Source organism: Rhinopithecus roxellana, chromosome 12 (assembly GCF_007565055.1).
Source record: "Rhinopithecus roxellana isolate Shanxi Qingling chromosome 12, ASM756505v1, whole genome shotgun sequence".
Classification (NCBI taxonomy): Eukaryota; Metazoa; Chordata; class Mammalia; order Primates; family Cercopithecidae; genus Rhinopithecus; species Rhinopithecus roxellana.
The window spans coordinates 55,066,719-55,586,425 of NC_044560.1; the positions used below are offsets into that span (position 1 = coordinate 55,066,719).

Genomic DNA, 519,707 nt, shown 5'->3' on the forward strand with positions numbered 1-519,707 from the left:
CTCCGTATTAGTCTGTTTCCATGCTGCTGATAAAGACATACCCAAGACTGGGAAGAAAAAGAGGTTTAATTGGACTTACAGTTCCACATGGCTGTGGAGGCCTCAGGATCATGGCAGGAGGCTAAAGGCACTTCTTACATGGTGGTGGCAGGAGAAAATGAGGAGGATGCAAAAGCGGAAATCCTGATAAAACCATCAGATCTCGTGAGACTTATTCACTATCATGAGAAGAGTATGGGGGAAACCGCCCCCATTATTCAATTATCTCCCACCAGGGCCCTACCACAACATGTGGAAATTATGGGGTACAATTCAAGATGAGATTTGGGTGGGGACACAGAGCCAAACCATATCATGCTCTTCCAGACAGAGTTCCCTATGTATTTCTGAGATAGCTACAAAGACACTTGGACTTAAAAGGTTGACCATGCAGGTAAAGGAAGACACACAAATTAGGCTACAATGAGCTTAACATCACCTTGGCAAACCTCCCGTCAGATGCTGAATATATTCTGAGCACCTACTATGTGCTGGGTGGTAGTGTAGGTACTGAGGCTAGAACAGTGAACAGAACAGACGAGCTCCCTGTTCTGGATCTCACAGTCCAGTGATCACTGCTCAGGGGCTGCCGGCATCCGGCTTTCTCCAGGCAACGTTTCCTCCTTCAATGGCCTATTCTGTCAGAAGTGCCTCTGCAGCCATCACTGGGTGGTCTTAGCTCTGCCCTTGGGCCTAACAGAACAAGTCTGAGCCTTATTTCCTTCAGATATTTGAAGACAGCTGTTTTGTGTCCCCTCCTTGAGTCTTCTAGGTTTTTTTTTTTTTCTTTTCTTTTTTTGACTTGCTCTGTCTCTTGGGCTAGCGTGCAGTGGAGCCATCATAGTCCACTGGGCTCAAACCCCTGGGCTCAAGGGATCCTCCCACCTCAGCTTCCCAAGTTGCTAGGACTACAAGCTCCTAAGTACTTTTAAGTTGGTATCACTGATCAGTTTTTCCAAAAATATGTTTAGAGATTCTATAATAAAGTGGCCAGGATTTAATTTTTGAGTAAGGATTTTAGACACAGCATTGGCAGCACCATTATCTTTATAGAAGAAAGGGCATTATAATATCAAACAATCTGGAAGGGCAATATCACTAAAAGCTTGGTAAGTTTAGCTTTATGAAAAACTGTTAATTTTTTCTCACCTAGCCAAGACCAGTGAACGTTTCGTGAACCAACCAGCACCACCATTTGGGAGCCACTGCCCTTGGGACCTCCATGCAGCTCTTACAAATTACATTCAGCTATAAAAGAACCCTGAGAAGCAGTAGCTTAAATAAATTTACCATTTTGTCTTTCCTATGTAAATAGAAATTTAGAGATAGTCTGAGGTTAACATGGCTGCTCCATGATGCCATCTCTTTTTATTTTTCTTCTGCCCAGCAGTCCTTAGCATGAATGTGTCATCTACTCCCAAGATGCCTGTGTTACCTCCAGCAAAGAGTAGGTGGTATGGTGTGTGGCTCTAGGCCAAAAGTCTGTGCCTGATCTTTCAGGCCTGACAAGAGTCTTACCCAACAGGCCTCTTGGGAAAAGCCGCCTGCCCACACCAGACTGGGTGCCCAGTGAGTGCCACGTGTCTCTGAAGGGACTACAGTCAAGGATACTCTTATGCATATTTGCGTTTCATGCCCAGGGTCCTCCATTTGGATGCCTCCTAGCCATAGCCTTTTTTAGGTGCCTCTGCAGAGACTGATTTATCTGTGGGGGACTGGGGAACTTGAAGATATTTTTTTCACTTCCAAGGCTCAGTACTTTTCTATTCCTAGCCCTTCTCCCTCTTCCTCCTCTCAGCCCCCAGGCCTGTGAAATGGCAGGAGCCTTTTGTTTAGGGATCAGTTGGCAGTGAGACCATCCCCATGTTTGCACTGATCCATTTGACCCTTGCCTGGCACTGGTCCATGGTGGGAAATGGAACATTATGGGAGCCAGTGCTTTCTCCTGGTTAGCCTCTTGCTTGTACCATCACAGTAAGTGATGAAAGGCTTGCTGTTACTTCATTTTCACTTATCTTAACTCTACTCCAAGTCTTGGCAGCTCAGCTGTTTCCAGCTCAACTCAGATCTTGACAGGCAGCAGGAAGGGAAAGGGTAAAAGAGGGTTGGCCAGTGGATTTGGCCTGCCTTGTAATGAGCTTTCTCCAAAGAAAAAGGTCATGTCTTATTGGCTAGAACTGTATCCCATGGTTACCCCTAGCTACAAGGGAGGCTGGGAAATGCTCTTTAGCTGGGCACACTGTCACCCTGAATGAACCAGAATGCTATCGGTAAGGAAGGAAGAGAGAATGGGTTTTAGACAGATAACTAGTACATCTTGGAGCTCCTACTTTTACAAAAGTTGATGGTGGTTTGTCCATTATCAGGTTGATTTAATTGGTTGGTATCATACAAAGAATTGAGAGAAATGAATTTTGGGAAAATGACAGTGGCACTAGCATACTTTTTGAAGCTCTCTGAATTCTCTCATAAAAACAGGGCATCTGGGATAGCAAAATCAAAAACAAATTGGCATCTACAACAAAAGGTGAAAAGATATCCGCACAAACACAAAAATTCAAGCAGAGAGAATCTTCTGGCAGCGCCAAGACTTACACTGTATCAGCATTTTTATAGAAAGAAGCACAGGAAAGCAACAGAGTGTCTGCGAAATTGGAAAATAAGAGCACTCCAAAACAGCCTATAGGTACTCCCTGGAAAGTGCAATGGGCTAATAGGAGAACAGCAGCTGGAACTGGAGTTTCATAATACCCAGTGTGCAGCACATGCATGCAAGGGATCCACAGCAAGGTCTGAAGAAGCTGGAGTAGCCAGACACCAGAAAGCAAAACGCAAACAGAGCAGGCCAGGGATATTTGAGGCAAAGGAAAGAGAAGACCAGATGAGAGTCGGGGAGGGGAACAGAGCAATGTCAGAAAGATGAAGCTGTATTTTTGAACATGTCATGGAAACAGAAAAGGAAGCTGTAAAGCCTTGAATTTAGAGAAGCTATTCTGCCTCACCTCTTCCTCCTAAATGTTCAGGAAAACTAATTTCACATAAGAAAGAGTAACAGAAAGGATCACAGTCAAATCTTGTAATGAAGTTATTGTGTGAAAAATGAGAACAAGGAGCAGAATAACATCCCTAATGGTAATGAAAGCATTCCAGACAGTCATGCCCACAAAACCAGGTAAAAGCCATAACTTAATGTTTTAAAATGAGCTAAAAAAAGAAAATGGTACAGGATATGAAAGAAAATCACTAATCAGAATTATAAGGCAGAAATTAGGTAATAGTACTAAGGAAAGAATCGGAAAGAAAAGAGAAAACTCATTTCACAAGTGAAGGCTGAGTTATAATAGAAGGAATATTAGAGTGAATAAGCACAATAGATAATGCTTTAAGGGAATACAAAGTGAAAAAGGAGGAAAACAGATTAAATTCCAGAATGAATAAAGAGAAATCAAAGAACTTAAGAAAAAGCGACCAATATGGGCCAGGCGCAGTGACTCACACCTGTAATCCCAGCACTTTGGGTGACTGAGGCGGGTGGATCACCTGAGGTCAGGAGTTCAAGACTAGCCTAGCCAACATGGCGAAAACCCATCTCTACTGAAAATACAAAAATTAACTAGGTGTGGTGGCAGGCGCCTGTAATCCCAGCAACTTGGGGGGCTGAGGCAGGAGAATAACTTGAACCCGGGAGACAGAGGTTGCAGTGAGCTGAGATCGCACCACTGCACTCCAGCCTGGGCTACAGATCAGGACTCCATCTCAAAAAAAAGAAAAAAAGAAAGAAAGAAAAAGTGACCAATATGGAAGATAGGCAGAGAAGATCTAAAGATTTATTATAGATGTCCAAAGAAAAAACAAAAGCAATGAAGAAGAATACACTTTTAAAAAACTATAATTAAAATTTTCTGGAAAAAAAGACTACATATAAAATGGGCACACTCATACCTGGGGAAATTAACACAGAAGATCAACACTGAGACATAGTTGGTGATACTGTTTTCTGTCCAAAGACAGTGGTAACATAGATACCCAAAGAAAGAAAATATGAGCTAAGGATTTTATATCTAACCAAACTGGCCACAGACAAGACGTTATGAATGTGGAAGAACACAGGGAATATTCCCATGAGACCTTTCTGAGCTATCTTCTAGAGAACGTACTTCAGACAACCAAAATGACTGGTAAGACATTGAAATAGCAGGTGGTGAGCACTAAATATGTGTTCACCTGTAGAACTAAGAGTAAATAATGCTTATGAGGGAGAAAATAGAGTTTATAATGGTTATGTGCCCTTAAAAGAATCTACAGTATAACTAAAAAAAGAAGAAGGAGAATGGGGAGAGCATGTTTAAAGCAGAATAAGCCTGCTGGTTGCCTTATAGACATAGCAAAAGAACTTTGCTTCAAATCACCTGCTTGAGGAGAAGAAGGGGAGGAGGAAGAAGTTACTAAATAATGTCTATGTTGTTCATAAAAGGAAAACAGTAGACAATCATTACCTCTCTCCCAAACAGAGGGGATAAAAGATATTATAGATAGGAAATGAGGCCGGGTACAGTGGCTCACACCTGTAATCCCAGCACTTTGGGAGGCCGAGGAGGGCAGATCACTTGAGGTCAGGAGTTCAAGACTGGCTTGGCCAATATGGTGAAACCCCGTCCCTACTAAAAATACAAAAATTAGCCAGGTGTGGTGGTGCGTACCTGTAATCCCAGCTACTTGGGAGGCTGAGGCAGGAGAATCGCTTGAACCCAGGAGGCAGAGGTTGCAATTGAGCTGAGATGGAGCCACTGCACTCCAGCGTGGGTGACAGAGCAAGACTCCATCTCAGAAAAAAAAAAAAAAAAAGGAAATGATTAGAACAAAAATACAAACCTTCATAAATTTTTTTTTAAAAGCAAGCAAGAAAATAAGGTATAACAAACTGAAAAATTATTTATATAAAAGAGCTGAAATGTTAAAATAGATATGAGTGTGAGTCCATGTTTCATTTTACCTCTCTCAGCTTGGCTTACTCTCCAAAATATTTTATATATATCTAGATATCTAGATATATATCTAGATATATATAAATGAAATCTTCTTGAAGGGCAAGTGTGATAATTAAATTTATATGATGTGGCTTAAGAGTGTCCAGTATATAATAAGCATTCAACCAAAGCATGGTCTCCAGCCTTCTCATTTAGGAAGGGGCAAAGCTAGGACTTAAGCCTAGGACTGTCTGGCTCCAGAGTTTGCTCTTTCTCTATGATGCTACTGATGGCAGGATGTATTCAATAAGGGGTAAAATTCTAGGGTTTTTAGAGGAGGAGGAATTCAACAGGAAATACTTCATGGAAGACCTGGAATTTGAAGATGCAGAGAGTCCAGATGAAGCAGAGGTATGAAGGCAGAAAAAAATAAACATGATGTCATGGTGTGTTGGTGAGGGGATGAAGGGTCTGTCAGATTGGCTTTAGTATCTTAAACCTGTACTTCGAGCCTTCTTCCATTTTCCAAGGACAGCCTGTAAGCTAAAAACGGATAAAGCCATTTCTACCAGATGCATGCACTGGTTGGGAGTATGGTTGAAGAGAGTGTCTAAGGATGAGGCCTTGTGTACTTGACAGAAGGGTCCTGACAGCAGGGACTGCACTCCTGTGTCTACCCCCACAGAGTCTAGCAAAGTGCCTGGCCGATACTTATTGCTTGGTAAATGCTGGTGGGGTGAATTAATAAGGTGATGCATAAAACAAAGTTTTTCAAGGACTTTTAAAGTCCTCTTCAGGTAACTGCATTTATTGATTTACTACTGGCATCTTTGGGGATAGGTTAGCCTCTTCTAAAATAATCAAGAACTGGCTGGGCATGGTGGCTCACGCCTGTAATCCCAGCACTTTGAGGGGCTGAGGTGGGCAGATCACAAGGTCAGGAGATCAAGACCATCCTGGCTAACATGGTGAAACCCTGTCTCTACTAAAAATATTAAAAAATTAGCTGGGCATGGTGGTGAGTGCCTGTAATCCCAGCTACTCGGGAGGCTGAGGCAGGAGAATGGCGTGAACCTGGGAGGCAGAGCTTGCAGTGAGCCGAGATTGCGTCAGTGCACTCCAGCCTGGGCAACTGAGCCAGACTCCTTCTCAAAAATAAGTAAATAAATAAATAAATAAATAAATAAATAAAATGAAATAAAATAATCAAGAACTGTAATGATAGTTTAAAGCAGCTTAAATCAAAGTTTTATTTCCTGCTCATGTTGTAAGTTAATCACAGGCTGGCAGGAGACTCTTCACTGTGGTCACTCAGGCATCTGGGGGTGATGGAGTAAAAAACATCTGAAATATTGTTGATCAGTGTGCCAGAGGAAAGAGAGCTCTGGAGAGTCTCATAATGGCAATTAAATTCCACCAGTAAATGATACATGTTATTTCTCACAATTTATTGGCTAGAACTGTTACGTGGCCATACCTAACTTCAAAGGGGGCCACGAAGTGCAATCCTATCATGTGCCTGGAGTATTAATGACTGTCACATTATTTGAAGGGTGGGGGCTCAATTTAGATAGGTCCATAGAAATAAGGAACAGTGCACACCGCACCTGTAATCCCAGCTACTCGGGAGGCTGAAGCAGGAGAATTGCTTGAACCCAGGAGGCGGAGGTTGCAGTGAACCAAGATCGCATGCCATTATTGCCCTCCAGCCTGGGTGACAGAGTGAGACTCCGTCTCAAAAACAAAACAGGCCGGGCGCGGTGGCTCAAGCCTGTAATCCCAGCACTTTGGGAGGCCGAGACGGGCGGATCACGAGGTCAGGAGATCGAGACCATCCTGGCTAACATGGTGAAACCCCGTCTCTACTAAAAAAAAAATACAAAAAAAAACTAGCCGGGCGACTGTGGCGGGCGCCTGTAGTCCCAGCTACTCGGGAGGCTGAGGCAGGAGAATGGCCTAAACCCAGGAGGCGGAGCTTGCAGTGAGCTGAGATCCGGCCACTGCACTCCAGCCTGGGCGGCAGAGCAAGACTCTGTCTCAAAAAAAAAAAAAAAAAAAAAAAAAAAAACACAAAAACAGTGCAGAACAGTGCACACTATTATCCCCCTTTTCACAGTTGAGAAAACTGATGTACTAAGAGGTTGAGTTACTTGCTCAAGCTAACCACCCTGCCATGAAGCACGGAGCCAGAACTCACATCCCCATTTGACTCTAAAGCCTTTACCTATTGCCTTGTATGTATTTATGTGAAAAGCCTTTGATCCTGCCTCTTCCTCATATCCTTGGAAATGAAACACTATGGAGCCTTACCTTCAACCACAGATTTTATTTTACTGTCTCTGTGTCACAGGCAGAGGGGTAAGTCAGTCTTTTTAATAAACTAGGCAGAAAAAACCTTTTAAAAAACCTTTTAAAAATCTAGGAGAGAAAATGTTAAAAAGCCTAGATTACACACTTTGCAATATGATATGAGTTTCCCCTCCTGGATCTCCTTCTCTCTTCATCAGCCTTTACTTTGAGATTTCACCCCAAAGAAGCAGGCAGCAGAGGATAGCCCACCAAACTGCCAACCAGGAGTGCAGCCTGGCTCCAGAGAGGGGGTATCAAAGGAAGAAGGAGGAGCCTGACTTTTCTTTCCATGTTGCTATGCCTTTTGAATTGTTCCTAGAGTCTTGGAGTTTGGCAATAAAATAATAATAATAATAGATAGTTCAGAGTTATTCTGGGATATGTGTTCTCCATACCCCGCAGGCAAATATCATCTATATGTTTTAAGTTTATTTTTTGTTTGACTCACCACAAAAATACTGTTGTACAAGAGACTTTGTGTGTCCAAGGAGGTGTCTTTCAAAGTGAATGTCTTTTATTTTGTCTTTGCAAATGGCTAATCACATTTTTTTTTTTTTTTGAGATAAAGTTTCACTCTTGTTGCCTAGGCTGGAGTGCAATCTTGGCTCACTGAAACCTCTGCCTCCCAGGTTCAAGCAATTCTCCTGCTTCAGCCTTCCAAGTAGCTGGGATTACAGGCATGCGCTACCATGCCTGGCTAATTTTGTATTTTTAGTAGAGAAGGGGTTTCCCCATGTTGGTCAGGATGGTCTTGAACTCCCGACCTCAGGTGATCCGCCCACTTCAACCTTCCAAAGTGCTGGGATTACAGGCGTGAGCCACTGTGCCCTGCCAGCTAATCACATTTTATCACAAGTTAGCAGCCTTTCTGTTGGAAGGACTGAATTTGAAACAGGTTACAGATTGGGAGAAAGAAGGGCTATCTGCCACCACCACTCTTTATATTTTTTAGGCTATAAAATATTAAAGGCTATGCAACAAGTGAAGATTTTGAAGTAAAAACTCCAGGAAAATGTCAACTCATTTAAAAATATTAGAGTAATTTTTTTAAAAAAGGAATTCCCACATCCCTGTGTGTTGTTGGGCGAGACAGTGATGGTTTAAAATGAGATTCCAGAGTCTTCAGGGACTCCCGTTATTCATATGTTAGATCTTCTTTGCCTATTTTCTCTATTTGTCACTTAAAATTGTTTTTGTTTCTTTTTTTTTTTTTTTTTTTTTTTTTTTTTGAGACGGAGTCTTGCTCTGCCACCCAGGCTGGAGTGCAGTGGCCGGATCTCAGCTCACTGCAAGCTCCGCCTCCCGGGTTTACGCCATTCTCCTGCCTCAGCCTCCCAAGTAGCTGGGACTACAGGCGCCCGCCACCTCGCCCGGCTAGTTTTTTGTATTTTTTAGTAGAGACGGGGTTTCACCGTGTTAGCCAGGATGGTCTCGATCTCCTGACCTCGTGATCCGCCCGTCTCGGCCTCCCAAAGTGCTGGGATTACAGGCTTGAGCCACCACGCCCGGCCTGTTTTTGTTTCTTTGTTCCTTTTTTGATTAAAAAATGTTCGTCTTTTGTTATGACATCACTGTTGTGTTTCTTTGCTCTTCTAATTCAACTTCCATTTTATGATTGTTTAAATTTTGATTTCTTCCCTGAGTTCTATCACATAATTTCTGAGTTTTTCTAATACTAACTGGTATTGTTCTTCATGTCTTGTATCATTTTTTTTTTTTAATTTTTAAAAACCAGAACTTTTTTTTTTTTTTTTGAGACAGAGTCTTACTCTGTCACCCAGGCTGGAGTGCAGTGGCGCAATCTTGGCTCACTGCAACCTCTGCCTCCCGTATTCAAGTGATTCTGCTGCCTTAGCCTCCCGAGTAACTGGGATTACAGGTGCCCACCACCATGCCCAGCTAATTTTTGTATTTTTAGTAGAGATGGGGTTTCACCATGTTGGCCAGGTTGTTCTTGAACTCCTGACCTCAAGTGATCCACCTGCCTCAGCCTCCCAAAGTGCTAGGATTACAGGCATGAGCCACCACGCCCGGCCAACCAGAACATTTATTGGGTGACTAATCATCAAAATTCTTTTTTTCCTTTTTTTTTTTTTTTTTTTTTTTTTTTTTTGAGATGGATTTTCGCTCTGTCACCTAGGCTGGAGTGAAATTCTTTTTTTTTTTTTTTTTTTTTTGAGACGGAGTCTTGCTCTGTCGCCCAGGCTGGAGTGCAGTGGCCGGATCTCAGCTCACTGCAAGCTCCGCCTCCCGGGTTTACGCCATTCTCCTGCCTCAGCCTCCCGAGTAGCTGGGACTACAGGCGCCCGCCACCTCGCCCGGCTAGTTTTTTGTATTTTTTTAGTAGAGACGGGGTTTCACCCTGTTAGCCAGGATGGTCTCGATCTCCTGACCTCGTGATCCGCCCGTCTCGGCCTCCCAAAGTGCTGGGATTACAGGCTTGAGCCACCGCGCCCGGCCGTGAAATTCTTAAGATGAACTGGATGCTGCAGCAGCTGCCCTCTTGCGTTTAGGTGTTATTCCTTCACGGGATCCTGAATCTGTGATACACACTTTTTAGGTGCCTTAGTTGACTAGTCCTGGTGGTGTTTCATCTTTCAGCACTGGCACTCCAGTTTTACTTCCTCTTGTGCTTGGCGGGGTAGCCACATTTGCCACAGGTTGACTTCTGAAGGTGGTAGGCCTTAGAGGCACAGCAGCAGCACAACGTGTGTGTCTTATTACAATGCTTTCCAAACGATGATGTTCCCTTTGTCTCGTTTCTGTGACTGAGACAAAGAGGTCTTGTATCATTTAAAAAATTTATTTTATTCTATTTCAAATAATTAGTTTATAGCTTTCTTTTTCTTTTTTTTTTCTTTGAGATGGAGTCTCATTCTGTCTCCAGGCTAGAGTGCAGCGGCGCAATCTTGGCTCACTGTAACCTCTGCCTCCCTGGTTCAAGCTATTCTCCTGCCTCAGCCTCCTGCGTAGCTGGGACTACAGGCACGTGCCACCACGCTCAGCTAATTTTTGTAATGTTAGTAGAGATGGGTTTCACCATGTTGGCCAGGATGGTCTCAATCTCCTGACCTTGTGATCCACCCACCTGGGCCTCCCAAAGTAATCCAAATGGATTACAGGTGTGAGCCACCACGCTTGGCCAGGTTATAGCTTTCAAAGGCTCAGAGAGCAACTCTGGATAGTTGCAGGCACTTCTGGGTGGTGCTTTCAGCAGCTACAGGGTGCTCAAAACAATAGTTCTAACAGCAGCAGGGGCACCACCCTCAGTAGCTCAGCATTCAGTGTTGTCTCATGGCTCTAATGGTAGTAGTAGCTTCCTGGTATTTGGGCAATAACTTCTTTCTGCTGTTTGCTACTGCAGCCCCATTCTTTCTTTCCCATGCATTTTCAGCCTCTCCAACAACTTTGTTACCAATTCCCTGCATTAAATCCCCCTTTGATATAGGTATCAAAAGTTGTTGTCCTGAAGAAACACTGTCCAATATAGTTAATTTCTTCCACTCATTCATTATTCATTAAATAAAAATGTATTGATTACTTACTAATGTAATGGGTACTTTGGAAGCAATGATAAGACAAAGTCCCTGCTGTTGTGAAGTTTGTATACTAGTGAGAAGTCAGACAATAAGAAGTAAACAAATACACAAGATGATTTAAGATTGTGACAGGTGCTATAAAAATAGAAGCAGAGGCCAGGCGTGATGGCTGATGCCTGTAATCCCAGCACTTTGGGAGGCCAAGACAGGCAGATCACCTGAGGTCAGGAGTTTGAGACCAGCCTGGCCTGGCCGGGCGTGGTGGCTCAAGCCTGTAATCCCAGCACTTTGGGAGGCCGAGATGGGCAGATCATGAGGTCAGGAGATTGAGACCATCCTGGCTAACACGGTGAAACCCCGTCTCTACTAAAAAATACAAAAAACTAGCCGGGCGAGGTGGCGGGCACCTGTAGTCCCAGCTACTCGGGAGGCTGAGGCAGGAGAATGGCGTAAACCCGGGAGGTGGAGCTTGTAGTGAGCTGAGATCCGGCCACTGCACTCCAGCCTGGGCGACAGAGCGAGACTCCGTCTCAAAAAAAAAAAAAAAAAAGAGATCAGCCTGGCCAACATGGCGAAACCCTGTCTCTACTGGAAAATACAAAAATTAGCCGGCATGGTAGTATGCACCTGTAATCCCAGCTACTCAGGAGGCTGAGTCCGGAGAATCACTTGAACCCGAGAGGTGGAGGTTCAGTGAGCTGAGATCACGCCACTATACTCCAGCCTGGGCAAAGGAGTGAGACTCTGTCTCAAAAAAAAAAAAAAAAAAAAAAAAAGATGTGGCTTAAACAATAAATAATTGTCTCTCTTGTATAAATGAAATTAGGAGGTAAAGGCAGGTAGCCTAGGACTGATATGGTTGCTGTAAATAATCAAGTCTCCTTTAAGCTCAGTACTTCGTTTTCCCTACAGTGTGACCCCCTTTCTGTGGTCCAGTATGGTGCTAGAGCTCCAGCCAACACATCCCAAATCCAGGCAGCTGAATGATGGGATTAAGAAGAGGCAAAGACCACCATGCAGAAGCTCCCTTTTAAGGGGGTTTCTAGGAAGCTACCATGCAATACTTTGATTATATTTTATTGGTCTGAACTCAGTCAGCTGGCCATACCTAGCTGCAAGAGAGGCTGGGAAATGTAACTATATGCCCAGTTAAAAACTGGGAGTTCAATTATTATGAAAGAAGGGGAGAATAGATATTGAAGCAGACAATGAGTAGTCTCTACCACAAGAACCTTAGAACATGAGGTGTCTTTATGAACACTCATTTGGACTAATTTTTATTTTTATTTTTGGACAGGGTCTCACTCTATGGCCCAGGCTGGAGTGTGATGGTGCCATCACTGCTCACGTCAGCCTCAACCTCCCAGGTTCAAGCAATTCTCCTGCCTCAGTCTATGGAGTAGCTTGGACTACAGGTGTGCACCACTGCACCCGGCTAATTAAAAAAAAATTTTTTTTTTGGTGGAGATGAGGTCTCACTATGTTGCCCAGGCTGGTCTCAAACTCCTGGCTTGTGATCCTCCTGCCTCAGCCTCCTAAAGTGCTGGGATTACAGGTATGAACCACTGTGCCTGGCCTGGACTAATTCTTTACAAGTTTTCTCCACCACCGGGTAGGTCTCTTCATGGCAGAGACTTGATCTATCAGTTGTATTCCCAGTTTGTCCTGCAGTGCTTTAGACATGACTGATAGTAATATGGTGTTGGAAGTGAATAGGATATAATCTTAAAGCATTCAGGAAGCCGTTGTTGGCAAACATTGCAGAGCAGTAGGTGCGATCTCAATTCCTCTCACCGGCCTATGCATTTCTTTAGTCAGTAAATCACTGAATCTATTTCTGTCTTGAGTATTGAATGTTGACTGTGGCATGTGATGGAGCATGAAAAGGTGTTAGCGATATGCATCCAGGGATCTCACTGAGGTCTAAAGCACTGAGACTTCATTAGGTGAAACTTGGGTTGCTGAAAAACCTTTTTTCTTACTGGCAGTATATTAATGATAATATTTGTATAGCATATTATTTACATCCTCATAGTATCACCAGGATATTTTTATTTTCATCCTTATCTTACAGTTGAAGAAATGGAGGCTCAGAGAAGATAAAAATATTCAATTTAGCAAGTGGCAGATCTGGAAGTAGAAACCAGATTTTATGAAACCAAAGGCATCTCTAGAGAATTTTTTTTTTTTTAATTTCAGTAAAATTACTGCGTACCTATTGTGGAGAGAACCACCACATCCTTTGATTTCACTTTTAGGTGACTGATAAAGTAATAGGGAGAAATGAGGGCAAATCATTTTGCAGCTCTTTCTAACTGCAGAATTCCAATCAATCAATACTGTGGCTGTTATCGGCTTTATAAAAGACTACTATTCCCAGCATGCCTCAAGGCACCTCCAGGAAGACCTCGACTCCCTGCATTCTGTACTTTGGAACTCCGAGTCCCAGAATGCAACACTCCTTCTACTTTCTCCCCGGGGGCCGTCGAGACTACAGTTCCCAGCATGCAGCGCTGCCACCTGCTTCTGGCGCCCCGCTGGACCCTGCTTCGAAGAGACTTTTTGGACGCCACAGGGCGGTTCCTGTAGTTACAGCCCCGTTTGCGGGACGTGTCTGCGCGGCAGTCCTGGCCCGTTGAGCTTGTGCAGACGAAGCCTCGCAGGGATGGGTTGAGGCCTGGGCCGGGCTTCGCTCAGGCAGCGTTTGAGGCAGCCCCAGGAGGGTCCTCCTGGGGCTTTCCTCCCTTTGAACTGCGGTGGCGGGCGGGCTCACTGTCTCCCGTACTCACTAGACTAGGGGCCGCCATCTCCATGGCCACGGCCGTGAGTGGGCCCTGCGCCGGCAGGTCGCGGGACATACTGTGGCGCGTGAGTGCGGCGTGCACTATGGCACGCGCTGCCAGGATCGGCCGGGCGAGGAAGCTCTGACCGCGCGTGCGCGCTGGGCGGGGGCGGGCCAGTCCCAGGGTAGCGTGGAGAGAACGCGTGTGGAAGGCACCACCTGGGGGACTGATTGGGGGGTTGTGGGGCATCCTGAGTGGAAGCTGGTTACGGGGTAGGAGAGGGGTCCCGAGTGGAAGGAAGTTGGTCAGAATGGGACGGATGTACTGAATGGAGATTGGAATAGGGAGTAAGGCGGAGTTTTACGCAAGGGTACCTTGTCCAGTAGGTGCAAAATAAATAACTTTGTTTCGTTAAGTAGTGGGAAGGAAGGCACGGAATTGGAAAGAAATGTGGCATTAATAGAGGCTGGGGTTAGGGTCCAGTAAGGAGGGCAGGTGTTCTTTGTAAGGTAGAGTGGGACTGAGCTGAGGGTAATAGTACTTCCTCCTTAACAAGTTGTGCAATTAACAGTACTATATCCTTTCTCTGGAGTGCAAAGAGAAAGAGGAGAAAGATCCCTTTTGGAAAAGTGCTTCTATCCCAGTGCACTGCCATCTCCCCTGTATTCCAAACTAAAAACTTTTGGGTCCTTAAGTCTTACCTTTTTTTTTTTTTGAAACGGAGGCTCGCTCCCTATTGCCCAGACTGGAGTGCAACGGCGCGATGTTGACTCACTGCAGCTCCCGCCTCCCGGGTTCAAGCAGTTCTGCCTTAGCTTCCTGAGGAGCTGGAATTACAGGCATGCACCACCACGCCCAGCTAATTTTGTATTTTTAGTAGAGATGGGGTATCACCATGTTGGTCAGGCTGGTCTTGCACTCCTGACCTCAAGTGAGTCATCCACCTCGGCCTCCCAAAGTGCTGAGATTACAGGTTTGAGCCACCGTACCTGGCCCCTAAAATTTTTTTAAAAATTATTTTTATAATAGAGATAGGGTATCTTCTCCAGGCTGGCCTTGAAATCCTGGGCTCAACCAGTCCTCCTGCCTCAGCCTCCTAACTACATGGGACATCAGGTGCATGCCATTGTGCCCGGTGCATGTTTAGCATGCATGAGTACTTCGTTCCTTTTTGTGGCTGAATAATCCACTGTATGGACATACCGTATTTTGTTTATCCATTTATCAGTATGTGGGTATTTGGGTTATTTCCAGCCTTGGCTGTTGTGAGCCACCGCACCCGGCTGGCAGTGTCTTTTGAAGCAAAAAAGTTTTAAATATTGCTGATGTCCAATTTATCTATATTTTTCTTTTGTTGCTTATGCTTTTGGTGTCATATCTAAGAAACTATTGCCAAATCCAAGATCATGAAGGTTTACTCCTATGTGTTCTTCCAAGAGTTTTATAGTTTTAGCTCTTACATATAGGTCTTTAATCCATTTTGAGTTAATTTTATATAGAATGTGGAGGCTGGGCACAGTGGCTCAGGCCTGTAATCCTAGCACTTTGGGAGGCTGAGGCTGGAGGATCACTTGGGGTCAGGAGTTTGAGACCCCATCTCTACTGAAAAAAAAAAAGATTAGTTGGGTGTGGTGGAGGGCATCTGTAACCCCACCTACGCAGCTGGCTGAGGCAGGAGAATCACTTGAACCCAGGAGGCGGAGGTTGCAGTGAGCTGAGATGGCGCCATTGTGTCTAGCCTGGGGGACAGAGCGAGACTGTCTCAAAAACACAACAAGAAGAAGAATGTGGGACAGGAGTTGAACTTTATTCTTTTTTTAATTTTAGACAGAGTCTTGCTCTGTTGCCTGGGCTGGAGTGATGCTTGGCTAATTTGTTAAAAAATTTTTTGTAGAGACAGGGATTTACCGTGTTGACCAGGCTGGTCTCAAACTCCTGGCCTCAAGTGATCTGCCCGTCCTGGCCTCCCAAAGTGCTAGGATACGGGTGTGAGCCACCACGCCTGGCCTCAACTTTTTGGTGGACTGCCTCCTAACTGCTTTGTCTCCTGTTTAGTTCTTGTCCCTTCTGATCCTTCTTCCTTAAAGCCAGCTTTCAGTAAAAAGACATGTTTTACCTTGAGCAATGTGAATTTGATTGTCACTTCCATGTTTAAAACCCCTCTATATCTTCTTGTATTATTCAGCAGTAAATATTTTCCTCCTATATGATAGATACTCGCAATTCAAACATGAATAGAATACTACAGTGCAGTAGTTGCCCAGTAAAGGTTCATGTCTGCTGATTGTAAATACAGTATACAGGTGGTTCCCATAAAATGTGTACAGCCTTTATATATTAATATAGCTATCAATTAAGCCTAGAGAAACAAGTATTAGTTGCTCTAAAACAGCTGTAAATCAATGCCCACCACCCCTTATACAAAGTATGATATTTGATGTTGCACCTAACTTTGTACTAATGCAAGCATCAGCTCACTGATACTATAAATTCTTTAGTGGTATGTAATGTTATTACTAGTAGTGAATGTTTGAGTTAACGGATTATGATCTGAGTTAGTGATTAACATCCTGTATGAAAAGATAGGATTTGCATAACTGAAATAATTTAACTGACTTCATGATTGAGGGTTTTTCTTTTTGTTTTTAGGTTTTGGGCTGGAGGATAGTTGCAAGTATTGTTTGGTCAGTGCTGCTTCTACCCCTCTGCACCACAGTATTTATAATTTTCAGCAGGATTGATTTGTTTCATCCTGTACAGTGGCTGTCTGGTAAGTGATACTCAATTTGGAGAGAAAGTTAAAGGACCTACTTCTCAACATAAAAATTGCATTATGTTTCAAGCCGTTTATTTTTAATTACTGCCTGTGTTATATTGACACATCAAAACATTCACTTTGACATAATTTTAAGATGTCTCCTTCGTAACATAAATCATCTTTTTATTATGTAATAAGATTAATAAGCTTGTCAAAGACTATGTGTGATCATAGGAACAAAAACATCATTAGAAGACCCCATAAATGAAAACTTAGTTTCATTTGTTTTTCCTTTGGACAGCTTTATTGAGATTGTTTGTCTTTTTAAAATAGAGAACTGTTCCTGTCATCGATTTGAAATTATAGGTAGAAAATATGACATGTACCTCTTTTAAAAATACATCTAAATTAAGAGCACTTGATTTCTTTTTTTGAAACAGAGTCTCGCTCTGTCACTCAGGCTGAGTGCAGTGGCTCAGTCTTGGCTCACTGCAACCTCTGCTTCCCATCTTCAAGCAATTCTTGTGCCTCAGCCTCTTGAGTGGCTGGAATTACAAGCACGCGCCACCATGCCCGGCTGATTTTTGTATTTTTAGTAGATATGGGGTTTTGCCATGTTGCCCAGGCTGGTCTTGAGCTCCTGACTTTACGAAATCCACCTGCCTTGGCCTCCTGAAGTGCTGGGATTACAGGTGTGAGCCACCGCACCTGGCCTAAAATGTGCCTTAAATTCCCTAGAGACTAAATAAGATTACTAAATTTATTAAAAGTAACTTGTTTTCTGTTAACAACTACCCATTATTGCCTGTTGACTGTATGCCATCTCCTTACGTATATTACCTCTTACCCTTCCTGTAACTGTGTAGTTAAGAGTTATTATTTCTACTTTATAAATGGGATAACTGAGATTCAGGTTAAATAATCCATGCATAGATACACAGCTAGTGAGTAACTGATTTAGGATTGAAAATTGGTCTTTCTTTTGCCTTACAAAGTGGGAAGTGAGTTTTTAATTTCTTTTTTCACAAGAAAATGCCAGTTTTCAAGGAGTTGGACTCTCTACCTATGACCTTTGGAGATAATTGGTGTTAAGTTTCTTATTGACGTATGTCCATCACTTTTTTGATAGGTCCCGCTGGTCAGGTGAAATTAAGCCATAAGTCAGCACAGGCATAGCAAATATTTCTTTAGCCACCTTACCTGTGTCTGCTTTACTCACTGATCGTGACTCTCTGGTGGCAACCTCGGAGTACTCAATACTGTATTTGAGAGCCATTACCAATTGTTCACAATTGGCACTGGGGACAAAAACTTTCTGCCATTTCATGGCCAGAGGTTTTTTAATCCTCATAACACTTTCTCTCCAGGTTGGATTTGATTTATGCCATTTTCCTCATCAGAAGCTTGAGTTTAATTGTGGATGCTTAGTAAATATTCCTCATTAATTTAGGTCCATGGGCCGGGTGTGGTGGCTCACCCCTATAATCCCAGCACTTTGGGAGGCTAAGGCGGGCAGATTGCCTGAGCTCAGTAGTTCACGACCAGCCTGAGTGTGGCGGCGTGCACCTGTAGTCCCAGCTACTCGGGAGGCTGAGGCAGGAGAATTGCTTGAAGGGGGAAGGGGGGCGGAGGTTGCAGTTAGCTGAGATCACACCGCTTCACTCCAGCCTGGGTGACACAGTGAGACTCCATCTCAAAAAACAAACAAAAAAAATTTAGGTCAATGAATTGTACTTTTAAAAATAAGTGGTTTTATTAAGTCTTTGCCTATTTAGCAAATATGTTCTTATTTTTCTTTTGTTCATGTTTTTAGGCATAATATATATATTTTTTTAAACTTTGAGATGGAATATCGATTGTTGAACTACTCTAAAATGTGCATGTATTAGTATTTCATGGGGACATCCTGCTTTTTTTGTTTTTTAGTTCTGCTCGTTTAGATGATGTGTGGATTATTCTATTTCCAAAAATGTTACTTTAGCTATATGAGGTAATTGCATTTATGAAGAAGAGATCTGAAAAATACTCTTTGTATTTTAAGAAAAACTTTGTTGGTATATTACTAAATATGGTACTTCTCTTTCATGTGATTAAATATTTGCATATGCGTGGCTGGGTGGCTCATACCTGTAATCCCAGCATTTTGGGAGGCCGGGGGTGGGTGGATTACTTGAGGTCAGGAGTCCAAGACCAGCCTTGACAAAATAGTGAGACGCCATCTCTACTAAAAATACAAAAAATAGCTGTGGCGGGCATCTGTAATCCCAGCCACTGGAAGGCTGAGGCAGGAGAATTGCTTGAACCCAGGAGGCAGAGATTGCAGTGAGCCAAGATCGAGTCACTACACTCCAACCTGGGTGACAGAGCAAGACTCTGTCAAGAAAGAAAGAGAGAGAGAGAGAGAAAGAGAAGGAAGGAGAAGGAAGGAAAGAAGGAAATGTTTGCACATTCTAGTATTTTGTCTGATGTTAACTGGGTCATTTAAGAAATTCTAGTGTAATTTTAAAGTACCTGGGGCCAGGTATGAATAACTCACACTGTACCTCCTGTTTTTTTTCCCTTTGCTTTTGAAACAGGGTCTTCCTCTGTTGCCTAGGCTGGAGTGCAGTGGTGTGATCACTGCTAACTGCAACCTCAAACTCCCAGGCTCAAGTGATCTTCCCACCTCAGTCTCCCGAGTAGCTGGAGACTACAGGTGTGTACCACCACACCTGGCTATTTTTGTATTTTTGTAGAGATAGGGTTTCACCGTGTGCCCAGGATGGTCTTGAGCTCCCTGGCTCAGTGATCCCCCCATACCCAGCCGACACTTTAGTTCTTGAGTTGATATCTCATTGAACCTGTCAGCGGTGTACAATTAAATTCTTAAAAAAAGATGACCTTTAAAATTAATGATAATTGTGGTTCAAGCTCTTTTTATATTGCAGTGTACTAAACATGACTACATGACTGAATAACCTTTACTAATTCATCTCTCTTGTGTTTTAGATTCTTTCAGCGACCTGTATAGTTCCTATGTAATCTTTTACCTCCTGCTGCTGTCAGTGGTAATAATAATAATAAGTATTTTCAATGTGGAGTTCTATGCAGGTGAGTTTTCATATGTTAACCTTCTTAAAAATATCCGAATTTATTTAAGGGAAAACTTAGTACATTTTATGTGTGAATGTGTTTTGTGTCAAAATTTTAAAAATGTATACAGAATCATATGCTTTGAATGTTATACCTTAAAATTTATTGGGTGCTAGTTTCTGTTTTTAAATATATTTAGACTTTTTAGGACAGATATGATTCTACTTATATGAGGTATCTGGAGTACTCAAATTCATAGAGAAAGAAAGTAGAATGCTAGCCTGGGGGAGGGAAGTGGAGAATTGCTGTTTAATGGGTAGAGTTGTGGAAGATGGAAATGTTTGGGAGCTGGATGGTGGTAATGGTTGTACAACAATATGAATGTACTTATGCCACAGAACTTTGTACTTTAAAATGGTTTGAATTGTGAATTTTGTTATTTTACCACAATAAAAAAATTTAGACCTTTTAATAGTTCATAGCTAGTATTAAAGCTGTGATTTAGTAGATACATTATAAAAAGAATTCCTTTATAGGGAAGACCAGGTGATTTCTAAGTTTTTTTTTTCCCAAATATAATAATCTATAATACTGTGATTAAAAAAAACTTGTGTTTTTCCTCGGAGAATCACCTGCTGGATTCCAGAGCTTTTAATTTTTCTGTTTCTCTTCATAGTCTTTCTGCCTTTTCAGATTCCTTGAGTCTGCCCTTAAGATACAAGTTGTGGCAGATTTCACATAAGGAAAAAAAGCTACAATAAAAAGCTTTTCCTGACACTTATTTTTTACGATAGCATTTTCCTTTTTTTTTGTTTTTTTGGTTTTTTTTGAGACAGAGTCTTGCTCTGTCGCCAGGCTAGAGTGCCGTGGTGCGATCTCAGCTCACTGCAACCTCTGCCTCCTGGATTCAAGTGATTCCCCTATCTCAGCCTCCCGAGTAGCTGGAATTACAGGCATGTGCCACCACGCACGGCAAATTTTTGTATTTTTAGGAGAGACGGTGTTTCACCATGTTGGCCAGGATGGTCTTGATCTCTTGACCTTGTGATCCACCCTCCTCGGCCTCCCAAGTGCTGGGATTACAGGCATGAACCACCGCGCCTGGCCGATTTTCCTTTTTTTTTAATTTAAAAACATTTTTTAAAATGTGTATGTTCAATGTGTACTAACATGTCTAAACCTTAGTTTATCATAATGACATGTTTTAGATTTTACATTTCATTGATTATATGAATATTCTGTTTATTGATTTATTTATTATTACTTTTGAGATGGAGTCTTGCTCTGTCTCCCAGGCTGGAGTGCAGTGGTGTAGTCTTGGCTCACTGCCACCTCCGCCTCCCGAGTTCAAATGATTCTCCTGTCTCAGCCTCCTGAGTAGGTGAGGTTACAGGTGCCCACCACCACACCCGGCTATTTTTTTGTATTTTTAGTAGAGACGGGGTTTCACCATATTGGCCAGGCTGGTCTCAAACTCTTGACTTTGTGATCCACCTGCCTCGGCCTCCCACAGTGCTGGGATTAGAGGCATGAACCACTGCACCCAGCCTGCTTTCTTAATTCCTCTCTATTGGCTGGTAGGCTTTTTCCATGCAAGCCCTGTTTGAAACTCTTTGGCTTACAGCCACACTTAAACAGAGTGTTCTTTCATGCTCTCCCTTGTGCGTGGGTCATCTTCTGTATGTAATATGTCAGTTGAGGGGTCCCCAGCCAGTCCTTCTTAAAGCCTGACTATTCACTTTGGCTCATTCCTTTGGTAACCATCCCTTATGCATTTACTATGTGCCATGCATTGTGTGAGGAGAAGAGAGAAATGATACGGTTCCATCTTTCTCGAGAGGATCGTGGTTAATGGAGAGACAAACAGTAAACATGAAGCATATTTGATTACAGTACATTGGATGGTAAGAGCTTATATAGGAGTACCACTTGCCCCAGCATGGGGGAACTTGAGGAGATGATGCTTAAACCAAGCCCTGCAGGATGAGTTGAATTAAGTAAACAAAGAAGGAATATGATGTTCTAGAGAGAAGGTATAGCATGTAAAAAGGCTTAGTGACATGAGAGGGTTTGGTATATTTAGAGTGTTATAAGTTAGTTGCACAGTCAGTAGGACCTTGTGGGCATTTCTGGTAGGGGGGAGAGGTAATAGGAGCCTCTTCCTCAAAGTGTAAAGCACCTGAAACTTGTCCCTTCATACTTAATTTTCTACCTCCTGCCATCTCTTGACTTTGAGTATAGTAAGAGGAAAATACCTGCGTAGATAGATCAGGGAACCCTAGGCTAGCTGTTTCCAAAGGTAAACATCCCTCATGTCCTACCCATACTTGCCTCCCTAGCTCATTTGCAGAAAATGTTTTTGGATTGTCTGAAGGGTATTAAAAATCCCCATATAAGCATTTATCTTAGCATTTATGTTGTCAGTATTTACCTTCTTTATGGTTTTTTTTTTGTAAGTGGACTATATATTGACAGTTTGAAATGCTGATGGTAGGAGCTCTTTTTAAAAAGTAGGCCAGGCATAGTGGCTCATGCCTATAATCCCAACACTTTGGGAGGCCAAGGTGGGTGGATCACCTGAGGTCAGGAGTTTGAGACCGGCCTGGCCAACATGGTGAAACCCCATCTCTACTAAAAATACAAAAACTAGTCGGGCATAGTGGCAGGCCCCCATAATCCCAGCTACTTGGGAGGCTGAAGCAGGAGAATCACTTGAACCTGAGAGGCAAGGTTGCAGTGAGCCAAGATCGTGCCACTGCACTCCAGCCTGGGCAACAACAGCGAATCTCCGTCTCAAAAATAAATAAAACAAGATAAAATAAATAAATAAATAAATAAATAAATAAAAAGTCAGTATTCAGGAGCTGAGCCCAGTCACTCTCCCACACTGCAAGACCATTGCAGTAGTCCATATATGGGAAAAAAAAAAAAATCATTACTCTTTTATGGTGCTTAGGAGAATACTAGGATAGGCACTATTTGAACTAGTAGGAAATTTTAATGAAAAATGTTAATCATGCTGTCCTTAGGTTTCATCTCTAGATTCTTTGGATTTTTTTTTGTGTCTGTTTATTCATGCTTTCCTCAAAGTTTTTTAACTTAGAATTTTTAACTTAAAATTTTTCTGTTTTGTGTTTTACATTGACTGTGGGTTTCTTTCTGCCTTTGGAGCATTTGTGCCAGGATGAGACGGGACAGTTTAGATCCTTTAACTGCATATGCTGCAGATTATAAAGCCACAGTAATATGTTTCCTTTGCAGTTGTGCCTTCCATTCCTTGCTCCAGACTTGCTCTGATAGGGAAGATCATTCATCCTCAGCAACTCATGCACTCATTTATTCATGCTGCAATGGGAATGGTGATGGCCTGGTGTGCTGCAGTGATAACCCAGGGCCAATACAGTTTTCTCGTGGTCCCCTGCACTGGTACTAACAGGTAATATTAAATATATTTTTCCTTAGGAACTTTGTTTAATTACTAAGCCAAAGGTGACCTATATAGGTTAATCCTATGAGTAATCTTTGCTTTCCAGACTTCTGTAAAAGATACTTTTTTGCATGCATCAAGTGTTTTTAAATATTTTATGTGTATTGAATTCAGCAATTAAAAAAACATGTGCAAGGTGCTATGAGATTTATGAGAGTGATTCAGACATAGACTATAAGCTCCTTGAGAGTTGAGAACAATAGAGAAATTAAGACATGGATGCAGGGGAATGTAATAGGACGAAGAAAGTGAGATATGCAGACAAAACCTGTGGAAGTTCAGAAAACAAGAGGGATCCACACATGTTCTTGGAGGAGGTAGCATTTGGTTGGAGTTTGAAGGAAGGGTAGTATGGAAAGAATGAAGAAAAAATTTTAAAAAATTGTAACTGCCTTTTATAGAACGCTTTTATAATTTTGAAACTCATGTAGTTCTTGAATACATGGCATTGATACTAATTGCAAGTTGATATTCTGATTTTAAAAATTAGAAAAGATTACTGGGAGCCAGGAATGGTGGCATGTGCCTGTAGTCCCACTGCTTGGCAGGCTGAGGCAGGAGGATCCCTTGAGTTCAGGAATTGGAGGCTGCAGTGCCCTGTGGTTATGCCTGTGAATAGCTCCTGCACTCCAGCCTGGGCAGTGTAGTAAGACCTTGTGTTTTTTTTTTTTTTTTTTAAACAAAGATGATTGGAGTGATCTTAAATTCTCTGTTTTCCACTGACTTTAAAACAGTGTTAAATTATTACTGCTGAATACTTGATTTTCTTTTTGCCTCCAGCTACTATTATATAAGGCAGGTAGTTTTTGCCCCCTTAACATCATAAGCTTTCTTGGTGAAAACTGTCCTGTTGATAAACATCAAATGATAAAAGACTGTGAGTACAGGACTGCTATGAAAAGGAAATCCCAGCTGCTCACCATGGATGAGTCTTGAATTCTTTTTTGCACTTCTCTTCCTAATGGAGGTGGCAGTGAAGTTCCAGGGAGCAGAAGGCAGCAGTAAGCTACAAGTTGTTGAAGACATTATAGTGCCTATTACAAATACATTTCCTGATGATTTCACAGTCAGAATCTTTAACAAAACGAATCTTTCTTCATCATTTTGTAACTCGGAGTTCAGATAACAGTTAACCTTGAGTCTTACCTCTCCTGGAGTTAGATGGTGGGGCAGGCCTACAACCTGTGTGCCTCTATTAAAAATGGAGTTCTACTGAATTATGATGTTGGCTCTGTATACCCCCAGATATCTGATAGATCATAGAGATTCTCAAGAAACTCTCAAAGGAGTTCTTTTTTTTTAGAAAGAAGTTTGAGAGCTTGTTGTTTACCAAATAGATCTTATGCTTATAATGAAAGCTATTGTAAAATGATAGGGGAGTGGGCTTACAGCAGTGTCCAGCAGGGGGATCCTCTTAGATTTGGGAAGCATCAGGAGTTCCTCTTCAGCAGGAGTCCTTCAGGCAGTTCAAACAGATGATAAGTCCCATAGCCACGTGGGAGCTGCAGTCTTGTCTGTGGATACAACTCAGGTACAAGGAGGAAAAAAAAATCAGTATCAGACATGTATGGGACTCTGCTTTAAAGACCTTGTGCCCCACAAAATCCGGTAGTATCTCTTGTAGCAGTTTTATGGGCACAGCATCCAGGATCCCCATGAGGGAATACTCAGTTTTAAAGAGATAACACAAACCCAATGTTACGGCATCTCTATCAGGTATGTGTAACTCATTTATAGTTGCTCTCAGCCCGGACACAGTTTACCAACTTGTAAGCAACACTGTTTATTATTATAGTAGATATTCTTAATCATATCAGATTTCCAGGGGAACAGAGGTAGAATTAATTAAAGATCAGAGTTTCATGATTCAGGAAAAAAGGTTTTGTTAATTTTGTTCACACTTACTGAAAACGAGCCATCTTGTTAGAATTTGGGACATTTCTTAAGTCTTAAGTCATTAAAGTAATTAAGCTTTGCCTTCGGTAAAAACATTGAGCCTAAAACAGTGATATATGTCCCTGACTGTTGAATTAATAACTTAATTTTTTCCCTTCAGCTTTGGTAGCCCTGCTGCGCAAACCTGCTTAAATGAATATCATCTTTTTTTCCTACTGGCTGGAGCATTTATGGGCTATAGCTATAGCCTCTTGTATTTTGTTAACAACATGAACTATCTTCCATTTCCCATCATACAGGTAAGATCATTTGAGCATTACTTTATGTCAAAATTTGGCTGAGGTAAAATTGCCTTGGTGCTTATGTATGTAACTGGATTTATCTGATTCATTCAATATTTGGTAACCAAAACTTAGAACTGAAATCCTCAAAATGCCATTTAGAGAGAAGATATTTGTCTTCACGAGACTTCAGCATGTTTTTGAGAGTTGTAGCTACCTTTTGCCATTCTCAGAATACCTCTTTGCTACACTGTTTCCCTTCCTGCTAGGTAGTGGCACTTGCTGTGACCCACCAGGGTTTGATGATGTTCATACATAGTAATCTGTAGCTGCTGCTGCTTTTTTTTTTTTTTTGAGGCAGAGTCTCACCTTTGCCCAGCCTGGAGTGCCGTGGCGCAATCTCGACTCACTGCAACCTCCGCCTCCCGGGTTCAAGCAATTCTCCTGCCTCAGCCCCCACGTGCCACCATGCCCAGTTAATTTTTGTATTTTTAGTAGAGACAGGGTTTCACCATATTGGCCAGGCTGGTCTTGAACTCCTTACCTCAAGTAATCCACCCGCCTCGGCCTCCTAAAAGTGCTGGGATTATAGGCATGAGCCGCCGCGCCCAGCTGCTGCTTTTTTTTTTTTTTTTTCTTTTGAGACAGAATCTCACCCTGTCACCCAGGCTGGAGTGCAGTGGCATGATCACGGTTCACTGCAGCGTTGACCACTTGGCTCAAGCAGTCCTCCCACCTCAGCCCCGCCGAGTATCTGGGACTCCAGGTGTGCAGCACTGTGCCTGGCTAATTTTTGTATTTTTTTGTAGAGACGGGGTTTCTCCATGTTGCCCAGGCGGGTCTCAAGCTCCTGGGCTCAAGCTATCTGCCCGCATTGGCCTCCCAAAGTGCCGGGGTTACAGGTGTGAACCATCGTGGCTGGCCTGCTAGCTTCTTTTTGAACTTAAGAGCCTTGTGAGTTTGGGGATGTGCAAGTAATTTTAGAATATGTCACTTACTGTCTCCTATCATTTTCAGAACAAGGCAAAGTTTGTATAAAGAAAACAGTTTCAGCTGGTTTGAGTGGTAGAGTATAATCTACCTTTCAGTTAGGTCTTAAAAATGTAATCTGGTAGGAGTCATTCCTGGAACTGAGAAGCACTCCTCTGGCAGGAGAGGGAAAGATGGTTGAGATGCCTCACAGATGCATCAGCGCTCTTCCCAGCCTGTTTCTGCTGCTCCTCATTTGCACAATTCTATTACTTGCTTCATTCACGCCCTGGTAGGCTGAAGACTGGGCATTGGAGCAAAAATTATTGTTTCTACCATGTAATGTCAAAATTTGTAAAATTTTAGTACTATTTTTGTTTTTTTTTGTGATTTCTTTTGGTAAAATGTTAGATTTATTCTTAATCCCAAAAGTTTATTCTATGATGGTAATAGCTTTGGCTTCAGCTTTGGCAGAATATTGATTTTTAACAATTGGTAATTCAGTATTTGGTCAAAAAATGTATTTGGGGCATGTCTTGTAGCCATGAGTGTATAGTGGTATTGGTCTGCTGAGTTGGGTGCTGTTCCCCAGCCTGGGGATAGTTGGAGCAGGTGTTTTGCTGGGTGGTGCGATGGAAGGCAGTGGAATGAAGAAGCTGAAGATTTGGGAAGACTAGTGGAAATGATGGCTCTTGATGCCCAGGACCATAGTTTCCTGCCCATCAGGTTTGTAAGTGTCTTGCCCAGCAGGATAGGTTTGCCTCCTGAGAAGACTAAGAGGGAGGGATGACACCGTAGCTTATCCTTCTTTCATTAACTCTAGGAGTGTGGCATACAGTGTATGACCTTTCCATGTGCATTTTAAATTGCTAAGGAAGCAAGTTGGATTGTCAGGAAACTGTGAGAAGTCAGACCCATTCCCCTTCTGACCCTCTATAGAGCGCGATGTGGTGATTAATAGCCAAGTTGACCAGAGAATTTTAGAGCTTAAAGAATTTTATAAGCAATAACAACCATTAACATTATCATCATTATTTATTTATTTATTTATTTATTGCCAGACAGTCTGAGTATGTTTATATCACCATTATTTTTGATGCTACCTGTCAGGTAGCTTTCCAAGAATGATAATATTTTTATTATAAAATATTTAAATATCATATTGATAAGTTGAATGTTTCCTTGACCACCCCGTGGCCAGTCTCAATCTTTGTCCCCACTGGTAACCATTGTTACCAATGGGATTAAGGATAATACACTAAACTGGTAAAGTTTATATTCTTCCAGACCATTTAGTGTACATTTACATGTATGTACCTATAATGTTATATATATTGTGGTGTGGGGTTTATATAAGTGGTTTTATCTTATATACATTATTCAGTAACTACTTTTTTCATGTAACTATGAAAATTTAAGGCTTTTTTTTGAGACGGAGTTTTGCTCTTTTCGCCCAAGCTGGAATGCAGTGGCGCAATCTCGGCTCACTGCAACCTCCGCCTCCTGGGTTCAAGCGATTCTTCTGCCTCAGCCTCACGAGTAGCTGGGACTATAGGTGTGCACTACCACACCCAGCTAATTTTTGTAGAAAAATTAAGGCTTTTAAAAGATCTACTAATTTTAACCAATTTGCCATTAGTCCATTAGTTTTTTCTTTAAACTTGCCTACACTACTAAAACCAATTCTATTGCCTTTATCAAATTCATTGTTCTATGAGTTACCAGGATTGTAAAAAATACAAATAATAAAAAAGATGAAAACAAAACCAACCAACCAAAAAAGAACAGGAACAAAAAATAATTCTTAATGATGGACCAATAGGGAAAAGCAGACTGTTAGTATGAAGTAGGGCACAAAGAAATGTTCATCAAGACAGGGCTTAGCAAACTATGCCAACAAGACTGTTGAAAGTATTAAATGAGATTTATAGAGTGTTTAGCATAGTGCCTGGCACATAGTAAATATTTAGTGAAGGGTAGTTCATAGCCAAATCACAGAAGAAATCCAACAGGGAGTTGAAAAACACTTCAGCATGGGAGCAAGAGGTGGGGGAAATGGTATTTTCTGCTTGTCTGCTGAAATGTCTCCCTGCTTCCCTAGCCTCTCTGAACCTTTGTGAAGAATGGTTGAGGTGAAAGCTGTGATAGGAATAGTATAGGAACTATGCCATTTTTATTGGGGCAGGTGTGTGGTGGTGGTAGCACCCAGTGGCTACATAGAATAGTGCAGCTCCACATCTTGTACTTTGAAACTAGTTGAAGAGACCAATATAATTGAAGCAATATGATTAGTGGCCAAGTATTTATATGGACTACTTTTTGTTTGTTTTCTTTTTGAGACATACATAGTGTCACTCTGTCACGCGGGTTGGAGTGCAGTGGTGCGGTCTCAGCTCACTGCAACCTTTGCCTCTCAGGTTCAAGCAATCCTCCTGGCTCAGCCTTCTGAAGAGCTGGGATTGCAGGCAGCTGCCACCGTGCCTTATCTTATATATATTATTTTTGTATTTTTAGTAGAGACGGGGTTTTACCATGGTAAAGTCTCAAAAAGAAAACAAACAAAAAGTAGTCCATATAAATACTTGGCCACTAATCATATTGCTTCAATTATATTGGTCTCTTCAACTAGTTTCAAAGTACAAGATGTGGAGCTGCACTATTCTATGTAGCCACTGGGTGCTACCACCACCACACACCTGCCCCAATAAAAACAGCATAGTTCCTATACTATTCCTATCACAGCTTTCACCTCAACCATCTCATAAATATCATGAGTTTTTTTTTTTCTTTCTTTCTTTTTTTTTTTTTTTGTTTGAAACAGAGTCTCACTGTTGCCCAGGCTGGAATGCAGTGGCACAGTCTTGGCTCACTGCAACCTCTGCCTCCTGGGTTCAAGCGATTCTCCTGCCTCAGCCTCCCGAGTAGCTTGGATTACAGGAATGTGCCACTACGCCTGGCTAATTTTTGTATTTGTAATAGAGACGGGGTTTCACCATGTTGGTTACGAACCCCTGACCTCAAGTGACACACCTGCCTCAGCCTCCCAAAGTGCTAGGATTACGGGTGTGAGCCACTGCACCCGACCCTTTTTTTTCTTTTCTTTTTTTTTTTTAAGCTCATCAGCTATCGTTAGTGTATTTTATGTGTCGCCCAAGACAATTCGTCTTCTTTCAGTGAGGCCCAGGGAAGCCCAAAGATAAGGCACCCCTGTCTTAATCATTAGAATTTTCAGGTTCCCACTAAGGAGCTATTTAGCTGGTTCAGCTTTCTTATCTTTCACATAGAGAGGAGGCATGACTTACTGAGGGTTGTACAGAAAGAGGGAGCACTAGAACTCACAATTCTTTATTCCTAGGCTAGTATCTTCTTCACTGCCTCCCATTTTTCTGCAAACAGCATTTTAAAAAATTTAGTGCAAAGGCAGTATGCATTATTTTTAAGATTGGAGGCTCTGAGGCTAGCCTGCCTGGATTGATAGCTCAGATTTTCCTTTTGCTGGCTGATAACATTGATTGTTATTTAATCTCTCTGTGCTTTGTTTTCTTCATCTCTAAGATGAGGGTAGTAGTAAAAACTCCCTCATAGGGTTCTTAGGAGGTTTAAATGAATTCAAATATGTAAAGTGCTTAGGGCAGTACCTGGTACATGGTAAGCAACAAAAAAATGTTAACTGCTGTTGTTACTGTGTTTCTTGTACTTTCTTCATCTCCATAGTATTTAGTACCAAGTATGGATTGATACGGTTAATTTTCTTATTTCTCATTTTATATCAGTGAGATGTTGAATAATATAAATATTAAATTTTTTAACATCTAAAATGGTTGATGTTTTTGCTTCCGCAATACCCTTTGTCTTCTTGTACAATAATTATGTTTTTTATGTAGACTGACTGTTACAGTTAAGTGCTTGCTTTAAGATGATATTGAATGTATCATTTGATTTGCATGTGTCATTTGATTCTGGTTTTTTTCCCTCACAGCAATACAAGTTCTTGCGTTTTAGGAGATCTCTGCTTTTACTCGTTAAACACAGTTGTGTGGAATCACTGTTCCTGGTTAGAAATTTCTGCATTTTATATTATTTTCTTGGTAAGAATTTCTGTTTTTTGATACAGTGATATATTATCTCATAACCCAGAAAATGTCAGTTACAAAGTCATTCTTGTGTTTGTGTGTTTTCTACGTTTATAGATATGTGATTAGCCCAGCTGATTCGTTGTTTAAATTGTCAAAGAGAATGTATTTAGTCGTATGTATTTAGGAAAATATTGTTAAAAGAAAATGTGACATATACCTATAATGAAATATTGTTTAGCCTTTAAAAAGAAGGAAATCTTGTTATGTACTACAGCATGAATAAACCTTGAGGACATTATGCTAAGTGAAATAAGCCAGTCACAAAAAGACAAATACTGTATTATTCCACTTATATGAGGTATCTAAAATAGTCAAACTCTTAGAAAACAGAATGGTGGTTGTTGGGCTACAGAGTTGGGAAGGGGTGGAGTTGTTCAGTGGGTATAGAGTTTCAGTTTTGCAAAATGAAAAGTTCTAGAGATCTGTTGCACAAAAATGTGCATATAGTTTACTGTACTGAGCACTTAAAGATGGCTAAGATGGTAAATTTGTTTTTTTTTTGTTTTTTTTGTTTTGGCGCTCTGTCACCTAGGCTAGAGTGTAATGGCACTATCTTGGCTCACTGCAACCTCCACCTCTTGGGTTCAAGCAGTTCTCCTGCTTCAGCCTCCCAAGTAGCTGGGACCGCTACCAGGCGTGCACCACCACGCCTGGCTATTTTTTGTATTTTTAGTAGAGACGGTGTTTCACCCTGTTGTCAGGCTGGTCTCAAACTCTTGACCTCGGGTGATCCGCCCACCTCTGCCTCCCAGAGTGCTGGGATTACAGTCTTGAGCCACCACGCCTGGCCTAAGATGGTGAATTTTATGTTATAGGTTTTTTTTTTTTTTTTTTTTTTTACCACAATTAAAAACAAATGCATTCTTTTTTAAAGAAAAAAAAATACTGTGCATCATTTGGTTATTACTCTGTCTAGAAATGACATACTCCTTTTTATAACTCATAACTCAATACTAATACGATGTAAATATTTTGTTGGTAAAGGAAACTTGTGGCATTTATTAACATGACTATTAAGCACAAAAATGCAGTTTATTATTTAGTATCATGAATAGTGCAAGGTGAAAACATTAATCTTGTTAGCAACACGTAATAATTTAAACAAAATCCGACCTTCAGAGATACTATTTTCAGATTATAACTTTTTCTGATCCTATATTTTCTATGGATATATATTTTATAAAATTCTTCTCACTGTGTATAGGCCATCCTGTTTATTTTTTTCACTTGTGGTTTATATAGTCCATTTCTACATAGCTCTTATAATTGTCATTCTACTGTTAATACTTCACTGTATTGTTTTTCTTTTATATTTCTTCTTTCTTTCTCTTTCTATAAGTTGTTGGGGTACAGGTAGTATTTGGTTACATGAGTAAATTCTTTAGTGGTAATTTGTGAGGTTTGGGTGCCCCGATCACCCAAGCAGTATACACTGCACCTTATTTGTAGTCTTTTATCCTTCATCCCCCTCCCACTCTTCCTTGCAAGTCCCCAGAGTCCATTATATTATTCTTATGCCTTTGCATCCTCAGTTTAACTCCCACATATCAGTGAGAACATACAATGTTTGGTTTTCCATTCCTGAGTTAACTTCACTTGGGATAATAGTCTTCAGTCTCATCCAGGTCACTGCAGATGCTGCTAATTCATTCCTTTTTACGTGCATAGTATTCGATCTCATATATATATATTTATATATATATATATACACACACACACACACACCACAGTTTCTTTATCCACTCGTTGATTGATGGGCATTTGGGTTCGTTTCACGATTTTGCTATTGTGAATTGTGCTGCTGTAAATATGTGTGCAAGTATCCTTTTTGAATAATGACTTCTTTTCCTCTGAGTAGATACCCAGTAGTGGGATTGCTGAATCAAATGGTAGTTCTACTTTTAGTTCTTTAAGGAATCTCCACACTGTTTTCCATAGTGACTGTACTAGTTTACATTCCCACTAGCCGTGTAGAAGTGTTCCTTGTTCAGTGCATCCACGCCAACATCTACTGGTTTTGATTTTTTTTTTTTTTTTTTTTTTTTTTTTTTTTTTGAGACGGAGTCTTGCTCTGCCGCCCAGGCTGGAGTGCAGTGGCCGGCTCTCAGCTCACTGCAAGCTCCGCCTCCCGGGTTCACGCCATTCTCCTGTCTCAGCCTCCCGAGTAGCTGGGACTACAGGCGCCCGCCTCGTCGCCCGGCTAGTTTTTTGTATTTTTTAGTAGAGACGGGGTTTCACCGTATTAGCCAGGATGGTCTCGATCTCCTGACCTCGTGATCCGCCCGTCTCGGCCTCCCAAAGTGCTGGGATTACAGGCTTGAGCCACCGCGCCCGGCCGGTTTTGATTTTTTTGATTATGGCCATTCTTGGAGGAGTGAGGTGGTATCGCATTGTGGTTTTGATTTGCATTTCCCTGATCATTAGTGATATTGAGCATTTTTTCATATGTCATTTGCCATTTGTCATTTCATATGTCATTGACTATTTGGATATCTTCTTTTGAGAATTGTCTATTCATGTTCTTAGCCCACTTTTCGATGGGATTGTTTTTTTCTTACTGATTTGTTTGAGTTTGTTGTAGATTCTGGATGTTAGTCCCTTGTCACATATATAGATTGTGAACATTTTCACCCACTCTGTGGGTTGTCTGCTTACTTTACTGACTGTTTTTTTTTTTGGGGGGGGGGGGCATGCAAAAGCTCTTTAATTAGGTCCCAGCTATTTATCGTTGTTTTTATTGCATTTGCTTTTGGGCTCTTGGTCATGAAATCTTTGTCTAAGCCAATGTCTACAAGGGTTTTTTTCAACATTATCTTTCAACATTATCATAGAATTTTTATGGTTTCACGTCTTAGGTTTAAGTCCTTAATCCATGTTGAGTTGACTTTTGTATAAGGTGAGAGATGAGGATCGTGTTTCCTTCTCCCACATGTGGCTAGCCAATTATCCCAGCACCATTTGTTGAAAAGGAGTCCTTTCCCCACTTTATGTTTTTGTTTGCTTTGTCAAAGATCAGATGGCTGTAAGTATTTGGGTTTATTTCTGGGTTATCTATTCTGTTCCATTGGTCTATGTGCCTATTTTCATACCAGTACCACTCTGTTTTGGTGACTATGGCCTTATAGTTAGTTTGAAATCAGGTAGTGTGATGCCTCCAGATGTGTTCTTTTTGCCTAGTCTTGCTTTGGCAATGTGGGCTCTTTTTTGATTCCATATGAATTTAAGAATTGTTTTTTCTAATTCTGTGAAGAATGATGGTGGTATTCTGGTGGAGATTGTGTTGAATTTGTAGATTGCTTTTGGCAGTATGGTCATTTTCATAATATTGATTACCCATCCATGAGCATGGGATGTGTTTCCATTTGTTTGTGTTGTCTGTGATTTCTTTCAGCAGTGTTTTGTAGTTTTCCTTGTACAGCTGTTTCGACTCCTTGATTAGGTATACCCCTAAGTATTTTTTTTTTTTGCAGCTATTCTAAAAGGTTTTGAGTTCTTGATTTGATTCTCTGCTTGGTCACTTTTGGTGTATAGAAGAGCTACTGATTTGTGTGCATTAATCTTGTAGCTGGAAACTTTGCTGAATTATTATTATTTTTTTTTTGAGACAGAGTCTCGCGCCCGGGCTGGAGTGCAGTGGCCGGATCTCAGCTCACTGCAAGCTCCGCCTCCTGGGTTTACGCCATTCTCCTGCCTCAGGCTCCCGAGTAGCTGGGACTACAGGCGCCCGCCACCTCGCCCGTCTAGTTTTTTGTATTTTTTAGTAGAGACGGGGTTTCACGGGGTTAGCCAGGATGGTCTCGATCTCCTGACCTCGTGATCCACCCGTCTCGGCCTCCCAAAGTGCTGGGATTACAGGCTTGAGCCACCGAGCCCGGCCCAATTATTCTTAAGTTTGGTTGCTTAACATAATCCCAGACTTCTTAGAGACCTTGTCCATATTTTCCTATTCTTTTTTTCTTTGTCTTTGTTGGATTGGGTTAATTTGATGATCTTGTCTTCAAGCTCTGAATTTCTTTCTACTTGTTCAGTTCTATTGCTGAGACTTTCCAGAGCATTTCACATTTCTAAAAGTGTGTCCAAAGTTTCCTGAATTTTTGATTGTTTTTTCTTTAAGCTATCTATTTCTATGAATATTTCTCCCTTCACTTCTAGTATCATTTTTTGGCTTTCCTTGCAATGGGCTTCGCCTTTCTCTGGTCCCTCCCTGATTAGCCTAATAACTAACCTCCTAAATTCTTTTTCAGGTTAAGTCAGGAATTTCTTCTTGGTTTGGATCCATTACTGGTGAACTAGTGTGATTTTTTGGGGGTGTTGAAGAACCTTGTTTAGTCATATTACCAGGGTTGGTTTTCTGGTTCCTTCTCATTTGGGTAGGCTCTGTCAGAGGGAAGGTCTAGGGCTGAAGGCTGTTGTTCATATTCTTTTGTCCCACGAGGTGTTCCTTTGATGCAGTACTCTCCTCCTTTTCCTATGGATGTGGCTTCCTGTGAGCCGAACTGCAGTGATTGTTGTTTCTCTTCTGGGTCTAGCCACCCAGCGAGTCTACTAGTCCCTGGGCTGATACTGGGGGTTGTCTGCACAGCGTCCTGTGATGTGAACTGTTTCTGGGTCTCTCAGCCATGGATACCAGCACCTGTTCCAGTGAAGGTGGTGAGGGAGTGCAGTGGACTCCATGAGGGTTCTTAGCTTTGGTGGTTTAATGCTCTACTTATGTGCTGGTTGGGCCTCCTACAGGAGGTGGCGCTTTCCAGAAAACCTCAGCTATAGTAGTGTGTAGAGGGACTGGCAGTGGGTGGGGCCCTAGAACTCCTGAGATTATATGTCCTTTGTATTCCGGTAGGGAAGGATCATCAGGTGGGGGTGGGGCTAGGCGAGTCTGAGTTCAAACACTTCTTGGTCAGGTTTTGCTGCAGCTGCTGTGGGGAATGGGGGTTAGATTCCCAGGTCACTGGAGTTGTGTACCTAGGAGGATTATGGCTGCCTCTGCTAAGTCATGCAGACTGTCAGGGAAGTGGGGGAAAGCTGGCAGTCACAGGCCTCACCCAGGTCCCATGCAAACCAAAGGGCCAGTCTCACTCCCACTGCCCCACAACAGCCCTGAGTCTGTTTCCAGGTGGAGGGCGAGATGGGCTTGAAAACTTGCCCTGGACTACCCACCTCCCAGCTGGGAGAGAAAAGAGCTTGGTTCTTGCCCGCCTGTGGAGTCTGCACATTAGATTTGCCCCTTCCCCAGGTTCTGGCCAGGAGGCTTCTTGCCCCGTTCAAATTGTTACAGAGTTCAGCTGGAGATTTCCTTCCCCCTGTGGAGTTTTACCCCCTGCTCCTCTGGTCACCCTTCCGATGAATCCCTGTGGTGCCAGGCAGGAATGGCCTGCTAGGGAACGCAGCGAGCTCCCAGGGCCTTTCTGCTGCTTCCTCTACCCCTGTATTTCTCTTGACTCTCTAAATTGGTTCAACTCCAGGTAAGGTCAGAAACTTTTCCCGCAAACAGACCTTCAGATTCTCCAGTGGGGGTGTGTGTTCAGGAGAGGAGGGTCTTCCTTTTCCACTTCCACAGTTGGGGCACTCACAGTATTTGGGGTGTTTTCTGGTTCCTCAGGAGCAGTCCGCTTCCTTCAGAGGGTCTGTGGGTCCTCTTGGGATTGCTGGTTTGTTCTTGCAGTCGAACTGGAGCTAAAAATCACAACACGAGCTTCTGCAAGCTGCCCTGTGTGGAGCTGCAATCTAGTCCTGCTACCCATCCGCCATGATGATTGGTAGCGGCTCTTTTCTTTTAGAGATGGGGTCTTGCTGTGTTGCCCAGGCTAGTCTTGAACTCTTGGCCTCAAGTGATCCTCCCACCTTGGCCTCCCAGAGTACTGGGATTATAGGCATGAGCCATCATGCCCAGCCTCATTGTAATGTATTAACCTACTACATACAGTCAGCCTGGTTGTTCCTCTAGAGTTGTATATTTGGGCTAATTTAGTGACTGTGATCATTTCCATGATTTGCTCTTTCTCTTATAACTTCATTTATGTTCAATTCACGTTTCGTTTTCAGCATTATCACTTTTCATTTCTTTGTTGCACTTTGATTTTTTTTTTTTTTTGCCAGTTTCTTTTTTTTTATTAAAACCATTTTTTTTTAATGGAAGGCTTCATGAATTTGCATGTCATCCTTGTGCGGGGGTTATGCTAATCTCTCTATCATTCTGATTTTAGTATATGTGCTGCTGAAACAAGCACTACTTCCCTGTTTTAGCTATTCATTTTTTAAAAGTATCATTTGGATTTATTATGGGAAACAAGGAGGCAACACAACTGCATGTTTTGCTGTCCATGTCTGTACTGAATAACAGATCCAAGTGACCAATCAGCAACAGACCTTGAGAGAACTGATGGGATTGGGTCACAGATTATAGTGCGCATCTGTTATCTACATACTGATTTGCATACTGAAAAGTTAAAAGTGCTATTTGCAGTCACTTATAGTTAATATACCACAGTAACTAGAGTTTGAACTATATTTTTGGGTGACTGGTATTTTTTAACTAAACCGTGGTAACTGAAATGTGTGTATATCAGAACTGTGCAAAGCAAACTGCCTGTGTTAGTAAGTACTGTCTTTCCTGCTGTCAATTCTTAATCAGTCTAACATTTTGACTGAGGTCTTGGTGTTTATGTGGCCCTGTCATTGACCTTATATTCTAAAGCTTGACTAAAACTTGTTTTATAACTTTTTATGTTCATAGCTTGGTATTTTTTTCCCCTCAGGCTATGTTCCCAAAGCTTGGATTAGCACTGCTATGAACCTTCACATAGATGAGTAAGTGATACATAAAAAGTCTAATTTTAACTCTGTTTCCATTCTCTTAGATGTTAGCTATTTTCCAGATATTTTGTTTAGATTTTGCCTTTAACATTTTTTAAAAAATTGTATTCATTTTTGAATACATATAGTTTATATGGTTTAAAATTCCAAAGGTGTATAAAAGGGTAAAATTAGCAGGACATGGTGGTACATGCCTGTAGTCCCAGATACTTGGGAGGTTGAGACCGGAGGGTCGCTTGAGCCCAGGAGTTCAAAGATGCAGTGAGCTATAATTGTGCCACTGCACTCCAGCATAGGCAATAGAGCGAGACCCTGTCTCAAAAAGAAAATAATAGTAATAATAGGGTATAAAATGAAAAAGTCTCCTCCTCTGTCTCCACTCACCCAGTTGTCTGTGGAAGTAAGCAATGATAATTGTTCTTAGATGCAGCTTTTATACTATACAAAAGTGGATTTCTCGAGTTGCATGGTCCAGGCCTCTGTTTTGTTTTTCTCCCCAACAATCATTCGTTCTCTAGTGTCTCATGATATATACCAATGCTGTGGCATTGTTCTAATTTAGCCTATGAGGAAACCAAAATTGAGCAAGATCAGGTGATTAGTTGAAGGTCACAAGTGGCAGTCGAGTGACAGCAATGGTATATATTGTTCTAGTTATCCTCTATGCACTTTGCACATAAAGGTTTAATCTGTTGTATTTGCTGAATAAAAGTCAGTTTCTCTTGGTGTTTATTCTTATTGTGTATTCCATTGTAAGGGTTTTTGTTTCATATATGAAATTCACTAATAGCAGCTTTAGGGAGTGGGAATATTAACATGCATGGTATTTAAGAGATATTATGGTTTCTCACTTTTCAAAGTTTCTAGGCAAAATTCAGTTTTGTCTTCTGCTTAATTGCTAGGCATGAAACCAAATACATGAGTCATTTATTGTTTTAGCCCAGATTTTAAACTAGGTGAAATGGAAAGAGAAAAGTAATAATGGCATTTGATAGAAATTTAACAATATTTTTTTCTTCCTTGCACTCAAAAAACATTTTGTGGGTATGGCTGAGTGCCTGATATTCTGTCCTTCATTTATGTCAGGGCCTCAATAAATGTTTACTTAGAAGTTAAAAATAACTTCATCATTGGTTGACTCCCCCAGTGAATGTCAAGCACTGTACTGGGCACTCCTAATGTAAGCTGTTTTAAAAATTGTGATAGGATTAAGAGGAAGAATGAAGAGATTATGCCACTGTTACATGGATGAGGAAACCGAGGGTGGGATGGGTGGAGTGATTTACCTAATCACAACACTTAGAAATAGCAGAGTCAGGTTCCAATCCTGGTTTTCACAGTGCTGGTTGTAGGATTATAATAACTTTGCCAATTGATCTAGTCAAAGTTTTGGAAAGATGGCAGCATTAGCTTTACTTAGCATTCTAACAGAATATCTTAAATTGCTTTAACATTGTTTAGTAGCATGTGCTTTTAATGACTACGAATCTGTGGTTTATAGGGCATAAGGATAAAGCTGAAATCTGGTCCAGGAGAGGTACTCGTCATGTTTAATGGTTTTGAGGTTTTAGACTACAAAGCAACAATCATAAACTTTCATCCAGCTGCTCGTAGTAAGGCTTATAAGCTTAGCTCGTTCTTCCTTCGTAGTAAAAGTCATTGAAGATTTTTGACACAAGAAACTGTAGTCCCGATTTAGGTCTGTGCGTTCCTTAAAGCTCCCTCATGTACCTTATAAGAAAGTATTAGGGAAAGAGCTCTACAAGGATTCCAAAGGAGAGGAGTCTGTCAACATTGTTATTTAGAAATAAGATTTATGTCTCAGTGTGGAGACTTAAGTGTGTTAATATTTAGATTGCATTTTTCCTAGAGGATTAATAGTAATTTCTGCGTTCACAGGCAGGTTCATAGGCCACTTGACACAGTGAGTGGCCTCTTAAATCTCTCACTACTTTACCATGTCTGGCTGTGTGGTGTCTTTCTCCTGATGACTTGGTATATCTCATGGATACTCTTCAAAATCTATGCCACAGAGGTATGTTTTTTAAAATACTTTTTGTTAATACTTCTGTGTTTTGGAGTGCACAGTTGATTTTTAGCAGAGCACACTGATCAGCACGCCCAAAACCATTTCCCTAAGTTGATTTTTGGTCTCTCTTCTGAGACTATTGGGGCCATATCATTTGTAACCACCATTTATGTGGTATTTTTTTTTTCAGAGGAACAGTGTGGATATTCACTTAATTTTTGGAAATTAAACTGAATGAACTGCTACTATGCTTTATTCACATCCTAGTTGTCTTCTGGGGGCTTCCATTTCTCTACTGAGTACATACTAAATGGATTTGAATTTTAAATTAATTTTCCATGTCATTGGCACAGCTACTATTAAAATATTTAAATATGCGGCAGTAAGTTTTTTTTTTGTTTGTTTTGTTTTTTGCGATAGGGTCTCACTCTGTCACCCAGGCTGGAGGGCAGTGGCCTGATCTCAGCTCACTGCAATGTCTGCCTCCTGGGTTCAAGTGATTCTCCCACCTCAGCTTCCCGAGTAGCTGGGACTACAGGCGTGTGCCACCATGCCCGGCTAATTTTTTTTTAATTTTAGTAGAGACAGGGTTTTACCATGTTGGCCAGGCTGGTCCCTAACTCCTGACCTCAAAGTGATCTGCCCTCAGCCTCTTAAAGTGCTGGGATTAGAGACGTGAGCCACCACACCCAGCCAAGATACTTGTTTTCTGAAGGGAAGTTTTAAAATTTATATTAAAGAAATGATTTTGGAAATTGAGGTGAGCTTCTGGATAATTCCCACAGAAATCTTTTTAAGTGATTGAGAATTACATTGTTTTTATCATCCAAGTGTTTGTCTTAGAAAATTAGTGTTTCTGTTTTATTTTACCATCTGTGTAGGTTTGTATTCTTCAGTGGCTTCAGAGAATCCTTGTTTGTGAAATTGGTTTTTGTTATTCAGAACCAGAGTCTAGTAAAGTTGGGAAAGTAACATTAAAAAAAAATGGTGTATTTGGGTTTATGTCACTTTAACCTGTCTTTGCAAGGAGCACGAAATATGTCAGTTTGGTTGTGCTGTCTATTTTTATAAGAAGTTTTAATTTGTGCATGCTTATTGAATGTAAGATGATCATGAAAATAATCATTTTTGGTTTTTAATTATATTTGATAGGCTCATGTGTTTCCTGTTCAACCACCATTTGCAGAAGGGTCAGATGAGTGCCTTCCAAAAGTGTTAAATAGCAATCCTCCCCCCATCATAAAGGTACCAATACTGTGTTTCTTATCTTCACACAGTTATCTCTAACTTTATTCAATAAACTTAATATTTAGCATATTTAAGTAGCTGTATTTTTTGAGGGCCTATAATATTCTCGTACTGGTATGATAAAAATCACCTACTTGCTAATGCTGTCTGTTTTTTCAATTTTCATTCCAAGTGACTAAAATGCAGGTGCACAGTACAGTCTATGTGTGTAAGCTAGTTAATTCTATATTCGGAAACAGAATATTTCCAAGCATAAAATACAGTGATGTGCAGTCATCTACATTAACTTCTCACAAACAGTTCATGATAGCATAACAAAATATTATTTATTTTTTGATCACTGGATCAAAGCTTTCACTCTTGTAGTATTAGTTGGCTTTTGTGATCAAAGATAGTGCTTAGTAATGTATAGATATTCGGTGAGCTCTCCTTAAGTATGAATTGCTGGTAATGATCCTAAAACTAATAACAATCAAGAATTTAAAGAAATTGCAGTAATTTTACAAATCAATCTAAGTAAGCATAAATGGTTTAGATTGAATTTGCAAGTTGAAATTTTAAGCTAGATCTACAATATGTGTGATCCTGTTAAAAGGTCCTTTAGAAAGAGCTAAAAGAGGCCGAGTGTGGTGTTCAGCACTTGGGAGGCCGAGGTGAGAGGATCACTTGAGCCCAGGAGTTCAAGACCAGCTTGGAAAACGTAGGGAGACCTCATCTCAACAAAAATTAAAAAATTAGTTGAATGGCATGGTGGTACATGCCTGTGGTCCCAGCTACTTGAGAGGTGGAGGCAGGTGCATTCCTTGAGCTTAGGAGTTGGAGACTGCAGTGAGCTGTGATCCTGCTACTGCACTTTAGCCTGGGTGACAGAGTGAGACCTCATCTCTAAACAAACAAACAGAAATGCTAAAAGAAAGTAGTTAGAACCCAGTTTTGATCACACTCTAAAGAATTTATAAACAAATAAGGAAATGAATTGAATTACTTTTAAATACTAATTATAACTAATTTGTTAGATAAACTTAAAAGTATCAGTTACTCGTTTGGTTATTTACCAAATATTTATTTGACGGTACATCAGTCTCTGCTAGTTGTTTGTGGTAGAATGATGAATAAGACATAGCACAGCCTAGTGGAAAATACAGATACCCAAAATAATTAAAATGTACTGTGGCAAGTACATTGGGACCTCTTACTCTGCTTCGGACCAATAAAAGAAAACTTCAGAGAGGGATGGTGTCTTGAAGGGTGAGTAAAGAGGTTTGCCTGGGAAAAGATGAAAATTTTCAGTAAAGAAAAAAAAAGTGATAGGGCAGGCAGGCATGATGCCTCAAAGTGCTGTAATCCCAGCACTTTGGGAGGCCAAGACAGGTAGATCACTTGAGGTCAGGAGTTCGAGAGCTGCCTGGCCAACATGGTGAAACCCCATCTCTACTAAAAATACAAAAATCAATTGGGTGTGCTGGTGTGTGCCTGTTGTCCCAGCCACTTGGGAGGCTGAGGCAGGAGAATCTTTTGAACCCGGAAGGTGGAGCTTGCAGTGAGCCGAGATCACGCCACTGCACTCCAGCCTGGGCAACAGTGTGAGACTTTGTCTCAAAAAAAAAGAAAAAAAATTAATAGGTATCACATGCTAGGCACTGCCTTTGGATGTGGTAGCAAGATTTTCCATTTTTTTGTGGGCCGCACAGTTTGGTGGGTGGAATCAGATGAGACAATCAACATTCAATTACAATACATGATGTTAGTGCCATGGTCAAGAGCTGTGTAAGTGTATGTTTGTGTGAGGGAAACCAGGGAAAGTTCCAGGAGGAAGTGATGTTTCAATTTCCCACCACAGAGATAGGAAAGAGCGCAGAGAATTCTGTAGTTCCTTGTAGCTGGAACTTGTTGTAGGTAGGGAGGGTAGAGGCAGGAAAGTTCTGGAAGGTTAGAAAGGAAGGTTATGGTTCTGAGATTTTTTTTTTTTTCATGAAAAAGTTTAATTAATTTCCTCTTGGATGTATAATGATGAACCCAATTAGATTTTATGTAGAGGTTAAAAAAAATTAAATAATATATGTTTTCTCCCCCTTTTAGTATTTAGCCTTGCAGGACCTGATGTTGCTTTCTCAATATTCTCCTTCACGAAGACAAGAAGTTTTTAGCCTCAGCCAACCAGGTATTGCTAAAAGTAATAGACCTGATTAGGCATATGTGTGTAGAAAGTAATTCACTTCAAGTTTTTGGTGAGAATGATGTATTTAATAAAATATCAGACGTCGGTGAGTCCATTCAATGAAGTATTGAATTAAATCTTACACAACTTAAGCGTTTATTTCCTTCAGCTCCTTCATTTCCTTAACCTGAAGAAATTATGTAGTACATTAACAATTTTAGGGCAGAAAAATACAGTTTAAGAATTCTAAAAGTTTGGCTGGGCGTGGTGGCTCACCCCTGTAATCCGAGCACTTTGGGAGGGCAAGGTAGGTGGATTACTTGAGCTTAGGAAATTGAGAACAGCCTGGGCAACATGGTAAGACCCTTTCTCTACAAAAAATACAAAAAATTAGCCCAGCATGGTAGCATGTGCCTATAGTCCCAGCTCCTTGGGGAGCTGAGCTGGGAGGATTGCTTGAGCCCAGGAGGTTGAGGCTGCAGTAAGCCAAGATTGCGCCCCAGCACTCTAGCCTGGGTGACAAAGTGAGACCCTGTCCCCCTCCCCACCCCAAAAAAGAATTCTAAAACTTTTAATGCTATGAAGGATCTTAAAAATTAGGTGGTCGAATCTCTAGATGGGAGATTTAAGTCTCAGAGATTGGCTTAAATAAAGTTAATGTCAGAATTGGAATAAGAGTCCTGTCATTTGGCCCCATGTATAGGACTCCTCCTTCTGCTATGCTACTCTGCCTCCCTTTAAAAAAAATTAGGAAGAAACTAGATTTGATGGTGACTCAAGGATGCTCTCAGCAACTCTGAAACACTTATCCACTGTTCTTGCCATGCTGTTCAAGACTGTGACTTTGCCAGTTCTCTGTTGTTCCTAGAGGGAAAACAGTCCAGTCCCAGGCACCGGTGGAAAACAGAACCTGGGTAGCTTTTCTTTTGTTTTTTTTTTTTAAGAGACAGAGTCTCACTGTATCACCAGACTGGAGTACAGTGTCATGATCACAGCTCATTGTAACCTCAAACTCCTGGGCTCATATGATCTTCTGGCCTCAGCTTTTCAAGTAGCTGGTATTATAGGTGCACACCAGGTGTGCACCACAACACCTGGCTAATTTTTTTTAAAGTTTTGTTGAAACACAGTCTTGCCGTGTTTCCCAGGCTGACCTTGAACTCCTGGGGTCAAGCAGTTCTCCTGCCTTGGCCTCCCAAAGTGTTAGAATTACAGGTGCGAGCCAGTATACCCATCCAGCTTTTCATCTTCTTTTTAATGATTTCTTCAGCATTTTGCCAAGCTTGCGAATTACCAGATAAAACACCGGATAATAAACCTTCTACAGTTAAATGTTATATGGAAATAAAATCCAGTTATATAAAAATATAATTGACTGGAACCACTCTTCTTTTAGTAGCATGAGAAACCCAGAACTGATACTGTGGAAAATTAGCTATAACAATCCTTTTCTATCAGATTTGAGTTAACCTAGGAATTCTGTACTCTAAATGTTTTTTTACCAGAGATTCAGGTAAACCATAAAAGGGTGGCATTTGCTCTGCCAGAGAGTGTGCATTCTAGCACATAATAAAATTTAATTGGCTGGGTGCGGCTTATGTCTGTAATCCCAGCACTTTGGGAGGCTGAGGTGGGAGCATCATCTGAGGTCAGGAGTTTCAACATGGTGAAACGCTGTCTGTACTAAAAATACAAAAATTAGCTGGGCATGGTGTTGCACACCTATAATCCCAGCTACTCGGGAGGCTGAGGCAGGAGAATTGCTTGAACCCAGGAGGCAGAGGTTGCAGTGAGCTGAGATCCCACCACTGCCCTCCAGCCTGAGCAACAGAGCAAGACTCCATCACAAAAACAAACAAACAAAAATTTAATTGGATGGTTACACAGTTCCTAGTGTACTCAAATTACAGTAGTACAAAATATCCTGAGGCCTAGTGATAGAGTATTGTGCGTGTGTGTTTGTAGGTTAAGTGGTATTCCCTCTGAGTTATACAGTGAGGGGAGTGTTTAAGGAGAGATCCAAGTGAAGAGGGAATGATCATATGGCACATTGGATAGGGAAGCCAGTTTTCAGTGGACTTCTCTGCTATTTATGCATAATGAACCTTGCTTGATTTTTATAAAATAACTCTAGGAGACAAAGATCTCCTATGAGAAATAAGGGAATTTTTAAAGGAATAGGACACAGTAGTTTAAGTTAAATAATAAGATAATAGATCTGTAAGCTCTCTGAGTGTGAAGTGTGATCATTATTAATGAGTTACAGATGTAACAGCAAACAGGGGCTATTATATATGTGAAAATGTAAGGAAGCCCAGGGGTGAGGCACAACAGTTTAGAGGTCACTGGGGACCGTAGAGGTGCATCTCATTGGACATCCTAGTGTTTGTTGTCTTAGTTCATTGTTCACAGTCATAGCAGTCTGTTTAATACTGCTAGTGAGGTAACCCCGGCCTTTCTCACTCAACCTGTGATCTAGTGTTTGGCTTTATTTTAGCGACCAATTTGAGAGGTTTTTTTTTTTTTTCTTTTTCTTTTTTTGGTATGTGTGTGGTACAATAGTAAAATAACAAGTTTTTGCTTGTAGCCTTTTGGGAAACTTAATTCATTCAAATATTCATTGAACTCCTGCTGTGTATTAGGTGTCATGAGTATAAACAGTAGCTTCACTAAGAAAAGTGGGTCCTGATGCAAAGCGTAAAGTAGAATTTCTTACCTTTTCCCCCACTTCAAGAGGAGAATATAAGATAATTTACATTTTAAAAGCTGGTGTTTGGACCTCCTAGGTGGACATCCCCACAATTGGACAGCCATTTCAAGGGAGTGTTTGAATCTTTTAAATGGTATGACTCAAAAACTGGTTCTCTATCAAGAAGCTGCTGCTACGAATGGGAGAGTGTCTTCATCTTACCCAGTGGAACCTAAGAAATTAAATTCTCCAGGTAATCCCTAGGACTACTAAGAGGGGAAGACATTTACATTTTATTTCCTAAGAAAGATGTCCATAGTAGCTGGGCTCGGTGGCTCACGCCTGTAATCCCAGAACTTTGGGAGGCCGAGGCGGGCGGATCACGAGGTCAAGAGATTGAGACCATCCTGGCCAACATGGTGAAACCCCATCTCTACTAAAAATACAAAAATTAGCTGGGCGTGGTGGCATGTGCCTTTAGTCCCAGCTACTCAGGAGGCTGAGGCAGGAGAATCGGTTGAACTGGGGAGGTGGAGTTTGCAGTGAGCTGAGATTGCATCACTGCACTCCAGCCTGGCGACACAGCGAGACTCTGTCTCAAAAAAAAAAGGGAGAGATGACCGTAGTTAATCTAAGGATACTTATATGAGTGTGAGGTGTATATTTTTAGGGAAAATTGATCCAACATGGCATCTCATACTGAACCAAAAAAAAGACCTGGGTATCATTGTAGATTGAAAAAATTAAGCCCAAGATATCACATTGTACACTCTAAGTATGTGCAGTTTTTCATTGGTAAATTTGAAACAAATTAAGTTCAGTGTGGTGTTAGCATTAAAAACACTACCAAAATGATGGCTATTAAATAGGAGACTTCAGCTTACTTTAGTACAAAGCCAGGTGAATTTTCGCAGATAATATTCGATGCTGTTCTGGTTGCAGTAGCCCAGAGACAAAAAGTTGCTGTCCCAGAGAAGAGCAGCTGAGACGATTGGGTGATTTGGGAGTGGGGCATAATGTTAGTACCCCCTCCATTTAAAAGACAAAAGCTGAGAGGAAGTAGAGGTGGAGGAACCTGTCTTGTTCACCAAATCCCTTAAGTAGAAGACATCTGTGAATGTAAGACTGATAAAAGGACTTAATGTTTCACGTGTTTTGGAGCCAGGCATTTAGTGAAAATGGATGAAACTGGCTGGGTGAGGACAGTGGTGAACCTGCCAGGACAGGCTTCATCTGAAGGGGGGAAGCTGTTGGTTAGCCCTGCTTCATTGTTCCCGTATGGGACTTTGGATCCCATTTGTGAACTTCCCGTCTTTTTAAAAAAGAGAAGCCTGAAATCTCAAAATTTTGAGGTGAAGTCTTTCAGTTTTTAAACATTGGCAACTAATCTTGATACTAAAAAATCACTATATGGATCAAAGCAAACTCATCGAGTTTCAAAGTCATTACTCTGGTGGGGTCATAGCCCCAAAACAAATAGATTACATATGAAAAATGATTTAAATAAATTCACACATGTCAAATTTTCAAAGGTTTGAGAGTGTTTCAGATGTTAATCAACTTTCAGATCAGCATTCCTCTATTCAACAAATAGTTATTGAATTCCTACTGCATACCAAGCAGTGTGCTAGAAGCCAGGGAATCACGGATGAAAAACACTCTTGGATCTGACCTTTTAGTGGAAGGCACACAAATAATGATGCAATATAACTGCCAAAAGGAAATCTGTCGAAAAGGAGTCTGATTGGGTAAGATGATGTTTGATGATGAAAGGAAGCCTTGTTTGCAACAAAAAAAATTTTAGATTTTATTCTCTAGGGATATGGAGCCATTGGAGAACTTTGAATAGGCTAGTTCCATCAAATTAGCATGTTAGAAAGATCGTTGTAATTCTGAGTTGGGTAGATCATGAGTCTGATCAAATATGGAGCATTCATTATTGTAAGTTTTTGTCATATACCATCACTCAGCCATTTTTGAGGAATAATTGTAAAACTCTTAAAAACTCCAGTCTTAATTTTTTTTTTGAGACGGAGTCTTACTCTGTCGCCCAGGCTGGGGTGCAGTGACCAGATCTCAGCTCACTGCAAGCTCCGCCTCCCGGGTTTACGCCATTCTCCTGCCTCAGCCTCCCGAGTAGCTGGGACTACAGGCACCCGCCACCTCGCCCGGCTAGTTTTTTTGTGTTTTTTTAGTAGAGACGGGGTTTCACCGTGTTAGCCAGGATGGTCTCGATCTCCCTATCTCGTGATCCGCCCGTCTCGGCCTCCCAAAGTGCTGGGATTACAGGCTTGAGCCACCGCGCCTGGCCTGTCTTAATTTTTAAATTAATTTTTCAAAGATTTCTAATTTCCATTAACTTCTAAAAAGTCATATAATGGGCCAGTTGTGGTGGCTTACACCTGTAATTCCAGCCAGCACTTTGTGAGGCCGAAGCAGGTGGATCACTTGAGGTCAGGAGTTTGAGACCAGCCTGGCCAATATGGCGAAACACCGTCTCTACTAAAAATATAAAAATTAGCTGGCCGTGGTGTTGCACACTTATAGTCCCAGCAACTCAGGAGGCTGAGGCAGGAGAATCGCTTGAGCCCGGGAGGTGTAGGTTGCAGTGAGCCGAGATCATGCCACTGCACTCCAGCCTGGGCAACAGAATGAGACTCCCTCTTAAGAAAACAAAAAAAGAGAGAGAAAAGTCGTATAATGAAAATTTGGTACTTGGGATTTTTAATTTCTTATACTTCTTATGGTAGTTTTATTAAGAAGATGGAATCCAGCTGGGCGAGGTGGCTCACATATGTAATCTCAGCACTTTGGGAGTCTGAGGCGGGCAGATCATGAGGTCAGGAGGTCGAAACCATCCTGGCCAACATGGTGAAACCCCGTCTCTACTAAAACATAGGAAAATTAGCTGGACATGGTTGTGCGTGCCTGTATTCCCAGCTACTTGGGAGGCTGAGGCAGGAGATTCACTTGAACCAGGGAGTCGGAGGTTGCAGTGAGCCAAGATTGTGCCACCCACAGCACTCCAGCCTGGCCACAGAGTGAGACTCCATCTCAAAAAAAAAAAAAAAAGAAGATGGAATCCTAATGCAGTGTATTTGTTTTTGTGGTTTGTGCTGGAGTGGCAAGAAAAGTTCCTTTGTTTTTATATAACAGACTCTATTACTAAATTGGAGAATCATAAGATGACTTTTGAAAAAGTTGTTTACAGATCAGATTTATAGATATTCTGGGCAAATTAGCCTTTGGTGTGACTTTTGTTAACTTGAAAGAACTTTCAGGCCAGGTGTGGTGGCTCATGCCTGTAATTCTAGCATTTTGGGAGGCCAGTGAAGGAGGATTCCTTGAGCCCAGGAGTTCAAGACCAACCTGGGAAACATGGCGAACCTGTCTCTACAAAAAATTAAAAAATTAGCCAGGCATGGCAGCGTGTGCCTGTAGTCCTAGCTACTCAGGAAGCTGAGGTGGGAGGATCGCTGGAGCCCCGGAATTTGAGGCTGCAGTGAGCCGAGATTACACCACTGCACTGCAGTCTGGGCTACAGAGCAAGATCCTGACTCAAATAAAAGAAAAGGAAAAGAAAAAGGAAAGGAAAGGAAAAAACTTTGGAGAAAATGGGGTAAGGTTAATATTTTTTTCCTGTATATGTTCACAATATAGATTTGTTTGTTCAGTCAAGTAATACTTAAAATAGTAATGGAGTAAAACTGGATGGATTCTAATGCAGTAATTAATGTTGCCAATTAGAAATAAAATGTGAATTGATGAGTTCATTCAAAATTGCTTAAAGTTAGATAAACTGACCTTGAAGATGAAGATATTCATGGAGGGGGAAAAAAAACAAGAGAGACTATATCAGTCTGACAGAAGAAGATGTATAAAGCTCTTGGAGTGGAGCTTGAATTGCAGTAGTAAAATCTGAATCTTGAGACTGTAATCCTAAATGGAAACAATCTACTGAGCTTTGGGTAAATGCGTTAAACAAAAATTTGGTATGTGTAAAATTTGAAAGCATTGCTGCTAGCCTGCTTGGATCAGATTGCCTCTTCAGCACTGGATCTGTTCTTTTACAGAAGAAACTACTTTTCAGACACCAAAATCTAGCCAGATGCTTCGGCCTTCAGTGCCACCATTAGTTAAAACATCACTGTTTTCTTCAAAATTGTCTACACCTGATGTTGTGAGTCCCCTTGGGACCCCATTTGGCTCTAGTGTAATGAATCGGATGGCTGGAATTTTTGATGTAAACACTTGCTATGGGTCACCGCAAAGTCCTCAGCTAATAAGAAGGGGGCCAAGATTATGGACATCAGCTTCTGGTGAGAATTATATATTTTCTAAGATTTTAAATGTCATAGTTGCAGAGGATCAGACAGCCTAAGTTCTTATCTTGCCTTTTCTTTTTTAAAAATAGATCAGCAAATGCCTGAATTTTCTAATCCTTCTCCATCTACCTCTATTAGTGCTGAGGGTAAGACAATGAGACAGCCCAGTGTGATTTATTCATGGATTCAGAATAAACGTGAACAGGTAGGATGATATGGTTATAGGATGTATATTTGCTTAAGTTGACTCAAATGAAACAGCCAGTATTTGACTGGTTTGAGCTATACACATTGTAATTTCATATGGCTTAACCTGATAATTTGTGAATTATCTCATGTAAGAAATATTTGAGTTCTTTATATTATCCAAGGTATACTTTTAGGCACTGAGAAAAAAGCAAACAAAACAGAGTCCTTGCCCATGTAATATTCACATTCGAGTGAGGGGAAATCAGTGAGTAAGCAAATGTGTTATATTCTGTTTCTCTGAAATATAAAATATCATTAATTTTAAGACATGTACTATTAAGAAAAAAATGATACCTTAAACCATGACATGCTATTGACTGTAAGATGCATCTCAGTAGGTCATATTCAAGATATGGAAAATATGCATAAGAAGGAAGGCATTTGAAATGTCTTAAGTCTTATCTAGAAAAATAGAGCAAGGAAGATAGAGAATTCCTAGGGGAGTGGGTATCATTTTATGTGGAGTGATAAGGGGAAGTCTCACTGATAAGGCAATGAGTGATCAGAGACCTGAAGGGAGGGCAGGGAGCAGCCCAATGGATCTGAGATGGGAACGGACTTGGCTTGTGCGAAGAACAATGTGGACACCAGTGTGGCTGGAGCAGAGTAAGTGAGGGGAGAGTGGTAAGTGGGTGATAAGATCAGAAAGGTAACAGGCACCCAGGGCTCACTGGGTCCATTGGCTGTAGTAAAGACTGGCTTCATCTCTGAGTGGGATGGAAAGCCACTGTATGGTTTTGCCCACAAGAATGATATGATGTAACTTACATTTTGAAAGTGCTACTCTAGGGGCTGTGTTGGCACTAAACTCTTGCAAGGTAGGTGTGGAAGCTCAGTTAAGGCTGTTGCAGTAATCTAGTGGGAGATGGTGGTATCTGTGACCAGAGTGGTTGTGGTGGGGGCTGTAAGATGTGGTGAAGGTCTAGGTATGTATTTTAAGGTAGATGGAATAGGATTAGCTTATGGTTTGGTTGTGGTGTATACTAGAAATAGTGTTAACTGTTAAGGTTTTTGGCCTGAAGATCTGGAATAATATAGTTGCAATTTATTGAGTTGGAATTTACTGATGTTTCTGGAGAAGGAAATTTGATAGAGGTGAGGGGAGGGAAATCAGGAGTTTGATTTTGGACATGCCAATTTTGAGATACCTATGAGACAACCAGGTGAAAATACCGAGTAAGAAATTAGGCATATAGCAGTAGTGTAGGGGAAAGTTCTGGGCTAGAAATGTAACTTTGGAAGTTTTTAGAGTATAGATAGTATTCAAAGCCATGAGACTCGATGCAAACTCTTGAATGTAGATACAGAAGAAAAGAGATATCCAAGAAAAGGGCCCTCCAATGACTAAAGGTCTGGGAGATGAAGAATAGCACGGAGACTGAGGAGCAGCCTCTGAGGTGGGTAGGAAACCAAGGAAAGAAAGAGTTTCAAGGAGGAGGAGGTGGAAGTGTCAGATGCTGCTGATGGGTAGCCTGGGCGGAAGCTGAGAATTAACTGTTGAGCTAGAAATGCGGAGGTCACTGAGTCCTTGACAAGGGTTGTTGGCTGGAGTAGTGCGGACAAAAGCCAAAATGCATGAGTTCAGGAGAGATTGGTAGACGAATTGGAGACCACAAGAAAAGCCACATTTTTCAAGGAGTTTGTTGTAAGTGGAGCAGAAAAATGGGGCAATAGCTGCGAGGAATTGAGGGGTCAAGGAACTTTTTTACAAATTTGAGATGGGTTCTTGGTCTGTCTGTTGCTCAGGCTGGAGTGCAGTGGTAATGGTCATGGCTACACTGCAGCCTTGAACTCCCGGGCTCAAGTGATCCTCCCACCTCAGCCTCCTGGGTAGCTGGGACTACAGGTGCATGCCACCATGCCTGGCTAATTTTTTTAATTTTTGTTTTTTGTAGAGACACAGTCTTGCTATGTTGCCCAGGCTGATCTCAAACTCTTGGCCTCAAGCAGTCATCCTGCCTGAGCCTCATAAAGTGTTGGAATTACAGGGGCGAGCCATGCCCATTCAGGAGAAATTGTAACATGTTTGCTGATGGAATGACTTTATTAATAGGGAATTAATGGTTAAAGGCATTTTATAAACTTCAGGATCCCATATGGCTCTATATGCCATTAGTACTGCCGTGTCACTTTTACCCAACCAGACATGTGCTGCTTACTGCAGCCTTCTGAGTAGTCATGCAGCTTTGGGTGAGAGTATGGTAGGAGCAGATTCACTTTTAAGTTAGTTTGGTTAGCTTTTAGCTGATACTAAGAACATTTTTTCCCCCGGGATTGTCAACTAGTGGAAAACTACTTTATGTCTTAAGATACTTTTTTTCCTGTAATCTCAGCACTTTGCGATGCCGAAGTGGGAGCATTGCTTGAGCCCGGGAATTCGAGACCAGCATGGGCAACATGGCAAAACTCCATCTCAACTAAAACTACAAAAATTAGCTGGGCGTGGTGGTGCATTCCTGTAGTCCTAGCTACGTGGGAGCCTGAGGTAGGAGAATCACCTGAGCCCAGAAAGCAGAGGTTGCAGTGAGCTATGAATATGCCACTGCACTCCAGCCTGGGTAATAGAGTGAGACCGTGTCTCAAAAAACAAGATTTTTTTTTCCCTGTGAGAGAAACATACTCTTTTTTGGGGTATTAAGAGGTTAAAGGGCAGGACAGTTATAGAGAATTGAGAAATAATATGGCCTTGAAAAATATCTCCAGTCTGTAATCCTAACACTTTGGGAGGCTGAGATGAGAGGACTGCTTGAGCCCAGGAGTTTGAGACCAGCCTGGGCAAGATGGTGAGACCCTGTCTGTACAAAAACATTTAAAAATTAACCAGGCATGGTGGTATGCCTGTAGTCCCAGCTACCCAGGAGACTGAGATGGGACAATCTGTTGAGCCCAGGAATTTGAGGTGGCAGTAAACTGTGATCATATAACTGCACTCCAGCCTGGGTGACAAAGCGAGACCCTGTTTCTGAAATAAAAAAAAAAAAAGAAAAAAATTTCACCAAAATCACTTAGAATTTTTTTTTTTTTTAATGTCAGGCCTCTAATTTGGGGGTTAAATGTGTATACATGGGAATACAGTTTAGGTTAGTTGGCTTAGCTTGGTTATCCAATTTATAGTACAAAGGTATTTAGTTACATGGCGTATTGTTTAAGTATTATTATTCTTTGCCCACAAGATGTGAAGTGTTTCATTTTTTTATTTAAGTTAGTGTCTGGAAGAACTAGGAAATGTGTTATATTAGAATAGAATTTAAAAGGTAAATGTGTTAATTCTTCCCTTTTTCCAACTCAGGTTAAGAATTTCTTGTCAAAACGGGTGCTGATAATGTATTTTTTCAGTAAGGTAAGAATATGTGGTTATAGCGTTGGGAATGGGGAAGGAGGAAATGAAATATGAAATAAAGTAGCAGATAGGATCTGACTTATAAATATTTTATAGCTTAATCCTATCAAGCCAGGCAGCTTTGCATAGTGCTTCACTGAACCTCCGTTTTAACAATAGTTGCCCTAGACACACATCTCACTTCAGTGGCTTCCGAAGCTTGACTGTCTAGTTGCCTCTCGAGTCTCTCGGCTGCTGGCAGCTTTGTGTTGATAGGCAACATGGACCCCTTCCTGCTGTCCGGATCTTCACAAAGTGAACAAATTTGTGTGACTATCTGGTGCTTCTTGACTCATGTCCTACTAGCATCTTTGTGACCAGTTTGGTGTTCAAAAGAGAGATGATGATATCACAGGTGTTAAATTTATGATGAATAAAAAGTTATAATTCAGACCACACATGAAATGACTCCCCAACTTGTGTATCCGCTGTTCCAGCTGCCACAGGAGAGAAAATCTTAGTTGTAGAAGCTAAAGATTCATTCCTGTTTTTGCTGGCTGTGGCTATTGTGTCTTTAATCGTTTGATGTGCAAAACCTTTGCCCTTATGTAGGGGAAAGAATTTTTGTTTTTAGCTTTTAAAATCTAGCCTCTCTTTCTGCAGATATTGCAGTATTATCTAATGTCACACTCACTCCATTAATACCTTCAAGTGAAAGTTTATATTGGCATCTGTTATATTTATTATTTGGGAGTCATACTCTGGTGGAAAAAAGAGGTCTAAGCAACCCTGATAGAATATAGATAACACATAACACAGTCATTTCAGGGGCTTGAAACTGCTTTTCCACTATGGTGGAAAGGACGATCCACCCAACTAGCCATTAACCTTTACCAAAAAATAATCCACTCTGGGCTACCCATTAGAGGAAGGTGTCTTGTCTTCCACCAAAAGGAAGAGGGTTTGTCTGAAGTTTTACTTCAGTGCTTGATTTTAAAAGAAGGGGAAAATAACTCACCATGCGTGTCTTATGTGTGCCATACTCTGTTCTCGCTTCAGTTCCCTCATTTAATTCTAACAGCATCCCTGTGAGATATGTATTCATTTTACAGATAAAAAGTAGCCAGGTGTGATGGTGGGCTCAGAGGAGTCAGGTAGCTAGCCTAAGGGCACAGAGACAGTAAGTGGCAGACCACATGGTGACCAAGATCTCCTGTTTTCTTGAAAGTGAAAGGCTAATTTTGATCCTAGTTTTGCAAGTGGATCTATTATATGATAAGTTATAGACAGTGCTGCTATTTGATGTTAAAAAATGTAACTTAATGGGCTTGTTATATGGTACTTAATAGGCTTCATTGGGTACATAACCAAAGACAGCATTTGTTAAAATGGACAAATTGTTCCACCCTATTCCATGGTGGTATGTTAAAGAAGGTTAGGCAGCGTGAAATCATGTCATTTACAGCAACATGGATAGAATTGGACATCATATATATATATATATATATATTTTTTTTTTTTTTGAGATGGAGTCTTGCTGTGTCGCCCAGGCTGGAGTGCAACGGCGCGATCTTGGCTCACTGCAAGCTCCGCCTCCCGGGTTCACTCCATTCTCCTGCCTCAGCCTCCCAAGTAGCTGGGACTACAGGCATCCACCACCACCCCTGGCTAATTTTTTGTATTTTTAGTAGAGATGGGGTTTCACCATGTTAGCCAGGATGGTCTCGATCTTCTGACATCATGATCCTCCCACCTCGGCCTCCCAAAGTGCTGGGATTAAAGGTGTGAACCACTGCGCCTGGCTGGACATCATAATCTTAAGTGAAATAAGTCAGGCACAGAAAGATAAATATTGCATGTTCTTACATGTGGCAGCTAAAAAATTTGATGACATGGGAGTAGAATGGAAAGATAACAGAGACTGGGAAGGATGGGTAGAGGGTAGGAGCAGGGTGGAGAGAAGTAGGTTGAAAGGTATAAATACACAGATAGATAGAAGGAATAAATCCAGTGTTTGATACCAGAGTAGGATGATTACAGTTCACAAAAATGTATTATACTCAGGTGATGGATACCCAAAATGCCGTGACTTGATCGTCATGCATTATATACATGTAACGAAATTTCACATGTACTCCATAATTTGTACAAATAAGAACATTTTTTAAACGAAGGTTAGTTGGTTTTTCTTTGGGGTTGAAGGTAGACAATTTAAGAGCAATAACAAGTAGGCAGTTATGTTGTTGTTGACTTTTTTTTTTTTTTTTTGACATGAAGTCTTGTTCTGTCGCCCAGGCTGGAGTGCAATGGCGCGATCTTGACTCACTGCAACCTTTGCCTCCCGGGTTCAAGCGATTCTCCCACTGCAGCCTCCCAAGTACCCGAGACTATAGGCACGCGCCACCACGTGGGCTAATGTTCTGTATTTTTAGTAGAGATGGAGTTTTACCACGTTGGCCAGGCTGGTCTCAAACTCCTGACCTCAGGTTATTGGCCCTCCTTGGCCTCCCAAAGTGCTGGGATTACCGACGTGAGCCACCGTGCCTGACCAATTTTTTTATTTTTATTTTTTATTTATTTATTTATTTTTGGTTTTTTTTTTTTTTTTTTTTTTTTTTTGAGATGGAGTTTCGCTCTTGTCGCCTGGGCTGGAGTGCAATGGCGTGATCTTAGCTCACTACAACTGCCGCTTCCCAGGTTCAAGCGATTCTCCTGCCTCAGCCTCCCAAGTAGCTGGGACTACAGGCATGTGCCACCACGCCCAGCTAATTTTTGTATTTTTAGTAGAGACAGGGTTTCACTGTGTTGGCCAGGCTGGTCTTGAACTCCTGACTCAGGTGATCCACCCACCTCAGCTTCCCAAAATGCTGGGATTACAGGCATGAGCCACCATGTCCGGCCATCCTAGGCTGGAATGCACTGGTGTGATCTTGGCTCACTGCAATCTCAACCATCTGGATTCGAGCAATTCTCCTGCCTCAGCCTCCCAAATAGCTGGGACTACAGACGCATGCCACCACACCTAGCTAATTTTTGTATTTTTAGTAGAGATGGGGTTTCAGCATGTTGGCCAGGCTGGTCTCAAACTCCTGACCTCAAATGATCTACCCACCTTGGCCTCCCAAAGTGCTAGGATTATAGGCATGAGCCACTGTACCCAGCTAAGTTTTTTTTTCTTTTTCTTTTTTTTTTTTTTGAGATGGAATTTCACTCTTGTTGCCCAGGCTAGAGTGCAGTGGTGCAATCTCAGCTCACTGCAGCCTCCACCTCCCGGGTTCAAGCGATTCTCCTGCCTCAGCCTCCTGAGTAGCTGGGATTACTGGCGCCCGCCATCATGCCCAGCTAATTTTTTGTATTTTTAGTAGAGACGGGGTTTCACTATGTTGGCCAGGCTGGTCTCAAACTCCTGACCTCGTGATCCACCTGCCTTGGCCTCCCAAAGTTCTGGGATTACAGGCCTGAGCCACCGTGCCCGGCCCCAGCCAAGTTTTTAAAAAAGATTTTCTGTAACCATTCACTTAAGTGATCTTTGTACTAATCCTCCGAGGTGGTTTGAGTATATGTAACTTTAAATTAGAAACTGAGGCACAGAGATTTAGAGACTTGGCAAGAGCCACACAATGAGTTGATAGTAGAATGCTTTGTTGTATTAAATGAGTAATTACCAAGTTAAATATAAAATAATTTATTTTAAATTTTAATTCTTGAGAGGCAGCTGTGAATTTTTTGTTTTATAGTCTACATATTTAATTAAAGGAAATAATGGAGTTTTCAGGGGAACTCACTTAAATGTTTTTGTTTTTATTTGTAGCACCCAGAGGCCTCCATTCAGGCTGTTTTTTCAGATGCCCAAATGCATATTTGGGCATTAGAAGGTAAGCAACGGCTGTGAACTGTAACTGTGATTTTAACTGTCAGTTAAATATTGAAGTATCATCCATGAAAGATGAAAGGTCAGTTCTGGTCCTTGATCTCAGTCTTTGAATGTACAGATTCGTTTTTATATCTTCGTTTTATGTAGATCATTTTGAAAAAATATATTTAGGCGTACTTCGATTTGGGCACAATTTTTTCTTTTATGTAAGCAGAGAAACTGAGCCTGGGTTCTTTTTTTTTTTTTGAGACAGGGTTTTGCTCTGGTCCAGGCTCAAGTGCAGTGGTATGAACACGGCTCACTGTATCCTCGACCTCCTGGGCTCAAGCAATCCACCTCAGCCTCCTGAGTAGCTGGGGCCACGGTTGCACACCACCACGCCCTGTTAATTTTTGTTTTAAAAAAATTTTTTGGACCAGTTGCAGCGTCTCACGCCTGTAATCCCAGCACTTTGGAGAGGCCGAGACAGGTGGATCACCTGAGGTCAGGAGTTCGAGACCAGCGTGGCCAGCATGGTGAAACCCCTTCCCTACTAACAATACAAAAATTAGCCAGGCATGCTGGCATGCGCCTGTAATCCCAGCTACTCGGGAGGCTGAGACAGGAGAATCGCTTGAACCTGGGAGGTGGAGGCTGCAGTGAGTCAGTATCATGCCACTGCACTCCAGCCTGGGTAATAGAGCACAACTCCTTCTCAAAAAAAAAAAAAAAAAAATTTTTTTTATAGAGACGAGATTATCCAGTCTGGCCTCGAACTCCTGGGCTCAAGTCGTCTTCCTGCCTTGACCTCCCGAAGTGCTGAGATTACAGGTGTGAGCCACCACACTTAGTCTTTTTGGTTGTTTGTTTTAAGAGATGGAGTCTTGCTGTGTCTCCCAAGATGGAGTTCAATGGCATGATCATAGCTCACTGCAACCTTGAACTCCTGGGCTCATGCAATCCTCCTCCCTCAGCCTCCTGAGTAGTTTGGACTACAGGTGCATGCCACTACACCCAGCTAAGTTTTATATTTTTTGTATAGAGACAGGGTCTTGCTATGTTGCTCAGGCTGTCAAGTCTGGATTCTTTTATATCTTTCTCTACTTCAAAAAAGTGCAACAGATAGATTGTTTTTAACTTATGTTAACTTATGTTAAATATGAAAACTTAGTTGTTAAAGAGCTGTTTCTTTTCATCATATAGATACAGCCTTCTCAGTGCTTAAATGATGCTCAGAGGCCTTTGCTGACCATTCTCTGAAAAGTATCATCCTCATAGCTGTATGCCCTTACCACATGTTTTTTTTTTTTTTTTTTTTCCTGGCACATGTCATTACCCAACACTATATTATTTTTAAAATTGTCTTCCTAATAGAATGTAAAGCCAGAGACTGTTATTTTATTCGTAACTAATGCAGTTGAGTACTTTTTTCAGTGCCTATTCCGATTTTTTTGCCCATTTTTCTATTGAATTGCTCCTCTCTTTATTTATTTATTTATTTATTTATTTTTACTTTTTATTTTCGAGACAGTCCCACTCTCTTGCCCAGGCTGGAGTGCAGTGGTGTGATCTTTGCTAACTTCGACCTCTGCCTCCTGGGCTCAAGTAATCCTCCCACCTCAGCCTCCCGAGTAGCTGGGACTATAGGTTTGTTGTGCCACACCTGGCTAATTTTGTATTTTTTGTAGAGAAGGGGTTTCACCATGTTGCCCAGGCTCATCTCTAACTCCTGGGTTTAAGCGATCTGCCCACCTCAGCCTCCCAGAATGTTAGGATTACAGGTGTGAGGCACCATGCCCAGCCTTTATTTCTTTTTGTATTCAGAATATTAATCCTTCCTAAAATAGATGTATTTCAAATAGTTTTGCCTAATTTTGATTCACTTTTAACCTTTTTTTGTTTTTTCCCTTGAGGTCTGTCGCACTTAGTAGCAGCATCATTTACAGAGGATAGATTTGGAGTTGTCCAGACTACACTGCCAGCTATCCTTAATACTTTGTTGACACTGCAAGAGGTAAGCAATCTATGGGTTGGGAGGGGGTAGAGGTCATCTTCCCCTCCCACCCAGTGCTTTGCTTGTTTCCTATATATCACATTTATCAAGTGACAGAACATGTTGGAAGTTAAAATAATGTACTTTTTCGCCCTCAGGAAATTACAATCTAAAAGACAGAAAAGAGGCTGGTGTGGCTCATGCTTATAATCCTAGTGCTTTGGGAGGCTGAGGCTGGAGGGTCACTTGAGGTTGAGAGTTTGAGATCAGCCTAAGCAACATGGCAAGACTTGGTTTTTACAAAAAATAAAAAATTAGCTAGCCATAGTGGTGTATGCCTGTAGTCCCAGCTACTCAAGAGCCCGAGGTGGGAGAATCATTGGAGCCAGGAGTTTGAGGCTGCAGTGAGCTACGATTCCACCACTGCACTGCAGCCTGGGTAACAGAGCGAGACCCTGTCTCTATTTTAAAAAACAAAACTAAAAGTTTAGGAAGAGAAAACTTTTAATCTGCTTATAACATTTTACAGAAACAGTAAAAGAAAGTATACTAAACCTGTAGGGTATGCCTCTGGTATTAAACACACTGTTTAAAATACTAGACTTCTGTTCACTGACAAAAGTGAATCCTTACACAATTTGTAGCTACCGAAAGTGACCTGTAATTAAATGACCCATTCAGATAAAGTGCCCTTTTGGGTTGAGGCTCAAGAGCTGAGGCCAATAGATACCTATCACCAGGCTTGATGGCTAGTTTTAACTAATAGGTTTTCTTGGTCCTAGACTTAAAGAAGGGCAAAAAATAAAACACATGCTTTCTGCTTTGCAGCAGGCTTCTTTTTCTAACTTCATGTTGCTTGGTACTTTTTATGTCACCTTATGTCACATGACAGCTGTAAACACTAAGTGCTAGAGGCATGTAGAGATAGCATCTGGAGGCTTGTACCTATAATCCCAACACTTTGGGAGGCTAAGGTGGGCAGATCACCTGAGCTCAGGAGTTCAAGTCCAGTCTGGGCAACAAGTTGAAACCCCATCTCTACAAAAAAAAAAAAAAATAGAAAAATTAGCTAGACACAGTGGTGTGAGCCTGTAGTCCTAGCTACTCGAGAGGCTGAGGCAGGAGAATTGCTTGAACCCAGGAGGCAGAGGTTATAGTGAGTGGAGATCGTGCCACTGCACTCCAGCCTGGACCACAAAGCGAGACCTTGTCTCACAAAAAAAAAAAAAAAAAAAAAAAAAAAAAAATGCATCTGGTGGATATAGTAGGCCTTCTGGAGGAAGTGGAATTGAACTAGGCTTAAATGATAAAATGATAAAACTGGTGCATCTTTTGGTCTTGGGAAACCATTTAAAATATGAAGAGAAGCTTGGGCAACATGATCAAACTCTGTCTCTACAAAAAATTTTTAAAAAATTCACGGGGTGTGGTGGTGTGTACTTGTAGTCCCAGCTACTTATGAGGCTGACGGGGGAGAATCGCTTGAACCCAGGAGGTAGAGGTTGCAATGAGCCAAAATTACGCCATTGCACTCCAGCCTGGGTGACAGAGTGAGACGCTGTCTCAAAAAAATAAAAGATAACAAAGAGAAAATATGCTTCTCCATTTCTTTCTTTAAAACTCAATTCATTTTACCTATTAGAAAATCTTACCCATCAAAACCAGTGATTTTTTTGCTTTGAGTACTTTTTGTGAGTACTTTCTCATGTGTGTTACTTGAGATGTGTGTGCCTACATGGATAGTTTTATTATTTGTACTCTTTCCCAAATGCCTTTCTGTAAATAAATAGTTTCCTAGTAATTCCCTACAGCTTCGAGTATTTGGTTTTTCTGACTGCACAATAGGATGACAATGATTTGGGCATATCTTTGATGCTCATAACATTTTTTTTTTCACTCTCGCAGTGTAAAAATAACAATAATGGTACAGTGCTTATAGTCTAGAGAGTAATTTGATATCATTATTATTTGATCTTTATAACTATCTTGTGAAGTCAGCAAGGTGGAAGTGTTTTCACCCTTTTTTTTTTTATAGATGAGGGAGGCTTAGTAGTGCAGCAACTTACCTCAGGTCTCACACACAATCTCCTAGGTGGCAGAGCTGGGACTAGAGCCCAGTCTGATTGCAGGGCATTAGCGGTGCAGTAGACCTGGGAAGAAGCTACAGATCCACATCCCTTCCCCGCTTTTTTTTTTTTTTTTGAGACAGAGTCTCTGCTCTGTTGCCCAGGCTGGAGTGCAGTGGTGTGATCTCAGCTCACTGCCACTGCCGTATCCCGGGTTCAAGTGATTCTCCTGCCTCAGCCTCCTGAGTAGCTGGGAGTACAGGTGCATGCCACTATGCCCAACTGATTTATGTATTTTTTTCTTTTTTTCTTTTTTTTTTTTTTTGAGACAGAGTCTCGCTCTGTCACCCAGGCTGGAGTACAGTGGTGTGATCTTGGCTCACTGCAAGCTCCGCCTCCTGGGATCACACCATTCTCCTGCCTCAGCCTCCCCAGTAGCTGGGACTACAGGTGCCCACCACCATGCCCAGCTAATTTTTGTATTTTTAGCAGAAACAAGGTTTCACTGTGTTAGCCAGGATGGTCTCTATAATCTGCATTAACTCATTCTTGAGAGTGGAGTCCTCCTGACCTAAACACCTCCCATTAGGCCCCACCTCTCAACACTGGTGCATTGGGGATTAAGTTTCTAGCACATCCTTTTTGAGTGACAAATTTAAGTCATAGCAGGCCCTGTTTACTTAGAAACAGGGGAGTTGGAATGGAGAATACTTTGGAGGGGCAGAGTAGAACAAGGCAAAGAAGCATATTTTTGGATGTTGAGAAAAGATGGAACAAAGAGAACAGGACCAGTGACCTGATACTTAGCTTCTCAGTATAAAACTCCTCCTTATGTGGGCTTATAATGTCTATTTTCCCTTAAGCCACATCATGATCAACCTTTTGGTCATGCTCTGCCATCATCAGATTTTGCAAACTGCCTCACAGTTTTTTTTTTTTTTCCCCACTCTATATCCTGAGGTTGATTGTAATGAGTAATTCAGAGTCTGTGTGGGTAATCTGCCCGACACCCTGTCTGCACAATTCGTTGACTTCCTCCTCTTCACTACCCGTTTGTGTACCCTCTCAACCCACAACTATCACCTAGGCCCAATTATTCCCTGAATACTCCACAGCCAGAGCTTGAAACTCCAGGATTCTACCCTGTAAGCTAGAGTCCTTAAATGTTTTTGTTCCAAAGATTCCTTTGGCAGTCTGTTGAAGCCCATGAACTTCTTCTCAGAATCATGTTCTTAAATGCATGAAGTGCTCAGGATTAGAAAGAAAATCAGTTATATTGAAATATAATTATCAAGATGTTAAATTTATGATACAGTAATATGTGGTTTTTAATTATTGCATTACATAACAAGATCTGTCAGTGAGTCCAGTAACTTATTTTGAGGTAGGGATAAGATGAATGGTATTTCAGAATAACTGTAACAATTGTATTGGGATATGGAGATATTGGTGATTTCTGTTGGTGACAAAGTCATAGGAACTGCTAATGCTACTACGATTTGTTGCTTACATTCATAGTTGAAGGAAATGCTAGATTTTAATTAGATCTTAGTAAAGATAAATGTGTAATTCAAGTTTGTACCCCCGGAATTTTTCCCTTAGGTCTATGGACCCAGTGTAAGAGCCCTTGCTCCAGGTGCAGCCCTTCCATGTCCTTGCTGCTTCTGTACAGTTTCTTTGATCCTACCAGGATTTCCAGTTCCTTTTCCCCATGTTCGTTGTCTTTCAGCTCCCTCCTGACTACGTATATGCCTTTCTGTATCCAGTTTGGACCTTGTAGTCTATTATTTCAACCACTTTATTACCAATTCCTTCAACTCCTTTGTCCCCATGTCCTTGAGCTGCACCCATGTGGCAGTTCCACTATCCACCCATTCTCTTGCCGATCCCTCCTGCCTTGCTTCAGGATCTTGGCATTTTTGTCCTGAATTATTACATCCTCTTGCCCCATAGACCCTCAACTGAGTTACTTTGTGCTCTCATTCCAGCCACTCTGCTATTCCCATGAGTCCTCTGCTCTTATAACCACCATACACTATTCAGTCTCTGCCTCCCACCAAATATATCTTATTTTCTTAACTTGACTCTAACTCTGCACGTGCTGCCTTTTCTTTCCTTTTTTGTCTAGAACATATTTTTCTCCTTTGGTCTGACTCGACTCTATAACTCCGCCCTCAATACTTTATTGTCTTTATTGACTTTTATTGTCTCCTCTTCATATTAGCAAGTAGAGGTGGGGACTTTGTCTTACCTCTCTTCCCATCATCTGATATAGTAGCTGGCAAATGACAGGCACTTACTAAATGCTTGTTGGATGGCTGCTGGATTGCATCATTGCTGGTTCAGTAGACAAAGGCTTCTGTTTTGGGGCTTAAATTTAGTGACAGTTCTGATGCAATGGGTTGATTAAAATGCTCCCAAACCATCTTTTTGTTTTGAGAGGCAGGAATGTGATGTGACTCATATGATCCCTGTTATATGTTTTTGGCTTTCTGTTCTTTGGTCTAGAAGGGATCAAAGTGAAGACAGTAAGTTCTAAGTATCTCTGTAATTTAAGGCAAGTTGTACATTACTGGCTTCTGGGTGTTACTAAGGAACAATTGTGTGCAACTGTTCTATCCTTTTGTTTTACTTTTCAGTATCAATAACATCAGCCATTTCACTGAATCATTAAAGGCAAAATGTGAAAGGGAAGGGGAGCCTTTCACTCTTCAAACTATTCAGAGGGCAAGGAGTAGAGTGATGGAAATGCTAGCTAGCTCAGTGGTTTCTGCCAATGCCCAGACCATCCTGGAGATCACAGTTATTATAAGGGACATACATACTTTCATTTGAATGGTTACCATTTCTCCAACATGTTTGCAGCTGTTTTCTCAGATGTTTTTACATGCTGTTTTGGTTAATTAAAATACAAATTCATTTGAAAACATTGCTGAATTCATAGTAGTTATTTCCTTTATCAGTGGATGGACGGCAAGTATTAACCTCTGGAAGTCCATAGGATTTTATTGTTGTTTTTAAAAAGGGTGCTTACATACAAAATATTAGGAACCAAAATGACATATTTTATAATTAAAATTTTTTGGCTAAATGCGTTGGCTCATGCCTGTAATCCCAGCGTTTTGGGAGGCTATGAGGCAGGAGGATAGCTTGAGGTCAGGAATTCAAGACCAGCCAGGGTAACATAGTGAGACAGTGTCTATAAAAAAACTTTAAAAATTAGCCGAGTGTGATGATGCTAGCCTATAGTTCCAGCTACTTGGGAGGCTGGGGCTGAAGGATCATGTAAGCTCAGGAATTTGAGGCTGCAGTGAGTTATGTGACTGTCCTCCAGGCTGGGCAACAGAGTGAGACCCTGTCTCTAGGAAAAAAAAAAAATTAAACTTAGTAAAATGTACATAATATAAAAATGACAATTTTTAATCTATTTTTTAGTGTATGGTTCTATGACATTGAATATATTCACATTGTTATGCAGTCATCAGCACCATCCATCTCCAGAACCTTTTCGTTTTTAAAATATGTTTTACATTCTTTAGATAACCTTGGTTTCTGTGGAAAGGACATTGTCATCCTGATGAAGTTGATCAGCCCTATCTATTATATTTTTTTGCCTTGTCATTTGAAGGCCAAATTTTGATGTACTTGGAATATTGATGTTTACCTTTATGCTATTCACAGATCCATCCCTCCAGTAACTATTTAATTATCAAGCAGTTAGCATGTGATACGATACAGAATGGAAAAAGACAGGGTTCCTGCCCTCCAGGAGCTTCCAGGATGTAAAACAGATAATCATACAAAGAACTACAGTTGTAGTCAGTGCCACAGTGCTACTGTGCAGAGAAATGCAGGATGAGGCTGGGCACGGTGGCTGATGCCTGTAATCCCAGGACTTTGGGAGGCCGAGGCGGGTGGATCACCTGAGGTCAGGAGTTTGAGACCAGCCTGGCCAACATGGTGAAACCCTGTCTCTACTAAAAATACAAAAAATTAGCCGGGCGTGGTGGTGGATGCCTATAATCATAGCTACTTGGGAGGCTGAAGTGGGAGAATCGCTTGAACCTGGGAGGCAGAGGTTGCAGTGAGCTGCAATTGTGTCGTTGCTCTTCAGCCTGGGCAACAAGAACAAAACTCTGTCTCAAAAAAAGAAAAAAAGAAATGCAGGATGATCAGAGAACATATGACAGGTGAATCTGAGCTAGTCTTGCAAGTAGGGGATAGAGAGATGTGAGATAATTAATGGCTCCTGGAGAATGTAGGGGTTGGAAGGAGGAATGGGGGAAAGAAAGGAATATTCTTGAGGGCCGGAGCTATGGATTTGAAGTCCCAGATACCCTTGACCAACATTGTACCAGTCAGAGTCTCTTCTTGGTTTCTGTAAAGTCCTATGCTGCTTTACCTAATATTTGCATAGTATTCCAAAAGAAATTGTTAAAATTTTTTTTTTTGTAAAACCCTGTGAGGTTAAAAGAAGGCTTATTTTTTATTTTGCACGCTGGAGTCTTTCAGAAACTGTTTTCTGTATGAGTACAACTTATTCATGATTGTACCTAGTAAATGGTTGAGTCAAAATTGGAAACTAGGGTTTTGAACCCGAAGTCCTTCGCAGGCCACCCTTTTAGATTACCTTTGGGAGAGCTTGGCAGAGGTTTGCATTTCTTAACCTCCTTTTTCCCAATAGAATGACAGTATGGCAGATGTGTCAAAGTGTGAGATCTGGAGTCAGACTGACTTGTGTGTCTGAATTCCAGCTTCTACTGTTTCCTAGTTGGAAAATAACATTTATTATATTTCTTCGCATCTAAGATGCCATTAATTGGAACATACATCTTCATTTCAGAAAGCATAAAATGTAAAAACAAAAACAAAAAGTATAGAACCAATAAATGTGGCAATCTCTAAACATCAGTTTTTATATCTGGAAGATGGGAATGATGATAATAGTAGCTAGCTAACTCATAGGGTTGTGAAGAATAAATGAGATTATCTCTGTAAAGCCCTTGGCATGTATGACCCATAATAGGTACTTAGTAAAGGTTAGCTCTTTTTTTTTTTTTTTTTTTTTGAGGCAGAGTCTCGCTCTGTCGCCCAGACTGGAGTGCAGTGGCCAGATCTCAGCTCACTGCAAGCTCCTCCCGGGTTTACGCCATTCTCCTGCCTCAGCCTCCCAAGTAGCTGGGACTACAGGCGCCCACCACCTCGCCCGGCTAGTTTTTGTATTTTTAGTAGAGACAGGGTTTCACCGTGTTAGCCAGGATGGTCTTGATCTCCTGACCTCGTGATCCGCCCGTCTCGGCCTCCCCAAGTGCTGGGATTACAGGCTTGAGCCACCGCGCCCGGCCAAGGTTAGCTCTTATTACTTTGTTGTCATTATTCCTATGCTGCATGACTTTTTTTTTTTTTTTTTTTTTTTTTGCGTGACATTCTTGCTCTATCACCCAGACTGGTCACTGCAACTTCACACGCTGGGCTTAAGTGATCCTCCCACCTCAGCCTCCCAAGTAGCTGGGACCACAGGCATGCACCACTATGCCCAACTAGTTTTTTGTACTTTTAGTGGAGACAGGGTTTTGCCATGTTGCCCAGGCTGCTCTTGAACTCATGAGCTCAAGCGATCTGCCTGCCTCGGCCTCCTAAAGTGTTGAGATTATAGGCGTGAGCCACTGCATCCAGCCACACGATATTTCTTATACAGGAGAAAAGATCTTTCAGATTAAAAGAAAGGTTAAAAAAAAGTATTGCTGTCAATACTATTAGCAAGCAATCTAGCAGACAGTGTCAGATACCCAGTTTAAACTATTCATATATTATCTTCATAATTTTTGTCATAACTATATTATCACATACTGTTGTCATGTAGTCATATCTTATTTCCCTGAGCTTTTATTTACTTAGTGTTTTAAGTCATTCATTCATTTTTTTTTTTTTTTTCCATAAAGAGATAAGGTCTCCCTTTGTTGCCCAAGTTGGGCTCCAACTCCTAGGCTCAAGCGATCCTCCTGCCTGGCCTCCCAAAGTGTTGGGATTACAGGCGTGAGCCACCACGCCCAGCTAAGTCATTTATTTTAAACATAAATTTATTTAAAAGGAAATTTTATGACTATTGTAAAGGAAAACTAGTTTGACTTGCTACAAATAGAATATAGGTCTGTAGTCCTTTATCTCAAACCCTAACATATATTTCAGAATTCAGATGTTTTTTAATTTTAAAAATGTGACATAGTGTGTGTGTATATATATCATATACTGCATTACATTCCTTTTGGTATCTGAGGTAGAATCCCCTTAATCAGATACATTAATGCTTTTCTCCGGTTAACTCTCTGAATATTCAGATTAAGTGGGGTAAAGTGGGATGAAGACTGTAAATAGCCTTTGTCAACACAGGTCATGTTTTACTGCCAGATGAGTCCAGGTCAGGTCAGCTTTGCCACCAAAAGATTTACATCTTTTGTTACAACATCATATCACTTTAAAAAAAAAGATTGTCTGGGCATGGTGGCACACACATGTAATCCCAGCACTTTGGAAGGCCAAGGCTGATGGATTGCTTGAGCCCTTGGTCAATATGGTGAAATCCTGTCTCCAACAACAGCAACAACAAAATTTAGGTGGGGAGGTGCACAAGCGTATAGTCCCGACTACTTGGGGGCTGAGCGGGGAGGATCACTTGAGCCTGGGAGGTCAAAGCTCAGTGAGCTGTGATCATACCACTACACTCCGGCCTGGGCAACAGAATGAGACCCTGTCTCACAAAGAAAAAATAAGGTTACAGAAATTTTTTTGTGTTCAGTGCTTTTTGATATCAGAATTAAGGATAAGGCAATTAAAGTGAGAAAAGTCAATGATTTTAAATTCTAGCTTGATACTCTTATTTGCTGAGGTCTCTAAACCTGAGGCCTGCTTATCTTTTGTTACAAATGTGGCTAGTGTGAGATTAGTGAGAATAAGAGAGGGGTTAAGGGCACGTTTACTCTAAACTGAGATTTTCCTTCTTAATTTAATGCTTATACCATTAGGGTGTGTTGGACCTAATTGATTTTTTGCATTTCTTTTTTGAGCATTTCTAACTATTTATAAAGATTGCTATTTTAGGACCTTTATTCTTTCTTAGAGGTCTTGTACAGAACAAAGAGAGCAATTACTTATTTAAAAAATTCAACAAGGTTGGGTGTGATGGCTCACATCTGTAATCCCAGCACTTTGAGAGGCTGAGGTGGGAGGATTGCTTGAAGCCAGGAGTTCAAGACCAGCTCGGTCAACAAAGCGATATCCTGTCTCTATAAAAGGTTTTAAAAAAATTAGCTGGGTGCTGTGGTGTGTACCTGTAGCCTCTAATAGTGAGGAGGCTGAGACAGGAGGATTGCTTGAGTTTGAGACTACAGTGAGGTCTGATTGCACTACTGCACTCTAGCCTGGGCAACAGAGTGAGACCCTGTCTAAAAAAGCAAAAAAAAAAAAAAAAATCAACAAAATGTATTCTCTTGCAATTATCCATGTAGGTCTGTTGGGCCCTTTTAAAATCTAAGGTATATTATAGATCTAGTGATTGTACATTTTCACTATCTTATAACAATTTGCTGTCGATTATCCTAGGAATTATTTTATCATTACTCATTAGTTATTATGTTGTAAAAAAGACTGATATGAAAACAGAAGAATGATAAAATCATGTAGTATTGCATGATTTTTCATGAAAAGCTATATAAAAAGTCTAGACACATATCTTTGTAGTCTTTTTTAAAGTTTTCACTGAATACAATTGATAATTCATAATTTTTAAATTTTCTGTCCATAATGGTAAAGGGAAGAAAATTGCCAATAAAACAATTACTGAGACACATTGGAAGACAAATGCGGAGAGACAGATAGCAGCACTCTAGACCAGTTCTGTCCAATAGAAATAAAATGCAGTCACCTATGTACTCTTATATTTTCTGGTAGATAAATTAACAAAATGCAGGTGACATTAATAGTACAGTTTATTTAAACCAGTATTTAAGGTAGTATCATTTTATCATGTAATCAAGATAAAATTACCAATGAGATCTTTTATATCCATTTTTACATGCTAATTCTTAGAAATCTGGTGTTTATTTTTCACTTTGTAGCATATCTCAGTTCAGACCTGCCACATTTCAGGTGCTCAATAGCTACATATGGCTAGTGGTTGCCATATTGGACAGCATAGCTCTAGATTTTAACGGTGACGGTGAAATATAAGAGGAGTTTTGGGACTGGGCGCGGTAACTCATGCCTGTAATCCCAGCACTTTGGGAAACCGGGGAGGGCAGATAACTTGAGGTCAGGAGTTTGAGATCAGCCTGGCCAACATGGTGAGACCCCATCTCTACTAGAAATAGCAGTAAATTAGCTGGGCATGGTGGCGCATGCCTGCTAGTCCTAGCTATTAGGGAGGCTAAGGTGGGAGGATCGCTTGAACCAGGGAGGCAGAGGTTGCAGTGCGCTGAGATCGTTAGTTATTGCACTCCAGCCAGGATGACAGAGTAAGACTCCGTCTCATAAAAAAAAAAAAAAAGAGGAATTTCAGACTGTGAACCTTCAGTTGATGTATTCTAGATATATTTTCCTGAAACCCAAAGATTACAGAACAATATGTTTTTAAGGAGAGAAAGGAAATATATCTGGTATGGTATGCTTATTTAGTAAGTCATTCAACAGGAAAGACTTCATCCCACAGTATTTTATAATAAAAAGTTAAATATCTCATTTTGCTCAGAGTACACATGACCAGTGTTCCTTCATTTTCTGTTGTATTTGTGCGCCAAAATTTACTTTATACAATTTGTAAGGGGATAGGTGCTGGAGGTAGGTGTGTGTATACAAAGATAAGAAGGCAATAGGTGATGTCAAAGAAAAAAAGCCACTGGAATTGATCATTTGAATTTGTATTTATAAACCTAAGAATGAAAATGTTTTGCAGCTGGGTGTGGTGACTCATGCCTGTAATCCTAGCACTTTGGGAGGCTGAGGTGGGCGGATCACTTGAGGTCAGGAGTTCAAGACCAGCCTGGCCAATATGGTGAAACCCTGTCTCTACTAAAAATATGAAAAAATGGCCAGGCGCGGGACTCACACCTGTAATCCCAGCACTTTGGGATGCTGAGGCGGGCGGATCATGAGGTCAGGAGATTGAGACCATCCTGGCTAACACGGTGAAACCCCGTCTCTACTAAAAATACAAAAAATTAGCTGGGCATGGTGGCGGATGCCTGTAGTCCCAGCTACTCGGGAGGCTGAGGCAGGAGAATGGTGTGAACCCAGGAGGCGGAGCTTGCAGTGAGCCGAGATCGTGCCACTGCACTACAGTCTGGGCAACAGAGCAAGACTCCGTCTCAAAAAAAAAAAAAAAAAAAAAAAAAAGAAACGAAAAAATTAGGTGGGTGTGGTTGTGGGCGCCTGTAATCCCAGCTACTTGGGAGGTTGAGGCAGGAGAATCGCTTGAACCTTGGAGGCAGAGGTTGCAGTGAGCCGAGATCGCACTACTGTACTCCAACCTGGGCGTCAGAGCGATACTCTGTCTCAAAAATAAAAAGAAAGAAAAAGAAAATGTTTTGCAATTAAGGTGCAAAGAAAATGGCTGTACTTCTTTGTTCAGCAAAATTATGAGTTGTCTAAAGTTTTTTAAGGTACTGCATTTTGATGGTGCAAATACAAGAAAAAGAACCAGCAGTATGGATGAGCTAGAACCTATTAGAGATACAGCTTAAATTTGGAATTAGTATTTACAAGATGGATATATTCCAGATTTATGCATAATAGCTGGTGAACAGCTAGTTGCATTCAAAGGACATTGCTTTTTTCAGGTGTGTATACCTTCAAAACCTAGAAAATATGGAATAAAAATTTGGATTTGCCATGTTTATATTCTTATTTTCATTTTTATTTTGTTTTATTTATTTATTTTTTTTAGAGACAGAGTATTGCTGTTTTGCCCAGGCTAGAGTACAGTGACATGATCATGGTTCACTGTAACCTTGAACTCTTGGGCTCAAGTAATCCTCCCACCCACCTCAGTCTCCTGAGTAGTTGTGACTACAGGTGTTGGACCACATCCAGCTAATTTTAAAATTTTTTGTAGTGACAGAATCTTTCTATGTTGCCCAGGCTGGTCTAGAACTCCTGGCTTCAAGCAGTCCTCCCGCCTCAGCCTCCCAAAGTGCTGGGATTACAAGTGTGAGCCATTGTGCCTGGTCTTCTTATTTAAAGTTTTATGATGTTATTTTACATTACCTTGTCATCTGTAAATTGTTTGTAAAATGATTTTAGACTACAAAAGATATAAAGTATTCATAGGACCCAGGCAGTAATGATGATGACTATTTTTCCTGGTATACTGAGGGTTAATCAGGACATTTGCAAGAAAATTGAAAAGAATATAACTTTTCCATTATGATGGAACAAGATTTGATGCATTTGTTCAATGTGCCATGATAACTCTGAGTCCAATCATTTTATTTTTTCTACTATCACTTTTAAAAATGTTTCCTAAGACTGGAACATGCTTGAGATAATTTTAGGTAGTAGTTCAAATTCAGTGAAATACTTAAATAGCACTAAATTCAGTGAAATTCAGTGAAATATTAAATAACACTGAAGTTACCGTGGCAGACTGAACACATGCATCAAATTTTGTTCCTTCCCCAAAACTCTACTAAACTATAGAAAAGGTATTTTATAATACATAAATCCATAAACAGGAGAGGACATAATAGCAACAAAACTTTCAAAGCTGGAAAGCAGATGGTTGAGATAGCTAACTTAGCAGATTCCAGAGGCAGATTTCAAATTGGTGGTGGGAGAAGCACCAAGTAACTCAAGAACCAAGGGTGAAGGGACAGGCACCCAAAATAAAGAGGTTTGGGTGAGAGCTGTTTGAAAATTAGTTAGATCCCTAGATCCTATGCTGTGGGGTAATTGCTCCTCCTCCACTGTAGTCTGAGGTTTATCCTTTAAGAGAGAGTAGAACACCCAGTCTGGGGGAGTTATGGGTGCTGTACTAAAGAAGAGGGATGAGTTCAAAAGCCCTGGTGTCCTCTTGGCTTCAGAACACTGGGGCCAGGCCCTGTAGTCAGGATACTAGAAAACTTTCTTTGGGCACTCGGACCAGTCCAAGAACTGAGTTGAGGGTTCACCCTGCAAAATTCCCTGCAGATGACCCAGTGTGAAGCCCCTTGTCTGTAATCCCCAGTCATGCATTTATCATTGGTGCTCAGCTCTTTAGCAGGTCCCACTTGCATTTGTGAGCGAGGATCAGTAGATTTCTGAAGAAAGTCTCTCATGCAGAAGTTAGAGACTAAAAGGAGCAAAGGGGGAAAATCAGCTTGGAAGAAACTAAACAAAAAAGCTATCAGAATCCTCAGAAATAAAGGATATTGCATCTTTGAAACAAAAATAGGATGCTATTAAAAAAGAACAGATGATGTTAAAGAGCTCTTGAAATTAAGAACATGATGGCAAACATAGTTTTAATTATTTTTGTTTTCAGTGCTTTTGGTGGTTACATTCATAACTATAAATAGTACGCTTATACCATTATATCTTGTCAGTTTATTTTTCCGTGGGGACCTCATGATGTAACGGTATCATCTATCATGGGTCATAAATGCCTTATCGGAACTGAAAAGGAAGATAAACTATTTAGTGAATAACTATTTCTGTAAAGTATAAAGTTTGGTCCGTTTTTTTTTGCTGAGGTCTTTTAATAAAGCTCCTCCTGCCTGTCACACATCATAAGCAGAGTAGGACGTCGGTGTTTGGCTTCAGGCTTTGCATTTTCAAGGCTATTGAATGATAGCTTCATTTCTGAGGCCAAGTCTGGATTTTTGGGGGGCCTGGTAGCTGTCATAGTAGCTGAGCCTCCCTATTGCATTGTTTATGAAAACTCTTTTGACTGGGATCTACAATAAGAAATGTGTTATAGCATATCTATAGATATGTATATATCTCTCTATATATATCCATTTGTATCTATCTCAAATCTTAATTCTTTGGACTAAAGTGACTTTTTTTCTTTTTAATTTTTAATTTAATTTAATTTAATTTAATTTTTTTGAGATAGGATCTCTGTTGCCCGGACTGGAGTACGGTGGAACTCCTGGGCTCAAGCAGTCCTCCTGCCTCATCCTTCCAAAGCGTTGGGATTACACACGTGAGCCACAGCACGTGGCCTAGGTTGACTTTCTCTATAATCTAAACTAATGTGTTTTCTTTCTTGTTGTAGGCAGTCGACAAGTACTTTAAGCTTCCTCATGCTTCCAGTAAACCACCCCGGATTTCAGGAAGCCTTGTGGACACTTCATATAAAACATTAAGATTTGCATTCAGAGCATCACTGAAAACTGCCATCTATCGAATAACTACTACATTTGGTGAACATCTGAAGTAAGTTTACCTGTTTTGATCCATGATGAGACCCCTTCTGGGGAACTTTCCTTAGAAACAGGTGTGGGAATGATGAGGCTCATGTGTTGAAAGTGTTCTCTTGGGACCTCGATGATTCTCATTGGGAACTTACAGCTTGGATGTGGACTTAATATTTATATTTTAATATTTGGCCCATCCTAAAGCTTTGGGGATTTCTTTCAAATGGACGAAAGAGGACAGAAAGTTATAAATGCAGCAAATTTAATTATATATATATATTTTAATTACCAAAAGATCCTTAAGGGAGAAAAAAGGGCAGAACATCCGGGTACCTTTCCAGAAAAGGGTATTAAAACAATTCTGTTGTTATATCTTGGTCAGCAAACTGAAGACTTGGGGTGAGCAAAGGATTCCAGAAATGAATCCCTGGTGCTTTGTGATTCATGCTGGAAAAACACCGACAGATCACAACACCTTGAGAAACAGAACCAGAGAGAAAACCACAAATGCCAAGCCTGTTTATATTTAGTTTTATTGATGTTTACTGCTTTCCTCTTGTGAAATGATCTAGCTAGGCAGGATGAGGGATACTAGCTTAGTAACTAAACTATATTTATATTTATCATAATTATAAATGAACTTTAGAAGACACAAGAGGTTGCTCTGCTGTTTTTGTTTGCAATGAATAGTTTAAGACTTCCAATTTAAATTAAAGTTAAATAAAGTTAAAAATTCAATTTGTCAGTCACCCTAGCCACATTTGAAGTACTTAATAACTACATGTGTTTAGTAGCTAATGTATTGGATAACAGAAGTATAAAATCTTTCCCTAATTCTAGAAAGTTTTATCAGATAGTGCTATTCGACAATTCACTTAGAACTTTATGTTTTTTCATTTACTCTTTTCAAATACCCTGTGAAGTGTAGAAATTATCATAATTGTACAGATATGAAAACTGAGGCACAGAGATGTTAAAACTTGCCTGATAAGCACAATCTAGTGCATGTCAAACATGAACCTGAAATCAGGTCTTTCTTACTCTTAAAAATCTTTTATCTTTCTATCTACAATACTAGACTGCCTCCAAGATATAAATTAATATGTAGGACACATTCGGAAAATACTGGTGAATGTAAAGAATGAAATAAATATGACGTATATTGATGATAGAACAAAAGCAAGGAGAAGGGCATACCCGTAGACCTTGCCTGACTGTGCTCATGGCCAGGCAGGGGGGACATTGTATGCGAGATTAATTTGAAGGTCCTGCCAGCTTTAGCCAGCTTAATCAGTGGCTGGATAAATAGCAGGACTGTAACATTGCCCTGGGGGAAAAAAGGCAAGAAGAAAAGGTGAGCATAGGGATTTATTAGATAAGAAAGAGCTATAGGCCGGGCACAGTGGTCCACGCCTGTTATCCCAGCTCTTTGGGAGGCCGAGGTGGGTGGATCACCTGAGGTCAGGAGTTTGAGACTAGCCTGGCCAACATGGTGAAACCCCGTCTCTACTAAAAATACAAAAATTAGCTGGGTGTGGTGGTGCTCACCTGAAATCTCAGCTACTCAGGAGGCTGAGGCATGAGAATCGCTTGCACCCAGGAGGTGGACGTAGCAGTGAGCTGAGATCGTGCCACTGTACTCCAGCCTGGGCAACAGAGTGAGACTCTGTCTCAAAGAAAATAAAAAAGAGATATAGATGACTGATTAAAAATTATGAGAATGGGCTGGGCGCAGTGGCTCATGGCTGTAATCCCAGCACTTTGGGAGGCCGAGGCGGGCAGATTATCCGAGGTCAGGAGTTTGAGAACAGCCTGGCCAACATGATGAAACCCTTTCTCTACTAAAAATACAAAAATTAGCTGGGTGTGGCAGCAGGCAACTATAATCCCAGCTACTCCAGAGGCTGACACAGGAGAATCACTTGAACCTGGGAAGTGGAGGTTGCAGTGAGCCAATATTGCACCATTGCACTCCAGCCTGGGCGACAGAGCGAGACCCTGCCTCAAAAATAAATAAATAAATAAACAAATAAAATAAAAATTGTGAGGAAATTCCGCCTTAGTTTCTTTTCTCTGAAAAGAGCCATATTTTATATATGCGTCAAAGTTGATAAAATCAGTGGAGGCTATTTGTACAAATGTAGGATAATGTTGTATAGTGGAAAGAATGTTAGATCTGGAGTTAACATATCTGGATTTCTGTCTGCTTACATCATTGGCTATCTGTGATGGTGAGCAAGTTTCCTAGTGTTTTAAGTAACTCACCCAAGATTATGCAGGTAGTGAGTTGCAGAACCAGGATTCAGATGCAAATCTTCCTAACCCTAGGGTTCTGTCTATAGTGTCTATACTCCTAACCAATAGACTGGTGTTTCCCTTAACTTCTGAATCTTTCTGATACAGTTTATATCCCCATGAAAGGGAACGTTCTCACACCCACTTGGTTTCATTTGTTGTTAGTAAAGATAAAATGGATCATACATAGGTAAAGCCCACTGTGCAGTATACATTATCGTGATACTTATTACTGTATAATACCTGATTATTCACTATTCAAAACTCTACCTCTGAGAACTAGGTATAAATGAAGTTAGCTCTTGAGCTCTGAAAATAACTAACAAACACAGGCTACTCATTGGAGACACTCATTCAACACTATTTACTCATTTTTTAAAAGATAAATTGTATTGTGTATATTTGAGATTTATAACATGGGGTTTACATATAAAATGTTTACTGTTGTGAAGTAAATTAACATGTCTATCATCTCACATAGTTACTTTCTTGTGTGTATGTCAAGGGCAGCTAAAATCTGCTTATTTAACAAAAATAACCTAGTACAGTACAATTTTGTTAGCCATAGTCCTCATGTTATACATTAGGTCTCTAGACTTGTTCATCCTACATGTGTGCAACTTCGTATCCTTTGACCTACATCTCCCCATTCCCTGCCACCTCCCATTTACTCCTAATTTAGGCTAATGTAATTCTGGTTTTCCAGCCCATAACATATCAAAAAAAATTTTTTTTTGAGTCCAGGTCTTGCTCTGTTGCCCAGGCTATAGTGCAGTGACAAGATCATAGCATAGTTCACTGCAGCCTCAAACTCCTGAGCTCCAGCAGTTCTTCTGCCTGAGCCTCCCAACATGTTGGGATTACAGGTGTGAGCCACCATGCCTGGCCCATATCAAACTTTATTTGAGGAGCAGAGATTGCTACTAGAGTCAGGAGTACTAACAGTAAATTGTAAGGGACACTTTACTACCTGCTAGCAGAGAGAAATGTCATGGGAAAGTCACAGATTTGGTGTTTGAGAGAGTTTCAGAGCCATTAAATTAGAGAAGACAGCCTCACTAGCACGTAGAGGGCATCTTTGTGCAGTAAAATACTTGAAATGATTCCATTAGAGGGTACATGGTTCAAGAAAGTAAAGATGTCTCTAAGACATTTTAGGACGATTCATAACAAAATTATTAAAATAAGACTTTTGGCACTTTAAAAAGTGGTGACCTAATCAAGAACTAGAAAACTGTGATCTTTCATTATATTCAATTTTTGCCCAGAAGTTTAAGAGGAAGCGTTATACTAGTGTCAGTATATATTTGCCCTAATTTTGTCAAGGCAATATATTTTTGTGATGGTGAGGGTGGAGAGAGAACTCAGTGTTCCCATCTAAAACATAACTTATGTTCAAAGGGAGAAGTAAATCTAAACCACCAAGCTGTTACCTTTGAAAGTAATTAATGGAATCTATTGTGTTTTAACCAAACATTTAAGTTTAAAGGATTTTGTATTGAAGGCAGTTCAGATACTCTGCAACTCAAAGATAATGTTGGAATCTGGTTTAAATAAAATAATAAAATCCAGAAAATCTACTGCAAGGCCTGGAACTCTGCACAGCAGGTTCCATAGCAGAGCAGGTTAAAGTCAATGCCTTCACTTGTCAGTCTTAATTTGCTTTGGTTTTTTAGAAGATAGAAGCATGCCATTACTGAATGCAAGCCTTCCTCTTCATTAGATTAAAAAGAGTTTTCATCCAGCTTTTTCAGAAATACTAAATAAGTGAAGATTTCTATTCATTTTTAATTGTTTTGAAAAATATTGACTCTGTGCTCTGTGGTTCACTTAATATGCTTAATGTAAAATAAAGCTTATGCTTTGAATTTATGTTTCATTTAGTGCTGTGCAAGCATCTGCAGAACATCAGAAAAGACTTCAACAGTTCTTGGAGTTCAAAGAATAGTTAAGTAATATAAACTGTGTTCATTACACTGCTGATACAACTACAGATGGGACAGTAAATGTTCAGCATTCTTGGATCAGAAGAAAACGGACTAATTAGATGCTTCCTTTGTCGTGGTGGTTGCTTTGAAAACTATACTTTAATGGGAGAAATCATGGAAAGAAATTCTCAACAGAATAACTGAAAACTGCCTTTTCTGTACCAATTGCTTTTTGTGTGTGTGGTATAATAAAATCTTTATTCAATTTTACAGAAGCATTGAAGGCCGTCGAAATGTCTCTAGCTCATATAACTTAATAATAATAACTAAAAAACTTTTAGAATTTACTTTTGAAAAGAGGGAAGCCAGTTCTGAAATGAGTATAGGTTGACTTCATAGTCTTCTTAATTAAGAGTTTAGTTCTTTGTAAACTCAAAATACATAAACTTTTTAAGTGTAGTTTCATTTACTGAAGGATAAAAATGGTAACAGTGCAGCAAAATTCACGGAAAAAATACTGTCTAAAGGACATATTTTGTTAATCTGTTAGGTTGTGTTTTTGTTTCCAGGGACAAATTAAATTTGTATGATTACCCAAAAAAGGGTCTCAGTTTACAGATGCTAACTCTATATAAAGGAATGTGGAAAAACTCAGTTCTTAAGTTACAAGATTAAAAATTCACATTTGATCTTTAAGAAACAATTGACTGACATCTACGAATTTATTTTGTATCATGCTAGTAAACACAAAGTATTAATGTATGGGTATTTTCCCAGCTAGTTTTGCTTGCTTTTTCTGGAACAAAACATTAAGTGATTGCAGAGTTTTTCAAGCAAGAGAAAAAGGTTTGCAAAAAAACCCAGGAAATGTTCCCTTTTTCCCCCACCATTCATCTTCATTAAATCAAATTCTGTGAAACTTGTCTGGTCTCTCAAAGGGAGCAGCCTCTGTAGTGTTAAATGGCTAATTAAAATAGGAAGATCTTTATAGTCAGAAACAACTTAGTCATCAAATAGCAAGTGAAACCAAAACGTCAGAGGGATTACTGTACTTGGAAGTATGCTGTGTGTCCCAAATGTGAACAAAGTATTGTTAGAATTTATTAGATCAGCTTCTTTGGAGATCAAAGATTGGAAATCCTAGTCATAGATACTCACTGGACTAGCTTTGGACTGAAATGCTCCTTTGTAATTCTTTTCCTATTATCTTTTCCTTCTAGTGTCCCAAAATATTTTCTTTAAAGTCAGCACAGTATTGTATATGAATCTTTAATGTGGTATCATATATGTCTACTTTTGTCTGATTCATCGATTTATTATTATATCTTTATAATTGAATATTTTAGCTCTGGGTTCTGTTGCCCCTTCAACCCGTACATGCCAAATTATAAATGGGTGCTACTGGCCTTGAGCGTATCTCTGTGGGACAGTTCCCCGATTGTCAAGTGTTTAGATATGTAGGCTATTGCCATTGGTTTTTTGTTTTTGGTTTTGCTTTGTGTCTGAAGCTGAATTGATTTCTTTTGTTGAATGTGAAAGTTGAATTTCAAATGTAGTCATTTCTTATAGATGGCCAAGACAGAAAATTGTGGCTAGGTTGTCTGAGAACTGTTGTATTCCGTGTATTAACACAATTAAGCTTTTCATATTCCACTCTCTGTGCTGACCCTGGCCGAGACATTTTGGGAGACAAGGGCTCTGAATCTTTTGCTTCCATTAAAGAAGAACTGTGGTATTCAACCCATTGGATTTCTGAGAATAAAGATAGGATGATTCCTTTGAACTTTGACTTACTTGTATAAAATGTCCAGCTAGGTTTAGGTTTTTGCCATTTCCTCTATACTTTGGGTAAAACTACATTTGATGAGCAATGTGAATGTTTCTGAGAATGTTCATTCCTGTTTTCTCTCAAGAGAATGTGCTGTGTACTAAATACAGGCCGCATAATGTCTGCCTGCTGAAGATCTGGAAACTGCCTCCCCAGATCTGTATTCTCATTAGTAGGTAAGGGGGTTTTTCTTTTTCCCATTGTGTGTGGATAATCTACACACCATCTGTTGGAACTAGGGTGTTATTATGGGGAGCTCCTCCTGCGTACTAGGAGGAGGACCTTAGGGAGACCCAGAGGAGAGAAGCATTTCCTTTGATGAAGTCACATCCTGTCTATGAGCCCACTGATGCTGTAACATTGGTCTGAAAGCGTGTTCTTTAAAAACCTTTCTCGGCTGTTAGTATAAAAACACGATGGTATCAGCTCTTAGCATGTTTGCTTGACCCTTATGGAAGGTATAAATCCACAGAACTTCTTTCCCAGAGAACTGGGAAATTGTCCTAGAAATAAACCTTGTATAGTTGAGTGGACATGGATAAGCAGCAATTTGTTATTTTGCAGGATTTGTTCCTTGGTAATTGTTTGGTGTGTCATCCTGTAAATATTCATGATAGTCTGTTTATATCCTTTTGTATATCACTGATACTGGATTGGGTAGAAAAATAAATTGCTGATTTTAAAAATGGAACAATTAATTGAAATATGTGTGTCTGTAAGGTCAATTATTTAATTTCTGGGTGGGGGGTGGCGGCGGCGATGTTTCCTTAATCATTTCAGTTTAGTCTCAGAGTTGTTGCTTATAAAACCTAAAAGAGCTGAACTTTTTGAGAAGTCAGCTTTTGCCCTTAACTTAGACTGATTTGGTGGGTTTCGTGGTAACTCTAAGGAGCCTGAATTCAGAAAGTCTCATTCTTTGTTGTCTTGGCTGACAAAACTAAACAAAGGGTGAAGGTGCTGAAAGCCATCTCTTAACAGAAGTTTCTTTTCTTGCCAAAATAGTGTTTCCAAACGGATCGTATTCCCCTAGGCTAACAGTTACATCTGTCAACGTTACTTAAATTAATCTGAACTTCACCTCTAGGTAGTTGAGGTACCTCAAACTCCCTCTAGCTGCCCCAACCCATAGTTATCTTTCTTTACAACCAGATCGCTTAAAACAAAGATGGCTTTCATTCATCAGTTAATCCAGCTATGCTTAGCAAGCTGCTGACCATTTTTAAATAAGCAAAATCTTTATTAGGGGCAAGAAAGGGGATGGATAAACACATACCTCTACAGTTCTGCCATGCTCCTAAGCAGCCTTGGCACAAATTGCTGTCGTGATGGGCAAGTTGATGTGGAACTAGCTGTCATTCACAAACATTCACTGAGTGTCTCTTATGGCACAACAATTAAAAGTAAACTGAACAAGACAGTCCCTGCTCTCGAGGAGTTTATAATCTAATGGGTGGTATTTGAAACCTGCTGTGCATCAGAATCACCAGGAGTGCTCAGTAGCTGTGTAGAATCTGGGCTCCACGACAGTGCAGATTTTGCTTCAAGAGATCTAAGCTGGTTCCCAAGAGATCTAGTTTTTAATAAAAGTCTAAGCAGAATCACATTGTGAGAAGGGTTTATTCTAGATCAGACGTTAGCATGTATCAGAATCTCTTGAGGAGCTTATTAAAACATTTACTGGCCCCACCTCCAGAGTTTCTTTTCCTTCCTTCTGTCCTTCCACAGGGTCTTGTTCTCTGTCACCCAGGCTGGAGTGCAGAGACGTACATGATCCTGGCCCACTGCAGCCTTGACCTCTCAGGCTCAAACAATCCTCCCACATCAGCCTCCCAAGTAGCTAGGATCATACTGCACACCACCACACCTGGCCATATTCTCTATTTTTTGTAGACACAAGGTCCCACTATTGCCCAGGCTGGTATCAAACTCCTGAGCTTAAGCAATCCACCCACCTCAGCCTCCCAAGGTGCTGAATTACAGGTGTGAGCCACTGCACCCGGCCTAGAGTTTCTGATTCAGTGAGTCTAGGGTGGGGCCCAATAATTTGCATTTCTAGCACATCAGCAGGTGATGCTGACGCTGCTCGTCCTGAGACCATATTTGGAGAATCACTGTTCTAGTGGGTTGCTAATGTGTTCTCTCAGATGAGTGTCTGAAGCAATATGATCTATCATTTGCTGTAGAGTTCTTCCATCTGATTCAGTTATTGAAAAACTTGAAGAGTACAGTTAAATCTCTAGGTAATGCAGGAATGCTGAGCAATGCCCAGGTGTTCAGATACTTATCTTGAAGTTGCAGCAGGTGACATGACATGGGTTGCCTTTTCACACTATTGTGCGCTGGTGCGTGTTCCCTTTACCTAAATTTCTACTTTTTTGGCAAACTTCCCATTTAGAATGAGCTTAACCATCATTATCATTAACCATAGCATGTCCTTCGATGTCCTGGTGCTAGCCCACTTTGTCACCCACCTGATTTTGCAGAGCTATGCGGCTGGACCACCCTCAAGTGCTCATGCTCTCCCTGGTCACTTGTATTTTACCAGATTTTGAGTGTGCTTTATAAGTGATTCTGGTGGTAAAGTGGTTCTGGAAGTCCCGTGAATGCCTGGCGGAGAAACAATGGAAGGTGATCTCTAAATCAGACTTTTACCTTGATAGTCGTTTGAAGATGTGTTTACTGTTGGTTGGGTTATCCTCTTACCTCTCAAGCCATTAGTAACAGTGGTGTGTGGTCTTAAAAAAAAAGAAAATTAAACGCTAGTCTCTTCCTAACTATATTATGATGTGGTTGCAAGGACACAATCTCTACCTCAATTAGGTTAAGCATAGAAAGGAGAGTTGATTCTGAGGGCACAGGAAAGTCTTGGTGAGCACAAGTATAGATTCCAGACCCCAGGAAGAACCTGAAGAGCTCTCAGGGTCTCCTTCTCAGCTGTTTTCTGCACATATGTTTTATTCTCCCTCCTTGCTTTCTGACACTCCATCCAGCTCCCGAGTTTACAATGTAATAGAGACTGACCAGCTGGTTCTGAATACCAACCAAATTCCTGATTGAAAGAAATTAGCCCAAATGGATGAAGTATCCAAGGGCCTAATTAGGCGTGAGGGACAAGGCCGTGGTGTGCCAACATAGCTTCTACAAGCCTACCATTGTTGATCAGGACGAGGTGGAGAGTAGGGGCAGTTCCCAGAGCCTCCCAAGACAGAGGACAAAATTTGGGATTCAAGGCCTGCAAAGAGGAGCTGGCAAATCCCCTTGCCTTGGGTTGGGACCCCAAAGTGCTTCACCTTAGGAGGAAGGATGAAGAGGAAGTAGATGCCATAAACTAGTTGAGGGAGAATCCTCATTAAATTGGATTGAGATGATCTCTGTTTACTAGTATTTCCAGGCCCTGGCAGAAGCTATAATAAATTCTTTCTGAGGAACACAACGCCCTAGGCCTCAATTATATCTGTAAACAAGTTTTCAAATACAGTGTCTACACACCTTTAAAAATAGGCTCAGGAAGAGACAGCACGACATGAATGAGAACCAACAAAAGCAATAGACAATAGATTGATCCATAGGGACTCTGCATGAGAGAGTTATCAGATTTTAAAACAGTTATTACTGCTATATTCAATGAGACTAAAAATTCTAATTCATTAGAGAACTGGAAACTATACGTATACTATGTAATTTGTGGTCAGGTACTTATAAAACATTTATATAAAATTTGATAGAACCATGGAGAAAATCTAGAACAGAAACAGGATAACTAAAAATAAGAGGTCAATGGGTAGGTTTAATGGCAGATTAGACATAGCTGAAGATAGGTCAGAAGAAACTATCCAGAATAGAGCTTTGAAAGTCAAAAACATTAAAATACAGAAGACAGGTTAAAATAGATACAGTGAGAAAATGTGTAAGTGTAACTGGAATCCTGGAAGGAGAGGGAGATCTAATGGAACAGAAGCAGTTTTGAAGATATGAAACAGAGAACTTTCCAAACTTGAGACATCAAGCCACAGATTGAAAAAGCTTTATGAGCCCTAAACAGATAAATAAAAAGAACCCACACTGAACTACATCATAGTGAAGGCACTGAAAACCAAAGACAAAGACTTCAAAGTAGAGAGAAAAAAGACCACTTATCTTTTATTTTTGAGACAGGGTCTCGCTGTGTTATCCAGGCTGGAGTACAGTGACAGATATCGGTTCACTGCAGCCTTGACCGCCCAGGCTCAAGCAATCCTCTCTAGTAGCTGGGACTAGTAGGCATGTGCCCCCTAGTAGCTGGGACTATAGGCATGTGCCACCACGCCCGGCTAATTTTTAAATTTTTTTGTAGGAACAGACTGTCACCATGTTGCCCAGGCTGGTCTCGAACTCCTGGCCTCAAGTGATCCCACCTCTGCCTCCCAAAGTGCTGGGATTACAGGTGCATCATGCCTGGCAAAAGGCCACTTTCAAATAAGCAGCAATTCTCAACAAAAAACAACTGAAGACAACAAAATGGACATTTTGCAGTGCCGAAAGGACTCTACTAACCTAGAATTTTATACCCAGCATTAATGTTTTAAAATGGTGGGGAAATAAAGACTTTTTTTCAGACAATAACAGAGAGTTCAACAGGCTGAGAGATTTCAACAATAGCTGAGAGATTTCATTATAAGGATGGATATGTTGAAAGTAAAAGGATAGGAAAAGATAAACATGCAAACACTAAATGAAAACTGGTATAGCTATGTAAGTTTTTGACAAAGTACACTTTAAGACAGAAAGCCTTACTAGAGATAAATAGGGGCACCTCAAAGTAATAAAAGTTTTTTTTTTTTTTTTTTAAAGGTTCATTTAATATGATACAGTTCTTTTTCTTTTTGTTGTTGTTGTTGAGACGGAGTCTTGCTCTGTCACCCAGGCTGGAGTGCAGTGGCCAATCTCGGCTCACTGCAAGCTCCGCCTCCTGAGTTCACTCCATTCTCCTGCCTCAGCCTCCCGAGTAGCTGAGACTACTGGTGCCCGCCACCATGCCCAGCTAATTTTTTTTTGTATTTTTAATAGAGACGGGGTTTCACCATGTTAGCCAGGATGGTCTCCATTTCCTGACCTCGTGATCTTTCTGCCTCAGCCTCCCATAGTGTTGGGATTACAGGTGTGAGCCACTACACCCGGCCAGTATGATACAGTTCTATATATATATATATACATAGTGTTGGGATTACAGGTGTGAGCCACCACACCCGGCCAGTATGATACAGTTCTCTCTCTCTCTCTCTCTCTCTCTATATATATATATATATATATTTTTTTTTTTTTTGAGATGGAGTCTCGCTCTGTCCCCCTGGCTGGAGGCTGGAGGGCAGTGGCGCGATCTCGGCTGACTGCAAGCTCCGCCTCCCGGGTTCCCGCCATTCTCCTGCCTCAGCCTCCCGAGTAGCTGGGACTACAGGCGCCCGCAACCGCGCCCGGCTAATTTTTTGTATTTTTAGTAGAGACGGGGTTTCACCCGTGGTCTCAATCTCCTGATCTTGTGATCTGCCCACCTCGGCCTCCCAAAATGCTGGGATTACAGGTGTGAGCCACCGCACCCGGCCAATATGATACAGTTCTAAATGTTAATGCAACTTATATAGCCTCTAAGTACATAAAGCAGTATGGGCAAAAGATGAATAGGTGCTTCAAAAGAATTTATCTCAATGGCCTGTAAGAGAAATAAGCACCCTTAGTTATTAGAAAAATACAAACTTAAAATATAATGAGACACCACTACATACCCTGGTATGGTTGGCTCTGTGTCCCCACCCAAATCTCATCTTGTAGCTCCCATAATTCCCACGTGTTATGGGAGGGACCCAGTGGGAGATAACTGAATCATGGGGGCGGATCTTTCCTGTGCTATTCTCCTGATAGTGAATGAGTCACATGACAGCTGAGGGCTTTAAAAACGGGAGTTTATCTGCTCAAGCTCTCTCTTTGCCTGCTGCCATCCACCTAAGATGTGACTTGCTCCTCCTTGCCTTCCGCCATGATTGTGAGGCTCCCCCAGCGACGTGGAACTGTGAGTTCTCCATTAAGCCTCTTTCCTTTGTAAATTGCACAGTCTTGGGTTTGTCTTTATCAACAGCATGAAAACAGCCTAATACAGTAAATTGGTACCAGTAGAGCGAGGCACTGAAAAGATACCTGAAAATGTGGAAGTGACTTTGGAACTGGGTAACAGGCAGGGGTTAGAACAGTTTGGAGGGCTCAGAAGAAGACAGGAAAATGTGGGACAGTTTGGAACTTCCTTGAGACTTGTTGAATGGCTTTGCCCAAAATGTTGATAGCAATATGGATGATATAGTCCAGGCCGAGGTGGTCTCAGATGGAAATGAGGAACTTGTTGGGAACTGGAGCAAAAGTGACTCTTGTTTATGCTTTAGCAAAGAGACTGGCAGCATTTGCCCCTGCCCTAGAGATTTGTGAAACTTTGAACTTGAGAGAGATTATTTAGGGTATCTGGTGGAATTAATTTCTTCTTCTTTTTTTTTTTTGAGGGGGAGTCTTGCTCTGTCACCCAGGCTGGAGTGCAGTGGCATGATCTCGGCTCACTGCAGCCTTCACCTTCCGGGTTCAGGTGATTTTCCTGCCTCAGCCTCCCAAGTAGCTGGCACTTACAGGCACACGCCACCATGCCTGGCTAATTTTTGTAATTTTAGTAGAGACAGGTTTTCACTATATGGGTCAGGCTGGTCTGTAACTCCTGACCTCAGGTGATTCCACCCACCTTGGCCTCCCAAAGTGCTAGGATTATAGCCACCATGCCCAGCCAGTGGAAGAAATTTCTAAGCAGCAAAGCATTCAAGAGGTTACTTGGGTTCTGTTAAAGGCATTCAGTTTTAAAAGGAACACAGAGCGTAAAAGTTTGGAAAATTTGCAGCCTGACCATGTGATAAGAAAGAAAATCCCATTTTTTAAGGATAAATTCAAGCTGGCTGCAGAAATTTGCATAATGAGAAGCCAAATGTTAGTCACCAAGACAATGAAGAAAATGTTTCCAGGGCATGTCAGAGACCTTTGTGGCAGCCCCTCCCATCACAGGCCCAGAGGTTTAGAAGGAAAAAATGGTTTTGTGAGCTGGGCGTAGGCTCCCTTTGCTGTGTGCAGTCTAGGGACTTGGTGTCTGTGTCCCAGCTACTCCAGCCATGACTGAAAGGGGCCAAGGTACAGCTCGAGCTGTTGCTTCAGATGGTGGAAGCCCCAAACCTTGGCAGCTTCCACATGGTGTTAAGCTCGTGGGTGCACAGAAGTCAAGAATTAAGGTTTGGGAATCTCCGCCCAGATTTTAGAGGAGGTATGGAAACACCTGGATGCCAAGGCAGAAGTTTGCTGTAGGCGTTGGGCCCTCATGGAGAACCTCTGCTCAGGCAGTGCAGAAGGAAAATGTGGGGTTGGAGGCCTCACACAGAGTCCCTTCTGGGGCACTGCCTAGTGGAGCTGTGAGAAGAGGGCCACAATCCTCTAGACCCCAGGATGGTAGATCCACTGACAGCTTGCACCATGTGCCTGGAAAAGCTGCAGATACTCAATGCCAGCCTGTGCAAGCAGCCAGGAGGTGGGCTATACCCTGCAAAGCCACAGGGGTGGAGCTGCCTAAGGCTGTGGGAGCCCACGTTTTACATCAGCGTGACCTGGATTTGAGACATGGCATCAAAGGAGACCATTTTGGAGCTTTAAAATTTGACTGCCCCACTGCATTTTGGACTTGCATGACGCCTTTGGTTTGGCCAATTTCTCCCATTTGGCATGGCTGTATTTACCCAATACCTGTACCCCCGTTGTATCTTGGAAGTAACTACCTCACTTTTGATTTTACAGGCTCATAGGTGGAAGGGACTTGCCTTGTCTCAGATGAGACTTTGGACTGTGGACTTTTGTGTTAATACTGAAATGAGTTACGACTTTGGGGGTATGTTGGGAAAGCATGACTGGTTTTGAAATGTGAAGACATGCGATTTGGGAGGGGCCAGGGGCAGAATGATATGGTTTGGCTCTGTATCCCCACCCAAATCTCATCTTGTATCTCCCATAGTTCCCATGGGCTGTGGGAGGGACCCAGTGGGAGATGACTGAATCATGGGGGCGGGTCGTTCCTTTGCTGTTCTTGTGATAGTGAATAAGTCTCATGACATCTGATGTCTTTAAAAACAGGAGTTTGCCTGTACAAACTCTCTTTGCCTGCCACCATCCACGTAAAATGTGATTAGCTCCTCCTTGCCTTCTTCCATGATTGTGAGGCCTCCCCAACCACATGGAACTGTGAGTTCTCCATCAAATCTCATTCCTTTGTAAATTGCCCAGTCTCGGGTTTGTCTTTATGAGCAGAGTGAAAACAGACTAATACACACCCATTAGAAGGGCTAAAAATAAAAGGATTGATAATAACGGGTGTTGATGAGGATGTAGAACAACTAAAACTCTCATATAATTGCTGGAAGGAGTGAAAAAATGGGCAATATCTACTAAAGCTAAACATGTGCCTCCCCTGTGACCTATCAGTTCTGCTAATTGGTAAATGTCCAAGAGAAATGAGTGCATATACCCACCAAAATCATGTTTACTAGGGTGCCTCTAGCAGGGTTTTTCACAATAGTCCCCAATGAGAAACAATTGAAATGTCCATCAACAGTAGAATAAAGTGTGCTATACTTTTACGGTGCAATGTTACTTAGCAATCAAAAGAATGAACTACTGCTAAATGTAACCATGTGAATGGAGCTCACAGACACTAGCCAAAGAAGCCAGACACAAAGGAGTATCTACTGTATGATGACATTTATATGCATATCAAGAACAGGTGGAATTTAATGGTAATAGAAGTCAAATAGTGGTAATGGGGAAGGAGGCAGTATATTGACTTCATGGAAGGGCATGAGGAAAACTTCTGAGGTGCTGGAAATGTCCATATATTGATTTGAGTTATGGGGTGTATACATATAAAAATTAATTGAATTGCATGTGCAAGATTTGTATACCTTATATATGTTGCTTTAGTAAAAAAATACATAAAAACTGACAGAACAGGTTGGGCGCGGTGGCTCATGCTTGTAATCCCAGCACTTTGGGAAGCCAAGGGAGGCTGATCATTTGTCAGGAGTTCGACACCAGCCCGGCCATCATGGTGAAACCCCATCTTTACTAAAAATACAAAAATTAGCCAGGTATGGTGGTGTGCACCTGTAATCCCAGCTACTCAGGAGGCTGAGGCAGAATCACTTGAACCTGGGAGGCGGAAGTTGCAGTTAGCCAGGATCACGCCACTGCACTCCAGCCTGGGTGACAGAGCAAGACTCTGTCTGAATTAAAAAAAAAAAAAAAAGTTATTTTCCATACCTCTTGGTAACCGATAGAAGTACACTTTGGAAATCAGTAAGGATGTAGAATATTTGAATGACGTAATCTGCAGAGTTGACCTATGGGACACATGAGGAGCACTGCACCTGACTACTGAAGTCCAAGCATTCTTTTCAAGCTCATCTTGAACATTTACAAATCTGGTTATATGTTGGTCTATAAACCAAGTCTCAGTCTCAAAGGATTAACAGCATTTAAAATTTGTGTCTATAAGGCAATTTAAGTAGAGATCAATTTTAAATGATAGTTAGAGCATTCCATATGTTTTGAAAGTAAGGTACATTTTAAAATCACCTACAGGTCAAAGGAGACATCACATACGTTGAAGTTAGGAAAAAATATTTTTCAGTGAGTGATAATAAAAATACATACTGAGGCCAGATGCAGTGGTTTACGCCTATAATCCCAGCACTTTGGGAGACCAAGGCGGGTGGATCACCTGAGGTCAGGAGTTCAAGACCAGCCTGGCCAACATGGTGAAATCCCATCTCCACTAAAAATACAAAAATTAGCTGGGTGGTAGTGGCACACACCTACTCAGGAGGCTGAGGCAGGAGAATCATCTGAACCTGGGAGGCGGAGGTTGTGGTGAGCCAAGATCGCGCCACTGCACTCCAGCCTGGAAGCAGAGTGAGACCTTGTCTCAAAACAAACAAACTACAAAAAAAGAAAGACATTTGTGAGATACAGCAAAAGACATGCTTAGAGGGAAATTTATACCCTTAAGTGCATATGTTAGAAAAGAAGAAAGGCTGGACATCAGTGAGGTAAGTACCTCAAAAAGCTAGAGAATTGATTTAATCCCTTTAGTTTTTACAACTTTTATACCTTTCCAATGCACGTGTCATAATGTATGATTAGTGCCAGTTGACTTGTCCTCTTTTCCAAGGGTCTATGAGTTCCTTGGATTTAGGGATCATGTCTTCCTCTTTATATCCCTAGTGCCTATTAAAGTACCTTGTACTCAGCTGATATTTGTTTGAACTGAATGGAACTCCTCATCATCAGTGTCTTGGAGCTGTTACACACCCAAGGTCAAAGACTTAAGTGTTCACAAAAGCCAGACAATTGATGAGGTGAGTGAGGCCAGCTGGGCAAGGAACAGCACGCTGGAGAGCGTGTGGAAGGCTGCTATTGCTGCTTGGCACAGCTGCTGTTGTTGCTATGGGAGACTGCTGGCCCAGTGTGGCTAGAGCTCCCTATTTGTTTACAAGAACGAGGCCAGGCGTGGTGACTCATGCCTATAATCCCAGGACTTTCGGAGGCCGAGGCTGGAGGATTGCTTGAGCCCAGGAGTTGGAGACCAGCCTGGGCAACATGGTGAAACCTTGTCTCTACAAAAAGTACAAAAAGTAGCCGGGAATGGTGGCATGTGCCTGTAGTCCCAGGTCCTTAGGAGGCTGAGGCAGGAGGATCACTTGAGTCCAGGGTGGGGTGGGGTGGGGTTGGGGGAGGCAAGGCTGCAGTAAGCCATGTTCACACCACTGCATTCCAGCCTGGGCGACAGTGAGACTCAGCCAAAAAAGAAAAAATTGCATTTTGATACAAAATCTCCCTTTTTGAAGTGTTGGCAACTGATTAATTCAAAACAAAGCAACACAAGCCAAACTAAACTACATAGCCTATGACTGCCAGTTTACAACTTCTGCTTTATTTCCTACCTTAAGAGGTGGGAATGTGTTTTACATCTAAATATTCCAGTCGGTAGTCTCTTGAGTGGCCTCCTCCATCAGGCACACTTCTGCCTGAAGAAAAGACTCCTGACTAGGTCCTAATTGGATTTCTGGGCCCTATCGGTAAGAAGTTTGCAGGGATTTTAAAGCCTTCTTTGTAGTTGTCTGTTTACCCCAGCTGAATCAGACATGTGCTCCCAGAGAATTTTTTTTCCTCCTTTTGTTGTAACATTCTTAATGATGCATTCTGACTTTTTCACTCTGTTTTCTACACATTTGTCACCACTTCTGCTTTTGGATCTTCATGCTGGAAAATCTGAGGCTTACATGGAAGATTGATTTTTAATGCCCCTTGCGTTGTTTTTCTGCTGGAACATTTGCATGCAATTATGACATTTTAAAAATAAGAGACTATGGGGCTTGACAAAAGAATCTTCTGGGTGGATGAGCAAATGGAAAAGCCGGCCTTTAATTTTGTTAACATCCCAATTACATCGGGGTAACCCTTGTGACGATTTCTGTCCCTTGTAATGCAATACCTGGTTTTTGTTCTGTGGACAAGGACCAAGCCTGGCTCACTCAGCCCTTGCTCAATCATGGAAGAGTTGATTGGAAGGCTCGTGTTTTCCACTGGCCAGCAGAGGTCACTATTTCAAAGTGGTTAGAGAAAAGTTGTCTGCCATCCACATTTCTCTTTTGTTTGGGGGAGGTTTTATTCACGGTACCAGTGGGTTATTTTTTCAGTCATACTTCTCTATATTTTCCAAATGTTCTACACAATTAATTATTTGCATATAGTATGTTGAAAAGTGCTGATGACTTGAGTAGGCGTCTATGTGGCTAGTTGCTTATGGAGTGACAGTAGCTACCATTTATTGAGCACTTACTATGTGCTGGACCCTGTGCTCCTCATTCTACAGGCATTATCTTTAACAGCACTCTATCCTCCAGGGTCATTGTGAGGTTACTTCAGAGGAGCCTGAGGGGAGAAGTGAAATGATTTGCCTGAGGATACACAGCTAGAGGAGACAGATTCATATACAGGGAGATATGTCTTCAAAACCAAGCTCTTAAGTTTCTTGAGAGCTGTATTTTTTTTCCCCCAAAGAAGAACTATTTTAGCAGCTTGAAGCAGCAATCGCCAAAAATGTATGAGAGGAGTATGTATTTTTGAAGCAAAATCTTAGAACTTGACTTTTTTTCTTTTTTCAAAATTCAGCTCACTATCGGCTTGAAGAGGCTAGATGTTGCTTCTTGGTCTTCTTTGAAAATGGAACCTGGGGTGTTCTGTCAGGCTTTGCTCCTTCTCCAGATGAAAACAAATATTAGGATTGCATTGTCTCAAAAAATGTCCTGAGCTTAAGACCTCTTTAGTGAATAGAGTTTACTAAGAGATTTATTATTTCAGTTTACAAGGCCAACTGAAAACCTCCTAACTTGAAAGGATGTAGACTATTTGTGAATGAAAAGATAAATCTGTTTTAGTGGACTTTTATTTGTGTTTTAAAATTAACCATCAGGATTTTCCATAAAGCTGGAGAGTTAAGAGAAGACAGTTGTGTTCATCACTGGACAATGAGTGGTCAATTTGACCCTCCTCACCGAGGAGGTGATGTGAGAATAGTAAGAAAAGGCCTTGGCTGGGCACAGTGGCTCACGCCTGTAATCTCAGCACTTTGGGAGGCTGAGGTGGGCGGATCACAAGGTCAGGAGTTTGAGACCAGCCTGGCCAACATGGTGAAACCCTGTCTCTGTTAAAATACAAAAATTAGCTGGGTGTGGTGGTGGGCGCCTGTAATCCAGCTACTTGGGAGGCTGAGGCAGGAGAATTGCTTGAAACTGGGAGGAGGAGGTTGCAGTGAGCCGAGATTGCACCACTGCCCTCCAGCCTGGGTGACAGAGTGAAACTCCTCTCAAAAAAAGAAAAAAAAAAGAACAGGGTTTATTTTTGGGGGGCTGCCACAAAAGGACATTGGATTCTGGAGTCTTACAAACTTGTCTGGTGTACTGCTCTCCATCATTCCTATTTCAAAATGTTTAATGTTTTGTGGTTGTTATTAATTATACCATGACTATCAGAATAGAAAACCCTATTGGCTTTTAGATCTTCTTAGTTAACCGATAAGAAGAAGCTGGCTTGTCTTTGCTGTCAGCAAATATTTAGCAAGTTTTCACAGAGATAGCAAGTGGCTCCAATAGTAATATTCGTACATGGAGCAAATGCACCTGGATTTCAATTAGAGGCAAAGTGACATAGTTAAAAGGGCACAGACCTAGCATTCATTTACTCATTCATTCAATGATTCATATGTATGCTAAGCCTAGCGTGCTAGGCAGTATTGTGGGTGCTGGGAACACAGTAGCCAACAACACAAATGAGCTTACCCTTCTAGTGGGTGGAGAGAGAATGAATATAAACAAATGCCATGTGGTGGTGAGTGTGCTGAGGAACAAGTAGACAGTAGATAGTGGAGTGGCTTTCCTTTTTATTTGTATTTTTATTTTTTTGAGACAGGGTCTCACTCTGTTGCCCAGGCTGGAGTGCAGTCTTCTGGGCTCAGGCGGTCCTCCTGCTTCAGCCTCTTGAATAGCTGGGACTACAGTCACATGCCACTACACCTGGATAATTTTTTGTAGAGACGAAGTCTCACCATGTTGCCCAGGCTGTTCTCAAACTCCTGGGCTCAAGTGCTCCTCTCACCTTGGCCTCCCAAAGTGTTGGGATTACAGGCATGAGCCACCGCACCTGGCTGGTTTTCCATTTCAGATAGGGTGGTCAGGGAAGGTCCCCTGATAAAATGATGTTTGGGCAGAGACCTGAATGAGGTAAGGGAGAGAACATGTAGATACCTGAGGGGTGAGTTCCAAAAAGCAGAAGGGTCCCAAGGCAGGCGTATACCTGATAAGTTCAAGGAATAGCAAAGAGGGCAGGGTGGCCAGGCGCAGTGGATGAGGTGGAGTGTGGTAATGCAGTCGAGACTGGGGCCAGAACCAGCTCACTCAGGTCAGGTAGGCTACAAGAAGGACCTTGCTCCTGCTTCGAGTCAGGGACAGCCATTGGGAAGTTCTGAGCAAAGGAGTAAGATGGGTTGACTTACCTTTAAAAAAAAATTACCTTAAAAAAAAAAGAGACTGGAGAGAGTGGGTGGCAGGCAAGAATGAAAGCAGGGAGACTGGTTAGGAGGCCACTGCTGTAACCAGATGAGAGAGGATGGTGACTGGGCCCAGGGTGAGAAGCAGACAGATTTGGTCTGCTTTGAAGGAAGAGGTGACAAGCACTGCTGGTGGAATGGTTGTGGAGTGTGAAAGAGAAAGTCGCTAGTATTGACTCTAAGGTTTTTGGCCTGAGCAGCTGGTAGAATGGAATTGCCATTTAGTGAGATGGGGGAAGAAAGATGGGTTACTTAAGTCTGGCTGCATGTAAATCAAAACTCAGAATAATGGTGATTTAAGTAACACAGTTATTATTTTTTTTCTCACATAAAAGAAGAACCAGAAATAGGCTGTCCAGATCGGCTATGGTGACTCCCTGAAGTTATCAGGGATTCAGGCTCATTCTAGCTCTCTACGTAGCCAGCCCCAAGGTGTGGTCCTGACTCTTGTGGTCCCACATGGTTCCTGGAACCTCAGCCCTCATGCCTTCCTTCCAGGCAACAGGAAGAAGGAAGGGGAGGGAAAATAGCATCCTCCCTCCCTTTTAGGAACGCTTCCTGAAAGTGCACATACTTAACGCTTAGCATCTCATTGGCCAAAGTGGTCACATGGCCACATCTGGTTGCAAGGGAGTCTAGGAAATGTCTTTTAGAGGTTGATTGTAACCCATTAATAAAATTGGGGTTCTGTTACTGGAGAAAAATGAAAGGATGAATATAAAGGTAGGCTTCCAGCTGTCCCTGAGAGTTGGGTTTCGGAAATAATGAGTTCTAGTCTTATCTCTGGCACTATCCAGCTCTGTGAACTTCAGCTAAGATTTCGCATCACTTATCTATTTCGACTGAAAAATCAAAGAATTGGACTGAATGATTTTGAAGTTCCCTTCTAACTGTAACATTGCATGAGTGTTTGAATTTGGGATACAGTAAGTATGGTTTCATAAGAGATAAAATGTCTTTGAAGAGTGGATTATGCAAGATGTCTATTAAATATCTTAAAACTGATTTTTGTAATTGAAAAATTCATTTAAACTTATTCATGCATACAATTCCACTTCTCTATTTATTAAAATGCTTTCTGGATATAGGTCTAGATGACTTTAATATGTGCCTGGAAAACAGCATAGGAATTACATAATACTAGTGTGTACTGGATGAGTCTTCTATTTATTTTGTAAGAAAAATTTTAAATAAAAATCTACATAAACAACTATTCTGTTCCTTACTCCATATATGCATTTGGTTCAGTCTCATTTACCAACTTGTTGATCTGTCGAATCAATTTTGTACACGGATTCATATCCACAAACTACTGAACATCTTCCACACACATATAAAGTCCCTGCTTTCAAGGGGTCTGCAGTTTATTAGTGGGAATACAGTAAATACACAAACGGGTAAGTAACACAGCAGAGAATAAGTGCTCTGAGAAGGGCAATGACTCCAGAGTTCACAGGAAGGAGTTATGGAGAAGGCTTTGTGCTTTTGCTGTTTGTTTGGGAGGGGAAGCCTTATGTGGAGAAGGGGCCATTTGGAGATCTGGGTGGGCTGGGGTGGGAGTGGTCAGCCAGGAAGGCATTCTAGGGGAAAGGAAAAGAAAGGACAGGTGACAGAGAATAGTCCAGATCAGCTGGAGATGAGGTGTGGTGGTGTGGTAGTGTGGTGGAAAGATGGTGGTATTTAGAGTCAAGCCTGACTCTGCCACTTACTGGTTCTGAAGTCTTGAGCAAGTCACTTAGCCTCTTTGGGATCTCACTTCCACATCTGTAATAGGAAACAATACTACCCTGTTCATAGGACTGTCCTGTGTATGGCTGTATGTACAGAGCATTGTCTGCATTAATGTATGGAAAAGCACCTGCCACAGGGCCTGGGACTGTGTGCTTCCGTAAGTAACAGGCCCTTCCTCACATATCCATAGCTAATATTGTCCCTTATAATTGTTTAAGCTATTAGATCTTATTGTCCTCATTAGCAGCATTTGACATGCATATTATAGTAAGTCTGATTCTGTTTCTCTGTAAAGACAGTGATGAGCTGAGAGCCAATGGAAGTTTCTCTAGAAAAGCCATTGCAATGATGAGCATGAGGAAGAGATATAGCTTAATGACTTGGTAATAGTGACGTTGACTTTGCTTCTGGAAACCACCACGGAGGACTAAGAATGCCTTGGGCCTCCCAGGGGAAGTTCCAAACCCTAAAACTGCTATTTTTCTAGACACCCAGCCATTGCTTCCCTTCACTCCCATCACCCAGGTGTATTGAGTTTGCCTCCTAAATAAAGCTGTGTCCCAGTCACTTCTCCTGTAGTCCAGGCTCCTCATCTTTGGGATTTCTGACTGTGCATTCAGCACCCAGTCTTACCTCTTTCTCAGCTCATTTCCCACATGACACTGGGATGCTACTTTCTTTTTCTTTTCTTTTCTTTTTTTTTTTTTTTGGAGACAGGGTCTCGCTCTGCTGCCCAGGCTGAAGTGCAGTGGCACGATCATGGCTCACAGCAACTTTGACTTCCTGGGCTCCAGCAATCCTCCCACCTCAGCATCCCGAATGGCTGAGACCACAGGTGTGTGTCACCACACCTGGCTAGCTTTTTAAATTTTTTGTAGAGACAGGGTTTCACCATGTTGCTCAGGCTGGTCTCGAACTCCAGAGCTCAAGTAATCCTCCCGTCTGGGCCTCCCAAAGTGGTAGGATTACAGGTGTGAGCCACTGCACCTGGCCTATTTTCTTTTTCTTTCTTTCTTTCTTTCTTTTTTTTTTTTTTTAGAGATGAGGTCTTGTCCTGTCACCCAGGCTGGAGTGCAGTAGTAGGATCAGAGCTTATTTACTGTAGCCTTGAACTCCTGGGCTAAAGCAATATTCCTGCCTCAGCCTCCCGACTAGCTGGGACTACGGGTGCATGCCACCACACCTGGCTACATTTTTTCATCTTTTTTTGAGACAGAGTCTCACTATGTTGCCCAGGCTGGTCTTGAACCGCTGGTCTTAAGTGACCCTCCCACTTCGGCCTCCCGAGTAGTTAAGATTACAGGCATTGGCCACCATACCTGGCTTGGAATGCTATTTTCAGAACAGATCTGATCGTCAGTCTCCAGGTAAAATCTCTCATTCCTTTGGCATCCGGCCCTTGCCCTTCCTCAGTCTCATCTGATACCCTCCTGCCCTTCACTCTGTGGCTCCAGTCACACTGCCCTTCTTTTGCTGCCTGGAAGGGATCTTAGTTCCTTTAGTTTCAGGGCTTTTGGACATAGTCCTCTATCTAGCTGGAAAGCTTTCCCTCAATGCCACAACCAGGAACTTCTCATCCTCGTACAGTCTAGTTTACTTTTTACATTTTTATTTATTTATTTATTTTTGAGACAGAGTCTCGCTCTGTCACCCAGGCCAGAGTGCAGTGGCATGATCTCGGCTCACTGCAACCTCTGCTGCCCGGGTTCAAGCGATTCTCCTACTTCAGCCTCCCTAGTAGCTGGGACTACAGGCACCCATCACCATGCCCGGCTGAGTTTTTTGTATTTTTAGTAGAGATGGAGTTTTGCCATGTTGGCTTGCCTGGTCTGGAACTCCTGACCTCAGGTGATCTGCCCACCTTGGCCTCCCAAAGTGCTGGGATTACAGGTGTGAGCCACCGCACCCGGCCGTAGAGTCTAGTTTAATGATCACCTCCACAGGAAAGCCTTCCTGGACCCTGTAGATGGGGTCAGGCCTCCAGTTCTCTTCCTCATTTTCTGCCCTCTCATAGCATGGAGGATTCTCCCTTAGGGTCTTATCATTTGTGATGATGCATTCATTGGTATGATTAGTTGAATACTCTGTGTCCACAGAGAAGCTCCATGAATCTTTGGCACCTAGGACAGTGCCAGGTACATTGTAGGCATTCAACCAATATTGTTGGATAAGAATAGAGACTGCTGGGATACAGACCTTGGTGCCTCCTCCTTGCATTCTTAGCCATTGTGTTTTGACCTCTCTGAATGAGGTTTTGAAGGGCCTGCACCTCCTTCAATAAGTCCTTCATCTACTTTATTAACATGCATTTATTCAATCGTCATTCGCTGAGTGTGCATGGGCACCAGGCATGGGCTCGGTCCTGAGGCTAATTCCTGCCCCCAAGGAGCTCCCCAGCATTCAGAAGGCTTGGAGCTAGGAGAGCCACATGGTTGGATGGGTGATTTAGGAAGATCGCTCTGGCTGCAGGGAGAATGGACTGGAGGGGCCAGGCTGGAGGCAGGGAGACCAATGGGAAGCTGGCCTGGTGATTCAGGATGGACATGATGGGGCTTCATGAGGACCACTGCTGTGGTGGTGGAGAGCAGGTGCTGTTACTGCAGGTGCTCGGGAGGCAGGAATCACAGCCTTGGTGTCTGAAGGGGCGGGTAGGAGAAAGGAGCCTGGGATAACCCATTAGATCCTGGTTTGGAGGGGTCATCACTCATGTAAGAGAAAACACAGGATGAGGAGGGAAGAAAGGAGGAGAAACAGGAAATGAGTCGGGAAGAACCTGGCTTCCCAAGCCGTTTAATTTTCCATTTTGAGAGCAATTCTGATTGACCTAAAGTTTCATTCAGAAGAAAGTCTACTTTTAGGAATGATCAAATTGACTGTTTTAAATTGTATATATTATTTTGCCAATACCACGCTGTCTTGATTACTGTAGCTTTATAGTGAGGTGTTTTTTTTCTTTTTCTTTTTTCTTTTTTTTTAAGACAGGCTCTTACTCTCGCCCAGGATGGACTGCAGTGGCATGATCAGGACTCATCACTGCAGCCTCAACCTCCTCGGCTCAAGCAATCCTCTTGCCTTAGCCCCAAGAGTCTGGGACTATAGGCGTAAGCCACCACACTTGGCCTATAGTGAGTTTTAAAATCAGATAGTGAGTTCTCCAACTCTGTTCTTTTTCAAAGTTGTTTTGGCTATCCTAGTTCCTTTGCCTTTCCAAATAAATTTTCCAGTTGGCTTGTTGATTACTAACAACAAAAAAATCCTGCTGGGATTTCAATTGAAGTTGTATTGAGTCTCTAGATTAATTTGGGGCAAATTGACATCCTAACAATATTGAGCTTTCCAAACTAGGAAAACAGTATACCTTTTCTTTTCATTTAGGTCTTCTTTGATTTCTTTTCTCAGTGTTTTGTGGTTTTCAGCAAATTCTGTACATATTTTGTTAGATTTATATCTAATTTTTAGTGCTATTATAAATGGTACTTTGAAAATTTTTAATTTCTAATTGTTTATTGCTAGTATATATAAATACAATGGACTTTTAAATATTAAACTTGGATCCTGCAACCTCGATCAATTAATTGATTAGTTCTAGAAGGTTTTGTCTTTTTTATAGATCTCATGGAATTTTCTACATAGACAATTATGTCCCTTGCCAATAGGGAGTTTTGTTTCTTCCTTTTCAGCCTATATGCCTTTTATTCTTGTGTTTTTTTTTTTTTTTTTCTTGCCTTACTGCACTTTCTAGGACTTCAGTATGTTGTTGAATAGGAATCGTGAAAGCATGAATCTTTACCTTGTTCCCGATCTTACGGGATTTAGTCTTTACACTACGTGTGGTGGTAAATATGTGATGTTAGCTATAGGTTTTCGTGGTTGGGGGGGTTGTTTTTGTGTTGCGTTGTTGTTGTTAGATATTCTTTATCTAGTTAAGAAAGTTTTCTTGCATTCCTAGTTTAAATTGGTTCTTATTTTCTAATCATACGAGTTTTTATCTAAAACATCCTTAGGGGCCTTTTGTGACTGTGTTCTATTGTTCTGTACTGGGATTCTTCAGGGTTTTGTTTGGTTTTGTTTTGTTTTTAAAAGAGCATCTTCACGTTATAAGATGAACACCAGAAATTGTGGGAGAAGTAACTGGGATATTTCATTAATCATCATCATCGGGCGCGGTGGCCCAAGCCTGTAATCCCAGCACTTTGGGAGGCTGAGACGGGCAGATCACGAGGTCAGGAGATCGAGACCATCTTGGCTAACACGGTGAAACCCCGTCTCTACTAAAAAATACAAAAAAAAAAAAAAAAAAAAACTAGCCGGTTGAGGTGGCGGGCGCCTGTAGTCCCAGCTACTCTGGAGGCTGAGGCAGGAGAATGGCATGAACCTGGGAGGTGGAGCTTGCAGTGAGCTGAGATCCGACCACTGCACTCCAGCCTGGGTGACAGAGCGAGACTCCGTCTAAAAAAAAAAAAAAAAAAAAAAAAAAAAATCATCATCATCTTCTCTCATTTTGATTTTACTTTTTCTACCTTTGCATTGAGTCTCTATGGAAGCTCCAGTGGGTCAGGTATTGTCATCTTTATTTGGCAGGTTCAGTGTTCAGAATTCAAGTGTGGTGACTTGCCATCCCTCAGCTTGATAGCACCAGAGTTACAACCATTATAGATGCCATTCTATGGGCTGTTCCCAGTGAATGCCCCCAAAGTGCAATGAAGGAAGCCCAGCTTTGGACTCAGGCAGATACTCTTTTTTATTTTCATTAAACTAATTGTTTTGTAGTTGCAGTAAAGTTCATATAACATAAAATTAACCATTTGAAAGTGAACAATTTGGCCAGGCGTGGTGGCTCATGCATGTAATCCTGGCACTTTGGGAGGCTGAGGCAGGAGGATTTCTTGAACTCAGGAGTTCAAGACAAACCTGGGCAACATACTGAGACCCCATCTCTAAAAAAAAATAAAAATGAACAATTGAGAAGCATTTAATGTATTCACAATGTTGCACAACCATCACCTCTATCAAGTTCCCCCAAATTTGTCTTACTCCAAAAAGCAAACCATACCCCTTGAGCAGATACATCGACCCCTTCCCCTAGACCCTCGCAACCACCAACCTGTTTTCTGTCTCTATGGATTCTGGATATTTCATATAAATGGAATCATACAATATGTGACCTTTGTGTCTAGCTTATTTCACTTAGCATGTTTTTGAGGTTTGTCCACATTGCAGCATCTATCAGTACTTCATTCCTTTTTTTTTTTTTTTTTTTTTGAGACAGAGTCTTGCTCTGTTACCCAGGCTGGAGTGCAGTGGCACTATATCAGCTCACTGCAACCTTCGCCTCCTGGGTTCAAGTGATTCTCTTGCCTCCACTTCCTGAGTAGTTGGGATTACAGGTGCCTGCCACCACGCCCAGCTAATATTTGTATTTTTAGTAGAGACGGAGTTTTGCTATGTTGGCCAGGCTGCTCTTGAACTCCTGACCTCAGGTGATCCACCCACCTCACCCTCCCAAAGTGCTGGGATTACAGGTGTGAATCACTGTGCCCAGCCTACTTCATTCCTTTTTATGGCTGAATACTCTTCCACTGTATGTATATACCACAATTTATTTGCCTGTTCATCTGTTGATGAACATTTAGGTTTCCACCTTTTGGCTATTACAGATAAAGCTGCTATGTACATGCATGTACATGTATTTGTTTGACTACCTGTTTGCAGTTTTATACATCTAGAAGTGGAATTGCTGGGTCATATTATAATTTTATCTTTAACTTTTTGAGGAATTGCCAAACTGTTTTCCAAAGTGGCTGAACCAGCCAGGTGTGGTGGCTCACGCCTGTAATCCCAGCACTTTGGGAGTCCAAGGGGGTGGATCACCTGCGTTCAGGAGTTTGAGACCAGCAGGGCCAATATGGTGAAACCCCATCTCTACTAAAAAATACAAAGTGGCTGAACCATTTTACATTTCCACCAGCAATGTTTGAGGGTTCCAATTTCTTCGCATCCTCACCCACACTTATTTTTTTTTTTTTATGATTCCTCATCATTCAACTTGAGACATTCTTTTTTATTCGATTATATCATCCTATTGGATGTGAAGTGATATTTTATTGTGTTTTGTTTTTATTTATTTTAAAAATTAAAAAAAAAAATTGTGGAGATAGGGTCTCACTATGTTGCCCAGGCTAAAGTGAAGTGGCTATTCACAGACGTGATCATCAGCACTGCAGTCTTGAACTCCTGGCCTCACACAATCTTCCTACCTCAACTTCTCTAGTAGCTCATTCTGGTTCTGATTTGCATTTTCCTAATGACTAATAATGTTGAGTGTCTTTTCATGTGCTTGGCCACTTGTCTATCTTCTTTGAAGAAACATCTATTCAACTCCTTTGACTATTTTTTGGTTGGACTGTGTTTTTGTTTTTGAGTCATGTGAGTTCTTTGTATATTCTGGAGGCTAGACCCTTATCAGATATATGATTTGCCTATATTTTCTCCCATTCTGTAGGTTGTCTCTTCAGTATTTTGATAATGTTCTTTGATGTACAAAAGTTTTAAATTTTGATGAAGCCTCATTTATTTTTTATTTTATTGCTCATGTTTTTGGTATTATATCAAAGATCCAGGGTGGTGTGGTGGCTCATGACTGTAATCCCAGCACTTTGAGAGGCCAAGACGGGAAGATCACTTGAGCCCAGGAGTTCATGGCCAACCTGGGCAATATAGTGAGACTTTGTCTCTATAACAAATTTAAAAACTTTGCTGAGCATGGTTGCACATACCTGTTGTTCCACCTACTTGAGAGTGTGTGGTCCCACCTACTTGAGAGGCTGAGGTGGGAGGATCCCTTGAACTCAGGAGGTTGAGACTGCAGTGAGCCCTGATTGCACCGCTGTGTTGCAGCAGAGTGAGACTGTCAAAAAAAATAATAATAATAATAATAATAATCCACTGCCAAATCCAAGATCAAGAAAATTTACTCCTAAAAATTATTTTTTAAAAAGGTTTACCTCTGTGTTTTCTTCCAAGCATTTCATGGTTTTAGCTCTTACATTTAGGTCATTGGTCCATTGTGAGTTACTTTTTGAATATGATGTGAGATGGGATCCAACTTCATTCTTCTGCAGGTGGATATCCAGTTGTCCCAATACCATTTGTGGAAGAGACGATTCTTTCCTCAATGAGTGGCCTTGGCATTCTTATTGAAAATCAATTGGCCATAGATGTATGGGAGGTAGACACTCTTGACTGTGGGAACTTTGGGAGGTCACTTAATTTTGAACTTTTATCTTCTCACCTGTAAAATAGGGATGATAACCTCTTTATCCCAGAGCTGTCAGGATTAAGTGAGATCACATATGGAGAGTGTCAACCATGGTACACGGTAGGTTCCCCATTGAATGTTAATTCTTCCCTTGCTGCAAGAAACAGAGGCAGGGTAAACAGTGTAACATCTACCACCTCTCTTCCTTCTCCTTCCTCATGTCTCCTGGACACGAGACACCTTAGACACAGAAATGTCTATTTTTACCTCAACCATTTGCTGAGTGAATGCTTACACCCCTGAACAAAGACAGTGAGGCGAGAGGTCTTGATAGGGTGGGGAAGCTCTTAGCTAGAAATGTAGGCAAGCAAATGAATTAGTGGTGAGTCTTTAATAATTCAATCAGCATTCAGTAAACATTTACCTACTTTGTGCAAGAATCTCTTCTAGGTTCTGAAGATAGAAAGGCAAAAGGCTGCCCCTGACCTCACAGAGGTCTCATTCCAGAGGTGGTCGGCGGGGAGACAGGCTGTTACATAGGCAGTTACAAAACTATAATAAGTTATCAGATAGAATAAAGCAGAGGATTGTGAGAGTGTGCAGGGAGAAAATAGCTATAGCCCCCTTGAGGATTCAGGGAAGGCTTGTGGGAAAGGACACTTGGGCTGGGTATTAAATGATTCATAGGAAGAAGCAGGCAAGGTGAATAAGGGGAGAAAGTATTAGCAAAGGAGAAATCATATACAGAGCTATGAAGGCATGAATATATGTTCTGGATTCTAGGAGATGAAAACTATTCCAAGGTGCTTGGAACATAGGGCAGGGGTGGGAGCAGGGTAAGAAAATGGTTTGATTTTATTTAGCTGGCCATTGGGAGCTATGAGATTTAAACAGGGAAGTGCCATGGTCAGATCTGCATTTTTATTTATTTACTTATTTATTTAGAGACAAGGTCTCTCTCTGTCACTTAGCCTGGAGTACAGTGGTATGATCAGAGCTCACCGCAGTCTCAAACTCCTAGACTCAAGAGATCCTCCACCTCAGCTTCTTGATTAGCTGATATTAAGGTGCAGGCCACCATGCCTGACTATTTTTTATTTTATTTTTTTGTAGAGACAAGGTCTTGCTATGTTGCCCAGTCTGGTCTCCAACTCCTGGCCTCAAATGATCCTTCTGTCTTGGCCTCCCAAAGTACTGTGATTACAAGTGTGAGCCACTGTGCCCAGCCAGATCTATACTTTAGAGACCGATAAGGAGACCAGTGTGGAAAATCACTAATTGGGAGGAGGATGAGAATGGAGGCAAGAAGAACTTGGAAGAAATGTAGTAGTGAGGATGGAGAGGAGGAAGATTGTTAGTTGAATTTATGACAAGTCAGATATAGGAGTATGGGAGCGGAGGGGCTGAGGATGACTCAGATTTCTGAATTGGGGGAGTTGACCACGGGGCTGTTCACCCAGGTAGGGACACAGGAGTGAGGAGCAACGTCAGAGATGAAAAAATGATGTTCGGTTTTGCAGATGGATCCTGATAGAGATATCCGGTAGACAGACTGTCTGTGGGACTGGGAGGGCAGAAGAGAGTGTAGTGTAAAAAGTAGACATTACTGTCTAGCCTGCTAAAGTGAGAAGCAGTTTACTTTGTTTCACTTTATTTTGTTTTTGACAATTGAAATATTGAGTTTTATTTTAATACCAAAAGTATAAAGGAAAAAAATGCAACACATAATCCCACTGCTCAAATAACCCCTACTGAAAGAAAGGGAGGGGCTGGGCATGGTGGTTCACGCCTGTAATCCCAGCACTTTGGGAGGCCAAGGTGGGTGGATCACAAGGTCAGGAGTTCGAGACCAGCCTTGCCAATATGGTGAAACCCTGTCTCTACTAAAAATACAAAAATTAGCTGGGCATGGTGGTGCGTGCCTGTAGTCCCAGTTGCTCAGGAGGCTGAGGCAGAAGAATCACTTGAATCCGGGAGGCAGAGTTTGCAGTTAGCTGAGATTGAACCACTGCACTCTAGCCTGGGCAACAGAATGAGACTCTGTCTCAAAAAAGCAAAAAAAAAAAAAAAAAAAAAAAAAAAAGAGAGAGGGAGGATAATATATACTTAGAAAATACAAATCGGTTCAGACAAGTATAAAAATGAAAGGTGCAGGCCTTCCCTCAGTCCTCCATTCCCTTAACCACTGTTAACAGTTTCTTGTGTTTCCTTTGAGGAAAAAAAAAAAGCATGTATCTACCAGATTCTGAATATCCCCAAAGGGGTCCTGCCATCTACAGTGTTGAAGAGGTCTGTTTTATTGAGCAGATTAAACTTCTCATCACTTTGCCAGCCTTCGCAAACCCACCTATTTTGGTGAGGTGGACCTGTGAGCTCTCTGAGGGAAAGGGGAGGGGGCGAGTTCTGTGTTTCTGTGTCCCTAGCTCAGGTATAGGGGCTGGCCCAGGGTAAGTGCTCAAAAGAATAATGGAAAGAGCTGTTTCTTCATTCGGAAATTTGGAGGGCCTTTGCTTTCAGGTCCAGTTGGTTAAGTGACTCATTCAGCAAATGTTTTCAGAGTCCCAACTAAATGTGCAGGGCAGTGCTTGTTGTGTGTGTGTGTGGCGGGGGTGGGGGTGAGGGAGGGCAGAGGACTTGGATCCTGGCCTTACTGAAGAGAAGAGCAGAACTAGAAAGGCCAGAGGTCTTCCAACTTCATGCCTTTGGAGGGGGAAGCTGAGGTCCAGAGTGAGGTTACCATTCGTCTAGAATGGCTTGTTGGCAGCAGAACTAGCTGGGACTCCACAAGAGTGTGTGGAGGTGGGGGGAGGGTTGCAGGCCCTGAGTGAGGCACAACCCTTGGCCTGTACGTTATGGGCATGGTTGATTTACACCCTCTGCCTGTGAGCAGCAGAGTGGTTGGTACTGGAGGAAGAGCATTGCCTGGAGTCAGGAAGCCTGGATCCCCTGGCTCTGCCACCCCCCACCGCATTGACACAGGCCAGTCACATCCCTGCTCCTCTGAATGGAGAGTGGGTCTAACTAAAATCTCAAAGTCTTTCTTACTATTATTACTCCAATTGTTAGATACTATTTTAAACACATTATAAGAAATCCAATTTTATGATTTTGAAATTCTAAAATCCTGGTTTTCCAGGATTCTGAGGATGCTGCCTGGGATCAGTTATTCTGTGCAGAGTCCTGTGCTATGAAGTTGACATGTTGTGTAGTCCAGAGGGGCTCCATATACATTTTTCAGTTTGAGACCAAGGCCAAAGAGACCAGACTTCAAAGGAGTTTGAAACCAGTCAGGACCCTTGGAGCCAGCCCAGGCCACCAGCAAACAGTGCACAGGAGGCGTCTAGGTGAAATGGAGAAACCATTTCAGGGCTTGGCTGGATCCTTCGGTAGCCATGGCAGGTAGACCAGGCCTAGGCGAACACTCCCATTTTACACGGGAGGACTCAGGCTCAGAGTGGGGAACTGAGCCATTGCTTCCAGGTGCTGTGAAGCCTTACTGTTCTTTGTCCTGTGCTCTTCCTACACGTTGGGCAGGGCCCCCTGAGACACTGCTTGCAGTCTGTGGGGGGATCCCAGAAGGCAGGGCAACAGGATGGACCCCTAGAGTGGGTCTCAATCCTCAGATCTGTAAGGATCTCCTGGGAGCTCGAAAGCCCAAGCGCTGGGGGCCTATTCCCCCAGACTCAATTGGAATATTTCCTAGTTGGGATCAGGCATCATTTTTTATCTTTAACTTCAGAGTCTGACACCTTTTAACCCTGGACTCTTTCCAGCGGAAAAACACAAAAACAAACTTACGAAAGTGGGCCGAGAGGCCTGGGTTTGGGTCCCAGATTTGCTGCCCACTCGCTGTGAAATCTCTGCAAATTCTCCAGTGAGCGGGTTGGATTCTGCAAGAAAACTTTTCAAGCACTTTCGCATCTGTGCGCTTCGCGTTAGCAGATAGCGCCGTTCCCATCTGATGGAGGAGAAAACCGACTGGGAGAAGGGAGGATCCTGTCCGGGGCTAGTGAAGAGGCGGGCAGGGAGCCGGGTTGAGCCCGGCGCTCCTCACGCCCAGCGCACTCCGCCGACTCCCAGGCCCAGCTTCTTTCGTCGCGGCGCCGCCCCGCGGTCCTGCCCAGCTCGGCCGCCCAAGAGGCGCGGACACCGCGGGGACTACAGCCGGCCGCAGCCTGTCAAACCCTCCGCTCAGCCCCGCGCCGGGCCCCGCCCAGACCCCCAGGGGGGATGCCCCGCCCTCGCGCCACGATTGGCCTGGGTGGCGCAGCCGCGGCCAGCCAGTGGCTAGAGCAGCTGTCGGGCAGACGCGGGCCCGGCCCCGTCCTCCGGGGAACCGCCCCGTAGGACGCGGCGGCGGCGGCGGCTGCGGGGGCTGCGGCGCCAGTGGAGGCGAGCCGAGCCCGGCGCCCAGCGATCTGCAGCTGCAGCTGCGAGGTGAGAGGGGGCGCGGCCCGCGGCCTAGGGAGGGGCGGGTGCGGGGCCCGAGATCCGAGGCTGGCGTCCCGGCGACGCTCGAACCCCGGCAGCTTGGGGATGGCGCTGGGAGTGCGGAGGGGAACGGAGAGTTTGGGGCCCCTGACTGAAGGGCCGAGGCTCCGGCGCGGCCCCCATCTCACGCGCGTGTGGCGAGAGCGTGGGACTGTGTGGTAGTGCGCTGCCAAGCGTCTGACCAGTGGCAGTGTGGGTCGCGTGTCTGTCTCCGGGCGTGCCTCGGCGGGTGTGCGGGTGTGTGGCGGCGGCCGCGTGGGCATTGCCCACTGTGCGGGTTTGCGCGCGCGACAGGCTCGATTCCTCCGCTGCGCATGGGAATGTGGGTGTCCCGGCTGCGCGTGATGGGTTCGCGTCGCTGGATTCAGCGCACATCCTGGGACTGGCGTTTTCCCGGTTCGGGTGGTCGCGGGTGAGTCTCTGGGGGTTTCCCCGGGCTTTTGGGTTCGAGTCCGCAGCCTCCGCGCGCAGCTCGGTCCCGGAGCCTCGACTAAGCGCGCAGCCGGTGACCCAGTCGGAGCCGTCTCTGGGGCTTCGCTCGAGCTCTTCTCTGGGAATCCTCGTTGCCGCTGGCTCCCTGTTCCACGGGGACAGGGAACAGGCGCGCTACCCGCTCCAGGCCTCAGTTTCACCATTCGTGGAAAGGAGGCTGGTTTCGGTGGAGGCGGATTTGGGTGGGACCTCGCGGTAATGCGCCGGGGCGCGGGGCCCTGGGGTCTTCAGCACGCCAGGGAAGGGCGAACCACTCCTGAGTGAGGGGGCTTTTGCGTGGAATCAGGTGGGTTTGACCTCTGATTGGGCTAGGTGTGGTGGCGCTAACCTATGTTAGAGACGCGGAATCCACGGAATGGGCAGTGACCTGCTCAAACTCGGCCCCGGGACAAGACGGGGGCCGCTTTCCGCATTCTAACTCGCTGTGCTGTCTCCCCTCCCCAGGAGCCCGGCGCGACCCCCAGCCGTGCGCCCCGCCCCGGCGCCATGCATTGCGAGGTGGCTGAGGCACACTCGGACAAGAGGCCCAAGGAGGCCCCCGGTGCCCCCGGGCCCGGCCGCGGCCACGCCAGCCTCGGCCCGCACATGGCCTTCAGGGTCACCGTGAGTGGCGGCGGCTGCGCGGACAGGGGCCCGCGGGACCTGCTAGCCCGGCCTCCCGCGCCGCCACCGCGCGCCCACGACCTCCTCCGGCCCCGGAGCCCCCGAGACTACGGTCCATCCAAGGCCGCTGCCGCCGGGAAGGGTGAGTCCGGCCCTGACAACGTGCCTGGCGGCTCCTGTGGAGATTCGGACTGCCCGGCGTCGCCACCGCGTGCTCGGGAGAACTTGGTGGAACTTTCTTCCGAGTTCCTCAGTTTCTCTCCTATTGTTTGGGACTAGCTTGTCAGTCTGAAAGTATGCCTGCTTTGCGAAGCATCTAATTTAAACTCAGCCCCGTTTGGGCAAATGTGTTTGCAGAAAGCTCTCAGCTTACATAGTTTTGCTTCTGTATGTTTCTGATAAAGCTTGCATAGAAACTTGTCAAAATTTTATTATATATGAGGGCGAATAGCAACGCATATATTGGTATCTGTTTCTGAGCAGCTCAAGGCATAGTTTGAAGTATTTCAGTCTCCTTAACTAACAAAACGCAGAGGCCTTTAGCAAGATCACTCTCCTTTTGGGACCTCAGTTTCCCCATCTGTCCAGTGAGGATTTAATTTAACCAGATGATTTCTAGATTCCTGATGGAAAATTTTCTGCATCAGCAATCCAGCCTGGGTCACGTCCTAACTTAAACATGACTTTTCTGTACTTGGTGCTTCGGCAGCCTAGTCTTGGATCACAAGCTCCTTGGCAAGCCCCTTCGTTCCCCAGTGAAGCTGGCCACGGGAAGGTGGAGGTCCCAGTATGGCTTATGGGCTCAAAGTCAGAGATGGTGCTGGGATTTTCAGGAACATGCTCTTCTCATCACAGTTAATTATTATTGAGTCATTATTTATGAGTTTCGTGCTGACAGATAATTAACCAGGAATTGGAGAAATTGTTAAGATGCCGTGTCCTCGTCCTCCCCCTTTTTTTTCCGTTAGGGAAAACCAAGGCTTTGGGGTTTGACTATCGGCATTTGGGACCTCTTGGTTCTCTTTCCAAATGATTTTCAAGGAAGACAAAAACAGTTTGGGTTTTATGGTTATAGGCATCACTTCCTAGCATCAGCCCCACAACTCAGAAGAGGTAGGCAGTCTGCTTTTAGAGTTGAGAGCTCCTCGTGGATCAAAAACAGCCAACTCTCTGGTTCAGGGATTAGTAAAATGAAATAAACATAAGCAGTTTTTTTCTTTTTTAAAGAAAACACTCGACTTTGTAAGAGAGAACTATTTCCCATCTCTTTGTTTTAGATGCCAGCCTCTTTTTCAACGGATAGAGATAATATTTTAGAAGGACAGATACAGTGGGGAGGGGCGGGAAATGCCTGCAGAATGTTATTGCTGGAATACACACATATGAGGTCTCTTTTACCAGAGAGGAGCGCTGTGCAGCGAGACATGAGTAATGTTTGCTGCCGGGAGCTCCCTGGCTTGCCCCGCTCCATACACAATCCTCCCTTAAATAGATACCCTCCTGCAACGTTCTGTGTTTAAAAACATCGTGGCTGTCATCTGAAGATCGAGTTCTCTGCAGACCTAGCGAATGACTCTCCCGAACATAACCTTTGTTCCACGTTATGGTGAGATCTTTCGTCTGGGTGCTTTGTGTCTGATCTTCCTACTTCCATTCCCCCAACCCCAGTTATTTTTATGCACACCCCCAAACATGTCCAAAATTAAAGATCTTCAAGTCAGGATTACATTTGGAAAGGGCAGAGGAGAATAAAGGGATGGGAAGAAGAGCCTCTTTCTTTGTACCTTAAGCTGGTCTCTCTGGTGAAGCTTTTTTCCCAAGAGGTTTCACAGCTTTTCTTCATAGCCTCCCAGTAAGGCTGGTGTGGTGGGATATAACCTACTCATTTGAAGGGTGAGGAAACTGAGGCCAGAAGGTGGGAAAGTGTTTGGTATGTGTAGGGCAAGGGTTAGGGAAGCCACAGCTCTATCCTAACCTGGCCTAGGGAGAAAGAGAAGGCTCAGGGTCCTGGGCTTGGAGAGTTTTCCCTGCTGGCCTCTGTGTCGCTGTAGGCAAGCTTTCCCTCAGAGTCCAGCCACCAAGGGGCCCGAGACAAAACCAGCTTCCCCCCAGTTCTTCAACGTCCTTAAAAATGCTGCAAGGAAATGGCACCTTCGGCCGGGCGCGGTGGCTCAAGCCTGTAATCCCAGCACTCTGGGAGGCCGAGACGGGCGGATCACAAGGTCAGGAGATCGAGACCATCCTGGCTAACCCGGTGAAACCCCGTCTCTACTAAAAAAATATAAAAAACTAGCCGGGCGAGGTGGCGGGCGCTTGTAGTCCCAGCTACTCGGGAGGCTGAGGCAGGAGAATGGCCTAAACCCGGGAGGCGGAGCTTGCAGTGAGCTGAGATCCGGCCACTGCACTCCAGCCTGGGCGACAGAGCGAGACTCCGTCTCAAAAAAAAAAAAAAAAAAAAAAAAAAAAAAAAGGAAATGGCACCTTCTTGCTGCCCCTACTCCTACCGAAATAGTCCCCAGACCATGTAACCCTTTGATTGTTTGGTGTCTAGCTCCAAGTTCTCAGGCTTATTGGAAACAGACAGAAATGCCAATTGAAAAATACGTATTGACTGTGCTGGGAATTGGGAGACCCCACCATCTATGATCTGTGGGACTTGGGGGAAGCAATTTCACTCTTCTGAGCCTTTGGTTCCCTCATTTGTAAATTTACCCTGAGACTTAATTTGCAAGACTGATGAGATCATTAGTGATAAAGAGTGTGCAAGGGCCACCTCAGTGCCTGGTTATTTTTAGGATTACTACTGTAACGTGTTTCACATTCTCAACCTCTGGGTTTTCATTTGCACGAGAGGTAATGATGCCTACCTTGCAGGGTAAATAAAACAAGAGTTGTTTTATTAATTCGTGCAGGGCCCATGCTAGGGTCAGTGACACTTGAGATAAAGGGGACAGAGTGAGAAGGAAGAAAGGTTACATTTTTAAAATGCTGAATGTGGAGAGCGCTAACTGTGGTGTGCTAGTCAGGGGAGGTGGAGAGGTACCAAGCTTCGGGTCTTTTGTGGCCACTGCTGCCCAGTGACCAGAGAGAAGACAGTATGGCTCAGCCTGGGGTCAGGTTTCAGATGCTCTGCCGGTTCTTGAATCTAGTAGTTCTTGAATCTAGTAGTTTATCCATAAATGTTGGGGGCCTGTGTATTTGATCTGGAATCGGGAGGCATTGGGATGGTGTGACGTCATGGACTAACATTGTCATCATTTACAATAAGAATCATGATCTGTTTATGGCAGAGTCCCGTTTATCCAGATTCCAAACAGCTGGAAAAGCCAAATTGCCAGATGCTGCATTTTTCTTTCTTATTATTAAACACCCAACACTCTGCTTTTGTAAGTCCTGACAAGGAAAGAAGGTAAACATCTGGGCTTTATGCAGGCGGACAGCTTTGTGGTGATGGCCTGATGACGCTTGTTCTCTGTGCACGGTGCTTTACAGTGTTCAGAGCGTGTTCCCACACATCCTCTTGTCTGCCCTCACACCAGCTGGGCTCTGCCTGCCTTGGGGGCACTTGTGAGGGAGCAGATGTAGAAGTCTGTAAAGTGCTAGGCAGATACTGGCTGTTATTAATGTGATTCCCATTTTATAGATGCAGACATTAAGGTTCAGGGATTTGCTCAAAGCTGCAGACAGTAGGTGGTAGTTTCCAAGCTTCTAGCTGCAAATATTTTATTCTGGTTCCACAACTTGTACCTTCTACATGTGTGTGTTGGCGGCCGAGAGCTGGCATTCACACGAAGGCTTTCTGAACGTTCCCAGAGAATTAAAAAATGTCTTTTGCTTTTGGTATTTCTACTGTCTCACATCTTTGGGAATTGGTAACTAGTATCTATGCCATAGTTAGAAAATTTTATAGTTTACCACATGATTCCATTTGTCCAGAGTTGCTGTTCCCACACCAAACCAGATAATGAGGTCACTATTTAATTGACAGTGACTCACTGGGCCCTTTCACTGTGTACTGAGACTGGATGCATCCTTGCAATAAAAAGGAGGTTGATCACGACAAATGTGAACCCCGCCGTTATAAAAACAGCCATCATGGCTGTCAATGCCAAAAAGCAGTCAGTCTTGTAACTTGGAAAAAAAAAAAGGAATTGTAGATTGTGTGCATGGACTCAGGGGGTGGGGGTGGTGAACAGTAAGTCATGATGTTTTGGTGGTACCACCTGGTCGAATTTCTTCATCTGAATGAGAAGCTCCTGTGATGTTCCGGGGAGGCTTTGGAAAGGCTAGCACATCCCTAATAGAAAGGTATGAGTGATTTTTAAAGCATTCCCCCACTCCTGCTCTGGTGGGCAATTTGCTTGCATTTCATCCATTTTAAAGTGCTGGTCCTGTGATCCGGAAATAATCAGATCCAAATTTTTTCAGTGCTTGAAGTTTCAAATAAGGGAGAGAAAAACCTGCTGACCAAATGTCAGCTTCAGTGAGACAAAGAGACACAAGTATGTGTGTGGGTAAAAAATGAGATAGGAACATGTTGCGTCTACAGTCGTAAGAGTTATGTATCCGACAAATCTTTTATAGACGTGTAGCGGAAATATAATTCCCAAAGATTCCCTAAGAATCTCGGGCGGCTAGAATTCCTTTATCCTTCCTGCCTCTCAAGCTCTCTAGAAACTAGGACTTTGTGGGCAAAATGGCAAGGGGACCATCACATGAGATCGTCATTTAATTTAGGCTTCGTTGTTTCTCAGTAGTTTACCTGTAGCGTGCTTAGCTGGACTGAGGTCTACAGAGCTTCAGAGCTGTAGAATCACATCGATAGTCTATGTTGCTCCGACTGTGATTAAAAAATGTCAATTTCTTTATATGCTATGATTTTTCTTCATCCTTTTTCTGGAAAAAAAAAAAAAAACAAAACGAACCCCATCTCAGAGTTACTCATCTCCCTGGGTTTCATTTGCATGAGAAGCTTAGTGAGCCAGCACACTTATTTTACAGTGCGTTAAAATCCCATTACAGGCATAAGTGCACAATGAATCACTTAAAAAAATATATTATGTTCTTTGTTCTGAATGTTGCATAATTATCATCATTTTGTTTGGTTTTATTTTGTGGAGTTTGGCCAGCATCCTGGAAGAGGGGAGAAACTAAAGTTTGGGACAGGGTTTTCAATCTGTTTTGGATAGGATTAGGGGAAAAAACAACAAACAAATAAACTTTATTGGGAAGCTGACCAGTGACTATCGCTGAGGATAATTTCCCTTCCTTCTCTCAATTGTCTTGGAAAAGAATTCTCTGTTTTCAACACGATATGGTAGTATTTCAGCAACCTCACCTTACATATACGGTTACATTCAAAGTTAAATGATAATGGGTGGTTTGTTAATTTTTTTTTTCTAATATAGATTTCAGTTGCAATTACTTTGGACCTAGAGAATTGTGTGGTTTCTTTTCGTAGGGGGTAGTTTATTTTTGTATTTAAAGAAACAAAGACATTCAGTTCAAGGGGAAGAAGAAATGAAACAAAGTCTGCAGTGGGCTTTGAAAACTTGGACTGCATTATGCAGAAAGCACAGCTGTAATACCAGGGCCAGGAAAAAAGACCAAACTCCTGAAATATTTGTGCTGTTCGCCTTCACTGTGCTAATGATTCTAGCAGTTTAAAAATGGACTTCTTGTTTATCAAGAGCCGCTGCCCAAATTAATAGTTTACAATAAAAAAAAAAAAAAAAAAAAAAAAGCAAACGCTTTCAGCATTGGAAGCAAAGTCCAGGGACTGACAGCTGAGTTACTGAGTAAGGAAAGCAGAAAAGACAGGGGAAAAGTAGTTTTGTGGCTACTTTGTTGGTCTCCCACAGCCATATTTATAAGAAACTGAAGGAAAGCAGAAGGTTGGGCTGGGAGGAGAGAATACAACCCTAACCCAGTGGTCTCAGAGTTGAAAGTCACTTAAAGCATCTGTTTTCTTCTTTTTCCCTTCTTCCCCTTAAACTCCAAAGGGTTATTCCTTCAGTAGGTTTCTGGTGGATGGAGGTGGATTGTGTTAGCATTACGAGCTGTGTTTTTAAAGTCAGCATCTGAGTCAGATGCGCTGAGATGAGACCTTCAGTCCGTGAACTGAATAATACATTTCCTGGATGGCCTGAATTTATTTGGTGGTTATGGTTGGGCCTGCCTGGAGCTAACACATGAGCCATTGTGTAGCATCTTTGCTAGTGGGCCATGCCCTGTGCTTTGAGCCTTGGTTTTCCCATCTGTAAAATGGGGAGCAGTTCAGTTGGATGATCCATAGTCCCTGCCTGCTGATACTCGGGATTCCACACTAACTGGGCTGGGAAGGTTTGGAAGGATCTGGGGTGTAGGAAGAGTCCACTTTTGTCTCAGACCAGGTTACACACTTGAACTCTCGACTGCTAAAGATGAACACAGAAGGGATGGGGAAGAGGGAGGTCAACTAACCTTTAGTGAGCGGCTGCTCTGTGCCAGGTGAGATGCTTTAGAGACGTGATCACATTTAATTATGCCCAATAGCCCTAGGAGGAAAGGAGGCACTGTTCTAATTGTAAAGATGGGGGTACTGAGGCTTGGAAAGGCAAAGTGCTTTGTCCAAGGTTGTGCATGTAGTAAGCAGTAGAGCCTGGAATTTGAACCCAGGTCTGTCTGACAGCAGAGCCAGTACTTGCCTCTGAGAATACACCACTCTCCAGGACCAGCTTCTTAAACCCAGGTGACTGGGAAGGAGAGGATGTGGCTCTAGAGAGCTGAGTGTCCCCCAAGCCTGGAGGAAGGCAGCAGGAGGCTGCAGGGGGCCCAGACAGCCACATCCCAGAGCAGCCCTTTCTCAGTCTCAGCTAACAGGCTGAGGTGTGACTTACAGGGGACACTGCCTCCGTAGGGCACTGCTCCTCTCCCGCTTTGGAACTAGGGAAAGGAGAATGTTCCCAGTGACTCAGGATCCTCAGGAATCTGGGGTCTGGAAAAGGACTCTCTGAGGCCATGGAGGGGGCCCCTAGGAGGGGCTGCTTCTCAGAAGCAGTGGCAACTCCCATCCTGACTGGTTATTGCAGGTAATAGTCCCAGTTTGAGTCTTTCTTGCCATTTGGGAAGATTCCTTGCCAAGGCCCCGGTCGTAGTCTCCCCTCTACAGCTTTCAAAGACATCTGTTGGATGAGAATTCCTCAAGATCCCCACCATGCCTGGTTGTAGAATACGTGCTTCCCTGAGCATGTTGGGTCAGGGATCTATTAAACAATTATTTCTTGTTAAACACTTGGTGGGATGAAGTAGGGCTTGGGAGGGAGAATAGGCTGGGGATCAGAGTGAACTTGAGAGTTTGCTGGTGAGAAATGAGTCTTTTGTGTCAAATGATGAATGAGCTAGATGAACCCCTATGGAAGGTAAAGATCCCACGGCTGGTCGCATCTGTGGCCTTGCACGTGCGTTCATGAGAATGTGTACATTCGCACGTGCATTCATGAGAATGTGTACATTCGCAGGGAGTCATACTGATTCTAAAGATGGACTTGCAGAAGCCGTTGTGGTCCGAGGAGTTTTTGCCTTCCTTCGTGCCGCCGTGTCTGAAGGGGAGTGAATGAAGTACGAGGGATGGCCCTGCCTGCCATACAGCCCAGCCTGTTCCTATTTGTGTCTTTTTAGTAACCAGATTACTCTTTTAGATGTTACCTTTGTTTTTAAATAACGGGTTTGCTAGAAATCAGGCTTTAGCAAGAAACCAGGGAGTACTATAAACCTGACTTGAAAAATACAGAGCCCATTTGCTGTTTTAAGCTCTCCGGAGGGCTGGAGATTGGATTTATTTTGGAACGCTGCTGGACTATATGAATTACTTCTCAGAGGGTTGGGTATTTAATACCTAGTAGAAGTTTGTGTAAGAGTTGATGATGTATTTTGCCGACTTTCCAGCCCTGTAAATAAATTACACGTGCCGGCGGAGGCTGCCAGGATCCACTGTGTCAATTGAAGCTTAATTTTTATCCTAAACCACTGAATACTTTTGTCCTAGCGAGGAGAGAAAGTTACGGAGTTTTCCTCGTCAGCGAGCTCATTCCAAGGCGATGGTTTAAAGAGCCTGAGAATAGGCCTCCGCAGAGCCACTGATTTTGACACCGTTTTCGGTGGTTAAGTAGTTTCAGCAATCTCAAGTCCAACCCTCAAGGCAGAGAATGATAATAGAATTTTAAGCGTATCGTAAAAATGAAACTCAATCACGTCCACTCCCCAAACCTGTCTCACTCCCCATCTCTCTGGAGAAAACGGCTGTAATTGTGTGTTTCATCTCAAGACTGCCTTTGCATTTTATCTTATTGGAGTGCAAAGCCCAGGTAATAACATTGGCATTTCCAGCGTGAAACAAAATAGGGTTTCTAATTTGGAGACACTATTAAATATTTCATGCTTCAACCAAACGCAATTCTTTTTTCCTATAATAAGTTTAAATATTAATTCTCTGGAATGTCAGATGCCTAAAGCAAGGCATTTAGTGATCTGCAGTTTCAAGTATCTTGAAGAAGGTTTATGAAACAGGATATTTAACTGTGAGGGATGAGTAGTGTGCTTCAGAGATATCTGAATTCAAGGCATCGTCTTCTGATTTATTTTTTAAAGGGAAAAGGTCATAAAATAAGTTGCTTTATGTGCTGATGGATTAAGTGGCTTAGGCTGAAATAACAGCAGGAACTTTACTGTTTTTCCCTGTTATATTTTAACAATGCTTTTTGGGGGAGGGGGTGAGTCTTTTTCCCGCCTGCTTGTCTCCTCCCCCTGTCCCCCCCCCCACCAGCCAGATGGCTTTAATTCTAACCAAATCCCATGCTGAGGCCAAATGATTGATCAAACAGTCATTTGTACTTACGTAGCGCTCTTTGTGAGAATATCTTCGTGCTAGGGCTTCTTGCTGGGGCAGGCTCTTCTTTGGGCCTTCAAACAGATGATTTCAAACAGATCGGGCGGCTTGGTGAGGAGGGGTCCATGGGTGGATGCGGAGCAAAAATCCCAGACCTCAAGTCCTTAGAACTTCTCGCTTAAAACCTTTGCGTTACTTCCCATCCCTGACAGCAGGGATATCCAAAAGTTCTAAATATAAGGACAAAAATCTTTCCACTGTCCACGTGATAGCAGCTATACTTTTAGTATCTCTTGAAGCAGAAGATACCTAATGAGATTTAGGTAACTGCTAATTTAAAGAACTCTTTTAAATAGATATGTACTTTATCTACCACATCATCTACACACATTTGTAGAGACATCAATTTGTCCTACAGATAGTTCTTGGTACATGCTTTCAAGATCTTCTGTGAAATTACACTTGGCATGTAGATTGACAGCCAGCTGGCCAATGGGAAAAATCTGAGCCCTTTGATCTGGCATTCAAGGCCTTCTTGCAGGGCCAGTTCCATCTCTTGCTGATGTCTGCTCATGGCAGCAGAGTTTTCCTTATGCAGCCTCAGACCTGGAATTTACTCTTTACCTGTCCTTCTTTCCTTATAATCTGTGGGCTTCTTTTTATTCATCTTTGTGCCTCCTTAAATCATTTTTGGAACAAGTGGAAAAATAGATAATATTCAAAGATTCATCTTTGTATTCTTGTGTCCAGCACAAAGTCTGGCATGAAGTTTGTATCTGAGAAGTGTGTAGAGTGCTGATTGAGGGCGTGGTTGTGGAACCAGTCCACTAGGTTTGAATCCTGGCTCTGTGTACTAACTTGGGGACCTTGGCAAGTTAGGGAGCTTTTTGGGTCTCAATTTTCTTATCTGTGACATGAGGATAATAATAGTAATGACCTCCAAAGGCTGTTGTGAGGGTGGAATGTGTTAACACATGTATATGTGCTTAAAAACAGACTGGCATATGGTAAATGCTCAATTAATCTTGGGATTATAATAATTATTATTGTTATGACTACTATGTAAATGGTAAACAGAACCTCTAGGAAGGGCTTTCCCTCCCTTCCATTCCACCAGATTGACCCTACTGATTCTTTTTTTTTTTTTTTTTTTTTGAGAGGGAGTCTCGCTCTGTCGCCCAGGCTGGAGTGCAGTGGTGCGATCTCGGCTCACTGCAAGCTCCACCTCCCGGGTTCACGCCATTCTCCTGCCTCAGCCTCCCGAGTAGCTGGGACTATCGGTGCCCGCCACCTCGCCTGGCTAATTTTTTGTATTTTTAGTAGAGACGGGGTTTCACTGTGTTAGCCAGGATGGTCTCGACCTCTTGACCTCATGATCCGCCCGCCTTGTCCTCCCAAAGTGCTGGGATTACAAGCGTGAGCCACCGCGCCCGGCCGACTCTACTGATTCTTTAAGGCCCAGCTCAAATGCCACCTCCTCTTCGAAGTCTTCCCTTTCTTTTGCCATAGCTCTGCTCATACTCTATGGCAATTTCCTATTTACTTATGTGTCCTTGAAGACAGGGGCAGAGTGTCATTATCCTTGACCCTGTATGGCCAGCACAGGGCTGGCTCCAAGTGAGTGTCCGGGAAGTTTGGGAATGAAGTACAGCCCAGTCTTTGCCCTCAAGGAGACTGTAGCCTGTAAAGGAGGAGCTGTGTTTGATGTTCTCGTTTTCCTGCAAGGTTGAATGTATGGTAAGCTCTCAACACATGTGAGATGCCAGTAAATTTCTTTTTTTTCCTTGCCCTGTCTTATAGTGCTGAGATGCCAGTAAATGCTACATGAGTTCTCACATGCAGATACCATCATGTTCTCTTTCCAACACTGTCTTGAGGCTCTTCAAAATAAGGTCTGCCCCTTGATTGCTAGTGACCCTGGGAGAGTCTCCTCACCCAGCTGGGCCTCCCTTTCCCCTCCCTCTGGGAAGGATTGGCTTCAGGGCTTGCAGGCTCTTTGGTTGCAAGCTTTTGGAGCGGCCGGGTCAGGTGGAGGAGCTTGGGGCCTGATGACTGTCCTACAGTGACTGGCCGTTGGCCTCTTGGCCAGGATTGGCACTTTCTGTCACATGCTCATCCTCCCTTTTAGACAAAGCCCCAAGTACTGTGACATACATCTCATCTTGTGGCTTAAAGAGCAGCTATGACTGGTTGCTACTCGTCTTACCCAGATTTCTCTAAGATGAAGAGGAACCTTAGACCAAATGTTGGAATTGAGAGCTGGGAGCCAGAGGATGGTAGCTCTTGGTGACCCTGCTGGGGTGATGATTGCTGTCCACACCCAAGATCTCCACTCCAGGACAGGCTTAGAGGCCCTGGGGGATGTATTGGTCTCATGGCCCTTCTCTGGGTACCATTGTGGGCTTTGTAAACTGTAAAGCTTTCCAGAAATCATATTATTAGTTCAAGCCCCCTTTAGGTAGATGGGAAGACTAAGGTTCAGAGAGGCCATGTTACTTATGCGAAGGTGACCACATGGCTTTTAGAGTCAGAACTGAGTTTGGATCCTGACTACCTCACCTGCTAGGCCTTAGGCGAATTTGTGGAACTCTGAGCCTCAGTCTTCCTCATTTGAAAAGTGGAGATGGTTCCTGTCTCATGGGTTGCTAGGGGGATTAAGATGAGTGTCTATAGAACACATAGCTCAGGGGCTGGTGCACAGCAGGTGTGTCCCAGAGGTGAGCTGTGGTTGTTGGTCTTTGTGAGTGGAGAGCTGGGCTAGGTCCCAGGTGTGACTGTCTGATGTTGTTTCTCCTCTACACTGTAGTACTCTATTCCCAGACCCTGCTTTTTAATTATTTTTTGGTGTAATTCCAAGAATAAGGACTTTGGGGTCAAACTGAGGCTTGAGCTGCAGAGATGGAGGATGCAGGTCTGGCTGGTGGGCGTGCTGGTTTCCCTAGGGCTGGGGAAGGTTGGGGAAGCAGGAGGGTGTGGGCTGCCTCAGTGCATCTCTCTGACAGGTCCAGGCTCTGGGTCAGTCTAAGATGCTTAGTCAGCCTGTGGTGTCCAGTAGGATGGGGGTTGTCTGTGGGGTGGATCTGGAGGCACACCCCCACCTCTTCCCTGGTTTATTGGGCTGGGAGTTGCTGTCAGACTCCAATATCCAGAGGAATTGCCTTGATTCTTCCTCTTAAAACCTGTGATGCCAGGACTACCCTGTTCCGAACCCACGTCCCCATGCCTGCCTGGCCCTGCAGTAATGTAGCGGCTTCCCTAACAGGAATCTGTTGAGTCCTGCTGTGAGTAGATGTCCCACGAGGCCATTTAATTCTTTCTACATTCACTCCTTGCCCAGTGGGTGTTAGCATCCTTATTTTACAGTTGAGAAAGCTGAGGCCCAGAGAGGCTAAATGATGTGTCCGGAGTTCTAGGGCTGGTAGGTGTCAGCTGCCGGCCCACCCGCCCCTTCTCCACACCTTGCCACCTATTGGACCTTTCATTAAGGCCTTGGGTCCAATGTTACCCACTCAATTACCCACTCATCACAGTCAAAAACTTCCTCCTCCAGCCAGAATTAACCTGTCCCTCCTTCATTATCTGACTGCCATTTGTCATTTTTCTCTCATGAAAGAGTAAGGTGTTCCAGATGCTTGCATTCATTTTTCCCTTCCCCATGAATCTGTGGGCTTCTTGGAGACAGGGTATGTCGCGAACTCATCTCTGACTTGCTGATAGAGGATAGAGCAAAGAATAGAAAGAACACAGGACCCTGGCAGAATGAATCTGCCTCTCTCCAGTCAAGGCGGGGCTTCTTGGGAAGTTCTCGAAGCAGATTTTCAGTACAACAACCCAGAGTGGCTCTCAATTTTTGAGCCTCAGTTCCCCATTTTAAAATGGGAGAATGATCCCTGTCTGGCCAATTGTTAGGGGCAGATGGGATGAAGTATGTAGAATTAGCCTGAACACTGCAATGGCTTGTACCTGTGTTTGGCTGGTGGTTGGTTGGTTCATCCATATTTATTGGATACCCGCTCTACTTCCAGTGTTGGGTTCTGCCCTAGGATACCATGGAGAACCAACAGATGGAGTCCTTGCCTCCTCGGAGCTGGCAGCCTGGAGGGGGGTGTTTGCAGGTTCCCCCTTCAGGCTGGCCGGGTCTCCAGGCCTCTGTGCGGCATTACCACCTTATCATTTGCTGTCTGTCCTAGGCAGACTCCAGTTCTCCAGCCAGTCAGCCTCATGACCTCAGACAATCTCACCAAGCCTTGGTCTGCTGAGTTATGGAATGGAAATAGGTGCTCGCTCGCCTCGCCAGGCTAGCGTGAGAATCAGTGAGGTAGGGTGGGAAAGGGCTCTCTAGGTGGCTAACAGTTGGGAACTCTGAGGACAGGTTAGAACTTGAGTTTGCAGACCAGTCCTCTAGAGGACAGTGGTGGACACAGAGTGTTAAATCCTGGGCATGAGGACTGCCTTGGGCAGCCCTTTTCTTCCACCTGTTGCTGATTCTGGTGGCTTAAGCTTTCTTCTTGGAGTGAATACCTACTCATTGTTTCAGGCAATACAGGCCAATAGCTTTCCTCTTTCAGCAAGTCTGCAGGGTCTCTCCTGTCTCAGCCTCATACCTCTCCCTCCCTACTCTTCCCATTCCCACTCTCCATGGCTCTGGCTGCTATGCACTCAAAATACGGAAGAAATATTTGCTGGGGTGGGGTGGAGACAAGTAAATTCCCAGTGCTTAATGTTGGCTGAGCAGGTGGGGCTGTTGGGGATCCTCCTCCTCCTATTCCCCTTTCTACTCCTCATTTTTTTTTTTTCCATTATCCTACAGTGATCAATTGAGCACTGTTAGGCACTGGACCAATCATCTTTTTAAAAATGAATCATCTTAACAGCCATGCACCTGTAGTCCCAGCTACTGGTGAGGCTGAAGCAGGAGGATTGCTTGAAGCCAGGAGTTCAAGACCAGCCTGGGTAACATAGTGATACTCTGTCTCTACTTTTAAAATTTAAAAATTAGCTGGGTTGATGGTATGCACCTGTAGTCTCAGTTACTTGGGAGGCTGACGGGGAGGATCACTTGAGCCCAGAAGTTCAAGGATGCAATGAAGCAGTGAACTGTAATCAAGCCACTGTACTCCAGCCTGGGTGACAGAGCAAGACCTTATCTCTAAAAATAAAATAAAAGATCTTGTGTTTTTTTTTAAGGTAATAAGTTCTTTAATCCACTTAACAAAAATACAAGAGCACAAATCCACGTTTATTTATTGATTTTTCGTTAGTTTAAATCATTGAGGGGTACAGCATCACTCAGATTCTGTGTCCAATGGCCTTCGCAGGAAGATTGCTTGGGAATTTGGCACGAACCATGCCACTGTTTCCATGGGCCCGAGTTACCTTTCCCCAGATGACTCTGGTTTTATTTGGTTTGCCGCCTGGAGTCACTGTGTTGTTCTTTGCTTTGTATACGTGAGCGCATCTCTTGCCCAGATAGAATTCTCTTTCATCTCGGGCATAAACACCTTCAATTTTAAGAAGAGCTGTGTGCTCCCTTTGGTTCCGGAGACCCCGCTTATAGCCGGCAAAAACGGCCTTGGACCACAGCCTTCCAGACATAGTTCCTTTTAGAAGTGCCGTTCCCAGCAGGCCTCCACAGGAGTCAAGATGGCGGGAAGAGGAAAAAGATCTTGTTTAATCTTAAAACTACCTTGTGATGTTTGCTTTTCCACAAGAACACTATGGCTATTTAGATGAATTACAATTAAATAAAATTAAAAATTTAGTTTCCCATTCATACTAGCTACATTTTAGGTGCTCAGTAGACACATGGCTAGCTAGTAGCTACCATATTGGAAAGTGCAAATATAGAGCATTTCTTCCATCACAGAAAGTTCTGTTGGACAGTGTTAGTCTAAAATATCATTCTTTAATGTATTCATTTGTTCCTCACCTGTTTCCTGACACTCTTATCACATGCTAGAGTCTCTAACATCCTTGGCCTCTACCTTGGGGAGCATCCGCTTGAGAGGGTGGGCAGATGGCCATAGACGTGTTGAGATGGGGCTGGCATGCTGGCTACCAGGCCTGCCTCCTGTTGGAGATACACATGTGGGTCCTAGGATCTGTCCTATTCTCAGAGTGTTCATAAGACAGCACTGACAAGAGAGATCAGGGCAGTCTTCCATGAGAGGTGGCATTTGAGTGGCCAGACCAGGTTCCTTAGTGCTGGTTGCTTAGTGGGTAGCCCTGAGCCAGCTCATCCCTGGAACTGGAAACATGCTGACAGTGCCCTGAGCAGCAGCTTAAACGGGAATGGCGGAATATTGGTTTATTCTTGTAGGTTCCTGACTTTTAAGAAATTACTTAGTTTTTACTCCTAGTCCTTCTTTGTGAAGTGATTGACCATTTAAAGGTAATTTAATTTAATACTCTTTATTTGTTCCACTCATGTAAGTACTATATACCTACTGTAGAAACTTAGGAAACTATAGAAACATGGAAAGATGGAAATAATACTTGCTCAGAATCTCAGCCCCAGTAATGACTACTGTTTACATTTTGGTAGGTTTCTTTTCAGTCTTTTTTCTGTGCTTGTCTGTGTATTAATATAGTTTTATATCATTGAGATCATTCTGAATATAGTCTTAATACTTACATTTAAATTTAAGGCCAGGAGTGGTGGCTCACCCCTGTAATCCTAGCACTTTGGGAGGCCAAGGCGGGCGGATCACCTGAGGTCAGGAGTTCGAGACTAGCCTGGCCAACATGGTGAACACTGTCTCTACCAAAAATACAAAAATTAGATGGGCAGGGTGGCACACACCTATAATCCCAGCTACTTGAGAGACTGAGGCAGGAGAATTGCTTGAAGAACATGGGAGGTGGAGGTTGCAGTGAGCTGAGATCAAGCCACTGCACTCCAGCCTAGATGACAGAGTGAGACTGTCTCAAAAAAAAAAAAAAAAGTAAATAAATAAATAAATAATAAACTTAACATTGAACATAATAAACCTTTTCTATGTTATTAACATTCTTTGTAAAGATTCAGAAACATATTACTTTTTTTTTTTTTCTTTTTTTGAGACAGACTCTCACTCTGTCGCCCAGGCTGGAGTACAGCGTCACAATCTTGGCTCATTGTAGCCTCCACCTCCCAGGTTCAAGTGATTCTCCCACCTCAGCCTCCCTAGTAGTTGGGATTACAGGCATGTGCCACCATGCCCAGCTAATTTTTGTATTTTGAGTAGACATGGGGTTTCACCATGTTGGGCAGGCTGGTCTCAGACTCCTGACCTCAGGCGATCCACCCGCCTCAGCCTCCCAAAGTGCTGGGATTACAGGCCTGAGCCACTGCACCTGGCCTACATTTTTTTTTTTTTTTGAGATGGGGTCTCACTGTCGCCCAGGGTGGAGTGCAGTGGCCCAATCACAGCTCACTGTAGCCTCCACTTCCTCAGGCTCAGGCAATTTCCCTCCTCAGCCTTCCAGTAGCTGGGACTGCAGGCACACACCACCATGCCTGGCTAATTTTTTTGGTAGAGACAGGGTTTTACCATGTTGCCCAGGCTGGACTTGAATTCCTGGGTTCAAGCAATACTCCCACTTCGGCTTCCTAAAGTGTTGGGATTATAGGAGTGAGGCACCACACCTGGCCCGCATATTATGTTTTATTAAATTCATTGAAGTATTTTGAATAGATGATACATTAAAATGATCCAAAATTTGGAAGGCCCAAAAAGGGTTCTTAGGGAGAGCCTTCCTCTTCTGTCTTTTGTCTGGCCTCTCAGAGATAGTTTATGTGAATACAAACAAATATGTATATATATTACTTGCATGTGCATAATAGTTCAGAATTTTCAGCTTTCCCGCAGTAAAGCTAATGCTGCAGTGAATATCTTTATGTAGTAATCTTCATTTGCGTTTCTGATTATTTTTGTAGGATAGATTCCTAGAAGTGGAAATTACTAGGCTACAGGGTAGTAACATTTAACACATATTACCACATAGTTCTTTGGGAAGGGTACACTGATTTTCACAACTGCAGGCATTGCTGTCTCAGAGAACTGTATCTTTACCAGTGTTTCAGCATTTTCCTAATTTGAAGATGGTATTGAAATCTGGTTTCTTTATCATAAAGTTATTAGTATAGTCAAATAGATATTGTGTGTTGATTCAGAGTTCTTATCTCCTCTTTTGCAAGTTGGTGTTTATGTTGGGCATCTGAATATTTTACTTATAAAATTTAAGAATTGGCATTTTTAAAGTGCTGTCATTAAGGATGTTAATGCCTTTGTTCATCATATTTGCTACTAATATTTTTATGAGTCTGCTGTCTTAATACGTTTTTTATGATGATTTTGAAATAAAAAGTTGAATTTTATGTCATATTTCCAAGATTTTATTTTGTCTTTTCCCTCATTGCTTTCTTTTTGTCGTTCACCACGTCCCATCATTTGTTGTTATTACTATTTGTGGGAGCTTGTTTTATTAACATTCTAAAAATAAACTTTTATTTTTAGCGAAATAATGCCAAACATGTTTTTAAAATCACCTAATAAAATAAGGCTTTAAAGAGAGCCCCTCCTCCACCGTCACACTCCAGAGAGGCAGCTGCCTTCGGCCAGGGCTGCCGTGGTGCCCACCTCCAAGGGGCACCAGGTGTGTAGACCTGGGTAGCACAACAGCCCTGCCTTCGACTCAGTCATTTTTGTGTGTGGCATTTTCTTCCATACATCTCAGTTACAAAAATAAAAACAGTGGAAGCTAAACTTTATGTGGCATTTATGGTCCAGGCTTGCTTCAGGTGCCTTACAAATATCATTCCTTTCATTCTCCCAGCAGCCCTAGGAAGGAGTTACTCTTACTCTCCCCGATTTACAGATGAAGAAATAAATGTGGAAGAGGAAAGGAATTAGTCCAGGGTTACGCAGCTGGTGAGTGGTGGAGCTGGGATTAGGCCACCCTAAATAGGATTTCTGCTCCTGTTCCTGGATCAAGTATACTTACTGTCTACTGGCTTCCTATTACGGTAGATGAGGATTTAGTTCTCTTTTTCTTTTTCCTTTCAGTCATTCAGTAAATTATTTTTATTTATTTTATAAAAAAAGTATAAATAAAAATTTATTTTATAAAAAAGTGATTTTTGTTTTTTCCTTTTAGTCATTTAGTGTATTTTTACTGAGTACCTACTGTGTGCCAGAAACTTTTTCTTTTGAGATGAGGTCTTGTTTTGTTACCCAGGCTGGAGTGCGGTGGCATGATCTTGGCTCACTGCAGCCTGGACCTTCCGGGCTCAAGTGATCCTCCCACCTCAGCCTCTAGAGTAGCTGGGACTACAGACTCGCGCTACCATGCCCAGATGATGTTGTATGTTTTGTAGTAGTGGAGTTTCACTGTGTTGCCCAGGCTCAGAAACTAGTTTATTTCTTTTTAAAAATTGATACATAATAGTTGTACATATTTTTGGAGCACATGTGGTATTTTGATACATACATACAATGTGTAATGATTGAATTGGGGCAATTGGGACATCTATCACCCCAAACATTCACCCCCTTTTTATGTTGGGAACATTCCAGTTTCTCCCCTCCAGCTATTTTGAACTATTACTGTTGACTATAGTCACCTTACTGTATTACCAAATGCTAGATCTTATTCTTCTGCCTAGTTTTGTACCCATTAACCAACTTCTCTTCTTTTTTACCTCCCCTCACTCTTTCTAGCCTCTGGTAACCGCCATTCTACCCTCTACCTCCATGAGAACAACCTTTTTAGCTCCCACATATGAGTATGAGGAACATACGATAATTTTCTTTCTGTATCTGGCTGTTTCACTTAACATAACGACCTCCAGTTCCGTCCATATTGATGCAGATGACAGGATTTCATTCCTTGTTGGCTATAGGCAATGGTGCTGTAATAAACATGGTGATGGTATCCTTTTACTATTATTATTATTATTATTTTTTTTTGGTAAGAGTCTTGCTCTGTTGCCCAGGCTAGAGTGCAGTGGCATGATCTTGGCTCACTGCAACCTCTGGCTTCTGGGTTCAAGCAATTCTCCTGCCTCAGACTCCTGAGTAGCTGGAATTACAGGTGCGTGCCACCACCCCAGCTAAGTTTTGTATTTTTAGTAGAGACAGGGTTTCACCATGTTGTCCAGGCTAGTCTCGAACTCCTGACCTCAGGTGATCCACCTGCCCCAGCCTCCCAAAGTGCTAGGATTACAGGCGTGAGCCACTGTGCCTGGTCTTAGATATCCCTTTGATAAACTGATTTCCTTTCTTTTGGATGTATGCACAGCAGTGGGATTGCTGGATCATAGGGTAGCTCTAATTTTAATTTTTTGAGGAACCGCTGTACTGTTTTCCATAATGTCTGTCCTACATTCCCACTGTGTCTGAGCATCCCCCTTTCTCCACAGAGGATTTAGTTTTCTTCAACCTCCACTCCACCCCCATCTTACTCACTGGCACTACCCCTCCCTCCTTCCTCTTGCCCCAGTTGCATCACAATTCTTTGGGACTACTGGGACTGTGTGTAACGGGGTATTAATGTAGGCATTGTGGGTCTGGCTGAGTCCTAAGACAATGGATCTTAACAGTAGGTATTGGCCACTACATTCCAAAGTAGGACTTCGGGTGTGGAAACTCTGATTTTGAGATCCTTTCCTGGCTTACGCTTTGAGGACATGAAAGGGTTGAGGTGGAAGAGCCCACAGAGAGGATTTCTTCAGAGAGGATTGTTGAGACTCTGATGTTTTCTTCCCCCATGCCAGGTGGGCAGGGAGGGAACGCTTTTTCCTCACCTCCACTCAAGAGAGAAGGGCTTTAAAAGGATCACTCAGAGAACTGGGCACAGCCCTGGAAGCTGAGCAGTGACTGCATTTGATCCATGCCTGGAAATACGAAGCATAAAAGGCTGTGGTTGGAGCCCCTGCTTGGTGGCAGAATGAGGAGAGGCAGCTGCATTGTTTCTGCCAATGATGGGGCAGAGGCTGTGTGAAAGGGACCTGGTCAGTGGTCGTTTTCAAACTGATCCTGCCCAAGAGAGCTTCTTGCCAGGTAGAGGTGAGAGGCTGGAAGTGTCCCACGGGATGCATGAGGATGCCTGCCAACCAGGGGAGCTCCCTGGGACCCCACAGAAGTGGCCCAGGGTAACACAGTGGGCACTAAGCATCCAAATCCAAAAGCTCCAGTGGACAGAGTCAGGGTCTGTGACACTGACCCTGGCAGGCCCAAGGGGAGGGGAGAAGTCTGATCGTACATGAAAGTCAAACGAGATTATTAATCTGGACAGAACATCTTAATTACTAAGATGAGACTGTTCTTGGGACTAAAAAGAGTCCGGGCGATTGTTTATGGTCTAGGAATGATCCACAGAGTTAAGGGAACTTCCAGACTTCCACAGGCTTTATAGGAGTAGGGGGTGGGGATGGGGAACAAGTCTGCAGATAGAGTTTTAGAAAGGACAGTGGCAGTGGCGTGGGCTGGGGATGGTAAAGCTGTTTCTGTAGCACCCTCTGGAGTCTACTTTTTCAGCATGGTGGTTATGTTTGGAACAGGATGTCAAATCAAGTCATGCACCATCAGAACTTTTCCTTTCTACTACAATTTTTTGTTTTCCTGAGGTTACATATGATGTCTTTTTTCATTTGCTTAGTTTTATGTGCCCCTTGGATTCTGGTTTACTATATATCACAAACTGACTGATTTAGGCAGAGAAGAGATTTTGTTAAAACGATGCTGAGTGATTCTCAGAATTTTCTATAAGACTAGAGAACCAGGCTTGGAAAACCACCTAGCCAAGAATCTTATCCCAAATCCCACCACAGGGCTGTCCAGTGAAAATGCCGCTGGGCCCTGGTGCACAGCTTGCATTGCTGCTGTAGTGGGGGCTGTAGCTGACTTCTCTGTTGTCACCTGTTCCAGAGTGGACCTGAGCCATCTCTCTGGAATCATGGTCTGGGGTGGATGCTTCGTATTGGCAGAGCCTAGGTCATGTGCCTGTACCTTGGCTGCATGGGAGGCTTGGAAAGCAAGTTTTTTTTTTAACTTAAATTTTTGTTGAGCACCTGCTCTGAGTTAGGCGCTCTTCTAGATGCTGGGAAGATAAGCAAATAGGCAAACATGTCTGCACTCACAGAGCTTACATTCGAGACAAGGGAAGACACTGTAATCAAGTAAACAAAGTAAATATAAAGTTTACCAAATGATGGCACAGGCTATGCAGACTATGGAGAGAAAGCAGTGAAGGGAGATGGAGGCCTGCTGAGTTACAGTGCAGTCAGGATAGGGTGACATTTAAGCAGAGACAGAGGATCTGCAGGATCTGACATTTTCAGTGACTGGGTGTGTGTGTGTATTGGGTGAAATGGGGGTTTTGCCTTATAAGGTGAGTAATTTTCCCAGTAGAATAAGTGTTTTCAGATGCTAGGCACCCCCCAAAAAGGCAAATGTGCTTTGCATTGTGTTTTCCTTCTTCTTGGTTTAGCCCCATAATTTGCTGGAGTGTATCCTGCAGTGGCTTGGTGAGAAAGGTGAGTAGGTGTGTATGTCTGAAAGTGTTTCATTACTGATGGATAGTGTAGCTGGGTAATTTTAATAAGAGTGAATCTTTAAATGTTTACCATGTGCCAGGCACTGTCATCACTGCTTTACGTGGATTAATTCATCCTCACATCAAAGAGGTGATAGAGATTATTATTGTGCCAATTTTATTGATGAGGAAACTGAGACCCAGTGAGGTAAGTACCTTGGCCGTCATCACAGCTGGTAAGTAGCAGGTCTAGGATTTGAACTTGGGCCATCTGGTGTCAGGACGGATCCTGTTAAGAATTTTGAAGAGAAAATCCCATTGTCTTCCAGCTTCCCACATTGCTGTTGAAAGTCCAATGCCATGATGATTTATGATACTTGCTCTAGACTCTGCATTTCCTCCACTTTACCCCATCAGTTTTTCTAGATGGTTTATGAATTTTCTGTCTATCTCTGGTGTTCTGAAATTTTCTGTTGAGGTGGGGTTTTTTCATTCATTGGGCTGGATACTTGGTGGGCCCACTGTTTCTGGAGACTCATGACCTTCAGTTCTAGACAGAGTATTAGTTCTTTGACATTTTTTTCATGTAATTTCTCTACTGCCGATTTCTAGAAATCCCCCTAATTGCCTGTTTGGCTTTCTGTATTGATCCTCTACGTTTCTTCGGTTTTTATAATACCTAGCTCTTTGTCTTTTTGATCTGTTTTCGGAGAGTTTCTTTGACTCTTTTTCCCATTTGCTTTTTTATTTTAGTTATTTTTAGGTTGCAAAAGCACTTTCATGCATTGTGCTTCCATTTATGGATGCAATATCTTATCATACCTCTCTGAGGAGCTTTTTAGGATTTTAAACCATCTTTTTCCTTATTCCCTGTGTTCCTATTTTCCATTCATTTCATTTGAGTTCCACTTGTTGATTGTTGTTGTTCCTTTCAGGTTGCAGGTTTTCCTCACATGCCGATGATGACTCTCCGGCCATACGAGGATGTCAGATCTACTGACCCTCCCCTTTCCCCTAATGGTCACCTGCTTGTCCTCACTTCCTTCCTTGCCTAGCTTAGTGTTCATTATGGTTACACCTCCCCAAGCACCTTCAACCCTCTGCCTCCCTCTCCCCCTGTTGTTCTCACTGTTGAGCCCCGACGCTAGTTAAGATCGAATCGCCTGTAGCTGTCTGTCAAATGGCGCTAGAGGAGACACACAGCACCCTGAAAGAGCCCAGTCTGTATCTGGGAGTTCAGAGCTCTGGCAAATACTCTCCAAGCCTTGCCTCCCACTTCTCTGCAGGAGCTGGCAATGCCCCTCTTCTATCAACAGCCAAACCACCCCAGGGCTTTGCATCCACCCTGCCACTTCCTTGGAGACTGCGACTGCGCGCTTCTGCTGTGACCTTCCCTGCAGTGCGACTCTCGCACTCTCCAGGGGTCACTCCTATTGGCATACAGCTGTGCTCCAGGACCTGCCAGCTCAAAAAGCAAAGCCACCATGCCTTCCTGCAACTCATCCCCCCTCCTGCCACTGCCCCATTCTCCACTTCTGTTTGCAGCCTTCCTTCCCTCACTTCCCATTCTCTGTCCTCCTCAGTCCACCGACTGCTTTTGTCAGGTCCTCCACGGCCTCCATGGGGCCAGATCTGGTCACGCTGTCTGACTCTATCTCACTTGTCCTCTCAATAACATTAGGCACAGTGACCATTCCTGGTGGGCCCTGGCCGTCTCCCTGCACCGGCAGCTCCTTCCCGCCGCCCCCTGCTGGCGTCCCCACCTCAGTCCTGAACCTGTGCACACTGCCTGGTCTGAGTGGTTGCAGGAGTCTCTTCATTGGTCTCCCAGCTGCCACCCTTGCCTCTCTGTGTTCTGTACCCAGCAGCTGGCATAAATGCATTTTAAGTTGTCAGTCATTCAACAGCGTCACTGTTGAAAGCCCTCCATCTGCCCTCTGTTCTCCTGCCCTGGCCTCCAAGGCAGATGCAGTGTCCCTGCTTGTCCTCCACATGACTCTGCCTCTTTTGCCACACTTGGACCACACTGACCTTGCACTAGGGCCTTTGCATGGCCCATTCCCTCCGCCTGGTGTGCTTTTCCAGCTCACCTGCCCATGGTGGACTCTGGACTTTTCTGCTTACATATCACCACCCAGAAGGGCCTTCTCTGATCACCCTGTTTCTTTGTGTTATTTTACTCAAGAATGTAGACTTGGCCAGGCACGGTGGCTAACACCTGTAATCCCAGCACTGTGTGGGGCTGAGGTGGGCAGAATGCTTGAGCCCAGGAGTTCGAGACCAGCCTGGGCAACATAGTGAGACCTTGTTGCTACAAAAAATAAAAAAATTAACTGGGCCTGGTGGCAGGCACCTGTAGTCCCAACTACTTGGGAGGCTGAGGCAGGAGGATTGCTTGAGCCCAGGAGGTCAAGGCTACAGTGAGGCATGATTGTGCCATTGCACTCCAGAGTGAGACTCCGTTTCAAGTAAATAAATACATAAATAAATAAAAATAAATTTAAGAAAAGAGTAAAGACTTGAGTTTAAGAAGAAAGACTCCATGGGAAGCAGGCCCTGCCTAAAGCAGTGCTTGCTGCACAGTGGGTCCTGACTCCAAGTGGGTGGCACATCCTTTGCTGCCCCTGTCCATCTCAGTGACGGTCACACTGGGTATACATCTCCCCAGGGAGCAGGGCCACACTTAATTCATCTCATCTCAGCACGGGGCCTGGCACAGCCTCTAAAGAGGCTTGGCCACTATTTGTAGGAAAAAATGCACTTCTTGTTAATCTCTCATGAGCCCTAGTTTTGATGCTGCCCACAGCTGGTACAGTGGAAACGATGGGGCTGCCAGGAGTCAGACCATCATGAACCGGAATTTTCACACTGTCTTGAGGACCAGGCGGGTTATTTTGGTAAGATCTCTCAGTTTTCTCTTCTATGAAATGGGGTTGATAATGCATGTCCTAGCTCCTGGTAAGGCTCAGGTGAGATACTGGGTAAAGAAGTACTTACATTTTTTTAATACAAAACTCCAATAAAAGGGTATTTGCATAACTCATTCTGCAGTTGAAATGCAGTTACCATTTATGGAGCACCCCTGTGCTATAATCAGGTGCTGTTCTCGTGTTTATGTAGCTCATTTAATCTTTTCAACACTCTTGCGAGGCTTCTGGTAATTTTACAGCTGAAGGAGCTGAGACTCAGAAGATGAATGACTTGCTGGTGATTCTTGGAGCTTGTGGGTGCCTCTGTTTTCTTAGGCTCAGCCCAGTCTCCTGCTGACTTTGGACCTTGTTTGTCTTTCTAACAACAAAACCCCAAATTGCTGTTTCCGGTTTCTTTCTTATCTTTCTTCACTTAGTAACTTTGCAGAGAAGGGGGAGGTTGGAGACAGTGGAGGGAAATGGGGAAAAGGTGTTAGAAATTGCCCTGTCCAGCCACACACCCCAAAGCTGGAGCATAGATGAGGCCCTCAGGGGGCCGGGGTGTCCTTCTGTGGGAGTCTGTCTACACCCTCTGGATTAGCTAATGGCTTTCAGGGCGAGTTAGCTACCATCTTAGGAGCTATCCCCACCCTGTTTTAAAAGGTCTTTTCTCCTTTATCTTTCCTTTGCTTCTCTCTTGCTCTCTGGTGTGCCTCTCTCTCTCTCTCTTTTTGAAGTAGGATCTTGCTCTATCACCCAGGCTGGAGTTGCAGTGGTGCAATCACAGCTCACTGCAGCCTCAACCTCCCGGGCTCAAGTGATCCTTCCACCTTAGCCTCCTGAGTAGCTGGGAGTATGGGTGTGCGCCAGTAAGTCCAGGTAGTTATTTTTTAAAAAAATTTTTGGCAGAGATGGGGTCTCACCATGTTGCCCAGGCTGGTCTTGAAGAGATGAGGTCTTACCGTGTTGCCCAGGGTGGTCTTGAAAAGATGGGGTCTCACCATGTTGCCCAGGCTGGTCTTGAAGAGATGAGGTCTTACCGTGTTGCCCAGGGTGGTCTTGAAAAGATGGGGTCTCACCATGTTGCCCAGGCTGGTCTTGAAAAGATGAGGTCTCACCATGTTGCCCAGGCTGGTCTTGAAGTCCTGGCATGTCTCTGTCTCTGTTTATATTTTGTCACCTCTTCTTTTTACAGCGTCTCTGTTTCCTTCCTTTTTGGTGTTTCTCTTGATACGGTCTCTATTTCTGACTTTCTCTTTTTTCCCTCTGCATCTTACCTTGGTTTCTGTCTGCCTCACTTTTTTTTTTTTTTTTTTTTTTTCTTTTTTTTTTTTTGGAGACGGAGTCTCGCTCTGTCGCCCGGGCTGGAGTGCAGTGGCCGGATCTCAGCTCATCGCAAGCTTCCCCTCCCAGGTTTATATGCCATTCTCCTGCCTCAGCCTCCCGAGTAGCTGGGACTACAGGCGCCGCCACCTCGCCCGGCTAGTTTTTTGTATTTTTTAGTAGAGACGGGGTTTCACCGTGTTAGCCAGGATGGTCTCGATCTCCTGACCTCGTGATCCGCCCGTCTCGGCCTCCCAAAGTGCTGGGATTACAGGCTTGAGCCACCGCGCCCGGCTGCCTCACTTTTTATCTGTGTTTTTTCTTCCTCTTGGTTTCTGCCTTCCTGGGTCCATATTCACATTTGGGCTCCTTTTACCTGCTATTTCTGGCAGTGCCACGTTTGCAGTTGTGTTAAAGGGAGTCCCTGTTGTAGCCCACCGCCGATGATGGCTCTTACCTGCACCTGAACTGCCTAGAAATCAGAGCCTGGGTAGGACCAGACAAAGCCTCACATGATCAGGTCCTGGGGCACTCGGGAGGAGGGCAGGCTCTGTGAGCCACTTCTGCCAGCCTTATGGGTGGGTCTGAGAACCACCCCAGTGCCTGTGACCTTATTCAGTTAGAGGATGCTTGCTGACCTCTCCTCTGTGCCAAGTCCTGTGCTGGGCCCTGCCTTCAAAGGACTCCTGATAAGGATATGGACTCGGAGCCTGCTTGTTGTGACCAGAGCTGCACAGGTATTACCAGTTGTACACACAGGAGACCTGCAGGGCCTTTATGAATCACCTGCAGATTCAGACTTCTTGGCAGCATGTTGCTGGAGCCTGGCTTTGAATGATAAGGAAGCCCTTTACTAGATGGTGGGCAGGGAGGAAGGCATTCTGGGCCCTTGCTATTTAGTGTGTGGTTTGTGGACCAGCAGTATTGGCATAGCCTGGGCGCTTCTTAGAAATGCAGAATCTCAGCCTCAGCCCAGACCTACTGCATCAGAATCTGATTTTCACAAGGTCTCTGGGTGATTCGTGTGCGTATTGAAGCCTGAGAAGCACTGCTTTAGGCAGACTATCTGTGCAAAGGCCTGGTAGAAGGGAAAGAGCTGGTGTGTTGGGCAGTGGGGAGGAATTTGGTGTTGCCAGAGCAGAGAAGGGCCAGAATGAAAACTGGACTCAAACAGTGGCTGAAAGTGGCCAGAATGGGCCAGAAAAGAAGATTGGACTCAAATTGTGCTGAGACTTCAATGACTCTCTAAGGATGAGAACAGAGCTGGGGCATTGCCTGCTCCTTCCAAGAACCCAGACTCGCAGACCCACAGGCTGCCATACTAGTGAAGGCCTGTAGCGATCATCAGGCCCTGCCTTCCCATTAGATGAATGGGGAAACTAAAGCCCAGAGATCCCAGGTGACTTGCTTAAGGCCACACAGCAAATCAGAGGAGGGACTGGACTCCAAACCCATGGCTCTGTGACACCACAGCTAGTGCTCTTTTGGGAAAATGTTAACTGATAACAATGACTGCCACTTGTGAAGGTTATGCTGCATGCCACACACTGAACCAAGAGATTTCCATTGGTCTAATGAAACAGTTCATTTCCCTATTGTGATCTCCATTTAACTGACAGGAGACTAAGGCTCTGAGAGGTGAAGTCACTTGCTTAAGGACTAATTTAAGAGCTGTGCTCTGAACTTAGCTTGGTGGACCCTGGGGCCTGAGCTCCCTGCTGTGCTCTTCCCACCTGGAGGAGAAGCAGACACAGGTCAGCTTGAACCTGGAGGCAGCAGGAAGGCACAGAGGCTTTTATTTGTTTGTTTATTTATTTATTTACTTGCTTATTTATTTACCTTTTAAGTTTTACCTTCCTTTTTTCTTTTGTTTTTAAGTGACACATAATGATTGTACATATTGATGGGGTCCACTGTGATGTTCTGATACATGTGTACACTGTGTAATGATAGAGGCTTCCACACAGGGCAAGGACATGGTTAGGCCTGGGCTCTGGGAAGATCACAAAGGTGTGGTGGTCATTAAGTGCTTGGTGTGGCCTTGGATGAGCAGGTTCCTTCCTTAGTTTCCTCATCTGTGGGGTTTGCACGGCAGTTCCAGTAGAGGGTCCGAAGGTCTGTTCTGTGTCTGACTTCGGGTGCACCATGCTGTGACTGAAGAGGTGCTGGTGGGTGACTTGGCCTTGGACCCACCAGCGTTTTCCTTTTGACCTGTGATAGGGTGTGAGTGGTTTCAGTCTTGGGGTGTGGGGTACGGGTGTGTGTAGTCAGAGAAACTTAACTTCAGGAAGGCGGAGGGGTGGCAGTTCTGTTGGAGGAGGGGCTGGTCAGCCCCTCCAGCTTGGCCACCATCGCTGACTCCTTCCCACATGTGATTCTGATTAGGGGGCCTGTGTAAAAGTTACCTAAACACCACTCTAATTACTCTGTTTAGGAACATTCACATGCGTGGGAGGGTGCCTGGCACTGGCTTCCCACATGTGCTGGGGGTCTGCGGGAGGCACCATGTTTGCACGAGCGTGACAGGCCCTGTGTTGGAACTTCACAGCCACCTGGGGCCAGGGAGCCTGCAGGAGGAGCTCGGAGAGCGCGTCCCCAGGGTTCTCCCGCCCTGGCAAGCAAAGGGGTAAGACTGACCATTCTAGGACCTTCTTGTTGAAAATTTCTCATCCTCCCTGTGAAGTAGGTGTTATTGTCCCCATGAAGAATGATACAGAGCCTCGGAGGAATTTATGAGCAACAGGGTGCATGATTTGGAGTCAGCAATACTGGTCCTCTCACTTGGGCAAGTCCCTTCACCTCTCTGAGCTGCAGTTGTTCATCTGTCTGAGACCACCTGCCTCGCAGGCTTGTTATGAAGACAGAATGAGATAGAGCTTGCGAGAGGACGTGACACATCTAACCAGGGCCACCGTATCGCACAGCCCCCAGGGGCTCCACGCTATGGCCCTGTGGCCGTGCCCAGCCCTTAGGTGTGAAATGTGAAAGGCCGTGGACTGCTTATTTCATTTACAGTCTAGAGGGGGATGCCTCCAGGTAGAGAATGATTCAGAAAGCCCTCCAGAGATGGAGATGGGTGGCATTTGGGGGACTTGGGAGAGCCTAGGGCAGCACCCTGGATTCTTTGGGGGTTCAGAAAGAAGGAGCTCATCTTCCAAGCTGGTGGACTGTTAGTGTGTGTGCAGCATGAATCCTCAGGGAAATTGTGATGTGGGCAAAGGTCTCTGGTGACTTGTACTTTACCCCACCTGTTCTGTACAAGTGTCCCCCTCCCGTCCTTCTGTACATCTGTGGGGACTCCCATGTCCCTTTATACCTGTCCCCTAACCAGTCTCCCAACAATAAGGCTTTCACCCATCGAGCCGTCCACTCCATCTTCATGCCTGTCTGTGTGAACATCCATATTTTCATCCACCCACCCAGTCACTGAGCAGCAGACTTTCACCACGCCTGTCATGTACTCTGCTCTAGCTCTGGACTACGCTATGCAGAGATGAATGGGAACTGCCTCTGTGGGGTTCATGGAAGTGGGCTTGGCTTTCTGTCCCTGACATTAAGGAGGGCCCATCAACACCCTGACTTTCCTTTAAAAATGAATCAGATCAGAGAATAAATATGAATGAGTCTTTCCCTTCCATCTGTACACCTCCTTGTCCATTTGCCCATTTACCCATTCATGAATGAACCCAGCTGTCTAACCCACCCACCCATCTATGTAACCAGCCAGGAAGCCATTTAACTGCCAGGAATCACCAACTTACCCATCAACCCATTCACCTTCACACCATCAGCAAGTGTGTGTGTGTGTGTGTATATATATATATATATGTGTGTGTGTGTATATATATAATGTGTATATATATAAGTATATATTTAAGTATATATGTGTATACATATATGCATGCGTGCACACACACACACATATATATTTACATCATAGTGTTTAAGTTAACAGGCATATTTTTAAGATCCCAATATGTGCGAGGCACTGTATCAGATTCTGGGGCAAGCAAGTGACTTGGACTTGATTTTAAAGTCCCTTCCATCTCTGACTTATGTAAACACAGAAGCATAGGAAGGAATCCTACTCTCATTTATTCAACAAATCCATATACTCAATAAATAGTTATTGAGCCCCACTCTGTACCCAAAGTCAAATACTGTGGTGAACAAGACAGATGATCTTTGACTTCATGGAGTTTACATTCTAGTGGAGGAGATGGTAAACAAGTAAATGAATAAATCATGATTGTGGTAAGTGCCCCTGTGTGCTGGGTACGGGCAGGCTCCCTGAGGGAGCTTGCAGCCTTGTTGGTGGTGAGACAGGTATGCACAAAGATAACACTCCCTGGCTCTGCCAGTGTGTGGTGTGTTCTGGATGCAGTGCACTTTAACCATAAGGACTGCAGGTGGTCAGAGGGGCAGCCAGGGAGAACTTCCTGGAGAGGAGAAGCCAGAGGTCAGCCTGGGGATGGGCCAGGAAGTAAGCTGGGTCACAGCACTGGGGGACCTGCCAAAACCTGTGCCAACATGCCTTTTGTTCCTGAGTTACCTTCTTGATGCCCAGAAAATGGGAATTAGCCTTGCTGCTGACTTGCTAGGTGACACCAGTCGCATGCACACTCAGCCCCAGGACCAGAACCACCAAATGAAGGGGTTGGAATAGATGAGTTGCAAAATCTCCTGGACCATGACTCTGAGATCTATGAATTCAGTTAAAAGGGGAGACATATTAATGTTATATTTCATGGTGGCATTCTTGAATATTAATACTAGTATATTAATACTATTTTGAGTAATAATCCTTGTGACAATCCTGTCAGGGAAGAAGTACTACCTCCACTTGGCTGATGAAAAAACTGAGTCCACTCTGTCAAGCTGTCGTTAGCTTTGCTTTCCTTTCTTTTTTTTTTTTTTTTTTTTTTGAGACGAAGTCTCGTTCTGTTGCCGCCCAGGCTGGAGTGACACGATCTCGGCTCACTGCAAGCTCCACCTCCTGGGTTCAAACGATTCTCCTGCCTCAGCCTCCCAAGTAGCTGGGACTATAGGCACCCACCACCACATCCAGTAAGTTTTTTGTATTTTTAGTAGAGACGGGGTTTCAACATGTTAACCAGTCTCGATCTCCTGACCTCGTGATCCACGCGCCTCAGCCTCCCAAAGTGCTGGGATTACAGGCGTGAGCCACTGTGCCCGGCGCTTTGCTTTCCTTTCAAAGCTCCGGGGAGAGCTTCACCAGGTTGGATGGCTTTGCATGTCTGAAAGCACAAGCCTGGTGTGGGGCACACACTAGGGGTACATGAGCGCCTTCTTTGTCCAGTATCTCATTTAAGATGATAAATGTTGGCCAGACATGGTGGCTCACGCCTTTAATCCCAGCATGTTGTGAGGCTGAGGCAGCAGGATCCCTTAAGCCCAAGAGTTTTGAGACCAGCCTGGGCAGCATACTGAGACCCTATCTGTACAAAAGATAAGATGGTAAATGCTCACTTTCATTTCTTTTTGGGGAAAAAAATCAATAAATGGTTTTGATTTCTTTTTCTTTTTTTTTTTTTTTTTTTGAGATGGAGTCTTGCTTTGTCGCCCAGGCTGCAGTGCAGTGGTGCAATGTCAGCTCACTGCAACCTCTGCCTCCCAGGTTCAAGTGATTCTCCTGCCTCAGCCTCCCGAGTAGCTGGGACTACAGGCGCTCACCACCATGCCTGGCTAATTTTTGTATTTTTAGTAGAGACAGAGTTTCAGCATATTGTCCAGGCTGGTCTTGAACTCCTGACCTCGTGATCCACCCGCCTTGGCCTCCCAAAGTGCTGGGATTACAGGTGTGAACCACCACACCCGGCAGGTTTTGATTTCTTTAATAGCAAGAATCTTGCAACAGAACATGTTGTTAACTGCTTTCCTATTAGATGAGGATCAGGCAAGTTGCAGATAATAGCCTCATGGTCCTAAATGGCAGCTGGGACTTGAACTCTAGGTTGTGTGACTCCCCATACCTCGTCCTCATCTTCTTTCTCCCTGCTTCCCCAGCCTCAATTTCAGGTCTTCAAAACAGCCTGGGAAGGTGCCAGGGAAGGAAGGGGACTAGAAGGGAGGAAGGAGGGCTTTTATCATATTATCCTTTGCTGCATCCCCCATATAAGGAAAATGGGGGGTGGGGGGAATGTCCTTTCTTTTAAAAAAAGAAGCTTCTGGGGCTCTAGGAGTCTTTCTGCAGAGGAGAAATCTAGGTTTTGGTCCAGCCAGGAGCACTTTGTGATTTGACAGGTGTTGGTAAGGCAGATTCTTTTGTTGAAGGGCTTTTCGTGCACTATGCTAACGGACCAGCCCCAGCTTCCCTATTAATTATGAACATTTAGAAATGTTTCTGAGTATACCCCGAGTTCCTGCTCATGAAACTCTGCAGGTCAGAGGCCACATGTGTTTTGATTTTCTTATTTGAGGTATTATGTGTTCAAGGTAGATTTATGCTACAACCTTTGTTTATTGACTTGTACTTTTGCCTGTGAACCTAATGGAACATGACAGACGATATTTACAAGGCACGTGTTTCCGATTAAATCATGTGAGACATTAAAGGCCGATAAATGAAAGCCCCTTTGAAAGGCCAGGTTCAGAGAGAAGGAAGCAGTCCCTGGTGGGGCCTTGAAGGTGGAGTCACCCCCTCAGCTGGTTGCAGAAAATGCTGAAGGTGGGAGGCGGTCCCTTTCCAGTGGGATAGGACTGTTTGTCACCACTTCCCATCTAGGGACCTAGGCTGCATAGAGATCTGAAGGACAGAAAGAGTCCCTCTTCCTCTCAACCATCTAGGAAAGAGGGAAGGGAAAAGAACGTATCTTTTTTGAGCACCTACTGTGTGCCAGACTCTGTCATGTAAGTGCTTTCCTACAGAGACCAGCCCGTCAGCCTAACAGCTCTGAGGCTGTTACCATCTTGAAGGGGAATCAGAATGGCATGGGGCTAAGAATGTTGATTGCAGTTTGTAGGAAGCTTCCAGGTCCCCAATGTGTCATTCACTGTCTTTGACACTGGGCAAGTTACTTAACCTAAGCCTTGGTTCCTTGGTCACCTGTAAAATGAGCATAATAATATCAATCCCTTAGGTGTGCCCCAGAGTACATTAGCCAATATTGTCATTATTAAAGATAAACTGAGGCACTTTTCAAGGTCACTGCACATAGGGGATGGCAGCAGAATCCAGTCCTTCTGATTCCAAAGCCTTTTCCGAGGCTGCTCCGGTGGGAGGTGTGGAGACAGCAGATGGCCGGCAAGGGTTGGCCTGGCTGCCTGCTGCACCAGTTCCTGGGGTATTCCCTTGGCCTTCCTTGGAGTTCCCGGGAGCATTGATGGGAAAGCTCAGTGGCAGGATTAGCCTAATTGGGAGTCTTTCCGCGGAGGCTAATTAAAGGATTTGGGTAAATATAAAAAGTGGAAACAGCTTGGGATGGAAGGCTCCCCTCACCTCCCTTCTTCCCTTTCCTCCCTTCTTCTGCCTCCTGTTGTCTCTGAAGGAGTCTGGGGTTGGCAGCTGCTGTCTCAGGACTGAGCACAGCCAGAAAACTCACCTTTTTTTTCTTTTCTGCACACCTGGTGGCAGGTGACCTGAGAACTAATGAGAGCAAGATTGGATTTTCTTTTCATATTTAAATGTCTCAGTAGGACCTCTAACTAGCTTACCAGTTGTTTTATAGGAGCAGAAGCTGCAGAGAAGAGAGAAGGAATGATTCCTCCCCACTCCAACTCCCCAAGAGGAAAAGTTTGCTTTTCGCAACGTTGACTTTCTCTAAGATCTTGTATTGATCAGCACTTGCCATTTCCCTGGAGATTTGCTGCCTGATTTTTATTTAGATGCAGAGTGAGGGAGGAATCTGTGGGGATGGGGAAGCTGCCTTTGGAGTCAGCCAGCTTGGATTTACCCTCTGGCTGTATCACTGCCACTTGCCAGGAGGCACCTTGGGCAGGTGGCTCTCTCCTCCCAGGGCTCGGTGTCATTGTATGATACATAGTAGCTGTGGGAATCAAATGCGATAGTAGCTGTGGAAGTTCTGAACTGGGACCCCCACTGAGTTAGAATCTGCCAGATCTTCCCAGGAAGCAGCATGAGGCGTAGGAAAAGCCCTGAGAAGCAAAATGCCTCCTTCACTCATTGGCGCAACGCTGTTGGGTGCGCGTTGGGGGCAGGTGCGAGTTCATGCGCTCCCTCTTCATTTCTCCTCTCCTGGCCTCACTTTGCTCATCTGCAAAATGGGGAGGAGACTCTCTTTTCTGCCTCCCATGAGGTGGTGCCTGTGAAAGCAGCTGGCAAGCTGCAACCCCTGTAAATTCAGTAATGCTAACAACCGTCATGCCTCATGTGGAGAGTTACAGACAGCAGTGGCCTCCTTTAACTTCCGCTCTCGCTCACTACGAGCCAGTGCTTGGAGAGGAAGTGACTTGCTCCAGGTTTGGGGGCTGCTAGAGCCACAGAGCCAGGGGCTAAACTGAGGTCTGCCCCGCTGAAGGCCAGGCTGCCCTCCGGCTCCCCTTGGCGAGACCCTGGGCTCCCTGAGATGGAAAGCAATGGGCTCACATGCAGTACGCTCCTCAAGCTCCCTCTGTCCTAAATGAACTCCCCTCCCTGCCCCTTCTCTCCCTTCCTTTCCCCTCCCTCCCACTTTCTCACCACAGTTTATGTGCTCACCCAGGCCCAGGGTGGCAGGGCTGTGTGTGGTGCAAGGTGGGGAGTCCACTGAATTAAAAGACCCCCTGAGGGCAGGGACTGGCTCAACAAGAAAGCAAATGGCCCTGCCACTAATTCTGTGTGTCCTTGGGTAAGTTACTTCCCCTGTCTGTGCCCTGATTTCTTCATCTGTAAGACAGGATTGCTAATGCCTGCCTTATTCCTGCCATAAATTTGTTTAAGGGGTGGAAAGTAGTGCTGACAGCGAGCAGGTGGGAACCGGTGGAAAGTGCCATTCGGCAAGGTGCTGTTTCAGACATGGTGGTCCTGGGGGAGCACCCCAATTTCTGCAGTGTTGGCTGTGGGCAAACATTTCTTCCAAGTGGAGAGAGAAGACTTTCGAAAGGCCACATATCATCTTAAATGCACAAGTGCCACTGAGGGAGAAGGGTTGTTTGTTTAGTAGGCAACACTGATTCTCAGAACAAGCTAAACAAATCCCCCTTATTGAAGAATGTTGCTCTGGGCTAGGCTTGATTAAAATAGGAAAATCTAAGAGGCTTAAATGTGTGCGGTTTTGGTTGTGGAGGGATCAGGAGTGCTTCGCCCTGCCCTGCGTCTTGCTGGACGTGGTCATTGAGTTGTGAGGCTACTGAAGGTCTGTGTAGTGATGGGCCCATCTAGCACCGATTTTACCAATGAGGGGCTGGAAAGCCGTCCCGGCCCAGGCAGGCAGTATTCTGAGCACCTCCCTCTGGGCTCTGAATGCCTTGGGTTAGGAGGTTTGTGTCCGGGGCTGTTTGGAGACTAGTTTGCTCTGTGAACTCTTTGGGTCAAGGGCTGTCCTATTGCCTTGATCTATTTGGAAAAGTGAGGACTCATGCTTTTTTTTTTTTTTTTTTTTTTTTTTGTAGAGAGAGGGTCTCACTCTGTCATCAAGGCTGGAGTGCAGTGGTGTGATCATAGCTCACTGTAACCTTGAAATCCTGGGTTCAAACAATTCTCCTGAATACCTAGGACTATAGTTGTACATCACCACACCTGGCTAATTTTTTATTTTTTATTTTTTAGAGATGGGGTCTTGCTATGTTGCCCAGGCTGGTTTCAAACTCCTGGCCTCAAACAATCCTCCTGCCTTGGCCTCTTAAAATGTTGGGATTACAGGCATGAGCCCTTGCACCCGGCCTGACTCATGCTTTTGAGCAGCTCTGGGTGCCAGGGCCTGTACCAGGTTCCCCATGTATGAGTCTCCTTTACACCTCTCTGTCTCTGTTTCCTCATCTGTGAAATGGGAATAATAATAGTACCTACTTCGCAGAGTGGTGGTGAAAATAAAGTGGGGTTAATACATAGAAAATGCATAGAACAGTGCCAAACACAGAGCAAATATGCAGTAAACGTTGGCTTCCACCAGGGCCCTGCCAGGGAAGGATGAGGTAAGTCTTTACATCTAACGTAGCAGAGGCTCAAAGAGCTGAAGCCACTTGCCCATGCTGGCGAGTGGCAGAGCAGAGGTTGGGGAGCCTAAGGTCTGGCCGACTTTGAAGCCAGAGAAGATCTGTTGAGCAGATGAGAGCCTTGATGCTACAGCGCTCAGCAGAGGCCTTTGGGGTGTCAGGAGAACCCCCTCAAGAGGACAGGCCGTGATGGCCTTCAGTGCCATGCTCCCACAGCCCTGTGGGCAGGCCACGTTTCTGCAGACAGGATCCTGAGGCCTGTGGGTGGATGTTAGCAGACTGGTCAGGGTAGGCTCTTTGTTTTATGACCTTGCAGAGAATGTGGCCAGAGTCTTCTGTGGCTGAGGTCCCAAGGCAGACCTTGCTGACAGGGTTCCTCATTAATTGGGCTGGGTTGAGTTTCAGGGCAGACTGTCAAGTGGCAGTAACCCCTGCCCTGGAGAGTAGCCCCCTCCCCTCACATCCTGCTATCTGAGGTCATTGCTGTGAATGTGACCCACAGCAGTGATAGGGAAACTCTGGCCTGTGGCCAGGTGGCTCTGGGTCAGCCATCTCTTTCTCCTGTTCCTGCCCTGTCTAGAAACCCCTGCCACCCTCTCCCAGCAGGCCACAGCTCCCCTACTTGGAACCTGGGGGCAGATGGCAGGGGGAGGCTTCTTCATGCTCGTGTGTGCTAATGTGTACTGCATGCTTACCCTGTGCCTGGCACTGTTCTGAGCACTTTCTTTGTGCCAACTCACCTACTCAACTTCACCACTGCCCTGTGAGTAGGTTCTATTCTTATCCCCATTTTACAGGTGAGGAGAAAGCCTTGCCATCCTCCTGGAGAGGCAGTCTGGTGAGGGGAGGAACACTGACCTTGGAGTTCCAGCCATAGCCCCTTCTGACCCCACAGCACGCTGCTGCTGTGATGGCAGGGAGTAGAAAGGGATCTGCCATAAAAGTCACCTACGTGGGCAAATACAGGAGCGGGGAAACAGGAAGCCTGCCTGCCTTCCATGAACATTTGTTAAATGCCAACTCTCTGCCTGGGCTGACTGTAGAGGAAGCTGGACTTTTTTTTTTTTTTTTTTTTTTTTTTTTTTTTTTTTTTTTTGAGATAGAGCCTTGCTCTGTCACCCAGGCTGGAGTGCAGTAGCACAATCTCAGCTCAGTGCAACCTCTGCCTCCTGGGTTCAGGTGATTCTCATGCCTCAGCCTCCGGAGTAGCTGGGACCACAAGCATCCGGCAAAATTAGCCTGGCTAATTTTTGTATTTTTAATAGAGATAAGGTTTCTCCATGCTGGGCAGGCTGGCCTCAAACTCCGGATCTCAAGTGTTCCACCAGCCTCAGCCTCCTAAAGTGCTGAGATTACAGGCATGAGCCACCACGCCCAGCCCAGTTCTTTCATTTTCAAACAAAGTGCATTTGCAGCAGTGTGTCTTTTCATGTAGGAGGCAGAGGGTCCTAGTGGTTAAGAGCCAGGGCCCTGGAGCCAGACTCTAGCTTAGATTTGAATCCTGATTCTACCACTTACCAACTTGGGCAGTCATTTCTTTCTATGCCTCAATTTCTGCATCTGTAAAATGGGGCCACAATAGGACTTAGAACAGTACCTGGCATACCATGAGAACTCTCAGTAAGTGCTCCTTTTGACAGCGGAGGAGGGTGTTGGACAGCTGGGAGCTCTGGGAGGTTCTGAATCCCAAATTTCCTCTTCTTGGGGGAAGAAGACTCTTCCTGAGTCAGGAGTTCAGAACCCTGCCTAATCCACAATGAGATGGTACTTCACACCCACTAAAATGGCTGTCATCAAAAAGACAGTAACAAGAGTTGGCAAGAGTGTGGAACAGTTGGAATCCTTATACACTGCTGCTGGGACTGTAAATGGTGCTTTTGCTGCGGAAAATAGTCTGGTAGTTCCTCGAAAGGTTACCATTTGACATAGTTACCATTTGACCCCCCAGCTACACTCCTAGGTTTACACCTAAGAGAATTGAAAGCTTGTGTCTCCATGAAACTTGTACCAAAACGTTAATAGTAGTATTATTCATCATAGCCAAAAAGTGGAAACAACCCTAAATGTCTATCAGCTGATGAATGGATAAATAAAATGTGGTATATCTGTGAAATGGAATATTATTCAGCCATAAAAGTAATGAAATACTGACATCCTACAACACAGATGAGCCTTGGAAACGTTATGCTGTGTGGAAGAAGCCAGATACAAAAGGTCATATGTTATATGAATCCATTTACATGAAACATCCTGGACAAGCAAATCTATGGAGACAGAAAATAGATTAGTGTTGCCAGGGGCTGGGACGAGGGGAAATAGGGAGTGAATGCTAATGGGTACAGGTTTCTTTTTGGGGGATGAAAATGTTGTGGAATTAGATAGTGGTGATAGTTATAGAATACAGTAAGAACCACTAAATAGTGCACTTTAAAAGGATGAATCTTATGGTGCATGAATTGTATTTCAAATTTAAAAAGAAGAGCAAAAACTAACCTCCTGCCGGATCTGACCCCTCCACGCTCTTTGGGACCCACCCTCATGCGTGCTCCATGCATTTACATGAGCAGAGGTCGTGCGTTTGTTCATGTTACCATCCATCCTTCCTTCCTAACAGCTGTCTTGGGCCGAGATGTGCGCGCTTCACAGATGCTGTCACAGGAAGAAACCCAGAGCTTTGGAGCCACGGAGCTGCGTACCCTCCCATTCCCACCCCTTCTTCTAGGTCTCGGTTTACTTACCTGAAAACAGGGAGGAAAGGAGGAGGAGAGACTCTATGGCACAGGGCTGTGATGAGGGGGTGGTGAGGGCTGGCAGTGGCCCAGGGGCGCATCTGGAACAGGAGTATCTGACTACTCCTTCATCTGCTGGTTCCTCCAGGCCAAGGGTCTTGCGCACTATAGATGTTCCCATTTGAGGTAGCGTGGGACAGTTGGCTGAGACCCTGGCTGAGCATGTAGTGGGCTCTGCCATCCCGTGATAGAGGCATCCCAGCTCAGAGTCCTGGTTTTGGGTCAGGGAAGCCTGGGTTTGAATCCCAGCTCTTCTTCTGGCTGTGTGACCTTTTCCTGATCACTCAACCTCTCTGTGTTTTAGGGTTGTATATCTCCCCCAATTCATATGTTGAAGCCCTAACCCCCAGTATGATGGCATTTGGAGATGGGGCCTTTGGGAAGTAATTAGGATTAGGTGAGGCCATGAGGGTGGGGGCCTCAGCATGGGAGTAGTACCTTACAAGAAGAGACACCAGAGAGCTTACTTTCTTGTTCCCTACCATGTAAGGACACAGTGGGAAGATGGCTGTCCACAAGCTGGGAAGAGACACCTCACCAGAAACCTATCATGCTGGCATCTTGATCTCGGACTTGCAGCCTCCAGAACCAGGAGAAGTAAGTTTCTGTTGTTTAGGTACCCAGTCTATGGTACAGGTTGAGTATCCCTAATCTGAAAACCTGGAATCTGAAATGCTCCAAAATCCATAACTTTTTGAGTGCCAACATGATGTTCAGTTGGGGCATTTCAGACTTTGGATTTTGGATTCTCAGGCTAGGGATGCTCAACTGGTCAGTACAATGCAAATCTTCCAAAGTCCAAAGAAATCAAAAGCACTTCTGGTCCCAAGCGTTTTGGATAAGGGATATTGACCTTGTATCTTGTCATGGCAACTGAGCAGACTAAGACCAGGCATCAAGAACAGTCGGCTGGCCGGGCGCGGTGGCTCAAGCCTGTAATCCCAGCACTTTGGGAGGCCGAGACGGGCGGATCGCGAGGTCAGGAGATCGAGACCATCCTGGCTGATACGGTGAAACCCCGTCTCTACTAAAAAAATACAAAAAACTAGCCGGGCGAGGTGGCGGGTGCCTGTAGTCCCAGCTCCTCCGGAGGCTGAGGCAGGAGAATGGCGTGAACCCGGGAGGCGGAGCTTGCAGTGAGCTGAGATCTGGCCACTGCACTCCAGCCTGGGCGGCAGAGCGAGACTCTGTCTCAAAAAAAAAGAAAAAAAAAAGAACAATTGGCTGGGCATGGTGGCTCACGCCTGTAATCTCAGTACCTTGGGAGGCCAAGGTGCGTGGATCATCTGAGGTCAGGAGTTCAGTACCAGCCTGGCCAACATGGTGAAACCTATCCCTACTAAAAATATAAAAATTAGCCAGGTGTGTTGGTGTGCGCCTGTAGTCCCAGCTGCTCAGGAGGCCGGGACAGGAGAATTGCTTGAATCTGGGAAGTGGAGGTTACAGTGAGCTGAGATCATGCCACTGCATTCTAGCCTGGGTGGCAGATGAGACTCTGTCTCAAAAAAAAAAAAAAAAAACAATCATGGCTGTAAAACTCATAGCACAGTTCAGTGTGTGGCAGACACACCCACTGTTACTCTTGGGTGGCTCCTTTTATGACTCTGATGGTCATTATTAGTTGTGGGACCTTGGGCAAGTCACTTCAGTCTCCAACCCCATTTCCTCAGTGGGGTTTGGTGCTGCCCACACAGGTTCGTGGTGAGGGTCAAATGAGATAATCTGGGTTAAGGGGCTCGTAAACCATGAAATGGCATGCTTGTGGAAGGGGCTGAGTTTTTATGGCAGGGAAACGAGGGGAAAGCCTGGTGGAGAGGTGGCAGCAAATCTGGAGGGCATCCCTGGCTGGAAGCTCCGCCTGTGGGCCTCTCAGGAAGTGGCTCTGTTCTGGCAGCAGCCTCCATCTACCCAGACCCAGGTGGCAGGGCTGAACAGAGGTCCCTGGCTTGGCCAAAGTATTCTGAGTTCACAAATGTCTCACCCCTGATAGGGAAGCGGGGCCAGTGCCCACAAGCAGTGGCGCGCACTTGGGAGGCAGAGGAGGAGGATGACCTGCCACCTGGGCAGGGCAGCCAGTCTTTCTGTCAGCTTTTTGGACCCTAAGTGAGAGAGAACCTTGGGTTACAGGGAAGGCTGTGGGTCAAAAGCTGCCTTCTAGGGAGGGTGAGGGGATATAGATGCAGAGGCTCGAGTTGGCTCCTGTTCCCATTCCCTGACATCAGGGACTCAGAAGTCTTCCGGATGGAAAATCACTGCCTGGAACTCCTTCTGCGTCATCCTCTGGAGTGCATTCCGAGGGGATGTTGCCTGTTGCATTTGTCTTCAGAGCTGTGGCCTAAGGTCCTTCCCCAGCTCAGACATCTCGCACTGGAGCTGGGAGGGCGTGTTCCTGGGAGAGTTTATGAGATTTTCTGGTTGGTTCTTTAATCGTTTCCTGTTTGTTTGCTGTCTGGTCTGGGGCAATGGGGTGGGTGGGGTGGGGAGTCCTCGGAATGTTGGCCTGGGCAGCACAGAAGAGGGCAGATGTCAGGAAACGGATGTGGAGACAGGGAGGTTTTCAAACGTGAGGGATTTGGTCGCTAGAATAACTCTGCTCTGTCCCCATCCCAATACACGCCCTTGTATTTTACATAGAGTGTTCGTTGTAGCGATTAGAACCACTGGCTCTGAGCCCAGTTCCACCTCTTATGGGCTCTGTGACTTTAGCAAGTTGCCTGGCCTCTCTGTGCCTCTGTTCCCTCATCTGTAAAATAATCATAGTAGCACTTACCTCCTAGGTTGTTGCTAGGATGAAGTGAGGTGATACGTGCAAAAGTGTTTAGGACAGTGTCCGCACAGAATATGTGCTAAATAAGTGTTAGCTGGACTGTGGAAGGAGTGTGATGGATCGGTAGGTCCTTCCAGAAGAGCTGTTTCTCCTTCCTCCTCTGCTGTGTAGTTTAGCTCCATGGACGCTTCCCAAGTCCTGAGCAGGGGGTTGGATCTCTGCTGGGGGTGGATCACATCCTGAACCTGTCACAGGACAGCCTGGGTAAGGGGAGGCCCCAGAACAGACAGTGGCCCCCAGAGGAGGGTGGGATTGGGGGTGTGGCACTGAACCACGCTTTGAAGGATGGAGAGAGGTCCTTTAGGCAGAATGGTGGGGAGGAACTGCATGTGCAAAGCAATTGGAATAGGAAGTGAAAGTTGGCAGTAGAGTGAGAACCTCAGAGGGCCTTGAATGCAGAGCTAAGGAAATCCCAACTCTGCCAGTCGGCAGGGGGATCCTCTGAAGGATTTTGGGCAGGGTGACCCACTCAGGTTGGCATTACTGTCTTTCCTCCACTTTCCTTACAGAGCCTGCTATTGTGTCATTCTTGGGGTTTATTGCTGTGCCCGTCTTCCCACTGTCCAGGCAATGTCCAAAAGTTCTTGTCCTGTCTCCTCCCAGCTCCCTCCTGTGGTCTTGAGAGTAGTCCTCAGCATCAGTTTACTATGATTAGCTCCCGCTAGTGTGTGTGCAGGACTGCGTTGTGTGCCCTGTGTGGCCCAGTCTATAATAACTCCTTCTACCCCAAGTCTCAGGTTATTGAATTCATTTATAAATCCACCCAGTGAATATGGACACACCTCCTGTGAAAATACTGGTCATCATGCTAAGCACAGTGAAGCGACCTTTCGAGAGGGGCTGCATGGGGATGCCACGTGGAAGGTGTTCTATTCCCAGACTCATGTGGCCATCTCGAGAGGCTGTCAGCCAGGGTTGAAAGGGGAAACTCTTTAAGAGACAGAGTTCTGTAGGAGTTCCAAGAGTGAATGATGGCCTGTTCCAGCTGAGGGAGGGAGGCAGGCAAGGCTGTGGGTGGGAGCTGGGCCCTTGAGCGCTGGCGGGAAGGGAGTTCCAGGAGGCATGGGCGAAGCATAACAGTGGGAAAGCAGACGGCACGTATGAGGACCGCAGTGAGCTCTGCTTGGCTGCACGGAAGGGCACGTGGAGGGAACGAAGAGAAATAAAGTTGGAAGGCCTTATGAGCATGATTGGGTAGGGTGAGGGTGGGGGAGTTTGATTTATTTTCCTGTAGATAGAGGGGCCATGGAGAGTTTTTAGCCATGCTTTGGTAAGATTAATTTGCACACCCTGTGGTTCTTTGGAGAAAGGGCGAGTGGTGCATTTTTTGATCTTTCAGATGGGTCTGGGTCGTGGATCCCGTGTTTTGTAGAAAGGTAACTTGTTATATGAAACCTCTGTAAAAAATCCTCAGATTCTGCCTTAATGGAGGCAGTCTTTCTCCCTTAGATTCCTTAAAACTTGAGTTTCAAGTAGGGAATAGTGATGCATAATTTATTTCTTCTGTTGCTTGATCTGAGATCTCAAGGGAAAGAACAGGAAGGAATTAGTGAGATCTATATTACAATTTAATTGCTTGAAGGAAAAATATTATTTTTTATTGTTAGCCATTAGCTGCTTCTAGTTTTATTAAACTCAGGCCTGTGCTGAGCAAAGCATTAACCGCTTGGAGCTCGCCGGCTCCCCGAGGGGAGGGAAACTTTCAGAATTGTCCCATCTTGTAAAGCAGGGGTGACTGCTGGGAGTGGAGAAGCCCTGGGGATTTCATGCATTTGAGACATTTCTGGACTTGGAGTGCAGCCTCCTGACTGTGAGTCTGCCTGCATTCTCAAGAGATGCTCTGGCACCCACAGCTAGGGGCCAAAGAGGGCCAGGAAAGGCCCCTGGTGCCTGGGTCAGGCAGACCTGAGCCTCTCCTAAAATGAGTGATCTTGGCTGCATTGATTAATCCTTCTTAACAGATGAAGAGTTTTCATTTCTAGCGGTAGTTGCCAGAGCTAAATGAAATACTGTATGTAAACCGAATACGCTTGTATTCAGTAGGTACTCAGTAAAAGCCAGTTTTTGGGTCCCAGTGCGGCACACTTCTCCAGGTCATCTTCCCTCCTTTGTTCTGGCTCTGGGCTCCAAGCTCTTGTCTACTGCCTCGGGCCCCTCCTGCCTTCCTGAACTGGACCTGGGGCCTCCCAGGACACAGGGTGGAGGGAAGAGGCCCAGGGTCGGGCTGAGCCCTCTACTGTGCTGGACATTCACTGCTCAGTGCCTGCTACATACCTGGCAGTCATGGCACCAGTGAGATGGGTCCCTGCCTTCAGGGAGCTCCCAGCTGGCTGGCTGAGGACAGACAAGTCACTGTCGTAGTGCCCCATCCGCCACCTTCTTCTGGTTAGGTCTTCGGCTCACCCAGCCTGGAGGTGACTCTCCTTGACCTCTCCTTCTCTCTCTTGCCACTCCTTCACGCTTCACTGCCAGTTAGTGTTTCATACACATCCTCCCCTCAGACTTACACCATGACCTTGGAGGCCTCTCACTCCCCTTTTACACATGGGAGCTGCAAGCTCTCGAGGTGAGATGATGACCCATGGTCACATAACTGGGGATTTGGGCCACACAGTCCAGACCAGCTGGGAGCAGCAGAGCCTGGGGCTTTCCTCTTCCTCAACCCATTCCTACCCCAGCTGACTGTCGGCCTGCAGGGCTTCATTACACACAGGGCATTTTAAATGGATGTGGGCCTACTGTGGATTGTAATGTTTTCATTGACTTGCCTTCCCTGACTTATTAGGAGCAATTTGCTGCCTGGCCCTGGTCCCTAGTGTCTGGGGAGGTGTGAGCCAGTATATATATTTATATATATTTACAGTTGGGGGTCTTACTGTGTTGCCCAGGCTGGAGTGCAGTGGCTATTCGCAGGCACGATCGGAGCTGCCCATGTTTTCAGCCACCCTTCCATACTAGTAACCATTGTCCTGCACAACATTTCATGCTTACCAAGTGACCCTACAGCCTGGATTTTTTGAGGCAGCATCAATTTACTACGATAGTGAGAATTTAGCTCCTGCTAGTGTGTGTGCAGGACTGCACTGTGTGCCCCATGTAGCCCAGTCTATAGTAACTCCTTCTACCCCAAGTCTCAGGTCCGAGCCCTTGAGCAGCTTGCCCAAGGCCACACAGCCTGTAGGAGGTGGAGCTGGAATCCCAGCGGTGTCAGCCCAGCTTGGGCTTTCTTCCTGGGTGGTGCTGCCACCTCAGCAGGGCCCCCTCTGCATGAGCTTAATTCATGGGCTGGGCCCAGCTTGATGCCCAGGAGGTCAGGTCAGCAGGGCTTTCCTGGGCCAGCAGGGACACTGGATACAGCCCACTGAGAAGAGAAGGCAGAAAGGGTTCCTGGCAGGGCCAGCTGACTCGCAGAAAGGGAGTGAGGAGGTATAAGCTTGGACTTGAGTCCACAGGGTGAGGTATGGGAAGGGGAAGAGAACAACCACGTTCTGAGCACCTATGGTATGCTGTGTGCTTTGCTAATGTCTTCTCTCCTTGTCACCCCTCCCCCAGCAGCCCACATCTAAAGGGATAAATGCCTTTACCCCTGCCGTTTCTCACCTACAGGGCCCACCCCCTCCATTTGGCCAACTCCCGCTGGTCTTTCAAACTCATTCAGGGGGCCATCCTAGACCTGCCCTGACCCCAGATTGGGTGAGAGCCCCTTCTTTGGGTCCCTGCAGTCCCTAGAGTGTCCCTCCGTGCAGCACCAGGCACCTGTGTGGTGGTCGCCTGCTGCCTGTCTCCCCTACCAGGCAGTAGACTGCGGGGGTCGGGACTGTTTCCTCCTCTCCATGAGCCCAGTGCCCACCGTCAGGCCTGGCCTGGGGAAGGCGCTCAGGGAAACCTTGTTCAGAGTGACGGTGATGACAGAGCCTCCTCGTGTCTGCGTCATGTTTCCTATTTCCCAAAGCATCTTCTCATCAAGGTCACTTTGAGCGGCACAGCCATCTGGAGGGTTAGGTAAGGCAGCGATCGATGAAAAGGCATGCTTTCCAGGTGGGTCACTGAGGCTTAGGAGGCCGCCCAGTGTGGTGGTAACAGAGCCCGGCCTCGACATCCTGGGCTTCCTGCACCATTCCCTCCCCTCTTCAGTGCTGCCAGGGCGCCTGCTTTATGATGCCCACACCCTTGGCGACCCCAAGGCCAGGACTGCTTGTAATCAGATTGCCTTCCTCCCCACTGAGCTCATGCTGCTGAGGGAATGGAAATTTGGATCTGTGGGCGGGGGTGAGAGGCTGGGCTGTGGGGGCAGCTCTGGCTGGGGTGCTGTGGGACCAGGATGGGATGCGGTGGCTGGGGGAGCACGCCAGAGCCAGCCTTAGCAGTTCTGACCTCAGGCCACAGGGGCTGCTGAGAACCATCTCAAGTGGTTGGCCAGATGCCTGCCCCCCAGGTCTGGGTGTCCAGAAGGTTTGGGATGGTCAGCAGCAGGGAAGATGGATCTTCTGAGGTTAAGTTGGCCATGTTGGTGGCCTCCAGAGACTGACTACCCCCAGGGAGACCTGGGTTCAAGTCCTGCCACTGACTTGACACGGGACCATGGCAAGTCACAGCTCTTCTCTACCTCAGTTTCCTCATCTGTAAAGTGGGGATAATCGTCTCAGAAGGGGCTGTAGGGAGGATTAAATTATGAAACAATGCCTGGAACATATGGTGTCACGATGATTTCCTTGTCTGCAGAGTGGAATATACTTTGCCCTGCTTCTCTCTCTGGGTTGATACGAGGTCTCGACGAAGCACCCTTATACTGTGAAGTGCTGTGCACCTGTGAGGGACATACCTTCTCTCAGAAAGGATGGACATGGATGTAGAGGGATAGAGAAGGGCTCTAGAGGTGCTTCCTGGGATGAGATGGGTCCCTGGGAGTTCACTGACAGACAGGCCAGTCCAGCCAGTGAAGATTGAGTGGGTTCCTGGAAGATTTTGGGGTTTGCTTAGAGTGGTGGTGCCCCCCATCCAGAGAACTGGGCCTGCAGGGGCCTTGGGCAAGCGTGTGGTTCCAGCCCAGTGGGGAGAAAGCAGGCCCGAGCTGGCATGGCCTGGGTTTCCCCAACTTCCCTTCTTCACAGCCAACTTCTAGCCAACCCCTCCAAAAACTCACCCCCACCTGAGTCAGGGTCCCCCACTTCCACTCAGGCTAGGGCCCATACCCTCTGTATCTCTCCCCCAGCTACACCCACAGTGACTGAGAAGCAGAGCTGCTGGAAGCCCTGTTTCTCAGCACAACCCCAACTCTAAATCAGAGACAATAGTGGCACGCACCTGGCAAGGCTGTCGTGAAGGTTACTATAACCCTATAGGGTAACGTATTAATGTGTGTAAAGCACATAGTAAGTGCTCAATAATTGCTAGCTATGTTTATTGTTATTGTTACATCCTTCACGTTATTGCTACATTCTTTCCATGCACATCTCAAGTACATTGAATACCAGTTGCTATTTTATGGTTGTGTTGAGTCCTTTTACTCTTCAGGCAGTGGGGAGCCATGGAGGGCTTTTGAGCAAGGATATGACATAGTGTTGAGCTCCAGGATACTGAATCTGGCAGTGAGTTTAAGCCTCCTTACATGGTGTACTTAGTTCAAAAGGGGCTTTATTGTTCTATAGTAGTTTTAGAAATAGCTTTTCAAATCCTTCTCTCTTTAGTTGGGGAAAAAGAGAGGTTGGATGAGAAGGAAAAGAAAGCTTGGGTTAGGAAAAAGGGAGGCAGTTTGAGGGGTCAGGTGTTTAACAGAGACAGGGAGAACTGCAGAGTGGGCTGCAGGCTGGGCGTGAAATTGCCAGACACTGTCTCCAGGTCAGATTATAGGTGTGGAACTCCTCTGTCTTCCATGACCCCCGTCCATATGGGCCCTGCTGCTGCCATGCTGGGACTAGAGTAATGATAATATACATCTCTCTATGCTTTCAGAAACACAGTCTCTGGGGCAGAGTTGGTTTAACTGTGGAACCTGGTAATGCTGGGTGGGTGTGACTCTGGGTTGGAGTTGGGGTAGGAGGGAGGTCGGGATTGGCCATGAAAGGAATATAAAGGTCATTTAGAGAAACTGCAAATTCAGTAAGGTGGAGCTGTGCAGAAATGAAGGACCCTTTATTAGCAAATTCAAAGCTCGGCCAGTGTATGATTTGATGCTGGCTGAGTGGCTGCAGGGAGTGGCTGGTGGAAAAGGTGTGGAAGCTCCAGGCGAGGGAGTTGTTGGGAGAGGGAGAGGGGATGGAGGAGGAGCAGTGGTGGAGGAGTTCATGGACAGTGGAGAGCAAGGAGCAGCAGGGGGCTCAGCTCCTCCCCGTCCGTGTGGATCTGGGATCCTGGGCCCGGGGTCCTCCCAGGCCTCATCATCTCCAGTGATTCTGCTCACGGAGTCCAGGGTGGGCCCAAGATTCTGTGGGCAACAGGCAAAAGGCCAGACTTTGGGGCACTTGGATTTAGGTTCATGTGTGTCTCCTGTGGTGGTGGGAGGGGCGATGATGAGATGGGCAGGACTGGGTCAGACTGGGCTCTGTGGGCAGCAGGTGGTGAGAGAGGCTGGGCCTGGGCACTGAAGCCCCCACTGTGGGTACAGCTGGGGAGGGACAAAGTGGGGGTGCGCCCTAGCCTGAGTGGAGGTGGGTACCCTGGCCTAGGTGGGAGTTTTTGGAGGGCTTTGACTAGAATCTGGCCATGAGTGATGGTAAAATTGAGGCATGTGGGGACCCACCAGCTGGGAGGGGAATGGGGATGGGGTTAGTTCAGGAATCAAACGGAGCGATCAGAGGCAGGGGCCTGCAGCCCGGGAGACAAAGGCAGAGCCAGAGCAAGCCTGACCATGGTGTGGCGGCAAGGGCGTGGTGGGCCCTGCAGGGCAGGAGCTTGGAGGTGGGACTGAGGTCAGAGTTGGACTAGTAGCCACCCTGTGTGCCTCACTCGGAGCTCCATAGGACCCTCTCAAATCTTCCTGCTGGAAATGGAGCTGGGGGGTGGGAAGAGAGAGCTGTGGGGCTAAGTGGTCCCAGCCAATGGTATGAGGGCTGTAGACCAGGGAGCTAATATCATAGGTAGGGTGAGATGCTGAGACTCTCTGTTCACCCACCCACTTGTTTGCTCATCAGATATTAATTAAGGGCCAGGCATCACTGAATAGGAGGCTTTCATGGGCTCCCTTCGTTTAAGAGACAGTTCTCACTCTGTTGCCCAGGTTGCAGTGCAGTGATGTGATCGTAACCCACTGCAGCCTCAAACTCCTGTCCTCAAGTGATCCTCCCACCTCAGCCTCCTGAGTATCTGGGACTACAGGTGTGTAACCACCATTCCTGGCTAGCTTTTAAAAATTTTTTGTAGAGATGGAGGTCTTGCTGTGTTTCCCAGGCTGGTCTTGAACTCCTGGCCTTGAGTGATCCTCCTGACAGCCCCCCAAAGTGTTGGGATTACAGGCATGTTACAGGCATGAGCCACAGCGCCTGGCATCTCCTTCCTTTTTGAGAGGCAGTGCAGGGCAAGTGCTTGAGGAGGAATGTGTACCCTGGAGCCTGGGTTTGCTTCATCCCTGCTCCTTCACTGCTAGCTGGACAACCTCAGGAAGGTTACTTGTGCTTCAGTTGCCCCAGCTGTAAAAAGGGGGACATAATTATATCCACCTCAAGGGGTTCTGAGGATTACATGTCTAGATTTATGCAAAGCAGTTGGAGTGGCACCTGGTTTTTATTATTCCTGCTTCAGCCACACCCTTGGACAGTTTTCGCATCGACATCATCGCCTGTTTCCGGTGATACCAACCCCTCTGCTGAAAAGCCCTTTCTTCCTTCTCTGTCTGTTAAGGCCAGTTCAAATGTCCTGCCTCCTGAGTCTCATTTTCTCAGCCGAAAACAGGGGTTAATCATCACTGCCCTGCCTGCCTCTCTGGACGACTGAGGGAAAGACAGATGGCCCTGGCACTCTGAACAGCACTGGACAGCGCAGGCTGCGCCACAGTGTCCTGCTTGTTCTGTCACATCCATTGCCAGATGCAGACGTTGAAGCCAAGAGGCGCTATAGTGTTAAAGTGTCCTTTCTCCACCCTCCAAACTGACCATTTGGCGGCCAGTTCAGGCAGAGGCCATTTGAGATCTGGTTCCTGAAGGAGCCCCCCGCCGTGTCTCATATGAGACCAGTGGAAGCTGCCCCAGCTGTGTCCTGCAGCACAGGTCTTCACAGAGTGAGGGCCTTGGAGACCACCCTGTTCCCCATCATGTGCTGATGGGGGCAGTGGAGCCTGGGGCAGTGAGCCATCCCTGCCTGTGGCCCTGAAGATGCGGTGCTGTGGTGCCGAGCGTTGCTGGATGGTGAGGCTCCCTGGCCTGATGCCCTCACTGTGCATGTGTGGCTGATGTTTGATTCCTGTTCTTCACCTTTTCTAGCTTATGCTGGGGACCCAGAGATAAATCAGGCTTCAGGCCTGACTCAGGGAACTCAGAGCAGAGGGGGCAGGCCACTGGGTATCAGATAATGACCATATAGTATGACTCAGGGTTAGGGAGCACAGTGCAAAGTGTGAGAGAGCTTCATTTGGGAAGAGATAGGCTTGTGTTGGCCTGGCAGGAAGGGGAAAGGCATTCCACTTACTACATGTAGCCCAGAGGTACAAAGTGGTGGGGATAAACCAGCTCTGAAGGGCACATATGGGCAAGTGAAGGCTGGCAAGGGCCAGGGGCCGGAGGGCCAGGCTGAGCTCCTGGGACCTCATCTGCAGGGGCCAGTAATAGGCGCTGAGATGCCTCTCAGAGGGGCCTGTTGGGGGGTAACACATCACAGATGCCACACTCCTAGACAGAAGAGGTCTGGTCTCAGGCTGTTATGGTGGGTCCAGAGAGGGGCAGAGTTTGCCCAGCATCACACAGGGCATTGGTACTGCCTGTGGCCAAATGGAGAGGTAAGTGTTTGTTTGGGCTAAGTGTTGAGAATGAAGACCTCTTGAGTGCTTGCCTTCTACTGTTCTCAGGCAGAAAGGTCACAGCACAGATCTTGCTGCGACTCCCCATCTCTGTGGTCACGTGCCCTGGTCTCGCTGACTCTCAGTTCAAGATGTTTCTGGATGGGAAGATATATGGGACTCAGCAGGTGGGTCAACTTGGTAGATAGTGGAGAGCTGCAGCCAGGAGGGAGGACTGGAACTAGAGGCCAGCTGGGGTAAATGCCTCTCGCCTGGGGAAGGAGGGCAGCTGCTGTGAGTCCTGCCCTGCAGGTGGTGCCTCTGTGAAGCCTCTGAGGCCTCCTTCCCTCCACTGCCCCCTGCTTTACTCCATCACAGCACTTACTGCACTGAATTGAAACTCTCCACGTCTCTCTTTCTAATGTCTTTTGAATGAGTGTTGAGGTGCATGGACCAACTGTACCTTTGGGCTGGTCTCTTAACCTGCCCCACGTGTAAGGAGACCATCAAACGACCTGAGAGAAAGTATTCAGCCGTCCACAAAGTGCTACTGAAAGCAGGCGGCTTGAGGAAGAATGTGGATCCTGGAGTTCTAAGACTACCGTGACGGTTTTATTCCTCAGCCATGCCCGCCCCAGAGTCCGGCCTGGGGGTGTGGCTGGTACCTCTACACTACTCTTGGGCCTTCATGGATTCTGCCAGCAGGTGTCCTCAAGGTGCCCCCAAATGAATTTGCTGCCATTGGGCAAGATCAGGCACTCAGTAAAAATTTAAAAACAGGTGGTGTGGCCCTTTTAGAATTTTTCTGGCAGGTTTTCTGGTTTTTACCAGAAAACATCCCACACACACAGAAACCAATTTAAAAAATGTACCTATTTAGCAGATTTTTCCTTAGCATCTCTTCTTGTACATGACACCGTACAGGGCCTGTGGGCCTGCCCTGGAGGAGCTCAGGGTTTCCTGGGGAAAGTAAGGCAGTCACTGGTCAGCGTGAGACCAGGGAGGAGGAATGTGCTGTGGAGCTCGGGAAGGACATCCTAGTTCCCAGTCGGGAGACCAGGGAAGTCTTTGTGGAGGAGGGGGCATTTGGCCTGGGCACTAAGGAATGGGCAGGAGAACAGAGAGGGCGGTGGGAAAGGCGGCACCAGAAAGACTGGGTCTAATCCCTAGTCCCTGGCTTGGCAGGACTGCACAGCTGCACGAGGGGTGAGCCCCCTTTCACCCGCCACCTCTTCCCCTTTCCCTACCTTTCCCCTGCAAAGTGCTCAGAGCACATTTTGTAGGGACTAGTCAAAATACAGACTCAGACAGATTTATCCCCCATGAGCCCACACTTGCATTCCTGGGCACAGGAGGGAGCGATGGGCCCGTGGGGATGTTTGCAGAGAAAATAGAACTGAATGAGAGTCTGGTGAGGTGCTCGCCCTGAATCAGGGACTGAGCGGGTGTCAGCATGCCACACACAGGGCCAAAGCCTACTAAGCAGGAAACACGCTGGGGCAGGGCCAGTGTGGCCTCCAGGGAGGCAGCCCCGGTTCCTCAGCCTTGACAGCACAGTACGGTGATCCTGATGGCTCCAGGGAGGGCCAGAGGCTGGGTCCTCTGGGCTTGAGGTGGGGCTAGGAGCACAGCCAGGCCTGCTTGCGTCTAGGACTCTTCCTCATCTATGATGTGGTGGGCACCACTGGCTCCCTGAGTTGGGGTGAGAGGTGTGGGGAGGTCAAGCCCCTGTGCCTGGGAGCCTGCGCAAGTGGGAGCAGTTGTCACTGTTCCCTGATGACATGGGGGCCTGGGGCAAAGAACACCCTGTGATACCTGGTTAACTGAAACCCCCATTAGCCAGAACTCCTGCCCACCATCTGTCCCTTTGTGAAGGAGGTGGCCAGATGCTATGGGAAGACCCTGGCTGGGTGGTGGACGGCAGGGGCTTTGACCCGGTGCTGCCCCTTCCTAGCTGGGGGGACCCAGAGCATGTAAGCAGACCTTGTGGCTTGAAGAAGAGAATGCACAGAACCACCTGACAGCAGGGGGCCCTTCAGGAAGCTCCTCGGCTCTCACAGGGTGAGGAAAGCGGGGATGTACTTTGTCTACCCTGAGGAATTATTGTGGGGGCTCAACTGTGCAAAGCCTGACACACAAGGGCTTGGTGAAGCGGGGCTGGCTGGTTGGACCAGGTGATAGATGTTGTCTCAGGGTCTCCTTGGAATGGCTGGGAGTAAATAATTAGTGAAAGAGCTCCATGGGAAGCCTTCAGGAGACTTTCTTTCCTTCCACTGCTCACCCCTCCAAAATGTCTGAGAGACCCAGGTGGACGGGTGGTGCCTTACAGGGTATGAAGGGCCTTGGGAGCTGGGACTACTCTCCTCCTCCTCTGCCCAAGAGGCGAGCGGCCCCTTCCAAGTCCAGCTTTCCTGCTTAGTTCTAGTTCTGCTCCCACCGTGATTCTCTCGTTTGCTTCCATCCTGGGAAAACCTTTCCTTAACTTTAGGAGATTCTAGGTTCCAGTCCATGCTCTGCCTCTCGGAGGCTGTGTGACCTTGGCCAAGTCACTTGGCCTCTCTGAGCCTCGGTGGCCTCACTGGCAGTGGAGTAGCTCTTGGGAGCCTCCTATACACAGCTCTGGAATCCACTGTGTACCAGGGCAAAGAAAGGGCTCAACACCATCAGGAAGTTCAATTATGTGATGGACACAGTGATCCTACAGGGCACAGTCCCACCTCCCTAGCATGGTGGACAAGGCCCTTTTGATCTGGCCACAGCAAACTTATTGCCCCACTCCCACCTACATTCAGGCCACCCGGAACATTTCCCATCCTCTGAACCCACCACATGTTCTCATGCTTCTGTGCCTTTGCATGGTCACTCTTTTCTTGACTGGAGAGCTCCTATTTCTCTCTTAAACCCAGCTCAGATGCTCCCTCTTGGACTCCTTCCTGTCTCTTTCAAGCAGAGTCAGTTCCCTTGGCCAGAGATGAGCACTGTTTCCCTGTGTTCCAGTTTATCTGCTCCCCTTGCTGCCTCCACAGTCTGTGAGCTTCCCGAGGAGAGGGAGAGGATCTGATTCATCTGTGCCTCCAGGGGCCCAGCTCAGGGTCTGCCACCAACCAAGCAAGGACCATTTTCCTGTGCTCACAAGGAGCTCTGCTCTCTTTCTCACCCTTCTTTCCCACTTTGGAGGGAAAAAGCACTGCGGATGAGAACAAAGCAATGTCCTCCATCAGAGCGGCAGGGGGGCTGGTAGAAAGTGGAGGAGGCTGAACCGGAGGGGAGAATGTGCCGTTGTGGAGCTGAAAGATAAGAAGGTGCCATGGTCTGATTTGGCAGTGCACTGCCTCCAGAATGGGCTGCAAGGGAATCTTCCTTCCTTCCTCCCTCCCTCACTTGCTAAGTACCCAGCTTCGGGGCAGTCATTGCTCCGCTCCCTGGGGGAAACAGTGGAGCATGAGAGAGAACCTCCTAAAGGGGCTTTGCAGTCTGGTGGGAGAGATGGAAGGAACAATGGCCATAGGTGGGCAGCTGAGATCATGGCCGTGGGAGTGGAGAGGGGCCAGCGAGCAGCCTGGTGGATGATGGGGAGAGGGAACTAGATGAAGGGCCGGGGCAGAGGGGGAGGGCGGGTTTCTGACGGAACCCATGCATGAGAGGGAATGGGGAGAATCTGAGGTGAGGCTGGCTGGAGGGCTCAGCAGGGAGCAGTTCCTGAGGCCAGATGGCTCGGCACAGTGCAGCAGCTCCCAGCAGATCTGGCTGCGGGGTGGAGGACAGACTGAAGGGCCAGTCAGGGGCAGGAGCCTCAGACTGTGGTAGTGGTGGCCAGTGCTGAAGCCACTGGGGAGAGGAGGGGATGAGTTAGGACCCACTATTTAAGACCCGACAACTGACTGGATGTGAAAGCTGAGGGTGACGGAGACAGTCACAGGCAAGGAGGGAAGTGACAGTTGTCTCAGGAAATAACTTGTTGGAAGAGAGGGGAAAAAACACAAAGAACTCAGCAGGGATCTCTGCAACTCAGGGTAATTTTGGCTTCGGAGAGTCAGCCTGCTAATCAGATTGTAAAAATCAGGTACCAGGGTTTTTGCAGAAAATGCAGCAGATCAAAGCCAGGGTCGATTAGGCTCTGATTAAACATTGCCGAGGAGGTCAGACTCATTACGGAGGAATGTACACAGGCCGGCAGCGCTGACGGGGGATAATAACAGATCGCGCCCGGCAGCGCAGACACCACGGCGCTCTGGGGACACGGTCCTCCGCGGCGGGGTGGCCACAAGGAATGGTATGTCCGCGGGCTCCAATGGGAGTGAAGGTGCAGGGGTGTGTGGCAGCATGTAGGGTCAGCTGCGTGCTGTCTAGTCTCCTTCTCTGTGGCCCCTGGATGGGGGTGCTCCTGTGATCTGGGCATTGGCAGAGGTCAGCCAGGACACCCGCCTTGCTGTCTTTCACCTTTACCTGCTGGCTCATGGCCTTTTTGCTGGGGGAAATGCCTCCCCACCCTCTTCTTTCTTCTGTTTCCCTCTCAGAACTCTGCCAGCGTCTCCTCCAGGAAGCCTTCCCTAACTTCTAGCCCAGGTCAGATGTCTCCTCTGGGTCCCCACAACCCCAGTGCTCTGGCTAGTCTCCCCTCCCGTGAGTCTCTTGATGGCAGCATGACTCTCTGTGTCCTCTGTTTCCAGCTCAGGGCTGGGCAGGGTGGATTCTCTGATCTGGGCAAAGCCAATTCCCTGAAGCCACACATCAAGCCAGGCTCCACTTGGCTGCCCTGAAGCAGGCCCAGGACTTCTGCTGAGAGGTGGTCATGGGGTAGGGGTGCTGGGAGCCTGCTGGCCAGGAGGACAGGAGAGGCAGGTGGCCCACCAGGCTGGTGTGGGAGCTGTATGAAGGAAATTCATGGTGGGGAAGAAGGGAATGAGTACCAGGCTGAAGAGCCTGGAGGTGACCCTGTGGGTACTAGTAAGCCACTGAAAGTTCTTGATTTGAGGTAGTGACAGAAACCAAACTGTGCTTCAGGAGGTACAGGAGGGCCCTCAATTTCTTTTGTGAAAGCAGAACTCTCTGAACAGCCAGCCACCCTGGTGGCTTTGACCTCTACTTGTTGCTTCACCTTGCAGTGTGAAGTGAGGCTCACCTGCAGTGGTCCCCATCCATGATCTTAAGGGGCCCGGGCTGGTCCTGACCACAGAGATCCCAGGAGTCAGAGGGAGCAGGGAGACCCCTAGAGGCTTCTGGGCTTTCCCACACTTTCCCAGGGTTAGGAAAATCAGGCTGAGTTTGGTTCACACATTCCATAAATACACACACCTTCTGGGTGCCAGTCCTGTGTTGAGTTCTGGGGAGGCCCTGAGGTTCTAGCAGCCTGGCTCCCTCCGGAGAGGGCAGGAGGAGCTGGACTGCAGATATCTTGGGGGTGGGGAGGACGTGGACCCAGGAATGCCCTGCCCGTCTGAGGGAGACATGGACGCCCCCAGGCCTGGCTGGGAACTTTGGAGTTTAGAAGGAAGGCACACAAAAGCCCTTAACCTCCCAGCTGGAATGTGGACACTTCATCCGTCCTGCTCGCCGTCTTTACTTCAGCCCCATAAATGTCCAATTTGGGGAAAAGATTCCACTCTAAGCCCCGGCAGAATAAGGTGATTAAGAAACTGAGCTCCATAAAATTGTCCGTGCTCTGGCAGACGGGGTGGGTCAGGAGAGTCCCCAAGTCTCAGGCCTGGCAAGGACTGTACAAAGCCCTCGTCCTTCTAATCTACATCCTCCCAGTGCACAAATCCCTTCTGCAGCATCCCCAGCAAGTGACCACCCACTGTGTTCTTGAGGGTCTCTCTTGATGGGTGCTCAGTACCTCCCCAGGGTACCCAATTCAGGGCTGTGACACTCCATTCCTGACAAGCATTTACCGGGCACCTCGGTCATTCTTTCATTCCACATGCCTGCCTGTGCCAGGTCTTCTGCTAGGGCTAGAAACAGAAGAGCTAAGGCTAGTACCTGCTGACATCCTTGATGCATGCTGTGTGCCAGATACCGTACTGACTGATTTATGTGAATGATCTCATGTGATCCATGTGAGGACTCTCTGAAGCAGGTGGTGCCGTCATTCTCCCCATTTCACAGATGAGGCCCACAGAGATAGAGTAACTCACCCAGAGTCATGCAGATAATCAGAAGCAGGGCTGGGGCTTGGACCCAGGATTCTTTGACACCATAGTCTCTGCTCGTGGTCATTGTGCTCCACAAGTTAGGAGGCCTTTGGTTGGGGGGCTCAGGCTCTGGGGACTGCCTGCCTCTCCGGTTAAAATCGCATCCACCTGGTGTGAGGATGCCCATTAGGGAGTTACTGAGTGTGAGCGCTCGGATGAGCACCTGGCCATTGGTAGATGTTCAGGAGGTGTTCGCAGTGTATATCCACAGTGCAGGTGGGGAGCCAGGAACGTGTCTGCCAGAAGTGGGACCCCAGACTCCGTATGCCAGGACTGAACTCACCTTCTCTCCTTTCCTTCTAAAGCACTGTGCCACCTTCTGCCTCAGTGTGCCTTTGCACAGACCATTCCCTTGACCTGGAATCCTATCCCTTCCTTTGCTGCAGACTTTGCTCACTATTTCCTCATTCTTAATGTCTCAGTTTATGCTACTTCTACAGGGAAGCCTTCCTGATTCCTCTCCTATGTACACTCCCTTCATGCCTCTAACAGAGTTGATCATGTATTATTTGTGTTGTTCCTCGATTGCTCTCTGACCACTCACTACGTGCTGAGGTTAAGGCAGGGACATCTGTTTAGCTCATCATACAGTTAGGGGCCACAGTCCATCTATCTGTAAAATGGCAGGGTTGTCTGAGATAATCTTTGAGTTTCCTTCCTACTCTGGTCTGATTGAATGAGCTTCTGCTGCACACTTGCTACGAAAGGCAGCTCCTCCTAGATTAACCAATGGTGAAAGGACCTCTCCTAAGCCTCTCTCCCCTTGCCTGCCCCCTGGCTCTGCAGTTATTGCCCATGAAGTATCAGTTCAGACAGGAGCGTGGGTGTATTCTAATAAGCGAAGAGCTACCAACTTGCAATGCCAGCACTTAGGGTCTCTGCCAGCGCCCTTGCCATCTGCCTGTGCCTCAGCATCCCTTTTGGGGACACATATTGAGCGGTAGCCTGCAGAGGAAGGCCCTGTTCTGATTACGTTCAGCTTACTTCAGTCACATGTATAGAGTGAGAGGGCCATTCCCCCACCAGAATGTGAGCTCCTCACAGAGATGCGGGAATGAAGGGACTGTGCCTGATGCACCTTTCATCCCCCCATTCCTTCATGCCTAGCACACAGCCTGCCACCAGGTGTCAGCTGTGTCAGCGGCTGCTTGCTGGATGGCTGAAGGAGTGAAGAATGCATGGCTGCAAGTGGGTCCGAAGTTGGAGTCGGAGTCGGAGTCGGGTGGTGAGCGGGCTGTGTAGAGGCAGAGGGGCGCCTCACCTTTACAACAGGAAGCATCTGTGCAGGGCTAGTGTGGAATCTGCCTGAAATGGCCCCCACTGGCCAGATGCCAAGAGTTTATTGCATGCAGCACAGCAATTTCAAATTTCCTTTATTTTCTAAGGGCCGACGAAGTAGTTGAAAGATTAAGAACACTTGCAAAGTAGCCTACAAAGTGGTTTAAGTTAGTGTAGTATAAACTCAACACAGAGTGTAGCAGGAGGGGAGGGGAAATGGTCAGAGAAGGCCCCTGAGAGCAGGAACTTATTGCTGGCTGAGTGCAGATGGCTCTACAGAAAAAGAGAATGGGGGAGGAGAAGAGGGGGTTCAGTCCCAGTTTCTCCACCCACCCGCAGTGACCTCGAGTGCATCTCTTAGCTCTGAGCTGTCTGTTCCCTAAGGGTAGGTCCTCCTACGTCCCACGCACCTAGAGCAAAGTGGGGAATTCACAAGTCTTTGTGGGGTGGTTACCACTGGTGGGCTTTTTTCTGCCCTTTTCCTGCCTCTCCTTAGTAGTCCTTGAAAAGAAATAGCCATCCTTGAGCTGTGGAAGGTGCAGGAAGTCCAGTCCCCTGCTTTGTCAGCAGAGAGAATATAAATGCTCTCTTTCCTGGCTTGTCCAGCCTGGTGGCATCCACTTCTCCCATTTTACTCACAGTTTTACAGGAATTCTCCCTTGTCTCTGACTTGGGTCCAGGCCCCTCTCTGGCTCCAGCCAGTATATTCCTCTCTACTTGGCATTGTCCTGGGAACAGGGCGGCCAGTGAGGGGAGGTGGCAGTGATGCAGGCAGCAGACGACGAGGCCCCAAAACTCTGCCTTGTTGGACAACGGTGGCCGGCCCAGTCTCAGCCCACCTCAGGCTGCAACCCTGGTTCTAACAAGCAGCCCTGAGGAACAGCATGCCATCTACCCATAACCCAGCCCAGGTACTCACAGCTGGGCATGCATCTTCATGCAGCCACGAACTCAGAAAAGAAGGTGCCAGTGTGGATCGTGGAGCAGTGGAGGAGTGCTGGAGTTTTCCTCTTTAACTTAATTTTGGAGGCTTGTGTGGACCCAAGGCCAAGAAGAGGGACCTGCATCCTCTCTTTGACCCTGGCAGATAGCATCAGTGCAGTCAGCCTGAAGGCCCTGGAAACACTGACCCAGCTGTGTCCAGGGTTGAGATCATCTGGCCAGTGTCTGCACAGGGTAGATGTGTCGGGCAGTGGCCACGTGTGTGCCATCTTGTGGAGAAGTACACCTTGGGCACAGTGAAGGGTAAAGTTCTTGTCCACAGTCAATTCTCTGTCTTCAAATACGTCTCACCCTGCTCATTTAGACAGCTGTGGGATTAGATCTGATATTTTATTCCTGCTGTTTAGTTATTAGGGAGAATCAGTCTTAGAATAAACTCAGATGACCTGAATGGTTTTGGTTTTGGAGTGTCTTTCATTCATTCACTCATTCATTCAGCAGATCGTAAGAGCATCACACCTATTCCCCCAAATAGGATTTGTTTTCTGACCACGTGAGTTTTAAAACCTTCTCTGATATTAGCAGGATGATTATCACATCTTCTGATGATCACATTTCCATGTGGTCTACAGTTCACAGAACACTTTCCCTTCTGTTATTTAATGTTGTCAAAGTGAGGGACTTTATTATTCATCTTTTGCAAGAGGAGGAAGAGGCTCAGAGAGGTTAAGTATCTTGCCCATGGTGACACAGCTCTGTCAGGAGCAGAGGTCTGTGGCTGTCCCCTTTCACCCTAGTACTGGTACTGGTGCCACTGAGTGGCGGGCCCCACACTCAAGGTATAGATGATGGTCTCTACTTCCTGCCAAAAAGCAGGGGTTTGTGGACAGGGAAGTACATTTTCTTAATCATTTTGGGCCTCCATGTTCCTATCTATGAGACTGATGTGATGGAATTCTCCCTCCTTGCCTTTCCTTATGAAGACATTAAGAACAAATGCCGTATTTGATCTGAATTTTTTTTTTAAGCTGTTAGTGGCTGAGATAATCTAGGTCCTTTAGAATCTCCCTGTGAGTGGAGACCTGCCTCGCTCCCTGCCTTCTCCCTCCTTCATTCAGCAGACATTTGGGCTGGGGATTGGGGATCTGGAGAATTCGACCTGGCACCTCACCTTGAGGATTTCAAAGACATGTGGCTTAGATGGGTTCGGTAAGGAAACAGGGGTCTCAATTACTGCTTCCATATTTGGGGGCACCCTGGGAGCCACAGGAACATGGGGTGGCCTTTCCCCAGGTCAGGCTGCCTCAGGTGTAGGTAGGAGCCATTGGTTTTCAGCTCTAAGAATCCTCTTTACAAGAAAGGACCGACATGCTGGAGAGAGAAGTCAAAAAGTAGGGCCAGCATTGTCTGCCGTGTGTCAGCCTGCTACAGGGGCTTTCCAGCCCTCCCCGGGCCCTCCTCACAGCAGCGCAGGAGGGCAGGAGTGATTGCTGTCCCAAGGAAGCAGGCTCAGAGCAGCCAAGGGGCCCGTCCAGGAGGCATGGCTGACTTCGAGCTCTCATCTCTGTGGTTCTGCAGCTCAGACTTCTCTCTGGGACACTGTGCCTCTTAGTAGCCCTCCCTGGGCTCTGCGTAAATGGGGCAAGTGGCTTTCTGGGGCCCGAACAGGAGGGGCCAGGCAGCCTGTGGTTTGGGCAGGGGTCTGAGTCTCTGAGTCTTCATTGCCTCACTCTAGGCTCCTCCTGGAGCAGCAGATGCTTCAGGTCAGACGTTCAGCCTCACATCTGGTCTCCCTCCTACTTTCATCTGAAACCCAACTCGGATTGTCTCAGTAAACAAACAGTAAATTCAACAATACAATCTTCTTGAAATGCCTTGTAGTTATTTTAAGGCTGTTTTGGGGTTTATTTTAATTGCAGGCCCAGCTCCCACAGTCATGCAGCTGCTGCTGGGGGCATTTGTGGCTGCCACCTCCCTCTCTCCTGCCCGTTCCCCCTCATAGTGGGCCCCTTCCCCCTCCCATCAGAGGTCCAGGGTGGCCTGGAGGTAGTGGAAGGAGATAAAGTGGGATGTAAGGTTGCTCCCCCGTGTTTCCCGCTTCATCTAAGAATGCCGGCAGCTGCAGTGGCCACGAGCCCAACTTCAGACCTGGGCCTGGTGGGAAGAGGACATGAGAGGTAGGGGGTGACCTCCCAGACTGTGGAGGGGTCGTAGGGAAGGAGCAGCCAGGGGCTAGTTTTAGGTTTGCTGCCTGGGAACCCAGACCACAGGCATACCACACTTGACAGCAGAAGTGGGCTGGAAAGTTGGGTCCATAGAAGCCAGATTTTTGGGCTGGGAAGGGACCCTGGAGTTCAGCTTGTCCAGTGCTTTCCGTTTCCAGTTAAGGAGACTGAGGTCAGAGACCTTCCCCGCTTCCCGAGGCTGAGGCCTGACTCTTGCTCTGCTCCCGGCTGTTTTTGTCTGTGTTCTGGCTGATAGTACCAGTTGGCAACGCCCCGGTGATGCATCCATTTAACTCAGGGCTCGAACTCAGCAGCCTTTTAGTTCCAAGAGAACTGGGCAGTCCTGGTGGCTGTTGGTACTTGGACAGGCTGTAGGTGATGTTTCTGTGCCCTTAGTACATCTCTGCCATCATCTCCCCATCCATGGCTCTGGGGGAGGGGCAGGTACCAGCTTTTTCTCATTAATATGAATTAGAAAATATTGTTGGTGCTAGGAGTCCAGAGACCTGGCTTTTTTTTTTTTTTTTTTTTTTTTTGAATGATGCCAGGCAAGTGATCTAACCTCTCTGAGTCTCAGTTTCTTCATCTGTATGGAGGTTGAACAGCTGCAGCCCATTCTGAGGCAGCGACGCCGCTCCCCTCCTCCCCACCCTCCTGCACTCCCAGGCCACCTGAGAACTGATGGCTGAAATACGTAGAGAGGTTCTTGGTGCAAGGGGGCCCTCTGGGCATCTGCGGTGAGCTGCAGCTGAGTGTGGCTCTACAGCAAGGGTGGCAGGCACTTCAGGGGACATCTGGTGGGGACATCGTCAGGTCTGATGGGGGTGCCCACTGCCTCAGGAGCATGGGGAAGAAAGACCAGGATCAACAGACCTCGGGCCATCCACAGCCAGTATGTTTCCCAAGGAGCTGGCAGTGCCAGGGAACTGTGGAGGAATCCCACGTTTGGGGGCTGTTTTCTAAGTGCCAGCCACGGGTGGTGGGGACCTCAGGTGTATCTTATTCTCACCACAGCTCTGGCAGGAGACATCAGTGTTTCCATTTGACACTTGAGGAGACTGAGGCTCAGAGGGGAAAGTATGTTTTGGAGGCCTCGCAGCAGTGAGGTGGGAGGCAAACACCAGAGACTGTGCTCCTCCCTTAAGTGAGAAGAAGGCTTGGAGGAACGCCTACAGATGGGCAGTTCTTGAGGTGATGACAGAGAAGTAGGGAGAGGAGGTGAGGAGGTGCAGCAGATCCCAGAGATGGCGTGACAGCAAGCGCGAAGTGAGGGTGCTCCTTGCGGGTGCCCGGGGCTGGGTCCAGTCGGACTGGGGCCCAGGCCCTGGGAGACGTCTGGTCTGGGCCTGCAGAGGCCCCTCTATTTATTTGTACATTCCCAGATGTAAACTAATTTGTTTAGCAAGAAAAAACACATTTTTATTGCCTTCCAAACTGGGTTGTTTTTCCTCTGGCTGTCTGTCTGGCGTTCAATGGCCAGGCCATGGAGCAGAGCTTTTGGGAACATGCTTAGGTGTTGGTGAGGCGAGGCTGTCATTTGCGGGGTGTTTCTCCCCTTTGGGTCCCAGAACCTGGCAGACTTGAATTCCTGCCCCCGCACCGTCCCCACTACATGTACCGCCTTGGCCAGCCACTTGGTGGCTTTGTGCCTCTATCTTCTTACCTGGAAGGTGGGCATCACTGCTGGTCCTTCATGGAAGGAGCCAATCTGGTTCCGCCAACTTTGTTTGTTGGTGAAAAGTGGATGTAGCAACTATAACTCCCATTATGACTAATCTACACACTGCACTCTGTTGATGGAAACACTAGCCCCTCGGGAAGCTCATTATACCCCTAATGTGTGTCTGTCATCAGAGCTGTAGGCTGGCGTCATCCTCAAGGGTAGTGGGGACAGGGGAAGGAGAGCTTGGGCTTCTGGCGTACCCGCTGTTTGCATTGCTCAGCTAGGGGCTCCGTGCATGTCACATAACACAGTCATGGAGAACTGGCAAAACAAGTGTGACATTCTGGCTTTGTAGATCAGCCTTAGCAAGGCCAGAGGGCCCGCAGGACCGGTAAGTGGGATTTGAAGGCATGTGTGTCCAAAGCCTTCTCATTCTAGTATGAGGCAAGAATGAAAGAGAAATTGTAATAAATTCAAGGAGGTATTAGAGCTCCTAGCCCTGAAATGAGGCTGATGGGGAGGGATACAGCCTAGCTTGGCCCTGGAGAGCAGGAGAGGGTACTCTTGGAGGTCAGGGTGGAGGGTGCTTCTGGCCCCAGGATGCACACGTGGAAAGCTGGAAGGCTCAGCCCAAGGGCTGGGGAAGGACCTGTGCCTTGCCTGTTTCAGCCTGATTATCCTTAAGGAACATGTCTGTGGCAGGGCTGGGGATGAGGGTGCGTGGGTGGTGCAGGTGATTTCTAAATATCTACATCGGCCATGCCTGTAGACGGTGCTGGGTTCTGGGGACTGGCCCTCAGGGAGTGCCCCATGCAGTGGGGAGGTGGAAGGATCCTTGGGAAGACCCGGGCAGGGCCGATGGGGATGTGTTGGATCTCTTAGGCTTGGAGGTTCCTCCCTGGGTTGCTGTGCCAGGGTGTGAGGGAGGCAGGCAGCCCAGTCCTTAGCCCAGACTGAGGAGGAGACTGAGCTGGGCAAGGGTGGATGCTTCTCAGTACAGGCCTGGGCCGATTGCGCTCAGAGCTTTGAGGGAACCACGATTCCTGCCTGGTCCTCCCCGATGAGTCTTTCCTTGTCCCCACCCCTTAAGTGGAGCCACTGAGGCTGATACCCTTGGGGCCTGTGGGGTGGGGTATCCCCAATTGTTACATCCCACAGATTTGACCAAAACCTCAAACCCCAAACCAGAGCAAACAGTGTTAATTTGCTGAATCCCAAAGCAAATCCAAGGATTAATTTTTTTCCCCAAACTGTGAACCAAGTCTACGATTTCATCTTCAAAATAAAAGAGGGTTCTGTTCAAGAAATTTCAAATTTTAACTGTGCCTTTTTTTCCCCTCCTGCTTTTGCCTGGGGATTTTTGGACAAGGTCCTGATGGCTGCTGGCTCCAGGCTTGTCTCTCTGGGCCAGGTAGGGAGAGGAGGTGGGATGGGGTGGGGTAGGAGCTGCTGTTCTGTGGGGTGGGAGTTGGGGGAGGTTTTGGTGAAGAAGTGGCAGGACAATGAGAGCTCCAATTGGAAGGAACCCTGGGCCAGGAGCCCGAAGACCTGTGTTCAAGTCTGGACTTCGCTGTTCTGTGCCTCTGTGTGAGAACTGCATCTCTGTAAGCCTCTGCCAAAATGAGGAAAACAGTCCTCTTGCCTTCAGAGCCATGAGGAGAGGTCCCCTCGCAGTGTCTGTCTGTGCTTGAGGCCAGCTGTGAGAGGTGGTCAGTGACACCTGCATGTTTGCACAGCTCCTTGTTTCATTTTCTTGGATTTTCCCAGACAGGTCTGGGAGAGAGATGATATTTTCCTTGCCTTGGGAGATCTGGGCTCACTCAGAGTGGGGCTACGACTTGCCCAAAGTTGGGCCCTAATTTGGGTCTCAGCCAGGCACCGACCCAAGCTTCGGATTCTGGGAAGCAGCAAGGGCATGAGTGGAGCACAGGCTTCACCATCAGACCCTGCTTGAGCTGTGTGACCTCAGGCCATATGCCCTCTCTGAGCCACATCTCTAAAGGTGGAATAATAATCCCAAGTTAATGATTTTCTTGTCCTTGCTAGGATCAAAGCCACCCACTCAGAGCCTGCACAAAGGAGATGCTTGGAGAGTAAATGAATGAATATTAGTTTAACAAGGTTTGGGAAAGAGGCTATTTTGGGGAATTTCAGGATACTGGAGTTATCAGGACCCTCACCTGTAACCCCAGTCAAGCAAAGCTGGTGGCTGCAGAGAACCAGCTGTCTCCAGGTGAGATGCTGTGACTCCTTCAGCCCGTGTGAGGCCCCTGGCCAGAAGTGAGGAGAGCTGAATTCACCGAGTGTGTGCAGGCAGCCTGTCCCTGCCGCTCCTGGGCCATGGCGAGTGACAGCTCCTGCAGGGCACTTCTGTTTGAAATCTGCTTGTAATCTCTTAGAAGCCTGCATGCCAGGCTTGGCTCAGCCCCCACTGCCTGGATGACCTCAGGCCGGTCTTGCCTCTCTTGGCCTCAGTTTCCTGTTCTGTAAAAGAGAAGTTTCCTGCCAGCTTTGGTGGGGTGGTGAGCTTAGCATCCCTTATGTGGATGACTTCAGCTCAATCCCAGAGGCCTCTGGATCAGCCTTGAACCCCAGCCACATCATCAAGTACTTCATTACATGCTCCTCAGTTTAACATGCCTTTACCCTAAGCCTAAGCTCTGGACATCAGAACTGGGCAGTGTCTGCTGCTTCTCTGCCTCTCCTAGTGTCTCGCACAATGCAGGGGTGCAGGATTCCTGGCTAGGTGTTCAGCAACAACAGCAACAAGAGCTCACATGCCTGTAACTCCTCTGAGCACATTTACACGTATTCCTATTCCCATTTTACAGATGTGGAAACTGGGGTGCAGAGAACTTAAGTAATTTAGACCTGTGATTTAAAAAAACAGTGTTTCTTACTCTTTCCTGTGCATAAAAATCACTTGACAGGCTTGTTAATATCCAGATTCCTGAGCCCTGTCCCCAGAGATTCTGTTTCAATAGGTTGGGGTGAGAATTTGGATTTCTAGCAGGTTTCTTGGCGATGCTGATGCCATTGGACTGTGGCCCACGCATTGGGTAGCACTGATCAAAGTCACTCTCATACAGGTATTTGCAATGTTTTCACCCCCATCTCAGTGGATTTTTTTTTTTTTTTTTTTTTTTTTTTTTTTTTTTGGAGATGAGTCTCACTGTCACCGAGGCTGGAGTACAGTGGCATGATCTTGGCTCACTGCAACGTCCGCCTCCTGAGTTCAAGCAATTCTTCTGCCTCAGCCTCCCAAGTAGCTGGGATTACAGGGGTGCACCCCCATGCCCAGCTACTTTTTGTATTTTTCATAGAGACGGGGTTTTACCATGTTGGTCAGGCTGGTCTCAAACTCCTGACCTCAAGTCATCCACCCACCTCGGCCTCCCAAAGTGCTAGGATTACAGGCGTGAGCCACCGCGCCTGGCCTCAGTGGATTCTTAATTACAACCCTGATGAGGAGCCAGACCACACAGGTTTCCATACATTCTTGCCGTCATGTGGACTTCACCACCTACGGTGTACCAGGCATTGTGCTTAGCATTAGGGAATGTATAATGGAGAGCGGCTTAATTCTTGTTCTATAGAAAAATAGGCCCAGAGAATTGAACTTTGTTCTTTTGTTTTTCTATCCATCTGTTCATCCAACAAATGTTTACCAGTGCTGTTCTGTCTCAGGCCCTGAGCTGGGTGACTGAGAAAAACAGATGTAACCCTGGTTTGGAGGAAATCCAGTGTAGTGGGAGATGCATGAGAAGCTCGGGGAGTAGTAGGTGCCCATAGGTAGGGGCCACTGGGGACGTAGGTGTCAAGGGACTCTTTCCGAAGGAGGTGACTTGCCCAGGACCTCACAGGTGCTAAGCATAGCCAGGGCTTGAAGCCACGGCTTCCCTGCACTGTGCTACCTTTCTGTAAAGCCCTTTTGGTTCATTCCCTCAGCGCAGTGTAACTGAAGGCATGGGTTTATTTTGTTTCCCTCTGTATCTGGGGCTGAGTTTCCCTGGCCAAGTGGCCCCAGTGGTAATCCAGGCCCTTTCAGAGTCATTTTATCACTGCTATCTCTAAATCACTCCAGCGTTCCACTAGCAACAACAACAAAAATTCTGTGGGCATGGTGTGGACAAGAGGTTAGTTAAAGACATAACACTTATGAGCCTAAACTGAGTGTAGGCTTGGGAAATGAAGGGGGGCTTGTGGGGACCCAGATTGGAACAAGGCTTCCACCTCCACTGGCGCCATTTAGGCCTTTATAGGCATGAGATTGTGGGGAACATGGAGTGCTTGCCAGCTCAGGGAATAATGCACCCAACACTGGAGCGACCTGGCTGGGCAGAGGCTTGGGGACAGTCTGGCCAGGCTGGGCCTGGGGAAGGGCCCACCCTGCCTGAGCCCTGCAGCCAGTCCCAACAGAGAGTAGGGTAGGGCCACAGCAGCTCCAGGACACTCTTGCTGCTGTGGGCAGCTAGATTTGGGAGATCACAGTCTGCTTTTATACCCAGCCCTGAGCTGGGTACTGTGGGGCATAGAAAGAGAAAAAACTCGAGATTTGTGTGGGGAAGCGGGGAGAGAGGAGCAGGTGGAAAGTCTTGCAGGGCACATTGTTAAACAAAGCATCAGAGACTGCAGGCAGACTTCACAGAGACCTGCAAATGCAAGGCCTCAAAGGCCAATTGGGTTTGGGTTGGCAGAGAGGCCTTGTTGTCAATCCAACTTGCTGCTCTGTGCGTTGGAGACTGCTCCAAGATCGACAGCCAAATAAATAGTCAAATGACAGGGGATGTTCTGAGTACGAGAGAAGCACACAGTAAGTCACCATAGGCCCAGGGGTAGGAGGTGCTCAGGGATGGCTTCACAGAGTAGGTGATCTTGGGGCTGGGCCTTGAAGGATGTGTAGGAGTTAACAGATAGGAAGGTGAGAGAGTATTCCAGGAGGAACTCCATACAGCTCTGAGTTGGGTCAGGTGGGTAGAATGGTTCCATTTCGTACAAAGGAAGGCGGGGCTCATGGAGGTGGACTGACTTGCCCAAGGTGATGGAGGCCAGACCTCTGGATTCCTCATCTAGTGTTCTGCCCACTGCCCTGCACTGCTTCCTAAGTCTACTCTCAGGCCCCAGCAGGAGCCCTGGAAGGCTTAGGATATACCCTGGGCTTCTGGTCCATTTTGGCACCTGGATTGGAAGAATGGCTGGGTGGGATGGGTTCAGGGCTGCCTGGAGGCAGGGCTTGACTCAGTTGGCCTTGGCCCTCCTACACGGCAGCTGGCCACCACCAGCTTGGCCAGAGCCTGCTGTGTCTCCCAGGCTATAGCTCACAGAGGGAAAAGCTGAGAATTTCCTCATCCTATAGTAGGAGGAAGTGGGAATGAGGATTCAAACTCAATTCTTGTTAATAAATATAATATTTTCAAAATTGAGAGGAGGGAAGGAGCCTTGGAGTTGGGCAGATCTGGGTTTGAATCCGCGTTTGGCCTTAACCAGCCTTGTGAACTTAAGCAAACCATTTCACCTTCCTAAGCCTTGATTTCCTCATCTGTAAAAATCTATGAAGATTTAATGAAATAACATATAAAGTACATTCTAATTTATATAGCTACTTAATAAATATATGTTCCATTTTCCATACCATACATGAAATTCATGTGCCTCTCCCTAAAATATTCCTAATGGAGGGCTTCCAGTCTATCCCTGAATACCTCTAATGATGGGAAGCTTACTACTTCCAAAGACAGTTCTTATATTTAGTGAAATCTGTGCCCTTATAACTTCTCCCATCGATCCTGGTTCTACTCTGTGAGGCCTCAGGCACTGGGGGCCATGGGCCTCTCGTTTCCAGGAGCCAACACCCCAGCCATCTGCCTTGGGCACTTTTCTCCAAATGCAGGTACCCAAGCTCCTTTTAGAATGTGGTGCCAGGAGCTGAGTCTGGTGGACGCGGCCTTTCTGGGCCCAGGAGGAGAGTATTTTCACCTGAACATTTTTTTTTGGTAAATGGAGCTTGAGATCTCATCAATTTATTGACTCTGTATGTTAAACATCTCCATCCTTCAAATCCTCTATCCTTTAAAAATATCTCCTGCTACTAAGATAGGTTTTCACTTTCCTGTTCTTCTGTAAATTATTTAAAAAAATTCTTCACTGACAGCATTATAGCAATAACTGAAAATGAGTTGCATTGTTACACAAATTCACCCCCACAAAAACATCACCAGTTTCTTCTGCTCACTGCTCCTTTCTGACCTCTGTCCACATGCATGGTTTAAAAATAGTTTGAATCGTGGCATGGATGATACTTTCATATCCTGCTTTAAAATTTTTCTTCATGAGCCACATCCTCTCATAATAGTGGTCACACAGTATTTCTTTACCTGCACACACCCTGATAGAATTACACAATCTTTCCTCTATTACTGGACGTTTAGATTGTTGCCTGCTTTTCAAGAATTACACAATCTTTCCTCTATTACTGGACGTTTAGATTGTTGCCTGCTTTTCATTCGCTATGGTAAATAATAACATGATAAACGTCTTCATTTAACAAAGAACCAGTAAGCTCCTCCCATGGGCCAGGTGAGGTGCTGGGTGCTGCAGAGCAAAGATCAACAAGACACCTTAGGCAGCGCACAGTCAGGGAGGCTGACTTGGGAGCAAATGTTAGACTAGAGTCTGCTTTGTTCTCCACTGGGAGTTTACACAGACTCTGGAGCTTTGCTGCGGGAACCAGGGAGACCAGCGTGAAACAGTTTGAATCCCATCACAGGACTTGACATTTATCCCTTTGGAATTTCATGTGGCGGGTGTGTTAGGGGTTGGATGGAAGGTGTCTTCCTCTTAGAGAACTGCTAAGATGTGAAAACTGTAAATTTGTATTAAGCACCTCCTGTGTACTGGGGTCTGGAGCAGGAAGCAATGAGTGAGACCCATGCTTGTCTTTGAATCAATAATAGTCTTCTTGGTAAGACAATGTAGACATCTAAGATGACATGCTAAGAAGTTAGAGGACTTAGAAAAGCGGGGCATCAGATTGGGGTCTGTGGGGAGGAGTCTCACTTTTTGGAGATTTATAGTCCAAAAGGTTTTAAAAATCTCACCCAGCCAGAGTTGTTCTGTCTGTTTGGCCAGGTACTTTGTGACTCTGGGAAGCTGCTTCCTCTTGATGGAGATGTGGGTTCAGGCTGGGGGAGCATACAGATTCCTGTTGGCTGAGCCATTCTTGGCCAGAGCTGGTTTAATATTGAATCCAGAAAGTGGTCCAGTCCAGAAATAGGATCCTGGCTTGGGTTGTGGTTGCTGAGCCGCTCTTGTTTTATGCTTTGGATCATTTAGATAAAAGCAGATAAAAAGCCAGACCAATAATCTTCATGTGTTGTCACAGAGTCTGTCCCACTTTAAGTATCTACTGCTTGTCTGACCAAACAAGCTGGCTGGGCCTTGGCTGGCTTGCAAGCCGCTGCCCTGGTCAGAAAGTCCTCTCTAAAGCAGTGCCCCCACCCGCTGCTGCCCGAATCCTTAGATGCATGATTTCTTCAGTTCGGCCAACAGATGGGCCATTCAGGGCTAGGGGTGTGCTGGGTGTCGGGGACACAGCAAAGGGTTGGACCTGTCCTCTGCTTTCAGAGAGTCCCAGTCTATGTGGGACAGGCACATAGCAGGCAGTGAGCACATGGTGGGAGGGGCTGGGATTGAGGGCAGCGCTGAGGCTATGGAGCCCAGAAGTCCTGCAGCCTATAAGGTCCACAGGGGTTGGGATGTGTCTGGCTTGTTCTCCGAAGGACCCCCAGCCCATAGCCTGGCACAGAGTGGATATTCAGTGGATGTTTATGATGAATGACTAGGAAGTGCCTGATCCAGCTTTGGTACATGCCAGGGGATCTGGTCTTCGCTAAACTTACCTGGTAGAACAGATCTCCCCTTCTCTCTGTGCCCTCTTACCCTTCCTCTTCTCCCTTTCTTTCATTTCTCCCTCACTGACCACCTGCAGGGATCTAGGCCCTGTGTTGGTGGCGATATACATAGGGGGCTCATGGGCTCAAAGGGTGGGCAACATGGAGTTCTGTTCACACTCCACCTCCTTCCTGTGGGTGCCCCATTGTAGCACCTATGACACTTAAGTGCATATCTCCGTGTCCAGGCCTCTTGCCTGGGAGCTCCTCTAGGTGGGGGGAGAATGAGCCCAGGGCCAGGCACAGGTGACATATTCAGGTACGGTTGGGGACCACATGAGTTGGGGCCCAGACAGAAGTCTACAGGAGCACTGAGCTAGGAGGGCCCAGCTTAGCTGAAGATTGTCTAGGAGAATGCCCAGGCCTCATCTGTGCCTCAGTTTCCTCATCTGTAATGTGTGGTGACTCATGGGGGGATTAGAAGGGCCAAAGGGGACAATGGGTATGAAAGCGCCTTGTAAAATAAAATGTAGTGTTCCTCTTAAAAGTGAGGGGCACAGAAGGAACCCAGACCTGATCCTATCTTTCAGCCTCCAACCCTCACCATACAGAGTCATGCGTTGCCCAATGTTGTGGATACGTTCTGAGACGTGTCGTAGGTGATTTTGTTGTTGTCTGAACATCACAGAGTGTACTTACGCATGCCTAGATGGGATAGCCTGCTACACACCTAGGCTACATGGGATAGCCTACTGCTCCTTGGCTATAAACCTGTACAGCGTGGTACTGTACTCAATACTGTAGGCAGCTGTAACACAATGGTATTTGTGTATCTAAACATATCTAAACATAGGACTGGGCATGGTGGCTCACACCTGTAATCCCAGCACTTTGGGAGGCTGAGGCAGGCAGATTATCTGAGGTCAGGAGTTTGAGACCAGCCTGACCAATATAGTGAAACCCTGTCTCTACTAAAAATACAAAAATTAGCTGGGCATGGTGGCGTGCACCTCTAGTCTCAGCTACATGGGAGGCTGAGACAGGAGAATTGCTTGAACCCGGGAGGCAGAGGTTGCAGTGAGCCGAGATCACGCTACTGTACTCCAGCCTGGGTGACACAGTGAGACTCCATCTCAAAAAAAAAAAAAAAAAAAAAAAATTATCTAAACATAGGAAAGGTACAGTAAAAATATAGGATTGTAATCTCATGGGACCACTGATGTATATGTGGTCTGTCATCAATTGAAATGTTGTTACGTGGAGCATGAGTGTATGTGTGTATGTGTATGTAGTGAGTCTTGATGCTGCTAAACATCATATAATGCAGAGGATGAATCCCACAACAAAGAAGTGTCTACTGCTGTTAAAATATCAGTAGTTCTGAGGTTGAGAAACCCAGGTGTAATTGAAAAGAGTTTAATTGGAGGAGGGGATTATTGTTACTCTGTGCAATACCATGGAGCAGATGGTGTGGTGGGCAGGCAGGTTTGTTGAGGGCAGAGAGCAGAATGGAACAAGATGAGGCCATAGAGCCCAGAGGGACCAAATAAGGTGGGGCTGTGAGGGCCATGGTGATGAATTGGATTGCTACCCAAGGGTGGTAGAGAACTACTGAAGGCATGTGAAATGGTTTGAATTGGCGGGGGGGGGGGGGGGGGGGGGAGGGGGGGAGCCTCACCAAAATTCAGGTGTTGCCAATATAATAGTATTAAGAGGTGGGGCCTTTAAGAGGTGATTAGGTCATGAAGTCTACGCCCTCATTCATGGGATTAAGGTCCTTTTAGAAGAGGCTTAATGTGCTTTCAGCTAGCTTGCCCTTTCGCTTTCCACTGCAAGAAGGCCCTCACCAGATACTGGTGCTTTGGTCTTGGACTTCTCAGCCTTCGAAACGGTGTGAAAATAAATTCTGTTCCTTATAAACTACCCAGTATTAGGTGTTTTGCTGTAGCAGTACAAATGAACTGTGAGAGCCTGTGAGTCCGGAAGAGAGATGAGAAGGTGTTTTGAAGCTTGCTTAGTGTCAGGTGTTTTGAAGCTTGGGGCCAGACCAGGACCAAGGAAGGGCCAGGCCAGTGTTGATGGAACTTGAGCCATGGTGAAGCCCCACTCCTCCCTGGCTGAGTGACCCTGGGGATGTGCTGCCCTGGTCCAGGCCTCCATTTCTTCATCCACAGCATGCGAATAATGAGGTCTCCCTCAAGAGCTTTGAAAGCAGTGTGTGAACTGTAGTGTGCCACGCAAAAACGAGGGGCAATAGAAGTGGTTTGAGTGGGATGTGGGGCCCTCATGGAGTTCATATTGAGAGAGGGAGAGCTGTGGGTTGGTATACCTGGAGTGGACTAAGTGCTGTTGTGGGTGCGCAGGTGCCACTGGCCTTGCAGGGGAAGCTCAGGGGTAGCACACAAACGTGCACAGTGCTTTGCAGTTCCCAAAGTGCTTTTAGCCCTTCGAATCTCTTATTCTCATTACAGCCCTGGAAGTATACATTATCAACATTTTCCCCAAGAAAAACTGAACCTCAAATTAAGACATTAGGAGAAGGAGGTTCCCTTGTAACGAATGAATGAAAGAAGTAATGTAGGGATGAGCAGCACAGTGAATGGGCGTGAAAGGAGATGATGTTCTGAAGACAAAGATGAAACAGTTGTAGGGTCATCTTGGGAGAAGGCTGGTCCCTGATTCTAGGGCAGGTTGAACCTGCGAGGAGGGAGGGGTGAGATCACTGAGAAAGGAGGCGTTGAGAGCATAGCAGAGTTTGACTTCATCACCCCTGCCCTGCTGGCTCCCCAGCCTGGCCCACAGACCTGCCGATGGGAAGGGGTTTGGTGAGTAGAGGGTGTGAGGTGCATGGCATTTTTTCTACCGTTCAGAGGCTTGCCTGAGCTCACTACCTCTCTCTGCTGTGTTTCTGGTGGTTTAGGGGAAAAGAGCTCAGGCTTCAAATTTGCCAGGCCTGGGTTTGGATCCCTAGGAGTGGGCAGAATGGGGGTGAGAGGTGGGGTTGAAGATGAGATTAGAGAGGAGGCAGGCCAGACCTTGGAGGGACCTGAGAGCTGCTTGTGGTACGTGGGCTCTTTGTCAGCCAGTGGGATTTGGGGACCCTAAATTAGGGTGATTGGTCTGGTCCCTGACTGAGCAAGTGTCTAATCTAGTGGGACCTGGGATTCCATCCTGAAAGCTATCAATTACAGGCACAGGCATCAGAGTCAGCCAGACCTGGGTGCAAATGCTATCTGAGCCCAGTTTTCCTCATCTGCAGGTAAGGGAAATAACAACCAACCTGCGGCTGCTTGAGAAAAGATAGCTGCTGTCCGGGTCGTGTTTGTGAAGCACTAGCCCTGGCACATAGCAGGTATTCAGTAAACAGATGACTGTATGCTCAGCAGAGGGAGGGACAGCAGAGTATAGTGTTGAGACCAGAGGTCCTTGAGCCAGCTAGCCCAGGTTTAAAGCCTGGCTTCACCACTTCCTGGCTGTGTAACCTCGTGCATTCCGGTTAGCCCTCGGTGCTTCCCACCTCCCACTTTTTAAATTTGTGACTATGAGCAAAGTAGTACTGATATCATAGGATTGTCATGAGGATTAATAATACCCATTTTCTCTTTTCCTGTTCTCCTTTAAATCTACTCCACTCGTGCTCTCATCCCCATCATGCCATCAAAATTAAGGTCCCCAGGGCATTCGATGTTGCTGAATCCAAGGGTCAGTTCTTAGGCATCATTGTATTTGACCTTTCAGCAGTAGCTGAGACAGTCACTCCCTCCTTTAAATACTTCATTTGCTTGAAGGTCACCTCTTGGTTCTCCTGCCTCCTTGATAGCTGCTTCTCACTCACCTCTGCTGATTCCTCGTCTATGAGTGCCCATTCCCCAGGGTTTGCATCTGTCTATTCAAGCTCTTTATTTAAAGAGACAGGGTCTAGCTATGCTGCCCAGGCTGGAGTGCAGTGGCATGATCATAGCTCACTGCAACCTCGAACTCTGGGCTCAAGTGATCCACCTCCCTCAGCCTCCTGAGTAGCTGGGATTACAGGTGTGAGCCCCCACACCTAGCTGTTAGACTTGCTGTCTTGATCTCATCTACACTGATGTCTTTGCATATCATCTGGTAGATCCAAAGTTGATACTTCCAGTTTGGACCTCACCTCCATACTTTACACTGCCCCATTTTTCAGCTGGATGTCTAAAGGATCTCCACCTTAACACATCCAAAATGAACTCCTGGTACCCCCAACGTACACCTCCCCCAGTCTTCCCTGTGTTCCTACTAGTTGCCCAGGCCAGAAGCTTTGGAGTCCCCTTGTCTCTTCTCTCCCCTACACATCTAAAACAGCCCCAAATGTTGTTCTTTCCTGACAACACAGTCTGACTCTGACCCCTTTTTGTCATTTCCCTGCTGTCATCCTGGCCCAAGCCAGCACCATTCTTGCTTGGATTATGGCAGTGTTGCCTCCCGTCTGGCCTCCTTGCTACATAGGCTCTCTCGGAACCCTCCATCGGCTGCCATCTCACAAAATTGAAAGCCACAGTCCTTACTTAAAATGGCAGCAGTACTCCCCTTCCTTGCCCCATTGCTCGCTCTGGCCTCAACTTGTACTGCCCTCCCTCTCCCCCTGCCACAGAGGCCTCCTTGCTCACCCTCACACACCACCTGTGCTCTTGCCCCAGGGCCTTTGCACTTGCTGGTCCCTTTGCCTGGAATACTCTCCCCTGAGAAAACCTCCTGGCATGCTCCCTCCCTCCTTCAGGTCTTTGCTCAACCATCAGCCACTTGGAGTCTTCCCTGACCAACTTGCTTTAAATTGCACTCCACCCGCTCCACGGCACATATCACCAACTGATGAGTGCAACTATTTGTTAGTTTACTGTTTGTGTTACTAGTATGTCAGCTCTGTGAGGGCAGGGGTTTCTGTTTGCTCACTGCTGTCTATCCCCAGGGCCTAGAATGGTGCCTGGCACATAGTAGAAGCTCACTAATTGTGCTTTAAATGAAAACTAATAGGTGTAAACTACTTAGAACTTTGCCCATATTGAATGCTAAATACTTTTCCATTGTTATGGTTATCTGCATGTGATGACATTGGAGGCAAGTGCTCTTTGCAAACTCTACAGATTTAGAGAATTCATATGTCCATTTGGTAAATATTTAATGGGCATTGCCACGTGCCAGGTGCTGGACAATAATCAGCAGTACATCGTACTCTGACCCTGCCTGGTGTAGGAAGCATTCAGGAGGGCTCCCTGGAGGGGTGTGTGGGAGGCAGGATGCTCTAGGCTGGGGGCCAGCAGGAGCAGTGTGGGATTAATACCATGGTAGAGGGAGTGACTGGGTCTCTGCTGGTGTGGGTTTGGGGTGGGGGTACACCAGAATCTCTGGTGGAGCTGGGCTCTCCCCTGAAAGTGGGCGCTGCGTGGATCCTGTCAGAGCTATTTTAGATTCTGGCTGGCTAGGGCCAGACTCTGCAGAGTGGGTTCTGAGTTGCCCTCATTTTCTGAGTTGGATTCTCTGCCACCTTCCAGATCGTTTGGACAAGAGCAGGCAGGAGGGGAGTCAGTGAGAAGGGAGGGGCGGCTTGGGATAGAGCCCCCCGGCTAGTCTTTCCCGGTTCCCTCTAGGCGTCTGGAGCCACATCAGAGGAGCCTTTTCTGAGGATGTGAGCCATAAATCCCATAAATCCCGGCTCCTTGTAAAGACTATTGCCGGGGGCCGCCCCGCTGCTGGCCTGGAGGGAGCTGTGGCTCAGCCTTGGAACGTTTTGTCCTGACCTGGAGAGAGACCTCCATGGAGCTTAGGCAGCCAGCATTCCCACGGCTCCAGTGATGTGCCAGAGTTGGCCAGCGACTCACCAGCGTTCGCTTCTCCAACTGCCCCAACCACCCTTCCAGAAAGGGATGGCTCCCTCCACAGGACAGGTGAGGGAGCTGTGGCACAGAGCCGTGAAGGGCAATGAGGCAGGGTCACAGAGCCTAGGTTGGGGCTCTCCCCTCTGGAGTCTAGAGGAGGGCACCTCAGCTGGTGGGGCAAAGGGGCCTCCATCTGTTCAGTAGCACAGTTGTCCCTGGAATGGTCTTTGGATGAAATGTCATTCACTTGCTGTCTGTGACCCATCCTCAGCCTTGGCAGTCCCCAGTCTCCGAAGTGGGTTTGCTTCGCTTCCGTATAATCAGAGCTCACTGACGCCTCCTGCTGTGGGCCCAGCCCTGTACCAGAATTTAGAAACCTAGAAAAGAACAAGAAGGTCCAAGCCCTGAGTTACTCACCTGGCTGTGGAAGGCAGGCCAAGTGTGCAAATGGGGATGGGGTCACACAGGCTAAGATGGGAGGTGCTGGGGGCCCAGACTGGGGTGGTGGCAGCGGTCACGGAGCTAGTGGGAGAGCTGTGACAGACACTTGGGAGTGGTCTTGGAGCTCAGTGGGAGAAGTGCAACAGGCACTTGGGAGATGGAAGAGGCCATTCATGGCTCTGGATTGCCAGTGAATCTACGAGTTCAGATCCTGGCTCCAGTGCTTATCAGCTGTGTGACCTTGGGCAGTTACCTCTTCTGTGCATCAGCTTCCCCATCTATAAAATGGGGGTGTTACAGTGTTTGCTTTATAGCACCAGGGGAGATGGCCTCTGTAAAGGGCTTAGAACAGTCTCAGTCCACATTGGTGCTCAGTAAGCATTAGCTGTCACTATTATGGGTGACTGGTTGGGTGGGGGAGTAAGGCAGAGGACGATGCTCTGACTAGAGGTGGTGAAAGAGGCATAGGTTTGGGGGTGAGGGTGGGAGGGATAATTAGCTCGGCCTGGCTGGATCTGGGGCACCTGATTACAATGGCAATGTGGCGGCCCTTCTGGCGTTAGCCAGGCCTGTGAGAAACTGCCCCCTGTAGCTGTCTCCAAACCAGGAGGCTGACGACCCACACGTGATGGGTTTGCCCTCAGGATCCACACTTGATTATTTTTGGCCACTTGGGGTCCCCACAGCAGGAGATGGGAGAACAGCCCTCATCATCATCATCCTTACCGCCATCATCATCATGATAATGGCAATGATAACAACTACCATTTGTGCTGGGATTTACATTTTACAAAGTGCGTTCCCATCCATTACCTCATTGGGAACACATGGTTCCAATAGAAGGCAAGGGATGCATTTCTCTTGGGTCCTGCGGGGGCCCACTCTTCGGAAAGCCTGTTTCGAATGCTGATGATAACGCTGCACGTTTTTATAGTGCTTTGCCGAGTGCCCTCGCTGTGGCTCGTCACACGGCACATCAACCAGGAAAGAACATCCCCTGCGACAGATGAGCATCCGAGGCCCCAAGAATTCCACCAGCTTGCCTGGGGTCTTCCAGCTCGTGAGGCCTGGGCTTAAGAGGCCTTTGTTTTCAGTTAAGCCTTTTCACAGAGGGCAGGCCTCGCTTCTGTTACAGCAGTTCAGCCCCTTGATTACATACTTCTGGGGACAGGAAGCTCACTCCCTCCCTGTGTGAGCAGAGGTCTGTCGCCCCAGCCCTAATCCGTAGCCCTCCATCCCTCCCCGCACTGGTCTTAGCTCTTGTCTGGAGACACAGAGCCCAGCAGAGGCCTTAGGACAGGAAGTTTGTCACCCCTGTTGGCAGTCCTGGGATGAATGACTCTTCACTGAGTTCTCAATCAGGTGGTAGCCAACCTCCGTGTCCCCAGTCCTGATCTGTAGTGTTGTGTCTGTCCCACCATCCCTGCTACTTGTCCTGCGGTAGGCACATCCTGGGGCTGCCCCAGAGAGGGGCAGCATAGAGGTCCTACAGGGAGCCATGAGGAGGAGGAGTCTCAGGTGGCTGCTGGAGGCCTGCGGCCTGCTTGACCTTGAGGAGTCAGCGCCTTCCTAGGCCTCCTTGAATCAGGCCTTCAGGGTCCCTCAGCAGCCCAGAAACTCAATCACGTCCTCCCCACGCCTCCCCTTTAATAGATTTCCAACTGTGTGGGCCTCTGGAGTGGTCTTGGGAAGTCTAGAAGACCAGGCATTTGGGGAGTTTTCGACATTTGGGGATTGTTTCTAATAAAAACCTATTAGGCTCTTTTTGAAAATCTTGTTCCAAGACAAAGCCCAAATGCATCACTAGGCAAACAAGTTATCCATGATGGGCCCAGCCTGCCTCTTAACTCCTCCTCTGCCTCCTATCCTGGATGTGCTATTTACCTTAGTCTCCCTGTACCTCATCCCCCTGCCCAGCTCAAGTGCCCCCTCCTCCGAGAAGCCTTCCCTGACTGTCTTGACTGGGTGGGGGCCTTTTCTGTCACTAACCATTTGCTTACCTGTCCTCCCAACAGGCAGGGACCCCCACCTGTGTCCCTCATTCCCAAGAAGCATTAGCATTTCTCACTTTGTACCTTCTCCTGATTGTGTCCTATGAGCCAGTCAGTGCTGAGACATACATACATGGATGTTCATATGTATCCATGTCGCTCAGTCCTCCAACCTTGTTGACACTGCCCAAGGTCACTCAGTGGACAGGTGGTAGGTGATTCCAACATGGGTCTGCCAGTGCCCATCCTATCCTGCATGGCCACCTCCCCCTGCAGTGAATCCTACCTTGGCTGCCGACTGTGGTCCGCCCTGCCCAGCTGTGAGAGTCACCTCGGCTGGTGGGCTGCACTTTGATTTGCAGTGACTCCCTGCTATCTTTGTAGTCTCTCCTCCCTGTTGAGCCCTGAGGGTACATGCTCCCATAAACCTGAGCACCACGAGAGCCCCCACCCAGCCAGGCAGCAAGCTGAGAGGGAGAATGTCTAGGCTGAGCTGTGGCTCAAGGGTTCATGTCTGTATGCTGCCCCAGGAGCTGGCCTTTTCCCTCCTCCCTATCCCAGTCAGGCTGACCCTAACTCTCCCCTTTTCTCTACCCCAGGCCAGGGGTCTAGTTCAGGGGGACTACAGTCCATGTCCTGTCCTCCTCTACGCTTCTTCAGCTTAGGGTCCCTACAAAGCTATTCTAGGGGTAGAATTTGGGCTCAAGTCTCTCTTGTGCCACTTACTAGTATGAGCCAGGACCTGTCTTGGAGCTAGCTTCCTTGGGTGCAAATGGGGTATGCTGTCCTCATCTCTGAGTTGCTCTGACATTCAGGGCCTGATGCCCTGCCTGGCACATAATACGTGCTGGATGAATAAATGCCCCTTACTCCACCCAAAAAGCAGCCCTTTCCTTGCGGCGGAGGGAGGATGGCTGGGGCAAGGGAGGCGTGGGTGGAGGTGGGGGTGAAATGAGCTCATTTTGTCTGCAAGATGGAAATGAGGCAGTGGATGTCTGGCCTCCCCTAAGCAAGCCCTGATGCTTTTTGGATGTTCCCCCATTGACATGTCTGAAAAGGCGTGCTAACAAGGTGGCTCCCCAACCTGGAGAATGTCTGGGAAAGCCCAGAGTAGACTCGAACTGTTGAGTTGGTGGAGACCTTTGTGACCACTGAGCCAAACCGCTCACTTTAGATGAAGCAGAGGGGCTCGAGAGGGAAAGAGCCTTACCCAAGGCCACCCAGCCAGGAGGGAGCAGAGGGGGGGCCTTTTTGTTCCAGTGCCTCAAACAGTTAAAAAGTCAACATCTACCTTTATCGAGCCCTTGAAGCATAATGGGATGTTCTAACTACTCTTATCTCTTTCATCTCATTAATCCTCATGTAGACCCACTGAGGTGGGATCTGTTACTCTTTCTATTTTGCAGATGAGGAAACTGAGGTTCAAAGTAGATGAACAGCTTTCCCAGGGTGGCACCGCTGGTGGGTGTGGGTCCAGGTGCTCAGCCCCTTCTCAGTGCTGCAGAGCCTTGGGGATTAGGATTCAGCATCGGTGAGTGGTGTCCAGGTGTGGCCCCCTCACAAACATTATTGGCTCTGGGTCTGCTGAGGAGGGCCTATGTGGAGTGGTGTCCTGACTGGGAGCAGGGAGACCTGGGTGCCAGTCTTGCTCTGTCACCAACTCACCATGTAACCTTGAGGAAGTCCTTTGGCGTCTCTGGGCCTCAGTTTCCCTGTGGATACAATGAAGAAGACTGAAAGACCCTCCAGCCTTGACATTCTCTAATCTAAGAGGTTACCTAGTTGCTGAATGGACAACTAGTGATGGGCATCTCACTACCTCTCCTGGTAGCTCACCCCAGTGCTGGAAAGCTCTCCTCCTGCAGAGCCGAGCCACTTGAGTGCCCGTGAGCTCCTCTGGCCCCTGTTCCCGATTGCCCTCCTCTCATGCTCCCTCCTGGAATGTGACAGCAAGTCCAGGCCTGCCCTTGACTGGAGCTTTGGAAATGTTTCCTTCCCTTCCTGGCCTCCTCGCTTGCAGAGGCGTTCTTCAGGCTCAGAGCACTCAGAGGGCTTCAGGGTCTGGGCTATTCCCCAGCACCCTGTGAGGCCCAGATCAGTGTACCTGGATGTCAGTAAACACTGCTGTGCCAAGTACTTACGGCATTCCCCCTGCCACGATCCTCATTCATAGAAGGGGAGACTGTGGGGTCATGTGGCCAGGGTATTGCTACCCCCTTGGCCCCTTGGTGCATTCTTTGGGCCCCTCAGACCTTCCTCCTGCCTACTGTGCCCCCCACCTCCCCACTCATTCTTCCTGACAACCAGCCTCTTTGTGCCTCCTCTGGGTGGGGACCTGTATTGTGGGAGAGACAGGTAGGCTAGTTATGATGCCACCATAGAGGTCAGCTTGTCCCTGACACTCCTACCTCCTGCTGTGCACCATGGATGCAGCAGTGAGTGGCTGGCAGGGAGCCAGACATGTGAGCAGCACCAGTGCAGTCAGGCTAGTGGGAGTGCAAGGGGCAGCCTCGGCCCAGAGGACCCACCTGGGGTGCTCCTGGAAGAGGAGACTCTGACACTAGCATGGGCTTCCTCCACCAGGAAGTCCTCCCTGACTTTCCAGGCCTCAGTAGCCTTTCTCTTCCCTGATCTCGAGCCCATAATGACTGCTGTATTGCCTGACAAAATTCTTTGTTGGAATTCAACTTTTTATGCTTTCCTTTCCTGTAGACTACTTAGGGCCAGGATCTGCACTGAACTTCTGGTGTCATGCATTTGTTATTTCATTAACGTATTCAATAAAATCCTGTTGAACTTTGTGCCAGGTACTGTGTTAGCACAGGGCAGACAAACCAGGAGCCTCTGTCCCCTCTTTAAGCTGCTTCCCAGACTAGTGTATAATAAAGATCAGGTGTATAGTGGCAATATAGGATGGTGAAGGCTAAAAGAATCCGTAGGAGGGAGCCAATAAATGCCCTGGATTTTAGCTGGGCACTGAAGGATGCATAGGAGTTGGCTGAGCAGATGCCAGGGAGCAGTGAATTAGGCAGAGGGAACAGCATGTACAACAGCATGGGGGCCTCTGAAGAGTGTGCTCCATCTGGGGAATGGTGAGCATAGGGGTAGACAGGGGAGTGGTGGGTGCGGTGACTGGAGGGGTGGTCAAGACTGGAGGGGTGGTCAAGACCCCATAGGGCTTTGAGCACCAGCAAGGTTGCTGGAGGCCAGGCAGAATGTGGCTAGTAGGGGATCAGACAGGAAGTTGAGAGCCCAGGCTGAGAGGATGAGGCTGAAAGGGAGAGAACAGAGAGGGTGCAGAGAAGGGCAAGGGTGGATGATCTGCTTAACAGGCTACCCGAAAACTGAGTGGCTTCAATCACCTGACGTTTCACCAGATCTCACAATTTTTTGAGTCAGGAATTTGGTGTTAGGCTCTTCCAGGTGTCCCTTGTATTCCTCATGCCATCAACTGGGGTCCCTTTGGTGGCAGTCAGCTGATGGCTGTCTGGTTGGAGGGCCAGGACACACTGCTCTTAGAATGGTGCACGGGTGGGGGCAGCTGAAGGCTGAGCTGGACCCGGTCCTCTCCCCCTCCACGTAGCCTTGCAGATGCCTCCGGCAGGGGCGTCAGGCTTCTCACGTGGTAGCTCAGGGCTCCAGGAAACCAAGAGGGAAGCTGCCAGTCCTTATAAAGGCAGGCTTATAACAGGCACAGCACTGCTTCATATTCTGCTCCATCCGCCAAAGCAGTCCACAGGCCATACCAGATCCAAGGGGCAGGGGACAGACCCACCTCTTAATGGGAAGAGTGTCAAATCTGTGGCCATCTTAATCCCTCTTACCCATCTCCCTTGGAGATCTGAGCCCTCTGAAGACTTGGGTGGTGGAATATACAGGTGCTGGGTGCCGGCCACTTGGTAAAGAAAGCTCTGTAGCATGGATTTGAGTCTCTGACCTATTAGCATACCCCTCAACCACTGACACATTACATACACCTGAGCCTCTAGCTTATTAGCATATGTTGAGCTCATTAAGAGTTCAAGCACACCTGTTCAATGGCTGTGCACCGCCACCAGCACACACCACGAGGCCCCCAGTGCATTAGCCCAGGGGTGGCAAACAGGGACCCAGCTTTGGCCACTTGCTGTCTATGAGTGGTGTCTCCTTTGTCAGAGGTGTGGGGACTGGTGACATCACTGTCCCTCAGCTCATTGATTGTGTTCCTCTCTCCTGCACCCTCTGGACCTCTGCAGTTATTAGGATCCAGCCACAGCTCTGGTCTAGCTTAGACCCAGAGGACTAGCAGATTTGCACGTCGTACCTGTCTGCAGCAGCCTGGCAGCATGCCTCAGCCCCTAACTGACTGCCACACAGTGGGGCCTGCAGCCCAGTGGCACCTTGGGCTTTGGCTGGACTGGCCTCCTGGCCCTCCGGTACTGCCAGTACTAATGCCCGCCTTTATCAGCCTCACACCACATTCCTTAACTTCACCATCTCCCTCTGGCCCTCTCCGACCCCTTTCTCAACCACGGAAGGTTTAATTGTTGCAAATGGAATCCGTGTTCTACAGAAGTCCAATAAATCTGCAGTCTGTCTTCCTGGTAATCCATCACAGATTGCAAATCGCACGAGGAGAAGTCTATAAGATGTGTTCTTCATGTCTAGTATGTTGGGTTATTTTCATGTCTTGTGGTTTGAATTTGGCCACTGTCATTTTAGAGGAATTTCCTGCCATCTGTGTTCAATTGAATTTTCTCACAGATTTGTGCTTGCTTGTAAATACTAGAGGCTGGCAGAGAGGGGAGCTTTGTTCTTGGTGACATTTCAGAAAGCCGTTAATGCAGCCTCCCCGGCTGATCTGCAGCTTGGCCAGGAGGAGGTCTCAGGTGAGGAGAAGATGCAGACTCCTGATGCGAGGCAAGGGTTTCACCTTAGGATGGGGCACTCCCCTCTGGGGTGGAGTGGAATGGGGCGGTATGCCCATGAGCCGCAACTCCCCTTCTGCCTCTCTCCCTGTTGGGGCTCTGCTTCCCTAGGTGCATCTGCTGATTATGAGGTGTGTGAGCCTTTGCCCTGCACTTCCTCTTTTCCTCTTCCACTGGGGGCAGGAGGATGATGAGGCTGAGAGCCAGCCCCCCTTCCCCAGTTGGCCAGATCCCAGCAGTATATACATCTCCCCTGGTGATGGGGAGAGGCCACCGGCCATGGGACTAGGCATCTGGTGTTCTGGGTTTGGGCCCAAGCTCTAATTCTATCTGTGATCTTAGACAAATCACTTTACTCCCAGAGCCTCAGTGTCTCTCGCTGTAAAATGGAATATCGATCCCTATCTTGGTGCTTGTTGCAAAGATTCAGTGATGATGTGCGGCTCATGGTGCCTCAACCTGAGGTTGGGCCCAAGCAGTGTGGATAAATAAACACGTGTAACAAATAAGCCAGCACAAGGTTATTGCCTGCCTGGTGTGTGCCAGACCCCCATGTAGGCAAGGGAAATAAGATGAATAAGAAAGATGTGGTTCTTGTCCTTGAATTCACTGTGTGGAACAGCGATGGCTCAGCTGGCCGTGCCCAGAATGTCTGTGGGGTCGGGGAAGAAATATTAGAATGCGATTGTTTCCTGGTGCATCTCACTCTTGGTATAATAATGGTGATGAGCCTACATGTGAGGCATCGTTCTGAGCACTGCACATGTTTGTAACTCACTTGGTCTTCACAACGCTTGTATGAGATACGTGGTTTTTATAAACGAGGAAACTGAGACACAGAGCACTTCCTTGCACCCCAAGGCCATATAACTAGCATGTGGTAGAATGCATTTGGTTATATATATACATAGTTAAATTATCAATGAATACATTTTCTCCTGATGGGGATATGAGATCAAAAAAGTTGGAGACAACTGGTCTAGAGCAGTGATGATCAAACCTCAGTGTGCGTAAGAAACATTTAGGGAAGGGGTTAAAATGCAGATTCCTCACCCTCTGGGGGGTTATAGGAGGTTTTTAAGTAAGGTGTCAGGTGAGAAAGGAACACCTGGGCATTCCTACATCTGGAGGTACAGGTTAGCCATTTTCAGCCTCAGTGAGGACAGGTCCTCCTGCCTGGCCAACCTCTGGGGTGTGTGAGCGTCACACTGGCCCCGTGCACTAGGCCCCATCACCTGCTCCAAGACATAGCTCCTCATCGTCATTTCCTTTCTGCTGAGTCATCCCAGTCTCCCTGTAAGCAAGCTGATGCTTCTACCATTTTACAAACCAAAACAAACCTCTCGACCCACTTCCCTCTTCAGAGACTGCCTTCGTTCCTTTCCTTTCCTTTTGAGCAAAACTCTTGGAAAGAGTTAGCTGTACTTTTGGTCCGATTTCTCTCTCTCCGTTTCTCTCAGAGCCCAGGTTTGCTGGGCGTTCACATCTGTAGCTGCACGACACTGCTCCTGGGAGGATGGCTGGAGGGCTGGCCGGGCCGCAGTCGCCTCAGTCCTGGGACCCTCAGTGCGTTTGCCGGGCTCACTCCCTCCTCCCTGATGTGTCTCATCACTTTGTTCCCTGGATACTGCGCTCTCTGAGTTTCCCCCTCTGCTTCTTCCCAGTCCCCCTTCTGGTTCCCCACCATCTCACTGACCTTTCTTTCTCTCGATCTCATCCAGGCTGTGACTTTGAAGAACACCTATTTGTTGATGACTCCCAAATTTCTATGCCCATCTGGATCTTCTCCAGAGCTCAGATTTGCCTGTCTGCCTGCCATCCCTGTGTCTCCATGTGGACACCCAGGCGGCACCCCAGATTTAATGTGTTCGGAGCTGGGGCTGTTCCAGCCCCCTGACCTGCTCCTCTCGCCACCTATGGCTCCTCCATTTCCCCGGCGTCTGTGTTCTGACTTCGCAGGTTGCTTGCTCTCCACCACTCAGATAGTGGCTCCACACGGGCTTGTTCATCTTGTTTGCTGCTCTGTCCCAAGTACCTAGAACCATGCCTGGCACAGAAAGGTGCTCAATAACTATTCATTGAAGGGAAGGGTGGATGTGTCAGGATCTGGGAAACTGTGAAGTGCCAGGCTCACCTGTGCAGGTGATCAGCATGACTGGTGTGCTGAGGTCTTGTGTGTACTGGTTTCAGTCCCAAGCTGGGTGGAATTTGGCAATGTCCCTCTCAGAGCCTCCTGTATCTCCCCCATGGTGGGGGATGGCAGTGCTTTGGCTGGGAACCCTTTAGTGAAAACTAACCCGGCGGTCTCGTGGCACCCTGTTCCTTAGGGTCTGTTCCAGGTGGAGACTTCTCTCTCGGGAGCACTTCTTACTCCTTACCCACTGCTGGCAGCCTGTAGGGCAGGGACCAGAGGAGGGCCAGAGATCAGGAGATGCACCGGGAGGGCGGGGCATGGCTGAGGGCCCGTGTCAGGGGTCGCAGCTGACCTCAGGCCATGCCCCCTTTCAGCAGGGATGTCTGTCTCACCCTGATCCTCTCACTGCTTACCGGCAGTGTCTCCCTGGATAAAACATCTGCAGGCACACCTGTGCCGCAGGAAGCAAGGGATTCACATGGAGATTGGGAAGATGGGCAGTGGGGCGAGGAGGAGGAGGGAAAGAAAGAAAGAAGACATAGAGGCCAAGAGGAGAGCTAGGTAAAGATACCCACCTGCAGAGAAAAACAGAATGAGCTAGAGAAAGTTGGAGACTTGCAGAAAGAGACCACAAGACAGAACAGAGGAACCCAGACAGAGAGGAATAGACAGTGAGTGGAGAGGATGGAGACTTGGGCAGGGCTCCCTGGGCTGCAGTGCATGTTGTGGACAGGTACTTCCACTGGGGGCCCTGAGAGGACTGTGGGCCTGGGTCTCTTGGGGACAAGGCACACTAAACCATGGGAGGAGGAGGAACCAAAACCTTGAGATTTGTCTTCATTCATTCGTTTGTCCCCATCTGTATGTCCATCCATCTGCTTCTTTACCTGTCCAGCATTTGCCAAGCTCCCATCAGTGCCAAGCAATATCCCCAGCCACTTTTTCTTTCTCCTTTGCTTTGTTCAGGCTTGGTGGTGCTCAGGACCTCTGCACTTACCCAGTCCAACCTCCGGCCTGGGCTTGTCTCTTGGGGCCCACAGGGCCTGCCCACAGGAGATGCACCATCAGAATGTGTTAAGAGGGAGAGAGACGGACATCTGAAGGAAGCGCTGAGCCTCCTGTGTGTGCAGCAAGCCTCATTCTCCTCTGTTTTGTCAGCAGATCCTCCCGGCCACCCTGGGCAGGAGTTGCTTTCTCATTATCCCCACTTGCAGATGAGGAAATAGAAGCTCAGTGGCTTTCCCAGGACCACATGGCTAGGGTGAGGCTGAGGTTGTCATGCCCCCTGCCTCATTTTTAGGGGCCTTAGCTGGTCCTCATGTCATCCTAGGACTGGCCCCCGGGTCCAGGTGCTCTATGTCACCCTGGACCTTGGTTTTAGGAGGGTGACCAAGGAGGCTTGTGTTGCACAGGGACTGAGAAGTCTCGGGAAACACATGGAAGAGATTGTTGAGGACTCATTTGTTTATCAACTGACCTTCACTGAGTTGTGGCCTGCTCCCAGCCTGGCTGGGCACTGAGGACTCAGATGAGTCAGATACTATCCCTGCCCCCCAGGGGCTCATGGTCATAGGGCCCAGGGACATGGACATATAAACCGTTCATCCCAGAATGGTTTGGGGTGTCCAGAGATCCCCTGGCCACCATGTATGTCATCCCACCCGCTTTTCTGGTCAGCACTGTCTGGAGTGGCCAGCAGATGAGGGCATGCCTTCAGGAATGGCAGGTGGAGGACTCACCCCTGGGCCTGAGATCCAAGCCTCCTTCCCCCACTGAGCTCCCATAGAAGGCTGCACCTCCTGCTCTAGCAAGCTGGTTTTCCACCGAGAGCAGCGGCCAGCTGATCTCCGCATCCTCAGCACAGAGCTGGCACAGAAGGGAAGAAAGGGGCCCAACCTGCAATGATCATCTGCTGTGAGCTAAATATGTGAGAGGCTCGTTACATACAGGAACACATAGAATTCACAGAACAGCCCATTTTACAGATGAAGACACTGAGCTAGGAAGTGGCATAGCCGAGATTTAAACCCTGGTCTTTCGGACTCTGAATCCTATAGTCTTCCGCCTCTGCCAGCTGCCCCACAGTGGGTGTACTGTCAATACTTAGTACTTGCTGGCTGCATAACTCTGGAGAGGCCTTGAGGACGTGCATTTGTCTCATTCACCCTGAGTGCCTTCCACCCCTCAATACTCAGGTAGAGCCCAGGGCCTGGGGTGCCCCACTTGTCAATTGCTTTTTTTTTTTTCTTTTTTCTGAGACAAGATCTTTGTCTGTTGCCCAGTCTGGAGTACAGTGGCACGAACATGGCTCACTGCAGCCTCAAGCTCCTGGGCTCAAGCGATCCTTCTACCTCAGCCCCCTGAGTAGCTAGGACTACAGGTGTGTGCCACCATGTCCAGCTAATTTTTATTTTTTGTAGAGACAGGGTGTCACTATGTTGCCCAGGCTGGTCTCAAACCCTTGGCCTCAAGTAATCTTCCCGCCTTCACCTCCCAGAGTGCTGGGATTATAGACGTGAGGCCGCTGTGCCTGGCCTCAGCTGATGATTGAACAACAGGATGACAGTGGTCCACTCACCAGCCCCTTGGCACCCAAGAGCCAGCCGCCCCCCTCCCAGACCCACCTGAAGACACTGTCACAGGGATTTGGGTCTCAAGTTTTGTGGGATCTGCACTGGTTTGTGTTTCAGAAGAACACTGGGAAAATGTTCTTGGAAGTGTTGTGGTTACTCTTGTGTTTTTGTTTAAGCAGGGCTGGCAGTAGGAGTCCTTATTAGTATCAGTTTGGAAAAAATACCGAGGCATTCACGGCCAACTGCTTAATAGTTTTCATTGAATTAATTTTAAAATAAGAACCTTGTTTCCCTTACTTAATAGTAGAAAACGACTTCCACATTCTGCCCAGTAACACCTCCAGTTATGGGCTCTCCACAAACAATGTGCACATGAAAGGCATCGCTCTGCCCATATGTGGAATTAATAATTTTGTGCAAACTATTTATTATAAGCATACGATGCACTTAAACTTTTTTTAATTTTTATTTTTTACTGTCGTGGTGACAGATCTAGGCCAGAACTGGACTGTTAAATGGCTCAGACTCTGGCCTCTCGGGCTGTGAAAAAAATGGACTAGCATTTTAGAAACGCCACAGGGCTGGAAGGAAATTGTTAACTCATTTGGCCCAACATCCAGGGCTCCCTGGGCCAGTGTTCGATGCCTGAGAGAGGGTAGTGAGGAGGTTTTATTAGAGGCTGCACTAATTAGGCCAGTGCCAGCCAAAACTAGGTGTAAGCCTGAGGAGAGAATGGCAGTGGACGGATAGGGTGAGACCCCAGCAGTGGAGGAGCATCCTGATTCACCTATTCGGTCCTTCCCCCATCTCTTTAGCCTGTAATTACCAGAGACCTGCCATTGTTCTGGATGCTGAAATAAGAAAGGAATATCTATTTTATTCTAGTTTTGACAGAGCAGTGTGCACCGCCTACTTCCCTCATGACTCTACTGAGCTCTTCTTAAAGAAGTCTTAAAGTGTGGTCTTTTTTCTTTTTCTTTTTTTTTGAAATGGAGTCTCACTCTGTTGCACAGGCTGTAGTGCAATGGTGTGATCTTGGCTCACTGTAATCTCCTCCTCCTGGGTTCAAGCAATTCTCCTGCCTTAGCTTCCCATGTAGCTGGGACTACAGGTGTGCGCCACCATGCCTGGCTAATTTTTGTGTTTTTAGTAGAGACATGGTTTTGCCATGTTGGCCATGCTGGTCTTGAACTCCTGACTTCAGGTGATCCACTTGCCTCAGCCTCCCAAAGTGCTGGGATTACAGGTGTGAGCCACCTCGCCCAGCCGAGTGTGGTCTTTTTTATGGATTTATGTTTTTAACCTTGAATGCATGGAGTTGCATCAAATACAATTATTGATTTGTGTCACTGCCTTTGGTCCATAATGAGCCCATCTATCTATTTCTCTGTCTGGATTTATCACCCCCACCCCTGTTTCAATGTAATTAACCACCTAAACTGTGACTTGAACACTAACAAAATACATTTATGCATGTGCTGCCCCTATCTTGTCTCCCTGCTGCCCAAGTGGAGGTGATCACTTTACTCAATTTTGTTTCTGTGATTCTATGTTGGTTATACTTTTTGTTGAAGTAAATCTTACACAGTTGACCCTTGAACAGCACAGGGGTTGGGGCACTGAGAGCCCCCGTACAGTCAAAAATCTGCATATAACTTTTGACTCTTCAAAAACTTAACTACTGGCCGGGCGCGGTGGCTCAAGCCTGTAATCCCAGCACTTTGGGAGTCCCAGACGGGCGGATCACAAGGTCAGGAGATCGAGACCATCCTGGCTAACAAGGTGAAACCCCGTCTCTACTAAAAAATACAAAAAAAAACTAGCCGGGCGAGGTGACGGGCGTCTGTAGTCCCAGCTACTCGGGAGGCTGAGGCAGGAGAATGGTGTAAACCCGGGAGGCGGAACTTGCAGTGAGCCGAGATCCGGCCACTGCACTCCAGCCTGGGCGACAGAGCGAGACTCCGTCTCAAAAAAAAAAAAAAAAAAAAAAAAAAAACACTTAACTACTAATGACCTACTGTTGATCAGAAGCCTTACGGATAACATAAACAGTTGATTAACACATATTTTATGTGTTACATGGATTACATCCTGTGTTCTTACGATAAAGTAAGCTTGAGAAAAGAAATTGTTATTAAGAAAGTCATAAGGAAGAGAAATATGTTTATGGAACTGTATTGTATTTATCAATACTGTAAGTTTACATCATCTGTTTGCAAGATGAACCGTCTGAAATGATAACCGTAGCCATAGACCTTAGTCTATGGTACATATCAAGCAATTCAGCTTTTTCTTGTCATGTCATGACTTCTCTGCTTCTTGGGAGCGCTTCCAGCATCACTAGTAGCAGTTCATATGGGTCCCATGGTGTTATTCAAGGTTTACAGTATTGTACTAAACACTATAAAAAATATGTGAGAACCTTGAAAGATCACTTTTTACTGTGGTGCGCAATATACTGAAGAGGTGAACTGCTCACATGGAGATGATGAGCACCTCACAGATACTCACAACACTTGAGCTCACCACAATAGCAACAGGAGGTGGCTATGAAATCACTGCAGTCGTACAGAACATATAGTTAATTTTATGCAGTTACGATTTAATACTACATCTTTAAGTTTCTCTGAACTGCAAATGGTGCCATGTACAGTTTGTAACTGTGTGCATAGATTTGGGTACATTAAACTTTTTATAATTTGTATATTTTTTATGGTAGTAAATGATAAAATTGGCTAGTATATACATGCATTTTATGCACTTAAGACATGCCTTTTTCTTAATTTTGTGATATTTCTAGGCTATGCAGTTCATCTGTGAATTTTTTCAAATTGTTGCAAATCTCCAAAAATTTGTAATGTATTTATTGAAAAAAAAATCCATGAATACATAATAGTAATTACGTAAATACTGGGTCCACAGTTACATTCACCTTGTGATATTCGTCAAATTATATACTTATGATTTGTGTACTTTTCTATATACGGTTAACTCTTAAACAAGATGGTTTTGAACTGCACGGATCTACTTATTCATGGATTTTTTTACAAACTGTACATGGCACCTTTTGCAGTTGGCCTTCCCCCATCTCTCCTCTGCCTCCTTCTTCAAGGTAACCACAGGCCTGACTTCTAGTACCACAGATTTGTTTTGCTTGTTTTTGAACTCGATATGGCTGGGGTCTTACAGTCCATTCTCTCTTGTGTCTGATTTTCACTCAGCATTATGTTTCTGAAATCTGTTCATGCTGTGCAGCTATGGCTTCTTCATTTTCATTGATGTATGGTATTACAATTTACTCATCTTTTCCACTGCTATGGAGCATTTGTGGTGTTTCCAGTTTTTGACCATGTTTACATTATGATGAATATATGTATACATGTCTTATGATGTGCATATACTTGTACTTCTGTTGGGTATATATAGAATGAAACTGCTGAGCTATAGGGTGTGACTATGTTCATTTTTAGTATATGATGCTAAACAGTTTTCCAAAGTGGTTGCACCATTTTAGCACTCCCACCAGCAGAGTAGCAGAGTTCCCATTGCTCCCTATCTGTGCTAACATTCAATGTTGCTTGCCTTTTAAATTTTAGCCATTCTGGTGGGTGTGTGTTGGTGTCTTAGTGTGGTTTGAATTTACATTTTTCTGGTGATCAATGATGTTGAGCATCATTTCATTTATTTTTTGACCATTTCAATATTCTCTTTTGTAAAGTGCCTATTCAAGTAGTTTTTTTTATTTTTATTTTTTTTTTGAGGTGGGGTTTCACTTTGTTGCCCAGGCTGTAGTGCAGTGATGCAATCATGGCTCACTGCAGCCTCCACCTCCTAGGCTCAAGCGATCCTCCCATCTCAGCCTCTTGAGTAGCTAGGACCACAGGTGCACATACCACCATGCCTGGTTAATTTTTTGTTTTTTGTAGCAATGGGGTTTCGTCATGTTGACCAGATTGGTCTTGAACTCCTGGGCTCAAGTGATCCTCCTGCCTCAGCCTCCCAAAATGCTGGAATTACAGGCATGTGCCTGGGAAAGTTTTTTTTTATTGAGTTGTTTGCCTTCTTATGTGTAGAAGATCTTTATGTATTCTAGATCCAAGCCGTTTGTTAGTTAGATGTGACTTGCCCTTTTTTCTCTCTTAATGATGTCTTTTGATTAGTAGAAACTCTCCATTTCAAAATAGTCTAGTTTATTCATCTTTACTTTTATGGTTAGTGCTTCTGAGTCCTGTTTAAGAAATCTTTGTGAATTTATCTCAAATCGTGAAAATGGTCTCCTATACTATTTTCTCTTACAAGCTTATTTTTGAAGCTTGGCTGTTTTACATTTCGTATTTAGATGTATAGTCCATCTAAATACGAGGAGGCTCTCTGGATTTGGTTTTTGTGTATGGTGTGCAGAAGGGGTCAAGTTTCTTTTTTTTCAATATTGTATAGAAACCCGATTGAGCCAGCAGCTTCTATTGACTACGTTGTCCTTCCCCTACTTTTCTGAAGGGCCACCTTTGCCATAAATCAGTTAAATGAATGGCTCTATTTCTGGATTCTCTGTTCTGTTCCATTAGCCTATTTGTTTATCTTTGTGCCAGTCTCACATTAATTCGTGTAGCTTTACAATAAGTCTTGATATCTACCTCATTCTTCTTCAGGATCACCCTGGCTATTCTTGACTGTCTGAATTTTAATATAAATTTTAGAACCAGCTTGGTAATTTCCACGGACAAAAAGAACCTGCTGGGATTTTTATTTGGATTGCATTGACTCTGTAGATAAATTTGGGAAGAAAAATTTGCAACATCCAGATTCTAGATAAGTTTGGAATTTCTAAATTCACATTTGGAATCTTTTGACCCATGAATATGGCTTATCTCTCAATTCATTTAGGTCTTCCTTAATTTATCTCCATTTTTTCCCTCCCTCCCTCCCTCCTTTCTTTCCCTCCCTCCCTCCCTCCCTCCCTCCCTCCCTCCCTTCCTTCCTTCCTTCCTTCCTTCCTTCCTTCCTTCCTTCCTTCCTTCCTTCCTTCCTCTCTCTTTCTCTCTCTCTCTTTCTTTCCTTTCTTCTTTCTTTGTTGAGACAGAGTCTTGCTCTGTTGCCCAGGCTGAATGCAGTGGTGTGATCTCTACTCGCTGCAACCTCTGCCTACCAGGTTCAAATTGTCCTCATCCCTTAGCCTCCCAAGTAGCTGGGACCACAGATGTGTGCCACCACGCCTGGCTAAGTTTTGTATTTTTAGTCAAGATGGGGTTTTACCATGTTGGCCAGGCTGGTCTCAAACTCCTGACCTCAACTGATCCGCCCACCTCAGTCTCCCAAAGTGCTGGAATGACAGGTGTGAGCCACCACACCCAGCCTGTCTAGCAATTTTCTGTGTTGAGGTCTTGTATATCTTGTGTTAGATTTATCCCTATGTATTTGATGTTATTCTATGTTACCATAAATGATATTTAAAAAATTCCTTTTACTGTTTATTGTAGATAAGTATATAATTGAGTTTTGAGTGTTCATGTTGTATCTACTGACCTTGTCAAATTAACTTTTTAATGGTATCATTTGTTTTTACTTTTTGATTTATGATTGTCATTTGTGAATAATAAGTTTTATTTATTTCTTTCAATTCTTATATATTTTATTTCTTTCATCCCTGCTTACCCACTAGAGATAATCTTTTTTTTTTTTTTTGTTTTTGAGACGGAGTCTCGCTCTGTGGCCCAGGCTGGAGTGCAGTGGCCGGATCTCAGCTCACTGCAAGCTCCGCCTGCCGGGTTCACGCCATTCTCCCGTCTCAGCCTCCCGAGTAGCTGGGACTACAGGCGCCCGCCACCTTGCCTGGCTAGTTTTTTGTATTTTTAGTAGAGATGGGGTTTCACCATGTTAGCCAGGATGGTCTCGATCTCCTGACCTCGTGATCCGCCCGTCTCGGCCTCCCAAAGTGCTGGGATTACAGGCTTGAGCCACTGCGCCCGGCCTAGAGATAATCTTTTGAGAATGTCAAACATAGAGATAATCTTATGTTTGACATTCTCTTGCTTTAAAATCGTTTTTAATCAAATAAATAGTTTTTATCACGTGTCTATGTGTGCCTAAACAATATATTCCATTTTAGTGGATTTTGAACTTTATTCAGTATACTGAGGTTTGCTTTTTAAATTCAGCATTATGTTACTGGATGTTGCAGTAGGGTCTCTAGTTCACTTATTTTCACTTCTTTATAACATTCATCATATGAATGAATATGGCCCCTGCCCCCCTTGTTCACTGCTGCATTCCTCAGGACCTAGTACAGGGTCAGGCATGGCGTGGCAGGTCAATAAAGCTTTGATTGAATAAGAACTGCAAGGAGTGAGGTAGACTCCATGAAAGCCCGGCTCTACTGCCTGCAAGCACGGAGCCAGGTAGATTCTTGGAAACCCAGCTCTGCTGCCTCCTAAATTCTATGAACTTGGGAAAGCTACTTAGCTTCTCTGAGCACCAGTGTTTCCTCTTGAGTGCGATGGAGATGAAAACACTTATTTCTTGTGGTTACCAGGAGATGGTTTACCATGAAACAACTTAGCACACATGGCTTAGCCCTTCTTCCCATGTTGGCCTGTACCCCAAGGGTTGTGGTGCACAGGGGGTCTTGCTGTTGGGCAGGCCATCCCCTCGGCCATCCCCTGTCACCCTGGCTTGCCATCCTGTTTGCTGAGTTTGGATAAGAGAGTAAGCGGGAGGAGTCACTCCCCATTCAGTAAACATTTGGTAGGCCCCTGCTGTGTGTCACAACTGTTGTAGACTTCAGGGACTGATCAATGACTACAATAGACCAACACCTCCTTCTTCCAGAAGCCTGTTTTCTGGTGGGTGGAGACAGATAGAAACATAGGAAATATAGAGTGTGTCATTTGGTAACAAGTGAAACAGGAAAAAATGAGCAGGGAAGGGAGACAGGACGTGTTGGAGAGGGCTATTTCTTGTTTGGAATAGCACGACCAGGAAAGGCCTCAATGTTCATGCAATGTATGAATAAAGATCCAAAGTATGGAAGGACCCATGCAGATGTCGGAGGCGGGGGAGGAGCATTCTAGGCAGAGCACACACAGCAAGTGCAAAGTCCCCAAGGCCAGATTGCGCTTGGCATGAGTGCGGAATAGCCAGGAGGCTGGTGTGGCTGGTGTGTGTTTGTTTAGTTATTTCACAGACATTTCCTATGCACGTGCCAAGCCCTATTCTTAGGCACTGAGGAGATAATGGTGATCAATTCAGATTAAGTGCTGCCCTCATGGACCTTAGATTTTTGTGGAGGAGATAAACCGTAAACCAACAAATAAGCGAGACAGTCTGCTTTCAGCACAGCAGCCTGCGTGATCCTTTTATACGGCCAGTGGGATCTGTTGCTCCTCTGCCATTAATACTTGCTGTTGTGAAGTGAGCCCCTGTTGCACTCAGGATGTGATTCTGGATCCTCTCTGTGGCCTATGGGATGATGCCAGGCCCTGGGGTCCCCCCAGCCGCACCGTTTACTTCTTTCCTTCTAATTTCCTGCTCTCCAGCCCAGCACACTGCCTCCTCCGGGCCCTGGTCCCATCTGTTCCCTTTGCTGGACATACCCTTCCCACCCTTCCCCACTCTGTGGTGCCCACCTTCAGCACCCTGTCCCACCCCAGCACCCCCATCCCCTTACTCTGCTCAGTTGTTTGTTTGTAAAGAACTCTTCCCATTCTAATAGGCTGTATGTTTAACCTGTTGATGATGTTTGTTATTTATGAGTCATCTCTTCTGTACGGAAGCTCTAGGAGGGCAGGGATTTTTGTCTGGTTTGTTCACTGTCTTCTCCCAAACATCTATGACAGTCAGGATTTAATAGGTTTAATGAATTTGTTTGTGAATAACAATAGTATTTGTTTAATGAAGAAAAAGTCATCACTATTGTGTCAGGTGGTACGATAAATGGTGATTGATCATAGTGGGGTGAGAGGCTGGAGGTGGACAGGATGGGGTGCTGTTTTAGCTGGACAGTGGGAGGCTTTTTGGGGCAGAGCCAAGTGGAGGGAGGGTGACCCGGCAGCCTCGCTGCAGTGGGAGCTGGTGATTGGGATGGCGGTGGGACAGAGAGAAACAGGCAAATCAGCTGACCCTAAATGGTGTGTTGTAGAGACTTCTTCCAGAATCTGAGAGTTGACTCTAACATGGAGCCTTGCTCCCCTCCCCCACTTTGCCCCTTCCTTTCAAAACAGCTTGGCCTGGAACATTCTCTATCAGGGAAAGAACTCCATGCTTGGCATTAGGAGGCCAGGGCTGGGTTCCCAGCTCACTGGATTACAGGCAGAGTAAGCTCCTGGCTCCGAGCCTCGTCTTCCTGTTCTACAGTGTGGGGATTACACTCTGTACCCCCTAGCTTACTGGGGGACGTTTGGACAACAATTTGGAAGGGGCTTGTTTCAACACCCTATGGCTGAAGTGCTGGGAGACCCCAGGGGTGCTGCTGCACAGGCTTCTCAGTTAACCCCTGGTGCTCGTCGTAACTCTGGGGTAGGAGGCCTCACCCTCCCGCCGTTCGCTCATGTTCATGGTGTGGAAAGTGAGGCAGAGAGAGCTTCCATAACTTGCCCACGTCACGTAGCTAGTAAGCCACAGCTTGAAGCTATAGTTGCCGTGTTATGCTGTGTCCTTGGTTACTAGCATTGAGTCTGCCTCCTTGCTTCCTCCCCATGGTCATTGTACAGGTGGGGAGACTGAGGCCCAGATGGGCACATAGCTTGTGAAGGCCACACTGTCTGTGCGTGATGGAGTCTGAACTAGAACCAGGTCTCTAGGCTCTCAGCCCGTGGCCCACTCCAGGTCAAGTTCAGATGACTCCACCCACAGGGTTACCTGGAGGACAAGAGCATCTGGGAACCCCTCTGTCCCCAACCAAAGTCATAATGGGTCTCTTCCTGCTGCTCTGAAGGTTTGTTCCCAGGGCTTGCTGGGGCAAAGTTAAAACTTCACAGAGCTGCTGGAGAGAAGCGGCCCGAGTGTAAATCAGGTTTATGGCCTGGATAATAAAGTGTCTGCTCCAATGGATACTTGATTCCTTGTGCCTCTTGATTCCTTCCATATGAAGCCCTCCACATTTGGGTCACAACAGACCTTGGTGGTTTCGTTTGTTCAGGAACTAGGAGCTGGGTCTTATTAGTCTGAGAAGACGGGACTCAGAGGACTCGGACCACAGTCTGCAGGCCTCAGACTGTCCCAGCCCTGTGGTGGTTTGATGGTGATTGAACACATTTCCTCAGCTCACAATTCCTGAGTGCCTACTTGGTGCCAGACCTGCACTGGGGACAGAGAGCTTCCAGATAAGGGTGGGACACAGACGTGTGAACTAAGTTACAGTGCAGGAAGCTGGGGAGGCCGGCAGCCTGGTGGAGATCAGGGAGGCTTCCCGGAGGAGGTGACGTTGAATCTGATACAAGACAGGTAAGTGGAATTAAAACTGCAGCGGAAAGTGTGTTCCAGGCAGAAGGAATGGCAGACACAAAGACACAAGAAAGGAGAGAGCTTAACTCATGTGAGGCTGGAAGGCAAGTCCTACAGCACAGAGGAAGAAGTGCTTTACTGTAGGGGATATCCAGAAGGCTTCCTGGAGGATGTAGCATTTGACTTGGATGTTACAGGACAGACAGGAGTTCATTAGCACCAACAAAAGAACAAACCTTCTGTAAAGTCTTGAGAATACTGGCTGGCATGGCGGTGTGGATACTATGAGCCATTCCAGCAGGGTATTATGGCAGGGCCCCGAGGTGGAAGGCCTTGTTGCTGTGTGGGAACCTGAAACTCTTGACAGCCCTGCTGGTGAAGTAGGTGCAGGGAACCCAGCCTCTCCTGCCTGTAATGTCTGGAACAATCTCTCCAGTGCTCACCCTCCATCAAAGCAAAGCGGCTCCCCTGATCCCAGATTGCCAAGCTGCTGATGTTTATAATTACAGTGTCCCACCATCTGAATCTTTGTTCATCAGACTCCATTAGTTTGATTTATTTGGTGGGCACCGGTCCTCATAATGGGGAACAGAAACAGGGCAGTGTGTTGCCTCGGGATTCATCAGGGTAGGTGTGGCCTGGCCCCAGAAGCTCTGGGCCTGCTGGGCCACTGAGGTGTCCTGACCTGGCCAGGTGGCCTCAGGAGCAGCCTCCAGGCCCCACACTTGGCAGTGTCTGGGAGTAGAGTGGGGTCAGGGAGCAGACACTCTGTTACAGAGAGCTTTGGGGTCAGCCCAGGATGGGAGGCACAGAGCACTGGCCCTGGGATGGGACAACCCTCAGCTTGAGACCTGGGGCTGGAGATTAAATGATGTGCTAGCTGTGGAGGTTCCCAGCACAGGGCACCCAGTGATCTTGCACTCCCTTGCTTTTGCAGCACAGATGGACAGATGGACCGTTCCTTCCCAAGAAGCTTGAGGAGAGGTGTTGGGTGTCAGGAAGGCGTGTTAAGAAACCACCCTCCACCACCAAGATGCCCCCTTTTTGGTGCTCCATCGTCAGTACCACTCACCCACTGTCCTTGTTTATTCAAGGCTCCATCATCTACAAAGTGCCCTTAGGCCCCCAATCTCTGTGTGACAACCCCACACCCATGGGCCAAGAGTTTTTCACCCACATTTTTCAGGTGAAGAACCCAAGGGCCAGAGAGGGCAAGTGAGTTCTCCACGGTCACACAGTCGGCAAGTGATACAGCCAGAACTTGCACCCGAGGCTCTTCTCAGAGTGCTCAGGTTCCTCTGGCCCCAGCGGGTTTCCTCCTCCCCAGACTGCTGGAGCTCCTACGGCAGGCACTGGGATATCACTGTAGGAAAGCTGTTCCTTCCCAGGGGAGCTTGCTGTCTATCGGAGTCAATAGGAGTGCAGGGTTGTTCCTTCCTCTGCCAAGCAGGGTGAGAGATGACGGCACAGGAGCATGGAAGAGGGGCCAGGGAGGACATCCTGGAGGAGGTGAGCTTGGGAGTGAACCTCCTGTTGTGTGTTTTCCAAGGGGATAGGGTTTCTGGGCAGAGGGACCAGCATGTGCAGAGCTGGGAGGCCAGCTTTTGCTGAAGGCCAGCAGCACCTTTCAGCTGTGGGAAGACAATTGACATTTCCTAGGAAATTCTGGTTTTGCTGCTCGTAGATCCCTTTAGGGTAGCAGCTCTGGGAAGGCAAATAATGTTCTTTGTCCAGACGGGTGGGCTGGAGCAGGGAAAAGGGCACAGGGCTGACAGTCAGGTCTGTGTTGAGACCATTAACTCCAAGATAGATGGAGTGGCTTTGGGCAAGTCCTTCTGCCTCGCTGGGCCTCTCTGAGAAATGAAGTAGGAGGGCCTCAGTACAGGTGCAGCTGAACGATCTCAGCTGCTCTCAGGGGAGGCCCTGGGTTTTCCCAGGGCTGGGTTGCTGGGAGTCTTGGATCTTTGGGTTCAGATTTCTTCAATGCATTTCTTCAAATGCAAAGTGTCCACGGGGATATTTGTGTCTGAACTGCTCCAAAGAGAAGCTGTTGGCAAAATGCTCTGAGGCCCCGTGAGGTGGGAGGATTAACAAGGCTTGAGTCTGGAGTCATTTCTGACTTCCTCTGGAGAAGAGGAACAGAGGACTATGGCAGTTTCACCGGCAGAGGGAGAGGGAGCATTGCGCACCTGGCCACGGGACAGTTTTCACTCTCAGAGCCCCACGGAGGTCAGTTCGGTCAGTTTGCTTCTCCTCTCAGAAAACCTCCCCAGGAGTTTTGCGCTCGAATCTGTTGTGGCTCCCTACTGCCTTGGACAAGCCACAAGCACCTGCAGAGGCAGGGAGCAAAAGGGCAAAGCACAGGCACCAGGGTTAAACAGACCTGGGTTTGAATCCTGACATGGCTCCTTACCATGGAAAGCATTTAGCACAGGCCCTGGCTCCAAAGGGACATGTTGAGGGTCCCAGTGCCCTGCCTGTCCGTCCGTCTGATGGTTTGTCATCCAGTGCTCACCCAGCCAAGGCGACCCTCCGGAGCCGGGAGGCCTGGATGCTGCTGGTTGTCAAGTCCCAGCTGGGCCACTGATTGCTCAGAAGAGCTGAGAGCTCTTTCAAAGGGAACTGCAATCAATTAGTGGAGAGTGGAATCTGAAAGACCCAAATCCCTTTTTTCCCCCAAACTTCAAATCTGGTTTTCGTCAGTGACTTTGAAAACAAATACCAAAAGGACCCTTGTTTTTTTTTACATTATTATTTTCTTTCCTTCTCCCCTTTTCCCTTCCCTCTCTTGCTTGCTCTTGTTTCCTAGACTTTTATCTCTTCGTAGAGTCAGCTCTGGCTTCTTGGCCTGGCCACACTGAGGTAGCTGAGCAGGTGGCTGTCAGGATGACACAGGCCCTGCCCTTCCAGCATGTTCCTAAGCCTGGTGGTTGGTGGGGAACCCCACAAGACAGTTTTCCTGGAATTTACAGTGCATGCTGAGCCCCTCTGGTTCATTTCCATGTTCTTTGGGTTCAGCCCAGAGAAGGCGTCGGTGCAGGTGCCTGCAAGGAGAAGCGTAAGGGAGGCAGATGGGCAAAAAATGTGTCAGGGTGCAGAGGGATACAGAGCTAGGTCTTCAGGGAGGTGTCTGGTCACTCATCCCTGCATCACCAATCTGTTGACTGACTCATTCATGCCACCAAAGTCAACTAAACATCTATTCTGGGCCAGACCCTATGCTGGAGGCCTCAGGGTGAACAGACAGTGTGAGTCCTGGAGGAGCCCGGAGTCTACTGGAGAGAGTGTATTAACAGCTGTGTCAACCCAGGGAGAGCAGGGAGGAGGCACCAGTCTCTCCTGTAGTAGTCAGGAAAGGCTTTCTGGAGGCCATGGTTGTTGAATTGAGTCCTGATGGGTGAGTGGGAGTTTGCTAAGGAAAGCGGTGAGGAAGGACATTTTGGGCAGAGGGGAATGGGAGAGCAGAGGCCCAAACACAGCCAACAGCCAGATTGTTGTGTAGGAGGTTGGATGTGGCTGTACTGTGAGACAGGTCATGGCGAGAGCGGGGCAGAGGCCTGGCTGTGGAGGGCCTCGGGGGCCAAGCAGAGACCTGTGCTGTTTACATCTAGTAATTCATTGTGTCTTAGTTGTTCTGTTAACTCCTAAGGGCAGTGGGGCTGTGTCATCCACTGTCGTTCAATGTCTAGGACAACCTATGAGGCAGGCGTTATTATCCCTATTTTACAGATGAGGAAACAGCCTCAGAAAGAGTAAGGAGTTGCCCACGGTCCATCCCAGGTACTCAGCTGGACGATGAGCACCTTTTGTGTACAAACCCCAGACTGGGCACTCGGATGGTTCCAAGAAGAGTCGACACTGCAGACCCTGCCCCATGGTCCCCCAAGATATTCAGGGACTCTCTCCAAGGAGGTGTTCATTGCTACCAGGTGATAGCATGGGCCCTTTTCTACATTTCTGCCCCAGGGTCAGGTTTAAACCACCCGACATCAGCCGGGCCTGTCTCCCTGTGCTTTTGAAGTCCCTGTTCTGTTCCCTCCAGAGGCCTGAGAGTGTGCCTTCAGCTCTTCCTTTCCCCCAGGTCTTCTTCATCTTGCAGTCCTGCTGTGCATCTCAGCCAAGCCCAGACTCCGGGAGCTGCCTCAGTACAAGCATGAGTGTGTGTGTGTGTGCACAAATGCGTGAAAGGGGCATGGGGTAGGGGTGGGAGTGGCAGAATGGCTTAATGTAGTATCCCAGACTACTGCCTGGGTTTTAAATCCTGGCTTTACCTCTTTGATGACTTTGGGCACGTTACTTACTTTCCCCTTCTGTATGATGGGCACAGCGATAGCACTTGTCACAGGGCTCTGGGGAGGAGTGGAGGACAGTCCAAGTGAAGTGCTCAGAGAGGGGCCAGCACATAGCAGGTTCTCAGTGGATGGCTGCTGCTGTCAGACTCTAAACAGCCACCCTACAGGAAGGAGATCCAGGCTCCACAGGAGAGGGGGGTGCTGGGGGCCTGAGGATCCCTACTGTCCAGCTCCAAGCTTTCAGATAAAAAACTGAGACCCAGGGAGGGACAGGCCAGGATTTTCACCAACAACAGTGTAGAGTCACTTGCCTGCTTTTAAACCTGGCTCCCAGTTTTTTTATATTCCTCCCATTTGTTTACAACCAAAAGGAGTCAAACCACTAATTTGCTGTGGATGCAGCTCTGGGTATTTTTCTTTCTTACTGGGCATTCTTCACAAAGGGGCTTTGTGGAGCCTCCAGAAGGCGAGGTAGTGTTTGCCCTGCCTGACCCTGGCTGCCTGGGGAGCTGGCTCAGTGATGCTGGGCACGGTACCCCACCTCTGACTTTGGGTTGTCCCATCCTGGAGGCACAGGGCACCTGCACTCCTCTGACTGCTTTGTGACCTTGGGCTAGTATGTCCCTTCTCTGAGCAATCATAACAGTCATAATAGTGACAACTTAATGAATAAAATGTGCTTGGCCCTATGGAAGCACCTCATATATATTTAAATCTCACCATGCTCATGTTTGTTAAGTGTAGTATCCCTGTTTTTGTGGAAGTATAAACTGAGGCTCAGTGACGTATCAGACTTAGGATTTGAACCCAGGACTATTAGCAGCAAAGCCACAGCTTTTAAACCACATCCACATTTGCCTACTTTCCTCAGTGGCAAAGCAGAGCCTCAGGGCAGCTGTGAGGAGTGTAGTCCTGGGGGAGAAGGGTTTGCATACATTGAAGCCCACAGCAGTGCTCCTGGTCCTTGTGACTGCCTTCCCAAGCCTGGAGGTTTATAAATATTCACTGAGTAAACCTGAGTATGCTGTCAGCCCAGGATAGCGGGCTGGAAAAAAAAAGCCCCACCCTGTCTCCGAGGTAAGACAGGAAAGAAAATATTATCGTCACCCTCTGGTGGATCCAGCTCTAGGCCTCCGTCAAATTGTGAATCACCTGAGAGTCTGGTTTCGCTGCAACCACAGAAAAGGGCCAGGGTTCCAACCAAAACAGCCTGTGCGCATCTGCTTGGAATTTACTGATTGATTTATAGGGTGCCTCTTGACAGCCTTGAGATGGACAGGCATTCTCAGAGCAGCGGCTCAATCCAGCCTCCCAGACGGCTGCTGCCACCCTGCGGGCCAATGAGAGATGGGAAGGAGAGCAGCCTGCAGGGAGGGGACACCTCCCAATGAGGGTGGAAAGCCTGGTGGAACCCTGCTGGCACCTTCTGGACACGCCATCCCCCTGCCAGCCCACAGTTCCCTTAGTGTAATGCTGGAGAGTGTGGCCAGTGTCACATGGATACTCTGCATTGGCCGGTGTGGCTTCATCTCTAGAATGACTCTGTGGGTATAGGTATTCATTGGCTCACTTTACAGATGAGGAAACTGAGGCTCAGTCAGAGTAAGGACTGGCTCAAAGTCACGGTTAACCAGTGGCAGATCCTAGTTTCAATCCTTTGATTCAGGGGCCAGTGCTGTCAACCACTCTGAGAAACTGGAAGACCTTGGCATCATCAGGTCCAAATTGCTCTTTCTGCCCTCCACTCCCTGTCCCAATTTCTGCGTGAGGAAGTCCAGGTGACAAGAGGGGATGTGATTGTCTGAGACCTTCAGGTCACCCAGGGCCAACCCAGAGCCTGGCAGCCCCCCTTCTGCTGTGACTTGCCTCCTGGTCAGGGCCCACCTCGTCCTGTGCCCCCCTGGCCACTCCCTCCAGGGTTCACCCTCGTTATCATGTCCACTGGCTGCTCCTGCCCCACTCCTCCTTGTTCTCTGAGTGTGGGGAGTTCTAGGGTTGGAAGGGGCTTATTGACAGGGAGGTAGGGTGGTCAGGGCCTCACAGGGATGTGCAGTTGGGACATGGACACTGGACTCTCTGCCCCCGGATGCCAGGGTCCTTGCCATTGCTCCATGGGGCCTCAGAGGCCCTGCTGGGGTTGTGAGGCAGTGAGATTGCAGGGCAGTGGGGTTGGGGGGCAGTGGGGAACAAGGGAGGACAGACCAGGCTCAGGACTGGCTTGGTGACAGCTAGATTCTCACTCTCTGCAGTGGCCCCTCATTAACCCTCTGTGGGTCTCCGCCTTGTCTTTCAGCTGGGGCCTGAGCTGGCCTGGAGGAGACCTGCCCCTTGGGGCCAGTGTCTATTTTGCTCAGCTTGCTTTCCTGTAGGCAACACTCAGTGTAGTTGCTGTGATAGGAACAGGCCACAGGCAGGCAAATGAGCCTTACATGTACTTTTCTTCCCCTAAGTCCGCAACAGTTCGACTTTGCCATCCTCAAGATATAGTCCATATTCTTGAACCTCGGGTGTGGGAATGGGCTTTAAGGTATGTGCACCATCTTATCAGTGTATTCATGTGTTTTGGGGGAGCTGGGTCCACGATTCTCACAGCCAGAAGAGTGACCTCTCTGGTCTCATTGCTGCCTGCTGACTCACATCGTGCCACCCTCAGGGACCCACTTGTAGCTCCCCATCTCTGGGTATCCTCCCATCATCACCCTCCTTCAGATATGAACATCCACTTGTCATTTATTGCTCAGTTTAGAGGCTCCTTCCCCCTGGGAGCCTCTTCTGTCCTTGTGGCTGGGTGAGGTACCTGCTTGCCCCATAGACCCCTGTGGGGCTCTTGCTGTGTGGCCATTGCCAGCCCGCCAGGGGGGAGCTAGGTGTCAGTGCCTACCAGCCCAGGGCTGGCACAGAGGAGCTGCCCAGTGCACAGCAGTGGAAGTGGTCTCCTAGGGAAGAAGCCAGCACATGTTGGTGAATGGGAAGACCCCACTGAGGAGGCAGCATCCTACTGTAGCTCCCATGTCCAGTCACCCTCATGTCCTGCAGCAAGTGCTCACTGCGACCTGCTGTACATGAGGGGCTAGGGATCCGGAGGTGAGGCAGACCTCATCCTGCCCATGAATGGAAGGAGCTGATGTAGGGACACTGTAGCTCACAGAGTAATACAGGAGTGGTCCCTGCACCGAGTGTGGCCCCTTAGGAAGCAAAGTCAGAAACAGCACAGGTGGAGAGCTGCGTGAGGCAGAAAATGCAGGTGAGTGCATGGGCTCCCAGAAGGCCTAGTAGGCGTTGCCAAGTGACTGAGTGAGGGAGCAGGTGGACTGAGGACAGGTGATGCTCAGGGTGAGCTGAGAGGTGACAGTGATGAGTGGGCTGGGGTCAGAGAAGCCTGGGTGTGAGTGTCAACTCCTTCACAAGTCCTTCCTCTTCTGACTTCTCTTTCTTGCCTTTCCATGCTCCTAGAGCCTTCCATAGAATGTCCAATAGGAGCAGTGATGGCAGACGTCTTGTCTTGCTTCCAATACCTGTTCAGCATTTTACTACCAACTGTAATATTTGCTGTTGGCTCTTTGCAAATATTCTTTATCGAATTAAAGAAGTTTTTTTTTTTTTTTTCTTTTCCGGGTCGGTTAATGTTTTTATTTTAAAATCACGAGTGGATGTTGAATTTTTATCAAATGCTTTTTCTGCAATTATTGAGATGATCATAGTATTTTCTTTTAAAATTTACCAACATGGTGAATAGCGTTAAGTGATTTCCTAATGTTAAATCAACTTTGAGTTCCTTGGATATACCTGACTTGGTCATGATGTATTTTTCCTGTTTATATGCTATTGGGTTTCATTTGTTAATATTGTATTTAGAATTTTTGTATCTGCACTCATGAATGAAATTAACTTGTAATTTTCCTTTCTTATAGCTTCCTTTTTGAGGTTTAATGTCAAGGTTTTCCCAGCCTTGTACAGTGAACTGGGGAGTATTCCCCCTTTTCCTAGTCTCTAGAAGAATGAGTATAAGAGTAGAATTATTTCTTTCTCGAATGTTGGATAGGAATTACTGGAAAAGCCAGTTGAGTCTGGAGTTTTCTTTATGGGAAGATTTAAAACCATTAATTCAATTATGTTAATATCTATTGGACTATTTAGTTTTTCTGTGTCTTTATCAGTTTTGATAAATTATATTTTCCTAGGAATTTGTCCATTTTGAGTATATTTCACAAATTATTTGCTTAGAATATTCTTGATATGCTGTAAACATCTTTGTATTGCCTGCAGCATAAAATAGTGTCTCCGTTTTATTCCTGACACTAGTTATTTGTGCCTCCTCCTTCCTTCTTGTGGTCTTTGTCAGTAGTTCAAGGGCTGATTTTATTCATCTTTTCAAAGAACCAACTTTAGACTTGTTCATGATCCTTTCTGTTGTATTGTGTGCACATGTACATATATTTTCTATATTACTGACTTTTGCCTTTATAGTTTCTCTTGCTACTTCATTTTGGTCTCTTTTTTTTAACATCTTGTGGTGGATGTTTAACGTAATAAGTTTCAAAACTTGCAACAAACACATGTAAGACATTAAAAATCATAAATTTTTTCTTAGGGAGTATGATAGCCGTATTCCAAAAATGGTAATATGTAACATTTTTATTATCAATTTTTTCAAAATATTTTAAATTTCTATTATGTTTTTGATTCTGGTTGTAGGCCATGTTTCTTAATTTCCAAATATATGAGATTTCTGATTGTCTTTTTCACATGTGGCCAGAGAACACGTTTTGTTCATTTCAGTTCTTTGAACTATCAAGGCTTGCTCTATGGCCCAGTCCACGGTCAGTTTTGTAAGTATTACTGTGGACCCCCCTTTCACTTGCTCAAGACCACCACTGCTCCCGCTGTTCTCCCTTCTCTTTCCTGCATCAATTTTTGCCCCTCTCCTGGATCATCCCTATCAGCATACAAACCTGTTGTTATTTCTTAAGAAAAAAAAAAAAAAAAAAAAAACAGAGGCAACCTCTGTTGACTCTACATGCAACTATAGCCTCCTTTCCATTTGTCTAAGCCTGGACTACCCTGAAAGCAGAGATTGTCGTGCTCTGGGCTAGGTAGTGTTCGGGGGAAGTGATCCCAGGGAGCAGGAATGAGATGGGGGATGGAAGGCGGTGGGGAGCCAATGCATTACTGAGCTGCAGGAATGCGTCTCAGTGTTGTCAAGGGGAAGCATTTATTCGTGGGCTTCCATACCCATGGGTCAAGGTGGCTCCAGAGGCATTAACCCCCACCCACTCTGGGGTTGGGCCTATGAGGTGGCCTCGCAGGTGCTTGCTACTGTGGAAGCTGCCTTCAATTGGCCGCGGCTGCAGTGGCTGGAATAGAGGTGGGGCCGAGAGGATGTCACAGGTGCTAGAAGAGTCCAGAGCCCATTGTTGTCTATGCCCAGTGTCTCGTTTCTCTCCCCGCATTCCCTCACAAATGAACTCTAGTCAGACCCTCCTCACTCCACCCTCACGGTGCGCAATTCTTAGGCCTCATTTTGTCCGTCTTGTCAGCAGCCTTGGACACAGCTGAGGGTTCTCCACTCCTGGAAACGTTTCCTTCTCACAGCTTCAGGACTCCACTCATGCCTGGTTTCCTTCCCCTCTGGCTACTCTTCCTCAACTCCCTGACTTCTAAACATTGGCAAGCTCAGGATTTAGCCCTTGGCCCCTTTCTTTTCTTTTTATATTCATTCCTTTGTGGTCTCATTTGTATTACCACATTTCAAACGCTGTACTTGCTATGGATCCAAAGTTATCTTCAGACCTGAGCTGACCCCTAAACTGCAGATCTGCAGGTAGGTACTGTTCAGCATTTCCATTTGCGTGTCTAAACATGTCTCAAACTTCTGTGACCAGCACCCGGCTCCTGATGTCCTCCCCAAACCCGTTCCTTTTCCCATTGTCTCCATCCCAGGAAATGGCAACTCCATCTTTATATTAATAAGACTTCAGGATGAAGACTTTAGTGCCGTCCTTGGCCTTTCTCTTTTACTCCCTGATAACTGATTTGTTGGTAAATCCTGATGCCTCTGCACTCACAGTGGATCCGGAATCCAGCTACTTCACCCACTCTTGGCTGAAGCCGCCATGATTCTCTGTTCACTGGTGGATCTGTGATCTCTTAACTGGTCTCTCTGCCATTGCCCCCACTGGCACAGTGGCCAGAGTGATCCTGTTAAAGTGGTTCTCAGCTGGGGCAATTTCTCCGCCCACCACCACCCCCCACCCCCCCCACCCCGAGACAGTTTTGATTCTCACACCTGGGTGTGTGCACGCATGCATGTGGATGTTACTAACTATCCTGCAATGCATAAGACAGCCCCCAAGAACAAAGAATTATCCAGCCCCAAATGTCAGTAGGGCTAGGATTGACAAACGCTGTATTGAGACACAAGAAATGCTCTTCTGCCTAAAACTCACGAAGTGCTACTTTCTTCCAGACGTGGAGGTAAAGGAAGAGCCACACAAGGCCCGAGTCCCTCTGTGGTCCCCAGTCACACCCATTCATATGCCCTTCAGTCACACACATTCACATGCCCTTCAGTCACACTCACACACCCCTCAGCCACTCATTCACACCCCTCAGTCACACTCATTCACACGCCTCTCAGCCAGTCATTCATACCCCTCAGTCACACTCATTCACACGCCTGTCACAAATGCCCCTCAGCCGCTCATTCACACGCCCCTCAACCACACTCATTCACACGCCCCTCAGTCACACTCATTCACACATTCCTCAGCCACTCATTCACACGCCCCTCAGCCACACACACTCACACGCCCCTCAGTCACACATTCACATGCCCCTCAGTCACACTCACACGCCCCTCAGTCACACATTCACATGCCCCTCAGTCACACTCACACGCCCCTCAGTCACACATTCACATGCCCCTCAGTCACACTCACACGCCCCTCAGCCACTCATTCACACGCCCCTCAGCCACTTATTCACACGCCCCTCAGTCACACTCATTCACATGCCCCTCAGCCACTTATTCACACGCCCCTCAGTCACACTCATTCACATGCCCCTCAACCACTCATTCACACGCCCCTCAGTCACACTCATTCACGTGCCCCTCATTCACATGCCCCTCAGCCACTCATTCACACACCCCTCAGCCACTTATTCACACGCCCCTCAGCCACACTCATTCACACATTCCTCAGCCACTCATTCACACGCCCCTCAGCCACACTCATTCACATGCCCCTCAACCACTCATTCACACGCCCCTCAGTCACACTCATTCACGTGCCCCTCATTCACATGCCCCTCAGCCACTCATTCACACACCCCTCAGCCACTTATTCACACGCCCCTCAGTCACACTCATTCACATGCCCCTCATTCACATGCCCCTCAGTCACACTCATTCACGTGCCCCTCATTCACATGCCCCTCAGTCACACTCATTCACGTGCCCCTCATTCACATGCCCCTCAGTCACACTCATTCACGTACCCCTCATTCACATGCCCCTCAGTCACACTCATTCACGTGCCCCTCGTTCACACGCCCCTCAGTCACACTCATTCACGTGCCCCTCATTCACATGCCCCTCAGCCACTCATTCACATGCCCCTCAGCCACTTATTCACACACCCCTCAGTCACACTCATTCACATGCCCCTCAACCACTCATTCACACGCCCCTCAGTCACACTCATTCACGTGCCCCTCATTCGCATGCCCCTCAGCCACTCATTCACACACCCCTCAGCCACTTATTCACACGCCCCTCAGTCACACTCATTCACATGCCCCTCAGTCATTCACACGCCCCTCAGCCACACACATTCACATGCCCCTCATTCACACTCATTCACACACCCCTCATTCACACGCCCCTCAGCCACACTCATTCACACACCCCTCAGTCATTCACACGCCCCTCAGCCACACACATTCACACGCCCCTCAGTCACACTCATTCACATGCCCCTCAGTCACACTCATTCACACACCCCTCAGTCATTCACACGCCCCTCAGCCACACACATTCACATGCCCCTCATTCACACTCATTCACACACCCCTCAGTCATTCACACGCCCCTCAGCCACACTCATTCACACACCCCTCAGTCATTCACACGCCCCTCAGCCACACACATTCACACGCCCCTCAGTCACACTCATTCACACACCCCTCAGTCATTCACACGCCCCTCAGCCACACTCATTCACATGCCCCTCATTCACACGCCCCTCAGCCACACTGATTCACACCCCCTTCAGTCACACATGCCCCTATGTCACACTCATGTACACGCCCCTCGGTCACACATACACACCCCTCAGTAACTCATTCACATGCCCCTCAGTCACATTCATTCACACGCCTCTCAGTCACACTCATTCACACGTCCCTCAGTCACATTCACATGCCCCTCAGCCACTCATTCACACACCCCTCAGTTACACTCCTTCACACCCCTTGGTCCCACTCATTCACACGCCCCTCAGTCTCATTCACACCCCTCAGTCACACTCATATGCCCCTCACTCATTCAAACCCCTTGGTCACACTCATGAACTTGCCCCTCGGTCACACATATACTTGCTCCTCAGTCACACTCATTCACACACCCCTCAGTCACATTCACATGTCCCTCAGCCACATTCACATGCCTCTCAGTCACACACACCCTTCAGTCACATTCACACCCTTCAGTCACATTCACACCCCTCAGTCACATTAACTCACATGCCCCTCAGTTACACTCATTCACATGCCCCTCAGTCACACTCATTCTCACCCCTCAGTCTCATTCACACGCCCCAGTTACACTCATTTACATGCCCCTCAGTCACACGCATTCACACCCCTTAGTCTCATTCACATGCCCCTCACACTCATTCACATGCCCCTCAGTCACACTCATTCACACCCCTCAGTCACATTCATTCACACGCCCCTCACACTCATTCACATGCCCCTCAATCACTCATTACACCCCTCAGTCACATTCATTCACATGCCCCTCAGTTACACTCATTCACATGTCCCTCAGTCATACTCATTCACACCCCTCAATCTCATTCACATGTCCCTCAATCATACTCATTCACATGCCCCTCAGTCACACTTACTCACATGTCCCTCAGTCACACTAATTCACATGCCCCTCAGTCACACTCATTCACACACCCCTCAGTCACACATGCCCCTCAGTCACACATGCCCCTCAGTCACACTCATTCACACCCCTCAGTCAGACTCATTCACATGCCCCTCAGACTCATTCACATGCCCCTCAGTCACATTCATTTACACCCCTCAGTCTCATTCATTACACCCCTCATATTCATTCATGCCCCTCATACTCATTCACATACCCCTCAGGCACACTCATTACACCTCTCAGTTACACTTATTCACACGCCTCTCAGTCACACTCATTCACACGCCCCTCAGTCACACACACCCCTCAGTCACATTCATTGACACACCTATCTGTTACACCCCCGGTATCCTCAGTCACACTCATTCACACACCTCTCCCTTACTCCCCCTTTCTCCTCAGTCACTCATTCACATGCCCCAGTCACACTCGTAAACACCCCTCAGTCACAATCACATGCCCCCTCAGTCACTCATTCACACACCCTTCAGTCATATGCCCCTCACAGTCATACACCCCTCAGTCACACTTTCACACACCCCTCAGTCACATTCATTCACATGCCCCTAAGTCACACTCATTCACACATCCCTCACACTCATTCACACACCTCTCTCTTACTCCCCCAGTCTCCTCAGTCACACTCAGTCATATGCCCCTCACTCATTCAAACCCCTTGGTCACACTCATGAACTTGCCCCTCGGTCACACATATACTTACTCCTCAGTCACACATCTCTCTTTTATTCCCCTGGTCTCCTTTTCTTCGTGCTGTCACTCACACACACTGCACACCAGCCCACTGACTTCTTGCTGATCCTGGCCATTAGTAAGGTCTACTGCTCCCTCAGGGCCTTGGCACTGACTGTTCCCCCTGCCTGAAATGCCCTCCCCCGAGACCCAGACACTCATATGACTCAATCCCTCACCTGCTTCTGGTCATTACCCAGTTACATTACTCAGTGAGGCCTTTCCCGAACATCCCATATAAAAGTGCATCCTTCCTTCAGATATTTCCTATGCTCCTTCCTGTTTTATTTTTCTCTTTACCACTAACATTCTGTATAATTTACTTATTTCTTTCATTTATGTCCCCTGTTAGAAGGTGAATGCCATGAAAGCAGAGATTTTTATCTGTTTTATTCACTGCTGTATCCCAGAACCTAGAATAGCCTCTTGGCACATAGCAGGTACACAACAAAAATGTGATGACTGAATAATGTTTTGTAGAGTGTAAGTACATACATGTGATATTTATGATTATTATAACTCTCTAGTGTTGCTCAGAGATGGTGGAAACCCTGCCATAGGGATCTTAAAATAACACAGATGGGGGCAATTGGTTAACTATTTGGGAGAAAATAAAGTTAAATCCTCACCTACATTATCTTGCAAAATATATTCCAGATGGATTCAGGAATTAAGTGTGAAAAATGAAACCACACACAAAAAATTAGAAGGTATTGTAGGGAAATGTTTATCTGTTGTCTGGTTGGAAAAGGACTAGCTTTTCATAAATCACAAAAGTGATTTAAACTAAAAAAAACTGTTAGATTACACTACTTGAAAAGTTAAAACATTTTTATGGGAAAAAAGTTATAAACAGCAATAAAAGGCAATAAAAAATTGGGAAGAGTATTTGCTACAAAGAGCAAACCTGATATCCTTACTACATTAAAAAGCTCTCACAAAATGATGAGAGAAAATGCATAAAGGACAGGAACAGACACTTGGCAGAGGAAGAAATACAGATAGCCAAAAAGTATTTTCAAATATTTGCCCCCACTAGCTATAAAGCTCAAATTAAAAAAATGAACTATCATTTCAGTCTTGCACATTAGCAAAGACAAAGGAAATCCTATTGCTCTTTGTTACTGTGTGCATTGAAATTGGCTCCCTCTGGCTGGGTGCGGTGGTTCATGCCTGTAATCCCAGCGCTCTGGGAGGCCAAGGTAGGTGGATCGCCTGAGGTCAGGAGTTCGAGACCAGGCTGGCCAACATGGTGAAACCCTGTCTCTACTAAGAATACAAAAAATTAGACAGGCGTGGTGGCATATGCCTGTAATCCCAGCTACTTGGGAGGCTGAGGGAGGAGAATTGCTTGAACCCAGGAGGCAGAGGTTGCAGTGAGCCGAGATCGTGCCATTGCACTCCAGCCTGAGCAACAGAGCAAGACTCTGTCAAAGAAAAAAAAGAAAGAAGGAAGGAAGGAAGGAAGGAAGGAAGGAAGGAAGGAAGGAAGGAAGGAAGGAAGGAAAGAGAGAGAATGAAAGAGGTCTGCTCACAGTCACTGGTGGGAGTATAAATTGGGCTGATCTTTCTGGAGGGCAGTTTGACAGTGTGTTCCATGAGCCTGGAAAATATTCAGCCCTTTTGGCCCAGGAATTCCTCCACTTGGAGGAATTTTCTAAGGAAGCATTTGGAGAGGCAGACAGTGATTTATTTGCAAGAGCACCCATCACAGCATTATTTATAATGGCAAAAAAAATTGGAAATAACCTAAATGTCTAACAACGGGGAATTGCTAAATAAATCATGGTGTGATATCATGATGGAATATTATGCAGCTGTTCTAAAGATGGCTTTTGAAGAACCCCTAGTGACAAAGGAAAACACTCATGATTTGATATTTAGTGTAACAAATAATAAATGTCAATGTAGTCAGATGCTAAATATCTGCATGTATATGTATGCATACGCATGCAATCACATAGGAAGTTGTAGTGAAAAAATGAATATATGAAAATCTGAGCAGTCTGGGAGAGGCAATTATGGAATTCTTTTTTATTTTTTGAAGATTCACCCCCAATTCATGAATGAACGTGTACAGTCAATCATACATATCTCTCAGAAAGGAAAATCCAAGGCATTTTCGTATTGAATGGTCTAGGGCGGTCTTCTCAAGGCCTGCATGTGTGCAGGAATGAACAAGAAGACTCTCTGGGCTTATAGAGCTTGTGTTCAAGTGGGACAGACAGATAATGAGCAAATATAATAATATGTAGTAGGCAGTGTGTGTGCTGAGAAGAAAAAGAGAATGACAGGGTCTGGGGAAGGTCAGGCCTCTTGCAGGAAGGTGATCCTGATGACAAGAAGCTGCCACCGCAACTGTCCAAGCCCATGGGCAGAGGGGACATCTGTGCAGAGGCCCAGAAGGAGGAGCAAGCTCACTGTGTCTAAGATATGGGAAGAGGCTGATGTGGTGGTGGCATGCTGGAGAAGAGTGGAACAAGATGCTCAGCCATGCCCTTGGCCTTCCTTATCTTTGGATCAAGTCCTGTTCTCCAAGCCCATCTCATGCTTTTCATTTCTAGGACACCATTAGGAGCCAGGTGCTGCCAGGCAGTGAGGCTGGAAGAATTAACAGTCTGGGATAGGAACAGCTGGGGCCATATGTGCAGCATGATGCTACAGAGTGATAGCAACTGCTATGTGGGCTTGCTCCTGGGCTGTGAAGCGCAGAGGGGATTAGGGAGGGCTTCAGGGAGGAAGCATTTGAGCTGGGCCTTGAGGGATGGGTAGGAGTGGGTCCCCAGGTTAAAGTGGGTAGAAAGGCGTCTCAGGAGGGAGAACATCATAAAGCACAGAGTGGGGCCGGGGTTGCATCCTTGGCACATCAGGGTAAGGGTAGATAGCTGGAGAGCCTGGGCTGTGTGACTGTGTGGTGTGTGCATGTCCCTGTGTGTGGATACATCCCATGTGTGTACATGTCCCCATGTGTGTACATGTGCGTGCAGTCCGGGAGATCAGATCAGAGAGGTGAGATTCTGATTTGATATACCTGGGCAGGGCCCAGATTTATTTTTCAAGTTCCCCAGGCCGTTCTGATGTACCAGATAGTTTGGGACCCAGTGCTGTGGATGGAAGTCTTTGAGAAATGTAAACAGAGGAGCCAGGATTCTGCCCTGTGCCCAGGAGCCTTCCCCGTTGGCCACCCCTTCTGACCTCTCAGGGTACTGTTTTCCATCCCTATATTATAGCCTTTGGTTGTTAAATCCATCCCATCTCCACCCTGTGGCTTTGCATACATTTGAGTCTGATGATCAGCACCCAGGAGACTGAGCTCAGACCTGGTAGGTGGCGAGTGGGGTGGGCTTTGATGGTGGAGGGGATGCCTGTGGTGGGTGCACATCCCGCTTGCTTGACCAAGTGGCTTCGGCTTCTGAGAGTTAGGTTCCTTTCCCTTAGGTGGGAATAATTCTCTCTCCCGCCTAGGGCTGATGGTGTTAAATTCGTGGATAAAGTGACTGGTACTCAGGTGTAAGCCTGGCGAATGCACTCTGGTGCACAGTTCTGTCCCCAGTGCTATACACGGTGGGCATTCAAAAGTGTGTTGAGTGAGCCGGTACAGTCCCTCCCATGGCTCTCCTGCCCTTGGTAGATGTGATGCTGGTGTTCAGGGTGCTGGGACGTTGAGCATCTCCTGTGTGGCCATGGGAGAACACGGAGGTGAATAAGGCCAAATCTGTTGAGGCCAGCTCTCTGGGAAGAAATAAGACAAACACAGAAATGCTGTCATCTGGGGCACACTGTTGAGATCAGAGACCCAGGCCAGGTCCTAGCATAAACATGAGCTCAGGAAATGACCACTACAGGTACCCCAGGTAGAGGGCACAGCAAAGTTAAAGGCCCGGCTTTGGAGAAGTACATGGTCACTTAGGGGACTGGCCCCTCGGGGCTGGAGAGCTCATACCCTTGCTGTCTCTCCCTCTCCCCCAGATTCACTGTGCTCAGACGGGGTCCTCTCTTTTTACCTACATTCTGTTCGGCAGAAAGAGCAAGGGCTTTAGAGTCAGGAGACACAGGCCACACAGGCTGGAAGAAGCTATCTTGGAGCATCTTGGGGTCCTCATCCATAAAATGGGGACAGTAGTGTCTTCTTCACATGGTTGGCATTTGTGGTTTAAAACAAGCCATGCCAAGCCCAGTGCTTGGCACACAGCAGGTACACAATGCTATTGCTTATGTCCCTCCTCCCCTCCACCTCCTGTCTGGTTGGTACTCAGCTTTAGGAGGTCCCCAGTGGACTCCCCAGCCAGGCGCATTGGCCCTGCATTCTGCTATCTCTTTAAGATAATAAATACGAACAAAACCGAAATCCATTATTAGCTTCTTCTAGACTGTCTGCATGATTTATGGCTTCAAAGTGTCTCTAGTTAATCTGTCGAAAGGGATTTTAAATTTCATTCGTCTTCCCTTCTGGCAGCCCCCTCTACCTTGAGTTCAGCTGTTTGACATGTCTAGTACTGGGGTCCCATTTAAAAAACGTTTACAGTGGGCTGAGGGAAAAAAAAAATTGGAGCTGGAGTGGCAAGCGGGAGGCTCAATTTGGCACATCTGCTTTGAATTCCACGCATCTCCTCAAAGTGCAGATAACTTGAAAGTTCACTCAGGGAAGCAGTCTGGTGCTCACGAGGACTGCCTTAGGTGACTTTAAAGGAGAGGGGAATAATTACTGAAAATGAATTGTCACTGAAACAGAACCCTCCCGATCGGCCAGCTGACCATCTGTGGCTCACATGTGCAGACCGCCCACACCTCCTCCTCCCAGGACTACCTAGTGTTCAACTCTTTGGTTTTGTAAACCTCTGCCTCCCGGGCCACTCAGGCAATGCCTTGTTTGAGACTCATGCTAACTGGGGCTATATAGTTCCCAGTATGGCTGTGGTTGTGGGATCTGGAATGAGGACCTAGGCAGAAACTGCCCAGGATTCAGTTCAGCAGATGTGTGGTAAGGGCCTTGGCACGTCAGGCCCTGGAGAATGTGTGTGTGCACAGTGCTCTACAGTTTACAAAGCCCTTCCACATTTATCACAGGTGGGGAAGCTGAATTGCATGCATTTATTTATTCAGTGAAAATGAATGAATCCCCTGTGGTGGGCTGGTTGTTGGTTGGAAGCAGGATGCAGGGGCATGTCAGCCACAGCTCTGCCTGCAGGCACGGGAGCCAGATGATGCGGGAGTGGACCCTGGGGTCTGCACCTCAGAGGAGCAGAGAAGGATGTGTAGGAAAGTTGCACTGAGGGCATCACTGAAGCCGGGCCTCCCAGGATTCATGCGTGTAGCAGATTCTTGGTGAATTCCTGTTCTGAGCCAGGCGGTGTTCTCAGATCTTGGTTGTCATCAGAATAGACCAAGCCCCTGCCCTCAGCGAGCAGAAAACAAAGATGTCAACAGATAAGCAAGACGCTTTTAAATAATGATGAGTGCTATAAAGATGGTAGAGCAGGATGGTGTGATTGTAAGACTTCTCAGGTCAGGGAGGGCCTCCACGGCCAGCTCAGGGTCCCCTGGATGCAGGCTGGGGAGTATCAGCCCTGGGAACAGGAGCCACAGAAGAAGGTTTGGAGCAGAAGGGGGTTCTTGAGATGAGGTGGCAGTGTGCAAAGGCCGAGGCTGCTGGCTCTCGAGGACAGACTTGGCAAGAGCCAGAGGGAGGGGTGTGGTGGAGGGAGGCTGTCCCCTGGGGAAGTTATGAGTTGTGTCTGCTGTTTATTTATGTGGCTCTAGCTGGATTAACAACCTCACTAGCTGCAGTAATGGGAACTTCACTATTTGGCCAGGTTCTGGTCATGCCAAAGAGAGGTGCGGGCTTGCAGCAGAGGAAGCTAGAGCCTTGGAACCATGCCCTGTCCTCCTTTGCCATTCCTAAGAGTGGCCCCCACTCTGGGCCTGGTGGTTCTGCCAGGAAGCAAAGGGATAGTATACCCATTGTCGTGAGCCCTACTGAGCAAGTGGGTGCCCTCCCAACAGGGTTGGCCCCAGATGTCACTCAGCCCTGGCATCTGGGGCCAACCCAGTCCTCTATGAGGAAGGCAGGTCACCTCTGATAGGAGAGGCAGCTACTGTCAGGTTGGTGTGAGCTTCTCTCTGCAGCATTGTGGCCACCTGTGCCCCTGTCTGGCCACAGGGCCTGGTCCTCAGTCTACACTTGGGTACTGTTTCTGCACAGGTGAATGGATTGACCTGAAGAGGGGATTGAGAGTTAAGTCTGGGTTTGAAACAGTTTCTTCTCTGAGTCTCTCCTTTTCTCATCTGCACAGTGGAGAAAATGTGAGGATTAAGATTTTCCTTACAAAGCATCAGGCCCAGCTCCAGACACAATAGGAGCTCACTCCATGGTTGCTGTATATCCCAGAGAAAGAGCAGTCTGGGCCTGGGGGATGCCATCTAAGATGGGGAGACAAGAATGTCAACAGTAGATGTGCAATCAATGTTTGTTAAATGACTACTTGAATGAATTAATGAATGAAAATGGTTTGCTTATTGGGATTTAGTTGTGTCAAGGCCAAGCTATGGAATCTCTGACTTCATCACAGTAGAAGATGAAGTCCAAGGTTACTGATGTGTCACTCAGGCTCCACCTGTGCCAGCCTCTGACTTCTTACTTCCTGGGCCTCCTGGTCCCAGATCCGCAATACTCAAAGCCCCCAAATAGATCCAGCTGTTGCATGCCTCTGGCCAGATGCTGGCCTTGCACTTTTGATGTTCTTCTTGCCCCATCTTCCTGGCAAATACTCTTTCAGGGTTTAGCCCAAGAGTCATCTCCTCAGGGAATTTTTTCTGATTCCTTCCTGCTCAGAAGCAAGAAAAGGAGGTCAATACTAATGAAGCCGGGTTTGTCATCCAGGCCTGAAGTGGCCAGAAGCTGGACTTGTGTTTTGTTTTCTCTTTGGACTGCCTGTGAAGAATACAGTCCTTCATGATAGAGCAGTCATCAGCCCTTCAGTGAGTATCCAGTTACAAAAATTCAAACAGACTGGGGTTGCTGTTGCCCCCTGGTTTTATTTTAATTTCTCCAGTGACTAAAGACACAGAGCATCTTTGCACCTTCTCATGTGTGTGTCTTCTGTTGAGAAGTGTCTGTTCAAGTCTTCTGTCCATTTTTAAATTGGATTGTTTATCCTTTTTTATTAAGTTATGAGTTATTTATATGTTCTGGATACAAGCCTTGTTGGAGATACATATGTATATATATGGAATATTTTCCCCATTCTATGCCTTGCCTTTTCATTTTCTAAATGGTGCTTTTTAGAGAACAGAGATTTTAAATTTTAGTTGGGCATGGTGGTGTATGCCTGTAATTCTAGCTACTCAGGAGGCTGAGGCAGGAGGATCACTGGAGCCCAGGAGTTCAAGGCTGCAGTGAGCTAGGATTGCCCCACTGCACTCCAGCCTAGGCGATAGAGGGAGACTCCATCTCTTAAAAAAAAAAAAAAGAAAGATTTTAAAATTTAGTCTGATTTATCAACTTTTAACATGTTTCCTGCTTTTTGTGTTCTAAGAAACCTTTGCCTGTCCCAAGGTGTGCTCTTTTCTAGAAGTTTTATGGTTTTAGTTCTAAGGTTAGGTTGATGATGCATTATGAATTAATTTTCATGTGTGGTGTGAGATAGGAGTCAAGGTCATCTTTTCCATACAGTTATCCAGTTTTTCTAGCATCATTTGTTGAAAAGATTTCTTTCTCTCATTGGTTTGCCTTGGCACCCTTGTGAAAAATCAAGTGACCACGTAAATGTGGATTTAATTGTAGACTTTCTGTTTGGTCTGTTGATCTATGTCTATTCTTATGCCAGTGCCACCCTGTCTTGATTACTGTAGCTTTGTAGAAAGTCTTGAAATCAGATAGTGTGAGTTTTCCAACTTTGTTCTTAATTTTCAATATTGTTTTGGCTATTCTAGATCTCTCATTTTTCATATATATATTTTGGAATCAACTTGTCAAATTTTACCAAAAAGCCTACTGGAGTCTTAGTTGAGATGGCATTAAATTTATAGATCAAGCTGGATAGAATTGACATCTTAACAGTATTTAATCCTTCATCCATGAACATAGTATCTCTTCTCATTTATTAAGGTTTTCTTTGCTTCCTCTCAGTAGCAGTGAAAGGTCTATTTTTCAGTGAACGCTCTTATATATGAATAGCTTTTGTAACTTTATTTCTAAGCATTTTATGTTTTCTGATGCTATTATATGTGATATTGCTTTCAAATCCCATCTTCTGGTTATTTCCTCTAGTATGGAGAATTAAAATTCATTTTAGTATGTTTGCAATGTTTATTATGTTTCATTGTATATCTTGCAACATGTCTAAATTTATTCTTTTTTATTTATAGGATTTTTCCCCCCATAGGACTTTTTATGTAAACAATCGTGTCATCTGAGGTTAAAGAGTTATGCTTCTTTTTCCATCTTCATGCTTTTTTCTTTTCTTACTGGACTGCACTAGCTAAGACATCTAATAATAATGTGAAATAGAAGTAGTGAATTTGGACATCCTTGCTTTGCTCCCAGTCTTGGGGGAAAATGTTCCGTCTTTCACCAGTAAGCATGATGTTAGCTGTAGTTTATCATTGATATACTTTATTATTTTGAGGAAATTCTTTTCTGTTTCTAGTATGCTGAGGATTTTAATCATCAGTGGGTACTACTTTTTCTGTGTGTGTGGAGCTGATCATATGGCTTTTCTTTATTCTTTTGATTTAGTGAATTACATTTCTCGATTTAGAACCTTATACTCTCTACTCACTTGGTCATGATGTATTTATCTTTTCTATTAATATATATTGCTGAATTTGATTTATTTTTAAAAAGCAGATATCAGATTTGATACACATGAACCATTAATATGAAATTGTAAAGAAATAATTTTGAAAGTTGGTTGTAAATCATAAAAAGTCCTAAAAAATGGCTAAAGTAATAAATTAAGAAGCAGTATAAGTAACTGTATCACAGTCATGTGTTAATTACTAGAAACAAACTGAGGTTAATATGTTTCTTAAGAAATTAGCAAAAGAATGCTTTAAAAAAAGAGAAGAGCCAGGCGCGGTGGCTCAAGCCTGTAATCCCAGCACTTTGGGAGGCCGAGACGGGCGGATCACGAGGTCAGGAGATCGAGACCATCCTGGCTAACACGGTGAAACTCCCGTCTCTACTAAAAAATACAAAAAAATTAGCCGGGCGAGGTGGTGGGCGCCTGTAGTCCCAGCTACTTGGGAGGCTGAGGCAGGAGAATGGCGTGAACCCGGGAGGCGGAGCTTGCAGTGAGCTGAGATCCGGCCACTGCACTCCAGCCTGGGCGACAGAGCGGGACTCCGTCTCAAAAAAAAAAAAAAAAGAAGAAGAAGAATTGGTAAAACAGAAAATGACAAAAAATAATGATTTTTAAAAATCGTGTATTTCCTGAGGCTACTGCGACAAATTACTCACAAGTTTTAAACAACAGAAAATTTAAAACAACAGATATTTATCCTCTTACAGTTCTGGAGGCCGGAAGTCCAAAATCAAGGTGTCGGTAGGGCCTTGCTCCCTCTGGAGGCTCTGAGGGAGAATCTTTGCCTCTTCGGGCCTCTGGTGGCTGTTGGCATTTTCTGACTTGAGGCAGACCAGCATCTGTCTCCTGGCCACATTGCCTCTTCCCTGTCTGTCTGCATCTCTCTTCTGTGTGTGTCTCTCATAAGGATGCTTCTCTTTGGATTTAGGGCCCACTGGGATAGTCCAGGGTGATCTCATCTTAAAATCCTTAACTTCATTGCATCTGCCAAGACCCTTTTTCCAAATAAGGTCACATTCACCAATTCTGGAGATTTGACATGGAATATCATCTTCCTTTTATTTATTTATTTATTTATTTATTTATTTATTTATTTATTTATTTAGAGACATAGTCTGTTGCCCAGACTGGAGTTGCAGTGGTGCGATCTCGGCTCACTGCAACCTCCGCCTCCCAGGTTCAAGTGATTCTCCTGCCTCACTCTCCCAAGTAGCTGGGATTACAGGCGCACACCACCACACCCAGTGAGTATTTGTATTTTTAGTAGAGACATGGTTTCACCATGTTGGCCAGGCTGGTCTCAAACTTCTGACCTCTAGTGATCCACCCACCTCGGCCTCCCAAAGTGCTGGGATTACAGGCATGAGTCACTGTGCCCAGCCAACATGGAATATCTTTCAAGGGGCCACCATTCAACCTCCGATACAGTGTAACTTTAAGATTTCCTGTATGAGGCCAGGCGCAGTGGCACATGCCTGTAATCCCAGCACTTTGGGAGGCCGAGGTGGGCAGATCAAGAGGTTGAGACCATCCTGGCCAATGTGGTGAAACCCCATCTCTACTAAAAAATACAAAAATTAGCTGGGCATGGTGGTGTGTGCCTGTAGTCTCAGCTACTTGGGAAGCTGAGGCAGGAGAATTGCTTGAACCCAGGAGGCAGAGGTTGCAGTGAGCGGAGATCTCGCTACTGCACTCCAACCTGGTGACAGAGTAAGACTCTGTCTCAAAAAAAAAAAAAGGGTTTCTGTATGAAACATTGATGTTTGATGACCGAATCAAATGAAATAAACTGAGCAGCAAATACGAAATAAGAAGAAACTCACCCATAATCCTTGATTGTGACCAACTTAATATATTTTTTTAAATGCCGCTATGAACACAAAATGAAAACGTATTACTAAAACTAAAACCATCTCTTCTAATATAAATTGTTGTCATCTTTATAAATGGTTAAAATAAACAAGTTTTGGGTAACTGTTTATTTGGAAATTTTGGGAATGTAGCCATTTGGCGAAGTAATTTGTGGCTAATTGGCTTTTGATGAATTGGTCATTTGACACATTGATTTTCGGCCAACTGGCACTTGGAGAATAGATGTTCATCAAGTTGGCCTACCTCCCACACGGGCCTGGGGCTTGGTGTCTGGGGCCGGGCTGTGAAGTCCACATGGGCGTCAGGCAGGCTGAGTACTTGGTGTGGGATCCAAAGATCCTCTTAGACCAGGAGGGAGAGCCCCACAAGACCTGGCCATCCCTGGCCTTGGCTGGCCTGCTCCCAGCTGGGCTAGGGGAGACTTGGGGGGGATACAGAAATGAGAGTGATCCTTTATGGACTGTGTGCCAGGCCCTGAGCTAAGTGTCCCATGGGCATTATCTCACTTGATCCTCACAATAAACCCCTGCAACTAGTATGATGATCTGCATTTGACAGATAAGGGAATGGAGGCACAGAGAGGTTAGGTTACCTGGCCAAGACCACACTGGCAGGTGAGGGGCAAAGTTCAGATTCCAGAGCAGGCTGGCTGTCTCTAAAGCCTATGATCCTATCCCCAGCGCTAAAATGGATCAGATGGAGTCCTTGTCCTCAAGCAGCTACTGGCCCAGTCAGCTTATTGATAAATCATTGCTATGGGCCTTATTGCAGCCTGACAGTGGAGCCCATTTCTCTTTCTCAGATGAGGAAACTGAGATCTGGATACAGTGTGAGGCTTGCTGAAGGTTGCACAGTGGATCAGCATTAGAGCTAGAACAGGGACCATGCTGGGTCCCGTTCCTCCTCCATCGGCTGCCTCTACCTCTAGCCTGGCTCCGGGATTTCTGCTCCTTTGTGTTCTTCTCCCTGAAAGTGGGACAGGCCCTGCAGTCTCCCGCCTTCCATCCCCAGCCCTCCTTGTTTATGTCCATGTTAATGGGCCTTTGCAGGCCGGCCCAGCTGCCGATGAGAGCCAGCGAGCCACCTGGAGCTGCGTCTGCTACAGAATGTTTACGGTGCGCGGAGCCGAAACGAAACAACATCCATCTTGTTGACTAGTCCCAAACACTGTACTTATTCATGGCCAGGCCGCCGATGGGGTCCCTGCACTTGGCAGTGAGCTGCCCCAGCTCAGCCGGCATAAACTGGCAGTGAGAAGAGTGAGAAGAAAAGCAGGCAAGCTTTGGGGAAGTTGTGCCCTGAGCCCAGGTGGACCCCCCACCCCCCACCCATTTTCTGTTCACCCTGTTCCCTGACCAGATGGAGTGTCAAGGTAGTACACTGCGATGTCAGCGCTGGTCTGAAGACAAGATGCTGGGGCACCGAGCTGGCGTCAGAAGTACAGGTCAGCCCTAACCATGGGCCTTGGTGAGGACTAATGAGGTCATCTGTGTAAACGTGAAGTGCTGAACAGCAGCCCAGCAGCCTAGGAGAGCTTTGCCCCAGACAACTCTGCCTCGAATCCTGGTATGGCCGTCATCATTGCCCAGACTCAGTGTCCTTATCTCTCCAGCAGGATTAATGCTGATCTCAGCCTTGCAGGATTAACCAGAGAAGCTTTGAGACACGCTCTAAACCAAGTTATTCCTGTAAATGTCCCATCCCTCCCAGGATGCCAAGGAGAGAGCATCATTCTCTCTGGCCGCCTTTAGGAGGCAGCAGCGAGGCGCTCTGCAGTGAATGCCTGATGGGAACTCTGGAGGACTGGCCTCTGGTCCTGACTTGTCCACTGGCCCCAGTGTCACCTTGGACAGCCCTTCACGCTCCCTGGGCCTCAGCCTCTCTCTTATGTAAAACCAGATTATCTTTTAGATCCGTTTTAGTCCTGCCACCTTACAGCGGAATGGCTGAGGGATGCTGCTCAAGGTGCATGCAGTTCCCATAGGAATGACTTCTCCTGGCCTGTGGGCCACCTGGTGGGTTGAGTGTAGGGTGATCGCTGATGCCCTGGGCCAAGGACTATAGTCTGGAATCACCAGCCCTGGGGGTGAATCCCAGGTGTCTCTCCTTCTAGATGTGTTATTCAGGAGAAGTCATTTCAACATCCTGGCCTTGGTTTCCTCATCTGTAAAATAGGCTGATTGATGCATCTAGCAAGACTGTTGAAAGGCTTAGATGAAATGTTTAGCTCTGTACTCTGGCCCCTTAGGTGCAGACACAACACTCACATCCCCTGTAGCGGGGAATGGCCAACCCTGTGGCAGGGTCAGGGAAGCCTTCCTAGAAGCAGTGGCCCCACTAAAGAAGGAGAAGGGAAGGTAGGTATGCACCCTCATCCTTAGGGCATTGCAGTTCTGTTTAAGGGTCCAGGTTGTCACTAGTCCAAGGGCTCCTGAGGGCAGCAGCAGTATCTGCCTCATCTCTGTGTCCCAGTGCCCAGCTCAGGGTGGGTGGATGGGTGTTCTCTTTGGCCCATGCCAGAAAGGGTCTTGGGAGGTGGCAACCAGGCTAGACCAGGCAGGCCTGTCCGCCATGAAGAGTCCAAACGCTGGGGCCAGAGGAGGGAGAGGTAGAGGTCTGGTCCAAGACCAGCCCCACCTCTGGATCATGAAGCCTTTTGACAGGGGATCCACAGTGGCTCTCTGGTATTAGAAGAGGACAGAACATTTAGAGGCATCTCTAGTCTACTGTCTTTGTTTTACAGAAAAGGGAACTGAAGCCTCGGGGCTGGGAGCTGCCTAAGACGGGAAGTGAGTTAACAGCCAGGGTAGGACTAGAACTCTGGGCTCTACTTCCTGTCTAGGGGTCCTTTCCCTGGGTTCTTGACCTTAAGTGTGAAAAACAGGGTCAGGCCTGAACACGGGGCGCTACTTGCATGAGAACCTGCTGCTTCCCGATGGAAGTAAAGTATGGTCTCGAGGGCAGGCTTTCTCCTTGGCAATGTTGGCAGTCACAGCAGCAGTATCTTAGAGTGGGCTGCCCCTCATCAGCCCCTCGACTTTTCTAGAAACTCCCCTTTGCAGCCTTAGAAGTCAGGGCAATGTGGTACTGCATGGGCTGGTGCAGCCCTATGCAGAGCTGCAGGCAGGGCCAGAGGCAAGTCTGCAGCCTCCCTTCCCCTCACAGAGGCCTGCTCCTAATTGGATGAAAACACCACTAGGTGCTGCTTCATGGAAATGTTAATTAGTTTCCACCTCCTGTCTCTTGAGGGAAACCAGTGGGTTTCAACCAATAACGTTGTAAAGGCCAGAGCTGGGATTGTGGCCTAGTGACCCACCCCAGAGACTTGCATCTTAGAGAAAGGGCTTCTTATCTCTCGTCTTTCTAGCAGTCTTTCCTGGCAGCAGAGGCTTGAGTGGCATTCGAGGCCTAGCCCAGTTCTCACCCAGTGTATTCATTTCTGCATTTGTTCTGCAAGCTGGCAGCTAATCACTTATAGCAGGAGAGGGGGAAGGTTTGGGATGGGCAAGGGTTGGGGAGGTGAGTTCCGTCTCAGGGTCTCAAACCCTCTCTACTGATCGGCCAGTGGGGAGACTGCCCCTGCTGAGGTCCCTTCTCCAGGCCTGCCCTTCCTGTGCTTTCTGGAGTCAGCCCTGCACTCTCCCACCTTGTACCCCGGCACAGCGCCTGGACTGCCTGCACACCTTCCCTGGGGAGCCTTCAAAGGAACCACGTGCTTGCCTTCTAGTGGATCCCCCTGAGCTCAGGACTCTGTCACTGGATCCAGAAATAGTCCCTGGGATGCAAGAGATCAAGACACAGTCCTGCTCACTGCCACTCACTCTGTGACCTTGGGGGAGACCTTACTTTCCCCACCTGAAGAAGGAGCTGGCCGGGAGCTGAGGTTCTCAGCAGCGCTTCCTTTTCTTAACAGGGCCTTCTTTGAACTGCCTCATTTGCTGTCCTGAAATGAAATGCACTGGTAACGTAGCCGGCCTGCACCATCTTTTAAAAAATTTTCATGTAAGGTTTTATATTGAAGAAGAACTAAAAGGGAAATAATTTGTAAACAATGTATTTCCACATCAACACACTCAGGCGTGACTGTGCTGAAAGATGGGATGAAGTCATCGGCCAATTGCCCCTGTGTGCGACATTGCTAAGCTTGATGGCTGCAAACACACAGATGTCACAAGTAGCATGGCCGAGGGTGATGTGATTTTCTGAGATGGTGAACAATCCCTGGTCAGCTCCCAAACAAAACACAGCATAGTATTTCCTCAATTTACATGGCAGTTCCATTCCTGGAAAATTTAGTGTATGTTAAAACCATGAAAAGTACTTGTATTTAAGTGTAAAATGGAGCTGTGTTCTAGGCTTAGATGATCAGGTTGCTTATTTACAGATAGTCGAATATCTGGCAAGATATTAGAAAGTTAGAGTGGGACTGACCCACCCTTGGTGGTGATTTGGCCATCCCTGGCTGCTCCCCACTAAGTGACAGGTGCTCCCAGTCATGGCAGCCACCAGAAATCCACCCCCATAATTTCCAGTGTGTCCCCTAGAGTGGAACCCCACCTTGGAACCTCTGCCACAATGATGTGTGAGGGCCCCTCGTTCCTGGAGGGCTGAGGGTGCAGGCTGGAGTGCTGGCTCTAGGCCCTCTGGGGGAGGGCACAGAGGATTGCATAAAGCCCTGTAGGGGTGGGGCTGGTCAGGGAAAGCTTCCTGGAGGAGGGACCCTGGGATCTGGGTGGATTCAGGTCTGGGGTGGAGGTGGGGCTGGGGGTGGGATTTTTCAAAAGCCAAAGCTGTGACTTCCCCAGTAGTCCTTGCCCCCTTTCTGGCCACATGGTGGAACAAATCATCTTTTCCACAGAATCCGGAAATCCCGAGCCTTGGAGGGAATTGAAACTCTTGCTCCTGCCTGCTCCGGGCTGGATCTCTGGTTGGTGCCTGTTCCTGGAGAGCTGAGGTGTCCAGGTGTCTGCGTCATCCCCCAGGACAGTGGCGTTTTCTCAGTCAGAGCTACTGATCCTTCATATGGAGACCCAAGATGGAGGGAGGTGGAGGGAGGCGTTGTCAGGTGTTGGCATCCCTACCTCCCACACACCCCCCTGCTGTCCAGAGCTGGGCATCCCCCACCCCACCCTGTCGCTGTCATGGAGTCCTTCTTGCACTTTATATATTTTTGAGCCGTTTGAAGGCATTTTATCAGTGAGGGGGGGAAAAGCCAGTGTGGGCACAGGAGTTACCTAATTAGCTTGATTTAAAGGAGAAGGTTAAAAAATGCCAAGCATGAAGTGATAAATATATACTTTACATATGCATCTATGGCCTTGTATGTACTGAAAATGCAGATGGAATATGTTTATCTTTGATACATTTTCTTAGTGATTTCAACAGTCATTTCCTCTGGATTTCTTGTCATCCCATTACTGTCCTGGCTGTTTTGAGCTTTGGTCACCGTCGCTGTGGCTCCCTGAAAATTTAGGCTAGGCAGGGGCTCCTATAGGGCTCCAGGACATATCAGGAAATGGCAGGCTTGGGATCAGAGAATCATGGAATTTTACAACTTCAGAATCTCCTCATGACAGATTCATGGAATCATGGAATCTTAGGAGCAGTCACTGAAATGCTTAGCTTTATAACATTGTATTATCTTAGGGCTGGGCGCGGTGGCTCACGCCTGTAATCCCAACACTTTGGCAGGCCAAGGTGGGTGGATTGACTGAGCTCAGGAATTTGAGACCAGCCTGGGCAACATGGTGAAACCCTGTCTCTACTAAAATACAAAAATTAGCCAGGCATGGTGGCGCATGCCTGTAATCCCAGCTACTTGGAAGGCTGCGGCACGAGTTACTGCTTGAATCCGGGAGGTGGAGGTTGGTTGCAGTGAGCTGAGATCGTGCCATCGCACTCCAGCCTGGGTAACAGAGCAAGACTCTGTCTCCAGAAAAATAAAAATAAAATAAATAAATAAATGAATAAAATAAATAAATAAATAATAAAATCATATCATCTTAGAATGAGAGATTCATGGAATTATAGAATCCCTGTTGCATATAAATCCCAAATTTTGAATTTTGGAATCATACTAGCTCAGTATGATAAAAGGTAAAATCCGAGAAGTTTAAAGGATGTTGGGGTTTACTTACTAGGCCATCCCTCCCAACCCTTGGGAGATACATAAATATGTTAGATACTCTCAGTGCCTTCTTCTACCGGCTCCAGCTCCTTGGGATCTTGCTTTGCACCCCAGCCTAGAGTCTCCATTGGCCCTGGAGAGGCACTAGTGGTCATTCACACCTGGTAGTGGTGCAGCCTTTCACAGGGTAGGAGTTGGGAGACATGGGGAGCCCGTGAGATGGCACTAGGAGGGAAGAGAGGGCAGAGGCCCTCGCAGACCTGCCCTGAGGAAGAGGAAGCCCTACGCAGCCCTCCTGTCAACCACCCTATCTCATGTGGATGTGCCTGTCTCCCTCCATCAGCCACCAGGGGGAAGGGTACCTAGCAGTTCCCTGAGCCAGCATCTGGGAGTGTCCTCCTGACCCCTGCCCTCAAATTGCTAGAAGTGGGCCAGGAGGGACAGGGACCTGTTCACAGATCCTGGGGGATGGTCTGTGCTGAGTTAGAGGACCACCGTCTAGTCCCATTCTGTCTTAGGTTTATTCTCAAGGATTTTGTTTGCAGTCTTTTTATTATTAAAACAATGTGAAATATTTCAAATATATAATATAGACATTTAAAAAATATTTTAAAATGTATGTACAGTAAATTTATTTACAGTGAATGTGTATGTGAGAGTGTGTATGTGAGTGTGTGTGCATGAGTATGTGAGTGTAAGAGAGTGTGTGTGAGTGTGTGAGAGTGAGTGTCCGTGTGTGTGCATGTGTGTATGTGTGTGTGCATGTGAGTAGTGTGTGCGTGTGAGAGAGAACAGTTCTGTGAGATCTGACAAATGCATAGAGTCACGTTGCCACCACTCCAGTGAGGAAACAGAATAGTCCCCTTAACCCAAAAAAGGAATATAGAGCCTTTTTGTGGTTGTTGTTGTTGAGACAGGTTCTTACTCTGTCGCCCAGCCTGGAGTGCAGTGGCGCAATCTGGGCTCACTGCAAGCTCCGCCTCCCGGGTTCACACTATTCTCCTGCCTCAGCCTCCTGAGTAGCTGGGACTACAGGTGCCCGCCACCATGCCTGGCCAATTTTTTGTACTTTTAATAGAGACGGAGTTTCAACGTGTTAGCCAGGATGGTCTCGATCTCCTGACCTCATGATCCACCCACCTTGGCCTCCCAAAGTGCTGGCATTACAGGCATGAGCCACCACGCCTGGCCGGAATATAGAGCTTTTAACACTCCTAATCCCAAAGCTACCACCTCCCTGCATCTATGCTTTTCTTTCTAGTCTTCCTCAACATAAAACTCAGATAGCATTTCCTACCACCTATCGAGTCTGATCGTGCCCTGCTTTCCAGTGGTTTCCTGCCACACTGGAATAACACCCAGCATCTGCACCACAGCCCCCAGACCCTGCTCTGTGGCCTCACTGCCTGCCTCCATCACCTTGCTTGCGAGGCTCTAGCCACACCTGGCCTGTGTTCCCGCCCTGGAGTGCATTCCAGCCTCAGGTCCTTTGTACCCTCCTGTTCCCCCTTCCTGGCATGCCCTCCCTCTCCTCAGGCCTCTGTTCAAATGTCACCCCCTTGGAGAGATCTTCTGTGACTGTCCTGTCTCTCTTTACTTTCTAACTTCTTATTTTCATTTTAACTTATAACATTTATCACTTCCTCATAGTATATATTTATTTGTTTACTTTTGAAACTGTCCTGTTATTGGAATGTAAACCACGTAAGAGTAGAGACTTTCCTTTCTCATTCATCACTGGAACACTGCATTTCTGGTGCCTGGTCCTGGCACATAGTAGGCCTTCAATATCCATGTATTAAATGAATGAATTGTTAACATTTGATGTACTGATTTTCCATTGTTTTTACTCTTCAAGTTATTTTTAGTATATGGAATTTTGAATCCTGCTCTTATAATTAATTCTTATAAATATTTTCCTTTGTGACTAAAAAACTTGAGTAAATCTAGAAAAACCCATGACTTGCGATGAGACAAATTCATATAAAATATGGTTGGCCATTGGTAGTTGTTGCTGTCCTCTGTCCAGCCTCTTCACAAATGGGGCAGTGAGAATTCTTCTTTTCTGTGGAGCTGTGGGGGAATGGATGGGTTTAGGAAGTGACTGCCTCATAAATCATTTGAGACTTTCTCAGTTCCTTGTGTGGTGTGGACTTTGTAATAAGTGGGCTGTTTCTTACATATTTAATCACTGTAAACATTTTTTTCCACACATTAACTGAAAAACACCAAAAATATCATTTTTAAATTACATAATAACATGTGTAAGTTATTGAAGCTTTTGGACCATACTTATTGCATTATGGTAGGGTTTTACTGTATCATATTCAATGACTACATACAATTTCTGCTGAATAACTTCACAATAATTTACTTACTCATTCTTCTATTATTGGATATATAGGCTATCTCCTATTTTTTTCTGTTATAAATGCTTAAAATTTTGCATATTCTTTGACTCTGCAGTCCCACATCTAGGAATTTATCCTAAGGCTATAAATATGGATGGACATGAAGATAGGTCTATAAAGACATTCATTACATGGTTGTTTTGAGTTTTTCACTTTTCCAAATAATCTTAATTCCAACCATGAAGGATAAATTAAATATGTACAAACATAGAAGGAATCTATAGAGTTATTAAAATTATTTGTTAAAAGGGAATTTTTGCATCTGCTATAGCAAGTTAGCTTGTATCAGACTAATAGTTCCTCTGGATAAAATATAAAAAGCATTTATTTAAAGGCATCAGAGAACTGGCTGGGCTTACGCCTGTAATCCCAGCACTTTGGGAGGCCAAGTTGGGTGGATCACCTGAGGTCAGGAGTTTGAGACCTGTCTGGCCAACATGGTGAAACCCCATGTCTACTAAAAATGCAAAAATGAGCCATGTGTGGTGGCAGGGGCTTGTAGTCCCAGTTACTCCGGGGGCTGAGGCAGGAGTATGGTGTGAACCTGGGAGGCGGAGCTTGCCATGAGCCGAGGTCATGCCACTGCACTCCAGCCTGGGTGACAGAGCGAGACCCCATCTCAAAAAAAAAAAAAAAAAAAAAAAAGGCATCAGAGAACTAATGAGACAGCTAGGCCTTGAGGGACCAAGACACCAGAGAGAAGGGAAATGCACTAAGGTGGATATGACACTCTGTACCACTTCTTCCTTTCAGGCATTAGCCAATCTGTAGGTAATGTAGGGCCAAGAGTCAGAGAGCTCAACAGATCTTTCTGCAGCCTTACTGTGCTGTGGAGACAAAATTTGGAGTTGAGGGCTACTGAGACAGGCAGATCATGAGGGGTCAAGATCCCAGGGAGATAAGAAAGTGCCAAAAAGTAAGCCTAACAGGCCAGGTGCGGTGGCTCATGCCTGTAATCCCAGCATATTGGGAGGCCAAGGCGGGCGGATCACGAGGTCAGGAGATTGAGACCATCCTGGCTGACACACGGTGAAACCCTGTCTCTACCAAATATACAAAAAAATTAGCCGGGCATGGTGATGAGCACCTGTCATCCCAGCTACTTGGAAGGCTGAGGCAGGAGAATCGCTTGAACCCAGGAGGTGGAGCTTGCAGTGAGCCAAGGTCGCGCCACCGCACTCCAGCCTGGGTGATGGAGCGAAACTCCATCTAAAAAAAAAAAAAAAAAAAAAGTAAGCCTAACATTCAGCGTTGCTTCTCCTTCAAGATATTTGCTGATTTATGCATGGCACAGGTTAGGGGGTGAAGAAACCAACAGATGTGGCAGTTATAAGGTTGAGAAGTGGGCTGGGTGTGGTGGTTTACACCTGTAATCTCAGAACTTTATGAAGTTGAGGGGAGAAGGTCACTTGAGGCCTGTAGTTTGAGACCCTCTGGGCAATATAGCAAGACATGGTCTCTACAAAAATTAAAAAATTAGCTGGGCATGGTGGTATGTGCCTGTAGTCCCAGCTACTTGAGAGGCTCTGGTGGGAGGATCCCTTGAGCCTGGGAGTTTGGGGCTGCAGTGTGCTCTGATTGCACCATTGTACTCCAGCCTGGGCAACAGAGTGAGACCCTGTCTCTAAGAAGAGGAAGAAGAAGAAAAAGAAGTTGATAAATTAGGCAGAGCTTTCAACAGCTTCAAGTTCTAGGAAGACAAATATTGAAGTTCAGGATCAGCAAAGAAGAAGCTTGGCATCCCAAGCTTTCCACTGAGGCCCCTGACAGGCAGCATCTAGGAAAAAGGATGAACCAGAAACAGAGCAACTTGTATAAAGAGTGAAGCCCAGCTTTAAAACAGCCGAATCCAAGACTGAATTAAGATGATATTTTCCTCTTTTACCTGCCTTTAAGAAGCAAAATAAAATTTTCTCTGGAGGAAGATATCATCTGTCCAAATTTCATACACAATATTGAGTATTCTGTCAGAAATTACCAGAGATACCAGGAGACAGGACCAAGAGGGAGAAAAACACAATGAAAACACACAAGTAGTCCAGGTGTTGGTGTTATCAGGCACAGGATTTAAAATAACTGTGATTGGCCAGGTGCAATGGCTCATGCCTACAGTCCCAGCACTTTGGGAGGCCAAGGCAGGAGGATCACTTGAGCCCAGAAGTTCAAGACCAGTCTGGGCAACGTGTGGAAACCCTGTCTCTACAAAAAGTACAAAAATTAGCTGAGCATGATGGTGCATGCGTCGCCTATAATCTCAGCTATTTGGGAGGCTAAGGTGGCAGGATTGCTTGAGCCTGGAGGTTGAAGCTGCAGGGAGCCAAGGTCATGCCACAGTACTCCAGCCTGGGTGATAGGGCGGGACCCTGTCTCAAAAAATAAAATAAGTGTTCATAACATTAATAACATTAATATGTTCAAGAAAATTGATCACCAAATAGAGAATTTAATAGAGATCTGAAAACCATAAAAATTAATGAAATGAAAAATTTAAAATTAAAAAATATAGTAACTGAATTTAAGAACGCAAAAGTTAGATTTAAAAGATGCTAGATTTAAAAGAACACAAAAGCTAGATTTAAAAGAGAGGATCAGTGAACTGGAAAATAGGTCAGTAGACAAAATCCAGGCTGGTGCATGAAAGTTAAAAAAGGATGGAAAATTCAAAAATAACATAAGAGATATACAGGACATGGTGAAAGGGCCTAACATACGGTGTTGCCCCAGAAAGACAGGGGTAAGATGATGAGCAAAGTAATGTTTGTAGTGATGATAGCCAGTAGTTATCCAAAACTGACAGAAGACATCGTGACACATATTTAAGAATTCCTATGAACCTCAAGCAGAATAAATACAAAGAGAAGCACACCTAGGCACATCATAGTTATGTCAAACTGCTGAAAACAAAATACGGAGAGAAAATCTGAAAAGTAGTCAGGGTTGAGGGGGAAGATGCAATAACTTCAAAAGACTTAGAGATGACTTTCCAATAGAAAGTATGAAATTCTTAACATAGTGGCATAAATCCATAATATATGGAAAGAAGATAAGATTCTACTAACCTAGAATTCCATACCCAGCAAAAATATTCTTCAGAAGTAATGAAATAATAACATTTTCAAACAAACAAAAGTTGATATAATTCCTTGCCAGTAGGCTTACAATTTTAAAAAATGTTTAATGCAGAAGGAAAAAGGCCTCATATGGAAACAGGATGAAGGGAAAGTATTTTTTTAAATATTAACTATTACTATGGCACTGGTTTTGAGAAATACATAAACACCGTATTGACTACACAAAACAATAGTATCTGATAATGATTTAAAAATATATGTAAAATTGAAATATACAAAAACAGTAACCCAAATAATGTGTGTGTGTGTAGGCGCGTGAATGGAGTTAGAGTCCTGAGATTCTTGCCTTGTGTAGAAAGTAGTAAAAGTACATTTATGCACTGCACAACATTTCAATGACAGACTACATATACAATGGGGGTTCTATAAGATTATGATACTGTATTTTTACTGTACTTTTTCTGTGATTAGAGATACACAAATGCTAATCATTATGTTACAGTCACCTACAGTATTCAGTACAATACCATGCTGTACAGGTTTGTAGCACATGAGCAATAGGTTATAACAAATAGCCTAGGTGTGATCATGTATACCACATAGATGGTAGGCTATACCACCTAGGTTTGTGTAAGTACATTCTGTGACGTTCAGACAGCAATGAAATCACCTAATAATGCATTTCTCAGAACGTATCCCTGTTGTTGATGCATGACTGTACTGATCTATATTAGACTGCAATAGAAGAAAGTATATCTAACAAACTAATAAAATGGAATAATAAAAAATACTTGATTAATTTGAAAGAAGGTAAGAAAGGAGAGAAAACCTAGAATAGGTTCAAATAAAAAAGGATTTAGGCCGGGTGAGGTGAGTCACGCCAGTAATCCCAACACTTTGGGAGGCCAAGGCAGGTGGATCATGAGGTCAGGAGTTCAAGACCAGCCTGGCCAATATGGTGAAACCCTATCTCTACTAAAAATACAAAAATTAGCCAGGTGTGGTGGCACGTGCCTGTAGTCCCAGCTACTCAGGAGGCTGAGGCAGAATTGCTTGAACCCAGGAGGTGGAGGTTACAGTGAGCCAAGATTGTGCCACTGCACTTCAGCTTGGGTGACAGAGCAAGACTGTGTCTCAAAAAAAAAAAAAAAAATTAAACCAAAATATATGGTAATTACATTACATGTAAATGGTATAAATGGACTAAATATTCAAATTAAAAACAAAGATTGTCAAGTGGATAAAAATTATTTTGTAGAAGAATATTAATAAGGATGCTTTTGGTTTGAGTAATAAAAAACCCATCTGTGACAGACTTGAAACACTATAAGAGCTTTACTGTTCACTGGAGGTTCTTGGTGCTACCAGTGCTGTGACTTAGTTTCTCTGCTGTTCTTCTGGCTAAGAGGCCCCATTTTATTGACCTTGTCCTCCAGTCAACTTTTCTTAGGGAATCAGGATAACTTCTACTGGCCCGTAGGGCTGCATGCATCCTCATTCACATGCAAGGGGGCAGAGTCATCAAACACAACTGCCAGGAATCTGTCTAATTAAGCCAGCTTGCCTCGCATGTCTCTCTCTGAGCCATTCACTGTGGCACTGTACCTGGAGAGATGAGATCATGCTGATTGGCTCAGGCCTTCCACAGCCCACCCTGGGGTGGGATTAATAAGAACAACAATGATAGGAAACAGTTACGTAGTGCCTGCTGTATGCCAGATTCTGTTCTAGGTACTTAACATGTGGTACATTAACCCATTTTAACTTCATAAACTGTGACACAAAGAAGCTAAGTCACTTGGCTTAGACAAGGTCACATAGCTAGTAAATGGCAAAATCAGGATTCAAACCTAGTCTTCTGGATCCAAAATCTATACTCTTATCTGTGATGCTATACTCTCTCTCAAGCTCCATAGATAGATATAGGTAATATGGGACCCTACTAGGGAGGGAAAAGGAGGATGTGAATCCTAGGTGTTACAGACTGAATATTACTGTCCCCCTCTCAGATTCATGTGTTGAAACCCTAATGCCCAGTGTGGCTGTGTTTGGAGATGAGGCCTCTAAGGAAGTAATTAAAGTTAAATGAGGTCATAAGGGTGGAGCCCTGACTGGATAGGAGTAGTATGCTTATGAGAAGAGGCCAGGCAGTGGCTCACGCCTATATTCTCAACAGTTTGGGAGGCCAAGGCAGGAGGATTGCTTGAGCCCAGGAGTTCAGAACCAGCCAGGGAAACATAGTAGACCTCATTTCTAAAAAATAAAAAAATTAGCCGAGTATGGTGGTACATACCTGTAGTCCTTCCTAGCTACTTGGGAGGCTGAGGTGGGAGGATTGTTTGAGACCATGAACTTGAGGCTACAGTGTGCTATGATCGCATCACTGCACTCCAGCCTGGATGACAGCAAAGCAAGACCTTGTCTCAAAAAAAAAAAAAAAAAAAAAAAAAAAATCAGAGAGTTCACTCTACTCTGCATGCCCACACTGAGGAAAGGCCATGTGAGGACATAGTGAGAAGGCTGCTGTCTGCAAGCCAGGCAGAGAGCCCTCACCAGAAACCAAAATGACTGGCACCTTGACCTTGGACTTCTTGCCTCTGGAGTTGTGAGAAAATATATTTCAGTTGTTTAAGCCACCTAGTCTATGGTATTTAGTTATATAAGCAGCCGGAACTGACTAGTACACTGGGGAAGCCATCAACTGCAGCTGCTCTAAATCGCTTAATGATGTGGAGCAGTGCCTGGGTCAGCAGTGCCTTCCAAGTGTAATAGAGCTCGCCTTGTGTCCTGACTCCCATTTCACAGCTACATGACCTTGGGCAAGTCCCTTACTCTTCATCTGGAAATGAGTTTAGCAATACTGGCATGGAAAGAGCCTAGCACTGTGTCTAGTACATAATGGGCACTCCATCAACTTTGGTATCATGGTATGTTACTAAATGAAGAAAGCAGGGTATCAGAAAGTATGAGCCGGGTGTGATGGCACGCACCTGTTGTCCTGGCCACTTAGGAAGCTGAGGTGCAGGATCCCATGAGGCCAGGAGGTCAAGACGGCAGCGAACTATGATCATGCCACTGTACCCTAGCCTGGGCAACAGAGTGAGACCCTGTCTCTAAAAGAAAAAAAAAGAAAGAAAAGAAAATACATGTATTACCCTGTTCTTTGTCAAGAATGTATATAGATGCATAGAAAATACTGCAGAGGTTTATGTCCTCACGTCTGCGATGGCACTCTCTGGCTGGTGGCCTTATAGGTAATATCTATTTCCTAATTCTTGCCTAGGTACACCTTCTGATTTTTTCTACAATAAATATGTGTGAGTTTGGTAGCAGTAAGAGAGTCTGAGGGAAAGCTGGCCCGTGGCTGTGTTTACACACACCACACACCTGCCGCCACATGTGTGACCCGCCCTGAGCTGCTCACTCTGGCCCTGGACCCAGCTGGACCTGTGGGCTGGCTCAGGTGTCTCCATGGCGCCGTCCTGAGGTGAGCCTGCTCAGGTTTCACTGGCTCAAGTCCCCGTAAGTCTAGCGTAGCTTTAAAGGGGGAATTTATAGGATTCTTGCAGTCTGGGATAAGAGGTGGTGGGCGGCATAAGCCGGGTGTGAGGCCATGAGCATCAGGCCTGCCGTTCTGGAGGCCCCCCACTGAGGTTACGACCCCCCTGATGGCCGTGAATGCCCCAAGGTGGCTCCAGGCAAGCAGCAGGTCTCAGCTAACCTGGCTCGCCAGGCTGTCCACCTTCCTGCTGCTCCTCTTTCAGAAGCCCCTCTCCCTGCTGGTCTCTGGGCTTCTGGGTTTTGTAAGGAGGGAAAAGAGAGAGTGACGAGGCAGCCCAGAGAGCAGAAAGGGTTAGGAGATGAACATGGCTCAGGCTCTGCCTCTGCTGCGTGTCTTGTGGTGAGTTGCTTACCCGCCTTGGACCTGGGAAGTGGGAAGCACCGTGTCTCCTGCCTGTGATTCCTGAGGTGCCCCTCCTGCCAGGGCCTGGCTCATGGGAAGCCTGGCGGAGGACTCCTGGGGCACAGAGGGCAAAGCTAGGCTCAGAGAGGGGACTGCCGCACCCATACTCAGCCTCCTGGGGAAGGGCTGCTGGCATGACTCCGTTGGCCTGGGGCTGCTCTTCCGTGGTGGCTGATGCCCACTGCCCAGGAAAATAGGTCTACCCCAGCGGCTGTTGACCTTGTCTCCCTGCCTGTCCGGACAGCAGCAGAGGGGCCTTTATCAAAGTGCTGCCTGTGCCAGGCACCATGCCAGAGACTCCATGTACATTGCCTCACTTAATCCTAAGAGCCAGCCATTCCCTGGAGCTGGGATTCTTATCCCCATTTTATAGATGAAGAAACTGAGGCTCAGAAGGTTGCAGTGACTGTCTAGGGTCAAACAGCTAGAAAGTTAATGGTGGAGCAGGACTTCAACTTAGGTGTGTGTGTGTGTGACAAAGCTTCTTCCGCGCCCCTAAGTCACAGTGTCTGGCATATAGTAGGCACAAAAGTAAACTTGAGACAGGCCTCCCAGCCACCTACCCTCCCAGGATTTCTAAGCACCTACCGTGGGCCTTTGTGCTGGGAATGAGGGAATGAGGAGGCACATGCCTGGGGGGCCCAGGTGTCTAGAGAACATACTCACTGTGTGACTAGGACAAGTCCTTTCTTCAATCTGGGCCCCTGTTTTCCCTTCAATATGTGAAGCAAGTTGGACAAAATCATGCCGAGGGCCACACTGACATTCCGCAGCCCTGGGGCTCCGAGATCCTTGTCCTGAAGAATTTCTCAGGATTGTAGGGGAGGTAGGACTTTCATTGCACTGAAAGCATCTGTGTGGCAGTAGAGAGTACTGTAGTGATGTTGTGAAGATTTAGAGAAAAACCATGGGAAGGATTTGGCACGTGCTGGGTGTACAGAAGGTGCACCTAAGTGGCAGCTATTCGCAGGGACTGCCGAGGCCGGGGAGCTCAGGCAGTGGGGGAGACCAGGAGGGAAGGGAGGAGACCAAGGACTGTTCCAGGAAGAGGTGTACTTCTGCTGGGCTCTGAGGGCCCAGAGGGGTTTGGAAGGGTCAGGCCACCCTGACGGGATGCCGAGGATGTGTGCCTCAGAGCAGCGAAGCATCATGGATGTGTGAGGTCACACCAGGTGGACAGGGGAGCCTAGACTGTAGCGGCCCCAGAGCCAGGCTGAAGGCACTTCCATTCATTGAATGCCCACCAGGAGCCAGGCCTGTGTTCAGTATTTGACAGTGATTTCACACCCTCGGCTCCACCCTGTAAAATCCTCCCCATTTTACAGATGCAGGAAAAAGTATGCTCATTTCAGATGTTGAATCCTGTCTCTCTCACTGCTGCATGAGATCAGGGGTTGGCAGATTAACAGCCTAGGAGCCAGCCATCTGTTTTCTAAATAAAGTTTTATTGGAACACAGTCCCACTCATTTGTTTATACACACACACACACACATATGTATACACACATACATATATATACACACATACACATATATATATATTTTATGGTACAAGGGCAGAGTTTAGTTGTGGCAGGGACTATATACTCACAAAACCTAAATCATTTACTTTTTTGCTCTTTACAGAAAAAGTTTGCTGACTAAATGGCTGAGCCAGGCAAGTCTAAGCCCTATACTTGCTGTGTGAGCTTGGCAAATCACCTACCCTCTCTGAGCCTGCCCAGCCAACTCCTGAGGGTTGTAATGAAGCTCATAGGTGATGGCTGCAAAAATGTTTTGTAAACTATAAAGTGCAGTGCCCTATCACCTGCCCAGTGCCTGATAGGCACTAAAACTGCTTGTGGGTGAACAAGAAGGCAGTCATGATGTAGGCCTGCTTGGACCCAGCTGCTGGATGCTCCCGGGACTGCAAGGAGGCAGCCTCTGGGTCTTAGATGCTGAATGCATCATTGTCCACTTTCACGCAGACTTGGCAGGGTTCAGCATAAATTAAAATTCTTGTGGGGAGTCACCTTATATGTGGTGCCGCTTTATAGCCATGTCATTATGGTAATTTGCAAAACTCTCTGGTGTGTAACTAGAGCTGTTTGCTTCAGATTTGTTGGCTGTGACCTCGTTCAGGCAGCCCCATCCTGCATGTACTGAATCCCAAGTCTTGGGAGTTTGTCCTTCTGAGTCTGGCCTTAGGATCATCCAGACCTGCCCTTTCTGGGGACAGCGTGTTTCCCTTACAGGTCCCCGTCTCCCTGCCCCAGGCTCAAGGAGAAATAAAAGAAATAATTATCAAAAAAAAAAAAAAAAAAGAAATAATTATCATCACTTTACTTTTTAAGCACTAACTGTGAGCGAGACCTCATGCCAAATGCATCATGTTCATATTCTCATTTGTCACCTCAACCTTGTGAGTTAGGTGGTAGCACCATTTTACAGATAAGAAGATTGACGCTTGATGAGAAAACCAAACCACATTCTTACCTAGCTTAAAAAGTGCCAGTCCAGGCCCTGCTATGGATTTGCTGTGTGGCTGGGGCAGGCCCTTTCCTTCTCTGAGCCTTAGCTTCTTGTCTATTAATGAAGTAGATGGTCAGCCAGTCCCAACTCTGACATTCTAGGATTTCTCACTAACTTGTAAAAGTAAATACAGGACTCCATCACCCTGTAAGTCTCCAAAGGAACTTCATTTGCATGGGGAAAGCCAGACCCAAGGTTGGCTCTTGGCCCCCTGTGGCACAGAGTGAGACATCGTTGCGGTTGCCAACCCCTTTCTAGGGCACCCCTGCTCCCCCAGCTTTCCCAGGGAAGGATCCATCCATCAATGCTGTCTGGAGATGGAGAGTGAACAGGAGTGGACCTCCTCCATCTGGGTCTTGTGAAGCTCTTGGGGACAGGGAGGCAAGACAACAGACAGGAGGTAGTGCCTACATCCTTCCTGGCAGATGTAGGCCCGTGATGGGTAACGGTGAGAGTGCCCCCATCAGTGCGGTGAGAGTCCCAACAGCACTTCCGGGACACGTGTTGCAACATTGGATTTAACTTCCAGTCTCTGAGACAGCAGGTATCCCGGGGCAGAGTCTAGGCTTTGAGAAACCAACTTTGGGCCCCGGCTATGCCAGCAATTACTATATGACCTTGGGTGGCTACTTGCTCTGGTGCTCAGTGTCCCTCTGCAAAGTTGGGAGGTTGATGTTTCTACCCAGAGCGCTGTGAGGGTCCCAGCAGACAAGGGCTTGAATGAGCCTAGAGCACTAAGTGGCACCATTCTATGACCTGAGTGGCGCCTTCCTCCCTCTTTCCCAAAGCTGGCTTGTTTATATACTGCAGGAAAACCTTTTACTGTATCCAGAGGAAAAGAAGCTAACAGGCCTCAGTAGTTTGTTGGGTAAAGACTATTTCTTCCCGTAGAAGTGATGGGTTTGATCTCCATTCAGCCCCTTCTTCCCTGTGTGACCTTGGCAAACTGCTTTGACCCCTCTGAGCCTTTGTGTCCTCATCTGTCAGTGGAGTGGGCTCACCCTTCTGGCAGAATTATTGCAAAGATTAAAGCTTAGACATAATTATGATGGTTTTACTTTTTACTTTCCCAGAGGCTCTCCAACATGACCCTCATTGGAGTCAAAGGTGGGGACACTTATTTAGGGGTCTCTGGTTATTCAGCAATTGGCCAAGAGGCAGCAGGATATGGGCTTCGAAGTCTGGGAGATCTAGGTTTGAACTGTGGCCCTGTCTCTTACAGACCCCCAAGCCTGCTCAAAGGCACAGAATCTCTCTCCAAACCTTGCCTATCTCATCTGGGAAATGGCTGTCCTGCCCCTGCCCCACAGGGATGGACCCTTGAAGGGCTTGATGGGTGAGGGCTTGGTAGGTGCTGCCTCTCCACCCTTTCTAGGGCCTGTCTTCCTTCACTGCACACAGCCTCCTAAGTGTAGGAGGGGAGGAGTAACCCAAGGCCCTGGAGGGGCCTGGTGAGTCCTGGAAGGAAGCTCTGAACAGTACCCCCCGTTAGAGACTCTGGGAGAAAGACCGTGGTGAAACTGCCCCATGTGATGATTAAGCGCTCTCTGCTCCAAATGCTATTAATGGTCATAAAATTATCCACAGTTTTCTGAGGCCCAGTCCAGGGTTTGGCTCAATGGGACAATAAAATTGCATGCAGAAACGATTTGGAAAAAGCAAAGACGGCCAAGCAGAGACGGAGTTAAATGAGCGGCAGCCTGCTCTCATTAACTCAGGCCATTCACATTTGTTACCAGGGATTTCATTTTAATTAAAAACCCAGTTATTAAAACATAAGCTTGTGAGGGGCTGGCCAGGCAGCAGCCAGGGCCAGTGGGAACAAGCATTGCTTGCAGCAGGACTGGCCAGGACTGGGGCTGGGGCTGGGGCTGGGGCTGGGAAGGTGGCGTGGGAGCAGATGTTTGCCGAGTCCTCTCCACAGGCTCGCGTGTGACTAGGAACCTGGAGGCTCCTACATGAGCACCTCATCTACCCTGGGACCTTGTGAGCATTGCATGCTCATCCACAGACTGGAACGTGCTCGGCAAGCAAATGCCTGGTGCCTCTCCAGAGCTATGGCACGTGGCTAGTTAGCACTGAGTGCCCAGCCTCAGCATGGGGATAATTGTGTGCTGAAGGAACTGCCTTGTGGGCAGGCTAGAATTAGGGTTGAGGGACAGGGATCCTCAGGGGCGGACTCTCTAAAAGGCTTCTTCTTATTACATAGCGATTAAGATGTGGGGTTTGGGTCTGACAGATCTGATCCGGAAATCCAACTCAGAGGCTTCCTAGCTGTGTATTCTTGGGTGAGTAACTGAACCTCCCCATGCCTCTGTTTTGTCCTCTGTAAAATGGGGATAGTGAGACTCGGGCCTCCCTTGGACAGCAGTGGGGATGCTCAAGTGAGACAGTGGTGTGCGTCCCCAGCCCTGGTTCTACACAGGCTGCTCGGCAGATGCTGCTGTTGCTGATGTCCTTTTCCTCGTGGTAAGGAGTCAATCATGTTCTGGGACCAGGTTTTTTTCACGTCCTAATGGTTTATCTTCCTCAGTGTTGGCCATACTTGGGCCTATCAATCATGTTTTATTATATCTGCAAGGCACTTTGTAATTGTTGAAGTGCTGTTTAACAATAAGAACAAATTTCCTTCTTGGCATATCTGCTAGGTTTCAGCACTGTGCTAGGGACTTTGTGCCTCTGTTCTCAGAGGCTCACAGCATCACTGGGGAACGGGTGAAACTGGCCCCATTTTACACAGGGGAAACAGGGTCCACCCTGCGCAGGGATTTGTCCGAGTTATGGAATTGGTTTGGGGCAGAGTAGGGGCTCACATCAAGGTCTGTCAGCCCCCAAAGTTCATGTCCTTTCCTCCCTAGCTTTGTTCTGTGAGTTACAGGACAGAAAGCGTAAGAAGATAGAGTTTGGAGGTGTGTTTCCCTCTTCTGTAGATGAGAAAACTGAGGCCCAGAGAGGGGAAGGAGCTTAGAACAAGCACGCCTGACTCTTTTGTTACACTTTATGTGATTTTTCAGCACTTTCACATCAACTGCTTCAGTTAATCTTCCTAGAAACCCACTAGCAGGGCGAGGCAGGGCATGAAGCAGGCTGTGGAGGAATCAGGTGATAGCGAGGTATAACTGCACACTGTGTTTCTATGGTGTAACACAATTTGGAAGGCAACGTAGACTGAGCTTTTGTGTTAACAGTACCAGATGCTGTTTAGTGAGCACCTACTCCTTGACATCCACATGTCAGCCCTGCTCCCTCTGGCCTGTGGGCAGCAGCGCAGCTGAGCAGCCACCCGCCCCAGCTGGTGTTCTCAAACCTTGCCTCATGAGCACCATGTGGTTAACGTGAGGATAATACAGTGTGCACTCCAAAAGACTCGGAGTTTCTCTTGTTTACCAGTGTTTCCTGCACCTATAACAGTGTCTGTACATAGGAGTTGTCCAGTGTTCATGTAACAGTCATTTAACCACCAGAGACCCAGCATCCCTATCTGAGAATGGAGGATTTTATTATCGATCCTGCTGGTAGTTGTGGGAATTAGATGAGGTATCCTGGAACCTTGCATGCAGCAAGGATGCAGTGAGTGTTGGCTCTGGGCGCCCTGTCCCTTGCTGTACCCCAGGGACTGCCCTCTCCCCACACCCCTCTGCAGGCTGTTCATATTCACTGCATTCCTCTCTCCCTGTCTTTCTCTGCCTAGTGAATGGAAGCTACGGCCACTGCACCCCGGGCTCAGAGAAGAGCCTGCTGGACCTGGACCTTGCTGAGGGCCCTGGCCCCACCTGCTGCCAGGGCCTGTTTCTCCCTGCAGGAAGCCCGCCACCTCGGGCTCACCCCCAAGCTTGTGAGAGGCTGCTGCATTTTCCCCACCCTAACAGGTAGGTGTGGGCAGCTGCTTTCTGTGGACACTCCCAGGAGGCCCCACCTCCTCTGTTTAGCTGGGGGGACACATGGGAAATGGAGGCACGAGGGGCCCGTAGCTCAGAAGCGGCTGCCTGGCCTAGATCCTGCACCTCCTGCTTTGCCTTCTGAGAGACACAAGGATGGTTCTGTTGAGGTGTTTCCCTGCCGAACAAGCAGACGGAGGTTTTCACAGAGAATCAATCATTTCAGAAGAGGAAGATTCATGGGTAGGTTGGGGAAGGAAAACCCAGCTCAGAGTTTATAGAGTGTCAAACCCTGAACTGCTGATAGGGCAGAGAGGGATTCCTCCCACGTGCCATCTCTGCCCCAGGAGACCATGGCCCACAAAGCCCTGCTGGGTAGCTGTCTGCTCAGTGCCTGCACACTTCCAGTGCTGGCCACCCTGTCTCATTAGGGTGTGCATTGGGCTGACACCCGCCTCCTACTGCTTCTCTTGGGGTCTCAGTTGTGTCTTTGTCTTAGTCTGTTTTCTGTTAGATATTGACAGAATACCTGGCACTGGGTAATTTATAAAGAAAAGGAATTTACTTCTTACAGTTCTGGAGGCTAAGTCCAAGATTGGGGGGCTGCATCTGGTGAGGCCCTTCTTGCTGGCTGGGCCTCTGCAGAGTCCTGAGGTGGCGCAGGGCATTACCTGTGAGGGGGCTGAGCATGCTAGCTCGGGTCCCTCTCATTTTATAAAGCCACCAGTCCCACTCCCATGATCATCCATTAACCCATGAACGGATTGATCCATACATGAGGCAGAGCCTTCATGACCCAACCCAGTCACCTTTTAAAGGCCCCACCTCTCAACACTGCCACATTTGGGATTAAGTTTCAGCATGAGTTTGGGAGGGAACAGATATTCAAACCATAGCAGCCTTGGTGCCCTCTGGTTTGCTGACAGTCAGGTCAGTCACAGACAGGCCTCTGTGCACACGAGCTCAGCCCCAGGCCTCTCACCCACTGCCTGGGGCTGCTGGCCTGAGGTCTGCTTCACAGACCAGAGATTCTAAACATTTGCCCAGTGGCTGGTTTGCAGTTTATTCCTTCACCAGCCATTTGTCAAGTGCCTGTCATGTGCCAGGCACTGTGGTCGGTGCTGGGAGCATCTTGGTGAAGGAAGCAAAGATCTCCCCCGATGGAGTTTACGTTCTTGTGGGAGCTCCACAGTAGAGAAATTCCTAAACAGAAGGATGCTGTTCTTCCCAAGTGCAACCATTTTCCTTTGAGAATTTAGATTCCTTCTGGCTTCCTTTGATATTAGTAAAACTTCTGATTTTAGGCGTGTATTCATTTGTTTAGGCTGCCATAGTAAATGTCATGGACTAGGTGGTTTAAACAACAGAATTGTGCTTTCTCACCATTCTGGAGGCTAGAAGTGCAGGACGGAGGTGCCAGCAGGTTTGGTTTCTTCTGAAGCCTCTCTCCTTAGCTCACAGGTGGCCGCCTTGTCACCGAGTCCTCATGTGGCCATCCCTCGGCCTGTGCCCTAATTCCTTTTTTTTTTTTTTTTTTTTTTGAGACAGGGTCTTACTCTGTCACCCAGGCTGGGGTGCAGTGGCACAATGTCAGCTCACTGCAGCCTTCACCTCCCAGGCTCAAGTGATCCTGCTACCTCAACCACTCCAGCAGCTGGGACTACAGGTGTGTGCCACCACGCCTGGCTAATTTTTTGTAGAGACAGGGTTTCACCATGTTGGCCAGGCTGGTCTCGAACTCCTGGGCTCAAGCGATTCACCTGCCTCAGCCTCCCAAAGTGCTGGGATTACAGGTGTGAGCCACCGTGCCCGACCCTGATTTCTTATAAGAATACCTGTCTTATCAGAGTAGGATCTCACCCTTATGACCTCGTTTAGCCTTAATTATTTATTTAAAGGCTCTATCTCCAAACACAGTCACACTGGGTATTAGGGCTTCAACGTATAAATTTTGGGGACACACAAATCAGTCCATAGCAAGGATGAAGTGTCTTTTAGACTTTGAGCCGTGCATTGTTTGGTAACAGTCAAATGCATTTATCTACTGGATTCTTCTCTGGAGGCTCTCCAATGGTATCCAATTCCCCTGGTGAAATTCATTCTATTATCTCTCAGGGTAGAAGCTGTGCTAATCCAGGAAAAGCTAAGGAAGAGGATTTTTTTTTCTTTTGCTAGAGACAGTCAGAAATATCATTTGTCATTTTGAATATCATTTTGACAATTTACGGCACAGGAGAGTCTGTATGTAGAATTCTATGCCAGCATCAGTCTAAGTTGCTGTGCCCCCACACCCTCCCTATTAAAGTGGTTGAATTTGAGCTGACACTTTCAGACTCGCTCATTTTCCTAAAGGAAAACAGATCCCCACCCCTGTGCCACACCTGATCCGAATTCCGTGCCTTCCCCCAACCGCCCAATGGGCTTATGTTTGGGACCTCTTCTCTCCACTCTTGGTGCCTGCCCCTCCCAATCTCAGGATCCTGCAACTAGCGCCTGGGCTCCTGCACCAGCCACCTCCTTGCCTCCAGCCTAACTCTCTAATGCTAATAAAAATAGCCCCAGTTTCCTGAGTGACTCCTTCGGGTGTACATTCTCTTATTCAGTCCTCATGGTCCCAGGAGGCCCAGATCCTACGGCTAATAAAAAATGATGGTGGTGTGCTCACTGCGCACTACACCCCAGCCAAGCACTTTTTTTGTTGTTGTTTTTTGAGACGGAGTCTCATTGTGTCACCCAGGCTGGAGTGCAGTGGCACGATTTCAGCTCACTGCAAGCCCACCTCCCGGGTTCACACCATTCTCCTGCCTCAGCCTCCTGAGTAGCAGCTGGGACTACAGGCGCCCGCCACCACGCCCAGCTAATGTTTTGTAGTTTTTTTCTTTTTCTTTCTTTCTTTCTTTCTTTTTTTTTTTTTTTTTTACTAGAGATGGGGTTTCACTGGGCCGAGCACTTTTTATGCTCTCAACCCCCAACTGCCGTTGAGTGGGGAAACTGAGGCTAGAGAGGCTACATAACTAGTTCTGTTCACCAGAACTCTACCTACTCCTCAGCAGAATGTAAATGTTCTCTCAGGGGACTGGTCCACAGACTCCCCTATTGGAAGGGGAGCTGCCCAAGGTTAGGGACCTGGTCTTCCCCACTTCTTCAGCATCACCTAGCACAGAATGAAAAGCCTGTTGAGTGAAATCACTGACCCTTCATTCATACTACAGTTGCTGACCCCTCAGGGGCATGAAATCTGAGATCCCTACCTCTCCCCTGAGTCTCTGCCAGAGAAACACTGACTATCCCAATCTCAGCAGCTCCCTTCCAGGGTCCAGGATTATGGACAGAAGAACATGTGCATCTCTGATACTTAGAACATTGAACCTGTAAGGAATGTAATAGTCATCAGACAAAATCATTCTATAGACAAAGCTGGAGACCCAACCTTCTGATTCACACAGATCCAGATTCCAGTTCCTGCTCTATCACTGCCTTGCAGGCTCGGGCAGGTCACTTCAATTTTCCTAAGTGTAAAACAGATGGTGGAATCTCCCGTGAGGCGTGTAGTCATGTATTCAGCAGATACTACCACGTCTTCTGCTGTGCTAGGATTGCATTAGATGACCCTTGGGAAGGCACCCGGCACGTTCAGCTGCTCAGCAGTTGTTCACTCTGTCTAGAGACCCAGGCTTGCAGTTTCTAGAGATGTGATGGGAGTTGTCCTGGGGTGCACAGGGCTCAACAGCAGAGCCAGTCCGGAACCACTTCCTGGGCCTCACAGCACAGTGGAGGAAGGGAGGCAGTACTTCCTCAGTGCATATGGGGAGCCACAAGACACCAAGGCCTGAGTCACCCTCCCGACCTGATGCTGCACGAAGTTTTGCTGTCAGTCTTAGTCACTTGGGTAACTCAGTCATGGAAGCTACCGCTGTTTTCTTCTCTTGGTGTTGGTTGATTTACCTGAAGCCATTTTCAAGGGACTACTCCAAATAGATGTTTTCCTGGCCGAACTCCTGCCCATGCCTGCCTTTGCCAGGCCCAGGATCACAGTCCCCTGAGGAGCAGCTCTGCTTTTATTTATTTATTTTTGAGATGGAGTCTCGCTTTGTTGCCCAGGCTGGAGTGCCATGGCGCGATCTTGGCTCACTGCAACTTCTGCCTCCTGGGCAAGCAGTTCTCCTGCCTCAGCCTCCTGAGTAGCTGAAATTACAGGCGTGCGTCACCATGCCTGAATAATTTTGTATTTTTGTAGAGACAGGGTTTCTCCATGTTGGTCAGGCTGGTCTCAAACTCCTGACCTCAGGTGATCCACCCACCTCGGCCTCCCAAAATCCTGGGATTACAGGTATGAGCCACCGCCCCTGACCTGCTTTTATTTTTTTTAAGCCCTATCAAGTTACCACTTTTCTATCAGATCTTTAAGATACTCAGAGCTTTCTGCTGGCAATGGTGGGGGCAGTGTGCTCAGCCCTGGGGAGAGGAGATGCGTGTTTGCTGTCTACCTTGGACTCAAACCTCCTTCTGACTCCCCCAATGACCACTTAGATTATGGTTCTTGGGAGGGAAGAGGTCGCTAGGTGTAAACAAACAGAAAAGCCCTTCCCCTTCCCCTTCATTCAGCGGGAGCTTCAGGTCAGTTCAACATCGGAAAAAACACCTACACTCCAGAGAAGGGGAATGGGGGTTCTGGCCAGGCCTGGCCCCAGCTTGCTGCTGTACGCCTTCATGTAGGCCTTGCGCCCTCTCAGCCCCTTTCCCACCTGTGTGTGATGCGATTGGAGCACATGCTCTCTGAGGGCCTCCAGACTCTGGCTTTCCCTCTTCCCTGTCCATTCCCCTCCCCTCTACCTCATGACTGGAGCTGGGGATGCTGCAGCTGCAGGGAGCCAGAGATAGAGGAGCTGGAGCTGCAAGGCCATGTTGGGAAACCGAGGGACAGGTGATGACCCCACAGCTCTGGCTTCAGAGAGCCCCAAGACAGTGGCGGTAGAACAGCAGCGATAAGAGCTCCCTTCACCCTGCCATCCCCTGTCACGGGGCCATCTCACTCTATCTGGCAGCCAGCCTCGAAGGTAGACTTAGCCCCCATTTTACAGGCAAGGAAACTGAGGTTCAGATGGGATGAGGTGGCATGGGGTGTTCTAGCCAGACTTCAGGCATAGCATCAGGCTTCCTGTTCTGCCTAGCCAGCCAGAGGGGCTTCCTGACTCTCAGCCCCACCTCACCTTCCTGACCTTTCCCCTTTTCAGAGTGCTCTGGTGACAGGCAGGCCCTGCCATCCCTCTCTGCACCTTACCTGGTCCCACCACTCCGAATGGTGGAAGCATCAGTGCAGGAATCCCCTTGCGTCCTTTAAGCCTGGCCTCCTGCGCAGTGGCGGAGGGAATGCTCTACATCTGGGAGAGGCCCTCTGGACACCTGTATACCACCTGTGTGGTGAAGACAGTCACCTGGCAAACCACAGCTGTGCCCACATATCCACCCTTGCTCTCATGGGAAGGATCCACCTGATATCCCAGAGGAGGAGAAAGGCCCAGGATGGCAAAGGACGTTGCCCAAGTTTGCACGGCTGAATGTGGCTGAGCCTGATCTCAAACCCACGTACTCTCGTGGGCTGCCCTGCCTGGCCTGCACCATGGCTTTTCCCCAAAATTGCAGTTTCATGCAGTCACATTGTGAGGGCCTGAATCCCTGGGACCCCTCAGAAGTTTTGCCTCAGTTCCTCCTGAGACACCCCCACCAGGACTGCACTTCACACTCCCCCATGTACTGACATTAACAGTGGAAAGGCCAGGCTGCTTGGGGCAAAGTGTCATACAATTAGCGTTTGTAGAAGTTAAGCTAGATTACAAAAATTAAGAAAGACTTAAGGGACATGTAAGTGGAATTTAATATACCCTGGATCTGGGTGTTCCTCAAAATGCCAGCCTCAGCCTTCTTCCTGGAGAACTCACTAGAAGGCCACGGAGAGGGAGCAGGGAAGCCCCCTGGGAGGCAGGATGGCGTGGCATTCAGGGCTGGGTAGGGGTGCTGAGCTTTGGTAAAAGGATGCAAGGTCCTTCTTCCTGGTGGTCTCACCACATTCACCCTGGAGTGCATGTTATGACCTTGGCTCCCTGCAGCCTCAACCTCCTGGGCTCAAGCAATCCTGCTACCTCAGCCTGCCAAGTAGCTGGGACTACAGGTGCACAACCCCACACCTGTCTAATTTGTAAATTTTTTTGTAGAGATAGAGTCTCACTATGTAGCCCAGGCTGGTCTTGAACACTCCTGGACTCAAGCAGTCTTCTTGCCTTGGCTTCCCAAAGTGCTGGAATTATAGGCATGAGCCATTGTGCCTGGCCTCCTGCCTCTTCTTTCCTTCCCCAGCCCTCCTTTTCCTCTCTCTCCCCATTTTCCTTTACACTCTGCCTTGTTTTCCAGACAACCAATCTGTAGGTGCTGTTTCTCTGCCTTCAGCCTTCAGCCTCTGTCTCCTGCCCTGGGCTTGTCCATTCCTTGGTCCTCAGCTTCCCTGTCTGCCCCTGCCTGGGCCTTCCCTCTGTGGCATGCCCAGCCTCTCATGACCTCTCTGGCCCCTGTCTTCCAGGTCGCCCAGACCCCAGGCCACCTATGTGAACGGCAGCCTCCCAACCACACAACACATCAAACAGGAGTCCCTGCCCAACTACCAAGCCATGGCAGAGGCCCGCACATCTCTGTCTGCCCACTGTCGGGCCCCACCGGCCGCTTGCCTGCACGCAGACCTGGACCTCCCAGGCCGAAGCCTCACCACCCCTGCGCCTTCCTGCTACCTTCTGGGCAGCGAACCCAGCTCTGGCCCTGGCCCCCAGCCCGAGGCCCACCTCCCTGAGGGCAGCCTGAAGCGCTGCTGCCTCTTGGGCCTACCCCCCACCTCCCCAGCCTCCTCCTCACCCTGTGCCTCCTCCGATGTCACCTCCATCATCCGCTCCTCCCAGATGTCTCTGGTCACCTGTGTAAATGGACTCCGGAGCCCCCCTCTGGCGGGAGACCTGGGGGGCCCTTCCAAGCAGGCCCGGCCTGGCCCTGCATCGACGGACAGCCATGAGGGCAGCTTGCAACTTGAAGCCTGCCGGAAGGCGAGCTTCCTGAAGCAGGAACCCGCGGATGAGTTTTCAGAGCTCTTTGGGCCTCACCAGCAGGACCTGCCGCCCCCCTATCCCCTGTCTCAGTTGCCGCCTGGCCCGAGCCTTGGAGGCCTGGGGCTGGGCCTGGCGGGCAAGGTAGTGGCCGGGCAGCAGGCGTGCCGCTGGGTGGACTGCTGTGCAGCCTATGAGCAGCAGGAGGAGCTGGTGCGGCACATCGAGAAGAGCCACATCGACCAGCGCAAGGGCGAGGACTTCACCTGCTTCTGGGCTGGCTGTGTGCGCCGCTACAAGCCCTTCAACGCCCGCTACAAGCTGCTCATCCACATGCGGGTGCACTCGGGCGAGAAGCCCAACAAATGCATGGTGAGTTCCCACTGGCCACCAGGCCTCACCCCAGCCCCTCTGGCACAGCAGCACCCACCCAGTGCCCCAGGAGAGGCCACTTGGGACTCCTTCCTCGGGGCTGACTGAGATCCCTGTGGTTGAGGAGGGAAGGACCCATGCTGTGGATGTAGCCACTGGTGAAGATGGTCACTGCCCTTGTCACTGGAAACTGTGGCAGAGGGGCCCTCATACTCATCAGGTGCCCAGTCCCCCACCCTGAGGCATTAGATATATCTTAGCATGCCACAGGGCCCAGGGCTGTGTGCACGTGCGATTGGAAAAACAGGTGTGGCCACCCTCTTCTTCTATGTGTTTGTGCTCCATGTCTCACCTACTGGTGGCCAAATGAGATGTGGAGAACATGCTCTCTTCCAGCACTGGGCCCTCATCGCCACCCATCCCAGTGAGATTCCCTGGGCCTTCTGGTGCTGCCTACAGCCTTGGCTTCCACCAAGGAACAGTGAGGCCTCACAGGCACCTGGCTGGAGAGCTGCAGGTCCCCAGGGCAGGCTTTGGGCTGGGGCCCAGGATTACTAGCTAAGGCCCTGGGTCGTACCAGCAGCGTTCTTCCTGGAGTTGAGACAGGTTTCTGGCACTAACATTATGCGTGCATGCGCACGTGTGCACACACATGCACGCACGCACACACATATACACACACACACGCATATTAACTGTGGGTACCCAGGCCTCTGGCCCTTATGATGGGTCATTTCTGTGACAGGTCATTTCTGTCCCGTCTGTGGGGTAATAGCTGTATCAGAGGTTAGGAGCACTCCCTGATACACTCAGCCTAACTGCTGTGCTACCTCCGAGGCCCAGCCAGCCCACCAGGAGAGGTACCTGCCCAGAGCTGGACCTCAGGGTGTGCTTGGTGGTGAGAAGCATGGGCCACCAGGGCCACTGCCCAGCCCACCCAGGCATCAGGGCAGCAGCATGGCTGGTGTGCTGGGGCTGGTGCCATAGCCAAAGTCAAGCTGTTTCACACTTGCACATTGACACTGTCATTGGACACCCATTCATGGAGCACTTGGTCTGGGAAGGGGCATAGTGTCCCCACTCAGAGCCCAGGGTGACATTATAGGGTCCAGGAGGCAGGACACATTGGCAGTCAGCAGCATAAACTCTATCCTCCTGTGACAGGCCTCACCCACCTGTGGAGCTGGGAGCTGGGCGTCGGACAGGATCCGTTTCTGCGGCTTCAGGAGGCTGGGTCTTAAAGGAGGAGAAAGAGTTTGCTTTGTAAACAAGTGAGCAGCAGTGAATGGCCTATGCCAAGGGGAGGCAGGAGGAGGGAGCTTGTGGTTAGCATTCTGGTGTGTGTAGCAGTGGTAGGGAGAGTGCATTGGACAGGCTGAGATTTTGACTTTATCTTGTGCCTTTGGGCTGACAGGATGCTGGAGGAGGCCTGGTGGCTGGGCCAGCCCCTGGCAATGCCCTGGCTTGTTTGGGGTCCTGTGACACATGATCCTGCCTAGAAGGAGTTGACCAACAGACAGCACGCAGGCCAGGCCAGGGCTGCTGGGAACCAGCTGGGCCCCCATCTCTCCCCAAGACCCTGGAGCTGACAGCTGCTGAGCCACAGTTATCCTTCACAGATTCTCTCTTATGGGTGAGCCCATGGGTGCCTGTGGGGGCCTAGGTGGAGGCTCTGTGACCCGAAGGAACCTTGACAAGACTGCATAGGACACTGGCTTACACCCGGATTCTGTCTGTGGTTAGTGGTCTTCTCACAGTGGGGCCTCTGTGTGGAATCACGGCATCCAGAAGAGTATCTATGTTGGACATTCGGGAACTTGGAGAGGATCTAGGCCTTCTCCGTCCACTTTCTAGCTTGGGAAGCAGGGCCCAGCGAGGGGTCAGAGGGGCCCGGGTTACTCAGTGCAGACTCAGGGTCTCTCTCTCTGGGGCCAGGCTGCCAGGATCTCACTTGATTCCACAGACTTCACAGGACCCTGGCTTATACTGGCTGAGGCCTGACTCTGGGGACCCAGACTTGGACCTGCCATGGTCCTTGCCCTGGGGACACTCATGCTCAGAGATGGGTGGGAGATGAGTGGCAGGTCGTGGGTTGGAGTTTGCGTAGGCCCAGGGAAGGAAGGCCCAGAAGGACTTCATGGAAGAGGTGATATCAAGCTATGTCTACACTCATCTATCAGTATTAATCCTTACAAGTCCTGTAAAACCAAGGGTTTTTACAGATGAAGAAATAAAAGTTGGGTGGAGTCTGGCTGGCCTTCCACTTGCTCCCATGAGAACACTTGGTCTTGCCTCTTCCAGGGTTTAGGATTGTGGTGATGATAATACCGGAAAGCAGCTTCCAAGTGCAGACTGTGAACCGGTGCTATTCTAAGTGACAACTCCACCTGGTCCTCAACACAACGCTGTGGGGTAGATACTGTGAACCCCCATTTTACAGATGAGGAAACTGAGGCTCAGGAAGATTGCATAATTTGTCCCAGGTCACACAGCTAGTTGGAAACAATAACAGTTATAATAAGAATAGAGGCTAAGAATGATAATGGTAATAAAAATAACTTGCTCAGGGTTACACAGTTAGTAACCATTGGAATGGGACTCGAGCCTGCATCTTTCTAAACTGCAATGCTCTTGTTTGTGTAGATCTGCTAAACTGACTATTCTCTGGGCTCTTATGGCCGGCCCCGCTAGGTGTCACCATCTGGAGACAGCAGCCGTGATCTGGGCTTCGGAGGCTTGTCAGAGCCTCCCCTGGGCTCCTCTTGCCTGCGGTGGGGTGGGCGTGCTCCCCCTCCTCCATGATGCTAGTACAGTGGGTAACCCAAGAGAAGGGGTGAGCCTCAAACAGCACCCAGATAAGTAAAATCTCCCTTCCCTGTAAAATTATTAATTTTTCATGACAGGCCTCTGCTACCATGCACTGTAATAGACAAAGGAATTTTGGACCCAGAGCCTCTGGAGAACAGGAAATAGATGAGACATTTTGATTGAAGAGTAAATGGCCCACTAAAATAGCAGTTAATCCTTTTATTATCTTTCCAGCAGCCGTTTCCACAGTTCTTTCATGAGGTAAGCCTCCCCCACCCCTTCTGACTGGAACACTCCCATTCTCGCAGCTGGCTTACATTTAGCCAACAGAGCCTCTGCTCCTGCACCAGGCAGGCCTCAATGTGCTGAGAGGAGCCCTGCTCCCCTCTGCCTGAGCATCTTAGTCCTTAGGCCAGGCCTGGGCCTAGGGACTTGCTGGACCCCCAGGGTCAATGGCACCATCCATCCCCCACCCTGCCCTCTGCACGGCCCATCCACACTGTCCAGAGGAAGCTCCCTAATCTTTTTGCAATATCCTGTTATGTTTCTTACGTTGCCCGAGTTGTCTCAGCCTTATTAAATGTGAGGCTTCGTCTGTGTTATGATAACAAGGTTACGCGTCCAACCCAAATACTGACGCGACGCCTCCAAGACGTTAACTTTGAACAGATTAATTTCATGCTTTCTTAGGTTGGTTCTCCCAGACGGCCGGAATTCTGATTGTCTGCAACTGCAGAAATTAGCAGACTGTAGCTTGCTTTTCTCCACATCAAGAAGGAGAGAGGCAGAGTGAAAAAGGAAAAGTCATGACAATGCCCTTCTCTACCTTGGGTTTTATAAAACAACAATAGGCATGAGAAGAGTCCCTTACTTTGGTGAAGAGTTTTACCAAAGCTGTGAGCACAGTCCGGAAGGCATGTGCAGAGGTGAAAAGCCCAGGTCTAGAGTCACACAGACCTGGGACCCAGCCTGGTTTAGTCACTTGGCAGCTGTGTGGCCTCGTGCTGGTGACTTACCCTTTCTGTACTACAGCATATTCGATTGTAAAATGGAGCAATAATAGTACTTGCCTTTTAGGGTTGTTGTGATTAGGGATAAAAGAGATGATGTAAGGGAAGGTGCTTGCTTCCCCATCACACTCCAGCATTGATCTCAGGTGATGTGTACAGTCGCCCTGGGGCTTAGGGCAGGGTTATTTACAGCTGATTTATAGATGAAGAAACTGTGGCTCAAAAGAGCCAGTCAATGGATGGCAGAGCCTGGACTTGAGACTCAGTAGCAGTCTCTGCTGTCAGTAGGGTGGGCAGGGCAGTGTGTGGGCCGTTGCTCTGGGCAGGGCATGCACTCTGTGCTTGCCTTTCGATATCTGCCAGGGATCCCTGATTCTTTGCATCTTGTTCATTGGCAGTCGTTTGCAGATCACCTGCTCTGAGTCAGACAGTGTCTGCGCAAGGGGCCTGGAGCTAGGCTGGGGCAGCTGGACCTGTGGCACAGGAGGCCCATGCGTGTCCTCCCAGTCCTCATGAGCTGCTGGAGTCTCAGGCTGGGTTTTCATCCTGCCCAGCTTCCTCTGGCCACTGCAGCTGCACTGGCCACTGGTCTCCATTCCTTACACCCCTCTCTACTGTTTGCCAGTCTGTCCCAGGTGCCTTTGAATCTAGGGCCAGAGAAATCGATCTGGTTGAAAGCTGAGTATTATGGATTGGCCTTAACTAGCCAAGGAACTCAGAACACAAGCCACCTGACTGGACCTGCTGGGAGAGCCTTGCCCTTCTAGCCTGGGCCAAACTTGAGGTCATTCCCCAGAATGCTGGGGCTTCTGGCTTTCCCTTTTGCCTTGCCCCAAACCTTTACCCCTCCTCCCCCAACCCCCTGAGAAACAAAATCCTGGGTGCTGGGAGGGGCGAGGGAGCTAAAGGGAGTTGCTCCTTACTGAGATTCAGAGATTGTTTTATCCTGGCTCAATGCGAGCCATTCCCTGTCTGTTGTTTTGACCACCTAGCTGGGCATGGTGTTACATGCCTGTAGTCCCAGCTACGTGGGAGGCTGAGGCAGGAGGATCACTTGGGCCAGGGAGTTTGAGGCTATACTGAGCTATGATCACACCACTGCACTCCAGCCTGGGTGACAGAGTATGACCCTGTCTCAAAAAAACCTCTGAGGTCCAGAGAGGCCAAATCACTTTCCAAGATCACACAGTCTGCCACGTGGCAGGAGTTAGATACCAACCATATCTGCTGACTGCCTAGCCAGTGTTAACTGGAGAGAGGTTTGACTGGGATTCTGGACTCATATGCCATGGAATAGCCTGAGGGAGAAGAGAATTAATGTATTCTGAGACATACGATGTCCAACCATGAATTACTATGGCCAGTTTACAGAAGAAGAAACTGTATGTTTTTGAAGTTTGCAGGCAAAATGACTCGCTCTGCATGATCTGCCTCAGCTGTATGATCTGCCTCAGTTGTATGACCTCCCTGGCCCATTCTAATGGGTCACACTGCCTCCTACCCATCCACCTTTGCCCAGCCTCTTCCTTCAGAAGAACAGAGCTACCTCTGTGCTTTTCAAATCACAATGGGTGGAGTCCCTGTGCATCTGCTGCCCTCTGCCCCCTGCCCAACATCTTGAGACCAGCCCTATGGGCTTGAGCATTTTAAGGCCAGCAGACACCCCTGACTCATTGCAACATCTGAAGCTCATCCCAGGGGTTACCCAGGACCCTGAAATGGATGAGTGGCAGGTCGACCAGTTCATCTCATCGCATACAGACAGAGAACAGGGAAGACAGACCCAGAGAGGGTGGTCAGGGGCCCAGGACTGCACAGCAAGTGCGCATCAGTGGGCAGGGAAGGTTCGCTGAATGGGCTGATAACCAAAAGTCGGAGAAGGTTTAGGCTGTGGGAAAGTGACCCTCCAATTAGGAAAGAATCATCCCCCTGAAGCACTTGCCTTGCTTTGGTGTGCCGGGCCTCGTGCTAGGAGCTGGGGGTGCAGAGATGAAGATGTTGTGATGTGAGACTTCTGGCATTGTGGGAAGAATACTGCTTTTGAGTCTTGTGATATTATTGCTGGATGATGGAGGGAGGGAGGGGAGCCAGGAGCTGAGGTTTTGCAGCCTGGCTTTATAAGCTTGGCCAGGTTGATCAAGTGGGACAGGATCATTATTGAGACACTTGTCGGGTGATTTTCAGTTTATGTAGTGCTTCCACATGCATGATCTCAGCCCTCAAAATATTCATGGAGACTGGCATTATGATCCCCATTTTACAGATGGGGTAAGGACAGTCCAGTTCTGGCCCAAGTTCAGGTCCAAATGCATGGTGGGGTCAGATTTAAACCCAGGTCTCAGTCTGACTCCAGAGACTGTGTGCTAGCCACGACCCCAGGCCACCTCCCAGGCACAGAATCATCAGTCTGTTTACAAATATTGAGAGAATATCCAGATCTGAAACTCATTCAGCAAGCTGTCACTGAGTACCTGCTGTGTGCCCCCTGGCGGGGCCCTGGGGGTCACAGAAGGGAATCAAATCCTGTCTGATCTCAAGGAGCCCTCAGCCAAGTGGGGAAGTTAATGGATATTGCATGTAACTATTTTTCTCAAAAAGCCAGCACCCCAGTCACCTTGAGAGCCTATTGCCTGCTGACTTAATGGGTCCTCTGTTCTGTCTTGGAGTAGAGAATACCTCATGGGTTGAAAAGTAAAACATTTCACTCTCTTTAGAATAAATAAGTCACCTGGAAACAAGCTCCCTTCCTGGAGGCTGGGGTTTCTGGTCAAATCAAAAAGCTACAAAATGGAACATGTTTTAACATCCTTGCCCTGGAGAATCCTGCTGTAAATGAGCCCAGAGAGGCCAAGTGGTTCCACCCACTCAAGCCGCCAAGTTTATCCTCAACTCGCCTCAACTCAATCCAGGACTGCATGGGTCTGGGAAGGAGAACTGTTTTGGGCAAAGGCAGAAGTGTCCTCATTAATGATCCTTCCTGGGATCATGTCACTTCTCAAGTCTACACTCATTATTAAGTGGGGAAGCTGAAGCCCAGAGAGCAGCCAGCATGGTCTCGTGTCATCCAGTACATTAACAGCAGCCCAGGGATGCCTGCTTTATTTCTTCCTGCCCTGAAGCTTGCTCTCCTCCTGAATTCCTAAAGAGTCTTTGCATTCTCCAGGTTCTTTAAATCCTTTGGGTCTTGGCTTTTGCTGATTCCTCTGTCTAGAATGCCTTTTCTAGCCTGGCAAACTCCTATACATCCTTGACAACCCAGTTTAGTGTTCCCTCCTTAGCTCCCCCTTTCTCTCTGCCTCCTGTTCTCCCAGCATGTGTTGCGCTATGTGTAACACTGGATTCTAACATGGCCAAGTGTCTGGGGGGACCACATGCCCTTTGGTGCCTGGCCTGGCCTTTGTTGTGGAGGAGCTGAGTCCCATACCTAGGACAGAGGCTCTGCCCTGTGATTATCTGTTCTCTCTGTTGCAAGGCTGTGTGAGGTTGCCCGGACTCTGTCCTACTGAGTAGTTTCCTATGAAGTCACAACATTGGTGGAACCTTAAAGATTGTCATGTCTACCCCCTAATCTGGTGCTTGAAGTTTTTCTGCAAGAAAGCCTGAATTTGAAATCTAGCTTTGCCACCCCTCAGCCTGTGATTATATAGAAGTATAACTTGACTTCTATAAGCCTCGGTTTTCTTACCTATGAAATTGGGGTAATAGGACTGCTGTGAGGCGTTGATGAGAAACTAGACAATGGCACACAGCATACCAAAATGCTAATAGCTGTTCTAGACAATTTGCATTTGCAAAAGAGAAAAGGGAAAGTCTAAAATGGATAGTGGCTGTTCTGTCATGAATGTCCCCAATGAAACAGAAAAGGCTGTTGGAAGTCCCACCTCTGCCATGGGTGGCTCTGTGGATGTGTCGACCTTGGATGTGTCGCTAGGCTGTGCTGAGCCTCAGTTTCCTGTGCTGTGAAATGTGATAGTGCCTAGCAGTCAGAGGCTGCAGTAGACTGTGTTTAATAGGGGCCTAACAGATGCCAATGCCCTTTCTTCTATTGAGCCTAAGGTTTAGCTCCACAGATCTTGGCTTACATTGGGATGCTTTTCTTCCTCCCCTGTTTTGGAAAAGCAAACCCAGGGGGCTTGGGCTTAGCAAGGAGAGGCTTCCTGGAAGCCAGTGTCCTTCCAGTTCTCTGGTCTTGCAATTAGGTCAGAGCCTCGTCCCCCACCAGCCACTGTGCAGAGGGGAGACTGAGTCTCCAGATGGAAATAATTTGCCTGGGGAAGGACAAGAGGGACTGGAGATAGATGGAGTTGGAGACTCATCCCAGCTCTGCTGCTCACTAGCTGTGCAGCCTTGGACAAGACACTTCACTCCCAAGTCTGCTTTTGTATCTGTAAGATGGGAGCTGTGATGCTCACCCCCAAAGTTTCTGTAGGGGTGGAGGGGCTGTGCCCTGCGACTGCAGAGTACTCTGCAGACGGGCGTCGTTGCCCTGGTCAGGGCCGCTGGGCTCAGGCTGAGTCTCTGACTCCCAGTCCAGTACTCCTGCCTGCAGCCAGGCCTCTGAGTGCAGAGAGGTCACTTTCACCAGTGTGTTCCTCCCGGTTAGGTTCCCCATCGGGAATGGAGCTGGTTGGCTATGTGCTCCCCAAATGTAGTTCCTGGCCTTGAGGCCTCAGCCTGCAGCTTTGCTGGATGCCCTCCTTCCCTGTTCCACAGCCCGCCCCTACCTCACTTCCACCTCTGTCCCCACCCTGCCCTGGTTCACCCCCATTCCCCATCCTGCATTTCTACTTATCTCCATCCGTGACCCCCCACCCCTTTCCCTTCTTATGTAAATTCTGAGCCAGGGTGGACCAATGGCTAAACACACAGGACAAATCAAATCCTGCCTGGTCTCAAGGAGCCCTCAGCCAAGTGGGGAAGTTAATGGATATTGCATGTAACTATTTTTCTCAAAAAGCCAGCACCCCAGTCACCTTGAGAGCCTGTTGCCTGCTGACTTGATGGGAACTAAGGTTCAAATCCCTTACTCTGCCCTTAACCAGCTGTGAGACCTCAAAACAAGTCATGTGGCTTCTCTGAGCCTTGGTTTCCTGTCTGCGTGGAGGGGAGAGTGTTGTGAGAACTAGATGAGATCATGTATGTGTAGCACTTACCTCGTGCCTGGCGCATATTCGATGCTTGAAAACAGGAGTCCTTGTTCCTTCCCCCGTCTCCCCATTTTTTGAAGTCATTAGTCCCGAGCTCTCACAGGGAAGAGAATTCCCAGGAGCACCAAACTTGAGGGAACAGGAGTGCTGGCCAAGTTTTGTGAGCTCAACATTGCTTTATGGAATATGAAAAAAAAAATTAAGGATAAAAAAACACAACTGTTTGAATTGAATTTAAACTAATAAAGAAAAAAACTTTTGAACTTAATGTAAATGGAATTGAAACGATTGTCTTATTGGAGTGAGAACGTCACATAAAATCAACAGTGACTCTAAGAAGGTGTCTAGACCATGTTTTCTGAAAGGGCCATCCTGGAAATGGCAAACTTCGTAATTGAGCGTTTCTAGGCTCTGTCTCTGCTGGATGGGGTGACCAGAGCTGGCTTTGTGCACTCACTTGGATGGCTGCAGCTGCAGACCTCAGCATCCTGTTCTCATCTGTTAAATGAGTGATGGGCCAGGTAACCCCTAAGGTCTCGGTTACCTTGGACACACCAAGACCCAAATGCTCAGGAGAAGGGGCCCTTCTTTAGAGTCCTTCCTTAACTGTGCCCCTCCCTTGGGAGGCAGCCTTGGGCTAATCTGTATTGTCCACCCTCACCTGGCCACCAACCTTTCAACACAGCTTAACACCCCCCTGTGCCAAGTTCAGTGCTCGAAGCAAGGGGTACAGTGTCAAAGGAAGAATAGTCTGGTGGCAAAGGAATTAACCAAATGCCTCCGACACAGAGGAGGGAGAAGGCTTTCCCCAGGATGTCATGAGAGCTGGGCTCTGACAGGTGGGTGGGCACTTTCCAGGTGTAGACCATGAGAAGACACATTGCAGGGAAAGGAAACCGCACATGTGAAGGTTTTGAGATGTGATAGTCTTGACCTTGTGGGGAGCACAGGTGTCCTTTTGGTCTTGAAGTAAGTTACCTGCATGGGGGCTGAGGGCAGAAACATTGGAATTGGGTCTCAAATGGCCTCAAGGTCTAGTGTAAGGAAATTGGACTGTACCCTGAGGGAGTGGAGAGAGTCTCAGAAGGGTTGTACATAGGACTGTGATATGGGCAGAGGTAACATTTAGTGTTGCTCGTCTGGCAGGCACATGGCCATTGGCAGATGAGGACACTGGGGCCTGGGAAAGGCAGTCCATTCAAATCTGGAAGCCTTCTTCCACAGATCCACCAGTGTCGGACCGTGCACCCAGACTTGCCAACACCTGGGCACCCGTGGGCCTGTCCAGGTCAGCCCAGTGTGTCGTGCTGGGGCACAATGTCTGCACGTGGTTGGGTAATGGAGCTCGGTCCCCCTTTGGAAACTGCCTCCAGCACATTTGCCAGTGGGAAATGGGAAAGGCATATCCCATAATGTGGTTCCGTAAAGTTTGCACAACTGTTCTTTGTTTTTCGCCTGTCCCCACAATAAATCTTCCTCCGCTGCCAGGACTGGGGCCTCTGTGGTCTGTAAGTGATTAAGGCACCGACTTTCCTGGCCCCTCCTCCTCGCCATACTTTCTTGTGACGTGGGTAATGATAAAATGAGAATCTGTCACCGAGATTCAGTTGCCTTGCAAGTAGCAATTTCCAAATGGCTGGGAGGTGGCCTCCTGTTAGAAGGCAGCCTGCTCTTGCCCCCTCTCTATAGCCACCTCCCCTTAATAGGTCCTGCCATGTTGGGGCATAAGCTCAGACAGCAGACGGACAATGTGGTACTGGGCAGTACGTTTCCTGGGGATGGGGCAATGGGACTGGAGGTCTCTGCAGGACTCTGCATTCTGGGGGGCAAGACTGGGAGATATGCTGGGCACAGAGCACCCAGTGACTGTCTGTTCAACTGATGCACCATCTAGCAGCCCCTTTGTTTCATCAGATCCCCAAGCCATAGAGTTTCCAAGCCAAAAGTAACATTTATATCTTCCTGGGGAACAGTCAGGCCCTGGGCAGGGCCCTGGACTGCAGAGTTTTGATGAATAGCTCCCGTGCTCAGGGAAGGCGCGGGGCGGTGGCTGGATTGCTCTTTCACAGTGGGGTCACTGAAATCCACAGAGTGGAAGCTACTTGGCCAGTGTTACATCTGCGCCTCCAGCTCAGGTCCTGGCTCTGCCCCATGATCTTCCCTAGTTGCCTTCCACATTTAAATGTGAGTGTATGCTTCCCAGCATCTGAACCCGAAGTTTTAGGAGCCAGTTTCACTTATGGAGTCATTTCTGATGAGGCTGAGTTGCCAGTGAACATGACAGTGATTGGAGCTTAAGAGAGTTTGGCCACAGGCAGAAAAAATGAGTCAACAGTGCTTCAGATACTTCCTTAAGATCCCCAGCACCCCCTCTACCTGCTCCCCTCCTTCCTTCCCACAGGAGTCCAGGACAACAGAAGGTGCCTCAGATAGGCCACACGGCTGCCTGGATCTTCACATTTGCTGTTTGCAGATGTGGAAACTGAGGCCTGTAGAGAGGATGTGGCTCACTGGAAATTGCAGAGCAAAAGAGGCAAGCTCAGCATCCCCCTCTCCCAGCCAGTGTCCTGCCCCCTAGACACGACAGTCTGCTGAGTACCTCATGTATGCTAGGTCCTGCGGTGAGCACTTGCATGTGTTGCCTTCCAGATTCTGAAGAACACTGGCTCTTGTCGTGTGCACTAGGGATGAAATTTCCCAGGTTCAGCAGCTCCTCTGATGCCCCTCCCAACCCCTGCCACACCCTTTGACAGATGGGGCCTTGAGACCCCGGGCAGAAAGATCACCTGCTGGAGGTCACACAGCAGGAGATGGTTGGTGGTGTGTGTAGACCACACGTGTCAAAATCACCTTCCCTCCTGGCAGGGCCTGATTCACAAAGAGCTGCTGGGCAGGCTCCAGGGAGACTTTAACCAGTGGTGGGTTTCAAATGTCACACCTTCTTAGTGCATTGGGAAGGTGTGATGACTGATTGCCATGGGTGTTAGGGCCAGAGGAAGCCTGGCTTGTGCAAAGACCCACACAGGCATGCACCAGTGCCAGCTCTTTGCTTCTACTGCCTGGCTCTGCCAACCTCCTTTCTTCATTTGCATGGAGCCACCTGACCCTGGGGCCTTAGTTCCTCTGTGTGTGATTAGGACTTAGATTAGATGAAGTTGGAAGCCCTCCTAGGTCTCCTGACCCTGAGAAGTAGAGACAGTCTAAGTAGAGACAGTGCAGGCCAGGGGTTCAGAGCTAGGTTCCCTCTCCAGTTCTGCATTCAAATTGTCTGTGGTTCTGGGCAGATCATCCCACCCCTTTGAGGCCTCAGTTTTCTCATCTATAAAATGGAAGACTTGGACTCCATTGACCTCCATCCTTTGAGCTCAGACATTCAGATGTCCAGAGTTACCTCCCTGCATTCCTGGCACACCCTAGGGGAGGAGGAAGGGGGTGGAGCACATGGAAAGGGTAGGTGTGGGCCCCTGCTGAGCTCTCTGGCCCCAGTTCCTTCCACACTCCTCTCTCTTGCTCTGTTCCAGCTGTTCCTCAGACGTGCTAAGTTCATTCCCACCTCTGGCTCTTTACGTGGCTGCTTCCTCTGCCTGGAATGCTCTTGCCCCAGCCTGACCTCTGCTGCCATGTCACCTCCTCCAGGAGGCCTTCCCTGACTGCCTATCTAAAGTAGCACCTTTGGCCACTGTCTGCCCCTGTGTTCCACCGGAAATCTTGTTATGTGTTTGTCTATGATCTGTCCTCCAGTCAAACTTGAACTCCATAAAGTCTAGACGTTTTTGTTTTGTTCCTTCTGTATCTCCAATGTCTCAAACAGTTCCTAATACACAATATGTGATCAACAGATAAATGAATGTTAGTAATAGAAAGGGGGACAGTGGTCCAGTGGGGCAGAAGGAATGGAACATGCTGGAAAGGACTCAGACAGAGAGTCAGGACTCTCATCCTATGAAGTGGGGGGTTTTGCCGCAGCTTGCTGGGTCGTGTTGAGGGCTGCACAGTTGCTGTCTGAGAGGCATTTCTGGGTCAGCCTAGCTGGGGTTGTCCGCCCAGGGAGGCCAGCCCAGCACCCAGTACCCAGTGGTGTTCAGCACCCACTTACCCTGACCCCTATTTCCCTCCCTTCTTCATCTGCATTATCAGAGTAAAGGAGAGGCTATGCCCTCAGTTCACAGCTCCTGGAATGTCAGATTCAGACAGGAACTTATAAACCATCCGCTGTGACTGGAAACACAAATTTGGAAACTGAGGCCCAGAGAGGAGTTCTTATCCAGGTTCTCACGCTGTTTTCCTCTTGGAAAGGAATTTACGATCAAATCCTCCACATAGTAGATGCTCAGTAATTAGCTGCTGCTGCTGCTGCTGCAGCTGTTTATCATTAAGCCCATTTTGCAGATTCTGTTTTTATGACCATGGGCACAGAGGTGGGGAAGGAGTACAATTTTGCATTAATTGATAACAAAAGGATGGAAACAGCCAAGAATGCAGCAGGGGAAATGATTCCACCATCCAAAAGCAGCTATTTTCAAGTGTGAGGAAAGAAGGAAAGCAGCATTGGTTAGGCACATGTTCTTTTCCAGATGCCAGATTAAGTGTTTCGTCCATGTTTTCTTAGTGAATCTTGTGATACACTCATTTTATGGATGAGGAAACTGAGACCCAGGGAGATCAAGAGCTGGGATTCCAGCCCCTGGCCTCCCCCTGCTCTGGGCTACCCTCTGTGTCGGCATAAGCTGATGACTCCTCTTAAATTGAGCTCACTTTAGAGGACCCCTGACCAGGCTCTTAATTAAATTAGTTCCTGCAATTCCTCAGAAGCAATCAGATGTAATTTGGGCTCTTCATGGATTTGGACCATGTCTCTCCACTTAACCTGCACAAAACCTCTGGGGAGGTTTTGCTAAATCAAGAATCAGCATTAGGAGCTCAAGGCATCCTCTTGCCCCACTCCCTGACCTTTGTGTACAGGAAGATACCAACCTCACAGGTAGGGAGGCCTGCAGGGCTCGGGGAAGTGAAGGCTTGGGGCAGTGGCCTGGGGCTCCAGCCCTGAAAGAGGGTGCGGGAACCAGCTCAGGATGGAGGGACTCTGCAGCTCATGGCTGTACCCATGGAAGCAGAAGACAGAATGTGGAGAGGTCCCATGGCCAGTGAGAGGTGGTATGGGGTTCAGGTAAGCCTGCAGGCATAGCCACTCCTCAAGAGGCCTAGACTCTGCCCCAGGGGCTCCTGGAATCCAGATTCTGATCCCAGGCCTTGCCTGATCCCTTATTCATCAGGATGGTGGCTGCACATGCATTTTCCTTGTTCTGGTCTCAGTTTACTTATCTGTTCAGTGGAAATGATAACTCTGTCCAATTGCTTATCTGCCCTTTACTCCATATAGTCCTACGACATCCTCATGTCATTGGGACCATTGCCCTATCTTTCCAATGCAGACACTGGAACTGGAGAGGCAGGGAGCTGGCTGAGTGGCAGGGAGGTCTGTGACAAAGCCCAGGGCAGGCAATTGCCCTGTGCATCTCTCCCTCTGAGCCCGTTGCCACACCCTGGGGTGTGATGGTGTTTTCCTGGGCCAACTCTCCCCCCACGACTGCCCCCACAGCAAGCCCAGCTTGCGTGCTGGGTGAAGACGAGGTGTGGTCCTGAGGAGCAAGGGCTGCTTCCAGCTGCAGCTGATAGGAACAGAGGGTCTGCCGCCTGCAGTCAGCACCTCTGTCGGGAGGTTGGCAGCTCATGGCTTCAAAGCACCGGCTCTTTAATTGTCTCCACGTTGTGAACCCAGTTGGGTCTGTCCTGACAATTGGTTGGTGAAATCAGCCAGGGGATCCCCCTCCCACAGACTGAGCAGTGGTTTCAGCCTTTCAAGAGCTGTCTGAGGTGGTTATTTAGAGGGTAAATTAGATTCACCTGGCAAGGCCCCATGCCCTCTGGCACGGTCATGAGAATGCTGAATGTTGTTGCCCTTGGATCTGTGTCAGAGAGAGAAGCATGGAGTAGGCCTGGGCCCCAGGAAGCTGGGCAGGGGACAGGGAGTGTCCAGTCCCCATTGGTGAGATGGTAAAGCCAGTGGGGCTTTCTCATTGACATCCTCAAGTTCCAGCACCTCTGCCTTTGGGCCCTTTCCTCCATGAAAAACATTTAAAAGTATATTTTAGGACAGCATTGGTATAAAGACAAACGTATTAAAACATTATCTTTGACCTAAAAGTTTTTTTTTTTTTTTGATTTTAAATTAAAACATTTTCATGAGTTCCTAGAAGTATTGTGGACTGTAGGTTCTGTGCCTGCTGTGTCTCCTGGAAAATCAGCCCCAAGAGCAAGGCCTGCAGATCCTGGGGCTGCTTGCAGAATGGTACATGTTTTCTTCACCCCTTCCCTTCTCTGGGCTTCAATTTCATCCTCTGTGAAAAGGGGTAGGTAGAGGAAAATCCTGTTGCAATGTTCTACTCTGCTCCCTTCTGTTACAGTTGATTCTGTTCCTTATCATTGAGTTATTTTTCATTAAGAAATGATGGATGGTTACAATAAAAGATCTATGTTAAATTGACATAGATTAGAGAAAAGGACATAAATACTTGGAAAACCTAAGCTCACTTAATTATTGTGATCAAAGCCTGTATTTTCCTGGAGCTTCCTGGTAACCAAAGCAAAGAGGGCAACTTGTTGAATTACAGAATTCTTTTTGAGTGGGAAAGGAAGCAGACCAGCCAGCTTGTGTGCTGGGGGCAGTTTTGTCTGGATACTTAATGCCTACGAGGTCTTATGTGTGAGTCATATGAACTGATGGCTGGAGGAAGACTGTAAAAATGAGAGTTTGTTAACAGATGATGATACAGAGACCATGAATAAAACAGTAGACCTTATTTTCACAAATAACTATGCTACTATTATTTGAGAAAAGCCAAGGGCAAGTAAATGCTAACAGTGAAGGACTTGGGTCCTGGTCTGTGTGGTGCTGTTAGCCTAGCCATACATCAGCCCTCTAAGGTAGCTGTCATTATCCCCATTTTACAGTAGAGGACATTGAGATTCAGAGAAGTTGCTTAACTTTACCCTGATCACCCAGTGGGATTCAGACTGCTATAGCATGCAGCCTGTCTTTGCAGACTTCAAGTTTGAGTCTATTATTGGGACTGATGCAGTCCTTTTCTCAAGGAGTCTGTAGCCTAGTGGACTCCAAGTCCCCCGAGGGCGACACTGTTCGCCCTCTTCTTTTACCTGCTTTAAGGAGGTGCTCAGGGGATGATGGGGCCTAGGAGAAGGAGCAACAGTCAGCCTGGGCCTAGGGTAGGGGGTCAGGATGGCATCGTGGAGGAGATAAAAGGGCTCCCAGGAGGAAGAACTGGCATGGGGAAAGGCCAGGGAGTGAGTTAATGAAGCCTTGCTTGCAGTGGTGGCAGAGGAGGAGAGAACCTCTACCTGCCAGGTTTCTTAGTTACAAGCAGCAGAAACCAATCCTGGCCGTAGTGAGCCCTGCGTCCCCATTCAGAAATATATTGGCAGGCTCCAGGCACCGCGGGCTATCTGTCCAAGGGAAGAGGATCAGACTCAAGACAGGCAGGATCCGAGGTCCTCCAGGGGCCCACAAGCTTAGAGCCTACCCGGACAGCATGGTGGGATCCTCATTTCTGTGCTCCAGGGCCACAGCTGCAGCAGGGCAACCCACTGGCCAGGCCTGTCTGCCTCAGGTGGATAGGGGCTGGCCCCTGCTTTGTGGGAGGCATAGGTCTTCCCTATTTACACCTTCACTTCCCACACTCAAGGAGTAGTAGTTCTTACTATGGGGAAACTGGGCAGCCCAGTAAGAGTCTTGTGTTTGTCAGCTCCAGAAATGGCTGGATCTGAGAGAGAATCAGGAGGGACAGGTTGCCAGGAGGCAGTGCAGAGCCTGCTGGATGCAGGAGGCGGGGCGGGGAGCCCAGGTGAGGGCTCCAGTCTCTGGCCTGGGTTCATTGAGTGGGTGCAGGTGCAAGCCTGGCAGCTTGGGGAGGAAGCTGTGACCATCTGGGGCATGCTGAATAGGGAGATGTCAGCCAGAGGGCCCTAGGGGGACAGGGGATGTGCAAGTCTGGAGCTCCTAAGGCAAGAGAGGGGTGTGGTCAGCCTCAAGGTAGACTAAGAAGCACAGGGGACTGGAGGAGCTAGCCTGTGAGATGGGGGGCTAGAGAGCAGCACCCACAGGGGACATCAGCATTTATTGGGGGAGGGAGGAAGAACAGGAAAAATGAGGCACAGAGATTGGGTGTCCAAAGGGACAGTGTGGTGGGGTGAGTAGTGGAGCCACCGGGAAGAGCCCTGGGCTCAGGGAGGGTTTTGGTGGAAGCAGAGGGAGCCTGGGCCTTGTTAGAATGTGAATGGAAAGGGCTGGGGTAGAGAAGGGCAGTTTGAAAGCAGCCAAGGGGAACATTTGAGAGAAAACTGACTGTACAGCAGACCAGGGTGGCCTAGGTTGAAGAGAGTGGGATACGGAGTTGAGCCCTCGAGCCTATGTTGGTGTGGACTGTATGCAGGCATGTGTGTTTGTGTATGCGTGCACGAGTGTGCGTGCATAAGTGTGTGCGCGTTGTGGTCATTGCCCTCTTAGCAGCTGGAATCCATGAAGGCAGAGCTGATCCATGCGTTTTGCTCAGGGCTTATACCAGCCTAGCAGCTGAGAAGGCCAGAAGGACAGGGAGGAGTTGGGGTCCAGAGAGGCCCAGTGGATGGGGAGGCGGGAAGTCGGGGTGCACTGGCTAACTAGCTGGAAGGAGAGGCAGCTGTGCTCAGTGATCACCATGGCCATCTGCCAGGAATTGCTTGAGGGTTTTACACGGGTCATCTCACACTGCAAAATAGGTATTATTCTCTCTCTTTAATGGATGAGGAAATGGGACACAACAAAGTTAAGTCACTTATGCTTGGTCACACAGCTAGTGCTGGAGCTGAGATTGTCCCTGCATCTGATGCCCCAGTAGGATATGTGGATGTGGGAGGGGGCATTGAGGAGGATGGAGGAGAGAGGATTTGGGGAAGGAGACCAGGATAGGAAGTCACCCAGTGAGGTTGGGCCTGGGTCAGGGAGGAAGCCTGGCCTCAGAAACAGGGCCTTTGCTGAGTGTGGAGTGTGAGGCACAGAGGGCACACATCTCCAGGAGCTGGTGAGGGGGGTGGGTAGGAAAGGGGTGGTGGGCACTGGGGTGAGGAGGCAGAGACGGCGAGGCTCTCTCCCCTGAGGGTGCTTTGCGAAGCCCTGGGGTGCAGCAAGCACAGTGTGGAGTGATGACTTTGACTGTCCTTTCCCTGGGGACACACAAGAGCACAGTGGTTTTGGTTGTTTGTACCCCCTGCACCCCCTTGGGGCCCTCTTTGATCTCCTCCTGATTGTGTATGTGCCCTGTGTCTTAGAGAGGGGACCCACAGGCCGGCATGATCAGAGGGCATTACTGAATCCTCCTGTGTAGCCCCTCCTGCGCCCATCCCCAGCCCAGTGCTGCTCCTGCATGGGTGTGATTGTGTGTGTTCATTCATTCACTCACTCCTGCATTCATTCACCAAGCACTTGCTCCACGTCTTGCCTTGTGCTGGGTGTTGGCCACACAGCCAGGAATCTTGCCCTGGAAATACTCATAGTCCAGACAAGGAGAGCCACTTGTGACCCGAGTTACACAACCAACCACGGCATGGATACCCTGGGAGAAGACAAGCAGGAGCTCAGAGGAGGGGACTTGGACACTAGGACCTGGTGTGGGGAGGGAAGCTTGATAAAAACTACCAAGGTGCTAAAGGACAGGAAGGGTGTCCCAGGAGAGGAACCAGCATAGGCAAAGCCATGGAGATGAGAGCTGTGAGTGGCCCAGAGGATGGAGTGATGAGAGGGCCAAAGAGGCAGGCAGGGGCCCGGTGACAGGGGACCGTAGATGTCAGACTGAGGTGCTTGGGCTTTGTCCACAGGGCTGCAGAGACCACAGGAGGGTTGAAGCAGGGGGCCGTGAGGCATGTGTGAACAGAGGCCTGCGTGCAATTCCTGTTCTCCGTGAGGGCCAGCGCCCATAGGCAGCCGAGATGTTAACTGCAATCTGTGCTCCGTTCTTGATAACTCACAGATAATTTATTTCTAGAAGTTTTTCCAGGAACATAGTATCTTTGGTTGCCGTTTCCCAGGGTTTAATAACCCCTTTTCTCCAGATTTATATAGGCTGCTGGAAAGTACTGTGCTTGCAAGCAGTTTTCCAACTTGGCCCAAGAATCTTCTGTGCTGGGCCAAACTGTCCAGTGAGGGCCCAGATGAGATGTGTGTTTCAGACCGGGGCTGCCCGCCCTGCCCCTGAAGTGATCGCACCCTTTGTTAAGAGAGTTGTTGTGAAGGAGCCTGACTGTGGGCGAGGGAAGACATCTTCCCTCCAGGGGTACTGTGGCCAAACCCTAGCTAACCTCAGCCCTCCTGTCCCAGCTTTTTACCACATTCACAGCTAGACCCCATGGCCCCGTGAGGATCACAGTGCCCCTTGCTAGTGGTACAGCTGGAATGACAAATGTGGCTTGGACACAAGGCTCAAGTGGGGCTGCTTCCTTTGCTCATATCGGGGACCAGCAGACATCACAGCCCACCAGCCTCTCCAGGCAGAAAAAGGGTGAGAAACTTCTTCCCCAAAACTAGTCCCCAGGGCTGGCTGTGCTGTGTGACCGTGGAAAAGTCACTTTACCTTTCTGAAGCTTCTGTTTCCTAACCTGTAGAATGGTGTTTAGGTGGGTGTCCCAGAGCAGAGCCTGAAAGAGGGATTAGTATACAGGTAATCTCCCAGGGGAGACTGCGTGGGAGGCCCTGCTACATGTGGCAGTAATGATGCCTGTCTTCCAAGGTGAGAAGTGTTCATTCATTCATTCAATAATCTTATTGAGTACCCAGAATACGCAAGGCAATGTGCGTGTTCTGGGTACAGAGCAGTGCATATTCTGGGACAGAGTGGTGAATGGGACCTGAGGGGAAAGTGGGCTGGATGGGGCAGTGGCAGGGGAAGCTGACCAAAGGCCCAGTGGTATCTGTGGAAACTGAGGCTCAGAGTTGTACTGGACCAGGGAGAGCCTCACGGACAGTGCCCTGGAAGGAACTCGGAATCAGGACCACAGAGGTGTGGGTGGTCTCAGGGTGGTGAGGCCCCACCCAGGTCACAGAGTCCTGCCATCTGAGTGCCTGGAGCTGGCTGCAGGACAGAGCAGCAGTTGGTCTATCTTTGCGTGAGCTGGCTGGCCTGCAGCAGCTGCTGCTCTGGTCGTTGTTGCCTTACCATTTGTAGTGCATGGAATGGAGCAGAAAGGATGCCCTGAATGTCTGTTTATGCTGTTTCTAAAAGAGCCCCTTAGATGCCAGGTTTGCTGAGCAACCAAGGAGAAACCTGTGGTCTCCAGCATTAGCCTGAGCCACTCCAAAGGGATGTGTTCAGGGTATACCAAGTCCATTTCTAGGAAAGCACTGAGCCCGCCTCCCCCAAGAAGCTCCAACCCTGACACCCTGGCTTCTGACATTCCTGTGTCTGAGGGCCCATGTTTACATGCATCTGTGCACTCCTCACACCACGTCTCTAACTGCGCATGTGTGTGTGTGCGTATGTGTGTGTGTGCGCGTATGTGTGCGTGTGCTTGTGTGTTAGTATCTGTGGACACATTTGTACGGTTGAATGTGTCGCATGGGTCAAGATGTCATGTGTCCTGTTGTGTGTTAGTTTTTGACCATGTAACTATGTGTATGTGTGACTGTGTGTGTCTGCACATCTCTATGTGTGTCCATACAACATAGGTCTGGGAATGTGGGCTCTATAAGCCTGAGGAGGGCACCATTCCTCCAGGCCAGGGTGGTCAGAGGAAGTACACCAAGAAGGGTGGGCTGGGCCCTGGAAAGTGGACATAAATGGGAGGGGGTGAAGGGGCTCCCCTCCCCACTGTCCTTCCCCCATTCTCAAAGTTCAGAGGGAGAAAGCCATTGAAATAGGTTTCAGCTCTGTACCAGGATGGACTTTTCAACAGGCGGCACCTTCCCCAGCAGACAGAAGGGATGAGATTCCCATCCCCAAAGTATGGGAGCAGAGGCTGGCCTGCCACTTGGTAACTGAGCTCAGTAAACATTCTCTGAAGCTCTTTATTCCATACCAGCGCTCGCTTTGGACCCTGGGACACAGACATAATTCAGTTTGAGTTCCAGCCCTCAAGAAGATGGACCCATAAACTGCTGGCGATAACCTGTAAGACTGGTTCTCCAAAGAAAAATATAAAACACAGTGATTGAGCCTTTGGTGTGCTAGGCTCTGTTCTGAGCACACTAACACGTTTGAGCTAGGTGCTGTTTTACAAATGACAGACTCAAGCCCAAGCAGTGAAGCAGCTTGCTTGACTGTGCCTGCAGCAAGTGGAGGTGCAGCTAGACTGAGCCTTCACGCCTGAGTCAGGAGGCCTTGGGGCCACTTACCCTCCTCCCTTGCCCCAGCTCTAGGCAATGGGGCCAGCCAGAGCCAGAAAGAGGCATGTTTCTGTCCCCAGAGCTCATGTGTGTCCAAGAGGTTCCCGTGCCATTCTGCCAGCTCCTTGCCAGCCATTCTCTGAGAGCTCTCAGCACTGGGCTGGGTTATTAATCACCAAGGCCTGGAGGCTACTGCAGTGCCTGCTGAGAATTGTAATTCACCAGGAATGTAAACGTCCCCTGACTGCATGGAGGCTGTTGGCCATGGTGCCACCTGATGTAGTTACTCCTATGACAGGGCTAGAAAGAGTCTCCCCACTACTGCCCAAAGGGAGGTGGGGAAACAGATAGAGAGGACAACTGGTGTCGTGGAAGGAGCACTGGATCAGGTGGATGGGGTGTCTGAGTCCTTGCCCTGCCAGTGACTGAGCTAATGATCTTTATTAATAGTAATAATAAAAGTAGTAAATGTTTAGTGTTTCATACATGCCAGATACGCTGCTGTGTTAGGATGAGCTCCCAATACCCATAAGGGAGGTGTCACCATTCTCATTTTACAGATGGAGAAATAAATGGAAGCTTAGAGAAGGAAAAACACTTGTCAGGGCCATGCTCTGGGAAGTGGAGACACCAGGATTTGCATAAGTACTATTTGGCCCCAGAGCCCTGACTCATGTTTAATTTTTTAATTATATCATATTTGATATATTCAAGAGAATACATGCAAATATGTGTAAGCAATAAAGCATAACAAAATGAACATCTGTGAATTCCTGGAACTACTGCCTATTTTCTGTTTAGTGTTCGCTGCTTTCTTTAACATGGTTTCATCACACACATGTATCCTTAAACAATATATTGTTTAGTTTTGCTTGGTTTAAAGCTTTATAAAAATAGTCTCATACTGTATGTGGTCTCTGCAATTTTTTCACTTAATATTATATTTTTAAGCTTTTATCCATATTATTGTGTACAGCTATAATTCGTTCATTTTCACTACTGTATACTATTACGTTCTGCGAATAACTCAAACTTCAATCATTCTCTCGTTGATGGACATTTGGGTTGTTTCAGTTTTCTGCTAGTACAAACAACGCTGCTGTGAATATTCTTGTTCATGTCTCTTTTTGAACCCATGGAACAGTGTCACTAGAATGTGTGCCTAGAAATGAAATTGCTGGCTTAGGGAATGTATGAAAATGCCAGCTTGTTTTCAAAAGTGGTTGTTCCGCTTATACTCACACCTACAGCATATTGAAGGCCTGTGGTTCTACATCCTCAAAAATGTGGTCATGTAACTGTGCCAGGTTGGCAGGTGTGAAATGGCATCTTGTGGTCTTAATTTTCATTTTTAGCTGATTACTAATGAGGTTGAGCACTTTTCATAGTTTATAGGCCATTTGTGTTTCCTCTCCTGTAAAAGGCCTTTCACTTTCTCTGACCATTTTTCTATTGGTTGTTTGTCTTTTTCTTATTGATTTATAGGAATTCTTAGTATTTTCTGTCAGTTTGTGACTTAGCTTCACTTTCCTGATGGTATTTTTTTAGTAGAAGCTTTTCATTGTAATGAGTTGAATTTATCAATCTTTCCTTTTATTGTTTGTATTTTTGTGTCTGCAGTAAAATATCCTTCTGTACCTTGATGCTACAGAAAAATCGTCTGATAATGGGAGGGCTTATTTTAAAATTTTACTTTCACATTTATTTTTAATCCATTGGAATTGGAGTATATGGTGTAAGGTAGGAATCCAGTTTGATTTGTTTCCAGCTGGATATCCAGCTATTCTGGGGACCGTTTGTTGGATTGCCTATCTTTTTACTAGTGATCTGCAAATCCAGTGACCTACAATGCTACTCTGTCATATATCAGAGACTCTATATCCGTATGAGTCTAGTTCTGGGCACTTCTGTTCTATTACTGAATTTTTCTATCCCTGCACCAATACCACACCACATTAATTACCATAGTTTCATAAAAAGTTTTTGTTAGTATCTAGTAGAAAAGTCCATCCCCCTATTTCCCACCCCAGTCTTGTTTCAGTGTTCCTTGCCTTTTCTTGGACTTTGCTCTTCCATATGTGTATTTTGGAATCAACTTTAAAATTTCCATGAAGCCAGGTGCAGTGGCTTACACTAATACCAGCTGTTTGTGAGACTGGGGTGGGAAGATTGTTTGAGGCCAGGAGTTTGAGACCAGCCTGGGCAACATAGTAAGACCCCCATCTCTAACCAATTTTTTTTTTTTTTAATTAGCCAGGCATGGTGCTTGCCTGTAGTCCCAGTGACTTGGGAGGCTGAGGTAGGAAGATTGCTTGAGCCCAGGAGTTCGAGTCTTCAGTAAGCTATCTATTATCAACATCACCACACTCCAGCCTGGGTGACAGAGTAAGATCTCAACTCAAATAATAAAAAAAAAGAAAGAGAGAAAGGAAAAAAAGAGACGGCAGGGAGAGGGAGGGAAAGAAAGAAATTTCTATGAAAAACCTTGATTAGATTTTGATTGGAATTCCATTTACTCTATAGATCAATTTGGTTGGGGGGAATGGGAATAGGACCTCTTTATATGATTATTAATTCTTATTGTTCATGAACATGTTCTTTGTGACTTTCTACAGTGTTTTGTATTTTTCTCTATATATGTATTATATACCTTTCTTTTAAAGATGTATTCATAAGTCTTCTTATGGCTTTTGTTGTGATTGTGAATTTTATCTTTTTTAATTACTTTTTTTATTTGTTCCTGGTGAATAGAAATAAAATTGCTTTTTAAATATTTATATTATACCCAGCCAACTTGCCAAATTCTCTTATTATTTCTATTCATTTTTTGTGTAGATTCTTTTGATATTTCTATATAGACTTTCATAGATGTGAATAATGAACATTTTATTCCTTTTCAGTTTTTATGCTTTCTCTTTTATCTTTTTCAGAAATAATGATAGTAGACTTCCTTGTCTCACTCCTGATTTTAAATGCTTCCAATATTTTACCATTAAGTGTAATACCTCCTATAGGATTTTTATGTACTCTTTCTCTCAGATTAAAGGCTTTTTTTAAAAAAAATAGACTTTCTTTTTTAGAGCAGTTTTAGGTTCACAGCAAAACTGAGTGGAAGGTATATGGAGTTACCCTATAGCCCTGCCCTCACACATGCAGCCTCCCCTGCTATCAACATCTCACACCAGAGTGGTGCATTTGTTATGATCAATGAACCTTCATATTGACACATCATTATCACCCAAAGTCCGTAGTTTACATTAAGATTCATTCTTGGTATTGTACATTCTATGGATTTAGACAAATGTATAATGACATATGTCTACCATTATAGGACCACACCCAACAGTTTTTCTGCTCTAAAAGTCCTCTGTGTGCTGCCTGTTTATTCTTCCTTCCCTTGGCAACCACTGATGTTTTCACTGTCTCCTTAGTTTGTACTTTTTCAGAGTGTCATATGGTTAGAATCATACAATATGTAACCTTCTTAGATGGGCGTATTTCATTTAGTAATATGCATTTAAGTTTCTTCCAGGTCTTTTTATAGCTCAATAGCTCATTCCTTTTCACTACTGAATAATATTCCATTGTCTAGAAGCACCACAGTTTACTTACCCATTCACCTACTGTATTAGTCTGTTCCCACACTGCTATAAAGAACTACCTGAGACTGGGTAATTCATGAAGGAAAGAGGTTTAATTGACTCACAGAGCCACAGGCTTAACAGGAAGCATGACTGGGAGATCTCAGGAAATTTATGGTTATGGTGGAAGGTGAAGGGGAAGCAAGCATGTCTTATCATGGTGGAGCAGGAGACCAAGAGAGAAGGGGGAGGTGCCACACACTTGTAAATGATTAGATCTTGTGAGGACTCACTCACTATCCCAAGACTAGCACAGGGGAAATCTGCCCATGATCCAGTCACCTCCTACCAGGCCCCTCCCCCGATACCTGGGGATTACAATTTGAGATGAAATTTGGGTGGGGACACAGAGCCAAACCATATCATTCCACCCTTGGCATCTCCCAAATCTCATGTCCTTCTCACATATAAAACCCAATCATGCCTTCCCAGTAGTCCCCCAAAGTCTTAACTCAAAAGTCCGAGTCCAAAGTCTCATCTGAGACAAGGCAAGTCCCTTCCACCTATGAGCCTGTTAAATAAAAAACAAGTTAGTTACTTTCAATATACAATAGTGGCTACAGGCATTGGGTAAATTCTTCCATTGCAAAAGGGAGAAATTGGCCAAAACAAAGGGGCCACAGGCCCCAGGCAAGTCCGAAACCCAATAGGGTAGCCATTAAATCTTAAAGCTCTGAAATAACCTCTTTTGACTCCAGGTCTCACATCCAGGGCATGCTGATGCAAAGGGTGGGCTCCCAAGGCCTCAAGCAACTCCACCCCTGTGGCTCTGCAGGGTACAGCCCCTACGGCTGCTTTCATGAGTTGGTGTTGAGTGCCTGTGGCTTTTCCAGGCATATGGTGCAAGCTGTCATTGGATCTCCATTCTGGGGTCTCTGTTCTCTGGTCCTCTTCTCATAGCTCCACTAAGCAGTGCCCACAGGAGGACTCTGTGTGGGGGCTCCAACCCCACATTTCCCCTTTTCACTGCCTAAGTAGACGTTCTCCATGAGGGTTCTGCCCCTGTAGCAGACTTCTGCCTGGACATCCAGGCATTTACATACATCCTCTGAAATCTAGGAAGAGGTTTCCAAAGCTCAACTATTGTTTTCTGTGCACCTGCAGGCCCAACACCACATGGAAGACTCCAAGGCTTGGGGCTTGCATCCTCTGAAGCAATGACCCAAGTTGTACCTTCACCCCTTTTAGCCACACCTGGGGCCAGGGCAGCTGAGATGCAGAACACCATGTCCTGAGGCTGTACAAAGCAGCAGGGCCCTGGGCCCAGCCCACAAAACCATTCTTTCCTCCTAGGCTTCTGGGCCTATAATGGAAGGGTTACCGTGAAGGTCTCTGACGTGCCCTGGATATATTTTCCACATTGTCTTGGCTATTAACATTCAGCTCTTCTTATGCAAATTTCTGCAGCTGACTTGAATTTCTCCCCAGAAATTGGGCTTTTCCTTTCTACCACATGGTCAGGCTGCAAAATTTCCAAACATTCTATGCTCTGCTTCCCTTTTAAACATAAGTTCCAATTTTAGACCATCTCTTTGTAAATACATATGACTATATGCTGTTAGGAGTAGCCAGGCCACATCTTGAAAGCTTTGCTGCTTATAAATCTCTTTCACCAAATGCCCTAAATAATCTCTCTCAAGTTCAAAGTTCCACAGATCTCCAGAGCAGGGGCACGATGCCACCAGTCTCCTTGCTAAAGCATAACAAGAATGACCTTTGAGGCCGGGCGCGGTGGCTCAAGCCTGTAATCCCAGCACTTTGGGAGGCCGACGCGGGCGGATCACGCGGTCAGAAGATCGAGGCCATCCTGGCTAACACGGTGAAACCCCATCTTTACTAAAAAATACAAAAAAAACTAGCGGGTGCCTGTAGTCCCAGCTACTCGGGAGACTGAGGCAGGAGAATGGCATGAACCCAGGAGGCGGAGCTTGCAGTGAGCCGAGATCCAGCCACTGCACTCCAGCCTGGGCAACAGGGCGAGACTCCGTCTCAAAAAAAAAAAAAATGACCTTTGCTCCAGTTTCCAGAAACTTCCTCATCTCCATCTGAGACCATCTCAGCCTTGACTTCATTGTCCATATCACTGTCAGCATTTTGGTCACAACTATTCAACAAGTCTCTAGGAAGTTCCAAACTTTCCCATATCTTCCTGTCTTCTTCTGAGCCCTTCAAATTGTTCCAACTTCTGCCTGTTACCCAGTTCCAAAGTTGCTTCCACATTTTCAGGTATCTTTAAAGCAATGCGCCACTCCCAGTACCAATTTTCTGTATTAGTCTGTTTTCACACTGCTATGAAGAACTACCTGAGACTGGATCATTTATGAAGAAAAGAGGTCTAATTGACTTAGAGTTCTGCAGGCTTAACAGGAAGCATGATTGAGAGGCCTTAGGAAACTTGCAATCATGGCGGAAAGTGAAGGGGAAGCAAGCATGTCTTATCGTGGAGCAGGAAAAAGAGAGAGAAGGTGAAGGTGCCACACGCTTTTAAACAATCAGATCTTGTGAGAACTCACTCATTATCATGAGAAAAGCAAGGGGGAAATCTGCCCCGTGATCCAGTCACCTCCCACCAGGCCCTTCCCCCGAAATGTGGGGATTATTTACTTAGTTCTTTGATTTCTTTAATCAGAGGTTTGTCATTTTCCTCATATAGATCTGGTACATATTTTGTTAGATTTATACCTAAGTACATCATTTTTAGGAGTGCTAATGTAAATGATACTGTGTTTGTTTTAAATTTCAAATTCTACTTGTTCATTGCTGGTATGTAGGAAAGTAATTGACTTTTATATACTAACCTTGTATCTTGCAACCTTGCTATAATTGCTTATTAGTTCCAATAGGTTTTTTTTTTTTTTGTCACTTCTTTTGGATTTTCTGCATGTACTTTTATGTCATCTCTGAACAGTTTTATTTCTTTCTTCCTGATCTGTATATCTTTTGTTTCCTTTCCTTGACTTATTTCCTTAGCTAGGACTTCCAGTATGATATGGAAAAGGAATGGTAAGAGGGGACATCTTGCTTGCCTTGTTCAAGGCATTCCTTTTTATTCCTAACTTGCTAATAATTTTAGAATATATGTGCATTGAATTTTATCAAATGCTCTTTCTAAATCTATTGAGGTTATCATAATTAAGCTATATAGCTTTACTACCTCAATTTGTATATGTAGTGAGTCAAATTTACAGACTTTACTAATGTCAAATACTTTTTACATTCTTGGGATCCACCCAACTTGGATATAATTTGTTATCTTTTCTATACATCACTCAATTCAAAATTTTTGTGTCTGTATATATGAGTGATATTTGCCTATGGTCTAATACTTTTCTTATCTGATTTTGATATTGGGGTTTTACTGGTCTTATGGAGTGAGTTTGGAAGTATTCCTTTTTTTCTATTCCTTGAAGAGTTTGTATAAGATTAGAATGATATGTTATTTGAACATTTGGTAAACTTGCCTATAAAACTGACTATCTTTGTGGGAAGATTTTAAACTACTGATCCAATTACTTTAATTGGCATAGAACTGTTAAAGCTTTTTATTTCTGATGAAGCTAGCCTGTCCCCACCAAGGAATTTGTCCATTTCGTATATGCTTTCAAATTTATTGCCATAAAACCAGTCATAGTGTTCTCTTTCTTTTTAATCTTTGCTGGATCTCTAGTTATGTTTCTCTTTTTATTCCTAATATTCCTTCTTTTGTGCCTTCTCTTTAAAAAAAAATTATTTCATCAGAGGTTGGTCTACTAGTCTTTTCAAGAACTAATTCCTGTCTTTTTGGTTCTATTTTATCTTTGTTTCTATGACATTAATTTCTGCTTTTATCTTTATTATCTCCTTCCTTTTACGTTTTGTTTATTTTGCTGTCCCTTTTCTAATTTCTGAAATGGGTCTCCTAGCACATTAATTTCAACCTTTTTTCCTAGCATAAACATTTGCAAAATAAATTTCCCTTTTAATGCCACTTTTACTGCATCTCAGAATTTTTGATTTGTAGTGTTGGCATTATTGCTCAGTTGCAATAAGTTGTAAATAAGTATTGTAAATACCCATTATTATGTTTTGATTGATGCAGTGAGCCTTTAATTTTCTAAGCATAGGGACATTTTTTCCCTTTATGTGATTGACTTCTAATTTAATTTCACTGTAATTGGAGAACATTATTTATATGATATTGGTCTTGTATATGGCAGTTTTTTGTAAATGTTACATATGTATTTGAGAAAAATATGTATACTCTGTTTTTGTTCAATAGATCAAAAATCTTATTGTGTTATTCAAATTTTCTGGAACTTTATTATTTTTTTCTTTAACATGTTAGTAATTGAAAGAAAGGTATTGAAATTTACCACCAAGGTGGCAGGCTTTACATTGCTAATATTATTATTAGGTTTCACTGCAACATCATTAGGTTTCTGTAAAATGAAAACTTTTATTATTAGATAATCAGTCTATCCCTAATAATGTTTTTGGTTTAAATTCTACTTTATCTAATATTAATATGGCTATACCAGCCTTGTTTTGAATAATAATTGTATGGTATATCTTTTTCTATCCCATAAACTTTTTCCTTATGTTTTAGGTATGTTTTTCCTTTTGTTTAGATGTGTTTATTGTAATTAGCAAAAGGGGGGTTAATTTGTTTTATGTCTTTAATTCATGCTGACATGTTCTGTTTTAATTAGAGTTTAGTCCATTTTCAATTCTAGTGATGACTAATGCTTTTGGACATGTTTCTGATATCTTACATTTTGCTTTCTACTTTGCTTTTTCCTATACTTCCTTTTTTGCTTCCATGTTTTGGCTTAGTTTTGTTGTGGTTGCTGTTATTGTCTTTTATTTTGCTTTATAGATTGATTAAAAGGCAAAATAAAATTGATTAATTCCTTTCTCTTCATGATTACCTATGAATTCTTAACCTAAAAGAGTCTAACGTTAATACCTTAACTCCCTCCCCAACAATACAAGAACCTTAGGGCACTGCTTCTTAATCATTTCATCCAAACCTACATGCTTTTGTTGTACAGTATTCTAGTTCTGGCCTTTCTTCAACTCCATGCATTAGAGGGCATTACCATTTTGTAAAACGGTGTGCGTTTAGCTCTACCTGCATGTTTATGAATTTATTGGCACATCATTAGTTTTTATACATTTTATACCTTTCTTCTGGGATCATCTTCCTTCTTCCTGAAGTTTATTCTTTATTCTTCTTTGAGTGAGGTGCTCTTTCTTTCGTCCTCGTTTTGAAAGATAGATAGAAGATGCCCACTTCTAGGTTGACAGTTATTTTCTGTCAGTGCTTTGAAGGTATTATAATGTTGCCTCTGGCAATGGATTTTGTTTTGTTGTACAGAAACCTGTCAGTCTCTGTCATTCTTTTGTGGGTGTCTGTGTCTCCTGTCTATTGCTTTTAAGTACTTCTACTTCTTTGATAGTCTGAATTTTCACTATTCTGTGAGTGAATATGGATTTCTTTTATTTCTTTCCTCCTTGCATCTCTGGAAAACTCCAAGCCGTTATCTCTTCAGATACTGCTTCCTGTCTACGCTGTCTTCTTTCTGAGGCTTTGATTAAAGGTAGATTAGCCTTCTTATTCTGGCTGCTATAGTTCTTATTTTCTAGCTGCTTGTCTTTTTGATCTGGTTTCTGTGAAATTTCTTCAGTTCTTTCTTCTGGCTTACCTGTGTCTAATCTGCTGTTTGACTCATTTCAGGCAACATTTTTGAAAGATTAAAAATGTTTAAATGAAACAAAATTTTCAACAATTATATTTTTAATTTCCAGAAATTCTGTTGGTTCCTTTTCAAATCTGATTGGTGGTTTTGGACAGTCTCTTGTTACTTACTCGTGTTTTGTGATTCTGCCCTTTTGCTCCTTACCCATTTCACCCATTCGTGTATATTCCAGGTCTGATAGTTTTAGCATTTGGAATCGTTGGAAGGTCCAGCGTTGTGGTTCATTGCTTCTGCAGAGCCTCCCTCTTCTTGCCTCATGTGTTTGATCACCTTTGAGCATGAGACCACATGGCCAGGGTTTGTCTCTGGACACACTGAAGGCTTGAGTTGAGCACCTGCCCTTAGGGGAACCCCACCTTTCAGTTCTGGCCTGGGGTTTCTACTTCTGTTTCTCCCCTGTCCTCCGAGATTGTCCTTGCCTCCTATAACCCAAGCAATGCGACAGAAGCTATATTTTATGCATAATCTGGTTATTTTACAGCAGAATGACCCAGAAGCACAACCTCCGTTTCCTCATCTGTGAAATGGTCACCAATGATAGCTACTCTACACGTCATTGTAAAGATCATAGGAAATAATGAATGGCAGAGCACTGTAAAGTGCTATTTTAAGAATAACTACTAGATGATGATCTTTCACGGTGCTGAGTGCTTTACGTGCATCATTTCATTTATGCCTCCCACAGATCTGGCTCTGTCATCACCTCCATTTACAAATGAGGACATCGAGGTTTCTAGCGGTTAAGATTCTTCTTTATCATTATTGTTCTAATTGTGTTTTTACTGTTGGAGGAGGAAGATGAAATGAGAATATCTGCAGGTGTACAGCACCTAAGGGGATGGGATGCCTACCCCCGGGGCAGTGTGCTGTGATGTGGAGTGTGGGCTGGGACTCAGCAGAGAGGGTGGGGTTGCAGCTCTGACAGGCTCTTGCTGGGTGATGTTGAGCCAGTACAGCTGTGGTCTGAGGTGCTGGTCTCTTAGGAGCAGATGGGTGAGCTGTGGGTGTGGGAGTGCATTTCCACACGTCACGAGTCACCATGGAGGTGACCCTCATTGTTTTCCCTGGGAAGGCTGCACTTCTCTGACATCTCAGGTGCATTCTGTGTCTCATCTCTGCACGGTGAAAATCTTGGTATCCTGTTTCCTGTTTGCCACTCAGCTCCTGGAAAGCAGACACTGACTCTTACCTTTCTCCATGATCGCGCAGGAACCTCATCTGTAGCATCTTCGTAAGAAGAGATGGTCTGGCCTCCGCTCATTCATCTCTGAGAAGCTCACCCCTTCCCTCACTGTGGTGTTCTGGCATCATCCCAAATTCAAACGCCCTGTTGCATTGCCCTCTTAATGATGCATACACTTATTCCTGGCAGACAGATCACTGGTTTGGTGAAGATGGTCTCTGTAACCCCATCTGTCCCCAGGTCCTCTTTCCATGGCTAACATGGAAAGACTTTGAAACTGAGCTGCGCTGGGTTCACACTGTGGGTTCACCACTTGCTGGCTCTGTGGACAAATGAGCCTGTCTCACCACCTCTGAAATGGGTATAGTGAAGCCAGCCTCCCAAGGGTGTGGAGAGATTCATATGCTCTAGGTGTGTGGTGAGGGGGAATTCCTTGCAGTTTCTCTGCACGCCCTCTGGACCTGCCCTGTTTGCCGGCATGTTTTCCCCAACCAGAGCACCTTGGCTCCCGTGGGCCAAAGCTCCCTTGGCTTCACACCTAGGGATGACTCTCCATGAACTGCTGGGCCCACTGGCCCTTCGACCTCTGCCAAACCCAGCATGTTCTGAGCTTCCTGAGTGAGTGCAGCCGGCCCCCACCCCAGGCCAGTGCTCTGGATTTTGCATGGCCAGGAAGCAGCTGCCAGTTGAGCTGTTTACCTTGGGAACCTGGTCTCTTCTCTGGCAGTGTTTGCCAGCCACAGAGCGAGGGCAGATTTATGAACTGAGTTATACAGAAATTATTTAAGGCCCTGGTCCGCCAACAATAACGTAAAGACATACAGTGCCTGTTTGAGAAAAGATTGCCCACACTTTGGTCTGATTTACAGTGTAGGCTGAGGATCCAATTAGCAGTCACAGCAGTCTTTTAGCTGAAACCTAGTGCCTTCCAGGATTATGCAGACTTTCCAAGTCCTGGACTATGATGAAATTATAGCTGGAGGCTTGTAAAGTTGTGCACCGTTTATAAATGCAATATATTCTTAACTTCCCTGCTGGTCGGCTTCCCTGCATCCTGGTGCTCTCCCACTTCCCGTGTGACCTTACACAAGTGGTGTAGCCTCTCTGAGCCTCAATTTCTTCATCTCTGACTTGGCCAGTGGGATGGAATGGGACTAGGGAAGAGCAGTTGGGACACTGCCTGTGGGAATCAAACAGATGAGGCAATGTCTGTAGAGAAGCCATCCCGATGCCTGGCACACAGTAGGGGCTTGGTCCCTGAGTGCACATTGGAGATCCTGAAGGGAGCGGACATCCAGTGTGGGCCTGGCCTCCTCTCTGGAGCTCTGCCTGGCTGCCTGGCTGTGGGCAGGGCGGGGTGGGATACCAGTGGCAGGGCAGGATGGGGCAGGAAAAAGTGTGGTGTATTGCCCCTTCAGGTGGCAAGGCCTGGGGTACTGAGGTAGAGGCGGAGCCCAAGGACTCATTGCCACCGTCGTGGACCACTTCTGAGGATCCACTGAGCAGGCCATGGCGGAGGCCTTCTTAAAGCACCTACTGTGACCACGGCTGCCCCAGTGCCTACAACAGTGCTGGACACACTGCCCTCAACAAGTGTTTGCTAAAGGCAGTGTAAAGCCAGTGATGCCAATAGGCCCTGGGGTCCACCACCCAAACTGGGGCCTGTCTTCAGTCTCACCTGTAGTCCGCTCAGCCCTCCCTATCGCAGCCTCCACTCTCCCTGGAAGGTAGGAAGGGTTAACTGGTGAGCACCATGGGGAAACAGCTATTTGCTCCGTGTGCGGACCAGGTGTCTCCTGACCGGAACTGTCCGTCTGCCAGGGGAACCCCTACCCTTGCAAGCAGGGAGCGAGCTCCTGCCTGAGGCCCAGGTGGGTGTTACTGGGTTGGGCACTCAATCGCTGGGCAGAGGCGGGCCCAGCAACCCCTAGGGCTCCTTGTCTTCCCTCAGTGCTGGGACACAGAGGAGTCAACCCAGCTGCTGCCCCCGGGTCTGGGTAGAGCTGGCTCTTCTTTGTCTGTCTTTGCTGGTGAGCTATAGGCCTCTCCAGGTTCATATGGGATTCATTTCTGTATCTCCGTCAAGGTGTCAGTCACTGCCCACAGCAGAGTAATGGTTAGAAATGCCTTATGTTTTGTGTGTGCTTCATCCTGCTGGGCATGCAGCTGCGGGAGTCTAGGGGCCTCTAATCCTGCCTGGGAAGTCAGGGAGCACTTCCCAGAGGAGGAAGCACTTGAGTTGGACCTTGAAGGATGAGTTAGCCAAGGTGGAGAAAGACCATCTAGGAGAGGGAACAGTGTGGGCAGAGGTAGAGGGCCGTGTGTGTAAGAGCATGTGTGTACGTGTGAGAGACTGTGTAGATGACTCTGTGTGTGTGTATATGTGTGATAGAGTGTGTGTATATGACTGGGGGGGTGTAGATGAGTGTGTACCTGACAGTGTGTGGATGAGTGTGAGTGCCTGTGTGTGTCAGAGAGAAACAGCTCCCTCCTGTGCGTGGCGGGTGGCCAGCTGCAGGGCTGAGGCCAGCGGGTGCACGGTGTGTGGGGGAGGATGAGCTGCAACAGAGGCTCTCGGGCTCAGGACGAGGCCCTGTCCCGCACTGCAGCGGCTGGGCTTGACCCTGAGGAGGAGCGGAGCTGCGTGGTGAGTGAATAATGGGAGGGGCGAGCCAGTTCTGGACATCAGCAGGAGTTCGCCAATCATCATCCCAGCCTGTGGTGGCCTGGCAGGATCAGGGCATGAGCAGGCTTGGAAGGATGGGCACGAGGGCCGAGGGACTGACCACAGTGGAGGGAGGAAGGGGAGGTGAAGGCCGGGACCCAGGACCCTTCCAACTCAGAGTCCAAAACACTGTGACAGTGCTGGGATTGAACGAATGGCCCGGTGGGATTGTAGCCTGAGGTCCTCTCTCCAGTCCCAAGCCAGGAGGCCCTGGTGCCTTCCACTCTGTGCCAGGTCAGGGTCTGAAGAAGGGTAAGTGCAGCCAAGAAACACTTGGTCCCTGTCCCCAGAGAAGCCAAAGTCCCCAAAACAGGGCTTATACAAAATGATAGTGGCCACAAAGCCCCCTGCATTCTGAATTACTGTTTCTAAGAAGTCCCAGGGCTCCAGGGCCCACAAAGCATCCCAGGCCCTTCTCACACGGGTCTGAGTCTTACCTCTGTACCACAAACACTTGTCAATTTGAGATTTCCACCTTTCCTGGTTTTTGGTTTCTGGGACAGCACAGGCAAGTCTAGGACTGCTGTCTGCCTTCCAGATGTTTTAACCTTCAGCATCTAGAGCACCACGACCACAGGAGACAGGTGGCTGCTCGCTAAGCTCTGGTTTGTTTCTGGCCACATCTGAGCAGAGTCTACATGGCCCAGGATAGGTGAGCACAGATCAGGGGTGTTCAACACATGTGGGGCCTGAATGGAGCAGGGTGAATGGTGCGGGGTAGATGTCCCAGCCAGAGGGGAAGGTGGCATTCATTCATTCATTCATTCACTCACTCAGCCTTTGCTGAAAGCTCCTCTGGGCCAGGCCCTGGGCAGATGCTGGGCACCGTGGCATGAATGGCACACCCTGCTCAACCTTGCCCCAGTCTAGTGGGGAAGCCAGACACTAGAGAAGGGCAGTGGACACACGAGCTGGCCCTGAGAGAATGAGTTCATTAGGGGGAGGTGTGGAAAGTGTGAACAAAGGCTCATCATGTTTAAGAATGGCTGGAAGTCTGCTGCTGTGGAGTATAGGGCCCGGGGTGGAGAGCAGCAGAGCAGCAACTGGAAAGGTTGCCCAGGGCAGAGGTTTGAATGCACACAGAGGAACCGGGGCCTTATCTTAGAGATCCATGAAAAGTGCCAGTGGAGGCCTCCATAGGCCCTCATCAAAAGATGGCTTGGATAGTGACAGAGCAGGAGACTAAACCCCTGAGGCTGACTCTCAGCATGACCCTTGGCCTGCCTGGAGGGATCCTTAAGTTGCTCTTCCTGCCTCGGGCCCTTTGTGTCCCTCTGTGGCAGCCACTCCACCTGCGTGCTATTGCACCTCTGAGGGCAGGCTCTTGGTCACATCGTTTGCACGTTGTGTGTGTTTGACAGTGCACCCTTCCAGCCTGAAGAGCAGTATCCACTGCAGGGCTGGGCGCTGCCAGCCCCGCCAGACCCTATCTCTCATCAGCCAGAGCCTGGTTCCCGATCTAATTAGCAATTCCACCATCCTGCTTTGATTTGGGGCTCTCCTAATGATGTTTGATTGGCAGCAACTGGAGTCAATCCTAAGCTCATGCAAAAGGGACGATTATTTGTGTGTTTTCTGCTTTTCTGTTAACAATGACTTCAGAGGGGCATATGGGATGGATAAGGGATTATTTAGAAATCAGAAATTTTCAAGAGACTGGAAACAACTTGATAAAAACCATTTAGGTACTATAACGTGCTTCATTTAAAAGAAGATATATATTTACCCAGTCTGTCTGATTTTACAGGAAGTGAATTTGGAGAGGTACTCAGAAATGTAATTGGAGTGACAAGATATTTCTTGGTAGCTGCTCAATGGCACCATGTGACCTGCCCTGTGCATCTGTTTCAAGGCCCACCTGATGAGGTCAGGGGGCCGGGCTCTTCCCCAGCCGGCCTTAGCCACAGGGCGTGGCTGCTCTGCATCTGGGTATCTGCTGCTGCCCTTCTCGCCATTCCTCCAGACCTCCAAGAGGCTTTCTGGACACTTCGTCACCTCCTTACATGCATCTAGCCAGTCACCAAGGGCTGATGACCCAGCCTCCTAAACCTCCCTCTAGAACTGGACTGCTTGAGTCAAATTCCAATTGCTATGACTATCTGAGTGACCATGACTAAGTTGCACAATGCTCCATGCCTCAGTTTCTTTATCTGCAAAATAGGGATTATGATGATAATGCCTACCACTGGAGCTGTCCTGGGGGACTTGATAATACTATGGACCAAGTATCCAGGATATTCAGCAAATAAGGCCTGAGTGTGGGCGAATAGACACACTTCATTCCAGTCCCAGCCATGGCCATGGACTTACCCTGGTGTTTCAGAAGGTGAGAGGGTCTGTGGATGCTGGCCTGGTGCTGCTTATGTCCCATGCACACACCTTGAAATATACCTGCACACACGTATACTCACCTGCAGTGTACCTGAGCACACTCACACACATACCTGTAGTAAACCTGCACACACATACCTGTAGTACACATGAACACACATCTGCACACACACCTGCAGTAAACCTGCACACACACATCTGCATACACACATACTGCAGTACACCTGCACACACACACATCTGTGCACACACAGCTGCAGTACACCTGCACTCTTACACATATCTGCACACACACACACTGCAGTACACACACAAAATTTTTATTTCTTAATTTTTAATTTTTGTACGTACATAGTAGGTGTATTTATTTGTGGGTTACATAGGCATGTAATGTGTGGTAATCACATCAGGATAAATGGGGTGTCCATTACCTCAGGCATTTATCCTTTGTGTTACAAGCAATCCAAATATGTGTTTTGTTTTTGTTTTGTTTTTTTTGAGACAGAGTCTCATTCTGTTGCCCAGGCTGGAGTGTAGTGGCGCTACCTTGGCTAACTGCAACCTCTGCCTCCCAGGTTCAAGTGATTCTCCTGCCTCAGCCTCCTGAGTAGCTGGGACTACAGGCGCCTGCCACCACGCCCGGCTAATTTTTTGTATTTTTAGTAGAGACGGGGTTTCACTGTGTTAGCCAGGATGGTCTCGATCTCCTGACCTCATGATCTGTCCGCCTTGGCCTCCCAAAGTGCTGGGCAATTGTGCTCTTATAGTGGTCTCTTAAAAGCACGAGCTGATGGTGGCACATCTCTCGCAGCAGCCTTCAGAGCCACAAGCAAGATATAAGAGAATTTCCAGAACCAGAGTGGCCTGAGAGGTTGCTTTATAGGGAAGGGAGTGGTGCTGTCACCTGAGTGGGGAGATAGGTTGCCCGTCTTTAGATCTGAGAGTGCATGGGGTTCTTTCTGAAACATGCCAGCCCCGTGGGTCCCCCAGCCTAGGGAAGCCGCCCAGTTCTGCCTAGGGAGACAGTTTTGGGGTTTCCAGGGAGCTGCCAGTCCCCCTCAGATACCCAAGTGCCCTGTCCTACTTGTGAGGCCCTTTCCATTCTGTGCCCTAGAGAATGGCTCCACACCTCACAGGCCCTGATGGAGCTTAGGAGGACAGAGTGTCCTTCAGAAGTGCCCTCAGAAGGGACAGGGGGCGTGTCGAGTGCAGGGCGGCTGTTCTGAGCCCCACAGTGGCTCTCAGGGGAATGTGCCCCAGCCTGTCAGACCAGGCTGTGGGGGCCCCATGATGGGCACGTTCCAGGTCAGGCTTGGTGGGGCCTGTGTTGCTGTCCCTGCTGTGACCCCCTTCCACACCACACCCTTCTCCAGTGCCCTGTTGCCTGCAGGCTCCAACCTGAGTCCATATTGGTCGGCAATGATGAGCCTCTGGACTAGTCCTGTGGTGCCCTACTTGAGTCAAATCCTGGCTCCTCCTCAGATGTGCTGTGTGACTTCAGGCATGTCACTTCCCCTCTCTGAGCTTTGGTTCTAATTTTATAAGCTAACCTATGTGAATAGCCAGGCACTATGCCTGGCCCCAACCGCCTGCCATGACCTCAGTTACCACACATCACCCCCCCAGGGCTGTGGTGGGGTTGGTGGGGCCCTCTGGACACCCTGAAGGAAGGACTTGGGTTCAGGCCCTCTCTACTCATGACTCATTGTGTGACCTCACATGGTCATCCTGCCTCTCTGTGCCTCTGTCCCCTCCTCTGTCAAGAGGAGTTTGTCATGACTGCTGTGTCTCCCTTGTTTGGGGGACGCTTAGATGAGACAGCAGATGGGAAAGTCCCGTGAGGGCCAGGTGACAGACGGGGCTGTGGTCAGGAGTAATGGGTGCCATCTCGTGGCCTCATGGCTGTAGGATAACGTTCTCTGCACTGAGAGGTGGCCCTGGCGAGGGGCCTTGAGCCAGAGTTTAGGGAGGCCTAGTTGTCCTCTTTTCTGTTTAGGGACACCTGGGAGGCTGCTGAGGCTGACACGGCTCCATCTTAGGGAGCCCTGTCCCCCAGAACCACCAGCCAAATCCTCCCTCTGGCCAGCAAGGCACACTGTCTGAGCTCCAGCACCCCTGCCTCTCCAGAGGCCCTGGCCATCCTCCCGCTGCCTGTTCTGCTGCAGCCACACAGGTGTCCTTGCTCTCTCTCTTTCCCACCACAGGCCTTTACATGGACTATTCCTTTTATCTAGAATTCTCTGGCCCAAGAGCTTAGGGGTCTCTTATAGTGGTCTCTTAAAAGTCTCTTAAAAGCTCCTGAAAAGGATGAGAATCCTTGATTTCTCTGCTGGAATGCCAGCTCTTCAGAGAGGCCTTCCCTGACCACCTCCAAGTCGCAAAGGCCCCTCCCCACCAGTACTCTCTGCCGTACCACAAGGTCAGGCTTTTTTTTTCTATTGCGCTTAGACAGTCTGACCTTGTCTTACTCATTTGCTTACTTGGTTGCTGTCTGTGTCAACCCACCGGCACATGAGCTGTGCAAGCACCGAAACCACATGTGTCTTGCTCACCTCTGTGTCACCAGCAGCTAGAATGGTGCTCAGCTTCTTGGAGGTATTTGATAAATAGTTTATGGATGGCAGATGGGTGGGTGGATGGGTCCTAGTGGTATGGATAGGTGGATGGACGGATGAACAGAGAGTAGGGAAGGCTTTTTTTTTTTTTTTTTTCTCATGTGGGAGAACAGCTCTCAGCAGGCGTGCGAACCAAGGCTGGGTGCACCTGGGCAGGGCACCATGGAGTGGATTCCTGTGCTGGGGAAGGTTGGATGGAATAACCTCACAAACTTCTCCAGCCCTGAGGCTGCGCTTTCCTGGTTTATCCTGGAAAGGATAAACACTGTGAAGCACAGTGTGTGCTCACCAAGGCTGACGGGGATGGGGTTGATCTACATTTTCCTGATGAGCCATTCTCAGCCAGCCAGGTGGGGCAGTGGTATCTTTAGAAAGGCAAGGAAGGCTGGTGATCCCAGCCAGAGCTGAAACATCAGCTGTGCAGCTGACACAGTGAGTCCTGCCACCAGCTGATTCCTGGAGCACATTAGTAGTTCCTGTGCCTCTAACTCTGTCTCCTCAAAGGTCAGATGGAGATAGCTCCACTTGCTGCCTCCCAGGGTTGCTAAATGTTTAAATGAGCTGATTTCATGGGAGTCTCCTTTTCTGTCACTGAGGTAGTTAGTCTCTGCCTGTCCAACTCCCTCTTCTAGGGCTGATGACAAAAATAAAAACAGAAGAGCTCTCAGAGAGATTGTCTCATGTGGGGCTGCCAGCCCATGATCCAGCTGGATCCTCCTCTGGCCCCTCGGCCTCTAAGTGGGATGGAGGGGCCCTGGGGAGCCATCTGTGGGCACGAGCCGATTCAGCTGGGAGGATGGATGGTGGAGGGCAAGTGTTTCTATTAGGCCATGGGGATGTTTGCTTTTCTTCTCCAAGAACTGGTTGTGGTCATGTAAATTCCCCCAGAGGAAAACCAGAGGGTCCCCAAATGCATCTGTTGGTTTTTATTTTAAAAGACTAAGACAACAATCTTTGTGGTTGGCTGGAAGTATTTTCATCATCAATGAGCAGGGGAAGAATAAACCCCTAGGGCAGGTGGGAATGTGGGCAGGGGACCTGAGAAGGAAGGCCTGGTGGGGGCTGGCTGGCTGCCTGCCACCTGGGCTATGCTGTGTAGAGCTGGGGTGTGTGGTGAGGCCTGGGAACTGGTAGGGGAGAGGCTAGGGGACTTGCATCTTCGGGCTTTGGCAGGGCTTCTGTGACAGTCAGTGTGTGTGTGTGGTTGAATGTATCTGGGCATGTGTTAAGCTTTGGGGGTGATTAAGAGGGAGTGGGTATGTGTGTTTATGTGACTGGATCTGGGGGGTTGCTGTTTGCAGCATGTTGGGATGTGTATGGTTACAGAGTTTGGGGGTGTGATTGGGGTGTGTTTGGTTGGGGAGTTTTCTGAGTGGGTGCAAGAATTTGGGTGGGTGAATATGGAGTGCTTCTGTAGTTAGGTACATGTATGTCGAAGTGTGGAGGGGGAGTATATGGCAGAGACAGACATGTACCCATGCACACCCGTGCACACCTCCGTATCACCCAAAGCACACCCAGACACCCCCAGCACCACACCCAGACACACACATCCAGCACCTAGTATACACGGCCACACCCAGCACACGCTCCCATAGCACACCTTCAAACATACGCCAGCTTATGTGCATGCATGTGTGTGGTTGGGTCAGGTGAGTGGGTGTGTGTGTGTTGGTGTACACGTTTGAGCACGAGTTTAGAGCTGTAGTGTGCTCACAGGGCATGTGCTTATGTTGGAGAGGGCAGTTTTGAGAGTGTGGTTGGTGTTTGGGGTATGTCATATGTGCAGTGTGTCAGGTGTGCGATGTGTCAGTGTGCGTATATGGTCATGGTGTGTGGTGTGTCAGGTGTGTGGTGTGTCAGGTGTGCATATATGGTCATGGTGTGTGGTGTGTCAGGTGTGTGGTGTGTCAGGTGTGCGTATGTGGTCATGGTGTGTGGTGTGTCAGGTGTGTGGTGTGTCAGGTGTGCATATGTGGTCATGGTGTGTGGTGTGTCAGGTGTGCGGTGTGTCAGGTGTGTGTATGTGGTCATGGTGTGCGTATGTGGTCATGGTGTGCGGTGTCTCAGGTGTGCAGTGTGTCAGGTGTGCATATGTGGTCATGGTGTGTGGTGTGTCAGGTGTGCAGTGTGGCAGTTGTGCGTATGTGGTCATGGTGTGTGGTGTGTCAGGTGTGTGGTGCGTCAGGTATGCATATGTGGTCATGGTGTGTGGTGTGTCAGGTGTGCATATGTGGTCATGGTGTGTGGTGTGTCAGGTGTGTGGTGTGTCAAGTGTGTGTATGTGATCATGGTGTGCAGTGTGGCAGGTGTGCGTATGTTGTCATGGTGTGTGGTGTGTCAGGTGTACATATGTGGTCATGGTGTGTGGTGTGTCAAGTGTGTGGTGCGTCAGGTGTATGTATGTGGTCATGGTGTGTGGTGTGTCAGTGTTCATATGTGGTCATGGTGTGTGGTGTGCCAGGTGTGTGGTGTGTCAGATGTGCAGTGTGTGAGGTGTGCATATGTGGTCATGGTGTGTGGTGTGTCAGGTGTGCATATGTGGTCATGGTGTGTGGTGTGTCAAGTGTGTGGTGCGTCAGGTGTGCATATGTGGTCATGGTGTGTGGTGTGTCAGGTGTGCAGTGTGGCAGGCGTGCGTATATGGTCATGGTGTGTGGTGTGTCAGTGTTCATATGTGGTCATGGTGTGTGGTGTGTCAGGTGTGTGGTGTGTCAGATGTGCAGTGTGTCAGGTGTATGTGGTCATGGTGTGTGGTGTGTCAGGTGTGTGGTGTGTCAGGTGTGCATATGTGGTCATGGTGTGTGGTGTGTCAGGTGTGCGATGTGTCAGTTGTGCGTATGTGGTCATGATGTGCATGTGTTTGAAGGGCGTGTTTGAGAATCTATTTTGTGTATGCGCCTGTGTATTGGGTGTGGGAATGTGAGTTGGTGTTGGATTTATGTGTGTGTTTAGGTGTGTGCTGGGATGTTTGGATGTGCGTTGAGGGGTGTGTGTTGTGTGTAGGGGTGTTGGTGTCAGGATTGCCCTGGCTGGGAGAGATGAGCCTCTGGCTGGCCCAGGCTTTGATTTGAACCCAGGAGCCTGCAGTCCCACTCCCTCCACCTCAGTCAAGGACAACGCAGGTTGTTGCAGGGGGCATCTGGGAAGACCTCTGGGAGGAATGAGATTGAACAGGGCCTGGGGGTGAAGAGAGCACCGGTGTCAGAGGCCATCCCAGTAGGAGGGATGGGTTTGTGCAGAGGCCCAGAGGCAAGAACCACCAGGTACATCCAGGGAAGGCAGTGGGCACAGAGGGCAGAGGAGAGCAAGGTTTGTGCCCTGACACAGGGGCCTTGAATGGTGGGCAGAGGGAGGGCAGAGGTGGGAGCAGGCTGGACTACAGAGCTCACAAACAGGAGTGCCCTCACAGGGAGGGACTACCAGCATGCTCTGCGGAGCATTCTGAGGACCTGAGAAAGGCAGCCCCTTCGCGGGGCATCTTGTTGGTCCCCCAGGGCTCTGAGCCCCAGGGCTCTGAGCAACCGACCTGGTGTTTTCCCGGAAGCCCAGGGAGGCATCAGGGCAGAGGTGTTTACCCTGTTTGGTGAGAGGAAGGGAGTGGCCTAAGACCCACAGTTCTGCAGAGGCTGAGGGACCACCCTTGCCCTGTGATTCTCCCTCCTCTGCATAAGGCCTCCAACCCCGAGCACGGGTGCAGGGTGCAGATGGGCCACCACAGTTCCCAGGTCTCACAACAACCCTGAGAGGCAGGTGTTTTAAATTTCTTTGTGTAAATGCGGCATAATCATATGTTAGAAATGTGGCAAAGGAGAAAAAGGGAACAGAGGACTTCAACCCACCTTGGTGGGATGTTTTCCTTTGGCCCCTCTCCTAGCACAATGCTGGGCACATAGTGAGGGCTCAACACGGGGGATCTTTTAAAAAATCACTGGCCGGGTGCGGTGGCTGATGCCTGTAATCCCAGCACCTTGGGAGGCCGAGGTGGGCGGATCACCTGAGGTCGGGAGTTCAAGACCAGCCTGACTAACACGGTGAAACCCTGTCTCTACTAAAAATATAAAAATTAGCCAGGCGTGGTGGTGGGCGCCTATAATCCCAGCTACTCGGGAGGCTGAGGCAGGAGAATTGCTTGAACCCAGGAGGCAGAGGTTGCAGTGAGCCGAGATCATGCCATTGCACTCCAGCCTGGGCAACAGAGCAAGACTCTGTCCAAAAAAAAAAAAAAAGATGGCTGTGATTTTGGAGTGGGGAGTGTCTGAACCTGTCACCCCTCATCTTGGATGAAGCACTTCACCTCTCTGTGCCTCATGTTCCCTGTGGAGTTGTTGAGAGGATTATTAATAATTTGTGTTGGTGGCTTAGCATTATGACTAAGAAATCTGCCATTGTGCCATGGTACCTGATAGTCGTGGTTTCACAGCAGTATCGTCCAGCGTGTGGACTGTGGCACTGTTCACTCAGCTTTTCCCCGACTGTGGGACTCATCTTCTGCCACTCATAGTTCATAACGCCAATATTTTATTTATCATCTTCTTGCATAAAACTAGCCTGACCTCCAGCCTCAGCCTTGGGTAGGAGCCCAGAACGGAGATGTCAAAGGGCAGTTTGAACCTAACTCAGTGTGAATGTGTGTTCCCTCTACGCACGGTCATATCTAACCCTTGCAACCCTGGGGCAAGCCTCCCCTCGAGGCCTCTGTTCCCAGCAGCCCTACCTTCTTCCAGCCGAGGCTTACTGCAGAGCAAGGCCAGGGATGCTCACTTGCTAATGTGTTAATGGGGGCTGAGCTTCCTCTAGTGCTGACATCATCGTTCTGAAACATCATCATCTATGATTTGCAGTGGGTCGGTTCCTGAGCCAGTGTCTGGAATCCCTTGTGGAAGAAAATTCCTTTTCCACCCAATTTGAGCATGCATGCCTATAAGGAAACTGACTTCTTCGTGAATAAAATTGAATACAGGACTGGCAAAGGAGAGAGAAAATATCATGAGCTGGGCAGAACCTGGTGGCTCTGATGCCCATCAGGGAGTCATGTCCCCATTAGGGGGCCTCTTTCTGCTGCCACAGGGGCACCACCTCCCAGCTGGAGCATTAGCTCAAGGATGGGTATGACCTTCCCTAATGCCCCAGGCTTTCATTCTGTGGCCTCCTAGGTGGATGACCCGAGCAGGGTGCTGCTCTATGCCTCTGTTTGCCCATTTGTGATATGGGGATGATATTAATAACAACCATACCTACCTCATGGAGTTGTGGGAGTTAAAATACTTAATACACATACAAGCACTTGAAATAGGGCCTGGAACATTGGAAATACCCAAGAAATGTTAGCTTTTATTGTTTCGGCTCAAAATTGACTTTGCTTTTGCAATTACATATCTAATAAGGGAGCTTTACCTAGAATGTATTAAGAACTCTTTCAAGTTAATAATGAAAAAGACAACATAATTTAAAAATAGGGAAGGAACTTGACCTGACATTTCTCCAAGGAAGAGATACAGATGGCCCAAAGCACGTGAAAAGTTGCTCAGCATTAGCCAGCAGGAAAATGCAAATCAGAACCACAAGGAGCTACTACTTCACACCCACTAGGGGGGCTAGAATCAAAGAGATGCCAATAACGAGTGTTGGCAAGGAGGTGGAGAAAGTGGAACTCTTATTGATAGGAATGTAAAATTGTGCAGTAGCTTTGGAAAGCAGTCTGGCAGTTCCTCAAATGATCAACGCTTAACATATGATCCTTCAATGTCTCTCCTAGGTATAGAGCAAAGAGAAATAAGAACAAATGTCCACAGAAAAGCTTGTACATGAATGTTCACAACAGCATTCGTCATAATAGCCAAAGGTGGAAACAACCTAGATGTCCATCAGTGGAGGGATGGATAGATAAAATGTGGTATGTCCGTACAATGGAATATTATTTAGCCATCAAAAAGAGTGAAGTATCGACACATGTGACAACATGGATATGCCTTGAAAACATGATGCTAGTGAAAGAAACCAGTCACCAAAGACCACATATTGCATGATTCAACTTATGTGATGTGTCAAGAATACACAAATCTATAGAAATAGAAAGTAGATCAGTGGTTTCTAGGGATTTGGGAGGGGAGGAATAGGGAGTGCTGTCTGCTAGTAGATACAAGGTTTCTTTTGGGAGTGATGAAAATATTCTAAAATTGATTGTGGTAATGCTTGTACAATGCTATAAATGTACTCAAAATCACTGAATTGTATACTTTAAATGGGTGGATTTTATGATTATGTGAACTACCTCTCAACAGAGCTGTAAAAAAATAACCAACTTTACTGAAGGTTCATGGATGACCACAGGGAAACAGACGCAAGTGTAACATGAGCCAGAAAATCTGGCCCACACTTGACCTTCCTCTGGGTTTGCCTTCCCAGAGCAGAGGCCATCTATAACCCTTACCTTGTCCGAGCACCTCAGCAACTTCTTTTTTTTTTTTTTTTTTTTTTTTTGAGACGGAGTCTCGCTCTGTCACCCAGACTGGCGTGCAGCGGCCGGATCTCAGCTCATTGCAAGCTCCGCCTCCTGGGTTTACGCCATTCTCCTGCCTCAGCCTCCCGAGTAGCTGGGACTACAGGCGCCCGCCACCACGCCCGGCTAGTTTTTTTGTATTTTTTTTAGTAGAGACTAAAAAATTTAGTAGAGACTAACATGGTGTATTTTTCACCATGTTAGCCAGGATGGTCTCGATCTCCTGACCTCGTGATCCACCCGTCTCGGCCTCCCAAAGTGCTGGGATTACAGGCTTGAGCCACCGCGCCCGGCCTCAGCAACTTCTAAACTCCTCCAAGACCTGTCCTCAATAGCCAGGCCCAGGGTTCTTGTCACAGCAAAGGCAGCATGACAAAGTGGTAGAAATGTGAGCAGGGATAATCCTGGTGGCATGGCAGCATTGTCACAGGATGAGTCAAGGTTGTGGGTATTAGCATCCAGCTGGAGCAGGTGTCCACGCGTGATACGTGGCCCCTCTCTCAGTCCTGCCCTGAGAGCCCCCTGTCCATGGTGGACATGGGAATACCAGCGGTAACATGCTAAAGCCTCACTCAGTGTTGCATGCAGACCGGGTCTCCCATTAGAGATGTGCACGGCAAGGTCGAAGTCCTGTGTTGGTGTGAAGGGAGGCTCTCAGTACTCACCCACCTGAGCCCCACCTTCACGTGCCCTGGGGCATACCCTGGGTGTGGAGTGCCAGAGCCAGAAGGGCCCTGTGAGATCATCTTTGGCCCCTGAGTCCCATGGAGTGTGGCAGCTGGAGGGGAGACATTCAGCCTGCACTCAGCAGAAATGCCCCCGTGTGAAAACAGCAAAGGAAGCGGCCAGCAGGGAGGTGGGAGGGAGAAGCAAGAGGAGTCTGTCCTTGAGTTTTGAAAAATAAATATTTGTAAAAGTTTTATATGCTTATTTCAGAAAACATGGAAAGCATAATAAAGCATAGATGAGAAAATGCAAGTCCTCCCTGCTGCCCCTCACAGAGACCGCCTCCACTAGGCCGCGTTTGGCTGCTCCTGGCTACTACAGTAAAATAGAAATCGACTTTATGAACCATGTTTTTAATGAGAAATCACTGCCTTTCTGTTCTGGTGATCTCTGACAGCCAGGCTTGGCTCAGCACAAAGGGAGAGGCAGGGAAATATAATTCGCTAAACCCAGTCTGAGCCTGATTCACCAAGTTTGTATTCCAGAATGTACGGCCATACCAAAGATGATGAAAACCCACGGCGCTGGCATTCGCGAATATGTTCCCAGGCTTGAGTAGGCCTGTGGGGCCCACCTGAGGGCTTTGGCCATTGGTAACATTCTGGAGGGGTAGGAGTGCTAGGGGAGCCCTGCCTGGGTCGGGGCCTGGGAAGTGGGGCCTGACGGAGGTAAGTGACACCTTCCGTCCATCAGAGGCAGGAGCCAGCAGTGAGAAGTGCAGTAGAGCTCAGGCAGGTTCTGTGCTGACGAGGGGAGATGGGGGTGCCCAGACCAGGGTGCACTGTTGGTCTTGCCACCTTCAACCCCACCGAACCTGCAGCTCTTGGCCATTGCCCTTTCTCTGACTGTGAGAAGAGAGCCCTGAGGCCAAGGATCAGAGAGCACTGGGCTGGGAGTCTGGAGCCCTGGCTCTCTGTCTCTGTATCACACTGACATACTGGGCAGCCTTGAGCAGGTATCTTCTCTTTACCCAGCCCCAGTCTTCCCATCTGCAAAATGGGTAGACTTCCTCTAACATCCCTTTCAACTCAGACCTTCTGGGATTTTAAAAGGAAAGAGCCTCCCTCCTTCCCCAGTGGTGAGGTGAAACAAGGGTGGCTAACCCTGATGGAGCACACTGTTGCAGTCAGCAAGCATGCCCTGAGCACCTGCTGTATGTCTAGTCCCTTGATGGGCCCTGGAATGAGAGGCCAGTCAGGACCAGGTCCATCCTGTGTCTGCCTCCCACACCCAGTCAGGGGAAGAAAGAGGCGCAGAGCCCGGCAGTTACAATGCTGAGTCCAGGGGCTGTGATGGAAGGAAGGGTGTGGTGGGGGACCCCAGGGCAGCCTAGTCTTAACAACAGGGAATTCTATGAAGGCTCCCTGGAAGAGGTGGCTTATGAGCTGAAGCTTGAAGGATGAGCAGGACTTGGCCAGGTGAAGTGACAGGAGAAGAACATTCTGGAAAGAGAATGATGGGAGCAGAAGAAAATGATGGGAGCAGAGGCACCTTGGTGTCGGTTGCATGGAGTGTGCCGCCTGTCGCTGGTGTATTGGCACTGCTGGATGGACACTGTCCCAAGCCCAGATTGACAAGCCCTGCCATCTCTCATCTCATGTAGTCGTTGCAATACACCTGCAAACAGGGAGTGTTAACCCCGTTTTCCAGAAGACACCTCCAGAACCAGAGAGGCTGAGTAATGTGCCTGAGGACACAGGCGAGTAAGCAGCAGGGCTGGGACTTGAACCTGGTCTTCCTGATCCAAAGCTGCACCCCATCCAGGTGGCTCAGGAATGTGTCCCCAGACATTTGGCTGAGGCTGCAGAGATGGTGTTGAGGGAGCACTCGCTCCTCCCCAGTGCCCCATGGCTCCTGGCTGCTGCTGCGGAGTGAAATGTCATCCTCACCCTCCCTGCCAAGGTTTGTGGCTTGGGCTTGCCTCTGGCTCCTCTGCTCTTAGGTGTGAGCCTGTCTGTCACCAATATCTAATTACACCAGCCCCCTGCCTCCTCAGGCGTCCCTGGCCATCATGTGGGAAAACAGGAGCTCAGTGATGTCACCCTGCAAGGAGGCACCCCCAACCTTCAGTGCATTGGCGAGTGGGTCTCACTTCCCTGATGCAGGCACACCACTGTCACCATGAGCTGTGTCCCCTGCTCTTCAGCGAGTTGGCCCCCACCCATGTCTTCCTTAATCCTCAGATCCCCTCTGGAAGCCATCGTGTTGTCCCTGGATTTGTATGTGGAAAATGAGTTCAGAGGAAATCCCTTTGCCCATGTCACATAGGACAGGAGCCAGTGCACAGGCTGGATCTGGCTCCACATGCAGCAGGGGGTGTCCAGGGTCCCGCCCTCCGCAGCAGCTCACGCAAGGGCACGTGTAGAACTAGGCAAGAAGTCTAGAATTGTGACTAAATCTGTCCATGAAAGTATGATGCTGCCCACTGTAAATTTTTTAAATGTTACCAAAACAACATAGTGTAAAATATAAAGCAATTAAGTATAATATGTAAAGAAGTAGAAAGTAGAGAGTGAAATGTAAAGAAAAAAGGAAAAGTTATCCCTAACTACACCACTCAGAAATAACCACTGTTGAATATTTTGGAGTATTTTTCCAGGCTGCTCTCCGTGTATATAATTATACTCTTTACTAAAATGGAATCATACTATACTTACTGTTTGGGTACTTGATTTTTTCACTAACAGTGTATTTTGGGTGTCTGGCTATAAGCAGTTAGCTGAGTGAATGAGTGAGTGAAGAAATGAATGAATGACTGGTGAATGACTGAATGAAGGCATGACAGTCTGCCCCATGATGCTGCTGGACAGGTCAGGCTTTAGGGACTCTGCCCAGACTGCCTTCCCGAGGAGCCAGGAGCCTGTGTCTGCCCCATCGGGCCCCCTGTCCTTGGGGTCCATGGACTGCAGTGTCTCTGCGTGGGGTTGCAGGTGGTGTAGACCGTGTTACAGTCGTCCTGATGCTGACTCCCCAGAGCCCTGGGAGGGTGATACTCGACTGTCATTACCTCCCTGGCAATGCCGACAAATTAGGGTATTAGGTGGTTTTCACAGAATTTGAGGGGAATCAGGATTTGAACCCAGGTCTGGATGACTCTTGAGCACTCTGTTCCCCAAAATGAGCACACAGAAGCAGGAAGAACCTGCCCTAAGGATCCAGGGGCCTGCAAAACACTGGGGACAGGGGAAGCCTTGGGAGCCTTGCCCTCTCTGGGCTGCCTTGGTGTCCCCACCCACAACATGAGGTCCTTGGAGGTTCGGCCAGTACTGACATTGTGTGGGGCTTGGGTTCCCACGTAGCCCAGCCCAGCCACTTGCATTTACCCCTGGGCTGAGGTGAACCCAGAGAGGCTTTGGGCCCAGGACCTGCCCCAAAACCCAGAACCTCACAAAGAAGCCAGTGTTGGAACTGAGCCTGACTTGAGGGAATTCCAGACTGAGAGAACAGCATGTATAAAAACACACAGATATGAAGTTCTGATGGCCCAAGTGGTCAGTGTAACAGGAGCCTGGAGAGGGACCAGGGAGCTCGGGGAGCCAGCTACAGCTGGAGGGTCTCCAGAGGTCAGTCAGCGAGATGCTGGAAGTGCTGGGCTGAGGGTGGTATCCTGAAGGCAGTGGAGCCACCCATAGGGTTTGGGAGTGGCAAGGGGAGGCTTGCAATTTAGGGGTCTCCCTGCTGCAGGGGAGATGATGGATCTGGGAGCAACGGCCAGCGTAGAGGTTGGGGGCCAGGAAAGAGAGTGTCAGGATGCCCATGTGCCTGGTGCTGCCCTGGCAAGTGAGCAGCCCAAAGGCCTCACTGTATCCCGGGGGCTGGACCACACCCTGGCTCCCAACCTTCCCCTTCTCCGCAGCTGAGCTGCAGGCTCCTCTCTCAGTCCTCAGCCGTGTTGGCAACCCCGGGGTCCTGACTGGGCCCAAGTGCAATGCAGTGATATATTTTCTGTAAAGTAAATTATTGGTGCCCAAGTCATAGCTGAGCGGCTCAGCACAATGGCATCCTTTTCTTTTTGTCCTCCTTAATTTTAGAAGCCAAAGCTAAATGTTTTAATTTTATATTATTCCTGACATAATGCTAATGAGTTCCAGGCGTCCCTCGGAGTCGGGTGGCGCAGCTCTGCTGAGCCAGGTATCTGGGCTGGGCCACGCGCCCCAGAATGGTTCCTCCCGCCCCCCCCTTGGTTCTGCATGGAGCGCCTCACAGCGCGCTTCTCCTCAGGGGCCCCTTCCTGCTCTCCCTTGTGGATGTAGCGTTTTTCAGTTGGCACGGTCCTCTCTTGCAAGTGGTGACCACAGGGTGTTTCTCCCGTGCCCCTTGCTCAATAGAGGGAAGGCTCATGTGAGAGCCAGACGACCTGCCTGGCCAGCAGATAGCCACTTCCCTCTCAGACCCCCTGGGACGTCCCATATGCAGGTGAGGGGTGGGTGACCTCCCCGACACCCTTCCAGAACTTTCCAACCTGTTTTGAGCTGAACAGCTAGTGATTTGGGATTTTAAGAGAGACCAGCGTGCTTATTGCAGTGCCTGTCATTGCTAGCATTATTTTCTGGTGACATGAAAACATTTAGCCCTTTGTTTCTAGTCATTTCTTCCCCATGGGCCAGTGTTTCCTAAATCAATAGACCACCTTGCTTTCGACTTAATGCAGCATAAGCACAGGGGCTAGGGGTTTGGTATCAGACAGCCCCGGGCTCATTCCTCAGCCCTGGCTCCATTCCCACTGCTGCTCTCACTCCTCAGGGGCCCTGGGCTCAGGCCCTCTGGGAGCATCTGTCTCCTCATCTAGCAAAGGTAATTACGGTGGCACCTTCTGTCTAGAGCACTCCAGAGGTTAAACAAGGCAGTCCACCGAAAGGGCAACATGGCCTGACTTGAGGGCGCCCATCAGTGGCAGTTTTCCTCCCTTTCCCCGTGTCCACCTCCCCATGAGGGAGGACTGTGTCCCCATGAGGGAGGACCACATCCCCGTAAGGGAGGACCGCTAGTGCTCTCTATTTTACTTATGTCACGTCCAAACCTGAAGTCCACAAACTGGAGTAAGAAAGAGAAAAGAAAAGTAACTTTAAATGTTCCTTTCACTCCCTTCCTATCCTGAGCCCCCACATGCTGGGTAGCAAATCTCTGGCAGTTCACAGATCACTGCCCATCTTCTCTCATAGTTGCATGCAAATTCTGGGGTTTGGGGGCTTACAGTGAGCCAAGGGGCCCGTAGAGTCATTTATCACATTGACACCTGCTGAACCATCCTGCCCTATCTTTGGCCAGAATCAACTTGTCCCTGTCCATCTAAAGGCTGCCTCAGGGCCAGCCCAGACTCAATGTCTTCTCCATAGTGTTGGGACGGGACCTCCCTGAGACAGCCAGAGTCCTGCCTGGATGCCCCAGGTGGCCTGGGCCTTGCTGGGCGCAGCCCTGCTTCAAGTCCCACAAACCTAGCTAGTGGTGCTGTCAGCAACCCCAGGGCATAGCCCCAGGGGTGAAGGGGCAGAGCTCAGGACCTCGCAGCTTTTAGGGATCCATGCCATGTGCATGCGTCTGGCTTCCCTCCAGTGTCCCTGTCCCAGCTGGAGCATTGTTTGGGGGTGGAAGTACAGGAAGCTTTGCTCTTTCCTCATCACGAGGTCTCTCCCGGCCCCCACTAATTTGGGAGGTGACTGCTGGGCAGACAGTCACCTCCCCACCCGCCCGACACTTCCCTCAAGGTTCATTTGTTTGTTGCTTGGTTCTTTCATTCATTAGCAGATGTTCATGAACACCCACTCTGTGCCAGCCCCTGTGCTGGGCACTCTGCGATGGGTTTATGGTGGAAACATCATTTGAAATATTAACTGCCTGTGACTCATCCATGTCCAGAGTCTTTCCGTTCGGCCCTGCGGCCTGGGATTTTGAAACCCAAAAGCCAGGAATTTGCTCCTGTCTGCTCTGCTTTCTGCTAAGTCATCTCCTTCCCCCGGCGCTTGAGTAGAGGTGCAGTGCTATTCCACATGGACCCCTTTGACAGATGAAAACTGAGGCCCATCAGGGAAGGGGATATCCTCAGGGTTCCTGGCCCAGAGGGCTCCTCTGGCTGAGTCTGTTGGGCACCTGCTTATAACCAGATGTCGCTGTGGACAGTGGGGCATTTGGGGAGGAGGCAGCAGCTTGCAACTGCTGCGAAGCCGAGTGAGCCCTTGAACAGAGGCCTCTGTGCCAAGGCTGTGGCCCTCCCACTTCCTCAGCTTGGGTGAGTGATCACCCAGGTGCCGTCATCACTGGCCACAGGCGGAGCTGTGGATTGCAGACCTGTGCACCAGGCACCTTCCTCACCAAACTCCCCCAGCTCTAAAGGATGAACAGACCAAGCCTCAGACCCCCAGAGAGTTTCCTTCACCGCCTGGTGCCTCAGTTTACCCATCTCAAAAGCAGCAGCTCCATCCTGCCTCTCACAGGACTGCTGTGATGCTGGTGGGAACAGGGAAGCGAAGGGCTTTGCAGATGGAGGCACGTGGCCACCAGATGGGTTTGCCTCTGTTCCCAGCTTCTCCTTCCCTCCCTGGTTGGTTTCCTTTGGTTTGTGCGTGTGTGACCGGTTTCCTGCTATAATTCACCTCCCTTCCCTAACTTGAGTTGCGTGTGCAGGGCTGATGTCCTGGGTCTAGGCAATCACCGTTTTTTTTTTTCCATCTACTTTTATTAAGCGCCCACTGTGAGTCCAGGCACTGGGCTGGACCAGCACAGGAGGGTATGGTGTGGGCCACTAGGCCTCATGCACATATGGCCCTGAGACGCCAGCACAGGGCCAGCCCACCTTGGGGCCTCTTGGTCGACCACGTGGGTAGCTGGGTGGGTGTGGGAAGGACCAAGGCACGTTAGCCTGGCCTGTTGATACCACTGGCCCCAGGTGGCAGGCCCAGCCCAATTTAGAACCACGGGCTGTTCCCTGAAGGAGATCTCCTGAAGGCAACCTTAGGAACCATGTTGCACCGCCCCAGCAGCCCTGATGAGTATACGTCATCCGGCTCTGTCCCTGAGCATCTGGGACAGGAGGCTCACCGTCTCTCCTGGTAGAGCTTATCCTGCTACTAAGCAGAGTCCTCTCGGTGGCCTCCCACCCCCAACTCTCTCAGGTCCCTGTGGCTGCAGGAGCTACACACCAGTGGATCTTCTCAGCCCAGCTCCCACCCCCACGCTCTTCACCAGCCTGGTGCTGAACACTGTCCCCTCATAAGGTGGGGTCTGGGGCCTCATGGGACATTTCTGGTGGAGTCTGAGCCTCAGGTGCACACTGGCAGGTTCTTTCCACCCACTCAAGATGGGGAGCTTTGCCTGTGGCACATGTGTGACAATTCTGGATGACCTGACACTGGGTTTTCTTTCAGGCAGTGGGTGGAGAATCTCTGGCCTCCGCCCTCCCCAGGCAGCCCCAGGTGTATGTTGTGCAGTGCTGGGCATGGATGCGCCTGTCACCTGTACCATCGCCCCACTGCCCCATCCTGTGCAGGCGGTCCCTGGTGGGCAGGCAGCTCAGGGTGAAACTCAGGAAAGGGAGGTGGCTGGGCCGAGGTCACGCAGAGCCAGGGCTGGACTCCGGTCTCAGACCCAGGTGTTGCTCACCACCCCTCCCCTGCTGTTTCTTCTTGCACCTTGGGAGAGGATCCCAAAAGGGGACTAACGTTACTGAGCACCTGTCCTGTGCCCAGTACCAAGGCCACACCCTGGTGTTCACCACAGGAGGACACCTCATTTGCAAGTAGAACACTGAGGCTCACAGGAAGAGGAGGAAGCACCTGAGCCCCAGGCCATCTCTGGGGGAGGGAGACCCCTGCTGAGGCCATGGGGTGAGTTTGTCTGCAGGGAGGGTTGAGGCTGGAGGCCTGGAGAGACACTTTTATTCACTGTGGCCTCTTCTTCCTCCTGAAGCAGCGCTCACAGCCTAACCACCAGGGCTTATGGTGAGACGCTGCACCCACCTAAAAAGAATCCCCCCAACAAATGGGAACATGCTCCCGTCCACGGCTTGGCTGTGTGGGCGGCGTGGGCTGGGTGAGACTCACTGCTGGGGCCTTGTGTCTGCCTCTCTCCCTCCCAGGGCCGAGCTCTGAGAGGAGTGTGCCATGCTTGAACGGTAGGAGAGTGGTGAGGGACCAGCAGTCCTGGCCGCAGCACCGGGATGACAGTGAGAGAATTGGGAAGGCCTCAGGCTTGAGCCAAGTCTAGAGCGACAGGGAAGACTGGCCAGTGAACAGGGGCACCTTGAGCAGAGGATACAGCATGGGTAAAGGCCTGGAGGCGGGAAGGTGTGGCCTGTGGCTGCAGTGTGGGGAGGGGAAGTAGACATTGGGCTAGAGAGGCCAGCAGGGATCTCTCAGGCTATGCATGCTGTCCCCAAGGCCAGGCCAGGCCAGCCACCATGCAGAGGTCAGGAGGCGCAGTGGACCCAGTCCCTCAGTGGACCCCGCACCCACATCCATATTCCAGGTGGCCAGTTTCTGCGTGTGCTGTGCTATGCATGGGGCAGCATGTCGGTGTGGCTGGTGGGTGGGAGTTAGTACGTTTGTGAATGTGACGGGTCTGGGGCTTGGGTATATGTGTGAACGTGTGTGTCCTGGCCCGTGTGTTTTTGCCATGAGTCACGGGATGTAAACATGGTTTATGTGTATGGTGTGTAGTGTAGGGGGGTGGGGGGGTGTATGCGGTGTGGTATGTGTGTTTGTGGCGTGGTGTATGTAGGTGTGGTACGTGTGTGGGGGAGGTATGGTGTGTATGTGTGTTGGGGGTGTGCTGGGATGTGTGGTATGGTGTGTGTGGTGTGCATTCATGTGCTGTGGAGTGTGTGTGTGTGGTGTGATATGTGTGGGTGTGTTATGTGGTATATATGTGGGAGTATGGTATGTGTGGGTGAATTGGGGTGTGTGTGTTTGGCTGTAGTATGTGTGTGAGGGAGTTTCTGGGTCTCGGGGTGTGTGTGTGTGTGTGAATCAGTGTGTGTGTGTTGGTGTCCTGGGGCTCTGTCTCTGACGTGTGGCTTGGTTGGAAAGAGAGGTGTTCACATCAGAGTGGGTGAGTATCCGCATTTCTGGGCCTGTGGCTGGTGGCTTGGTGTACATGTGTCAGTCATTCTGTGCTGTGTGCTCTCTGCAGAGCCCTGACCCCTGGCAGAGCCTTTTTCCTCATTCCAGACAATGTCTAACCACAGCTCAGCACTGGGAGAGCCCCTGGATCCCACCTGTCCACTTGGGCCCCAAGAAAAGCTGACTCAGCTTCCCCTGCATGTCCTACTTTTGGGGGTTCTACATGCCCTGGAAGGGTGGCCCTCTTGATCCTCGCTGGCTGGCCACCTTTCCAGGAGCCCCCTCAACTGCACTGCTGTGAACAGGAACCCATTTCTTGCCCAGACAGGGTCTTTTGCTGGAGAAGAGCCCAGCCCAGGGCTGTCAGTGTGTTCCTGTGAGGAAGGGTCAGGGTGTCTGCAGCCCCCACACCCTCAGCCTTGAGATCCTCCTCCCAAGGACAGGCCCACCTGGACGGGCTCCCAGAAGGAGGCGTATGGTCCCTCTGTCCCATTCTCCCTTGCCTTACTGTGTGCCCCCAGCCCTCCCTGGCCTCCAGCTCCTCTGGGTGCTTATGAAGGCCCAGTGAGCAGATGGTCTCGCCTCTCATGGTAGTGCTTGGTCATGGCTACCTGCGACCAGAGTGTGCCCAGGGCACAGACCTCGGCACTGGAGGTGAACCCAGGCTCCATCCCCTGAGTGAGCACTGGGACTCTGGCACTTCACCTAAACTCAGTTTCTAGCTCTGTAACAATAGGGGTTGCAGGATTAGTGAGATGGTGTTTAGGGAGAGCTTGGCCCAGTCCTGGGCACGTGGTCAACGTGATAGCTGCTATTCTGGTCAGTTCCCCGCACATGCCCCCACTTTCCTTCATGTGTGTAGGTGGCACCGCATCCCCAAAGACCAGACCCTTGAGGGCCTCATGGTCCAGATCAAAGAGCCTGGGCCAGTGCTCTCCAGTCTCACCCCCAGGAACCTCCTCCCGTCTGTCCTTTCCCTTCTTGACTCAACCTCCCCATAGAGGACTGGCGAAGCCCCAAACTCTGAGGAGACCCTGGAGGAGCCCCACAGGGGAGCACAGGACAGTAACCTCAGGCCAGCCAGCGGCCCCTCCCAGAGTGTGGGAGCGAGGAGTGGCCCTCAGTGCCCAGATCGCTGGCCTTTAGAGCTGGCCAAACACAGGATTAGTTGACATCTTGGAGAAGGAGCTGGCACCGCATTTCCCACATCCACATCATTGTTGTAAAGTAACTTAAAAGTTTGTACAAAAATGAGAAGTTGATCCCTGAATGGCCTGCCAGAATTTTGTAACCCAATATATTTTACCCTTAAATCAGAAATGTGTTTATTTAGAAGCAAGTCACTGGCAAATGCTAAAACTGAAGGCATTTCCTCTCCTGCCCCCGTGCCATGCCCTGTTCCCCCAAACCTCCTCTTCACTCTCTGTGTCCAGATTCTTAGTTAGAGCATGAGAAACTGAACCCTGCCTCCTTTTTGGGCCATGCCAGCCGCAGGCAGGAAACTTGACATTCATTAGACACCAGCTACGTGCCAGTTCCTACGCTGGGCATATTCCTTCATTTACCAGCCATTTGTGGTGGCCCCATTTTAGAGAAGAGAAAAAGGAGGACAGAAATGAGATGTGACTAGCCCAGGTTAAGGCTCCCGGTGGTGGACCCCAGCACAAACCTCTGTCTGTGTGACTTGGTTTGCGGCACTTTGGTTTGCAGCACGGTGTCACCAACTCACATGTGAAACAGGGCCCTTGGTTCTTCCCCAGGGCCCGAGGAAGAGAATAGCCATCACCCAGTGCCAGCGGCATGCCAGGCACTGTGCTGGGGCTCCCCTGCGTGCTCTTAGCCCATCCACAGATGCATAAAAGGCTCTGAGTGCGGCTTGCTGAGGAAGGTGGACCCACCCTGTGATTCGAACGTCTGAGCCAGTGCCCAGCGGATCCTGGCCTTCAGCCCTCCCCATCCCCCAGCCAGAGCTTGAGGGGTCCCTGGGCTTGGCCCAGAGGCGAGAATGCCACCCCCTCCCTGGCTCCTGGGATGGCTCCCCTCTGTCTTTCATCTCCTGCCCTCTGCTCTGTAAGCTGCACGCAGCGGTAATGGATTTCAGTGGACATTTTTCAATTAGGTTCTGATTTTCCCCTGCCTGTTACTATAAAACTCCAGATGGTCTGGGGCTTCATGGTTCCCGGGGTATTTTCCCCGTTTTTTAAATCTTCTGTTGTAACACGCCTCACATGTGGGAATTGGGCCTTTCAAGGCTGTTCTGTGGATCAGCTGGTACTTTCTTCTCCACTGTGCCACCTGGTTTTCCTTTCTGCATGGAGGCATCCACTGCGGGCACCCTCTCTTCCCAGCGTCAGCTCTGGGGCTGGGCCCGGGCCTGGCTTTGCCCCGGGAATGGAACCTGTGGCGCCTGGTTTGAAATGACAGTAACAGCTCCTGAGAGAGAGCTTGTTTTCTTGGTGCTTTAGGTAGGAGTCCCTGAGGCAGTGACCAGATGGTTAGGGACACATACAGACCCGTCAGCCAGACCCGAGGTCAGATTCCTGCTCTGTCACTGACTGGCTGTGTGACCTGGAGCCAGTGACACCAACCTTCTGAGCCTGAGTTTCTTCTTCTGCAGAGTGGGTTGGGAAGTAGCTTCCCCGGCAGGGCACGTTGTCTGAACTAAATGAAACACAAGCAGCACCTGGCCCGCGGTAGGTGTCAGAGAGGGTGTTACCCAGTCACTCTTATCATTCTGAATTCATCTTCAAATATATTTTACTGTTTGTGTATTTTGGGGTAAATAAGAAAAACCTAACCACCTATCCTCACATTTTTCAAGATTGTTAGACATGCCTGCTTTTCCTTTTCCCCATCCTGAGTACCCCCTGCCCTCAGTGTCACCTTCTCCATTCCCATGGTGTGGGAGCCTTTCCTTCTGGCCAGATCAGTCTGTTGTGTATTTCGTTATTTGAGCCAGTGTGTTTCAAATCCGCCCTCAACAAAAGGTGCACATAACATTCTCCGCGTGGACCGACGGTGTCAGAGCGCTGATGCCTCTGCACACAGTGGTTCACAGAGCCCCCCACAGTGTGCACCTTCTTATGCCTGAGGTATCTGGTCTCTGATGTGAAATGAGCTCACCCTGATTCATTGTGTTGGGAAACGTGGAGGCCGGCTTTGCACGCAGGCTGATCTGAAGCTGGAATGCAGTGGTGTGGGTATGGGGGTTGGAGGGTACAGATGCCACCAAGCCAGCACCAAGCCACCAGATCATGCTGGCCAGAATGCCAGGGTGAGGATCTGTACATGTCAAGGCACTGGGGAGCCATGCAGGGTTTGAGCAGGGAGGGACACAGAGCTATGGGCTTAAGTCTTCTGTCCAGATAGCTCATGGAAATGGGTTGGGAGGGGAGAGAACATGTTCCTAGCTCAAGCATCCAGATAGAAGGTGGGAGGTCAGGGGCCCCACACCCACCCAGCCACCCACCATGAGGGATGGAGAGGCCCCAAGGTGGGCTGGCCCTGTGCCGGCAACTCAGGGCCGTATGTGCTTGAGGCCTAGGCGCCCATGTTGCACCCTCCAGCACTGGTCCAGCCCAGTTCCTGGACTCACGGTGGGTGCTTAGTGAAGGTAGATGGAAGAAACAGTGACAGCTCAGACCCAGGACATCAGTCCTGCGTGACCTGGGGTGGTCCAGCCAGTAGAAGTCGCACCAGAGTCCCTCAAGTGAAGAGCCTGTGCCGCATCAGTCATTGCATGGGGTGGCTTCTGTGAAGTCTTTGGGATCAAAAATCCCCAAACTTGCCTGCTCCAGAAGGAACCACTACCCCATGTGTTTGAATGAAGGGAGCCCCCAAAACTTCCATTTCTTCTTTCACCTCTCCTCTCCCTGCTCCCCTTCCTTCTACTGTTTCCAGAACATATCCCACCTCTTCCAGCCTCCCTGCTTTTGTTGTTCATGCTTTGCCCTCTCCCTGGAATGCTTTTCCTGGCTCTGTGTTTCTAGCCCCTACCTGGATGTCAGGGCTGAGCTCTTCTGTGAAGGCCTTTGTAGCTCCCCAGCCTCTGCCAGCCAGAAGCCCCCGGGTCAGCCCCTTCCTAGGGCTCTGAACACATTCCAGTGTGTCTGGAGCTGTGGGTCTTTGATGCCCTTGGGTCTCAGCTCCCAGCACACTGCCAGGCACACAGAGGGGCAGCTGAGTGAGGCAGGAGGATAAGAACCTGTGTGCTCAAAGAGGAGAGGATGAGTGAGTGACTCCCAGAAGTGCGTGAGTGGAAGGATGGGGGGTGCACAGTAGCAGGGTTGGGGTGGGTGGGTGGTAAGGTAGGAGTGGAGGGATGGGGTGCACAGGTGGCTTTCAGGCCACAGGGCTTACCTCGTGTTGCAGGCACTTTTTTTCTTAGGAGAGATGGCAGTTCTGCCTGTGGCATAGCTCAGGTTCAGTGCCCCTGGCACAGGGGGAACAATGCCCCTCCCTGACCCCCCACATAGAGGCACTCAGCCCTTGCAGTGGGGGTCCAGTGTACCCTTGGACACTGGCAACAGGAAGCAGGTGTCTGTCCAGGACAAATGTACTGTAGAGGCTGAGGCGACTGGGATGTGAGGAAGGCCCTGCCCCAGTGGCACTCCCTGTGGTGCAGGCCCCATGGAATCAGTATGATGCTCTCAGTCATGGTGCCATTACTTTAAGGTAAGTTCTCCCTCCCCCTGAGAAACCAAGGTCCGAAGCCAGCGACGTGCTGGATGGCTGCATTTCTGCTCTAACAAGCCCCATGCATCCATTCTGCAGCATCTGTGCCCCCACAACCCAGTGATGGGGGGTTCCTTCCCTACAGCCCCCTCAGCCCTACACAGCCAGTGGATGGGGCCCCTTCAAGCCAAGCCCACCCCAAAGGGTACCTCACACTCATTGGAGGCTGCTTCTGGGACCCAAAGAGTGCCCCCTGGGCTGGGTCTACACCAGGGTCCGTGTGTGTAACCCCTGTGCTGGCTGCACCCTGAGCGTCAGCTCCCCATCTGTCAGTGAGGATAGTAATATTTGCTTACTGGATGGTGGAGAAGATAAGATGCCACATTTGTGACAGCACCAGGCCCAGCAGAACCAAGCACACAATAGGGACTGAACTGATGATCGCTCCCATCCCTCTCTCTGTACCTGTGTTGTCCCTATCTGTGCAGTTGTTGACTAGGAAGGACCACAGGGACCTTGGCAGGCAGCTGCAGGCAGAGCCCGTAGGCCATCAAGGCCCCTGGCGTGTCTGGGATGCTGGTCCTGATGGGGCATGACTCTGGCTCTGCCAGGGGTGCCTGCAGCATCCTCATCCCAGACCAGTCCTGACGGGGTAGTGCCCCTTCATCTGCTGCTCTCTCTCTTTCCACCTGGAGGGACGGGCCACTCCCATCGGGGCATCCGGGCCAGCTGCTTATTATACCCCAGCCTGCAGCTCAGCTCTGGAGAGTTCCAGGGGGCAGGGAGTAGGACAAGGCTGGGCCAACACACATGGGCACAGCACGGGCATCAGTGCACATGCACATATCGGAGTACCTTGCTGCACACTGGGGTGAGGGGGTGTACTCACAGGGGTGCGTGGACCACATGCCCAGCAACCCCCATATCATGCTTCTATCCCACCCTTTGCCCCATGATTGAGATGCCAGCGCTGCCCTCAAGGAACTCTCAAACTCTCAGCCTGGGGGCATGGGGAGAAGGCCATGGCTGTGCAGGGAAAACCTACCCCACAAGCTCACGGGTGTCAAAGAGGAGGGAGTGGGGAAGGTTGAGGACGACTTCTCAGAGGCAGTGCTTAAGCAACAGGAGTAGATGTTTGCTAAATGAGCAAATAAAGGAAAGGCATTCCAGGCCTAGGGAATGGCTGAAGCAAAGGCCTGAGGGCGTGGAAATTCCTGACAGAATTCAGGACTGTTCAGACAGTCTCACTCCTGCAGATCACGTGTGGAGCGTCTGCATGGGAGAGGCAGTTGGGTCCATGTTGGAAGACCATGAACACCAAGCGGCAGATCCTGTGTTTGAAAAACGTATGAATCAGATTGTCAGAGAGCTGGAAGGGAAGGAGTCCCAGGAGGGGGACAGTCCGAACAGAGGCTGGGGGTAGGAGCAACTGTGCTGAGTGGAGGGTTAGCCGAGGCAGGAATACACAGACCTCGGGGAGAAGATGATGTACCGATCCAGCAGTCTCCCGCAGTCGGGAAAATGATGCAGCCCGGAGGAGTTACTGCCCTTTGCTGCAGATACCTCCCCACCCTGCATGGGCCAGAGAGGAACAAAGGCATGAGCTGGATGCCTAGAGGAAGCCCCGGTCTCTAGCCTGGGCTCCCCCATCTTACGTTGGGATGAGGTTGGCACAAGGCCGTTGCAGGCGAGCAAGGGAGGTGGCTTGCGGCATATTTACTGCCCAAACAGGATTTCCTCCTGGCTTGGATGCATGGAAAAGGCACAACATCTGGAAGTAGGAAGCAGAACAGCCTCTAAAACCCAGCTGTGGACGGCTCGCCTTGGACTCACCCCAGCAGAGCATGGCCCTGAGTTGTGGCTGGGCTTCCGGGGACAGGCGTGGAGGGAGCTGTCCCAGGACCATCATTGTCTCTTGTGTCTCTTGTGTCTTTCATGTCTGTCTGAGCAGCTGTCCCCTGGCCTGTGCTCCATCTGCCACCTCTGCCCTGGATGGGGCCTTGGTGACCCTCATCTAGAACTGCTACAATTGCCATCTTCCTTTCTCCTTCCCCAGTCCCCACTTGTCACCAGCAGCCAGAGGGGTCTTCCTAGAGCACATATCTGACCCTGTCCTTTCCCTTCTTTAGGAGAAGGGTCTCCACTGTCCCCAAGGTGGAGTCCAGGCTCACTGGCCTGGCATTTGAGTCCCCGCTATTTGGCCTCTGAGCTTCCTGCAGACTCCTTGCCAGTAGAGCCCAGCCCACCCGCAAGATGATGAACTCCACATCAACCACTCAGGGGCCTTCACAGGGAATCTGGACCCTTTTCACGCTTTGGTGCCTCCCAGCCTGCCCTTCCTTGACCTTCAGTGTGAGTCACCCCACTATCTTCTTTGGATCTGTTGGTCACAGTTCAGGGCCCAGGCAGGGCCAGAGACTGAATGAGGCAAATGCATCAGTGTTGGGGTAACTGCCTGCCTGTGTCTCCACACTGCTACATGTCTATCTAAGCTCGCTACAGTCATCAAGCCCGTGGAAGCATCTTGCGGCCCCCTGGCTGGCTTAGGCACGTCCTCTGTGTGGCCACAGGCCCTGTGTTTCCCTCCGTGACAGCTCAACCACGTCGCTTTATGATGGTGTGTATGTATGCATCTCCCGCATGGGCTCTGTACCCCCAGAGGGCAGGACCCGTGTCTGAGTTCTGTCTGCATCTTGGCACTCACTGCAGACTGGAGCCAGTCTGTCCCAGTGAACAGCCTCGCACCAGAAATTACTCGATGTGCTGAACAGCCTTGAGCCAAGGCCATGAAAATCAGCCAGGTGGATCACAGGGTCTGAAATGAGCCCACACCCAGGCACCCAACCAGCTCCTCCCCTACTCCCCACAGATGAGCCCCAGAGAAGGGGTGTAAACAGCAGGCTTTGGGAGCGCCAGTCCTCGGGTAACATGGCTGCTCCCAGCTCATCCTGGGCCACCTGCTGCTGGGAGCCCATGCTGGCCCCTGGTTCCGAGGGGCGGGGTCCCATGGGCCCTAATCTGGGTTAGGTGCTAATGGTTGGCTGTTCGGCCCCAGAGGAAATCAATGGCTCATGAGAAGGGGCCAGCCTCCTCTGGTCCGTTCCTCCTCAAGGGTCACCTGCCCTAGGAAGGCAGCAGGCATAGCAGAGCCATCTGGCCTTTGGCATCAGACTTGGCCTGAGCCCTGTCATTGCCATGTCACAGCCCTATGACCTTGGGCAGGTCACTTGACCACATGAAGCCTCCATCTCTGAGGCGGGGACATTAATGCCATATACTTCACAGCTGTTGTGTGTCCAACACCCAGCACCACACCTGGATGTAGCAGGTGCCCATCAGCGCTGGTCCCCTCTCCCACCCATGCAAGCATGTGGCCAGAACATCAGCCTGGCTGGGACAGGGACAGATGGGGAGAAGCCAGAAGGAGCAGCTCATCACACTGAAGGACCAGAGGCTGCTGCCTCTGCTGGGCGGCATTTGAGCTGACTTTGAAGGCTGAGGGAGGTTGGTGGGTGGCTGTGAGGGCTGAGGGAGGTTGGCAGGTGGCTGTGAAAGAGGGGACACTCCTTGCTGAGTGACTTGAATGAATAAAGGCTGGAAATTGTCTGGCCAACTCCCCATGTTGATCTAGGGCATGGGGTGGGCCTAAAGAGAGGTGTGGAGGGCTGTATATGATCACAGAGCCACAGGATCTATGCAGGGCCCTTCAGTTTACAAATGTGGCTCTTGTTCTGACAGCAGTTAGCTGTTCTGACTCTGTGCTCCAGACAGACAAACCCCGCCACATTCAGTGTCCTACCCCCTGGGGCCCTCATGTCAGCCTTGAGTGGTGGCCACATAGTCTCAAGCTTGAAAACAAGGAAACAAGGCACAGAGGGGTCAAGAGTACCGCCCAAAGCCTCTCTGGGACAGAGCCCGATTCAGATCCAGGCTGTGGGTCCGTCCATATTTCAGCTCTCTGTGCTGGGACACATGCCTGCCCTCAGAGTACTGATTCCACGCTGTGCTGTGGTCAGGGCAGTGCATCGTTTCCAGATGGCCCTGGAGAGGGGAGCCTTTCAGGTCCAGAACTGGAAAGGCCACTTTCTTCTCCAGCCCTCGTGCCCCATTTCTAAGTCGGGGTGCTGTTTTTCTGGACTCACCAGGCGTTTCCAGATGAGGCCTGGGTCCTGAGCACTTCACAGGTGGCGGAGCCGGAGCTCCCAGAGGCTCAGGCAGGATGGGAGGGGCAGGGTGCTAGGGCCAGGCAGACCTAGGGGGTTAGTTTCCAGGCAGGGGTGGGGTGTCCAGCGGGCTGGGAGTTCCCCTCACCAGCCTCTCCTGCAGTTTGAAGGCTGCAGCAAGGCCTTCTCACGGCTGGAGAACCTCAAGATACACCTGAGGAGCCACACAGGCGAGAAGCCGTACCTGTGCCAGCACCCGGGCTGCCAGAAGGCCTTCAGCAACTCCAGCGACCGCGCCAAGCACCAGCGCACCCACCTAGACACGGTAGGCCCAGCAGGCAGAGGCCCAGGGCGGGGTGGAGGACGGCTGCACACTTGCCACTCATTCAGTGCAGAGCCCCTGCCTCCCTGCCTTACCCTTTAGCGCCGCTGATGTTCGGGGCAGGATGATGCTTGGCAGGGCAGTGGGTCGGATGGCGTCCTCTGCATTCTAGAATGTTTAGCAGTTATCCCTGGCCTTTCTTCACTAGAGAGGAGGCGATGTTCCCACTCCCAGTCACAACAACCAAAACTCTCTGATGCCAAATGTCCCCAGGGGTGAGGGGAGGCAAACCTGCCCCAGTTAAGAAGCACTCCTTTGTCCTATGGGTACCAGCCTGGGAACCAGAGCCGTGCACAGCCTCATGGAGGGAGCACACTCACCTTCCTGTGTCCCCTCCCTGGAACCTGTCAGCCACGCCCAGAGCAGATTGCTCCCTGCTCTTCCCATCCCCTCCGTAGACATAGGTCAGAGACTCTCCAGGGCAGTCCTTTGTCCCTTGAGCCCTGCAGGCGAGGAGCAGAAGTGGGCAGTGCCTAAGACTCCAGGCTCCTGCGGGTGACCCAGGCCTCCAGATACTGGCTCCCTTCCCACCTCCCTTCCCTTGTTTGCGCCAGGCATAGATAACAGCTTTATTCCAGTGTCTGCCCAGGCAGCCCTCCATGTGCCGTTAATAGAGTGCTTCCTAAAACTTCACCCCCCAGGATCTCATACGGACCCCGCGCTCTAGGCAGGGGCAGTCACTAAGCCATTTGACAGATTAGGGAAGCGGGACACCTGAGGCCAGTGCCTGCTCACCATCGCACAGCTGGATGGTGGCAGAGCTGACTCAGACCAGGGCCTTACACTAGACCCTGGGTGAGGGGCACATGCCCCAGGAGGACCCCAGCCCCCATGTGCCACAGGAGACTGGGGTCTGCAGCAGAGCCATGTCCAGGCCCCAGGCTGGCTTCTCTATGCTTCTTGCAGGTGTTTGGGGAACTCTGTGGGTCAGGGGCTGGGGGATTTGGGTGGCTGCCCCCCAACCCATCCGGTTCACAGATGAGGAGGAAACGGGCCCAGGAGGGCAGCTGACCCCTGCAGGGTGAGTTGGAGGCCATGAGACAGCAGAGGTTGGAGCTGAAAGGGCACTTGCGGGCCTCTGATGCCAGCCATGTACCTTAGAGCTGGGAAAACCGAGACCCAGAAAAGATTCAGTGCACAGAAAACAGCAGGGAAGCAATATTCCTGAGGCCAGGCCAGGCCTGCAGGGGACACTCTGCACATCCGGCCCCACAGTCTCACACACACTGCTCCCAGTTTCATCCTGGTGATCAACCAAGATGGGGCCTATTATCCCCATTTCATAAATTGAGACTCAGAGAGACTGAGCCATCTGCCCTGTCCACAGTGTGTGGCAGAGCTGGGATGCAAACTCGGCTGCGCCACTCCAAGTCCAGTGCTCTCTGCTGGAAAAGCTGATGTGGAAGCCATCTTGGGGGATGCAGCAGAGCAGAGGGGTGAGGGTGGCAAGGAAGGGCCCCGTCCCCAACCTGAACCCAGCTCTCCTCCCCTTCTCAGCTTCATTGTCACAGGCTGTGCTGCGAACATGAAGTGAGGAGCGGCGCTAGCAAATCTCCCTGCCTTTGTCACCTTTTCAGCCCAAGGGGCCCATGGCACCCTGACCCAGGCCCTGAGAGGCACGCTCTGTACCCCAGCACCCCCAGTTATGTCTCCCAGAGGCCACAAGCCAGCGCTGACAGTGCCAGGCCTCCCTGCACCGTCTCCCCACCCTCCCATGCCTCTCGGGCCACCTTCCCTGTCCTTCCTCCTTCCTCCCTCCCTCCTTAGTGCATTTCCTGGACCCAGCCCCAAAGCAACAGGCCTCTGGCCCCTACTTGGTGTGTGAACAGAGCCCCAAGGCCTCGGTCAGGCCAGGCCCAGAGTGAGCCCACAGGCTTATCTCAGGCCTTCGTCTCCCCAAGAGGTCCCAGGGAGGCCTGGGAAGTGCAGACGCCAAGCCCAGCACCCCACTAGGATCCAGCCCCCCACATAAACACCACAGGCAGCTCTGTGTTGCTAGTTTGCTGTCCCAGCACCCGCCCCCAGAGGCCCCTTGGGTCAGGCCCCTTGCAGGGCAGGGCCTTGCTTTCCAGAGGGGACCAGCTATGTCCCCAGCTCCCCTCTGGCATTGTAGAATGTGGGATTCTCTCCATGGGTGGGAAAGTTTCTCAGAACAGACTGGAGAGGACCAGACCACGGTTGTAATCGTGGCCCTGCCTCCTGGTCCTGGAGGTCTGAGGAAAGCCCCTGGCCTCCCTGGGCTTCCTGAGAGGTAAAATCCCTGCTTCAGAGAGAGAGGGAGGTCAGCTGAGGCAGCAGGTATGAGGCCCTGCACATAGACTGGGCAGCCTTCCCCTGTCTGTCCTCTTACTGACTGGGTGCTGACCACATCCTGCCGTGTCCCAGGCTCTCAGTATGGGGCTCAAGTCCTGACTGCACAGATCCCCTGAGCAGATTCAAATAAGCCGCTGTCCTGCACGGGGCCTCAGCTTCCCCACTGGGATGATTCTCTTTCCCCTGCCCACTTCACTGGACCATTCGAGGCCACCAAGCAGAGGAGGCATTCTAACAGAGGCCTGCACACGCTCCCTTCCTCTCCCAGCTGTGGGATCTTGGGCAAAATATAGGCCTCAGTTTCTTCTTCTGCAAAGCAGGATGAGTCTCATGGGGTGGGTGTGGGCTCAGGGAGATGGTGGATGGTGGGTGCTCAGCACCGGGCCTGCACAGGGGAGCGCTCCCAGCAGAGCTGGCCTTTAAGTGCAGACAGGCAGGGGCTCCGCATGGCAGACAGAGCAGACACGGAGCGTCCTCATTACAGACAGAGGGAGGCTGCCCAGCGCTGCAGCCCACATGGCGATTCCAGGCGGGGCTTGGCTGCTGGCTGGGGATGGCCACAGGGTTTCCTGAGGGCTCACGGGGAATGGGGCCTGAGGAATGTTCTACACACGTCAGGCTCTGGAAAAACAAACACAGAGATGGGCCTTGCCGCCCGTTTCCAGGCGAATGCGCCTGCAGACACAGAGCCAGCTTGTTTGCTTTTAGACGAAAGCGAGTGGATTTGTATCAGCATCCCCAAGGGACAGTCCTGGGGCCGGTTCAGGGACAGGGCAGGGCCGTATGTGTGCCCGGGCACGTGTGGACGCACGTGTGTGTGTGCATGCGTGTGTGTGGTGCGTGGGTGTGTATGGCATGGTGTGTGGTGTGTGGTGGTGGTGGGGTGTGTGTGTGTGCGTGTGTGTGTGTATGGTGTGTGAGAGAGGGAGCCTACCTCTGGGGTGGGGCAGGCTGGGGGCAGCAGGGGCCGTCCGCGGCAGGCCTCCGCTCTCCCTCCCAGGCCAACCCCAGCAAGCTTCTCACTGCTGTCTCTCTCTTTTTGCTCTCCTCTGTTTCTTTAATCTGGCAACTCTCCGTGGCAGCACCAAGGTATGGTCGTCTCTTTCTGCTTCCCCTCCTCATGAGGTCCCAGGGCCATGGGTACCTCTCCTTGGGTCCGAGGTTGGCCCAGCCTCTCCTCAGTCCAGCAGGGGCAAAGCTGCCTTGAGGTTCTGGGGGCAGTTCCACGTGGGTGTGTCTGGCAGGACATGGCAGTCCCTGGTACTCACCCTGAGAGGTGTCATTTTCTCCAGTCCTTCTCCTGTCCCCTGCAGTATCAGCAGAGCAGAAGCTTCTGAGAGAACAGAAGCACTAGACATGTCCTCAAAGGGAAGCCTTGTGAGCTTCAAGCCCCAGCAGTGGCCAGAGTCCTCAAGCAGGGTCCTGTGGAAGCCTTGGGAAAGATCAGGATTCAATTAGAGCCACGCGTCCCCTGCCTCGGGTCACTCAGACCTGGGATGAATCAGAGAGGTCCCTGCCTGGCTGAGAAGAGGGACACTGAGCAAGCCCAGCACAGAGGTTGGACAGCGCTTAGGGGGACACTCTGGCCCGGGGAGGGGGTGGAGGGTGTGAGGAGGGCTTGGAGAGGAGGTGATGTGGCTGTGGGAGAGCTGAGGAGGTGCCCACGGTGGGAGGTGTAGGGCCTATAGTGCCGGGAGATGGCCTGTAGAGCACCAGGGAGCCACCAAGGGGTTTCAAAGGCAACAGCGGGTCTGTGAGAAAGACCTTCCCCACTGGCTGTGAGTGTGTGGGGAGCCTGAGGCCTGGAGGGCAGGGCGGGGCCTGGGCAGGAATTCAGGAGGGGCAGTGGGGATGAATTTGGGGTCCACTTCTTGTATTCTGGGTGAGCCATGGGGGCCTGAGGGAAGAGACTTGTCCACTCCCCATGCACAGGGCACAGCCCCCAGCCTGGCCAGCCCCCCAGCCTTCCCAGCCTTCCCAGACTCCCCAGCCCCCCAGCCTCCCCACCTCCCCAGCCCCCCAGCCTTCCCAGCCTCCCCAGCCCCCCAGCCTCCCCACCTCCCCAGCCCCCCAGCCTTCCCAGACTCCCCAGCTCCCCAGCCCCCCAGCCTCCCCACCTCCCCAGTGTCCCAGCCCCCCCAGCCTCCCCAGCCCCCCACCTCCCTAGTCTCACCAGACTCCCCAGCCCTATGTTCTCTGAGATCCAGCCGTGCTTCCAGCCTCTCACAGCTGTTGGCAGGAGGACCTGGGTTTCTTGTGGCCCCTAGAGCAGTCCGGTGCCTCTGCACCTACCTGCAAAGTGCGGCCAGTGCCCCCTAGCCTGGCCCTGTGTGGGTGCCCCCTTCCCCGCTCCTCCTCCCCATCTGCAGAGCAGCCATCTCACTGCACTCCCTGTCTGTTTGAAGCTTACTTGCAGCTGTGGGGGTCCAAAGGGTGGACTTGGCTCAGAGCCAGGGTCCGACCTGGAAGAACCCTTAGACCTCAGATGGCCCCATTTTTCAGAGAAGATGAGTGGGACTCAGAGAGGAGAGGCAACCGACCTGAGGTCCCAGGATGGTGGTGCAATGAAGACACAAACCCCCTGCTTCACTCCCAGGCCAGGCACCTTCCCCACAGCTGGGCCGGGCTGGCTGAGGCAGAGCACTCCTGGCCTGCAGCCAGCCCCTCGCCTGGCCACCTCCCCACAGCAGGTCACACAAAGGCCCGTGGCCTGTAGGGATGGGCCTCACTCACCCCACCCGTGCCGCCCATGTTACAGAAGCCGTACGCCTGTCAGATCCCTGGCTGCTCCAAGCGCTACACAGACCCCAGCTCCCTCCGCAAGCATGTCAAGGCCCATTCCGCCAAAGAGCAGCAGGTGCGTAAGAAGGTAAGCCAGCCCTCCTCATCTGGCCCCTCCCGCCTCGTAGCTGCCTGCACCGCATCAGGCCAGGTGCCCACCCATTTGCCCTGTATGCCACTGTTCGTCCATCCGTTCGTCCGTCCGTCTGTCCGTCCACTTCCCACCTGCCCTGAGTGTCTCTGCTGACCTACAGCTGGCCCTTTACCACCCACAGACTGCCCACCAGCTCCTCGCCCCATGCGTCTGTGCACCCCCTACAGCTTGTGTGGTAAACACATGATGTCCTGCCTTGTGCTGGGCACAGAAGATGCAGAAATATAAAAGCACAGCCCCACTTTCAGTGGCCTGGCAGGCGAGGGCAGACACAAAGAGATGATTCCACCTCGTGTCATTAAGATGGCGAGAGAGTTGTGCAGAGAAAAGTCCGGGCACACATGAGGGGGCCTTAGCCCCTCTGGGTGGGAGCAGGAAGGTCCGTGGAGGAAGTGGCATCAGGCGTAGGTGCAGTGTTTAGGGGTGCGAGCGTGGAGTGGGCCCGCCGGGCGCGTCTCCGCTGGCTGTGTACCCAGACACGTGCCTTTGGGCTTCAGGTTCCTCAGCCATCAGAGGGGACAACAAAGGACTTGCTTTAGACAGCTGTGGTCAAGAGTAAATGATGGTTTATGCTGAGGGTTTAGAACTGTACCTGGCACAAATTTAAAAGTTCACAACAGAAATTGGTGTATGTGTTCACTGGTCTTGAGGAAGGACTAAGTGTTTGGCTGGTGAATTCAGAAGAACGGTCCCCAGAGTGACTGGCACTGAGCAAGGGCTGAAGCCTGAAGCCCACTGTGTGCGGGACCAGTGGGCACTCCTCTCTCGGGGCTGAGCAGCGCAGTGAGGAGAGGTAATGTGGGCCGTGCTATGTCCAGGGCACAGTGGGCGCCATTGAGGGCTGTTAAGCAGAGCAGGGACATGGCATCTCGAGAGGTGACCCTGAGGGCCATGTAGAAAATGGGTTGGGGATGCTGTTTTGGACAAGCCGTATGTGAGTTCCTGAGGGACTGGGCCATGGCAGGAGGGACAGGACTGCAGCTGGGGGCAGAGCCCACTTGGCTGGGTTAACTCACGCCTGCACTCCTATGGAATTCTGGGGCCAGGGAGTGAAGGTCCTTAAGTGCCAGGGAGGGTGTGGGGGTGAAAGAAACACCAGGGGCCAACTTGGGGACACAAGCATGACAGAGGAGGACAGAGTGGGAAGATCACATTTATTGGTTCAACCAGATTTACAGAGCACCTGCTGTATTCCAAGCATTGTTCTGTGAACTGTGGACACGGCCAGGAATGAAACAGAGCAGAGGCCTGCAGGCTGGAGGAAGCAGCTGCCTCAGGCCCTGGGATAGGGAGACAGCGATGGGGTGCTGGGAGCAAGGGGCCTCAGTGGGAAAGAGGATGGGAGGGGACAGCAGTCTCCAGCCTGCAGGCAGTGGGGAGCATTGGAAGCTGTGGAGCAGAGAGGGATGTGGTCAAAGCCTGCGCCATGAGCTTTCTGGTGAAACACCACCTCCAGGTTCCCTGAGGAGGGAGGGGATGTGCTTTAGCCCAGGTGCCTCTGCAGCTCAGGCACTGTTCCTGGGGCTTCATATCCTGTATCTCATTTAGGCCTCACTATAACCCTAGCTCCCCAGCTACTCAGGAGGGTGAGGTGGGAGGATCACTTGAGCCCAGGAGTTGGACTGCACACCAGCCTGAGCGACAGAGCAAGACTGTCTCAAAAAAAAGAAGAAAAAAAAAGAAACCACAACCGTAGGTGTGGGCACAGTTTTTAATTCCCATTTTATTTTATTTTTAGACACAAAGTCTCACTCTGTCACCCAGGCTGGAGTACGGTGGCATGATCATGGCTCATGGCAGCCCCCAATTCCTGGGCTCAAGTGATCCTCCTGCCTCAGCCTCCTGAGTAGCTGGGACTAGAGGCATGCTCCACTGCTCCTGGCTTTTTTGTTTTTTTTTTAAATATTTTTTTGTAGAAACAGAGGTTTCACTTTGTTGTCCAGACTGGTTTCAAACTCCTGACTTCAAGCAATCCTCCCACTTTGCCCTCCCAAAATGTGGGGACTAGAGTCATGAAACACTCATTTTAGAGATGGAGAAACTAAGGCTCAGAGAGTTAACACACCAGCCCAGCATCATGCACCCCAGAAGTGCCAGAGCCAGGATCCATCCCAGACCTGTCTGCTTCCAGAGCCTGAGCTCCGTTCACTGCTCTCAGGTTGAGGGCCTGAGTGGGGACAGGGAATGGCCCAGGCTCCAGTAGACTGGAGCGCCACACCAGGAAGGCTTCTGTCCCAGGCAGACCAGTGCCCGAGGACCAGAATCCTGTCCTGGCTTTCCCAGGCCCCATGCTTGGCTCGCACTGAGCCCCTGGGGACTTGGGGCCACAGATCTGCAAACTTTCCAACAATAAGCATCCATTAGGAGCCATCAGGGATGATGTATCTTTCTGGGTAAAGCGACCCTTGTATTATGACAAGTCCTTGGCAGCCCTGCTGCGTTTCAGAGAGAATTAGAAATGCTTTTCTTCCTTAATTCTCCTCTCCTGCTGCTCCTAATCCGATCGACATTGCGGTCTACAAGAACATGCCTTGGCTCTCTTTTGCCAGAAACTTAATCTACATGGAAAACAGCTGCTGGGTCAGGAAGCCGAGAGCCCATCTCGAGGCTGGGCACGCCTTCTCCAAGCCTGGGCCTGGCCCTGCTGGCCTGGGAGGGCAGAAAAGCTCTCAGCTGCTGTGTGATGCGGGGCAGGGCTCTCACCTTCTCTGGGTCTGTTTTGTCCTGGAGAAGATGAGCATTTGGATGAGCCAAGCTTTCAGATTTCCCTGAGAGAAGTGGCCCTTCCCATCCAGGTGCCTGCCCCAGGGTGTCATCGCCCAGTGTCCTGAAGGCCTCACCCTGTTCCCATTCTGGCTCTGGAAGATGTTCTGAGGTGACTGTCTGGGAACAGCCAAGGGTTGCTGGCCAAAGATTTGCTTGGGTTACTGGGTGCACACCAGCCCAGGCTTGCCCTTAGCCAAGGGACCTCAAGTCCATATATGGATCCATCTTGCCCACGACGGGGTGACCAGATGGGGCTCGGCCAGCTGGAGCTCAGCCAGCCCTACCACAGCACTTCCAAAGCATGCCCCCAGCCATCGTCTCATTACTCCTTATGGCCTGGGGTGAGGCGTGACTGTTGCTGCTTATTACAGACTGGGTAGGCAAGACCCAAAGAGGTTGTGTTATTTGTCCAGCATTACACAGGGAGTAAGAAGAGGTGGGATGGGATCTGAGCCCAGCTTTTCATCCCTAGCCCTGAACTATTTCCACTGAACCTTGTACCAAGAAGGAAGGAAGAAAGAGCTGGGGCGGGGTTGGGGGAGGCTGGCTGCACATCTATTGCGCTTGACTCCTACCGCATCCGTTCACCAGCGCGGCTGCACAGAACGCGCCTGTAGACCTCAGCTACCCATGGGAAGCCCCACTGCTGCACTTTGCCACCATTCTGTGTGTGTGTTGAGGCCCCACCTGCCATAGGCTACTCCCAGCAATGACAGTGTGGCAGGCCTAGCAGGGACACTGAGGCAGAGCCTTCCTAAGAGGAGCTGGACTCCCTGACATCCAGCAGACCTTGGCTGCTGAGGACTCCCTGAGTCCCTGTCCTGGAGGCTCCCGCCTGACCCCTTCTCCCTGCCTCCCTCTCTCAGTCCCTGGGCTCTCCCAGCCCGTCCAGTTCACAGATGGCACATCTCCCATTTAAATCCTTGCATGTTGAATCCCATCTTGGCATCTGCTTCTCAAAGGACCTGGACTAACACCATCTTCACGAGGTACACAGTCAGCCCATTTCACCGATGGGAAACTGAGGCACAGTGAAGGGAAGGGTCTTGCCCTGGGGCTGCAGTCCTTTCTGCCCTGCCCCCTAACGGGAGGGTTGCTGGTGGGCAGGGGTCTCACACTAACACCTCCTTTCCCTCTGCTTGCTCCCCAGCTGCACGCAGGCCCTGACGTGGAAGCCGACGTCCTGACGGAGTGTCTGGCCCTGCAACAGCTCCACACGTCCACACAGCTGGCTGCCAGCGACGGCAAGGGTGGCTGTGGCCTGGGCCAGGAGCTGCTCCCAGGTATGTGTGCGGGGAGGCAGGGCCAGGGGCATAGCCCAGAAGGGGCCTTTCTCTGCCCACAGTCAAGGACAAGTGATGCTCAGTGGGCCGCCCACATGGGCTTGACTTGTTGTAGGCACTCACTCATCTGGACTCGGCTGCCTCTGCCTCTGGCTCCCTATTTCCAATCCATCTTCTCCCTGCGGCTCCTCTAACTAGGCGGACGTTCCTTCACATTCTTCTGTGGTTCCCCATTGCTCAGAGCATGAAGCCCTCACCCCTCTCAGCCTGGCCTTCAAGGGGTGTGGGGCCTGGGTCCTCCTGGCAGCCTCTTGCCTCCTCCTTGGCATGTTGGATGCAGTTCCCTGAACACTCTCTGCTCCTGCTCCCACCACCCCCGGGCACTGTCCACACCCAGCCAGCCCTCTTCTCCCACCCTTCATGAAGGTAGCTCCTGCCCTTCCTTCAGGACCCACCTCCTTGCCCCCTCCTCCAGGAAGTCTTCCTGTGGGCTTCGCTCTGCCCCAGTGCTGAGCACTCTGAGCTGTCACTCTGCTTCCTATCTGCCCATCTGTCTCCCCCACCAGACTGTGAGTTCCTCAAGGGAGGCCCATGGTCTGCCTCGTTCTGGGGTCACCAGCACCCAGGATGGGGACATGTGCAGAGCTAGGCTGGGGGAACCCACAGTGCTGCCCCGAGCATCCTCAAGAGAGGCTCTGGTGCCCTTGCTGATGGTCCGTGCTGCCAGGATCATCCGCAGGGAGGAACCATCTTCAAGAAGAGCCTATTCTGCCCCTGGCCTTGACTCCTGCTCCAGAGGAGAAAACTGAGGCTCTGAGAGGATAGGAACTTAGCCCAAAACACTTCCAGCTCATCGCTAAACTCTGTGGCCCAGAGATGGGGCCCCCGGAGCCCCTGGGACTCTGCAGGCCCCTCCAACCAGATGCTAAGGGCCTTTGGTCCAGCTGAGGTGGCCTGTCTCTCCCTCCTAGCAGCTGTGGGCCATGGGGCAGGTCTCAGGCCACAGCAGGAATTCCTGGCTTTGAGGCTTGGGCATCTAGCCCAGATAAGGGCAGCGTGGCCTTTGGATTCCATCTGACAGTACTTGCGCTCTACCCCCGACTCCCCTAAAGAAACCACAATATCAGAGCAGAAAGCTCTGCCCACCCTCTGGGATTTCTTGAATTACTCCAACCATTTTAAACATTTTTTATTTTCTAATTTTTTATTCTTTTCCCCTCAATGTTGAAGTAGCAACAGATTTAAAAATATATCAAAGCATTTGCCAAACAGCCTCAGGAAGAAAAGCCTTTTAGCCTTTCTCATGGGTCCCCTTTCCAGGGGTCTGTGCTCAGGCAGGTCCACGAGGGTGAGGACACAGGCAGATGGGTGCCTGGGGGACGGTCTATGTCCTCCTCACATCTAGCTAGAGGACCCCTCTACGTGGCTGCTTCTCACAGGGTCAGAATTGCTCAAATGGCAGGGCTGGAAGGGACCAGGGGGGCTGATCCAACCCAGGGATGAAGGTATCTCAAGTGCCAGCTCCTAATAAATGGTCATGATAGTGACCACTTGGAGCTCCGTGTTGAGAAGGCCTCGGAAGCTGCTTCCTGATTCAGCCGGAAAGAAAGCTGCGGCAGAGGAGCAGTGCTGCCCCCAGTGCAAAGGTCTTGTGCCTACCCCATCAGTTTCACCTTGGGAAGACTCAGGCCTGGGCCGGAGAAAGAGTCACCTAAAGTCATCCAGAGAAGTCAGCAGCCAGTCCAGGCTGCAAGCTTGTTCTCCCAGATGCCAGCCTCAGGCTTGTCCCAGCGAGAAGGGACAGGGCCAGCAGTTGCCATCTCTCGAGCACCTGCTTGGGCCTCTGACTTCACAAATATCCTCACATTCAATCCCCAGCTACGCTGTGCAGTAGGATGTGAACCCACGCTACGGAGGAGAAACAGGGTCAACTGAGGCCCCGTCATCACAGGTCGGAGGAGCCACTCCTGCTGAAGCTGCTGCCCTTGCTCTGTGACAATAAGTGGTGTCTTCCTGCTTTGAACCTCAGTTTCGCTCCCAGGCACTGAGGGATCTCATTTGCTATGAGAACAAATGGGATCATGGATGCGGTCACTTATATAAACCCTATGTGACTGACCATCTTACTGTTATTGTAGTTCATGGTGAGCAAGAAGAATGACTATATACTCATCCACCTTACAATCATGCACAGCCAGCACATATGGACTGTGCCAGGCGCTGCTCCAGGGACTGTGCGTGGACATCACTGTCATCGTCCTCACATCAGCCTCAGAAGGCACATGCAAGCCACAGCCAGCAGGTGGCAGAGGCAGGATTGGAACCCAGACCATCTGTGCAGGCTGTCCTCTTAACCAGAGCCCGCACCTCCCTGCTGCTAGTGCTGCTCCTCTTCTATACTGAGCACCTATCCTCGAGCTGCTTCCAATGCAGTGGGGAGGGCCGGACCAGCCAGGTGAAGCCCAGAGTCCTGGACCCCTCAGGATCTGGCCTGCTGGGTTCTTCTGCAGGCCGCAGGGCAGATGGCTGAGAAGGGAACAGATGTTAGGGCCAGAGGTTAAGCGCTCATGGCTGATGATTGATGACACAGCTTTACAGCCTGAAGTGGTGCGTTTTGGGGAGAGCCCATCAGGCCCCGTGGCATCCCCACTTCCGCTGCCCCTCGCAATCCCGTGGTTCCTTCATTCCCATCTGCTGTTCACTGACATGGTCAGCATCTCTAGTTCACACACTCGGTCACCCACCCTGTGTCCGTCCTTGGTGTGGAGACTGGACAGGCAGGGACCTGGCCCCGGGGCAGGGACAAGGGCAGGGGACTAAGGGAGGATTAGCAGAGTCCAGAACAGAGGGGAGAGGGTGAGGGATGGGCTGCAGAGGGAGACACCAAATTTCCATTGTCCAATTGCAGGACGCTCCCTCCAGTAGGCACCAGCTCTGTCCTGCACGGGAGAGCCCCCGCCCAACCCCTGGGAGCTTATCTGCCAGGCCCATCCTGAGCAGATCCACGGTAATGTGATGGGCAGTGAGGTCTTGAGAAGCACGAGGTCAGCATGGCTGAGGGAGAAGGTGCAGGATTGATCAGGATTCTAAGCCTTCCCAGCTGTCAGGCCCCCAAATTGGTTCAAGATGGCAGGCGAAGAGGTGCTAAGGAGAGTGGTGAGTGGCTCAAACCGCGGGCAGCTCCTCGCCAGGCTCCCTCCACAGACACCGCTTGAGGTGCCTTCCCCCAGCTGGGGAGGGAGGCAGTGGCTGGACAGACAGGTGGTGCTAGGCCTGGGAGCAGAGTCCCAGAGGCAGGGAGCGGTAAGGATGGCAGCCCAGAGCCCCTGGGTCTCACAGCAGCCAGCCTGTGAGACCCAGAGCCGAGGCCTCAGCCGGGTATCCAGCCCATCACTTGAGCTGGAGCCACTCCTAGCCAGGGCCTCGAGTGGGCTTTCTCTCCCCACTGCTTGGAAGATGGGCCTGACGAGCCGCCTACTCTGTGACTTTGGACCAGTCGTTCAACTTGTTAATATTTAGTTTCCTCATCTTAAAATGGAATATATTATCTTCCCCACTGACGTTTGTCAAGCTGGTTAAACTAGATAATGTGGACAGTTTGGCACATAGTATGTTTTTAATTAGTGGTAATTATTTTGATAGTAGAATCTCACACGATGTAACGTAACGTAGGGTGCTTGCAGCTCTAACCGCAGGCAGGGAGTTGCAAACTGTTTGGCCTCGTAGGCACAGGGGCACTTTTTGCTTCTTGTTGTTTTGTTCTTTTGTTTTGAGACGGAGCTGCCCAGGCTGGAGTGCAGTGGCACCATCTCGACTCACCGCAACCTCTACCTTTCGGGTTTAAGCCATTCTCCTGCCTCAGCCTCCCAGGTAGCTGGGACTACAGCACACGCCACCACGCCCGGCTAGTTTTTGTATTTTTAGTAGAGACAGGGTTTCGCCATGTTGGCCAGGCTGGTCTCGAATTCCTGGCCTTAAGTGATCCTCCCACCTCGGCCTCCCAAAGCGCTGGGATTACAGGCTCGTTTTGTTTGTGTTTGTTTGTTTGTTTTTGACGGTTTCCATGTGAAGGTCTTTCTGGGACGTGTGCTCTCCCCTTTGCCACAGGCCCCGCTGCTCCCCTCATTAATCCGTGCAGTTTCATTTATTTTGCTCCCTGCCATACTGCCTGAGGCACTGAGCTCACTGTCCCTGCCACAGCCCTGCTGCATTCCCTGCAGCAGCCTCCTGAATTGCAGGCCTGGGCCAAAGGGGCGAGCCTGGTATGAGCTAGCCTTGGAACCCCAACCAACTGAGAAGGTAAAAGTTTCCCTTACCCCATCCATGAAAGGAGACTGGTGTATCAGATTGGTCCTTATGGTGTAATAAGAGCACTTGTCTGGATCCATGGTAACCAGAGTGCTATTCAGCATGTTAACAGCTGCCCTGGTGCACACTGGCCAACACCACATCAGTGCAGCCCCGGGCTAGCCCCCAGGTCACACAGAGTCCATGAGGGCAGCCCCGGGCCAGCCCCCAGGTCACACAGAGTCCTCCCAGGGCATCTGCTGGATGCATGGACTGCAAAGAAAATGATGTCAATTGCTGTTAAAATAAACATGGCCAGATTGAAGAAGGGAGGCAAAACTGGCCATTCCCTAGAGAGATGAGCCCCGGAGAAGCCACAGCAAAGCTCAGGAAGGCCTGGGTTCCATTCTGGGTGTGGTGGCCTGGAATGCAGGCCTTTCATTCATCTTTTTTTTTTTTTAGATAAAATAGGGAACATCAGAAACTTAAAACTCTTGCTGTGTCTTTCCTAGGCTCCAGTCCCAAAGTAGTTTATTTCCTACTCCAATTAGGGTTTCTTGGTGAAGGCATTTGGGGAGTGCTGGGTTCACCAACTCCAAACCCTCAGTTGGGCCCCTGGAGCGACATCTGACTGTGACCTCGTGTCCCCATTGATTTATTAGCCTCCCTGTCTTAACAAGGGTAGGACTCTAGGGGGTAAAAGGTGATAAAAAGTGGCATCACCCTGCAGGTGTCTTCTGAAGGTTTAGAATCTGAGACTAGAATGTGGCTGACTCCTCTCCTCAGTTGGGACCCTTGTTCAGTACACAGCCCATACAACCATCCATGGCAGCCCTTCTCAGAGGTCTCCCAAGCCAGGTGCCACCCAGCTAGTGCAGTCATCTCTCTTTGGAAGCCTTCACAGTGGACACCCCGGCTCTGCTTGCATATCTCTGGGGGAGGTAGTTATTCTGTGCAAGGGCAGCCCATTGCCCTGCAGCAGCACTGCCCGTTAGAAGGCACTGCGGTGCCCTGGGCTGCTGTCTGCTCTCAAGCTTCTCTCCATTCCTGGGTCTCTGCTTCCGGGACCACATGGAACAAGCCCCTTCTTTTCCAGAACAGCACCACAGAGATTTGAGGCAGCCTGCCCTACACATGCTCTCATCTCAAAACAGACACACACACACACACACACACACACACACGCACACCCTGAGCACCCCATGCCTCTGACAGCCCCTTGCCAGTCCACCTCTGCTATCAGGGTGAACCCCAGCCCTGGACACAGCCCTTTAGCCAGGGTCTGCAGGGCTGAACTGAGTGGAGTGGGGCCAGTACCTCCCTTACTGGGGCCCCTAAACTTCCAGTGATACAACGTTGCTCATTTTCCCTCTCGTCTTTCTTTCTCTATCATCAGGCGCACACAGCTCCTGGGCCATCACCGCCATCTCTAGGGAGTGGCCAGAGGCCAGTGAGCCTTGTTTTATTCCCTGCAGGTGTGTATCCTGGCTCCATCACCCCCCATAATGGACTTGCATCAGGCCTCCTGCCCCCAGCGCACGATGTACCTTCTAGGCACCACCCACTGGATGCCACCACCAGTTCCCACCACCATCTGTCCCCTCTGCCCATGGCTGAGGGCACCCGGGATGGGTATGTACACCGGGCCAGTCCTCTTGGGGCAGCAAGGGGGGCTCTGTGGGGGAGGCAGGGAGGGCAAGTGTCCCGCACTATCTATCTGCTTGTTACTGATAATGAAAATAGCCAACCTTCAGGGAACACTGACTGCGGACTGCATTCCACACACTTTCTGTGCATGATTCCACTGGTGCCTGCGGTAACCCTGAGTAGACAGTATTGGCTTCTGAATGCTTCATTCCATGCAGTCCCTCCTCCCCACTGGAGGACCCTGGGAAAGCGCTATGGCCCCTCCCAGCGACCCCTGCATTCTGGGCTGCCACACCCAGAATGGAACCCAGGCCTCCTCAGGGCCTCACTCTGGCGTCTCCTTGGCTCATCTGTGCATTTGGGAGCAGACTGCCCACGGCGTGCACTCCACAGATGCTGGTCTGGGTCCCACACCCATCTCCAGCCACTGCAGCTGTGACACTGCCCGGCCTGCGGGGGCTGTCTGGGAGCCTTTACTTCTGGATGACTGCAGAGGGAGGCAGCGTCTTCCTGCGCCCAATGTGGTTCTCATTGTGGCCACTTAATTGACTGGAAATGGTGAATGTGTTAATTGCTGGACCATGATCTGCCAAAATCTGTTTTTCTTGCAAATGAGCAGAGGGGACGCCTCACAGCCCCGCCCTCCTGCCCTCCCTGCTGTTTTTTGCTGATCACCTTGTCCCCGCAGGCCTGGCTCCAGCACCTTCCTCCTTCCCTGCCCTTCCTCCTCCTGGCTGCAGCCTTGGCCTTGGCCTGCCTGCGCCTGGGGCCAGCCTGGCTTCATCGCCACATTTGTGGCCCACTGCTCCTATTATTACTGGGCTCCTTCTGCCATTCATTCACGCATTTATTCGGTGTTCAATTATGGAGCCCCTGTGGGCAGGCCCTGGGCTGCGGATGACTCTGGCCCTGGAGATGCTCACTGTGAGAGGAAGACCGACCACACAGGGGGCCAGTGGTGTGCAGCAAGGAAGCAGAAGGGCTGTGGAGCCCAGAGGAGAGCCCAGTGGGGTGTGGCTGCCGGGAGGATATTAGGGAAGGCTTCCTGGAGGAGGTGAGGCTAAGCCAGACCTCCAAGGTGAGGCTGGAGTTGGATGAGTGGAGAGGCTGGGAGGAAGGAATAGCAAGAATGAAGGTAGGCATGGTGAGAACTTGGGGTGTTCTGGGAACCATGAATCATCATGTGGGGTGACGAACTTGGGAGAGATGTCACCAGGTCCAGATCCCAAGGCCTGGGATGAGACTCAACCTGAAGAGTGTTGAGCGGTGATGTGCTCAGGTTTGGGGATGAGGACGCAGGGCAGCATTGCAGGGGTGGGGTGGACTGTGGGGTGCTGGATGGATGGGATCCCGAGCCAGGGCCTGGTTCAGGCTGGGGAGGGGGAGGCCGGAAGGCAGTGGAAGGCAATGGTGGCACAGAGGCAGCGGGAGTGGGAAACCCGAGCTGGGAAGGGAGAGGAGGGGGCCTCAGGGATGAGCTGAGGGTACAGAGGGGCTGCTGACAGGCAGGGGAATATTGCGGCTGTGAGTGTGAGCAGAGAGCCATGAAGAGGCAGCCTGAAGGGGCTGCAAGGGGGACCCAGAAAACCGGGCCCTCCTCGAGCCTCAGCTGCGGCTTCTGTGAAAGGCATTAGAAGGTACTCCCTGAGGAAGGTGGTGAGGGCCGTACACACGCCTGACACTGTGTACCTCACCTGGCACAGGCTCCACTACGATGGTCCCCGCCCCCACCCATACCCGCTCAGGCCACCTGCTCACCCACCAACCAGCTGAAAAACATCTCCAACCAAAGGAAAATAAACCACGAAGGCCGCTCGCTGCTCGAGCCCGTGCACTCTGCTCCGCCTCATTCATCACCTGCCTGCCGCCTGCGTAAGTGCCCATCAAGAATTCTGCAGCGAGAAGCAGAGTGATGACAAGACGGGACCCCCGCCTGCCCACCCCTGCCTGCGGGTAGGAGCCTCGGGTCCAGCTGCAGGAGAGAAGCATCCTCGTGCCTGACACCAGGCCCAGGCCCAGCGTGAATGGGTTTCTTTTTTCATCCCCTGAGAAGAGAGTGGGGAAAGGGCCTTCAGCCTCCACTTCCTGCCAAAGTCAACAAGGAACGGCCACTTGTGGCTCCCCAGTGGTTTGCTGGGACGTTTAAATAGCTTGACAGAATTATCTGATTCACTCGAAAATATGCTAAGAGGGCCTGACTTCATGACCAAATTTATTTACCCTGGCTCAGAGAAGACGCCGAATAGGGTATTTTTTTTCCCAGCCTTGTGCGAGGTATGAAGCCCTCGGTCTGCCAGGCCAGTGAGGTTTTATATTAATTTTTATAGGTTCCAGTTGAAGCAAAAATATTTGATTTAGGAATCATTTGCATGACTCAGAGGAGGAGCTCCAAAAGATCTTTTTTGCCTTTTAAAGAGTTCAGGTAGAGCAGCATAGCCTCAGGCGTCATGTCTGCTGTGGAGAGAGTTGTATTCTGTTTAATTTCACTGGCTGTGAAGGTGGCAAATGTGAATTTATGGTGGAGTGAGACAGGAAAAACAAACTTTTGAAAATGCATGTTTTTTCCCCTTCATATCTGGTTCATCTTAATCCTGCAATGCTGTTAATCTCTGAAGTTTGTAGCTGAGAGATTCAGAAACTCATTTATTAGTGTCATCAGTTGTTCGCTGTGTGCCAAGCCCAGCACTGGGCACCGGGTGACCTGAGAAGGACTAAGACCTGGCGCTCCCTACGGGGGCTCTAGGAAACCAGGGGAAGGCTGAGTTGTGGGTGCCCAGATGGGATGGGGATAAGGCAGCCACCACACAGCAAGCCTGCAGGAAGGAGGAACTACTCCCAGGCCAGGCCCTGGCCCAGCTTCAGCCAGGAGAACTGGTCATAAGAACACACAGCTTGTGCACAGCTGTCCACAGTTTCTAGTGCATAGAGGAAGACGCTGTCCCACTGGATCACCCCATAAGACAGGCCTAAAGATAATGACGATAATGATAATTTATTCCTGGAGGTATGATGAGGATTTGGCTCATGAACTTAAAACAGTGACAGGGATCCAACAGTGTGTTAGTGGCTGGGCCAGGGACCCAGCACCGAGGCCTTGCTTCCCCTGTCCTCAGAGAGCTCACAGTCACGGGGGCCCCACACATGTGGATGACGACAGCAGACTGGAGGGGCAGTCAAGGGGCTGCCAACGTTGGAGGGGGCAGAGAGGAACTTGGCATGGCACAGATGCAGAGACACCAGCCTCTCTCCAAATCCACTTTCCCCATTTCCAGATAGCCCTGCTTCCTTCAGAGAGGCACTGATCTGTTAACACTTGGTGTCTCAGAGGGTGGGCAAGGGTCACGAGGTCACCTGGAGCTGTGACATTGAATTTGCTGTGTATTTTAATGTGGATGGTCCAGCAAGCCACAAACCCAGACAAGAAAATGGGGACTCTGAGCTCTCACTGTCTCCCTCTTTCTGCCATGCACATAAATGCTTTACAAGCTGTGAGCCTTCAGCCTTGTCCCCAGAGCCCCTAGGCTGTTGATCCCAAAGTCATTTTAGCCCCTGTGAACAGGGCCCAGGGGCTTAGGAAGGTAGTGTGAGAAGGGAACCTGGCCTGCAGCATCCTGCAGTCCAGGTAGCGGGCCCCCGAGCTGGGCTGGGCTCAGGGCGCCTGTGCTGCTCTCAGCCACTGCAGTCTTGTTTCAGAACTTGAGCTTCCAGAGTGCACAGTCTAGAGCCTGCATCCCTCAGGCCCTGTATGAAGGCAACTGGTGAGCCCCCCATCGCAGGCGGTGTGCAAGTGGAGGAGAGATGGCCAGGGTTGGAAACAGGAGAAGGTTCCTCAGAGTACACTGTGCAGGGAAGAAAATGCCAACTTGGCCATGGGACCGAATTGCTAGTTTTTCTTTCTTTCCTCTTCATAATGATGATGATGATTGATGAGTGGCTAAGAATGTATTGGACATCACACTTTGTCTACATTGCTTTAATGTCACCCTCACTGTAACCCCTGAGCTCAGTGTTGTGTGGCTGGGAGTAACGGGCAAACCTCTCTGAGCCTTGGTTTTCCGGTCTGCAAAAAGGGCACAAGAACACCTGTCTCCTGGGGCCTGGAGCAAGTCAGGGGCTCAGTGAGTGCTGACTGTGAGGGCCATGGGCTGCTCCAGGGCTCCTCGTCCAGGTGGCCAGAGTGGCGTGCACGAGGCAGAGAGCCGGGCACCCAGCAGGTAATGAACGCTATAGCGTGCCGGGTGATGAGCCAGCAGCCCTTCCAGGAAACCAAGGCTCAGAGATATTAAGCAACTTGCCCAAAATAGTTGGCCAATGAGAGCAATTAGGGGTTCGAACACAGTTCTCTAAGCTGGAAAGGTTGCGCCTCTTACCCAGATCCTTGCTGACTCTCCTAAATACCAGACTCCAAAGCTTACAGGATTGAAAAGTTTGGCTTGAACATGACCAAAAATAAAAGCTCCTCTTCTAACTATTGTAAGTCGGAGCAGGTCAGCTGGTGAGTGGGCTCCTTGTTGCTGGAGGGGAGTAAGCCACAGCAGCCCTGCCTCTGGCCCCCACCCTCCACACCCCTGCCTGCTGACGGGCATCTCTGTTCTCTCCAGGTTGGGGCCCGGCCTCCTCTCACCCATAGTCAGCCCCCCGAAGGGGCTCGGGCCACCGCCGTTGCCCCCATCCTCTCAGAGCCATTCTCCTGGGGGCCAGCCCTTCTCCACACTCCCCAGCAAGCCGTCCTACCCACCCTTCCAGAGCCCTCCACCCCCGCCTCTGCCCAGCCCACAAGGTAAGCTCTGGCCAGGGGCCCGCTCCGTATAACCCCTGATTCCCACTCAGAGACCCCAGAGGAACGAGGAGACAGTGGCCTAGTGGGGGAGGCAGGTACTCAGAGAATGACTGACTGGGCACTGGGGGCTGAGAGAACTGAGAGAAGCTGGGAGACGAGACATAAGAGGCCCAGCTGGGGGCATGGCCTGGAGAAAACTGGTTCTGAGAGTGAGGAAGAGCATGTTCCGGACAAGGTGGCAAAGGCCCGCTGCCCCGAGGAGAGGCCAGTGAGCAGGAGTGAGTGCCTGAGAGTGGAGGAAGTAGGCATCAGCCATGGGTGACTCAGGAGCAGCCACGTGAGACCATCTCAGCCACCCCTCGCCTGCCCTCCCCACCCTGCAGGGCAGAGCTGAGAATGGGGCCCCAGCCTCCTGCACCTTCTCTGCCCTGGGCCTCCTCTCTCTCTCACACCCACAATGCCTGGACAGGACAACACGGGAGGTGCAGCGTGTAGCAAGGATGTTCCCCTCCCTGCCCTGGGCACTTCTCCTTTGTGAACGCGGCCCCTGCCACCCCCATCTGCAGGTTACCAGGGCAGTTTCCACTCCATCCAGAGTTGCTTCCCCTATGGCGACTGCTACCGGATGGCCGAACCAGCAGCCGGCGGGGACGGACTGGTCGGGGAGACCCATGGTTTCAACCCCCTGCGGCCCAATGGCTACCACAGCCTTAGCACGCCCTTGCCTGCCACAGGTGAGCCCTGCCTGCGTGGCTCCCGGTCCTGGGCACCTGCCGAGGCTCAGCCCTGTGCTGCGTGCTGCATACACACTCTCCTGCAGTCTTTGGATGTTTCTGTGGTGGGGCCATCCCCACTTTACAGAGGGGAAAGTAGAGGCTCAGAGAGGTCCCAGGACCCCGCAGAACTGTCTGTACCTGCCTGACTGGAAAGCGCATGCTCCTTCCACAGCTTTGTGAGCCTTATGTGTGTCTGAATGCTGACAGGTTTCTGAATAATCGGACTGGGAGCTCATGGTTTAATTACTGCTTCTTCTCTTTATTTATTGAGCACCTACTGTGTGCCAGGCATAGCTGCAGACCCTGAGGATGTAGCAGGAAATGCAGGAAATGAACAAATCCTGGTCTCCCTTTGGCAACAGAGGAGACTAGGCCGGGACAGAGCTTAGAGGTTGTGCTGTTCCTTCCCTGCATTGGTACCTGGTGCTGCCCTGCAGGGCCCTGGGCCTCCCCAGCTCTGCCCCAGGCTTGGCTAGAGAAGCCCGGGGAGGGGGAGGGTGCCCACAGCCCAGGTGGAACCGGGCTCAGATCAGCGGGGCAGGCCTAGTCAGAGCAGGGGCATCAGAAGGGAGGGGCTAGACCCTCCCTGAGTTCCTGGAGCTGAGACCCACCCTCTAAACAGCCTCGGGGCCAGGTCTAACAGGTTTCTGGGGCTCCAACAAAAGGGAACCTGAGACCCTCCCAGAGGCGGGTCAGCTTCTGGGGCAGCTTTGATTGCGTGAGCGTGAGCCGGAGGGTGGAGGGACACGGAGGGTGGAGGGACAGGCATATAGGGACAATCGCTGAGGCGTCAGCTGGGTACATACCACCCTGTGGGTCCATGTCCACACACCTGCGCCCGTGCCAGGTGTCTGTGTGTGCCTGTGCTTGCAGGCACAGGTGGCTCTGGGCAGCGTGCACTCCATGAGTGTCAGGAGCTGGCAGGGCTGCACTCTTGTGTCCGCACACATGTGTTACCCCAGGTTTATGCAGATGTCCGTGCACCCCGTCTGTGTGCACATCATGTCACCCACCCCATGACTCATGGCCGTTGCCACAGATGTGTGCTTGTGTGCACGTGTGCACCTGTGTTTGAGGACCGTGCCCACAGGCCTGTGGGTAAACATGTGCCGTGTCCATGCGAGATAGATGTATGTGCATGTTCCCCTGCGTGACAATGGGGCCCACATGGAAGATGGGTGCTCTGTGTCTGTGTATACCCGAATTGAGGTGCCCAGCACTGTGGGCTCTCCCCATCTTGTCCTCCCCACCCTGATCCAGCCCACATGGGATTTCTCAGCTGAGCAGCAAGGCTTAGAATGAATAGCTCTGAATGGAGCGGGAGGCAGCTTCCACGCCCCGCCCCTACACCAGCCAGGGGAGGTTCTTTCAGCCTCCCCTCTCCCCAGTGTCCACTGCAGGCCTGCTTAGCGGCCTTCTGCACACACCTCCCTGGCCAAGCAGAAATCACACACAGAGCACAGAGCATTAAATTCAGACTGACAAGCTTCAGGGGCTGCAGGCCTCAGAACAGTTCAGCCCAACCCCACTGCATAGACTGAGGCTCACCTGTCTTAGGTCCCACAAACACGTGACAGCAGCTCATTGGCAGGACTTTAGGGCAGGGGCTGGAGAAGGTGACCCCTCCTGCCCCTCCCAAGTCAAGAGCCTCTGAGTGGTGGCCCCACCCTGGAGACAGCATGTCCAGTGGAAGAGCCAGGTATCTCTGGAGCCAGATGGACCTGGGTTCAATCCCAGCTCCCCTCCTTACTCACACTGACCTTAGGCAAGCATCCTGGCCTCTCTGTGCCTGCCTTCTCAGCTACAGAATAGGAAGGATAGTGAAATCCACCGCATGGGAGCATTGTGGTGCCGAAGCAAAGCAAGCTGAAATGAGCACTTACTAAGTGCCCAGTAAATGCTGGTGCCCTTCTTTGGGTTTCTTGAGTCTGGTTCGGGGATGCAGCTGAAAGGGTGGGGGTGAGCCGGTCCTTCTACCAGGAGGGGACCAGCCCCTGAGGGCAAGGGCTGAGCTGCTCCTACCCTACCCCTCTCCTTCCCCCACATTCTGCCCCACAGCCCAGCCCTGGTGATGGACCTCCCGGAGTCAGCCCCGTGCCTGTCTCCCCAGCTGCCCTGGGCCCCCTGGGTATGCCAGGCCCAGGGTCCCTCCCAAGCCCTCACCCCACCCCAGCCACCAGCTCCCCCATTTGGAAAAGTTGGGGGCTCCAAGCAGGCCCCACCGACAGGACACTGTGAGCGGGCACCCTGGGCAGACGGGGTGGGGCCTGGGATCTGGGAAGCATGAGCAGGCACAGCCCCTGCTGCCTCCAGTGCTGACCCTTTCCCACCCACTCACAGGATATGAGGCCCTGGCTGAGGCCTCATGCCCCACAGCGCTGCCACAGCAGCCATCTGAACATGTGGTGTCCAGCGGCCCCGAGGACTGTGGCTTCTTCCCCAATGGAGCCTTTGACCACTGCCTGGGCCACATCCCCTCCATCTACACAGACACCTGAAGGAGCCCCCACATGCGCCTGCCCGTCCAGCACTGCAGATGCCACCTTGCCCACCTGCTGTCGCTCCCACCCTCTGTGCACCCAGCGGGAGTGCCAGGCCACAGCCAGAGCAGCCAGGCCAAGACCCAGGGAAGCCAGTGCTGCCACGCCACCCAGCGCTGCCAGGGAGCCACCAGCCGAGCCCGCACTGGGCACACAGAGGTGCCTGCCAGGATCCGTGGCCCTGTAACATTCCCTTGATTGTGTCTTCCCGTTCCTCCCCACAGTGGTTTTGAAATCACAGACCTCGTGTATATAAAATACGCAGAACTTGTTTTCCATTCCCCTGCCAGTTTTATATTTTTGGTTTTACAAGAAAAACATTAAAAACTGGAAAGGAGATGTGAGGGCCTGATTCTGCGTTGTGATTCAGTCCAGAGGCTGGGACCAGGAGAGCCTTAGAGGAGGGTGACAGAGCCGGGTGTTCAGGGCTAGGGAGGCTGCATGGAAACCAGCTCGGCTCTGGGTTCTGACCACGGGGATGGGAACCAGTGGCACGTGGCCCCCCCCACCATGCGTTATGGTCCTTACAGACACCAGCGTTAGTCCCAGGACTGTGCAGTGAGGTAGGCCTATCCCCATGGACAGGTGGGCAAACTGAGGCTGGGAGGGTGCGGCAACGGGCTTCAGATCCCGGGCCCCACAGTCAGACCACAGTTGGGACCCAGCTCCATCTGACCTGGGCCCCTGCCTGCTACAGTGACTCCTCTGCAGGTGGGAGAACGAGCTTCAAATCTAGTGTCTGGGCTTCTGCAAACAGAGAAACCCTGGGAGGGCAGGGCAAGCCTGCTGGGGGTAGAGCCCATATTGCCTCAAAAAGCCAGAAGCAAAGGCCGGTCCCTGCAGATAGGCCGGGTGCCAAGAGCAGCCTTTGTCTCAGGAGCCTTGTGCCCACCCTGGAGGACCGAGGCTCGCTGTGGGTCTGTCCCTATCCCCCGTCTGTCTCCCTCCAGCATCCAGCATGAGGAACAGGCCCATGCTCCAGGCCTGGGCAGGTGACCTGGATGGTGGCCAGCATCTCACCCTGTCACACTGATCACCTGCTACAAAGATCCAGGGAAGTTCCTGCCTCATCCCCTCTGGAGGGGAACCATGCAAGGGCGGTCACGTTTACCACCCTCCCCGTGCTCCCAGAAACAGCCTAAGGAGAGGTCTTCTTGTCCCCTCTGTAGGTGAGGAGGGGCAGCCAGCATTCACACCCTCACCAAAGGGCCGCCTCTTTGTACCACACACTGACTTAGGCAGGCAAAGCCAGATGAAAGGCCCAGTAACCCCCTTCTGTAAAGAAGGGTCTCTTATAGAAGACCCTCGGTCTCCCCTTTATAGAGAGGGAGACTGAGGGTCAGAGTGAACACCTAGCCACGTGGTGACAGAGCCGTGATGCGTGCCTGGTCGTCCCCCTCATCCGCGATGTCACTGACACGGTGGTGCCATGCCGGCCTGCGGGGCTTCCCAGGGATCTGCTCTCCACCTCCTCCCAGGAGCCTGCTGATGAGGTGCTTGCACCCATGTCCTACCTGCCCCTCCAGACGTGCACTCTGCCTGCCCTGTGTCCAGGGTCAACCCATGGGGGCTGCATTTGGGGCCGCTCCCCTCTGGCTCCGGGCTGGCTCCAGCCAGTGAGGAGCCCAGCATGGGAAGGAGGTGGGAGGGAGGGTCCCTGGCCCTCTCCACACAGCCCAATCCAGGCTGGGAGCGGCTCCCCTCCTCCCTCGCTCAGGCATGGAGGGAGTGGGGAATCACTCAAGACACCCTGGCCCACACCGCAGCATGGTCCCCTCAGGAAACTCCTGACGACCCTGAGCTGAAAAGGACCATCTTCCCTGCCAAACCCTGCTACTTACTCCCATCCTACAGGCACGGAAACTGAGGGACGGTGTGCCCAGTGCAGTGACTCACGCCTGTAATCCCAGCATTTTGAGAGGCCAAGGCGGGTGGATCAGGTCAGGAGTTCAAGACCAGCCTGGCCAACATGGTGAAACCCTGTCTCTACTAAAAATACAAAAAATTAGCCGGGCGTGGTGTGGTGGCGGGCGCCTGTAATCCCAGCTACCTGGGGGAGTCACTTGAACTCGGAGGTAGAGGCTGCAGTGAGCTGAGATCGCGCCATTGCACTCCAGCCTGGGTAACAGAATGGGACTCTGTCTCAAAAAAAAAAAAAAATGGAAAGAAGAAGGAAGGAAGGAAGGAAGGAGGGAGGGAGGGAGGGAGGGAGGGAGGGAGGGAGGGAGGGAAAGAAACTGAGGGACAGTTTCTTTCTGTCCCTCACAGAAGAGGGAGGCTGTGACACAGCCTGTGAGTGGTGGAACTGGGTGGAACCGGGTGGAACTGGGTTCAAACCCAGGCATCGGGCTCCGGAGCCTCCAACTTCTCCCTTCACACTGTCCTGCCCCTTACAGAATCGGGCGACCTGCTCCCACTGCCTCTCAACCTCTGCCTCCCCGAGTGGCCCAGTCCAAGTCCCCAACAGGCAGGGACCCACCCAGTGTCACACGGCACATCAGGCTGCTGCCTGCCACCCAGGGACCCCTCGCCCCTCATCCCCTCCCCCCCTAATTTTATGGAACTAATTAGGCCAAGGCAAAACCCCTTGAACAGGGATGCTGAGGAATCAATACTGCATGTCACTGTGAGCACTTAATCCACTCCAGATAAGCAGCGTGAAGCTCCGCCCTGAGGACATAGTTCTATTAATAATGAAAGGGGCTAAGCCGCAAGCGGGGAACACACAGGGAGCTGGCAGTTGGATCCCATTTAATTTCAGAGAGCAGAGAGAGGGAGAAAAGGAGACAAAGGCAGAGAAACAGAAAGGCCTAGACCGAGGAGAGACGAGTAGGCTGGAGGGGAAGGCAGGAGACCGAGGAGAGACGAGTAGGCTGGAGGGGAAGGCAGGAGACCGAGGAGAGACGAGTAGGCTGGAGGGGAAGGCAGGGAGACCGAGGAGAGACGGGTAGGCTGGAGGGGAAGGCAGGGAGGCCGAGGAGAGACGGGTAGGCTGGAGGGGAAGGCAGGAGGCCGAGGAGAGACGGGTAGGCTGGAGGGGAAGGCAGGAGGCCGAGGAGAGACGGGTAGGCTGGAGGGGAAGGCACGGAGGGGCTCGGGGGTGGGTCCCGCCGCTGCGGTGACGGTGACGGGGATCTGGAAATGCCATTCCTCACTCTTCTGCCTGGGACTCTGCTGAGCCCCCACTCCTCCTGGCACACTCAGGACGCCCTGCCCCGATGCCCCGACACCAGCAGGGTCTCCCTCCTAATCGAAGGCGAGCACTGCACCATGGTTCCCAGTCAGGACCCCCGGGGGCTGGACCTGAGCTCCCTCCCCAGTGCTGTCTTCAGCCCTTATTTTAAAAACACCCAGACCAAAGCCCCTCCCAAGCCCTGACCTGCAGCCCAAAGCACATGGGAGCCTGGCTACTACCACTGCAAGGCACGGCGATTACCCCCAGACCTACCATTGGCAAGGAGGTATGACTGTCACTGTCACACTGGGTGGGCTAGTGGGGTTAGGTGGAGGGGCTGAGATTTCTCACAGGGCCTAGAGAGCCCCTAGGAGGCCACGAGCCCAGGACTCCCCAGGATCTATAGAGCCAAGGGGCTGAGTCCGCTGAGGGGCCCCGGAGTCCAACCCAGGGCCTAGGGGCAGGGCCCAAGACTGACAGGAGACCATGGCATCCTTCCAGCCCTGCCACTCCAGGCCGCCCCTGCAGTCCTGGCCTCTGTCAAGTTCAAGCTAGATTGGCCGAGCACCCCCACCCTGAAGCCTTCATCTCTCTGTCTCCATCAGGGATCAGGGCCCTCTCTCTCCCTGTCCCTCCCCTCCCTCTCTGTCCCTCCCCATTCCTCTCTCTCTCTCTGTCCCTCCTCCTCCTCTCTGTCCCTTCCCCCCTCCTCTCTCTTTGTTCCTTCCCCCCTCCTCTCTTTCTGTCCCTTCCCCTCCTTTCTCCCTGTCGCTCCCCTTCTCCTCTCTATCTGCCCCCTCCCCTCTCCTCTCTCTTCCTGCCCCTCTCCCTCTCCCTTCTCCCTACCCATCCCCGCTCTCCTCTCTCTGTCCCACCCCCTCTCCTCTCTCCCTGCCCATCCCCTCTCTCCCTCCCCCTCCCGCTCTCCTCTCTGTCCCTCCCCCTTCCTCTCTATCTGCCCATCTCCTCTCTCCTCTCTCCCTGCTCCTCCCTGCTCCTCTCTCTGTCCCTCCCCACCTTCTCTATCTGCCCCTCTCCCCTCTCCTATCTGCCTCTCCCCTCTCTTCTCTCCCTCTCCCTCCCTCTTTTCTTCTTTCCCTGTCCCTCCCCGCCTCTCTGTCCCTCCCCCTTTTTCTCTCTCCCATCCCCCTCATCCCTCTCTTCCTGTCCCTCTCCCCCTCCTCTTTCCCTATCCCTCCCCTGCCTCCTTGTCCCTCCTTTCTCCTCTCTCCCATGTCCTTCTCCCTATCTCCACTGTCCCACTCTCCTCTGTCCCCTTCTGTCCTCTCTGTCTTCCTTCTCTGACCCCCAATCCCTACCTACTCCTCTCTGGCTCTTCACCTCCATCCCCCTCTAGGGTAGAAGAAGGCTCTGACCCTGCCGGGGTCTTGGGTCGTGGGCATTAGGTCCCCTTCTGCCCCGTGTGCCCAGGCCAGGTCCCCTCCATGCTGGGCACTGGGATTCACCATCACTGGTCCTGTCCTCTAGGGACTCCCACTGCTTCTGCTGGCCCTTGGGGACCACATGAGCTATCAGGGGACCCAGTCCATATGGGCTGAGAGGGCCCACTGAGATCACCAGCCCCACCCCACTCACTGCACAGAAAGGAAGCCCAGGCCCAAGAGACTGTTTCTGCCACCCCTTCCAGCCTCTCTCCATGTCCCCTAATCCAGCCGACCGGGGGTGGTCAGGAGAGTGAGGCAGCAGCTTTGGGCCTCTGGAGGCCTCTCTGTTGGGAGGGAGAGGCCCTGCTCAGGCGCTGCTGAGGCCCCTGCTAGAACGTCCGTCTCAGGAGGGCAGGGTCTGAGCTGTCCTCTTCACTGCTGACTGCCCAGCGCCTGGAACAGCAGCCGGCACAGCAGCCGGCACACAGCCAGCACTCAGTACGCGTTTCTTAGTTTCTTATACCCATCAGCGGAGCTAGAGAGACAGCGAGGAAACAAGGACCCGGCCCCACAGCTCCTGGCCCAGAGCAGGGCCACAGCAAACACCCGTGAACGTGGTCGGAGGAGGACACGGGTGTGGAGGGGCATGTGACCTGCCTGAATTTCAGAGTAGATGGCAGGCCAGCGGCAGGCAGCAGAGAGCCCTGGCCTCAGGGCCCCATTTGTGCTCTGTCCCCCATCCCTTCAGCCCACCCGAAAAGAATGCTGGGCTCCTAGCGGGCTTGTGCAGCCTGCTGATGACATTGTACTGAGGAGAGAACTGAGGCTCACAGCGGTGACTTGCCCCCGGCTGGAGAGGGGGCAGAGCGGGAGTCCAGGCAGGTCTGTGGCACCCGCCTGCGTGCCCCCTGCCGGTCTGCAGCTCGAGACCAAGACTGGAGTCCTGGGGCGCCGCCTGAGGATTCTTGGCACACGGCTGTCTCACCCGCCCAGAGGGGGCCATTAGGCTTTTACAAGTCCTGATTTATATACTCGCCTAGGCCGGCAGCCCTGCCAGGGATTTATAGCTTTCTAAGTGGTCCTGTCTCTAGAGGAAATGCAAACCAATGTGAAGTGGGAAGGAGCTGCCAGCCCCTCCTGGGCCCACGCTGCAGCGCCAACGCACGATTTAATCATGGGCCCTAGGCCTGGGTGCAACAGGATCCTGCAGAAGGGCCATGGGAGGCCAAGGAGGAGACAGACGCACCTCCAGGCAGCCCTGTCCGGGCTGCGCCATCCACCAGGCGTGTCCGTGTCCTTTCTGCCCAGGAGGGCAGGGAGCCCGGCTCTGCGGTTGGACTTGGGTCTGGTTGCATTCGTTTTAGGGCAGAATAAAGAACCGGGCAGTCCCATGGTTTGGAGGGAGCCGAGGTGTGGAAACAGCAAGTAGAGATGCCGGCGCTGGAGGCTCGGCCACCAGGGTATTCTCTGAAAGAACAGCTCCGAGGCTGTTCTCTAGAGCACTTGTGTGGATGTTTGACATTTTCCAGAAATGAATTCAAGTAGTCCCGGTGCTGCCAGGCTGGGATTTCTCGCTTGCCTGGCAGCTGGGGCAGGCTCTGCTCCTCCAGGCTGGGGCCTCCTTGCGGGAGGGTCTGGGGCCTGAGTCCCTCTTTACTTCATGACTGTCTTGTCACAGCAGGGACCACATTGGTGCCCCTGTATCTCCAAAGCGCAGCAGAGGGTCTGGTGCACAGCTGGGATTTAACTGCTTCTCTGCATTAATTTACTGGTGACAAGAATATGTGCAGAACAAGGGCCAGGACAGGGTGAGGCTGGTTAACCTCATACCCGACAGTGCAGAGGGCACAGGAGACTCAAGGACCCTGGCCCCAACCCTAGAGCTGGACAGGACACCCTGGAGAGAAGGAGGTGACTGCTCAGAGACCCTGGGATGACTTTGGGATGAAAAGGAGCCCCCCGTCCCTGGGGCGGTGCAAGCAAGGGTGGCCAAGAGACTGCAGCAGTCCTGTCACTGGGTCAAGGACCACACAACTCCTCAGGGCCACCTTCTCTACCCCTGATGCAGGGAAGTGAGGGGTGGTTATTACCTATAGGAGGAGAAATCAAGTCCCCAAGGAGAGGCCCGGCCAGCCCCACAGGGAGGCCTGAGCCCCCGCCTCGCCTGCCTGCTTAGCGGCACCCTCAGGAGTCAGTCGTCTGAGGGCAGCCAAGTCATGGAAGAGGCAGGAACAGGAGCCCAGAGGACCTGTGGGTCCTTTGGAGTCACTTTGCCCTCAGAGACTGTTAACCCATCTGCACAATGGGCCCCGTAAAGCAGAGGCCCCCCACCACTGCTACACATTAGAATTGCCTGGAGTCCCCAAGCTGCACACGTAGATCCCACCTCTGAGCAACAGAGTCAGCCTCTCTGAGGGCAGCCAGGCTGCTGTTTGTAGAGCTCCCCGGGGCTCCCGCACCCAGGAGGGGTGAGGACGCCACTCACCATGGCCAGCACCGCAGCGCTTCACGCACATTAACTGTTAAACCCGACAGCCCTGTGGGGATGGTCCTACTTTCACCCCCATTCTATAGGGAGGCAAAGTAAATTGCCCCAGATCACACCGAGCCAGGTTTTGAAGTCACGTCCTCCCAACTGCAAAGCCCATGCCCTTGGCCACCCTCTGAGCCCCAGAACTTTGCTGTCCCCAAACTCCTGAGGTGAGGGGCACATGCCAAGTTGAGATGAGACCCTGGGATTGGAAGTCAGCCTGTTTGCAACCTGCCTGTACCACTGACTGGAGGAAAGTCGCCTCACACTCTGGGTTGCATTTCTCTGTCTGTGGAGAGGAAGCCATCCTCTCAGCCCTCCTGGTTTCTGGGGAATGAAAAGCACTGATGGACAGGAGATGGGTTTTCCAAACCATGAAAGGCCATGTGCAGCTGAGCTGGTATTCTCACTGGAGCCACTTCACCCTCATCTGCGGTTTCCTCCGTGTCAGTCACACCACAGCCACCAGACAGGGAGCAACTTAGGGTGGGACCCAGGGTGAGGAGCTGGGGCCTGAGCCCCCAGTAGAGAAGTGGGTGGGGGTCTCCAGCTAGGAAGGAAAGGGTGGGAGGTGGAGAGCAGTCCCAGGGGGCAATCACTTAGCCCCACACAGGGCAGACTGCCAGGAGCACAGGTTCCATAGGGCCCAGACACCGTCCCTCGCCAAGCGGGACACAGGCTGTGCTGCAGCCATCTCTGCGGGGCCTGGGGTTTCCAGGGGGCTGTGTGCCCAGAGTGTCCAGAGTGCAACTGGCACACACTGCTCTATTACTGATGGAGAAACTCAGGGTCAGGGAGCTGGTGGCTCTCAGAAGATGGTGAGGCCCAGGCTGGGCCAGGTGGCTCACACCTACAATCCTAGCACTTTGGGAGGCCGAGACGGGTGGACTGCCTGCAGGAGTTCAAGACCAGCTTGGGCAACATCTCAAAACCCCTTCTACTAAAAATACAAAAAACAATTAGCCGGGCATGGTGGCACACGCCTGTAGTCCCAGCTACTCAGAAGACTGAGGCATAAGAATTGCTTGAACCTGAGAGGTGGAGGTTGCAGTGAGTTGAGACAGAGCCACTGCACTCCATCCTGGGCAACAGAACAAGACTCTGTCTTGAAAAAAAAAAAAAGGATGGTGTGGCCCAGAGTGTTGACAGCAGGGATTCCGGAGTTCCCAGATCTGAGTTCCAAAACCCACGCAGCCATGCTCCGACTGGGCTCTTGGGCAGGTCACCTCACTGAGTCTGGGGTTCTACTCTGTATGATGAGATGATGCCTCCTCCACTGGTGGGTGGATCAAACGGGGCTCCAGAGTGAGGGCCTGGTACGTACTAGGTGCTCAGGTGTGAGTATTTTCATTCGAGGACTGTCCATTTAGACGAGTGTCCTGAGCATGCGCCTCATGATTTGAAATCAAGTTTGAAATAGTACAAATGGGGAAACAGTCCCAGGGAGATGGCCTGACTTGCTGGGAACACATGGCCATTTGGTGGTGGGTCTGGTCTCAGGACACCCAGGGCAGTGCTCAAACCACCCCATGCTGTCTTGGGCAGAGGCCTCACTAGTCAGCACATCCCAGCTTGTCTACCCAGGGCCTTGTACCTTGATTCAAATTCTGACTCTGGAGGCAGGGCATGGTGGCTCATGCCTGTAATCCCAGCACTTTGGAAGGCCAAGGCAAGTGGATGGCTTGAACCCAGGAGTCTGAGATGAGCCTGGGCAACATGGTGAAACCCCATCTCTACCAAAAATCCAAAAATTAGCTGGATGTGGTGGTGCACGCCTATAGTCCCAGCTACTCGGGAGGCTGAGGTGGGAGGATCACATGAGCCACAGTGAGTGAGCTGTGATTGCACCACTGCAATCCAGCCTGAGGGTGGAGACCCTGTCTCATCAAAAAAAAAAAAAAAAAAAAAAAAATATATATATATATATATATATATACACACACACACACATATATACATATATATACATATATATATATATGTTCTGGCTCTGCAGCCTTAGACAAGTAACCTGCCCTCTCTGGGCTTCAGTGTCTTCAACTGAAAAATGGAAAACCATGATCACACATAAGGTTGTGTTGAAGAGGACAGGAGAAACCAGGAGTGGCAGCATTTGTGACCTTGGAGAGCCACAGGCAGAGGGGAGAGGGGAAGAAGTCTCCATCTGTCAATTCAGCAGTTGAGCCATTCGTCATACTCCACTGTGTTTTAAAAAGGGTCTGAGGCTGCTCCGGGTCTGCTTACACCCATTCAACAAGGTAGGCTCCTGCAAGCGTGTTTCAGGGCTCAGCACCCAGAAGTGCCCCCAGCATGACCTCCCTTCCCATAGCCTGCAAATCTCTGTCTCTTTTCTCAATTTCTCTCTGTGCACTTAATATGCTAATGAAATAGTTAATTCCACAGTGCCCTCTTGACAATTGGACATATGCCCAGCAATGGGCATTACTTTTAGCATCTCCCTGAGTAGGTTGATAATTAGGGAGGGAAAATCCTGCTGTTGCCAGAAACAGAGACAGAATGTGACCCTGCCAGCTGACGGGCCTAGGCTGCCTGAAGGCAAGGCCATCACTCCAAGGTCAAGAGACCTTCTACAGTCCATGCTGCCTACCCTCATCCATTGGCCAAGAACCTCCTTCAGTCTCCCCAACTTCCAGGCCTTGTTCATGACAACAAGAATTGTTTTGAGCCCCTCTATGTGCCAACCACTTGACATACGTTAACTTATTCACTTTTTTTTTTTTTTTTTTTTTTTTTTGAGACGGAGTCTCGCTCTGCCGCCCAGGCTGGAGTGCAGTGGCGCGATCTCAGCTCACTGCAACCTCTGCCTCCCGGGTTCATGCCATTCTCCTGACTCAGCCTCCCGAGTAGCTGGGACTACAGGCGCCTGCCACTACGCCTGGCTAATTTTTTTGTATTTTTAGTAGAGATGGCGTTTCACTGTGTTAGCCAGGATGGTCTCAATCTCCTGACCTCGTGATCCACCGGCCTCGGCCTCCCAAAGTGCTGGGATTACAGGCGTGAGCCACCGTACCCGGCTCATTCACTCTTTAAACAAGTGAGAAAGCGAGGGAATCTAGGCTGAGTGCCAGGCCAGGTCTGTGGGGTCCGAAGATTGCTCTCCCTCCTCCTGGAACAAGCTGCCTCTTCGAGTCCTGCTTCCTCCACCTTGACCCTCATCCTTTGGTCCAGTTCTGCAGCTACCAGCACCAGAGCATAGTGACTGCTCAACAGTCAGTAAGAGCCTTGGATAAGCTCACGGGGTCACAGACTCAGAGCCAGTAGGGATAGAGAGGAGTGGGGCCTTCCTAGGTCACTCAGCAAGCAGGAGAGTGGCAGAGACTAGACTCACAAGTCTCCAAACTCCCAGCCAGAGCTCCAGGATCTCTGCAGCCCTGCCAAGCTGGCCCATCTTTCCAGGACCTTTTCCTTAGGATGCCTCATCTTCCAGTGACAGGCAGTTCCTCAAGACTGGGTCACCAAGTCTTCCTTCCACGCAGGTGAACGTGCAGTATGTTACACAGCATTGATGCTGACACGTTGGCTGGGGATTCCCATATGGCTGCTGGGCCCCACCCTGGGAGAAGGCCCCAACTCCTGGGTCTCAAGACCCCAGGGTCTTTTAGGCATCAAGGCCCAGAGTTCCACCCAGTCCATCCCAGAAGGGCCTGTAGGGGAAATCGTTCAATCCCCATCTGACAGACAGGGAGATGGAGGCCTGGGGAAGGCCAGGGACTTGCCCACTGAGTGCAGATCCCAGGCCAGGACACTTCTGTCATAATTTCTTTTCCTAAAGAGACCCAGCCCAGAGAAGCTGTCACCTCAGCTGGTTCTCATTTCCCTTTCGGGTCCCTCGGCTCATGCTGATCAGTTAATCAAACTGACTCCAAGTCTCCTCGGAGCTGGGCACCCGAAAGTGAGATGACTCAGCCGTGCCCTAACCCTGGATAGCCTCACAGCCAGGAGAGAAGACTGGCTCAAAAACATCCCCCAGGAGACGCCCTGTTACATTGTGTGGACAAGCTGCTGTGACAAGCTGCTGTGCTCACATGCTCCCACCAACGAGGAACTCACTATCACCAGGTAGACCCCTTCATCTCTGTTCAGCTCTGGCTGAGAAAATCCTTCCCTCAATGTTCTGGACACATTATGCAGTGAAATAAGGTAGTCTATGTGGCGTGCAATTTTCTAAAAATGCCTAGAAGAAAGTCTGAAAGATGTTCTTCCAACAGTTAAGAGCGGTTTATCTTTGAGAGATGGGGTTCATAGTGATATTTATTCCTTCTTCATATTTATTCCTATTTTCTAAATTTGCTCTAGCATTTTTTAGTCTTAGTTTTCTAATATATATGTATAAAATAGGGACTAAAATCTCTACCTTATTGGTAGACACCAGCACCCTTTCATGACCAGAAAAACATTCAACAAACTAAAATTAAAAGAGAACTTCCTTAACTTGATAAAGGCCACCTATGAAAAACCCACAGCTAACATCAGATTTAATGGTGAAAGACTGAACGCTTTCCCCCTAAGATCAGGAACAAGACAAGGATGCCCACTCTTGACCCTTCTATTCAACATTGTACTGGGGGTTCTAGCCAGGGCAATTAGGCAACAAAATTAAACAAAAAGTATCCAGATCAGAAAAGAAGAAGTAAAGCTATCTATTTGCAGATAACATGTTCTTGTATACAGAAAATCCTAAGGAATACACACACACACACACACACACACAAACACACAAACACACACAACCATTAGAGCTAACAAATGAGTTCAGCAAGGTTGCAGGATACAAGATCAATACACGAACAGTATACTTGTATACATTTGCAATAAGCATTGCAAAAATGAAATTAAGAAAACAACTCCACTTACAATAGCATTAAAAAGAATAAAAAATTCAGTAACAAATTTACTAAAAGTGCAAAACTTATATTCTGAAAACTAAAAACATACGTATTTTTTGAGACAGAGTCTCACTGCATCAACCAGGCTAGAGTGCAGTGGTGCAATCTCAGCTCACTGCAACCTCTGCCTCCTGGGTTCAAACAATTCTCCGGCCTCAGCCTCCTGAGTAGCTGGGACTACAGGCACCTGCCACCACATCTGGCTAATTTTTATATTTTCAGTAGAGACAGGGTTTCGCCATGTTGTCCAGGCTGGTCTCGAACTCCTGACCTCGAATGATCCACCCACCTCAGCCTCCCAACATGCTGGAATTACAGGCATGAACCACCAGGCACCTGGTCTTAAAACTACAGAATATTGTTGAAAGAAATGAAAGAAGACCTAAGTAAACAAAATGACAGCCCATGTTCATTGATTAGGAGACTTAGTATTATTAGGATAGCAATATTCCCCAGTTTGATCTACAGATTCAGCACAATCCCTCTCAAAATCCTAGATGGATTCTGTGCAGAAATTGACAATCTGACCATGACACTCATATGGAAATTCAAAGGACCCAGAATAGCCAAGACAGTCTTCAAAAAGAAGAACAAAGTCAGAGAACTCACACTTCCCAATTTCAAAACTTACTTTAAAGCCTATGGGCATAAAGAAAGACCTGTAGGAATAGAACTGAGAGTTCAAAAACAAACCTTCACATTTATGGTCAATTGATTTTTAATGAGTGCCAAGATAATTAAATGGAGAAAGAATAGTCTTTTCAACATATGGGTACTAGGAAAACTGTATATCCTCATGCAAAAGAATGAAGTGAGATCCCTACCTCATTATATGTAAAAATTAGCTCAAAGTGGACCAAAGACCTAAATGAAAATTAAAACTATAAAACTAAGAAAAAAATAAGAGTGAATATTTGTGCTAGCCTGGGCAACATAGCAAAACCCCGTCTCTACAAAGAATACAAAAATTAGCCAGGCATGGTGGGTGTGCCTATAGTCCCAGCTACTTGGGAGGCTGAGGTGGGAGGATTGCTTGAGCCGGGGAGGTCAAGGCTGCAGCAGGCCAAAATCGTGCCAGTACACTCCAGTCTGGGTAACAGAGTGAGGCCCTGTCTCACAAAAAAAAAAAAAAAAGAAAAGAAAAAAAGAAAAAGAAAAACATCTTTGTGCCCTTGGATTAGGCATTGATTTCTTAAATATAACTCCAAAAGCACCACCACCACCAGCAACAAAGAGAAATTGAATTCCATTAAAATTAAGTTTTTTTGTACTAAAAGAACATCATCAAAAAAGTGAAAATACAGTCCACAGAATGGGAGAAAATATACATAAATCATATATCAGATAAGGGAATTGTAACCAGAATATATTAAGAACTTTTACATCTCAGTAACAAAAAGACAACCCAATGTTGAAAGAAGAAAGATGATTTACAAAAAGCAAATAGCACTTGAAAAGATGCTCAACATCATGAACCATCGTGAAAATGCAAGTCAAAATTGCAGTGGGATACACTTCAGACCCGCTGGGATGGCCATCATCAAATGGTCAGATACTAAGCAGTGTTGGTGAGAATGTGGGGAAATCAGAACCTTTATACGCTGCGGGGGAGAATGTAAGGGTGCCGCTGTGGTAGAAAATAACTTGGCAGCTCCTAAAAAAGTTAAATACAGTTACCATAGGACCCAGCCATTCTATTCTTAGGTGGAATGAAAAACCCAAGAGGAATTAAAACATATGTTCACACCAAGTCTTGTATACAAATGTTTAAAGTAGCACGATTCGTAATAGCCAAAAGGTGGAAACAATCCAAATGTTCATCAACAGATGAATAAACAAAATGTGGTCTATCCGCACGACGGAATATTATGCAGTAATGAAAAGACATGAAGTACTGACACGTGCTACAACACGGATGAGCCTGGGAAACGTTACGCTCACTGAAAAAAGCCAGTTGCAAAAGGCCACGCGCTGTACGGTTCCTTTTATATGAAGAGTCTGAACAGGCAAATCTACAGTGACAGAAAGCAGATTCCTTGTGGCCCAGGAATGGTGGCTTGAGGGAAATGGGGAGTAACTGCTAATGGGTATGGGTTTTTTTGGGGGGATGATGAAAATGATCTAAAATTGGTTGTGATGAAGTTGCATAACTGTAAATATATCCAAAACTATCAAATTGTATATTTTAGATGGATGAATTTTATGGCATGCAAATTATATCTCAATAAAACCATTATTATTATCATTATTCTATTTTTTAGTTTTTTGGAGACAAAGTCTCACTCTGTCACCCATACTGGAGTGCAGTGGCATGATCTCGGCTCACTGCAACCTCCGCCTCCCAGGTTCACGCCATTCTCATGCCTCAGCCTCTGGAGTAGTTGTGATTACAGGCGCACACCACTGCACCCAGCTCATTTTTTGTATTTTTAGTAGAGACCATGTTGGCCCAGGCTGGTCTCGAACTCCTGACCTCAAGAGATCTGCCCACCTTGGCCTCCCAAAGTGCTAGGATTACAGGCATGAGCCACCGTGCCTGGCCAAAGCCATTATTATTATTTATTTTTATTTTTATTTTTAGAGATGGAGTCTTGCTCTGTTGCCCACGCTGGAGTGCAGTGGCACAATCTCGGCTCACTGCAACCTCTGCCTCCTGGGTTCAAGCAATTCTCCTGCCTCAGCCTCCAGAGTAGCTGGGACTACAGGCACACACCATCACACCCAACTAATTTTTGTATTTTTAGTAGAAACAGAGTTTCACCATGTTGGGTAGGCTGGTTTCAAACTCCTGACCTCAAGTAATCTGCCTGCCTCAGCCTCCCAAAGTGCTGGGATTACAGGCATGAGCCACAGCGCCCAGCCACATTAGTTTTTAAAAAGAGTTTGTATGCTGAATTGTTGCTTATAAACTTCTTCTTCTTCTTCTTCTTCTTTTTTTGAGATGGAGTTTCACTCTTATTGCCCAGGCTGGAATGCAATGGCGCGAAATTGGCTCACTGCAACCTCCACCTCCTGGGTTCAAGCAATTCTCCTGCCTCAGCCTCCCACATACCTGTGATTTCAAGCATGCTAATTTTGTATTTTTAGTAGAGATGGGGTTTTACCATGTTGGTCAGGCTGGTCGCAAACTCTTGACCTCAGGTGATCCACCTGCCTTGGCCTCCCAAAGTGCTGGGATTACAGGTGTGAGCCACCGTGCCTGGCCCAAATTTTTTTTTTTTTTTTTTGAAACAGGGTCTTGCTTTGTCACCTGAGCTGGTTTGCAACGGCACAATCTTGGCTTGTTGCAACCTCCACTTCCTAGGCTCAAGTGATTCTCCAGTCTCAGCCCCCTGAGTAGCTAGGACTACAGGCGTGTGCCATCTGGCTAAATTTTGTATTTTTTGTAGAGACAGGGTTCCGCCATGTTGCCCAAGCTGGTCTTGAACTCCTGGGCTCAAAGCAATATGCCCACTTTGGCATCCTAGTGTGCTAGGATTATAGGCATGAGCCACCAGGCCTGGCTTTCTTAATGATGACAGCATCCAAGCAGTCTAATTAAGTGACTGTCTTGGTGGTGGCAGCAGATGACTAATCTATCATTTTCTCACTGGCACTGCAGTTCTCATCAGGATGCAACCCTGTCCCTTGCTTGGCCAGTTGTGTCACCTCAGAGATACAAAACTATGAACAGGTGAGGCACTAATGAGAGAAAAGCCACCCTTCTCAAGTGACACAGGAGTAGCCAGGAAGAGCGCGCATTCCAGGCACAGGTGGAAGCAAGCCTTTTCTCCAGACCAAAACCACTGAAGGAAGAGGCCACTGTGGAAAGGTGCTCCCACAGATGCCAAGGAGGATAGAAGGTGAGTGGGGGCTTCTGCCACAGCCCTGGGAGCCTGGCTCATTTCTGTTTTAGAGGCAAGCTCTCTCCCAACATGTTTTGCTCCTTCTCCAGGGGAACAGCCCGTGCAAAAGTGTGGAAATGAGAGGGTGAGCCCTGGTGAGCAGAACACAGGGTAGTTCGGGCCAGTGGAGCAGGGTTGGGGGAGGGCAAGAGGGAGGCTGGAGAGGTCAGTGTGCCACGACTGCCCAGGGGGGTGACTCCTGGGGAAAGGTCTGGATGGGCTCGTAGGGTGCCCCTGGACAAGTCACCCCCATCTCTGAGCCCATTCCACATCTGTAACTTCCTTCCTAGTGTGATGGTAAGAATCCCATGAGACAATACGTTGTAACATGCTTAACGGGGCTCTCAGAATAGAGAAGGTGCCGGATAAATATTAGCTGTTACAATAATGATGATGTTTCTTTGGCTTCTCCAGATTGCCTGATGTGAGCAAAGTGTAAATGAAATGGCAGAGAGAGACTGGACATAAGTGTTTATCTCATCTCCTTCTAAACCCCATTAAGGTGATGATAAAGAAAGAAAAGGAGCTGTCAGAACAGGAGAGGCGCGGATGGGAGATGGGAGCCGGCTGGAAGTAGAGCCTGGGCTGGTGCCAAAAGGAGCTGGAGACTGCGGAAAGGCACTGCCAGACATGGGCAGGGTCTCCCACAGAGCCCAGAAACACCCAGAACTCAGAGGCACCACATCCTGAGGGAGGTGGGGGAGTAAAAAGAGGGGGCTGGATTGGTTGAGGCCGAGGCAGGTGGATCACCAGGTCAGGAGTTCAAGATCAGCCTTGCCAAGATGTTGAAACGCCATCTCTACTAAAAATACAAAAATTAGGGCCGGGCGCGGTGGCTCAAGCCTGTAATCCCAGCACTTTGGGAGGCCGAGGCGGGTGGATCACGAGGTCAGGAGATCGAGACCCTCCTGGCTAACACGGTGAAACCCCGTCTCTACTAAAAATACAAAAAACTAGCCGGGCGCGGTGGCGGGCGCCTGTAGTCCCAGCTACTCGGAGGCTGAGGCGGGAGAATGGCGGGAACCCGGGAGGCGGAGCTTGCAGTGAGCCGAGATCGCGCCACTGCACTCCAGCCTGGGCGACGCAGCGAGACTCCGTCTCAAAAAAAAAAAAAAACAAAAAACAAAAAAAAAACAAAAATTAGCTGGGCGTGGTGGTGCGCACCTGTAATCTCAGCTACTTGGGAGGCTGGGGTAGGAGAACGCAGGAGGCGGAGCTTGCAGTGAGCCGAGATCATGCCACTGCACTCCAGCCTAGGTGACAGAGCAAGACTCCATTTCAAAAAAAAAAAAAGTTCTGGAAAGGGGGAAAAGAGACAATGGAAGAAAGAATGTTATCAAAGAAGCAACAGAGGAAAAATGTTGAAAACCAAGGGATGTAAGCCACCAGCTTGACAGGGCTCACTGAGTGCCCAGTGCCACGAATTAAAAGGGCCCGTGCCAAGACATGGCATTCAAAAAGTTCAGAAGCGCAGGGATGAAGGAGGGATCCTAAAAGGAGAAGGAGGAGGAGAAAAAGAGAGCCTCTTACAAAAATATGGAACAGTATCTCATCACATTTCTCAGAGCAACACTGGAAGATAGAAAACTGTAAAGCAAAAGACTTAAAATTTCTCAGTGAAAACAATTTTTAATCTAGGATTCTATGCCCAGCTGAATTATTAATCAAGGGTGAGCATAGAATAAGGAATTTTCAGACATGAGAAAACAACAAAAAAATAGTTTTCTTTTTTTTTTTTTTTTTTTTGAGACAGGGTCTTACTCTGTCACCCAGACTGGAGTGCAGTGGCATGATCTCGGCCCACTGCAGCCTCCACCTCCCAGGCTCATGAACCTCCCACCTTAGCCTCCCCAGCAGCTGGGATTACAGATGTGCACCACCACGCAATTTTTGTTTTGTTTTGTTTTTTTAGAGACAGGGTTTCACCATGTTGCCCAAGCTGGTCTCAAACTGCTGAGCTCAAGCGATCCACTCGCCTGGCCTCCCAAAGTACTGGGATTATGGCTATGAGCCACCGCATACCACCAAAAAGAAGCATTTTCTAATTTTTTTCAAAAAGTTATCAGAGGAAAGCTCCTCTAAACTGAGGAAATAAGCCAAGAACTCTTGTAAACAAGGACCCCAGTGCAGGATAGTGGCAAGGAGAGTCCAGGTGGACAGCTGGGTTGCAGGGAGCGGAGGGCTGGTCCAGGGCTAGCGGAGCTGGACACTTGGATGCATTGGCTGGTGTGAGAGTGATGTGAGAGGTGCTGGACATTGCTATTAGAAGGGCTGGGGAAGAATTAGCAATAGAAACGTAGACAGCTAGGCCAGTGAGAAAACAGGCAATTATTAATTCCAGAAAACAGTAAAATCATGAGGAAAAGAAACTAATCAGACATGAATTAGTAAATATTTACATAGTCATGACAACATAAATCCAGAATATCGATTTAGTGTGAACGCATGTGCTCTGACTACCAGGAGCTGGGGAAGAGGAAGTGTGGGAGCGTTGGGAGAAAGGCAGGTTCCCACTGCCCTGCCCAGGAAGCCCTTGGCAATGTCCCTTGGAGGAGCTGAGAAACAGCATTTTTAACATGCTGGACTGAGGTATGAAAGGGAAGACAGAAGCAGCTTGAGGACTTGAGCAGCTGCCTCTGGAAAGTGGAACTGGGTTGGAACTGGTTGAGATGGGGATAATTTGAGGACTGTTGGTTTTCTTTATTGGCCAATAGTTCCATTAGATTTTTTGAAACAATGTGTTTATATTACTTTAAGAAAAATAAACGTGAATGATCAGTAGGTATAATGAATCCATCCTGGCAGAGAAGACACGGAGGCTCAACAAATCTAAGGGACTCACATGAGACCCCGGCGTGGCCACGTCATGATGGAGCCGGAGCCCTCCACTGCCAGGCCACTCTTGGTGCCAGTGACCAGCAGCATGATGGCCAGAAAGATGAACACTGGAACCTTCCCACACTGACTCTCAAGAGGCAAGTCCGCTTGACCCTGCAACCCTGGAAGAACAGCTTTTAAAAAGTTCCATCCATCTACAGTATGGCTGATGAAGTCAGCTGAGTTCAGAAGAAACATATGACCATAATTTGTATTTATCTGATCCGAAAGCTTTACTTTCAAAGATAGGGATAAACATGGGACCAGGAGAAATTCTTTTCAATGATCGTGAATTCCCAGGCCACAAAGCAGGGAAGACGATTTCCATAATATTCCACCTTATTCTGTACGTGTTTCCAGGCAGCCTTTGATGCTGCAGTTTAGAAAGCAGCCCAGAGCCTCTTGCTCTAAAACAAATCAGCTGCCCCCCGCCTCCCCTTCCCCCCCGCCACCTCCCCTTCCCCCCCGCCTCCCCTTCCCCACCGCCTCCCTCCCCATTTCCACCGAATTTTGCAACCTCAGTTCCCACCCACCCCACTCCATTGCCTCCTTTCCAACCTGCATTCCCGTGGGGACAGCTCAACACTAGAGTGTGGTGTTCGGGGGGGGCCAGGGCTCCTGCCAGGAGTAGGTTCACAGAGTTCACCAGCCATGGGAGTCCTCAGGATGGTGGGAGACTTTCAAGTAAAAGGACAGTTGCAGAGCTGTGTGAGACATGCCCAGGCTCTCCCAGCCCCAGTTTAAGTTCAAAGGCCTTGGTGAGGGCTCGGCCCCTCCGTACCTGAGCCCTGGCCCTCCTCCTGTCACGGTGCCTTCTCCCTGACTCTGCTCTTTTCAGCCTTGCCTCTTGCTTCCAGGCCTTTGTCTGTGCTATTCCCTCTATCTGGAGCACTCCTCCTTCGAGCTTCCCAGGTGCAATGATCATATTGCACTCATTGCTACAGGTGAGCGTCTCCCCTCTAGCCTGTGAGTCTCTTGCAGGCTGGACCGGTTGTAAATTCTCTCTGAGTGCCCTGTGCACAGCAAGGGCCCCCATGTAGTGGGAGTGGATTGATGCCTGTTAAACAAAGGAAGAAAGGGATAAATGTGACTTTGGGGCTTGGCAGCAGCAGTCCAGCCTCGTGCCCTGGACAAGCTACCTTCATCTGTAGAGTGACTTCTCACAGGGTTGTCACACCCTAACCCTGCCTTCAGATCCACTTGGAGCAACTACTCCAAATGCAGATTCCTGGCCTCCCCTGAGAGCTTCTAACATTGGAAGCCCTGCACCAGGGCTGCATTTGGACTCAATGCTCTTCCTGTGAGGAGACTGCCTTCTACTGGGCTGGTTTGTGTATCTGCAGCTCCTAACCCTGGTCCCATGCGGTTTCTGCCTCGGCACTCACAGCAAATAGAGAAGAAACAGCCCACCCTAGCCCCAGAGCCCAGAGCGCAGCCTTCCCTGCAGCGGGGATTTTCAGGCAGGTGAGCATGAAAGCATGCAGTGGCCTGTGCCTCAGTTTCCTCAGCAACACGGTCCTGGTGACTTCCCAGGTGCTTGTGGAGGTCGGGCTGGTGAATAAACATCCTCGGAGCTGGGAGGCAGCCTTGCAGGCAAGAGCACTCACGGGGCCCCACGGGGCATGGGTGGGGCCGGGCAGGGAGCCACAGGCCCCGTGGGCCCTCTCTCAACCCGTGCCTCCCACCCACCCCTCCACTTCCACACCACCCGGGTGAGGAGGGCACCACCACGGACCAATGGAAACGGGGGCCTAGAGGGCACTGGCAGGACTCTCCGCAAGTCTCTGGCAGAGGACAGGAGAGACCCTACTTCATGGAAACTCAAATTGTCATCACAGCTCACATCCCCTTGGAAACACATGGAGCTGAGATGAGAGCGTCCTGGTCTCTGCTCAGAGGAGACCTTGGGCTGGGTCCTGGCTCCCCCTCGCGGCTGCTCCTTTGCCTTCCCCACAAGCCCCTGGCCATAAATAAACCAAGTCGTCAGGGAAGATCAGAACTGAAGGAACCCTGGAGGCTGCTGATCCCCACTGGCCCCGACAGACCCCTTCCCTCACCCTCTCCTCCCTGTTTCTGTCCTCCTGGTCATAGTCTAATTTGTAAAGGATGTGTTGACACTCACTTGTCTCTTGCCACCTCATGATCACTCCAACACCCTTCTTGTTCTCTTTAGTGCCACTCTCAGACCACTACCCAGAACCCAGGCCCCTCCCGCCTGTCCTGGCTTTCTTTCCATCCCCTGGCTGCCTCCTTTTCAGGCTCCAGTCCCTGTCTGCAGGCACCCCGCCGCTTAGGACTGCAGACCACATCCGCGCGGACAGCACCTCCTCTCCATCCCCAGGGCAGGGTGCCCTCCTGAATTCAGCCCCGGGAAGCTGCCCTCCACCCCTCCTGCAGCTTCTCATAGACATTCCTGTTCAGCACCCCCAAAGCCCTTCTCCTACTTTCCCATCTCAGCACGTCACCCACTTGGGCCAGAGATCCAGGCGTTGTGCTGATTCTTGGCTGAGACTCCCGGAAGAAGGGGTCTCACAGGCTCCAAATGGCACCTGGGTCTCCAGAGCCAGCTCAGCAGACAGCACATTTCATCCCTGTGAGCTGACCGCATACGCTGGGTGTGCGGAGTCTCCCGGAGGTAGAGGCGAGTGGGACAAAGTGAAACTATGTCCTCCTGACCAACAAACAGGGATGGGAGCTGGCCCGGCCCAGGCCTGGCGTGGCCTCACCATACACTGTGTCTGCACTCCCTGGACTCCAGTTCCTTCTGCCTGGGACACCCTTCTGTACAATACTAACGCCTTCTTGTTCCTTGAGGCCAAGACTGTGCGTCATTTTTTGGGACGCATTCACTGATGCCCAGGCTGGCAGCCTCTAAGGCAGCCCATTAGCCCATGTGACCTGGCCCCGCCTCTCAGCCCCGGGGAGTTTCTGTTAGCTCCTCAAATATGAAACCCTGGCTCCCACCTCAGAGACCTTACACATGCCTCGTTTTCTGCTGGGACCCACCTCTGTCTATCCTGTCCCTGGTTTCCACCCAGGAAAGCTTCTCTGCCTCTTTCAGCAGACCAGGGTCCTCCCATGTCCCCCAGTCCCAGTCTCCCTGAATCCCAGTGCTGCTCCTCAGGGCTCAGTCTGTACACATCTGTCTCCTATAGAAATAACGCTAACCCTTCCCAGCACCTGCTTTCCCACTGAGGCCTAAGCACTTTGCATACATTCATCCTTTATCACATGTCGTAACCCCATCGTTATCCTTGTTTACAGATGGGGAAGTGAGGTCCTGTGTCCTCCATCCAAGGCCTGAGTCGAGCACACAATCTGTGCCAGGGAGGGCTTCCCGACCCAGAGCTCTGACAGAACAGACACCTCCAAATCTGGTTTAAATGGAAAGCAGCCTCAGGGCCGCTCCCACCCCTCCCAGCCTTGGATGAAGGCCGGGCAGCCCCTTTCATGCTGTTTATTCTTTTGAACAAATTGTGAGTTTTACAAGATATCCAAGGCCTGTGGTGACAAACACATGTTCCCATGGTGAGAATCACTGGACCTGCTGGGCACAGGGCTGTGAGTGCAGCCGAATGGACACCCAGGCCCCTCCGGCCCCTGCTCTGCTGCACCTGGACCCCCTTGAGCAGGGTCACATCCTAGCTGCCCCATGGACCACTTCAGAGAGAGGACACAGTTCCTCTACCCCACCCTGGTGTCCACTTCACACCCTTGGCTCTCACACGCACAGGCCTGACCCCTCCCACCTCTGCAGAGGCCGCAGCCTCACAGCAGCCCAGAAAAGGGCGCTGCTATCATTCCACTCGCAGAGAAGCCGGCTTATAGAGGGGAGGTAGCTAGCCCGAGGTCACACAGCTGGGTGGGAGAGAAGCTGCGAATTAGAACTCAGGTCTCCTGGCTCCAAAGCTGGTGCTCCCCATGACAACATCATCTATGCCATCAAGGTCAAGAAAGCAGAAAGATCTGTGTCCCTTGTGCTGGCGTGTTGCCCTGCATTTACACTGAAAAAGCCGGAAGCGCTTGGAGCAGAGATGCTGCATTCCAGGCCTGGCTCTCCTCCTCAGGAAGTCACTCACCTCCCCAGGCCTTGGTTTCCCCTTCTGAAAACAAGGAGGATGAACCTGCACTCTGTAGCCCGCTGGCTGAGTGGCTTCAGGCACTCACCTTCCCCAGCTCACACCGCTCTGGATGGTGCCTGTCAGTAAGAAGGTTCTTCACATCTTCCTTCCACCACTTTTGCAGGAAGCCCTCAGAAGCCTCCATAACAGCTGAGGATGTTTTAATCTAACGTGCATTCTCCAGCCAGAACTTTGATTTTCAAAATAAAGTAACAAGTGCTCCCCCAAAACTGTGAAACTATATAAAGACTCAAAATGAGCAACCCACTCTTTCCCGAGGGCCATATCTGGGGAGAACCACTTGCCTCATATTGAAGCACATGCAGTAGCTGCCCTTCCTCAAGAGCCTGGGGGAGCGCTCTGGCTGCCAGAGGCCTCCTTTGGGGCTTGGATCCAAACACACTTTGAAGCCTGGGGTGTGTTCGGGCCTCCTTGGCATGACATTCAAGGCCTTCCTGCATCTGCTCTCCAACCACTTCCAACACATCTCTTGCCCCACCCTCTCACCCTGTGCTCCAGCCACATCTGCTGGAGTCCCTCCCTGAGACCCCCAGGAAGACTTTGCCCTAAAGGGGACAGATGCTTGGAGGGGAGGGCTACAGAGCCCAGTGGGTTGGGGCAGGCATCTGAGAAGATGCCATCAAGCTGACCCAGAATGAGGATGAGCCAGGCAAGGAGAACATTCCTGGGAGAGGAAACGGCAGGAGCAAAGGCCCGAGGTGGGGATGAGCTCAAAGGAATGGAGAAAGGCCAGTGGGGCTGGCATGCGGCGGGGTGAGAGAGAGGAAAGGGAGTAGCAGGTGTGGGGAGAGGTGGACCAACAAGGACCTGGGCAGTGACGTCCACAGCAGCCCTGCTCCCCGCAGCATAACCTGCATGCTCACATGCCAGAAGAGAGCACGAGAACCCCGGGATGCCCCCAGAGTACCCTGCAGCAGAGAAGGCAGCAGCGTACAACACCACACCATAGGTGAATGTGAGCAACGTCATATTCAGTGAGGAAGCCTCGCACCAAAGACATCCTAAAACAGCTGTTCAAAAGACCGTCTAGGAATACACATGGATGCAATGAAATCCAACAAGCAAAGCAAGTGCAGGAGGCAAAGGGATTCCGGGTTCTGGATGCCGAGGCTGGGGAGGTGAGAGTCAATGGGGGTTCACTGGCTGGAGGTCTGATACTGTCCGGGCCTGGATTTTTATCTGGAGCGATGGATTCATGGGTGCTTATCACATTATTAAAACAAACAAACAAACAAACAAAGTGAAGGTGGGTCACACCTGGACCACAATGAGTGTGTCTCATGTACCAACCTGGTGGGGGCCAGATGGCCCCAAATCTCAAGGCCCAAGCCAAGGGTTGGGGGTTATTTGAGGAGCAGTTGAGGCCATTGGTGGGTTGGGGGCAGGGGACTGACCTGATGCATGGCGTGTAGGGGTGGTTACTCTCCCTCTGCGGCTCACACACAGATGCAGCCTCCACCCTGCTCCGTGTTCAGGAGGTTGACCCCCACAGACAGCATCTCCTGGGCTCCTGCACTCTCTGGCTCCCAGTAGGAGACCAGCAGGCAGGAGGTGACAGAATTTGGAATTCTCCTCTGAAAGGTACATGGCTATACCTTGTACCATCTGCCAGTAGATAAGAGACATGGTGCCGGCAGGACCTCTGGATTTCGGAGGCTGCGTACACCACACCTAGTGGTGCAACTCTGACCTACTTCCTGGGAAACTGGTGAGACTGCCAGTTTTGGAGGGGCTCCAGGTAAGAAAGGGTTCTGCATTAGGCCTGGCTACAGTGCAAGCTGCCCTGACACACGGGCCTTATGACCCAGCAGATCCAAGGGAGCGTGGAGTGTCTTAGGCAGGTTGGGTGGCAGGTGGGCGTGGCATACCCCCAGTGTCACAGCACAGAGCCTTCCGGCTTGGAGCCCTGATGCTCTACTCATCAGCTGCTCTTCTGCATTGGACAGGCAGCTGAGTCTGGCTACTGGCCCTGGTAGAGACTGACCCCCATGGCCATGGGACGCCAAACAGCTGTGTCCTGAGCTGCTGGCTAGATGTCTTCCTGTCGCGCACCCACCCCTGCCCCCAACTTCTCTCCCTTCTCCTCCCCTGGTCTGTGCCCCAGGAGGCTGACCTGTGGGGAATGCATCAAGGGGCTTTGTGGCTCTCTGGCTTCTGGGTGGGCTCAGCATTGAGGAGCCACAGCAGGAGACTAGAGGGTGGGGGAGAGAGAGGCTTTCTGCTCCCAGCGCCCTTCCTGTAGGCTGGCCCTTGATGGGAGTCACAGCTGACTTCTCCACAGGACTCTCTCTTCCCAGGTTCCACCAACTGTCCCATCCCCGCACCCCTCTAGGCTTAATGGTAAGAGCGCTCTCTAGGTAATGCACTACCCCTCGTTTCTCATTTCCTGTCAAATCTTTTTATTAGTTCATTTAAGTCCCCTTAAATTGTCTTAATTTGAATGTACTATCCATTTCCTGCTGTATGATGATACAAGGGCATGTCATAAACCAGGTGTGCAGGCAGAATTCTAACGTGGCCCCAAGAGCCCTCCCCCTGGCGTACATGGCCATAGAATCCCTTCCCTTGTGTCTAATATGATGGGACAATCAGTTCTACAATTACATTATATAAAACTATCATAGCAGACTGGAGATTGTCCTGGCTTTGAAGAAGAAGCTGCCTGTGCTGAGAAGGCCACGTGGCTAGGACAAGAGGGTGGCCTTTAGGAGTTAAGAGTGAGTTCCAGCTGGCAGCCAGCAAGAAAACAGGACCTTACTCCTACAATTGTAAGGAACTGAATTCTGCCAACAAGCTGTATGAACCTGGAAGAGGACCTTGAGCCTCAGATGAGATTGCTGTTTTGGCTGACACATTGATTTCAGCCTGGTGAGACCCTGGGCAGAGGACTCAGTTATGCTGCTACCCAGTTTCTGACCTACAGAAACTGTGAGCTAGTAAATAGGTGTTTTAAGCCACTGCATTTGTACCAATTTATGGCAATAGTAAATTGATACACTAGGCTTTATCTGCTCCTCCAAACCACAGAGTTGGGTGTGAGCAGCCTTGGTGAAAGGAGACCCTCTACAAGCAGGAGCACTCAGCATGCAGCATTCTTAGCATTTAATGGAAACACATGCACAACATTGGGCCGGAACAGGTCCAGAAGTTACAAGTAAATTATATGAACACCTGGCCTAGGTTCCTTCAAAACCTGCTCCTGCTTCTTTGCCATGTCTTTTGTGAAATTCCCTTTGACCAGTTAACAGAAGAGAAAACTCTGGAAACCTGGCTTAGAAATGGGTGTGCATGGTATGCCAGCACTAGCCAGAAGCGTGGAGGCTGCATGACAGCTCCACTCGGGGACTATCCTAAAAGACAGTGGCAAAAGGAGATCCTCCTATGGGCAGAGAACTTCAACTGTTCCTTCAATTGCCCACTTCAGTGGAAGGAAAGATAGCCTGAAGTATAGATTTGCATCAATGTCTGGGCAGGGATTTATGGGTGCTCGAGGAATGGGAAAAAATGAGATTGGAAAATTGGTGATAAGGAGGTAGGTATGTAGCTAGACCTCTCAAAATAGGCATACCAGCACTTTAGGAGGCCGAGGTGGGAGGATCACCTCAGGCCAAGAGTTCAAGACCAGCCTGGGCAACATAGCAAATGTAGAGACAGAGTCTCTACAAAAATAAAGAATACATAAAAATTTTAAAATTAAAAAAATATTTGTAAGGCACAGTACGAGAAGACATTCATGTCCCACATAAATGCCCACTAAGAGACAACCACTGCAGAGGATGCTGTCAATAATTAGGTGAACAAGAGGACCTGTCCTGTGGGTATCAGTTAGTCCCTTTGCCCAGCTAGTCCTGTCCTTGCTCAAAGGGCTCAAGAACTAAGTGACCATCAAAGCCAGTGTCTTAGTCTGCCTGGGCTTCCATAACAAAATACTACAGGCTGCGTGGCTTATACAACAGAAATGCTTTCCTCACAGTTCTGGAGGCTGGGAATTTCAAGATCAAGGTGTGAGCAAAATGGATTTCATCCTGGGGCTCGTCTCTTGGCTTGTAGGTGGCCACCATCTTGCTGTGCTCACATGACCTCTTCGTGCACATGGGGGTAGGATGAGGAATGGAGGGGGAGGGGGAGGGGGACAGAGAGAGAGAGAGAGAGAGTATGCACTCTGGTGTCTTTTTCTTTGAGAAGGTGTCTTTCTTTGAGACAGAGTCGTTCTGTTGCCCAGGCTGGAGTGCAGTGGTGTGATCACGGCTCACTGCAGCCTTGACTTCTCAGGCTCAAGAGATCCTCCTACCTCACTCTACTGAGTAGCTGGGACTACAGCCATGCTACCATGCCTGGCTAATTTTCTTATTTTTTATTTTTTGTAGAGATGGGGTCTTGCCATGTTGCCCAGGATGCTCTTTAGCTCTTGGGCTCAAGTGATCTGCCCTCCTCAGCCTCCCAAAGTGCTGGGGTTACAGAAATGAGCTACCCTACCCAGTTGCCTTTCCTTTAAGGACCCTAATCCTATTGGATCAGGGCCTCACTCCTATAACCTCATTTAATCTTAATTAGTTTCTTAGAGTAATCTTGGCCCCATCTCCAAATACAGGCACTGTAAGTTAGGCCTTCAACATGTGAATTTGGTGAGGGAGACGTAAGTATTCAATGCATAACCACAGGGACAGGGCCTTTCACAGGCCCAGCAACATGGACTTCCTTTCACCAAAGCTGATCTGCCTACTGCTACTGAGAGCCCAGGCTGCCAATCACACAGACCAATGCTACCCTACTCAGCACCATTCCTCAGGAAGCCATGGTGACGGCAAGTTCATTACATGGAACGGTCTCCATCAGGAGGGGTGCTGAAATTCATCCCCAGGGAATCTAGACAGAGATTTGCCTTCTCTACTGGATGCTTCTGCCAGTAATGCCACCTGTGGCCATATAGAATGCCTTACCCATCGCCACACTGCAGCGCCTCCAACCCAGGAACTCAATGGCTAGTGAGAGAAGGATGGCCACGGGCTTGCACCTAGCAGCTAGTCTGAGGGATGGTGGAATGGCCTGCCGAAGCTTCTGCTGCAGAGCCAGCGGGGAGGCAGCACTCTGTGAGGCAGGGCCTTGTCCTGGAAGCGGGTGGTGTCCTTAGCCAGGGACCAGTACATGGTGCTGTCTTCCACCAGAAGCGTTCCCAGTCCTTTCTTTCTTAATAACAGCTTTATTGAGATGTAATTCACACGTCATATAAATTTCCTTTTTAAAGTAGCCAGTGCGATGGGTTTTCGTATATCCACAGAGTTGTACAACCATCACCACAGCCCCCTCGTTCTTATACCTTAATAACCCACTTATGGAATTCTTGTTTCCCATCTCTGCAACATAACAGATAATGTTGGAGCTCTGCCCAGATTTCCCTTGGATTCTTTTTTCCCATTTTTGGGCCTCCTGGTTTTGGTGTATTTTTGTTTCTAACAGCCACATGTGAGGCTCTTTTTCAGAGAACATCCCTTGGACTCCCAGAGCCCGCCTGGCATGCTGGCTCAGGCAGCTGGAGGTGGCTGGGAATTTACTTCACCTCTGGGGCAGCCCTTAATCATGGAGTGAGTCAGAGGCTGACAGCCAGCATCCCCACCTCATGTCCATCTAACTCCCAGGGGGCACATACACGCCAGAGCTCCCATGTGCTCAGGCTCAGGCTCAGGCTTGCCTGAACTTGGGCCCTTCCTAGGGTTCTTCCCCTTCCCTGTTCTTCCCCCTCTCCCTGACTGGTCTCCCCTGGGAGCACTTTCTTACTAAGTCACCGGTGCATGAAACCTCATTTTGGACTCTGCTTTTGAGGAACCCGAACTAAGCAGGTTTGGAGGTCCTATTTCTCAAAGGCTTCCACCAGGAAACACAGTTGTGAGGCCGTTACCTTAGAAAGTGGGGCTACTGTTGGCCACTCGGACTCCTTGTGCTATTGAGCTGACAGGCAAACAGTTACCACAGTGCCCTGGGTGGGTGAGCTCGATCACCACGCAGCAGCTGGGCTCTGCTGCACAATGAGAAAAAGGGAGCTTTGCCTGGAACCTGGGCATCCACGGAGATCGGGGAGAGGTGCAGGGGAAACTGCAGCAGGCAACTAAAGCAGGCTGACTGGGGACTCAGGCCTGGCAGGACTGAAGAAGTGGGTCACCTACCAGGTACAGAACTATCACTGGCCAAGGGGCTCTAAGGGTGAGGGGAGCATGCGGGGGGTGCTGGAAGAAAGAAGCCATGATGACTGTCCTTTGCTTCTTGGTCAGCTACAGATGTGGTGACTACAGCCACTGCCTGCAGCCTGTGTTTATTGGTTGATTTCTTTCCCCCGTCTCCTGCCATCGAGCTAAAGTTCTGGTTTAGCCTCCCAGTGGGAGCATGATTGAACTATCATTGCTGCGTGCTGACTCAGTGGCTGATGGGCTCTGTGTCTCTGCCCCCATTTTGGAGACAAGAGTTTCCTGCTCCAAAAGAAGGGCAAGAATAGGCACTGAGGAGCAAAGGGGCAGACTGTGCTAATCCTGTCTATCCGCCCCGCCCCAGCCTATTCTTCACCCTTCTCTGCCCTGTTCTTTGCCACATGAGGCTGAGCTAGAGTGTGTGAATGGCCTCACCCAGACCCCTTGGCCCTCTGCTGTCTGCTTGTGTCTGGACAGTGGATGGCACTAGCAAGCGAGCAGAGGGAGGGAGGAGAGTATGGCAGGGCTGCTCCCCCTGGGTTCCCCTGCTTGCAGGGCTGCTTTCCTGGCTGCAGTCACATGTCTTCATGAACACAGCCGCACAGGGCAGACGTTCCCCCACAGGCTCCCGTTCGCTCTGGGATCTGTGGACACTAGTTTGTCCCTTTGGCCTTGGGATGGTAACGGGTTCCTGCTGCAGTGTCTCTAGGGTACCAGTGTCTCTTGTTGTTTCCCTTAACCCTGCCCACAACTCTAAGAGTTGGTGGACCGTGATTAATCAAGAAATTAAATCTCTTGAACCTTCCAAGTTGGCCTCTGTTTCCTACCAGAACCCCCACTGCCAGGACACCTTTCAGACATACAGTCAGAGAGGCTGAGACGACAAAGGAGACACAAGTCCAGAGCCCAGGCGAGCCTTCGCCACACACAAGATGGAGCAAGAGCATGGACCCGGATAAGCACCTCAGAAGAAAAGCATCCACAAGAATAAAGGAGGGGCTGGAGTGCCAGTAGCCAGAGGGCAGGCAGAGAAGGAGGAGGAGCATGGGTGAAGGAGGGGCAGCCCAGGAAGTAGGAATTAGATGAGAGGAGAGTGCTGTCCTGAAGTCTAGAGAAGTGTGTGCAAATGCATCGGGAGGTCAGGGAAGCAGAGGACAGAGAACTGACCACTGGATTTGGCCACGAAGCTGTGGCTGGTGATCTCAATCAGTGAGTGAGATGTAATCCTTACCCTCAAGTTAAGAAGAAAGAAGAATTGCACAGAAGAAACAAATGCAATAATGTCTTGGAGAAAAGTGCAAGCCATGCCTGGCAGCAAGGGACAGAGAGCAAAGGAGAGCAAGGTTGGACTTCTGGGGAGGCTCAGAACAGGCTCCATGGAGTGGAGAGGAGGCCCCATGGGAGGGGGGACCCAGGCAAAGGGTGCTACGTGAGCAAGGGCTGGAGGCATTTGGGGAAATTCTAATGCAACGGGGACAATGTGGCATAGAAACCCCGGAGATGGTCAGCTGCACTGGAGGTTGTGAGAAGACTTTGATTACTGACCTGTGCCTCTCAATTCCCAGAACAGCAGAGAACCAGGGAAGGGTTTTATGTGGGGAGATGCTCAGATCTGGATATTCAGACGCTGCCATGCATGAGGACAATATCTAGCTCATCCTAAAAGCCTGACGTGTCCTAGGCACCCAGTAAATGCTATAGCCTTAGTGGATAGAACATGGGCTGTTTCTAATGTTGCAGATGGTGGCTGACATCACTCCATGACTGATGTGAATATGCCACGGTAGTAAAAAAATTCAGTCCAAATTGAAAAATTAAAAATCCAAGAGCCAGATGTAGAAAAACACTGATTTAATTAAAGACTGACAATGGAAATGGCCAGAGTGTCAAAACCAGGCATGTTTCACATATCAGAACAAAGTGTTATGATATCTTGCTTTCCCATGCAAAGGGGGGGACCATTGTTCTAGCAAGTGGCAACTCAGCGTTTAGTGGGAAACTGGATTATAGCTGGAAATTAACTGTCCATGAATGCAGAGAAACAGCCAAGTTCATGTGGAGTGTTCCATGGATTACATCTACTACCAAGAAGAAAGAAAGAAAGAAAAGAAAACAGATTTTCTGATTTCAATTAAAAAAAAAAAAAAAGATGAAGAAAAGACACCGCCCAGCAGCTAATTACTCACAGGCCAATGCCTGTGCTAGCTCAAATGCAAGAGCTGACATGATAAAATGTTAGCATCTTGTGATCTGCTGTTAATAAAATGTAGCACAAAGGCACAGAGGAGTTTTACATCTGCTCACAGGATGCCGCACAGCTTGGGGAACCCTCCCCAGCCCGCCTACCCAACTGCTCGCTCACCAGGACTAGCATGGAACCCCTGGTCCTAGGCTAGGGAGAGGAAAAGGATGTTGTTGTATAGAGGCTGGACAGCTCCAGAACGGGTAAGAGGTGAGGCTGGAGCCTGCCTGCCCAGACATCCTCCGCAGACTGGCCAACGGTCTGCCCTGAATGCAGTGGGATTGGCGTAGTTGTCCTGCTTGAGAAGAAAACCTTAGCAGGAGAAACTTTCAGGAAATTAAGTTAGTAGTCATAGCAAAAGATTGGGAACAACCTAAACGTCTCTTAGTAGCATTAAATAAGGGTGCATCAATTCAATGAAATACTACACAGCTATTAACCAGAAAGAAGATGTGAGGATCTTCAAGCTCTAATGCTGAAGTTCATAACTGGGGTCCTAGAGAGAATTAAGGGCTCTGTGAACTAGGATGAGGGAATCACAGCTTGATTTTTCACTAACCTCTAACTATAATTCAGTGTCTCCTTTAATTATGAACGTAGGCCCCAAACCCCAGTAGAATTAGCTGTGACTTGGTCACTGACAGAAATCACAGATATTCTCGTCTCACTTTATGGTTGTGGCATGTATCTCAAAAGATCAATTACATCACTACTTTGAAACTATTAATAGTGATTAGACCCATGGCTAGACCTTGGTATTTAATATGTTAGCCAGGAATAACACGTATTACTAAGTGACAAATGTATTTTTCTATTTTGACAAGCATATTAAACCTAATTGGTTTCCTCTGTAACCTTATGTGTTTTGTTTTATGCACTTAAATCACTACTCTAAGAAGGGGTCACTGGCTTTACCAGACTGACAATGGGGTTCATGCTACAGAAAAAAGCTCAGAAACCCTGATCTGGTGTTAACGAACACAGTGACATGCAAACAGTGTGGATCATATGCCACTGTACGTGTGTTTGTTCAAAACACAGATCAGTTGAACAGAATAGAGAACCCAGAAATAGGCCCACATACACCTGCTCAATTGATTTTTAACAAAGGCACCAAGCAATTCAGTGGAGGACTCTACGGTGCTGGAGCAACTGCACATCCACAGGCAAAAAAAGGAACCTTAATCTACACTTCACACCTGATACAAAAATTAATTTGAATGCGAACTGTAAAACTGAGTCAGAATAAATGGGATGGATCTTATCCATGTCAATATTCTGGTTGTAATGTACTGTAGTTTTGCACAATGTCACCATTGGGGGGAGCTGGGTAAATGGCACATAGGATTGCTCTGTATTATTTCTTACAACTGAGTATGAATCTATAACTACTTCAGAATTAAACTATAATCTAAAAAAGCTTTTATATGTATAAATTATCTCTGGAAAGAGATACAAAAAAGAGGGATATCTCTGAAAGATATAAGTGAGCATGAGAAATAGAGGTGGGAAAAATATCTGTTCCTTGCTCACACTTTTAAATTGTTTACCATGTTTGTGCATTATTTATATTCGTAATTAATTACGTTTAAATAAAAACAAACAAACAAAAAGCCTGGAGAAAGATGAAGAAATAACCATGAAAAGAAACTACCCTAGGAAAAATCAAAACTATTTCCCAGGTTACATTTGAATTAAAAGCGCTAATACTGAAAAATTTCCCATCTACTTTGTGAAAGGCATAAGCCTTAAATTTTAATATGCTATTAATACTCATGTTTTTTTAAAAAATCAACTTCGTGTTTGTTCATCATTTTCAAAATGAAATTAAAGGATTTGGAAATTTCTGAGAAATGATTTCATTCCTCGTGTAGGACCTAAGCTACACGTTCTTTGCTTTTGGCTGGTCCACACCCACTGAACCCCAGCTGGGCAGCAAGTCCTGGGGGGACCACTTCCCCAAGACTCCCTCTCAGAGAAGCGGGAGAGCACAGTGCAGCTAGGAACTTAGCTCTGCACTCAGGTGGAACTTGAATTTGCCACTTATGGACATGGCGACTGAGGGGGAACATCTAATCTCTGTAGGCCTCAGTTTTGCCATCTGTAAGATGAGGTACTTGGTGCCTGCCTGAGGGGTCACTCTGAGGACTCAGAGACAGAATGTGCAGGAAGCATTCAGCACAGTGCCTGGCATGTGGGGAACACCAGGAAGGAAAGAGCCTTGGTCATTTCTAGCCTCTGACATGGTCTCAAAAAGGTCACTGCCTTCAAGCATCCAATGACACTGGTGCCATCAAAGAAGGTGTTTCACACGAGCACTCCTGCATTCTCAGTGCACCACCGAACCAACGCTACCAGAGAACAAAGCAAGGCTTGGAAAAATTTCATGATGAGCCCAACAGTACACAGCTAGGAAGAGAAAGGAAGAAGAGCAAGGTCCAAAGACCCCAGCCTTAGCCAAGGAGAAGAAGCCTTGGCTCACGCAGCGCCTCAGGAAGAGGAGCCTGGCCCAGGCCCACCAAGATCACAGTGCCCAGCAGTGGAAGGAGCTGTGAGAATCTCCAGGATTGCAAGGAGAAGACCTCATCCCCCATCCCCCCATCCTTGAGGGCACATTTTGTCTCCAAGAGGGAGCAGAGCACCTCTACCCCACTCTCCTCAGAAAAGTGGGCTGGGTGTGGTGGCTCACGCCTGTAATCCTAACACTTTGAAAGGCCAAGGCAGGAGGACTGCTTGAGCCCAGGAGTTCAAGACCAGCTTGGGCAACATAGTGAGACTCTATCTCTACAAAAAATTTAGAAATTAGCCAGGCATGGTGGTGTACCTGTAGTCCCAGCTACTCTGGAGGCTGAAGTGGGAGGGACGCTTAAGCCTAGGAGGTTGAGGCTACAGTGAGCTATGGTCACACCACTGCACTCCAGCCCGGGTAACAGTGAGACCCTGTCTCTGAAAATAACCCTCCCCACCTTGCTCCATCCTGGCCACAATAGCAAGCATTCTGCCAATCGCATGCCACATAGTGGGGCTCATGGTGAAGCCTGGGCCACAGCGGGAGCTTAAGCCGCAGAGATGCTGAACATCTCTGGCTGAGTGGGGCGTTATACCTGAGACCCTGAGGGCTCTTCCCGCTGACTCACCATGATGCCAGCTTTAGGATTCCCTTGGGGCCTTGCCTGCTATGGTGAATAGAGTGGGCAGTGGTTGAGGAGGTAAACCCCCTTAGGCTGCACTCCCTATGCTGCGCCTGAATTTGCCCAGAAACTAGGGTGCGTCATGGGTTCTGTGTTCAAAAAATCCCAGGATGGTAACTCAAAGCAAAATGGATATTAAAAACTCTGTAACTGGTGCCCAGGGACCCATGTTGCCCTCTGCACACCCTTGTCCACACTTCTATTATACCTGGGGCTCTGCCACTTACAAACGGTGTGACTTTGGGTAAATCTCTATCCCTGTGTGTGCCCCACTTTCTAGAACAGGGATGATAATGCACCCCTTCCATGGGTCGTGGTGAGGATTAAACCGGGAAAGAAGTGCAGGGCTTGGCACACAGTACAGTTTCAGTGAAAGCTGACTTTCTGACCCCTGTGTAATGTCCCAGCAAACAGAGCAAAAATGTAAGGCAAAAGATGCCGCAGTAGGTGGCCAAAGACTGGGTAACTGAACTCTCCACCCGGAAAACCACACATGCCCTGGATTCACGCATCCATTGGCAACATACACTGGGCTAATCAGGGCCAAGCCCCACACTGGAAGCTGGGGACAGAGGCTAAAAAGCCCTTGCCACTGACTCCAGGACGCTCCCAGGCCTGTGGGAGGGACATCTACTCAGTGGATTCAGCGGCCTTGACGGAAGGCAGCAGCGGGCAGGGCAGGCCCCACCAGCTTCTAACCCACGCTGAGGCTGAGGTCCGGTGTCCTGAAGAAGCTGGCGCCGGAACTAAGTCTGAAAGGACAATAGATGACTAGGTGAAGCTGGAAGGCGTCTAGGCAGACGGCTCTCCACGCACAAAAGTGAGGAACGGAAAGAAAGCGGGAGAATGTGCTATGGAACACGAAGATGGGGGTGGTGTCTGAAGAAAAGTTAGGAGGTCATGGATGTCACAGGCAGGGCTGTGCAGAGACGACTCGCTGAAGTTGGCGACTGCATAGCCCAACCTAGAGGGAAATTCCGAGTCTCCGAGGTGCGCTCCAAGCTCGCCGCTGCAGAAACCTATTCCTCCTGCCCCGCGAGCAGAGGCGCAGCGACCCGCCCACTTGCTCCTCGGGAGGCCGGTCGCTAGGCAACAGGCCCCGGCCCCGCCCACAGCTGCTGCAGTCGCCCCCTCTCCAGGCGGCGCCCTGCCAGTGCACCGGCGTCAGGGAATGCCGGCTGGTTGCCTTCCACCTTATCCAGGTCACCTGGAATGAAGTGCTGCCCCTGGCGGCCACTCTCTCGGCTTTCCATCCTTTTTCTGCCTGGACCTGGACGAACCCAAGCCCTCCAGGACCTGGGCTGGTTTAGCCAGTGAGGGAGAGGCTGGAGAGGCCAGCAGGCAGGTCCTTATTATTATTATTAATTTTTTTTGAGATGGGGTCTCCCTCTGTCACCCAGGCTGGAGTGCAGTGGTGTGATCTCAGCTCACTGCAATCTCCACCTCCCAGGTTCAAGCGATTCTCCTGCCTCAGCCTCCCAAGTAGCTGGGATTACAGGTATGTGCCACCATGCCCGGCTAATTTTTGTATTTTTAGTAGAGACGGGGTCTTGTCATGCTGGCCAGGCTGGTCTCGATCTCCTGACCTCAAGTGATCCGCCCACCTCGGCCTCCCAAAGTACTGGGATTACAGGCATGAGCCACCGTGCCCGGCCAGAGGGAGGAGGGAGCCACGGAAGGCTTGTGTGCAGAGCAGCAACATGAGTAGACCTGGTTTTTCAGTGCTCATGCTGTTGCTGCTGGAGACCTGCCTGGAGGAGCTGGGCATTAAGGGATCATGGCTTGGGCTGCCTGGCAAGGCCGTGAGGAGCAGGGGTTTACCACCTACCAGGGGAAGTAACCATGGTGAGCCCACGGGAGCAGGAAAGGGCAGGCTGGGTGCTCACAACTTGGGGTTCATACCGGGGAAAGGGAGGAAAGCAGGCCTTCCTGAAAACCAGTAAGCCAGGGGGCAGTACTGGGACAAGCCCCTGACCCCCAGTTGGTCTTTTCACCCCAGCAGGTGCCTCCAAGGCTCCAAGAAAGATGCTGACCAATTTCTGGAGATTCATCAGCTCACAGGCCTACAGGAGAAATAAGAAATCCTCCCATCCTGGAGACCCGTGGGCATGAACCCCTCCAACAGGACATTACTCTTCTCCGAAGGCCAAAGCCTCCCATCTCCCCACAGGCTAACTTAAACATCCCATTTTTGTCTGGAATAGTTGTGGTGTCTATGTGGCCACCGGGACTGTTTCATACTTCTGTGTGTGTGCTGACCAGAAACAGGAAAACAGCTTTATTTGAGTAATGCAACTTGGTTGGAAAGCCTTTCAAAATGTGGAGTCTAAGATAAAACTTCAAGTGCTATGAAAAAGTAAGGTTACCGGCCGGGCGTGGTGGCTCACGCCTGTAATCCCAGCAGTTTGGGAGGCTGAGGCGGGCAGGTCACAAGGTCAGCAGATCAAGACCATCCTGGCTAACACGGTGAAACCCTGTCTCTACTAAAAATTAAAAAAAAAAAAAAAAATTAGCTAGGCGTGATGGTGGGCGCCTGTAGACCCAGCTACTCAGGAGGCTTAGGCAGGGGAATGGCATGAATCCAGGAGGCGGAGCTTGCAGTGAGCAGAGATCACGCCACTGCACTCCAGCCTGGGCAACAGAGCGAGACTCCATCTCAAAAAAAAAAAAAAAAAAGAAAGAAAGAAAAGAAAAAGAAAAAGTAAGGTTACCAATCCAGCCCCGGCAGGTCAGGGGTTCAGTTAGGGCATGGTGATCAATGTCAAGTGCAACCAAAAGGCATGTCTTCTCCCACCCTCTCAGGGTCCTACAGCACTGTGGTCCCCAGGGGGAAGACCAGCACTGGAGTAAGTGATAGCTTCAGCCCCCAAGCCAGGCTAGTCCCAAATCACTGCATCATCCTGTCCAGGCTGACACCAGTGCTGACCTGCAGGCCTCAGGCTTCAGTATGCCTGGTCTGCCCTGCTGAAAGCACTCTTGTGTCTGTATAGCAGTAATTGAAAAGTTCTCGTGACAGTACCTGTCTCCAGCGCCTTCCAACAAAGCCCAGGCCCTGGGCCCCAGCCACCACACTGACGTAAGAGAACAGTTAGGGTATCACTTCTCAATGATCCCCCCGCCACCTATCCCAGGACTTAGGAGGATGCCTGGACACCTCTGCCCACAGGCAAAAGAGGAAGTAAAGTTGACCTGTTCTCTTGGGTGCCAGCCATTCCCTGGACAGAGAACAGGACACTGCCGTGACCCTGGAATCTTTTATACCAGGTCCCCATCCTCCTCTGCACCCTTGCTGGGAGTACTCATCTCTCTTCTCTGCTTAACTCATTATTGCCCCTTACAATGTGGTTGAGGCCCTGACTCCTGCAGAAAGCTTTCTCTGACCACTCCCACAGCCTCCCTACCTCTGTGTTCTAGTATGAATCCCCTAAGACTCTCTGTCTCTCCCACTAGATGTCATGTATCTCATGGGCAGAGCTGGGGTCTGTCAGGTTCTTAATCTAGTAGAGACACAGGATGTTTTCTAAATGAAGGTATAAATGCAACCAAGGGAAGAAGCCCAGGACCCTGAAACAGAATTGGTTCAAGTTCTGTTTTTTTAAATGCATGTTCCTATGCAGGGACTATGGAAGGAGCTGGAGGAAGGAAACTAAGACATCTTTACATTTTGTGTGTCTGCATCAGATTTCTTTAAAAAGTCTCTACTGCTTAAAATAATAATAGTAATAATAAAGAAGTCTACTAGCCTGGCCCAATCCCCTCAGAACAGGGAGGGCATGCCTAAGCAAGTGCAGTCAAGGCCAGCCACAGGCCACAAACCCAGGCCCCCAATCTCCCCAACCCAGGCTCCTGCCAACCCTGCCTTCCACCAGGATCAAAGGGAGAATAAGCCTTCCACAAGGATTTCCATTGCTCATTTTATTTCAATAGCCAACTGTCCTCAGAGAACAAACTGTTCATGTCACAGGCGATCAGAGGCACCATTCTATTCCCTAGGGACTGCATCAGTGCTTATGAACAACCTACTTTTTAAAGTTGGCAATCACTATAAAAACATCAAATAGTCAAACTAATAAATTTTTTAAAACCAATGCCCATAATGGCTGAAACTTTATGGAGGGGGAATGAAGTAGCCCCAGCAGCCAGGATGCTTGCTAGTAAAACCCCTTAGAGAAGGGACAAGGGGCTGTGGCCAGGAAGATGTAGGGGACAGAGCAGCAAGGCAGGACGCTGCAGAACCTGCTGTCAACGACCCTGGTCCTGGCTGCTGGCTCCAGCCACCTGGATGAACTGGAATCTCGATGTCTGTGGTGCCCCCAGCGCTCTGGAGGACAAGACAAAGGCAGCAGAAGGCTGAAATAGATGATGCCTTCTGTCTTGGAGTGGGGCCTGAGGAAATCAAATACTGCCTCTGGGGCTTGTTCCAATAAATGGCAGTGCAACCCAAGGACAGTTAAATTCATTCCTAAATGGGAGCTTCTCCCAGCACCCACTCCTCAGAGCCCTGGTCCTCCCCTGGTAATAACTTCCTCCATACTCCTCTCCAACTGTACATCGCAGAACTGAAACTTAGAAATCGCCCTCCTTCCTCCTATATTGAACTGGGAATCAGTTGCCATCTATGCTATCAACCTCCTTCCTCCCTACACATCACTGAATGAAGACAAGAAAACTGTTGTTGTCGCCCCCCAGTGCCCCACTCTGCTGGCCTGGAGGGCGGGCCTGGGGCCTAGTCGGACTGCTCCTGAGACGATGGCTGGCTGGGCTCACCCGGTGGCACCTCTGCATCCTGACCATCTGCGAAAGACAAAGAAGGCAGCGGGATTCAGAAAGAGGGAAAATGACTACCTATTTGCAGATGAAGATTTCCTTTTCTTCTTATTTTATTTTAATTTATTTTATTTTTTTGAGACAGACTCTCGCTCCGTCGCCCAGGCTGGAGTGCAGTGGTGTAATCTCAGCTCACTGCAACCTCCACCTCCCAGGTTCAAGCAATTCTCCTGTCTCAGCCTCCTGAGTAGCTGGGATTACAGGTACCCACCAACACACCCAGTTAATTTTTGTATTTTTAGCAGAAACGGGGTTGCCCCATGTTGGCCAGGCTGGTCTTAAACTCCTGACCTCAGGTGATCTACCCACCTCGCCCTCCCCACAGTGCTGGGATTACAGGTGTGAGCCACTGTGCCTAGCCCAGATATAGATTTTCCATAAGCCTTTCTCATCATACCCAGCCCTAGGAGAGAATGAATTTTCTTTAATTTGTTAGGCGTCAGAAGCCTGGAATCCTAGCCTTGGCCATGTGATTCAGATTCAAGTTCCAGCTCTTGCTCTGCTCCTCACAAGCTGGGAGGAATTAGCAAGATACTCCATAGCTCTGAACCTCAGCTTCCCCTTCTGAAAAACGAGACGTATCCACCTTGCTGCCACCTTGCAATGGCAGCACGGGTACTAAGTGAAACACAGTGATAGGCCACCTTCACCAATGCCTTCATCAGTTCGGGTTCTATTTAATCCTCAGAATCCTCATGAGGTAGGGACCATTATTTCTCTGCTTTTACACATGATGAAACTGGAGCACCAAAGAGTGAATGAGCTTGCCCAAGTTACACAGCTGGGCAAGTGCTGCAGCCAGGCCACCCAGCACTGGGGCCAGTGGCTTTCAGCCACATGACACCACCTCTCCAGCTACTGGATCTAGGCACTGCACACACAGGAAGTGTCCAACAGGCTTCAGTTTCCTCTTCAGTAAAATGGTGATACCACCGGACTCCCCTAGCTCATAACATGGTCTGACAGTCATTTTAAAGTCCTAGTTGAGTTTGTCAGTTCTTTCCAAATCACAGGAGCCCAAGGGGAAGACTGAAAGGAAAAAAGTCCTAGAAGCTTTAAAGCTGCAAGGGCCCTCAAAAGAAAACCCAAAACATTTTTACATCCAAAAGTTTCCTCGACCCTCACAGTAACCTAGTAAGGGGGCCCCTTTTATAGCTGAAAAGCCTCAGTGCCCAGGACCATCCAGTGCCCCAGTGGCAGAGCTTGTGAAGGACAGATTCTCTAGCTTCTGGTCTGGTTCCCTCAGAGCGGCCTGGGGCAGAGGCATAGCCCCACCACACGGGCTCCTGCTGCGGCTCCAGGCTCTGCATCTGCTCCCCTACCCCAGCCAGAGAGGCCTGGCACCTCCGGTCTTCCAAACGCACCACATGCCTGCTGTCCTCCACAGCTCTGCCCACGGAGCCAATAAGGTCAGTGAACAGGCACTGGACTGGGAGCTAGGCTGAGAACTCTGTTCAAATCCCAGCTCTGCTATTTACACCCACGAGAACTGCTGAAGGCCCTGATTTCCTCATCTGGAATCCCATTCCCACCTCCCTTAGGTGTGTGCTTATGGGGACTGGAGGAGGAGTATAAGAAGGAGCTCATCCTAGGGCTCAGCACCCTTTAAATTCCACGTCACTTCTCTCCACACCTAACCTTTCTTCAGATTAGGTACCTCTTCCTCCAGAAAGTCTCCCTGGCTCTGGCGGAAGCTGGAAGACTGGAGCTCACTCACCAGTGTTCTCCTTGTCAGTATCAAACAGGACGGTCAGTGAGAAAGATGACGGAGGTGGTGGTGGCGGTGGTGGGGGGAGGAAGTGGAGCGCAGAGAGGTAGCCTGGCGGGAGGAACTGGTGCTGTGGTGGAAGCGGTGGAAGGGGCGGCAGTGGTGGCGGCGGCAGGTAGTAGCTTGGCTGGAAGTCTCCCACTGGTTCTGATGCCTGCACAGCACGCACAGCAGAGAAGCAGAGAGGAGAGAGAGTTAGCCAGATGGGCTGACCAAACATAGCTCTCACCCCCGAAGTGGGGGGCTCCTGATGGGGAGATGCATGGCCCCAAACACACAGGCACAGGGCACTTGGAAGGTGGCATTCAGCAAACACCTGCCAAATTATTGAAGGCAAGAAGGAATACAGGCAACCTCAGATAAGCATGGTCACAGTGACAGAGCCCTTCTGTATATGCCAGGGCGACTGTGCTCACAATCCTAGGAGGGGATTCTATCACTATTCTTGCTGTAATGATGAAAAACAGGTTCAGTGAGATGAAGCTACAGGCCCAGGGCCCCAGAGCTACTTTGTGGTTAAGGGCAGAACTGGATCCCAAGTTGGCTGACTCCACAGCCCACTCAGCTGACCTCTGTCCAGCGCTGCTCCGCACTGGGGAAGGGTCTGAACGCATCCCAAGCCCACAGGACCCCCTGTCTGGCACATGTGGTCACTTAAACTCAAGTGCCGGGGGGCCTTTGGGAGAAGAGGTTGGCAATGTGGGTGTAGAGCAGCTGTTTCTGAAGCAAGATACGCTGGGTGACTTCAGACAAGTGGCCTCACTGATCAACATTTTGCTGCTTCTGTTCCTTCTTCAAGGGATAGAATCCAATCCCTTACCACAGCACAGGGACCCATCACAGGATCTGGAGGGGGGATGACTACACAGCTCAGAGCTTAACCGAGAAACACACAAATGTCGTAAGAAATAATACTGAGTTTTGGATGTAGTTCCCGCCGTTTACTTCTCTATCCAGATGCTTCAGAGCAACACTTCCTGAGCTGAGTTTCATGGATTCCTGGTGTCTTACAAAGTATTTTTTAGTACTCTAAAGTGTTCTTTGTTAAGTGAGTTTGAGAAACCCCATATACTGCTCCCCACATTAGTGGGTCACACATGAGCATATTAAAGGCTTGGAAGAGTCTGCGAAAATCTCCTTAGATTAACCCAGCTAACCCGGTCGAACTTCATTCAACCACTAGGAAGGGAAGAAAGCCCATTTTTAAGTACCTACTATGTGCCAGACCCTGTGCTAGGTATTTTACATGCATCACCTTATGTATTCTACTCAGGAGCCCTAATAGACAGGTCCTCCCACCCCGATTTTACAGACCAAGACCTGAGTGAGGTCCTCAGAGGTCAGGTAACTGCCATGGGTCACATGGCTGGGACATGACGGAAGAGGCAGGATTGGACCCTAGGTCTGCCCAGCTCCACGGCTGGTGCTGTCCTGTGAACAAGAGAGCAGAGGGAGCCAAGCAGCAGCAGATGGGCAGGGACAGGAACAGGAAGGAGGAAGCTGTTCTGGAGAGCACCTCCAAGCCTTGGCAGGGGGCAGCAGGACAAGGATGAAAGTGATTCAGGGGCTCTTGGGTTTGAAACAGCTCACAAATCAATGCCTGATTCTCTCTCCAGACGTGAGAGGGTAGAAGGGGGATTATTAGTGCTTTAATTCCGAGCTGCTCAGCCAAGCATCTCCCTGGATCACAGCTCCTGCCCGGGGCCTGTGGTGGCAGCTTGGGCCCAGATAAACTGACTGAGATCACACTCTTAACAAAGGCCGTCTGGCAGGCCTGTCAATCAGAGCCCTGCCCTGGACGCCAGGCTCCAGGCTTCTGCGTGAGCAGACGGAGCGTGCTCTACTTGGCCAGAGCCCCTCTCTTTGTGTGGAGGCTGGAGATGCCTGGCTCTCCCTGGGCAGTGCCCACAGATGTCAGGCAGCAGTGCTGGTGTGATTAAAGGGCCATGTGTGTTCTACCTCTGTGGGAGAGAGGGAGGGGCAGTGGAAAGCACCTAGACCCCAGAGTCAGGGCAACCGAGATGCCTGACCTGGCTCTGTCACCAACCAGCTGTGTAACTGGAATCCTAGTCTCTCTCTCACCAGTTTTGTGACCCTGGCCAAAAGCTTAACTTCTCTGAGCCTTTTTTTCTCAATGCTACAATGGGGTACAACACCTACCTTGAAGGTTCAATAGGCACCCTGGAATTATCAAGGCCAGTGGCTTTCAAACTTTTTTCCCTTGAATCAGTGGAAAATGATTTTTAAGCACAATTTTACAACATCTAAGACAAGTGGAAGAGAAGCTGCTGCCGCCAGGCTGAAGCAGGAGTGAGGACCCAGTGACCTGTGTGCCCAACCTGCCCGGGTGCAGTTCGAGCCCCACTGGACTGGCTCCACACTGCGTGACTAATGACTTTCATTAAGGAGAGAGAGGGCTTTCAGCCATCCTAGTCTGGAAGGAGCTGGTAACCAAGGCCATAAAACTCAATCACACCTGCCTCGTAGTACACACCACAGGGGTGAACTGACTTTACACACTCGGTTCTCAAAATTCCCAGCTTAGAGAGAATACCAGCTAACGACTGACCTTTACTAATCTTATAAAAGGATTAAATTTCATTCTTTCAACAGGTATTTCCTAAGGTGTCAGGTGTTTGGGGGAAGGTTTCCGTATTTTTCATGACTCAGTTCAAATGCCACCTCCTCCTGAAAGCCCTCTGCAGTCTCAAGTGTGCTCTACCTGTGAGCAGGGAGTCTACCTCTGGTCCTGACTCTGCCTTAAATTTTGTGGTCCCAGTAAGGTGGATATTCCCTTTCTGGAGTCCAGCAAAATGAAGGGCCCTTCCAGCATCAGCATCAGTCAAGGAAGGGGTCACCCTGAACGCTCAGAGTCTTTCAGCCCACTGCCCTGAAAAGCACAGGCCATAGCCCAGGCCGAGTGGTGCAGACTGGTCCACACGTGTGCTCCCAGAGACACACACACTGTGCCTGGGCAGTGCCTAAAGCCCTCCACCAGCACTCGGGGGCTGGCATGGAGTGGGCACACAGTTCATGACAGCTGGCTTCCTGGGAATGAGGATCCATCAAGGCAACAGGGGCTGCTGGGAGGAGGAGGAAGCTGGCAAGAAATGAGGGGTGAGACTCACCAAGCCTCCGCCTTGGTACTGGCTGCGGGACACATGCCGGAAGCCCTGCTGCAGGGGGACGCCAGGAGGGGCGTCCAGGTAGCCCAGCGGGAACGGGCGGTAGGAGTGCATGCTGGAGCCGCCAGGGTACTCAGGGCCCAATGCACGGTCCGGGTTGATGCTCACAGGGCGCCCTGAAGAAGGCAAGCAAGGAGGGAAATGTTAGACACCGCTGGGAAAAGCATCCGCAGGGCGGCACAGGCCGGCGGGGTCATAAGCGCTGTTGTCCAAGCACAGAAAGTCAACCCCGCCCTTCCTTCCGCTGGGCCCTCACTGCATCTCCATCCTCCAGCCAACCCCGCTGCTCTTGGAGAGTCCTCGGCACGGCCATCAAGCCCGCTGTGGGCCCCGGCCTGCGGCTCCCCGCTGCCCGGCACACCGTCCGCCCGCACTCTGCCTCTACGAGTCCTCAGTGCCAAGTTCCTCTTCCTCTGGGTCACAGTGAACCCGGCCATGGCTCGAGCTCTGGACACCGATTTGTGTGACTCTTCAATCAACCCTGTCCCTCCCACAAGGACAAGGTCCCTGAGGGCAAGAAATGTGACCCGCGTCCTCCATCACGAATGCCTGGCTCATAGTTCGGCCCAGCCCTGCTTGTCTGTTGAGATGGAACAAAGAAAGGCGGCTTCTCCTAGAATTGCGGTTTCAGGCCTGTGACCCCATTAGATGGGGCGTTCCCTGAGGACCTAGATTTTCCAGGAAAGTCAGGAAGGCGGGACGAGCCTGCGGAAGCCTCTGGACCAATGCTCTGGCAAACAGAGGGCAGGACCTTGTCCAGCGTGACCCGGGCTCCCGCCTCGGCCTCAGCCTGTCCCGCCACACCACCATGGGAGACACCAGGAAAACGCGTCCACACCAAACCCCAGGGCTTTTAAAGCTTCAAATGTACATGTGATGTGAAACTGTACTTCAATACCGAAAGCTCCAAGGCACAGGGAACAATGTGATTTATGTACAAGGTGAGGAGCTAAAAGAAAGGCAACATCTTTACAGACCAACTGTTCTCTTGCGTGGTGTAAAGAAGCAGACTCGGCTCACCCGTACGTGGGGAAAGGGAGGAAGAAGTGCACGGGCGCACTCGGCCAGGGCCGTGCTGAGGGGAGGAGCCTCCCGACCGCGAACAGGGAAGGAAGAGTGCACAGGCGCAGTCGTCCTTGCGCTAACCTGCCAGCGGGAAAATTCTTATTCTGTAGGAGGAGCTTCCAGCCCAAAGAAATGGCGGGAAGAAGTGCGCAAGCGCTGTAGGACTGGGCTGCTCGAGGCCTCTTCCTGGAGGAGGAAGCACTGCTAAGTCGACTGGACGCCATTTTGTTCTTGCATGCCAGAATGACACAAACTACAGCTAAATGTCAAAAGCCCTCTGAACCGCCCATTGCTTTATGTTTCCTTTTTGCGAAAAGGTACCCAATCCAAATCCCCGTTCCAAGAAGGGTTTCTTAAAGCAGAAGGTACGTTACACGTGGAAAGCATTCTCCTCACCCCAAACCCCTATGCCAGCTGCCCATCCGGGCTGGCCTGTACTGCCAGCTCGGGGAGTCCACCGCGGGACTAAGGCCACGACTTACCAAAGTCGGTGAACGGCGGGCCAGGCACGGGCCGCAGCGGCCTGCGCAGGTCCAGGGGGCCGGGGTAGCCACTGCCTGTGGCCTCCGCCCCAAAAGGGGGTCCCGCAAGGCTGGGCATCGCCACGGCGGCTCGCTCGCTCGGCTCCACGTGGCCACGGCCGCCCGGAACCGGTTGGAAGGCGTTCTGGCCGGGACTCTGGCCCCGCGGGGACCGCTCGAAGAAGCAGGCGGCCGCGCGGCCCTCGGGTCCCGGTTCGGCGTCTCCGGAGGGGGTCTCCGGAGGCAGAGAGTGGAGGCTCGCGCCCGGGAGGGGGGCGGGGGCGGCGGCCGCGGCCCCGTTGGCCTGCTCTGGACCTTGCGCACCCAGGGCTGCCTCCTGCTCCTCCTCGGCGGCCTGCGTCTTGAGCAACTTCTGCGCGGCCATGATCTTCTGGCGCTCGGAGATCAGGTAGCACTTCTCGCAGAGGCACTGCTTCCAGCGGCATTTGCCCGCGTGGCCCTTGACGGGCACCAGGAAGCCATGGTTCCTGCATCTCGAGCACTTGGGGGTGCGCACCATCTTGTCGGCCATTGGCAGGGTCAGCCTTCCTAGCACAACCACCACCTCTGGGAGCTGCAGAGCAAGTGGCGCTGGAATGAGCCGCGTCCCACAAGTCCCTGGTTCTGGGGACATTGGATACACTTGTAACAAAGCGTCTCGCAGTGTGTCCCGGGAACTGCAGCAAGAACCTTGCATTTTCCCTCCTTTTGGGGGGTGCACAGTTGGAGAGTTTCTGTGCTTTGGGTAATTAGATGCAATGGATTGGGTTGAATAAATTCTTAATGGGATTCTATTGCATGTATGTCATTTAGCTTATCTGAAGTCTTAGGCATGTAATTTTCCAAACTCTATTCCCGCCACTGACGGAAGGTATTTGTAACTTAAGGAACGGCGGAGTGATATTCAACGGTCCACAGATTTAAAACTCGGGAGGAATGTAGCTTTCAGTGTAGAAAAGCACTGTAAGAGGCAAACCATATTTCTCCTCCCTAAAGCTGCTGCTTCTGTGGCATTTCACTTCTCTGCCCTGCAGAGATGCTTCCAGGATATTCCAGAATATTCTCAAGAGCTCAGTGCAGTGTGATGGTTGCTCAAGGGTATGCCCTTGCAGTAATTCCCGTTTCTTGAGAGTCTTTGTGTAGAAATCCTCTTCTGGAAGATGGCACATTGCTGATGTTCATGCCTTCCAAAGTTAGCATACTTAGAATATTTTAAAGTAAAATAGGCAGAATATTCTGGCACTAAGCCTGGCATAGTGTCCTGTGCCTGTAGCCCTAGCTGCTTGTGAGGATCACTTGAGCCCAGAAGTTGGAGACCAACATGAGCAACATAGCGAGACTCCTGTTTCTAAAAAATTAAATAAAACAAAAATTCTGCAAGACCCCTGTTTCTAAAAAATTAAATTAAAAAATTGTCGGCCGGGCGCGGTGGCTCAAGCCTGTAATCCCAGCACTTTGGGAGGCCGAGACGGGCGGATCACGAGGTCAGGAGTTCGAGACCATCCTGGCTAACACGGTGAAACCCTGTCTCTACTAAAAAATACAAAAAAGCTAGCCGGGCGAGGTGGCTGGCGCCTGTAGTCCCAGCTACTTGGGAGGCTGAGGCAGGAGAATGGCGCGTAAACCCGGGAGGCGGAGCTTGCAGTGAGCTGAGATCCGGCCACTGCACTCCAGCCCGGGCGACACAGCGAGACTCCGTCTCAAAAAAAAAAAAAAAAAAATTGTCTGGCACTAGCTTCAGTGATTGCTTAACCTCATCATGAATTTCGTTATCCTTGTAAAACAAAGCAAATATTGGGACATCTGAAAAGCTAACACAAACGTCATAGTTTACCCAAGGACATTAAGTTTTTTTTGTTTTGTTTTGTTTTTTCTTTTTTTTTTTTCGAGACAGAGTCTCACTCTGTCACCCAGACTGTAGTGCAGTGGCGTCATCTCGGCCCACTGCAACCTCCGCCTCCCAGGTTCAAGCGATTCTCCTGCCTCAGCCTCCTAAGTAGCTTGGATTACAGTTGCCCGCCACCATGCCCAGGTAATTTTTGTATTTTTAGTAGAGACGGGGTTTTCGCCATGTTGGCCAGGCTGGTCTTGAACTCCTGACCTCAGGTGATCCACCTGCCTGGGCCTCCTAAAGTGCTGGGATTACAGGAGTGAGCCACCGTGCCCAGGCATTAATTCATCTTTTTTTTTTTTTTTTTTTTTTTTTTGAGGCGGAGTCTCACTCTGTCGCCCGGACTGGAGTGCAGTGGCCGGATCTCAGCTCACTGCAAGCTCCGCCTCCCGGGTTTACGCCATTCTCCTGCCTCAGCCTCCCGAGTAGCTGGGACTACAGGCGCCCGCCACCTCGCCCGGCTAGTTTTTTGTATTTTTTAGTAGAGACGGGGTTTCACCGTGTTAGCCAGGATGGTCTCGATCTCCTGACCTCGTGATCCGCCCGTCTGGGCCTCCCAAAGTGCTGGGATTACAGGCTTGAGCCACCGCGCCCGGCCTAATTCATCTTTTAAAAGTAAATTTGTGACACCCTGAGGCCTCTCTCTCTCTCTCTTCCCCCCTACCTCCCCACTGCCTCCATTTTCCTCCCCTCCCCTCCCCTCCCCTCCCCTCCCCTCCCCTCCCCTCCCCTCCCCTCCCTTCTTTGTCCTAAAAAAGGAAAAAATGGGCCACTAACAAGCCGAAAAGCTTCTAATTAGATCAGTCGCATTTAAGGAGATAGTTACAGTTAATAAGTGGCTAAGGCCGGGCACGGTGGCTCAAGCCTGTAATCCAGCACTTTGGGAGGCCCAGAAGGGCGGATCACGAGGTCAGGAGATCGAGACCATCCTGGCTTAACACGGTGAAACCCCGTCTCTACTAAAAAAATACAAAAAAACTAGCCGGGCGAGGTGGCGGGCGCCTGTAGTCCCAGCTACTGGGGAGGCTGAAGCAGGAGAATGGCGTGAACCCGGGAGGCGGAACTTGCAGTGAGCTGAGATCTGGCCACTGCGCTCCAGCCTGGGCGACAGAGCAAGACTCTGTCTCAAAAAAAAAAGGGGGGGGGGGGGCTAAAATTTGTGCATTTTTCATTGCCCTTTCTTTGAATTCCTCTCTTTCTGGTGGTAGAATGGGAGAAGCCCATGCCTGGTGTCCACTTTGATTTTCCTGAGTCTCTGATTGTAGTTGTACCTTTCGTTTCTTACTAGCTGCCTGGGAATAGGAAATGGTTAGCATTTGGGGGCTTATTAGACACTGGAAAGCGAAAAATGATTTGTAAAGTCTTTTTCTGCTTTAAAAAAAAATCTTAAGAAAGTAAAAGTAAGTATGTGTTTCCTGCATTACTTGGCTTGTTAGGAACTTCACTGGTAGCTCTGCATCCATTTAAGGAGGTCTAGGTTTGTTTCTGCTTTGCTGTAACAGCTTCTCAGTTAAGTTTTTATTTTAAAACATCTGTGATTAGTGGGCCAGGTGCAGTGGCTCACGCCTGTAATACCAGTATTTTAGGAGGCCAAGGGAGGTGGATCACCTGAAGTCAAAAGTTCAAGACTAGCCTGGTCAACATCTCTACTTTTAAAAAAATACAAAAATTAGCTGGGTGTGGTGGCGGGCACCTGCAGTCCCAGCTACTCGGGAGGCTGAGGCAGGAGAATCACTTGAACCCGGGACGCAGAGGTTGCAATGAGCTGAGATCGCACCTTTGCACTCCAGCCTGGACGACAGAGGGAGACTCTGTCTCAAAAAGAAATATATATATATATATATTAGTGGCCGGTCGCAGTGGCTCACGCCTGTAATCCCAACACTTGAGGAGGCCGCGGCAGGAGGATAACTTGAGCCTAGTAGTTCCAGACCAGCCTGGGAAGCATGGTGAAACATCTCTACAAAAATTAGCCAGACATAGTGACTTGCACGCCTGAAGTCAAGAGGATCGCTTGAGCCCAGAACGTCGAGGCTGCAGTGAGCCATATTTGTGCCATTGCGCTCCAGACTGGGTGACAAGGCAAGCCTCTGTCGAAAAAAAAAAAAAAAAAAAAAATCGGTTATTAAAGGACAGGTAAGCTCTTTTTCTGACTACCCAATAAAAAATGTATTGTGTTTTTCACTGACCTTGTCTTTCAAAAATGATACTTAAAAATCATAGTTTCAGTACTGCTGTCGAAAAATCTGGGGCACAAACTGCATTGTTTCATGATACTGTAAATTATAATGTCATTTTCTGCATTGTCAAATTTAAATTTGAACATCAGGTGACATTGGATAATAAGGCCTAAAAACGAAAACTACTCATTTATATTTCATGCTTGACCACCCAAGCTCTTTGCATTTTCTCATTAATATTAATAATTTAAAGGAAAATTTTCTTCAAAGCAAGCTATTTGAGTTAACATACTTTAGCCTTGTTAACTACAAAATGCTTCCATATTCAGTTCATAGCTTTAGGAGCAAAATATACCCAAGGTGATGTGAATTTGCATAGTGCTTTGAGAACATTAATAAACAACCATATATCTTTTTAATCAGTAGTCATGTTATAAGATGCAGGGTTTACACAGTAAACAAATCTACAAAGAAAAACACTAGTTTATTTCTCTCTTTCCCCCAAAAGTCTCAATTTGTGTAGGTAAATTTCAACAGAGTTTTATTTATCTCATTCTTGGAAATTCAGGCAAATTGATAGTTTTGTTCTGTTTAGGTTGATGGTTGATTACTTCTTAGACTGCTGCTTTAAAAAAAAAAGATATACATATGTATATGTACAAAGACATTTCTTTTTTTTTTTTTTTTGAGACGGGAGTCTGCCTTTGTGGCCCAGGCTGGAGTGCAGCGGCACGATCTCAGCTCACTGCAAGCTCCGCCTCCCGGGTTCACGCCATTCTCCTGACTCAGCCTCTGGAGTAGCTGGAACTACAGGCGCCCCCCACCACGCCTGTCTAATTTTTCTATTTTCAGTAGAGACGGGGTTTCACCGTGTTAGCCAGGATGATCGCCATCTCCTGACCTTGTGATCCGCCCGTCTCGGCCTCCCAAAGTGCTGGGATTACAGGGGTGAGCCACCGCGCCCAGCCACAAAGATATGTCTTTAAACTGGGTTTTTGTGTTTTGTTTTTGTTTTTGAGACGGGGTCTGGCTTCATAACCCAGGCTGGAGTGCACTGACGTGGTCTCTGCTCATTGCTACCGCCACCTTCCAGGCTCAGGTTATCTGCCCACTTAAGCCTCCCAAGTAGCTGGGACAACAGGCACACACCACCACACCTGGCTAACTCTTGTATTTTTTTGTAGAGGCGGGGTTTCACCATGTTGCCCAGAAGCTCAAGTGATCCACTGGCCTTGGCCTCCCTATGAGCTGAGATTACAGGCATGAACTACTGCACCTGGCAGTATTTTAAAAGATAGTGACATGATATAAAAGCAGAAAACAGGAAGTCAGAAAAGGATGGGAGCAGTAAATAAACAGTGAACGACTTCTTTCCCCACACCTAAACCTTGGGATATTTACATTTAAGAAAGTCTGCCAACTTACAATTGCTGAAGAATTGCAGTTTGACTAATTAACTGCAGTGAGGATGCTTGGTGGTCATATGTGACTCCCAGCTTTTTTTCCCAGAGTCCCTAGTTTCCTAATACCTCTTCTATTTGGTTAATATGATTGCTGCTGGTACTGTTTAATTCATATTCATTTTAAAGAGCCTTGCATTATGCAGTGCACGGGGGTATCATTTATAATCATTAAATATTGCATGCACTAGAATGTTTCCTTACTGGCAGCACTCAAGAGTAAGGAAGGGCTTTTTTTTTTTTTTTTTTTTTTGCCTATAGCATCTTTTTCCCCCAGCAGCTATAACCCAGGTATCTGCTATCTTCCCTTCTTTGAGCTCTCTCCAGTGAGCAATGAAAACTTTATTGAAGATTTCATAGAAGAGGTGGAGGGGAGGATTTACATGATACATCCTATGGCAGATGCTTTAAAATCCTGCCTTAGCATTTCTGTTCTCTCAGGATCCTCCTCTGCTGTGCCAAACCCACTGGTTTGTCTTCCCACAGACCAGTGCTCTGTCCTCCCACCGGCCGGTATCCAGCCTCTCTAGTTCCTCTCTCCTTTCTCTATTTCTGTTAGCCTCTGTAAGGGCTGTGGCTATCTTATTTCCCTTTATGTCTAGCACAAAATTGATATTCAGTAAATACTTGTTGCATATGTGAATGAGTTCTCCCTCTCCTGCCAGTGTCAAAGTTATCTCCTCCCCAACTGGCTTCAGCAACTTTCCTCAAACATTATACAAGTGCTCAGCAAAATAGAAAGCCCGCAGTGATCAAGGCCACTCTTCTGACCAGCAGAACTGGGGGACTGACTTTGGTCTTGAGCTTACCCCCTCCCCTAATGGCTTAATAATAGTAATAATAATATTTAGCACTTTCTAACTGTTTATATGTGCCAGGAACTCTCAAGTCCTTTACATGTATTAAGTCATATAATCCTACTAACAAGCCTCCAAGGTAGGTTACTGTTATTATCGCCCCCATTTTATACATGAAAAACTGAGACCAAAGAAGTTTAGAACTTCCCAAGATTTCACAGCCATTAAGTGGCAGAACCATGATTCAAAACCAGGAAATCTAACATCAAAGTCTCTGTTATTAACCATGTATTTGCTAACCAAATATTTCTTCTAAACCAAACAGTGATCTCTCCAGGAAAGCTTTGGTGATGAATAGAAATGTTCGTATCATTATATACTCTGTTACAGTTGGGGCAAAGGGGGGTGAAGCGGGTAGCAACCTGGGGAAGCTTCCTAGGATGCCCTGCTTAGCTGCTTTTCTGTATCCATGGTCAATATTTATTGAGTGCCAACCATGTGCTAAGCATAAGGCATGCAGAAGTAAGTAAAAAGACAGGATCCTTGCCTTTAGGCCTACATTCTAGCTGGCAATCCAGACAGTAAACAAGTAATTCCAGAGTAAGAAAAGTCAGGCTTTCAGAGCTCATATGGAATCCTAAACTGGCTTGAGAAATCAAGGAAGCTTCCCTGAGGGGCTGATTTCTAAGCTGATGCCTAAAGGGTTAGTAGCCAGCCACAAAAGCAGAAGTGTGTCCCACGGGCTTATTGGCCTGCAGTGTGGCTATAGCGCAGCAAGGTTGAGACACTGGCAAGAAGTGAGGTGGAAGAGTAACCTGGAAGGAGTCCTTGAGGGAAATTGACCAAGGAGAAGAGGAAATGACGCGGCAGAGCCAAGCCATACTATAACTTTGGTTATTCTTTCAGAAAACAAAACAATAAGTAATGAAGACTCGTGCAGGTATTGCAAGATTCAAATAGAGTTGAGTGGGGTTTTCCTTGAGGTGCTTGTTCCAGGTGGGGCACACATTTGAGGCTAGCCATGGTCCAAACTGGCACTGGGCCAGACAGGGTTGCTCCTTCTAACCCTGGGACACCATTAATAGATTCATCTGACCTCTCCTAGGAATCTTAGAGAAGTGAGGCACAAAATAGTAATGGATGGAAGGCAAAGGAGTGAGAGAAAAGAAGAGCATCAGGTAGTCAAACAGTCCAAAGCTGTTGGAGAGGCTGTGAAGGTAAAGACTGGAACAAGCAATTCTGGGGAGCAAAGGAAAAGTACATCATCCTGGTGGAGAGGGCATGCTCCAGGTGCTACATGCTCCAAGTGCTACTGTACTGACCTTTGTTCTGTTTTGTTTTTACTTGCTAATTGGATGAACAAACATTTTTTGACACCCACAGAAACTTTCTTCCCTTCCTTCCTTCCTTTCTTTTTTTTTTTTTTTTTTTTTTGCAACAGGGTTTCACTCTATTACCTAGGCTGGAGTGCAGTGGCGCGAGCATAGCTCACCCTCAAACTCCTGGCTCAAGCAGTCCTCCCGCCTTGGCCTCCCAAAGTGCTGGGATTATAGGCAGGAGCCACCATGCTCAGCCCACAGAAACTTCCGTAGTAGTATATGTAGCTGATTACATGTATTTTTGACAGTACTATCAAATTTCTATAAATTTCAATATTTTTTTCTGAAAATATGAGAGGCACATGTCCCTATAAACTACATTGCTAATAGGGAATAATATAGCCTTTAATATCTCTGTCCTGTGGTAAAATGCAAACTCAATTTAACACAAGAGGCATGCATTGAATGCCTACTGTATACAAGGTACTGTTCTCTGGTAAAAGCAGAGTCAAAAAGAGCAAAGGAAAAAAAATTAAATTGAATCTTCCTTTTTCTGTGTATGTTCCTTGTCTAGTTTCTTAGAACAGTAACTTTCTATTTATCAAAAAACAAAAAATCCAGCAGTTTTTTCCAGAGTTATGCTTCTATGAGAAAGGCAAATAGATATCAATAATTTATCTTTCGAGAGACCTTTCTAAACATTTTATGTCAGAGAGTCAGTACAAGTTCAGTCCATTTTGTAACTGAAAACAGATGGCAAGTAATACTACTCTGAAGACAGGCAAGCTGGGTGAGAACATGATCATTAGTTATTAGCTGTGTTAACCTTAGCTAAATTATTTAACTTATTTGAGCCTCAGTTGCAATAGTAATATTTGTAAAACGTGTGGCAAATCCCAAAGTATAGCACATTTATCCCATTTAGTGATATTATTTCATGAATGCTTACAACTTTGCAGACATGGCCTCATCTAAGCCACAGAACAACATCTATAAGGTAGGTGATTTTATTGTGTCCATTTGACAAATAACATTGAAGTTTAAAGTTCAGAAATACCTTACCCAAGGTACATAGAAAGTAACAGAAACACATGTGAATAGTCTCCAAGTCTGAACTCCTAAGTACTATACCATATTGCCGTTATTTAGTTATTTCCTTTAACTGTAAGGAAATAAGGTGAGATGGCTGACTCTTGTAGGATTAATGACATAATACATTTGAATAGCCCAGCACAGTGTCTGGTATCTGGCACATGGTTAGCATGCATTACATAGTATCAAGGAGGAAGAAGGGGCAAAGGGAAGGGGGGTGAGGAATAAGTAGTATTTCTGACTTACCCCAAGCCACCTCCAATCACAGGATTTGATTTAGCTACACAGTGGCATCAGGCTCTCCAAGCATAGATTAAACCCCAGCTGTCCAATACTATACCTGTTATTTACTGTGGCTATTGAGCACTTAAAATGTGCCTAGTTAAATTTAAGATGCTCTGAAAGTGTAAAATACACACCAGATTTTAATGACATAGTATGAAGAAAAGAGTGCAAAATATCTCAACAATTTTATATAGATTATATATTGAAATAATATTTTGGGTATATTGAATTAAATAACATTTTAATGTGGCTTTTTACTTTTTTAATGTTGCTACCAGAAAATTTTAAATTATATGTATGATCTTTCATTATATTTCTATTGGGCAGCAGTGCACAAGAGATTTGTGTGCTCAGTCCTTCTATTTCTGAAGACCGAGTTTTCCACATTAGCTCATATTCAAGGTGTTACATCATCTTCAGGTAGAGTGTACCACGTTCATACACCCCTCCATCTTGGTGGTTAGATAACCTTCACCAGCATGAATATCTGCTCTTTACCATTTAGGGCCTTTTAAATGGGATCAAAACACCGTCTTGTGCTTCAGAACTGGAAATATTACTATTAGAAAATGCCAGCTAGAAGAGTCTAATAAAACTCCAGTTTGCATTTTGAATCTTCAAACATATAATGTTATTTTTATGGGAATATTTTCCTATTTCTCTTGTTAGGTATAAATTGCTAGTAAAATACTGTGTAAACTAGAAAAGAAAGAAGGGTGTCATTATTTACTAAGGTTACAGCATGCCTACAATATAGAATCCATCAGTTTTGCCTAAAAGCTCGACCAGAGGGCATAGGTCGATTATGTATGTGTCGCTTGATAAATGTAGTCCTGTGGACATTTTATATTGTAAGAATTCTGGAAAATTAGTTTTTAAAGTATTTGGTTAATGCCCTTCTTCTCCCCAAGAACCTACCCCAGGTAAACAATTACTACCACTAGGAATAGTAATTTTGCTTTGCACAAATAATTCCTTAAACAAGAAAAGGCATGAAGATTTGTTATGAACAGTTTTTTCCTAAGCATATAGAGATTATTACCTCCTACACATTTTATTTAAACATAGTTAAACTTATTTAGCCTAATCAGTTTGGGGATTGTTGCTTTTTCCTCTTTAACTTGCCAGATAAATCAGAAATATTTATTTTAAGAGACAGTTTAAGGAGCTCCATCATTCCCAATCTGTCAGAGTTTTACAAATAAATCTCAGTTGAATGTCTATCATTGTTTCTAATCTGGTCAAGAAAAAAGAAGAAAACGTATACAATTCATCAGAATAATTAGTTGACTGGGGTTGAATAATTCTAAGAATAAACATTTGACCCCCTGGCACCTCATAAACGCCCTGGAGTGAGAAGGATTATAAATTAATGTACAAGATGTAAAAGGGTCCAGATACACACTTAACATTATTGCAAGCATGTGGGACACATTTAGATAAGTTAAAACCAAGTGTGGGTTTTGAGTTTGGCCATCTTTCATCAGTGGCTTACTAAAGCTTTATTCCTTTGGTGTGAGGATAGGGGGGTGCAGAGAAGTGGGTAGGAAGAATGGAATAGCGGCAGCAGTGCCCCCTGCTGCCCGATGGCCACCTCCCCTCATGGAAACTTGAGGTTTCAGGAATTTTTAGAGACATGGCACCCCAGGGAATAATGAAACTCCTCTTAAGGAAGTCAGGAAGGAAAGAACTAACACATATAAAGGTTTTACAGCATTGCAAGCATTGTTCTATCATTTAATAATATGAAGCTCATTACAAATTTAGGAAAGAATATGATGCATTTCATAGATGAAGAAACTGAGGTTCAAGAATATAGGATAAACTTTACAAATTTCATAGCTAGAAGTGGAGTAGTACAGACTATAGATCAGGTATGCCTGGCTCCAAAGCCTGTGCTTCTTGTACTGCAGCACACTGCCCATAGCTGGAACCCAAGGACATAGCTCAGACTCCTCAAGTATGGTGACCATCCTGATTTGCCTGAGACTGAAAGAATTTTAGGGACACAGGATTTTTAGTGGTAAAACCTCCCTGTTTTGTCCAGGACAAGCTGGGACAAATTGACCCATATAGCTGGAATTCAACGGAATAAAGCACCAGGCTGGAAGGGTTTATTTGGAAAAGGAGGAAGGCTGCCTGGTTCTCTGTCCTGTCCTGCTCTGAGGCAGCCACAGGTGAACAATCTCTGTCCTGCTTGTTTTATGCCTTGACACATCCTGGGGCATTGTCAAAGAAGTTCACATCTCTGTCCCAAATCATCAAAGTCAGCAGGAATTTAGTTAACCGAATCATCCACTTGAGTGGAGGAGAAAGAGCAGAAACTGGCATCACAGAAACATGAGTTTTGAGAGGATTGAATGAGGCCAGAAAATGGGTGTAACAGAACTGACATTTGTGGAATGCTTATTAACGTACAGCGCACTGAGCCACATTATGCACAACTTCTCACACATTCGTGCACATTGTCTCTCCTATTGCAACCCTAAATGATAAAAGGTAGTTATAATGAACTCAAATTACAGATTTACAAAAGAAAAATAAGCTCAGAAAGAGGCTAAATAACTTGTCTAAATTCACACAGCTAGAAAAAAATGGAACTCAAAATTTGTTTCAGCCCAAAGTTGTGACACTTTCTCTACTATATCATAGTGTCTGACTGTGATATTGTGATATAATAAGAAATATGTATCTGGTCTTTGTCCTGGTTCCTGGCTCAGAGTCCCTAAAATGCTTGTAATTTCCTGAGTGATAGGGGTGATAGGAGCATCATTTGTTATGATATTTGCCCTTTATCCCCAGTTCCTGACAGGAGCTTCTAAGACCCTTGGAATCTCTGGAATGACAACAGTGTCTTTTTGTATGCTAATGATGTGATTGGTGGCTGGGGTCCCCTAGATACCTTCAGGATGGGGGCTGCTCACCAGGAAGACCAAGGCATGGTAAGAGAATTAGAACTTTCCGCTCCCACCCCCACCTCTGGGGAGGGGAAAGGGACTGGAGATTGAGTTAATCACCAATAGCCAATGATTTAACCATGCCCGAGTAATGAAACCTCCATGAAAACAAAGTACAGGGCTCTGCGAGCTTCCAGGTTAGTAACACATTGACATGCTGAGAGGCTAGCAGGCTCTGAGAGGGTATGGAAGCTCCGTGTCCCTTTTCCCCTTAGTCTGTCCTGTTCCTCTCTTCCATTTGGCTGTTCCTGAGTTGCATCTTTTATAATAAACCAGTACATGTAAGTAAAGTGTTTTCCTGAGTTCGGTGAGCTATTCTAGCAAATTATTGAACACGAGGAGGAGATTATGGGAATCTCCAATATATTGCCAGTAGGTCAGAAATATGGGAGGCTCTGGACTTGCAATTAGTGTCTGAAGTGGGGACAGTCTTGTGGGACTAAGCCCTTACCTGTGGGGCTTGACATGAATTCCAAGTGGTTAGTATCCAAATTGGATTGAATTGCTGGATACCCAATTGGTGTCCAGAGAGTTGAAGAACTGACTGGTGGTATGGAAAAAAATCCGCATTTGGTGTCAGAAGTGAGTAGAAGCATCCACTGTACTGACAAGTCATAGTGTTTAATAAATATTCAATTCCCCTTCCCATGAAGTTCCTAAGGACTTGAATTTATTAATTTCAGTGTCCACCATATGCTTTAAAAATTATAAAAAGATTAAGGATGAGCTTGCTGTTAAGAAAAAATGTATATAAAAAGAAAAACCTTAGACAAATTAAATTTAGCAGAGATGCCGGGCGCGGTGGCTCAAGCCTGTAATCCCAGCACTTTGGGAGGCCGAGATGGGCGGATCACAAGGTCAGGAGATCGAGACCATCCTGGCTAATGTGGTGAAACCCCGTCTCTACTAAAGAATACAAAAAAAAACCTAGCCGGGCGACGAGGCGGGCGCCTGTAGTCCCAGCTACTTGGGAGGCGGAGGCAGGAGAATGGCGTATGGGCGGCGGAGCTTGCAGTGAGCTGAGATCCGGCCACCGCACTCCAGCCTGGGCGACAGAGCCAGACTCCGTCTCAAAAAAATAAATAAATAAAATAAAATAAAATAAAATAAAATAAATTTAGCAGAGTTGAATTGGGTAAAGAACAATTTGCAAATCGGGCAGCCCCAGAACCAGAATAGGTTCAGAAACTCCATCACTGGTGCATGGTCGAAGAAGATTTATGGATGGAGAAAGGAAAGTGATGTACAGAAAAGAGCGAGGTACAGAAACAACCAGATTGGTTACAGCTCAGTGTTGCGTTATTTGAACATAGTTTGAACAGTTGGCTGACTTTGATTGGCTGAAACTCAGCGATTGGCACAAGGGTAGGTTGCAGTCTATTTGCACATCCAGTTAGGTTACAGTTCACTATGTATGGAGAAACCTTTAGGCCAAACTTAAAATATGTAAGGAGGCAGCTTTAGGCTAAATCTAACAAAATAAAATAACATGCCAAAAACACTATTCTCCAAACTTGTATGGTGAATATAGAGATTCACTATGGGAGAATGAAGTCATCTGATTAAGTTCACTCTGAGAAAATAATTCAAGCAACTACTCCGGTTCATTTTTATAGGTAAGAGAGTTGGCCACTACCTCCTGATTACTGGATAGAACACTGTTCCATGAAATGATACATAAACAAAGTAAGCAGTGTTCTTACAATCCTGTCAGAAGTATTTCCTATACAGTCAGAAAAAAAAAAAAAAGGCAATTTACCAGTCCAGATTACATACAAATGAATGAATGGCAAACACAAGGGAGGTGAATTAAGCAAAGAAAGTTTTCTGGCAGACATACTTTGTAACTGATTGTGTAAGATGACATGGATTTGTAGAGGAAAGTTGGGGGGGGGGCACACACAAAAACATGGACAACAGGAATAAGGACATTTTGCATGAATATATTATATATTTGTGTAACTGTAGTAAAGAAAGTATCAATGGGCCATGGACCTAAGTATTTATGGCTGAAAATCAAATACCCTACATGCAAATTAAAATTTCGTGAGGAGGAAGTGAGTCAAAATGATGTAGAGATCAAAGAGTATCTCCCAGATACCTGAACAAACAGGAGTTCTGTTGCTAAAGAGGAATGGGCAGTTGGCTTTTGAGTAGACAACAGTGTCTGCCACTCTATATTCATGAAATGGGAAGAACATCTATCTTGTATGCTTATTGTAGGATTACAGATGTTTATAGCAACTGGCAAAGAGTAGATACCAAGTAAGTGTTTGTTATTGTTTTATCTAAGTACTCTATGATTATGCTTTAGAGCTTTGGAAAATTATGTTTGGGGACAATGTGGGATATTAGCTCTGCTTTGGAATACATTTAAAATGTGCCTGGCACATAACAGGCACTTAATAAAAATCTATTGAATAGATGAATAAAGGAATACATTTTCACTCTTTTCTCTTTAACAAATAAAAGAAACAAAAGTCTTTTACCTTCTGGAAAGGAAAGGTCTACTTAACTCATCAATTGAAGTTTGCAGAAAGAACACAGTAAAAGTATGATGACGATTTCAAGAGAGAAATATTGCCCAACATCATGTAACCACCAAGGAAATAATAATGGTAGTTGTGTGCTCTGTAATGGTGAAATATTCTTATAGGCTACTTTCAGTTATTATTGACTTTACGGCTGGGTTTTAGTAAAGTTATTTGCTATGGTTTGGATATTTGACCTCTCCAAACCTCATGTTGAAATTTGATACCAAATGTTGGAGGTGGAGCCTAATGGGAAGTGTTATAGGGGTGGGTGGCTCCTGAATGAGGGGGTGCAGTCCTCACAACAGCAAGTGAGTTCCATGAGTTCCTGAAAAAGCCTGTTGTTTAAAAGAACCCAGCACCTTCCTCCCCTCTATCTTGCCTTGTGATTTCTGGCCATCTCCTCTTGCATTCCACCGTGAATGGAAGCAGCTTGAGGCCCTCACTAGAAGCAGATGTTGGTGCCATGCTTCCTGTACAGCCTGCAGAACCATAAGCCAAATAAACTTGTTTTCTTTATAAATTACCTAGGTATTCCTTTATAACAACACTAATGAACTAAAACATTATTGAACTAAGAAGTGTCTAAGAAAAGTTTTACCCTGACGATTTCTTTTTTTTCTTTTTTTTTTTTTTTTGAGACGGAGTCTCGCTGTGTCGCCCAGGCTAGAGTGCAGTGGCGCGATCTCGGCTCACTGCAAGCTCCGCCTCCCGGGTTCCCGCCATTCTCCCGCCTCAGCCTCCGAGTAGCTGGGACTACAGGCGCCCGCCACCGCGCCCGGCTAGTTTTTTTTTGTATTTTTAGTAGAGACGGGGTTTCACCATGTTAGCCAGGAGGGTCTCGATCTCCTGACCTCGTGATCCACCCGCCTCGGCCTCCCAAAGTGCTGGGATTACAGGCTTGAGCCACCGCGCCCGGCCCTACCCTGACGATTTCTTGATTGTTTTCTTTAACTTGTACAAATACATTGTTTGAAACAATATTTAAAGGCCAAATGTAGTGGCTCATTCCTATAATCCCAGCACTTTGGGAGGCCAAGGAGGGCAGATCACTTGAGTCCAGGAGTTTGAGACCAGCCTAGGCAACACAGTGAGACCCTTGTCTCTATAAACAATTTTTTAAAATTAGCTGGGTATGGTGGCACGTGCATGTAGTCCCAGCTACTTGGGAGGCTGAGGTGAGAGGATCGCTCAAGCCTCGGGAGGTTGAGGCTGCACTGAGCCATGATCATGTCACTGCACTCCAGCCTGGGTGACAGAGTAGACCCTGTCTCAAAAAAAAAAAAAAAAAAAAAAAAAAAATATATATATATATATATATATATATATATATTTTTTTTTTTTTTTTTTTTTGTGGTACAGTGTAGGGTCCAGCCCTACAGGGCCTGTGGGTTTTTCTCTTTGTGTGCAGAGACAAGAGATCGTAGAAATAAAGACACAAGACAAAGAGATAGAAGAAAAGACAGCTGGGCCCAGGGGACCACTACCACAAAGGCACAGAACCAGTAGTGGCCCCGAATGCCTGGCCATGCTGCTATTTATTGTATACGAGGCAAGAGGGCAGGGTAAGGAGTGTGAGTCGTCTCCAATGATGGGTAAGGTCATGTGAGTCATGTGTCCACCAGACAGGGGGCCCTTCCCTATTTGGCAGCCGAAGCGGAGAGAGAGAGGGGACAGTTTACGTCATTATTTCTTCTATGTATTTCTCAGAGAGATCAAAGACTTTTAATACTTTCACTATTTATGCTACTGCTATCTAGAAGGTAGAGCCAGGTGTACAGGGTGGAACATGAAGGTGGACCAGGAGCGTGACCGCTGAAGCACAGCATCACAGGGGGATGCTTAGGCCTCCAGATGGCTGTGGGTGGGCCTGACTGTTGTCAGGCCTTCCATAAGAGGTGGTGGAGCAGAGTCTTCTCTAACTCCCTCAGGGAAAGGGAAACTCCCTTTCCTGGTCTGCTAAGTAACTCCTGGTCTGCTAAGTAACGGGTGCCTTCCCAGGCACTGGCGCTACCACTAGACCAAGGTCTGCTAACTAATGGGCACCTTCCCAGGCACTGGCTGTTTTGTTTAATTTAATTTAGGAGAGCTAAATAATTAAACATGAGGCCAAAGTACATAAGAAAGCGGCAGCCTTTTATAGCAAATATGCACACACTCTCAGGTGAGGTTCTCTGGTCCTCAGGTGTGGGGGGCCAGGGAAGTCGCGCCGGCGCTCTGGGTGAGGTTCTCCAGTCCTCAGGTATGGGGGGGCACAAAGAAGTCACGCTGGCTCCTGCCGGCAGCAGACTTTTATGCATTGGTACTGGAAGTGGGAGGGCAGTGGGTGGGATAAGGGCGTGATAGGGGCGTCTCCATAGGCGTGGCCGGGTAAGTTTCGATCTCTTCGGATTGACGTCACCTGGCGCATGCTCGGTTGATCTGCGCGCAGGAAAGTTGGTGAGGAAGAACCCAGACGCAACATGGATTGTGCCTTCTTGTTCACCTTCCTCCATCTTGTCCTTTCTCCCTCACCCAAACACTGGCATTACCGCTAGACCAAGGAGCCCTCTAGTGGCCCTGTCCGGGTGTAACAGAGGGCTCACACTCTTGTCTTCTGGTCACTTCTCACCGTGTCCCTTCAGCTCCTATCTCTGTATGGCCTGGTTCTTTCTGGGTTATAATTGTGGAACAAAGATTATTATAATATTGGAATAAATAGTAATGCTACAAACTAATGATTAATATTCATATATAATCATATCTATAATCTATTTCTAGTATAACTATTCTTATTCTATATATTTTCTTTATTATACTGGAATAGCTTGTGCCTTCAGTCTCTTGCCTTGGCACCTGGGTGGCTTGCCGCCCACAGTACAGAGCAAGTATCCCATAAAAATGAGATCAATTTGATATAACCTCTGCTTTCATAAAGTGGACAGTGACGTCTGGTATATGTTAGGAAAACATCCAAGTTGTACCTTTAGGAAATGGAGGACTAAGGGTTCAGTAAATGTAGCTGCCGTTATTATTACTCTAGCCCTCTTTACTCTATTTTCTCTAAACTCCATTTCTGAAGAGTCCAGCATTTCCCAAAATATGCTCCATGAAAGACTACACCTATGAATAGATATGTCTATGAATAGAAATGTGAATAGGTGTGATATAAAAAAGGGATTCTGGGCCGGGTGCAGTGGCTCATGACTACAATCCCAGAACTTTGGGAGGCCGAGGCATGAGCATTGCCTGAGCTTAGGAGTTCCCAACCAGCCTGGGCAACATGGTGAAACCCCATCTATACTAAAATACAAAAAATTACCTGGGCATGGTGGCCTGTGCCTGTAGTCCCAGCTACTCGGAAGGCTGAGGCAGAAGAATTGCTTGAACCCAGGAGGCAGAGGTTGCAGTAAGCCGAGATTGCACCACCACACTCTGGCCTGAGTGACAGAGTGAGACTCCATCTCAAAAAAAAAAAAGGTGGTTGGGGGAGTGCTTCTGGCCGGGCACAGTGGCTCATGCCTGTAATTCCAGCACTTTGGGAGGCCAAGGCCGGTCGATCACCTGAGGTCAGGAGTTTGAGACCAGCCTGGCCAACATGGTGAAACTCCATTTCTACTAAAAATACAAAAATTAGCCAGGCGCCATGGCACACACCTGTAGTCCCAGCTACTCAGGAGGACGAGGCAGGAGAATTGCTTGAACCTGGGAGGCAGAGGTCACAGTGAGCTGAGATCAAGCCACCGCACTCCAGCCTGGGCGACAGAGTGAGACTCCATCTCAAAAAATAAAAAATAAATAAAAATTAAAAAGGGGTTCTGAAATCCAGGAAAATCAGGAAACCCTAAATTAACAAAGCCAGAGGTTTTTTTTTTACTAAACAACTTCTCACTCTTCAGTGTGTTTATGTGTCCTGTGAATCTCCAACAGCAAGCTCTGACACAGCGTTTCTCAACCTTTTGTTCATTATAGGCCATCCCTCCCCCAGAGATTTAGACATTTTTACTAATCATCCTTTCCCTCCTTCCCACTCTCCCCCAAAATTAAATACTAAGGAATAAAATTTTACTGGGGGGACCACAAACCATTGTCCTAAGATTCTTTGCCCCCTAAGAACCATTTCACCCCCTTGGGGATGATACCACCTCAGTTGAGAAGCATGCCCTAGTGTGAAATGCTTCTTGTATTAGTCTGCTCTCACATTGCTATAAAGAAATACCTGAGGCTGGGCACAGTGGTTCATACCTGTAATCCCAGTGCTTTGGGAGGCCGAGGTGGGCGGATCACTTGAGGTCAGGAGTTTGAGACAAGCCTGGCCAACATGGTGAAACCCGTTTCTACTAAAAATACAAAAATTAGCTGGGTGTCGTGGTGGGCACCTGTAATCCAAGCTACTCAGGAGACTGAGGCAGGAGAATCGCTTGAACCTGGGAGGCAGAGATTGCAGTGAGCCAAGATCATTTCATTGCACTCCAGCCTGGGCGACATGAGTGAGACTCTGTCTCAAAAAAAAAAAAAAAAAACAAACCTGAGACTGGGTAATTTATAAAGAAAAAAAGGTTAATTGGCTCACAGTTCCACAGGCTGTACAGGAAGCATAGCAGCATCTGCTTCTGCAGAAGCCTCAGGAAACTTACAATTATGGTGACAGGCAAAGGGGAAGCAGGAATATCTTACATGGCCAGAGCAGGAGGAAGAAGAGAGAGTGGGGAAGTGCTACACACTTAAACAATCAGATCTCATGGTAACTCACTCACTATCACGAGACCAGCACCGAGGGGATGGTGCTAACTCATTCATGAGAACTCTGCCCCATGATTCAGTCACCTTCCACCAGGCCTCCAATACTGAGATTATACAATGTGACATGAGATTTGGTGGGGACACAGATCCAAAGCACATCACTTCTCAAACTCATTTGACCGCAGACCTTTCAAGTGGACCAGTGTTCCCAGGAACATGCTGTGGGAAGCCCTAATTTAGTTAGTATGGGATATTTTAACACTTCATTGTTCTCTTGTGACTCAAGGACAGAGACTTCCCTTTAATACGTAAATTCCTGGTAGAAGACTATTACAAGGAGAGGAGTTTTAAAAAAGGCTTGTTGATTGAGAAAACCTGTATTTGCCTCTGTTTTCCCCTTTATCCATCATCCCTAGTTTGGGGTGAGAATTTTATACCAGTTAACTTTTTTAAAAAATTATGGTATAATATACATAAAGTATATAATGTACTCTAATCTTAAGTGTACAGCTTGATAAATTTTCACAGGTGAATACTGAAGGAAACCAGAATCTGTCACATGTCACATCAAAATATGCCTCTTTGACATAATTTTTTTTTTTTTTTTTTTTAGCTAAAGGCAACTAGGAAACAGATGTAGGGAGTTCTCTGCCTTCTTTCTGACTAAAAGCAGGACAGAGAATTATAAAGACAAAAGGTCTTTCTATCCACCCTGCTTTCCCACCTAAAGATGGGATGTAAATTCTTCTTTACAACCTTTATCAGCTTAGAGACAGTGCCAGAGGGATCTGAGCAGACTTTACTCCATTAGCTTCCCCATAAATTTACCTTCCTACATTTTCCCACCTGTAGGAGCCTGGGACTGCTTTTGTCATTATGTTTCTAAAATGTATTGTATCATGCTATGTTAGACATGCTATATAAGCCAGACTCTTAAGCTACTGCTTAGAGTTACTTTTCTCCCACATTATGTGCACTGCATGTGTTAATAAACTTGCTTGTTTTTCTCTTGTTAATCTATCTTTTGTTGCAGAAGTCTGTCCCAACTATGAACTTATGAGGGTTGAGGGAATATTATTTTTTATTCTCTTTAATACACCCAGTTCTGGATATAAACACTAAATTATTGATCAGAAAATCTGATCAATATGGATCAGTATGGCTTGGCCCGGTACCTGCTGCCATGAGCCTGGGAGGGATGCTGAACTGTGGGGCTGACACATATGTCCATCATGCCCTGGACCTGGTCAAGTACCACATGCAGGTGGATCAGAAAACCTTAACAAAAATTCTTGACTTCCCATGACCCACATACTGTGGTGTGTAGTTTTCAAACTTTAGTGAAGAATCCACCTAGGAGTGTATTAAAATCACTTATTTCTACTCACAGAGATTCTCATTCAGACGGTCTAGAGTGTGAGATGAGATTTTTAATAAAGCACTCCAGGTGATTCTGATGCAGGTGGTCTGTGGATCACACTTGTGAGAAAGATAGGCCCGCCCTACAGGATAAAAGTCAAAGTCCTGAACAAGACATTAAGGCCTTCCTTAATTTGACCCAATTTTATTTTTCCAGACTCAGCCCTTCCTGATTTTCATCATACTGAATTAATCCCCTCTGCTCAGTAGGAAATGCACTTAGGTTTGTTTCCTTTAACCTGAAATTGCCCTTCTAGTCTTGTTCACGTGGCAAACTCCTACTTATCCTTCAAGACCCAGCTACACTGTCACTTCCTCAGGGAAATCTTCTGAACCTCATCAGGCAAAATTAGTTGCTCCTTCATTGTTCATCTAGAACTTTATTCAAATTCTGTTATAGGCTGGGCACAGTGGCTCATGCCTATAATCCCAACACTTTGGGAGGCTGAGGCAGGCAGATCGCTTGAGGTCAGGAGTTCAAAACCAGCCTGACCAACATGGTGAAACCTCATCTCTACTAAAAGTACAGGAGGCAGAGGTTGTAGTGAGCCAAGATCGCGCCACTGCACTCCAGCCTGCGTGACAGAGTGAGATTCTGTCTCAAAAAACAAACAAATTCTGTTATAATACTTATCAAAATCCTGATTTTTTTCTTTTAAAACAAAATCTTATTTAGAAGTAAGCAGGAGTATGTCTGGTTCTTTGCTGAACCCCCCTAGCCCTGCACAGGGCCCAGCACAAAGTGAGTAAATGAATGGATGATGTATGCTACTGATTTATACCTGGGGTCACTTAGTTCTCATTTTTTGGGCCAGTGAAACTGTAAGCTTCCCAAAAGACCAGGGCTTTTAACTCACTTTCGTATTCTCCAAAATCAGTAGTCAATGAAAAGAAAATATCGATAAGTGAAAATAATAAGCAGCCCGCCTAAATTCAGTAAGTGTCCCCATGCTTCCTAGGCTCCCACTACAACCGTTGTTGGGAGACAGGAGTGGTGTGTGAGCTGGGGGAAACTGTCACCTACCTACCAGGTGAGATCGTTATGTAAGGCCGGAAGCCACTGGCTCTCTCTGCCCATTCACACCGTGGAACGCCACTGCCATGGAGATGACCATTCCTCTAAACCGGCGTAGTTGGGTGAGGACTCCAGAAAGGCCTCTCAGGAAGGCAACAGTGCATGGCGACTCTTCACCCCTTTGCCCACCTCCTCATCTACGTATTAGCCTATTCCTGCGTTTACTCGTGTTTGTACTTGTTGGTTTATTTTCTTCGCATTTTTGTAGAGGACTAGGCAGCCGAGCTGGACCAAAGTCACGAGGGTAGTGAAGGCCGGGTCCACCGCCCAAGGTGAGCTCTGGGACCACTGACCGCTGGCCCAGGCGCAGCGGGGCCGGGGTTCCTGCAGCTACCAGGAACCCACTGACCTGAAGGGGCAAAGGGGCGGGGCGTGCTGGAGGGGAAGGGGCTGGGCAACACCGCCTATTTAAACCGGCTGGTCACACCGCGGACTGCGCAGGCGCGGGATGAAGCGCTGTGGTCCCGCCGGGATGCCCTAGCCTGGACCGTTGGGGGCGGGCTCGCAAGGGAGGTTCACTATGCCCTGCCCCGCCCCGCGGCCCCTAAGGGAGTGCGCCTGGAGGGGAGGAAGGCAGGGTCGGCCTGCACCCAGCGCGGCCATGGACGACCCCCCGGCGGCTGCCAAGTGCTGCAGGCGAGAAGCGTGGGCCAAGGCGGCGGCAGGCCCTGGGCAGCCGCTGCGGAGGAGGCCAGCGTGGAGTCGGCTCGGCCGGGTATCTGCTGCTGTGCGGCCTGGGCGGTATGCTGAGCTGCAGCTGACACACACGGCCATCGTGTCCCTGGACCTGGTTAAGTGCCGCATGCAGGTGGACCCCGGCTGGTACAAGGGCGTCCTCAGCTGCTTCGGTGTGACGGTGCGCAGCGACTGACTGCGCGGCCTGGCTCGCAGCTGGGCCCTGACCCTCTTCGACTACTCCTTGCAGGGCTTCAAGTTCGGCCTTTACGAGGTCTTCAAGATCCGCTACGCGGAGCCCCTGGGCCCAGAGAAGGCCTACGCGTGGAGAACCCGCCTGTACCTGGTCACCTGGGCCTGCGCCGAGTTCTTCGCCGACCTCTCGCTGGCGCCCATGGAGGCAGTGAAGGTCTGCGTGCAGACGCGACCGGGCTACGCCGGCACCCTGCCAGCCGCGGGGCCCAGGATGTAGGGCGAGGAGGGCCTGTGGGCCTTCTGCAAGGGTGTGGCGCCGCTGTGGCTGCGGCAGATCCCCTACACCATGAGGAAGTTCGCCTGCTTCGAGCGCACGGTGGAGGTGCTCTACAGGTACGCCGTGCCCAGGCCCCAGAGCCAGTGCACCAAGGCCGAGCAGCTGGGCGTCACCTTCGTGGCCAGCTACATCGCCGGCGTCTTCTGCGCCATCGTGTCCCATCCCGCTGACTCTGTGGTGTCTGTGCTGAACAAGGAGAAGGGCAGCACGGCTCTGGGCGTCCTGCGAAGACGGGTTCGCGGGCGTGTGGAAGGGCCTCTTTGTGCGCATCGGCCTCTTTGCGGACATCCTCATGATTCGCACCCTAGCAGCCCTGCAGTGGTTCATCTACGACCTGGTCAAGGTGTAACCCAGGCTGCCTCGCCCTCCCGTGGCGCAAGCGCCCGAACCCCTGAAGAAGAAAAAGTAGGCGTAGAGTTCTGAACTGCTCTAGCCACAGTGGGTCCAGATTTCCATCAAGTGGGGAGTCGCGTGCAAACAATACTAGTGTGTAAGATGTTCACATTTTGGGTAGAGGTTACTTAATATGCAGTCTGAGTTCTCTTTAAATTACTGCTTCTTTTTGGCAATTCAAGAGGATTTGCAAACCTTTCGTTTGGGGGTTTGAACCATTATCTTTGGGGAGTTGGCATGGTTGCTTTAACTCAATAGCTTTCCAGCAATTAAAAGGAAAAATTCTTAACAGGAAGTAATGTTAGGTAGTTTTGGGTCTCTAGGTGTTAGCTCCTTTGATTCGCCCTTTCTGTAGAGATTATCCAAGCATAACTACTGAATAGCCTGCAAATGAGGTTTTAAGGTCAGCACAACTAGATGGATGGGGAACAAAGTGAGATTCTGATACATGGTGTTCATCTCAATAGAAATCGGGCACCTATTGAATAGATGAAGGACCCATCGCATATTTCCTGTTCATATCCATTACAGGTAAAAATTATTAAAAGTTAAATTGTGACTTATACGGCCTGATAGCTTAGAATGTATTCACTGTTTTCAAAGAGACATGAGAAGATCTGCATTTTCTCCTTTTTCTTTGTCCCTTGTCTTCCTGATGTTGCTGATTAGAACATAGCTCTCTCCAGGAAGTGCTACAATTGGATCAATGTGGAAAGCCGGAAAGAGATGAAGGGCAGGCTCTGGGAATAAATATGTAAAGAAAAGCCTCTGTTCTCCAAAGATTTCTTTTGTATAACTCAGCTTTCAACAGCCATACATCCAAAGAAGACCATACCACCCTGACATTTAAAAAAAAAAAAAAAGAAAAGAAAAAACCCCAAATCCTGCAAATTCCGACTACTATCTGTTGAGTATTAAAGAATGGTTTTGGTGACTTTGAAGGGAAAATCTCACTTTAAGTGTAATAAATATTCTTCACTTAATTTGGTAGATGTTTCAGTGATCTTTACAATGGTTGAGATTCATAAAATTTAATGAAATTATAAAGCATGTTTTTGGTTCTCTGTAGCCTTCATATCTCTGATTGGGGAAATTTTACAATCAGTGAAATTCCGTGAATTAGAGATGTTTGTAAAATGTGAATAAGAAACAAACTTCAATAAGGCATTTGATATAACTTACCAAAGTGTAACATGATTGCCTTAAAAACTTGTATTACATTAGACTACAAACTTAGAATATGTTAATGTTTAAACTTTGTAATAGTAAACTGTTCAGCGGTTAACAGAAGTTTAAAAGTGTCTAAATTTAAGTGTGTCTGAACTGTCTTGAATAATAAACAGATGAAGAAAAAAGTCGACTTTTGAATGAGATGGAATGAAATTTATTAATATTTAATGCTTCTATTTAGCATATTATTGGGAAGGAACATTAGCTATTGTTAAGACACTTCAGTTAAATACATTTCTGTCTATTGTCTTCTAAAATGTAGAAAGTTTCTTTGGTAAACAATTTTTAAGTAAAGTACTTTTAGTAATATAATTTTGGAAATTGCTGCAAAATCTATGGATTTCAAGATAGTAAGAGACCACTCATTCTGGTTTGTGGTATTTCATGATTGTTCCATTGATAACACCAGATAATTTTTGTAATATGTATGGTGTATGTTTAGAGAAGTATAATCTAAGGAGAACCAGATGGCATGATTCTGGTAGTTATGAACATGGTCAAGAAGATGGGTTTATTGGCCAGGGAGGTGGCTCACACCTGTAATCCCAACAGCTTAGGAGGCCAAGGAGGGAGAATCGCTTGAGGCCAGGAGTTCAAGACCAGCCTGGGCAACATTGTGAGAATCCCTAGCTACTTGGGAGACTGAGATGGAAAGATCACTTGAGACCAGGAGTTTGAGATTACAGGAGTTTGAGGCTAGGATCATGCCACTGCACTCCAGCATGAGTGAAGAACAAAATAATTTACTTAGTTCAGGTCAGCAGTTTTCATATTCAGTTCCTGTACATTCTATTCTCCACTCCCCCTCCCCCCCGCTTTATTATTATTATTATTTTTGGTGGCTTACAAATGTCTGTTTGAATAAATAGGGGAGGGATAGCTGATAATAGAGAATAAAGATAATTTAAGTAAAGATAAGAATTCAGAATCATTAAGGTTTTTCAGTTATTATTTCTTTGGAACAATTTAAATTTTTATTCAATGTTTTACCTTGCCTGTGTAGGAGACCAGAATACGCTGCCCCAAAATATGAAGGATTGTTGAACAGAACAGAAGAAGCAAATGCAGGAGAGCTCTCTGCCCTCTCCTTATTTTCCAAAGAGCAGGACATAGATTTACAAAGACAAAAAGTACCTTGCCCACCTTCCTGCCAGAGAGAACAAACATTAACCACTGAAAACAACTTTAGACCCTTATAGGTGTGGAGATGATACTAGAGCAATCTGTATTAACAAGCTTTACTAACTAGTCTTTATGTGCCATTTATTGCCTTCCCCCAAGGTGCTGTCCCTAAAGGCTCAAAAGTCCTTTTCCTAAAATTTCTCTAAATATTTGCTCTTTTTTTTTTTTTTTTTTTTTTTTTTTTTTTTTTTTTTTTGAGACAGGGTCTCTGTCACCCAGGTGGGAGTGCAGTGGTACAATCACAGCTCACAGCAGCCTTGACCTCCCTGGTCTCAGGTGATTGAGCCTGAGCCCGCCTCAGCCTCCTGAGTAACTGGGACTACAGGCACACACCACCATGCCCAGCTAGTGTGTGGGGGGGCGGGGAGGGGTTGGAGACAGGGTTTTTCCACATGTGTGTGTGTGTGTGTGTGTGTTGGTGGAGATGGGGTTTTTGCATGTTCCCATGTTCCCCAGGCTGGTCTTGAACTCCTGGGCTCAAGTGATCTGCTCACCTTGACCTCCCAAAGTGCTGGGATTACAGATGTGAGCCACTATGCCCATCCTGCTGTTCTTTGTTGAAGATGCTATATAAACTGAAATTCAAAGCCACCTCTTTGAGAACTACTCATTCTCTGTATCTCATGTATATGTGAAATATACATGTTAATAAGCTTCTCTTTTTCTCTTGTTAATTTGTCTTTTGTAGCAGGTTAACTCCAACTAAGAACCTATGGGGGTTATTCTTCCCTCACACCTATAATTAGCATTCTCTGTGAAATCATCCATATCTTATTAGAGTAATAAAAGCCATAGTATACATCTGGTATTGTTAGGCATGTCATACTCATTTTCTCATATAATCACTGTCACGCATGTCCATGTAAGAGACCACCAATAGGCCTTGTGTGAGAAATATAGCTTTTTAATCACCTGGGTGCAGGTTGGCTGAGTCCAAAAAAGGAGTCAGCAAAGGGAGATGGGGTGGGGCAGTTTTATAGGATTTGGGTAGGTAGTGGAATATTACAGTTAAAAGGGGTTGTTCTCTTGCGGGCAGGGGCGGGGTGGGTCACAAGGTGCTCAGTGGGGAGCTCCAGAGACTTATAGTCCAGGAGAAGGAATGTCACAAGGTAATGTCATCAGTTAAGGCAGGAACCAGCCATTTTCACTTCTTTTGTGGTTCTTCAGTTGCCTCAGGCCACCTGGATGTATGCATGCATGCTTGGGCTCAGAGGCCTGACATTCCTGTCTTCCACTGTAAGAGTTACCCAAAGCATCTGTGATGGTCCAGGAGGCTTCCGAGGTGATTGGGTAGTGTGAGTCTTCAGTCGCTAAGCTGAGAAGATCTGGGAAGGAGTCAGTCAGAGAGCCTTGGGCCAGAGTTCCAGGGCTCTGGGAGTGGCTGCTGGGAGAGTTGGACAGTCCAATTTCCAGTGAGGTCCCACACAGATGGGACACGTCTTAGGAGGAATCCCGGGCTGCGGGCATTCCTTGGACCAGTGGCCAGATTTCTGGCACTTGAAGCAAGATCCTGAGGGAGGAGGTCTTGGAGGAATGCCTGGCTGCTGTTGTTTAGGTATTTTGAAGTTCTTGTGTACTGGAGATGTGGCTGGAGTTTCTCTTGCAGTGGAGGCAAGTAATTCAACTGAGAAATACGTTGCCACTTGGCTGCCTCTATTATTCTACACCTTGAAGGCAAGGTTAATTAAATCCTGTTGTGGGGTTTGAGGGCCAGAATCTAATTTTTGGAGCTTTTTCTAATGTCAGGAGCGGATTGGATAATAAAATGCATATTGAGAATAAGACAGCCTTCTGGCCCCTCTGTGTCTAGGGCAGTAAAGTGTCAAAGGGTTGTTGCCAAACAAGCCATGAACTGGGCTGGGTTTTTATATTTGATGAAAAAGAACCTAAATGCTAACTGATTTAGTTTGGCTGAAGAAGAAGGAGTATTAACCTTGACTATGCCTTCAGCTCCAACCACCTCTCTAAGAGGAAATTGTTGGGCAGGTTGGGTAGGGCTAGCGATGGAACAAAACTGTAAGCCCAACTGGGTGTGAGGAGGGGAGGTGATAGAAGGATTACAGGGTGGGGGAGTGGAGGCTGAGGAAGAACTGGGACCTGGCTCAGCCTGGCGAGTAGCAGCCTGGGGAAGAAGGGAGAGGCTAGATGGGTCTGTAGAAAAGGATTCAAAGGACTCAGAGCTTGGGGTGGAGACTGAAGAAACAGACAGGACAGAAAGAAGAAAGATTTGGGGCAAGTCGCATTGGGAGCAGAGACTAGGGAGGGACTGAGGTGTAAAAGAATGCCTGGACATCAGGCACCTCAGACCATTTGCCCATTTTTTGAAAAAAATTATCTAGATCTTGTAGGATGGAGAAATGCAAAAGTGCCATTTTCTGGCTATTTGGAGTCATTACCAAGTTTATACTGGGGCCAAGCGGTGTTGCAGAAGAAAATAAGATGCTTAGGTTTCTTAGCGTGGAAGTTGAAGAGGTTTTGACTTTTTTAGAACTAAGTCCAAGGGAGAAGAAGGAGGAATGGAGGGAAGAAGGTTGCCCATGGTAAAACGGTAAGTTTAGAGAAAAGAGAGGGTAGAGACACGGAGAGAGAGGGTGTGGTGCTTGCCACCAAGGTGAAGGATCAAGGCAGGCATCCCTGCAGTGATCAGGCACCTCTGAAATGTGGGTGAATAATCAGACGGGTGTCCCCGCAGTTATTAAACACCAAGGGAAGACTGTCTTCCCCAGTCGCCCAGCGCTGGAATTTTGAGTTCACAGATAAAACGCGTCTCCTCTGTCTCTACCAGAAAGGGAAAGGAACCAAAATTAAGGAAGGGAGAGATTGAAGTGCGAAGGGATAGCGAGAGAGGTTGGAGAAGAGAGTGAAACGACCACTTACCCAGTTTGAAATTGGTGAGATGTTCCTTGGGCTGGTTGGTCTGAGGACCCGAGGTCGCAAGTGGATCTCCTCATCGAGTGAGGGCAAGGACAGGGGACTGGTCTCCCGAAGGAGTCCTCCTGTTCCTGGTCTTCAGCACAAAATATCAAGCATGTCCATGTGAAGACAGTCCACCAACAGGATTTGTGTGAGCAATAAAACTTTTTAATCACCTGGGTGCAGGTGGGCTGAGTCTGAAAAAGGAGTCAGCCTGCCTGTACCCAGGTGATTAAAAAGCTTCATTGTTCACATAAAGTCTGTTGGTGGACTCTCTTCACATGGACATGCTTGACAATCACAATTCTTGTTTCTATATAAAACTAAGAGTCAGATGCTAGATAACTTGCTCAAAGTCATGTAGCTAATGAGTGATATAGTCTGAATCAAAGTCCACATGTTCTTCATTACTCCAGCTCAGCACCTTGATAGAACCAATGACTATCATTTTCTTAAATTGTTTTTCATAGTACCCTGAACTTATTTCTTAAAAAAAATTTAAGGCTGGGTGCCATGGTGCAGGCTTGTAATCCCTGCACTTTGCGAATCTGAGGCAGGTAGACCACTTGAGCCCAGGAGTTTGAGACCGTCCTGGGCAACATGGCAATACCCCATCTCTACCAAAAAATAAAAAATAAAAAAAAAAATTAGCCAGGCATGGTGATGCATGGTTGTAGTCCCAGTTACTCAGAAGGCTGAGGTGGCTGAGGTGGGAGGATCCCCCATCTCAAAAAAATATATATTTGTATGTACTATAAAGCTTTCCTCATTTTGCACCAATGAGGAGTTTGCAGTGTGTCTCAATTGTGGAAAACCTATGGCAAAATTGTCTAGAACTAAACTGCAAAATAGTCAATATTTAATTTAATATTTATATCATTTGCTCACCAGGTCAGTGCCTCAGTTCTAACTTGAAGGGACTGATCATAAATGCAGCACTTTTGCATGTGTGTGTGTGTGTGTGTATGTGTGTGTTTGTGGTATTGCAGTTTCAATGAAAGGCTTCATCACAATTGTTTCCTCTAATCTTAGTTCCTACAGCTAAGGAAGCTATGTCAGGCTATTTATCTTTTCCCCCAGGTGGTGATTAAAGTAGCTTTCTCAAGTATATGAAATTAATTTTATGATAGCTGTAATCTCATCCATTGATCTGTCCTTTGAGAAGTGAATAAAGGAAGTAGGTAAAATCTTGAAAAACAAAGGTCATATTTACATGTTAATACCACATGATAAAGATGAGAAGAAATCAAAGTGTTAATGTTATGAGTACTTTTCCTTGCTGTACAAGTATGTCTTTAGAAAGTCTTTCTTTTGAGCCTTTGGAAGGCAAAATAATCACTGAAGTCAGATCACATTTTGATAGGCAGTCATTCAATTATGGTATGCTTGTTTTTTGTGGTCTTGAAGATCAATTATTTTTTAAATCATGAGCAAAGAACCATTTGAAAGGAAATGTAAATTTTAATATCACTTACGAGACTTTGTCTTGGTTTCCTGAATTCTACTATTTGGGTGGATGTGTGAATAGGGTAGGTATTAGCGATGTGATTATGACCACATTTGTGTTTGTGTGTGTGTGTGTGTGTGTGTGTGTGTTTCAGTTAGTATATTTTGAGAGCCTCAGTGATAGGGTATCCAAAATTTCAGCAGCATTGTGGTAAATATGCCCATGCCCCAGTCTAAAACACTACCAGTCAATATCCACCATGTGCTAGGCCAAAAGGTTTTGTGATGAGCATAATGCACGGACCCTTCCCTTCTTACAGTTCAGTGGGAAAAATAAATTATGTAGGGGCAAAGGGGAAAACCTCTTCACTCTCTTAAGTTTCACTGAAAAATCAACTCATAAAAGGCAGATTAATAAGCGAAAAGGCATCCAATTTGTTAACATGTGCATAGAGTACATCAGAATAATTACCCAGTACCCCAGTGGGGTGCAGAAACTTTTATGCCATCTTGAGGTTACAGAAAGAATGGGGGCCTGGATTGTGGCCAATTAGGTTATGGCAGCATACACACATACACACTAAAAGGCGGTGGGAGGAAAAGAAGAGAAGGCCTGACTAGCAGAGGTGGTCTTGTTATGTAGATGAAATTCCACAGGTAGTAGCCCTCAGAGAGAATAGAATAGATGGTGTTTCTTTCAGACCTTTGAAAGTGTCAGACTCTTTTTCCTAGATCCAGACAAAGGAAAGCCTGGCTGCATCAATGTAAATTCTCTACAGATGTAAATCTCCCCCACAAAAGACAGCTTTACATGCCTACTTCTGTTTGCTGGCTCTCTGACAACCATCTCAAAATATGTCAAAGAAATATATTTTGGGGTTAAATAATTTTATTTCCTTCAATCCCCACATTGAAACCTTAAAAAATTTCATATATTAAAAGCCAAGCCAATAGCTTAGGAGAGATTTGGCTTAGAAGTTATTAAATACTGATGGACAAACGAGTGGAAAAACAAATTGGGATAAACAGAAAAAAGCAAATTTAAGTGTATCATTCTATATCTTCTTGAATCAGTCTCACCCCTGAGAATGTATCAGTTTGGTTAAACAGTTGTGACCTGTTCCAGGAGGTGGGATTGCAGATTGGCTCTCTCTGTATGATGCAGGCAAACAGATCTTTAATACGAAGCATTTCTGTGGAAACAGAAGAAAAACAAAGGTTAATGCCTGGAGTAGTCTATAGACGAGCTTTTCAAGAGTCTCTGAAGCATCTTCAGATTGCAATGGCGACTTTGGATTGTAGTTCAAATCAGGTGTTTAAGTGAACTGTTTCAGTAGTCCATACTTCAGCAAGCATGAAATCTGTTTATATGTAATTTTTTTTTTCTCTTTCTTTTTTCCTTTTTATTTATTTTTTTTTATTTTTATTTTTTTGAGACGGAGTCTCGCTCTGCTGCCCAGGCTGGAGTACAGTGGCCGGATCTCAGCTCACTGCAAGCTCCACCTCCCGGGTTCACGCCATTCTCCTGCCTCAGCCTCCCGAGTAGCTGGGACTACAGGCGCCCGCCACGTCGCCCCGCTAGTTTTTTGTATTTTTTTTTTAGTAGAGACGGGGTTTCACCGTATTAGCCAGGATGGTCTCGATCTCCTGACCTCGTGATCCGCCCGTCTCGGCCTCCCAAAGTGCTGGGATTACAGGCTTGAGCCACCGCGCCCGGCTGTTTATATGTAATTTGCTTTGATTTCTCTGAAGTTTAAGTTGTCTAGCTTCAGTTTGCAGGACCTTAAGAAAAGCACAATTTTAATGATTTCTAATGATTTCAAGTCAGAAAAATGGAAAAAAAAATTGAAAATATTAGTTTGGAGACATATAGCCAGGAAGGAATTCAGAATTCAGTCCAAATTTTAGGAAAATAATAAAAACTCAAAAACATTGGACAAAGCTAGAATCTAATAATATGTGCCCTATGGTTTTCTTTTGAAACTTAATTTTTCTCTCTGCAGTCCCCTATTTTTACCAAAGACAAATCATAGTAAGATAAATTTATTTGCAAAATAAGTTTTAGTCTTGGCTGGGTGCTCATGCCTGTAATCCCAGCATTTTGGGAGGCCAAGGCAGGCGGATCACAAGGTCAGGAGATCGAGACCATCTTCGCCATCTAATATATATTCACTATCTCTTATTTGACAATGCTTCCCATATGATTTTAACATACCAAGCAAGTCTAATATGTCTCTCTTAGACTTTCAGGGGCCCTACTATCCGAAAAGTTAGTTTGAGGTCAAGAAGATTGAATTTAGAATATGGAATTTTGATTTTGGAAAGTTTGTCAAATACCAAAGATTTAAAACTCTTGTTCAAAACAGGATCATGGGTCACTGGAAAATGATAGTTATTCAGTTAGCCAAAGTGATAATTCAGAGATTTCAAAAAGCAAAACCTTTCACTCTTAGAGAGGAGACTCAGTTTCCCAAGCAATCATAAGACCTAATAAAGACACCATGAGGCAAACTGAATCTGTCTTTTCTGTTTCCCCTTTATATCTTTTTTTGCAGTTTACTCAAAGGTAAACAAAAATGTTTTCCTATCTCTTATTAATACTACACAAAAATCTTGTTCAAAAGAGAAGACCAAATTCTACCTTTGTATCAGTGTGTTATTAAAACTAAAGCCAATCTTAATAAATCTTGTAAACAAGTCTATCCAATCTCAATCAGTTTTGACCACAAGATAAGGTTTCCATAAACCTTTTACAACCGTTTACAATTTTCCCATTCTCTTTCTTTCCCCAACTTTCTGTATCTGTTCTTTTTATTCCTTCAATTTAAAACAACTTTTTAAAACCTCAAAGCTAGACAAAATTACTTTTCCTTTAACAAAAACTACATTCTCATGGCTTTTTATAACCTTTTAAAAACAAAAACACAGCTCTTTTCTTCTGCGTCTTCACTAGAATTGCCCTTAATGTCTCATTCACAGTAACCCATGCATTTCTATCCTGCATCTCTAAATTCTTCCAGCCTTTACCCATTATTCACTTCCAAAGCCACTTTCACATTTTCATGTATTTGTTATAGTGACAGTCTATCTCTGGTACCAATTTCCTGTTTTAGTCTGTTTTGTGCTAGTTTAACACAAATACAACAGACTGGGTGATTTATAAACAGTAGAGGTTTATTTGGCTCGCAGTTCTGGAGGCTGGGAAGTCCAAGAGTATGGTGCTGCTATCTGACAGCGGCCTTCATACTGTGTCACACCACTGAGGAAGGTGGAAGAGCAAGAGAAGGAGACAGTGGCAAGAGAGGGCCAAATTTGCTTTTATAACAAATCCACTCTTGGAATAACAAACCCACTATAGCAATAATGACATTAATTTATGAGGGCTCTGCCCTCATGACCTAATCACCTCTTAAAGATCCCACCTCTCAACACTGTTGCATTGAGGATTAAGTTTCCAATGCCAGAGCTTTGGGTGACACTTTCAAACCATAGCAAGAAGTGATTATTTAACGGACATGAAGGATTTTTCCAGGGTGATAAAAATAGTTTTGAAAGTAGAGAGAGGTGGTGGTGGAATAGCATTCTAAATCCACTAAATGCTGCTTAATTGTACACTTTAAAACAGTTACTTGTGTGTCATATGAATTTCACCTCCATAAAAATCATCATGAAACATTTTTTCATAGTGGCCCTAAAATAGAAACAACTCAAATGTCTATCAACTAATGAATGGATAAAAATGTTGCTTATCTACACAATGGAATATTTTTGCCATAAAAAGGAATAAATTACTATTGGCCATAAATAGAAATAAAGTACATGCTACAACATGGATGAATCTTGAAATCATTACTCTAAGTGAAAGAAGTTAGACACAAAAAGCCATATATTGTATGATTCCATTTATGTGAAATGTCCAGATTAGGCAGCCCATACAAACTGAAAGTACATTGGTGCCAGGGGCTGGAGTGGTGGGTGAAGGTGGGAGGGAGGAATGGGGAGTGACTGTTAATGGATAAAGGGTTTCTTTTGGGGGTGATAAAAGTATTCTGGAATTAGTGGTGATGGTGCACAATTTTGTGAATACACTAAAAACCACTGAATTGAACGCTTTAAAAGAATGAATTTCATGGTATATGAATTCTATTCAACAAATCTATTATAAAACATTATGGGACTATGAAAAGCACCTGAAATATTTCTTTCTAAAAGTACAGCCCTTACCTTGAGCTTCAAATATCAAGGTAAGACCATAGCTGCTAAAGTAAACATTAAATTTCTTAAAAACAAATTGAAAACAATCTGCCATGTTGTAAAGAGTAGAAATGGCCTTCAAGGAATCAACGCTATCTTTGTCTCTAGTGAAGCAGGGATCACTGATTTTGGAAAATCACAATGTGAAAAGTTGAGCTACCACTAATTTTGCTTTTTATTGTAAAGGGGGAAAGAGGAAATACGTGTATAGCACATAAGAAAATCTCAATTAATCAAAATGTTCAGTAATTGGTGGTTTTATTCAATTAACTGCAATCTAACTAGAAAAACCCTCTGGGTTCCAATTATTCGTGAATTTTTGTCTGTATGTTTGATTATTTCTTTTTTATAACAAATATGCTGGATATGATTACTAATTCAGAGATCTGCAAAGCCTTATGGCCATAAGTTATAAAAATCAATGCTTGTTATACAGCACCATAGGCACAGAAGGTGTAGGGCTTTTGGATGGATGTACACTAACCTTAGACATAAGTGGATAAGGATGTGAGTATGTGCATTTTTATTCCTCAGTGTTAATTTTTAATCTTGTCATTTGCCTCTTTGGTAAAACATAGAGTGATGAAAAAAAATCTGGTTACTTTGAGATTATTTATTGAGTATCTACTATGTTACCTCTATAGTAATAGAGGTATCACTTCTTACTTCTGTTATACTAGATACTTTCACATGGTATCTTATTGTTTTCTTTTTTGTGTGTTCCAGTAGGTTGTATTTAAAAAATCAGTACTTTCATGTAAACTATATGTGGTCCTGTGATACCATGGTGATTCAAAATAGTAGACTATATCTGCGGAAATTATAATCCTACATTATATTCATATATGTCAGTGTATCTATTGTTCTGCCATAAAGAAATAAAACATGTTTTGAGAAAATTCTAGTAAAATTTAGTATTCTAGAAAGATATTTTGTGGGCTGAAAGAACCCTGCCCCTTCACAAGGCTGGAAATTCACATACACATAATTGTTAGGCTTCAGCTGTGAATCGGAGCTGCTGACAGGGTGATTGTCGGTTTGTGAGAGGGGAGATGGAAACCTGGCAAAGAACCCCAGTCCTTTCCTGGCCAATAGCTTGTGTGCTCTGGCAGTGGTTGCAGCTCACTCCCTGAGATGAGGATTTGTCACTGTAATCAGTGTCTTAGACTTCAAGGTCTCCCTAGCACCCCTTCACCAGGAATGTAAAGGTGGTTTTTGTCATGCTAAATCAGTACCATTCGTCTTATCTGTGTTGTGCTTTGGAACTTTTGCTCTTTTAAATCATTACCTATGTTTGATCAGTTTTGTTACTATTTATAGCAACCATTTACTGTGCCAGATATTGTCCTAAGTACTTTATATACAATGTACGGTTTACTACAACCATCTTATGAAGTTGGTATTTGTATAAGTTTGTGTGTGTGTGTGTGTGTGCACGCGTGTGTGGCTGTAAGCAACAGAAAACCCAAGACACAACAGGTTAAACCATAAAAACGTCCACTCTTAACAAGAAACCTGGAGATGGATGGACATTTGGTTCAATAGATCAGCATTGTCCCCAGGGACTCCGGCTCTTTCAGGCCTTTTGCTCTGCTGTCCTTAGTGTGTCCATGATGTTTCTTCTCGTGTTCATAAGACGGCTGCCACGGCACCAGACATCATGTCTCGATGGCAGCAGGCAGAATGGGAAGCAAGGGGACAAAGGCAAATGGGCTTTCTTTTTTCTTTCTTTCCTTTTTTATTTTTTTAGATGGAGTCTCTTTCTCTTGCCCAGGCTAGAGTGCAGTGGTGTGATCTTGGCTCACTGCAACCTCTTCCTCTGAGGTCCAAGCCATTCTCCTGCCTCAGCCTCCCGAGTAGCTGGGATTGCAAGTGCACACCACCATGCCTGGCTAATTTTTGTGTTTTTGGTAGAGACGGGGTTTCACCATGTTGGCCAGATTGGTCTTGAACTCCTGACCTCAGGTGGTTCATCTGCCTAGGTCTCCCAAAGTGCTGGGATTTCAGGCGTGAACCACTGCACCCGGCCCAAATGGGCTTTCTCTTCGTGTATCTCTCTTATCAGAGAGGAAAATCTTTCTCAGAAGCTTCTAGCATATTACCCCTTCAGCCTCATTGGGCGGAATTTGATGACAAGCCTTCCATAGGGGCTGTAAGCCAATCACTGGCATGTAGAAATGGAGTACTTAGATCAATTCAGCTCCTCTGCTGGGATCAGAAACACTGTGACCTGAACAAAACTAAGATCTGTTGTCATTCACTGAAGGAGATGGAAATGGCTATTAGGTAGGCAACCAGGGTCCGGCCTGCATTATTTTCCCTATTTCACAGATGAGGAAACTAAGGCTCAGAGAGATTAGTAAGGTCAAACTGGAAGGACAAAACCAAGATTTAAAACAGATCCGTCTGCCTCCAAAGCAGTTTGCTGTCACATTACTTGCTTTAGCCTGGAACTTGCTATAAGGCAGAGTTACTATAAATCACATCAAAAGAAATTTATTACTGAAAGGGTCAGAAAAACTGCTTTTTCACAGTGACTAATACATAATTAGGTCTCAAAGCTGGGAGTCTTTGGGCAATGATGGATTCATGAATAACAGGAAACTAGGTGAGAGAAAACACCAAGACAAAGAAGTATCTTAAAAGAAAGTAAATGTTTATAATCTTTTTTGGCATCTGCAGTCTTTTAATTCTGCATCTTCTGCCCCCCTCCCCCCACTTGACTTTCCAGAAATGGCCAATTTCTTTCAAATGCTGTATACTGGAAAAATCCAAAGGACTCATCAGATGAACACATTTCAAAGAGCCACTACCAATTTTTTTTTTCTTAAGCAAAGCATCAAGCCTCTGATTTGCCGCTGATAAATTCTCTGTAAGTAGCATTATAATTAAGCACACACAAACCATTCTGTGTTTCTGAGAATACAGCTGGGCTGGCACTGAATTGGTGATAGCGTGTAGGCACCGAGTGGGAGGGGCCCATTGCATCTCAACAGCCATGTACCGTCTTTGTTCTGAGACCAATCCGTCTCTCTCCTTGACACCCTCTGAATCACAGGCCATTGCCCATTCACCCCATGTCTGTCATGGAGCTCGTTTATGGGGCACCTTCACTGAGCCTTGAGACTGTGGCCGTCCTGCTTCTAGGCTCTGGTCAGAGAAAATGCCAGGAAAGCAAAGTACAACATGACTTCCTCTCTCAGCATGACTTCCTCCCACCTCCCAACAGGCTGGTGGAAAAAAAACCCAATGGTGTGCAGCAAAACCGGGAAAAGAGAGAGGCAGCTCAGGGCGGGGGTGGCAGGAAAGGGCTGAGCAGTCAGTCAGGCTTCCAAACCTGGTTTCACCGCCCTGGCTTGCAAGGCTTTGGCAAGGTACATTACCTTGACATGCCTCAGTTTCCTCCTATGTAAATGGGGAACCACAACACCAACCTTGAAGACTAATTGTGAGACTAAGCAATCATTTATGTAAAACACATAGGATATCATAAATGCTCAATATATTATAGCACTTTTTTTTTTTTTTTTTTTTTTTTTTGAGACGGAGTCTCGCTCTGTCGCCCAGGCTGGAGTGCAGTGGCCGGATCTCAGCTCACTGCAAGCTCCGCCTCCTGGGTTAATGCCATTCTCTCGCCTCAGCCTCCCGAGTAGCTGGGACTACAGGCGCCCGCCATCTCGCCCGGCTAATGTTTTGTATTTTTTTAGTAGAGACGGGGTTTCACCGTGTTAGCCAGGATGGTCTCGATCTCCTGACCTCGTGATCCACCCATCTCGGCCTTATAGCACTTATTATTACCAGCCTCTCAATAAAAAGTTGGCAGGCAGTTAGCACGAAACATTTAGCGTGTGTTGTTGTTGTGGTTGTTCTTGGATATCTACAGGATATAGTTGCTTTAAATTTTAATGCATCATAAAATCCATAACCCTTTTTTGGAAATTCAGCACATAGGAAAGTGAAAAGTAAGTAGCCTGGGAGAGTTGTGTGTATAGAAGTCAACAGTGGCAACCCTATCTCCCCCTGGCTTCTATGCAAACAGTTTCTTTCACAAATGTGTTTTTGGTATGCAAATCACTCTATGCAGATTTCTGTGTGTGCAAAATACAGCATAGAAAAATGGCCTTCTTGCCAAGGAAGACAGGAGATGCTGGCTGCCGTCAAATGAAATAGCAGTAAATTTTAGATTTCTTTTCCTACTGCTCTTTCTAACAATGTATGGGGCGAGCATATTTTTGGCACGTTATACTCAACTATTTTGGCTTTAGATTGTGTGTTCTTGTGATAAAAGTGTGGTTATTGAAGCATGTAACTAATTTTTGAAGCCGTAATCATGTTTAGTGGTATTTAATTTAGAATTTCACAACAGCGTGCCACCTCAGGTTAGTTCTAAAATCACAGACGGCTTTGCAGGTAAGGTTAGGCTGCTAATGCCTGTGTACTTCCTACTTTTCTGTAAAGACTAGAGCTTATTAAGGGATTTAATGTCATATTTTGGAACATATTGTCTCCCTAATTAATGTATGGCTTAGTAAGTGAAAATAATACATTTAATATTAAAATCCTCCTTTTCTTTTGGTGCACATTGAAAGCTGGCACATAATTCACAAGGCAATATTTTACCAACCAGGCAGAATAAGAATACATCTCTTTTAGGGTGTTCCTTGCCATTTCCAATGCCTTTTCCCATTGGTTCTTCTGTGAGCTAATGGAAGGAAGTGAGAAACAAACTTTGTCTAAGGTCACTTGTCATAGAAGTCCTGTCGATTCCCAGGCCTGGGTTTTTGTTTTCCTCAATCATACGCAAGAAACATAGCCCCTGTAAACCAGTGGCCCGAAACCACACTTTCTCTCTCTCCTCTTCTTTTTCTCTTTCCACCCAAGCATTTTTTGCTTGTTTTGGGTGTTTCGAACTTGCCAAATGAGCCACTCGTTAATTTTACAAAATCAATGTTTAATTTGAAGGCATTTTTCAAAGCAAAGTACGTGGCCTGAGAGAGAGTGCCAAGTGTGGCTTACTCTTACTGGATGTCACCGATTGCTGGAGACAGGATGGAGGAGAGTGTCTCCGTTGACTCACTCATGCTGACCTGCATTCATTCACTCACTCCACACCCTGCTTCCTAGGTGTCAGGCACTGGCCTAGGCCAGGAACACAAGGAGGAAAGTAGACTCAACCATAGAGGAGTTCACTGTCTCCTGGAGGGCAGATGTGTAGACAAGGCACACTGGCATTGATGCCCCAACAGAAGTACGTACGAGATGTGAAGGGGTGCAAAGGTGGGGTGGTTAACTCCATCACACTTGTAGTCAGGAAACGCTCTGTGGAGGAGTTTCAGGTGAGCAGGTGTTCTCCAGATGGGCAGTTGTGGGTGGGAAAGGAGCACTGGAGGCCGCGGAGCAGTGAGCACACGGGCACAGCAGCCTGAACCCACACACCATGGGGAGCTTTTTCAGTGGAGAAATGTCTTTGGGCTAAGAACAGAGATGGGGGAAAGTGCAGGAAATATTCCCAACGTGTTCCCCTTTTTTATTTCCACTCACTATCCATGGTAGGTCACCTTATGGCTGGTCCAAATTATTGCCACATGCGATAACTGGTCTTCTTGCCTCCAACTTCTTCTTCCCTGACACAGAAGAACATTCCCAAGGCCCCTGTGCTGCACTCCATTCCCACAGGGGAGCCACTGTGGGCAAAATTAAGTGCCTCACCTCAGAGGCTGTGAGGCTTGTCACGGCGTGGCTCCTCCTGGCCACTGGCGTGGGACGCTTTCCACGCACTGCCTAAACCTCACACAGCCTCTCAGGTCCTCGCCCCCTCCCCTCCTCTGCCCATGTCCGTCCCACTGGCCAGCCCATCCGCCCCTCCCTTGATCTTCACTTCAGCCCTTCAGGATTCCACTCGGGCCCCCTTTGTCTGGCTGGGATGAGTTCCATCCCCCTGTCTGCCAACATATATCAGGGAATAAATAAAGGCTTTAGAGTCCCAAGATGTGGGTTCCAATCCTGGCTCAGGCTTTAGACAAGTTTTTGAAACTTAGTTCCCAACAGCGGAAGATGACTGCCTCCCTTGCACAGTTGTCCTAGGATGAGCAGAGCATATTCGCATCAGTCTTCAGATGTTGCAGTTGTTATGGTTATTATAATTTAGCCTCTGTGTGAAATTCAGGTCATGGTAACTACCTTTCTAAGGTATGAGGATCATATAAACTGATGGGCATGAAATATTTGTAAACAGAAAGCCCTTGGATAAAGTTTATTATTGTTTGTATCAGCATATTCATTCATTCATATTTTTGTCCATCCGTCCATTCACTCATTTAACATTTACTAAATTCCCAATAGCTGCTACATGTAAAGCCCAGCGGGGAGGTTAGAAAGATGAGTTTGAAATACCTCAAAAGAGCTCATAGCCTCATGGGCGAATCAGACAGGGAGGCAGTCAAGTCTCAACCCAGGAGGGGAACCCTGTGACAAGTTGGGAGCTGTGGGAAGTGGGGGCTTAGGGCTTAGGGATGAGTTCCAGAAGAACAGCCCTGTTCTTGGATCTGGAAGGATGGGTCGGGGAAGGGCATGACAGCTGGAGGGAACTGTGTTGGTCATTCAGTACGGGCCAGAGGTATGAGGCAGCTTTTGGGAGTCAGGAAACTGCAACATCAGACCAAGGATCAAAGCTTCTGGGGCTGAGTTAGGGGGAAGGAGAGTGGACGTGAGGCGGGATGCACCTGAGAGGCGGTGGCAGGACCAGAGGTCAGAAAGGTAGACTGGGCCCAAGGGTGAAGGTTCCAGGTGCCTGTGTGCTCAGGAGGTGGGAGGACCCTGCGGCCCCAGTCAGGCTACAGCTCCTTTGAAGGCAGAGAGGTTCTGAGTCATCTTTCTATTCCCACAATGCTCACAGCACTCTCACCACCGTGCAGTCTGGAGAATCCAGAGGGGAGACATGTGATAGGCAGTTCTGAAGATGAGTAAGCAGAGTCATCCCCAGCTGCCACCCCGGGCTGTGCCTCACTGCACCCCATCACCCACCCCTCATGCCACCATGGGGTGCAGTGGACTGTTTTTGCCAGGGAGCTGCACCATCCATACGACAATAATACAAGTCAACAGGATGTTACAGAATTTGACTTTCAGTAAATTTTGCTGAAACGCACTTAGTTATAAAGAAGGGCAGTCCATCTGCCAAAACGCTTTTGAAGTAGTCAGGAAATGATTCACTGTAAAGGCTAGGCTTTGAAAACGCGTCTGTGGGACAAGGCTGACAAGCGTGCAGGTGTTATAAGAAACACTAAGTTATTGACTAGAAAATGGGCAATAGGGTATGTGAGGATAAACTGTCAGAGGCTGAGGGTTAATGACCTTTTCTTTTATTGCATGTGGAGAAATAAGCGCTTGGAACAGAAAGGAGCTCTACCCAACTACCCGGAATGCAGGTGGGCCTGGGACTATGTGACTACCACCCTCTAAGTGAGGTTTGGAAAATAAACACTTGAAAGTCTGCCCAGATTGTTGTAATCTTATTAATCTAACAAAGAGACTCAGTGGCTGCCTCAACCAGGGGGATCAGTGTTTACCATGTAATTTGCAACAAGCTGATAAACACACCCTGGCCCCACTTGAAGAAAAATCTCATGCTCCCTGCGAGGAAAGCAGTTGGCAGAAAAACAGTAATGGAGGATTAGAAACCAAAAAGACCATGGCTTAGGTTCCGGGCCACCTCCCCTGCCCCCTGGCCTGCCAGCCCCCTGCCATCTCCAAGTTCAGAGGTATTGTGTGTGGCTTCTCCTGGTCTCACTCTCCTAGGATCTGTCAGATGCTCTGGCCCTTTCCAATGGCCGGGCTGTCCGTGGACAAGGAGCTCCCTGTGTGGGATTTCTGCCTTGGGGTCTTTCTGTGGGGTCTGGGGCCGTTCTCCATTTTGTAGTGGAATTTAGGCCTGTCTTCTGAGCTGACCCTTCTCGCTGGTCTGAGGGCATTCCAGAGGGCAGTGGTGTTGGACCGCAGTGTTAAGCATGGCTTTACTTGGAGCTCTTGGTTGCGTTCCACAGGGCAGCCTCTGGTGATGCAGCAGAAATGGAATTTATTGGAAGAGCAGTGGGCAGGAGCTGAGGCGGTTATGCCAAGTTAGCACAGGGACAGTCTGCTGTCCTGCCACACTGGCCACAGCCACCCTTCCCCACGCGGCCACCAGCCCTGCAAAGCATCTCCAAGAGGGGTCCCGGCACCTTTGTCTCGGTCCCTCAGGATCAAAGTCCTAAGCCTCCCTGAGGCCCACCTTCTGCCTCCTTCATGCAGGGACCCCCACAGAAGAAAGACATCCGGATGCTGGGTAGGTTAAGAGATGAAAAATCGCCACTTCACTCCTCTGAATCACCATGCCTAACATTTACTGAGTGTTTTGCCATGCACTTTAAATGGTATAACTCATTGAGTCCTCATAACAGGCAGAGAAGAAATGGCTCTTTTTACAGATGAGAAACTGAGGCACAGAGAAACTGAGTAACAAGCCCAAGGTCACACGGCTGGGAAGTGGCAGAGCTGAGAGCCAAGCTTCACCTCGGGGTTTGAACAGAGGTCCGTCTGTTGCCTACAGAGGCTCGGGAAGCTGCTCGTAAACCTGACCTAAATGGGGCTGCCCTTATGTCCAGGTCATCTGTGTCTCTGCCGCTAACCTCTTGCCCTGCTTGCGTGCCCTGTTTTGGTTTGAGTCTAGGCCCACTGACTCCCTGACCCATCTCCACCATCCAGGTTCTTGCTTGCTCCCAGTCACAGCCCTGACCCTCTCACCTGCTATGTCTGGGCAGGGTCCCTTTTGGATTTCACCCTGGTTCTCAAGAGTGTGTGGCCCACATCAGAAACACACAGAATGCCAAATGCCATGGTTCATTCTACATGATACATTCTTCCACCGTAGTTTACAACTGTCATATCAGGGTGTGCTTCAGGATGTGAGTCACTGAGTGAAAAAGCATACTAACCTTTACAGACCTAAGGCTTGTAGTGTTTTTTCTTAAGTGTCATCAATCAGTGATTGTACCATGTAAAACAATAGAATTTGACATGTAGGGGTGTTTACTGATTTAAAAAGATTGGTATGCATGGTGGGCACCTGATCGATATTTGCTGCATTAAGGAATGAGAGCCAGGGGCCTGCGACGCTGGTGGTTGCAGCATTTATTGAAGGATTTACGTTCTTTTTTGCTCATGTTACGAACAAAGCCTCATTTTCAGGTTTTCTAAAGTCCTTTCATTAATTTATTTCTCCTTTTCTTACCTCCTTTTAGATTTTTAATTACCTCCACTTTTTTGTGTGCATGGCCAGACGGCAGAGATGCTGTGGCAGAGCGGAGCATCTGCCTGGGGCACATTTCTGCACAAAGGCAGCATTCTACCAGCGACTGGAAGGTTGTTTAGGGGGCCACCTCTCCCAAGGGTCTACACCCCATAAAAGCAGTTTCCTGAAAACTTCTCTAAGGTTGCCTCTCATGCTGGAAGTTCTTTGAGGGCAGCTCCATGTGCTGGCCCCAAGCCCACCAACCAGCCTAGGAAAGGACTTTTTTGCTTAGCATTCATTTTAGGGACTCCTCCTGCTCTTCCCCACCAGTCACAGATACACTCACGCAGTGTGAGAGAATTCTTCATGTTCCACACCATTACTGAAATCTAAATGTGACTATTTAGACTCTAAATCGACCAAGTGGGAACCGTGTTTGTCAGTTTGTCTTATTCTGCAGAGCCCATATCCCACTGTGATTTCTCAGCAAGGCATCATAACTATCCATAATTAGATAAAGTCTGAACATTAAACCCGTCCTTCTAAAAACAAAAACTGGTGGTTTGAAACACACTAGATCTTCTGCAGTCCAAAGTTGCAGCTGGAAGGAAGCTGGCAAACTCCTTAAATGCAACGGTGAATAAAGTTTTTGAAATGACAATGGGCCAATACTTCAGAAATAAATCTGTTTCAAATGAAAAGTAATTTAGGATTTAAGACTCCAGGAGTGATGCAAAAAGGAAGGGAAAGGCCTCGAGACACCTTTTGCTAAGTTGGAGTGATTGAATTCATTTCCACCAGCTTGATCCTCTCCTGAAGGCAGCCAGGGAGTGCGTCCAGTCACCCTCAAACATCTCATCAATCTCCTGCCACAAAAAGGAATCAATGTTGCACACAGATCCTCATCCTACACCCCCTCAGCAAAAGCACCTGCCAGGCTGGGTTAGAAAGGAGTGACATGACTGCAGATGGAAGTCCCCACGCTGCAGCACTAGGAGGCCAGTGGGAGGAGCGGAGCAGCCCCCACCACGAGTGCCCCGTCTCCTCTGGGATGTGTCGGTCTCACATGCCCTCCAGCATAGATCTGTCACATCCTGTTGTCAGCAGCAGAGTGGGTGGGCAGATGTGTGCATGGCCAGACGGCAGAGATGCTGTGGCAGAGCGGAGCATCTGCCTGGGGCACATTTCTGCACAAAGGCAGCATTCTACCAGCGACTGGAAGGTTGTTTAAGGGGCCACCTCTCCCAAGGGTCTACACCCCATAAAAGCAGTTTCCTGAAAACTTCTCTAAGGTTGCCTCTCATGCTGGAAGTTCCTTGAGGGCAGCTCCATGTGCTGGCCCCAAGCCCAACCAGCCTAGCACCTGGAGTGAGTTAAGCATCTGGTGCATCCATTGAAACCTCTGTGGCCCAGCTGCAGCGGTGTTTTTCTGCCCGGACAGGACTTATGAGAGTCTCCTGGGTCCCTGCATCTCCCTGTTCGGCAAACACAGATCTAGGGTCAGACAGTTGTGGGTTTGGATTCCAGCACGGCCACTCAGGCGTGCTTCCTAGTGTCTCCCCAGCCTGGTGGGAAGGGCAGCGCTCACCTTTAGAGGTGACTGTGCAGCACAGAAGCAGCACATGGGAGCACCTGACATGACAGCCAGCACGCTGTAAGTGTCAGGCTTCTATAGACCGGGAAACCCCCAAAAGATTGGGCCTGAGTCATCCTGGCACCACAGTTACTGTCTGGAGACTTAAGGGATGAGTCTCATTTGTGACTTTCTTCAGATTCTGCAAAATTCATAGCCTGTGAGTCCATCCTGCTTCCTGCCCTCCTTTCCTCATGGGCCCAGACTCCACTCCGACACTGCCCCAGTTCTGCCTCTCACCCACCTGGCAAACCCAACCCAAGGACAGTCTGATGGCCTCGCCTTCTCCATGCCTACCCAGGCTACTGATGCCACTGGGTCCTCAGCACTGCCAGGCTGTTCAGAACTGTCATCTCCCTGTTCCACCCAACCTCCATTCAACCCTCACTCCCCTCTCAAAGCCCTGTCCACTCCTCTCAGCAAGTGACTTTGGCCCCCACTCCATGGGGACTATGCAGATGCGTTCCTCCTCCCCACCTTGCTCTCCCAGCTTCTCTTCTGCACCTGCACCATCTCTATCTCCCTCTGTCTTAGTCTGCTTCTATCGCTATGAAGGAATAGCAAAGGCTGGGTGATTTATAGAGAAGAGAGGTTTATTTAACTCACGGTTCCTCAGGCTGTACAAGAAGCATGGCACCAGCATCTGCTTCTGGTGAGAGCTTCAGGGAGCTTCCACTCATGGCAGAAGGTGAAGGGAGAAGGTATCACCTGGTGAGAGAGAAGGAAACAGAGAGGGGATCTCTTAAACAACCAGACCTCCAGGTGAACTCATACAGCGAGCACTCACCCATTACAGCGAGGACGCCGCAAAGTCATTCAAGAGGGATGCACTCTGATAGCCCAGACTCCTGCCGCCAGGCCCCACCTCCAACACTGGGCATCCAATTTCCACAGGAGATTTGGAGGGGACGGATTTCCAAACTATATCACCTTTCCTGTCAGGCACGCTGAGAACACTGACAGGGGTCTAGCCTCAGTCTCCCCATCCTCAGCCTCTCTAGCCTTCCCTGGGGAATCTCTACCGCTGCTCAGCTCTTTCTCCTCTGTGTTCCCAGGCTACGCTGCTGGGACCACCAACCACCCTCCTGTGCTGGTTTGAAACCCGGGAGGCATCCTTGGTTCCCCTCCCTCCCCACAGGCCGTCTATTCCCTCTTCTGCACAAGATTCCTTCTCTCTTCCCATGGCCATTCTCACCTTGGTTCAGGCACCCCACCTCCAGCCTGGCCTCCTTCCCCAGTCCTCCCTCTATGCTGGATTGCATATCTGTCCAAGGTCAGACAATCATCCTTACCCAAGACCCTCACAACTCCCCTAGCCTTCTGGGTGGGGTCTGCCCCTGACTTCAGCAGTACACACCCATGGCCCTCTGTCATCTGGTTTCCATGACCACTCTGACTTATGTCCTCCCCACTGTTGCCCCTCTGGCTTCCCTGGGCTCTCTCCTGCTTCTCTGACATGAAACATGCAGGTTCCTCTGCCTGGAAGACCTTCCTCCCCTCCCAGCCCCCTCTTCAGCTGACCCAGTCCTCTCCATCCTTCCAGACCCAGCTCCTGCATCACCACCTCCTAGGGCTATCTCCAGCCTCTAGGGTTAAGGTTATAGCCCCTGACAATTCTTCTTTCTAGCCTGGGTCCCAAGGTGCTATTGTCATCTGTTTACACATCTGTCTCCCACATAGCCAGGGTGTTCCTCCAAGTCAGGGGCCATACCCCATTCACCTCTGGGTCCCCCAAGCCTGGCACATGGTGGGTGGCCAGTGGTTAACTTATGATGGAACTCAGGCTGTAAGGTGTATATCCAATGTCCATACCTCTGGCCTGGCCAGTAAAATAATGTTTCCTGCTCATGCGGAAGGACTGTCTCCAGCTTCATCTTGTCTTCAACTCTGATTGCAGGAGCATGGACTGCAGGGTCAGATATCCCAGGTTCAGGCCCTGACTTGGCCAATTAATAGTGATGGGTTTTGGGCAAGACACTCAACCTCTCTGAGCCTTAGTTTCCCCATGTATAAAATGGAGGTGGTAATGCCTACCTCATAGGTTCTGGTAGAAATTAAATGACGTGATGCAACTGGACCTGGTAGAGGATCTGCAAGTAGTAGACACATAAAAGTGGGAGCTATCACTCAGGTGGGCTTTTTAGTAACATACAGTATATTAAATAGAATAGGGCTGGATTACATTAGCTACAGAAACAAGCCAGGTGCAATGGAGTGAGCCCCAGGACAAAAACAAAAAGACCTCAGTCCCACCTCTGTCACCAAACTAATGTCCTCACTGGGGTCCTCACTTTTTAAAAAAGGGATGGGCCAGGCATGGTAGCTCACACCTGTAATCCCAGCACTTTGGGAGGCCAAGGCAGGAAGATTGCATGAGCCCAAGAGTTCCAGACCAACCTGAGCAATGTAGCGAGACCCCATTTCTAAAAAAAAAAAAAAAAAGATAGCTGGGCATGATGACATGCACCTATAGTCCCAGCTACTCAGGAAGCTGAAGCAGGAGGATCGCTTGAGGCTGGGAGGTCTAGGCTGCAGTGAGCCATGATCGTGCCACTGAACTCCAGCCTGGGTGACAGAGACCCTGTCTCAAATTTTAAAAAAGAGGACAGCTTGGTTAAAATGGTAACCAGGTTAACTCCCAGCTCACACATCGTCTGATTCTCAGATTCTTTGACTCTACAATTTCATGAACTGCCATATGTAGCCTGAGGCTCAACCAAGGTCATTAAGGAGAAATGCTCAGAAAACCTAATTCTATTGAAGGGCAAAAGACTAGCATTAGAAGGCCAGGTTAGGTGACAAGTCCTTACCTGCAACTATTTCCTTCCCCAGGAGAAGGTGACTTTCCTCCTGAAGCGTTCAGAGGTAGTAATGCTTAACACAGCTGTTTTGTGAGTCCCAGCAATGCTTAGCCTTCCAGTAATCACCATGAATGGCTGGTAAGAGCTTATGCCTGAGAAATGCAGCCTTCTAGATGAAATTTTCAGGAAAATGGAGGCTTTAGACATCATGGTGTTTTCAAATATCATTATTACTGCTCTATATCCCACATCCACAGTGTATCAGGTGCCACACGGGAAATATTGGATTCAGTTGGAGATTTTCTTAAAAGACACATAACTACCATATGCCAGTCATCTTGTATAGTATTTATGTACATACTGCAGAAGCAAAGATTAGCTATGTCAACATGTATAGAAAAATCCCACAAAACAGAGTCCATGGGATGTGTATTATCTGTACTTATGATCAAAAGCATTTGCCGACTTTTTTCACTACAAGAGCTATTTCACCCATAAACTACAGAAGGGTTAGAGAAGCAGGAATGAATAGAGTAATAACCAGGTGGAAATCATCAGAGATCCCTGCAATCTCCTACTAGCTCAGAGGCTGTGCAGCTGAAAAAAGCAGTTCCAGAACTGTTAACAGCAATTAACCCTTCCATTTACTTTGAACGAATGCTATTTAAACACACTTTACTCCTTTTCAATGGTCCTCACCACCACACCAAAGGAGACGTTGCTTGGAGAAAAAATATTTTTTGGAGACATGTAAGAGGAAAAATTATTTCCACTAGGATGATCCTAAGTACAAAATTGTTCATGAGCACTGTGCAAATAACCAGCCAGTTGCTTTAGGTAGATGGGTGTTATGAAGAGAATTACGTACTCCCCACTCATATGTTGAAGCCCTCACCTGCAACGTGATGGTATTTGGAGACGGGGCCTTTGGGAAGTTCTTAGAATTAGATGAGGTCATGAGCATAGGGCCCTGATAGTGAGATGGGCGCCCTTATGAGAAGAGACACCAGAGCTCTCTCTTTCACTCTCTCCCTCTCACTCTCTCGCTCTGCCAGTGAGGACACAGCGAGAAGGTGGCTGTCTGCAACCCATAAAAGAGCCCTCAGCAGAACCCAACCGTGCTGGCACCCTGGTCTCAAATCTCAGCCTCTTGAAATGCAAGAAAATAAATGTCTGTTGTTTAAGCCACCCAGTCTATGCTATTTTGTCATGACAGCCCTATCTAATACAATGGGGTTCTTTCCCTCTGAGCTTTCATTGTAGATAGTGACGAGATGAAAATTCAAGATCACATTAAGCAAAGAGACACACTAGATTCTTGGCAGAGTTTGTAGCTGAGGACTGAAAGGACATGTGACTATCTCTTAGGGCATTAATCCTGAGCTAAAAATATGAAATTGTCCAATTATTTGGAGAACTGAGCAGTACTAAACAGATTAATGCCAGCAAATGGTTTGAAATCCAGTAGCAATATTGTGGAGCCCAGGCAGGTGGAGTGGGGACAGAAAGAACAACTTAGTTTATTGTGAATTGCATTTCTCTTTACTGTGCAGTTTTATTTTTACTTGCAAAGTGTCTGGTTGAGCAGTTATTACTGAAATTTATTTTTGTAATAAAAGCTGTGTGTTAAATCACAGTTTTATGAACAGTGACTTAAACCAGATTTTGCCGTGATAAATAAGATACTGAAGTGCTTTTAAAAGTTGAAAAAGCTCTGCGGCTCACCCCAAATGTTAATGTAAACGTTAGGCAGAAATAACAGTGACCTAACGGGATTATGCAAGAACTCTCCAGGTACTTGTGCTGAGCATGCTGAGGGCTCGTCTGGCCTCACTGGCCTGGTGTTCTGGATTTAATTTGATCCCCAAGTAGCTGTGTGGCCTGGGACAGGTCCCTTTCCCTCTCTGAGCTTTAGTTTCCTCATGGGTTAAAAAAAAGCAAAAACAAAAAAGACAAGAAGGCTGAATCTTTCTGCTCTGACGTGCTTCTCAGGAATATGGCTCCACTCAAGAGAAGGCAGCTCTGAAAGATGAACTCCTAGACTGGGCAGAAAATGAAGGGTTAGGGGCAGAAGTGAAGCATGAAAACCCCTTGCCCAGGTGTGGAAGGCCCAGTGTGTCACACTGACACAGGATTCTTCCAGTCAGAAACCTCTGTGGTCAGTGGCGCCTCTGCTTGGGTCTCACTGGGCTCTGGGCTGGCTGCTGGACTCCCTCCACCCACTCGGTCCAGTGGACCCCACTCAGTTCCAGCTTCTGGCCCAGATGCCACACCCCCGGCTCTGGGCCCAGCATGCCACATTGAGCGGCTTCCGCCTTGGGGCCGGTGTCTAGACAAGGGGGATGCAGTAGTGCCCGAAAACTCACAGACATCAGTAACACGGAGTCCCAAGGGATGTAGCTTTTACCTGGGGAGTCTGTAGGCCTGAATCCCCAAGGACTGTTACAGCTCTCTCTCCTTCCCACCCCTGCAGTGCAGTGAACGGTGTCGGAGTTTGTTGCGAGCAGCATGTTACAGGGGGTATGTTATGGCTCATTTGTGTTACAGCTTGCTTGTTCCCGCCATCCACACGCTTTGGCAAAGAATGGCATGTCACAGCTTATTCAGTCCCTCTGCCCCACTCTGGCACGGGGCTCCTGGGCTGGCCTGGCCCAGCTGCTGCTTCCATCATGTGGGGAAGCCACCCTGAGCCAGCAGAGTGTTCTACAGCTCATTTCCCACCCCTGTTCAGCAGATCCTGGGTTTCTGTCTCGTGTCCAAGAAGAGTGAGGGTTATGCAGACAACTAGAGAGTGAACAAGGTGGAGAAGAGTTTTATTGAGTGACAGAAGAGCTCTCAACACTGGAGGGGACCTGAAGTGGGTAGCCCCTACCTGAAGGCAGGTGTGGCTTCCCAAGGTGTGGCTGAGTCGGGAGTTTTTATGGACTCAGAATAGGGGGAGTGCCTCCTGACTGGTCCATGGGTGGGTCTGGAAGAAGCACCACTGGACTGACTAAAAGGCATCAAGGAAGTTCTCCCTCTGGGTCGTGGACTCTGTCTGGAACTGACAGCCCAGTTTTCAGGCTTTAAGCTGTCTTTGGCTTGAAGGTCAGGTTTCACCGGGAAGCCACCCTGTCTGCCTAGGAACCCATCTCTTTCTGGCTGCTGTCAACATGATTACCCTTTGTAGAAGTCCCGCTCTAGCTCTCATGTGGTGCTGGTGGTCATGCATGTCCAAGGCTGTACATGGGAAAGTCCAGGCACAGGCGGAAGGCCCCAGGCCAAGGCACCCACAAGGGAGCCTCGCACAGGAGGAGTCTGGGGAAGCAGGACATTCAGAGGTGCCTCTGCAATGGGGAACTGGGTAAGAACTGTGCTCTCCTGAAAGGGTTGGGCAGGTGCCAGGTGGGGGCTCATGGCTTAGTGTGCTGACTCCCGTCCACCCCGTCCTTAAGCCAGCCAGTGCTGTCAGTCCAAAGGTACAGGCAGGGGGGTCTCCAGCTACCCTCCCACCTATCAGGGCGTGGGGTAGATTAGTTTGCTGGGCTGTCATCACGAAGTCTACAATTAAGACTGTGGCTTAAATAACAGACATTATTTTCTCACAATTCTGAAGGCTGGAAGCCTGAGATCAAGGTGCTGGCAGGGTTGGTTTCTTCTGCGGCCCCTCTCCTGGGTTCATAGATGACTGTCTTCGCCCCTTGACTACACATGGGCTTCCCCCGGGTGTGCCTGTGTCCACATTTCCTCTTTTTATAAAGACACCAGTCATATTGGATTAGGGCCCACCCTAATAACCTCATTTTAATTTAATTACCTCTTTAAAGATCTCATCTCTAAATACATCACATTCTGAGCTACTGGGTGTTAGGATGTGACATGTGAGTTCAACATGTGAGTTCTGGGTGGTCTAAGTAAGGCCCTCACAGGGGGCTGTGGATGCATTGAGGGGACGTTCAATTCGTTTTCTAGAATTCGTTTTCTAGGGGTGCCATAAGAAATCAGCACAGACTGGGAGGCTTTCAACAACAGAAATGGATGTTCTCACAGTTCTGTAGGCCAGAAGCCTGAAATCAAGATGCTGTCAGGGCCACACTCTCAGAAGACTCTAGAAGAGGTTCCTTCCCTGCCTCTTCCAGCTTTTGTCAGTTGCTGGCAGTTCTCGGTGTTCCTGGGTTACAGCCGCATGGTTCTAGTCCCTGCCTCTGTCTTCAAGATGGTGTTCTCCCCTGTCTGTGTACCCCACAGCTTCACACAGTGTCTTCCTCTGTGTCGTGTCTAAACTTCTCTCTTATTACAAGGTCCACCCTATTCCAGTGTGACCTCACTTAACTTGATTACCTCTGCAAAGACCTTACTCCCAAATAAAGTCACATTCACGGGCACTGGGGGTTGGGAACTCAGCATATCCTTTGAGGGGGACCCAATTCAGCCCACAGTGAACCCCTTCTCTTCATGCTGCTGCCCCACACCCTCACAGCTCTTTGGATATCATTATTTCGCTCATGGCTTCAGGAAGCGAGCTAACCAGCTTCCCTGGGTTTGCGGCTGTTTTGAATGACTAACATCCTTCTCTCTCCCCGCTCCCTCTTCTCTCCCTCTTTGTGTCTCTTTTCTTCTTTTCCTCCTTCCCCTCTCTTGTCCTCCCCAGTTTTTGTCTCCCAGCTCTGCCTCTCTCCTCTTGTTTCTTCCTCGCTTCCCCCCTTCCCCTCACCCAAGCTGCTCTCCTGTCTGCCCCTCCGCTCCGAGGTGCCCACCCAGAGGACCCCATGGTTTCTCAGAGGCGATGACCGGGAAGAGTGTTTCTCGGCTCTTAGAAAACTCCTGAGTCGGCCGGGCGCGGTGGCTCAAGCCTGTAATCCCAGCACTTTGGGAGGCCGAGACGGGCGGATCACGAGGTCAGGAGATCGAGACCATCCTGGCTAACACGGTGAAACCCCGTCTCTACTAAAAATACAAAAACTAGCCGGGCGAGGTGGCGGGCGCCTGTAGTCCCAGCTGCTCGGGAGGCTGAGGCAGGAGAGTGGCGTGAACCCGGGAGGCGGAGCTTGCAGTGAGCTGAGATCCGGCCACTGCACTCCAGTCTGGACGACAGAGCGAGACTCCGCATCAAAAAAAAAAAAAAAAAAAAAAAAAAAAAAAGAAAACTCCTGAGTCTTGGCTTTGCTCTTGTGACCGCATTACGGCTTTCTTTCCCAGTACAGTGGGTCTGTGTTGTTCCAAGAATTTTGCAATAGTATTTGACTTTTCATTCTTTTGAATTCTAATGCTCTGGAATTAATAAAGCTAAAAAAAAAAAACACGATTATTTTCTTCTTCTAAGGAAGGCCTGGCTGAGAGGGGTCAGTTAATTCAGTCTGAGTCTGCCTGCTCCGTGTCCACTGGTCCTTCTGGTAACAGGAGCCTCTGCCGTGTTTTTGCTAGGCTGCTCTTTGCTATCTGGGTGGTCTATTCTGGGCCCAATTTTTGGTTTATCACCCTCTTTATGGAATATAGATGCATAAGTCCTAAATAAACTATTAGCAAACCAAATCTATCAGTGTATTAAAAGAATACCAGGCCATAACCAAGTAGGGCTTATTGTAAGAATTCAAGGAAGATTCCAAGAAATGAACCATTGATACAATACCACGGCTGAATCTCAAAATAATTATTCTGCATGACAGAAGCCATACCAAACAAGAGTACATATGAAACTCTAGAAAGTGCAAACTCATCTGTAGTGACAGGAAGCAGATCAATGGTAGCCTGGAGGAGGGGGTGGGGTGCCACGGTGGGGCCAAGAGCAAGCTTTGGGGGATGATAGATACGCCTACGCTCTTGATGGTGGTGATGGATTCAGGGAGGGCATGCACATAACCAAACACCAAATCACACGCTGAAAAGATCAACAATGGTTACACATGTGTAGGGTCCAGCCCTACGGGGCTTAGTGGGTATTCTTCCCGTGTGCCGAGACGAGAGATTGTAAGAAATAAAGACACAAGACAAAGAGATAAAGAGAAAACAGCTGGGCCCGGGGGACGACTACCACCAAGATGCAGAGACCAGTAGTGGCCCCAAATGTCTGGGCGCTCTGACATTTATTGCATACCAGACAAGGGGTAAGGGTAAGGAGAGTAAGTTGTCCAAGTAATTGATAAGCTCAAGCAAGTCATATGATCATAGGACAGGGGGCCCTTCCCTTTTAGGTAGCCGAAACAGAGAGGGAAGGCAGTATACATCAGCGTTTTCTTCTATGCACTTATAAGAAAAGATCAAAGACTTCAAGACTTTCATTATTTCTTCTACTGCTATCTACTAAGAACTTCAAAGAGGAACCAGGAGTATGGGAGGAACATGAAGGTGGACAAGGAGCATGATCATTGAAGCACAGCACCACGGGGAGGCGTTTAGGCCTCCGGATGACTGCGGGCAGGCCTGGATAATATCCAGTCTCCCACAAGAAGCTGGTGGAGAAGAGTGTTCCCTGACTCCTCCGAGGAAAGGAGACTCCTTTTCACGGTCTGCTAAGTAATGGGTGCCTTCCCAGGCACTGGCGATACCACTTGACCAAGGAGCCCTCAAGTGGCCCTTATGCGGGCATGACAGAGGGCTCACCTCTTGCCTTCTAGGTCACTTCTCACAATGTCCCTTCAGCACCTGACCCTATATCCGCCAGTTATTTCTTGGTTATATTAGTAATACAACAAAGAGTAATATTAAAAGCTAATGATTAATAATGTTTATACTAATGATTGATAATTGTCCATGATCATCTCTATATCTAATTTGTATTATAACTATTCTTTATTCTAACTATTCTCCTTATTATACTGCAACAGTTTGTGCCTTCAACCTCTCGCCTCGGCACCTGGGTAATGCTTCGCCCACACACGTGAAGGTGTTGACTAATGTCGTCGAGTGTGTACCAAAATACAAGGAGTCAAGACCTAAAACGGAAAGCCACGCGGCAGATGGGAAGATGCAGCAACGTTCCCTCCATTCTCTCCCACACAGATGTATTCAATGACAGAGGGTCTGGAGTCCAGGGTTCTCCCAGGGTCTCCCCGTGTCCCTGTCTGCACTTCCCAGCGGTGTAACAGGGCCACTTATGTCCTACCTTTGGGCCTGTTTGCTGTGAAATTAGGATGGAAACCTCCACAACTCAGGGCTGTTGCAGGGTAAGAGGTCATAACTGCGAGGTGCTCACGACAAAGCAGAGCCTCCATCGATGGCAACGATGGGAAGCTGACGATTACTCCCAGTCCCTGGGACCTTCTGCTATGGGCGTGACCTAGCAGCTGGGGATCCTGCCTGCAAAAGCATGGCTCCTGCAAGTGTGTTGCAGGAAAAAATGAGATGTCCCCTGAGTGCAGGGAAAAGAGTACTTATGAAACTCTTGTCTCAACACACTGCTTTAACAAGGTCTCTTATTCCCGAGTCCAGCTCAAGATCCCTCCTCACCAGCTTTCCAGAAATTGTTTTGCGATGCCCAGGGGAAGGAGGCCTTCAATCAAAAGCAAACAGCTTTTGACCATTTGAAAAGTGTATTGAATACATATTTTGAAAGCAGGGAGTAACAATAAATACGTTATAAAAAATACATTTGAAAGGAAATTCAGTTATGCATTTGAAAAGAAAGGAAGCCCCAGTGCTGGCCCAGAACAAAGGAGAGACAGCACTGAAGGAGTAAAACGTTCAGGACATGTTTTGTCGGTGGAGTCTGTGACTTTTAGAATACATGACAAAGCTCTTAGGATTTCAAAGGGGCTGATGTTATCACCAAGACCAACCATTCCCAGTGGAGGCTGAGACTCGCAATACACGTGAGAAGGCCTCTCAGCGGCTTCGCCCCGGGCTGTGAGGGCTGGAGTTAGGCAGTGGATGGGGAAGTCCTTCAGCACGGCTCAGGAGCACCATTGTGAGTATTTGCATGATGGTGCAGGCCTGACCTTGGATCCTGTGGGGCTGCAGGACAAACCTACCTTCATCATCATCATCGCGGCAAGCTCATGGTGAGTGCTGACCTTGTGAGAGGCACTGTTTGAAACACTTTCTATCTTTCATATACATCTCATTCCATCCTGACAACAGCACTATGTGTGTCGGTGCTATGATTGCCCCCGCCTTTTTTTTTTTTTTTTTTAATTTGAGATGGAGTCTTATTGTGTCGCCCAGACTGGAGTGCAGTGGTACAATCTCGGCTCACTGCAACCTCCACTCCCAGGTTCAAGCAATTCTCCTGCCTCAGCCTTCTGAGTAGCTGAGATTACAGGCCTGTGCCACCATGCCCAGCTAATTTTGTGTATTTTTAGTAGAGACAGGGTTTCACTATGTTAGCCAGGCTGGTCTCAAACTCCTGACCTCAGGTGATCCACCCACCTTGGCCTCCCACAGTGCTGGGATTACAGGCGTGAGCCATTGCACCCAGTCTTATTGACTCTTTTTTAGCGATGGGAAAACAAGCATAGAGAGGGGAATTAGTTTGCTCAGGGTCACATGTGCAGGACTGGAGAGGAGGAAGGGAGTTGAGATGTAGGCAGGGTAAATCAATGGAGGGGGCATTCTTGTTCACAGAGCACTAATCTAAACATTGGACTTGAAGGGTATTGGCTCCCTAATCCCTAGAAGGGCACAGGCCTGGGGACGCTCATCCAATGACTGGGAGCAGGGGAGGTGGATGCATATCAGGACCATTTAAATAATGTTCAGAAACAGGAGAAAGGGGCAGGGCCCATAACCTCTTGACCAAGGAGAAGGTATGGGGGCTCCTCAGTGTTTCCGCCTAACGAACATCTGCATGGCCCCGCATTTTACAGATGAGGAAACTGAGTCCAAAGGAGCTAAACAGCTTGGCCAGGGCCCCGTGGTTAGTCAGGGAGCTAGCTTTGCCCATAGCTCTTTAAGAACTGTCAGAATCCCTCTCACTCAGACCCCAGGAACTGGGACCCTGAGAGGCAAAGGCTTTTGTGTTGCAGGCACAGCTGGCCAGAGCCACAGCCAGAGCTCTCTGCCTCCTCCCACCCGGCTCCTTTGTCTCATCCACATCTTTCCTACACCCCCCAAGGCAAAGGCGAGACCCCTGTAGCTGCCTCTTCTGCCTGGCTCAGGAAGGGTAGGCATAATTCAGGAGTGTAAATATGGCTTTTGAATAACCCTTGATACCTGCCCATCGAGAAAAAGAACATCCACACCAGGAAAATTAAAGGAATACACTGCTCCAAAGACTTTGAGTGGAGAAGGCTCTTGATCAGACAGATCTGGGAACGCAGCCAGGAGAAAATCACTTCCACTGCCCCGCTGGGAGGCAGGGACAGTGACCCGGTTAGAGAAGCCTTTGGTTAGAGACTGTCCTGACTGTCCCATCTGCAAGGGGCTCCTGCCACCTCTTTCTCTCCTAGGACCACATTATCCACAGTTCTTTAGGACCTCTGATTGTCCTCCCCTAAAATGAAAGGGGTGGTCCCTCCCCTGGGGACAGATAAGCTGAGTGTATCCTTACAACGGTATACAACTTGGCAATGGAAAGGAGGAAGCTCCCCGGAAGTGCAACAGCAGTGAGGCTAAAAAGCACTGTGCCAAGTAAAAGAAGCGGGCTTGGAAGCTGCATGTGTAATGGTTCCTTATCTATGACATCCTGAAAGAGACAAACCACAGGGATAGAGATGGAGAGACCAGTGTGGCCAGGGCGGGGAGCAGGGGAAGGAATCAACTGCAAAGTGTCCCGAGGGGATATGGGGGTGATGGAGATGCTCTGAATTTTGTGGGGTGATGGAAACATTTTGTCAAAACTTCTCAAACTCTGTTAGGTGAATTTTACTGTATGCAAATGATGCCTCAATACAGCTGATTGAAAATCACTGGGGAAAGAGAAAGGAAGGTGGCAGCCACCTGCTCTGCCACTGCTGCATCCCAGTCCCTGCCTTAATGGTCGCATGGGAAGGGCCCCTTCAGTGTCTTCGGGGGAGGCCCAGTGCCACCTGGCACTCCTACCTCAGTGTGAGGGAATGGCTCAGAGACAGCTCCACCAGGAGAGGTGCCTCCAGCCACAGCCGCCGCAGATCACAGGGACAGCCGGGTCCCAGACTCTGCACAGCAGGCACCCTCCTGGCTGGGTTCTGGAGGACTGCCACTTCGTTTGTCACAACCCTCACCAAGACTGAGCTCTCCCTGGGTGCAGTCCCTGTGCAGGCACTGGGGATAGGGGGAGAGCACGCTCTGCTGGGGTAGCAGAGTCGGCTGCAGACAATTACGACAAGTGAAACAGAGGGAACCGTGCAACTGCAGAAGGCTGAGAAGGGGCTAGCTCAACCCTGATTGGAGGTCAGAGAGGCTTCCTGGAGGAAGTGGCATTCCAGCTCAGCTGGGACAGGGATGAGAAGGAGTTGGCCAGTAAGAGGCAGAGGCTGGCACAAGTCAGGGGAGTTATGAAGCAGCTTGGCCTCAGGAGGGAGGCTGGGGGAGGGGTTCGGCAATGCGTTCTTCCTGGAGAATTATGTATGTGGTGGCTAGTAAGCACCCTCTTGGTCTTGAAGGCTCATGAGTCTTTGACTCTGCACCCTCCTGAGGTAATGGTAGAGCCCCAGGGTAACATCATCCAATCTTCATTTTAGGAAAATTCCTGTGGCAGCCTGTGGGGCCCAGGAGTTGCCACTTTCTGGGTTTCACATGCTAGCATTTGGGTTTTATTTTTCTTTTTAATATCTCTGGTTTATAAGTTTGCCACCTTTTAACTTTACCCTTAAAAGTAACTGCAATTATCTCCCACTATGTCAAAAATAAAAAATTGAAAAGTGAGGAGGCAGATTTTAATACCCAATGTTGGAAAGAAATTAACCTCAGAATATGGACCCATCTTTAAAACCGAATACATGCTGCTTAATAAATATTCACCATGGAACCCCCACAGACCTGAAAAGACTTTCCCAGGTCTCGCTGAAGTCTTCAGACAGGCTGGGATTCCAGGCTTTGGCTGAATCACCTTCATGGACAAGAAACAACCAGAAAGCACCCTAAACCATCTTCAGGGAGAAGGGAGAAGCGGGCAGGGGCTGGAATAGCCAGAGAAGGTTCTAGAACTGTACTGTCTGATAAAGTCACCACTAATCATGTGTGGTTTTGGTTCCTTGAAACATGGCTAGTCTGAATTGCGATGTGCTGTTTGTACACTGAATTTCAAATATTTGGTATAAAAAAATGTGAGTTATCGTAACAATTTTGATGTTGATTGTATGTTGAAATGGTAATATTTTGGAAATACTGGGTTAAAAATATTATGGAATTAATTTCACCTGTTTCTTTTCCGTTTTTAAAAATATGGCTGTTACAAGATGTAAAATTACTTACGTGCCTTGAATTTGTGTCTCTTGTTACATTTCTGTTGCTCTAGGAGCTGGAGCCCAAGCAGTGGTAGAACAAGGGGCAGGAAGTGGTGCTGACCTAGCAGCCAGGAGCCAGGGGGCACAGCACGGGGGGCAAGGGGTGGAGAAGGCACATCCAGAGACTGGACTCCACTGGTTATGGGGAAGGATTGTTGATCTTTAGCAGAGAAGTGAGCTGCGATTGGGAACAGGGTCTCTCTGCGGCAGCGTGCAGGAGATCAAGCCTGGGCAGAGCGGTGGCCGGGAGGCTGGAGTCATGGTCTAATTGTGGTCTAGCGGGATGCAACCGTGGCAGAGCTGGTGGCTGCCGCCCTCCTTCCAGCCCATGAGGGTCTGGGTCTGGACAGGGTGAGATGGGAAGGATGAGGCTGGAGTGGGCAGAGAAACGGTGAGAAGCTGTAAAAGGGTGACAGTGCCCCATAGGTTTGGGACGGACAGATGGATAGACTTCTACCACCTCAAGTCCCTCAGGGTCCAATCCTGAAGCCTAGAAGATGTCACAGAAAAAAGTTCAGGGCACCTGGAGGGGTTGCTGCTATGGGGCTGCAAAGTTCCCTATTGTTAGTGAACACACACATACACACACACACACCCCCGTCCCAGAGCTGCCAGGGCTGAGATGGGCAGGAGAGCTTGCAAGAACTTCTGCCCCTTCCAGGCTGGTACCACAGTGCACCTTCTCTCTGAGCCACGGGATGATTTGCTCCCACATTTGTTTACCTGAGCCACAGCCAACACGTTTAAGACGTACATGGCTTTTACAGGGCACCTGTGTGAGCACCATCTGGAGTGACACACAGAAGCACCTTGCAAATTGTGTTCATCTATTACGATCTGCCGCAGGCTACCTGCGAAGTCAGCAAGCGCTTCAACCGTATCTCACAGGGGCAAGCAGCACCTTGAGGAAGTGAAGGGATTTGCCCAGACAGTGCCAGTCATTTTGCGGTAAGCCAAGGCTCCAACCCTTGGAGCCTGATGTAAAGAGGGAGAAGAGAAAATGTCTTGGACACATTTCTGTGTACAGCAGCTGTGTGCCGTCAGAAGTTGCAGGACTTGACCTCTCCTCTTGGGTGCCATCTGACCATGCCCCCGAGGAATGCTGGCCAGTATGGACGTCCCCAGGCCTAAAGAGCAGAGCAGGTCTGCGCAGGCTCTCTTAGCCTCTGTCTGAGGCCTGAGCTCTGGGGACGCCGTTTTTGGCTATGGACAGCAGGGGGCGCCCCAGGACAGATGACTTTTTCCGGACTCGCCCACAAGGATCACTCAAGAATTGTGTCCTTTATACACTCAGAACCCATGTCCTGCTTTTCCTCTTTCTCCCAAAACCTGGATGGTCACACATCTTCAATAAATTGTGTTCGGACAAGCCCTTCTGCACTTGACACCCTTGATCAGGCCCAGTACTTTAAAGAGAAGGCCTTGACAATCCTTATAAATGGGGTTCATGCCCTAGGAGCTTTTTCTGAGATGGTGGGTCCTATTTATCAAGGAAGGGGCACAGGTAATCCTGGGGTTAGGGGATGGAAGATGCTGATTGGAAGAGGCTCCCAGGGGACCCCAAAAAGCATTCACCAGTTCCATTTCTTTCCTTTTCTTTTCTTTTAGACGGAGTCTTGCTCTGTCGCCCAGGCTGGAGTGCAGTGGCGTGATCTGGGCTCACTGCAAGCTCCGCCTCCTGGGTTCAAGCCATTCTCCTGCCTCACCCTCCCAAGTAGCTGGGACTACAGGCACCCGCCACCACACCTGGCTAATGTTTTTGTATTTTTAGTAGAGACGGGGTCTCACCGTGTTAGCTAAGATGGTCTCAATCTCCTGACCATTTCTTGACGCACACCCAACCTATTCCTCCGTTAGGCCCCTCACTCTCAGGGGATCTGCGTGGCAGGAGGAGACCTTGGGACCCCCTCCCATAACACTCACAACAAGGCTTTAGCCTCCTAGAGCCCGGGTTTGGCTGTGACCCGAGGCCAAGGGTTTGTGTAGGTTCATTCTGAAGTCAGCTCCAGGGTCAACTCAGAACTTCCCTGGCTGGGCAGAGTGTAGTGTGGGCCCGGAGCAAGCTCTGCACTGGCTGTGTTAGGGTGAGAGAGGGCAGGCGTACTCAGGAGGGCACGCAGTACAGATGAGTGTCTCAGAACAGCGTTCAGCGATGTGATTCAACATCACGAACGACAGAGTTAATCCCACGCCCAAGAAAGACGTGATGGCGATTGTGTGGTATAACTGGGCAGAAAAGAAAATGTGTGGGTAAAAAAGAAAATGTGTGGGTAAATGGTGACAATTAATGCTGCTTTTGCTCAGCAAACCTTTCACAGCTTCCCATTCTCTGCAGGTGCTTTCCTTTGTAAGGCAGGGTTGGTCATTTCTCCTGACACCAATTTCATAGCCATCCTACGTACCCAGAGACATGGATTTTCCTAGAGGCACCTTCCTTTCCCTACTTGTAGCCCACATGGTTTATGTGGTGCTGACCCCACGCCCAACCTCGGAGGTAAGCACATGGTGCAGACATGCCCCAGTAGAGTGCTGCATACACTGTGCCCAGTGACTAGTGTAGGGATGACCATGCAACCCAGCCACAGTCAATGAAATGCAACTGGATTTTGGTTAGATCTGTAAAAAAAAAAAAAAAAAAAAAAAATCTCTCTTTCTGCTGGCCTTGATGTGGGAAAAATGAGACCAGCCCATGGACAGAGTGTACCAGGGAATTATGTTGATCAAGAAAATGGCAAAGCAGAGGGACCAGGTCCTCTTGACTTTACTTATCTGCTGGATCCAGCCATGCCCGAAGCGAGCCTGAGCCTTTTAGTTATGTGAGCCAATACATTCCACTTTTTGCTTATGCTAATTTGAGTTAGGTTTATGTCACTTGCAACTAAAAATCTCCTATCTGCTACATACTACATACTACATACTAGGGAGGTTTAAGACCAAAGAAAGATGGAAGTGAGAGGGAACCAGTCAGATATGAGGGCCTGAACTTGAATAGGTACTAAGGAGAGAGACCTAGCCAGATCCAAGAAGAATTCAGCAGGCATTGTCAGTGGGACTCCCTGAGTGACTGGATTTGTTGGAAGACGGAGAGAGAGAAGTGAGGATAAGTTGGTGGGGGCGAGGGACAGAGCCTTCCATTTGACAGAGGCAGAGACTATGTGGTGAGGGCATGTGGAAAGACACTAACTTCCACTTTGCAAACGTGTAATCTGGATGCCCTGGGCATCCTGGCATTTGTCCAGTGGGCCTCTGGCTGTGTGTGTCTGAGGGTCAGAAAGCTCCAGAAGGCTGAGTGTGGTTACTCACACCTATAATCCCAGCATTTTGTTATAGGAGGTCAAAGTGGGAAGGTTGCTTGAGCCCAGGAGTTCAAGACCAGCCTGGGCAACATGACGAAACCCTGTTTCCACAAAAAATGAAAAAATGAGCTAGGCTAAGTGTGGTGGCATATGTCTGTAGCCCTAGTCACTTGGGAGACTGAGGCAGGGAGACTGCTTGAGCCCAGGAGGTGGAGGCTGCAGTGAGCCATGATCGTGCCACTGCACTCCAGCCTGGTTGACAGAAGGAGATCTTGTCTCAAAAAAAAAAAAAAAAAAAAAAAAAAAAGAAGGAAAGAAAGGAAAAAACTCTGGGCCTGAGTAAGCAGCATGGTTGTCAGCAGAGGGGAGTGCCTGAAAGCTTTGAGGGTGGAGATGTTCCCCTGGAGATGGGAGAGTGTGGCGGAGGAGGCGGGGCGATGCGCTGAGGGGGCACCTATGTTAAGGGAGAACAAAATGCTGGAAACAGAGAAAAAAAGGGTTTGGAGCTGACCCTCCAGAGAGCCCTGCGGGAGTCACTGCCAGCCACCTTACTAACCTGGGGGCCACCAGGCTGGAAGGCCCGTCCCTAAAGGCAGAGACTGCGTCTGATGCATTCCCCAGGGTATTCCAGCAGCAGCCTGGTGGTAGGCGCCCGGTAACTTCTGGGTCCCTGAGTGAAGGAAAAGGGAAAGAGCAGAAGGGCTGGTGGACTATAGATTGGAATTTGGCCCAATTTCTTTTAAAAGAAAAACATAGATTGGAACATTAGGAAACCAGGTTGGTGGGTTCCTTGGAGGGGGTGCCTTTGTCTGGTGCCTCTGTGAGGCCTGTCTCCTCCAATTTCAGGGCCAGAGTCCTCCCCACTCCCCTTCTTCTCCTTCTGCTGTCTCAAGTCACAGCCAGAGAGGAGCTGGCAGGAAAACAGGCCACTTGGTTTCATTTCCCTTTTTGAGAGCCTGGTATTCCCTTAATGTAAGTGTCCCTTGGCACATGGCCCTGGCTCCTCTGCCCCCATTCTCCTTTTCCTGAGGCAATGTCTCCACTCTCAAGGCTTCTAGACACTTCCCTCTGCTGACCATCATGTTGTCTGCTCAGGCCTGGAGCTCTCTGTCCCTCAGACACACACATCCAGTGACCCACTGGGCAAGCGCCAGGATGCCCAGGGGCACCCAGACTGCACAATTGGGATGTGGCAGCTGGTGTCTTTTCACATTCCTGCTCCTTATACTCTCTGTCTTGGTGGATTACATGATCTTGACCCCTTGGCAGGTCCTTCTCTCTGTCCCCTAAAGCCGCTCAAATCCAGCTCCTCCTCAAGTCCTTTTGAGGCTGCCTGCTAAGTTCTCAGATCTGCCCTTTACTCTTCCTCAGGGCTTGCTGAGTCCATGCCCTCACACTAGCTGGTTCCTGCTCATTCTTACCCATCCTCCTGGCTCCTGCTGTGATCTGAATGTTGGTGTTCCCCCAACATTCATATATTGGAACCTAATACCCAGTGGGATAGTATAAAGAGGTGATTAAGTCATAAAAGCTCCACTTCATAAATGGGGCTCATGCCCTTATAAAGATGCTTGGGGCCGGGCATGGTGGTTCATACCCGTAATCCCAGCACTTGGGAGGCCAAGGCAGGTGGATCACTTGAGGCCAGGTGTTTGAGATCAGCCTCGGCAACATGGTGAAACCTGCCTCTATTAAAGAGACAAAACAGATCCTCAGTGGGGCTTCTTTGCTCCTTCCACCAAATGAAGACACGGAAAGAAGCTGCGGTCCATAAGGAACAGGCGCTCGCCAGACACCAAACCTGTCAGCACCTCGATCTTGGACTTTCCAGCCTTCAGAACTGTGAGCAATACATTGGTATTGTTTATGAATTACCCAGTCTACAGTATTTTGTTATAGCCACCTGAATGGACTAAGACAGCCCCCAAGCTCCCTACACTGCTGGCGCCTGCTGGGAACCAGACTCATCCACTCCCCTCCCCACCCCTGGGCCACAACTGCTGCCACCATCCACCTTAAGTCTCCTTTGCTATTTCTTCTCCTTCCACTTTCTCCTGCACTTCCCCCCACCCCCAGCCTGGGATCCAGACACTGTCCTGGCCAAATAGGGTGGAGTGAACTCCTTAACATGGCAGGTGGGTACTTGGGGTGCCAGATTGGACATCGTAGGTGAGGAGAGGCAGATGGCCTCCTGCACACACTGGGAGCTCGTGCGCCACACTGACTGTGCTCCCTGGGGGCTGACTCAATGGAATACAAATCCGAGCCGTCCTGGCAGGTGCGTAGTGGTGTCTCCTCGTGGTTCTAACCTGTTGTCCTTTAATGATCCAATGATCCAGGGCATCTTCGATGTGCTCATTTGCCATTCATACATCTTCTTTGGTGAAGTGCCTGTTCAAATCTTTTGCTCAGTTTTAAAAATTGAGTTTATAATCTTATTGAGTTGCAAGGGTTCTTTATATAGTCTAGATACAAGTCCTTTGTTGGATATATGCTGTTTTTGTTTACAGCTTTATTGAGATATAACTCACATAGCATGAATTTCATCCTTTTAAAATGTAAAATTCAGTGGCTTTTAGTATATTCACAAAGCTGTGCACCACTCATCATGTTGGTATATAATTTGCAAATATTTTCTTCCAGTCTGTGGCTTGCTTTTTCATTTTCTTAACAGATTCTTTTTTGTTTGTTTGTTTGGTTTGGTTTGGTTGTTCTGAGACAAATTCTCACTCTGTCGCCCAGGCTGGAGTGCAATGGCGCGATCTCAGCTCACTGCAGCCTCCACCTCCTGGGTTCAAGCAATTCTTGTGCATCAGCCTCCCAAGTAGCTGAAATTACAGGTGTGCATCACTATGCTGGGCTAATTTTTGTATTTTTAGTAGAAATGGGGTTTTGCCACGTTGGCCAGGCTGATCTTGAGTGTCTGATCTCAAGTGATCCACCCACTTCAGCCTCCCAAAGTGCTGGGATTATAGGCGTGAGTCACCGAGCCCAGCCTTAACAGATTATTTTAAAGAATAAGCCTTTATAATGTTGATGAAGTCCAACTTACTGATTTGTTTTCTTTCATAATTTATAATTTTGTGTTGTATTTATAAATATTTCCCAAACCCAAGATCATTAATATTTTCTCCTATGTTTTCCTCTAGAAGTTTTAGAGTTTAGCTTGTTCTCAAGTTAATTTTTACATATAAGGTAACGGTCAAGCTTCATTTTTTGGTCATTTGGGTCATACAAGCGTCCCAGCACCATTTGTGGAAAAGTGCAGCCTTTCACCTTTCTCAAAAATCAGTTGAACATGTATGGTCTTTTACTGTACTCCATTCTGTTTCATTTATTTATTTATCTATTTTCATACCAATATCACACTATCTTGTTTATTGTGGCCTTATAATAAGTCTTAAAACCAGGTAGTGTGTGTCCTCCAAGTTTTTTCTTTTTCAAAGTTGTTTCTGCTATTCCAGATCCTTTTGCATTTACGTATAAATATTGAAATCAGACTGTCAATTTCCACACACGTACAAAAAGCCTGATGGATATGATTAGTATTGCATCGAATCTACAGACCGATTTGAGGATAGTTAACAACAATACAGAGTCTGCTGGTTCATGAACATGATATATTTCTCTTTTTATTTACATCTTGATTTCTCTCAGCAATGTTTTGTAAATTTTCAATGTTTGGGTCTTGAATGTTTTTTGACAAAGTTTTTCATAATATTTCATATTTTGACGAATTGTATGATCTCACTTTTTAAATATAAAAATTTAAGTATTTGTTCCTAGTATACAGACACAATATAGAAATACAATTGATTTTTGTGTATTGACTTCATATCTTTGTTAAACTCCCTGTTATTTCTAGTAATTTTTTGTAGGATCTGTAAGATTTTCTACAAAGATGATCACATCTTTTGTGAATAAAGTTTTTCTTCTTCCTTTCTAATCTGTAAGGATGTAATTTCTTTTTCTTGCCTTATTGCACTGCCTATAGCCTTCAGTATAATGTTGAATAGTAATGATAGAGAGAACATCATGCCTTATTCTTAATTGTAGGAGGAAAGCATTCAGTCTTTCACCATTAATGATTAATAATGACAGTAGCTGAAGAATTTTTGTGGATGCCTTTTATCAGGTTGAGAAAATTTCCTCCCATCCTTAGTTTGCTGAAAACAATTTTTATTATAAATGGAGACCAGAGTGTATCCAAAATGTTTTTCATTTATTAAGATGATCATACATTTTTCTTTTTTTAGTCTGTGAATATGCTGAATTACACTGATTGGTTTTTAAATATTAAACCAACCTTACACTCCTGGGATAAACTCCACTTGGCCATGATGTATCATCCTTTCAATATATTGTTAGATTCAATATATTTCAATATATTGAAATATATTGAAAGTGTGGGAGAAAGGGGAAGGGGAAGAAATAACAAATTCAATATATTGTAGAATTTAGTATCGACTGGGCGCGGTGGCTCACGCCTGTAATCCCAGCACTTTGGGAGGCCGAGGTGGGCAGATCACGAGGTCAGGAGATCGAGACCATCCTGGCTAACTCTGTGAAACCCCATCTCTACTAAAAAAAATACAAAAAATTAGCCGGGCATGGTGGCAGGTGCCTGTAGTCCCAGCTAGCAGGAGGCTGAGGCAGGAGAATGGCGTGAACCCGGGAGACGGAGCCTGCAGTGAGCCAAGATCGCGCCACTGCACTCCAGCCTGGGCTACACAGCGAGACTCCATCTCAAAAAAAAAAAAAAAGAATTTAGCATCTATGACTGTTGTGACAAACCATTCCCTATCTTGTGTAAGTCCAGGCATCACTCCCCCTGCTCCTTTTTGGTGTCTCTTCTGCAGCCTTTGGTAATCTCCTGTCACACAGGCATTGATCAGTGCTCAGCTGAAGGCACAAGGGAGGACCTCTGCAAATTGCCAGAACTTTCTCTGTGGGCAGCTTTCCCTTCTTGGTTCCTCTGCCCTCTGAATTCTAGCGCCGTGGCTCCCTGGACTTTCACTCTGTTTCTTCAACTCAGGGAAGGTAGGCTCCACTTTGGTGCCCCCCTGCCCTGCAGCCTCTCACCAGGCTGGCAACTGGGCAATCCAACGTGCACTCTTTGCATCTCCTTCCTCGGGGGCCACTGTCTGCGCTGCCTGGTCCTCAATGTCTGAAATCCATTGTTTCCTGTATTTTGTCTGGCTTGTTGTTTCATCTGGGAAGATTAATCTGGCCCCTGCTATTCCATCTTGGGAAGGAAATTACTTTGTTTTTAGATACTTGTCATCATCTGGCCATCTAATTTTATATTCTGCTCTTCTCACTCAACATTTTCAAATAAATATTTTTATGCTTTTTATGCTTTTAACTTTTCGTAGATGTCACTTAGAGGAATGTGAAATGCTCTGTCAAGGCTGTGGCCTTGACAGTGTCAATGATCCTGCCCCATGTCAGGATAGTCCCCGTCCCAGCCAAGTCAAAGGAGGTCGGCCCTCCCCACGCAGGGGCTCTGTCCTCCCTCTCACAATCTTCCTGTCACTCTCAGATTTCCTCAGCAGAAGATGTTTTGTACCATGCACTTCAATGAGGTGGTGATTAAGGACTGCAGAAGAAGCGTTTTTCAATTTAAACCTATTTTTTTTTCTTGAATGGAGCAGGTGTCTGGAAGTCACAGTTATAGGAATGAAAGAATCACATTATTCACAATTTGCCTGTAATTAAACTCCTCCACTTTCTGAATGAGGGCCTGTGCCCAAAATCGTAATAACTACAGCTCCCACTTGGGGAGCCCTTACTGTCTTTGTATAAGGCACCATCTTGAGCACCAGAGCCAGACTGTGGTTTGCTCCAGATACTGGTGAACCTCAACAAGGCCTCTGCCTTGAGCCCAGAGCAAGCCAAGTCCTGTTGTTAGCTGCACTCCTGCTCCAGCTGAGCTTCCTTTCCTCCGGCGCTGGGAGAGATCTGGAGGAGGCTTGGTGTTAAATGCTTAATCCTCACAAAAACCCTGTGAGGGACACATAGGGAAATTATGGCTCAGAGAGGTGAATTAACTTGATTAAAGTCACACAGCAAGCTGGTGGTGCTGCTAGGATTCTAATCTGGACAGTCTGACTACACCAGAACCATTTCTTCTAACCACTGGGATTCACTTGGCTAACAGAAGCCCATTCACCCTTTTCTCTACAGGAAGCCCAGGGGAGCCGGGAGGCTGAGATAGCCTACAGGTGCCAAGCCCCAAGGAACACTTCAGTCCTGGGACGGACTACTGAGTGCCTGAGCATACTGAAAGCCAAGAGTGACACATGCCACGCTTTTGTCCTGGAGGGAGTGGAGTAGGCCCTCTGCCCAGCACAGGTCTCTCCCGCCCTCAGGCCCACACCCCTGCCCCCAAGTTCCAGTGCCCTTTTCCTGCCCCAGCCTCTGAAAGAACCACAAATTCTTTAGTGCGATCAGTCATTGTCCTGCCCACCAACATTGCCAGCATGTTGCATTACAGTATTCTCTTCTGGAATTCTCTGGCTATCATTCTTTTAACTTTACCAGTAAGGAAACCAAGACCGGGGAGCGGGGGGTAATTCACCCAAAGAAAGTGATGGAGACAGGATTTGAACTAAGGTCTGCTAAGGATTCTGTTATACTCAGCTGGTGGCAAAGTTCTTTTAATTGACTGTGAGTCCTTTTGTCTCTTATTTCATTTGTGAATCTACAAGTACTGACTGAGCAAGTGGAAAACAGAAGGTGCCGTGTCCCTCCCGGGGGTTGCGAAGGATCAGGCAGATAACGGATATTACATTCTTAATCCAAGGCAGCCCTGACCACACAAATTGATTCTGAAGCTTCCTCTAAACCATGCTATGGATTAATTACGGTGTGGACCAGTCAGGGTCCTGGTTAAGGGCCACATAAACAGACGCAACCAACTTAAGCAGGAAAGGTGCTTCCAGTTGAAAGGATATTGGTTTGAGCCAAGGGTGGCCAGGCCACTGAGGACTCAGCCACCACTGTACCTCAGAACCAGCCACTTATGGTGGCCCTGCCTGGCAGCCCCTCACCATGGGAATGAGTCACACAGACGACTCAGTTCCCTCTGTGAGACTGCCATTGTCACCATCACAAACACCGGCAACAGCTGACCTTTGCAGAGCCCTCCTGGGGCCCAGGCATGTGCTAAAGACTTCTTCTGTTTTAACTCATTTTATAGATGAGGAAACTGAGGCATAAAAGGCAAAACAAGTTGGCCAAGATTCCAGCCGGTAAGTGGGAAAGCCAGGATTCCACCCACCGACTCGTTCTGGAGCTCATGTTCTTAACTTCCACCGTTTACTTTCTTGCCGCCACCTCACATGGTCCTTTCTTCCAGAGTCAAGGTCCCAGCATGGTTCCCAGCTGAGCCTATGTCCCAGATTTCAGGGAGAAGACCACTTGTCCTGCTTTGTGTTTTTGTTTTTGAGACAGTCTCACTCTGTCACCCAGGCTGGAGTGCAGTGGCACCATCTTGGCTCACTGCAACCTCCACCTCTCAGGTTCAAGCATTTCTCATGCCTCAGGCTCCTGAGTAACTGGGATTACCGGCATGTACCACCACACCCAGCTAATTTTTGTATTTTGTGTAGAGATGGGGTTTCACCATGTTGGCCAGGCTGGTCTCAAACTCCTGGCCTCAAGCGATCCGCCTGCCTCGACCTCCCAAACTGCTGGAATTACAGGCGTGAGCCACTGCACTGGCCAAAAGAAGAGCACCTGTTCTGCCTCAGTTTCTACAGTGGGAGGTATGATCCTGCATCTCAACTCTTTTGAAATGCCTCTGCAGATGGAAGGGGACTCGGTTACTGGACACTCAAAAGCCTCAAGTGCTGATGGCCCCCACAAGACTGAAGTGACCCCTAATAAGGACCATTTGCAAGGTCCAGCCCTCAAAACCTTAGGCTCCCAGGGGGGAATCTCAGATACACAGTCTTTGGGGTCCTTAGCAAATAGGGTCATTCATGGGTTCCAGGGTAGACAAGGTAACTTGTGGCATGGGCTGGTGATCTTTCATGGGAAAAGCTGGGCTGGGGCCCCTCAAATGCCTGGAGGTCATGTGTATACAGGCTAGGAAGCCACATTTCCCAAGAGGATGTCGGCAGCCCTTGACCCCAGAGCTGGCATCTCTCACACTATTTTCCCAAGCGACAGCAGCAGCTGCTTCCCCATCGCTGGAGGTGCATCTCAAGGAGAGAAAGCCGCTATCTTTGTTTGGCATTTTTCGATGTCAGCAGTAGAGAAACAAAATCAGCCCAAAGGACTGTTTAATTGCAATATAAAAAATCATGCGTTTTCAAGGGAAAAAAGGAGAGTTCTCCACCCCGTCGGTTTCCAGTGCAATACCGTATCTGCTGATTCTGCCTCATTCAAATCCAAACAAGTACATTCATCATCCCAAAAAGTGCCATTCAAGCGACTGCTCTCCGCAGGGCCATATTTTGCCTCAAATGTTCCCTAGCTCAATTAAGCCTGGTGCAAGCTACTGAACTCCTAGAGGAGTGGGTGCCAAGGGGGAGAGGCTCCAACAGCGCCTTGGAAAATCTTTCTTGCTCCTCTGGTTCTCCCGTGGTGGAAGGATCATCAGCAGAAGCCCTGGATGAAGTCAGAAGTCCCATCCCAGAAGAATGCCAGCTGTGACCGGGGCATGTGCCTTCCCCTCTTGAGGGCTCAGTTCTCTATCTGTAAAGGCAGAAGGTCGGGCTGGATCAGGGATGGCAAGTAGGTGAAACGTGCACCCCCATTCTCACTTCCTTGCCCATACCAACATCCCTAATTACTCAAGACTTTATTTACTGAGTCCAGTTCCAATCCTTCTCAACACAGCACTCCAGGCCACCAGCACTTGAGATGAAGCGTGCTACCATCCTGGGCTCCACGTCTCCTGGGTTCTTTCCAAGTCACACGCTTGAACCTTGACAGCAGCCATAACAGCCAACAGACCCTCACTGTGTGCATCTTGTGGGCCAGACAGCATTCTGTGTGCTTTGCCTAAGTGAGTATTTAACACACCCAGTAACCTCATTACTAATGTCTGCACTTTATGGATGAGGCACAGACAGGGTAAGTAACTTGCCCAAGGTTACACAGCTGGTAAGTAGAGGAGCTGGAATTCCTATTCAGGCTGTCTGGCTCCCGATTTGGAGCTCTTAACCCCTCACGAGGGTGGACACAAGTCAATCAACACAAAAACCAGCCTCTGGGCAGAAGCAGGGGCTACACCTGGGTCATCTTTATGTCCCCATCACTCTGTACTCAGTCAATGTTTGTTGAACAGCAAATGAATAAATGAATGAAGTGAAAATTAGAGAGACACAGGGAATAGCACGGTCATAATGATATTAATAATGGCTGCTGTTTATTGAGTGCAGACTCTGTGCCAAACATGACACTGTCTCACTTGGGAGGAGCTCAATAAATATTCGTTGAAAATGACGATCCTAATACTTGCCCTTGGTGTCCCTCCCCTGCTCCCACCCCACCTCTGCTCCTGTCTCCTGGCCAAGGACCAACAACCAGGGAAGGAAACAGTCCGACCACGCTCAGCAGAGGCTTGTCAATTTTTTTGACTGTGACATACAGAAAGGAATTTGTTTTATACACACACCTTGAAACAGCAGTCCCACAAAACAATATTTACCCTTCCTAATTGCAAAGTATTGTAATCTCTTTCTAGTCTATCCTATCAAAAGAAAACCCTTGTGGTGACGCACTAAGTCGATTTCCAGGTCCATTAGTGGGTGGTGTGATTTGAAAAACATCACTCGCGGGTCAGGCACTAATAAGAGTTGGTATCGAGTGCTCACTACCAACTGTGCAGTTAGTCACCCATTTGACTCACACAATGGCCGGGTAGTTAGGTCATTACTATCCCTGTTTTTCAGATAAGGGGATTGAGACCCGGGAGCTTGAGTTCCTTAGTGGTCCATTCCTGATCTATCAGTCAACTATTGCAGCAGAACAAACAACTTCAAAATCTCAGTGGTGCAAATCAATAAACATTAGTTTCTTACTCCCAAATTTGTGGGTTGGCTGGAGTAGCTCTGTGTTCCATGTCTCTCATCCTCATCCTGAGACCAGCAGGCCATCCAGGACATCTTTCCCCAGCAACAGCAGTGACACAGAATAAGCCTTGCTGCAAAACACATTTCAAGCCCTGCTGCATCACATTTGCCACCTCCCAAGTCTCAGGGATGCACTGCTGCACTTTTAATTAAGCATTTGTGCTCTTCAGAAGAAGAGAAAAGACACAGATCTATACGTAACAGTACAGCAGCACTACATATTTCATTCTGACCGCTTTTGGAGTGCGGAGTCAAATGAAAATAGCATTTAAAAGTCATCCATTTGCTTGAGTCCAGGAGTTCAAGATCAGCCTGGGCAACATACTGAGAACTTGTCTCTACAAAGAAATAGCTGGATGTGGTGGTGCATCCCTGTAATCCCAGCTACTCAGGAGGCTGAGGTGGAAGGGTGGCTTGAGCCTGGAAGGTCCAGGCTGCAGTGAGCCAAAATCGTGCCATGGCACTCCAGCCCAGGTGACAGAGCGAGACTTTGTCTCTAAACAAACAAACAAAAAATGTCAACCTTTTACATACTCTATGGTGAGACTTATAGTTTTGTTTCCGTGTTTCCAGTGAACTTATTCCTTTAAGAAGGAGGGAAGGGAAGAAAAAGAAGAGGGAAGAAAGGAAGGAAGGAGAAGGAGAAGGAGAAAGAGAAGGGGAAGGGGAAGGGGAAGGGAGGGAGGGAGGAAGGAAGGAAAGAAGGAGCTGGGGGAGGGAGGGAAAACCCACAGGGTAGATATGTGGGCGAATGGCCTCCCATCTCTGAGCTGAATTTCTTCACCTTTAAAATGATGATACAGATGAATACATTTTTAACATGCCGTTGAATGACAAAATTAGGTTATAGCACAGCACATAGAGGAGTGCCTCATTTTTGCAGCTTTGTATTTGTATAATATATATGCATGTGCACACATATTTAGGTGCATAGAGAAGTCTCTGCAAAAGGTTCACCCAAGTCTTACCACTGATTCCCTCACAGTGGTGGGATCTGGAGTGATTTTTGTTTGCTCTGTGTACTTGCGCTGTTCTGCGTGAATGTTTTTATCAGGAAAATTCATTACGTAGATCATCAGAGAAAGCAACAAGGGCAGTCATAGTTTGCTAAACAAAACCAGAATCACCAGTGCCCGTGCCCTGTTCCCTGTGCCTTCTGCTGGAGGCAGCCCCCACCCCCAGCCAGCCCTCTTTTGAAGCCTAGGCAAGCTTATCTCCCGGACAGGGTTCAGACCCCCCACACACTCCTCCACACCCCAGCCTCACGTCCTTGTTCCTCCTGTTCAGCACCCTGAGCACACTGGCATCTTATCTTTCATATTCCTTTTGCCTCCCTGTTCCTCAGACATTTAACAGCATGGGGTCAATCTCCACTAACACCCTGTGAGGCTACAATGCATTCATCCATCCTTCCACCCATCCATTCGTTCATGCATTTTTCCATATAGTCACCCATCTATCCATCCATTCATCAACATTCACTGGAGCTCACTCTGTGTGAATGTCTGTGCTGGTTGCCAGGGACCCCGAGATAAATCAGATGCCAGCTCTCAGAGTACCCCAGGCTAGCATGCACATGTACCGGCTAACAGTGGCATGGACAAAATGCTGTAGGAGCACAGAGGAAGACCTTGATTCTCCTGCTCTAACTCCCATGTTTACAAATAGGGAATATCAATTATCACTTCCATTATACAGACAGGGCACAACAGAGGCCACGATGTCAGAGGTGAAAGGCCCTTGGGGGACTCTATTAGGGACAGCAGGCACATGGTGTGTGTAGCATCACTCCCTGTATCTCCAGACCATGGCAGACATTACTAATCAAACAGGCATCTTTCCCATGAAGCCGAGGCCCCTCTGAATCAATGTCAGTTCTGTTCTAGGCAGCCATACCCAGCAACTGGAGTTGGCATTTGCGTCATCAAGTCCAGTCTCGGATGGGGGAGTGGAGACCGACAGGCTCAGAGGCACCTAAGGCCACTGTGAGTTAATCTCCTGAGTTGTTCTCAGAGGGATCTGACCACAGAGGGGTAGTGCCAGAGTTTACTGTGTGCAACTCCAACCTGCCTCCCTACACCTTGAACAGAAGAACTTTTGCTGTCTCTGCCTTCTGCGCCCTGATCGCAAGGGAGGAGACACGATCCTCAGCTGAAGAAATCCAGGAGGCATTGTAGCAGGCGGCTTTTTGGCGGGCCCCATAAATTACCAAGTGGATTAGGAAGGATAAGTAAGCCGGAAGATGCCAGGCCCACACACAGTAACAGGCCTGGCCTGGACGTATTTCATTTCTGATCACACTGGATCGAGCAAGAATTATGGACAAAGTCTATAAACCTAAGCACTGTGCCTGATAATTTACACTGCTCACTGTCATTTTTAATGCACGGTGTCTGCCTCTCTCCAACCTGGGAACACTAAATCTGGCCACTTGAAGAACCACTTCATGCTACAATATGCCAGGAATCTTTTTCCAGATTTGGTTCTCATGGATCACCCGCACCCAGCAGGAGCCCTGGGCCCCCACCCGTGACCCTGCAGGGGGACTCAACAAGTGGTTGAGTCCGGCAGAGCAGGCACTGGACACGTGGCCTGTATATTACGCATCAAATCTACAAGCATACGCGCCCAGATCCATACCCCTCCCCTCTAAAGCCCCATCACATTTTAGGTATTAGAAGGAGTTGAGAGCCCACGCTTTGGAGTCACATGGACTTGGATTCAAGTCCTAATCCCGCCACTTATGAATGGCAGGACTTTGCATGAGGGATTTAAACTCTCTCAGCCTCAGGGCCCTCATTTGTAAATGGGCTACCAGCTCTGCTTCATGGGACTGTTGTGGGAGTCTGTCCTGAGAATATATATATGCGACCCTTAGCACAGCTCATGGCATCCAGTGGCCCTTAAACACAGCAGTTATTACCATGGGTGGTGTCTAGACACAGGATGATAGACTTGCCCTCTGGGGCTTCACAAAGCCACCCTCAGGCCAAGGTCTATAGAGTCCCCTGCCGGACACAGAGGATAGACTCTGTATGTGGTGGGTGGATGGATGGGTTGAATGAATAGGTGGAAGGATGTTTGAATAGGTCCTATTTGTGGCATAGAAAACATCAAGGCAGAGATTTGAGAGGGCTCAAATTTGGCCTCCCTGGTGTCAGCCTCAAAGGCAACATTTCCTGCTCCCCTCGGTAACTCATTGCTCATCCATGCTAGAGAAGTCAGGAATTCCCTTAAATCCTTCCCAAACCTGTCTAGACCCTCAGCGGGCCTACCTAGACCCTGCCTGCCCCCTGCCTTGTTCTCACATTCAGTCTGAAACCCTTAACCTGGCAGTCAAGGTCACTAGGACCAGGCCCACCCACCCAACCCCTGAGCTGGACACAGCAGGGTGTACTGCTGGGGACAGAGATGGTCCTGAGGAGGGTTGGAAGCAGGGCTCTGGGCTCAGCCACTGGAGCCGAGGCACCTGGGGAAGGATGTCCTGCCTGAAAGGGATGCTGGGGACTGGGGACTGAGCGCTGGGTCCTTCCAGGCTGTAGAGCTGCTCAGGGTCTTGGGGTCTAGGCTAGCCCAGCCCGTGGGCAGCATTCTTTCCCAGCTTTTTTTTTTTTTTTTTTTTTTGAGACATAGTCTCACTCTGTCGCCCAGGCTGGAGTGCAGTGGCATGATCTTGGCTCACTGCAAACTCTGCCTCCCGGTTCAAGCAACTCTTCCACTTCAGCCTCCCTAGTAGCTGGGATTACAGGCACGCACCACCACGTCTGGCTAATTTTTGTATTTTTAGTAGAGATGGGGGTTTCACCATGTTGGCCAGGCTGGTCTAGAACTCCTGACCTCAGGTGATCCACCTACCTTGGCCTCCCAAAGTGCTGGGATTACAGGCGTGAGCCACCACTCCTGACCCTCCCCAACTTTAATGAAAGACTGCACTTTGTCCTGCCGTCTGAGCCAGATGCCCAGGGCAGCTCAGGGCAGGGCCTTCCACGTATCTCCTGTGGTCACTTGACACACAGTGAATTGCTTTTCAAGGACTCAGGCAGGAAGCAGTCCAAGGGGAGCCACTGCCTCATGACGAGTGACATTCGTAAGGTTCGATCTTCATTCTTCACAGGTGGGACTTGGCCTGTCTGGCGTAGGGAACTGGAGGCAGTGGCACGCTCTGGGCTACCAGAGCACTGTGGTACTCGGCAGGGCGCCGAGCTCCCTGGCCCTGCCAGGCCTCCTCAATGAGGCCAGGTGGGGCTTCACTGGGGAGAGATGTCAACAGGGACATGGGTGGAGGTGGCTAAGGTGCCCTGGAGGAACCAAGTGCCAGCTGTCCGCTGCTATTCTGACACTTGGTTTCTTCCTCTCTAAGTGAGTGCAGTGGCCTCTCCCACTTTACCATATTATTCTGAGGCTTAAACAGACAAAAGGCATAACAAGAGCAATGCTTGTATTGGTCCAGCACTCCACAGTTAACAAAGCCCTTTTCCTTGCCAGGAACACAATTCAGTGAGTACTTCAGGCTCTCCTGTCAACTGCTACCTAAATTTCCACCTGAGATTTGCCTGACTTCGTCCTCGGCCTGGATTGCTTCCTCTCGCTTCTTCCCGGAGGGGCAGTGCTTTGTGTGCCCCAAGGGGAGGCAGCAGCCAGGGTGCCTTCTTGCCGCTCTCCTTCCCATCCTTGCTTGAAGGCAGGTTTAGTGAGGAGCAGGGAGGTGCTGGGGGAGGGGAACTAGGGATGCCACAGAGGAAGCCAGCTTTCCCGCCTGGACAAGGTAGGGGGAAAGGGAGATGTCACACCCCAAAGTTTCCTGTGATGCTCCCCACAACCACCACTAGGTAGATACAGATCAATACCCCCATTTCCAGCAGCGGAGGGGTGGGGTGCTGAGACTCAGAGAGGGCAAGAAGCGTATCCCAGCCACAAGACTTGGAGGTGGCAAAGCAGTGTCCAAATCCGTTCTGCCTGGGTCTTGGCTATGTGGCTAGATGGGTGAGTGGGGAATGGGTGGGTGGGAGACGGTGAATGGACAAGATTTGGAGGGTGCAGGTTAAGCCACAAGTTAATAACAAAACAAAAGATTGAGTCAGGCTTCGTCCCTGAAGTCCAGGACTGCTCCCGGCCCTCTCCATTCTGGGCTCCACGTGGCCTCTGATCAAGGGAAGGGTGGGGGGTTTTACCTGGGCAGAGTCTCCAGAAAGCCCAGGGTGGAGTATGGGCAGAATAACACTACAGGAGGTTGACTTCCTTCACCCCCGTCCATAGAAGGGCTCCCCGTCCTCTTGTCCCCACCCTGCTCCCCCTGTCCCTGGAGGTGTGAGGGCACAGCTAGGGGGTCATCTGGCAGGAAAACTGTAGTGGGAAGTCCTGCCTGGGTGGAATCTGTATTAGAGTGGCTCTGAGCCTCTAGAATAGTCACAGTACTACTTCTGTTAGAGCAGAGGAGGGCTGCCTGCTGAGCGGAGGAGCGGGGACGAGTGTGTGTCCCCTGGGAGTCCTGGAGTGGCCCAGTGCAGAGCTGTTTCCCCTGCCCGGCCAGCTGCCGGCAGCTGCTCATCAAAGGCTCAGCCTCCTCCATTATTCACCAGGGCCGGGGCCCCCACAGCCCCCCATCCACCTCCTGCCATTCCACATGCACTTGGGCCCGCTCCTCTCCGGGTTCCTCTTGCCCCTGGAGCTTTGCACATCAAACACTTCTCTTTCTCTGTGCCTTGTTTCGTTTTTAAATATACTCATCTCCTTCCTCATCTCCTAGTCCATCTGCAGGGACAGCTTTTCCTTCTAGTTGCTCAAATCAGAAACGTTGGGATCATCCTAGAGTTCTCTGTCTCTCTCACCCACACCCATCCACCAAGTCTGGGGCTCTCCCTTCAGATTCCAGTATCTACCACAGTTTCTTCCCAGGCCCCAGCACCACCCCCAGGCTTGGACCCTCAGCCGCTCTGTTCTCCCAGCTTCCTCCCGAGGACCTGATAATCCCCTCTCAGCTCAGTGGCTGCTGGAGTGAGCTGTTCAGACCCAGTCAGATCACGGCTCCCCTGCATGGCCCCCTGCTCACTCCTGACTGTGGCTCTCAGCTGAAACCCACCCCGCTGCCACCGATGAACTCTGCTCCCATCTCACTGGCCTCCTGGCCGCTCCTGGTACCTGCTAGCATGCTCCCACCTCAGGGCCATCCTGGGATATTCTACATGGAGATCTACCAGGCCCACCCACCACTCTTCAAAACTGCACCCTGCCTCCCCAGCGTCACACACCCCATCTCCTTAACACGTTCTCCTTTTTCCTTCACTCGCAGTCAGAACCTTCTAACAGCTACACAATTTATTCATGTGCTATGACTGCTGTTCATCGTCCCCTGCTTAAGCTCAACAGGGGCAAAGATTTCTGTCTGTCTTATCCATCTTTGCATCTCAAAGCCTAGCCCAGCGCTTGGCACATTGTAAGCACTTGATAAATATTTGTTGAATGAGGAAGGGCACAGTGGATTATGCCTGTAATCCCAGCACTTTGGGAGGCCAAGGTAGGTGGATCACCTGAGGTCAGGAGTTCGAGACCAGTCTGGCCAACATGATGAAACTCCGTCTGTACTAAAAATACAAAAATTAGCCAGACCTGGTGGCGCATGCCTGTAATCCCAGCTACTCGGGAGGCTGAGGCAGAAGAATAGCTTGACCCAAGAGGCGGAGGTTGTAGTGAGCGGAGATCACGCCATTGCACTCCAGCCTAGGTGACAAAGCAAGACCCCATTTCAAAAAGAAAAAAATATTGTTGAATGAATAACCTAAAGGTTATTAGGAAGGTTCTCACTGTACAAGTAACCCACCACACTGTAAAACATAAGGAAAACAGAAAAGAAAGAAGAAAATTAAAATGATTACAGTCTTATCACTTATCACAGCGTGTCATTAGTATTTGGGGATAGTGTCTTCTAGTCCTTCTTGTTAAAATTTATGTAACAGGTACCATGAATTGCTTGTCTACTGCCTACCAGACACTATCCTAGGCCATTTACAAATAGCATCCTATGCTTTTTTTTACAACAAGCCATGTGGTAGGTGTTACACCTAGTTTTCAGATGAGGAAACAGAGATCCCTAGAGAGATGATGAAATTTGCCCAAGTTTATGTAAACAGTTATCTTAACGATTGTGTTAGCACTGGATATAGCATTTTTTTTGTCCTGCCTTTTTCACTTAATTATTTGGGGCTGGGTGTGGTGGCTCACACCTGTAATCTGAGCATTTTGGGAGGCCGAGGCAGGTGGATCGCTTGAGCCTAGGAGATGGAGACCAGCCTAGGTGACATGGCAAAATCCCATCTCTACAAAACATACAAAAATTACCCAGGTGTAGGGGCGCACGCCTGTAGTCTGAGCTTACTTGAGAGGCCGAGGCAAAGGGAGGATCCCTTGAGCTGGGGAGGTCAAGGCTGCAGTGAGCCGCGATCACACCACTGCCCTCCAGCCTGGGCAACAGAGTGAGATCCTGTCTCAAAAAAAGTAAATAAATAAAATAAATATTGGATCATGATAATGTCCTATGTCATTAAAACTGTTTGCAAACGTAATTTCTAGTGACTACATGACAACTTTGCGAAGAGGATATGCTATACTTTCCTGAACCCATCTCTTATTGTTTAGAATTGTTGATATTCCTAACCCTTTATTATTATAAATAAATGAATATTCTTAAACATAACACATTTCTGATTATTTCCTTCATCCAGATTTCCAGAAGGGAAAGACCCGGGGGAGAAGTTGTACAAACTTCTGAAAAGTCTCTGCATGACTGCCAGCAAGGCGTGTTGATGACTGCAGTGGACAGGTTCAGATTGCGTGTGCTGGGGTGATGGGGGAAGCATCTAAGCTGTTTTACCGTGGTGCTTTTGTCCCACTCATGGGCCAGATCAGCTCATGTTTCAGCGTGCAAAGCCCTTGTTTGTTATTGAAGGCCCAGCCCTCGGCATGGCTGCAGCCAGTGCCTCCGGCCTGTTGCATTAATATTGCAGGCAGGGCTCCTGAGAACCTAAATATTTGATCAGAGTGTGTGCCAGGCTGCTAGTGAGCTGTATGCAGCGCAAATTAGACTCTCATTCCCTTCTGTTGCACCCAAAGCGGCATGCTTGGGGCCCAGCCGCCATCAGATGATGTGGTCAGTTGTCTGTGGAAAGCCCATCATGGTGGGGAAGACAGGCTAAAATGATAATGACACATCTTACAGCAGCCCCAGGCTTCTCTCTTTATATTCCACACCTGACAGTCTGCAACAGCGTCCCTGCCATCTGAGTGGGAGGGGAAGGCAGATCCACAATACCTAGCCCGAGGCCTGGCGCACAGTAGGCCATGCATATTCACCTGTGAGTTTGTGGCTTGTCCCCGAGAACCTGGGATGTTTACTCAATTCATTCAATTTATCCATGCACCACTTATTGAGCACCTACTGAGGACCAGGCTTCATGCTATGCACTTTGCAGAGATTATTTCCATTGTATTTAGAATAGTGCCTAGCACACTGTAAGTGTTTAAAAAGTGTTAGCTGTTATTATTATAATAAATGCTATCATTTATTTATTAATATTTATAATCTCAATTGTGTGAGGAAGGTATGATCATTATTCTCATTTTACAGATGAGGAAAGAGGGGCTTATAGACTTAGCTAAGGAGTCCAGAGGCTGGCCACAGTGGATCTTGACCATTCACTTTGGACCTAGAGCTGGACATGAACGCTGTGGCCCAGCCTAGGCTCTGGGGCTGCCTGGGACTCTCACCCATCTATGCAGGCTCCTCTGGCCCAGGTCTCAACCCCTGCTCCTTGTCTGGCCTTGGCCATGTAAAGAAAGAGACAGACAGACAAATGCCTGGGGCCAGTGGGTCTGCCTCACTCTCCCTTGACAGGCACCGTCCTGAGGGGAGAAGACCCTAGTCCTCATGGAGGAGACCCCACTTCAAGCTGGCATCCAGCTTCTCCTCTTTTCTAGAGCTCCAGGGCCCAGGTGACAGAGGCCTGGAAGGAGAGCAGGAGTCAGTGTGGGGTGCTGGAGGGATGATACAGTGGAGATGATGGTGATGGAGAGGGCCCCGAGACAGATGGCTGGCCCTTAGAGACATTGATGCAGAGCTGGCACCCCAAAATGAGGTCATCTGGAGCAGCCATGTCCCAGGCTTCAGTGAAGACTAAAGATCTGCCACTCTCCAGCCATGACTCACCTGTCTGCCTGGGGGTACCTCTTCCTTGCCTGGGTAGCTCTGCCTTCTGCAAGAAGTGTCCTGTTCCCCACCATCTCCCAACTCTCTCTGTGACACCAAGGGCTGTCTCATGTCCCACGAATCATTATTATCGGCACTTCTAGGAGTGTATTCTGCCAAAATGATCAAGGAGATGGGCAAAGATTTAGTCTCAGTGGTGTTCGTCACGGTGGTGATGACAACACTGCTGCGTCCTCATGGCTGGACCCATTCATGCACACAATCACCCATTCCCTCCCTCCCTCATTCATTCATTCAATCCTCAGACATGTTAAGAGGGGCAGGGCACCTCTCCTCGACCTTAAATCCTACAATGACTTCCCATCGCATTTTGAATGGAAATGCAGCCTTCACCAGGCCTACAGGGCCCTAAGGATCTGTCTCTGCAGTGTCTTTCCTCTTCTGGATGGGCATCTGCAGCTGTGTCTGTCCCACACTCTCCTCCCACATCTTCCACTCCTCTTCAGTCTCAGCTCAGCCTTCCTTTGCTGGTCCTGGCTGGCCAGCCTTTGCTGAGGTGGCTCCCTATCCCAGGTCACTCTGTCCCATTACTACCCTGTTTCAGTTGCTCCATAAATTATCTCAGTGAGTGCTTTTTGTCCACTCAAAATCTCAAAGCCCCATGAGAACAGGGACTTATCTTTTTCTGGGTTCTACCTCGAGTGCCCATTTTCGTGCCTGGCATGGTGGAAGGAAAGAAGAGAGGGAGGGCTGGGGGAGCCAGAGAGACCCTGTGGGCTCTGGAGTCAGCTCTGCCGCTGAGACCAGGCAGAAGGGCAGGGGAGGACCCCGAGACCCAGGACCCCTGGTGCCCAGGCTTGGCGGGGGCGTCATTTTCTCTTTACTCTTCAGGAGAGGAACAGGACAGGTGTTTCCTTGCCCATTTCATGGATGAGCCCAGGAGAAGAAGTGGACAGTCCCCGGGATCAGAGGCACCAGCCCTCCCCCCAGCATTCCCAGCACCCGTCCCCCTGCCAGGTGAGGTGCTGCCCTGCTTGGCATTCCAGCGGCGGTGCCTTCCTTCCTTCGCTTCCCACCGTGCTGGGAGTGTGTTTGTGATAATGTCCCAATAAATTATTGAAGCAGCTTTCCCTGAGGCCGGGATGCAACTCAGGGCTGATAACCGTGTGGGGGCTGGGGAAGGCTGGGCTCCTGCACCTGCCAGGGCTGCTTCCTCCAGCGCCCGATGAGCCTGTTAATTATCCGGCTGGGGTGGGGGCAGCAGGAGTTTCTTTCTCTCAAAGAAACCAAGCCAGGAGGCAGGGCTGGAGTTGCAGGGACCACAGCTGTGGCTGGGCCTCACTCCCGGCTTCTTCATTCACGGTCTCCTCCCTAAGATCGTGGAAGGAGCTCTCAGAGCACCCCAAAGTAGGCAGTGCACACTCCAAGGAAATGGGGTGAGGAGCCTCTATGGGGGCGGTGGAGGGGCGGGTGGGGGGTCGCCTGTGGGGTACGGCAGGGGAAGCGTGGGGTGGTGTGAAATGGAGGACCTCCACGGGGGCAGAGGTTGTTGCCTGAGGAAACATGAGGGGCAGAAGTAGAGGCTGGGCCTCCCAACGCCTGGCATGTGCACAGCTGGGCACAGGCATGCCTGTGGGATGCTGCAGCGCTTCCCCATGACTGGGGGACAGGGGCTGCAGGCAGGGGCTGCTCCTCCTTGGAGGGTAACGGCACAGTCTCCGGGAAGTGAGGTAAAGCTGCCTGCTGCTGGGCAGCGACATGCCCAGGTGTGTGAGTGGTGCTGTCCGTCCTGCTTTTCTAAGAAACTATCTGTCTGAGGTGGTGAGACAGGGGCCCTGCATCTCAGGCGAAGGCCCGTGGGAGGCCCACACCAGTCACCACCCAGCCCTCCCACCCCCAGCCCCCAGTGCTGGCACGATCCATGGATCTGAGACCTCAGCCAGGACCCTGTGAGACCTCAAGTCTCTGGAGGGTCTGGAACTGGGTGGCCACACCTCCCTGAGGCCCTGCTATTTCGGGGCTCACGTGACCCCCACCCCAAGTGAGGGCTGCTGTCTTTTCACACAGGGGAGCCTCCTTCATCCTCCCTCCTGAGCTTTCCTCAGAAGGCCCCCGTCACAAGCGTTATTTTCTTAAGGAGCCTTAGAAATCTCAACCAGGAAGGGCAAGGTCTAGCAGAAAACTTCTGCTGGGGGACCTGCCACAGTCACCCAAGTCATGAGAACAGAGCCCCTGCTTCAAAGAGAAAGAGAAGAGGAGAAATATAGCCCCCAAAAAACAACCCAAATCAGTATCCCAAATTCTGTTCCTGCCCCTCTGTGTTGGTAGCGCTCTTGGAGGGTACCAAGACTTATCCTATCTTGTACTAAAGTGGGTGACAGGGTGGCCTGGTGGCTATGAGGGGCAAGGCAGGGCCTAGGGGCTGAGGTTAGGAGTCATGGTGGGCGGGGCATTCTCAGAGGGCACCTGAGAATTGGGTTTCTTTATAAAAGTCCCAAGGCAAGTGGGTGGCCAGCTGGTGGGCTGTGTTTTGGGTGTCCTTGAGACATTTATGTTTGGGAACCAGTGTGGGACAAAGGGCTCAAGCCAGGCAGGTTGAGGACCTGGCTGCTGTGTGTCAGCTGTGTGACCTTGGCTGAATGTCCTGGCCTCTCCTGGGCTCAAATGATCCTCCTGCCCCAGCCTCCCGAGTAGCTAGGAATACAGGCAAGCACCACCACATCCAGCTAATTTTTTTACTATTATTATTTGTAGAGATAGGGTCTTGCTATGTTGCCCAGGCTGGCCTCAAACTCCTGGCCTCAAGAGATCCTCTTGTCTTAGTTTCCCAGAGTACTGGGATTACAGGCATGAGTCACCACACCCAGACTGTGGGTTTACTGTAAACCACCTGCATGCAGTGAAGCCCAAGCTCTCCTCCTACGCCTTAGAGCCGTCCGGTCTGCGCTAGTGCTCAGCACACAGGAGGCGCTCATGAACCCCAGAGGACCTTGAGGTAGAGAGCTGGTGTGGTGGACTCTGCGGTAGCCTAGGAAACCAAGAGGCCAGGGGTGAGGCCCAGACACAGTTGTGGGTCCTTTCTGGGCCTCAGTTTCCTTACTGCCAGTGGGGACCGTAGTTCCTGCCCTCCCCACACACAGAACACAGGTGAAATAATAATGGCTAATCCTCATGAAGTGCTTCCCAGGGGCTCTGTTGTCCCGAGAGTCCCCTGTGTATTACCTCGTTTAGTCCACACACCAGCCCTGCGGGGTAGACACTGTTACTCCACTTTACAGACGAAGACACAGAGGCACGGAGGATTAGATAACTTGCCCAGAGACACTGCTGATTGTGGCTAAGGCTGGCTTCGGAGTCACTGCTCGGAACCTTCACACTGCAGGTGGCAGGGTCAGGAAGGGGTATTTGTGCTCCAGCTTCTTGGGTTTTCAGAACTGGTCCTGGTCACCTCCTAGACACTGGCAGGACTTGCCAGGGCCACAGAGCCTGATGATGCCTGGGCTTCCTGGACTGGGGAGCTCTGCTTCGCCCCATCAGAGTGGACCTGAGCAGGCTGTGAAGGAGGAAGAGAGGGGGTCTGCGGCCAGGGGACTGGACAGCAGGATAGACCGTCAGCAGGCAGCAGCAGCCTCGGCGTCCATTCCCAGTTAAGGGCAGAGCTGGGTCCCTAGAGCTGCCTCCCGCCCCTGCCAGGACCCCACAGTTGCTCCTAGGGGTGACAAGCGGCTGGGACCCTGGGAGGAATGGCTGAGGCCGACGCCACTTGGTGAGCCTAGGCACCCGGGCCCAGCTGGCTCCCAGCCCATCCATTGCTGGGATGGAAAGGGCAGGCAGTTGGAAGGGCAAAAGAAGAAAGCAACATGCCCACAAAGCCTCTGCTGGGCTAATCCTCTTCTAGTCCCCACACGGTCCGCTGCGTGGAATGGTTAGGACAGCCTGTTTAACAGAAGGGAAACTGAGGACTGGGGGTGTGGAGGAAACAGACAATTAAAAGCAAAGGGTCAGCTGGGCAGGGAGTGTTTGCAGCCCTGGAGGCAGATACAAAGTTGTACCCAGGCTAAAGGCTGAGAGACAGCATTTACTGAGCACCTTTTTTGTGCCTGGCAATGTGCTCTGTTAGCTCCATTTTACAGATAAGCAATGTAAGGTTCAGAAAAGAGGAAGTGGCCAGCCCCGGGCCATGCAGCTGGCTGAGTGAGAACTCCTAACTTGTACTTTCTCCCCTCCTGGAAGCTTTGGTTTGTTGGAGGAAGCAGATTCATATCAGACCCAAGGCAACTCAGCCCAGATTGAGATAGAAATCGAGTCTTTTGGGAGAGAGAAGGGAGGGAGAGTTCCAATCAAAAGGGTTTCGTGAAGAAGGTCGCATCTGACTGGGACAGCTAGGCGTCTGTGTACCACTTTAAAAGGTAAGACAAGGGGAAAGAGGGCATTGGGAAAAGGGCGTGGGGACAGAGGGCATGGGGGCAGAGGGAGTGGGGGCAGAGGGCATGCGGACAGAGGGCGTGGGGGCAGAGGGCATGGGGCAGGCAGATGATGGCCATGCCTGGAGATTTGTGAGGGGTCCCGGGAGGCTGGATCACTGGTTGTGGGGAGGGGAGGGAGGCCAGGCGACCCCTGGATGGGGTCCCCTGGGGCACAGAGATCCCTGGGGTTTGGAGGATGGAGATGGAAAGTGACTGGGAGGATGCTACACAGGGCATGGGGAGTGGGGAAGCGAGCGTCGGGGAGCTGGGTGTGGAGCCAGGCACCTGCCGGGCTTCTGGGTTCCCCCAGCAGCTCTCAGGGGTTCAGGCTCTGCATCAGGCACACCTCAGTTTAAGTCCTGACTCTGCCATTACTAGCTGGGTGGCCGTGGCAAGTTGCTTGTCTTCTCTGAGGCCAGCTTTTCCCCTCTGTAAGGGGAAGATAACCCTTACAGCTGACATGGGTTCAATAATTGTAACAAATATACCCACACTCATGTAAGATGCTAATATTAGGGGAAACAGTGTACAGAAACTCCTTACAAACTTGGAATTATTTTCTGAAACTTTAAATCTGTTCTAAAATATAAAGTTAAATGAAAAATCTCACACCCAGAGCAAGCCTCCCACAGGCACGCAGTGGCCTCTGCGACCGGGCCCTGGCCTCCTGTTGAGTTGTGTCTCCCTCCTCTCTCTTCTAGGTACCTCCCGTTCCTGCCATATCTGCAAGTCAAAATTTGACAGCTGGATGGCAGCTGTGAGCGGCCAGGGCGTTTCACTTAATCCTTCTGACCTAGAAGTTAGGCGCTCTCATCGCCCTCGTTTCGCAAAGGGCTGACCGGTGACTGATCATGTCTAGGATGTAAAGGTGCAGACATTTCGACCTCCCATGGGATAATTGAGATGGGCCACTTGGGCTCCAGGGATGGCTGAAACTCGGTTGGACCTGTGTCACTGTTCAACTTCTCTCTACCAAATCCTGCTTCCTCCCTGTCTCCACCCCAGGTGCTGACTTTTCTAGTAAATATCCTCCATGTCAAAGTCTATCTCAAGATCTGCTCCAGGACAACCCCGCCTGCAACAGGACCCATTTATGTTCCAGCCAGCACGGCGATCCTGAGTCTGGGAGGGTGCCCATAGACTGCTTTTGTGAGCAGCATGCCCTCAGTGGCCAGTCCCCAAGCCCCCAAACTCCACGTGGAGCAAAGACCAACCAACCCGTGGAGAAGAGGAAACCGCCTGCAAGGCGAGCCAAGAAGGGACCTTTGGAACCAGCCACACTGGACTCTGTAGGGGGCTGGATGGCTGGCCCCAAAAGGATATGTCCATGTCCTAAGTCCCAGAACCCAAAAATATTGCCTTATTTGGAAAGAAATTCTTTGTAGATGTCATGAGGAATTTTGAGATGAAGCGATTATCCTGTATTATGCAAGTGGGCCCTCAATCCAACGGCAAGTGTCCTTACAAGAGTAAGGCAGGCTGGGTGTGGTGGCTCACACCCAGTTGGCAAGTTGCTTGTTCCAGCACTTTGGGAGGCTGAGGCAGGTGGATCATGAGGTCAAGAGATCGAGACCATCCTGACTAACATGGTGAAACGCCCTCTCTACCAGAAATAAAAATAGCTGGGCATGGTGGCAGGCACCTGTAGTCCCAGCTAGTTAGGAGGCTTAGGCAGGAGAATCGGTTGAACCCAGGAGGTGGAGGTTGCAGTGAGCCGAGATCGCACCACTGCACTCCAGTCTGGGCAACAGAGTGAGACTCCGTCTCAAAAAAATAATAATAAAAAAAAAAAAAAAAGAAGAAGAAGCAAAAATGGGAGTGATGTGGTCACAGCCAAGGAAGCCGAAGAGGCAAGATGGCTTCCCTCAGAGCCTCCAGAGGGAGCATGGCCCTGCCGGTGCCTTGTTTCTGCTTCAGGCCTCCAATGCTGGGAGAATAGAATTCTACTGCTTTAGAAGCCACTCTGTGAGAATTTGATACAGCAGTCACAGGAAACTAAGACAGCTCCCACACCCAGTTTCCACTTCACTCCCTTGAGAAGCTGGAGAAGCAGTTCTGGAGGTGCCAGGAACTGGGCACCGAGCCAGCCTGTGCTGGGGTCAGAGGCGAGAGGAGCGCTCTCAAGAGGAAGCCTCCTTTATCTTGGGGTTTGTCCTCAAGTAGGAAGTGTTCACGGGGCAGGTGGTGCTTGGGGGGTGGAGGTGGGGCGGTGTGTGCATAATTTTCAGCAGCCCAGAGAATTGAATAGAGTGGGGCTTTCTAGAAATTTTGACTTGCAGATATGGCAGGAATGGGAGGTACCTAGAAGAGAGAGGAGGGAGACACAACTCAGCAGGAGGCCAGGGCCCGGTCGCAGAGGCCGCTGCGTGCCTGTGGGAGGCTTGCTCTGGATATGAGATTTTTCTTTTAACTTTATATTTTAGAATAGATTTAAAGTTTCAGAAAATAATTCCAAGTTTGTAAGGAGTTTCTGTACACTGTTTCCCCTAATATTAGCATCTTACATGAGTGTGGGTATATTTGTTACAGTTATTGAACCTATGTCCATCTGTTATCATTAACTGAAGTCTATAGTTGATTCAGATTTCCTTAGTTTTTTCCGACTCCATCTAGGACCCCACATTGCATTCAGTCGGTGTGTCTCCCTAGGCTCCTCTTGGTTGTGACAGTGTGTCAGTCTTTCCTTGTCTTTGATGACCTTGACAGTTTTGAGGAGGCTGTCCCTCAATTCGGATTTGTCCTGTGCTTTTCTCATGATTAGACTGCGGTTATGGGTTTTGGGGAGGAAGACCACAGAAGCAAAGGGTGATTTTTACGCCATCGTAACAAAGGTGTGCACTGTCACCGTGACTTACCCCTATTGCTGTTGAGCTCGGTCACCTGGCTGAGGTAGTGTTGTCAGGCTTCTCCACTGTAACCCTCAGGTTACCCTTTTTCCTCCCTTTCCACGCCGCACTCTTTGGAAGAAGGTCACTATGCACAGCCCACACTTAAGGGTGGAAAGTTATGCTCCAACTCTTTCTTTTTTTTTTTTTTTTTTTGAGACAGAGTCTGACTCTGTCCCCAGGCTGGAGTGCAGAGGCACGATCTCGGCTCACTGCAAGCTCCGCCTCCTGGGTTCAAGCGATTCTCCTGCCTCAGCCTCCTGAGTAGCTGGGACTATAGGTGCCTCCCAGCACGCCCAGCTAATTTTTGTATTTTTAGTAGAGACAGGGTTTCACCATGTTGGCCAGGATGGTCTTGATCTCTTGACCTCGTGATCGCCTGCCTTGGCCTCTGAAAGTGCTGGGATTACAGGCGTGAGCCACTGCACCCAGCCCCTATGCTCCAGCTCCTTGAGGTGTGAGGGGTTTTAAGCAGGAAATTTGCATGGTAAGATTATCTTCTTAAAACCCAGTGTTGACAAAGATGTGGGGAAATAGACACCCTTATATTCTGTTGGTACAAGTGTAGATTGGAGCAGTGTTTCAGGGGGATAATTTGACACATCCTTCAAATGTTACATACATATACCCTTTGACGCAGCAAGCCAATCCTGCAGAAATGTCCACTCACAGGCAGAGCGATACCTGGACAGAATTCCAGTGGCGGCACTATTGGTAGCCAACTAAACTGTGAAAACAACCGAATGGTCATTCATAGGGCAATGGATGGGAAAACCGGAAGATCTGTGGCGTGAAATATCAAGCAGCCATCAAGGAGGAGTTAAATCTAATCTATGTGTGTGGACATGCGAAGTTCTTCAAGATAGGTTACAAGTGCAAAAGTTGTCGCAGGCTTATTATATGTGTGGTCTAAATCCACTGCATGAATAAAAAGAGATGCACATTGATATGTGCACATATGGATGGAAGGTGCATGGCGAGACCCACAAGGAACCAGAACCTGGTGGCTCTGCAGGGAGTAAGGGTGGGGACTGGGGAGGAGGGCATTTCTACTTCTCATTTTATACCTCTCTGTAGTGTTTGACATTTTGCACAACAAGCAAGTATTGCTTTCATGATAAAATGTCTTTAATATTAAAAATCTTTCTTTGAAGATTTGCATTTGAAGAAACCCCCCTCCGGCTGCCTGTGAAGGGTGAGGTGGGGGACGCAGGGTGGAGTGGAGACACCCATTAGGAGTATCCAGGGGGTTTAGATGGCACCTGAGGAGACAGGAGAAGAAGGTGGGTTGGGAAGTTACTTAGGAAGTAGAACTGAGAGGACTGGGTATTTCTTGGTGGGGGTGGGATGGGGGCCGAGGGTGTTTCCCACAGGGCCCTGGCAGGAAGCAGATGGTGCACTCCAGATGGGGAATGGAGGAGAGTAACCAAGGTACTGGTGACTAAGGCCGGGACACGTTAAGAGAAACTAACAAGGGATGGTGCGGCACTTGTGGGAGATGTCACCACCCCCAGGCAAAGGGAGGGCAAGGCCGCCGGAACGAGACAGGGTGGCTGTGGGAGAAGGTGCTTGACAGGAGGGACCAGCCTACCCATGGCCTGGAAGGAGGGGGCCTGGAGCAGACACCCCAACCTCACTCCTGCCTCCCCATCTCCTGTTGGAGACGGTACCTCCCGTTGGCCAAACCCAACTGGAAACCACAGAACTTGCCCATGCAAGGCAGCCTCCTGGGTGGCAGCCGGGTGGGGAAGAGTAGAGGGGACTCAGCACCCAGAGGCAGGGGTCTAAGTTGATATCCAGATTCCTGGCTTGGGTGCCTGAGGGATGGAGGGTCCCTTGGAGATGGGGACAGAAGGAGAAGCAGGTTTGCAGGAGGATAAGAGTACCACTGGGGTCTATTTCAGGTGGATTAGGCTACCTGCTTCACCAACAGCTCCGCAGTCTGTTGGTGGTGGTGGGGTTGAGACATTGGGCTGGAGCTTAGATCTCAACTGGCCTAGTTTCCCATGTCAGCCCCTTTTCTTACAGTGACCCTTTGAGTTCACCCACCCTGCTCAGGCACACAGGCATCTGAGTGTAAAATGGGCCCTAGATGGCTTTTGTTGGAGGCACACATCAGGGATGCTGGGCCTCCCCCAGTTTTTCAGGGTTGTCAGGCACTGCTCTGGGGCCCATGGACTCGTGGGTGTGTGGTCTAGCCCTGTAAGACAGCCTAGGGACACAGGGTCTCAGGTTGGGTGAAGCAGAGAGGAGGGGGCGTCTTACCAAAGCTTGCAGAGACTCGCCTCAGGACTGGAGGGCCTTGGGCCACAGCATTGTACCCAGGCAGGAGAAGATCTTGGAAGAGCTTGATTTTGCTGTGAAAGCGTCAGCTGTGAGGGAGGCAGGGGGAGGGGGCACAGTCCCACCACCCTGTAGGGGACTGGAGTTCCTCCAGGATGGCAACCACCTCCTCAGAGGAATGAAGACCCCAGAACGACATAAATAGGGTGTTTGCAGGGAGAACAAGGAACTCATTGGCACTATCAGCACATTCCACAGGATTCTATAATCACATTAGCTCCCAGGAGGGTCCAGGAGGGACGGGACAATGGGGTGGGGCAGAAAAGGGGCCAGGAACCGCCTCTGTGCTGAACTTGCCTACTCTTCCCTTCCCTACCCCATTCTAACGCTTTTAAATCTCTCCATCTAATTGCCCCTCCCTGATCCTAAAGGGAAGCAGCCTTTGTGAGAAAAGGGACTTGTCTAGGGTCATACGCACTTGTCAGGGACCTACTCCTGACCTCAAATTCTGTCCTTTCCTTGTGGGAGGCTATTTTCCCAGTCCCCTTTGGTAACAGGCTCACCCCCACTCCCTGCAAGGCTGGTACATAATTTATGAGATCCAGTGTAAAACGAAAATGTAGAGCTCCTTGTTAAAAAATTATTCAGCATTTCAGGATGATGCCTGCAGAGCATTAAACCCTTCCAAATGCAGAGTCCTGTGTAGCTGCACAGATCGCAGGCCCTGGCAGCCAGGCCAGCCCTCAGTGCTGCTTAGTGCTGGCCTCCTCCTTCCTCCACCGCATGGCTGCAGTCACCCCCCAGAACCTAGAACCCTACCTGCCCTGGGAGAAAAGTCCTCCTAGGTTCCAGGTTAGGCCAGGGGCTTCTGGGTGTCCTACAGACCCTGGGTGTCCCGAGATGGCATCATCTCCAGCAGTCTGTGGGCTTCCTGAGGGACTCTCCCAGAGTCTGCAGTACCTGGCACAGGCCTGTGGGTATTTCGTAAGTGACAGAGTGCACGTCTTCTGATTAGGACATTTAGGGCAGCTTGGGAGCCCCTCCCACTCTGACTCCCTGTGCACAGCCAGGGGAAGCTCCCAGACTCAGCACTTCCTTCTGGGTTCACCTAGGTCCAATCGAGGCCCACAGCCAGGCCTTCCCATTCTCTGGTTCCCCATGACAGGATGGGATGGCCCCTCCCATTCTTGGAAAAAAAGTGGACTAAGGCAGATTAAGGCGATAAGGGGATTTCACAGAGAGCAGCTGTAAAGCTCTGTGACAGGGTGAGAATTAGTAGATTAATATCTGGGGCCAGGCTTTGGGCTCTGGGTGCTGGGCTCTGGGCCCACATCTTTGCTGATAAATGTTGGTTCCTGTTCAAGAAGTACAACTTCTTCCAGACAGAAGGAGTTGTACTTCTTGAACAGATAATTGATACTATTCCCATTGTACAGATGAGAAACTACAGCTCAGAGTCAAAATGCTTAAAGATGGCTGATGAGCAATTTAAACCTAGTTCTGGCCCAGACTGCCTCCCAGTTCCTTGGGCTGAGTCAGGTCCTGCCCCTACCCTCATGGCCCTCACTGTCTAGTCACTGAGATACACACGGAGTGAGACACACAGGGAGCTCAGTGGAGGGAGAGGTCTTTGTGGGTAGGGCAGTCAAGGGAGACTTCATGGAGGAGGTGGAGGAGAGAAGCACATGAGCTGTCTTTGAAGGGCAAACGTTACTCTCTTCAGGGTAGGGTACGTGTCGCAGGTAAGCAGAACAGCCTTAGCAAAGGGGTACAGGAGGGCTGGACATGGAGGGTCTGGGATCTCTATACAGGACCTAGGAGTCCAGAGGTCCTGGCACGGGGTCCCTGGGTGGGCAGCAACCAGGCTGAAGCCCTCGGCCTTCGTCCTCTGGGCCAGGGAGCTCTGGATGGGGGCAGGCTGGACACTCTGGGGCAGCTATGAGCAGGAAGGGGCCCCATTCTGGGCTGCAAGGAACAGGGATGAGCTCAGCTGCAGAAAGGCCATGGGGTTAGACTTGGGTGGTCCAGGTGGCAGAAGGACATAATCAAGGACCTGTCTCACAGAATTTGCCCTGCTAACTCCTGGCCCTTGGTCCAAGGGTCTGCAGAAATCTCAGTTCCAGCAGGCAGTCCCCCAACTGCACAGGGTGACAGCAGGCCCAGAAGAAGCTCAAGGGTCTGCCATCTCTTGATCGGGTGCTTACACTACCCAGGTCCCAGGACAGAGTTACAGGAGAGGAAGACAGTGATGATCAAGCTCTCAGAAACACTCATTTGGCAGATGAAAATACTGAGGCTGGCAGTAGGAAAGAACTTACCCCAGCCTGTACCCCAGCTAATAGAGGGAGTGGTAGGCTGAGTACGTTGATCTAGGATGGGTCTTTTTGTTCTTTTTGGAAAGAGGAGCAAACATCGGTGAGCATGCACATGTCAGGGGCCACTGGGGCAGGCATTATGGTTTGTCTTGAGTGTGTAAGATGACATCAAGTTCTCTGTCCAAGGACACACAGCTGAAAAGCGGGCAGGTGACTTCTTTCCCAAGTCTTAGTTTTCTCATCTGTGCAAGGTGGGATCAGGCTGGGAGAGGCTCACAAGGAGCAAAAGAATGGCTTGAGAACCTCTCCACACTTGTCCATGAGACTGGCTCCTGGCAACCAGGGTTAGATCTAGAGGCTTGAATGTACAGCAAAAGTAATTCACAGATAGTATTGTGAACTTCCATGAGGAGGAATTAAATGTCTGGTTGTCCTCATTTTGTGATATTAGCTGTTATTTAAGAACGTTGACTAGATCAATTATCTCATTATTTCACTAGGGCTTGCAAAATGAAGATATTCTGATATTCCTTTATCATTTGTTACCTAGAATATCTCTATCAAGGGAAATTTCTCTTTATCAACTATTAGTTTACCATGAAGCATAGTCACTGCAAGTGTTACAGTCTAAGTAAGTATGTGATGGGATTAAATTTGCCTTTTCTGAAAGAAAATCTCAAAGGACCAAATAGTGTAAAATAAACAAAGAAAATTGTTAAGCAGACAATTGTTTACAAAATTGTTTACCTCGTGGTAAACTAATAGTTGATAAAGAGAAATTTCCCTTGATAGAGATATTCTAGGTAACAAATGATAAAGGAATATCAGAATATCTTCATTTTGCAAGTCCCCAAAACCACTATACTTTAAAGATTCACAAGTAAATTCTTCAAAACCTTTTAGAAATAGATATCTCCAATGCTATGTAAGTGGTTCCAGAGCATAGAAGAGCTTCCAGTTATTTTCATGAAAGCCATTTAATGTTGATAGCAAAATGCAAAAAAGCACAGAATAGAACACAATAAGTCAGCTCACATTAATATTGAGGGTGCAACTATCCTAAGTAAAAAAATAGTTCTAGGAATATACTTTAAAATACAGACACACATTAAAGAAATAGCTTACTGTTGTAGCAAACCTTTGGAGTTTATACCAGAGATGCAAGGATGGTCCAATTTTAAAAAACCAATTAATTTAGGTTAATATCAATAATGTAATATTAATTTAAATGTCATGTAAATATAGTACATCAAAACAGGGGAAAATCATGTTATTTCCCCTATAGATTTCAAAAAGGCATTTGATAAAATCCATTCCTGATTTTTAAAAACTTCTTGATAAAATAGAAATAGGTGGATATTTCCTTAATGAGACAATATCAAAGCAAATGCCATCCATTTGCATAATGATGAACAATTTGAAGGATTTCCAACACATTCGTGAGCAAGACAAGGATGTCCCCTTTCACCAGCCTTATTTAACGTTACTTTGGAGATATTAGCCACTATAATTTCACAAAAAATGGAAGTATAAGTAGTGGGAAGAAATAAAGAGACAAAAGTGCTGCATTATTTGCATATGATATGATTTTATACTTGAAAAAGTTTAACTATTACAAATAAGATGATTTGGTGTGATAAATGGGTAAAAATTAAAATATAAAAATTAATAGCTTTCTTATATGACAATGAGTTAGAAAAGATAAAGGAAAGATTCCATCTACAAAAGTAGCAAAAATTATAAAATATCTTGCAACACATTTAATAAGAAACATGCAAGATCTATATGAAAAAAATTTTAATGCTACTGGACACCTAAAACACAGTAAGAATTAGGCCGGGCGCGGTGGCTCAAGCCTGTAATCCCAGCACTTTGGGAGACCGAGACGGGCGGATCACGAGGTCAGGAGATCGAGACCATTCTGGCTAACACGGTGAAACTCCGTCTCTACTAAAAATACAAAAACTAGCCGGGCGAGGTGGCGGGCGCCTGTAGTCCCAGCTACTCGGGAAGCTGAGGCAGGAGAATGGCGTGAACCCGGGAGGCGGAGCTTGCAGTGAGCTGAGATCCCGCCACAGCACTCCAGCCTGGGCGACAGAGCGAGACTCCGTCTCAAAAAAAAAAAAAAAACACACACACACACACAGTAAGAATAAATGGAAAGAGATGTCTTATTTTGGAAAGGAAGATAGTATTTTGACAAAATCAATTCCCTAAATTAATGTATACATTTAGAATGATTCCAATAAAAATGAAAATAGAGTTCTTCCTCAACATATAATGGCTAGAATATAGTAGATATTTAATTTTAGCTTATGTGAAGTTCAAGATAGATATTTCTGATTGGCAGGTTTTTCTCTCTCCCTTTCTTTCTCTCTCTCCCTTTCTCTCTTTACTTCCCCTCTCCTATTCAGATTTCTTTAATCTCGTGTCGCTCTTATTTTCAACACATGGTTTCCAAAGTGACTGTGCTCATCTGCCTCCAGCTGATAGAGGAACATGAATGACCAAACATTGAAGGTTTTTAGGGGCCAGTCCTAGAAGTGATACACATCACTTCCACTCACATTCCATTGGCTAGAATTCAATCAATCATGTGACCACATTTAATTACAAGAAAGGCTAGGATATGTAGTCTATCTCGTTGCTTAAGAAATAGAGGAATTGAGTTGAAGCACTTTTTGTCATGGAAAAATTGACAGATTCTAAAGTTCACATGAAAAACATTCAAGGATAGCTGGGGAACATTATAAATAATTTTATGCAAATTTTGACAACTTAGATGAAATGGACAATTCCTTAAAAATACAACTTTAACAAAAGTGACACAAGAAGAAATAGAGAACCCAAATAGCCCCATATCTACTAAAGAAACAAAATTTACAATAAAAACCCTTCCCACAAAGAAAACTCCAGGTTCAGATGGCCTTTGCTAGTGAATTCTGTTAAACTTTTAAGGAAGGAGGAAATAATACTAATTCTACACAAACTATTCCAGAAAATAGAGCTTTTAAAAATCAGCAATGAATGCCAATTTTTCTCATCCATAGAGAAAATAATACGAACCCTTCCTCACTCATTTTAGGAGACCAGTATAATCCTGATATCAAAACCCAGTAAAGATATTACAAGAAAAGGAAATACAGACGAATATTCCTCATGAATGGAGATGTGAAAACGCGTAACAAAATGTTAGTAAATTGAATCCTGAAGTGTATTAAAGGAATAATACATCATAACCAAGTGAGGTTTGTTCCAGAAGTGCAAGATTAGTTTAACATTCAGAAATGAATGTAATTCACCATATTAACAAAATAAAGGAAAAAAATCATATGATTATTTCTATAGGTGCAGAAAAATCATTTGACAAAATTCTAAATCTATTCATTATAAAAAACTGTCAGCAAACTAGAAGTAGATGGTGAATTACTTGAACTGATAAAGGTCATCTACTAAGCTAACATTAGGTTTAATGGTGAAACATTTAATCTCTTTTTCCTAAGTTCAGTAATGAGGCAAGAATGTTTACTCTCACCATGTGTATTTGTCATTGAGCTGGAAGTTTTAGTGCATTAAAGTAAGAAAAATAAAAGGGGTCAAGCATGGTAGTTCACACCTGTAATCCCAGCACTTTGGGAGGCCAAGGCAGGAGGATCACTTGAGGCCAGGATTTCAAGACCAGCCTAGGCAACGTAGTGAGACTTTATTTCTACACACACACATGCGCACACACACACACACACACACTAGCCTGGCTAATGATAATTAGTTACTCGGATGGCTGAGTGAGGAGGATCCCTTGAACCAAGGAGGTTGAGGTTACAGTGAGCCATGATCGTGCCACGGCACTGTACCCTGGGTGACAGAGGGTGGCAGACTGAGACCCTGCCTCAAAAAAACTGAAATAAAAAACACAAACATTGGAAAGGAATGAGTTAAAATGTGGAATCTGCATATAATATATTGTTTAATCAGAAAATTGTGGAATTTATGAAGAATTACTAGAACTAGTAAATAAATTTAGCAAGTTTGCAGGATATGAGGTGAGTTTATAAAAAATCAATTTTATTTCTATATGCTAGAAAAAAATTGAAATGAAATTTTAAAGTATCATTTACATTGTCATCAGAAAATATCAAATACTAGAAACAGCAAATAAAATATATGTAAATATGTGTCTAAAAATATGGCTAATGAAGACTTGATATGGTTGAGATGTCCATTCTCCCCAAAATGACCTGTAGATTCAACACAATCCCTGTTATAGTAAGAGTAGGCCCTTTTAAAGAAGTAGACAAGACGAATTCAAAATTTATGTGAGAATTTAAGCATCCAGAATAGCTAAAACAACCTTGAAAATGAAGAACAAGTTTGAAGAACACGGCCTGACTTAACGACTTACTATAAAGCTACAGTAATCAAGACAATGTGATATCAATGTAAGCATACGCAAATAGAACAAAGGAACAGAACGTAAAATTCAGAAATAGATCTCATGTATATGGTTGAGTTTCAACCAAGGGACCAAAACAATTCATCAGGGAAGGAACTTCTTTTTGCACAAATGGTGTTGGAACAACTGTATATCGATATGGAAAAATGTTAAACAAAGTCCTTATCTCACTCCAAACACAAACATTTATTTATATGGATCATAGACATAAATGAAAAAGCCATAATCATAAAGTTTCTAAGGAAAAAAATAGAATGTTTTTGGGATGCTGAGGTAAGCAAAGATTTCTTAGAGGTCAGAACATAAAATAACCATAAAATAAAACAATTTATAAATTTTGAAATTAGACACTTCTGCCATCAAAAGACATCATTGAAAAAATGACTTTGGGATACCAAAGCGATATTATCGCTTGAGCCCGGGAGTTCAAGATCAACCTAAGCAACATAGTGAGACCCCCATCTCTACAAAAAAACAAAACAAAACATTAGCGGGATGTGGTGGCATGTGTCTGTGGTCTCAACTACTCTGGAGGCTGAGGTGGGAAGATTGCTTAAGCCCAGGAGGTCAAAGTTGCAGTGATCGCACCACTGCACTCCAGCCTGGGTGACTCTATCTCAAAAAAAAAAAAAAAAAAAAAAGAGTGAGAGAGACAGAAAGAGAGAGAATGAATAGGTGAGTTACAGATTGGTAGAAAATACTCACAAAACGTAAATACGTGTATGTCTGTGTGTGTGTGCGAGACAAAGGACTGGTATCCAGGATATATCAAGTACTCCTACAACTCAATAATTAAAAAGATAAACAACCTAATTTTTAATTTAGGCCAGAGAGCTTAACAGGCACGTCACAAAAATTATGCAAATGACCAATAAGCAAATGAAGAAATGCTCAACACCATTAGTCATCATGTAAATACAAATTAAACCACAATAAGATACAACGACCCAACCACCAGAATAGTTAAAATTGAAAAGGTTGACAACACCACAAATATAGCAAAAGTTGTGGATCCGTTGGAATTCTTATATACTGTTGGCAGGAATAGAAAATGGTACAACAATTTTTTTTTTAAGTCTGATAGTTTCTTACATGACTAACACACACCTACCCTCCTACCTAGCAGTTCCACCAAGAGAAATGAAAAAATACGTTCACAAAAAGATTTGTGTAAGAATGTTCATAATGGCTTTATTCATAGTTGTCCAAAATTGGAAACGGCCCAGGTATCTATTGGTAAGAAACTGGCTAAAGAGACTGTGGATTATGCATGTAATGAAACATCATGGAACAATGAAAAGGAGCAAACTGTTGCTTCAGAGAACAACCTGGATGAAATTCTAGAACAAGCAAAACAAATCTGTGGTGAAAAACATCAGTTGTTGCCTCTGAGAGGATGGGAGTGGAGACTGACCAGGAAGGAGCATGAGGGAATCTTCTGGAATGATGGAAGTGTTCTATGTTTTATTTTGGATAGTTACACGTGTATACAATTGCCAAAACTTACCAAACCAAACACTTGAAAATCTATGCATTTTTTCTTTATATCTAAAGTAGACCACAATAAAAACTAAAAGAGTAGCTAGGAAGATGACACAAGAAACAAAGAATCCAGAATTAGACACAAACACATACGACAATGTAGTTTTTCTAATGAGTGGGTAAAAATGGATTATTTAATAATGATATTTAGGTAACTGGAAAAAAGTAGGTTGAAACCGCATATCACTTCTTACACCAACATTAATTTTGAATGGATCAAAGCTCGAAAGGTAAATAAATGAAATCATGAAAGTACTGAAGCAAACATGTTTCATTCTTTTGTTGCTCTTTGTCTGGAAAGGCGAAGGCCTTTCTCAAAATAATTCAAACCCAGAAGCCATAAAAAAAAAAAAAAGATAAATGTGATCACACTAAAATTAACCACATCGGATTGGGGGGAAAATACCATAAATAAAATGGAAAGAAAATGAATGAACTATTATATTAAGAGAGACCACTTTTTTTAAAAAAGATTAATAACCCAAGAAAAAAATGGGCACAGGGCATGGACAGATGGCTCACAGAAAGTGTATGCAAATGGCTTCCAAATACATGAAAAGATGTCCCCCTAAATTACAATAAGAGAAGATGCCAATACAAATGGCATGAAGTTACAATTTTCCCCAGCTAGATAACACAGATAAAAAATGTCGATAATATCTTATGTTGGTAAGAGTGGAGGGCAGTAAGCTCTCCCTTGCCTTGTTAATGGTAATATAAATTGATAACTCTTGGGAGGACATTCTGGCGATACCCATCAAATACAAAATTACACTCACCCTGTGACCCAGGCATTCAGCTTCCAGGAATTAATTCAACAGATACACTTCCACATGTCCAGAAAGATGAATGACAGAGATATCCATTGCATCCCTGTTCACGGTGGCAAATAATAGCCATCAGGAGGACGCTGGTTAAATAAATGACTGTGACTTGATATAATGGAATTCCTTAAGATTGCTTGAAGTACACCAGAGCAGTTGAATGTGGTCCCTCAGAACACAGATTCTAGAGCTAGGACGCCTGGCTTCTATCCCCAGGTCTGCCATTTACTGACTGTGTGACCTAGAGCCAGTTCCTTAACCTAATCTCTCTGTGCCTCAGTTTTTGCCGTCTCTAAAATGGGACTGGAAAGAATGATAATGATGATAGTAATAATAACAGCAGCAACAACAATAGCAGCAATAATGCCACCTACCTCAAAACTGTGCTGAAAACTAAATAGGCAAATATACACAAAGTGTTTAGATCAGTGGTATATGGTAAGGACCATGTGTGTAGGCTAGAATTATTACTGATCTAAAACAATTTCCAAAATATATCAAGTACAAAAAAACAAGATATGGTTTCAGTGATATAAAATTGGAAACTTCAGGATAGTTCTACATACTTATGCTTGCATAGGCATGAAATATCTCTGGAAGGGCACATTTTAGAACAAGCAAAACAAATCTGTGATGAAAAATCTCAGTTGTTGCCTCTGGGATGATGGGAGTGGAGACTGACCAGGAAGGAGCATGGCATGAGGGAATCTTCTGGAATGATGGAAATGTTCTATGTTTTATTTTGAATAGTTACACATGTATACAATTGTCAAAACTAAAAACTACAAACTGTATCTGAGGAGTAACCAGCAGTGGGAGACACAGTTCTTACTGAGTAACTTTTATACTTTTACGCATTTTTTTTTTTACAAAGTATATATGTTATCTATTCCAAACTTTTAGTATTAAAAAAGACAAATCTTGAAAAGAAAGTCCTTTGTGTTCTGATTATGGTGGTGGTTACATACGTTTGTACATGAGTTAGAATTCATAGGATTGTACATCAAAAGTAAATTTTCCTGTATAATTTTTTAAAAATTAAAAAAGAGAAAGTCCCTTTGGCCTCAATACATAATATAGCGTGCAAGCCTGGGGGATGGGACACCAGCAAGGAAGTGACTGCGTTTTGTGGAGGAAGAAAGTCTTGGAGCCGGGGAAGGAACCACAGCAGCGGGAACAGAGAGAAGAGGGTTCGGGGCTGTGTGGGGAGACGCCTGGGCTTGGTGCTTCTGTGAAACACACACTGTCTGCCAGGCACTGTCCCTGTGTTCTCTCCTCATCACAACCCCAAGAATGGCAGCTGCGGCCATTCCCAGTCTCTGTGTGAGTTTCAAATGACTGGCCCGGTGTGTAAGCAGCAGGACCTCTGAACCAGGCCTGACTAAAACTTGTGCTCTTTTTAGCTCAGGAGGTTCCTTTTCTCCCAGTAAATTAGATCCAGGGGAGTCTGGGAAGGCTTCAGAGAGGAGGTGACATTTGAACTGGAGCCTGGCTGAGTTTTTCTAGGACTTCCATCCTGCGCAATCCTAAGCAGCGCCATTCACAATGAGTTCTCTGGGACTGGTTCTCCCTGAAGTTGTGCAGTGCACGTGGCAGCCATGGGCAGCAACTCTGAGTTTTTCACACAGAGATGGAGAAGGTGTATGAGGAAGATTTTACAAACCACTTTCCAAATGCAGTAGTTGCTTTAAAACAGTTGGCATTTACAGGCCAGCAGGGCAGTTCTTCGGATCTCAGCAGGAGATTTGTTCCTCTACCTGAGTCAGCAGGTGGGTCAGGTTAGGGTGATCAACATTCGTGGTTTTCCTGGGACTGTCCCAGTGATAGCCCTGAAAGACCCATGTCCCAGGAGAAACCTTAATCCTGGGCAAACTGAGACAATTCGTTGACCCTGGTTGACTAGGGGCTCTCAGGTCTGGGTGGGCCTGGGCTGCGGTGCCTGAGGCCTCCCTCCATGGAGTCTCTCAGTCTCCAGCAGCCAAGCCCAGTCATTCTCACGGCAGCAGTGATGGGCCGGAACAGTGAAAAGAAGCATGCAGGGCCTCTTTCTTACAGCTGAGGCTGAGAACTGGCCTGTCGTCACTGCTGCCACATTCCGTTGGTCAAAGCAAATCATAGGCCAGACCAGATGGAGGGGTAGGAAAATGGCACCACCCCCTCTCCACCGACCCACTTGATGGGAGGAACTGTGAAGTCACATTGCAAGGGTCACAGATATGGGAGGGGGGTGGAGACCTGGGGCCAAGTGTGTAATCAACCTGTCACAGACGGGACGTCCTGACTCAGGTACAACAATAAACACAGGGACATCAACACAACTGTCCAGTGGAACCATAAATGCTTATTGTTTTAAACCAACAGGTGCAACTGCGAGGCAGTTTATTACACAACAAAATCTAACTGACGCACCTTCCCTAACACTTGTGATATATTTGGGGAGTGGCAGGAAGTTCAGTGTGGCTGGAGCACGGTGGGGCTGTTGGAAGGTGAGGAGAGAGAGGGAGAGAAAGAAGAATGGCTGGGGCCAGGTGTTTTCTCCTAGACTAGCAGGATGAAACTAGGAGAAGGACCATTATTCCTTTATACCGGTGGGAAAGACTGAGGCCTAGAGAGGACAGTCATGCGCTCAGGACCACACAGCCAGTCAGCACAGTCAGGGATCGGAGCCAGGACTTTCCCTGCCAGGCCAAGGGAGGACATGGGAGGAAGGAGGGGCTTGGAGGTACTTTTGTAATTTCTTTACTCGAGACCAAGAGGCCATCAGCTATTTGTAAAAAAATGGGGGTGGGGGGTACTGTTAGAGATGGGTGGATATTGAAATCACTGGGACTTCCCAGGGCACTTGTACTCCTGCAAGCCTGTGTTTATTTATTTCTTCAATTTGTACAATTTTTTTCCTTGGGGCTCCCTCTGTATTTTAGGTAGCAAATGGATCTGCAGGTGTTTAATGAGGTTGGAAAATAAAGGATCCAGAAGCCTTGACCAGGGTTCTCTTGCCTCCTGGGGAGGCCCCTCAGGCCAGGAATCAGGCGGGCTCTAGGGGAAGGGCCTCCCCAGCAATGTTCTCACCAAACCAGCCCCTGGCAGTCCCACTGACCGGCCACTAGCTTTTAGCAACTTTGGACTAGTCACTTCCCTCCTGGGACCTTGGGCTCCTCCTCTGTACCTTGATGGGGTGACGAGGTGAGACTCAGTGTGTGTGATAGGATTAGAGACGCCAAGGAGCATTCTGGCATTGCAGGCTGGAGGCCTGGTTTGAGCAAACTGGTGGTGGCTGGACCAATAGGGACCTGTGCAGGGGACATTACTGCCCCCAAAGTGGCTTAGAGGAAGTTGGTAGAGTGTGGCATCCCACCAGTGACTGTGAGGAGACAGCAGGGGTTCTGTGCTCTCTTGGAAAGGGCAGATGGTATTCTGTTTGACCAGCAAGCCTACTGTGTGCCCAGGGCTTACACACAGCCTACATTGACCCATGGAGGCTTCTCTGCACTCCTAGGGGGAACTGTCGGCTGCCCCAGTGGACAGATGAGGAAACCAAGGCTCGGGAGGAGAAGCGGCGCATCCCGTGGCACACAGTAGGTGTGACACAAGGCAGCTGACTCTGGCTTCCAGGCTCTTCCCAAAAATCCATCGAGCTTCTGCCCTCCCAGCTCCACCTGCCAGGACTAGGTCCTCTCCGCTGGGCCTGCAGCTGCGTTCTCTGCCTCTGCTCCGTGGACTGACGCCTCACATGAGCTCCCTGGCCTCTGGCTTCTGGTGGGTTCGCTCAGCAGGAAGGAGGAGCAGGAGCTCTGTGGGTGGGAAGGAGAGAGAGGCTGGCGGGTTCACTCCTGGTTCCGTCCCTGCTGAGCCAGTTGTGTTCCTGTACCGAAGGCCACTGGCCCTCTTCCACTGCCTCGGCCCTCACAGGGCTCCAGTACTGCTGCCTGCCTTGCCCTGTGAGTCCAGGGGTGGTAACCACTCCCCACGGTTGCTGTCTTGGGGAATTTAATCATCCCTTCACCTGTCATTAAACTCACTTCTGTCACACCTATGAGAGGGACCCTTGGAGACACCCTGGCCCCACTCCCAAAGAACTCGGGACTTTGTCACCCATACTTATTCCTCTCCCCTCTCCAGCCTCCCCAGGCCCTCCCCTGTGAACAGTCCATCAGGGCTGGGAGGAAAGCAGGCTGAAACCAGTTCCCAGTGAAGCAGCATTCACCAGCATCTACTTCATACCTCCCTGTAATCGACTCACTTTTCTCTAAAAGCTTTTAAAAACAAAATGAACCTGGGTATGCTTTTTAAGTATTTCGTTTAGAACAGTTTTAGATTTACAGAAATATTGTAAAGATAGTTCAGAGATCAACTCACTTCCTAAATTTTATTTTAAAGGAAACATTTATTATTTCTGCAAATGGAAAACCAGCATGACTTGCTTCAGATAGACTTTAATCTTAAAAATGAACAGTGAAAACAACACAATGTTATTAAATTTTAAAAATTAAAATAAAGAATTAACAGTCCTATACAAGTCGTAATAAATCTGATTGATTACAAAAATGCAGTCTGTGCAGAGTTGGCTGGTGTGTGTGTGTGTGTGTGTGTGTGTGTGTGTGTGTGTGTCTAGGAATAAGAGGAGGCAATTCAACCCCCTCACAGTGCTGGCCCATCCCCAGGTGCCACGTGGCTTTTCTCCATGGCCCATGTTAATGACCCTGCTGAGAGCTCTCCGAGGAATGGGCCAACCATGGCGCAGCCCACATTTACGGAGCACCCACCTTGTGTGGGCTCCATTCCGACGACTTACATACATTCCCTTCACAGCCTCCCAACCACCTGATGGGGTAGTACGTACACCATTATCTCTACTTTTTAGGTGAAGAAATGGAGGCAGGTTAAGTAACTGGTTCAAGGCCACAGCCAGGAGCCACATCAAGGTAGCTGGACCCCAAAGCCTGCACTTTTACCCACTGTGTTTTGCTACCAAGAGCTGGAAAAGGGGGAACTGTTTTAAATAGGAGTTCAACAGGGGTATCTCCTCAGTTTTATCTCCCCCAACCAACTTTGTACCCTGACATTTCTCACACAGAAAAGTTGAAAATGTGCCAAAAGTTGAAAACGTGCTCCTCCTTCACCTTCTGCCATAATTGTGAGGCCTCCTCAGCCACGTGGAACTGTGAGCCCATTAAACTTTCCTTTATAGGCTGGGTACAGTGGCTCATGCCTATAATCCCAGCACTTTGGGAGGCTGAGGCTGGCGGATCACTTGAGGTCAGGAGTTCAAGACCACCTTGGCCAATACGGCAAAATCCCCTCTACTTAAAAAACAAAAACAAACAAACAAAAAAAATTAGCCGGGCGTGGTGGTGGGTGCCTCTAATCCCAGCTACTTGGGAGGCTGAGGCAGGAGAATCACTTGAATGCAGGAGGTGGAGGTTGAGTGAGCTGAGATTGCACCACTGCACTCCAACTCCAGCCCGGGCAACAGAGTGAGACTCTGTCGCAAAACACAAAGCAAAACAAAACAAACAAACAAAAAAAACCTCCTTTCTTTTTTATAAGTTACCCAGTCTCCAGTATGTCCTTACAGCAGAGTGAGAACAGACTAATACACTCTGCCTCCCCCAGTTTGCTTTTCCCTTCACCCATCCCCACTGATGGGGAGTGGGCAACACCCTCCTCCGGGCTGGGAGGCCTGGGTGACAAAATCCCAAGCTGGACCAGATGGTGGCAAGTGCCAGCTGGGACGCAGCAGTCTTAGGGTCTCTGCCACAGACTCACCATGTCACCTTGGGCCTCGCCTTCCATACCTGCAAAATGGAGACAATGAACTTGCTCTGAGCCCAGGGATAAGGAATGATTCTTGGTCAGGTTGGCACACCCCAGGGCCTTCCACAAACAGCAGTTGAACCACCCCATGCCCCGGGGCCTCGGGCACAAATCTGTAGCAGAGAAATGCCTCGGGGCCCAGCTGGCCTAAGCACAGGCCGAATCATGGAGGAGCCAGGCCAGGGCCCCTGCAGCCGCCTAATTCCGAGCTGTCAGCATGATGCATGGGACAAATTAAATCCATAAATAAAAGAAGAGTGGCCTGTGGCATCTTGGCCACAACTGCACTTCTTGGCAAACATTGGCAGGGAATGGTAGGAGAGCCACTAAGAAGGCCCAGCTCAGCATCCTCTGTGTCCACCGGCCTGCCCCGCAGGCCACCCAGAGTCCAGTCACCAGGCCTTCGCTTGGCCTTGTTCCTGCCTCATGTGTGTTCTCCCTGACTAGCTCCAGACACAGCCACCTGCTGCCTCAGCCCCAGTAGTTCCTGATGCAAGAGAATGGGACCTGGTGGGAGCCAAAGGGCTTCTGGTAATGAGGGGCTTGGGCCAATAGTCTGGGTTCAAGGCCCAGTCTTGGGGTGAGGGCTGTCCCAACCCACTGTGTCTGGTACCCAATAAGTCAGGAGTGAATTAACTCCCAGCTCCACTAGGAATCTCGCCTCAGGACCCTCATACCCTGCATAGTAACCACTCCCTTCCCATCCTCCAAGGCCATCATTGGACGCCTCCTCCAGGAGACCCTGCTGGACTGACCCAGATTCAGCCACTTGACTCCCAGGTGTATAGGCTTCTCCCAAAGTGGGAAAGTCCTGGGCTGGGCCCGGCCCACCAAGAGCTTCCTTGGCAGCCTTGTTTAAAATTCCAGCGTCCTCCTTGCCTCAGCAGCCCCAGCCCCCATTCTCTGCTTTAGTTTTTGTGCTTAGTCCTTATTGCCATCGGTCATGATTTTCCTGATTTCTTTATTTTCTGGCTCCCCCCTTGAATGTAAGTTCTCTGAGGGGGGGTCTTTGTCCTTTCTGCTTGCTTTTGAATCTCTGTGTGTAGAGCAGCACCCGTGTACATGGCCTCAAAAATTAGGCAAAGGACAAATAAAAGGTAGGGTGCACAGCATATGCAAAGACTCAGGTGTGATTGGACTTGGGAAAGAAGGTGTGACAGATGGTGGGCATCCCAGAGCAAGGTCCTCAAGAGGTGAGGCGAGGGGAGGAGAGCAAGGCCCAAATAGAGAAGGGTCTGGAATGCCAGGCCAGGGTTACTGGGTGATGAGGGCTATGGGAGTGTGTTAAACATTCATTCCATGGACAGGACACAGCCTACACAGTAACTTTCTTTTTTCTCTTTTTTTGCTTGTTTGTTTGAGTCAGCATCTCACTCTGTTGCCCAGGCTGGCATGCAGTTGTGCGATTACAGCTCACCGCAGCCTGGATCTCCCAGACTCAATTTTCAGAGTAGCTGAGACTATGGGCATGCATCACCATGTCTGGCTAATTTTTTATTTTTAGTAGAGATGAGGTCTCACTATGTTGCCCATGCTGGTCTTGAAGTCCAAGCAATTCTCCCACCTCAGCCTCCCAAAGTGCTGGGATTACATGCGTGAGCCCCTGTGCTTGTTTTTATCAAATCGGTTGCAAACATTTAAAAGATAAAAGATCAGGATATTTTACACAAAAATCTAGATCTATTTTCTTGAAAGCTTTTATTGAAGAATCAGATCTCGTCTCATTGGGTCCCTATCCCTGCCAGGCAACCACCCACTGGAGTGGGTCTCACTCCCCAACCCCTGAAGGCCAGTGGGCTTTCTGCCCCTGAGCAAAGCTAGAAGCCCCCAGCCTCTTGTCAGGGTCTCCAGAGCACCTGGCCCAGTCTGCGTTGATGAATGAATGAGTGGAGAACAGATGAATGCAGCAAAAATGAGAGTAATAATGCTTGCTCCCTGTGCCCCACTTTCCCAGAGAAGCATGGAGGTCCTGGTGTTTTGTAAACTTGGAAGTGCCAGAGACGAGTGTGGTGGTTCACACCAGTAGCCCCAGCTACTCAAGAAGCTGAGGCAAGGGGATTGCTTGAGCCTAGAGTTTGAATTCAGCCTGAACAACATAGTGAGACCTCATCTCTAAAACAAAACAAAACAAAAACCAACTTGGAAGTCCTGGCAATAATAATAACAAGGAAATAAACATGTATGTAGCATTTACCAGGTGCCTAGCCCTGTTCACAGCAATTTTCTTCTGTTATCTACTTTGTTCCCCCACCCAGAGTGTAGGACCTCATCCCATCCTGGGAGCAGTATGCCACTTACAGGGCTGGTACCCAACTTAATTAATGCAGGTAAAGTGCCTAGAAAAGAGCCTGGCACCCAGCAGGTACCCAGCAAGTGCTAGCCATTGATGTACAAGTCAGGCACTTCCACCAGCAGTGAGCTTGAGTGGTGCCCAGATGAGGCCGCCGAAGCTGGGGGAGGTTGGGAGACTCACCCAAGTTCACAGGATGATTGGTAGGGAACAGATGGAGAAATATGTGGCACCGGGGGCCCCCACCATGGAGCCTGTTCTGGTGAGGGGCTGGGTGCAGGGACAGATCTCTGGGTAGAGCAGAAGGCTCTGGTCACGGGACCACAATTCTGGTCCTGGTCGGGGGTTTGGGCTTCCTCCACTCCCTTCCGGCCCTGCAGTCTGAACTCAGCACTCTCCCTCCTCGCTGACCCACCCAGCAGGCCCTCTCAGTGTAGCAACTCGCCTTATAGATGGAGATGCCAAGACCCAAAGGAGAGGCAGCCTGGCAGGGGAGAGGCCCCTGGGTCTCTGATCAGACCCTCCACGTTCCAGTCCCAGCCCTGCTCCTTATGAGCCCTGAGACCCTGGCCAAGTCATTTAACTATGCTGGTTCTGGGTCCTCACCTTGTATGACCTGTCAGAAATGTGTACCCTGCCCCAGGCACCCGGCTCAGAACCTTGCATGTATCATTCCATTCATTCCTGACAGCAGCCTCATTCCATGTATAGGGACTCTGAAACGCAGAGAGGGGAAGCAGCTTTCACGGGTTCACACAGCTAAGGGTGGATTCAGAGTCAGGATTCAGACCAAGGCCTGGGTGAGTCCAAAGCCTGTGTTCTTGAAGTGAAGGAAATAATATGGGCCTCATATAGTGGTTGTGAGAATGTAAGGAAATAATAACACAATAGTAGCTAATGTTTCCATCACTTTTCGTTACTGGGCCAGGTGCTATTATAAGCATTTTTAGAATATTACTAGTTTAATCCACACATCAATACTATTGACAGGCATCAGTGCTATTATCATACCCCGATTATAGATCAGGAAACTGAGGCACAGAGAAACTGAAAGTACAAGTTAGGTGATTTGCCCAAGGTCACAGACAAGTGTATGGTAGAGTCAGGGTTTAAATCCAAGCCTTCGGCTCCCAAGTCCTTGTTTTTTTTTACCCACTACTCATGAGCGCAGAGCACCAGCCTGATGGGACATGCTGGACCCGAAATCCCCATGGGCTTTTCTCCTACCTCCAGCATTATCATGTCAGCAGCAGAGCCAGCAATGAGGATGCAGGGCTCAGGGATTCCTGTCCCAGACAGCTCCCCATCCCCTGCACTCCAGCCCCACCCTAGGATCTGGTTGGGTCTGGTTGGGTAAACAGGCCATCACCCCGGGAAAGAGAAGTATCAGCCTAAGAACGATTCGGGAGCTATGCCATCCATCTCCCTAGAAACCTGGGGCAGGCCTGGTCCAGCTGGTGTTGCCTGTTCTCCATCCTCACCAGGGCTGTCCCTCTCCCTCAGTTCCCAGAGCCTAGACCTGGGATCCCACAGCAGGCCCCGCAGAAGCCAAGACCATACTGAACATACTCTTTGCCTTCTCCTGTCCTATATCCCACCATTCAATGTCTTCTTAAGTGAGGAGACATCTCCAGCCTTGGAAAGCTTCAATACGTGCTTTCCAACTTCTGCACCTGTTTTCCTGCGGTTCCCTCCATCTGAAGGCTCTCCCACTCTCCTCTGGAAAGACTTCCACCTCCCTGCAGGTAGGGTTCATCCTCCCTTTCTCTGAAACTCCATGGACGCACAGCATCACACACCACTGTGATTGTCTTGTTTGTCTCAGCTCCTAGACTAGGCACCTAGTAATTTCACACAAACCCCTCCAAATGCACAGCAACACACTCAGAAGCATACAACCACACAGATGTATAGCAAAGCTCTCTTCATCTAGGGTACATCCAGACACCCCAAGGGCCAGTTACACAAAGGCACAGGCACATACACATGACCCTCTAACCAGGACACCCGGGTACATGCTAATGGTGATGCAAGCAACAAGTTGACATCTGGGAACTTACACACACACACACAGGCACACACACTCATAGCACATAGCACACTTCCAAGCGCACACAGACTCAGCTACCCATACAAGATCACATGAAGAAATAGCCTTCTCCACACATGGATATGCACACATGTACAGTCATGTAGAAACACGCTCACATACAGAAGTGCCATTTGGTGTCGCTGCTGGGTCATTCCCAGGGTGGGCTGGGGGGACTGTGGCCTGAGGCTGGGAAGGCATCTCCTCGGAGACAGGTTGGGGGTTCAAGGGGCAGAGCCTGGGAAACCAGGCCACAATCCCCCGCTGGAGCTCACTCATGGAGGGGAAGAGAAATGATGTGTCTATTGGGCTCCTGGGGAGAACGGGGTGAGGGGTGGGGAAAGGGTGGTCCTGAGTGGGAGGGGGCCTCTTGGTCTGATTCCTGGCTCCGGTTTTCTTCTTGCCACTTGAGTTTCAAACCATCCCCAGCCCAGGAAGACCCTGTCCCCAGGCCTGGCTGCAGGCCATTGCTCCAGGCACTCTTGACAGCCTTGCCCCTTACGTAGTAAAAGACAGCATTTACCAGCATTTACTGAGCACAGAGCCAGACCCAGGGAGAACTTGCACCCCAGGTGCCTCACAGGTTCACCCTAGTCCCAGCCTGGCAACGCTGACACACAGATCACAAGTGCCTCACTTCAGGGATATCATCTCCCATGGTGCTCTCCACACCTCTGACACCTAGGGATCATTCTGCCCATTTTCAAGAGGCTCAAAGAGGTGAAGGGAATTGCCTGAAGTGACCCAATCCTCCCAAGGTGTCTCCTGGTCCCTGGGCCCCAGGCTGGGGCTGGGTGTCCCTCAGTCCTCACCCACTACCTGGGAAAGTGGCAAGAGCAGGGATAGCCCAGGGTAGGGGAGACAGCAGGACAGATGTCGCTGGACACAGCCCAGTGAGGAACCATAAACCATAAGGGCTGGAGATGGTGCATCAGGGACTACACATTCCACTCACAGCACCCACCCAAGCAAGGGTGGGGAAGAGACCTCAGGGCTTTATTTGTAAGTGGGTGTATTAGTCTGTTCTCATGCTGCTATAAAGACATACATGAGACTGGATTATTTATAAAGAAAAAGAGGTTTAATGGACTCACAGCTCCATGTGGCTGAGGAGGCCTCACAATCATGGCAGCAGATGAAGGAGGAACAAAGGCACATCTTACATGGCAGCAGCCAAGAAAGCGTGTGTAGGAGAACTGCCCTTTATAAAACCATCAGATCTTGTGAGACTTAGTCACTATCACAAAAACAGCATGGGAAAAACCCACCCCCATGACTCATGTCCCTCCCACAACACCTGATTGTGGGAGCTACAATTCAAGATAAGATTTAGGTGGGGACACAGTCAAACCACATCAGTGGGGTACCTGGAAGTCATTTGGAAGTCATGACATTTCATTCACTCAGCACATATATTTATTGAGTCACCACCCTAGGAATGGAGGATGCAGCGGCAGACACACCAGAGGCCTTGCATCTGGGCCTGTGTACTGGTGGGAACACATCCAGCCCTGTGCTGGGGACCACTGTGTCGAGACTAGTCATTGCCACCAAACCTTCCTGTTCTTTCTCCAGTTTCTTCTTCCTCGGGTATAGTCTCCTCTGTTTTGGAGGAGAGCAGGTGGTGTCACCCCAGTGACCATGACGGCTCACAGTGATTGAAAGCTTACTATGTGCCAGGCCCCTGTGATTCAGTTAAGCTTTAGTGAAGTAAGTACTTCCATCATCCTCATTTTACAAAGAAACTGGACACATGGAGACATTGAGCCACCTGCCCAAAGTTACACAGGTAGGACATGTGGCAAGGCTGGGATGTGAACCCAGGAAGTCCCATAGCAGCACCTGCACACAAGACCACAGAGCTATTCCTCCCCTACCGGCTCTGCAGTGTGTGTATGGATAGGTGTGGGGGTGGTTGGTGCAGGGCAGGGGGAGGAGGCTGTCAGGGAGTGGGTTTCCAGGATGAAGCAGAACAATAAAATGTCTCTGCTGCCTTGTCTCCTTCCCCTTTTCTCTCCCAATTTCACTCTCACCTCACTTGATATGACTCACCTGGCCTGACAGTTCTCCTTGCTTCACTCTAATGCCTTCAGGGCTTCCTTGCTGCCTTCAGGATACAGTCCAAGACGCTGGGCTTGGCATTCGAGGCTCCAGGAGGCGCCCTTTCCAGCCCCACTTCTGCCAGGCACTGCCCTGTGCTCTGCTCACAGCGACCTGTGAGCTGCGTCCCCAGCCTGTGTCTCCTTACGCTGCTGTCTGCACCTGGTCCTGTCTGCCTGGAGCACTCTTCCCCCTACTTTCCCCACCCAGCTCACTCCCATCAGACTTCAAAACAGCTCCAGGCAGCCTTCCCTGGGTCCCAGGTTGGGCTAAGCCCTCTCCTCTGCAGTGTCACAGCCCAGTCTGTGCCACAGCCCTGATCCACTGGGTTGTCACAGTTTCCACCTCCAGCTGCCCCCAGGATGGGTCCCCAACATCACCCAGCATGGGGCCTGGCACAGGGGCCCTGGGTGGACCTGGATTGTGGGTGAGGTTTCAGGGCCCCTGGAAGATGGCTCCACAGGCAGTGAGAAATGGAGGAGAGGACAGGATGGGGCCCAGGATAGGTGAGGTGTGGGGTCCAGGGCACAGGGAGTCAGAGTGGCCAGAGGGGTCTGGGGACTGGGTGCTCCAGGGCTTGGTTCATTGAGGTCCCAAGGACAGTTACCCAGGCTGGTTCACAAGGTTGTTAAGGTCAAACCACAAACATCCCATGAGACTATGGCCAGGCTGTGGCTCCAGTATTAAAAACTATATTGATTGTGGAGGCCAGGTGCGGTGATTTATGCCTATAATCTTAGCGTAATCCTATCCTTGGGAGGCTTAGGTGGGTAGATCACTTGAAGCCAGGAGTTCGAGATTAGCCTGGGCAACATGGCAAAACCCTGTCTCTACTAAATATACAAAAATTTAGCCAGGCGTGGTGGTGGGCACCTGTAGTCCCAGCTGCTCAATAAGCTGAGGCACAAGAATCACTTGAACCTGGAGGCGGAGGTTGCAGTGAGCTCAGATCATGCCACTTCACTCTAGCTTGGACAACAGAGAGAGACTTGTCTCAAAGAAACAAACAACAACAACAACAACAACCAAAACAAAGAAAAAAACAACTAAAAACAAAAACAAAAACCAACTGTATAGATTATGGAATAACAGATACATAAAAAAGAGATACATGTTGCATTTTATAAGAAATGTTGGCCAAAATCATGTATTATCTACATTAGGACCTTTCTGAGAAAGGAAAGGCTTGCACTGAATAATTATGTTGAGACAACAGGTGTAAACCAAGATTGTCCTAGAAACACCAAATGTATGGCCATCATTATGAAGCATTGTAATAATGAGCACCTTTGAACCTAACTTCAGCATGAGAGCATGACCAATGCTGTGAGCTTCTTCCTTATCCCATTCCCCTGCCTTCCCTACAGAAGTAACTACTATCTTAAATTCTGTGACTCATTTTCTCATTAAAAACAAACAAACATACTTTTATCACATATGTATGAAAACCTAAACAATATCGTTTAATTTTGCTTGTTTCGAAGCCTTACAAGTGTCGGATCCTGTTGTATGTAGTCTTCTGCAACAGGCTTTTCTCACTCTGCATTATAATTCTATGATTCCTTCTTGTAGTTGGCCACAGCTATGTTAGACTCATTGCCACTGCTGTATAGGATTTCATTATATGGTGATGCCACAATTAATTCATTTTACTGTTAAGGACATTAGGGTGGTTTCCATGTTTTTATCACAATAAACAGCACTGCTGTGAATATCCCTGCTCCTGTCTCTGGGTGCTTGCATGCATGTGTATCTCCAGGGTTTACACTTAGTAATGAAATCACAATATTCTAAAGTGGTTGCAGCAATTTACACTGCATTAAGAGCATATAAGGATCCCCGCTGATTCCTGCCTCTGCAATGCTTGCCACTGTGGGACTCCTTTTCCATGGAAAATCTTCCTGTGGTCCTAATTTACATTTTCCTGATTTCTATAAGGCTGAGAGTCTTTTCTTGTGGTTTATTTTTCATTCATATTTTTCTGCTGTGACATTCTCATTCATATATTTTGCTCCTTTTTAATTGAGTTGTCTTCTTACTGATTTGTAAGAACTCTTCATGTATTCTGGATAGTAATGCTTTGTGCATTATTTGTGCTATAATATATTCTCTCAGTTTGTGACTCGTCTTTTCAGCAATCAGAAAAAAAATTAACTTGGACAAAGAAGAGATTAGGCATGGTGGGAAACACTTCAACAGAAACAACAGCAAAACATTACTAACATCCTCAAAGAAATAAGAGAAAATATTGCATCCACGAAAAAAGAACGAGATACTCTAAAAAACGGAATAGTCAAAGAACAAACAAAAGGCTTTTGGAAATACGATAAGATACATTTTTGAAAAACAACAAAAAACTGTTGAAGAGTTGAAGAAAATTTCCAGAACGAAGAGCAGAACGGGATGAAAAATCGGTGAAAAAAAGATATAAGAAATATAGAGAACTGGTCCAGGAGGGCCAGTATTTGAATAATTAAGGAGTTCCTGAAAGAAAAAATAAAATCATTATAGAGGTACTTCTTCGAAATTTCCTCCAAAATGAAGATGATTAGTTTGTCGGTGAGGACTCACCGGGTGCCCAGCACAGTGAATGGAAATCGATTCACTTCAAGACACACTAAGGCTGAGCAGGCATGGTGGTATGAGCCTGTAGTCCCAACTACTCAGGAGGCTGGGGCAGGAGGATCCTTGCTCCCAGGAGGTCAAGGCTGCAGTGAGCGATGATTGTGTCACTAAACTCCAGCCTAGGTGGCAATGAGATCCCTTCTCTTAAAAGAAAAGACCTACTGAGGACACAGCTTCCAGAAAGAGAGAACAGAGTCTCTATAAAAGATTAGGAAACAGAATAGCTTGGACTTTTCAGCAGAAACTAGAAGACAATGGAGCAAGCCTTCAAAAGACAGAGGGAAAAATATTTCCAGTTTAGAAATTTATACCTGGTCAAACGATCTGATTAAATGTGAGGCACTTTTAGAAATGCAAGGTCTTAAGATTTCACCTCAAACACATCCTTTTAGAAAAGTATAGGTATATATGTGGCCAGGCGTGGTGGCTCACACCTGTAATCCCAGCACTTGGGGAGGCCAGGGTGGTTGGATCACCTGAGGTCAGGAATTTGAGACTAGCCTGGCCAACACGGAGAAACCCCATCTCTACTAGAAATACAAAAATTAGCCAGACATGGTGGCACGCACCTGTAGTCCCAGCTACTTGGGAGGCTGAGGCAGGAGAATTGCTTGAACTCGGGAGGTGGAGGCTGCAGTGAGAGGAGGTCACACCACTGCATTCCAGACTGGGCAACAGGGGAGACTCCGTCTCAAAAAATAAAATAAAATAAATAAATAGGTAAATAAAAAATAAAACAAAAAGAAAGCTATGGGTATATGTTCCCCCAAATAAGGCAGTCAACCCAGAAGGGGAGGATATGGGATCTAGCAAGTGAGGGGTTCGACCCAGGAGAAAAGTGCAGAACAGTCTCCAGGTGACAACCAGGGCAGCTGGCCTTGCCATCAAGCAGTCCAGGACACAGCAGTCAGAAATCCGAAGGGAATTCTTCAAGAGGAATAAGTTGGTAGAATACAGTAGTCCCCCATTAACCTCAGGGATGCGTTCCAATACCCCCAGTGGAACCTGATTACCGTCGATCAGAACACGTTTCTGTTCGTGTCTAGCACCCACAAATTTAATGCCTTTTCCATCATTACTAAGCATTCATCACACACAGGTGTTGTAACTTTTGTAGCTTGAGGTGCAACAGCAAAACTAGCACAAATTTCTTTCCTTCTTCACAATTTCATGAATAGAATCATTCTTACTGTAGATCTTAGCAACCACAGCACACAATTTTGTTTTTTTAATTTTCTTATTAAGTCAAGTACTTTCACCTTTCTACTTAAAGGAAGTACTTTACAGCTTCCCTTTAGCATATCGGAATCACCAGCAACACTCCTCTTGCACTTTGGGGCCTGTAATGAAGTAAAATAAGGATTACTCGAACAGAAGCACTGCGATCCTGCGACAGTTAATGTAGTAACTGGGGCGGCTGCTGAGTGACTGATGGGAGAGTAGTGTCTACAGCACGGATCCACTGGACAAAGGGATGATTCACATTCCAGGTGGGACGAAGCCAGACAGCACAAGATTTCATCGTGCCACTCAGAACAGCACACCACTGAAAACTTACAAATCGTTTATTTCTGGAATTTTCCATTTAAAATTTTTGGACCATGGTTGACCTCAAGTAAATAAATCTGCGGAAAGTGAAACTTTGGATAAGTGGGGATTACTGTATTGAATGTGGGTGATTGTAGTAGGAGGAGATTTACACAAATGAGGGAGAGTTTAGGGAGGAAGGAGAGATAAATACATAGAAAACTAAGAAAGAAACAAAGCAATAAAGCAAAATATAACAATGATTAATTCCAGGGAAAACACAAAGGCATGCAGGAAAAAAGTGTTAATCATGGCACACTACAAATAGCATTTACTTTATTATGATCACATAGAAATATTTTCGGAATATGACACCAAATGCACAGACAACAAAAGAGAAAATAGATTGAACTACATCAAAATTGAAAAATTCTGTGTATTAAAGGACAGAATCAATAGAGTGAAAAGGCTGCCAATGGGATAGGAGAAAATATTAATCCTGATAAGGGGTTAACAGCTAAAATATATAAGAATTCCTACAACTCAACAACAAAAAACTAAACAGCCCAGTTGAAGAATGGGCAAAGGACTTTAATAGACATTTCTCCAAAGAAGATATACAAATGGCCAATAAGCATATGAAAATATGCTCAGTATCTCTAATTATCAAGGAAATGCAAATTAAAACCGCAATGAGAAAAAAACCTCACATTCGTTACGATCTGTGTTAAAACAAGCAAACAAAAGCAGAAAATAACAAGTTTGGGCCAGGACGAGGAGAAACTGGAATTCTTACACATTGTTGGTAGGGACATAAAATGATACAACTGCTATGGAAAACACTATGGTGGTTCCTCAAAAAATAAAAACTAGAATCACAGTATGATCCAGCAATTCCACTTCTGAGTATATTCAAAAGAACTGAAGGCAAGGACTTGAAGAGATATGTGCACACTCATGTTTATATCAGCAGTATACACAGTAGCTAAAATGTGGAACCAACCCAACTGTCCCTTGATGGATGAATGAAGAAAGAAAATGTGGAATAGACATACAATGGAGTATTCTGATCCTTAGAAAGGAAGGAAATTGTGACATGCGCTACAACATGGATGAACCTTGACACTGTTATGCTAAGTGAAATAAGTCACTCACAAAAGGATAAATATTGTATGATTCCACTTACATGAGGTGCGTAGAGTAGCCAAATTCATAAATACAGGAAGTAGAATGGTGGTTTCTGGGGCTGGCAGGGAGGAAGGAAGGGGATTTCAAGGTGGCTCACGCCTATACTCCCAGCACTTTGGGAGGCTGAGGCAGGTGGATAGCCTGAGCTCAGGAGCTCAAGACCAGCCTGGGCAACATGGCGAAACTCTCTCTTTAAAAAGACTTAAAAAAAAAAATTAGCTGGGTGTGGTGGTGTGCATCTGTAGTCCCAGGTACTCAGGAGGCTGAGGTGGAAGGATTGCTTGAGCCTGGGGCTGGTGGAGGGTTGGGGTGGGTGGAGGTTGCAGTGAGCTGAGATGGCACCGCTGCACCCCAGCCTGGGTGACACAGAGAGACCCTGTCTCAACCAATCAGTCAATCAATAAAAATATAAAAAACAATTTTAAAAATAAAAACTAACCCAAAATAAAAGCAAACAGAAAAGTACTGAGTCTGTCCCCGAAGGCCATGTGACTCAGGGCCTGAGCCACCTGCAAGTCACCTTGAGGAATGCCTGTCATCATGGGCAGAGTGGGCAGGGCTCCTGCCCTCTAACAGTCCTGGAATAAACAGGGAGCTCAGAGCTGATGGCCCTTAGAGAAAAGAGACATATCTGGGTGCACAGAGGCCCACTGTTTACGTGAATAGCCACACATTTATTTTAATATGTATTGGAAAAATATAATGAGCATATCAAGCCTGTGATTTCATGGAGATTATTGCTCAGGATGAAGCTAAATCTACTAAGTGAAAGGATTTAAGGGGAAGCCTAGGATGACAGTAGCAGGTAAGGGGAAATAGAGAAAGTCACTCAAGCAGATGGGAATGGCTGCAGTTACGGGAAATACTGACCTAGTTCAGCCCCTCAGGTTAGGGATGGACACCCCAGGCCTAGAGAGGGAGAAGGATCCACTCAGTCTCCTACATAAGGCAGCGGAGGAGGAGGCAGTTGTGAGCCCATCCTCCTGAAAGCACACGGCCAGGAGGCAAGAAACTGAGGCTGGGTCTGTCCTGCTATTCTATGAACCCCTGAACCACCTTCATCCTCTCCTTTCCTTGCAAAATGAAGGGATTCTGCAGCTAATAGCGATAATGTAGCTAATATTAATGGTAACTGTAGATAATTCTTGTGGAGTTCTTACTTACTACGTGGCAGAAACAACCACAATGGCAATAATAATAGCAATGACTTATATAGTGTGTACTTAAGTTCTTAGAAGGGTTTTTAGTACACAGTCCACACTATATAAGTGTATACATAGTTGGCCCTCTCTATCCATGGGTTCCGAATCCTGGATTCACTCAATTTCAGATCAGAAATATTCAGGAAAAAATAATTGCATCTGTACTGAACATGTACAGGCTTTTTATCCTTGTCATTATTCCCTAAACAATACAATGTAACAACTATTTACATAGCATTTACATTGCATAGGCATTATAAATAATCTAGAGATGATGTAAAGTATATTGGAGGATGTGTATACATTATATGCAAATACTGCATCATTTTCTATCAAGCACTTGAGCATCTGAGGATTTTGGGATCTGCAGGAGGTCCTGGAACCAGTCCCCCATGGATACAGAGGGAGGACTGTATTAATTCATCCTCACAAATCCTACGACAGTGTGTGGCAGCCAGCCTCCAAGACATCCCCCAGATAGACCTCCTGGGAGTCACACCCCTACGTAGTTCCCTTCCACATAGAATAGAGCTGACCTATGTAACCAACAGGATATTGCAGAGATGAGGGAGCATGACTTCCACGGTCAGGTCACACAAGACATTGTGACTTCATTGCTTTCTCTTTCTTTGATCAGTCTCCCTAGGGAAAGCCAGCTATGTCATGTGGACACTCATGCAGTCCTCTGGAGTGAGCCACATGGTGAAAAATGGAGTCCTCCTGCCACCAGCCAAAAGGGACTTGCCAGCCTTGTGAGTGAGCCGGCCCAGACACTCTAGCCCCAGTTAAACCTTCAGAGGACTGTGGCCTCACCAACATCTTGACTGCAACTTCATGACAGACCCAGAGCTACACCCATGCAGCTAGGCTGCTCCCCAATTCCTGGCCCACAGACACTATGAGAGATAATAAATGTTTATTTCTGTTTGAAACTGCTAAGTTTTGGGGTAATGTGTTTTGCAGCAATAGGTAATTGATAGCATTAGGAAACATTAGCTGATGCTATCAATGTTTTGCAGATGAGGGAATTGAGGCATAAAAGTAACTTTCCCCAGGTCACACGGGTAACAAATGGTTTAAACCACGGCAGTTTGGATCTATGTAGAGCTCAGTAATAAATTAGAATCTCTCTTTTACAGGAATCAGGACACTTTGCCTGCTCAGAGGGAGAGAGGGAAAGAGACTGACACAAACAGAGAGACAGTGACACGGAGAAGTGTGCCATGGGCTCACAGTACCATGTGAACGACTGGGCTGCACTTGCGTACAGTGAAGGCAGTGGAGAAGTGAAGTGTAAGCGAAGTGGAAAGTGAAGGACAGTGAAGAGCACCCTTGCCCTTGCAGCTTGGCTGTGATTGGCTTGGGGCTGCTGGTCTCTGACCCTGGCTGGGCTGGTGACACAGCCTAAGGTACCTGTGGTGGAGGGGAATCTGACGCCCCTGTGCAGACCCCTCCCTGGCTCCTGTCCCCCTGTGCTGACATTGTCCGTCCCAGGCTCTCTCTGCCTCCAGACCAGAGCTCCTCCAGGGAAGAGATGGAGTCTTACTCATCTGTGTCCCTTGCCTAGCACAAGGCCTGCCAGAACAGGCTGGGCCAGGTGAGCACAGAAGGCCCTCTGGCCCTGGCCCCGGAGAGGCATCATCAGTGGGGACAGAGCGAGAACCAGGATGATCCTGTTACTGACTGGAGGAGCTCCCATTGGATGGATGAGCCAACAACGACAGTCCAGTGTGATCAGGGAGATTGGGACACACAGTGCCGTGGGGGCCCAGAGGAGCAGGGAGGATCTCTTTGGAGGAGATTAGAAGGCTTCCCAGAGGAGGAGGCATTTGAAGTGAGGCCCAAATAATAAACAGAAGCCAACCCATGCAGGAGTGTTTTAGGCAGAGGGCACGGCCTGGCAGAGAGCACAGCCTGGCAAAGGTCTGAAGCTCCAGTTCCTGGGGGGTAGAGTGAAAGAGTAGAGCATGCAGAGAGTAGGCTGCTGGGGCTCCCATGGCTCTGGAGGCCAACATGGGACTTGGGAGTGGCAGGGCACCATGCTGACAGCAGGTGAAATGTCACCTACATCTGTCTCATGGGGAATTCATTATATTTGGGGTTGGGTTTGGGAGTTTTCTTTGGAAACCCAGGGTAGGGAGGATCTGTAAGCTCGAGTCAGTCCAGGAGAGAGAGGGAGGGTAGGGGAGGACTGGAAGTCACCTGGGCGGCAGAAGCTTTACCAGGACCTCAGTGTCCATTTGGTGTCTTGTGTTCTTGTGTGTTTCAAGGACTGAGCTTTCTCCCTTTGCCCCTCACAGAAATTAACCAGTTTATGTGCCCTGAAAAATTCCCACCCTCTGGGTTTGCACACTGGCTCAGTCACTTACTAGCTGTGTGACCTCTCTGCTGCTTAGTTCACTCATCTGTAAAATGGGATAAACGCAAAACCTGCCTCATAAAGATACTGTAAGGATTAAACAGGGAAAAGAATGTAAAACATTTAGAATGGGGCCTGACCCCAGCAAGCATAAAATAAATATTGGCTATTGTTATTATCTTATGTGGTTTTCTTCTAACTTTTTCAAGTAAAGATAACTTACCTAACGCTTGTTATGCGGCAATCCTTGTATTTATCCTCTGAAGACAAAGATGAGGAAGACCTAGTCCTCCTAGGGGTACAAAAGCCTTCAATAAAGGCAGAAACAAGCATTGGTCAAATGTGCCCTGTGCCAAGAATCCAGGAATGCAGGAGAGCGGGCTCCTGTCCTCCGGCAGCTCGCAGAGTGACGAGGGAGACAGTTGCATAAGCAGACTGTGGCAACACAGGGTGGTCAGGGATGTGACAAAGGGAAACCCAGGGACTGCAGGAGCCCAGGGAAGTGGCCCAAAGTGGGTGGAGGCTGAGAGGAGCCAGGAGAACCTCTGCTGGGGGGCTGTTGAGAGACAAGGAGTTGCCCACTTTGGCAACTGGCTGTGTGTGTTGATAGTGTGCACAAGGACTCCCCTGGGGACGTCGGGGGATGCCTGGGCTCAGTCTTGATTCTGGGTATTGGAAAGCCATCAGGGGTTTGTGAACAGGGATTTGCATTTGAATACCAGTAACAACAACTAACATTTCTCATGCAGCTACTATATACTGTATGATGTGCATGCACAATCTCATCTCATATCCTTACCCTATAAGGTGAGTACTGCTACCTTTTTCATTTTTCACATTTAGAGACTGAGTCACAGAGACTGAGTTGCCCAAGTTCACATAACTAGAAAGGGAATGAACAGACTCAGACCCAGGCAGTCTCACCCCCAGGCCCGTGCTCTCCATCTCTCTCTCTCTCTCTCTCTCTTTTTATTCCTTCCTTCCTTCTTTCCTTCCTTCCTTCCTTCCTTCCTTCCTTCCTTCCTTCCTTCCTTCCTTCCTTCCTTCCTTCCTTCCTTCCTTCCTTCCTTCCTTCCTTCCTTCTTTCCTTCCTTCCTTTTCTTTCTTTCTTTTTTTTTTTTGAGACAGAGTCTTACCCTGTTGCCCAGGCTGGAGTGCAGTGGCACCATCTTGGCTCACTGAAAGCTCTGCCTCCCAGGTTCATGCTATTCTCCTGCCTCAGTCTCCTGAGTAGCTGGGACTACAGGCGCCCGCCACCACGCCTGGCTAATTTTTTGTATTTTTAGTAGAGACAGGGTTTCACCCTGTTAGCCAGGATGGTCTCGATCTCCTGACCCTGTGATCTGCCCGCTTCGGCCTCCCAAAGTGCTGGAATTACAGGTGTGAGCCATCACGTCTGGCCTCTTTTTCTTTCTTTTCTTTTCTTCATCTGCTGCCTGTAAACTTTAGCCCACACACTAATCTTACAGTTGGAATGAACCTCAGAAATTCCTTTTCTCTTCCATTTCCCAGATGAGAAAGTGAGACTCGGAGGTAGGATTAACTTTCCTACGACCAGAGTGGAGGAGAAGGAGGGACTGAGTGGGATAAGCCAGTTTGGGCAGCAAGACAGGCTTCTATCTTTGTCCCACAGTCCCAGGCACCATTGTGCTTGACACAGAATCCAAACTCCCAGCTGTGGCCTACAAAGCCCTGGTGGTCAGGCCCTTGCCAACTCCCTCCAGCCTCACCTGAGGCACCCACTCCTTCCCTGTCACCAGGCCCCGGCCCACCTTGAGGTCTCTGCATTGCCGTTCCCTCTGCCAGGAGCACCCTTCCACTGGATCTTCATGGGGCAGGATCCGTTTTGCCATTCAGTGGAATGTCACCTCCTCTGTGAGGCCTTGCCTGATCACTTACTCTACAGTTACCCCCATTGCTCTCACATTGGTCTGTTTTGTTTTTTCCATAGAAGTTATGATGACCTGAAATAATCTTTGGTTTTCCTGATTTTGTGTGTATCTCTTCCAACTAAGACATAGCTGCAGGAGAGCATGGAAGGACCTTATCTGTTTCCACACTGTATCCTTGAGCCTTGAACGGTGTTTGGCACATATAGGTGAAAGTACGCCTGCATTTCTGTGTGCTAATGGTCTGTCTCCCCACCAGTCAGGGACCTCTCTGGGGCTGGCACCATGCCTGATTCACCTCGGCACCTGCAGGCCCAACAGAGGGTTGGCACAGATCAGGGCCTGAAATGCTTGCTGAATGACTGAATGAACAAGGGACAGAAGCAGTGATGATGGCAGGAGCACTGTGCTGGGCTCTCTGGGGGTCTAAGTCCCTTTCTGGTGGGGTAGCCACAGACATTGCCACTGGGCTGCCCTTTGAGGGACTAGGGCTCAGGAGGATGCTGATGAGAAAGGGTGGTTTCCAAGCCAAGCGCTAACAGCACCTGTCCGTCCGTGAGGGAGGTGAAGGGGCAAGAGGGGAGGCAGGGTGGACCTAACACTGGCTCGTGGCACCTGCAGGCCAGTTGTTTTGCGTGACCAATGCCCTGGAATCTCATTCTCTAAATAAGGTTGTGTGGGTTGGACCCAGCTCACAAGTTTGAGGCTGAAATCGAATCCCAGCTCTGCTCTCCGCACCCGTTCTCCCCAGCGTGGGTGAGGTGGGCTGCAGCCCTCCAGAGGAGGCGCCTTCTTACTGCAGAGGACAGCAGGGGCAGACAGCACGGGCCTAGGTGCGCGGCCCCTAGCGGCAGGGATGGCATCCCTTCCCTGCCCTCCCCCTCCCCCCTCTCCGCCCCTCCACCCCCCACAGACCTCGCCTTTCTCCATCACAGCGAGGATTCCTTGTCGTCCCTGCGGGGGCCCCCCTGATTGCCCCTCTGCTTAGGCGCCTGGAGCGTACTTAACAACGATGAATAGTCTGTGCACCAGGCCCAAGCCACCTGCCTCACGTCCCCGCCCATGATCACATGAGCGTGGAACATGCACAGATGCACATGGGCACGGAAACCAAACCAGCCACAGGGATTTATAATAGCCCAGCCGGAGCTCATGACCGGTGCAGAGGTCCAGCCCTGCGCCCCCAGTTTCTCCCTGCTCATCCACATCTTGGTACCCCACCCCATCCCTCCCTC

General features: G+C 47.9%; 3 protein-coding genes, 3 non-coding genes and 3 pseudogenes across 10 annotated transcripts; 5 read left to right on the forward strand and 4 right to left on the reverse strand.

Moving 5' to 3' along the window:
- Window positions 1–9,824: 9,824 nt before the first annotated feature.
- Window positions 9,825–13,707, reverse strand: LOC115900730 (annotated as a pseudogene).
- NDC1 (NDC1 transmembrane nucleoporin) lies at window positions 13,465–80,156 on the forward strand. Of its 3 annotated transcripts, none has more exons than XM_010372314.2 (18): window positions 13,465–13,762; window positions 16,327–16,447; window positions 19,424–19,525; window positions 22,769–22,943; window positions 25,051–25,189; window positions 30,120–30,228; window positions 37,032–37,083; window positions 38,989–39,124; window positions 40,271–40,363; window positions 42,446–42,527; window positions 45,311–45,466; window positions 49,287–49,532; window positions 49,628–49,743; window positions 53,077–53,127; window positions 56,918–56,981; window positions 58,873–58,973; window positions 73,266–73,426; window positions 77,587–80,156. In XM_010372314.2, exons 1-18 carry the CDS (start codon window positions 13,706–13,708, stop codon window positions 77,648–77,650), a joined length of 2,025 nt encoding a protein of 674 aa, XP_010370616.2. In that variant the 5' UTR covers window positions 13,465–13,705; the 3' UTR covers window positions 77,651–80,156. The 3 variants fall into 3 exon arrangements, with proteins under 3 accessions (XP_010370616.2, XP_030768932.1, XP_010370624.2); XM_010372322.2 differs by lacking the exon at window positions 13,465–13,762 and adding an exon at window positions 13,868–13,949 and having other exon boundaries at window positions 77,587–77,905; XM_030913072.1 differs by lacking the exon at window positions 45,311–45,466 and having other exon boundaries at window positions 13,518–13,762.
- On the reverse strand, window positions 36,400–36,503 carry LOC115892505. Its single transcript, XR_004052383.1, has one exon. It is a non-coding gene; the product is annotated as a U6 spliceosomal RNA (small nuclear RNA).
- LOC115892560 lies at window positions 74,597–74,732 on the forward strand. The gene has a single exon (XR_004052429.1). It is a non-coding gene; the product is annotated as a small nucleolar RNA SNORA58 (small nucleolar RNA).
- A 26,855-nt stretch (window positions 80,157–107,011) lies between the features above and the next one.
- GLIS1 (GLIS family zinc finger 1) lies at window positions 107,012–349,106 on the forward strand. Of its 2 annotated transcripts, XM_030941639.1 has the most exons (11): window positions 107,012–107,087; window positions 108,078–108,378; window positions 252,674–252,851; window positions 259,435–260,317; window positions 325,224–325,385; window positions 330,514–330,624; window positions 334,607–334,739; window positions 340,502–340,658; window positions 345,275–345,453; window positions 346,020–346,187; window positions 348,570–349,106. In XM_030941639.1, the coding sequence occupies exons 2-11, from the start codon at window positions 108,120–108,122 to the stop codon at window positions 348,725–348,727; spliced, it is 2,388 nt and encodes a 795-aa protein (XP_030797499.1). In that variant the 5' UTR covers window positions 107,012–107,087; window positions 108,078–108,119; the 3' UTR covers window positions 348,728–349,106. The 2 variants fall into 2 exon arrangements, with proteins under 2 accessions (XP_030797499.1, XP_010370604.1); XM_010372302.2 differs by lacking the exons at window positions 107,012–107,087; window positions 108,078–108,378 and adding an exon at window positions 112,243–112,544.
- On the reverse strand, window positions 122,278–122,743 carry LOC104669345 (annotated as a pseudogene). Its single transcript, XR_004060320.1, has one exon. The product of XR_004060320.1 is annotated as a 60S ribosomal protein L35a pseudogene (transcript).
- On the forward strand, window positions 159,284–159,347 carry LOC115892533. Its single transcript, XR_004052405.1, has one exon. It is a non-coding gene; the product is annotated as a U7 small nuclear RNA (small nuclear RNA).
- Window positions 349,107–387,181: 38,075 nt separating the features above from the next.
- On the reverse strand, window positions 387,182–395,276 carry DMRTB1 (DMRT like family B with proline rich C-terminal 1). The gene is made up of 4 exons (XM_010372288.2): window positions 394,609–395,276; window positions 393,005–393,177; window positions 389,826–390,030; window positions 387,182–388,075 (listed from the first exon to the last, which is right to left on the reverse strand). Exons 1-4 carry the CDS (start codon window positions 395,177–395,179, stop codon window positions 388,008–388,010), a joined length of 1,017 nt encoding a protein of 338 aa, XP_010370590.2. The 5' UTR covers window positions 395,180–395,276; the 3' UTR covers window positions 387,182–388,007.
- A 21,827-nt stretch (window positions 395,277–417,103) lies between these two features.
- Window positions 417,104–417,991, forward strand: LOC104669714 (annotated as a pseudogene).
- Window positions 417,992–519,707: the final 101,716 nt, after the last annotated feature.

Excerpts from the sequence above, each read along its gene's own strand:
- NDC1 (XM_010372314.2), top strand. The coding sequence starts at position 13,706 with ATGGCCACGGCCGTGAGTGGGCCCTGCGCCGGCAGGTCGCGGGACATA. Across the intron at positions 22,944-25,050 it reads CCCTGCACTGGTACTAACAG|CTTTGGTAGCCCTGCTGCGC; the intron begins GTAATATTAAAT and ends TTTTCCCTTCAG. Across the intron at positions 53,128-56,917 it reads TAATGTATTTTTTCAGTAAG|CACCCAGAGGCCTCCATTCA; the intron begins GTAAGAATATGT and ends TTTTATTTGTAG.
- GLIS1 (XM_030941639.1), top strand. The coding sequence starts at position 108,120 with ATGCATTGCGAGGTGGCTGAGGCACACTCGGACAAGAGGCCCAAGGAG. Across the intron at positions 108,379-252,673 it reads GGCCGCTGCCGCCGGGAAGG|TGAATGGAAGCTACGGCCAC; the intron begins GTGAGTCCGGCC and ends TTCTCTGCCTAG. Across the intron at positions 330,625-334,606 it reads AGCAGCAGGTGCGTAAGAAG|CTGCACGCAGGCCCTGACGT; the intron begins GTAAGCCAGCCC and ends CTTGCTCCCCAG.
- DMRTB1 (XM_010372288.2), bottom strand. The coding sequence starts at position 395,179 with ATGGCCGACAAGATGGTGCGCACCCCCAAGTGCTCGAGATGCAGGAAC. Across the intron at positions 390,031-393,004 it reads AGTACCAAGGCGGAGGCTTG|GCATCAGAACCAGTGGGAGA; the intron begins GTGAGTCTCACC and ends CGTGCTGTGCAG. Across the intron at positions 388,076-389,825 it reads TACTGACAAGGAGAACACTG|ATGGTCAGGATGCAGAGGTG; the intron begins GTGAGTGAGCTC and ends TGTCTTTCGCAG.